The sequence below is a fragment of the Anabrus simplex genome, chromosome 1 (assembly GCF_040414725.1).
Source record: "Anabrus simplex isolate iqAnaSimp1 chromosome 1, ASM4041472v1, whole genome shotgun sequence".
Lineage (NCBI taxonomy): Eukaryota > Metazoa > Arthropoda > Insecta > Orthoptera > Tettigoniidae > Anabrus > Anabrus simplex.
The window spans coordinates 1,250,107,056-1,250,683,771 of NC_090265.1; the positions used below are offsets into that span (position 1 = coordinate 1,250,107,056).

The 576,716-nt window shown below is 39.7% G+C and overlaps 2 protein-coding genes and 1 non-coding gene across 3 annotated transcripts; 2 read left to right on the forward strand and 1 right to left on the reverse strand.

Annotated features, from left to right (window-relative positions):
* Positions 1–13,607: 13,607 nt before the first annotated feature.
* Positions 13,608–422,874, forward strand: LOC136858248 (rho guanine nucleotide exchange factor 10-like protein). Its single transcript, XM_067137648.2, has 14 exons — positions 13,608–13,727; positions 333,801–333,987; positions 339,567–339,807; positions 339,935–340,120; positions 343,058–343,354; positions 354,563–354,655; positions 355,165–355,389; positions 361,844–362,005; positions 365,086–365,307; positions 376,534–376,720; positions 384,997–385,136; positions 388,560–388,834; positions 396,553–396,850; positions 415,769–422,874. Exons 1-14 carry the CDS (start codon positions 13,679–13,681, stop codon positions 417,119–417,121), a joined length of 3,915 nt encoding a protein of 1,304 aa, XP_066993749.2. The 5' UTR covers positions 13,608–13,678; the 3' UTR covers positions 417,122–422,874.
* Positions 410,506–410,608, forward strand: LOC136859305 (U6 spliceosomal RNA). The gene has a single exon (XR_010858951.2). It is a non-coding gene; the product is annotated as a U6 spliceosomal RNA (small nuclear RNA).
* A 42,305-nt stretch (positions 422,875–465,179) lies between the features above and the next one.
* Positions 465,180–513,741, reverse strand: LOC136858610 (uncharacterized). The gene is made up of 9 exons (XM_068225725.1): positions 513,685–513,741; positions 511,380–511,482; positions 508,572–508,712; positions 499,205–499,325; positions 491,516–491,688; positions 478,835–479,074; positions 474,408–474,549; positions 468,415–468,620; positions 465,180–465,427 (listed from the first exon to the last, which is right to left on the reverse strand). The coding sequence occupies exons 1-9, from the start codon at positions 513,739–513,741 to the stop codon at positions 465,279–465,281; spliced, it is 1,332 nt and encodes a 443-aa protein (XP_068081826.1). The 3' UTR covers positions 465,180–465,278.
* Between the last annotated feature and the right edge of the window lie 62,975 nt (positions 513,742–576,716).

Here is a 576,716-nt window from a genome sequence, read left to right on the forward strand (position 1 = left end):
GTATATATGCATACATCTAAGTACAATCTTGCAAGCAACAGGCAATTGCAAAATCGAATTGAATAAAACGGATAATTACAATAATAGTAACAATATCACAGATAACATAATAATAATACTGACATAATAATAATAATAATAATAATAGAATACAGATAAAATCATACAATAATAAAAATACAGATATCATCTTGTAACGGGATTTGAACCGTTACAATTCGCCTCCCTCATAAATAAATCGAAGAACAAAGAATCGATTGATTTATGAACAACATAATATAAATATAACACTGACACAGATAAACACTTTAAATAAGTATACAACAATAATTTTCTTTTTCAGCATCCATACATTTTATAATACATCACATATGAGAATTTTTCTCGCACATTGCCATCGTAGATAACTGTTCATTGTCCCATTCTCTTTTTCTCTCATACAAATCACAAGAGTACAGCACTCAATTTAACACATACAAATAATTTTAAATGATTACACTACATTCTTCTTTTTTTTAACATATCAAAACTTTTTGTGAAATATCACTTATATGAGAACTGTTCTCGCATATTGTTATCGCAGTAACTGTCCAATGTCCTGTTCTCCGTTTTTTTGTCACACAGTACATGACAATGTAGCACTTATTCTTCCAATACACCAATACGACACTTGGTTCACACGCATATCGCAGATGTTAGTTTTATTTTGCCAGTTTCTCACAAAATTTAATCATCTTACTCTTATTTCAACAAATCTCACGTGAAATACTTCTTTACATATATAATACTACAAATACCGACAATATCCCCTTCCTGATCTTTTAAGGAATATGCACACTTCCCGATACGGTTCACAATAGTGAAATACCCCTGATACAAAATAATAACTTCAACATATTTCCCGCCTCTGCAGATGATGAAAATGGAACTCTGAGTAGCACTCTGTCACTCAAACTGTATCAATTTTGCCCTTGTAAACTTACATATCTCAATAAATCACATCCTTTTTGGCAACAATAATTAAAGAATCAATACTATGGCTACAAGATGGTTCAATTATTCCGTAATCCAGCATAATGTTTATTTGTTCTTAGACGTCACTAGCATTTTTAAGTTGACTGGGGTACTTACCTCCCACAAATGATGAATGGTCATCTATTACAAACTTATGTTCATATACGTGTTCTTCCTCACTTACCACTAAATACATCTCGATGCTTACCTAACATCGAACACAATTACTCCTCATGTAATTCACCCAAATTACCTCACGTCACTGCCTCATACCGACTATCCCTCGGATACTGGTCGTACAGGCACGTAACACACCCAACAAAACATTTCCTCTCACTAGGAACAACTTCACTTACCTCTCATATATTTCAAAGAACACACGTCACCAACACACTTACCTCAGACCATCATAAATAACACGTACTTCTTTGCTAGATTACTCCCAGAACAAACACACACTACCTAAATTAAAGTCTATTCTACTTCCATGATTTGCAACCAAGACAGCTCCTAAAATCACTGAATACACAAGATCTGGTACAACAAGGCATGGCTGAAACTTACAATTATCTTCAATTATGATCGGTACCGCTATCATCTTATTTACTCACTTTGACTTACCCAACGGCTGTTATAAAATAGTACCTTCTTCACATCACAATTTCCATCATTGGAGTTACTACCTCACTACTTACATCACATTCTCGGCATTACAAGTACTTCCATCACTTATCAGAACACTTCTTACGTCTACCTTACTACTACTATTAATTACTTCATTATCTACGACTACGTCCCTACTTAAATATCTCACTTAACATTACTTAGGTCACAATCACACTACTCTTAAATCTACTTTCACTACATAACTACTTATACTAAATACCAGTTCATCTACTACCTTCAGCCTGTTCGCTTAATTTATCCGATTCCCTGTGAATCTGAACTACTCTGGCTCCATAAAGAAACTTGGGTAACATTCATATTAAGACTATCATAGTCTCTCTGATAACTCAAACCTGTACGCCTCCCATCTTCCGATTCTCTCTGATTACTCATCTGACCTTCTCTCTCATAACTCAAATACATACGCCTCCCATCTTCCGATTCTCTCTGATTACTCTTCTGACCTTCTCTCTCATAACTCAAATACATACGCCTCCCATCTTCCGATTCTCTCTGATTACTCTTCTGATCCTCTCTCTCACAACTCAAATCCATACGCCTCCCATTTTCTGATTCTCTCTCGTTACTCTTCTGACCACTATCACCATCAACACAACTATTAATCCTCTGCGGATCATGATCACCCCCTCTCCTCTGATACACGGCTAACATTTTCCCCCTTCTCTCTACAATATTACTTTCCCTAGACATCATGCGCTCTCTCTCTCGCGCGCGCCCTTGCACACATTCCTTCCACATCCTATCAATGAACTTGTCTTTCAATTCTCCTAAATTAGACATATTATTCCAGTATACTCGAAACCATATTCTACTTTCACCGATAAAAACATTCGACAAGATTTCCACCACGTATTCCCATTCAATAACATTATTCCTCAACTTACTTGCAAATCTTTTCTCGACTACTTTTACAAATTCTGTAGTACTGAACTGTTTTCCAGAAAACTTGGTTAAATCACGATCCCTACTGAACAAACCACTCGCTATTACCACTTCTCTCGCCGTCTCACCTGTACCTTCTTGCCGTATCACTTCCTGGCAACTCAGAATTTCTTCTTCTTCTTCTGCTTCCGCTGCTCTCTCAGAATTCTCTTCCACTATTCTCACGTCTTCCTGCAATTCTTCCTCTCTCTCTCTCACCTGCTGTGATAGCATTTCCTGTTCGCTCCGTAGTTCAGTGACCTCCACAAGTTTGCTTTCAATTTGCTCATTTCTACTAATCTGTTCCCTCGTATCTTCCCCAACTGCATTGTAACTCTTGTCCAATCTTTTCTCGACTACGTCATGAATTTCTTCCCGATTACTAGAACCTTTGTCACTTAATTCTACGACATTCTCTGTACATATTTCTTTGACATGCTCAATTTGAGAATGAACATCGCTCCGACTCGACTCCATTTCACCTTCAATTTCAACACACTCTTTATTTAACTTATTTTCTAACGTAGATATTTGACTAGTTACCTCTACTATCTTAGTATCTATTTTATAATTTAGTGATTCACTTAAAGCATCTATTTTCTCATTGGTCACATTAAAATTTTCTTTATTACTGCCAATTAATTCTTCCATTTGTTTCTTATTATTTTCATTACTAATACCAATCATTTGTTCCATTTTATTACTTAGAGAGTTAATCTGTTTATTACAATTTTCATTATTGGTACTAAGAAATTCTTTCATCTCTTTCATCTCTTTCATATTATTTTCATTATTAGTACTAATTAATTCTTTCATCTGTTTATTATTTTCACTACTCGTATCAATCTTTTCCTCCATACGTTTCTGACTATTTTCACTACTACTAATTAATTCTTCCATCTGTTCCTTATTAACCATTTGTTTACTGAGCTCGGTCATTTGGGCCAACAGCAAATTAAAATGTTGTAAGGTCATTGCCCCTGAGACTTCCTTTTGAGTTTCAGTGTGCTTCTCAATTTCTGCACTTTCCTGAATTACCTCAGAAGGTTTCATCGTATTCACCTGCTCCCTACTCTGAATTTCACCTTGGATGTCCACAGAAGCAATGACCTCGTCCTCACATGACTTGTTACTGTCTTCCGTGTCCATCTTTGGTTCACTAGTGATAGTACGCGATCTTAAATTAATCTCCCTCTTCAAATCCCTTGACATATCCCCAAAATACAAATATATATCACACAGTTACACTCCTGACATTTACCGGTAATAATTTCCGTTGGCTTAAATGCGCACACTCTTCCCAAAATGAACCTATGATATGCTGTCATTCAGAACAAATTCTGAATTTATTCGAGCTCCACGTTGGGCGCCACTTTGAGACATATTTATTACTAGAAACTAACTAACAGGGTGTGGGGTAATAAGCTTACTTTTGACAACATACCATATAAGTTCTGAGGAAAGGAGATTGGCGTTCGGTTTCCCCATTAATTTTGAGGTTAAGATATTTTACTGTTAATGAAATAAAACTATGAATTCGTTTGATAGAACAATATATATTCTTTAAATAATATATCAAAAAATAGTGAGTCTTGTTGCGATAAAACAGATGAGAATATGAAATTATGACATTGCAACTGAAAGAAAGTAGGCATGAATTTGAATTCTACTTGACCGGACATTTAACAATTTATACGAAATATTTCCCTCACTGATTCACTTGACTGTACCTTCAACACTTTGAGTGTAATTACGACGTAATCCATTGCTCTGGTGTTTACTGTAGATGTGTCACGCCTAACGTGGTGATACATCCTCGCGACTGCTTCTTCTCCATATCATCTGACTTCTTTGTAAGTCAATATGGTATGACCTCTTGGCAGGTCCAGGGTTGCCCTCTCTGACTCCTTGGTAAGCCTTGCGTCCGCGTCTTCCACTAAGTGACGGACCAACCATTTGGTCTCACTCTCTCAATGACCAATAATGGCTCACTGAGTCTTCTCCATCTCTCGTTCACACTGGTTGACTGGCCAACTAAGGCCTCTTGATCTAGTAGACTACTTCACTGTACTGCATCCGTATAAGTAATGACTGACGCTACAATGTGCATCCACCTTATATAGACGTTGGTTGACACAACTACGTAATCTCCAGAAATAATAATGACATACTCCCACCTACGCGACAGATATTACATCCAGTGGTGAAATAGCCCCGCGGCGACTAACTCCGTGAGCGCATATCTAAATAAATACGATGACATAGCCATGAAGTGGCGATGACTTGGCAGAATCGCCCCTAATCTTGCACAATGTCCCAACGTCACATCCAGTCTCTGATATATACAACAATTCTCACTGTACAGGTATTGAGTGTGATTCTACACATACGTATATATGCATACATCTAAGTACAATCTTGCAAGCAACAGGCAATTGCAAAATCGAATTGAATAAAACGGATAATTACAATAATAGTAACAATATCACAGATAACATAATAATAATACTGACATAATAATAATAATAATAATAATAATAATAATAATAATAATAATAATAATAAAATACAGATAAAATCATACAATAATAAAAATACAGATATCATCTTGTAACGGGATTTGAACCGTTACAGTTCGAACCCACTATCTCCCGAATACTGGATACTGGCTGCACTTAAGCGACTGCAGCTATCGAGCTCGGTAATCTCATAATTAAACTACTCTCATAAGCATGTAAGTACAACTTTAAGGCTTCACTAATTAATTGCTACTGGAAAACTCTTTCCGATGTACAATGTTAGGGAATATAGATCAGTGAATCATTCTGTACTCATAAGTGCAGTGCATTCGTAAATTTCATTTTATTACTCATCTCGATACTTGGTATGTTTTTTGTTTGTTTTTTTGTGGTTAGTGAATATATTGCCTAATTTTCCCATGTTCCATGAAAATTCTATTATAGTTCCACATTTTACTTTTTGAGGCATTCTGTCATGTTCTAGACTAAACTAATTTCATCTACATTCAGTATTACAGATTCCGCAGCAGGACAGAATGCGCAGTCATGTATCAGCCTTGACGAGAGGTATCCTTACTGAAATGAAAATCCACAGCCTGTTTCCAGTCATTCGACCGGGTCAGGAATGGAATGAATGAAGCCCCATCTAGTGGCGAGGATAGGAATTGTGCCGGCTGCCGAAGCCTGTGGCACTCCTCTGGGGCAATGAGTAATGACTAACAGATGAAATGAAAGGATATTGGAGAGTGTTGCTGGAATGAAATATGACAGGTAAAACCGGAGTACCCGGAGAAAAACCTGTCCCGCCTCCGCTTTGTCCAAACAAATCTCACATGGAGTGACCGGGATTTGAACCACGGAACCCAGCGGTGAGAGGCCGGCGCGCTGCCGCCTGAGCCACGGAGGCTCTAGGCATCCTTACTGTTAACATGAATTCGAAAAGTAAAATGAATTACACTTACTGCTACTATTTGGATAATTAATGTATCTGTCAATTACGCCAGTCTGCGTTACTCTCCTTGGGAAATACCTTCTTGAAAAGCAAGAAATAATACGTTAGGAACAGAACGGACCCTTATAGTGCAATGGAAAAATGACAAACTTGCTGGTACTAACCTAACGGAATAAAGATGATATCAACTGTGCCTACTTAGAATGTCTGTAAATTTAAGACGATTAACAGCTGTGTACCACATCCAAGAAGACTAAAAAACAAGCCGGATGAACTAATAGACGCAAGATACATAATTAGCAAACTAAGAAAAATAGAAGCGTAGCAACCATGTGATTGCAAGTGCCCACGTATTGGTAAAACTTTGTCCTCATGAACAAAGATATTTTTAAATTTAAGACATTTAAGATTCCGAATCAAGACTGTATCAATGTTCTGAGTAAACCGAATAATATTTCATTCATTCCATTTAATGCTTACATATATTATTTTATCAGACCTATTATTTCAAACAAGGAGACGTGATAACCGAATTACGTCACTGGCTGCTCACCTAGGCGGTCGTGGTTCATATCCTGACCTCTCACCCCTGTGGTTCGGGTTCCACCTAAAACTGGAGGTCCCACGACTATAACCATAATATCATTAGTCATTGAAAACAAAGCTTGGTTCCTTTTATTCCAGACAAACCGGGTGAGTTGGCCATGCGGTTAGGGGCGCGCAGCTATGAGCTTGTATCCGGAAGATAGTGGGTTCGAACCCCACTGTTCGGCAGCCCTGAGAATGGTTTTCCGTGGTTTCCCAACTTCACACCAAGCAAATGCTGGGGCTGTATCTTAATTAAGGCCACAGCCGCTTCCTTCCCAGTCCTAGCCCTTTTCTATCTCATCGTCGCCATAAGACCTATCTGTGTCGGTGCAACGTAAAGCAAATAGCAGTATATATATTCCAGGCAAAACAATTATTTATCGAGGAGAATCATTTGTGTGCCGACTCCGTGGTCTAAGGGTAGTGAGCCTGCCTCTTACCCGGAACCCCACGGTTGGATTGCCAGCCAGGGCAGGATATTTTTCTTTTTTATCTGGATCTGAGGGCTGGTTCGATGTCCACTCAACCCACGCAAGAGCAATTGAATGGGTGAGATTAAAGAGGAAAAGATTCCACTTCTTGGTCAAATTAAACTGAGATATTCATTATGTAGCTTATACGCAGTCGCATCTAAAAGTGGAAAGAAGGAAAAGATTCAACGAATTTCTATGGTGCTATTGGAAGTTGAAGTTCAGAGTGATAGAATGTTTTCCTTCTTAAACTCAGCGTGTAAACAATTTGCTTTTGTAACGCTAGGAGAATATGATAAAATTATCAAAGAGGCAAAACAAAATAGCCCCTTTATTTTCACACAGTACTAAATGAAGAAATTAAGGACTACAGAAAAGGTGGCCAGCTCATTTTAAATAAATAAGTACAAACATCTGACTTTCAAAATAGAGGAACCAGGGTATGCTGCAGTGGGATCTTTTCCTTTTTAATCTCAGCAATTCATTTATCATTTAGATGTCTGTAGTTGACTCGTTTGTCTTGATAATGGTGGTGGTTAGTATAAGGAACGATAACAGCCTTTTTAAAACTATTAATCAGTAAAGAAAGAGATCTGATCCTTCGAAGAGAGAGAGTAGGCCTATCGTAAATTCCTAAATTAGACTATTTTTTGTAGACTCTTCGCAGTTCCAAACCCAGTGAGATAAAGAAAATATTCCATTGACTTCAAACTGAGCCAGGAGCCAGAATGTTAATACTACTTGGTAATATACACACAAAGAAATATGTAATGGTACGTTTTCAATTTGAGTAATAGTTTTGTAATAAAGCAGTTTTTTTAATTTACCGAAAACTACTGCAAGTGGAATCTTTTCCTTTTTAATCTCACTCACTCAATTGAGGAGCTATGTGGTGGTGCGGTAGCGAACCGGTCTAGAAAATCAAGAATAACGGCCGAGATGATTCGTAGTGCTGACCAAACGTCACCTCGTGATCTGTTGTCCTTCGGGCGGAGAGCAGCTGTCACCAAGGCCTTCGGGCTGAGAGCAACTGTCACTTGGTAGACCAGAGGTGCTCACGTTGGACATTCCGTCCCGCGGGCGCCCAGCACTGTAAGTGGGTGGGCTGGCAGGTGATGAGCACAGCGTTTGCTGTTGAACCACAGTGGCGTTGTGGCGGCTACGTCAGAGGCCGTGAATGCTGGGCGAAGTTCTTCCAGTCACTCTTGATCACTGCGGCGATACCCGAGTTTGAAACGGAGGCAGAAAATAATGAAAGAAAAAGGGCAGAAATCCAAGTCATTTTCAATTTACGTTGTAAGAAATTTATTTACGTTCATTGCAATTTATGTATTTTGACCGGATACAATAGTTAGGCCTGCGACCTCAAATATTTGTAATAATGTACGTAAGGTAAGGTAAGGGTTATTCTGCCCGAAGGCAGGTCCGAACCTCCGCAGAGGTGTTCCTCAGCCGTAGTTTACGTGCGGTAGGGTGGCCAGTTCCTTTCCGCTCCTCCATTCCCTTACCCCCCAGCAATAGCGCGTGGCAACCCATCCAACTCCTGACCACGCCCAATGTTGCTTAACTTCGGAGATCTCACGGGATCCGATGTTTCAACACGGCTACGGCCGTTGGCAATGTACGCAATAAATTACGATTTTCACTATTTAATTTTAAGAGGGGCTTTAGAAACATTTCTAATATAATACGGAGTTAAGGTGAATAAGCTGTGGCTTGTGGTTGTTTGGGTTTAAATTATCTGATAAACTCACCAACAATCCAATCATGCTTACCGTGAATAACATCAGTTAGGTTATTATTATTTGAAAGCATACTGTACTCTCGCCATTTAGAGGCTAGCTGCTATCATTGGGCGCCTGTTAAATTTTAAATACTATTTTCAGAAATTCAGTGAACAGAGAAAGTCACACAACAGTACAACACTGTGCAAAATCAAGCAGTAAACTTGTTGAATTATGTAATTATATTACTTTTGGCTGAATGAATAACAGGAATTTTACTTTTGTTTAAAATGTAAATAGGCCTACTGTCATGTTCATCCAAGAAATTGTAAACGTAGCTTATACGCTTGCACCCTTTACCTTTGTAGATTGTAATATATATATATATAATTTATTTACACGTTTTCTTTGAATGAATAAATATGAGAAAATAAAACTGACTGTTTATATCGAGCGCAGTATAAATCAGTCCGGGATCATCTTCCGAATGCAAGTATACGACTACACAACCCATACTGCGGTAGCCAAATGTCAGATTCATGAGCAAAATTCGCACTTCAGCCCGTCTGAAAACCAAGCAAACTTGGCTTTTACGTGACTGTTTATCACAAGTAATAATATCTCCTGTCCGCCTCTGTGGTGTAGTGGTTAGCGTGATTAGCTTCCACCCCCGGAGGCCCGGGTTCGATTCCCGGCTCTGCCACGAAATTTGAAAAGTGGTACGAGGGCTGGAACGGGGTCCACTCAGCCTCGGGAGGTCAACTGAGTAGAGGTGGGTTCGATTCCAACCTCAGCCATCCTGGAAGTGGTTTTCCGTGGTTTCCCACTTCTCCTCCAGGCGAATGCCGGGATGGTACCTAACTTAAGGCCACGGCCGCTTCCTTCCCTCTTCCTTGCCTATCCCTTCCAATCTTCCCATCCCTCCACAAGGCCACTGTTCAGCATAGCAGTGAGGCCGCCTGGGCGAGGTACTGGTCATACTCCCCAGTTGTATCCCCCGACCAAGAGTCTGAAGCTCCAGGACACTGCCCTTGAGGCGGTAGAGGTGGGGTCCCTCGCTAAGTCCGAGGCAAAAACCGAACCTGGAGGGTAAACAGATGATGATGAAAAATATCTCCTTCTGCGGATTAGTTGTTGAGTGTTGGACTCTGGATCCCAAGATAGGGGGTGCGAACTGGGCAGAAGTAGTCGACCGAGCTCGATAGCTGTAGTCGCTTAAGTGCGGCCAGTATCCAGTATTCGGGAGATAGTAGGTTCGAACCCCACTGTCGGCAGCCCTGAAAATGGTTTTCCGTGGTTTCCCATTTTCACACCAGGCAAATGCTGGGGCTGTACCTTAATTAAGGCCACGGCCGCTTCCTTCCCACTCCTAGCCCTTCCCTGTCCCATCGCCGCCATAAGACCTATCTGTGTCGGTGCGACGTAAAGCAACTAGCAAAAAAAAAAAAAAGTAGTAGTCGAATTTTGGAAGGACGAAGAAAAGTTCATTCAGCACTCCATGTCGTACGAGGTCGGCAAGTAAAAGATCTCTGGTGACATAGGCTAGTTGGTATTCACTCGACAAAAATAATTAAAACTCAGCTATAGGCCGTCCAAATCTTCTGGCTTCTCTGCCATCTGGTGGAGTAAAACGGAAGATATTGACACGCAGGCCGCCCTAAGATGGCTTCAAATCAAAATGCCTGCTCACGGTAGCTGAGATCATAAGATTATTATTATTATTATTATTATTATTATTATTATTATTATTAAATACAATTTTTTCTAGGCCAGTAGTAACGTATGCATATCTTACTTACTGGCCCTAATAAGAATTATATAAATGATTTTGACATGAAAATATGTTCTCTCTGTCTCAGTATTATTTGTGACAGCGTAAAGTGTGCTTATCTCATGCTGTTACCGATGAACAGTCCGACTTGTTGGCTGAATGGTCAGCGTACTGGCCTTCGGTTCAGAGGGTCCCGGGTTCGATTCCCGGTCGGGTCGGGGATTTTAACCGTAATTGGTTAATTCCAATGGCTCGGGGGCTGGGTGTGTGTAGCGTATTCAACATTAGAAATCATCCTAGATAGGACCCTCATCTTCATAGACATGCAGGTCGTCTAATAGGCCGTCTATTAGAAAAAGACCTGCACCTGGTCTCTCCGGAGGCCATACGCCATTAACCGGTGAACATTAATAGACTCATTACATTACCGAGTCCTTTCAGTTATTGGAATACATACTATGTAAACAGCTGATAAATGCTACATTTGGTTTGGGATTCTGTAGTGTTTTCCAAAGACATTAATTTTATTGATTTATTATTGATGATGATGCTTGTTGTATAACATCTAAGGTCATCGGCCCCGATTTATTATTATTATTATTATTATTATTATTATTATTATTATTATTAATTCATATTACGGTTTGTGCATCAAAGGATTCCTCTTTGCCGTGCACCGCTTGTAAACCGCGTGTTACTACTTCCAAAGCCCCAAATTGTCAGAATGGATGGTTATAAATGTATTTGGAGTTTAGCATCTTATTAAACTGAGCCTCCGTGGCTCAGGCGACAGCGCGTCGGTCTTTCATAGCTGATTTTCGGGGTTCAAATCCCTGTCACTCCATGTGAGATTTGTGCTGGACAAAGCGGAGGCGGGACAGGTTTTTCTCCGGGTACTCCAGTTTTCCATGTCATCTTTCATTCCAGCAACACTCCGCAAATTCATTTCATTTCACCTGTCAGTCAGTAATCATCGTCCCAGAGGAGTGCGACAGACTTCGACAGCCGGCACATTTCCTATCCTCGTCGCTAGATGGGGGCTTCATTCATTCCTTTCCTGACCCGGTCGAATGACTGGTAACAGGCTGTGGATTTTCATTTTCATCTTATTAAACGAATATTTATCAGTGGAAATCTGAAAGTATGCGGGACTCAAACCCTGTTTCTAGACGAGATGCTGAATTTGGTTTGGAAACCTAGGGAATTTAGGTTCATATCCCGAGGGCGTTTTATTACGTCCTGCTCATCCACTCATAAAGGAACTGACGTTTGTTATTCAAATAATTGTGTTTTCCCGAGTTTATTTACCAAAAATTCCCTACTCACAAATAAAGCTACACAACTGTATACATTTGGATTTTCTGAAGTCGCCACGAAGTTTGTTTTTGTGTTTAAATTTTAATGTGTATGGTTAGTGTAGCATTGACAGGATAGTTAAGACGACATAAATTTAATGGTAATAGTCATTCTGTCTTTCTTAGAAAATACGGCACTTAGCATAGATTGCATTGATACTTTATTGGGTGATCAATTAAGGTATCAGGATATCGCTGCATGCATGTGGTTCTTAATGTGCTAGCCATAGACAAAATGAGTGATTCTGAACGGGAATCCGGGGGTTTCCTCGTTTGTGCTAATAAAGGATCATAAATGTATACAAGTTTTAGTACATATCGATAACTAAGACTTCAAAGTACAGCAGGGCTGAGTGGCTCGGGACGGTTGAGTTGCTGGCCTGCTTGGCAGTTTCGATCCTGGCTCAATCCGGTGGTATTTGAAGGTGCTCAAATACGTCAGCCTTGTGTCAGTAGATTTACTGGCGCGTGAAAGAACTCCTGCGGGACTAAATTCCGGCACCTCGGCGTCTCCGAAAACCGTAAAAGTAGTTAGTGGGTCATAACGCCAATAACATTATTATCATCATCATCATCATCATCATCATCATCATCATTATTACGGTACTTCATGGTACATTTTAGCTTCCATTATGAACGACGCAGAAGTATTAAAGCCCTAATATTTTTATATATTCATATACTGTGCGTGTTGGTAAAATAGGTTCGTAGAGTGGCGTGAAATTCTGTTCATGTTTTCAAAATCTCATTTTCGGCATAAGACTATTACAATTGGCTTAACGCCGCACCGACACAGATAGGTCTTATGGCGACGATAAGATAGGAAAGGCCTAGAAGTGGGGAGGAAGCTGCCGTGGCCTTAATTAAGGTACAGCCTCAGTATTTGCCGGGTGTGTAAATGGGAAACCACGGAAAACCATCTTCAGGGCCGCCGACAGTGGGGCTCGAACCCACTATCTCCAGGATGATAGCTCACAGCCGCGCGCCCCTAACCGCATGTCCAACTCACCCGGTTTCGTTATAAGATGTTTATGCGACTCTAAAATAGATATATCGGTATATTTCTACGTCATCAGCTATTTTTCCCGAGCAACCCACGTACCGTATTATTCAGCAATATTAAAATTGTAACACTATAATTGATTTTACGGAAGATTGATAATTACTGTTAAATTTAGGACATGTTAACTGATCAGTCACCCAAGATTCATTGAAGCCTGTCTGGTACAATCGAAATGGTTCCCTTGCGAGAGGAATGGTATATCAGAGTGAAATATTGACGCTGAAAAATCAGTTGTGCAGTGTTCCTCTAGCATGCTGTCATTAATATGAATCATTGACTGGAACATTGCATAATGCAGGACAGAGTGGTCGATGACTTTCTTCCAAGGAACCTTGCGGTAAGGAAGGAAAGTGATGCAGTCACCAGAGTCGATATTTGCTTGCCGGCTAGTAGAAACTGGTAGAAGGAGAGGGCGTGTAGTCCGTCTCTCCCTAGCCCCTCCGGTTTTCTCAGGCCAGCCGCCATGGCCCAGCGTTCTGTTCAACTTGCTGGCTCAGTGACTGAACAAACGAGGAGCGGTGCGCGTGTGTTGAGTGTGACGGCCATGTTTTATTCCGAGTGCTCTCTCATCTATTTGTGCTATTGTTATTGTTGTTATTATCAGTGCCCCCAACATGATAAACAATATGGATGAGTTGCAGAGTGGAGTAGTCCTCATTAAATGTGAGTAGTTTTGAAAGATCTCATAATATGTTCCGGACACATCGAAAACAGTTAAGAGAAGCCGCGAACTAGTTTTATTTTCTTTGAATATTCCGCGCGTATAATATGTATGCAACAATTATGAAGCGGAAAGGTCATTGGACTACAAAGGGCCATATGTATCCCTGGTCTCATTGCCGGCATATTTGACTGCTTTGTTATCACCACATGGGGATCTGGAATTGACATAGCCTCTCGCTAAACTGGGAGAGCACCGATGTTTGGGCTTATTTTACGTCTTGGTGAGGCTATTTTAATCCACGATACGTATCATACGTCATGCAAAACCAGGCTTTCTATGCATGCTCGCTTCTTGGATTTATTTTTGAGATGATTGAGAACTAAAACATCGGGGGCATTGCACACCATGGAACGATTTGAATCGATTATTGTTAATAGGCCAGGGAGCGTTCTACTTAATTTGGATGACTACTTGTGGCTTATTTTTATTTGGTTATTTAGGCAACTTTATTGCATGTTGATTTACAGAAGTGGAAACGTTCAAATGTGTACGAGCTTGTTAGTATTCTTCTTGAGTTCGGATTGTAAACAGTATTTTTTCTGTTTCCCGTGTTACTTCAAAGTAGTTGTTATTCGAGTGTTAATATAATAGCTTTAATAACAACGCATTTGGGGCTTTATTTCAGTGCCTTATAAAGTTCCCAGACTGCATCATCGGCAGAATTTAAATTTAAATTGAAAGGAAATTTCACGTCCCTACAGATTGCAATCTACTTTGGTATTGATGAAAATCAGTGAAATATAATTACTGAAAACAATCTGTAAGAATTTTAGTATACAACGGACACGACGAACAGAAACAGCCCTAGCTTACAATTTGGGTGTAGGTTTGTTTAGAATTTACGAATGTACTGTACATACTGTAGTATACCGGTATATAGTGCTGACGATCATCGTATTGAGATTTTATTGTTCCTCGGCTACTTGAATCGACGTTGCTGTGGACGAGCAATAAAGCTTTTCATTGGTATGTAGGTGAAACGCGTTTCCGCTGCTGATGTGACAAGTAAAAAAACTGAACAAATATGCCAAATCATGGTCTTCCGCTTCACCCTGAACTATAAGTAGCCAAGGCCTTCATGCGGTTACTAATAGACTCGAGTAAATGATATAGGGCTTATACAACATTTCAGTCGAAAGATACACTACATTACATTCTGGATAGAAAAGGATGGATTCATTGGGGAATAAAAATTGAAAACGACGATTGGAAACATTTACGTAACCATCCCATAGCGCACTTAATTCAGTGTGACGCAGACTGCGTAATGAGTGGACCCCATTTAACATATTTAAATAAAAGTGACTTGTCACTGGTGAATGCCTTGTACTGATTCAGTGGTGCTTAAAAGCAGTGTCAACTGGCAAGATTCCTGTTGAAGTGCATCTGACTTTTGAGCCGAAAGAGGCTTCTTTATTTAGGCCTACAGATAAAGGAAATTTCTCCCTTGCTTCCTTCAGCGGACGAATTGTATAGTCTTATAATGGGCCTTGATCTGCGAAGATGACTGGAGTCCAACCAGATGGTCTACAGATATCGGATTGCCAAATAGTTACCGTAACGATTTTATAAGCCGTTTTCCTTGACTTCAACGGGCACGTGATTACTTCGGTGGCTTAGCTGCTGAGGTTCGAATCTCGGATAACCGGTCAATTCTGGGTTGACATTTTCATCTCAAAAATTACATGGCGTTAGGAAGGGCATCCGCCCTTAAACCCCCGGCCAAAACAAAAATGAACCTGGGTGGCTCCAGCGACTGGAATAAGCTGAAGAAAATGACACTTTCTCTGTCGACATCACATTGGTGGGTGGATCACTTTCCAGTACTCCCAGTCCTCAAATAAAGATTAAAATTCTTGAGTGAAACAGGGCATTGATAAGTATACCCTACCACAAATTATTCAAATAATGGTCGGGTCTGCCGGACCCGATTGTAAAGAGCGTGGGTTCATATCTTAGTAGGCCTATATCTTAGTATGTATTTGGCGTTTTTATATTATATGGATTTGTTCATCATGGGTGTTTCCAGTTAATCCTATTTGGTTAGAGATTGGGAGGTAAACCGTTTCAGGTATGGCAGCGATGGATGTTCTCGTGAGTTGAATGTTCTCGCGAAATTAGCACGTGTCTAATTAGTCAACATGCTTTTATTTCCCATGTTGACTACTAACCCACCAGTCGCTGCTCGATTCTTTAAGGAACGCTATTGCTGGATGTGTATGTTTAGTCCTCAGCCCGAAGGCTGGTTGGATCCTCAACAGCTCCGCCATCAGCTGTCATAGATGGCCTGGGCATCACTGAAGAGGCGTACTAGGGAAATGAGGAGTGAGGTAGTTTCCCGTTGCTTTCCTCACCGAGCCAGAAGTTGCTATTACATATCAGTCTGCCAAGCCCACTGAAATGCATGCACCAACCGACCCTATGAGCAACATTTTCACACCATTCATAGCAGGGACTGGCTGCAGAAGGAATGGCATTACTAGCATCACTCATACCTCAGTCACTTTCATTTTGTCAAAGCCAAGGATAAAGCTGAGACAGATCAATGAAAGTAACAAAATTGCTCTAGCCCATACCAGAAGACATAGTGCACTGTAAACACTACATCTTGCCAGCAAAGGCAGATTGCTGGATACCTGGATAAAATATTAATGAAGTATCTTGTCCAATGTGAGCCATGATCAATAACTGTTTTTTTCCGGTCATATAAAATCCACATTCCTGCGGTACAGATTTCGTAATTTTGCAAAGGGGCAACAGCAAGTTCATGAACATGAAAATGTTTCTTCATTGATATGAATCCCAAATGATAGATTGGTTCGAGGCGTTATTTTAGTTTTTGAGTTGGTCATTCATGGTGTATTTATGGATACTTGTTGGGCGATGTTGACTCCTAGTTCTCACTCCTTACTATTAGTTTTCACTGGTGGTTAATGCGGGCACCATTTGCAGCATGTATATACCAAAGTAAGTGCCCATCCCTTGAGTCATTTTTTTTTCTTTTCTGTCGAATAATGTCTTCGGTCGAATAATGTCCTCGGTCGAATTCGAAGCTCATTGCTGGCGACAGACTACAAGTGCAGAACTAACTTCCGCATATGTAGTTCATTAATCTTAATTTATAAAATTATAGAGCAACCGTTTACAGAAATAAGGCAGTTTTTAAACCTAATAGTATTCTACGTTGTACCTCTAACTATTTTTACAGTTTTCGGAGACGTCGAGTTGCCGGAATTTTGTCCCGCATGAGTTCTTTTACGTGTCGGTAAATCCATTGACACGAGACTGACGTCAGCTTATTTGAGTACCTTCAAATACCGAGCTGAGGCGCGATCCGAACCCCGCCTGAGCTACTCAGCCCGGCTTTCAAAAATGAATTACACATAAAGGTCGCCTTTAATACGAATAAATATAATATTTGGCGTTCTTAATACGGGCACATTATGCTACGTGGCCTTTAGCACTAGCCTCTTACTTATTTTAAAGAAGTCCAATCTCTTTTGTTGTGGTTGAAAATTGCTCTTTACTCTCTTCACAGTTTCTTGTTGGTGACCTAACCAACTATTGTAATGTAAGGATCATGTATTATATCTCAGTTCCGTGCGTATGTATAGATTCAATAACGTAAGGGGAGTCATGTCTGAAATTTGGAACTTCTACAATTTACCACTTATCACAACCAAATTTAAAACACAAGCATTCATAATAAGATAGAGCACCACACAAAATTTGAAGTTGATTAGTTAATTTCTTGAAAAGTTATTAACAAATCATGTTTTATATTCCATGGAAAATGTTCCTTGCGGCACAGTTTTCATTAGTGTTATAATTTGACAGACTTGTCAAAGCTACTCATACACTTAATAATAATTCAGGATTTGGCAGTCAGGTATAAACTATTGGAGGTGTTCAATTTTTCATTATTCATACAATAGTTAAAGCACTAGTTTCGTGCTGTTTTGGGAACAAACATATGAATGTAATATTCAACTAATACTACCTACTTTTAATTCCTGTACATATTGAAACTTTATCAGAAAATGTCAGGGAATCTGATAAGAACTTTGTCGCAAGGAGCGTTTTATACACGGCAATGAGCTGATAATATTTTAAGCTAGAAAACTGCTGTGGACTGTAAGGTACTCCCTCAGACTTCTGTCTCTTATGCACAGCCTAGGCCTACTACAAGGTAAACATATTGCAGCGGGATTATTAAAATGGCAGCCCGCAAGCCAATATTGCCTGACAACGTGAGAGAAAGACACGTAGCATGCTTGCTCTAAATACGCCGTGCCGCTACCCTTTAAATTCGGCATTTAGAGCTTTAAAAATGGCGTTACCGGGCGAGTTGGCCGTGCGGTTAGGGGCGCGCAGCTGTGAGCTTACATCCGGGAGACAGTGGGTTCGAATCCCACTGTCGGCAGCCCTGAAGATAGTTTTCCGTGGTTTCCCATTTTCACACCAGGTAAACGCTGGGGCTGTACCTTAAGGCTACGGCCGCTTCCTTCCCATTCCTAGGCCTTTCCTATCCCATCGTCGCCATAAGACCTATCTGTGTCGGTGCGACGTAAGCAAATAGCGCAAAAAAATTGCGTTAGGACAAAGGTGATAACGGAATTTGAAAGAGGAAGAATTGGGGATTCTTTTTTTTAATTTTTTTATGATACAACTGTAAATTCGATTTTTTGGTACAAATCGTAACATTTCAGTCATGTCTCTCCTTAAGCTTAGAATGGAGGTATTATCACAACATTAAAATGCAGAAGATAGTTTAAACAGAGCTCGTAGACATTAAAATGCAGAAGATAGTTTAAACAGAGCTCGTAGACATTAAAAAGCAGAAGATAGTTTAAACAGAGCTCGTAGATATACGAGCGACAGGCGCGTCGTGGTAGTGGTCGCTACTTTTTAAAGCAATTTTTAATCCGCTTATAATTTAATGTCTCACAAACACGTAGAGGTTTTCGGTTTTTCTGAAGTGAAAACGATAAACTGTGGAAAACTATCTTCAGGTTTGCCGACGGTGGGTTTCATACTCTCTTCGGAATGCAAGGTTGCTACACGGCTCATGCTGCGCAGTCAACTAGCTTGGTCCAGCTAATATTGGGAGTGCTGAAGTATGGAGCATCATTGCAGTGGTTGACAATCAACCCAGAAATAATGTAGTAGTATTTTTTATAACTGTACCTTATAAGTATAGTAGTTACGCCTTCACTGGATTTCCCCAGTAGCCTCAAACATTTAAAGTTCATTGTAGACGCCCATCTTTAACAGATAACCTTAAGTCGTGCTTGTTTTTAGGTTTCTGTGCAATCAAATATTTAGAATAGTTATATTCTCTTATAAATTATTTGTCCATTGTTTTGAACTTGTTTGCCTTTGTTTATTTCCCGGAAAAAAGAAAACCCTCCGCCATCTGACTTCTGGAGGTGTTTTACTTGTAACATAGCGATGAGTTAGGGTACAGGCAAGCTAGCGACGACTGTGGTCCGTTTTCAAGGTCGTATCCCGGCCGCATGTGTACGTGTGAGTTGTGAGTCACGCTATAGAATTTATTTTTTCATGGCTGTGCGAGACGGAATGGAGTAATCCGAAAGATACTTATTTCCACATTAACACCCCTTCATGCAAATACGTACATAAATACGAATCAGAAGTTATTGTGAATTCTGATTCTCCTTCTTCTTCTCTTGGCCTTTTCCCAATTACTGAACGGCGGGACTAAAATGTGGATTAAGCCCAGTTTTCGGGACACGAACGCTGTGTGGAGGGAAGTATTCCATATTGGGTGTTTCTATGGTGGTTGATAATGCGGAGTGTTCGCTAGGTTCCGAGCTAAAGACGCAGATGCGGCTAAAATCCCCGGCTCAGCCGGGAATCAAGATCGGGTCGCTCGGAACGGACACTGACCGTACAGCCAAAGAGCCGGTCAGTCAGAAGTTTGTTTAGCGACCATGGTTATGAATGGAGCCCGGATTATATGCCCAGTCAAACAGCAAAATACGTACGTATACTCGAAAAAAAAAAAACCCAGAGAAGTACAGTATAGCATATGATTTGCAAAAACAAGTGAACAAAAATCAATTCGTTTTATGGAAAATGTTACCGTAATTGTGGCAACATATAAGAAAAGTTATCTTGCGATTTTCTTGTGTGGAGCGCCATCATTTTATGCAACGAAAGTTGATTTTCTACATCGTATGATGGCACAGGTGCATGGGAAAAATCTCACTATTTTTCTTCGGTGAATTCGTCTTCTTTTTCGGTTTTTAAAATGCTAATTTGACGGATTGTTTTATATTCAGGATTTTTATTAAATATTTGACTAGGCTTATCGAATACAATGGTATCATTTCACTACTAATATGGATATTTCCATGTTACACAGACACACGCCAGTAGTTTTATTTTATATCCAGTTGATTGAAAACATGTTATTAATTACTTAACAAGCGCGTTGGCCACGCTGTCTGGTCACTTAACTCTCAGCGTGAATTCGGGATATGAGTTCTAATCCCGTTGTCTGCAGACCTGAAGATGTTTATTCGTGGTTTACCATTTTCACGTTAGACAAATGCTGGGGCTGAACCTTAATTGCGGTAATGACCACTTCCTTCCCACTTTCGTATCCTACCTTCGCCATAAGACCTGCATTTTCCTTTGTAATATGCATTATATGTACTGTAAATCACCGGTGTAATTGTGAAGGAATGTATGTATGTTTGTTTGTTTGTTTGTTTGTTTGTTTGTTTGTTTGTTTGTTTGTTTGTTGGGTATTCAGCCCGAAGGCTGGGTGGATCCTCAACATCTCCACCATTAGCTGTCATAGATGGCCTAGGTGTCACTGAAGAGGCATACTAGGGAAATGAGGAGTGATGTATTTTCCCGTTGCTTTCTTCACTGAGTCAGACGTTGCTATTGCATATTAGTCTGCCAAGCCCACTGAAATGCGTGCACCAACCGACCCTATGGGCGACATTTTCACACAGTTCATAGCAGGGACTGGCTGCATAAGGAATGGCATTACTAGCATCACTCATACCCCAGCCACTTTCATATTGCCAAAGCCAAGGATGAGACTGAGACAGGTCAATGAAAGTAACAAATTTATTCTAGCCCATACCAGAAGGCATAGTGCACTGTAAACACTACATCTTGCCAGCAAAGGCACAAGGAATGCATATAATTACATATTAAGTGTTTGAAAATGTAAACTGTAAAAAGCATTAATTTCGCATACAAATACGGTCTCTAGTTATGAAGGAATTGCTAAGTTGGTTGTCTATTGTTTCGAAACAGTTAAAGCTATAATACAAGCAGTCGAACCAACTTTTTTCCAGAGAAAGTGACTGTGCGGTTTGTGTCACGCAGCTGTGAGTTTGCATTCGGGAGATAGTGGGTTTAAACCCTTCTGTCAGCAGCCCTGAAGATGGTTTTTGTGGTTTCCTCATTTCACTTCAAGAAAGTGCTGGGGCTGTACCTGAGTTAACTCATGATCACTTCCGTCCCACTCCAAGCCCTTTCCTATCCCATCGTCGCCATAAAACCTACCTGTGTCGGTGCGACGTAAAGCAAATTGTAAGTATATAAATACAGTGTATATACAGGGTGAAGCGAAATTCGCGCACTCGGGCGTCGCAGCGCGACTCTTCACATGTCAGCAATAAAAAAAAAAAAATGTCTCACACAAAATTTCGTCCTGCGAGTATATCCGGGAGAAAAAGGACGTTGAAGAGTGGCAATCTGGCAACACTGTAACTACATATAGTGTAACTACCTCTGTCAGCACATATTAGTCGTGCTGTACAGTTGGTGCAGTGGATAGAGTTTTGGGTTAGCATGCAAGAGGTCGAGGGGTCGATCCTGGTTTGTGGCGTATGTTTTTTATTTCGTAAATGTAGTCCAGGTGGTATGGTATCTGGCATCTTAATCATCAACAGCGATTGCAGAGGGTCCTCTAGAGACCATTTGCACTTACATACTACGATCCTAGAAAGGCACGAACATTCGTTTTCATTGGTCAGCTTTGAAAGACGCCCTTTTCACGTCGTGGGCGCGAATTTATTCGCACCATTTCATCTGCTAGATGCCTCACAACGGGTTCAGCGTTACTAAATTTTGTAAATGTAGGATACATGTGACCTATTGCAAAAACTGTGCATCACAACTAGCACGTGCTGACAGAGATAGTTACCCTACATGTGGTTACAGTGTTGCCAGATACCACTCTTCAACGTTCTTTTTCTGCCGGATATACTCGCAGGACGAACTTTTGTGAGAGACTTTTTTTTATTGCTGGCATGTGAGGAGTCGCGCTGCGACGCCCGAGCGCGCGAATTTCGCTTCACTCTGTATGTAATTCATAAGTTAGAAGTCCTCCCCTACGAACCATGTGACCTTGTCGCGGTGTGGAGGCTTGTACAGAAATGGACAAAAGTATTCATACCCCAACCCATCCAAAACAAAATTCTTTACTGCTGGACCAATACGGAGTACAGGTCAAAATTAGAAACCCAAACGTATACCTTGTACAGCAGTGTATATTTAAAATAACAAAATAAACTGGAAGTAAATAACAGTACATAACAAAGCAACAAATTCTTACTCCATGACACTACTTATCTGGACATAAGTATTCCTACCGTATTCCAGAAGAGTTCACAACTCAATGAAGATACAGGTATTACCAGCTTGATCAGTAACACGTTTGTTTGCCTTTCCTATATTATTTCTTTTAACCTGCTGAGCATTGAGAACACCAGTTTCCGTGTTAGTTCATATGAAATGTTCCCCATTCTTGTTGTAGTAACTGTTTCAAGTGTGTTTTACTTGTTATGTGGTGTTTTCTTAGTCTCGACTCCAATTCACTCCATAGATGTTCGATGGGGTTGGTATCCGGCGATTGGGGAGGTGTTTTTAATGTGTGCGGCGTGTTGTAGAGTACGCATAAACCAACCCTTTCCGCCGTATGTTTGGCGTCATTGTCGTGTTGGAAGTAAAACTCATTAGCAATCCCAAGCTCTTCGGCGCTTTTGCGAACGTTTTCTTTCAGAATGTTCATATATTGTAATCTGTCCATAAATACCAACTCCCCGACACCTGAAGCGGCCATTGAGCCCCACACCATAACCCCACCCCCCGCTGTGCTTCACAGTGGTAACGAGGTTCTGCTCATCGAGCTCTGTGTTTGAACGTCTCCACACTAAAATGCGTCCATCACTTCGGAAAATATTAAATTTACTCTCATCTGTAAATATCGCTGTCGACCAAAACGCATTATCTTTCGCCACATATTCTTTTGCAAATTGTAGTCTCTTCCTTCGATTCATTTTCCTTATCTGCGGTTTCTTTCTTGGGACCCTAGATCGATACCCAACACGATGAAGAACCCTCCTTACTGTTTCGTTTGACACTGCATGATGGAAATATTCTGCCAGCTGCGATGCTATTGCCGAAGATGTAGTGTGTGGTTGTTTTTTAATTGTGGTTACTATGAACCTTTCTTCTCGCACGGTCAGTTTCTTCGGACGTCCACTTCTTTTCCTGCTTATAAGAACATCCTGTCTTTTTAACCTTTGCATGATGATTTGCACAGTTGGTTTACTTCTTCCAATGATGTTTCCGATCTCCGAATATGATTTTCCTTGGTGGTGAAGGCGTAGAATAAGTCGTCTCTCTTCAACAGACGTTTCCTAGTTTTTCCTCGTCATTGGACTAGTACCGTCTATGACCAGCTGATCAGTCCGTCTCTGTCTGCAACTACTACACAACTAATGCCGCGGAACAACACAGGTTCCTCTTTACTCATTCAAACCCCACTTTTACACATAAGGTATGAATACTTATGTCCAAACAAGTAGTGCCATGGAGTACAAATTTGTTGCTTTGTTATGTACTGTTATTTACTTCCAGTTTATTTTGTGCTTTGCAATGACCACTGCTGTACAAGGTATACGTTTGGGTTTGTAATTTTGACCTGTTCTCCGTATTGGTCCAGCAATAAAGCATTTTGTATTGGATGGCTAGGGGTATGAATACTTTTGTCCATGTCTGTACGTCGCAATGAAGCAGATGCAACTTAATCGGATGGTATCTGTCGAGAGACCAGACTAACGAATGGTTCATTAAAAGTGGGGTAGCAGCCTTTCGGAAGTTGCAAGGGTGGCAGTGTAGATGATTGACTGGTATGACGTAATAATACTTTAACATGGCGTGGCTGTGTTGATACTGCTGCATGGCGGAAAGCAACGGGAAACTACAGCCGTAACTAACTCGCGACGACATGCAACTCTCTCTGTATAAATCATGTACTGATGGCTCTTCCTCCCGGGCAAAATATTCCGGAAGTAAAATAGTCCCCGATTCGGATCTCCGGGTGGGGACTACACAAGGTGGGAAATAATCAGGAAGAATAATACTGACTGTGAGGCGGAGCGTGGAATGTTAGAGCACGAAATGGGGTGGGATGGAGAGTTGCATCAAACCAGTCTATGGACTGATGACCCAAATAACTATAATTTTTTTAAACTTTGAATTTCTTCTTACGCAGATACACATTAAAAACCGCTTTATTGCGTTAATATTGCTGTCATGTTGATTTTCTATCCATTGGCAGATCCTGTAAGTCTTTCTGAGGATGTAAAACGGCAGGTGGAGAGTGTGTGTCTGCCATTATAGTGAAAAGCTGCCCAACTCGATTGCGACTGCCAGTGGATAAGGGGACCTGTCATTACGTTGAACATTTCCCTTTTTTTTAATTGACCTTTATTGGAACAATATTTGGTCATCCTCCATGTACAAGGAACATTTACAGCACACATACAAAAATATAAATAGCCAGTGCAAAGTACATATAAGAATTAAAACCAAATCGTCCACAGTCTTCAAGTAGAGTGAACATTTCGTAACCCGGTCTTCATATGAGAAGCGACGTATGGCGACCTCATGGCAACCTCTCCGTCATGTTTCTGGGGTCACGCTAAGAGCAATGCAAAATGAAATCTTATTCACAACGTGTACTGTACTTCACCTAGAATGATGCGTACAATGTAGAATTCCTAGCGAAACAGAGGTACATCGGCTGGTGAACCTTGTGAAAAGAGAAAAGTAATCTTCCTCAAATCATTCCAATGTTTGAGAAAATTTCATGCATCCCAATTTTCTTTTTTTCCGGATGACCATGACAGTTATCGGGAATGTTTTGTTTTGCTTTTCTTCAAATTAACGACATATACCACCAACCTGAACATATTTAACAAAGCTGTCAATTTCACATTTTCCGTTTTGAATATAAAGGTTTTTTCCTTCAAAAATTATATTTGTTCGTGGCATGACCTACGCATATCTTTTTCCACTACTTTCACCATATGATAGGAACCTGCCTGTAAGTAGTGTAATTGCGGAAGTGTAGAGTGTTGAATGTGAGGAAAGGAACGTTAAGGACGACACAAAGTCCCCAGGCCAGGGATATTAACCATTATAATTTAAAACCCTGACCCGGCCGGGAATCGAACCCGGGGCCGCCGGGTGACAGGCGGACGCGTTGCCCCCTACATCGCGAGGCCGGACAATATAAAGGTTACTGGTAGAGCTTGAGCTGGGTTTGAACCCCACCGTCGGCTGTCCTGAGAATATTTTCTGTGGTTTCGCATTTTCACTTCCAAGCAAATGCTGGGACAGAGCCTGTTCATAGGCCACAGCCGATTCCTTCCATCTCCTTACCAAATTTCATTCATCAGTATTCATTTCATCTTCATTATCTCCTCAACTGTGGTTGGCGTTAGGAAGGGCATCCGGCCGTGAAATTGTCGTATAATTTCACCTCATCCCCGTATTCGTATCAGGAAACGCGACTAGGGGACTTCTTTTTTCCCATGTCCTAGTGGTGCTAGGGGTGCAAAATACGTCGCACATGTGGATTTGGCTCTTTTTACGATTGGGTGCCCTTCCTGACGCCAATCCTATGTGGAGGGATGTATTCACTGAAGTACCGTAGTTTGATTTTTGAACCATCGCATCTAATCGTTATCTTGAAGTACCTTAGTTTGATTTCTGGACTTCAGGCAAGTGACGTGTACCAAATACACACAGGCCATGTATATACAGTATGATCTCGCATAAGCTTGTCAGGCACATTTCTGACGTAAGCTTTGGTAATCACTAATACTTGATGATGTGAATGAATGATTTTTGTTATTGTGTAACATATATTATAGGCCTATTGTATGTATATGATTTCCTAGCCATGCACTATATAAATCCATCCAGTTAACCAGTAGCAAGTCGTCTTTGTATTGATAACAACAGAGCGAATTATATAATCCTTAATATCCTTGCATATGTAGAGATATTGAACATTGATCGATATTCATTTATTCTCTTATCAACAGGTGTGTAATTAATTTGTCGTCATTTATTGCCAGTTGGTATGCATCAGTGCACTGTCACTATAAATGTTATATTGGACGTGACCTTGCTTTTTATACGGTATGACTATAAATATTCTGGAGGCTCTTTTCGTATGTTGGTTCTTTAAAATTTAATCATACTGTATTACTAGTAACCTTGATCGCTTGTTTTAGATGTATAAGCCAGTATCATTTGCTGTTTAAATGTTAATTTGAAAACCTTGACCAGCGCATTTGTTTACTCTGGCTGTCGGCCATGGTTGAGCCTTGTCATTCCTTGGTATACGTTACCTCTATTGCGTGTTCTCGGGGAAATTAATTCATTCTGCGATTTTACCTGCTCTCTTCCTAATATGGATTCATTATAATGACAGTTTTGCAATGAGACTGTTAGTGTTCCTGTAATGGAGACCTTGTTTGTTTCGTTTTCTATCCGAGGCTGACGAGCTTTTAGTCTTTGTGAAGAAAAGATGACTCTTGGCAACGCTGTTGAGAAATGCCTTCCTTATATCAGACCGTGGGAGGGAAGGAAGGAAGGAAGGAAAGAAAGAAGGAAGGAAGGACCGAACGAACGGGTCGATAAAAGTGTAACCCTTGTGGGGAAAGCCAAGCCATTTAGTACTCCAATTGTCTTCCCCTAATTTGTTTAACTCTGGCTGTATAGCCTGTTGCAGCAGCAACTTGAGGCGGATATTCTCTTCAAAATGCTCTCGTTATTGTTCACGCAAGCCTTGGGAGACCTCAGCCCAGCTGAACACGACACTCCCAAGAAGCCGGACTAAATCAGTCAAATACATTTTACGTATAGTATAAGGGAATTTAAAAGAAAATATAATGTAATTAAGTTTGATATACGAGAAAAGTTTTATTAGGCATCACTGAGGCGGAAGGCATTATTGCTGACAGTGTTCCCATTGTTCAGCGGCCATTTACTGAAATAAGTAACACGCATGTTATTTTATTATTTAAGAATGTAGTCCTTTTTTTTTCCAGTTCCACAATATTGCCATTCATTATGATTGAATTGGTATGCTGTGTCTTTGGGAAACTTGTGCAGAAACAAGCGTCTTCATTTAGTTAATAAATAATTTATCTCTATTTTTATTATTATTATTATTATTATTATTATTATTATTATTACTGCAGTCAATGGGCTTGTGGTTAAAAATAATTTATCTCTATTTTTATTATTATTATTATTATTATTATTATTACTGCAGTCAATGGGCTTGTGGTTCGTGAATGTGATTACCGAAGGTTTTTCTATAGGATATTTTTCACCGACATAACTGAACGCGAGCCTGTGGAAGATGGCCGATACCGTTCCATGTAAGCGTTATCATCAGTACCTATGTGGAAACCAATGATCCAGTAAATAGTGGACAATTGGGTATGTAAATATAAGGCTCCAACTCTTACCCCCTATGTAGGAAATCGCCTTGACCGTCCTTATTCCTGAGTATTTCGGCCTGGCCGGTTTAGTAACCCAGTTGATTTGGCTCTTGATTTGTCAGTCGGCATTTATTAATGCGTATGTGTATGTTCAGTCTTCAGCCTTAAGGCTGGTTGGATCCTTAACAGCTGCACCATCAGCTGTCATACATGGCCTAGGTATCACTGAAGAAGCGTACTAGGGAAATGAGGAACGAGTTAGTTTCCCGTTGCTTTCCTCACTGAGCCAGATGTTGCTATTACATATCAGTCTGCCAAGCCTACTGAAATGCATGCCCAACCGACATTTTCACACCATTCATAGCAGGGACTGGCTGCAGAAGGAATGGCATTACTAGCAGCGCTCATACCTCAGTCACTTTCATATTGTCAAAGCCAAGGATAAGACAGAGACAGATCAATGAAAGTAACAAAATTGCTCTAGCCCACACCAGGAGACATAGTGTATTGTAAACACTAGGTCCTGCCAGTAAAGACATTATTAGTGTGTAGTGTTGGTAATTTTCAGCTTAACATGTAAAGCACATTTATTTATTTATTTATTTATTTATTTATTTATTTATTTATTTATTTATTTATTTATTTATTTATTTGCTTCTACTACGCTTTATTGGTCCACAAGTCATTTACAACGAGCATCGCTATATAAAGTACATTAAGAATATCAGATCATCCTTATGGAAGCCCTTTAGCGACATTTTCTCTCCTCGACCGAGCAAGTGGTTGTATGGTTTGCGTCACGTAGTTATCAGCTTGCATTCGGGTGATAATGGGTTCGAATTCCACTCTCGGCAGCCCTGAAGATGGTTTTCCATGGTTTCCCATTTTCACACTCGGCAAGTAGACTAATTAAGGCCGCAGTTGCTTCCTCCCCACTCTTAGCCCTTTCCTATCTCATCGTCGCCGTATGACTTATCTGTGACGATGCGGCTTAAAATAAATTGTATTCAAAATAAATAAATAAATAAATAAATAAATCTCTCCTCTGACTTAACCTCAATTCTACAATTGTACTTGGTACCTCTACATTTAATTTTCTGTCAAGACTCTCTAATGTTAAACACATAATTGGGGCATGAATCACTTCAGCAGGATTCTTTGTAATCAGTTGCTGACTTAAAAGAATGTAATTTCTCTGAACCTTCTTTTATGACACATAGCCTATTGATATGCTGCATGCCGATTTAGCTTTCTTAATCGGAATGATCAATTAAAATGTTGTTGGAATTCCTAATAATAGAAGTTTATCGGATGTGTAGAAAGGCAGCATGCTGTTGAAAATACCGAACACAGTTTGCAGGAAAACTACAGGAGCACAACCTCCACTGGACCGTGGTCTCTAATCCCGGGAAACATGTTATCATTGAGACGCCTGTTTTTAAAACGTAAGCTGTTACAGAATTTCCGTGTTCTTCATGCGCGCCGCCTTAACACATCACTATTGGCTGTTGCGCACAGAGCGTACGATTATATTTTTTAACGTGTTTACCATTCAGTATCGTAAATCAAAATGTAATGTTATCTGTTAAATTCATTTTAAAGCAAAGCAAGCTTGTAAAATACATGACTATTGAACATAACTCATAAGCCACGGAACCTAAAGTTTAGGAGAAATACGAAATGCTAGATCGTGACTTACCATCAAAAACTAACGATCGCCTTAAAGAGGAACTAACAGTGAAGTCTCTGAACTACCAAGCCCACCATGTTAACATTGTGTCAAGTACATTCTCATCGTTATCGGGCCAGAATAACGTTCAAAGCCCTACAAAAAAACTGACAATATTTTCTTTCTTTGAAATCATCTCTGTCCGATCTGGCACCTTGTGCACAAAATTCGAGGGACATCCTTGTGTTCACATAAATTATTTTCCTTATTTCGTGAGAAAGCACGCATAGTTGGTTTATGATAATGGCTTCACACAAAGGATTATCTCTCCGCGAGTTATCACTCGTGCCAACAACATTATTTGTACGACGTTTCAAAGCAGCGCCAAAAATTGGCTTTTTTTAAAACACCTGAGAGTCCGGCAACACAACAGTTTTGGCATGATGAGCCGCTGAAGTCAATAGACACATTCTACATTTGATGGGCTTATCGGACGCCCGCGTAGAGTCGATTTATCACTGAAAATGAGAAAAAATAAATTAGTCTGTCGAAATTATTCTTGACAGTTTTCCAATTTCGTGTTGTCGATACTAAGATACGATTTGGCCCAGTTTTACGGCCGAATGTTCATCCTGATGCCAAACGTATTTGGAGGGATGTATTCATTATCACGTATTTTTGTAGTGTTTGGCAATGTAGTATGTTGTGTGTTAATGAAGATAACTCTGACACACTGTCCTCCAGCCAGAGGAATGAACTATACGTAGTTAAAATCCCCGGCCCGGCCGGGAATCGAACTTAGGCCCCTCTGAACCGAAGGCCACAACGCTGACCATTCAGCGAAGGAGCCGGACTAAATCCGACTGTCGAACACATTTATTTATAACATAAGAGAAAAGTTTTATTAGATCTATAGGGGCATGTGTAGTCTTCCGAGGTCGACAAGTACATGTCTAGGCTTTTTCTTTCATTTTTTCATCGGTAGTTTCGACAATATGGTAAATGGCATTTGTCGTGTATAGTGTTCCAACAATGTTCGTGATATCCGTCTCCAATCTTCTCCCAGTGGATTTGGGATTTCGAAACTTCAACCGCTCAGTATTACAATTCTTCATAACACTCATAGGTATGTTTGTTAATATGAAAGAAATGTTTTTCAGTGTCGACTTAGTTAATACTGTATAACCTTTTCTTCTTTCCTCTTTTTTCAGACTGTCGGAACACAAGATACATCTTTGTGAAAATCCTGGTACCATATCGGAAAAAAGGAAAAACTTTATTGAAGGAAATTAGTAGACTGTTCTTTTTTATAGCTAAGTACCGTACTAGGCTTAGGGCACCATCTCATTTCACACCCATCGTGGTTCTTTTCCTGTCTTTTGCCGGTATTCTAATTTTTTCGAAGGATTAGACCTCGCACAGTTTTCCTGTAATTAGTACGAGATGATGGTTTTCCCGTTATACTTCCGGTTAAAACAAGCTCGAGCTTGATAGCTGCAGTCGCTTAAGTGCAGTCATTATCCAGTATTCGGGAGATAGTGGGTTCGAGCCCCACTGTCGGCAGCCCTGAAGATGTTTTTCCGTGGTTTCCCATTTTCACACGAGGCAAATGCTGGGGATGTACCTTAATTAAGGTCATGGCCGTTTCCTTCCCACTCCTAGCCCTTTCCTGGCCCATCGTCGCCATAAGGCCTATCGATCTATCTGTATCGATGCGACGTAAAGCAACTTGTAAAAAAGAAAACAATTGCCGTCACCACCATACTTCCAAATAACACGTTTTAGTGAAAATGCCAAATGTGCACACTAAGTTGTTTGTCCTATTATATATTTCATTTTCTTCCCTGTATTCAGTTTGGCTCTTTTTGGAATTTTGAGACAGTGGAATCATCAACTACATGTAGCAACTATATTTGAATTCTGTGTAAGGTGTGGTACTGTGATGTTTATTTGTGATTAACTGATGCTAGGATGGAGGAGAAAGTTACCAAGATTGTTAAGAAGTTAACCCGAGAACGGTCGCTGTGGGTCGTCATGACCCGCACGCTTACATTTCCGTTCACTCCCCCTCCACCAATGGCGACACAGCAACACCCCTCCCAGTATCTTCCTAAGTCTACCCCCTCTACACAGCACAACAGGCGGCACTCAGTTCGAGCGTAACAATTCTCGAGGAAAGTAGTGTGCGGGTCACCACGACCCACCGCGACCTTTTGTGTTCACTTAAATGTTCTGAGTTAAATTTTACCTTTCAGTACGTTATCCTTGTTTCGGTGAAATGGATGAGAGAGAAGCAGACCTTATTCGTTCTCTGCTAAATGAATCATTCTCGGCAGAAACAGACAATGAACTGGGTGGTGATGAAAGTGATGTAGGGACTGATGTCGATCCACAAGAAGAAATACAAGACGACCAAGTCCGGAACACAGATACGGAACAAAGTGATGACAGTGATTACGAAGTAGCCACTGACGATGGACATTCGGAAGGCAACTCTACTTCGGATGATGACATCCCACTGCTTTACAGAGGTAACTACACTGGTAAAGACGGCACTAAATGGGAACTGGCTGAACCTACACAATCAGTCCGTACAAGACGCCGGAGTATTGTGACTCATCTTCCAGGGTGCAAAGGAGCAGCGAAAGAAGCTAACACACCGGTGAAAGCATGCCAGTGTTTCTTCACAGATGACATTCTACAGAAGATCGTTGATTATACCAATATATACATCAATATAATAAAAGACAATTACGAACGTGAAAGAGACTCAAAGAACACAAATTTAGAGGAGATAAAGGCATTACTAGGACTTCTGTTTTATGCAGGAGTATTGAAATCATCGCACTTGAATACGGATGAAATGTGGAGTGACGATGGGACTGGAGTGCCTATTTTTCGGTCTGTAATGTCTCAACAGCGCTTCCGGTTTCTTCTCAGAGCTCTTCGCTTTGACGATAAAAGGGATCGTCACATTAGAATTGCTGGTGATAAACTCGCTCCACTGCGTGAGGTTTTTGAATACATCGTAGCTAAGTGTCAAGCAAACTTCAGTGTATCGGAATATACCACAGTCGATGAAATGCTGTGGGGATTTCATGGCAGGTGTCCCTTTCGTCAGTACATGCGAAATAAACTCGCTAAGTACGGCATAAAGGTGTTTTCCATTGTTGATGCTCGCACTTTCTACGTCCTGAACATGGAGGTCTACTTGGGGAAACAACCACAAGGTCAGTATCATCAAGTCACACAAACTCCTGCTGAAGTTGTAATGAGGCTTGTATCACCTATTTCAGGAAGTGGACGTAATGTCACCCACGACAACTGGTTCACAAGCGTTCCCCTAGCTCACAACATGTTGCTGCAACATAACCTAACAACTGTCGGTACCATTAAAAAAAATAAGACACAGCTTCCTCTTTGCTTTGTGAAAAGTACGGGGCGTGAGTTACATTCTTCCATGTTTGAATTTGGCAAGAATCTTACAACTCTGGTATCCTACGTACCAAAGAAAGGAAAGGTTGTCATCTTAATTTCAACGATGCACCACGGTATATCTATTGATCCTAGCACAAGTGATGCGAAGAAACCAGAGATCACTACGTTCTACAATTTAACGAAAGGTGGGGTTGACGTAGTCGATGAAATGTCGGGAAGTTACTCTGTGGGTAGAAAAACAAACAGGTGGCCCCTTACTGGATTTGTTCATCTTATGGACGTGACAGCTATCAATGCACTAGTTGTTTATTCCTGGAGCAACAAAGACAAGCATCAGGTGAGGAGACAGTTCTTGAAAGAACTCGCCAAGGAATTGGTTACGCCGTATATGAGGACCCGTTTGCTGACTGGAAATCTCAGCCGTCAGCTTAGGACGGAAATTCTACGCACTCTGAAAGAAACGGATTCACTCCCTGAGGGACCTCAAGAAGATGAAGGTACCAGAAAACGGAAAAGATGTGCACTATGCTCCAGGACTGGCAACAAAACGTATCAGACGTGTGCGATCTGTAAGAAGTTTGTATGTGGAATCCATGGCAAACTGACTTGCCTAGACTGTCTGGAAAATGCCTAAACCAGAGACTGAGAACTGTGAGAAGGTGTATTAGTAAATATTTTTTTAAATCTTAGCCAGAGATTCTGAATTTATCAGTTGGTTTCTCCATTTATTATTTTCTGTTTTTTTTATATGTTTACTCGTACCAAAAGTTTATGTGTGAAAATCATTGAAAAATTCAATATCGTGACTATTCAAAAATGATCTCTAAATCTTTCTTCATGTTCTTAGAAGGCATTCATGTAAAATTATTTGTGAAATTTAACAATATTCCAGAAAATAATACTAATCTTTGTAACACATGCAATTAAGTTGAGGTTTTGTATTAAAGTTTTAAAAATTCATTTGTAGATGTATAGTAAGAACATAAATAAAGGTTCGGTTGTTTTTATGTCCTAGATAATAGTATTAATTGATGTACAAACATAGTTTTAAAAAATAACAAGTCCTGACGAAATAAGTTAAATAATAATATGTGGGTCATGGTGACCCACCGCGACCACTTTAAGATGCACCATGCGCGCGACCACTGCCGGGTTAAAATCGGAATCCACGGAAATCCATGTTAAGATAGTCGATGGTCGGATTCGAACCCATCTATATCTTGAGTTCGTGAATAATCGTCTGTGCGACGTGCTGAGTTTCACTGGTCGGTACTGTATTTTGAAACTGGGAAAGGCTCTTAAGAAAGATAGTTATTTCCAGAGAGTTATGAGTATAGCAACGCCTAGGAAACCAGCTTCATCTATAGAATGTCAACGCGGAAGCATGAATGCTACGCCAGTTGTTAAAACGCAGACTCCTACTCCACGTGGTGTGTGCAATTTCGCCTCTTGTTTACCGAGTCCCGTTGTCGCCAGGAATGGTCTTTGGATACTAGGCCAAGGTACTTTACCTGCTGAACCCTCTTGTCCTTTGTATTGTTTCCTTCAATGGACAGTGTTCACAGGGAAAACGTATATGTAGGTCCGTACACCTGTACTTGTTTGTTCGACCAAAATAGTTTGAGAGTTCTATCCCTCGAGTGTGTTACAGTTAAATTTAAAATCTAGCTTCAGATTTAACGTGCTTCTTGTCAGGCAGGAAGATTATCTAGAAGAAGATTTTCCGTGAAAATATTTAGAACTAACACACATTGAAATTCGATGGCTAATTGTGCAGAAACTGACATTCGGAAACCTCGCAGTGCCTATAGTTCCCCCTTTCATCGTATGCTGGAAAAGATTAATAACTTACCAAATGGCACTTTTAAGATGTGACGCTATAATAATAATAATAATAATAATAATAATAATAATAATAATAATAATAATAATAATATTTCAGAGTACCGGGAGAGTTGGCCGTGCGCGTAGAGGCGCGCGGCTTTGAGCTTGCATCCGGGAGATAGTAGGTTCGAATCCCACTATCGGCAGCCCTGAAGATGGTTTTCCGTGGTTTCCCATTTTCACACCAGGCAAATGCTGGGGCTGTACCTTAGTTAAAGCCACGGTCGCTTCCTTCCAACTCCTAGGGCTTTCCTATCACATCGTCGCCATAAGACCTATCTGTGTCGGTGCGACGTAAAGCCCCTAGCAAAAAAAAAAAATTCAGAGTAGTTTTTTCTACAAGTTAATCCAATTCAGGGACTGAAGTTTCGACTTGATTCAGTCATCCTCAGCGTGGAAATACAGCAGAAAACCGTACTAAGTTCTTGTTACGAGTACATAAATAATGACGCCATGTATCTAATCTTACAAACTAAGTTGCATTGAAATGTCAAAAATATAAAATTGTTAGCCTAATATACCTTCTGCAGAGTGAAGGTTTGACAACTCGAGGTACTGACAAGGGAAAATCGGGCAGTGGAACCAAGTACAATTTATTAATGACAGAGTGGTCAGGGAAGGAAGTTTGTTCATTTATGCACGTCTTTTCTTATTTTAGAAACACTTCAGTGTTTATATATTTCTAAATAATTTAGTTTCAATACGAAGAACTTGGAGATGCTGATCCGGATTGTAGAAATTGTTTGTTATAAGGTGGCGAACTGCGAATCTGTGGGTTTTTGGAATTTCCATGATCTTATATGTCTGACCGACACTGCACTGTAATTTATATACATCACTTTTATTTTCTTTACTGATGGTATTTGCTTTCGATAATTTTGAGAAATAAGAATTAGGGTACATTTAAACGCTATAGAATAACCCTGCTTTGTAGAAGAGTTCCTAGTTTTTCAGAAATTGGATCGTATCGGTAGTATGGTAGTACGGCTGTATGAAAAAATAGGTGCGGGGATGGGGGGGGGGGGTCACTTTTGAGACTGGTTATTCAAACACAGTTGACTGGTATTTTACTTGTAGGGAATATCTGTAACCCAGATACAAGTTAATTGAACGTTTACAAGAATTCGTGTTTATATTTCCAAAACTCGAAGACATCTGGTTTGGAATGTTGAACGTTAGCATTGGTGTTTTTTTTACTAGTTGCTTTACGTCGCACCGACACAGATAGGTCTTATGGCGACGATGGGACAGGAAAGGCCTATGAGTTGGAAGGAAGCAGCTGTGGCCTTAATTAAGGTACAGCCCCAGCATTTGCCTGGTGTGAAAATGGGAAACCACGGAAAACCATCTTCAGGGCTGCCGACAGTGGGGTTCGAACCCACTATCTCCCGAATACTGGATACTGGCCGCACTTAAGCGACTGGAGCTATCGAGCTCGGTACCGCATTGTTATTATTATTATTATTATTATTATTATTATTATTATTATTGTAGTAGTAGTAGTATATTCGGTCGCAGGTGTACTTTGAAAGTGAAAAACTAACGGAGAGATTCAGTTAGTAGTGTTTATTATATATTGTTTTTGGTTTCAGTTTAAGAAAGAAGTTCAAATGTTCGAAGTGGTGGTGGTAAACTCAGTAACCCTACCTCTAGCTTATCCTTCTGCAAGCACCGTGGGGACACACGTTATCAAACTTTACACCCTCTTATTATACGGAGATGTTGATTCCGATGTCTCCTCAGTTGTTTTATTCTTTTCCGTACCTCATGAGATTTAATTTTTAACACTGAAATTTGGTCCTCGAGACCATACTGCCAGTCCATACTCTATTGTTCTTCGAATTTAGTTTGGTCCATTTTGGTGTATTTGTCAGGTAAACGTTTTAGATATTGAAAAGTATATTCTTTTCCTTTGCGTGTTCGAATCGGTTACAACATATTTTATTTTTTAATTTTCATTTTAAAATCTTGGGACATTGTGGAAACCAGTATATTTACTGTGTGTCTTAATAACCTTTGCATTCATGGTACCTATACGATTTCCAAAGGAAGGAAACAGTTGTGATTTTGAAAAACTTGAAACCTGAACTCGTCGAAAATCATTCTTTCTTTCGTCAATTTCTTCAACTTCAGAGATGACCTTTCATGATCACCACGTTGTGGTCAGAGTCCACGTCTGCTCATGGGAACGTCTTGCAATCTAACACTCGGTTTCTGAAACTCAGCCAAATCGTAGTTAGGTTTAATTGATACCTTCCTGTGTGTGCAAGTCTTGTCCACGTTTGCAGCCATTGTTTATCGGGTTTGAACCAAGTATTAGCAAGGACTAAATTATGATCAGTGTGGAATTGAACTAGCCGACTTCGTCTTTCATTCTTTCATCCCAGTCAGAATTCTCCTACGTCATTACCTTCTCTTCCTTGGGCTACCACTGCATTTCAGTCTCCCATTACAATTAGAATATTGTCTGACCTGATTGATAACCAGCGAAAATACGAGGATGCAAAGAAAATGAGGAGGGCAGAAAAGAATACAAGCGATTGAAGAATGAAGTAGGTGGAAAGTGCAGGAAAGCTAAGGAAGAATAGCTGAAAGAGAAGTGTAAGGTTGTTGAAGGTTGATTGGTTGGTTGTAGGAAAGGTAGATGCTGCATACAGGAACATCAAGGACCCTTTGGAGAAAGGGAAACTGGGTGTATGTGTGTTAAAGCTCCAATGGAAAATCACTTCTATGGAAAGAAGAACGGCAGAAAAGGCAGGAACATATTAAACAATTGTATCAACAAAAAGAAATAGATAAGATTCTGGAACAAGAGGAAGCTGTTGATGCTGATGAAATGGAAGACCCAATTTTTAGGTCAGATTTCGACAGAGCTTTGGGAGACCTAAAGAGGAACAAGGCACCTGGAATTGATGATTTTCCCTCAAAATTACTAACCGCCTTAGCAGAAACGAGCATGGGGAGGTTTAGTGTGTAAAATGTATGATGCCATCCGATTTTAGACAGAATGTTGTTATACCTATTCCCTGGAAATCAGGTGCTGGCAAGTGTGAAAACTACTGCACCATACATTTAGTATGATAGCATGCGTGCAAAAATTTAACACGTTATTTACAGAAGAATGGTAAGACAAGTTGAAGTTTAGTTGGGAGAAGATCGGTTTGCCGCCACTGTAGGCGCACCTGTCTTTCCTGTGGTGTTAAGGGAAGCCGCAACAATGGTTGTCATGCTGATAATCCGTGGTGCTTGCAGACTTCGCCACACTGTCCGAGCGGACGTCTCCTCGTCCTGCAAACGAGCCAGGTTCCTGACTCAGGGTACGTGACGTGGTTGTATGATCACGCAAGGCCGGGCGTTAACAGCGGGGGGCCGATGGTTCCTTCATGGCGTTCTCTGTGGCCCTTGTGGACCCATCGATTCCATATGCACATGGCAGTCATGAAATCCCGACAAATGCGAGCATCAATATGGTGGAACGATAAACCGCAGTACCAGTGGACCACAGATCTGTCGCGGTCAAATTCCGACACGTGCTGGCAGCCGTTCCTGCTTACACGGGCCATAACACGAACTTCACACAACCAATCAACATTCGAATGCGACTTCCGATTGAGAAACCCGTCCATTGTGTTGCAATATAGACACCTCCCCCCCCCCCCTTCCTTCACGTAGGGAGGGTGGCCATTTCCGTCTCTCCCGAAAGGAGTTCGACGCGCCGGTGCTTGAGTTCGAGTTGGTGCTAGTATCTATTACGATCGTGAGTACAAACTGTGTCAAGTGGAAGACTCAAACGCTAGTGAACTTGTATATAACTATAAATAGAAGTCAAATACATTTAGTGGATAGTAAAACACACCACACCTTTGTGTAGTAATATTGCTTTTAAGGGCCCTTATAACCCGCCACAGTATTTTGACTCTCTACCATAGTCTTTCACTTACTTTTCTCATTGTGAAGAGTACTCGGAAGACAGATTTCAGTGGTTTGATCCCGGTGCACCACGTCTTTCATTGCTTCTCTAGAAGTTGTTTACTTGATGTTTGAGTAACTTCAGACATGTACAGTTGAACAATAAAAAATTGACGCATGAATAATTTTGAAGTCCTGTCGGGTATAGTCGTCCTCGGGTGAGGCGGTACAGCTACAACAATAAGTTATGCACTCGGTTATCATAAAAGGTCACGTTCCAGACGAAATGCGACTGTCAGTACACAATGCAGCTGTCCACATATCATTATAACATAAAAAATACAATGAAATGGCCTAGAAACTGCCATAATGTTTAAATATGTGAAGTGAGGGACACGCCTGGCATGTGAAACTTGATGTGAAGCACTTCACGGCGTTTCAGTGCGAAAGTAAGGCAAAGGTCCTTGGCTATCAATCAGCAAATCCGGGTTTCGAATACTGGTATCGGCATTAATATATTTTTTATCGGTCTCCTTTACACTATTGCCTAACTGCATCATACTAACAGTCTCTGCATTTTCACTCCGAATGCTTGCAATGTACGTACCTCCTGAAAAGGACTGTTTCAGACAAGACTTAATACTTCGCCCATATTCACCGGCTTGGACAACTTGTCGGTACCAACAAGCTTCCTCGTCTTCGTCGAGGGCGATTTCCTACCATGCGCCCAGCATAACCCCTCACAGAGCATCATGCGAACGCAGGGGAGAGTGAGGCCAGTGTTTTTTATATGGTGTTTCCAACTTGTCCACACATGTTCAGTGGAGTTCAAGTCTGGAGCTCGAGGGACGCAGTTGAGCAGTTCAGTGCAGTGCTGCTCAGAAAACTAGCCCTGAATACGATCGCTTGTGTGGATTGGGGAATGTCATGCACACTCTGTTTTACCTCATTAGGATAGCGTTCCCTCACACTCGGAACCATAATAGTCTGCAGAATGTCCAAATATTGTTCTGACGTGAGATGGTCATCTATTCGAAGGAAGCACTCAGACCCATCAGAGGATATCCACCCCCAATACGACAGAGATATGCGGCTACTGCGTGAACACTCGGCTATATATATTTTGTCGTTTCGAGCTCCCCGTGGCCTGTAAATATGAACCGGCCCGACCTCCGCCGAGCTGAAAAAAATCTCTTCAGAGAGGATCACATGATCCCAATTGCGATTTAACTCCATTTCGGCAAAGGCGCTCCGATCGACCATCTGTTCATCGGAGACAGACTCTTTAGCACCAGCTTTTGTGGAGTTGAATTAGACTTCTCGTAATCGTTTACGGGCCGCGTATGGACATAGGAAATTGGTCGCCTGCACGAGCTCCGCCGTGTTCAAGAACAGGTTCTCCTGTGAGTTTCAACTAAGCTGTTGTTTTCTTCCGTAGTAGAAACACGCTTTAAACCAGAGCACGGTAGACGTCCAGTGTTCTTTACACCCGCCACTTCTCTATCCATCTCTTAGCAGTTCTAGGTGAAACGCCACACAGAATCGCTGCCTCACGTATGCTAAAATTGCCCTGTTGGAGGAGAGTCACAACACATTTTCGTGACGCGTGTGAATAATGTGACATGTCAGAATGGAGTGAAACGTTTAGCATCGAAGTTAACTCGACCAAACTTGGTATGTTCGTTACCTGACGTCATCACCTTATATTCATTCGGGAACAAAAAATGTCGCGAACAAAAAATGTCGCATACGCCGGCATTCGAATATTAGCTGTGATAGTAGACACGGATTTTGTAGCCTACGGCTGACCCACTGCGCTGCGTGGGAGCATGCTATGTGCTTAATGCAAGTTCATGTCACGAGGAGAGAGAACAGAGAGGGGAGTGGGTAGAATGAGAGGGACTGACACAGTGTGAACTACGGGACGTGTTGTAAAACTTATCAAGGTGACTGTACAAAGCTGAACATAACCGAAGTAGACTCTTTTACATTTCACGTCTCCAGAGATGCGGCAATTTTTGATTGTTTATCTGTACGTTGATGATGACTTATTTCAGCTTCACGTGCAACTTCCTCATGAGTAGCCTCAAATTAGTATAGAGCTGCAGTAACACGACTTACCACACTTTCATTAGATATGAAGTAAGTTTCCACGACACATTTTATGTATCGTGCAGTAATCATTCCATCTTCATTGTACAGGAACGAAAGCTGAATAGATTATGGGATTGGCAGTATCGTATCAGGGAGAGTTTTGGTTCAACGTTGTTTATCGATGACATTTAAGTATCCATTTTTCATTTCATCGCCTCCATCGCTGAGTGGTCAGCGCCTTGGTCTTCGGTCTTTGGGGTCCCGGATTTGATTCGCGCCTGAGACGAGGGATTTTAGTCGTAATCGGTTCATTTCCGTGGCTCGGGGACTAGGTGTTCGTGCTACCTCAAATTCCTGCAACTCTTATAGTACCGTATACCACACACAACACTATCCTCTACCACACTAATACGCAGTTTCCTATACTTGGCAGACGCAACCCACGCTTATCGTAAGGTCTGTCTTGCAAAACTAGCAATAGCCACACGAAATATTAATATTATTATTCACCACACTCATGGCCGATAATGTATATTTAGTTTTCAGTATCAAATTACGTTTTTCAGCTATTAGGTCGTGCCGAATACGTGTAGTGCATGCCAAAGGGGTATTAAATATGATGCAAAACTGACCTACTAAACACTATTGGGACCTGAAACCACATCCTTCGGCTATCAGTGCTGATTATCTGTTCCATTTCTCGACACAACTACATAACTGAAAACTTAAACAGTACAAAGTTATTAATTAACACACCGTACGATGCTGTGAATCTTGGTTAGGTTAGACAATTACAGCTTTTTTACTGAAAAGTAAAGTGATATTATGTTTTAATTGATGATATTGTGATAGAGAATATTCTTAGTTATAACTAATTGTCTGACTCATACAGTTCAATACTTGAATCTCGGGGTCCGTAATAGTGATAGTAGTTCTTTGTAAAAGCTGAGACAGTGGTTTTTGTGTTTATTAATTTTAATTAGATGCCGTATGTTAGACTTCATTGTACTGGTGCTCGACGTACCTATAGAGTTTTAATGTGTTTGCCCACTATTGGCTGCCAACCTGGGAAAAGCAGATATGCGGAACACGCACCGGCTTTGATCTTCGTTAGCTTGCCAGAACATATGAGTCAACTTCATTGAATTCACACTTCTTTCCTTTTGATAATAAGCATTAAAGAAAACCGAACTATGTGGCTGGGAGTATGAATGACGAACTCAGCAGCTCTCCTCCTTGTTTACGTAAGCGTCTGTTCATTTCCGAGTACACCCAACCCCTCCTTTTCAGCTGCTCAAGCCAACATGTAGCAACGGATTTCGAAATGAAAACATTAGGTGAACTTCAAAATCGAAAAGCAAAAAATTACGACCATGAAAAGTGCTGTCTTGCAAATGAAAGTAATCTGCAAAAATTGCACGATTGCAAAATCGCCATACCTCGTGCAAAACTAAAGGAGTGGTAATTCATTTTAAGAGGAAGTACAACTGCCCAACCATCCTCTATTAATAATAATCGGAGGGGAAGCTGAATAAGTCCAACGTTTCGAAGAATGAAGGTATCGGCAAAAGAAAGACAAGGGCCAGGGAGGGCGAAAAAGTTATACCCCCTACGCCTCGAATGCTCTAATACCGTCGGGATCGGAAAAGAGCAAGAGTTGACCAAAGGAGGTCGGATCGGGTAGATGAAAGTGAGGAGCCTGGCACAAGTAAGTGGAAGCACAGGACTCAGCTAAGGTCCCCGTGGTCGCTAGCTTAGTTCCCAAGTTAACAGCCCCCGGGGCCCCTCTTAGTCGTCTCTTACGACAGGGAGGGGATACTCGATGTAATTCTGCCCCCCCCCCCCCCACACACACTCCCATCTACACGGAGTTGCAAAACTAAGTTACACGCATGAGTTATTGCTGTTTGTCCCTGTTCCGTCGAAGCAAGATTTTTTGTCGACGTCATCGCAAGACAACGACGCTAGTGACGACGACATGGTAGTTTACGAATTTCTTTCCTGACCTTTTCCCAATCATCTGGGGTCGGTAAAGATGTAAATTAAACATAGTTTTAAGACCAGATGCCCTTTCTGACGTCGACCCTGTGTGGACGGATGTACAGTATTTACTGTTGCGTGTTTCTGTTATGGTTCCTAGTGTGATGTGTTGTACGTAGATGGAGATGTATATTAAGATGACCACGATCACCCAGTCCTCGAATCAGAGGAATTAACTGTATGCAGTGAAAATTTTTGGTCCTGCCGGGAATCAAAACAATTCAGCCTAGCAGTGGGACGTATGATATATTACGAATTTACGAATAAGTGCTTTTTTTTTTTTTTTTTTTTTTTGTGTGTGTAATAGAACAATATTTGGCTGGAGAAAATCTGTGTTTTAGGTTCCTAATTTGCTCGTTGAATATATCCAGTCTTTGAATTTTTTTTAAAAAAAGTGTAAGATACACAAAATAGAAAAAAAATCAGTTCTACATTTTCCCAATAAATGAAAATCCACAGCCTGTTTCCAGTCATTCGATCGGGTCAGGAATAGTATGAATGAAGCGCCCATTTAGCGGCGAGGATAGGAATTGTGCCGGTTGCCGAAGCCTGCCTCACTCCTCTGTTTTCCCAATAAATGTTTTATCTAAAACAAGTACACAGCATTTGCAAGTCTTTTTTGTTGAGTTCGCACGAATGAAATTATTTTTCCTCAAAATATGTTTTGTGTGTGTTTTAAATGTTGCGCTAATACATCGAAAGTTTTGACACCTCATTTATTGAATTCGCCTTTTGTATTCTGCGTTACATAAAAAGAGAACCAGTAACAGTCACAGGATATAATTTTTCGTTAATAGCATTAGTATTAACTATTAACCAAGAAACTTCTTACCGCCCACCTGCCAATGTATTCATGTTCTTATTTTCGTTGCGAGCAACTTCGGTTACCGTAGTGGTAATGATTACGATTATTATTTCGATCGGTTGTATTTGTTTTGTGATAACAATCCCTTTGTGTTAAGTAAGGCTTCCAGGCATTTAGCTGCCTTTTCTTTTCGGGGAGCTTGGAGGCTAATGAAGATGACCTGGTGAAGGTCTTCCAGCTGTTTTACATGCAGAGAATGGTATCGGGTATGGGGGCGAGGGCAATGGACCTTTAACGCTATTCGCCCGTTGTGGTTATAATCTCGTATTACGAGAACACTCGATGCTTCGGTAGCTTGCTTCTGAATCCAGGAGTTAGGAAATACCGACTAGAGAAACGAACGTTCCACTGTTTACTTGTGGAGCACTTCAGACCTAACTCCAAGGTAATGTATGTTTAGCCATCATGAAATAATGGACACTGTAAATTACTTGGCAAACTAAAGATACTTCATTTAAAGATTAGAATATATTCCTGGAGCAAGATATTTGAAATTGCCTTAAGCACTGTTCTCTTTAGAAATTTTGTTAACCTTATTCTAGAATAGGAAATGCGCCAACGTTGTTACCATTTCGACGAAATTCGCTCAAATAAACGTGATGTAAGCTTATTAGAAAGCGGAAGATTACCTGTTAAGCGTTATCCGTATATTGCCTTCTGGCATTATAGGAAAGAAGTAGGTCCGAATCCTTGGCTGAATGAATGATCAGCGTACTGGCTGAGTCGGGGATTTTAACTGCGTATAGTTTATTCCTCTTTTCGGGGACTGAGTATTTGTACTTGTTTCAATTTACATCTTCATATACATACAACACATCACACTATATAAACAACCACAGAAACACGCAGTTGTGAATACATTCCTCCAGACGAGGTTGCGACAGAAAAGGCATTCGACCTTAAAACTGGGCTGAATCTAAACGAAGTGCTGATTCCCAGGTGACTGGGAAAAGGTCAGAAAGAAGAATATAATACTAGAAGGTAGCGTGTACAACTTGCGGAGAACATCTATTCAATCATTGGTCAACGAGACCAGCTAGCTGCAGCTGTTCGGTAGGTCGAAGGCGGGCAGGCGAACGTCAGGTAGGGTGATGCATCCAGTACATTCTGTGATGATGTAAATTGGTATTTTTGTACCGTAATTGAAATGCAGCTGGCAGAATATGAAGTTCTCTGAATTGAAACGCAGGAGGCTGTCTAAAGCTAGTAGTTCTTCTTTTTCTCGGTCGAATATCTAAGAATTTTTGTAAAATGAAAATTGTATTTTGATTGTAAAATTAAGCGTTCTTGTTTTATTGAAATCTACCAATAATTTATTACAGCAAAACAGTTATCGTTTATTCTTACGTTATCGGTGGGATAAGTAACGAATTACATCACATTTGGAGACTGCACGTAACTTCTATTAGATGAGCTTTGATGGTCATGTCAGTTTGCTGTACTCTTTCGTTTTCTCTCGACAAACTTGTACATATTTTATGTCAGAAACATTTGTTTGTCTCTTGTTACTTTTTTTTTTACCCAGCAAGTGGCTTTGCGGTTTGGGTCACGTAGCTATCAGCTTGCATTCGGGAGATTGTAGGTTCGAACCCCATTGTCGGCAGCCCTTAAAATGATTTTCCATGGTTTCCCATTTAGACACGAGGCAAATGCTGGGGCTGTACCTCAGTTAAGGCCATGGTTGCTTCCTTCCCATTCCTAGCTCTTTCCTTTCTCATCGTCTCCATAAGACCTATCTGTTTTGGTGCGACCTAAAGCAGATTGTAAAAAAAAATAAAAATTAAAAAAAAAAATTTTTAAATATTTATAAGATTGTGGAGCAGAATTGCTGTTTGAAGAATGTGCTGTACAATTGTGACCAGGCAGCTGAATGTTAATTTACAGTATTATATTAATAATAATAATAATAATGATAATAATAATAATAATAATAATTTTCTATTTTGTTGCTGTAAAATCTAAGACGCTGTGGGGTGACAGGATTTCATCTCATAGAAGTTCTATAACATACTAGAATCACCGTCGTGGAGTTGTTGCATCTATACATTGAGATGTCCGAAAAATTCTGAGTGTTTTTTCTTAGGAGAAAATTAAGTTAGGGTATATAATGCAAGGAGAAAAGGAATTCATTGTTTTATCCTTCGTTCTCTCCGTGTTTTATGAATAAAAATTCAGGCTAACTTAAAATTCCATCTGCGTAGCTTGGAAGTGCAGCGAAGTCGTCCAACTTTTTGTTTACCAGTGATGAAATAAGCAAATAATTTACCATCACGGAATTCTGCAGAGACGAAACGACTTACGGCGCAATGCCTTCCCAATTTGGTGCTTGTGGAAAAATGTCTCAACCAGTCTTGTTTAACGTTTGGCAAGTGACCAAAAGACAAAAGAGGCCACGCGTCCGCGTGGTAGAACATCAACGCTCTTTTCTGTTCGTGAACTCTGATTTCTACTGTTGCATGTTGTAGCGGTTGCAATATAATTTCTTCACGTGACTGTATTACGCATTTGAATAAATTAATCGTGTGGGAGCAGTTAAGAATGCTTTTGAAATCGCGTCACACTCACATAGCATAACAGTTCTTGCACGATTTTTTTAAACCACCTCGTAACTGTTGGTTTATCTATACCACCACTCATCCCAGAGACTTCTCAAATGTATTTACACGTCTCTACAGCATTGCCCTCTTTAAAAAAAATAGAAAATGATATCCCGTACTGTAAACACAACTTTTTGGCATCCATAATCTTATATAGAACACGTGAGCGTATTTTACTGGACTTGCAGTCAGGTGCCACTTAACAAGTGGTGACGACCTAGTATGTATTTTCAAACATTGGGACTTCATATTGAACCCTGTGACATACGCCTTTCAGAAATACTAATATATTTAGGAAACTTAATCTGAGTTGAGTAAATTATACGTTAGCTGATCACACACTGTAATATTCCAGTGTGTGGGACCCACGCCAGGAATACGTGATACGAGAACTGAAAAAGATCCACCAAATTTTTAACTATCATTGGTTACTTTCGCTGGGGCGGGGGCTGGGTGTATGTATCGTCTTCATCATCATTTCATCCTCATCACGACGCGAGGGTCGCCTACGGGCGTCGGATCAGAGGACCTGCACCTGGCGGGCCGACCATGTCCTTGGGCGCTCCCGGCACTAAAACCCATACGCCATTTCATTTCCGTAGATGAATAATCTTGAAAGGAGTTTTTAAAAACAGGAAAGGTCATGCATGATAAGATGAAGTTGGAATTCAAGAGGACAGATTGGGGCAAATATTCATGTTCTTTGAAAATATTTAAGAAAAGATTAGGTAAACAATTGGTAGGGAATCTGCCACCTAGGCGACAGCCCTAAATGCAGATCATTGATTGATTGATTGATTGATTGATTGATTGATTGATTGATTGATTGAATTGTCGATGATGTAAAGGATCTGAAACATAGAGCGCTGAAAGAAAATAATATTTGTGTATATAAAGCGAGTTTGTAATATCGATGGGGCTAGCGATGATGTTATTATCTTACTTTTAATCGCCTGATGTGCATATCTTGTCAAGCTTTGTTTGATAATCTTAAAAGTATTGCAATTTTAATATTGTTAATATAAATTTTCCGTCACGATCTGTATTTCAAGTCAAAGTTTATAAATGACAATTACACTGATATTGAATTTATTTTCATTATCTGTTCGTCTCGAGAAGCTCCGTACAACGGAAGCGACGTACTGTATAATGTAGTTACGACACGCCGGTACATAACTAGATTAGAGCAGCTTCCTGATTCTGGATTGTACAATTACATTGTTTTCCTCATATTTATAGTTGGAAGAAGTAGCTACTGTTGCGTTTCCTCATTCTTTAATGTCATTGGCGATTCATACCGCTATTCTATCGATTTTTATGTACATTTCTTTAATTATCAGTACATCCGCACACTTAACTCAATCTTGTAACTGCACCATATACATCATCTTTATTTTGTGGCGCAAATAGCCGCAGTAGTGTTGTAACTATCCTTTTTTATACTCACTTCACCGTTGATATATGAATATATAGATAATAACCAAAATGTCAGGAGATTTGGTCTTGATGGAACATGTCAATTCTCTTTTCTTCCAGAACGTGTGCACAAGGCTGTGTTCTGGTACATCTGGCTCGGGCCTTACCTAAAAATAAAGTTAAAAAATACTAAAAGGACGGGAACTGCACCTAAGTTACTCTCAAATAAATTCTCCACAATGCATTTAAATAAACTATATCCTATCAAAATATCATTACGTCATAGATGTCCACATAGCGTTCCCAGCACAGCAGCGCGCCAGTCTTAACTTTTTCATCCTGTACTTTCCTTACCTGGCATTTACTCAACGCTTACGATGGGGTGAAAGGGTGTTTATTGCTAGTAGATGATAGCGTTTCGTTTCAGTTATGGGAAGTTTTGAAAATAAATTCCGAAGCGGGGAGTCTTCGATCTTCAAACAGGAATGGAAGGTGACGCTGAATGTTTTTATGTAGCCTTGTCATCTTACATTTAAAGAAACACTCCCTGGAACATCTGTATAATTGAAAACACAGGAATGTCATTCGACCTGTAAAAGATGAATTTTTTTCACATGGTTTGTTGACTTCGCAGGGCTCGAGTTCACTCCGAATCTATATGAAGACGTTCTGCATAACTTGTAGTTCGAGCTCATAGAATTACATTACAATACTAGGCTAAAGTACAGTTTTAACAACTCTCCTACTTTGCAGGAGTTTTACGGCAAATTCAGCAAATGTATACGAAATTCCGTAAGGTGGTGGCAAAAGTGCTATCTATGATTAGTTCTAGTTACATCTGTGAAAGTCTTATTTCGGATTTCAAGTTCAAATCCAGGGAGTGGGTATCTTTCACAGATGGCAACCTCTGCCACTGTGTGCTGCTGGCCCTGGCCGTTTTATTGACGCTTGATCATGATATAAATTACTGTACGGGCACCCTAATGTTTATGTTTTTTTTTTTTTTTCAATTTGCTTTACGTCGCACCGACACAGATAGGCCTTATGGCGACGATGGGACAGGGAAGGGCTAGCAATGGGAAGGAAGTGGCCGTGGCCTTAATTAAGGTACAGCCCCAGCATTTGCCTGGTGTGAAAATTTATGTAAATTCATTGTGGAGATTTTATTTCAGGATAGTAACCTAGATGCAGTTCCCGTCACGGTTACTAGACTAGACGGTAGGGGTAATGAGTTGGGTGCGCAGTAGCAGGCCACGCCTCCTGACGTCACGCGGTCCTAAAGTTCGATAAACCATGCTGAGCTCCATTAGTCTATAGTAATTGCCACGTAAGGAAATACCCCAGAAAGTAAATATTGCCGCCCGATGCTCTTCTTTTCTCTTTTTTGTAATGGCTGATCACTGCTGCCAACATGCCTGGTTACATGTTAAAATCATCAGACATAACCATAACAAACTAACCTCAATGTAAACACCGATAATGAATGTTTCCCTACCCTAGTAAATGATAAAAGATAAGATAAAATAAATAAAGATAATTATGAATATCTCCTCAATGAGGAATTAAGGAAATAAACACACTTTCTCACTTAAATTATCTGTCTTTATTTTGATATACAGTAGGCGTACTATAACCGTATTCTTGAAAAGAGGGGCGTGTTAAACGATGCAATTTATTTAATAAGTCTTTGCAGTGTGATTTTCGAAAGTTCCAGACATCCAATGACTTCTCTTTCTTTTGCGCGAATATTTCCTTCTCTCTTCAATACCGGTAACCAGTAAGGAGAGAGATTATTGGGCATATTTTCAGCCTGCAGGCTGGTTATATCTTCAAGCTTATCAGGAAACATATAGGAATACTAATGTGCCAAGCTCCGTGAACGGAATTTGGGTCAGCTTTCAAGTTCACTGCGGATTTGAAAATAATAATGTTATAAGTTATACTGCCAAAATTTCGTCCCGCAAGAGTTATTTCATGTACCGGTAGATCTAGACATGAGACTGACGTATTTGAGCACTTTCATCATTTCACAGAAACTATGTTATTAAATGCATTATCCGAACATGCCACAATCCTACTTACCTGGTATTAGCCAAATAGATTTACAATCCCACAGAAAAAGAAAATATGCTTTAAATATTCTCGCAAATGTATCACTAGTGACTTTAACGGCGATGCGGTGGCAACACGCACTTCACGCTAGAGCAGTGATTGAACGTTGCCAACGTGCCAGATTAACGGTAAATGTAAGACGTCGTATCGGCAAGTAGGGTCCCTAAACTGTATGGTTACCGACACTGAAAAAGACCCAACAGCAAGAAAAGTCACTATAAATCAATATCTTAATATTACAGGGGAGAAAGGGTAAGGTTGCACCCTTAGGGTACGTCATTACACGGAGAGGACTATAGTGATGGTGTTTACCTTCGTAACAGTGTAAGAGTTTAATTTTTCTCTGCTGTGCCATGGTGTGTTGTGCTGTCGTTGTTGCTTTAACCACGACAGACACCAGAAGGACTTATATATGAAATGTCATCGTTTTCCAAAGAACAATGGCATTAAATTAATGCCTGTAAACGGGCTGATTCGTTTACTGTTGAAAATGTTCGTGTGTGCTCTGTACACTTCGACGACTCGGACTACATAGGGACTTGAAGAGTGAGTTATTAAACCTCCCAATTAGACGTAACTTAAGGCGTGACACAGTACCACATTTATATTTGCCACTGAGTAGTAGGCGTGTCAGTCCAGTAAAGATAGTAAAATAAGGGCACAAAAGCGAAATCACCGTGAGGAGATACGGCAAATTTTACGATTGCAGGCACCAATTGAAGAAGAAAATGTCAATAATGCAATCTTCAGGAAGGAATTAGATAACAAAAGTAAACATCAATGTTTTGGTGATGAGAAAATTGTTGAAGTGACTGCTGAATTGGAGTTAGACTAGGAAACCGTGACTTAAAACAGCAAAATAAGGATCTTCAGGACCGTCTTAGTGTAGCTAATACCGAGATAATAAAATTAAAAAGTAATATTCAAGTTTTCGAGGGTACTTTTTCTAAAAGTCAACGGCAAGCTTTAGTAAACGGCAGAAGCTCAAGCTGGTCATACGAGGAGATTGCTCACGGTCTATATCATTTTTTTTTTCTATTTGCTTTACGTCGCACCTACACAGATAGGTCTTATGGCGACGATGGAACAGAAAAGGCCTAGGTATGGGAAGGAAGTGGCCGTGGCCTTAATTAAGATACAGCCCCAGCATTTTTCTGGTGTGAAAATAGGAAACCACGGAAAACCATCTTCAGGACTGCCGACAGTGGGGTTCGAATCCACTATCTCCCGGATGCAAGCTCACAGCCACGCGCCCCTAACCGCACAACCAACTCGCCCGGTAAAATGAAGAAATGATTAGAGGACCCCATGATAATGTCCAGGTCATTGTAATGAGAAGTTAAGCTCAAAAGTGGATACAACCTATCTAGTACAACTTTGATTGAGCGATGTCCAGAGAACTGTTAGAAGTAATTCAAGTCGTAGAAACCACTGCATTTAAAGTTAGAGCAGTTGTATGTGACATGGGACCTTCAAATAGGAAATGTATGACTGATCTGAGTATTTCGTTGGACAAACCCTCGCTGGAAAACCCATCAAGTAAAGAACGTAACATGTGGTTTTCTTGCGATGTGCCTCATGCACTTGAATTACTGCGGAAGGATATCAACTGAAAAGTGGGCAATCTGTTACAAAAGAAGCATTTACAAAATTAATTGAAATGCAAAGTAAGGGCGAAGACCTGCAATATGGGCATACTCTTTCAATGAAGCATATTCTTGTGACTGGAACGGAGAGGCAAAATGAATGGAAAGCCGCTGAGCTGTTATAACTGATTGTGGGTAAAGCAATATGCCACAACTTTCCAGAGCTCAGCTATGTAGGGGAGACTGTAATCACTATTAATAATGGATTTGACGTCCTCAATTCTCGTATCCACGTGTGTGGTACAAACAGCTTAAAAAGTGCCTATGGGAATTGTATAGAGAAACAAAATCATGCTCTTGACAAATTATTCGAATTAATTTTCACCATGGGAAGCCTCTTTCCCCTAAAAACGAGTGACCCCCTGACATGGTGGAAGAGGTTGACGTTTCTTCAGGCGCTTTTCACCAACATTCCACCGGCCAATACACATTTATAAATAATTACTCTTACAATAATATAATGTTAGGTTTTTACAATACTACTTAATACTAACAACCCGCCAAAACAGCGGTAACAAGCATCCCGTGCGATTGGTCATGTTTCTTTATTTTTAGTAAGTAGTTTTAGAAAGAAAACTGCGTATAAAATCGTTCTAAAATCACTGGATGGATAGAAAATACGAAAACAGAAACGTAAATACTGTATTTGCGTGGCGAAAGATAATTTAGTACTGAGAAAGCTACTAGAATTGTTCGTGTTAAGCAGTGTTATATTACTTGTGATGCTCTGAAAAATACTGAAATAAATCACAACTTAATTATCTACGCATAACAACTGGCTTATATTTGAGAAAATTGAAAAATATTAATCAAGTGGTTAAATAAAAACAAGCAAATAATTAACAGAAACGCACAATTACAATGGGTCTTGTTCATTGCAAGCTCGGCAGTGGAGGCCACATGAAGTCACCAGCCAAAGCGAGCCTGCGCGTGACCCCTACCGTCTAGTCTAGTAACAGTGGTTCCCGTCCTTTTTAGTGATTTTTAATTTTTCATATATTTTTAGGTAAGGCCCGAGTTAGATGTACCAAAACGCGGGTGTGAAGTGTGTAGTACATGTGGATTTGACCCTGTTTTACGGCCGGATGCTTTTCCTGACGACAACTCCTTGAAGAGGGTTGTATTCACAATTGCCCCTTCCCCCGAGTCACAGGAATTAACCCCCGCCCCACGATTTTAAAATGCCCGACCCGACTGGGAATCGAACCTGGGGCCCTCTGAACCGAAGAGCAGTACGCTGACAATTCATCCAAGAGGTGGATAGGCCGGGCTGAGTGACTCAGATGGTTGAGGCGCTGGCCTTCTGACCCTAATTTGGCAAGTTCAATCCTGCCTCATTCCGATGGTATGTGTAGGTGCCCAGATACGTCAGCTTCGTGTCGGTATATTTACTGGCACGTATGACTGAATTCCGGCACCTTGGCGTCTCTTAAAACTGTAAAATTAGTTTGTGGGACGTAAAGCCAATAACGTTATTATTGTAGTATATATAAGGAAATAGAATAATCCACCAAAAAAATATTATTAGAAAAATCATTTACTTCCCATTCGTAATTACGTGCACTTTACATGTAATTTAAAGATGATGCTTGTTTAGAGGAACCTAGGACATCGGCTCCGCAATTTAAAGAGCCTACATTTGGTGTAGAACTCAAGAAAAAAGCGTAGAAGAGAAAAAAATAGAATTATGAGATTTCCACAAAATGCATTCGAACGCCTTTGTGCGAAGTTTTTTTCCTCACTGTGGTGCTAGGTTAGGTGAACGCAAGTGAATTAGTCTGGAGAGTCCTGACGTTCACACATATTGTCAACGTAATCTCAAAACATATCAATCGGCCCTACTTTTTAAAAATACTAGAAAGTTACCCCCTAACTTTAAACATTTACACCAAAGCTAACCCTAATACAATAGTACATGGGAAACATGGTGTCTCTTCTTTAGCGACTCAAGAGAATGGCGATTTACTACCATTTGTAGTAATCGAAAGACAACGACGAACAAAATCAAAAGCGACATACTGTTTTTCGATGAATTTGTGTCTCAGTCTTAGAGACCGTATCATCGACACATGGTATCATGATCCAGGGACATACTGTACCTTTTTATTTATTTATTTATTTATTTATTTATTTATTTATTTATTTATTTATTTACGAGGCACAAGATACAGCTACACTGAGCAAATTTCACTTGTTCTGTAAACAGATTAATTAACGAATGTAAACTTTAACCGTAGTGTAACACACTGATTTTAAAGATACTGTTCACTTAGCAAAATACAAGTCGTCGTTTCCTCAGAACTCTAGGCCGTAAAAACAGTTGTTTATTATTTTTATTAAATACAACTTCATCCATGAGGAGGCTGTGCCACAAGGACAAAGTATGTCGACTACACAGTATTTTGTCTTCTAAGTTACTGGTGAGTTTGCTAGTGTGCCAGATAGAAACAACCACCACAAGGCTCAGGAATAAATTCGCGATGAATATGGGATACTTTTAACGAACAAGTACCGATAATAAGAATGCCGCCCAACGAGATAAGGTTCGCCTGCGTAAACGGTGGTACAAGCTCCAAGTGTAGCAGTTCAACAATACATTCAAGATATCGGATAACACTAGTCTACACTCAAAATCTATCAGAGTTAATAATAGATAATTCCTATTCATTTCGATGTGGCATAAACGAATTGGTGTAAAATGTTTACTTAGCCCAACTTAGCTCTCATTTTCTTAATAAACGGGAATTAGAGGGAAATTTTGCAATGTTGGTAATCCTTTTTTACAAATGAAGGTTGTCAACACTGGGTATGCCATGTTGTTTTGTTTCTGGACAGGCCATTTTGTTTATATAAATGTCCTTTGCTGTGCACATAGAACTATGTACTCTTAATTCTCAGTAATTTTCTGTGTTTGAAGTTTAATTTTTACAGATAAATAAGAAATCAAGAGCAAACCTTTTATTTATCTTCTTGGGTGAAAAATTCTTATTCATAATCTGCATTTTCTTAACCAACTTTATTTTATTTACATTTCAGGTTAATTCTACTTCAGGATGCCACGTAAATGTGTTAACAGTGTGAATAACTTCTGCTGTGTGTGCGGTGAAGTGACTTGCTTCTCAGAAACGTGCATTGACTCCATTAATAAAGGCAGCATTGTAACTACTCTTACTATTAATTTCCTTTACACAATATACTATACATTAGTTGAGCGCCAAGTGCTGTAATAAGCAATAAAATTCGGAGAGCATGCCTCTTAAATTAATTATTCTCAAGGAGTATAAACTCACACATCTGGCAATATACAGGAATATGGATCAGGACAGTTGCAGATTACGGTCGCATTTCCACAATATTGAGGATTATACTTGGAAATAGAATCACTTATTATTATTATTGAAAGAAAAACGGAATTCTTCACTATAGTTTACGTCACAATGAACTAGCATTGCCGTACTTTAATTTAATACGATAAAAATTACACTGTGAGATTTGTTGTTACATATACAGAAAATTTGATCTAAATGAAGAAAGCTATTGGCATGAACTTGAACTACGATATCGCCGCTGATTACATTCTTCTTCGCGTAATTTATGCATAACATGTCTGATGCTGTAATTACCTGATGTTTGCACACACCACTGTTGAACTTGAAATTCCTGGAGAAACCATTGGGTTGAAGTCGAAAGCGTCTGCTGTTATCTTACCTTCGTATGTAACCTGGAGTTGACCTACATTCCCTGTCCGAGTGTAGTAAGCTCCAGTGCGGTTACGTCAACTCAATATTTATTGTTAGAAATTGGAAAACTTTACTAGAAGAACCGGTAATATCCAGGCATACTATCTAGTTTCACACGTCCTGATAGCTAATATAGAGACTGTTGAAATAAATACAACAGTTCTATGCGATGTTAGATGTATCTACGTTAGATTCAATTTTCGAACAAAGTTCGCGAATTGCATAGTAGAATTCCATAAAAAAATCGAAGTACCATGACGACTGTTAACTGCATATATCGGTTAAATTCGATATATATATATTCTATACCTCTACAGACCACGGCACTCTCTGGTAAATCTACTGAAATAAACAGACATTGCAAAGTTCTACCCCGCAGTTAAATGCTGCTGCTTCACTATCAGCCCAGTACAAGTTTCTACTCAGATCAGACCACCACTCTTACACCTCTTCGACAATTCTTACACCTCCTCTTAGCTCTCAGAACTATCCTTATATCGACTTATATAAACTCGTGATGACCACTCATCTCCCTACTATCTGGTCATCCCTTCCACATCGACACACGGTAGCTGGCGAATACGGATACACTTTCGAAACCACGTGGCCACGCACTATACAAAAGTAGTCATGTGTCTTAATAGCTTCCCCACGCGTACAAACGATGACAACCTAAATGTGTCAGCGGAAAATTTACTTGCCTAATACAGCCTCGGTTAAACATAGCCTCGATTGCAAAATATCATGCCACCACACCTGCCCACAGTTACAAGCATGACTATTTCAAATCAACAAATCTTACTTATATATGCACAGAATAATTACAAACAAAATTCCCTTATCCAGTGATAAAATGGCATAATATGCGTGATACCTACTTATATTACAGTGTATATGTAAAATCTAATGAATCGGGTCAGTTAATAATAATAATAATAATAATAATAATAATAATAATAATAAATGCTGAATGAAATCTGTAACCCTGTTGTACGGTTACAGCATATTACCATTACTTTGACTGTAAAATAGATGAGGATAAACCTTGGGCACCAAATATTTGCTGTATTTCATGTGCAGTAAACCTCTGTTGTTGGTTAAAGAAACCAGTGAAGTCAATGCCATTCGCAGTTCCCATGCCATGGCGAGAACCTGCAAGTCATATCAGTGATTGTTATTTCTGTACGGTGCTTCCTCTTAAACATGGAATGCCAAGAAGAAAAAAAAAACGGCCCATCACATATCCAACTTCGACATCGGCTACACGACCGGTACCACATGCAGAAGGTCTGCCTGTTCCTATCCCTCCGGAACATTATGTTCTAGATCCTGATAAAGGCATGGAGGGAGATACGAACAGCATTTACAGCAAGACCCAGGTTATACACCAGAATCGATTTTGCCCAATAGACTACATAAAATTAATCAAGAAGAACTTTGTGATTTAATTCGTGATCTGGAGGTACCAGAAAGCAAGGCCGAACTTCTTGCCTCCAGGCTTCAGCAGTGGAATCTCCTGGAGGAAAAGGTGAAAGCGTGTGTATATAGACACAGCGAAAGAGACTTAACGCCATTCTTTGAAATAGAATACAACATTGTTGCCTGTAATGACGTAAATGTTCTGATGGCATCTTTGAGATTGGAGCATAATCCCGAGCACTGGAGACTTTTCATTGACTCTTCTAAGTTAAGCTTGAAAGCTGTTTTGCTACACAACGGAAATGCACTACCATCTGTTCCTACAGGTCACGCTGTACGTATGAAGGAGAGCTATGAAAATGTACAATTGGTTCTTAAGAAAATAAATTATGAAGTCTATCAATGGCAGATACGTGGCGACCTGAAGGTTATTACTATCATACTCGAAATGCAGTTAGGATATACAAAATATTGCTGCTTCCTTTGCAAGTGGGATAGTTGCGACAGGAAATTACACTACGTACAAAGAAACTGGCCTGAAAGGAAAATGATGGAACCTGGGAAATAGAATGTACAGCACACACTCTTACTTTCCCGTGATAAAACTTATTGCCGCCTTTACATATAAAGCTCGGATTTAGGAAGAATTTGGTGAAAGCGCTGAAAAGAAGGAGAAGCGTTCAAGTTCCCACATCTCAGTAATGCAAAGATCAAAGATGGAATCTTCGTTGGACCACAAATTCGAGAGCTGTTGACGGATGGAACATTTAATGGGGTCACTGAAGGGAAAGAGAAAGCAGCATGGGAAGCCTTCAAAAACGTTGTTCACTATTTCTTGGGAAGTCGAAGAACTGAAAATTACAAATTAGCTCTTAATAAACTTCTGAGGATATACCAAGAGCTAGGTTGCAATATGTCGCTCAAAATACACTTTTTGGACTCACATCTCGACTTCTTTCCAAGCAGTTGTGGCGCTCTGAGTGACGAGCACGGGGAGCGCTTCCTTCAAGACATTCCAGCAATGGAAAGAAGGTATCAGGGCAAATGGAACTCGTCTATGCTTGCAGACTATTGCTGAAATGTCATGAGAGATACCCCAGATGAAGATTACAAACGAAAGAAAAAAAAAACAGGAACGCTCTGAGTGAATATGTAGGGAGAAGTTCCATTCATACTGTATACGTATAGCCTGCGAGTATAAACTTATATATCTTTGAACCAAGATCTAACCAAAATTTTCTTGTGTCATATTCTTGTTCTTCAAACTCAAATTGGTTGGAATTGACTACTTTTTGTTCATGATAGAGACAAACTAATTTTTCTGCAGACTACTGTAATTAATACTTGAGAGATAGTACTGTATTGCACTTGAAATAGACAATAGCTAAGTCATTTTCCCGCGTTTAACACCTTCATTAAGGTACTAGCTTGCCCTGACAATTCAATCATATAGCCTGGTGAGGGCTATACAGTGCAAGGAGTTCCTCACGCTACATCTTCATGAGCAGATGATTCATCTAACTTCTTCGTGTTATGTTTACTGACCGTATATGGCACAAATCCCGATGTTGTGATTACTTTCCGTAATCACCTCGGAATTTCCAAGTACTGCATTCACATATAAATACACCGTACCTAATACGGAAAACTTTCCAGATCCATACATTGAACTTATTGAAACAAATTTATTCAAAGTAGACGTTAAAATATGCATATCTTTTACAGCGTTTTTTGAAACTCGGTGTTAAATCGGCCAAGCATGATGATGCACGAGGTCCTTAGGTCTTGCACTATCCTGGTTAAACATTAATGTCTTTTAAATTCGCCAGTTCTGGTGAAAAATGACGCATTCTTGTATAGCCTCCACTACACCCTCGAAAATAACGTTACGGACCGTATATCGCATGCGAGTGACCACAAACGGCTATATTTTATGAAATCCTGTCCCAGAACTCTAGTCATAAGAGAAAGAGGAGGAGTTCCAACTACTTGAGGAATGTTGACGACAAAAGAAAGGGAAGAACCTCGCAAGGCAGAAAAATGAAAGATTCCTTAGGCATAGCAAACCTGATATCATCGGGTTCGAGAAAGAAGCTTCGATCAAAGGAGGTCCGATAAGATTGGTTACATTTTGGAACACACAATATTGCGTGATGGATTCTGTCCATACAACCACACGACGTGAAATCTTGCGTCAAAATTAGAATAATTAACTTAGGAACTAATGTTATCTGTATATAGTTTATTGTTCGGTCAAGTGGCACATTTGAGCTGACTATATGACTCAGTTGATTAGACACTGTTGTATTCAAGGTTGCAGGCTCGAATTCCGGCACATTGGATTTGTAGGAATCCTGTATCGTTAACAATTTGATCTTTCAGAGCACCATCACCGCTACTTGTATTGTCTTACAGCCGTGTTTGTCAGATGTTACCCGACGAATCCTCCAGAAACGGTTTTGCTCATCAGTTTAAACATCGTGTTCTCTTCATCAGGTTGAGCCGGGCTGAGTGGCTCAGACGGTTGAGGCACTGGCCTCCTGACCCCAACTTGGCAGGCTCGATCCTGGCTCAGTCCGGTGGTATTTGAAGTTGCTCATATACGACAGGCTCGTGTTGGTTGATTTATTGGCACGTAAAATAACTCCTGCGAGACAAAATCCCGGCACCTCGGACTGTCTTCGAAAACCGTAAAAATTGTTAGTGGGACGTAAAGCCGATATTATTATTGCTACGGTATTATTATTATTATTATTATTATTATTATTACTATTATTATTATTATTATTATTATTATTATTATTATTATTATTATTATCAGGTTGAGGATGATTACCGGATCGCTCATTCTTATGTTCACGATTAAAGACCACCACTGTAGCGTTTCGCTGGGTGGTCGATAGCATGTGTGCCTAGATTCTTTTATGATAGAGAAAATTTTAGATTTTATCTTCCTGAAAGTTGTAAGCACAAGTTAGCTTGCTAGCTACTAATTGGTAGAACCCCATTTTAAAGGGCATGTGCTCTGCGCATTGATACAGAAGTGGATTCAGTCGGAAGTGGATTGTTGCAACATCTTCACCTAACATGCCAGATACAAGAATTTATCCATCAAGCCCCATAGCAATAAAATACATTAGTAAATCATCTTTCGAAGTTACACTCCACGGTTTGTTTTGGAAGAATATATCAGATGCTTTATGTTTGTTGTTTGATTGGTCAAATCCTCTTTACCTAAGAGGCGCACTAAAGAAATAAATAAGGTAATTTCCCGTTGCTTTTGTTACTGTACCAGAGGTTGCTATTATATGTTAGTTTACCAAGGCCATGTGAATAATAGTTGACTACAGGGTGGGCAAGATACGAGTTCTACACATTGGATTGCTGCCAAATTATCTGCCAGACGTATGAATTATTCCATCTCCGAAGTCGGGCAGGCACTGGGTTTTCGACGGGCCGCCGTGACAAGCGTGTTCCATGAGTACGTGGATTTGGGGAATACCACGACCACCACGAGAGCCAGCTGCTGTGCAGTACGAGTTAATTATGGTCACCGTCGGCTAGCTTGGACGGTAAGAGGTGATAGACGGGCCTAGAGTGCAGCAGATTACTAGGGAATTCAATGCTGGACAACAATGAACTGTGAGCAGCTATCCAGAACCATCTCCTCGCAATAGGGTACAGGAATCACCATCCAACAGGAGTACCTTACCGCACGTCCGTAGTAGTGATGGGACATTCGATTCATTTTACTCAATCGATTCATTTGATTCCGTTCACGTTACTGAATCGATACAGTGATCTGATTCACGGCTCATTGGTCACCGCTCCTACTGCATCTGTGCAGTATGTGCTGGTAAGACAGCAGCAACAACATTCAGTGCTCGCAGCTGCCATCTGGTCTTCATACTATGAACTCCTTTCTTAGGAAAAATGCTAGTTACTCTAATACATCGAAGGTTTCCGGCGACGCAGGGTTGGAAAGGTTAGGATTAGGAAGGTAGCAGCCATAGCCTGAATTAAGGTACAGTCCCAGCATTTCCTGGTGTGAAAATGGGGAAACTACGGAAAACCATCTTAACGGCTGCCGACCACGGGATTCGAACCCACCATCCCCCGAATGCAAGCGCATAGCCACGCGATATTAACCGCACGACAACTCGCTCAGTCATTTTTGAAAATATGTGTTTTTCTATCAGCTGAGGATTTTTTTAAATCGTCATATTTTGTATAGGCTACCCGAGATGTACAGTAACCCGCTAGTTTTCTGATTCAACATACTGTTATTGCGTCTGTCCACATATGATTGAAGTATTGTGCAACGATGTGACATATGAACTGAGAGAATACTGAGCCGTTCTTCCCAATATAAAACAAGTACTTTTGAGTGGTCATGAGCATGAATCATAGTCATAGGGCAGGCTAGAGTCGAGTTTAATTGTCAAATGTCAACTAAGTTATAATACTAAGATTCATTAAACTAATAAATAGTATAACCTAATAGCCTACCTACTTACTAGCTACTTCAGAATTATGTTGTGTCTACCTTTTTAACACTGCAAATAAATCCATCTATTATTTAAGCCTCCCTGTAAGAAGAGGACAGTAAATGCAAATGGGTATTATTTTCAAATGAGCTGAGCTCGAGAGTCCATTATAGCATACGATTCCTTCAGTGTAACATGGCTCACTGTATGTCTTGCTGCAGTGAGCCGATAAGGAGCCGTGTGTATCTTGTGTCTCACTGAGCCGGCTCGTTCACGACTCTTTCGGTGTGCTATGGCTCACTGTATGTCTCGCTGCAGCGGAAGCTCGGCTCTCCGCGTGTCCAGTGAGCCGATAAGGAGCCGTGTGTATCATGTGTCTCACTGAGCCGCGCTCGTTCACGATTCTTGCGATGTGCCATGATTCACTGTCTCGCTGCAGCGGAAGCTCGGCTCCCCGTCAACGTCCAGTGAGTGCACCACTCAGCACTGTCCGCTGGGAGTAAGCTGAATCGTGTGCCGTTAGCTCGCCGTTCCTGTGAATCGATTCACTCGGACACTTGAATGAATCGATACACTGCTTCGAATCATGCATTCAGTAGCCAACACTAGTCCGTAGGCACATTGACTGATATGGGCAAAGGAAGACCGCTTTTGGACTTCCGGCATATGGAAAAAGGTCGGATGAGTCGAGGTACGAGTTTGTACACTCATGCACAGAAATGGTGTCCCGATCTAAACAAGGCATGGGCCCCCCCTTCCCCAACCTCCTCACTTAATGCATTGGGAAGAAAAGAAATAAGCAATCGAATGAAGGAATACCTGCGGAACATCGAAGCCAATGGAGGAAGAAGATGAATGGGTACCCAATATGCTGAGGCTGTTATGCTTCGAAATGAAGAAGATATGCTGCCGAAGGTGTGACAACTATCATACGTATCTTCAGAATACTGGATTATTCTAAATTTACCGAAACTTGTTGGTCATGCGGTTTGTGTCACGTAATTGAGAGCTTGCATTCGGGAGATGGTGGGTTCCTATCCCATCGTCACCATAAGTGTCTGGGTTGGTGCGACGTACAACAAATAGCAAAAAGAAACCTATTTTATTTCCATACTAGCAGTGTATATGTCTTACTGTGAACGTTTCTTCATAAAAAAAAGTCAGTTGATTTTTATCAGTCAACGACTACGATTTTAAAGTGCTCCCGATGGACCGTTCTTTCTCACATAACAAACTGCTTTTGATACTGGAGCAAATTGTGTATATACTAACCTGTAAATTATTCCTGCTTGCCTTTTAAGAACATTTTTGATTTTGAGGTAATTTGGAGGAATATGAGTTTTGTTTTCTTCTTCATAAGTTCATACTTTTTGACGTAGTGAACAAAACATGACTTCGAAGTACGCAGCGGTTAAGAACCTACAAAGCATCGATTGTTAGGAAATATTTTCTCTCCAACTTGTACCTCATTGATGAAAATAGCTTTTGTTTGCTTTTGACTGGTATTTCAGAGGTCAAGGCTCACAAATCGGAAAGAAACGTGTATACGGGCAAATTCTTTGGAAGAATGCCAGCAATGGGACCATCTGGCCATTGGGTAGCCAAAGAAGAAAAACTTGAGGAAAGGGTGTGCTGATCAGCGTTCTTTCCTTATTTAAATTCGTGCTCTCGTCCCGTTGTGGTGGAGCTCTTTTTAGGCACTCCCCGAACGGAGATGAGCTGCATATACCTATTTAACCACAGTCCAGCCCTCCTGTCAATCATACTTTCTGGTAGTGCCGGGAACCTAACCTCGGCCCCCGAGGACGGCAGCTAATAGCGCTATCCGTTACACTACGAAGGCAGACTTCTCTCTTGATGCGTATGTTTATATCGTCCCTTCAATTGCTATCGATTTTAAGAGATGCCTGGGTGTCGGAAATTTGTCCTACAGAAGTCATTTAACATTCCAGGACGGAGTAGTAGCATTTAAACACTCCCGATCTCAGCCGAAATCGAACCTTTATCTTGGGGACAGAGGGTCTAACCGACTGTGCCTTTGAAGTCTGTATGATAGTGAGTTCGTCATACCCTTATCGAAACTTGGTTTGCGCACCCCTTACTAATTTGTTCTTTATGTCAGTGTCTTCAAGTAAAAGTTTCATACTCCGACCACTACCTAATATACCTTCTTCATTTTATGGTAGATGTTGTGTAGGATATCTGTAGTTAACTTGTTGAAACTCAGAGTAAATTATCTTCCATAAAATGTAACCCTGGGCTGAGTAGCCCAGACTGTAGTGCGCTGAGATCAAGTTGGCGGGTTCGATCCGTGCACAGTCCGGTGGTATTTGAAGGTGCTCAAATACCGTGGCCTCGTGTCGGTAGTTCTACTGCCTCTGCGTTATTCGAAAACCGTAAAAGTAGTTAGAGACGCTAAATCAATGATTTTATTGTTATAATAAGACATAAGGTCGTGACACCTCTCGGAACTCGTACATCCCTTTATTGTGTACCGAACCCCGTCCGATTTGTGGTAGTTTTAGAAGTCCCCTTTTTTTCCATCTCTCAATTTTCCATCAGACTTGAAATTGTTAAATTTACCTTTCCTAATAAAGACTACCCTTTTCCGAACCTCGAAGTTTCTATCTCTGTTGGTTTTTACATACTACGTACCGTACACGCACCTTTTAGCGATACATGGACACCCTGGTGCTGAATAGGTCGACCTGGGGTATCTTCGAGATTCGTATTGGCAACATTTGAAACATAAACTATGAATCGCTTATGCATCACTGTGTAACATCTGGCGTACACTTTACGTACTAGTACTGTTGTTGTTTACAGAGCAAAGCCAAACTATAGAATTCATGCTGGGAACAAGATTTGCATCGAGAAATGTTATATAATGTTATATAAAGTGTGTATCACACAGTTGTTGGCTTAAGATAATAAAGGTTTAGAAAATTCATATCGATCGATCATATTATCGATTCAATTCAGATTTCATTTTCATTCAGTTGGCAGTATTACCGGAACCGTGAGAGCTGCCTCCTTACTCCACTACCCCGTACAAAGAAATATCGCTTAAAGGTGCGCGAACTATATGTCTTCCTTCTATTCGCTTTGTTTGTACATGGCTTTCTACGGGCTGCTTGCCCATGAAAATCAGCTTCGTGGAGGACATTCGTTACTGTATTCTCTGAAACCATCTTTCCTGATTCATTAGCGACATTTTCTTCAATTTTCGGTAGGGTAGGGAGGGGTAAATATGAGACAAAATCAAAAGTTTTGATTTTTGGAATACAAACAAAAATTAAATTATTGTAAGTTATGAAAATGATGTTAAATTGCATGCTGAATTCTATTTTAAAAGCAATTTTGCTCCAGTGTATGTACTTTTTTGTAAAGAAAATAAAACGGTGTCTTTTCTTTTGCCCGACAATTGGGGTAAAAAGAAGAGTGTGGGGCAAAATAAAATACAGCATTATATCTCCATACAAAAAAGAGCTAGAGCAATAGGAGTCCAAAAATGAGACACAGCATGTTTCATTTAGTATAATGTGCTGAAAGAAATATATTTTTCTCCAATAAGTCAAGTTTTAAAGAAGTAAATAATCGGCTGTTGCGTTTTAGGCACTAATTTGTGACAACAGTTCAAGAAAATATTGAAAACAAACATTGTAGATAACCTGCAAACATTATTTTTCAAATACTGTATATCAACAGGCTGTCCGGCTAAATGGTTAGCGTGATGGCCTTTGGTCCAGAGGGTCCTGGGTTCGATTCCCGGCTGGGTCGGATAATTTAATCATAAATAGCTAATTCCGTTGGCTTGGGGACTGGGTCTTTGTGCTGTCCCCAACATCCCTGCAACTCACACACTACACATAACACTATCCTCTACCACAATAACACGCAGTTACCTACACATGGCAGGTGTCGCCCACTCTCATCGGAGGGTCTGCCTTACAAGGGCTTCACTCGGCTAGAAATAGCCATACGAAATTATTATTATTATTATTATTATTATTATTATTATTATTATTATTATTATTATTAACAGGCTGTGGAAAACAGTAGGCTACTGCTCTACAGTAGTTTCACTAGTACCAGTATAGGCCTAGGCTAATCCTGAATATCTGTACTGACTCTTAGCTGAACTGTCTTTCTTTAATCCTCTTGATTATTTACTTTTTAAATGGGAAATCTGGAAACAACACTTTTCACCATTAACTCGGTAGCACTCCAAATATAAACCAATATAGATGCCTTTCAGCATGAAAACAGAGCAGCTAACTATGCAAATACAAAATAACAAGAGAAGTTTGGCAAGCACATTTGAAAGTTTTCCTGCCAAAATTTTCATGTGCATACAAAATTAATTTGGTGCAAATTTATTAAATCTATTTTATATGATTTCAGTGTAAAATATGCTTCTATGCATATTAAAGAGTGCTGTGAATGAAATACATTTCTTTCTCCTGGTAAATGGTGCTCATAATAAGCTTGTCTTTTATTTTCCCCACTTTCTGTGTGTCTCATACTTACCCTTTTTCTCAGTCAAGATTGCTGAAAGACATTTCTTGGAGCGTTTTAATATGTTTTGTGGAAGTGTTGTTTGGTGGTGAAATAGCTGAACATTGATCGCTCGTGAAATATTAGCTGATCTGATCAGTACGTGTTGTCATTGAATGAATTCTGGCGTTTCTCCCGCTGCTTCGTCGCACGGTTGAGTTTCCTCAAGAATCGGCGTTTGAAATACCGCCATTTCCAAATCTAGCGAGAAATTGTAAATCGCTATTGTGATTGACTTGCAGATAATTTCACTTTTCTATAAGATTTACCTGGTTTAATTTGGTGCCCTCCAGTCCATTTTCCTCCCTATGGGTATGTCCTAGCTTTTACGTCCCATTCTTCCCTACGCTTTGTACTAACAGTTAACTGTCCTCCCTGTAACAAGCCTGTTTCTGCAGTCTGGCCTTCTGGTTAGTATGAGGTATTTGCGTCACTGCGCTCAGACGAATACAGTACATATTGGAGGACGGAACATTAACCGTGGGATTAAAGTTTCGTCGTTACCGGTATATTATTGTGTTATTAGTTCATACTTCCGCTGAAAACGTGTTTGGTTCACAGACGCATACCTCTTGTAGATGTTGAATTATAATATTCGATTATGAGAATAGTCTTACCCGGTTCCTCGGCTGAATGGTCAGCGTCATAGCCGTCGGTGCAGAGGGCCTCGAGTTCAGTTCCCGACCGAGTCAGAGATCTTAACTATTTATGCTTAGCTCCTCTAGCTTAGGTCCCGAGTGTCTGTTTTAATACAGATCTTCCTCTACATACAACACACCACACTACCACCTTCCACAGAAACACACAATAATGTGAATACATTCCTCACATAGTGTTGGTGTCAGGAAGGGCATTCGGCCTTCAAACTGGTCCATATCAACGCAGATGGCCGAGCCCAGTAAATTGGGAAAAGACGAAGAAGGTATGAAAATAGTTTTGTACCCTGGCGATAACAATGAAAGCACTGCTTCATTCATTGATTTGAGTTTTGAGGAGATACGTAGGCCTACTTAAAAGTTGGTAGACTGTATTGCTAAGTTGTTTTGCAGTATTTAGTGTGTATTACAAGCAAAATTTATATGGATTTTGGTAGTGATTGAAAGAGGATGCCATTGAGCAAGGTCCACAACCGTCTGTATTCTCTTGCTTTTTATCTCGGCAGCGAGGACAGAGGATCAGAAGAAAGCTGGCTACCACTCGAGTACATGTGACGAGCCAGCACATGTGCAGTCTAAGACAGGACCGGTTCTCTTGTGGAATGGTTGCAGCCGTTCACTGCGTTCTGCTTACACTTGTCCCCGACCTGTCACTCTATAACTAAGTCGGTTTTGATATTTATTTTTCCTTTTCTGTAGCCTGTCAGTTCGACCAGCATTAATTACTGAAGAGTGAGAGCTGGTTAGGTAATCGATATGATTCGATTCGACACCCCAACGTCTGTCAAGAACCAGCATTGAGGACGGACGGAAAATATTAATAATAATAATAATTATTATTATTATCAGTGCAATACGGACACACAGCTAATTGGGGCAGCAGACCAGACGAAATTCAATTACTGTAACGAGCCAGCGGGGATCACGAGTCACTTATACCATTTACTCAGAAGGTGTCGCTGAATAACGTCTGAAAGTTTATCGGTGGAGTTCGGGTTCACTCTATATACATATACGATCACAAGAACGTAGGTGACAATAATACTTTCAGTACTTTTGCGGGAGCTGGAGAGATAAGAAAATTATTGGAGCCAGCAACACTTCTGAGGAGCCAGGCATAAAAATATAATATTCACTGGCTTTCCTCTATATTAACCAATTTGATCTCTTCACCTTCAGCCGTCACTTTCTTATTCGCTTCTTATTCCTTGAAAATGCCAGTGTTCTGTCCGGCTCCATGGCTAAATGGTTAGCGTGCTGGCCTTTGGTCACAGGAGTCCCGGATTCGATTCCCGGCAGGGTCGGGAATTTTAATCATAATTGGTTAATTTCGCTGGCACAGGGGCTGGGTGTATGTGACGTCTACATAATCATTTCATCCTCATCATGACGCTCAGGTCGCCTACGGGAGTCATATCGAAAGACCTGCACCTGGCGAGCCGAACTTGTCCTCGGACACTCCCGGCACTAAAAGCCATATGCCATTTCATTTTTACCAGTGCTTTGCTGATTTTGTCTGTTAAAAATCTCGCTTTGGAGCCTTCATTATTGAACATCATTAGATGATCCACGCTGTCAGTTTGCCCCGAATACCAACTTATTTTTGAGTAGATTCTTAGTAATATACCGCCTTTCACATGAAACTGTTGACGTTTACAGAACTGTAACAATGCGGATGAGAAAAGGAGTTCGTTCATTCATTCGCGTCTGCACATTTCTTTTTGTCGTCCTGGTGACCAGGCGCCTGGGATTTGTCCAGCCCTGTTGTATAAAATAAAATAAAATTCGTAATTGAACGAAATAGAACCAGCTGATATTTTCCCCGACGAGCGGGAGGTTTTTAGACCATGCCATGCCAATATTTGCAGATTGTGTAGCTTAAATTGTGGGATAAGTTCTACACTTGCACATATTTTGTTCGAGAAATATTCAGTAGCATAATCCAAGAATTTTCAGCGGGAAGGATAAAGCGAATCTTGAATTTAATTTTATCCATTCTATGCTTCTTGTGTTCAAAGTCTATCTGTGAGAATTTTAGCGAACACTACATTCATTGAATGAATTTTCACAAATATATTCTATGTTTCTTCATATTGTTGTGGCCCTTCAGAAAACGATTCTTCTGTAGACGTCAGTTAATCCTTTAACAACAAAATGAATTATAGTTTTCTGTGGTTTCCCCATTTTTCACCAGGTAAATACTGACTGGCGCTGTTCCTTAACTAAGGCTACGACGGTTACCTTCCCAGTCCCAGTCCTTTCCCATTCCTGCATCGCTTAGAGCCTTCGATGAGTTAGTGTAACGGTAGACCACTAGGAATAAATAAGTAAATTTCTTTCTTCTTTTTACATTCAATTTTTAATTTTCCTCGTTCTTTTCTTTTGCCTGTATGTTTTATTGTTAATTGTTGTGTCTGTACAGTTATTTTGTTAGTTTTTAATTTCCTTCCGTTACTTTTGTCATTAGTTGATTTTTCTTCATTGCTCTTTCATTTTTTAGTTTTCATTGTGCTACTCCATTGTAAATATATTTTTCATTGTTGAACTCTGCTGGCGTGACTCAAAAGCTGGGTCATTTCCCCCCCCCCCGATTAGGGAATTCTCATCAAGGGAATGCCTGCATGTTTTAATCCTTACCTTGAAACCACATGCAAAAATAAATCTGTTATAACTTGTAGATTGTACGTTGTACATTGAGCACATTACACTACACGGAATAGTTCTTTATTTACTTTAAATTGTAGGTTGTCCAGCTGACGGAAGACAGATTACAAGCGCTCCGCAAGTTCTGTGCCTACTTGTTTTTCAGGCAAAGGTGAAAGAATGCCATTGGAAGCAGTCTGTTCTTGTAAATAACGTTGATTTTTTTTTAAAAAAATCACGTTTCAGATTGTGAGATCAGTCTATAACGATGCTTTTCTTTATAGGCTTATGGAACTTACGAAAACACGGCCTTTCCCAGCCGGAAATAACCTACAAAGACATAACTTAATGCGCGTCATGTCTGCTGGCGTGACTCAAAAGCTGGGTCACCTCTCCCGATTAGGGAATTCTCACCAAGGGAATGCCAGCAAGTTTTAACCCTTACCTTGAAACCACTCCGCATGTTAATGCTAGTTGTCGAACCAAGAAAATTATTGTTTGTTCACCATTTGAGGCAAACGCTCCATTAATTCCCTCAACCTGTCATTAACACTCTTGCTCTCATTTATATTAGATAAGTAAACATTTTTTTGACGTATTTTATTTACTGTAGTTCGTAATGTTTCCTTTGAAGTGTGGGGATCACCTTTGGCGTCTAGGTAAACAGACTAGAATTTTCGGAGACCCTCAGACGTTTTTGTTTTGAAACTTCGTGCATCAGTAGAAGATCACTATTTTAAACTAATAAAGAGTACCTCTCAACTATTCGTGATAAGAAAATAGCGATTCAAATAATACATGGTACTGTGCCTAGTTATGTTTTTTATAATGACCGGGCGAGTTGGCCGTGCGGTTAGGGGCGCGCGGCTGTGAGCTTTCATCCGGGAGATAGTGGGTTCGAATCCCATTGTCCCATTGAAAATGGTTTACCGTGGTTTCCCATTTTCACACAAGGCAAATGCTGCGGCTGTACCTTAATTAAAGCCACGGCCGCTTTCTTCCAACTCCTAGGCCTTTCCTATCCCATCTTCGCCATATGACCTGTCTGTGTCGGTGCGACGTAAAGCCACTAGCAAAAAAACAAAACAAAAAAGTGTAATTACGTGGAAGTTCCTTCTGTCATTTATGGATAGCCATCCCAATGTTTTGAAATATAGTGTAACATGAGCATCATGTCGCAGTTGGAAGGCATATCGTATGCTTGAGATTTGTGCTCGTTGAAGTCTCAAAACTTGTTCAGCATTTAGATTGACTAGTACCGTATCACAGTAGTCTAAAATTGGGAACAGTAGTGCTTGGATTAATTTTAAATTAAGGTTTGGAGGAAAAGCATTCTTGCGAGGTTTCAGGGGATGATGATGATGATGATGATGTTTGGAGGAGGATTGATACTGCTTATTACATGTAATAATTTAGAGTTTCCTATGATAATACTTGGTGTTTTATGAAGATTTAGGATTAAGTGGTTGTTTTTAGAATAGGCAGTAAGCCTTTCAATATTTTAATTAATGTGCTGAACTGTTTCATGTAAATGGTTTATAGTGGTGTGTTTGTATATCTGCAGATCACCATACGCCATGTCATGTCATCAGCATGCAGTCCGGCTCCATGGCTAAATGGTTAGCATGCTGGCCTATGGTCCAGGGGGTCCCGGGTTCGATTGCCGGCCGGGTCGGGGATTTTAACCTTCATTGGTTAATTCCAGTGGTTCGGGGGTTGGGTGTTTGTGCTGTCCGCAACATCCCTGCAACTCACACACCACACAACACTATCCTCCACCACAATAACACGCAGTTACCTACATATGGCAGATACCGCCCACCCTCATCGGAGGGTCTGCTTTACAAGGGCTGCACTCGGCTAGAAACAGCCCCACGAAATTAAATCAGCATAGGAGTGGTAGTTACAATGCTGAAACGTGGAGGATATGTCATTAATATGCAAGAAGAACAATGGGGACCATAGAACAGACCCTTGAGGGACACGGGTGATTTTACAGCCCATTGGGATCTTTGATTGTTTACCACTACGCACTGGCGACGATTTGTAAGGTACGACTTAAAAACATTTAGAGCTATCGGGCCGATATGCAGAGAGCGGAGCGTGGATAATAGTAGACTATGTCTATATTTACCGTGCCAAACGCACTACTAAAGTCGAGGAGTGTCAGTATCGTCACCTGCCGTTTGTTCCGAAGAAGGACAGTCGTAGTACTGTGTCCGTTTCTGAATCAGATTGCAATGGGTCAAAAAGAGAATGACTGGTTAAGAATTCTACTAACTGCTCGTGAACAACTCGTTCAATAACTTTCGAGAGAGGGGGAAGAAAATGCCTGCCCTGATTTCGTACCTTTCTCAGTAAACCTCATTGCATAGGCAAACCTAATATTTACCTTACAAATTCTATTTCTATTCACACTTGATGATAAAGTTGAATGTTCTGATTTACAAATGCTGCATAGGCCTCTTCTACTATTTACAACTTAATACAATCTTCACACGATTGACATTCTGACAGTACTTACTGTACACATAACTTGGTTCTGAACCATATCAGATATGACATTTAAATCTAATATTACACTGCCATCAGAATTATCATTTTCGTCCTTGTTTTCCTCTGAAACATAACTTATCTTTCTCTTTAAAGCTCTTGAAATACACTGACTGACAGAGCAAGTGCACCACCAAGAAGGAGTGGTCAGAACTCTATGCCAGTTGCAGGGTAGACTGACGTCACTGAGGTATGCTCATGATGTGAAATGCGCCGCTGTGTTGCGCACGTAGCGAACGATAAATGGGACACGGCGTTGGCGAATGGCCCACTTCGTACCGTGATTTCTCAGCCGACAGTCATTGTAGAACGTGTTGTCGTGTGCCACAGGACACGTGTATAGCTAAGAATGCCAGGCCGCCGTCAACGGAGACATTTCCAGCAGACAGACGACTTTACGAGGGGTATGGTGATCGGGCTGAGAAGGGCAGGTTGGTCGCTTCGTCAAATCGCAGCCGATACCCATAGGGATGTGTCCACGGTGCAGCGCCTGTGGCGAAGATGGTTGGCGCAGGGACATGTGGCACGTGCGAGGGGTCCAGGCGCAGCCCGAGTGACGTCAGCACGCGAGGATCGGCGCATCCGCCGCCAAGCGGTGGCAGCCCCGCACGCCACGTCAACCGCCATTCTTCAGCATGTGCAAGACACCCTGGCTGTTCCAATATCGACCAGAACAATCTCCCGTCGATTGGTTGAAGGAGGCCTGCACTCCCGGCGTCCGCTCAGAAGACTACCATTGACTCCACAGCATAGACGTGCACGCCTGGCATGGTGCCGGGCTAGAGCGACTTGGATGAGGGAATGGCGGAACGTCGTGTTCTCCGATGAGTCACGCTTCTGTTCTGTCAGTGATAGTCACCGCAGACGAGTGTGGCGTCGGCGTGGAGAAAGGTCAAATCCGGCAGTAACTGTGGAGCGCCCTACCGCTAGACAAAGCGGCATCATGGTTTGGGGCGCTATTGCGTTTGATTCCACGTCACCTCTAGTGCGTATTCAAGGCACGTTAAATGCCCACCGCTACGTGCAGCATGTGCTGCGGCCGGTGGCACTCCCGTACCTTCAGGGGCTGCCCATTGCTCTGTTTCAGCAGGATAATGCCCGCCCACACACTGCTCGCATCTCCCAACAGGCTCTACGAGGTGTACAGATGCTTCCGTGGCCAGCGTACTCTCCGGATCTTTCACCAATCGAACACGTGTGGGATCTCATTGGACGCCGTTTGCAAACTCTGCCCCAGCCTCGTACGGACGACCAACTGTGGCAAATGGTTGACAGAGAATGGAGAACCATCCCTCAGGACACCATCCGCACTCTTATTGACTCTGTACCTCGACGTGTTTCTGCGTGCATCGCCGCTCGCGGTGGTCCTACATCCTACTGAGTTGATGCCGTGCGCATTGTGTAACCTGCATATCGGTTTGAAATAAACATCAATTATTCGTCCGTGCCGTCTCTGTTTTTTCCCCAACTTTCATCCCTTTCGAACCACTCCTTCTTGGTGTTGCATTTGCTCTGTCAGTCAGTGTACATGAGTCTATTGTTTTTGTGAGGTTAGAAGATGAAATATTGTCTTGCACTGGACTCAAATTAACATTCACTGTATTTTTCATGTATCTGTTGCCTTTGTGGTTTTCTTTCCCATTGAAATGCATAGTTCTTGGTATATTTACACGTTTCAAATACCACAGATTCTACGAAAGATGTTCTAAGAATTACAAATTAAAATAATTCACAACTTTCGGAGTATGTTTACTTCATATAATAACAAAAACAAACACGTTTCTTTCACTGCTTCCGTGTGCAGTCTTTTGTTCACTACACGCGGGAGGTACCAACTTCTGATATGAGCCATCTCACGAAATTATGATTGACTAAGTATGTCAGTAGTGGAGTCTGAAAAGTGGGGCGTGGCAAAAACAAGACTTCACATTATTCTTAATTTCCTTGTGAAATCAAATAAAAATACATATAAATCATACATATTCTTGTTCAAAAGGTGCGCTTTTCAGATTAAGAGCAAGCAATTTTCATCGAAATATCCGTTCTATTCGTGCACTTCTGCCCTTAAACATTCATTATGGTTAAAAAAAAACAAAAACAAACAGACTGATTTCACGAATTCAAACGTAGAAATTTCTCCTGTTGCTATCAGCATCTCCCCCCTCGCCTCCCCCATAAACCGTACTTTTCCATTTCTAAAAGTAGCCGTGTCTTCCTGTACTGCTACATGAAGTGTAGACTTAAGATTGAAAATCTCTCAATACGTCACTGAAATAGAAACCTAATTATGTTTGTAGAGGCAGAAAATTCACACTACAGAGGAGAAGTCAATCTGTCTCTATCGAATTTTAATCGAAAACATTATTTTGGCACACCTATCGCATTACCGGACAAAGCCAGGATCTAGTTTACCGAGCTCGAGGACCCAATTTACCTTGCAGAAAGTATCAGAAATTTACCGAGATTCGCTAGGAGACCTTGAGATGTTCGGGTCACTGATTTTATTGATACGTCATGTATTAATTACAGATATTAGGTCATCTGGCCTCCCCCTTACCAACCTTCGGCCATCACAGGCACCAATAAAAAAACGGCTCTCATCTGAAAAGGCAATAGATCTGTACTCCACCCTCCAATGAGTTATAGATTGACACCACTGAAGTCGCAGATGGCAGTGATTCGGTGTTAATGGGATGAACACTACAGGACGTCTGGCACGGAGCTGTCCTTCAAGTAATCGATTTGTTACAGTACGCTGTGTCACCGTGGTGCTAACTGAAGCTCTGATGTCTGCTGCAGTTGCAGCATGTAGCGAATACTGCGGTCCCCCCTCTCTGTAGTCTCCCGTGTGCGGCCGAACCCTGGTCTTCTTGAGACAGTTCCATTCTCGTGACCATTTTTGTCAACACCGATTCACTGAGAATATATCCCTGCCAAGTCTTTCTGCAATATCGCGGAAATACCGTTCACCTTCTCGAAGTTCAGTTACACGGTTTCGTTCAAACTCAGTACGCTGGTGATGCTGCTTTCTTCGTCTCCTTAAAGGCTTGCCACACACCTGCCTTACAACGTCAACGATGACTAACGCTCACGCAGTGTGCAGCGCGTATTTAAGGCAAACTTGCTTTGCAAGGTCATAGTGGCGCTACAGGTCATAGTGGCGCTACTAGCGCGCACATTTTAATAGGCGTCGTCTTTCAGATATTTCTTTTATCTAGGAGAAATCTGGCCGGAGGTGATATTGTGATATTTGGGGGTGTTCTTCGTGCTGTGACTTGGGCCCACTTATTCAGGTCACCGTGAACATGAATCAGTATGTTTTTTCAACATTTACGGTGACCAGGTCTTGCCCTTCATTCAATATCTTCATGATATCGCAGAAAGATCCTAACTGACAGACACCGGAGACATGCTGTAGAAACTCCCATTTTTTTCAAGATGACAATAGCCGTGTTCGCAGGGCTTCAAGCATACGTGACTGGTTTGACGAATACACAGACAACCTGTTATACCTCACTGGCCCTCTAACTCCCCCGATCTTAATCCCATAGAAAATGTGTGCGACTATTTGGGACAGCGGGTGAAACTCAGACATCACCATCCTTGCAGTTTGGTGGCTTTACGGGATGTCATCATCAGCGAGTGGCTACAGCTGGATGTGGCATACCTGCATAAACTGATGGACTCCCTTCGTCGTCTAATCAAGATGGTTATCAAAGCAGAAGACGGTGTTATACGGTATTAGAATGATGTCTCCATGGGTTGACTTAACTGATAGTCCGGCGAGCTTACATACAAACATTAGGCGTATGTGTCTGCAGGATTGAATCCTTGATCTTCAAAAGTGTAGTTTCCTCACGATGGTTTAAAAACTGTGTTTGTATTGGAATTCATGTGCTGTAGGTTTATCTAGTAGTCTCATTAAGATCGTCTGATTAGATTATGAGTTGCATTTCTTCCTTATTTTTGTAGGGCTGAGTAGCTCAGACGGTAGAGCGTCGGCCTTCTGAGCTCAAGTTGGTTGGTTCGATTCGGGCTTAGTCCGTTAGTATTTGAGGATGCGTCAGCCTCGTATCGGTAGAATAACAGTAACAGGCACGTAAAATAACTCCTGCGGGACGACATTCCGGCATTTCTACGTCTCCGAAAACCGGAACATTTGTTAGCGGGCCATAAAATCAATACCATTCTTCCTTATTCCTGATCATTTCGCCTAAACATGCCATCATCATCATCATCATCATCCAAAAATTAGCAGGATGTCCATTATGTCGATAAAATGTGATTTCTGCTTGTCATGGAGAACGTCCGGTTGGAGCATGTGAGTGATTGGTATCTGACTACAGGTAATTAACAGCACTTAATTGAATTGAGCTCCCTCTCTGGTCCATTGGATAATATGTTTCTCATGAATGGGCCGCTGTATGTTGATATGAACCAGCCATTAAAGGATCGATAGATGAATCCTAGTTGAATCATGAATGAGTAATCCATGGTTCTCTCTTTACGATCAAGGTCCACTTTGCGGAAAGATAATATTGTGGCACTGTGTGTGTGCTTAAAAAAAACTACAAGCCATCATTCTCCTGGAGACCAAAGGGGTTGTTGCTATTTTCTTCTCGTATACAATATACCAACAGTAATGAAATTACAAACATCCTGTTTACACCATACTGAATGTCGCCAGAAACCTGCCATTGCGACTATAATAGAAGACAGAACCCACACCGCGAGGAGCCACTTGTCCTACTGCGACAGCACTTTGGAGATCGCTTAATTTCCCATACCCTTCCCACTCCCCAGATATCACGCCCCTAGATGGTTAAATATGAGGTATTCTGAAATAATCCGTTTTCCGGTCAGATGACCCACCTGGGGATGTTCCGGAATTAAAAAAGAAGATACTGTCATTTTTCTCTTTCTTTGCGGGTAATCTGTGTCGTAATCTATAGGACCGTTAGAATCCCGAACATTCCGTACCACGGACACTTCGTACAACTTGACCAGTTGATTACCTGCAAAGTGTCAGCTGATGTCTTTAAAATATTTAGGAGAGAACACTCCGTACCACTTGAAAGAGTGGAAAATATTCCGGGTCCATTACGGCCGTATTTATATCTTCAGTATGCACGTACAGTATATTAAGTAATTTATACGAGAAAATGTTCTTTACACCATAGGGGCATAGCGAGTACGGTTAGGGCCTACGATTTACTGTTGCCGAGTTTCTGCGAACGAATAGAAATACTGTAACGCTCACTCTTTAGTGTTTGTTGTAATCGTTTGGTGGCATCAATAGTGTAAAAATATGTTCTCGCGAAATCTGCTGATGACATCGATGTTAAATTTTGCGTGGTAACAGTGTTGGTGATTTAGAAGGTTCACAATAATTAAGTTTTTGAATAGTTTTGTTGAAAAACGATGATAAAATATGTGGATGTGGCGCTGAGAATAAAATAGTTCTTATGATGAGCTGAACATTGATGAAACTGGCATTTTACAGAATTGTATGTACTTAACATACCAAGTATTTTGCTCAGTTAATCTTGGTAATAAATACGGGGACAATAACATCAAATATGATAAGTTTTCTGATACCCATCACACTTTATCCAGGCTTTGGACTGGCAAAATGTTTATACATGGTTTATAAACAACCTGACGTGTTTAAATCAGCTGTGGGTAAGCTCTCATCATTTCTCATTTTCTTATTGTTTTATTATTTTTGTGAGTTTATAGTTTTTGGTGTTTTTTCCTTTATCAAACAAATAGCAAGTTCGTTATGGGATGTTTCATTCCAAGCGAATAAACCCCCTATAAAAGTTTCAGCAATTCGGATTATATGCAGAGTAAATATCTGTATATGTGATAGAACTTAACTTGAACAATTGCTGTTGTTAAATGTATCGTACAAAAGGGTATAAAATAGTCTACCTAATTTCTTAATTTCATAGTTACTTTTTTATGTAATATTTCGCTATAACAAATGTAAAATTCCAAATGTAATTAGCTGTAGAACAATACGTAATCGTAAAGGTGTATTGTGTTGTAAAATAAAACAAAACATAATTTTAGTGATCATTTCTCTAAGAAGCCACAGAATGAAAAATTACACTAACCTTTGTCGTGAAAATCGCCCAAAGCATGGTATGAATTTTTGAAATAGGTGTTCCCGTGCTCTTTTCTTCGCCAATTGCGTCCGCTTGTTTACCTAAGCTGCGCATCGTTCGGAACTCCACACACGTGAATGCTTGAAGGGCCGCCATAACTTTATCTCCTCTTGATTTCATAAACACAACACTTGTCCGATTGTTGCTTTACCGCAGTCTAAGGAACAGTATCCTTTTATCGTCTTCCTGTATGCGTATCCCTCGAAGTGCGCACTTAAACTGCTCTTAGTCATAGTACACAATTCCAAAATTTTAAAAGCCGCATAGGGTCTGCCTTACGAGGGCTGCACCAGGCTGGCAATAGCCATATTAGATTATTTTATCTTTAACTCGTCGTCGTCGTCACCAGACCACTCAGTCAGTCCTCGGATGTACGTTTGCCAACTTTTTTTTTTTTTTTTTTGCTTTACGTCGCACCGACACAGATAAGTCTTATGGCGACGATGGGAGAGGAAAGGCCTAGGAATTGGAAGGAAGCGGCCGTGGCCTTAATTAAGGTACAGCCCCAGCATTTGCCTGGTGTGAAAATGGGAAACCACGGAAAACCATCTTCGGGGCTGCCGACAGTGGGGCTCGAACCCACTATCTCCCGATTACTGGATACTGGCCGCACTTAAGCGACTTTAAAAAAAAATGATAACGGGAGATCACGGACTCGACTAAATTTCACTAGAAAACACTATTTTTTGCGTTGTGAACGGCACGTATCATTCTGCATGGACTCAGTAAAGACATACAAATCACATTTTACCAGAGTTTAAACTTATAGCTTGACAGGTGCTCATGATTTTGATATACTAAGAAAATTCTACAATTTAATTACTACAAATACTTTTTAAAATTAGATTTCAATGCTGGTTTTTGCCTCCCTAAGGCAATGTATCGGTGAAATTTGGTGAAAGTTGTGAAAAAAATCCATTTTTAGTTTTTCACGTTCTTATAATGTTTATACCTTGTACTTTCTTTTTGAGCTTTGTTTTATTTAAATATCAGCCATTCAAAGTCCTTAGCGGCCATTTAAATGACCCGGCGCAAGTGGGCGTTGCCGCCCATCGACACTATTCTCATGAATATCTTTCGTTTTGTTTTTCGAAGATTTTGAATTGTGCGTGAGGGTTGAATGTAAGAAATTTTGTTCCTGTGGGTCTTTGTGTTGGCTATTCTGACGGACTATTGATATATCGAGTGGAATTGGCGCTTATTTCAGTGATGGAGCTTGTCCATGTGTTGAATGTAAACAAAGAGTTGTGATCGCACGTTTTGAGTTTATCACTCGTGTTTTAGCCCTATACTCTGCTTTCCTGTAATTTCTTAAATGTTATATTTGTAATAAGTGCGTTATAAATGATCCATAACAATAACAGGATCTACTTAGTGCAAGCAGCTTAGTTTTTGAGGTTGGGATTTGTGAGGTTGTGTAATTATCAGTGTACATAACGGGAAGAAGAATTGAGACTTATCACCGGAAGAAACGTCCTAGTAAAGTGTTGGATAAAGTGAAAAAATGCCATATCTAACAGGAATAAGAATGTAAGTACTAGTTTACAAGATCAAGTAGGGGAAGTTAAAATTCCCACACCAAATATTGTGCCCGGGGAATGCATAGTGTAATTTGAGCTAAGTGTCTGAAGAAAGTGTTTATGTCAAATAAAGAACTGGAGATTGCTGTAACATCAGCAATTGCTGAATTCAACATGGGTTGTGAAGCAAATGAGAAACTAAAAGCCAGTGTTAGGGGTGTTAACGTTAGCAGCTCAGGACAGAATATTAGTGTAATGAGGGACAAGCGTAGAATTGACCACAGTGGAGTGTCTGGGCGACAAAGGTTCAAAACAGCCCGAAGGAAACTAAAACTCTCAAAACAGCTAGTGAGGCCAGGAAGAAGGCAGCAGAGGGTCCAACATATGGTGCTGGGGAGTTTTAAGTCAACTAGTTTCTGGTATTGGACTATTGTTCATCTCTAACATTTCAATATCTTTTTCCTCAGAATTTATTTTCCAGCACTTTTCAAGATTCAAAATGCTCCTCATGCCACAGTTTTCTATCAATCTACTTGAAACTTTTAGGATAGTTTCAGATACAACATAACAACAAACTGATGTGCAAATTTTAAAATACATGCAATAGTTCAGTGGCAATCTAGTTTTTTCTCATCATGATCATCACAAAATATATTTTGAAAGTTAAGCCTATGTGAAATAATTTGTTCCTTTCAGTGTAATTAAAATTTGTCAAAACCCACACATCACTTCTTTTATATTGGTCTTTTAAAACCAAGATTAAATTTTAAGCCAGATCTGTTGAGCCGTTTGGCATGAGGAGCATTTTATAAATATATCGAAAATTGTTTAAAAAATATTGATAAATTTATTAATATCACAAAAACTGTTACTGATAGAAACTTGAAATTTTGTGTGTTGTATCATACTGATACTGACATTAAATGATCAAAATTCTAAGGCGATAGGATGAAAACTGTAGATTTTAGGATTTTCACAAATGCATTGCCTAAAAGGCTTCCATAATTTCTAACAAATGAAAGGAATCCCTACACGAGTTATCAAAATTTGTTACAATTTTCAATTGTACTTCTGCTTCGAACATCTGTCCACTTGTTGTTCATTAGAGAAAATACTTTATCTACCTGTTGTGCTGAGAACAAAACTCATGAGTTTTTCCCTTGTTCTGTTTTAAAGTTGTGAACACAGAAACCTATTTTTGGCAAACATTACCTTCTAGAGAGATTGCACATTTTAAAGCATCTCCAAAGCAAAGCCAAGTCACCCCCGTACAGGCCGTGAAGGCCCTTCGAGGAGTGGAAGGTAAAGGCTTCCACCATTGTTAACCTCGGCACGTGATGGGGTATAGTGGTTAGCTCTACGCCCGGCCGCCTTTGCCCCCAGGAATTAACCTGGTACTCATTTTTGGTGTAGGCTGAGTGATCCTCAGGGCCATATGCATCTCCGGAAGTGGAAATCTCGTTTCTTAAATGTTACGACCTCCTGACGAGGATTCGAACCCACGTCCTTCCGGGCGAATCGAGCACGCCTTTACCGCCTCGGCCAGGCAGCCCCTTTTTAAAGCATCTCCGGAACAACAAAATTCTTTATACAATTCATCCTCATTTACACACACTATATTAAGACATTCAACGGCTTTTAGCAAATTACTAGACTTTGTCAAATGTCTCAATTGTTAACGGAGTATGGATACAAAGAATCTAAGAATTGAATGAAACTGTTTTCAGTATTACACTTAAGATCTGAACCTAGGAAAGTACCTTAAATGTGATGAGTGGAGCTACCAAAAAATCTGTCTTCCTTTCTCTGCTTAACTTTACTAATTAATTAATGACTGCACACCTTCCTGCATTTGTATGATACCGAGATCTGAATTTTCCTAGTATTCTGAGGAAACAAGGAAAATGTTACCAATATGCACAACAAAACTTAAATAAGCTTCAACAACAATTTCATTTTCTGGATATTCACCATCTTCATCATCATCACATCACTGAAATACCTTTTTAATATTCTCGGACAGTCATCCACACTTTTAAAGTAACCTTTTATGGGCTCCCAGGTTTTCAGCTGTCTTCCTACAGTAGGTGTAAGAGAGAGCCACCTAGTTGGTACATGCCGAAGGATTTCTGACCACTCGACATTCACAAATTCAAAAAAAAAAAAATGATGTTAATGCATATCTTCATTTGGCAGAACAGAAAAAGTGACTATATTTTCAGCACTAACACAACATCCACCTCTAAACTATTTGATGCTTGTTTCATGGTGTTATGTGCAACATGGCTGGAACAATTGGCTTTAAGTAATTTTTCATCGTTATCTTGCAGTCATTTCATAACTGAACAGTGCTTCTCTTAGTTGACATTAGCACCACCGCACAATATGAAGGTAATTGTTCGGTCTCTGATTGTGTGATTTAAGAGCACTCGCCAGTAAATTGTTGATATCAGTTGCAGTCTCATTCGCTTGTTCAGTGAAATCTAATAGCTTGTTTTGAATTCGTTTGAAAGGGTCAAAATATCTAATTACCACAGGAAACACTTTCCTGCTAAGATAATTCGAAGCAACTGTTGCTAACGAAAAAATCACATTACTTTACATTACTTTATAGAGGACCACTCAACACTTAAAAAAATCAATCATACTTCTAGGTGGTAAGACGTTTTTCACAATCATTTCGGCCTGTATTCGACCACAGTATTTTTTTAAAAATTGCAAATCTTTAAATATGTTCTTAGAATATTTGTTGTCGTTGTAGCTCAGGTTGTGTTGAACGGCATGGAAGACTAATGAAGGTTCACCAGTAATAGCATTTCTCTCGATGCGTTTAGTGTTTAAATTTGGATTTGGAGAGTTGAAGGAACTGGTTATCTTACACGAGCGTCTCTCTCTACTATGGCCTATAAAATAAAAAAAACGAGTTCTATTAGATAACTAAAAAAATTCGCCAGAAAGAAGGCTTAGATATCAAGTGATTAAACATCATGATAAATTCGTTCGTGGACCTCTTAAACTAGGCCTACCTGTTGTTTTCGTGTACTGCACAGAATCCGCCATGTGCGATGCTAAATTCACGTTTGCAGATTGAACAACGTGCTTTGTATGAATTAGGTTTCACTGGTTGAATCCACGTGTAAGTGTCTTCCCACTTATGATTATACACAAATACTTTCGTTTCTTTTTTGTCGTCTGAACTTCGCCGCTACTAATTTTTAATTGCATGTTCATTGTTTGGAAGTTAGAAAACATATGAACGAATAAACGGAAGGATTATCACAACAAAGTTTAGTTCTTGTTTTTGCCGCTACGAAAAGGCAACTGTGCGGCAAATTTAAATGTTTTACACAATGTAAAATAAGTGAAAGAAAGGGTCCAAATAGGTCAAAATGTAGGAGCCCTCGAACTGTTGAAAATCAGGGCCAAATACGGGAGCTCCCGGGAAATACGGGAGAGTTGGCAACCCTGTTCGGATTAAGATTATAACTGGGGAGCGGATTTTTTTGTAATTACATATTTTTTGCACACATCTTAACACAATTTACAAAGTTTATTATTCCTAATGTGTATCCCCAAGCGAAAAAAACCTAATATTATTTTACATAAGAACACATATTTTTACACATTTTTTGTAAATACATATTTTAAGAAAATCCATAAGCACATAAATCTTCTTCTTTATCTGTTTATCCTCCAGGGTCGGTTTTCCCTTCGGACTCAGCGAGGGATCCCACCTCTACCGCCTCATGGGCAGTGTGCTGGAGCTTCAGACTCTGGGGCGTGGGATGAAATTGGGGAGGAGGACCAGTACCTCGCCCAGGCGGCCTCATCTGCTGTGCTGAACAGGGGCCTTGCGGGGGATGGAAAGATTGGAGGGATAGACAAGGAAGAGGGAAGGAAGCGGCCGTGACCTTAAGTTAGGGACCATCCCGGCATTTGCCTGGAGGAGAAGTGGGACACTACGGAAAATCACTTCTAGGATGGCTGAGGTGGGAATCGAACCAACCTCTACTCAGTTGACCTCCCGAGGCTGAGTGGGCCCCGTTCCAGCCCTCGTACCACTTTTCGAGTTTCGTGGCAGAGCCGGGAATCGAACCCGGGCATCCGTGGGTGGCAGCTAATCACACTAACTACTATACCACAGAGGCGGACGGCAATATTTATTACTCAATAAAATTTAAAATGCTTGTGTGTTATAAAATTATGCTCATATTCTCGTTTTACGATTACGGTATTGTTTTTAACAGTGTATCTAACGTCATATTTCTTAATGTTGTGGCTATTTATGGACTTCCCTCCGGAAGTTCGAAGACTAGTTGGTCACTGGCTACGTCGTTAACTTTAAACAGCGATTCGAATTGCTGTACAAGTTGTTTCCCTTCATTTTAATTTGATTTCGTGTGGCTACTTCTAGCCTCCGACGAGGGTGGGTGGCATCTGCCGTGTATAGGATACTGCGTTTTACTGTAGTGGAGCATAGTGTTGTGTGTGGCATGTGAGTTGGAGGGATGTTGGGGAACAGTACACACACCTAGTCTCCGGGCTAATTGAATGAACCATTTTAAGATTTAAATATCCGACCCAGCTGGGAATCGAACCAGGGGCTCTCTGAACCGAAGAGCACTAAGCTCACCATTCAGCCAAGGAGCCAGGCTCCCTCCCTGCTTGAGTTAGGTAGCTTTCTAACTCGCTCGTATTAGTCGGCCGGCTTTTTTTTTTTTTTTTTAATTATAGAATGTCAAGCGAAAGGCTATCACGGAGAGGTGACATGGAATCTGGTAAGTTAAACTGTGCTCTGGGAACTGGGAAGATATTCCCCCAACAGAAGGTAGTGGAATTGTGTCACTCCCAAGAGTAAGGTTAGTTGTTCGGGTCCAAATATCATTCCGATGGTCGTGTGATTTTGTCTGAATTTCTAAGACAGAAGAAACATTTCCTTCAGTGTCTGCTGCTATTTTTAATTGAAACAGTGATTAACTTTAAATGCGTGTGTAACTTGCAAAACAGTGCCGAAAGTGAACTGTAGTACAAGACTGCGTTTTCAGCAATACGAATAGGATTTTTTTTAAATCTGTACCGATGGAAAAGTATTATTTTTCCAAGCATGTGGTAAAATAATAAGTGCCGATCAACGTTCTCAAGTAACCCAGCATTTGTCAGGAAAGACATTGTGGCTGCTTCGCGTGAGCGTTCGCGATAATTACTAATAGATGAACCAGATACTTGCAAATTTAGGCCCATACAAATACTCCCAGTATTATTTAGATTTATGTAGAGCATTTGTTTGCGTCGACAAAATAAATAATCCGTGGCTGAGAAATTTCGTTACAAAACATATTCATTGTGACCCTCCAGTCGATTCCACATTGAGGAAAAACTACCTCCCAAAATGTTACGAACAACTGTGCATGAGCATTTACGAAGCCACTGATTCAAGTGATAGAAAAGTAGAAATGTTTTAGTTGGTATGTTGAAGAATGCGTGTGAACAGTCTTATTGGCTGGTTTGTAAAGAAATGCTGCAGACCATGTCACTTTAGTTAGGTTGTTTGATGAACGTCATACACTTACTTTGCCAAAAGGTGTAAAATACAAGAATACTTACTGATAGTACAGCTTAATGAAAGAAAAGCAGCCGATTAAAGTGACCTTCCTGTAAGCTTTCCGAAAAAGATTTGTGTGACTTGCGCTGTTCATGCTCTACACAGGTTATGTACGGGCTAAGTATCCTAAAGTAGATAAATTAGTGTCTGATGGCAAACAAGTCTTCGTAAAAACATCCTCAAAATCGCTCTATTTAAAGACAAAACCCCAGATCTTGTGAAGGCTCTAGATAAAAACGACGCGTTGTCAGTTGAGATTGTTCAAGAGTTACTGAAAGACAGCGCTTTGAAAAATGATTTGGTGTTGTCTGAAACAGTGAAGGAATTGCGTAGTGTTGAAAATAAATTAGATTCACTCTCTGCTTCGCAGGTACAGGGACTGTTAAAGGTCAAATATCAACATTTGTTGTAGGAAAGCAGAGGGTTGAAAAAATGTACGAAGTTGCTCAAGCATTGGAGGGTGTTCATGTTGGTGAAATTGATGGCGTTATTGTTGGTGACATTCTCTCTTTAATTATGCACGTGTAACGTCCTGTGATGTGGAGCGATCATTTTCGCAGTATAAGGCGTTCTTTAGAGATACTAATAATAATAATAATAATAATTGTTTTTAAGTCCCACTAACTACTTCTACAGTTTTCGGAAACGCTCTGTAGAGATTTGTGATGGACAGTTTTGAGATGACCTTTGTTTTCAATGCAGTTCTGAGACTACTTCTAGCAATTAATATTCCAGTGTGTGACTGGCAAGTACGAACTGGTACGGTACAATGTTTTCAAAGATGATAGGTTGTTTTTGCTATACATAAACAAAATTTACCTTTTATGTAAATACCATTAACATCTACTTGGGCATATTAACAGTGAATATACCATACATTACTTTACCACACACAAACATCCATCTGCCTTAAGGAGGACGTTTGGTAGCACCATATTTTCATACAAAACTCTGTATTTATTTATCTCTTGAACGCGAGCGGTTAAGTGATATTTAAAGCGGAATATTTTAAACTTTTTATCAAATATTTTTTACGTTTTTAGCACATTAAAACATATTTTTCACTTTTTAGCACATAACAATCCGCTCTCTAGTGGGCCTAATGATATTATCGTTTTCTACTGCGTGAGGATCATTGCCACCAGTTCGTAGCCATTTGGGTTGTGATTGGCATTCATTAGAATTACCGGTACCGTAAACATCTGGATTCGTTATATGTTGTAAGCTTATATTGTTACCTGGAACAATTTCAAAGTCCAGAAGTCACGGGTTGTAACCATGTCCTTGAGCTGCTGGATGAGTCATAGCGATTAACTATTGTTGAATTTGTTGATGTTGAAAATGCTGCTGTATTTGATGGTTAGACATAGTGCCCGTTGATAAAGCACTATCTTGTTGGTGATGTATGTTTAGTCCTCAGACCGAAGGCTGGTTGGATCCTCAACATCTCCACCATTAGCCGTCATAGATGGCCTAGGCATCACTGAAGAGATGTACTAGGGAAATGAGTGATGTAGTTTCTCGCTGCTTTCCCCACATGTTGTTGATATGTTTCTGAATAACATGTGTAATGCTGCACTGATGGCTTGGCCCGTGTCAACCCCCATGTCCGGTGGGTCAGCCAGAGTAAAGCAATGGACCTGTTCTAAATCACAGTACTTATTGAATGTTAATTAGAAAACAACTAATTTAAAACAAAATTAAGTTTCCTCGTGCACGGACGAATGGGCTTGGTCACTTACAGAGTTCCACACGAGTACATCACTCCATGCTGCCTGCGAGCGAACTGCATTAGGATTTCAACAAAGTTAGAGCCTTAGTGTGAATTATTTTGGATATCGCATTCCTTCGCTGCTACGATCCCTTAATCCACTTGAAGTTTTACAAGTTGTGATAAATCTTTATATAAAAACTTACCATCCAATTTTTTAAATTGTTCACTGTTCACAGCCGTGAGCTGAAAATACTAGACTACTGGTTTCTACGGTAGATGAGGATATTTTATTCTGTAAAATCTGGTTTCTTACCTCGGAGCAATTTCTGACTTCTACTGTAGACGAGGTTATTTTATTCTGTAAAATGTGGTTTCTTTCCTCGGAGCATTTGTCTTCAATTTTTCTTGTCTAGGTCTGTGAGCTCGTGGTGTAAGGGTAGCATACCTGCCTTTTACCCGGACACCCCAGGTTTGATTCCCGGCCAGGTTAGGGATTTTTACCTGGAGGGTTGGTTCGAGGTCCACTCAGCCTACGTGATTAGAATTGAGGAGCTATCTGACGGTGAGATAGCGGCTCCGGTCTAGAAAGCCAAGGATTTGTCGTGCAGACCAAACGACACCTCGTAATTTGCAGACCTTCGGGCTGAGCAGCGGTCACTTGGTAGGCCAAGGCCCTTCAGGGCTTAGTGCCATGGGGTTATGTTAGGGATGTGAGCTAGTAATGACAATTGTTTTAGAACACTCTGAAGGAATTTACTGATTTGTCTGATCTTCATTCTAAGAAGGCAAGACTTATTAAATTATATTAAATTCAATACATTTACTTTACTGTGTACTTTCTACATACTCTCAATAGAACATGCCCGCTGAATAGAGTTTTTAAGTCAGGTTGGCACAATCGGTTTTTAATGAAGCCCAGCACTGTAGTTTAGTATTTCTTTAATTAGCATATGGCTTTTAGTGCCAGGAGTGTCCGAGGACATGTAGGACTCAAATATGATGCCCATGGTCAAACTGGGCGTTTGGCTGTGAGATGATGATGATGATGATGATGATGATGATGATGATGATGATGATGATGATGATGATGATAGGTAGGTAGGTAGGTAGGTAGGTAGGTAGGTAGGTAGGTAGGTAGAGGGTGAAACCCATTGTCGGCACATAGCCTACTCCTGTCGAATGACACCAAGGGGTCTGCTTAAGACTTAACGTCATATTATGCCTTCTCCTTATGAACACTACGAAGAGGTTAGTAATTGAATTCAGGGTTTTGGTACGCTATCTGTTGATTACAAATTGTATACCACCACCTCTCGTACTCTGCCGGCCAGCATTCTGATGAACATATTTTCCACCAACAGAACTCGAACCGGCTAACCACAGTGTCAGACCATAGAGACTTCATGCCTTAACGATCATGTCAGCCAGACGATCTAGTTTAGTTTAAAATAATAATAATAATAATAATAATAATAATAATAATAATAATAGTTGTTATGATGGATCAGCAGAGGTGAAAGAAGGTGCCGGGGTGAACGGGTCTAACTACAAAGTCAAGAATGGAATTTAAAACTTTAACCAAGGTTATATTTTCTTTTCTTTTTTAGAATTCCAAACTTAACAATCTTCCACTAAGTGAACACAATAATATATCAGGTACAATGACAAACTAGAAACAAGGCAAGAAAGATCCCAATTTTAGTGATTTTTTACACTCTTGGGCTACAAGCCCCTAGTTTTACAATTCTGAGCTCTTAGCTCAATTTTACCAAAGCACAAATTTTAATGCAAGGGCAGAAAATCCCCAATACATTGAGCACTAGCTCCAACAATGACAATTTCAGGCCTCCCAGAGGCACACTTGAAAAGAGCTGACACGCTCTCAGTTTTTCAAGCCTATTCAAGGCGATATCAGACTTTACCACTACTTGCCATCAGGGCACAACTTACACAAATGAAACCGGGGTATCTCGTACCCAACCTACTGGGCCTTAGCAGAAAAAGGACAAGTTAAGTAATTGGCCCGAAACACCAAGTTGAATGGAGGCGTGTACTTGCACTCCTAAATATGCATTCTTAAAACCTAAAAGGCACTAGGCCGATGAAACAGGGGCTATTCCCAAACTATTGAGGTGACCCGTATAAGAAAGAAATTTAAAACATTACAGAAAGGAAGAAAACCAGTTACAAAACGTAGTCACCTCAAACCAATATGAAGGGGAGCTTGAGAGGGTAAATCACTCTCTATTCCCGAATTACAGTTGCAGATTTTATGAAGTTTTTACATAAGCCGGTAGAAAATTACATTTTTAGAAAAGTAGGTTACATGGTAAAAGTTTCGGACCTTTCCCGCGGGTTAAACTGCTGAGCTAGCAAGAAATAAAGATGTTAAACGGCCATTACCTTGCTGAAGAACTGCTGCCTGATGAGACACCACCCGCCTCCTGCTTCACATACACACACTCAGTTAGATGTTGATAAAATGACCAAGAGACGTGAAAATCCGCAGTTCATAAACCCTCGGGGAAAGTTCGAGACCTTTCATAAATAATCCAGACACACCCACAGAATTTTATTGGAGGATACAAAGTTTACACTCAAAATTGAAGAAGAAAGACGTGATGGGTTGGAAATTAATTACAGAAATTCTTTATTGGTTAAATTCAAAACAGGCGGAAAGAAAGGATAAATATTGCCAATCCACAAATGAATGAACGAAATTTAGTAAGGAGAAAATTTATGAATACAACATTTCTTCAAATAAAGTTCCTTCACTGCGCACCAGGGTGCATGATATAGTTTTTGTAGTGACCTCTCTGAGAGAATGTCCAAATTTCTTGATGAACGGAAAACAAAAAAAAGTTGAAATTCACACAGTACTGGCGACTACATAATCACAAAATTACGGTAGTGACATCTTCAGAGGAAACGTTTAAATAGGTCTAGTTTCAAGTTCAGTGTTTCTCCTGTAGAGGAGTTTCAATTGGCGCAAGATTTAAATGTGCGGCGTAGAGGTGTACCTCCCGGTACAACAATAATAATAATAATAATAATAATAATAATAATAATAATAATAATAATAATAATAATAATAATAATAATAATTGCCTGTTCATCAATTTTAACCACTTGACATGCTTCACTGCTCCTCTCTGTGAGTGCTTTTTTTTCTTTTTAATATTCGTGCTATGTTGAAACAACAAGTGGGTTCTTAAAAAAATATAAAACAAATATGTTCAAAGCGCAAGCCACGTATTGTACAATTTTTATGTCATTATGTGGCATATTTTTTTAACAAATCCTCTCTTCTGCAATTTCTTTGCACTGAGAAAATGTTTATAATTAGGCCTATAGCCCCCCCCCCCCTCTCTCTCTATATCTATATATATAAAATAAGAGTTTTGTCTGTACATTGCTCAGAATTTGAAATGAATGATATTTCTGTATCTGTCATGTCGACAGTAACAAGGAAATGCATTTTTTACTTTTCCGTAATTTCTGTCTGTCTGTATGTATGTATGTATGTATGTATGTATGTATGTATGTATGTATGTATGTATGTATGTATGTATGTATGTATGTATGTATGTACACGCATCACGAGAAAACGGCTGAAGAGAATTTAATGAAAATCGGAATGTAAAGTCGGGTGATGAACCGCTACAATCTAGGCTATAAATTATTTTAATCACGCTGAGTGAAATGGTAGTTTAGGGGAAGGCCTGAAATTTAATTCTCAAATATTTATGTTATTAGTGGTCGTGCCTTAATGAAAATCGCTAGACAAAGATGGGAAATAAGTCGCTACAATATAGGCTATACACGCTGAGAAAAATGGTAGTTTAGGGGAAGGCCTAAAATTTAATTGTCAAATATTTATTTTATTAGTGGTCGTATCTTCACGAAAATCGGTATGCAAAGTCGAGGAATAGGTCGCTATAATCTAGACTATCAATAATGTTATTCGCACTGAGTGAAATGGTAGTTTAGGGGAAGGCCTGAAATGTAATCTATATATAAAATAAGTGTTTTGCCTGTGCATTGCTCAGAATTTGAAATGAATGATATTTCTGTATCTGTCATGTCGACAGTAACAAGGAAATGCATTTTTTACTTTTCCGTAATTTCTGTCTGTCTGTATGTATGTATGTATGTATGTATGTATGTACTCGCATCAATAGAAAACGGCTGAAGAGAATTTAATAAAAATCGGTATGTGATGTCGGGTGATGAACCACTGCAATGTAGGCTACAAATTATTTTCTTCACGTTGAGTGAAATGGTAATTTAGGGGAAGGCCTGAAATGTAATTCTCAAATAAGTTATTTATGTTGTTAGTGGTCGTATCGATAAATACTACATAACTAACATAACTTTAGTTATGTCGTTAGTAGTAGTTATGTAAGAAGTTATTAAATTTCCGATCACTTATGTCTTATACATTGTTACCGTACCGCATATAATCAGAGATATTCATGAATTTGGATTTTTGTTACTAAGTCCATATCAGCGCCGAGTCACGAGAAAATGGGTAAACAGAATTTAGTGAAAATCGGTATTTAAAGTCTGAGAATAAGGAACTACAGTCTACGATATCAATAATTTTGTGAGACACCCTAATATCACAGAGTCGAAAGAAAACTAATGTGAAGGCCTGCAATATAGAAAGCTCATAAACTTTATCAACAATACATTATATTGACCATTGTTTGTTGTGATGTGCTTTTTGTCTTCTGTTTTCTCTCATCCCCGATAGATAGAATTACTGCAGCGTACCGAGGTTTTCTTAATTTGCTTGACGTCGCACCGACACAGGTAGGTCTTATGGCGACAATGGGATAAGAAATGAATAGCGGTGTGAAGGAAGCGGCCTTGGCTTTAAGGTACAGCCTGGTGTGACTGGTGTGAAAATGGGAAACCACGGAATACCATCTTCAGGGTTGCCGGCAGTGCGTTCGAATCCACTATCTCCCGGATGCAAGCTCACAGCTGCGCGCCCCTAACCACACGGGCAACTCGCCTGGTCGTACCGACTGTAACAGCCTGTCTGTATATTGGCGGGAAGTAGCTGGGGAGTAAGATTACTTTCTTCTTTAGCATGCCATTCCTCTGGTTCATACATTTTCTGATATATCTGGTACGTAACACACTGGTTCATCATAGTATTCGAGCTATTCAATCCCTACTCTGAGGCACCGATTGGAAAGAGTAGTGTGCATATTTAACGGAATAATGACGGAGGAGTGTTCACGGCAGTCTGCGACCTGGTTATTCCAGCTCTGGAACTTTGGACTCTTAGATCGGCACCGTAGTACTGTTCGTTGAAAGTGAAAAAGTGTGCGGTTTTTCATTTGATTGTGTATTTTATATGATAACATGGCTTTCAATCCCTACATTCCTACTGACGTTTTTGTAATGACCTATGTTGAATTCAGGTAGGAAAACCATCAAGTCAGTCTTTCTGAGAATCCCGTAGCGAAGCACGGGTACATCAGCTAGTATATATATAATTTGAACTCGTAACACAATATTATGAGAAAACTAATACAAACGCCTATGTTAGTGAATCAGAAGAAAGGTCTCCATCTCAGGATTATTAGAAACATATTTTTTGCAATAAATCCTTTGTTTGCGTAAAATAATCATTTATTCGAATAATACAGTGCTTAGGTCGTTGCAATTAACTGTATTCGCCGTTAGATGGCTCTATGAAAATTGTCTCTGCTGAGCTTTCTATGCCAGCTCGATAGAGGGCTCTGTGAAATCAAATTAGGAATTTTTTGGAAGTTTCAGGAGGCTGCGGGAAAACATTCGTTTGTTGAAGTTTAGTATACATGATTAGAAGCAGAGGTGGGATTGCAACCGCTACTGCATTGACAATAATTGCAGCTTTGTTAGTACCAGATGATCATATCATTCACAAAACATTTGGTTTGCCTGTTCCAGTTACAGAAAGTTCAGTTTTGTGTATTAAATGAAACAGCTCAGAAGCAGACGTTTCGCGGAAATCAGCCATTATTATTGTTATTGTTGCTATTATTGTTTGCGTGGAACGGAGAGAGGTGAAAGAAGGTGCTGGCTTGAATGGGTCTATCTACGACAGTCGAAGATGAATTTAAAACTTAAAAAATAAAGGTTATATTTATTTTCAGATATTAAATTTTAACAACACTATTCGCTTGGCGAAAGAACAAGATTTCAGGTACAGAGCTAGTTTGGTACAAAGTAGGAAAAACAGAAAAACCCAGTAAGGTTAGTTACAAAAGTTGAGCTTCAAGCTCCCAATTTACAAAAGTCCCTACATCACTACTGTTGCGTTTAGTTAGATAGACAAGGAGACGAGTCTCCCAATTTCTTTTACAATATATTTATATCACACAATTTTTCACGTGCACCTTTTGCTCCAAAGGTTACAAGTTACGACCTTCCAAAGGCACCATTCAATATTTACACAAGTATCTTTTACATTGCAAGAAAGAGCCTATATGTTCTATGATTCTACCAAGGAGACTGCGCTCCCAAACTCTAGCAGCATTTAACTTTTACACTTGATTAGAGCGTTTTTGTCAATAAAATTTACACCTTCAGGCCTCTCTAGGCACAACCTACCATTTACAAGACCACAATAGTTATCTTTTAAGTTTACAAGGAAGAAATAACACAGGGGTATCGAATACCCATTCTATCGGGCCTTTGTGAAAAATAACAGGTTCAATTACTGGCTCAAAACTCAAAACATGTATGGAGGCGGAACATGCGCTCCTTAAAATCAAAGCTTAAAACCCTATTGGGCTTCTGGCCCGACGACACAGAGGCTAATCCCTAACTACTGAGGTGGCTGGATAGACAAGTTAGGTTTCAATTTACAATAGTGAAAACAGTTACAAAATCGTAGTCACCTCAAGATTAAATTGAAGGGGTATTCGAGAGGATAACGCACTCTCTATCCCCGGTTTTTATTTAAGTGCTATAGACTAGTTGAACTTTTACATGAGAAGACAGAAAAATTTACATTTTCGGAATTTTACAGTTACATTATTAAAGATTAGAAACCTTCCCCTCGAATTAGCTGGCAGAGATACCTACAGAGTTAGGAAAATTGTGACCATTACCTTAGAGCTGATGTTCTGCTTGCCGATGGATGAGGCCCCCGTCTCCTCTCTTAACACACACACACTTAGTAACACGACGATCAATAAGACAAGTTAGCTCGAAAAGGCGTCAGCTTTTATACCCGAGAGGAAGGTTCGGGAAGGCTCTGGACTATGTCCAGACATACCCTTTATTTTTTATTGAACAATCGAAAAGTTACAAGAAGCATGTGATTGGCTGAAAATTAAATACACAAAATTTCTGATTGGCCAGACTCCAAAGCTGGCGGAATGAGTTAGAAGTGTAGCAAACTTTGAAATATAAAAAACAAAGAATAATCGATTCAGTTAGAAAACCTATAAATCAAAAATTTCCTTAAACTTTTAGTAGTTCCACTTTACACTAGAATGCATGACATCAGTTTTTAATAGAGACATCTATGGAGAAAAGTCCGAATTTCTTGAATAATAGTTGTTGCAAACTTTGTGTGTTAGATAGCGTTCTTCAATACGCTTCATTTAAATGTACGGGGTTGAGGTGTACCTCCCAGTACAGTTATTATTATTATTATTATTATTATTATTATTATTATTATTATTATTATTATTATTATTATTATTATTATTATTATTATTTCTGAAGCTTCGATGATTCCTGCATTAGCAATAAATTGCATTGATCGCCTACTAAAGGACATTATGAGGTGTGAAAAGGAAATGGGTGCTAAGATTGTCATGTTTGGGGAAGATTTTTGTCTAGTTCTTGCTGTGGTATCCAAAGGTGGAAGAGTTCAAGTAATTGAGGCATGTATCCAGATTGCTCAAATGTGGCCAAAAATTGAAGTGTTGTGCTTGGAAACAAAATATGCGTGCAAAGCCTTCCGAAAAAGAATTCACGGGGTGGCAACTACAAGTGGGAAATTATCAAAGTAAAAGTGAAATAGGAAAAGATGTGATAAGGGTTCCCAATTACTTCAAAAGCAACTATTCATTGGTAAGTTACGTTTTCGGCAATTGTATATAGACTTTAATTCTTCAGCTTTCTATAATAGAACAATTTGTAAGTCCCTTCAATGATGACTGTAACAGCATAAATGAAGACGTTCTTCACCTAATCCTATGAGTATTAAGGAATACAAGAGTGTCGATAATCTGTCAGATGATGATGCTGACACAGATTTCGTAAGCAGTATACCCATAGAATACCAGCGCTCCATTATGCCATCTTTAATGCCTCCACATGTATAAAAATTGAAATTTAAGGCAGTTGTAATGCTTATAAGAAATATGCACACAACCTTTCGTTTAGAAAATAGAGTGCGTGTGATACTCAGATAAATGTATGACAAAATTATAAAATGAGAAGTAATTACAGGCACTTCCAAGAATCAGGTAATTTATCTGCCTAGGATTTATTTGGTACCGGTACCTACTGACAGTAACCTGCCTTTCAAATTTAAAAGGTGGCAGTTTCCGTTAGGTCTTGCTTTCGCAATGACCATTAACAAAGTACAGGGTTAAAGTTTTACTTTTATTTACTTTTACTATTATTATTTATCTCGGTGCGTTTTCAACCATGGTTAGTTATATGTGGCATTTGGTAGAGTTAAAGCTGCGAGGGATGTCAAAATTAAAATTATAACTGCACCATACGAGGGTCAGTTCCCTGATATTGAAGGGTATTTCATACAAAAACAAACATAATTTACAATGAAATATTAAAATCTGTCAAATGCTTTCATTTACAGTAAACTGTAGCCTACTTTATTAAAACGATTAAAACATGACTGTTACAAGCATGCAGAAGAAGATTGGAAATGAAAACCTACAACCTGTTTTCCAGTCATTGACCGGGTCAGGGATGGAATGAATGAAGCAGATATAGGCTATTAGTACGATAGGGTTGCCACTCCCAAAGTGATTTATTAATGACTGATAGATGCTATGAAATGAGAATGGAGAGTGTTGCTGGAATGAAAGATGACAGGGAAAACCGGAGTACCCGGAGAAAAACCTGTCCCGCCTCCGCTTTGTCCAGCACAAATCTCACATGGAACGACCGGGATTTGAACCACGGTATCCAGCGGCGAGAGGCCGACGCGCTGCCGTCTGAGCCACGGAGGCTCCACAGAAGAAGATTATGATAGGGCAATTGCTAAGATTAGAACATTCCAGATGTATAGTTACAACAGGAAGCGTAGGTTTAAAGGCAAATAAACGGTCTTCGGAGTTCAGTATATTTTCCGTTACTTTTCTCACGCTTCCTTTATCATCACCATTTTAAGTCTTTGTTCACAGCTATTACTGCGACAAGTCACTAGTAATTTTTGTTCGGAATATTCTATTGTTGCTAATTTACTAATAAATAATCTTTATTTACTTGCCATTGCTAATCATTTTGAAAGCTGAAAAACTTGTCTATTTGTGTTGGAATTGCTTTTGCAGTTAGGTGCTGAGCATCATTGACCGCCTTTCTTCTTACACTCATTGTCTAGCGTGAGAATTATAAATATTTATAAATGTAACATTCAGGATGTATAAAACAAGTTTTCACTTGAATGTACGTACTACAGCTGTTTACTACTTTCAAAATAAAGCTCACATGGTATAAAATAAGCATTTACTCGAAAGCTAGGTGTGATGGCAGGTTACTCTGTTTCAGGATGACCGAAACTGGTCATGCCCACTAGAATTTGGTGCAGGATTGGAGCAAAGTTTCCTTTATGTATACTTCGTGTTCTGTGGCATAGCGCTGGCCTTCCTACATGAAGTTGGCGGGTTTTATCCCGGCTCAGTCCGGTGATATTTGAAAAACTTGTCTTTATTTGTGTTGGAATTGCTTTTGCAATCAGGTGCTGAGCATCATCGACATACTACAGCTGTTTTCTATTTTCATATTAAAGGTCACAAGGTATACACGTCACGTATCGTGTCACGTAAAGGAACTCCTGTGGGGGAAACTTGCGGCACCTCGGCGTCTCCGAAAGTCGTAAAAGTAGTTATTGGGTTGTACAGCTATGATGATGATGATGATGATGATGATGATGATGTTATTATGTTCATGTTATTGGTTAACGTTCTCAGACTCCGTAGCTGACTGTTGAGCATCTTAGCCTTCAGTACTCGGGGTCACTGGTTCGATTCCTGACCAGGCCGTAGAATTTTTATCGTGAACGGTTAATGGCTGTAGGACTGGGTGTTTATGATGACCTCGGCATTTCTGAAACTCTCACACCGCACATAACACTACTCTCCACTACATGTAAGTTCCTTCTACACAGCACGAACAATCGAAGGATCTGCCTTACAAGGGCTGCACCAGGCTAATGATACCTCACTCATTTTAATCGCAGGAGCAGGTTCGATCGTGGCTCAGTCCGGTGGTATTTGAAGGTGCTCAAATTCGTCAGCCTCGTGTCGGCAGATTTACTGGCGCGTAAAAGAACTCTTGCGGGACTAAATTATGGCGCCTCGGCGTCTCCAAAACCCTAAAAATTGTTAGACGTAAAACTATTATTATTATTATTATTATTATTATTATTATTATTATTATTATTATTATTATTATTATTATTTAATCGTCGGGGTAGCCTGTAGTTTATTATCCCTTAACAATTTCAGATTGTTTCGAACAGGTTTACTCTCAAGATAGAGACCAGGAGACAAAGCTATTACATTAGAGCTGTGCGATTTGTATTGGCATCGTTAGATAGTGTAAACATGTATTACATATATTTCTTCTTTTCCCATTATCTTATTACTGCAAGTTTTAATAAGCGAATGGCTAATGTTTAGAGTCGTGTTTGTTCGTGCTTAGCTTTCGCTGGTTCGGCTGTAACATGATGTATGAGTTACTGGGGAATGCAAGGTAAGGGCCAACAGTGAGATAAATACAGCGAGCCGTTCATTCTGTGGGAACAAGATTTGTATTTAGAAGTACGTCTGTGTCTTTCTGCAGGAGACGTTCGGAGACTAAAACTACCCCAGACAATTTTATCAAGTGCCATTCTTCTTTTCCCTTTTTGTTCCAATTTGTCGATCTTTTGATTTGTAATGGTTATTTACATGGTTCTCTTTTCGATATGTAGTCAGTTCTGGAATAACTAGCTTTCTTTGTAATTATTTGCAACAAAACTTGGGCCTCTAACTTTGTTCTTTTGAATGCTTTCTGTAAATTTCTAAGACACGTGCTTCACCGTTAACAAAATTAGAACCGAACAAGTCACGTAGCAGTCTACTTGCATTTGGGAGATAGTGGGTTCGAACCCCACTGTCGGCAGTCCTAAATATGGTTTTCCATGGTTTTCCATTTTCAAATGCCAGGGCTGTATTTTAATAAGACCACGGTTACTTCCTTCCCGTTCCTAGCCCTTTCCAATACTATCGTCCGCATACGACCTAGGGATATCTGTGTCGGTGCGACGTTCGGCAAATTGTAAAAAATAAAACATAGAATAACACATGAACATGTCAAATAGGTTAAATTAAACAGGAACAGCGCACCAATATGCGTATAGGTTTGAAATGATCAATTTATCGATTTTATTGTGTTTTTTTTTTCACTCTTGCCATATGGTATCTGCCACAGTATTGATCTCACAGTTTGCACACACAGTTGATTTTAGTAAAAATGAGCTTTCTTGCATATTTTATGTCGAAAACCACGCACCGCGGGTTGTTCGATAGTGTAGACTTTGATCGGTGTTTGTCTAGGTTCAATCTATCATGGCATCAGTGTTGTAGAATTCTCGCCATTTATAATTTCTTTTCTGCTTTCTTTCTTCAAAGAAATAGGTCAACGTACTGACCTTCGTATGAGCGGGCCCCGGGTTCGATTCCCGACAGGGCCGAGGATATTAGCCGCATAAGCTATGATTAGTTCTTGTGGATCGGAGTCTGGGCGTATTGTGTTTGTCTTCATACACTTCTCTTCACATCTAAATGCAATACTCCACCCTACAGACCACAGAGCATCCGGCCGTAAATCTGGGTTAGATCGACATGCCCACCCGAGTAAACTGGGAAGAGACCAAGAAGAAGAAACTCTGAATTATGTGGTGTCTAAGACTAAATCGTTCGCTTCTTGAGTTTGATTCCGCGGTTTCGGTTATTTTAGACATATTTTCTTGCTATTTAGTGCCTTCAGGCAAATTCGTGGGTGATTGCCATGCATGTTTTTTTTTAAATATGGATTCCGGACTAATTTGACCATACATCCAGCTCATATTGTTGACTTACGTTGAAGAAACAGAACTCATATTAATTAACTTTGACAAGCAGTATTGATTCGAAGCAATATTTAACACAACTAAAGACATCATATATTCGTGCCTATATTCAAACCAGCACTAGATGCCTCGTTCAGTTTCTCAGCCTCATGCATTAGCTCGGAGTTCAACGTTTCAAAAATAGTTTCTGTAATTCCTGCCGAACTATAAGGCTTTACGGTCGTATAGGGTGGTTCTGAAATGTAAGTGATAAGACCAATAGGGCACTCACTTTTTTTTTTTTTTTTAGGGCAAGTGCATGAGAGTCCTGGGGCGAAAACAATGTCCCTTTACTCCTCTGTTTCTGAGAATGCCGATGAGTCGGAAAAGTCTTGTTTCACACTGGCGGGGGAAAAACGATATGGCTAAGAGGCGGTATTTTCCTCTCGTCAGAGATGAAACCCCCTCACTCACCTCTGTGCAAGACTGAATCCTTTAGTAGCTGTTCGGCATTTGAGTGCTTGAATATGAGATATCAGTGTGTTAAAGAATCTCTTCCAAGGTGAAATTGAGATTCTCCTACTTATTTTAAGACAATGAACAATTACAGCTATAATAATAATAATAATAATAATAATAATAATAATAATAATAATAATAATAATAATAATAATAATAATAATAATAATGTCTCAGCTAAGTTACCGAGTTGCAGACTTTCCGAATTGGTGCCATCTAGACGCCCTCCGTATCAATTTCGACATTCCGATTCTGTCTTAACAACCAAACCGGAATTCTGGACGGATACTGTGGTTGAGTTAATGTTGTTCGGGTGACTCTTCAGTACGTCACCAGCGATCTATAAAATGCCAACAACAATGACATGGGGTGCCAACAATTTTTTAGCACCCTTCAAAAAATCGACTATCTCGGCCAGGATCGAACCCACGAACTTGGTATCGTGAGTCAGACAGACTATCACTGAACCACAGAGAGAGCCACTTAGCCAATGATGAATATTCTTTACATAATTTGACTTTTTATGTGGATGTGTGAACCGACGGAATTTTTGGAAAACTTACGTTAACGATTTTATAGATACTGTACATTAAACGGAACCATCATTTCTGCTCAAAATCATTACCCTACTCGAAGGTTTTAAACTAAAGTTAGTATTCATTTGCCATGTCCTCATTTGATGAATATTCTTTGCATAGGTCCGACGTAATAATTATGTGGTTGTGATTCAACCCATTCAACATTTAATGCTATTAAACTGGTGTCTGCTGTTCTACTGCTAACGGCATTTAAGATTCGACTGTATGAAGCAGCTTTAGTATGCATTATGCCTCATAGAGTTACTGGTTACGTGAAGCTGTAAAATGCAGTGTTGTGGTTAAGTAGGTAGCGGCAGTTTGTGTTCGGGAACCTGAGCTGCTCACCGGAGTGAGACGAGTGTGTTAACGAGCGTTAACACACGGCTGCTTTTTTCTTTTTTTTTTTTTCTTTTCTTTTAACATGTATTACGCAGAGATTTGAACTACGCTGCTTAAGAATTCATTATACTTGGAGGCTTCCAACCTTACTGAATTTGCGACCCGACCATTTGTACTTTTAACAAGGTTCACTTTATGGCTGCACCAAAATAGCTGTTAACTGTTCTGGATGGTGTTGACTACAATATATACATGCACGTGTAATATATTCATCATGAATATGATTATACCTTAATCGTTGATAATGCATGTGATTTGATTAATAATGTATTTTTCAATTCCAAGTAAAGTCTGCAACTCAACTAGAACGTAGAAAAGACAACCGGTGTTATTACTGTGTATGTGTTGTATATAACGCTTTCTTGTCAAGATTGACAGTTCTGGGGGATTCTTGAACTGGACCTGATTTTTCTTTCTTTTCTTTTCTTTTCTTTTCTTTTCTTTTCTTTCCTGGTTTGCCTGCAGCCTATTTGTCCTACATTCTGTAATTCACGAGACTCTTGTTCTTTTATCTCTAGAAGCGTCATCGTTTAAAAAAATTAAGAAACAATAATAAAATGTAATTTGGTTCTTTTCAAACAGTCACCATCATTACCTGGAGAACTGAATGTGAATTGCACTAATATTCTTTCTTTTCATTCTAGGTGAGTATTCGTTATACATGACTGGTGGCTAAAGAAGAATATCACCCGGTTGTGAGTATTGCACAATTGTCTAAAGTAGCCAACACTACTTGAGAAAGTGTCATATTCGTGTTAATAGGTACTCTTAAAGAGAGAGAGAGAGAGAGAGAGAGAGAGAGAGAGAGAGAGAGAGAGAGAGAGAGAGAGAGAGAGAGAGAGAGGGGGGCTATTTTATGTTAGCCTATGTATTTTTGTTAATATTTTCGCGTTTTCTTACTCAAATCGTTATTTACCCTTCAATACAATAGACGTATCTGACAGCTCGTTATACATACGTTAGGGAACATGTCTGGTTTCACCAGTACGGTTAATATTTCACTTACATTGGATTATGTTTCTTAATTGTGTTCATTATTCCTATATCACCTAAAGTATCAGAGCTTTCTAATTGCACCTTGAAATACAAATCTGATCCTCCTAAAAACATAACTCTTTTAATGCTACTGTCGTGTTTGTAATAATGCATGCAAATATAAATAGAGCACTGAAAGGGACACACACGATTGTTCAGAATGCGTAGATCACAATCAGCGGTTCAACATAATGACTCGCCACCTGGAATCATTGCAGAAAGAGTGGTCTATTTCCTCGCCATTTGTATGCACAGGCGCTTAAGTACTGCTGTACCGGTCTTCGAAGAGTAAGGCAGCCATATCAACAGAATTGCGACTTTCATCCCAAGAAAATTGTGACATATTTTTATTATGAGTATTTAGTAATCCTCCTGAAATTACAGGAGACCACAAGGATCCAGATACTAGAAGTTTATACATTAATAGCCTCTAGCTGTTAAGAATGAAGATGAAATATAAAAATCAAAGAGAGAGATGTCTTATTTGCAGCATTAGAGTTCGTTAAGATGTCTCAAGATCCTGGCTGATCACTTTAGTGCCGTGAAGATAACTGATGCATACAGTTATTTGTTGATTATGCTTTCGGGCCATTGGTGCTTTTATTGGATGGAATAATGGAATACAAGAACACTGATTCGAATAATGGCATCAGTGACTATGATGGACGCAGTCGTCGATGTGAACTATTTCCAGCACTGAACGGTACAAACACCCGCTTAAGACTCTAGGTGTGCAGCGTAGTAGCCTAATCAAGTAATACATCCGCGATTGCGTGATGTGAAAATAGGAACCTATGTAAATGGGTGTTTACGAAATCTGATATTGACGTTGGTGGGGCTCGTTTGATAGGCCATAATGGCGGCCTTTGTCTTCGGTCAGCGAATCTTGATCCCACGGAAGATTCTGCGTTATAGGTTGATTTTTATTTTATGTAATTTCTACCTAGAGTAAGTAAACAAACGTGGATTTCAAATACTTTTACATTAGTTGGAAATAATTGTGATACCTTCGTGCTTGGAGTTCGTGTTTGATATACACCGTGTATTTTTTATCTCTTACCTTTTCACTGTTTGTTAAAGAACGTTAGAAGACATTTTTATGAACCGTACGGGAGATTCAATTGTGTGTAATGTAATAGCCGTAACATATTTAGTTCTGCATCATACAATATGTACTTCTCACTCACAAGGTGTTGTTTTTTTTCTACTCTGAATATATTATATTAGCCGCCCTCCTTTTTTAAAGCTTCGAGATAAACTACTATGGCACCCGTTGTCAGACAGTATTCTCGCAGTGGAGTGGATAGTAATAATGACCAAACATGCCCTTCGCTTTTAAATGAAGCAGCCTTGATTCTTAAGATGTATTGTTGTTATAAACCGTTCTGTACACAACAGAGTAAGTAAATAGTACACTACAGGTAGCAGCGGCGCCACCGTCTGCGAGAGAATTATTGTAGCCAGCGGAGCATGAAATCTCAGCTGTTTGGCAAAAAGCTCGATCCGCTGTACTCATCAATGTAAATAGGAGACTTTTAAAATTGCGTGGATATTTATGTGATTTAAAATTCTTACATGTAAACATGATCAGAGATTACAGTATATTTGCGTTGTTTCTCTCCAGTAGAACGAAGGCCCAAAAAGGAGAAATACAGGACAAATGCTTTTTAAGAGAGGACGGTGTTCAACTGCAGTTAAGTAAACAAAATCAATTTATTGTTCATGTTAAGTCTTCTAACAACATGCTTTTGGAATGGGAGTATGTATATTTCGCTATCTTTTGTGTAAATATAATAAATGGAAAAGACTTCGGCATAATTCTGCTCAACGACCGAAAACATTCTCTCTCGTACGAAGCGAATAAGCGAGTTTTTAGGCTTAAAAGTGTTGGCGAGATTTTGGAGCAAAGTGGGCAAATTGTTGTCATCGCAGGTTGAGACGCTGGCTTTCTGAGTCGAAGTTGGCAGATTCGATCCTAGCTTAGTCCGGTGATATTTGGTGGTCGAATATGTCAGCCTCGTGACGGAAATTTGCCGGCATGTAAAAGAACTCCCGTGGGGAAAAAATCGGCACCTCGGCATTTGCGAAAACCGTAAAAGTACTTAGTGGGACAAAACCAAGATTATTATTATTATTATTATTATTATTATTATTATTATTATTATTATTATTATTATTATTAGCATCATCATCATTGTCATCACTGTTTCCTAAATGTGGTTATAGTTGGAAATATGACACTCGGTTGTTTCCGGTATATTATGGAGTTTTTTTATTTAGCTTTTCGTGAAATGTTTGATTTGCTTTAAGATTTTAAGTTTTTAAATGGCTTCCTTTAACGGAAAATGATAAGATTGAAGAGAACTGAACAAATCTTTACAGTAATATTTTGTTTGTTTACCATTTGCTTTACGTCGCACCGACATAGATAGGTCTTATGGAGACGATGTGATAGGAAAGCCGCTAGGAGTGGGTTGGAAGCAGCCGTGACCTTAATTAAGGTACAGCCCCAGCATTTGCCTGGTGTAAAAATGTGAAACCACGGAAACCCATCTTCAGGGCTACCGACAGTGGAGCTCGAACCCACTATCTCCCAAATGCAGGTACACAGCTACGCGACCCAAAATCCACAGTTAATCGCTCGGTGTCGTGCACATCAGTGGCATTACAAGAAAGGAAAAGGAATCCATCAGGTTAATCTCTAAACACTGAGTAATCATGGCCATGAGGAGCCAATTACACCCGTCAATATAATCAGCGTTGTAAGAAATATGTTGAAATTCGGCACCTCGGCAATTGCGAAAACCGTAAAAGTATTTAGTGGGACGTAAAACCAAGATTATTATTATTATTATTATTATTATTATTATTATTATTATTATTATTATTATTATTGTTGTTGTTACGGGGTTGCCCGTGGGTCAGCAGAGGTGAAAGAAGGTGCCGGGATGAATGGGTCTAACTACAAAGTCAAAGTTAATTTAAAATTTTAACAAAAGTTATATTTTCTTGAAAACAAAATTTAAACAACTTAGTGAAATAACAATGACACAGCAAGACTAGGAAGGATCCCAGACTAATTTACAATTTTGAGCTCATAGCTCAACTTTATAAAATATTACAATTTTACACAAAGGGCAGAAATCCCCTAATACATGGAGCACTTGCTCCCAATTCTCAATATCAAGCCTCCCAGAGGCATTCTTACAATACTCGAAAAGAGCTGACGTGCTCTCAGTGTTCCCAACCTACTCAAGGCAACACAATGTAAAAATCCAATAATCACTGGCCTTACAAGGCACTATTTACAAATAGCAATCTTATTACACAGAGGTACCTATACTAGACTTAACTGAAGTTGGCGTCTGACAGATAAGGTTGGAAGGAGGAGCACTGCACGTGCCATTTAACGATGTTGCCACATTCCAGCATTCCTTTCTACATGCTCTTACTCCTCGCTTCCGGCTCACTTGTTCCCTCCTTCATTCTGACCGCTGTGATCTGTTGTAGACTACCTAGCCAGGCGGTGTCGTCCCATTTGCGATCACTTTTATACAAACAATCAGGTTCTTATCAGTGACAGTGACAGGTTTGGCAACTCCCAGCAAGACGAGCTGCCCTGAAGTTTTGTCTCCATGACAACCGCAGTCGCCCCACCCTCGTTTCCATGGCAACCACACAGCCACTCCCTTTATCCCGCCTCGGCAGGCAGTAAACGGACCTCCCTCTAAGAAATGTCAGACATCAACTCTTATTATTAGCAGTATAGTACCCAACCTACGGGGCCTTAGTGAAAAAGAACAGGTTCAATAAACGGCCCGAGCACAACTGGAGTGGAGTCGGAGATAGAGCTCCACAAAAAAAATATAAAGACCTATAGGGCACTAGGCCAACGAAACAGGGGCTGATCCCAATCTACTGAGGTAGCGCGAATGGAGATAACTTTAATACATTGCAGAAACAAATGCGGTACCTCAAACCAAGATGAAGGGGAGCCCGAGAGAGTAACTCACTCTCTATCCCCGATTTACAGTTAAAGATTTCTGAAATTTTACATGAGCCGAACGGAGATTTACATTTTAAGGACGTTGGTTACATAATAAGGTTTCGAACCTTTCCCTCGGGTTAAACTGCGGAGCAAGCAAAAGTGAAGATGTTAAGTGGCCATACCTTGCTGAAGAACTGCTGCTTGATGAAAGAGGCGCCTCCTGCCCCCTACTTCACACACACACTTAGTTAGATGTTGATCAAATGGCCAGGAGACGGGGAAATCTGCAGTTTATAAACCCTCGGGGAAAGTTCGAGACCTTTCACAAATAAGACAGCCACACCCTCACAATTTTATTGGCGAATGAAAAGGTTACACTCAAAATCGAAGAAGAAATACTGGATTGGTTGAAAATTAATTAAAATTATTTAGCAACATACCCACTCCATTTCTCCGTTCAGCATCCTCCCCAGACTGTCCAGAATAAATAAATGTATTCCCATTTTGCGTCATGATCTCTCGAAAATCGCACCACCTCACTTCACTTAAACCAAGAATTTCCAGGCCATAATTTTGCATCTCTTTCTCAACCTGCTTTATTTTACCTTCTTCTGTCAAAGTTCTAACATTCCAACAACCAATTCTCATTTTCCGTTTTGGGCCAAAGTTTGTCATCGAAGTATCCATCCGGTTTCGTTTCACTTCATTTTCTTTAATAAGTGGATTTAAGATGTGCGAGTTATTAGCCCACAGCACCCGAGCTGGGGCTGCCACCTGAGCCTCCAAGCCTGCCGTTTTCTGTAGAGATTGTCTCCCTTAGCCTTTGAAGATCACCACAAGGCAGTGATTTCCCCCATTTCTTCAACCCCGAGGGAAAAGGGTTGCCTCGTCTGCCAGATTTGCCGTTCCAAAGGTCTCCTTCTCCGCCGCATCTGCCATTGAGGACTTCACCAGAGCCCCGTTAGCCGTCACTTATCAGGGTTCCTGAAGGGCCTTCACACCTACCGTAGCGGTCCTGGGGCACACGCAGTCCCCGCTGTACATCACCCCTACAATCTCCTACTTCATGCCGTTGCCCACCTCCCACGACGTGGACGAGGGTTTGGACTTATGGGAGGCCGGGCTTCCAGGGGTGCAAATAATTACGCTAATCGATTATTTATTACCCCTAAATTTTATTTCATTGAATAATCCTTTAGGCAGAGTCATATTTGCTACGTGACTGCAACACAACACATTTTTTATCCAAGATAATCTGAACTAAAATTTAAACACTGGCAAGTAGGAACGATTACTGTTATGACAGTAAGGCCAACGTATTTACTCAAAATACTTTTCTCCCACTGAATTTTTATTTAAAATTCTTCTTTTTCGCTATTTGTTTCACGTCGCACCGACACAGGTAGGACTTATGGCGACGGTGGAACAGGAAAGGGCTAGGAGTGGGAAGGAATCGGCCGTGGCCTTAATTAAGGTACCGCCTGGTGTCAAAATGGGAAACCACGGAAAACCATCTTCAGGGCTGCCGAGCCGACAGTGGGGTTCCAACCCACTATCTCCCGGATGCTAGCTCACAGCTGCGTGCCCCTAACCGCACGGCCAACTCGCCCGGTATTTAAAATTCTAGTGCAAGGTATGAAACTATACATATATATATATATATATATATATTGAAATTAAAATTTAAACATGTTTGAGTCAGAAATTTGTTATCCATACATCCAATATTAAAAAGTAAGACTTTTATGTTTGTCCAGCCCCCTTCCTGACAGCAGCACTTGAAGAATTTTAAAACTCTAAGTGAAAAATGACTCTTAATCTCAAGATTAACATCAGGAGACAAAAGTGTTGTGGTAAGTTCTGCTATGTATCTACAATGACTTAGCAGATGTCATGGGATAGTCACCTAATAGCGCGTGAGGCCTCCTCTGGCCCTGCAAACTGCAGTGAGACGCCGTGGAAGTGACGCAGCTGACAGCAAATTGTTTGCAGAGCGGCCGCCAATGCTGGTGTGTTCGTGGGTGCAGGATCCATGGCACGGAGCCTGCGTTCCAGGACATCCCAGATATGCTCGATAGGGTTCATATCGGGGCTCCTGGGTGGCCATGGCAGTCGTTGGACCTCCGCTGCATGTTCCTGGAACCATTCCCGGGCGACGTGGGAGCGATGTGGCGGCGCGTTATCATCTTGAAACACCGCAGAACCGTCTGGGCGCTGGAAGGCCAAAAATGGGTGGAGATGGTCTCTGAGAAGCTCAACATACCGTGTACCATTTAAAGTCTCTTCCAGAACAACTAGGGGGCCCATTCCATACCAGGAAAATGCACCCCAGACCATAACAGAGATACAGGCGGGAGGCGGGATCCATCGCTTCATGTGGTCTGCGCCATACACGGTGCCTCCCATCGGCATGGTGCAGTTGAAATCGTGATTCGCCCGACCATATCACGTCACGCCATTGTTCCAGTGTCCATCCCTGGTAACTGGCGACAAATGCGCGTCGTTGTGCCCGATGACATTGGGTTAACAGTGGCACCCGTGTGTGGCGCCGACTCCCATACCCCATAGAACACATGTTCTTACGGATTGTCCACTGGGAGACGTGTCTAGCACGGCCTATGTTGAATTGAGCCGTGATTTGTTGCACGGTTGCCCGTCTGTCACTACTGACAATCCGTCTCAGATGTCGCCGGTCACGATCATCAAGAGTGACTGGGCGGCCGGTCGTTCGTCTGTTGTGGACGGTGACACCCGCATTCAACCATTCACGATACACCCTGATAGATAAAAGATAGATAAAAGCCTTTATTTTCTGTGGCGAAGTTAGGGCTCTTGGCGCTTTCTTGCACTTAACCACACACATATTCTTATTTGTTAATACAATGACACTGATTAACTTAAAATACTAAGAACTACAAATAACACTAATTTTTAAGGCAAAAATATGAATATATACTCGCAGAGATGAAAGAAAGAAAAAGCAACTGCCCACATAATACAGATTCGAACAAATACTCATTTTAATACACAACGAAAGAAGTACAAACTTAAAAATACTAGTAAGCTTAATAAAAATTTTAAATGAAATTCAACTAATTGTATACTTGCAATACTACATCTAAGTTACATTCAGTTATTACTAGCTATGTTTAGACTACTTCTACTTCGTAAATACCGTACAGATGTTTTAATTTAATTTAAATTATCATATTAATCCAATATCTTATTTTAATGTACAATAATCTCTTATCATTTTCACACACAATCACTCGTTCCACTCATACAGGTACCTTGCTGGAAGCACTTAACGAGGAACTGCTGGTAAGAGGTTTTAAATATGCGTTTTGATGCAGCATCCTTGATGTCTTTGGGAACAGCATTCCACCATCCCGAAGCGGTGATAGTAAATGATCGATGGTATGTGGTTGTTCGGTGGACAGGTATTTCTAGGAGGGACACTGAGCGAGTATCATGGAGATGTAAAGAGCCAAGGTGACGAAAATTTTTGGAGAGATAAGCAGGGATGTCTTCCGAAAGTACCTGGTACATAAGAGTATTTGAATGTAGTTTACGCCTGTCGTCTAGTCGTAACCAAGATAATTGTTTATAATAGGGAGAAACTCGAGCGTCATACCGTAAATCCATAGCATATCTAAGACAAGCATTCTGAGTGCGTTGTACTTTCAAGCTTAATTCATTTGTTATATCCGTAAAAATTACATCACAGTAGTCAAAAATAGGAAATAATAATGACTGAACAAGTTGAATTTTTAGAGATCGAGGAAATACATTTCTGAACCTTTTTAAGGGGTGCAATCCACAATAAACCTTTTTACAGATATTCTTAACTTGTGCTGACCAGTTTAGAGTTTCCGTTATAATAACTCCAAGGTTAGAAACTGATTCACAATAAGGTATAACAGTATTATTTAAAGTTATGGGAGGAATGCAGTTTTGTTGTAAAATGTGAAGATTCTTTGATGTACCGATGATAATGGCTTGCGTTTTATGGGGGTTTAATTTAAGGTTGTTTTTAATTGCATAGCCATTAATTTGCTCAAGGTCAGCATTAACATTACATATTGCTTGTTGCATATTATTAGTTCTAGTGTGGTAATAAATTTGCAGATCATCAGCATAAAGATGGAACTTGCAGTGCTTAATTGATCTGGTGATATCATTTGTATATAAAGTGAACAGGAGAGGGCCAAGGACTGACCCCTGTGGGACATCAATATTTTTTGTTCGCCACATTGATTTATTGTTATTTGCAACCACACACTGCCGGGGGTTTGTGAGGTAAGAATAGAAAAATTCCAGCACTTTCTGGCTAAAGTTTAAGGACTGTAATTTGGGAAGAAGCAACCTAGGATCGACAGCATCAAATGCGCTACTGAAATCTAAAAGTGTAAGTATTGTCACTCGTTTGTTGTCCATTGCATATCTAATGTCATCTGTCACTTTCAGCAGAGCTGTCATGGTACTATGTTTTTTTCTTAAAGCCTGATTGGTAAGAGTCGAGTAAAGCATATTTATGTAAATATGTAAGGATTTACTCATGTACCAGGCGTTCCAGCACTTTGGACAGGGGTGGTAGGATAGAAACTGGTCGGTAATCTGAAGGAATACTGGGTCCGTCCTTTTTCGGGATTGGGATGACGAGGGCATCCTTCCACGCCGTAGGGAAAATTCCTTGGGTTAAACAGTAATTAATAATGTGTGTTAAGATCGGCAGAATGGCGCCAATGATATATTTGTAGAAAGACAGAGGTATGCCACCGTGTCCAGCAGCATTTGATCTGAGAGAATACATAACTCGTTTTACGTCATTTATACCAACCTCTTTAAACACAAATGTATCTTGAATTGGCATAGAAGAAACATTATTATTATTATTATTATTATTATTATTATTATTATTATTATTATTATTATTTGCTGTTACAGTGGATTTGGCCGACGTGAAGTGTAAGTTTAAGTCATCAAGGGATACATTCGGCGCCTGCTTTAATGACTTTCGACCTATACCCATCGTTCGTAATTGTTTCCATATTACTGTCGAGTTCTTCTATTTTGATACTTGACATGTGTGTTTATATTTACTGTTTCTGATTAACTGTTTAACCCTGTTGCGGAGAACGCGATAATTTTCAAAGTCATTAGCATTACCCGTTCGTTTAAACCTTCTGTACCATGAGTCACGCTTTGCCATTTCTGATTTAATTTCACTAGTCAACCACGGAGAAGGTGGTCGAGTTACCCGGATCTCCTTCTTGGGAGCAAATGTGTCATACAGTTCTAACACCAAATCAGATAATTTATTTATTTTTAAGTCAATATCATCCATGTGTAAAATACCGTTCCACGGCAGATAATATGCTTCGTGTCGTATTCTTTCCTTGTCCAGATTTTTTATATCCCTACATGTTATATATTTAGTTTCATATTTTGGCATCTTTAATGAATAGCAGATATACAGGGTGAAGCGTAATTCGCGCACTCGGGCGTCGCAGCGCGACTCCTCACATGCCAGCAATAAAAAAATGTCTCTTACAAAATTTCGTCTTGCGAGTATATCCGGCAGAAAAACGACGTTGAAGAGTAGCAATCTGACAACACTGTAACCATATGTAGGGTAACTACCGCTGTCAGCATGTTCTCGTGGTGCCGTACAGTTGGTGCAATGGGTAGAGTTTTTGGTTGGATTGCAGGAGGTCGATGGTTCGATCCTGGGTTGAGGAGCATTTTTTATCTGCTAATTTCCATCCGACATTACCTACTGTAATACAGTAAGACACCGTTTCTGAGGTCACATGTATCCTACATTTACAACATTTTGTAACGCTGAAACAACAAATACCTGGTTAGACTAATAAGAAACAGACAGCTGAAACAAACAGGTTACACATCTAGTAGATGAAGTGGTGCGAATGAATTCACGCCCACGACGTGGAAAGGGCGCCTTTCAAAGCTGACCAATGAAAACGATTGTTCGTCCATTTCTAGGATCGTAGTATGTAAGTGCAATTGGTTTCTAGAGGACCCGCTGCAATCGCTGTTGACGATTAAGATGCCAGATACCATACCACCTGGACTACATTTACGAAATAAAAAAAAACACACGCCTCAACCCAGGATCGACCACTCGACCTCCTGCATGCTAACCCCAAAAAACTATCCACTGCACCAACTGTACAGCACGACTAACTTCTGCTGACAGAGGTTGTTACCCTACATGTGGTTACAGTGTTGCCAGATTGTTACTCTTCAACGTCGTTTTTCTGCCGGATATACTCGCAAGACGAAATTTTGTAAGAGACATTTTTTTATTGCTGGCATGTGAGGAGTCGCGCTGCGACGCCCGAGTGCGCGAATTACGCTTCACCCTGTATATTAGATCATGGGTAGAAATACCTGGCACTGCAAGCTGTCCATGATTTAAAACTTTCTGAGAATTGTTAGTTATGATCAAGTCAATTAAAGTATGAGTCGTCCGGTTTACTGTGTGTAGATGATTAGTAGCATTTAGAGGTAGGATGTTTAGGTCTAAGCTAAAGAACATATTTTGTAAACGTAATGAGTCGTTTGTCGCAGTCAGCAAGGACAAGGTTGATCGTGTGAAGCCGAATTCCCGCACCACTTCCGAAATCGCACTTCCCATTCGTCGGGCACCGACCACCATACCCCGTTCGAACGGTGTCAGCTCACGACGACGTTCCATGTTACACCTGTCACATGCACAGCCACTGCTCACAAGGTCTCCTATACAACTGCCGCTGGCACAGGGGGTGTGTGGTGTGCAGACAACACACCTGCGCATCAGTGCTCCGCTATCCCATGACTTTTGCTCAGTGTAAATGCTATCGATAATAAAAGTGATTACTGTTATTCCTCACAGTTAAGGAACGTCAGTTGGACTACTTCATCTTTCCGCAGTTTTCACGTTAGTTTGGCAAATATCAACGAAAGTAACCTTTAGGATTAATCATTTTAATAGTATTAACCTATGTATCATTCTCCATACCTCTAAATTACGATAAATCGGCAACCAAAGTTAATATATTTTCCATACAGGAGTATGTATTTCTACCGCAAAAACTTAGGTCGCCAGCGCCACGTGTCGAAATATGAAACTGCTCCGAGCGTGGACTGGATTGTCAGGGCCGGTAAGGAGCTAGTTAGAGCATCAAGTTGACCGTCTCTAGATACTCCACTCCAGCGGCAAATGAGTTAAGGTAGATACACGCACAGACACACCTACCTAAATAATAATAATAATAATAATAATAATAATAATAATAATAATAATAATAATAATAGCATTTTTATTATTTAATCAGTTTACCACGCAGAGTTGGTTTTCCCTTGGTCTCAGCGAGGGATCCCACCTCTACCGCCACAAGGGCAGTGTCCTGGAGCGTGAGACATTTGGTCGGGGATAAAACTGGGGAGGAGGACCAGTACCTCGCCCAGGCACCCTCACCTGCTATGTTGAACAGGGGCCTTGGGGAGATGGGAAGATTGGAAGGGATAGGCAAGGAAGGGGAAGGGGAGCGGCTATGGCCTTAAGTTAGGTACCTTACCGGCATTTGCCTGGAGAAGAAGTGGGAAACCACGGAAAATCACTTCGAGGATGACTAAGGCGTGAATCGAAGCCCCTATACTCAGTTGACCTCCCGAGACTGAGTGGACCCCGTTCCAGTCCTCGTACCACTTGTCAAATTTCGTAGCAGAGCCAGGAATCGAACCCGGGCCTCCGAGGATAGCAGCTAATTACACTAACCACAACATCACAGAGGCGGTCGATTTCGTAAATAAACGAATTTCCTTGTTCCTTTTGAAAACGAAATTAAGGTAGTCTATTCGCCTTCCCGCTTTATATATTTTGGGGATCTTAGTTCGAATTTATTCGTCACCTTAAAAATCCTATTATTGTCTGTCGTAGTTGGATGGAGCAATAGGGGATTTTCATTACTGTACTTACACTGAAACATATCACGCAGTATGCGTTTTGGTCATTCATGTGAACGCCTCGACAGTGTAGTGAGATCAGGCCATCAGACATCGTGGTTTACCAACGCTCACTAATAAGGATACAAGTGGAGGCCGTTTCCTGTGCACCCACAGCGTGTGATTGTAGCTGAGGCGACGCAAAATGAAGACCCGCATTCTGGCTTCTAGTTATCAATTTTTTTCGTCTTTTCCAACAAATATTGCTCAAGATATTTTGTCCTTGCTCTTGTGGGTTAGTTGTAATTTGTTTGACGTCATTAACTTTAGCGTCGCTAGGCTTGTGAAGTTTGGCAGGTTTCAAACGCACGATATCATGGGGCATGATAGGAAATCTGCATATCTAAAAAGATGAAGTTGTCGGCTATAAGATCACCCCGGCAGTAGTAGTTTCAAAATTGTTCATTGAACTTGCTTTGATTTCTCTATCATATATGGCCATGAGTTAGAAGATATTTACAGTGAGTGGAGAAAAACGGCCGGCCCCGCGGTGTAGGGTTAGCGCGCGTGCCTCTTTGTCGGAGGCCCCGAATTCGATTCCCGGCCAGGTCAGGGATTTTTACCTGCATCTGAGGACTGATTCTAGGTCCATTCAGCCTTCGTGATTACAATTGAGGAACTATTTGACTGTGAGATGGCGGCTCCGGTGTAGAAAGCCAAGAATAACGGTCGAGAGGATCCGTCGTGCTGACCACACCACACCTCGTAATCTGCGGGCCTTCGGGCTGAACAACGGTCGCTTGGTAGGCCATGGCCCTTCGGGGCTTTTGCGCCGTGGGGTTTGGTTTTGGTTTGATTTTGGAGAGAAACGACTGCATGGCTTCGCTTGCAAATCGGAAGATTCCAATAACGCAGGCACAAAGGACTGATCGCAGTAATAGGCAAAAGGAACTGTTTACGAGATCTAATCCTTAATAATTATGAAATTCAATATCTTGTGTATTTACCCCATGTGAGAGGTTTATTTGGTAATCAGTAAATGTGAACAAACCTTCAAAAATTAGAAACGCCAACTTTTAGAAATTGTTGTGGAAGAACGGGAAGGTAATTAATAGCACCTTTTCTTATCTAAAATATAGAGTTCATATTGTGATAATTGCTACAAGAAGAAAGCTCAGTTTCAGTGTGCAATATTTCTCGCAAGCCTGCAACTTCCACATCGCTTTTTCCTTTTAATTTGATTAATGCACGAATTCCCAGTTTCTTGAAAATCCTATGCCATTCCTTAACTTTCCTATCTTTGCGTGTATGACTGGCAACATAATGTTTGAACAAAATATAGCCTACTTACAGTGATATGATGATAGTGTTAATATTATTAATTCAAGCGCTCAGCTACCGGGCGAGTTGGCCGTGCTGTTAGGGGCGCGCGGCTGTGAGCTTTCATCCGGGAAATAGTGGGTTGGAATCCCACTGTCGGCAGCCCTGAAAATGGTTTTCCGTGGTTTCCCATTTTCACACCAGGCAAATGCTGTGGCTGTACCTTCAAGCCACGGCCGCTTCCTTCCAACTCCTAGGCCTTTCCTATCCCATCGTCGCCATAAGACCTATCTGTGTCGGTGCGACGTAAGGCCACTAGCAAAAAAGCACCCAGCTTGATCTGTTGTTCCGGCACCTTTTAGAAAGAAAGAGCTCATTTCAAACTTTGAATCAATGCACTATGATACTGAGCAAGACCCAAGTCTCGTATACCGTATTATTTGCTAAGCAAGCCAGACAAGTTTGTCGTTTTATTTTACTGCTGACATCATGAATATAGCTACGGGTCCTCCAGTTTCAAGCTGAATCTGAACCACAGAGACATGATTTTATATTGATATGCATTTCTCGGAATTCGAACCATAGCCCTTTGATGATAAGCCACTAACGATGTCGTTCGACTGTCAAAAGCCACCACACCCATAGTTATTTATACAGTATTTGTAATTCATACAGGCTACACAGGATAACTAGTTATTACCATTTACTGATTTAAGATTGGAGATGGTCACATTTAGTCGAAGTGGCGACTTTAATACGGTAAGGATAACTAGGATAGTCCATGATAAACACATGCTGTGTTATGCCATTTTGCGGTAGTATTCGCCATCTGGCGGAGATTATTGGCAGCGCACAGTCGTTAAAAGCGTATTACAGGGCTGGCATTATATAATTAAGACGGTGGTGGTTGGCGCAAACACTGTCCCCTTGTCAGAGAAATTAACCAGACGCGATGAAAATCCTCGACCCTGTCGGGAATTCAACCCGGGACCATTTGAACCGAAGGCCTAAACTCTGACCACTCAGCCAAAGAGCCGGACATTTAATTAATAATAATTATGATACAGTTCAGTATTGATAATGTTATTGGTTTTACATTCCTCTAATTACTTTGACCGTTTTCGGAGACGTCGGTGTAAATCTGCCGACACGAGGCTGGCGTATTTGAGCACCCTCAAATACCACCGGTATGATCTGGTATCGAACCCGTCAACTAGGCCTCAAAGCCAGCACACCCGTCTGGGCACCTCAGGGCGTGTTTGACCGGCAACGTAGTGTTTGAACGAAATCTGTTTGCAGCGGTATCAGGGACGTAGCCAGGGGGGAGGAGTTACCGGGGTTAGAACCCCCCAATGGAATATTTACAAAAATAAAATAAACATAAAGTTACAATAAACAACAAACTAAATAAACATTCAAGGAGATATAGTTGTAACATAAACAGATCTGTAGAATCTATTTTCTAAAGAAGCCTCGAAAGTTAGATTTCAGATTGTAAAGTGAACATACCATTCGCTGTAAAACTGTTGACCTTGCTCATGCTATTCTTGTTCTGTATTTTAATGTAAGCTTTTGTCCTGTACTGCAATCTGAATATCAACATAATTCACTTGTATCAGTGACTTTATAATGACAATCAAGCATGCGGACCACACATGCACCTGCACCTTCATTATGCTCTATCAAAATTTTGTAACTATAACTCTCCCATCGGCCAATACTGGCTACGCTACTGAGTGATATGATGATAGTGTTGATCTGTTGTTCGACTATCTCGTCAGGCTCGTTTTAGATGTATCCCTTAAATTGCCATACGTTATCTTCGCGGACAGGTCCTCATTTTGAGTTGTACTATTGGCTGTCACATTCCGATTTGGAAAGGGAATCACAGTCCAAGGAGAGGAAATCAAAACCTTGAGATTTGCCGATGATATTGTTATTTTATCTGAGACTGCAGAAGATCTCGAGAAGTTGCTGAATGGTATGGATGAAGTCTTGGGTAAGGGGTACAAGATGAAAATAAATAAGTCCAAAACAAAAGTAATGGAGTGCAGTCGAACGAAGGCAGGTGATGCAGGAAATATTAGATTAGGAAATGAAGTCTTAAAGGAAGTAGATGAATATTGTTACTTGGGTAGTAAAATAACTAACGATGCCAGAAGTAAGGAGGACATAAAATGCAGACTAGCACAAGCAAGGAAGAGCTTTCTTAAGAAAAGAAATTTGCTCACTTCAAACATTGATATCGGAATTAGAAAGATGTTTTTGAAGACTTTCGTGTGGAGCGTGGCATTGTATGGAAGTGAAACATGGACGATAACTGGCTCAGAAAGAAAGAGAATAGAAGCTTTTGAAATGTGGTGTTACAGAAGAATGCTGAAGGTGAGATGGATAGATCGAATCACGAATGAAGAGATACTGAATCGAATTGGTGAGAGGAGATCGATTTGGCTAAATTTGACGAGAAGAAGAGATAGAATGATAGGACACATCTTAAGACACCCAGGACTTGTTCAGTTGGTTTTTGAAGGAAGTGTAGGGGGTAAGAACGGTAGGGGTAGACCAAGATATGAATATGACAAGCAGATTAGAGCAGATGTAGGATGCAATAGTTACGTAGAAATGAAAAGGTTAGCACAGGATAGGGTGGCATGGAGAGCTGCATCAAACCAGTCTATGGACTGATGACTCAAACAACAACGCATTTTCCTCAGTCGATTGAATGTACCATGATGCAGTACTACAGTTTTGAGGTAGGTAGTGTTGCACGCTTTTCTCTGTGGTCTGAGCATCTTGTAACTTTTTTGATGATAATAATAAATAAAATCATGAATTAAAATATAATTAATAAAATTACTCAAAAACTTAATAACATTAATAAGCATAATTAACCGAAATGTCCGTAGTATGGGCGCCAGAGTTCACCAGAATGGATCCCTCGAATTTAGATAAGAGCATGATAAACTGTATATCCCAGGGCGTGTACATAATGCTGCGTACTGGTACATCTGCTGCAGGCCTTACCTAACCTCCTGAAAACGACTAATTAGGTAGGAACTGCACCTAGGTTCATCAATAACACTGATTCTAAAATAGCTAACTATATTCTTAACAAATTCCGTGCATGAGCACCTCATCAACATACAACATTATACATATAATACACACATAAAATATTGCTGGAAGACTCCATATTTACAACAACAACAATAATGATGAAAATCGTGGGAAAACGAAAGCGAGAACTAAGCTACCATTTGTAGATAGTCCGATGAACAATGTACATGTATGAAGATAAATACCCTTCACTGTCTCTATATTAATTCGACTTACTGATTCTCATAATCGGCAGTTATCACATCACACAGATACTGTACCTTGTACTACTGTGTTCACATATTTTAACACTTGTTGTAAAGATATATACACACGTCTGTCGATCCTCAACATAAATTTATGGAAAGTCTGAGATAGCTTTCACCAACATATGATGCTAGGCCGCCACAAGTGCTACCATACTTAATGCGCAAGCACTCTCCACAATCAGCCACTTTCCACGAACATAACAAGACTACGCTCCACGAACGTTTGAAGTCCAGTCCATTGCTGCCGTGTCACTCCAGTACCGTGTATCAGCACCACTTCCTTCCCATACAGTGTGTCAGTTGTAGTTGTAGTTGTAGTTATCTTCCTTCTCGTTCCTTTACAATCACCTTCACAATCACCCTTACAATGTTTCTTACAATGTCCCTGGTTGCCGCCGTATCATCAACCTTTATAGACATCAACATCCCCCTCCTCTCAGATGATACGTCTGGATTGGTGCTTGCCAGCCAATCATGAGTAAACCTCTTCTTTCTCCCAAGTCAATAACAAACTCTGGGGTATATTCCATGAATCACCAAATTTCCCTGGTACAACAACAAGCTCATCTCATCAGGCCGGGATATATACATGACTCATGAATTTCCCGACACAAGTACATCACAACAGACACTGGGGTAGCCATATGACTCATTCAAATTACCAGAGTTATTAAAGCAATGTTTTCCCACTCATGCAAAACAAATTACTCATACCTACATATGTGGATATCTTCCAGCTTACCAATATAAATGGCAAAATATACAAATGAAGTATAATAATAATGATAATAATAATAATAATAATAATAATAATAATAATAATAATAATAATAAATCGAATACTGACAATAATATCTCTAACTTCTACATATAATTCGGGGGTGTGATATATGTACTATCACATAACGCCCCCTTGGTGAATCGATGATATCACATATTATGATTCACCATAAAACAGAACTTCATACATAACCTTATAATGACATAACTGAACACTTAATTTACTGTAATAATGATATATACATTGCGTCTACTGCATTGTATTCGCACACACGAAATACAATGTGTCCAAATAATAATAATAATAATAATAATAATAATATGGCTATATACACACAACTCCGATTGTTTCATATACCATTGAACTCAATCCCTTCTTGCTACTGTACACATCTCATAATTGATAATATATACATCCAAGGTGCAGATCCTATCTCTTATATCTGCGAAGGCTATAGATATTAAATGTCCCAAGGACCTTATTTTCAGCGGTTAGGAGCCTATAAGCACACTTGCCTATTCTACTGTCCACAGTATACGGACCCTGATATAAATAAAAAACTATACATGAACTTAACATTGGCATCGATAAGCGAGGAATGCGTACCGTAATAAAAACTACGTCTAGAATACACTCTATCTCACACACAAACATTCATCCCATTCAGTCACACAAGAATTATACAAACTTTCATTCGGAGCATTCATAAAAAGGAAACCCCTCTTTCTGAAATGCGCGGGAATCTCACTATGTTTACTCTTCCACAAACTATAATTAATGCAAGTAAACAGATCACATACTTTTTCATACATTCCACATCGCTATCACTCAACACGTCATTCAAATCTTTCTCACAACTCTCAGCCTTAAATAAAACATTACGCACACTCTTGAATAGACTTTCCTTCATCTCACGCACACTTCCATTCTCACTCACGTTCACTCTATTACAGAAATTCTTACCACAATACGCTTTGAAATTGCTGTCATTACTACTTAATGATCCAACAATCAATCCATCTTCACCACCTTCCATATCAGCTCCTACTTGCACCACTTTCATACCAACAACACTGCTACTTTCGACTCTCTTATCAGAAGTTTCATTAATCTCAAAGTCACCATTTTCACACATAATGGACCTAACTTTACTCTCCTCACGTACACTTAAATCAACAAAAACATCCTCATGATGTATACTCCGTGAACACTCTTCACTTACTAAACAACCTTCATCAACTTCACAAAAAACTTCACTTTCAATTTCAGAAACTTCCACAAGATTATCGATCGCAACACCGCTATTACCATCACCACTAGCACAAAGTAAGACATCCGACACATCCTTCTTATTTTCATCACGCCCCCTATTCTCAAAATCTCCTTGAACACAAAACACATGGTCATACAGTAATTCCTCTTTCACGTCTACCTCGTAACTTACCTGTCTCATCACGTGAATAGGAATTTCGGTATCGGACTGCCTATCTGACCCAACTAAGAAGTCCGATTCCGGTTTAAATTACTTGACGTGGACTGTTCACTATTATCATGTCTCGGCACTTGATCTGGAGGTCTTTGATCCGTACGCCCCCTACTTTCTGATTCCCCTTGATTAGGTCTTCTGCCATAATATTCCTGGTGATTACCTCCTTGGTTAGAGTGTCTGTTTCCCCTTCCGGAATAACCACCCTGATTCCCTTGCCTAGAATGACTGAAATTCTGATTATTCCTATCTCCCGCTACCTGATTACCTTGTCTCCCATTATCCCCGTAATTTCTACCTTCACTTTGCCTAGTCCTCCCCTGCCCTTCCAAAGCATCAAACCTCTCTAACAGCTGCTCTAATTCCTTAATCGTAACAATATTCTGCATACATGCAGCTAATCCGACCTTCTCAGGAAAATGCCTCAACATCTGGCGGACTGTATCTCTCTCCGATGCTAGACCTTCAATATTCTGGCTGATCAGAACATGCGCCAAGAAATACTCCGTCATAGATACACCTTCCTGAGGTTTATACTTGCCAAATAGCACGCGATCTCTTTCCCTTCCCTGAATAGCTTCACTCCAAAATTTAGAACTAAATTTCTCCCTAAATTCCTCCAAACTCGAAATACCCTGTCTGTAAACTTGAAACCAAGATCTCGCTTCTCCAACAAAAGCAATATCCAACATCTCATCAACCATACTCCAATCAATCAAACCATCGTCAAGATTCTTGGAAAACCGTTTCTCCACCGTTTTCAAGAATTCCATCGGATTAAACTGCCGACCATTAAACTTGGGTAATTCAGATTCCTTCGTACAAGATACGTACCTATTACATATGCTGCTACCTACTTGGATTTGACTGATCTCCTGCCTTAACTTTACATGACATGCTTTAATTCCTTCTTCAACTACCATTCTGGCATTTCCTTCTACTGACTTGAGGTCTTTCTCCAATTTCTCAGTCTTTTCATCTATTCGCTTCGCTAAAACATTCTGGCTGATTTTAATTCTGTCTACTTCTTCGACTTTATCTTCCACCATTTTTATTCTCTTATCACATTCCTTGCTGTTTTCAACAAATTCCTTCCTCACTACATTAACTCGGCATTCAATTTTCTCAGTCAATTCCAAGCATTGAGCTTCTACCTTATTGTTGACTTCCTGAATTTCCCTGCTTTGATGGTCAAACTTCTGGTTTAATTAATCTATTCTACCATTCACAGCAGTACTTAAACTATCAATTTTACTAGACAATTCAACACTCACTGAATTTAACTCCTTACTCTGATTCTCAATCTTACTGGACAATTCCGTACTAACTGAATTTAATTCACTATTAATACTGTATATTTCATTGCTTAAAAAACTCAATTCACTCTTCAACTCTTTACTCTGACCATCAATCTTATTGGACAATTCAACACTTACTGAATTTAATTCCTTACTTTGACTATCAATCTACTGGACACTTCATCACTCTTACTGTTTAATTCAACACTCACTGAATTTAACTCCTTACTCTGACAATCAATCTTATTGTTAACAACATTTAATTCCTCCTTTAACTCTTTACTCTGACTATCAATCTTACTGGACAATTCGTTAAATAGCGATTTAAACATACTAAGAGTCAAACCTTCCCCTTGATCCCCTACATTCTGAGTTTGAGACGGGTTACTCGGTTCCTCACCTATCGCTGCTAATTGATCTTATCTACTATCAGCCATTTTGCTATTCTCAATTAAATTAGATAAACTCAATGTGGTGGAATTCTTTTGACTTCTCTTATCCTGATTCATAGTACCAACAACTTTCAAAACCTCTCTACTTCTCAATTTTATAATACTGGACTCGCTACAACATTTCTTCATACTCCAAAATACACATGAAACATATAAAACACTTCACTGACATTATTTGTAGAATTCCAACCACACCTGACAAGTGCACCTACGCTTATAAGCCTAACAGATGTACCAATCATTCAGCCCCACGTTGGGCGTCAGTTGTAACTTTTTGATGATAATAATAAATAAAATCATGAATTAAAATATAATTAATAAAATTACTCAAAAACTTAATAACATTAATAAGCATAATTAACCGAAATGTCCGTAGTATGGGCGCCAGAGTTCACCAGAATGGATCCCTCGAATTTAGATAAGAGCATGATAAACTGTATATCCCAGGGCGTGTACATAATGCTGCGTACTGGTACATCTGCTGCAGGCCTTACCTAACCTCCTGAAAACGACTAATTAGGTAGGAACTGCACCTAGGTTCATCAATAACACTGATTCTAAAATAGCTAACTATATTCTTAACAAATTCCGTGCATGAGCACCTCATCAACATACAACATTATACATATAATACACACATAAAATATTGCTGGAAGACTCCATATTTACAACAACAACAATAATGATGAAAATCGTGGGAAAACGAAAGCGAGAACTAAGCTACCATTTGTAGATAGTCCGATGAACAATGTACATGTATGAAGATAAATGCCCTTCACTGTCTCTATATTAATTCGACTTACTGATTCTCATAATCGATCACATCACACAGATACTGTACCTTGTACTACTGTGTTCACATATTTTAACACTTGTTGTAAAGATATATACACACGTCTGTCGATCCTCAACATAAATTTATGGAAAGTCTGAGATAGCTTTCACCAACATATAATGCTAGGCCGCCACAAGTGCTACCATACTTAATGCGCAAGCACTCTCCACAATCAGCCACTTTCCACGAACATAACAAGACTACGCTCCACGAACGTTTGAAGTCCAGTCCATTGCTGCCGTGTCACTCCAGTACCGTGTATCAGCACCACTTCCTTCCCATACAGTGTGTCAGTTGTAGTTGTAGTTATCTTCCTTCTCGTTCCTTTACAATCACATTCACAATCACCCTTACAATGTTTCTTACAATGTCCCTGGTTGCCGCCGTATCATCAACCTTTATAGACATCAACATCCCCCTCCTCTCAGATGATGCGTCTGGATTGGTGCTTGCCAGCCAATCATGAGTAAACCTCTTCTTTCTCCCAAGTCAATAACAAACTCTGGGGTATATTCCATGAATCACCAAATTTCCCGGGTACAACAACAAGCTCATCTCATCAGGCTGGGATATATACATGACTCATGAATTTCCCGACACAAGTACATCACAACAGACACTGGGGTAGCCATATGACTCATTCAAATTACCAGAGTTATTAAAGCAATGTTTTCCCACTCATGCAAAACAAATTACTCATACCTACATATGTGGATATCTTCCAGCTTACCAATATAAATGGCAAAATATACAAATGAAATATAATAATAATAATAATAATAATAATAAATCGAATACTGACAATAATATCTCTAACTTCTACATATAATTCGGGGGTGTGATATATGTACTATCACAATCTGAAAGGTGTATTGCACTCAAGTGTGAAAATGCATTGAAGAACACCCAGAAAACATCGTCCAATCCAAACGGGTTTTACAATACAAACTGTTCGTATGTAGAGTACATATTGATTATATGTGAAAGGGTACCACTCGCCTGCACCCGTCTGTAGCCATTAGACCAGGTGCCTTATCGCACATCTTCTGACAACACGAGTGTAATTGACTGTGAGATTCCATTTCGTATGTACCGCCCACTGTGTCTGCAATGACTGGTAGATGACGCCGAGCACCAGTTCTTGAATAATTAGGTAGACGTAGACGTATAGTGGGACTCAGAGAGGGTGGCTCGACGTTCCGCAGAATTGCCACTTACTTGGAGTGTGACGTGTTAGTGGTCCATCGATGGTAGAGAAGATGGGAGACAGTGCCAACCAGTAGTGCCACCTCGCTACACTGATGAGCACTTGGGCGGCACTCGGACTACACTGACAGAACAGCAACCGCACATACAATGAGAGCTACTTCGGCCCCTCGTGTGTCTGCACGAATAATAAACAGTCGATTGTTGGAAGTTAATTTACGACACGTTTACCCCTGACAACTGCTCATCGTTGTAAAAGTCTCCGATGGCGGCGGGAGAGAATACGTTGGAGGGGCGAGTGGTAAGCCACGAATTGTTTTCCACCTCTTGCGATCGGTAGATATTATGAAGGCAGACAATGTATCCGCCGGAGTCATAAAAATCTTTGCACTCTCAATTTCTCTGTGAGTCACGAAAAAAAAACCGCACAACAATGAATGGTAATATCGACTTATCAAGAGCGCTGATACGAACGGATTAACGCCAAGAAAGCCACTCACATATTGTCTGAAGACCGGGTCGATATTTTTCGCTAACTAGTAGTAAGGAGGTTGCTATGACAACGGCAGAAGCCTGCGTGGAAGGAAGAGCATTTCTCTGCTCTTCACTTCCCCTCGCGATAGCGAGCAAATGGGCTCTGAACAATACCCTTGCTTCCCTGGCCCGCTAGATCTCCAGACCTGGGCCCCACCGAGCATGTGTCGAGCATTATGGAACTGCGCGTGACGTTCAGTCCAATGACCATCGCCCAGCTACGCCAAGAACTACAGCGATCGTGGATATCGTACCCTAGAGAGACATTTAGCACTTGTACGACAGGTAAATGCTAGAATCGTTGCATGTATGGTCGTTCGGAGTTGATCCATTCCTTATGAATGTGCCTGCTATGTATTGCAAGTAATGTTATGGATCCCTCCTGACTTTGTTTTGTTCAGGCCCCACATACCACCACCTTCTTGTGTACCAACTTTGGGGCAGATACATATAGTCTTACGGGGTGTTCTTAAGTGCATTTCCACGAGTGAAGATCTCTGTGCTATTTCTGTTTATAAATTTCGTTATGTAGCGTGTGGCTTTTAGTGCCGGGAATGTCCGAGTGCATGTTTGGCTCGCCTGATGCAGGTCTTTCTACTTGACTCCTATGGGCGACCTGCGCGTGTGGTTGTGAGATTGAGATGAGGAGGTAGGGAGAGGGTGAAACCCGGTGTCGGCACATAGCCTACTTCTGTCGAGTAATACAGGTGGTCTACTCAGTGTTTAACGACTCTATCCGGCGGACGAATCCGTCAACAGCCCTCACTCCGTACGAACACTGCGGAGAGGTTTGGAATTGAGTTCAGGCTTCGGTACGCAATCACCTACCCCGCCGGCCAACATTCTTATGGTGACTTTTTCTTTCCCGCTCCAATGGGACTCAAATCGGCTAACCACAGTCAGATCATCGAAACTTGCTCAACAATCATGATCACCAGGCAGGTTGCTGTACCTATGAAATGGCCCCATAGAGTGATAGGATTGTCGTGGAATGTAAGGTGCCTTCTGATTGGACGAAAGCAGTAATTGCGCCTAATATAAGCAAGGGAACAGGAAAGATTGGAACTATGGGGGTATGTCATTGATCAGCATACCAAACAAGGTTTTCACAAGCATTTTCGAAAGGAGGATACAATCAATGGTAGGGAGCAAGTTGGGCGATAACCAGTGTGGTTTCAGACCACAGAGTCAGAGGGGATGTCAGGATCAAATTATCAGTATGCGTCAAGTAATTAAACATGCTACGGAGAGGAGTAGACAATAGTTATGTTCGTTTTGTAGATCTATACCAGAGTTCCAAGGGAAAAGATGTTCTCCATACTGGGTGGTTAAGGTTATCAATCATCGATCAATCATCAATGATCAGAATTTAGTGCTGTCGCCCAGGTGGCAGATTCCCTACCAGTTATTTACCTAAACTTTTTCTTAAACGTTTTCGTAGTACGTGAACATTTGTCGAACATTTCCCTTAACACATTATTCCAGTCTCTTACTCCTCGTCCTGTAAATAAATGTTTGCCCCAATTTGTTCTCTTGAATTTCAAGTTTATCTTCATATTCCGATCACGCTTATTCATCTACTAATGTCATTCCACGTCAACTCTCCACTGACAGCTCGAAACATACCACTTAGTCGAGCATCTTGTCTCCTTACTCACAAGTCTTCCCAGCCCAAAGTTTGCAATATTTTTGTAACACTAATCCTTTATCAGACAATCGTGCTGCTTTCCTGGGTGTTTTTCCAGTTCTCGTATCAAGTAGTCCTGGTGTAGGTCCCATACACTGAAGCCATACTCTAGTTGGGGTCTTACCAAAGACTTATACGCCCTCTCCTTTATATCTTTACTACAACCCCGAAATACTCTCATAAATATGTGAAGAGATCTGTAACCTTGCTTAACAACTTCGTTAATATGATTACCCCAATGATCATCATTCCACCGAACGAGTGGCTGCGTGATTTGGGGCACGTAGCTGTCAGCTTGCATTCGGGAGATAGTGGGTTCGAATCCCACTGTCGGCAACCCTGAAGATGATTTTTACCCATTTTCACACCGGGCTAATGCTGGGGCTGTACCGTAATTAAGGCCACGGGCGCTTCCTTCCCACTCCTAGCCACTTCCTATCTCATCGTCGCCGTAAGAGCTATCAGTGTCGGTGCGACGTAAACCAAATTTTAAAAAAACAAGAGATCATTCCGTATACACGTATTAACGTCTAGGTACTTAGTGTTCCCAGTGAGGACTATTACTCCATCAACACAGTAATTAAAACTGAGAGGACTTTTCCTCTTGTTAGGGATAGGTTATTACAGGCAGTCAAAGGAATTTATGTGGACAACCGGGCGTCTGGGTAAGTGTTGGTCGTCTCAGCACGTCATCTGTACAAGGTCATCTTGTGTGAGAAGAAACCTTTCTACATTTGTGTTGATGTGTTCTAAACTGTGACCACTTACCAGGAAATATTCAGTTTAAGCAAGTTAAATTGTTTGCATATGTAACTACAGAAATGTGATTTTGTGGAGTATGTTTAAGAAATACTAGCAAATATTATTATCTATAAGGAGGAAATTCTCATTATCATCATTTGATTTGCCCATGAGAAGGCACATTACTTTTAATTTTCTGTTTGAGAGGATAGTTCTTCCAAATACCTCGTTAATTAGTTCAGGAGGAGATTTTAAAAGTAAAGTAAAATTTAAGTAATGTTTAATCTATATTAATCAGTGTCATTGATCGCAGTCCAGTTCAGAACGTGAGAAATTTCAAGTTCTCTCGCCCATAGATGTGAAATGTGTTTTAAAATTATGTTAATGCTTTTCAAAGTTTATCGATAACCTGGTATTATTCACCCTGTGTATGTTATATTAACTTAAAGACAGACAGAGAGAAATGATTTATTACCATACATAATCATCATCAACTTCCCGAATGTACGTGTTGTCAACAACGGACAAAGCAAACAGATAGAGGATTTTTTTTAAATATTCAGAGCTGTTATATTGTATGTAACTAAAGAAAATGGTAATAAATTTTACAACAGATATCTATCAGGCTTGATAATATCAGATCCACATCGATGCAGGTTTCACGGGAAGTATGGGTGGGGCCCATACTATTTCCACTGATCCACGAACGACAGCTGTCACGATGTTTGAAGTGCTTTTCAGTGGTAAGTTGAATCGTTTCCAGAACTGCATTGAGAAGGGCGGTACTGTACCGCGTGCCCCTAGCATTAGCCCAGGATCCTCTATCTCCTCCAGGTAGTACTAATCCTTGTAGAAGGGCACTGTATGGTTACAAGCGTTCCCTTTCTCAACATTCAATTTTTCAAGTTGGTCTCAATGGTTTCCGAATCGGATGGTCGGGTTGTAGCATTTCTTGTTGTTGTTATTGTTGTTGTTGCTGTTGTGTTGTTGTTGAAAGCTATTATATCAATATTGTTCAATCAATGACTTTTCTGAACAGCTTAGATTTACTTTTAAAATTGCTTTAGACACTTTTAATTGACTGCAAATTAATTCCATTCAAAAATATATTAAAAAATATATTCTATAAAGAAGGGAAAAGCCCTGATATGTACAAAAGTGGGGTCCATTGTTTAACCATAAAGTACCCTACACGTGACCTCCGGGCGGTGCTAAGCGAGCGACAGCGAACAGCCGACCAGACATATTTCTCTCCTGGTCAAAGTAAAATATTAATGAACATGGCTTCGTCATCTAAAGGCCCTCTTCAGGGCCAAACTAGTACTAGAAATGTGGGACCTACTGTCCGTATTTGTCAATTTTCTGTAGAAGGCTTTAGCCTATTCAAGAGTGAAGCTGCAGTTGATCATCAGTTAAGGACTAGAGGAAAGATTGCTGGATATGCTCTTCTGGGAGCTACGTACCATCAAGCGTATGGTAATCTCACCTACATGCGCTCCACCATAGATAATGATCACCTTGTCTCTTCTAGTATAAGCGAGGATATCCACGCCCTCGGTACTCGAATAGGTGACATTGTAGTCTCAAATATCTATAAACCACCCAATGTTAAGCGGTCTAATCAAGTTTTAGATGTGCGTCCACACCCAACTGTCTTTGTAGGATACTTAAAGCAGTCATCACCAGGAATGGAATTATAGAACCAACGACAACAGCGTAGAGGCGCTAATGCGTTGGGTAGATTTCGGTGCTAAGGATCGAAGTAATTTTAGACCTGCAGCGTGTAGATTAGAATTGCCATGACTGTTTTTTGTGTCTAGAAACCAAGATGGTAAATCCTTAAGTCATCCGGGAAGTTCTCACCGACTTTCCTCATAGCTAGATTCCTCTAATCTCAGCTACCTCACGACCACCCTGGAACTTTAATAAAGCTAACTCGCCTGATTTTACACAGGACCTCGATACATGTTTACAGAGCATACCACCAACAAGTAAAGGGTACGAGAGATTCGTAGGAGTTGTGAAATTTACAGCAAAAATCAGATCCGGAGGGGCTTCCGTAGAGAGTATAACCCTGGATGGGGAGAGGAAACAGATAATCTTTATCAGCAATACATTGATAGAGGTGATCACAAAATTGCAGATCAACGTTTACGCAGCTTAGATACTGAAAGACGTCAAAAGTGGATTTCGAAAGTTGAACCTGTTGACTGTACAAAATCCAGTGGAGAAGCTTGGTCCCTTCTCAGAAAGCTGGGTGATGGTAAACCTATTGCACGAAAGAGTTCAGAAATTCGCCCAAACAAAATTGCCTCTCACATAGTCACGACTTCCAAAAGTAGCAGGGATAAAGTAATCACAAAATGCATAAAGTAGAATCTGAAAATTCTGAAAGGTAGTGTCTCAGATATATCGAAGTACTCCAAACCTTTTACTCCGAATGTGGTAACTACGGTACTGTACTGCAATTGCTGAAATCAAGCCAGGCAAAGCACCTGGTGTGGATGGTATTCACCCGGAATTAATCAATTATGGGGATAGTATGGTTGTCCAACTTCTTTGCGAGTATCGTACAGTTGGTGGGCGGGGGGGGGGGGGAGTTGGCAACGTTATCCAAACAAACAAACAAACAAACAAACAAAGATCATAATCATCTTGAAGAAAGACAAAGCTAGTGATGAACCAGAGAGCTATCGCCCTATTTCGCTGCTTAGTGTGATTAATAAATTACTAGAAAGGGCCCTTCTCAATAAAATCATCCCAGAGATACTCCAGAAAATCTCAGTGGAGCAGGCCGGATTCAGACCGCACAGAAGCACTATAGATCAAGTAATGTCTCTTACTACTTTCATAGAAGCAGCCTATCAGAGAAAGCTTAAGACATCGATGGCTTTTATTGATCTCACAGCAGCCTATGACACAGTTTGGAAGGATGGCCTACTCTTCAAGTTTCTGAAAGTGATACCGTGTAAGACGACTGTCCAGCTCTTGAATAACATGCTAAGTCAAAGACTTTTCCAAGTACATACGGGGAATACTGTGAGCACGAAAAGATCACTAAGTAATGGACTCAGGGTTTTGTTTTTGTCCCAGTTTTATTTAACTTATATGCCTCATATATCTTGCCACACTTGTAATAAAATTTGGTTATGCCGATGATTGGATGCTTGCTACTAGAGATACAACATTCGAGAAATCCGAGATGACCCTAATGGACGACCTTAAAGAGTTGATACAATACTTTAAATTGTGGAGACTGACGCCTAATGCCAACAAGGTGCACGGTGGCTAATAAATAGTTGCAGATGTACATTGGAAATCAATTATTGAGACATAGTAGATTCCCTAAATATCTAGGAGTCACCTTAGAACACACTATTTTAGACAACACCTTCGCAACATCCAATCCAAAGTAAGAACTCGCAACAGTGTAATCCAAAAATTATGTGGTATAACATGGACTTTAACGGCAAATTTACTTCGATGCTCAGCTTTGGGACTTGTGTTTTTTGGCTGCCGAGTACTGTGCTCCTGTTTGGTTGAATAGCCCTCACGCCAACGTCATAGATACGCAGCTCAACACCACGATGCGTCTCATCCAGTGGCGGTGAGTGACTTTCGTCACTGGGGGTTCAACAGAAGGAAAAATCCCCCCCTCAGTATCTCCTCTCCCCCCTGTCACCTGTGCCATGACTAAATTCAAGTAATGGGCATATTGTGCATGTCTAAAATCTTCCCTGACGAGAACTTGCACCCTGAATGGTAACCACTCATTACATTTGCTCCATCGTAACCTTGTGAAATCAACTTATCTGGATTATCCACAACTTCGTTCAAAGAAAATTTTAAACACTCTGCTATTGTCTTAGCATCATGACTAGAGGGTGAGATGAAACCCCAGAATCTTTCAACTCGCTTACCGTTGGGAAGAACGATAACAAATTGTGCTGTAGTTGATACATCGGTGGTCTCATCTGCGATTACCGAAATGAAGTGCGCTGTGGCACTGCCTTCGTAATGTCCAGGCCGTACTGTACCTCTGATGACGTCACGCTTTGGGGGGGACTTGAAGGCGATACGCATACGTTCCGCTTGAATAACACATTCGTTTAAATTACTTAAAGAACTGTTAACACCTTATAAAACCAAAACTTATCCTCAAATATTTGTTAATTCTGACATACAGTGCATATCCTTCTCCGTAACGTTCTATTTCTCGCGTATATACGTTCGTTTGCGTGAGTACAGCCTAACACTTTGAGACATATTCTTGTGATTTTATCCATTTTCCGATCAACTGGAACATTCACATCTTATGCACTGACAGAAAACATGCAACGAATTACCATTACTATTTATTACAAATATAAATTATTTCCGTACCTCACTGCTTCCACTCCATGAACAATGCAGCTTTCCTGGACCTCTTACAGGAAGTTACACCAGTATGGAGTAGGTCTGCTCTCTTTGAAGCACTTTGTTGAATACACAAGTCGGTGTGAATTTTGGAAAAGTTATTTAAAAATATATTCACCCAAATATACTGTATATACACTGTCCGGCCAGGTCTTCCAATTTCTTCCCGCAGTCACAAATGACTAGGGAATGTGCCAACTGCATTGACTCCAAAGCCAAGGATTTTGTGACACACTTAGGATTGTCTGAATTTAGAAATACCATCTTATATGTATCTGACACTAACACACAAAATACTTTGTACATCTCAATTCCAAGTTCTATTGACATGTCTGATGGATACTTTAGGCCCCTCGATTTAGGAAATTCAGATATCTTACTTCTGGAGGTAATTCATAAATAAGATCTGAATCTGTCAGAAGATAAGACTGACATACATCACACTGCTGTTTGATACTCATACTTTTTTTTTTTCTGCTATTGGTTTTTCGTCGCACCGACACAGATAGGCCTTGCGGCGACGATGGGACAGGAAAGGTCTAGGAATGGGAAGGAAGCGGCCGTGGCCTTAATTAAGGTACAGCCCCAGCATTTGCCTGGCGTGAAAATGGGAAACCACGGAAAACATCTTCAGGGCTGCCGACAGTGGGGTTCGAACCCACTGTCTCTCGAATACTGGATACTGGCCGCACTTAAGCGACTGCAGCTATCGAGCTCGGTGATACTCATAAATAAGACTTGCATTTTCAAATGCACCGAATTCAAATAAGCCGTAAGTCTGATTACATAAAAAATATAGGGCCTACCTAATGTTACCCATGTTTATGGCATAATAAAAAATTTAACTCACCATCTGGACGAGACACTCTTATTTCTCTCAGGATGTGATTTTCAGGAAAGTGCTTGATACACACGACTGTGTTGTGATTAACTATTAAATTCTCCCTGGGAATAGCCTTCTTCCATAATTTAACTCGTTCTTCATCAGAAGGAAACACAAATACCGGAGTGTACTCTCCTTGTTTATAATTGGCTTTGCAGCCAGGCACACAGCAACTCTTATAGGCATGGTGATTTCCCTCAATGATCATCTTAATTCAAGTACACAATTCGTGGTTAATAATAAAACATAGAATGCACTAACTCAATTAATTTTACACTATAAATATAACTTTACACAAGTAAACTACAAAATTAAAACACTGAAGAACGATCTTCTTAACCTATAGCTTCACATAAATACACGCTCACACTACGTTTTCTTCACTAATTAACGACTTTCCACTTAATAATGCAGTCGATGACGACTCATTCTCACATATATCTGAGTGAACATGCGGCCATCGTTAAAAATTTCAATAAAACTGCGAAAAATCTATGTTTAACTCTACTAACTCATGTGCTAAACTTCCCCCCTAACGATCAGCTGATTGCTTTCCCGCGCTCGTTACAGTACGGCCTGGACATCACGAAGGCAGTGGCTGTGGTGATTTCTTTTCTTTTTTCTTTCCTCACGACAGATTATATACATGCACGAAAGCAAATCATTCTGAAGCCCCAGCATTTGCCTGGTGTTAAAATGGGGAACTACGGAAAACCATCTTCAGGGCTGCCCACAGTGGGATTCGAAACCACTATCACCCGGGTGCGAGCTCGCAGCTGCGGGGTCCTAACTCCACGGCTAGCTCAGCCGGTACAATTAAATAGAAGTACGGCATGATCATGCAATTAAAAGTTATTTAGTATTTTAATACACACTAAGGAACTAACAGGCACTGAAGAGGCTGCCAGACTGACGAATGCGTGCGTCATACGGGTGAATTATAACACAGTGTCCACGACCTTGGCAAAAACATTATACCCCTACTACCCTTCCCCACAGCACATGCAAAGTCTCCACTACTTGCCGTAGCGCTATACAAATCGGTTAGCCGCGACGAACGGCATTTGGTGCTTATTTCCGCCAAACATTATGTTAATAAAATAAAGGAAAGAATTAGCAAATAAGACACAAAGGCTTGTACAGATAACGTTTCTTTTAAAACTAATTGGCTTTGAGCTTGCATCCGGGAGATCGTGGGTTCGAATCCCACTGTGGGCAGCCCTGAAGATGGTTTTCCGTGGTTTCCCATTTTCACACCACGCAAATGCTGGTGCTGTACCTTAATTAAGGCCACGGCCGCTTCCTTCCAACTCCTAGGCCTTTCCTATCCCATCGTCGCCATAACTCCTATCTGTGTCGGTGCGACGTAAAGCAATTAGCAAAAAAAAAAAAATCCTAGTTCCAGGTGGCTAAAGTGAATATGTAATGTTTACTCCACAAAGTGGCGAGGGGCGGGGGCGACGTTCCCTTCTCGCCCCACCTCCTAATCGCCGCAACTGTTTGGTAACACGCCAAAGATGCAGAAAAGGAAATTTAATAACGTGTTAATTTATACACGTGTAGACATTCCACGCGATAAAAGAGTTGCTTGTATGAAACAAACACGGTACTGTTCGGTGAAATACTTGTGTAGATGGCATATGTCTGTTTGGAGCTTCGGTTGCATTCCGACCTGGCAGTCCAGTTAAAGGTAATGTATGTGTATTCATCGCTGCTGAACACACTAGCCATTGTCGATAAGCAGACAGTAAATATAGTGCGGCTGTACCATCCACCAGCCTAGAAGTATGGGGTCGAAAACGATGTTTACTAATGCAAGGGGTGCATTCGACCGGGAACGCTGAGTAACATGCTGCGAGTGTGACTCTGTTTCTTATCTCTTCATATTCTGACGTAACCTGCCCGCTGGCAGTCGTTCCCCTGTTAAAAGTAGGTGGTAGACACCCCACACATCACTTATGCATGCAGGACATTTATAAGTAGAAAGTACAGCGTCCGGGAGCCACCTGGTATAAACAACATAGATATAAATATATATTTTGACTTGTTTTTCTAAATCGGTTAGCATGTATGTATTGTATCTGCAAAGCCATACGCTAAATAAATAAAATATACAACAGTCTTCAAGCACATAAACTAAAATTAAGGAAAATTGCTCATAAAATCTTCACACATGGTAACACAGTATTTTGAGTATATTAACTACCATTGAAATTTTAAACTAGTTCGGTGATCTCATAGACTCTCGAGATGGTACATAGGGTAGAGTGGAGGGAGGATGCACTAATTCGGATTTGTGTAAAACAGAACTATTTCCTTTCCTTTTGTGGTGTTGGATGAGGAAGTTTCTATAGACACGTACCCACTTGGCCCACACTTGTGTGACAAAATTATAACGTGGCGGGTCACTTTAATATTAATATAATTAAATGATATCTCATTGTTTCTCCATAAACAATATCCCGTGGGCGCCAGCTTTCAAGCTTATGGCTTGAAAACGAAAGTTGATAATTAATAATAATAATAATAATAATAATAATAATAATAATAATACGTAATGAGACTCAAAAAACTCCCAGGGGTGAGGTGACGGAACACAAATCATTAAGTACACTAACTTGGAATTTAAGGATCATTAATAATAATTTCAGAGAATACAAATTAAAACAGCTATTTATTAAGATGAAAAACGTGACGTAGCGGCGTATTAACTAAATCTGAACTTACGGAAGCAAAAGAAAAATTAAATGAAATGAACTCTAAGAACATGAATTGTAACGCGTAGACTTGCAGTAATTTAAGCCATTAGCTCACCATTTGTAGACTCTGTTATCTGGAAGCTGATGATTGATGATGGATCTCTCGTACCGGCTACGTCATGTGTTGTTGGATGCCAGTCCTACTTCTTTCTGCTTTTCCTGCCGTTAACACTTCCTACTGTACTCCTTACATAAAGTCGTAATGAGTCCTAATTTTAAATGCAAAACCACCATGGGTTATGTTCATGGAGAGAATACACTTGTATTCTTCCGTATTAAGGAACAGTAGCGTAACTAAATTCATAATAAAAGCTCTCCTCCCCTATACTAGTCAAAACCGGTCTCCCGTTGACTATACCTCTCGTCATTGAGATAACAAGTCCCAATGAGAGCAACTTTTGAGTAGTATCCTACGGTACCACTCAGATGCGAAGTGAACTAAGTTAAAATCTTCTCTGATGTGCAGACGTAGAATCGTAGTAAGAGTGTCTTCCAAGAGTGTCTCTGTGTCTAAGAGTAAGAATGCCCTCTCCAGTTCTTGTCTTCGAAGTATATAGGTTCAAAAGTCTTCCTCCATCAGCCATATCACATGGTCCAGTAAGATTCGAGGTCTCATCCCTTCTCCTATTTATTGCTGTGAATCCATCACGTTGCTTCATTACGTACATTCACATAGGTTGAACTTTCCCGCGAAATAAAAGCGTCAGATAGCGAACTTTGAAAAGTCGGTGTTCACAATGTTTCAACTGTCTCTTCAGAAGGTGGAGAGGGTAGGGTCTCTCGTAACCTTGATGACGGACATTTCCTGGGAATGGGCTGAAATTAGCCTGCTGACTCTTGTCACCTCATAACGGCTATTGGAAAATTTACTGCAAGCTATTAATATGAATGATGTTGAAATACTTTACCCAATATGTGGTTCGTTCAGAATACGTTATAGCCGCGATACAAAGAAATGAAATGATGTGAAATGGATTATTAAAACCCTATATATATATAATTTAATTAATTAATGTTATTTGCTTTACGTCCCACTAATTACTTTTTAAGGTCTTCGGAGACTCCGAGGTGCCGGAATTTAGTCCCGCAGGAGTTCTTTTACGTGCCAGTAAATCTACCGACACGGGGCTGTCGTATTTGAGCACCTTCAAATACCACCGGACTGAGCCAGGATCGAACCTGCCAAGTTGGGGTTAGAAGGCCAGCGCCTTAACCGTCTGAGCCACTCCGCCCGGCTAATATTAATTTAAAAATGACCTATCAGTGATTAAATATATACATCTTATCAATTAATTATATAGTTCAGTAATTGAATACATGCAGTGATGTCCCAAACATCACAACACATAGGCCTACATCCTTGTTCCATTCCGTTTTACCTGCCTTTCATTAGCCAGGCTCTTGTATACTCTTAGTCCTAATTGGGCACTGAAATACTCGTGTTTTGTTTCTTCAAAACATTGATGCTCGCGAAAATATCGCGATACATGCCTAAAACTCCTTGAGGACGTGGCTGTACCCTTAACGCGAGATGAATTAGATAAATATGCATTGCTACTTGGCTAGTATGAAACCCTGAGGTCTTCGTGAAAAGTGCATTCTGTAATTCGGTGTCGAAACTTATGTCTAGATTATCAAGAACATAAGGAATTATTTTGATGGTTGATTTTTCCATTAATAAGTGATTTTGATATTAGCCTATGTACCAAATATTACAGCGAGAATAAATCCGAAGGAGGAATAAACAGTGAACCCTGTAACATTCCGTCTCGCCTGTTCTTAACGAGAGCAGTGGGCATTCCGAATGATATTTAGTATCTCTTTCACCTGATGGATATCCGGCTGTTGGCTGAATGGTCTGCGTAGTGGATGGTAATGACGATGGTAATAATAACCCTTGACGCAACAACCCATTATAGTCTTTAGCTTGCCAAGACTCTGCGAAGACTACTACTGCCCAGCTATTTGACCTGCTGTTATTGGAGTGTCATGTTGTAAGCGTTATGACATCCTCGGCTTGGCAGTTGTGACCGGGTCCGCTGCCTCCCTGGTCAGAACGTTAACGAGGCCTAGCGAAGCCCGTTTCCAGCCTTCAGTCCAGTACTAAAATTCTTGGACTAGCCGGAAATCGAACCCGGGGCAGGCATGCTACACTTACACCGCGAGGCTGGCAATAATAATAATAATAATAATAATAATAATAATAATAATAATAATAATAATAATAATCTTAGGGATCTCAATATAGTAGAGGATTTGTGGGGATTGCTAGAAGAAACCACAGCCAAAATTCCAAAACATCACACCAACATTTTATTGAGTTGAAAGTGAAAATAAATTTTGAACTACTGTAGCCCGTTACCCAGCTCACAGAAGAACCAATAGACATGGAGAAAGATTAATAAGGTTCTGTTAAAACTTGACTTAAAACTAGTCGAATCATTTCTTAGTACTCCCACGCAAGAAAGTAAAGAAGAAACAACTTGGCGATCTCCGAACCTTTATTTAGGAGAATTTCGGCCCTGTAACAATTTCCAATAAAAGTCAAAAGGAAATTATGAATGCCAAGGTTAGAAGAAAGGAATAATCGAATTCGATAACTATGTATTTGTAATCAGAGTTAAATTTCAGTCAAATAGACCCAAGATCAGAACAATAAAACCAGTGGCGGCGCGTGACTTTCATCACTGGGGGTTCAAAAGAAGAAAAAATTGCCTCCCCCCCCCCAACCTCTCCTCTTCCCATCTCCGCCAGCTTCTCTTCCATCGTGGGCCGTAACCTCCTAAACTAAGATGACATAAGTTCTAGAAAGTGATCAAATACAAGAGGAGCAGAAAATACGGTAGGCCTACATGCCGAGTTTTAGCACATGCAAAATAAGAAATAACTGCTTCATTGAAGTCCGCAGAGTCTCGAACAAAGTTCCTTTCAATTGACAACATAGCAAGAGCAATAAGTCTATCCTCGGTCATTGTGCTGCGCTAGAAAGTTTTTATTCTCTTCAGGGTAGAGAAACACCTTTCTGCTTCCGATGTCATGGGAATAGTAACAACTATATTTAAAAGTTTTCATTGGTATTACCTTGCCGCTATTCTTTGCCTCAATGATTTTTGAGTTAAGTTTCTCTCCAAAAGGTAATTATTCCAAAGAAGGCAAATTAATAGGTGTTTAGTAAGTAATGATATATTTGGGACAAGATATTAATTGGAATTTGACAGTTTAATGTGACTTTTGGTAGTAACGATGCTTTTCAACACTAGCGCTAGTTACGTGTTCTATTCTCTGTTGCCTAGTCAAATTCCCGTAAGGCCAACAGATAGCAGGCACATACCCCAACCCCAACAACACGACTATAGTGTTGGGTCGCTCAGGAGCGAGTCGTTCCTGGTGAACGACTCTTTTTGTGGAGCGACTCCCCGCTCACTCCTTTCAAAAGAGCGTACCGTTCAAACATAACACTCGCTCATACTGAGAGCGTCAAGAGAGAGAGTGAAGAGAACTTACCTTGAATTTCAACCAGCTCGCTCCGCTCCTCGCCATTCCGCTCTTCCCTCTCCAACTCCCGCTCCTTCGACACGTACACGTAACCAGTCTGTGTTTACCGCCACGTTTAAAACGACGTCCTTTGGCAACACACAGCGCCTGTCCAAATTCGCTATTCAACATTTGTTTCGTGCCAGTAAATTATCACTTTAAATGGAATGACGTAGTGTTTAATATGGTAAACTCATTCGGCTGCACTCTTATAATAATATTCTCAGGCATATAAAACTAGAAGCTAAAGTTTATGTACAAACTATTTACACAAAGTACATCGCCCGAAATACACCACTCACTTAAATTAGAATTTAAAAATAAAATCTGGGACACTCGCTTTCCTGTGAGTCGGCTCCTTCTCTCAATTATAGTCTGTCCTGCTTTTGAAAAAAAAACTCTCCTAAGGCGCTGAAGTAGCGACTACACACAAACGCTTCAATGCCAGTTTGTGGAGAGAAGGGTACACATGTTGTCTTTCTGACCACCAAACAAGTGGATTTCCTTTCAGAGGCAACAATGGCTCTTGAAAGTTATCCACTTCAATTATCGCAGCTGATTTTTCGTGTGGACTCCGGACAAAACTCGAAACTTTAGCTGTGAATGGACTCCTTTCAGAGAGGGCAGTAGGAGAAACATCATCTGAGCTGACGGGAAGTTGGTGACTTTCACAGAAACGGATAAGTCTTTGTTTGCAGGAGTTATAACAACTCCTATCCGCGAAACCATGTAATTTAAAGCGCGGATCTACTGCTGTTGCCTCTGAAAATATGGCACTCTTTTTGATATTTGTAAACCTTACTGTAGGAGCTTCCAGTATCTTTTGAGCCATCTCCTGCACTTCCGTACACATTGCAAAGTTATTTACAAACTGGGCACACCATTGTCTAAGTGACTGGCTCAGCAGAATCACTTTAGAGGCTGTCACTTGTTTCTCACTGTTCATCTCTTCAGTGACCAGTTTGAAAGCTCTGAGTACTTCACAAACTGCTTGATCTTTTGGATGTCATCGCTATTTAGCTGCGGCAGATCAGGGTAGTTTAAGGCAATTGTTGAAATTAGAGCTCGTTGGACCTCAATAATCCTCTCGAGCATAACGAAGGTGGAATTCCACCTCGTTACCACATCTTGTTTAATACTCAAGACTGGTTCACCCATCTGCTCCTGCATTTTTCGCAGTTTGCCTTCAGCTTGTGAGCTGCGTTTGAAAAAGTCCACTTTTTTTTTTTTTCACTTTCGCAGTGATGTCTTTAACACAGTGGAGTTCGACTTCACAACTAAATTTAAATTATGGGCAAAACATGGGATTTGCCTCCAGGCTGTCTGATGTATTGTAGCCACAATATTTTCAGCGTTATCGCTAACAATACACACGATTTTAGTCTCCACTTTCCACTCACGAGCAACTCTTATGAGTTCTTCAGCCAAGTTTCGAGCCGTGTGCTTCTCGTAATGAAACATTCCAGTAGAACAGATACCAACTCGACTCCCTCGATGAAATGAGCCGTCACGGACAAGTAGGAATCGTTGTTCATAGAAGTCCAAGTCAGTAGGTAATGTCACATACAGTAGACTGCGGACTCCAATTGTTCTTTGACAAATTCTTTCGTCATATTATACAATTGTGGAAGAATTACTTGCGATAGAGTTTTTCTTTTAGGCAAATTATAAGCTTTATTGAGTTTATGAATCAGTGTCCTAATTTTTTTTACTTTCAACGATGCGGAATGGCAAGTAATTTTCCACAATTGACTCCAAAACTAAAATGTCAATTTCTCTACTGCTTTTGTTGGAAAGAGGTCGGTGCATCTATAGGAACTAATGGACGTCTGACCCGAATTCCGGTGGGGCGTTCCGCTTTACTCAAGTGTAACACAGGCTGATGCTGGTGTGACTCTACAATCATCTTCATTAGAAGTTGCAATCGAAGCCACTGCTAACCTACGATCATCCGAAATTTCTTCTGAAGAGGGAAGAGCGGGCGTTAGCCGTTCTGTAGACAACGACATAGTAGGATGTAAATTTCGAACGTGGCGCTCGAGATTAAACATACTGCCACTTTTATACGAAATCTGTTTTGAGCAAAAATTGCACTTTGCTTTCCCATCGCCTAAATCTTTAAAAAAGTTTAAAATGTCACTCTTTTTCTTTTGCCTTAAAGCCATGATTCCCACTGAACACTGTAGACAAAACTGACCATAGACCGATATTCGACAAACTCCAGTTCACAATGGAACATTGGTGCCAATGAATAAAAAGGAAAAAGCAGATAATGTTGCCTACTCGAAATTTTAACGCATTCGTTTTCGTATAAAATAATTAAAGAAAGACATAGGGATTTGTCGCGTTATGGAAGTGATCACATTCTGCGTAAGAGAAATGACGAATTTTCTCAATCTACACTGGAATTATGAGAATTTGTTTATTACGGGTTGAGTTGGTCATATTGTCTTTATTTGCTAGTTGCTTTACGTCGCACCGACACAGATAGGTCTTATGGCGACGATGGGACAGGAAAGGGCTAGGAATGGGAAGGAAGCGGCCGTGGCCTTAATTAAGGCCCAGCATTTGCCTGGTGTGAAAATGGGAAACCACGGAAAACCATTTTCAGGGCTGCCGACAGTGGGGTTCGAACCTACTATCTCCCGAATACTGGATAGCCTACTGGCCGCACTTAAGCCACTGCAGCTATCGAGCTCGGTAGTGTAATGTTTTTATGCAGGGGCAGGTATACTGAGACTGACACGTCTGGTTAACAGATGCTGATAGCCTGTCTCTTTCTGTGTATGTATTTCTCACAATTTGTCGGGTTTCCAAGAAAGATATTCTTCGAGAAGAACCGTATTACAATGCTATCTATTGGCTATTTGATGAATTACGTCCTAAAGACAGTTTGTAGTAAGGGGTGGAGGTGAACAAGGGTACAGCTTACCAACACAGATTGTTTGTCGTCGTTATTTTTAAAATATTTAACAGGGAAAAAATATCTTCTTCTCGGAATTATATCATTCTAATATTCCTTGCAAGGACTTACATAAAATGTATTTATTAATAATATAGATTTTCAACCATTTCCTTCCTTTCCTTCTCACAATGTGGTTGGCAGCTGTGGCAAAGACGCACACTTCTTTAAATGAGCTAAGGAAGAGCGATACAACGCTTGGAGCGTGTCGAAGGAGCGAGTGAATGTGGTGTGTGGGGTGGGGGTGTGGAAGAGGCTAGGCTCTTCGAGCCGTGCGATGCTTGGAGCAAACCGCTCCTTCGAACGACTCCCCGGAGCTGACTCCATCTGGAGAGCGGAGCGAAAGAGCGCGCTCCTTCCTTTGAACGACTCCGACCCAACTCTACACGACTAGCTAGTCTTGAGACAGTGGCCTATTGCGCGCGCATGCGTAAAGAACAGAGATCCGTTTCTGCGATATCCTGGTCTTGCCTTAGTGCTGGCTTTCGCCCCCCCGCTCCTCGCCACTCCCTTCGCCTATGTACGGACGGAGAGATCGTCTTTGCAAGAGGGTTCATTCCAGACAAGTATCCAGCCACAGACCTTGCGCAGCTCACATGAATTGAAAGCCAGTACGAGTATATTACGGATAGAGGGACTTAGCAAGAGCTTCGAGATTGACAAGGGAGTTATGAAAATTACGTAGTTGAGTACAATTTGATATAAACTGGAGGTTCATTGCTCCATTGCGCTATACCAGAAACCGCCACTGAATAAAACACTTGAGAATTGATTCAGATTTCCTTTAAGAAATCACAGATGCCTTCCTCGCAAATGTTCGAAATCGAAATCCTTCTGATTGGATGGAATTCAAAGATTATATCACAAAGGCTTCCGAAACCATCGAGTTATTTCAAATGACACGCATTCATACATAGGTCGTGGAATGAGACCCATGACAAAGCAATTAAACTTGGAATTGAAGCCTGGCAACATTTAAATTCACACAAAACCAGACAAAAATGGGATGAATTACTCAAAATTCAAAAACAGGTTTCGAAAACCATTAGATTAGAAAACGCAATTACGATAAAAGAAGATTAATGGAAATTGAACAGGATTTCAATAAAAATAATACAGGGAACTTGTACAAAACATTTAGAGAAGAATGGTCAAATCACAAGGCACCTATTCTCAAACACCCAGATGGACCCTTGAAACAAGTAATAAAGAAAATTGCAAACTTCGCAAATTATTACAAAGATCTATTAAATTGTGAGACCCTCTCGCCAGCGCCTTACGTTTGGAAAAACCCAGCCTAATTCGGACTCAGAACCATCCACATTAGAAGAAGTCACACAAATGATCAATGAACTAAAATATCTTAAAGCACCAGGAGAAGATGGTATAACAGCTGAAATGTGGAAAATAGGTAGTAATAGCCAAGCCAAGCAAATTCACAGCATTAGTGAAGATATCTGGATTACAGAAAAAGTTCCTGGCGAGTGTAAGTGTGCACTGATGCACCCCTTACATAAGAAAGGGGATAAATCTGATGTCAATAACTACAGATGGGTGTCACTGTTACAGTTGCCTGCAGAAGTTTCACTAAAGCACTACTCACGAGACTTAAAAAGCAAACAGACCACCTAATAGGTGAATATCATGCAGGTTTCAGAAAAGGGAGCTCATTTGTAAAGCAAATTTTTAATCTCAAAACCATCTTACTAATACGCAGAACCAGATGGATTGTGACAGTTCTTGTAGATTTCAAAAAAGCATACGATTCTTTAGATATACAAACACTTTTTCGATGTGTTGAAAGAATTTAAAGGAGACAAGAAAACAAGAAATATGTTCATACAGACCGTGACAGACTCCACCTCGAAAGTTAAGTTCTTAGGTGAAATTTCTGAACCTTTTGATATTAAGACACGGGTCAGAAAAGGCGATAGCTTAGCTCTATTATTATTCAATCATGTGTTCGAGAAAATAGTCCGCACCTGGGAAAAGGAAATAAAAGGGATTAATTTTGGTAAGCTAGGTAGAGATAAAGTTCCTAATTCTATCCAACAATAGGCAAAAGGCAATTCAGTCCCTGGTAAAACTTCATGTAATTGCATCTAAATTTGGACTCCCAAATCTCATATGGAAGGATCTCTTCGATACGTAAACAACATCTGGTAACTCAGTTTGGCAAAATCCCTCAGGTAAATATTTTCAAATACCTAGGAGAAATCATCCAGCCTTCCGGATTAAATCTTGAAACAAAGAGAGAATTACCCCCTGTGGGTGGGGGACGCAGACGAAAAATACACCCACGGTATTCCGTGCATATCGTAAGGGGCGACCAAGGGATGATCGAATTAGAACCATGAGACTACTTGTAATTAGTACCACCACGCGGGGAACATCATGGGTCGCATTTACTTGCGCGTAGTACCACTATGTTAGGTACAAAATAGGCTTGTGATTAGTAGTAACAGAGTGCGCTGTCGGCTTTTACAGTACGTGTGATCAGTACCACTATTTGAGCGATACCATGGTTCTGGCTTGCCTATGATTAGTACACACTAGTAGTATAATACAGGGATTCGGGCGCCACCGCCACCGCAGGCTCCCAGAGGCCACCTCCACCACCACCACAGCCAGAGGCCTCCTAGAGGCCTCCTCCACCACCACCACAGCCAGAGGCCTCCCAGAGGTCTCCTCCACCACCCGCGGGAAATTTGAATTTGTAAACAAAGCCACGTGCTTTTTGACAGCTATCATCGACAACAACGCATCGCTAACCTCAGTACTGCCATCTTGACGGGCCTAAACCTCAGTGGTTCCAACTTAACCTAACTAGCGCGAGATAAACAAATCCACGTGTTTTTGACTGCCACGTGCTTTTTGACAGACAACAACGCATCGCTAACCTCAGTACTGCCATCTTGACGGACCTAAACCTCAGTAGTACCAACTTAACCTAACTAGCGCGAGATAAACAAATCCACGTGTTTTTTTGACAGCCACGTGCTTTTTGACAGCTGACTTCCGCCGTCTTTAAACCACAGAGCACTGTGCTGCCCTCTTTATCGCAGTAGCTGCAAATTCGTCACCTGTCATCCGCAGTGCTGCTATCTTGGCGGGCCTAAACCTTAGTGCTACCAACTTAACCTCACTAGCGCGAGATAAACAAATCTACGTGCAGCTGACATCCGCCATCTTTAATCTATAGAGCACAGTGCTGCCCTCTTTAGCTACTTACCTTTGAAATGTGGTGGCGGATAATTTGAAAAATGCTTTTTGACAGCAGCCATCTTGCACCGCAAACCTCAGTGCTGCCCTCTTTAGCTAGATACCTTTGAAATGTGGTGGCAGACAATTCCACGTGACAGCAGCCATCTTTGAGCACAGTGCTGCCCTCTTTGTGGTGGCGGTAAATTCCACGTACTCTACAAGCTCACGTGCTTTTTTCTGACAGCTGTCATCCGCCATCTTGCATCACAAACCTCAGTGCTGCACTCTTTAGCTAGATACCTTTGAAATATGGTGGCGGCAATTTGAAAAATTCTACATTCTCTTGTTTGGAAACAAACCTATGCGCTGTCATCCACCATCTTTAAACCACAGAACACCGTGCTGCCCTCTTGCGTCAGCTGTCATCCGCCATCTTTAAACTACAGAGCACCGTGCCGCACTCTTGCGTCAGCTGTCATCCGCCATCATTAAACTACAGAGCACCGTACCGCACTCTTGCGGGCAATTCCGTCAGCTGTCATCCGCCATCTTTAATCAAGAGAGCGCAGTGCCGCACTCTATGTGGTGGTGACAAATTCCACATTCGCCATCATTAATCTACAGAGCGCCGCGCTGCACTCTGTGGTGACGGACAGTTTGAAAAGCTGCCAAGAGAGCATCGTGCTGGTATCTTTATTCTTTGACATGTGGTAGCGGATAATTTGAAAAATGCTTTTTGACAACAGCCATCTTCAATGAACAGAGCACCGTGCTGTGCACTCTTTGTGGTAGCGGTAGACAATTTAAAAGAACATGTCAAGGAATACCTTTGTTCTAAGAAGATATTACAAGAGAAGTGATTAAGAATATAATCGAACACGGTACTCGATACAACATATGATTAGAACATCGGTTGATGTGTTTACAACATATCTGGTGTATACCTTTGTTCTAAGAGAAAAAGTAAGACTAAAATTTTGAACAGCTTGCGTAAGATAGCAACTCGTATAACTTCCTTTACTTTGCTAAGGCATAGCTTTATCGAACATACAACGCAATCTTATGCATAAGGCAGTACACATATCGCGTACCTGCATGTTTATACTTGAAGACATACTGCTGTTCATAGTTCGATGTTGTAGAACACTGCATTGCAAGACTAGAATCAAACACTTTTGAGGAAAAAAAATTCTGTTCTCGACATACTTACCGAACTAGACGATACTATACTTACGAATCTGCTCAACACCTTCTTTCTTGCTTTTCTTCTATGAGTAATAAACAAAAACTCTATCTTGCAAATAAGGAGCGGGAGGAAGGTAATACCTAATCTAAAATAAAAGAATATGCCAATTCTATATTATTTATTTACATCTTGTATGTACAAGTTTTATCTCGAATCGTTTTACCGCAGTGATGTTTGCGTACTTCTCGATGCAATTCTTGTATGTACAAGTTTAAACTTGCCGTACTACGCTCTCAGCGTACCTCTCCCTACGATATGTACAGTGAATTGTGATGTAAGACAGCGTAACGTATATATTGTACAAAGTACACACCTCTAGCATAATGTTTACACACATCTGCTTTATGTAAAGTAGTATCGATCAATACTACTATGCCCCAGGTTAGAGTGTTGGTAGAATTTGGAATGACAAACCGTTTGCAATCATCACTATTAAGGGCTACCTTACTAATTAAATGAGTGTACAACTGGTGCTTCTTGCTTCTAATGACAGACATTTGCTTATGCAAAATAGGTGGATTACTTTTAATGCAATTGTTATAGTTTTCAAAACTTAGCTGATTCTCAACTACGTTCTTTTTAATCCCCTTCAATCTCTTTATTTGTAGTTCATTTGAGAGTTTTATGCAATATGACTTGGATTTAGTACCTACAAATGAATCGATAATATTCCCAGCACATTCATCTTTCATTTTACCTAGAACCTTTTTGTTCACTAGCGGTAGATGATATTGATTATTTGCAGGATAGTTACTTTTATCAAACCTACCCAAGTCTGGCTTTATATCATTGTAATAGTCATCAGTTTTGATTTGATAAATAAACGAATCGGTATCTGTGTAGAGCAGTTGCGCATTATGCGCGTACTTCTTCATCATATAATCGTAATGGAATTCATACATGAGTGTTTTAGCCAATTCAAGTACTGCAAAGCTGACGTAGGTAGGTTTGTCATACTTAACCTTAACACGATTCATCTGTATAATAACTAAATTCTCATGTATGATGGTGCAGCTGTGGAAATTTGGTTTACTTATTAAATAGTTAGCACCATACATTTTCTTAATATTTTCCCAGTTTGTAATCAATTTTACATCAACGCGTTTGTCAACATTTTCCATAGTCTTACCAAACACGCTGTTATTCATGAGCTTGTAGAAATCTTTTTCAAACTCGTTAACCGCATTCGTTCTTAAATTATTGTTCAGATCGATATATGGCTTTAGCCACGGTGACTGATTAAATTCTAGTACGCGATGAATTTTGGATAACTTCAAACCATGCTGCAAACACTGTTTAAAATTTCGGTAATGAATGATATACTCAGATTTATCACACAAATTAGCAATGAGCATTTTCGTCGTTGATGCGATGTACGGGGCCTTCATATTTTCAGGGCAGTACGGTAAGTCATTATGAGAAGTGTGTAACCCTTTAGGATACTGTAAGTCACCTTCGAGGAAATAGCCTTTATCAGCTTCATCGCCTAGGGCGTGCAGCTGTAAAGCATCAATTTCGCACTGCGTTAGCCAGCGGAAACCACTCACCGGTAGATGCTGACTCATCGCCCACCCATACTGATTATTAGCATCGAGATAAACGATATACTGAGATTCCTGACTAGAATCGAAACTCGCATGTACTTATTATTTGCCTTGGAATACCGCCCGCTGCACTGACTTAGATCGCCTCGAATAGATGATTTTATAAAGTGCACCATATCAATATCAGTTAGCAGTTCCAAATTCACCTGCGTGTATTTTAACATCGCATCCCAACTTAACCCAGGCGCAGTAAAATACTGACATGGGTCAAGGCTGTAGGTTTTCTTACAAACACAGCGAAAATTTTCAAAAACATCAGCTAACAAAAGTACATCCGTCTTTAAATATAAATCGGAGTATTCACCCAGCGTTTGAATGTGGAACTGCTCCCAGATATGTTGTGCATGTAAATAGTCATCATCACTAATATCTGCTGAATTCAGCGAGCTGTAAAAGTATTGTTTCGATGGTAAGGCACTTTCTTCGAGGCGTTCTAAGCAGTCAAGATATTCATAACAAAAAACACCCTTACGCGAAGTAAATTAAACTGCGCTTCTTCGGGAAAAACGCGTCGAATTTCTGTAAATTGTTCTAGCTGTCAATGACTAGAAAGTTTATCGAGGCTACTCGCCATAAAGCGAAACGAGTCAAGGAATCTCAGTTTTATAGAATGCTCCGCATCTACTTTTACAGACTTTGCAAACGCAATGCACCGCTCTTTATTCTGAGGGATTATATCTACTTTTTCATCTGAAGCTCCAAATTGTGAAATGATGAAATGAGAGTCGTAACCAGATAAGTTATGAAAAATTGCGGGGATAAATTTAGGAACTCTATACTTAAGATTACAGCTATAATGAGCGGCACATCTGTAGAAACCAGTTAAATGATCATGATCAAAAACTTTAGGGTCATTTTCGGAAAATTCCTATCACAAATGCCACACTTTGTAGTACGTTCATGATCATTTAACTGATTTCCGTGAGTGGCTTCATTGGAATATTACTATTTAGAATGCGACCGAGACGAACTGCATCACTTTCAAGTCTTTCTAAAAATACTTTAGCAGCATCATGTCCTCGATACAGCTCTAACTTGTTAAGCGTACTATCATAACTACACTTGATGTAATACGCGAAGCTATACGGGACATGCATGTGCGTAGTATTAGTGAAAGAGTTGTCAGGATTAGGTAAGCATGTGTTGCATGGCGTGAGGATGGCTTCAAAGTCTGCATAAATCACGAACGGTACCCACATCTGCTTGTGAAAATTTGTAAATTTTAAAACATTATTGCCCGTAGTAGGTATCTCTGTACGTACATGATTGCAGTCATTCTTGGAATGCTTCGTTAACTGATCGTCAGTTCTAAAATACTGCAAGCATCCATCACATAGCCACTTTTTACCATCATGTTTTGACAACTGACTACCAACAAGTCTACTCAGATTTTTAATCCAGCAAAAGTGGCTATTCTCACTGTTTTCAATATAGAGTAAGTTAACATGAGTACTCTTCTTATGACATGTATAATACAGAGGACCTACTACAGACTTTTTCTCTACACCATACACATTAATGCTAATGTTATTTAGTTCCACAAAGCGCTTAATATCCTTTATCTGCACAGGAAATTCTATACTATCGAAATTTAGCTGCGTTGAATAGTGTAGATACGATGATGTTCTCTTAGCTACGTCTGATTTAGCAGGATTTAAAGCCGACATCACCGCCCATGCAAAACATGCCTCGTCATTGTTTTGGATGTTTACAACAGCTTCTTTTCGCTGAATCCATGTCGGCAGCTCGATGTATGATGAACCTCGCATGGGCTTGTACTTATTGATGTTAACTTCTAGATACATTATTTCAACTAAAGCCCACCCTGATTCCTTTTCCTGAAATTCCTCGCTCTTAGTTGAAATAATGTTAGAGACATCCTTAAGTACATCACCAAAATTAGTCGACTCACTTATGACAAAATTCTTCGTATTAAATGATTTAATGTCCGTTATTTCGGATTCATCCGCGCTTTTAATGTACAAGGCGAAAAGTTCAAAATTAACTTTAAATAAATTATGATTGGACAAAGATTTAGCAAGAAGCTGCTGTACATCCGGTTGAACACAATTTAAAAAGTTTGAAGTGCTCTGAAACTTTTGACTGGTGCGAAGTCTGTAACTAGAAATCCTACTTTTAAATGCTGTATTAATTTCCTCGATGTTTGCGTTACTACCACTTCTACACGCATTATTTTTATGTGCATTACTCCGTAAGTGCCCCTGAAAATGTGAAGATGGTACATCAATGTTACAGTGCTCGCAGTGAATAGTTTGAAGTTCATTTTTCCTAGGTTTTTTACTACTAGTACTTTCTACAGCTACATCAGTAGCTGCACGCTTTTTCCCTACTACCTGAGGGCAAGTAGATATTTGATGTACCACTACTAAGTGAGCCTGGTATTGCTCTACATTAGCGAAATACACCCCACAAACGTCACATAAAGCGGATGTTATGCTAGGGTGTTTTACCTTTTTATGCCGCGTAAGGGTATCTACCCTCGTAAACGTCGCCTCACACTGCTCGCAGGAGAACGTATCAGACGCCTCACGATGTTTCGATTTTACATGACGCGTAAGGGCATCTCGTCTTGTAAAAGTTACATCGCACTGCGAGCAGGGAAACATCTGAAAAGAGAACAACCAATAGAGATTAGCCTAAAGTTGTGATGTTCAACCTGTTGAGGTCAGACATAGCTATGTGTGTTTGAAATTATAAAATTAACCTCGTCTATAGCATGAGGATTGAAGAGAACGACTATTTATCAATAGACTAAAGTTACGATGTTTTAGAAGAAACCAAGTTTCAGCCAATTGAGGTCAGACATAGCTATGTGTGTGTGTTTGAAATTATAAAATTAACCTCGTCAGTAGCATGAGGATTGAAGACAACGACTATTTATCAATGGATTTAAGTTACGATGTTTTAGAAGAAACCAAGTTTCAGCCTGTTGAGGTCAGACATAGCTATGTGTGTGTTTGAAATTATAAAATTAACCTCGTCTATAGCATGAGGATTGAAGAGAACGACTATTTATCAATAGACTAAAGTTACGATGTTTTAGAAGAAACCAAGTTTCAGCCCGTTGCGGTCAGACATAGCTATGTGTGTGTTTGAAATTATAAAATTAACCTCGTCTATAGCATGAGGATTGAAGAGAACGACTATTTATCAATAGACTAAAGTTACGATGTTCGGAAGAAACCAAGTTTCAGCCTGTTGAGGACAGACATAGCTATATGTGTTTGAAATTATAAAATTAACCTCGTCTATAGCATGAGGATTGAAGAGAACGACTATTTATCAATAGACTAAAGTTACGATGTTTTAAAAGAAACCAAGTTTCAGCCTGTTGAGGTCAGACATACCTTAAAATCTTCGCGCTGCAAACTGTTACTCGGATGAATAAAATGCGTGCGTTCAAGCCTGAAACTCGAATAATAATATTCTTGTCGTACCTAAAAAAGAAGAAACATATATGAATGTAGTGTAGGGTACATCAGCTAACCTAGCTATCTTTACAACTCAAAGTTCGAAAACATACCTCAAAAATGCACGTGCTGCAGACTGTTACTCGGATGAATAAAATGCGTACTTTCAAGCCTGTAACTCGAATGATAATATTCTAGTTGTACCTAAAAAGAAAAGAACAAACATATATGAATGTAGATGTCTATTACCTAGCGTAGAAGTTGCTTTGCAAACAGTAACTAACAGTTCAGGCTTACCTTAAGCTAAAGGCTGAAGAATAATATTCACAGCGGACAGTACTTAGACGGGAAATGTGCACGTAATAAACACATACAAAGAACTGTGAGCGCTTCACGCAGACTGCAGCGAGTAAATATGCTCCTTGTTACCAAGCGGATATCAAGAATTGCAGACGTTTGCGGTACAGTCGGAACGAAATGTTTATGCAACAAGAGCTCTCCTGAGTGCCTTACGCTGAGTTCTGCAGGCTGACGTATTTAAGCCGGGATCGAACCTGCTGTTGATGCCGAGGTGTTAGAATTTAAGAGTTCTGCAGTGGATCGAGCCTTGGAAAGTTAGCACGTGATTGCAATGTTTGAGGAAAAAACTAAGTTTCAACATATAGAGGTCAGACATTGCTGTAAGTTTGAAATTACAGGATTAACCTCTGTCATGTCTACACCTTCTAATCCTAGAGTAGATATGTGAAAGTAAGGATCCTGGCACAAGTTAGTAGAAGCAATGCCAGGACAAAACTAAGGACCTCGCCATCAATAGAAATAAGCTAAATGTTATGTTGTTCAGAAGAAACCCAGTTTCAACCTACTGAGGTCGGACATTGTCATGAGTTAAGCTAAATCTACATCCACAGTACCCCCTACCTGTTAGCAACAACACGAAACGCTGAGGTACCGAAATATACAAGTTCTACAAGCAGACGTATTTGTACTATGATTAAACGGGAAGGTTTGAGCTCAGATCGAGAAGCTGCTAATAAGTTTAATGTGAACTGTACGCGTGTAGCGGACTTCGTACCCTGCTGAGGCAAACGCACTCCAGGTAGGAGCTGGCTAGCCGGATGCAGCTTGCGTGCGCGCGTGTGTGCAGGCATGCTTCAAAAACACATCCCAGATATTTTTTCTCGTTCTAGAGTCTGCTTATTCTAAATCCGGTGCTAGTACATAGCTACTCGTAAGGCATAACACCTGAAATGCACTAGGAAGCAGCTAGCCGCTGCTCTCCTTCTGTTTTTACATGAGATTTTAAATTGTAAGAACCTATTTTACGGCCAGATGCCCTTCCTGACGCGAGAATCTGTTTTACAGCCGGTTGCCCTTCCTGACGCTGAAAGACGGATTTAGCTAGTTACCCTTCCTGATGTAACAAGACTAGGATTTATTTTTTTAGACTGCACTTGGCTAGAAATAGCCACACGAAATTATTATATAGAAAGAGAATTACCAGCTCCTACGGTTTGGTTTAGTGTGCTTGCCTCTCACCCGGCAGTCTCGGGTACGATTCTCTTAGGATTAAAAATATGTTTTACAGCCGAGTGCCCCCTCCTAACGCAAGAGTTTAAATCGCAAGAATCTGTGTCAAAAAAGCATGTTGATTTGTTTCCAAACAAGAGCACGTAGAATTTGCCGCCACCACATAGAGTGCAGCACTGTTCTCTCTAGATTAAATATGGCGGATGACAGCTGTCAGAAAGGCATATAGGTTTGTAAAGCACGTGGAATTTACCACCACCACATTTCAAAGGTAAGTATCTAAAGAGGGCAGCACGGTGATTAAAGATGGCGGATGACAGCTGTCAAAAAAGCACGTTGATTTGTTTCCAAACAAGAGCACGTGGAATTTGCCGCCACCACATTTCAAACTAAAGATTGCAGCACTGTTCTCTCTAGATAAAAGATGGCGGGTGACAGCTGTCAGAAAAGCATATAGGTTTGTAAAGCACGTGGAATTTACCGCCACTAAAGACGACAGCACTGCGCTCTATAGATTAAAGATGGCTGGTGACAGCTGTTAAAAAAAATTCACGTGGCTTTGTTTATCTCACGCTAGTGAGGTTAAGATGGTAGCACTAAGGTTTAGGCCCGTTAAGATGGCAGCACTGCGGATGACAGGTGACGAATTTGCAGCTACTGCCCACATGTCAAAGAATAAAGATACCAGCACGATGCTCTCTTGGCAGCTTTTCAAATTGTCCGCCACCGCAGAGTGCAGCGCGGCGCTCTGTAGATTAAAGATGGCGAATGTGGAATTTGTCACCACCACACAGAGAGCGGCACTGCGCTCACTTGATTAAAGATGGCGGATGACAGCTGACGGAATTGCCCGCAAGAGTGCGGTATGGTGCTCTGTAGTTTAATGATGGCGGATGACAGCTAACGCAAGATTGCGGCACGGTGCTCTGTAGTTTAAAGACGGCGGATGACAGCTGACGCAAGAGGGCAGCACGGTGTTCTGTGGTTTAAAGATGGTAGATGACAGCGCATAGGTTTGTTTCCAAACAAGAGAATGTAGAATTTTTCAAATTGCCGCCACCACATTTCAAAGGTATCTAGCTAAAGAGGGCAGCACTGAGGTTTGCGATGCAAGATGGCTGCTGTCAAAAAGCATTTTTCAAATTATCCGCCACCACATTTCAAAGGTAAGTAGCTAAAGAGGCAGCACTGTGCTCTATAGATTAAAGATGGCGGATGTCAATTGCACGTGGATTTGTTTATCTCGCGCTACTGAGGTTAAGTTGGTAGCACTAAGGTTTAGGCCCGCCAAGATAGGAGCACTGCGGATGACAGGTGACGAATTTGCAGCTACTGCGATAAAGAGGGCAGCACAGTGCTCTGTGGTTTAAAGATGGCGGATGACAGCTGTCAAAAAAGCACGTGGCTGTCAAAAAACACGTGGATTTGTTTATCTCGCGCTAGTTAGGTTAAGGTGGTACTACTGAGGTTTAGGTCCGTCAAGATGGCAGTACTGAGGTTAGCGATGCGTTGTTGTCTGTCAAAAAGCACATGGCTGTCAAAAATACGTGGATTTGTTTATCTCGCGCTAGTTAGGTTAAGTTGGTACCACTGAGGTTTAGGCCCGTCAAGATGGCAGTACTGAGGTTAGCGATGCGTTGTTGTCGATGATAGCTGTCAAAAAGCACGTGGCTTTGTTTACAAATTCAAATTTCCCGCGGGTGGTGGAGGAGACCTCTGGGAGGCCTCTGTCTGTGGTGGTGGTGGAGGAGGAGGAGGCCTCTAGGAGGCCTCTGGCTGTGGTGGTGGTGGAGGTGGCCTCTGGGAGCCTGCGGTGGCGATGGCGCCCGAATCCCTGTATTATACTACTCACACTGCATGAGGATCACCACGCGATAGTACGAGTCCCTGTGGTTAGTACACTTATGTAATGAACACCATAGGTTGAGTTGCCTGTAAATGGCGCCGCAAAGTGCGAAAGACCATAGGTCTGTGTTACATGTGTGAATTTAATTACCTGTGAGTTGTACCATAATGTGTGGAATACCGCGAGCCTACGCAACTTTTGATTAGTACCGCAACATGACATATACCATGGTTCTACTTTCCTAGCGAGAAGTCCCATTATGAGGGGCCGATGACTTGGATTTTGGACCCCTTTAAACTACACTGACTGACAGAGCAAATGCAACACCAAGAAGGAGTGGTCAGAACTTTATGCCAATTGCAGGGTAGACTGACGTCACTGACGTATGCTCATGATGTGAAATGCGCCGCTGTGCTGCGCACGTAGCGAACGATAAATGGGACACGGCGTTGGCGAATGGCCCACTTCGTACCGTGATTTCTCAGCCGACAGTCATTGTAGAACGTGTTGTCGTGTGCCACAGGACACGTGTATAGCTAAGAATGCCAGGCCGCCGTCAACGGAGGCATTTCCAGCAGACAGACGACTTTACGAAGGGTATGGTGATCGGGCTGAGAAGGGCAGAGGTTGGTCGCTTCGTCAAATCGCAGCCGATACCCATAGGGATGTGTCCAAGATGCAGCGCCTGTGGCGAAGATGGTTGGCGCAGGGACATGTGGCACGTGCGAGGGGTGCAGGCGCAGCCCGAGTGACGTCAGCACGCGAGGATCGGCGCATCCGCCGCCAAGCGGTGGCAGCCCCGCACGCCACGTCAACCGCCATTCTTCAGCATGTGCAAGACACCCTAGCTGTTCCAATATCGACCAGAACAATTTCCCGTCGATTGGTTGAAGGAGGCCTGCACTCCCGGCGTTCGCTCAGAAGACTAACATTGACTCCACAGCATAGACGTGCACGCCTGGCATGGTGCCGGGCTAGAGCGACTTGGATGAGGGAATGGCGGAAAGTCGTGTTCTCCGATGAGTCACGCTTCTGTTCTGTCAGTGATAGTCACCGCAGACGAGTGTGGCGTCGGCGTGGAGAAAGGTCAAATCCGGCAGTAACTGTGGAGCGCCCTACCGCTAGACAACGCGGCATCATGGTTTGGGGCGCTATTGCGTATGATTCCACGTCACCTCTAGTGCGTATTCAAGGCACGTTAAATGCCCACCGCTACGTGCAGCATGTGCTGCGGCCGGTGGCACTCCCGTACCTTCAGGGGCTGCCCAATGCTCTGTTTCAGCAGGATAATGGCCGCCCACACACTGCTCGCATCTCCCAACAGGCTCTACGATGTGTACAGATGCTCCCGTGGCCAGCGTACTCTCCGGATCTCTCACCAATCGAACATGTGTGGGATCTCGTTGGACGCTGTTTGCAAACTCTGCCCCAGCCTCGTACGGACGACCAACTGTGGCAAATGGTTGACAGAGAATTGAGAACCATCCCTCAGGACACCATCCGCACTCTTATTGACTCTGTACCTCGACGTGTTTCTGCGTGCATCGCTGCTTGCGGTGGTCCTACATCCTACTGAGTCGATGCCGTGCGCATTGTGTAACCTGCATATCGGTTTGAAATAAACATCAATTATTCGTCCGTGCCGTCTCTGTTTTTTCCCCAACTTTCATCCCTTTCGAACCACTTCTTCTTGGTGTTGCATTTGCTCTGTCAGTCAGTGTACAAGCATCATCGATTCAGTATTGTGCTATAGAAGCAGTCCCTTAGTCAGTAATATTGTTTTACGCCAGTTTTTGTGAATGTAACACTAAATACCACATACGCGCAGATAACTTACAGATATATATACACAGCAAACCCGAAAACCTACACTCAGAAACACTTCACCTGAATGAAGACTTGATGACCATAGATAGATGGGCCAAAATCACGGATTAAAATTAAACCCATCAAAATCTTAGGTAATAATTATTGGTTACCCTAAATTACTTTGCAAACTCAATCGAACAGCGTTACCACAGTTTTCCATAAGTGGTACCCCCATACAGTATAGCCAAAATGTAAGAAATCTTGGTATAGTTATTTGACGAACATCTATCCTGGACTGCCCAAACTATATATGTGTGTAGAAAAGTATACGGAACGCTACACTGCCTCAGTAAATTTCAAATTCACTTTCCCTTTAAAAACCAAAGAAAATTCTTGTTGAATCACTCGCTTTACCTCATTTTGATTATTGTGATATAGTTTACAACAATCTAGGACTAGACTGGGAAAGGGAAGTACAGTGTGCTCAGAATGCTTGTGTAAGATTTATCTGTGGACTTCGTTACGCTGACCGCGTCACACCGTCTTACACACGGCTCGGGAGGCTTCGCCTGCAAGAACGACGCACACTTCATACTCTTTGCTTTTTGCATAATATTCTTAAAACTTCTCAACCAGCCTATCTCCGTGATCGCATCAAGCTCCTCTCCACAGACCATAACAGAAATACCCTATCCTGCAGCACCTATCGTGTTTATCCCTTCCTGTACACAGAACAGCAATCTACACGTAATCATTCACCATTACCGCAGCCCGACAATGGAATCTCTTACCAGTGGACGTCAGAAGCATGTCCGGCAGCTCAGCTTTTAAATATACCTTTGTCGAAATATAGGTAAACACGCGTGAATCATCAAATTGAAAATGAAAACTTACATCTTATCTTCCAGTCATTGATCGGGTCAGAGATGTAATGAATGAATCATACATAGCCTATTAGTACGATAGGGTCGCCACTCCCAAAGTGATTTATTAATGACTGATAGGATAGATGCTATAAAATGTTAATGGAGAGTGTTGCTAGAATGGAAGATGACAGGGAAAACCGGAGTATCCGGAGAAAAACCTGTCCCGCCTCCGCTTTGTCCAGCACAAATCTCACATGGAGTGACCGGGATTTGAACCACAGTGTCTAGCGGTAAGAGGCCTACGCGCTACCGTCTGAGCCACGGAGGCTCCAATCATCAAATTATGACCTGAAAACACCTCCTCCTACCGCCTCTTCATCATTATTTCCCTCTTCCTTTCACAGATCATCTTCTTTTTCATCTTCTTCTTCTTCTTCTTCTTCTACTTCTTACTAATCCTTCTCTTTCCCTCTCAATTGAAGGCGATATTTCGGTGTACTGTAGAAATGCATATTTTCCCCTAAACATTCTCGTAAGTAGTAGTTATAGTAGTCATTATTGATATACCGTATTGTTAATGTACTCTACGTACGATTTGTGTTATATAGATGATATGATTTTTTAAAGTGTGATTACTTTGATTAATACTATTACTGTTATTATTGTTAATATTATCATATTATTGTCATCAGTAATTATTAAGTGTTCTAGGTTAAGACTGATTAAGTGTAAGAAAGGGAGTACATCCCTAACTTTGCCAGAATAAATAAAACATATTATTACTATTATCAATGTGAGACATTGCGGGTTGGATCCACTGATTGTTTCAAATTCCTATCCATCCATCCATTCATTCTTCGTCCTCTCGTTTTGTATTCTGGTCAGCGGAGGATTTTGGACTTTTAAATCGTCATTCAATTTCGTACCATTAGGGGCCGATGACCTAGATGTTAGGTCTCTTTAAACAAGCATCGTCGTAATCATCATCATCATCATCATCATCATCATCATTATCAAAGAGGTCATTTCTAAAAATTTAAAAACCTATGGAGTCCCATGGAACAGGTACAACAAAAAATCAGTATCTCGGAACGGTGAATTAAAACACGGTGATCAAGCCAAAAAAAATTTCGCTTTTGAAGACCTGATCTTTGGTGGCAGATGACTAACTAAATATTAGAAAAAAACAGAAAGGAAAATCCTTAGGAAAATCTTTCGCCCAGTATGCGTAGAAGCAGTGTGAATGGGAAGGTCTCCTGAGTTATACCAGAATTCTGAGAAAATATCACACTATTAGAATAGACGATTAAAATTTTATGGCCATATTCAATGAATGGACAATGATAGACCTACTAAAAAGATATTTAATTATGCCTCCGCACTAAAAGTCAAGAATAATATTGGATAATCGAAATTGAAGAACTTCAAGAAATCAGCGTAATAGACAAAATTATGTGGGATAGTCCTAGCCTAACAACGTTGGTGAACGAACATAAGTTTGCTGAACAACCTAAGATGAGAACCAGCACTGCATGGACGGATGAACGGAAGAAAAATCATAGAGAAAGGAAGAGAAGAAAGCTAATTCACCTGCGAAATAAGTTCAGTCGTGCTCCTTATTTGTTTACAGCGTTGTGAAAAATAAATATAGTAATAATAGTGCAATATTAACAGTGAATTTTGAATCCCACCTTCCGCGGTCTTTTCCAGCGTGAAGCCACTAGGCAGATCATGGAAGTTCCATTCTCTATCAGTTCCTGTAGGACTGTTGATTTACGTTACTTGAACTTACTAGTGTGATAGTCTGACAAGTCTGGTTGCTCTAGAGTTGCCTCCCGGTTGGGAGGCGTGAGTGAATGCACAGTTGATGTGCAAACACGCGGAATCTGCAGAAACATTTGCTGACTGTAAACATTGCCAGCTGCTCTCGCCAACTAGTTAACTCTCCCACGGCAACTACAATTACGAGCCGTGTATTGCCTTGCAGGAATCACAGCAGAATTAATGTACCACACACAAGTTTACTGCCTGCTATTTGGGTCGCGTGGTGGTATATATTCGAGCGAATAGATAATCATAGGCGTAAATCATAGGCGTACTTGAAATGAATTTTGCTGTGATGTACAAAGCTGCATACATGTCTACCGGGCAAAGTTTGGATCCAGAAACTAGGTAAAGTATCTTTACAAAGAATACATGTACGTTTGTGTCACCGTTCTAGCGATGTCCATTCGAGATTATGCAATAACATTAATGGAGAAAACTGGATTTGATAAACCCAGTCTCTCTTACTTCACCCTGAAACATCCTAAACATGATGATTCATTTCCATTATGTATGTATGTATGTATGTATGTATGTATGTATGTATGTATGCATGTATGTGTGTGTGTGTGTGTGTGTGTGTGTGTGTGTCGTTCTTGAGTATTTAGCCCGAAGGCTGGTTGGATATTTAACTGCTCCGCAGTCAGCTGCCATTCCTAGATGGCCTAGGCATCATTGAAGAGCCGTTCGAGAGAAACGAGTAGTGAGGTAGTTACCCGTTGTTTTCTCACTGAGCCAGAAGTTCCTATTGCATATCAGTCTGCCAAGGCCACTGAAATGCACACACCACTCTACCCTGTGAGCGATAATTTCACATCATTCACAACAGGGACTGGCTGCACAAGGAATGGCATTACTAGCATTGTTCATACTTCAGTCATTTTCATATTGTCACAACCAAGGATTGGACTGAGGCAGGTCAATAAAAGTAACAAATTTGTTTTTGCCCATGCCAGAAAACGTAGTGCTCTGTCTACACTAGGTCTCGCCAGTAATCTAACCTAAACTAATCCCATGGCACTACAGCCCTTGAAGGGCCTTGGCCTACCAAGCGTCCGCTGCTCACCCTGAAGGCCTGCAGATTACGAGGTGTTGTGTGGTCAGCACGACGAATCTTCTTGGCCATTATTCTCGGCTTTCTAGAACGGGGCAGCTATCTCACGGTCAGATAGCTCCTCAGTTGTAATCACATAGGTTGAGTGGACCTCGAACCAGCCTCAGATCAAGGGAAAAGTCCGTGACCTAGCCAGGAATCGAACCCGGGGTCTCCAGGTAAGAGGCAGGCACGTTACCCTTACACCATCGAGGTTTCGCCAGTAGAGGCATAATTTTATTAATCAATCAAATGATGCATCAATTGTGATAGTACACTGTATTTATTACAGCGTATTATTATTATTATTATTATTATTATTATTATTATTATTATTATTATTATTATTATTATTATTATTTTATTGATGTATTAATGTAAGAATATTTGAAGCTGGGTGGTCTACATGTTAGATATTAGTAATTTATTTTGTACAAACAAACAGCGATTTCCAGGATTGGAAAAACATCCAGAGAAACTTCGGTGAGTCGTACGGAGAGTCAAAGTCATTTATTTTTATTTCATGTGGCTGTTTCTAACCGGGTGCAGACCTTGTAAGGTAGACCCTCCAATGAGCGTGGGCGGCATCTGCCATGTGTCGGTAACTGCGTGTTATCGTGGTGGAGGATAGTGTTATGTGTTGTATGTGAGTTGCAAGGATGATGGGGACAGCACAAATACCCAGCCCCCGAGCCATTGGAATTAACCAATGAAGGTTAAATTCCCCGACCTGGTCGGGAATCGAACCCGGGACCCTCTGAACCGAAGGCCAGTACGGTGACCATTCAGCCAACAATTCGGACAGTCAAAGGCATGAGACATGGATATCCTGAAGTCATAGATTCGGGCGTGGTCGGTATGTAGCTATGTGTTACCATAGTGCGGGATATCTGTCGTTCATGAATCGACAGACATGCCTGAACGAACTTGGACATATCGAGACGGAGTGGGGATGAGGAAGTCTACATATACGTTTGAAGGAAGCGATCCAGCGAACATTAATAATAATAATAATAATAATAATAATAATAATAATAATAATAATAATAATAATAATGTTGTTTTTACGTCCCACTAACTACTTTATCGGAGACGCCGAGGTGCCGGAATTTGATCCTGTAGGAGTTCTTTTACGTGCCAGTAAATCTACCGACACGACGCTGACTTATTTGTGCATCTTCAAATACCACAGGACTGAGCCAGGATCGAACCTGCTAAGTTGGGGTCAGAAGGCCAGCGCCTCAACCGACTGAGCCACTCAACCCGGCAACATTACTTTTTTTTTGCTATTTGTTTTACGTCGCACCGACACAGATAGGTCTTACGGCGACGATAGGAAAGGCATAGGAAGTGGAAGGAAGCGGCCGTGGCCTTAATTAAGGTACAGCCCCGGTATTTGCCTGGTGTGAAAATGGGAAACCACGGAAAACCATCTTCAGGGCTGCCGACAGTGGGGTTCGAACCCAGTATCTCCCGATTACTGGATACTGGCTGCACTTAAGCGACTGCAGCTATCAAGCTCGGTGGCAATATTACTATTGCACCCTACGGGTCAGGGTGACCACAGTATTTTCCCAACTAGTCAGTTACATATCTCAGGGTATTCATGCCTCCAGAAAAATGGTTAATTTTTCTATGTTTTGGTTTAACGTGTGTTCAAAGAGAAAGTAACGGCATCATACGCGGTTCAGAATTACGTAATTCAACGCTCAGTAGTGGATTTTGCGAACATAAACATCAGTCAACCTTTCGAAAAACACATCCGCATAACGAGAACCTTACTCACTAAGTACAACTACTGACTATCATTATAAATGAAAACTCATTCCATTCTATAAAAATTAATCAAGAAACACATTTATTAAACTATCAAGATTCGCGAAAGAAATGGTTAATGTCAAATATTGCTCATAATCTTCAAATTATCAACCTAATAAACAAATATTTTAATTACTGAATCAAATATTCTAGGTCAGCGCTGCCTTACTCCTAAACTAAGTTTACATATCTTAACATTCTGGGTCGCGTATTCCTGAAATGAATTATTGCTTTGTTTCATCTTCCTATTAAAATTTACATCTGGTCACTTAAGTATATACTATATCAAAGTCTTCAAACCACGGTCAAAATTCGGTATATCAATAAATTATTCCATCACTCACGGTGTTAATTATACACCCTCATCAAAAATACAACCATAACATTGTTCAAGTTATCGCGGAAATGAACTGAATTTGAATAAAGTGTCCTGAATACAAATATCAGTGACCTAAGTTACATTGAAAATTATCTGAGTTCGTTGGTGCAGACTACAGTGAAGAAAATGAAATATTGAATGACGCACTAAGTTTCTCGGTCCGATTGCCACTTAAATTACGGCTCCTAACTAAATATTCGCTCTAATAATATTTCAGATTAATAAAACATCGATGATATCCTACGTAAATCTCAAATAATTTCCCTACTCTAGCTAGATAATTTCTTATGTAACGTATTCCAGTTCAATATACACATAGCCAATAAGCATTTTTCATATATAGATGTGCAAATGCCTACATAAAGATATTTCAACACTACATTATCATACTAGTTGCATACAAGTTTGATCTTCCACGCAATTACCATTCATTCAGAATATGATACAATCATGTATTCATTTACCCATCACCGGTTGTTATTATTGTCAAACCACTTTCCCATTTATTAAAATATGCGTAATTTTATTGTCCATACCTTGCTATAGTTCCTCCCTGGGGCATACTTATATTCCGTAGTCGCTTTACATGTGCTCCTATATCGCACATTATATATATCATATACGTTTTACTCCCTGTTAATCTGCGCAATATATCATTTAAAATACCATATATACTTCCATTATTTCATTATTAACCTTCAATTCAACCCATATTTAATTCATTTAACATCTATAATTACCGCGTTTAACCTCCAATATTAATTAAACACAACGATACGTATCACTCCAATAGCGCAGAATTCGTTCCTCAAAACGCATTTTGTCATACAATTCAACATATAACCCCAAATTCAGTATCTATTCTTTCAATATATTCACACAGCAAAGAGTATGGTAATTTAACTTAACCAATTCAAACATGCATCCCTCTGTGACGTAACTGGGTTTGACTGGTATTACATCACTCATGGATGTTTCCAACTTACCGGGATTCTTTGAAAACAGCTGTTACACTATGTCACATTTTAAATCGTATTCCTTCATCCTTGGATAAGATAATGTAGTAAACACGTTACCATTCTGTCACGAGATATCGTCTTAAATATTTCACATTGCACTTTCTTATATTCACTGCACACTTAATTATCTCACGCTTAGGCTATTCAGATCTATTGCATATACTGGTAATACTCTACATAAGAAATTATACTACTTAATACTATTACTTAGCTCGCCACTCAATATCTCGGGCCTTAGTTGCTCTTCGGTCTGGTCGCAGGCCTTGGATTGGGAACTGGGCAGGATCTCCACCACTGGTATCTCAAGTAGAGTGACCTCCTCCACACGGGTCGGGTGGTTTTAACTGCCAGGATGACATCTCCCTCCAGGTTGGTCTATGCCGATTTAGCAAGCCATCATCTGTTCAGGAACACAGTAGACAATATGCGTCGATTCTGGAAAATATGAATTCATCATGGTTCTGCGTAGTAGAAATATATTTTTTATAATGATTGCTTCTTTATTTAGGCTGTCCTTGCTATTATTTCCACTTAATATAGCTCAACCTCGAGCTCTCACGTCTCAATCCACTTCTTGTTTCCAAACGACTTTGCGTCTAAGTATTTGGACGGACTTTTCAAAACTTCTGGATTTTATTCCCTCTTTACGGTATTTCAGCGTTTATCTCTTCGTTTCGTTCAATATTTCCGTCCTCTCAGCTTAACATTTCACGTTAGATATTGCAAATCTTGCTTATTTTTGAGAGCGATGTTCGGGATATCTTGTCCTTCCCACGTCAAATTTTTAAGTCAGTTTTTATAATAATCTGTTTGATCCTTCTTATTTTTTTAAAACAATTCTATCGATTCTACACCATTGTACACCGCCTTCATAGTGGTAGGTTTAAGTTAGTCATGGCCTTCTAGCATACATCAATATCGATACCCTATTACACATTTCTTTGCCTTGGCTGGCCTCTACCTTCCGTAGGCGCCATTTTTAATACGTCTAGTAAATGCATCGGGTACACTATTACTGTGAACATTAACGAGTGTACGATTGATTGCTGACAAACAAAGCAGTGATATAGTTTACTTGCTATTAGGTATACAACTCTTGTGCTAGTATACTGATCTAGTACATGTACTTGGTCTTCTATCTCTCATGATAACTTTCATTAATCTATGGCCTTTATTCAAGGCATAGACCAACAGCGTGTGTTTGTGGAAGCGATTTTGTCTGTGAAACCAAATGTTAGTGTCACTGTTTAAAGAGGTATAGTATCAAAGATGTATACCATGTAACGATGGTGTGAGCTGGCAATTTGTGTTCATACACCCAAAAAAAAAAAAAAAGAAAACCCAGTGAAGGGTTTAACTATTGGTCATCGGGCCCACTACAAATGGTTGTGCAGTCCTCGCTGTCGTTTCCCATTTGCTTTTTGTTTTAGCATTACTGATTGCACATCGGGAGTTTTCCAGCAGTTGTAAAGTTGAGTGTGTTTTTTTGATATTTATTGTGTGTTGATGAAGTACTAATGTGTATATTGTGGTTAGGTCAGAGTGTAGATAGTTATTTTAAATTAGTGGAGAAGTTATTGGAGAACCTAGGTGCTGTTCCTACCTGTTTAATCTTTTTCGGAGGGTTAGGTAAAAGCCGGAAGTAGATGTATCATTACGCAGCTTTATGTACACGCCCTGGGAGAGAGAATTATCTTGCTCTATCAAAATTCGAGGGATCCATTCGAGTGAACTCTGGCGCCCAAATTCCGCACTTTTCAGTTAATTATTTCATTTATTTTATTCATTCGATAGTCATTATATTACGTAAATTACAAATGGCGCCCAGGGTGGTACATATTTTATTAATACTACACAGTGATATTCTGGGTTTAAGTTGACCTCCATTTCTGAACTTACATGTTTTTAGAGAGTTTATAAACTAAAAGTGCTATATTCAGATATGGATTCAGTGATTTATCGTCGTCATCCTGAACTTAGTTCCTGTCAGAGTTTGCTCAGATTTCATGACATTTCGGGCAGTTTTGAGACACTTTTTCCCATCTTCGTCCTAAATACAGAACCGTAGATTACTGAGAGCATATTAAGTGTAGTGTTTATCTGGAGGTGGAAGGGAGTGAAATTCCGAGTTGAAAGGGTTCGATTCGGCCGTCCATGTAACTTTCATTGCACGGACGGACAGATAATTTATGCCTGAAGTCCTGGGATTCGTAATATTTTCATCACAGTAGCGATATTTCATTATGTGTATGCCTGTAATCTGATTTTTATGGGTTTTATTACTTTACATCTTATTTATTCTTCTGCTTCCTTTTGTATGTATCTCTCTTGCCGGGCGAGTTTGCCGTGCGGTTAGGGGCGCGCAGCTGTGAGCTTGCATCCGGGAAACAGTGGATTCGAACCCCACTGTCCGCAGCCCTCAAGATGTTTTCCGTGGTTTTCCATTTTTCGCACCAGGCTTTACCCTAATTAAGGCCACGACCGCTTCGTTCCCAGTCCCAGGCCTTTCCTATCCCATCGTCGCCATAAGACCTATTTGTGTTGGTGCGACGTAAAGCCAGTTGTAAAGAAAAATTGTATGTATCTCTATAAATAACATTTATGCTTTTGTACGTTATGAAAATTATTATTTTGTTTGACTAAAATCATTTCCATGCGATATAAATATCGTACGAGACCAATGACCCAATTTGTTGTTTGTATGAATTATGTATTTATTTAGGCATGCATATATGAATATACAGTCAACTCAGGATATAGTTAAATCGGTTATAATGAACATTCGGCTATATTCAACCTAAACACCTCGTCCCGATTCACGTACACTATAATACTACAAGTTTCGATTATAGTGAACTACAACGTCGGTTATGGTGAACACGAAAATTAACAATTTAAAGAAAATGTTGTGCAGTACATTGCATTCTAAAATAATGTTCTTTTTCCTGCGTAAATTTAGTTTACAGAAGAAAAGCGTTCTCGTCCTCCATCTTTTGCAAAAATTAAGAACAGATAGAGCTCCAGTGGGGAGCGAGAAACCCACCCTACTAATCTTCGAACAAAGGACAACTCGTTGGGGAAAGGGAAACCCTCCTGTCCTGGAGTCATACATTTTGCCCTTGTCAGTGTATTGACCATACTGGACAATTCAGTGTCACCGGGTAGGGAAGTAGGAGAGACGTTCGATAAACACTTCTGCCTGTATTATCCTCCTCCTCCTCCTCCTCCTCCTCCTCCTCCTCCTTTGTATTCTAAGCAGATGAGGACCAATCCATGTTGGGTAAAATCGAAGGCAGTTTCTTTTTTCTAGATTACTTTTAAGATAATCAATTTTTGTGTCACTTGGTTCCTACTTAATTATGCTGGAAGATTTTCGGTTATAGTGAACTTGGGCTATAATGAACCAAATATTTGAGTCCGTAGACGTTTATTATAGCTGAAGTTGTATGTATGCAATTATATGTATGTATGTATGATTGATTGATTGAACGAGATCACGTAGGGCATATTTTTGTGAAACTCGGCATATATTTTACAGTTGTATTGCCATATATGTTACCGAGATCACATAGGGCATATTTTTGTGAAACTCAGCGTGTATTTTACAGTTGTGTTACCGTAGACGCTGGACTAATTGGCATTACGATATTTGAAGGAGGAATGGGGATTGAAATGGTTTCTACATGTTTCGAACAAAACTTACTTTACATGTTGTATTAACTCTTTATGCCATGAACTTTCTTGTAGAGCCGATAATTCAAAATGTTGTTGTCAAGTCCATCAACAGCGAACTTCGCCGATGTGGAACTAGTGAAGCCGTCAGTGACTGTCAACATGAGTAGAAATACGAGCACTCCAGGAAAGACCGGAAACTGAATCATAGGGTAGCATGGAGTGGGAGGAGGGGGACTCCCTCCCTAGGCTGCAATATTGCCGAGACGGTAGAAAACAAAATATGATAGCCTGGTATGCCCAAAGCCCGTAACACTGATTATATAACAACATAACGGCGACTGACTGTTGTTTTCCTGTCGGCACTAACAACCATAAAAACCAAACCCCATGGCACTACAGCCCCTTGAAGGGCCTTGGCCTACCAAGCGACCGCTGCTCAGCCCGAAGGCCTGCAGATTACGAGGTGTCGTGTGGTCAGCACGGCGAATCCCCTCAGCCGTTATTCCTGGCTTTCTAGACCGGGGCCGCCATCGCACCGTCAGATAGCTCCTCAATTCTAATCACGTAGGCTGAGTGGACCTCGAACCAGCCCTCAGGTCCAGGTAAAATCCCTGACCTGGCCGGGAATCGAACCCGGGGCCTTCGGGTAAGAGGCAGGCACGCTACCCCTACACTACGGGTCCAGTACTAACAACCATACAGTAAATAAATAAATAAACTTCAGGCGTGCTCACTTTTCTTCTGCTGCTCATGTCCACTATACGGTATTACTGCTGCAATTGTACAAAACTCACCCTTCAACGACGGGTACAGCAGTTAGTATGGAATATAATTACCGCTGAACTTTGAGGTTCGAACCTCTTGTGATGGTGACTTTTTTTATATGCCTGGCTGAATTACTCGGGTTGATAATGTGGTGGCCTTCAAATACCCAGGAATGCTTTGTTTGATCCGATCATATTTCAGGGTTCTCACTAGTTAGTTGACATGAAAATTACAGCTCATCTCTGTAACTATTAATAGTAAGTTAAATATACTTCATTAACATTAATTTGACGTTGAAATCGATTCAGTGGCTTAGCATTTGTGGTAGGTTCATTGATCCCACTTACGGTACTATTTTAGCTTCGAAGTAATGTGCTCCAGCGTTTGCAGATAGCTCTGTTATCTCACACCCACTGTAACTACAAGATAACGCAGATGTACCTACCATCTGCTGGATTGTATATACTATACCTTGTATACTTCTCAGTTGTTGTTTTTTTTTTTTTTTTTAATACAGTGCGCTATGTCTTCTGGTATGAGCTACATCAAATTTGTTACTTTCATTGACCTGTCTCAGTCTCTTCCTTGGCTTTGATAATATGAAAGTGACTGAGGTATGGGTGATGCTAGTAATACCTTTCCTTATGCAGTCAGTCCCTGTTATGAATGGTGTGGGGCCGATGACCTCGATGTTAGGCCCCTTTAAACAACAAGCATCACAAGCATCATATATCTGGAGTGGTTTCTAGCGCGACTATTTTGTAAACGTGTCACTAAGTCATACGGAATGAGTTCTAGGACCATTGCTGCTCTTGTAGAATACTTGAATTTAGCGTGAACGTAATAACATGTAGGCTTATTGTTAATCATGTTCACGCACGTTAAATGTTATCTGTGTAGTAAAGATACGAAAATGTCGACGAACAAAGAAAGAAATCAACCAAGAACGCATCCCTCAACGTAGCATTCATTGAGGGCCGATGACCAACATGTTAGATTCGCAGGGTCGAAACCGGATCACTGTTGCCGAAATCGAATATAGCGCCTACTTCACTAGGACTGAGTCATTGTTTTTAGGATATTGTGTACTTCGTTAGGGATATGCTACAATGCAACGTGCCAAATGTCTGCGGATGTCCGTTGTTTCTCTCTAATCACTCTTCCGGCACCTTCTCACGACCTATTCACTTCCGTATCAGCGGTATGTAGTGAATTAGACAACCGAAATTTAACTCGAACTACAATTCTTATGCGTTAGTTTCACAGCAGTATTTTCAATGCGAACATTAGAAATAGCTTTCATCGGTGAGGTACGTGAATGACATTCAAATGTATGGCTGGACAATGCGAGTTTCAGGAACGCTGATGATGATGATGATATAAGTAAGTAAACAAGTAAACTCGTGTCCTCGTCCTGAGGTTGTGCAGCTCTTTTAAGGCACACCCCCAATGGAGGTGAGCTGCATGTACAATTCTAACCATATAAAAGTTTCTTGACATTCTTAAATTTCTGACAGTACCAGCAATCGAACCCGGACCCCTGAGGACGGTAGCTACGAAGGTCGATCAAATATAAACGGGATTTTTATTCCTGAACATCAACAGTCGGTAGGACTAGCCCTGCGCTTCTGCTATGCTTAGGCGGGACCGTTAGGAGTGGGGAGAGTGTGTTGTTAGATATTTCCCGTCGTTTCGTCAGTAACGCTCACGATGTCGGAGCAACAGGTGCACCCCTCCACTGCGCAACGCATAATTATAAAATTTCTTGCTCGTGAAGGAGTTACTGCGGCGGGAATTTGCCCAGATTGACCGCACAATTCGATGATCAAATATTGTTAAGAACGCGTGTGTTTGCCTGGCATAAAAAGTTCAAGGAAGGACGAGAACGCGTGGCAAATCAGTAACACGATCGCCGTCCTCGGACCAGCATTACAGACGAAAACATTCGTGCGGTTAAAGACATTATTGACGACGATCGACGGGCATGAGCGACGCACAATCAATGCTACTTACTACTGCGAGCTGTTGAACAAGGCGAGGGTTGCATATCGCCGCAAAAGACGAGATCAAGCGATTCTGCAGGTCATCCTCCGCGACAATGCGCGGCCCCATACTGCAGCTCTGTCTCCAAGCTACAGGAAATGTACTGGACTACACTTGATCATCCTCCTTGCAGCCCGGGCTTATCGCCCTGCGATTTCAATTTGTTCAGACCGCTTAAAGACGCTCTAAGAGGGCAACAATTTGAAAATGACGCGAGAAGACTTCTTGCGCAATTGGCTGGTGATACGACCCTGTTCTTTTTACAATGAGGGCATCAAAAAGCTGCCCATACGCTGGGACAAATGCATTTCCAAAGCAGGAAACTATGTGAAAAAATAAATTATAATTGCCTTGTGTTTTTCTATAAATGAATTTAAATACAAAATAAAATCCCTTTTATATTTGATCCCCCTCGTATTAGTACTAACCGTTACGGTACGGAGGCGGATAATAATAATAATAATAATAATAATAATAATAATAATAATAATAATTAGAGGACCTGTGCTGCTCCACAGCATTCGTTATGAATAGGTGAAATATCGTGTCTTGATATGAAATTGTTCCATGCGTTGCCCGGGTACTTTCTTGATTTTTTTTAAAAGGTTTAAGTTATCTGTTAATTTTGTGTGAAGTGAATTTGTATAGATTTCTTTATTGTGACGTTGATTGATATTTTACGAACTATTTTGTCGTTTTAAAGTTATTGTTTCGTTTTTAATTAAACGTTTTAGATTGTTTTTCATCGCGTGGAAGTTTGTCCTTGTTGAAGCCCATACTGTCTGGAAAGTAAATGGTCCTTTCAAACGGTTAATAAAAATTAGTGATAATTGTATTTACGCGTCGCGCTATAGATATGATGTACTGAGCCATATCGTAAAATGCCTCAATTTATGTAAAGGAAATTCATACTCAAACGTGGCGCGCTAAGCATCCTGCAAGTGCCACATCCACCGCGACAACTGACGTATGCTGTGTATAGTTCGTGGAACCGAAGAGATCCGAAACGTTCCGAGTGGCTCCACACGCTGCACTCTCGAGACATATGTTTCAGTGATCACTTGCTATCTGAACCTGTCTTCGAACGCAATGCGATTTGGAACCAGCGGTATGCGCATCATCATAAGAGGTTCATATCGGATAAAAGGAGTGACGAGATGACGAGCGGCCAGTAAACCTCGTTCTCCGCCTGTTTTATCTTGTTTAAAAGTGAAGTATCTATTTGTTTTTCTTTTATTGTTAATTACTATTTTATTCTATTGACTGTGTGTTTCGTATCTTTGTATATTTTTAATTTGAATTAAATGTATTATACTTCTATGTCGGCCCCTTATTCAATTTTATTACATTTTACTATTTTTAATTTTAGAGGAAAGTAAGACATTGCGAATTAGATCCACTGATTATTTTAGCTTCGTAATAAATTTCCACATCATTATCATTTTTATAATCGTAGTCAGTGGGTTAATTGTAACATTTAATCCATTTCGTCTCATCTCGTACCATCAGTGGTCGATGACCTAGATGTTAGTCCGCTTTAAACTATGTGTTTCCTATCTTTGTATATTTTAAAGTATATTGCTTTAAACAACAACAATCATCATCATCATCATCATCATCATCATCATCATCATCATCATCATCAACAACTATGGAATGAAGTGGCATGAGGAACGATTATGTCAACTTTGTTCTTTTATTCTTGCTATTTAGGGGACAGTTATCATTACAAGCAGGTGATTTATATGAAGTAACTCCTTTTTCATAGAAAGTTCGACAGTTATTTTTTCAAACTGTAAATACGTTTTCTTTAGGAGACCTAACTAAAGTCAAAATGAGATACTCCATAACACCTTATTTTACATTATTCAAAAGTACCGTACACTATTAAATTACGAAATGCCGCATTTGTAACTCCATTCTTCAATCAACTCCCGCAGTAGAAATGCACTGAAAAATCCAGACGAGGCGTTCGACACATTTTATTACACATTTGTATACACTCGACAGCAGAATTGCGACTCACTCGTTAAAAAAAATCTCTGAATTTACTCCGCACTTCAAAAGCTTCAGCTGGAACTGCGTTGTTTCTCCTCGACGGGATAGCTCGCGGTTACTATACTGAAATTCAACTCAAGAGCTTAGGAAAATTATCCTTCCGCACGTGAGCACGTCCCCTGTTCCCCCTTCCCGTCTCCGTTCTCCATCTCCGCCACAACCAGCTTATTAATTAACGCCGTGCGTCTATCTGACAAGTACTTCATTCTGAAATAGTGAAGCATCAAACGAAATCACATCCTTTCACATAGTTGTACTTTGATTACGTACCATACCTATTTATTCCTTTATTGACCATGTAATAATAATAATTTCGTGTGGCTATTTCTAGCCGAATGCAGCCCTTGTAAGGCAGACCCTCCGATGAGGGTGGGCGGCATCTGCCATGTGTAGGTAACTGCGTGTTATTGTGGTGGAGGATATTGTTATGTGTGGTGTGTGAGTTGCAGGGATGTTGGGGACAGCACAAACACCCAGCTCCCGAGCCATTGGAATTAACCAATGAAGGTTAAAATCCCCGACCCGGCCGGGAATAGAAACCGGGACCCTCTGAACCTAAGGCCAGTACGCTGACCATTCAGCCAACGAGTCGGACTATTGACCATGTAAAACCTACAGATTACTGACGAATTCCAAGGCAAGAGAAGCAAGGTTTATTTTTATTAATTTCATAATGCAATTTGTGTGAGGCACATGGGGACTTACAACATAAGTATACGATTCCGCTCTCGTGCAACGACTGTCAGTGGCAGTTTCTTACAGTTCAAAAATCTGAAAAAACCACCTGTGAGTGGGATTGCAAAATACAATGTTTACAGGAATGTTGTAAAAATTGTAGTCTCGTCATTCGGAAGGTACAGACTAACTCACGATCCCCTCATGACAACATTTCTGTAGGTAGAGGGCGGTTACGAATATAAAGCAAAGTACAAATTATCATCATCATCATCATAATCATCATCGAATACGCCATGGATCCTATTCCCATACCGTGTTAAGGCCCTTCCTGTTTTATTTACGGCGAGTGCTGAGCTGACACATCGACCTTTCGCTGGAGACTTGGATTTTCCGTGGAGTTTAAATTCCATGCGAGCGGCTTAAACACTGTACACAGAAACGCCGGTCAGCTGCGCGATGTTTTTCACCACGTCTTCCACAGTCCACAGCGGATTCTCATCTCGTAGGCTACTGAAAATTTTTAAAACAATTTGGTTTAGATTTCCTACTTAATTTTTCTCCACTTTTGTTAACTTTAAAGTATTTCACAGGGGACTCAAGCGTCACAGCATCACACACGTCTTGCTCACAGCTGGCAGCCATTGTGAATACTGAAAATGCTGTTGCAGCCACTATTGCCAACAGTTTTCTTGAATCCATCTTCAACGTCGCACATATTATGCGAACGTATCAGCAATGGAATGAACTCGAACAAAGCTTACTAAGTACACAGTGCAATAAGATATCAATATCACATTAAATTATTATTATTTTGCTACATACACCACTGAGTACAATAACTATTCATAGCCATGTAGGTATGAAATATAAGAGTTGGTAACGAACCCGAATAACATACAACCTGTGATATATTTTCCATATTTATACGGGGCAGTTTTTTAAAATTCGTCAAGTCAATTCACCAGAATATCTAACCAAACTGAAGGAAGCTCCTGACTTCAGGAACAAGTAACAAACCTAGGGAACTATGTGGCGCTGCGGAAGCCTTTTCACCGACCAGAAGTCTGACTAACATCGAAGGGACCGCTAAGGTCTTCAGTTGACTCTCAGTATAGACTAGACGATAAGGGTCACGCGCAGGCTCGCTTTGGCTGGTGACGTCATCTGGCCCCCACTGCCGGGCTTGCAGTGAACACGGCCCATTGTAATAGTGCGTTTCTGATAATGAATTGCTTGTTTTTATTTAACAACTTGCTTAATATTTTTCACTTTTGTTAAATATAATTGCCAGTTGTTATGTGTAGGTAATTATGTTGTAATTTATTTCAGTATTTTTCAGAACATTACAAGTTATTACACTTTGCTTAACACGAACTATTCCTGTAGTTTTCTCAGTACTAAATAATCTTTCACCTCGCAAATAAAGTATTTATGGGTCGGTTTCCGTATTTTCTATCCATCCAATGATTTTAGAACGATTTCATACCAGTTTTATTTCAAAAACGAGTTACTAAAATTAAGGAAATATGACCAATCGCACGGGATGCTTTTTACCATTGTTTTGGAGGATTGTTGGTGTTAAGTAGTATTCTATTGTAAACACCTAATATTATATTTATGTATGAGTAATCTTCCCCACCTGCTTCCAAGTCGGATTGTAAATAATTCCGGTAGCATCTCAGGGATAAATTTATTTCATCAATATTCCACTCATTCACCGTAGGTTCCGAGATAGATCGCTTTTCAGTCTTCTAAGTATCGCACAGTAAACCAATTCTGTCGGTGGACGTCTCCATTCGACTTCCGTATGAATAATTCTTAACGCAAAGGAATATGTGACCTTAACTCTACATATCTTATCCTATTCTTCATAAATAGTAAATACAACTTATCATTATACTAAGTTATTAGCATGCTAATCTGAAGAAAATAAATTATGTTAACACGAGAAAAGAACAATGTGCTTCCATTCAAAATCAAAACATATTTTACATTTCTGTCTGGTAATGAATCATAATTGAAATGGGATCTTCCTCTTGATAATAACTCATCCATTCAATACTGAACTTCATAATATTGGATTATTTAACATCATCTTGTAATATCTAAATCCCACTTCGACTCCTTTGTCAAAAAAAATTAGTCTAACGAAATGAATAAGATGACCTGCTGAAAATATAATTCACGTAGATTAGTTTGTTTCCATCTAACTTCATTCATATTTGATATACGTAACGTCCCTATACAAGACCTTTATTATTGTTATTATTTGGGAAATTTCATAATTGGTTGCTTATGACTGTGTTTCACTTGTGAGATCCGAGGCATTTGATAAATTTCCTTAATATGACTTAAGAATGTTGCCATACCTTCAAAAATGTTGTTCGAAATGAAATATTCATCTATTTCTCCTATATTAAAACTCATCTGCAATATTATCAAACATAAACAAGCTAAATATACCTTTCATTAATCATTCACTATTATAGTAAATGAAAGGATGTGCCAAACATTCAGATATTATTCTACCATCAATCATAGTCTAACCTCATTTCATATTCCCCCGTGCTATTCATTTGAATTAGCTCAATATCTCAATCTACAGTTCGCTTGGGAAAGAAAGATCCTAAATATGTCGATTACTCTTGTCATATATCCTTATATCTTCACCATTATACATGCGGAGGCTAACAACTAATAGTATATCATTATGTGTCTCAAATCGACGTAAAATCAGCTGGTCTCTTGCTAATGCACTCTTCTCAACATGAACCTAACCCTGTAATATCTATTCAATACGATCCTCTATCGATATGTATCATACAACTTCGCAACATCTCTTTTTACACATAACCTCTCGAAATATAAACATTTAAATCTCAACACCTCTACTAATACACAATTCAAATCTATATCTTCTTAGACATCATTCTTCTCATTTCATTATTCCTCCTTATAACATCTCATTTGTTACGATAATAATTTCCCTCGACGATATTACTTCCGCAATACTCATGTAATTCAAGTAGGATCCATCTCTTCCTTTAATTCGTATAGGTGCGGTCATGTTAGTCAATATAATTGCCTCCTAGAGCTCATCTACGTCTTATAAGGCATTCTTCCCAATGTTTTCCGATTCATAACTGAATCGCCTTTCCAAGTAGATTGGTATGATATATCGATATACACTTACTAAAAGCATCAACATAACCATATCACTTCACATATCAGTATACATGTCGATTAAATTAATATTCGTGGTTAATATGACCAAGATCTACTGCTGACGGTAAGAATTTGGCACTTAGAGTAAATCTGAACTAAATATTTCATTGAAGGAAATTATTGCTATCTAATTATATAAATACTTTTGAACAAGAAACTTATCTCATATCTCGTCTCTCCTCTGGGACTGCTGTCTAATCCTCGGATGTTACACGTGCTCCATGCGGCCGGTTACCGCCTCTCCAGACGTCATCTCTGGTCCCAATACATTGCTGCTGCTCTGCTTCGTTATGGCATCCTAGGTAATCTTCTTCCTCAGCTTAAGCGTATTCCATGATGTCACAGTTGCTCATGAAAGTAGAAATTAACATTGGTTTGGCAAAATACATATTTAAAACATTCATTCTTAATATATCTACATTTATTGTCTCTACGTGGAATTGCGTCTCTATTACTATTTAGATATGGTTTCTTATTAATAAATACATTTTTCTCAGGCTAATTACGAATTCCAATTGCTAATTTAATCACTCTTCAGTGTACTATATTGCCTAAAGTACGGAATTTTGCCTTCTCGCCTTTTGTCTGCAGCGGTCTCAATATCACCTTTCGCCGGTATTTAAAGGTCTCAGAGCTTTCCCGTATCTCGATTGCTGTTCTGTGCTATATAGCTCGCAATTTTGCTTCAATCTTCTATAATTATTCTTTCGTTCCGTAACGACGACAAATTCCATCTTCCTTCTTCTCCGATGACTTACTTAATGCAATCTTTTTTTCTTCCAGTAAAGAATGAATTAGGTTTCATTTTTTTTAAACAATATCTGTTCCATCTCTACGTTCTTATAGAGATGGCCTTTATAATTCTACGCCTTCTAAACTTAGATTGATCTGAGATTTCGGTGACATTTCTCATATATTTACACTGCCTGAAGTTGCCGTGCGCCATTTTGTCTGCCCCTTTTTCTTTCGTATTTGCGTCTAGATTGTAACGTACTATACGCGAACCTTTTCTTGAGCCCTGAGCTCCCTAGTGCTGAATCGGTAGACCTCGGTTATCTTCGACATCCATATTGGTAACCTTTGAAACACAAACTATGCATCGCTGTGCGACATCTGGCGTACACTTTACGAACTAGTACTGATGTTGTTTACACAGCAAAGCCAAACTATATAATTCATGCTAGGAACAAGATTCGCATCGAGAAATGTTATATAATGTTAAATAATGTATGTGTGACAGAGTTGTTGGCGTAAGATAATAAATGTTTAGAAAATTCATATCGATCGATCATATTATCGATTCAATTCAGATTTCATTTCCATCCAGTTGGCAGTATAACCGGAACCGTCAGCGCTCCCTCCTTATCACTCACCCCGTAAGAATCGGGCTCAAGAAAAAGTTCGCGTATAGTAGGCCTAATGGTACAGTTATTAAATGTGTTTTGGCCGGTGGAATTTTGGTAAAAAGCTCCTGAAGAAACGTCAACCTCTTCCACCATATCAGAGATAACCCTTTTTGGGGGAAAGAGGCTTCCACAGGCTTAGGCCACATAGACTCGTTGTACAGAGAAAACCCCCACAGTCAGAAAACACGATCAAATGATCAATATTTTTAAACACCTAATAAATACTCCTAATTATTATGATGGTAGTAACACTGTATACATATTTACATTATATACAATACAAAATATTTACAATTAGATTTTTACTTAGCTGTTTTAAATTACTTTAAAATCAGTCTATCCAACAACTTTCTTAACTTTTTTCACACTCTTCCTTTGTTCATGAGGTGTTCATTTGCACCTCTCGTAAGAATTCATGTGTCTACGTTTTTTTTACATCCTTATGAACGTTCTGGTTATAACAAAACATAAAACAACAAAATCTTCAAGATCAGGATATCTTTTCTTAATTTTTTCCTTTAACAACCTAAAAACTCCTGGACATTTCTTAATGTAGTTTCCATGGAGGGCACTAAATTCATTTTCCATTTTAATAATAGAATTAATGCACTCACCCGTGGGTTTCATTTAAGTACCCTCTTGAAATGGTTTCTAGCCAATTCCTAGCTGAAGGAGAAATGTTCACGGTTTGGATTCCGTACTGGCTTTCGGGGGGTACTTTTTCTTCACCCTATAAGCTACAGAGCGAACAATCATTTCTAGTAGCTTGGTCTTCTTTCTAACTACTTCGACAGACACGTTTGCATTATTTTCATCTTGAAAATGTTCAAGAAGTTCATCGACAACTGAAATGAAATTATCATCGTCGTCGTCGTCGTCATCATCCTCATCCCTATCCTCATCATAAACATTACAATTTTTGGCACAAGCTTCTCCATGTTCGTTGAACATTGCTTGGCAGTGTTCGTCATTATCAAGTATGAAGTTTTGAGGCACCTTATCTTACGCAGACAAAATGTCTGCGCTCAGAGATTGGACATTTTTTCATCTGGACCACTTCACCTGAATTCCAGCTTAAAATTAATGATTTAATTCGCTGCGATATAGTGGTAAATAGAGGATGATCATAAAAGCGACCAAGTCCTCGGATCTGGGAAAAGTAGTTCTCAGTTATGTCCTGGTTACACTTAGCCGCCATTACGTAAGTATAGCCTTAAATAGACCACGAGGGTTATTTATAGACATTAGAAAACCTTCTTGGAAAGGAAGGAAATTGTTTTGGCCAATTATTCTCATGATGAAAATTAATTCGAATAATTTGTCAAGAGCACGATTTTGCTGCTCTATAAAATTCCTACAGGCACTTTTTAACCTGTTAGTACCACACACGGCGACACGGGAGTGTATGACGTCAAATCCATTATTAATCGTGATTACAGTCTCTCCTACATGCTTTCTACGACATGAATTATTTCTACTAACAGTTCTCTGGACATTGCTGTATCAAAGTTGTAGTAGATAGGTTGCATCCACTGTAGAGCTAAACTTCTTATTACAATTACTTGGACATTATCATGGGGTTCTCCAATCATTTCTTCATTTTGATCAAAGCATAAATCGTTGTTAACCTTCATTTTATCAAAGCTGAGTACATCTCTTTCAAAATTTGTAAAAAGACTTGATTGTGTTTTTTAAGATATTAATGCTCAACTCAATGAATCCAAAGAAATAAAAAACTATCTTAGCCATCGTTTGATTGTAACTTCCCTAGGAAGAGGGTAATTAATCACGTCTCTAACAAAACGCAATGCTTTATATGATATAGACCGTAAGGTGACCGCCTTAGCAAGGTTCTCAGATGACCTGCTTGAGCATCTGCCTTTTACTAAAGCTTGCTGTTGGCTTTTAGGAAAGTACCCTCGAAAACTTTAACGTTATTTTTAATTTTATTATCTCTGTATTAGCTGCACTAAGGCTGTCGTGAAGATCCTTATTTTGCTGTTTTAATTCAGTTTTCTAGTCTAACTCCAATTCTGCAGTCGCTTCAGCAATTTTCTCATCACAGAAACATTGATGTTTACTTTTGTTATCTAATTCCTTCCTCAAGATTGCATTATTAACATTTTCCACTTCAATTGGTGTCTGCGATATAAAATTTGCCGTATCTCCTTACGATGGTTTCGCTCTTGTGCCCTTATTTCACGATCTTTACAGGGCTGACTCGCTAAATCATTGCTACTAAGTGGCAAATTTAAATGTGGTACTGCGTCAGGCCTTAAATCACGTCTAATTTGAAGGTTTAATAACTCACTCTTCAAGTCCCCCATGTAGTCCGAGCCGTCAAAGTGTACAGAGCACACACGAGCATTCTCAACAGTAAACGAGTCAGCCCGTTTACAGGCATTAATCCACTTTAATTTAATGTCACTGTTCTCTGGAAAACGATGGAATTTAATGTCTAAGTCCTTCTGCTGTCCATCGTGGTTAGAGCAACTGGCGACAGCACAACACACCATGGCACAGCGCAGAAAAATAAAATTAAACTCATACTGTTGCGAAGGTAAACACCATCACTAGACTAATGGCGCTCTGCTTGGTTTAGCGAACTTTGGTACCGCTTGACATCAGGAGGCGTGGTTTGCTGCTGCGCATCCACCTGATGACCCCTACCGTCTAGTCTAGTAACCGTGGAAGTACGTCTTCATAGTCTAAGTGTTCAGCCCCTCTATATCTATAATCAAATTATGCAACATACAAACAGCCTTAACTATCAGTTCCGCTGTTTTGAATTTTCGACCACACCTGTGAGCTGCCAGCAACGTTCGCGCGGGACTGCTGCAGGGTAAAAGCTCCATGGCGAGCAGCCTGGCTATAGCCAGCAGCGCGGTGTTAGGGCGAGCATCCATGTGCCAGCAGCGAAGCGCAGCATGGGAAACGTACCCTAAAACACATCGGTCCCTCTCCCTAAACCAGGGTAATCTAACGAGATGTGTGTTTACGGGCTAGAGGACAGCAGGAAGCGCCACTATTAATTAATTATGGGTGCCTCGAATGAACCCGTAAAACGAGCACAGATACGAAGAACACGTACTGTACAACAGGAGGTACACACATAGACCAAGAGTAGGTATTGCGGAGGCTGGAAACTGCGCGCTGTATGTCAAGCCTCGTAATAGCTCACTTGGCGGGGGCGCGGTGGGAGTTGTGATAGTGGATGGTGTTCGAAGCTTCGAATCCCACACAAGTATGTTTTATTTTATTTTGCCGCCAATTGCCTGGGATGTGGTAAGGTTGCATACTTCATAGCTTCAACGGACTAATTTTATTTGGCCTTGTAATGGGCTGTATGTATCGTGGCATAGGGTATTCATCTGCGTTGGATGAGGATGAAGGTGAGGAGGTGATGGTCTGTGGCTAGGACACAGGCAACCGATTAGCTGCGTTGAACATGTTCCAAGCATCTTAGACCACAGGTAGGACAAAGTGTGCCATATTTGAACTATAACAACATGAGATAGCAGATAGGTATGTTGCGATAGGTATGTTGCTGCGTGAACTCCCCTCCTTCGAGGCAAGTCACAATACAACAAAACACAAAGCCTATTCACTGCCTCATAATGTTTTCCGGTGACGAGTATGTGGATATGTTACTCATCTGTGGAGAAACTAGACAGAATGCATGGCAGGCACACTGTCCGTATCAAGAAAGCTATCCGGATAGACAAGCGACAGGCATGACTTTTCGGAGTGCGGAAAGACATCTGCGGGCTACTGCGTCCCTGGGAAGGATACGGCCTGTTGGAGATCATCCCGTGACGTCTGCTCACAATGAAGATGTGGTGTTGAACGCTGTCGGATATATCCTGCCCTATTAGCGACCGTCTTATTTATGGGCGAAGTGTGGTTCCACAACAATGGAACCGTTAATCGACGTAACATGCATTACTGGAGTGTGGATAATCCCCATTGGGTACGACAGGCAGCATTTCAAGTACAGTGGGGCGTGAATATACTGTATAGTGTAGCGTCTTGCGTGATCACCTCATTGGTCCCCATTTCTTTGAGGGATCTCTGACGGGAGAACGCTATCTGCGGTTTCTCCAAGATGATCTACTACGGTTCTTGGAACATGTGCCACTGCTTGACCTCGGCAGGATGTGATTTGATATCACGGAGCTCTACGTCCGGAACCATCTCCATGCGACGTATCCTGATAAATGACCAGATAATACACTACTTATCTCCACTATACTCTATTATTACCAAGTCAATTCCATTGTGTTCCGACGTCCCTCCTTTCGGGTGAGGGGATAGCACGAAAATTTGTGAAACTGATATAAACACTCTATTACCAATGCAGCAATGTACAAACTAATTGTAATAAGAAGAGTCAACTGCTTGTATTAAAAAAAAAAAATGGATTTCAACAAACCTCAACCTGCTGAAAACACTCCAACTCAAACTAGCCGATGACGAGAATACTGCTGACGTCATTCGCTTAATGTGTGAGAGTGGATTAATCAAGTATCAAGTGTTGTGTTTCTCAGGGATATACGTTCCCTTTTAATATGTTTTGTCCTTTAGGCGTAATGATATATATTACTTCAGTTTCAACGAGTTCGTTGAGTAAATGATTTCATTTTCAGATTTTGTTTCCAGTTAGTTTGTTACGAGTTGTACTTCCTCATAAAACAAAAACCACCACCACCACCACATTTAGAATGAACCAAGAGCCCTTCCATAGCTCAGACAGTGAAGTATTTCACCGATGCATCGGCTTAAAATTTTGGTGACTGCATGTAGAATTAATATTTGCCTCAACGGAAATAGGACAGGTTTTCTCTGGGATCTTCATTTTTCTCAATTCCATTTATACTTCATAATCATTTGTTTTCACCCCAGAGGTGTACGGTAGATCTCGCCAGCCGACACGTTTCCATACCTCGGTGCTGCCCGGCTCCGTGGGTAAACGCCCCCTTAGCGTGCTGGCCTTTTTGGTCTAGAGGGTCCCGGCTTCGATTTCCGGCCGGGTCGGAGATTTTAACCTTAAAATGGTTAATTTTCTTGGCTCGGAGACTGGGTATTTGTGCTGTCCCCAACATCCCTGCAACTCACACAGAACACCATCCTCCACCACAATAACGCGCAGTTACCTACACATGGCAGATGCCGCCCACCCTCATCGGAGAGTCTGCCTTACAAGGGCTGCAACCGGCTAAAAATAGCCATACGAAATTATTATTATTGCGTCGGTGCTAGTTGGACCTTCGTCATATGACCCGGCAGGTTAAGTATATTTGGATTAGATTTGTGACGCACCAACAAAGAGAGCGCTATTGTAATCGAGTTGCCTTGTTATTTCTGTTAAGTCATATTGGCCTACAGTCCGCCAACCTAGATATTACTGTAAGGGATAGGCGATAAGACATTCTATTTTACTATTAAGGAATTGGTTGGAAATGTATTTGTCTGACCTTTTCCTTTTGTTTTAAAACGCTCTTGTAAGTGGTCATTGTATTGACGAAAATCACGGTCTTCACATACGCACACAGTGCTGAAATTGTTGCCTAGTAATGAGGATCATTAGCGTAGCGGTAAATTCATTGACACCAGTCTTTCGCATTAAAGCTCTTAAATTCCAACCGATTGTACTAGAATTCGATCCCGCAACCTTGAGAATAGGAGGCGAATGCTAAATCAGTTATGCTGCTGAACTGATCAAGTTCCAAATTAACTGGGTTGTACGGAGGAGTAAACATAACTTGTGAAGTATCACCAGAATTTAATAACATTTTGATATGCTACATGGGTTGTACTGTCTCCCAAGGCACCTTGTGTAAGCGGAGAACTGCATGTGTCTCATTACACGCGGTAGCCAGATTTCTGCAGCTGTTCGTGATGCACAAATTTACAATATTTCTCTTTCTCGGGTTTGAATTGTCTTAACGAGGCACTCCTTCGATTACAACAGGCTGTTACTGTAGAACGTGAATGAGTAAACTTGATGAGTCAAACTTCTACAAGAGTTGAACCTGGTTCAGATGGCTGTTTCTGTGGTGCCCTACATGGTCTGTGGGAGTTTCCTAGTGAGTAAATGCATCACGACGAACGTTGGGATAGTTCCAGAATCAGTGACAAACTTCAGCGTTTGCTTTTGGCTTAGACGTGCCAAACTCTGCTGCTTATGTTCGTGTGCCTACTATGAATCACTCGCTGAGTGTAGCTGCAGTACGAACAGATTGGCAGAGCGAGAACGGGAGAACTAGGATCGGTATTTTGTAGTTCCTGCGTTTGCTGTAGAAAGATAATTGCTTCAAATGTACGCGTATTTCCACTGACATCCGGCCAATTAATCTGAAACAAAATGAATATAACAATTTTATTAGAAATACGTGTTTCGTCTTCCATTTGTCTTGATTCTGCCAGTTTTAAGAAAAAACCCTGATTATTTGTTGTTACAGATGAGTTATTTTTCTACAAGTTTCTTGAAGTAAAATCCTTAATTGGAGGCAGCTTCGTTCAAGGCATACGTTTACAATGAAAGAACAAAAAATACAGACCATATAGCTCAATGAAATCGTCGCTCGTTGCTCACCAATGAGAAATCCCGTTCATGCGCTTCCTCTCATGGCTTATGATCGCAGTACCGACCGTCACGAAAACATGAAGCTTACTTTGAAGGAATAATTTGAATATTCGAAGGGTTCGTATAAATAATTATATTAAACATTTCCTACTTAACTGTGTGTCTGTGGAAAACGAGCTATCGCATGAACAGGAAACTTAAAATTAACATTACCAAGGGCGCGGAGAAGACAAACAATGGAACACTTTCAGTGAGTTGCTATTTCATATAACTTAATGTCTCTAGTTTTTGTGAGTGTGCTCGAAATGGTGTTCATCTGTGTCCAGGACAGTTTTTATTTATTTATTTATCGCGTAGCTTTTAGTGCCAGGAGTGTCCGAGGACATTTTCGACTCTCCTGATGCAGGTCTTTTTATTTGACACCCGTGGGTGACTTGCGCGTCTGGATGTGGGATGATGGTGATGAGGTAGGGAGAGGGTGAAACCCGCTGTCGGCACATGCCCTACGCCTGTCGAATAACACAAAGGGATCTGCTCAAGCTTCACATCTCCAACCGACGAACGAATCACTACCAACAGCGTCATATGCCCTCACACTGAAGAGAGGTTTGTACTTGAATCCAGCCTTTTGGCTCGCAATCTAGTGATTAGATATTGTATACCATCGCCTCTCTTACCCTGTCGGCCAACATTTTGATAGTGAATATTTTTCCACTAGGGACTCGAACCGACTAACTACGGTGTCAAACCATATAGACTTGACGCTTTAATGATCACGGACACTAGGCGGGCCAGGGCAGTCTTAAAGCGTTGGCCATATTGCTGCGCGAAGCATCTTCAGTTGTATGCCAGTACCTTGATGTGCTTCTCTTCAGTTCGGCACATGCGGGAACGTTCCCCGACAACCTGTCTTTCAATAATAATAATAATAATAATAATAATAATAATAATAATAATAATAATAATGCTATTTGCTTTACGTCTCACTAACTACTCTTTTACGGTTTTCGGAGACGCCGAGGTACCGGAATTTAGTCCCGCAGGAGTTCTTTTTACGTGCCAGTAAATCTACCGACACGAGGCTGGCGTATTTGAGCACCTTCAAATACCACCGGACTGAGCCAGGATCGAACCTGCCACTTTGGGGTCAGAAGGCCAGCGCCTCAACCGTTTGAGCCACTCAGCCCGGCAACCTGTCTTTCAGGTACAGTGAACTGTGCAAATCGTTTAGCCTATAATATGTGTATTATGTATTCCTACCGAGTTTGGTATTCGTACTACGAATAGATCCCTCGTTTCCTGTCCGGAGTGGGTTAACTAGGGAACATTTAATTGTAACCACCCGGTACATCGAAATAACAGATCGGAAAATTTAATAGAATATAACTGCTATGCATAAAATTAACATTTACAATACTGGCAGGGTAGTTCAGTTGCCTAATACGTCGAATTTTGGTAAAATCAGGAGACATGTGGATTCAAATCCTACCGCCGACAATACGTAAACTATTATTCCGTGGTTTCCTTATTTCAGTGGCAGTACTGACCGTGGTCACTTCCCGTTCTTAGGGCCATTTAATTCTAAATGCACACATCAAAACGGAAATCACTATAGCACAGGCATAAAATTCGTACCTGAGGAAGTACTGTACTCGGCATGATTTGTAACCTTTTCGATTGGTAGTTACAGAGTATGTGGTGGGGGAAGCAGCCAAGGTAGTTAAAGCGTGCTCGTTTCATCCGGAAGAACGTGTGTTCAGTTCCCCATTAGGAAGTCGAAACATTTAAGAAACGAAATTTTCACTTCTGGAGGTGCATATGGCCCTGAGGTTCACTTAGCCTACACCAAAAATGAGTACCAGGTTAAGTCCTGGGGACGGAGGCAGCCGGACATGGAGCTAACCATCCGATTCCGCTTAGGGCCGAGATTACGAATAGGGAAAGCCTTTACCTTCCACTCCTTCAAGAGCCTTCATGTCCTGTATGGAAATGACTTTCCTGATTTAATATTAGTGAAAGAATGCAACTACAAGAATATTGGAAGCAAGAAAGCAAGCTTGTAGTTGATGGGCCCATGACTCCTCCAGGCTTTTTAAAAAGAATCTCGACCATTGGGACGTGACGTTTCATTTCAAAAATCGCACATGCATTAGCAAGAGTATATAAGGAACAGTGAGATCTACATACTTAAAATAAACGTGGATATACATCACTCTGTGAAGCTATGCTTTGTTTTGTGAACGCCAGCTACCTTCCTTTAACTAGTGGGTATCACAGAATCATTGTGATGAATCTCACTACCGATAGTGTCCATTTTCATTATAGAAACTTTCGTATGATTTTTGTTCGATTATTAGCCTATAATGTTGGCAAGCATATCTAGGTACAATAAGTCTAAAGCATATGCAGTTCATGCAGTTCATGCAGTTCATGCAAGTACACTAACTCTTCCACCTTCTCACATGATTCCACACTTTTATCTCTCTCTCGTCCATTGATTCTTGTATCCCGCAACTGCTTTTGGTTCAGCATATTCATGAGGTTATGGCCTTCTAGGTGAGTTGTGCAATATTGGCATCAGAATCACCTTCGTGAGGAGTCCAACGCATCTGGGAAACGAATTACCAGAAATGGTATCGCTACCACATCCGTAAGTGCAAGTCTCTTCTAGGAACATTAACATTAACTACGTGGACCATGCATGGTTTCCTGGGAATCGGATTGGCTGATTAAGCTACAGCTCACAAGCTGAGTGGAATGAAAAGCACAACTGCGGCGCTGCGGTCCTAGTTACGTTGATCATGCCGTTCGTGAGCGGCAACTTCAAGAAAGAAAATTTCGATCATTAAGTAAGTGTTGTCATTCAAATTGATCTGCATTTATTGCATACTCGGATAAGATTATTGCTGGCTAACTTCTCTAATTACTACTTTGAAATGTTTGATTTGACTCGAATGTTTAATACTTCGAACTAGTCCATAGGTTTTCTCCTTCAAAACTACACTATCGCTAGTATCCGTGGTTAACGTCTTCCATCATATTAGAGACTGAGATTGTTTTACTGTGCTACATGAGTTGAGTCACCCGTCAACCACCGGAACATGCTATCATGCTGACCACGCGGAGAGTGCCGCTTGAGTTACGAATCTTGATAAAGCTTGCGGTTTACTAGCGTGACGCTAACACGCCCCCTTCTCATTGACATAAGTTGTAAATATAAATGATAATGCGCGCGTACGGATATTTAGCGCTTTCTTTCTCTTCCTCTCTCTCCATTTCGCATTACCTTTGTAGTTCCCCATCTTTTTGTGTCCTCTGTGATAACAGATTTTCTAATAAGGATATGGGGTTTTGCTGTAGCTTTCGTGCTCCTTTCGACCATGCACTTAGCTGTCATAAGGAATACAACCATGCATCGAAGGACTTTCGGATCTCCAAAGGGACCAAAGCTAACCTCCGGGCAAAAGCACTCACTTTTTCGGAAGTGATACGAGTGCTCTGGTAATAAAAGATATAACAACTCTCTTGAAATTATTACTTTCCGTTGTTCGTCCCTGGGGTAGACATGATGTGATCGACTGAATACGTTTGGACTACGTTTAAACCTGCTGGAAACTGAGTACTTTACCTGGAAACATACCCATCTTCCGACGTCGTCGAAGTAAATGAATTTGCTTTAAAGAACGGTGGCAACTTTCGATACTTAAGGCAGATAGTAGAGAGTAGAGGAAGATCTGCAAGCAAGGATAAACCGGCATTGATATTATGGAGACAGTCCTTTCTGACAACGAATGCCAACTCGTTCGAAATATAAATATACAGTGGCGGTCAAAATAATAGAGCCACCTCTATTGACGGGATTAAGAACTAGGATATCTATTAGTTCGCAAAATCTCCACGAGTGCCGTGTTATCAGTCCCTTTTAGACAACATCAGGGAAGACGTCGCTGCTATCTGTAGTCGTGCGAAAGGAAGCGTTTGAGCTAGACGTGCGAAAAGAGGCATAAAGGTAAGAATCTTATGGGTCAACATAAGAGCCGTTGTACAGAAGTCCCGTTCAAATTGATTTTTTGCAGTTGTTTTGGGGGCTAGCGATATCATTTGTCAACAAACCTCTACTCAATATTATTTTGTATGTAAATTGACGTTTGGTTTTGTTTACATTCTTCTAGATGGGCAGAGCAAAGCATACAAGTGATGATGAGCGTATAGTAATATTCCGGTTGTTCAAAAGTGGGATGTCCATGAATCAAATAGCCAAAGATTTACACGTTTCGCGAAATCTAGTCCAGAACGCCATTAGACTGCCAAAACAAAGCCACAGGCGGAGAACAGGGGGCGACCTCGTGTAACTACTCGCGTAGACTGACTCATCACGACTGAAAGCCATTTTGTTCAGCGACAAAAATTATGTTCAACCATCAACCTCAACGATTCAGAGACGACTGAGATCCGCAAAATTGAATGGGCGCATTGCGAGACAGAAGCCACATGTTTCAAAAGGTAATGTTCGGAAAAGATTGGCCTTCGCCCGGAGAAATGAACAAAAACCTAATATTTGGTGAAGGAACATCCTTTGGTCCGATGAATCCAAGTATAATAGGTTTGCCTCAGACGGAGAAGTCTATGTGCGCCGCCCACCAAACCAGGCATTTAATCCCAAGTACACTTTAAAAACTGTGAAATACGGTGGCGGAAGTGTTACGGTATGGGGATGTTTTTCATGGTACGGCATTGGTCCAATACACCGTATCAGCGGCATAATGAACGCAGAAATGTACAAAGACATCTTGGCAAATGTGATGCTGCCTTATGCTGAAGAGGAAATGCCGCTGAAATGGAAATTTCAGCAAGATAACGATCCAAAGCATACTGCAAGGATCATAAGGCAGTTTTTTCAAGATCACCATATCGAAGTATTAGAGTGGCCACCTCAATCCCCTGACGCATCACCCATTGAGAACTTATGGGAGATCGTAGACAAGAGAATTGACCGCTCAAAAGCTACATCTTTAGATAAACTTTGGGAAGAAATCCAGAGAGCCTGGTATGCGATCGGCAGCGACGAATGCAGGCGTTTAGTCGACTCTATGCGTAAGAGGTGCAGGGCAATCCTCAAAAATAAGGGTTACCTCACGAAGTACTAATGCACTCCTATGCAAAAACGACTGTTCCTGTAAATTTTATAAGACTGAGATCAAGTACAAAATATTTGTGTCAATTGGCTCTATTTTTTTGACCCTGTGGTCTGGTATTCTTTTGAATATTATTGATTAGTTTGAGTTGTGTTATCAATATAACTGACTGTAGTACAATGTGACTCTGTTGTAATGGTTCCTGTACAACGTAAAATTTTGTTTCCATCATAGTACAAACATGTCTAGTAATAAATTTGCACTTTATTCCAAACCTTTGCCAGGTGGCTCTATTATTTTGACCACCACTGTATATCAGACTCTTCTAACGAGGGAACTATCGATAAGGTCATATCGAAACCGATGATGCAATTTTGCTGAGAGGATGATGAGACCATAACATAGTTATCTACAGCATTTTAGCTGCCATTTCGAACTGAAAGGTATCGAAATCTTGATTCAAAATCCGTGTGATAATGCAGTTACTGGACAACCCTTGCATCTTGCGGGTGCGGCGCACAGGGGAGTAGACTTGCAGTTGTGCTGGAGAGAGATATAACTAACTGGCAGGTTACAGCGCGCCGAAGTCACTTTAATGTTAGGAGACGGGGGGGGGGAGTGAATCCAAAACGAGGTGTGTTAATCGCATGATGAAATCACAAATGTTTTTGGCACCCCGCGCAACATTGTTCTTCACAGTTTTCCTTGTTTGAAGGCAATATTTCTCAAGCAGGAAGCCTCTGTGGCTCAGGCGGCAGCGCATCGGCCTCTCACCGCTGGATACCGTGGTTGAAATCCCGGTCACTCCATGTGAGATTTGTGCTGGACAAAGCGGAGGCGGGACGGATTTTTCTCCGGGTACTCCGGTTTTCCCTGTCATCTTTCATTCCAGCAACACTCTCCATTAACATTTCATTTCATCTGTCAGTCATTAATCATTGCCCCAGAGGAGTGCGACAGGCTTCGGCAGCCGGCACAATTCCTATCCTCGCTGCTAGAGGGGCTTCATTCATCCCATTCCTGACCCGGTCGAATGACTGGAAACAGGCTGTGGATTTTCATTAATTCATTCTTCATCATCATGTTTTGAATTCTGGTCAGTGGATGAATTTCGGAATTTTAATTGTTATTACATTTCGCCTTATCTCGTACTATTAGGGACGGATGACGTAGATGTTAGGCCCCTTTAAACAACATCAATAATAATAATAATAATAATAATAATAATAATAATAATAATAATAATAATTTAGATGAAGACAGACCTCGATTTATGTATAAGTTACATTTTGTTTCACAATTCAGGCACCGAGCTCGATAGCTGCAGTCGCTTAAGTGCGGCCAGTAGCCAGTATTCGGCAGATAGTGGGTTCGAACCCCACTGTTGGCAGCCCTGAAGATGGTTTTCCATGGTTTCCCATTCTCACGGCAGGCAAATGCTGGGGCTGTACCTTAATTAAGGCCACGGCCGCTTCCTTCTCAGTCCTAGCCCTTTCCTGTCCCATCGTCACCATAAGACCTATCTGTGTCAGTGTGAGGTAAAGCCAATAGCAAAAAAAATCTGCTTTCAGTAGTTTTTGTAAATTGGGGATGATCTGTAAGATTATTGTATTAGTTTAAAATCTACACTCAGAATTTAGGAACAATGATACGTAGATTTTATTTTTTGTTGGTGGATGGACGTCACAATAACACTAAGATTTTAGGCGAAATAGGAGAGGAATGGGCTAAGATTGGGAAGAAAGCGGCCGTGGCCTTAAATTAAGGTACTGACGCAGTATTCGCCTGATGTGAAAATGGGAAACCATTCGAACTAGAGTTCGGACTCACCATCTCTCGAATGCAAGCTTACAGCTACACGGCCTGTACCATGCAGCCAACTTGCTCGGTACGTAGATTTTGTCAGATTTGGTGGTGGTGGTTGTTTTAATAGGAGGTACAACTGAGCAGATTCTCTATCAACACTAATCAGAGGAAGGAAATGGAAAAGGTCCGCCCCTTTGAAGAATGAGGGTTACCAGCAGAAGGAAGTGAAGGGCCACGAAGGCCACGAAGGGCGTGAAAATTAGACTCTCTAGTCCTCGCAAACCTCGCAGTCTGATGAAGGACAACACGAGTTGACTAAGGAAAATCTGATTTGAAAGATTAATTGGGGAGGCTGACACAAACAAGTGAAAGCAGTGCCAGGCGTAGTTAGGTGCGCCGTAGTCGCTAATCCACCCTCCCAAGTTGAGAGTCCTTGAGGGTTTCCCTTTCAGCCGCCTCTTGCGGCAGACTGGGGATATCGTGGCTGTATTTTACAGCTTGGTGAAGATGGGGCTTAGTAGAAAATACATCGAAAATGTCCTGTCGAGCGGTATCTTGCATGAAGATATTTTTGGAAGGTTTAAGGACCAAGTACATCTTCATGTGTGCCGACACACTATTTTTGCAGAACTGGGGGTTGAATTGTTAACCTTTCAACTAGGCCCACTACTTTTATTATAACTGTAGTCTCCTTCTGCTATTGTAAAGCATCATTGGAGTGCACTGCAATGTTGAGTAGGAGATAGCTCTTTAATTCATAATGTGCTCTCCTTGCTTTTCTGTAAATTGTCTCTTTACTCGTCCTTTAATGAGGCTGTTAGGTCCCGTCTGGCTGCAGTTCAAGTCGCGAAGGAATGCTCTCGTGACATTGAGCTACATCCTGCAGTAATTAGCGCCTCCAAGCACTTGTCTTCATATAACTCATTTGTTTGACCATTTTGTGTGTATATTCCTTGGTTCGCTACTCATGCATAGTGAACGTTTAATAGTGAAGTGAAAATCCAGAGCCTGTTTCCAGTCATTCGACCAGGTCAGGAATGGAATGAATGAAACCCCCATCTAGCGGTGAGGATAGGAATTGTGCCGCCTGCCCAAGCCTGTCACACTCCTCTGGGGCAATGGTTAATGAATGTCAGATGAAATGAAATGATATTGGAGAGTGTTGCTGGAATGGAATTTGGCAGGGAAAACCGGAGTACCCGGAGAAAAACCTGACCCGCCTCCTCTTTGTCCAGCACAAATCTCACATGGAGTGACCGGGATTTGAACCACGGAACCCAGCGGTGAGAGGCCGGCGCGGTGCCGCCTGAGCCACGGAGGCTCTAAATCAGGGCCTCTCAGGGTGCATGCGCGTGGTGCATGCACTGTGCATGGTGCAAAAGACGACTTCGCTTGGTTGACCAGAGTGCAGACCCCCCACTCCTCTCTCCCTACACCTGTCTCCCCGTTCAGCCTGTCTCCGCGTTCCTCACCTTCACTGCTGTTTCTCCCCCACTGCGAAATGTTTACGTGTGGTGAGCGGAGACGCACAGTTGTATGGGACAAGGTTACCAGTGTTATTAAAAAAATATAAAAAGTGAATTAGAAATACACATACATGTTTGAGAGGAAAGTAAACATAATTTTAAAAAAATGCAGAACCTGTAACCAAAATGAAAATGCTACAGTACTGGAACAAACCTCATTTGTGGATATAGAATGCTCTTCTTCAAGCTGTTTCAACTTCCTTAATTCTTTCCCTCTGACGTCTCCTATGATTTCACAATAATTTTCCGAATGTAGTCTGTTGTAGTGTCTTTCAATAGACGATTTTCTTACACACGTTATCGTCCCACAGATTAAGCATTTGGCGTTATCGTCACGACAAACAAACAAAAACAAAACAAAAATACGAAAGTTCCCAGTTCGATTGAAATGGACTTTCGGAAGTCTTTGCTTTCTTCGAAACAGGTTGCTCCATTATTATGTTGTAGTCGTGCGCTTATCTATTTCACTGATAAACACGTCGTCTACCATCAAACGCTTCGTCGCTCTCAGCACACTACACCATCCGAGTCAAGCCGAGTTGAGGCGAAGCGTACCGATGCACAGTGCACAGAGCCTATGCACCTCGCTCTGCACCCATGAGAGTTTGGGCGTTTGAGAGGCCCTGCTCTAAATGTTTAATAATATTATCCGTATTTCAGGGGACAAATAAAAAAGGCAATCGTTTTAATTACCTATTTAATAGTTCGCCAAAACGGAGATATGTCAGCTGGTTTACTCAGCAATATTGCACTCGTAAGGAAAATCTTTCTGAACTGTAACACTTAGTAGGCCTATATTAGACTGCTTTAGACCAAAGTGTATCAAATACCTCTTCTCTTCTGATTAGTAAAGAGTATTAGGTCGATAAATATCGTGATTATCTCAGTGATGTACAGTGGTACGTATGCATCAAACCTCACGATCGTAAATTTAATTTCGATGAAATTCTTGCATGTGTTTAGCATTCGAACTTAGAATCATGTTTTGAGGAGAGAGAACACAATGTTCTCTTCTTATAAAAATTCAAAAGTTAATTCGGGTAACTATGCAGGATACTGAAGGGCACTGACAATAATCTGTATCGTTTGAATGTTATAAACATTCAGAAAACAAAAGTCATGGTAATTAGCAAGCAGAATATCACCAATGCTGGCATCACCCTGGATGGAAATCCGCTGAAAGTGTGCTGGTTAGCACAAGAATGGGATGCAGATGTAGATATCAAAACCAAAATGCGCATTGCAGGAAGTGTCTCTCTGAAACGAAAACAGCTTTTGTGAAACCGTAACCTTCGATGCGAAACTCGGCGTGTTTTGAAGTGTTGTGTGTTATCGGTGCTGCTTTACAGTGTGGAAGGACGGGCACTAATCCCTTCATCAGTGAAGAGACTGCAGGTCTTTAAATACCATGTATCGAGGAATGTTCAAGATCCTGTGAATCCACTGACGTGGAGCTTCGTTGTACCGGGAAATTATGTGAAGTCTTAACTCTCCCAAGACACAGGAAAGTAGCATATTTTGGCCACATCTTCCGAAATGACAAATACAGCCTAATACATACGATTATAGAATACAAGATATAAAAAGAAGCGTAGATGTGCGTGGAGATGATATCCGGGGCACGAAACCTCTGACATTGGTTTGATATCTACGATATGACAATTACTACTTAATTGTGGTGGTGGTGATTACTGTTTTAAGAGGAAGTACAACTAGGCAACCATTCTCTATATAACACTAATCAGAGAGAAACTGGAAGGGATCCGACACTTCGAAAAGTGAAGGTATCGGCCAAGGGAAGACAAGGGCTATGAAGGGCGTGAAACTGGACTCCCTAGACCTCGAAAACTCAGTACCATCGGCGTCGGAAAAGAACAAGAGTTGACCAAGGGAGGTCGGATAGGATATATGAACGTGAGGAGCCTAGCACAAGTGGACGCATGCAAGACTCAGCTAAGGGCTCCGTGGTCAGTAACTCACGCTCCAAAGTTCAGAGCCCCAGGGACTCCTTTTAGTCGCATCTTACGACAGGCAGGGGGCACCGTGGGTGTTACTCTAACGCCCCTACCCACAGAATGGTCGCCAGTCTTCAGTAAGAAAGAAATGGATATTATATTATATTATATTATATACTATATATGATATATTTCTTCTCGTTGATTGGCCCAGGTTAAGAACGAAGAGCACCAGTTCATAAAGGAATTAACACAAGTCCGTAATAGTAGCATATGAAAGGCTTTCGTTAAACTTTATCATTTGTCTGAGTCCAATGAGACTTGTAATAATGCCCCAGTGTTTCAGGAAAAATGATTCCCTTCTATTGACTTTGTCATCCAAGTTGGAGAGAATTGTTACAAAATCGAACGTAAGTTCCGAAGAATGCCATTCGTTACCTAATGGTACGTTGTTCAGTTGAATTTCAAGGAAGAGAGTATCATAATCGAGTCCTGCTCCTTGTCTGAATAGTCGGCGTAATGGCATTGGGTTCAGAGGGCTCTGGGTTTGATTCTCGGCCGGGCCGGGGATTTCAGCCACCTCCGGTTTATTTCTCTGGCTCGGGGGCCGGGTGTTCGTAATCTTAATACATATCATCATTTACATACAACACATCACACTACCGAGTAGCACAGAACACTCAGTAGTGAATACAACCTTCCTACACAGTGCCGCCCCAAATTAATTGGGAAAAGGCAGGAAGAAGAAAATGTGGCGGAGGAATTCAATAGTAGATATCGACACCGTGCAGTATCTCTTTAACTACGACTTACTCCGCGCCCGGAGTATAATCCTAGGTGAGCGTGATGAGTTAATCTCGGTTAATTATAAAACAATATTCCAGGTAGTACCAGTCGTGGTTGGTACCCCTATCACCAGCGAGTCGGTACAGTACCACTTCTACTTCAGTTCTCTATCAGGATATTGACTTCCGCGTGTTACATCTCCAACAGAAAGCTGCTTCCTTGCCACTTCTAGCCCTTTCCTATCCCATCGTCGCCGTAAGACCTATCTGTGTCGGTGCGACGTAAAAAAAAAATTAAAAATCGGAAAGCTGGTATGACATATGACATAGACTCCATCGCCGCCTTTATTCCAATCCTTGCGCCAATTGATTCCAAATGCATATACACTACAGCTGCACAAATTATCATATTGACTTGACAGGTATTGAATAAGTAAAGCTGTTGACCACGATTTCCCAAGTCGTTTTCATGAATTAGTTTTGTTTCCAAGTACAATCATATAAATATTATGTCATATCATGGACATCACTCGTTCGCAAAAATAATGTCTTCCGAGTGCATCAAGGTCGCCAAGAATGGGTTCTTAGATGGCTGAAGAAATCAATTAGAGAACCACAAGCTCTGCTGCAATGGTTGGAATCCGGGTTGGCATATCAAAATTTACAAAGTTCCTTGTTGCTCTAGAACCTGGTGGTCATTTCTTCTCTGATTTTCTCGCTCTTTTATGGGATTCGTGCCTTTGTCTCTGTTGTTCAGAATATTATGAGCCCTCTTGGACAATAGATCTCCACATCGACTGATCAGATGCTACATCCTCCCGGTTGCCGTTGGCACCTTTTCATATAAAACTTTAGAACGCCTTTGTATTTCGTTTCCTGTCCTCCCTGATTACGTTGTTCATTGTTCAATTGAGAATACATCACTTGCTTCGGAAAGCGTGTGTTAGGCATGTGGACAACGTGTTCGCCCATCGAAGTTGATGTTTGACAATCATTGCCTCAGTGCTCGTGGTATTGGCCTCATCCAAGATATTTATGTTCGATTGACGGTCCTGCCGTTTTACTCTCCCAGAATTCATTATTAAACATTAAAATGGCTTCCTCTTTGCAGTTGAAACCATTGGCATAGTTCAGAAACGTGAGTAGAAAGGTGTTCGCAACGTGAGCTACAACTGTACTACTTCAGTAGAAACATATTCTCCTATTCCGAAGTAATTGACTCGTGAACACGAGAAAATTGAAGATTCCGGCAGAACATTGTGGTTCTCTATCAAACTCTTGATTCTTTTTAAATACCGACATCAGGAATCGGGATGATCTTGTTTAAATAATACAATTATTGGTTTTACGCCCTACTAACTACTTTTACGGAGACACCAAGTTGCCGGAATTTTGTTCCGTAGTACCGACACGAGACTGATGTATTTTAACACGTTTAATTACCACAGGACGGATCCTTGATCACCCCTCCCCCTCCTAACTTGTACTGGAAAGCAATATAGCGCTCTTGAGTCACTCAGTCCGGTGACCTTGCTTTGCGTGGCATACTTCTGTGTGTGACAATGTGCGACATGTATACATTGATCAACATGCATAGATAACTAGATTCTAAGTAGACACCGCCTGTCTTGAAACGGGAGCTGACATAATATATCCTCCGAATTGTCGCTATGCCATTGATATATATCTGGCTTCTTGGCTGAATGGTCGAGATCACAACCTTCAGTTCGGAGAGTCTAGGGTTCGATTCCTGACTGGATCAGAGGATGTTAATCGCGTCTGATTAATTCATCTGACTCGGAGACGGGTTGTTCGTGTTTTTCTCAATACACACTTCTTATAAACTAAACACACCACCAGTCTCTTGCAACCTCGTCAGGGAGTGGGGCAAGAAGAAAAAGTAGTTGTTTGACGTCATATTCGTTTTCTATAATAATGGAAGAAAAAGGCTAGTGATGTGGAGGATTTGATTAAGGAACAGACACAGCATTTGTGGAAATCATGGAAAACCATCAGCGATGCTGGCAGTGTAGTTCGAATCGATCGTATTTCGAAGGCCAAACGACGCGTGCCGCGTTGCCAACTCGCTCGGTACACACAATTTGTTTAAAATAATATTGTTTAAGTAGCTTCTTGACATACAAGCCAATTTTCAAAATATTGTGTGCGTGGCACTAATAATAATTATTTACATTTCCTTCCTTTCTGATGAAATCATCGTCAGATAAGTGCATGAAGTAACAGGATCTTGTTCTGATTCTGTGGTGAAGTTCAGTACGTTTAACAGGACTGTCGGGAGAAACAGCAACCGCCACTTCTGTCCCTTTTAATGTCAAACTTCGTACAGTGATTTGTCCAGTTCTGGCCATCGCCGCCGTCACGAAACAAGGGCTTGAAGGTCTGTGATGCCGTAACACTTATTAGCCGCTTCATTAGTTCGGTATGTGTCGGACTTATGCCAGTTTCTTTCTTGGCAGATATATCATGTAGGTAACCTGAATAGTAAGACGACGTCGGGTAACCTTATTAACTTGTTAAGTTTTACGTGACATTATTATTATTATTATTATTAATCCCTCCAGGGGCTCCCAACTTGAGAGGGTTGGAGTGGCAACCACAGGGCCTTTACCTGAACCCAGTATCGCTTCCACTTCCTTGTGCTAGACTCCTAATTTTCATATTTCCTATCCGACCTACTAAAGTAGTCTTTTCATTTTTATGCCCTTTATAGCTCTTGCATATCTTTTTTCGATGCCTTCATTCATCGGAAGATTAATTATTTTTCTCATCTGACTATAGTTATGAGGAAATGGTCATTTCGTTCTACTTCCCCTTATAACAATATCATCATCTTCATCATCATCAACATCATTATCGCGAACGTGTAAGATACCTTTAAAGCGACCAGTATGAGTAACTTACTAGCAATGGTAAAGATTTTAACTACAAAACTATTGTAGTTAAATTATCATTTGCCCGTGATAGACGTATGCAATTGCTCGTGCTGGTTTATATTAGAGAAATAATCGCACGATTCATATAAAGCCTCAAATATTTCATTTAGCTGGGAGCGGATTGCAGTTCACGTTAGTAAATTATTTGACCTCTGAACTACGTTGTTGCTTATTACTCGATGTAAATTAGAAGCATTTCAGTTGAGTTAGAGGCCCAGGACGTCCGCTTCTGACCATAGTCAACATCCAGCATTCTTATAGTGCGTATGATATTCCACTATAAACAGTTAATTTCACAATAGACTCGCTGCGCTGGAGTTAATTGAGCTTTATTAGTATTCGTGGAAATTTCTCACGCACATGATAAAACATGAACGGAGAAACATGAAAGTTCAAAGCATACTAACGTAACATCCGCTTGTGTCGCATACACATGCGGAAACCTCGTGCCATCCGTCCTTTGTTCTTGAGTTCTTCATAAAGCGCTATCTGTTTGCTTATGTCCGACAGCGTGTTAATTGTTAAGGCGTACTCGTACCGCTATCTCGATCACAGATAGATGTACGTTCCGTGCAAGACAGATATCCGTTTGGTATACTTTACGGACCTGATTTTTTTCTGGTAACTATTAATACATTTTATGATGATGATGATTTCGTACGGCTATTGATAGCCTGCTTCAGCCCTTGTAAGGCAGACCCTCTGACGAGGGTGGGCAGCGTCTGCTGTGTATGAGAAACTGCTCGTTAATGTAGTGGAGGATGATATTGTATAAGTTGTGTGAGTTCCAGCAATGTTGGGGATAGCATAAATACCGAGTCCCCGATGCAAAGGAATTAACCGCTTAAGATTAAAATCTCTTTTGACACGGCCGGAAATTGAATCCTAGGTCCAAAGATTAAGGCGCCGACCATTTAGCTATAGAGCCGGACGCATTTTGTAGTGAGGATACTGTAAAGCAGTAGTACCAAGACCAAGGAAAAGAAATATCTATATCGCTTATGAGGCCAATCTTGGAATATGAGAACAGCCGTAACGACAGAAAAGCAGCATGCTTGATGATTGCAATCGCAGAAGTTGTTTGACAAGAGTGGTAGTTAAACTTACGCAGGAATTGGTGAAGGCTAGAAAGAAAGAACTGGACTACATGCCGCCTTGCATTCCTTATAGTTTTCTGTGAAGGGATATAGCAACTGAATAAGCTACGCAATGTCATTTTTAATGTGACTTAAATAGTGTATCATGTAGCTCTTAATTTTTCTCACACTTGCTGTTATGGCCATCAGAGCGTTCTACGTTTCCAGTGTTTTACCGAGTGACGAATGCCCGTCTCCAATCTGGTCAATTTCTTATTCTTTTTCTTCTTCAAATCTGTCATCTTGATCGTGCATAATCTTTATGTGCAATCGCTAAAGCCAGGATCCCTGTCACCGAGCTCGATAGCTGCAGTCGCTTAAGTGCGGCCAGTATCCAGTATTCGGGAGATAGTAGGTTCGAACCGCACTGTCGGCAGCCCTGAAAATTGTTTTCCGTGGTTTCCCATTTTCACACCAGGCAAATGCTGGGGATGTCCCTTAATTAAGGCCACGGCCGCTTCCTTCCGCCTCCTAGCCCTTTCCTGTCCGATCGTCGCCATAAGACCTATCTCTGTCGGTGCGACGTAAAGCAACTAGAAAAAAAAAAGATCCCTGTCTGTCGTAACTTGGACAGTAATAAAGTGTTTGAAAACTCTTTCAACTTGGATTGAAGTTGCTGACCTAAAGCTTCATAGAAGCTAATGGTTTTGTTTAGGTTCTTCTTTCCCCTCCGTGTCCCTTCCCGCAGTACCAGATTGAAGACTCTCCATAATCCATACTCCCGCCTATCTCTTGCCCAAAGGTTCGTCTTTAAACGTATTCAAGCCAGGCATATATATGAGTAACTTCGTGGTCTCTTCGTAGTAGCGTGTAGCATGGGCTCCACAAGGCATCGGAAACGTTGGGGAAACATACTCATCCATGTCCGCAGCACAATCTCCCATAATTTTCCGGAAATTTGTCGTAATAGGGTACAGGACGCGCAAATCCATCGCGATGGCTTCGCAGATGTGGTCAGTAATATTGAGGTCGGTTGACCTCGGAGGCCTGGCAAGCATTCTCATGTCCGTGGAGAGCTCATCGAACCAATCGGCCACAGTTCGTGAGCGATTAGTGGGTGCATTATCTTGCTCTAGGTATACAGGGTCTCTCGTATAAACCCAGACCGAACGTACGGTGTTTGTACTCTGCGTTACGGCAGCTGAAGTATGGGATGGGCGCGCATAGTTGTTGACCTTGCAAGCAGCTTGCACGTGTTCGACCTGGTAAGCATCAGTCGCCAATACGAATCTCAGCTGTTAACTTGGTGAGACAGTTATCATTGCAACACCGTATTTTTGTATGTAAAAGTTCTGGTTTCATCTTCATGGTCGTGTGAACAATCATAACTCTCGCTATTGGTGTTCAGAAAATCCTACTGGTGTTTGTGAAGTCCGTCATTGTGATACGAAGATTGGTGTTTGGTGTGCTGTTAGTGCAAAACGAATAATTGAGTCTATGTTTTTCGAGACGACAGTAAATGCAGAGAGGTGCCAAGATGACATTTTGACGCCGTTCTTCCATCAGTTAACGGAAGAAGAAAAATCCCGTGGGTGGTTTCATCAAGATTCAGCCCCTGCCCATACAGCAGAAGATTCCCTTCTTACAATATAGAAAGTGTTTGCAAACAGAGTAGTCAGTGCTGGTAGGGGCGTAGCCCCCCTATCATGGAAATTTTACAAAAATAAAATAAAAATAAACTGTCCATAAACAATAGACTAAATAAACATTCAGAGGCATAATTGTAGAACCAACAGATCTGTTGAATTTATTTCCTAAGAGGCATCGAAGGTTGGATTTTAGATTGTAAACTGAACATACCATTCGCTGTAAAACTGTTGACCTTGATTGTATTGTTCTTGTTCTGTATTATAAAATAAGATTTTTGTAGTGTACTGCAGTCTGAATATCAACATAATTAACTTGTATCAGTGTCCTTGCAATGACAAGTCTTGCATGCGTGCATCACAGGCGCACATGCACCTTCATTGTGTTCTATCATCATTTTGTACCTATAACCCCCCACTCCTCTTCCCTTTGGCCGATCCTGGCTACGATACTGAGTGCTGGTTTATTTTCCCATCGTCCTCCAGATCTAACAGTGCGTGATTTTTACTTGTGGGGTAAACTGAAAGAAAAAGTGTATCGAACAAATCTTCACACGTTGGAGGAACTGAAAGAAAACATTACGAATGAAATGAGAAACATTATAGTGGCAGAACTCACTCGCGTCAGGCAGTATGTGGTTACCAGGCATAATGCCTGTATAAGCCAGGAAGGACGACATTTCCAGCATCTTCTGTAAGGTAAGATTTCATATGAGATTGTATACTCGCTTAAAAGCAGGGTAGCCGCGCGCGACAAGTTCGGCTGAGGCAGCTGCCGTAGCACAGGCTACAAACACCGTGCGTTCGGTCTATGTGAGAGACCCTGCAGATCCCCGGCATTGTGCTGGAGACGAACAAGTCGGTGGACGTGATTTGACTGCAGGTTCCTGTATAGTTTGCCGGTGAGGGACGTTGGCAGGTGTACTAGGGGTCCCATTTCATCCCATGTAGAGAACAGTCGCTATACTGGTATCTCGACTCATCTGGTTTTTTTTCTCAGCATCGAGAGGCCAATGACAGTGTTCCTCTGCCCATGCCAGTCATGTCTTGTGACGTGCGGTGAGCACAGGTACACTAGTACGGCGGCGGTTTCTGTATGCCATAGCGAGGAGATGGTTCTGGATGATATGGCTGCTCATATTTCACTGTTGTTAAACATTACATTCGCAAGTGATCTACTGCCCTGTGGCACATCTGTCCTCTTTCACCTTACAAGCTACCAGACGGCGAACCCTAACATAACACATTGTACATCACGGCTCTCGAGCCTCACGGCGGTGGGTTTGCCCGAATCCTCGAACTCATAGAACACTGTCGACACAGTGACACGTGCAAAGTTCAGTGCCTGTATGTTTTTGGAGATGGAATGGTCCATACGTTGGCACCGGCAGTTTGACCAAGATAAAAAGCGCTGAAATCTCGTGTTTAACTCATCCTGTGTTCAGCACATACTCACATGGCCAGCGAGAAGTCTGATGATATCGTAGGCACGTGCCGCGCCGTACTATTACATTCGCCGGGCCGACCACAGACCTACTTTGGCAAAATTGCAGCTATTTTTAATTCAGTTGCTCATCAATGTGTAATGTCCGCCTCCGTAGCGTAACGGTTAGTGTTATTAGCTGCCGTCCTCGGGGGCCCGGGTTCGATTCTCGGTACTGCCAGAAATTTAAGAATGACAGGAGGGCTGGTATGTGGTTGAAATGGTACATGCAGCTCACCTCCAATGGGGGTGTTCCTGAAAAGAGCTGCACCACCTCGGGATGAGGACACGAGTTTTTTAATGTGTAATACCTTATCTGTCACTACGTAATGTAGCTCCTTTATACGTCTTTTCCTTCCGGTTCTTCTTCTGATCTTCCATATTCTGTCCCCTTTGTTGCATTTACGTAAATTTTCCTTTCGTTATGTCATTATTCATTAATTATATAAAACATAGGGTTGTAGGTACATTAGGCTTGTGCATTTTATTTTGTTTGTATTTGTATCCTTTATAAATGTTTATATACAGTATTCCCCATTTTAGATCAATGTTGTAAATACTTAAATTGTACATAGATTTATTACGGATCTTTGTAATTCGGTGTTATACTGTTCCTGATTCGGAATATACAAATAAATAAATAAATAAATAAATAAATTTATAAATAAATAAATAAATGTGCTCTGTATTTTACATTTTTACATCTACGGTTAGGAAAATATTGGAATGCCTTGCTGTTTGTGACCGGATGGACATCTTGGACATAGATTTCGTGGACAGAAGAGTGCAGAAAGGAAGAAAGCTGTTTGAACATTCGCGTGGAGTGGGAACTTCTCTTGCAGAATATGACGAAACCTTATGCACGTTCGACTGGATGGTGTTGTGATGAAGTTACACATTGGATCTACTGAGCCACGTCTGTAGGGCATAGTGGGATGATGACACTCTTCCGTTGTGTCAAGAAGGCTTCTTGTTTGTAGCCACAATTTACTACAATTGGTTGGTTAATGCATGAAGTTAGTTTTTGTATCCGTCTGTCTGTGGCATTCATCTCATACCAGAGGACGAGACAGATGGCTGGGCGCACTTATTGTTTCTCCATAGAGGATGTCGCCTGGCGATGTGTGGGTTGTTGGAACATGATTGATATACGAGCATAGTAACCCTTGTTGTACCAAACTACCAATTGTGTTAAGACTAAATTGTTACAATATTAATCAACTATTCATGTAAGTTAATCCCTTCAGAGTCGGGAACCTAAATCACCTTACGCTGCTGGTCTATAAATAACAAAGCTTTGTCCACCTACTCGCACAATGGTGAGTGGACTGCATCGTCGGTGGCTTAACAGCTAATAGTGCTGAAATTGGCCATCCTTGAATGCTGTAATGTGGATCCGTAACGCTTTCGCCAGTCACATCATTTCTTATTAGGGGGCGCAGATCATTTATTGCTCATCCCTTTTATCTAAAAATATCAAAGTTTTCGAAGATTAAGCAAATTACCTTCGTGTACTTAAAATGCACTTAGCCCTGCTTTCACGATGTTCCACTAACGTTGATAGTTTGTTGACGGATGACTGGATGCATATTTGGAGTGAGCTGCTGTTCTTCTAGTGAAATGTAAAGGCATCTTGATCGACTGTCCCAGGTGCGTAGCATGAGTGAAACGTCTGATAACCTTGTGGTTGTGATATTTGTACTAATGTATGTATTTGCAATTGTTTGAGGCTAGGCTTAGTGAAGAGGAGGGGTTTGATAACAGAGTGGTATCATCACAGGTTTCTCACAGAGGCAGCCGTGGTCCAAATCCCGGCAAGTGTAGATGGCATATTTTTAATGAAATGTTATGTCTCTGCAATTCGGATACTAAGTAATGTTGGAGGTCCCGTGGTTATGGCCAAGATGTCAACAGCTCTGTAAAACTAGAGCCTTGCTTGCCTTTAATTTGGGGGGGGGGGGGTTTGAATAAGTTTTGTAGAATATGAATCTCAGATGAATATTCTCCATGGTCAACATTGTTATAGGTTTTGTTGTTGTTGTTATATTTAGAGAAGATTAGTAGTGACACAGGAATACAGACCTGCCCGCCATCAAAGGATGAGGGAACTGGGATTGGTCATGAAGACGAGACGGAAGCCCGCTTGGTGGCCATAGTAGTTCATGCAGACGAGACAGAAGCCCGCTTGGTGGTCATAATAGTTACGGCATTAAGTCTTTATAGTCTGAACCCCCTGTGGGTGGAGGTGATAGAATAACGCCCACGGTATCCCCTGCCTGTCATAATAGGCTTCTTAAAGAGCCGCTCTGAACTTGGGAGTGTGGGTTGGTGACCACGGGACCCTTAGCGGAGTCCAGGCATTGCTTCCACTTAATTATGCCAAGCTCCTCACTTTCATCTACCCTATCCGACCTCCCTTGGTCTTTTCCGACCCTGACGTTGTTAGACCATTCGAGGGGTAGGGAGTCTCCTTTTTACGCCCTTTGTGGCCCTTGTTTTTCTTTGGCCGAAATATTAGAAGTGTCGGATCCCTTCTATTGCTTTTATCTGATTAGTGTTATATAAAAAGGATGGTTGCCTAGTTGTACTTCCTCTTAAAACAATACTCACCACCACCACCTTCATGGTCTTGTTCTATTCCCGTTGGTGGAGAAAATGTTCACCGTCAGAAAAAGGTAGGAGATGTGATTGTAGTATATAATTTCTAATCCTGGCTCCAGTTCCAAACCTCTCCGCATTGTTCATATGGACTGAAATGAAATGGCGTATGGCTTTTAGTGCCGGGAGTGTCCGAGGACAAGTTCGGCTCGCTAGACGCAGGTCTTTCGATTTGACTCCCATAGGCGACCTGCGCGTCGTGATGATGAAATGATGATGAAGACGACACATGCACCCAGTCCCCGTGCCAGCAAAATTAACCAATTAAGGTTAAAATTCCCGACCCTGCCGGGAATCGAACCCGGGACCCCTGTGACCAAAGACCAGCACGCTAACCATTTAGCCATGGAGCCGGACTTCATATGGACTGAGGGCATATGACGCTGTTTATGGTAATTCATCTGTCGGATGAAGAGGTTTAGTATTGAGCCAGAGCCAGACCCCTGGTTTCATACCCTCCCTACCCCATTATTATTATTATTATTATTATTATTATTATTATTAAGGTCAATAAAAGTTCTAATTGGGGGGGGGGCATTTTCATCAGAACAAAGGAAGGCGGCATCTCAGAATAAAAAAATATTGGGCTGATAGGAAATCAAAAAATCCTTTGTATAATTGACTAGAGTAGTCCAATGTAGGCCATAAAATGTAAAATAAAGTAAATAAATATTATTACCACACACATACCCAGACGCACAGGGAGTCCACGGGCTTCAACTAGGAAGACCTCTCCTGAGGCTACACATCATCACGGCTGTAGAAAGAAATGAAGCAAAATCCTTCGTTTATGTATATGGCATAGACAAGTATATTGGCTTGAAGCTGGCACAGTTACTGACACAAAGTGAAATTACGGCACTTTTCAGGTGCGGCAGTCAGTTCGCATCCTGGATGCATGTGGGATTTTTGAACTGAAAATGAACATTTTGGTTCGGATTCTTCATTAAACAAGATGTCTCTTGGCTGTGGGGCCTGCTCGCAATATCAACAATCACGCAATACTAGAGCTTACTTTGCTTCTTTTCCGTCGTAGCACGCAAGGAACTTTTTTACTCTTCAAAGAATGACGGGAGTCCTTATCGATCTAATCATATTATGTAATATACATGCATCAGTTAAATTACTCTTACGGTACCTATCTTCTTAATGTTTCTGTATCCTTTCAGGTATCTAGACCCTCCAACCACCTAGCCCTGCTCTGACACTCGAGCATATTATTTAGTCTTACAGTAGAAAACTGATACCTTGGGCTATTTTTCTGTGACTTGACTTTGTTTTTAGCACTTTCATATTCACTTCTCACTCCTTAAGCGAGCCTCCTACCATAACTAGAAGCAGCTTTCCTGTCAGTAGTAGAGTTCTCGTGTATTTATGCAATAATAATAATAATAATAATAATAATAATCATCATCATCTTGTAACACTAGCTGTATTCTTTCTTTCAATCTTATCAAAATCATTCTTTTTATTCTATTTCATTGTCTTAAAAGTCGAAAAATCCCTTATATTACTATGACTTCAGAATAACTTTTGTTCAGAAATACTGTAAATATAGAAATTTTACTCCCAAGTTCTAAGACAAGGACGGAATTAAGTAGAATGTTTTTAATCCATGGACTGTTTTCCTGTGTATCAAAATTTTATTCGAACTGTTTTCACTCATAATATCCATCTTGCTTCTATCTATAGTTTCGAAATTGCTCGTGGTCAAATTTGTTCATGCCTCTGTTTGTTCTTCTCACTTATGGTGTAGACAAAATTGACAGGATTGCATTTCAGCTGTAAAAGTCGAGCAGGCAGTCAGGTGACCAAGGTAATTTGGCATATCTAAGGTGTCAGCGTAAAAGGCAACAAATTACATATAAGTAATATGGCACCGTCATAGGCTTTTGCGGTTTCCCTATAACCGCATAACCTTTGCTCGTCCTTTTTAAGAACCCAGCCAGCCTCCGGGATGAAAACTTAGGAGATAAGCTGGTAACCGAGGAAATCATTCAGCCATGAAAGAATTGTTCGCAGCAAGTGAGATGCCAGCTTTGCCCTATACCCCGCGTGCAGTAACGACAAATACAAATACGACAATAAATTCCCAGCGATAAAATTTGCTACGAATGTTATTTGGGAGGATCTTCTTGATATGCCTACGTATTCTTTGTTCTAAACTGTTGCATTCCCTTAATCACCTTTCGCGTGTGCAATCTTTAGAAATGAGTAAGAATATGATGTTTCACTGACTTAGACCACACCCTGTGCAGAGGCCGTAAACAGCCTGCCACTTCGGATTACGATTTTCACATTGTATCCATTGGGACTATTGAGACTGTATTGTTTAAAAGCAAATTCTAAATTAGGTTTAAGATACAGGAAGCTCACTATACTTAATTCCTTCAGATTAATTAAGTCTGCTGCAATGGCGTTCATTACAGCAAATTTGTATGTTGTATATACATGATCATAACATTGCTTTTAATTACGCTTAATGCGTAAGCCGAAAAATTGTGGAATGTAATGTGAAGGAAACAGGGTTTATTTCATTAAATTCGTATAATTTATGCGTATTCATGCTTCACGAAAAGCAAGTCTCTTAATGATGTACATTCCTCAATGGAGTAGGCTTATAGTGTCCATTACACGTGGTTTGTGCTAATGGTTTAGTTCAACATCATGACTGAGTATTAATTACATTGCTGAATATGTGTTCTGTATTCATAACATTTTACTTTTACTACAATACGTATTTAATGTTGATCCAAGTGTTAATTATGTTTCTTCTCTCTTTTAGGTAAGTAATGGTTGCTGATGGATCTCGGAATTGCTGGATAGGAATTTCGTCACTTTAGCGAATCAGGATATAGAGCTTCCTGGTTTTGGAATTGGAGGTATGCCATGTTGTATAATATTCATATAGAAACTGCCTTTTTTCCTTTCTTTGTTAAAATAATGATTGCATTTCTGATCTAGCCGACACTCTGCATAGCACAGTATCCTTTAGACACTTGTCTATTTTGCTCAGTTTTGCGAAGCAGAACCTTTCCGCATCGTTTGTGCTTGAATGCGAAGGGCATTTGTCGGTTGATTTTCTGACAATTTAGCAGTCATTTTCAGGGAAAATTTCCAGCAGTCTAATTTTCGATTTCTCTCTTTCATGGACAACACAAAATAAGATATTAAGAATCCTGCTAAAAATGAAAGTGAATTTATTAGGTATACTAAATGTAGTACCCTCGTTGACGGCGCAATCACATAGCACGTGCTGCACGATTACAATTTTGTCCACTCCTCACACTGTTCCCCAGATTCTGGGGTACACACGTGGACATGCCTCTCTCTGTCAGCGGCTTGTTGTGACGTACTCGCTTTCTTGTGTCGTTTACAATTTCATTTTTTGCTCATTATTGCTCATCTTGATTCGATCTCTTCCCTCCGGTGTAAAAGAAAACAAAGTATCGGGTTAATATTCAAAACATACTGACAGGTGTGTGAAGCCTTTAAAACGTTGCCGAAACGATCTCTCTAGCAACTCCATCTGTACAGTCTGTGGAGCCAGTTACGAGTTCTTGGACTTTCGTATGAATGCCCCTGACATTTACCTTATTTTTCACTGTATCGGAAAAAGATATAGAACAAAATTCGCCATGAGCTATTTTCGTGTAAAGCCAACCGTAAGAGAGATGCATCGAGTTTTATTCTTGAGGCCTTTTCTAAAACATCCCTTCCTGGGTGAAATTTTTGGACAACTTATAGCTAAGATCCTACACGACCTGTAATACGAAGTTTCATTAAAATCCACCCAACCATTTTGTCTTGATGACAAATATTAAACTTAACTCGACATAGGTCATTACAATGAAGGTCTTGTCAGAATATAATATTAACCGACTGGAATGTCGCGGTTAAAAGCAATGCTATGATATGAAATGCTCGATCAAATTTTTTTTAAAAAAAGCACATTTTCCTCACTTTTAACGAACAGTACTAAGCTGCCGTTCTAACAGTCCCAAGTTCCAGAGCTGGAATGAGCAGGCCGCAGACAGCCGTGAACACTCCTCTGCCGTGTGCACACTGCTCATTTCAATCAGTGCCTCAGAGTAGGGATCGAATAGCTGGAATACTGCGAGAAATGGCATGCTAAAAAGAAAATCATCTAATCCTCAGCTACTTCCCGCTAATATTCAGGTAGGCTGTTTTACTCGGAAAGCAGCAGTAACCTCATTTATCGGAGATGGGTAGCAGCAGAAGAGGCAAAGCACATCACAACGAACAACGTTCAGTGTAATGTCATTGTTGATCAGTTTTATGAGCTTTCTATATTGTAGGCCTTCACATTAAGTTTTCTTCCGACTCTGTGATATTAAGACATCTAAAGTAATGGTAGTCCTGCTTCTTTCATTCATGACTCCATCTTGTCTTATTCTTCAAGCGATCATTCCTTTACGATTTTTTTCTCATTTTTATAATCTTCACAATATTTTGCTTTGTGATGTGGACAATCTTGAAAAAAAAAAAACCCATCGCCAGATAACACTACTGAACAATATTTCCACGTTAGCAATGCTCGGCGTTGTTATGGACTAAGCAACAAAAGTCTAAAGTCACGAATATCTCTGTTATATCCGGTACAGTAAAAATGTATGCCATAAATGATCTTTACAATCCTCTATTTGAAACTAACTCTCTGGCCTCGTGTAGTTCCATACTTCTTATCTTTAAATAATTGAAAACTAAGTCTAACCATCGTCGCCTTGTTATCCCTCTGTTTCTCTTGCCCTGCTTGACTGACTCCATTACTCTTATAAATTATTGTAGCATGATAAACAAGGAGCGAAAGGGGTAAATGCATAAGAAGAAATTAAATTAAATTTCCTTCCCAAAATGTTGCAAAGAAGGGAAGTCTGATCCGGAAGTGCGAGCTCTGAGACGATATCCGCTATCAGGTTGGTTAACTCGGAGGTACACTGCGAGAGAGAGAGAGAGAGAGAGAGGGGGGGGGGGGGGGAGAGAGACGGAGAGCACTCTGTGTTATTTGGATCGGTTTGGTCACCTGTGCCATGCCCTCATGATTCATCTCTTGTGTTATTTGGTAACTGGATATTCTAATGTTTAGGAGCGAGCCTCGTGGTTGGTTAGCTTGCCAACGTCGCACAAGAGATATCATCTTTACGATCTCGTCTGGAATGTGGTTAACAGCTGTAGTTTACCACGACTGGAGAGAGCGGTGATCTGAGCTTGTAATCAGGTCTCTCTTTTCAGTTATAGAAACATTCAGTTCTCATGATGAATGAATGAGCTGTAGCAGAGAGTTTTGAACCAGTCGTGAAAAATACGAATTGATGATCGCGATGAACACCGAAAGAAATACAATCCTGCATTTTATGTGGGTCACTTTCCTTTTTACAACGTAGTGAATTAATCAGTTTTTAATCTGGTCGTTACAACACACAAGGGCCAAGGGGGATGTTTTCATTCCCCTCCCCGAAGGGGAGGGGCGGGCCACCTAGAAGGTAACGCCTTCTCTCTGGCCAGGAGATTTGGCGGGGTTCGGGGATTTGGACTGGTTTGAAGTGAGAAAGGGGGAGCGTTAGGTTTTAGTGAATTGGGGGAGTTTGACCTCTTGGCTAAGTGTGCAGTCTCTGCTCTTGTGCTTTTTATTAGGTTAAATACAATGGTGTTACAATGGTGATACTTATTTACAATAGATACAATGGTGTTTTACATTTGGATTACAATTTGGTGTTATGCTAGGGGATACAATTTTAGTATATGTGATTTGGGATTAGGTTTGACTGTGGGTATGGTGGGATGGCCATGGTTGGGAGCAGGTGTGAGGTTAGGAGATGAAGAGTGGTAGTACAGTTGTGAAGAGATAGGATGAGGAAGTGGAGGAGATCCAGTGAGGATGTGGGCGGCTGGTAGGGGCTGGAGTGAGGGAGAGGTGGGAGAGCTTGGTGATATGGTGGGATTTGCGTGGGGGGTGGCCGGGGGCGGGGATGCATAGTGGTTGAAGGTTGGCGGGTGGATGGGGGTGGTGAAAAGGAGGGTTCTACACGATATTCGCCATAAATTTGTGCTCCGTTGTTGATGAGTTGTTGTACATCTCGTTCCGATGGTAGCTGCAAGCGGACCATATAAGTAGGGCCCTGGTTGTTTCGGATCCTTATGGCCTTCTTCACTGGGATGCCTGCAGTGCGGAGCTCCTGGATGATGTCTCTTGTAGGGATGTCGGGGTTGATGCCACGCAGTACACAGCTGTGGATGGACATGGGAGATGGTGGCTGCTCGGTCGGCGTTGCTCGGTCGTTGAGGTACTCTTGTTCGGATGGTGTTGCATGGTCAGCGGTATAGTCCTGCAGGGTTATTTCGGACATTGTTTGCTGTGGACTGGGGGGTTGGTAGATGGGAGGAGGGGGGAGGGTCGATGTCATGACCGGGAAGGAGTGGCAGGGTGTGCTGGTGGTGGTTATGGTTGTGGCATGGGTGCTGGTAGTGGTTATGATGGTTGTTGTAGTGGTTGTGATAGGGAGGGAAAGTGGCATTGGTTTAGTCTTTATTGGAGGCTCGTGGAGGATGGGAATTAGTTCAGGTTTGGCTTGCAGTTGGTCTATGATGTTCTGTGGCGGAGTTATTACTACGTAGTTGTAGTTCCGAAGGTTGACTCCCTGTAGTATTAGGCGGTGCACTTCTTGGTCGGTCCTGACTTGTAGTAAGAGGTGCTCTGAAGGTCTCTTCGTTCGGCCATCTATTACTCGAAAGGATTTTACAAATTGAGCATATTGTGATTTAAGTGCTTGCTGAATTTCAGTCTCTGGGATAGAGAGATCTACCCAGGGGAGGAGTACGTAAGGCATGGTATTGGGGAGGCGACTGCCAACTAGGCGTCTGCCTATTTGTGCTTTTTTGAGCTCGGCTGGGCTGCAATTAGAGATGTGGGCCACCCGGCCGAGAAAAAAAGATTGGGATGAGTGATTTGCGCACTACGGAGATCGGAGAGAGTCGTAGCTTGCCTAAAATGTATCCACTCAGATACTTCTACGGTCACCCTTGCTATTTATAATCCTTCCACCCTGTGAAGGCTATTATTCCAAAATTTACTTGTATTCTCAGTCTTGTACCTAACTGGCTGTCGTACTTGTCCCTAATGGGTTATGTTGATGAAATAGGCACCACGTGTGCTCTTCTTTTATTGTTCCCCGCAGAAATAAACATACAGTGGCGGTCAAAATAATAGAGCCACCTCTATTGATGGGATTAAGAACTAGGATATCTATTAGTTCGCAAAATCTCCACGAGTGCCCTGTTGTCAGTCCCTTTTAGATAATATCAGGGAAGACGTCGCTGCTATCTGTAGTCGTGCGGACGGAAGCGTTTGAGCTAGACGTGCGAAAAGAGGCATAAAGGTAAGAATCTTATGGGTCAAAATAATAGAGCCGTTTTACAGAAGTCCCGTTGAAATCGATTTTTGTGCAGTTGTTTTGGTTTTGTCAACAAAACCTCCACTCAATATTATTTTGTATGTAAATTGACGTTTGGTTTTGTTTACATTCTTCTAGATGGACAGAGCAAAGCATACGAGTGATGATGAGCGTATAGTAATGTTCCGGATGTTCAAAAGTGGGATGTCCATGAATCAAATAGCCAAAGATTTACACGTTTCGCGAAAACGAGTTCAGAACGCCATTAGACTGGCAAAACAAACAAAGCCGCAGGTGGAGAACAGGGGGCGACCTCGTGTAACTACTCCTCGCGTAGACAGACTCATCACTAGGGAAGTAAAGAAAGACCCATTTTTGTCAACACCACGACTGAAAGCCATTTTGTTTAGCGACAGAAATGATGTTCAACCATCAACCTCAACGATTCAAAGACGACTGAGATCCGCAAAATTGAATGGGCCAATTGCGAGACAGAAGCCACATGTTTCAAAAGCTAATGTTCGGAAAAGGTTGGACTTCGCCCGGAGAAATGAACAAAAACCTAATATTTTGGTGGAGGAACATCCTTTGGTCCGATGAATCCAAGTATAATAGGTTTGCCTCAGACGGAAAAGTCTATGTGCGCCGCCCACCAAACCAGGAATTTAATCCCAAGTACACTTTAAAAACTGTGAAATACGGTGGCGGAAGTGTTACGGTATGGGGATGTTTTTCATGGTACGGCATTGGTCCAATACACCGTATAAACGGCATAATGAACGCAGAAATGTACAAAGACATCTTGGCAAATGTGATGCTGCCTTATGCTGAAGAGGAAATGCCGCTGAAATGGAAATTTCAGCACGATAACGATCCAAAGCATACTGCAAGGATCATAAGGCAGTTTTTTCAAGATCACCATATCGAAGTATTAGAGTGGCCACCTCAATCCCCTGACGCATCACCCATTCAGAACTTATGGGAGATCGTAGACAAGAGAATTGACCGCTCAAAAGCTACATCTTTAGATAAATTTTGGGAAGAAATCCAGAGAGCCTGGTATGCGATCAGCAGCGACGAATGCAGGTGTTTAGTCGACTCTATGGGTAAGAGGTGCAGGGCAATCCTCAAAAATAAGGGTTACTCCACGAAGTACTAATGCACTCCTATGCAGAAACGGCTCTTCCTGTAAATTTCATAAGACTGAGATCAAGTACAAAATATTTGCGTCAATTGGCTCTATTTTTTTGACCCTGTGGTCTGGTATTCTTTTGAATATTATTGATTAGATTGAGTTGTGTTATCTATATAACTGACTGTGGTACAATGTGACTCTGTTGTAATGGTCCTGTACAATGTAAAATTTTGTTTCCATCATAGTACAGACATGTCTAGTAATAAATTTGCACTTAATTCCAAACCATTGCCAGGTGGCTCTATAATTATGACTACCACTGTATGTCAGTTTTTGCCTATTTAGTACACAGTGTAGCCAAGACATTTATTGCAGAAGCACCATACCTAAGACTGAATATTTCGAGTTTTAAGGGTCGTATTCTGGCATTGACGGCGATTATCATGAGTGTAGTATATTCCTGATCTTGTCACACTTCCTCCACGATAGGACCATTATTCTAATCTTATAGGGTCTTCTAGATCCAAATCTGAATTGCAGACAGTAATATAGACTTACAGTAGCATTAGTTACCAGACGGTTCAATTACGTACAAATGTACACACAAAGATCTGCGTATCCCCGGCAACGCTTTAAAGCTGTGGCGTCAACGGAGCACCAGGCATCATTCCTACTTACTTGTACAGACTCCTCTCTTTCATATCTCCTATCTGACCTACCTTGTTAAACACTTGTCCTGTTCTGACTCCGGGAATATTACGTCATCTTAGTCTTTCATGTACCCCACTTTCTTTTTCTCATATCCCTATTTTCGAAGGGCTACACGTCTTCCGCTTTTTTTTTTTTTTACAATAGGCTTTACGTCGCATCGACACAGTTAGGTCTTATGGCGACGATGGGATAGGAAAGCGCTAGGAGTGGGAAGGAAGCGACTGTGGCCTTAATTAAGATACAGCCCCAGCATTTGCCTGGTGTCACAGTGGCAGACCACGGGAAACCATCTTCAGGGCTGCCGACAATGGGGTTCGAACTCACTATCTCCCGAATGCACGTGATCCAAACCACGCGGCCACTTGCTCGGTATACGTCTTGCTCTTTGTTGGAGAGAGATTATTTATATTGTTTTACCCTCTAAAACAACACTCATCACCATCACCACTACGAACACCACGATAGATGGTGTTGACAGTGAGGATGCCCGTAGCTCCTAAAGTGAATAAACAATATTGCAGCTGTAATATTGTAACATCATTATGAAGTACTTGCCTCACGCTTGGACGTCATTTTAAAATTATAACTACCACGTACCCGCAGCTTCGCCCGCGTTTATTAAGTCAACCGTTTATTATAAGCAGAAAAAACCATTATCTGTATTAACACACGTAGTTTTTACATAAATTTCATGAATTACATTATTTTTTAAATTATATTGTTACTTTCAATGCGTAAGGTGTCGGGTTGGTGGATGGTACAAATAATATTAAAACAATACAAAATATCATATTGTATTTAAAAAACTTTTTTCTTTATAGAGCTTCTGGATAAACTACTATCCTTCCATTTGGAGCTGAGATGTACAGTGTGTTTGCCTTTCCAGCTCTTGGAACAACCCACGTACAGTTGACCATAGGAGAAGCACCGTTTCCGATGATTGAGTCCTACAACTTCAAGTGATTGTCCTAGTGCCTTGTTGATGCATATAGCGAAACTAAAAGAAACAGGGAACTTCAGACGTCTAAATTGAAGCGATGGTTTGAATCCCAGGAATGAATACTACATTGCCCGCGGCATGTCCAGTCATGATGTTCCGGGATAATCGGTACCAAAATCTTCAGCTCCAAGATGTTTGAGGGTACTCCAGGTGACTCCAAGTTGTTCAGAAGCTCTGTCGTGTAGTTGACAGCCTCATTTGTATTACATGTCGTGTCGATAGACTTGTACATTTGTAGAACACCGGGTAATTCTTGTAAAAGTTGTTTGTTGATGACGTTCACAGCCTCATTTCTCGGAGAAAGAATTGCTCTAAATGAAATGAAATGAAATGAAATGAATATTGGGTAAATATTGAGCTTTACCCGTAAAATTAATTATTGAAACGATACAAATTAATAAAAGAATTAATGAAGACATGTCTTGACCCGCGTAATGATTCATATAAGAATACGCCTCTGTTAACAATTTCAGATCTCTGCTTGCCATAGATTTGACTGGGCATGGCACACTTACACACAGACAAACAGTTCCGTATATTATCTACCGAATGGACTCCTCGTGTCGGCGACCGAAAATGGCGTCCTGCGTCATGGACATAAAACGGGTCCTTCATTTGTATTGCCTATCTTATGTACGTTGCCTAGCGACAATGAATCTATGCATTTAATCCTGGTGACAGCACGATCGATTGTCATATCCTAGCGCACGTTTTCCGCCGGTTTTTCGTTCATGACTCACTAACGAAAGCGAAAATTACTCGAGAATATTGCTGACATCATTAGCACCAATGTTATGTCAATGACTTAAACTATAACGAATAACGATCACACAACTGCGAATAACACCTACCTCTCGTTTGGACAGATAAGTGTCGATTAGTACTACGAAGAAATTGCATACACGCCAGTCTTACGCCACTTTCCGTACCTAAGGTAGCTAAATCACGCATCGCTGTTGTTGCGCAGCCAAGCTGCGAGGAGCAGTTCCAATTCCTAGGCTGCTACATTTTTTGTTCGCTTTATGCCGTTTTTAGTGGGATATGGCTACATACCTACTTGTTCCAACGAGTGAACTTTTATTTGGTCCTGGAAAGGATCGTTTTTATCGGATGTTACGTAGCTAGGATGAAATACGAAGTGATGGGTCTCTAGGTGGAAAGAAGAGTACTCTACATATTCAGCATGAATCATACAGTATCAGTGACAAAAAACAATGTAGAGCACGAACTGGAGCCAAGACATCGAAAATAAAGAAAAATTAAAGGTCTTCAACTAAACACAACAAACAAACCCATCACGCACAAGAACAATCGGGCCGATGCCGCCTTTCGCTATTAGCCGAAATGAGCACTCACAAGCAGACATGTAAAGGAAGGGAGGTAACGGAAAAATAAGTTTGCGACAAGATAATAAAAGAAATCACACACAAAACGAGTGACGTCATTATAAAGAGGCTTACTACCTATGGCAAACCAAGAATGATGGGAACAAACATTTCAAACCAAAACGAACATTACCTCGAGAAGAAACAGTCATAGTTCCGACTCCAAACTCTTCGAGTCGTATATGATAACGTTTTAAAACGTTTGTAATACCTTCTGTAAGAGACGAAAGCCGCATCACAAAACACCGTCTCCATCTTATAGTTCATTCTCAACGTCAGACTGTCAAAGAACCCACAACATGCAGATAAGATAGAAAGAAGAGCTGTGGCGATCCTCCTAGCACGAGCTGCCATCTGACTAAATAGGGATAAATTACACATCGGGCACGGCATACATAATGTCAAGCAGCCACGACAGACTGACATAAGACATCGCATAAAATGTGGTATCTGAAGAATATGAAAACAAGGCAAGCAGGTTACGAGGTGTGGCTCATTGGTCTGTCTTGCAAGTGTCCGAGTACTAATATGGAGATTATTCCGTCTAAAATAGCCTCGTTTGGACAGATGTTACAGGAGCGTCGGTAATGGGAGGCACTCTTTGCAAGTGTTTCATTTGACCGCAATCATCGTTCAAGGTATCGGAATGTATTGTTAGTCCGTAGTCTTTTGTCGGGAGACTGCTCGTGATATAGGCGTTGCGAATCGAATGTGTTTTGATTTTTTTCCCCATAGTTAAAAACATATCAACGTACTCGTCTCTGGAATACACCGTGTTGAATTACTAATTGCTGTGATGTGACCTGATAGGTGTAGATAAACATCTTGTCCCCGTTACAGTGGGGCACGATTTTTCGTTAAAAAAATTGCGTAAGGTAGGATTTAAACCACTACACTCCCGGTACTCAGATATCACAGGTGACCGGCACATTACCAACTCGGCCACAAAGACAACATACATTATACTCGCTAGAAGTGCCAGTTTTCAATCGTAGTTTACGGTGTTCATTTAATTTGGTACCATTGCAGATCATATGGCATAACCTATCAATGTGATCGTATTACTGGCACACGTGTTATTTAAGGGATCAATAAAGCGGATGTTTGTACAGTGGTCGTAGGATTGGGTGGGGAAATGTGCGTAGCCGTCTTTCCTTTTTCCATGGCTCATTTGCATTGCTGATACACAGCTTGTCATATCGTACACTGCTTGGGCTTTCCAATCCGGAGAGAGATTTGCCCCGCTTGGTCTCCTGTGTAGTCATCCCGCGAAGCCATACCTTGCAATCAGTGGCGTATACTGAGGGCTACCATGGCTATCGGTGAAGCCCAAACCTCAAACGAGTACGTTGGAAATCTAAAGCACATTATTATGTAAGCATCTGACACATTGTTCCATTTACAAAACTTGAAAGCAATGAGAAAATACGTGGCTCGTATTTCTGAGTGCAAGGCATTGGAGACTGATATTGCAGCCCAAGCGCTGCTTTCCTCTCGCCACCTTGCACGGTTTGCTGCTGATTGGTGCGGGGACCGTGGGGATAGGTAGGCAACGCTTCGCTTCGTCGGTTCGCCACAGCTAACGAGGGAGCGAGAGTTCAAAGACTCGAAGTTCTCTGGAAGACTCCGAACTGACACGATTGACTCATGTTGCTGCATGTTCAAGACATCTTACTGATTATAGTTGAGAAAATTATTTGTGTATTTCAGTAGTATTGTACTCGGAAAATTTTAGTTTACTTGAAGTTACTGTGTATAACGAGACTGACCGTATGTGGTTACTTTTGTAAAATGGCTGAACCGTGTGCTATAAAACTGTTACCGGATAAACCATTCTCGCAACTGAAATATGCAGATAAAATGCTGATAGTTTAAAATGGTAAGCACACCCCACATCTTCCTCGGAATCATCCTCCTCGTTCTCTTAATTACCCTGGCTTGGGGACTGGGTGATTACGACATCTTCGCAGTTACTGTCATCATCATTAGCTCATTAGGTTACCACCACACCACCGCACTATTATTAGTATAAAAGTAAAATGTTACAGTATTACAAACGGTCGTACCCGTCGTCCACTGGTTTATTAGCTTCCTCGCTAGATCAGTGGTGGTGTCCGACCCATGTGCACGGGTTCGATTCCAAACAATCGTGCGTTCCTCGTCGTATATACTTCCTGACCTCATCTATATCAATAAATGCAAGTAGGTTTGGAGCGATATATATGAAAATAGACGTGAATTAACGAGGCACTTCAAGGAATCTCAGAAACTTAAAACTTGGTACCACCGGGCGAGTTGGCCGTGCGGTTATGGTTTCCCATTTTCACTCCAGGCAAATGCTGGGGCTGTAACTAATTAAGGCCACGGCCGCTTCCTTCGACTCCTAGCTCTTTCCTATCCCATTGTCGCCGTAAGACCTATCTTTGTCGGTGCGACGTAAATCAGATTATTTAAAAAAACCTTAGTACCAGAGAAGCTGATGACCTCAGGATCCATAGAAAAATAGAAAATGTTCAAAATTCCCTCAGGGGGACACGTTGGGGGGAGGAGTTAAATTTGGGGGTCAGCATAAGAACGCAGCAGGTTATATTTATCCAAAGCGATAACATACAGGTTTCGTGGGCTGAAAAGTTTCAGGTAAGTCCTAAATTTACCCTCCTCCGCCAAATCAAGTTGCGGCACAATCTGCTAGACGAGCTAGATAATTTAAATTTGGCAAACATTTTTTTTAGCCTGTAAACAACGGAAAAATTCCAAGATATTTAAAATTTTCGCCTTTTACCCCCGAAAAATATTGAAATATGGAGGCAGGTTTAATGACGGTGCAGATCTTCGTTTCAGGTATTTGGTGGCTAAACGGTAAGTCGTATCACAAAACGGATGGCACAATCTTTGTTCAATTTGGAGTGATCTACAAGTTTGGTCCTATGACATTTTGTCGTAACTCTTTCCCTTATACGTTAGATTTGACTTTATTTTTTGATTGTACGTAAATTTTGTGCTTTTTACACGTATATTTCATAGTTTGACACACTTATAGTAAAGATAGAATCATCAAATTCGGCATGAACATTGGCCCGCATAGTGGCCATATGTGAACCAAATTCTATGTTACTAGCTGTCACATGAGTATCCGGAAAGTAATACAGGTGTGAAAACTGTACCCAAATTTCGCCCTATTCAACGTTTGTAACTCAGTCTAACCCATACATAGAGGAGCTGGGAGAAAATGTCATAGGAGCAACTATTTAGACGTACCGTTTAGCAGCAGTTAATCTGTAAATGAAGGTTTACAATATTGTAAATGTGCATATACTTTCGTATGTCGATCTATATATATTCTATGAAGTCGATTTGTAGAGATCTAGAAATGGGGTGTCTGCCGTTATAATTAATACTTTACAGATCGATGGCGACTGTCATCAGGAGGGTGTCTGCTATTGTAATCAATACTCCCCACATCTATTTTGACTGGCAGTAGGAATGGGGCCCTTCTCCAACTCCTGTGTAACTGGCATTAGTAAGGAGGGCCTACCATGGTAATAATTCCCTTCTCGATTTGACTAACAGAAGTGAAGGAAGCATGCAGTTTTGTTCAAAACTCCCCTACACGATTGTGCATGGCAGTAGGCAAGGGTGCCCGCCATTATAAACAAATTTACACATCTAAAATGTGACTGGCATTAGGGAAAGTGGCCTGCTATTATAAACGAAACTCACAAACTCGAGTATGACTGGCAGTAGAGAAGGTGCCTACCATTATAATGAAACTTCCCAACTCGATTGTGAAAGGCAGTAGGCAAGTGAGCCTACCATTATTAACACAATTCCACAACTCGCACCTTACACGGGAAAGAATGTATGGAGACTTCCCAATGGCGTTCCTTCGATAGGCTAAGAGACATGCAATGTAATAAAATCTCACTCACCGTGTGATATAGTAATTTACGTAGAAATCCGTATACAATGTAGAATACCGTAGCGAAGCTAATACTTAATTATATAGATGCCAGAGGGCTGGTATTTCACTCCCGTTTATTTCTACATCCTTGTAGGAAGACACTGCAGGGCTGCTGTTATAGGAGTAATATTTCTTTTCATAGATAGATTTGCTAAAATTAAATTCAATATTTTAAGTTTAGTGTTCTTTGTTTGGAATCGAATCCGTGATCATGGGTCGGACACCACCACCGATCTACCGAGGAAGTTAATAAATCAGTGAACGGCGAGTACGATCGCTGGTAAACCTGTTATATTCTACATTTTAATTTGATGATGATGATGATGATGATAATAATAATAACAATAATAATAGTGCATAGCCTCTGGAAAGGCTTAGTGGTGACCTGATGAGGATGAAATGAATGGCGAAGACGTCATAAACACCCAGTTTCCAAGTCAGGGGAATTAAGAGTACGAGAAGATTGATTCCAAGAATTGAACCGGGGAAGCATTCTATCCATTTAGTCACAACGCCAGCTTTAATTTGCTAAACTGTAGGCTACCATTTTTACTGACCAGGTGTTGAGTATTGACAGTGGCAGAGGCCTGGGCATTGGTTTGTGAAACAGCCTTCATAACACAGCAGGCTACTCCGGTGGCTCAAAACGCTTAAGGCTCGTTCACTAAAGCAACTGTCAAAAAGGGGTTACCCAAGTCTAGTGATAGCCCACGTCTTGATCCCAGCATACTCCACTGCTTGCAATAGAACTTTTGGGTCCATACCAGCTATATTTATATCATCCTCTGGCTGAATTGTTGACGCAGATTTGACTCGTAAAGTTCCCATTGTTATCAACAGCTCTCTGTATTCCCCAATACTGTACACAATAAATTACACACAAGATCCAGTATGGGGACCTTCCACATTTTACCATATAACTATATGAACATACTAATAAATATAATGCGTTATGATAAATAGAATGCGTTGTAATGAATATAGCGCGGGTTGTGATACATGTACTATCACGATAGGTGAACTCATCGTGCAGGTTTGATTTTGGTAGCTGTTATTCGTTCCCGAGTACGTCGACGACTTCCATATCACTTTGACTAAAAATTACGACGATGTTAATAATAATAATAATAATAATAATAATAATAATAATAATAATAATAATAATAATAGTTTAACTGCCTTCTAACTGCAGATAGTTTAAGAGCCACTGAAGTGCATGTCCATTATTTTGTTTCGTCAGGTTTTTTTCTCTTAACTTGCTGAAAATTCTGCTATATCATCATATCTCTCATATCATCACACTTAAATGCTGACCAACTGTGCCGGGATTTTTTTAATCTATAAAATATGTCTCAGGTGGTGTTGTCTAACCAGTTCCGCCGCACTGTCAACCGATAGTCAACAGACAACTTTGAAATTACATGTTTTGGATAAGGTGTAGGGATGAGTCTACTTTAGAAGTTATTTTTTGGTGATTAATTTTAGAATTTAGAACTTTTTTCTTGGTGACTGATTGTAGAATTATGTTGATTCTGTAAGAAAGAAGTGAGCTCTCGGACGAAACTGTCTTTATATCGGGCTATTATCAGGCCGATTTCGTTGTACGAGAGTGGAAGCTTGGTAGACCCAGGATGTTTTATCCATAAGTCAGAAGTAACAGATGTGAAAGTAACCAGAATTGCTGCTACAAACAGGTGGTAATAATTTCAGGAGGGTACCTTCTGAGCACGTTAAGATAGATGTTAATTTAGGAATGAACTCGATGGATGAAGCTGTACGCAAAAACCGGCTTCGATGGTGGTGTCATGTGAGGCGAATGGAGAGGGATAGGTTATGTAGGATAATAATGGACTCTGTCATGGGAAGTAAGATAATTAGAGGGAGTCAAAGGTGACTGTGGTTAGACTCGGCGTTCAATAATTTAATGACTAGATATATGGAACTAAGTGAGGGCACAGAGCTAGCTGCAGATAGATAATTGTGGAGGTACTTCTTTACTTCAGAGGCTTGCAGACTGAACGCTGAAAAGTATAACAGTCTGTAATGAAAATGGGTATATTGCTGGATGTGTATTGTCTTCTTTTTTTTTTAGCAGAAACAAAGCGGTTACTTTTAAAGTTCATTCACTCACAATACATGTTGAAATTGTGGCATATATTTCGTAGCAGTTGAAGATAAGTTGGCAGATGTCAAGTATCTACTCTTACTACTTTCTTGTACTATATTAAAAGGTCCTCTCACTTGACGCAATGCATTAACTTCTTATAGTGGAGCCACATGCCGTCTGCGAATATATCGTAACTTGTTTTTCGTCTGGCTTAATCTCTTCTGCCGAATGAGATAATGTTAGCTTGGATAAACCGAGGAGGAGGCAACAAGATTTCGAAGTGGTGTGTGTGCGTATTTTTTGTTAGTATTATTTTTATTGTCAAGTAAATGAGATCGAGGATGTGCAGGATCTGGTCATATTGTTTGACATGTGTATTTCCGAAACCTGTTTGTTCAACCCGGCCAGGAATCGAACCAGACACGCTCTGAACCGAAGGCCTTGACGCTGACCATTCATACAAGGAGACAGCAATAATAATAATAATAATAATAATAATAATAATAATAATAATAATAATAATAATAATAATAATAATAATAATAATAATAATAACTTGATTGTGAAGAAGTGCGTACCTTATCATTTTTTCTCTCCTTAACTTACTAACTTACCTTATTCTCTCATGCCTGTCGTCCTGTCTCATTCCTCTCCTCTTCTTTAACGAGGGACACAATATCATATTCTGAAGAAATAGGGAAATTAATCACTCAAGGTAGTGCTAGATTTCATATTTGTGTGCCAGAAGTGTACCTGTAACTAGAAACCCCTCTCTCTTTGAGGTCTTTCGCTGTTTAATCTGTTAGGCGAAAGATTTTGGAAGTTTCATAATTCTCCCTTTTTGATCTTGAGGGGGATCGAAGTCTTGTGCGATCATGGTAAGTGCATATTATGCTTATGCAAGCCCGTATATTTGTGAATCTCCATGGTAGACGCTTGATGAAACGTGAACTTGCATAGACTTCCTGTTTGTATGTCCCCTCATCTACTGGCATTAACAAAGAAATGTAATCACTCCTCATACTATAGAACAAAATATCCTAGTCCTTGCCTGAATGGTCAGTGTAGTGGTTTTCGGTTCAGAAGACCCTGGGTTCCATTCTCCACGGCGCTGATCAATTCCTTTGGTTTGTGTTCATTTTAATACATTCATTTCAAGTTACACACAATACATGACGCTGCCAACCACCACAGAATAGGGAATACGTCCGTTCATACAGGAGAGGCATTATACATTAAAACCGGGCTAAATCCAAATGTAGTGCCGACCCCAAGTAATTGGGGAAAGGCCAGGTAGAGGAAGAACATATTATAGAACACTTTTGGCATACAAATTTGGAATCTAGCACTTACCTTGAGTGATTAATTTCTCTATTTCTTTAGAATCTGCTTTTGTTTGCCTCGTTAAAGAAGAGGAAAGGAATGAGTCGGGCCGACAGGCATGAGAGAATAATTTTAGTAGAGGAAAAAGGGGAAGAAGTTCGGATCTTATCCAGTTATTATTATTATTATCTCGTATGAATGGCCAGCGTCGAGGCCTTCGGTTCAGAGGGTGTCTGGCTCGATTCCTGCTTTGGTTTATTTTTTGTAGCACCTGACTTGTAAACTCAACTGTCGTCGCAAAGTTTGGTCTCCATTCTCTGAGGCACGGACTGTACACTTATATAATACGAGAGCCACATGCCCGCATCTGCTTCACTTGTTGGGCGTGGGCGTCACAACAGAACAGCTCCACTTCAAACTGCTTCCGAAGATGAAGTTCTCTCTCTCTCCTTTTGCTTTCCTCCTGCTATGGTTTTGCTCGAAAGCTTTTATCAAGGTTGGAACGCATACGAAAACGCAACATTTTCCAGTAAACATGGTTCCAGGCAGACCTATGCATATACGTTATTATTATTGTCCATTCAAAACTTCCTTTCAGTTTACTATTTACTTATGAACCTCGACCATGATCTCTGTGTGACGTAGTCTATGATAGCTGTCTTCGTGATGAGACGGTCCTGCGTATTGGAATAACGTAAGAGAGTACAAGCCCCAGGACAAAAGTATAAAAGTCTTCGAAGCAAGACGACTTCATATTTAGTCTATAATAATAATAATAATAATAATAATAATAATAATAATAATAATAATAATAATAATAATAATAATAATAATAGACAGAATTTTGCCCTACAAGAGATTTTAACGTGTCATATAATATGTTGGCATAGCCTTTCGCATTTATTATTCGTAAATATTAATTGTTTGAGTCAGTATTCGAGTTCATAACTTTAAACATTCGTTGATGTTAGACATCTTCCTTTATCTTCACTGTCATTAACTCCGTCACTGTTGTTACAGGAAATTAACAAATGCCTGTCCTTCCTGCTGTGGATTCTGGCCTTTCCGTAATTCCTTCTTGTAAATCTATGCTGTCCATAAGCAACCTAGCAGCATTTAACCATGGTAACGTTACAAAAATTTGGAACTATGGATTTCTGTTCCCGTCAAACACGCTGTAGTATAGCACATACTTCAGTCACTTTCATCTTGTCAAATCGAAGGATGTTATAGACAGGTCAGTGATGAAAGTAACATATTTGTTCTACCCCATACCAGAATATGCTCGTATCTCCCCATACTGTCAGGCTCTCTCTGGCTGAAGACTGATAAAACGTCGGCAGATAAATATTAAGGATGGTGTTTAGATTGTTAGCTGAAAACCAATCGCTGTGTATTTTTATTTTTTATTTTTATTGTATTTTCACGACCTAAATGCCTATACGGGCTACTTTATTTCTATTCCTGTGCAAAGTTAATAGATCAATTGTGGTGACAGGCGTCAGATTATGGAATTTCCTGCCAGCTCACGTCGGACACACCTACTTACCAAGATTTGAGATCGCCTGCTGAGACTACCTGCTGAGGATAGCTGACTGAACTGTTGTAGTATGAATGAATGTGTGCCTGAGGATTAGTTAGGTAGTTTTAAGAGTGTAAATAAATAGATCCTACGGAATAATGCTTCATTATAGCTGTATGAAAAGCATATTAGGTTATTATGCAGTTGATATTTATTTCATTCTTAGAATGTATTAGACCGAGATCGATAGCTGCAGTCGCTTAAGTGCGGCCAGTATCCAGTATTCGGGAGATAGTAGGTTCGAACCCCACTGTCGCAGCCCTGAAAATGGTTTTCCGTGGTTTCCCATTTTCACACCAGGCAAATGCTGGGGCTGTACCTTAAGGCCACGGCCGCTTCCTTCCCACTCTTGACCCTTTCCTGTCCCATCGTCGCCTTAAGACCTATCTGTTGCGACGTAAAACAAGTAGCAAAAAAAAAAAAGAATGTATTAGGATCAAGTACTGCATATTTTCATTCATTATCGTATTTAGTTACATTATTGGTTATGCTTGCTTTTAAAGAGTGTTTTCGTTTTCTTCAATTTAAGGTTTCAATATTTCTCATTACGTAATATTGATGTTAATCATGTGATTAACTTTATTTCATTTGATGTTTACCTTCAGTCTTAAATTTCACTTTAATTATACCAGTTTTAAAAATAATTTAGCTTATTATTTATTTAAATATATTTTAATTCTGTTAATTGTATTTTTAATTATTTTAATTTAGATTATAAAAACAATGTGGTTAAGTGTAAGAAAGGACTTACAGCCCTAACTTCGCCATTAAGCAAGGCACTAATAAATAAATAAAATGAATATGACACAGTGCACTGTAAATACTAAGTCTCACCAGAAATAAGTCGGGGCATTTGATCTCGAGGAGTTCGAAGTATTGTGCGACTTTAGTAATTTCATAATATTATGCAAGCGTGTATTGCTGCTTCGTCCATTTTCAAGAGAGAATTTGAAAACAGTGACTTTGTTGGAAATTTTCATAGGTAGTACTGTAATTATCAAAATATCGTTTAAAATAACTTTAATTGTAAATCAGTTGTAAAATACAACTCTCTGCAAGTGTCTGCGCCTTACTGAATGCAGATACATTACGTCATTTCACAGCGCACAGTTGTAAAGCATGGTGGACTAACTTGGAACTCATACTTCTACTCTATGTTCGTACATTATTTTCTCTCATTGTAGCTACTTCTGGGAAGCTCAGCACTGTAGGATTTTCTAAAAACTAACTTTGGCTCACGAAGTAGTGGAACGTTGCCAATATTTAAGTTGTTTTCCTGAAAAAGGGTAATACTGTAGTTCTTTTTGATCTTCTTCCGGGAAATCTTTCAAGATCTTTCTTAGGTCCAGAATAATATTTTACCTAATCCTTTGTGGAAGGGACATCTTGTTATAGAATGGACGCGAACTTACATAAATGCTATTTTTGAAAAATGCTTATGGAACGAAACTACGACACATCCCTAGGATATTTAAGGGCCTGGAAGACCGCCCTACCGCGATCTCGCCCGATCTGCTTCCTGTGCGTCATGGCTGCGCAGCCCAGCTGATAAACATCTGTACTGTTCGCGACTCAGCGATCTGCGTATTTGCTGGCCTGTGGCACTCAGGCATGCGAGAGTGGAGACTGGTGGAACATAACTGCTGGATGTATGTTCTCAATCGGCAAGATCGTTGACCTGTGGCTGTATATGAAGGAAATAAGGGGAGATTCATACTCTCTTTGTTTTAAAAGTCTTCGAATTCTTAGCAAGATATAGCAACTTTTGGTGGACTTGTACGGTACGATTATTTTTATGGAATAGGCCATGCTCAAATAATTGAGCCAATCCTAATAAGCGTTATTTCGTGCATGCCTAAGCTAGTCCCTGTTCCATGCGATTGGCTCGCGCTCTTTATGCCCTAACTAAAGCTTTCTCTATCGCAAACGTGGTTGGAGGTCAATGGAAGACAAAGGCCTCCTCATTATTCGGGTGTTCAATTGATGTAATGGCCGATTTCAACTAAACTTTCTGATTGATAAGCAGTTGAACGGGCCATAGAATAGCACGGTTAATCTAATTTTATTGTATTCTAACTTCAGCGATACATTTCCTGAAGCAGAACATATATTTTAAAGTACTGTTTGTGTTTCACGGTTGGCGTCGCGATAGATTCGTGTTTTCGCATTCTTCGAGATGGTGCAGCTTTTTTGAGCATCCTCTCCCCTACCCACAAAAGAGGTCTGCTACGTTTGCCTTTTCAACCACATTTGCCCATCTTTAATCTCTGTGAGGGCCGCTGTTTACTGCGCCCGACATTTTCAAGGGTCCTCTCTCTCCTTTCAAAATAAGTGATTAATGCAGTATTGACTTACCTGGAGTACTTATGTTACCGGGGAAGTTGGCCGTGCGGTTAGGCGCGCTTGGCTGTGAGCTTGCATCCGGGAGATAGTGGGTTCGAATCTCACTGTCAGCAACCCTGAAGATTGTTTTCCGTGGTTTCCCATTTTCACACCAGGCACACCTTAATTAAGGCAACGGCCGCTTCTTTCCATCTCTTTGCCCTTTCCTATCCCATCGTCGCCATAAGACCTATCTGTGTCGGTGCGACGTGAAACCACTAGGACCCCCTGTGGGTGGGAGATGCAAACGAAGAATACACCCACGGTCTCCCCTGCCTGTCGCAAGAGGCGACTAAAAGGGGCGACCAAAGGATGATTTTATTAGAACCATGAAACCTACTTGTGAGTAGTACCACCTCGCAGGGAACAGCATGGGTCGTTTTTACTTGAGCGTAGTACCACTATGTTAGGTACAAAATAGGTCCGTTATTAGTAGCTATAGTGTGTGGCTCAGGGTGCATTTTACAGTACCTGTGATTCGTACCTCTATATGAGCAACACCATGGGATGAGCGACACCATGGTTTTGCCTTGCCTATGCTTAGTTCCCACTGTGTTACGAACATCACGGGATCGTGTGGGTCCCTGTGGTTAGTCCACTTATGTGAGGAACGCCATAGGTTTGCGTTGCCTGTAACTAGCGCCGCAGTCTTCAAAACACCATACGTCTGTGTTACATGTGCGAATTTCATTACCTGTGAGTACATAGTACCATAATGTGTGGAATACCGCGAGTCTACGCTACTTCTGATTAGTACCGCAACATTGTTCTATTTTCCTAGCGATAAGTACCATTATGTGAGGCCGATGACCTGGATTTTGGACCAGTTTCGACTACAAGCATCATCGATTCAGTATTGTGCTTTAGAAGCAGTCCCTTGGTCAGTAATACTATTATTTATCGCTAGTTTCTGGGAATTTTGGGCATTGCGGGTCGGATCCACTGATTGTTTCAACTCCATATCCATCCATTCATTCTTCGTCCTCACGTTTTCGAATCTGGTCAGTGAAGGGTTCTGGATTTTTAAATTGTCATAACATTTCGTCTCATTTTGTACCATTAGGGGCCGATGACCTAGATGTTAGGCCCCTTTAAACAACAAGCATCATCACCACCAAAGCCGCTAGAAAAAAAATACTGATGTTAACCCCTGAGATAAGCGGAACTGGCACTAGGTTTTTTTTTTAATTTATAGATATTTTCGGCAGTATATAGAGAAACTGTGTACAGAGCATCAGTTCAAGTTTTGGTAGTCAGCACAATTAGTTGTGCGGCCCAATCCATCCATGTTATTTTCTTTTGCTTCCCTTTGCCCATGTTGCTTGCTTGGTGGCTTATTATCGGAAGTTTAATTCATTAGAACTTACTTCAAGTATTTTTATTTGCATAATACTGCGCTAACTACTTGAGATTTTTGCCGAGTTTGTAAAGCCGAGGGCTTGAGCTGCGAAGATCGCGACCATAACCTTAGTTAAGGTACAGCCTGAACATTTGCCTCGTATGAACATGAGATGACAGAGAGAGCTATCCACAGAGCTGCCGACAGTGCGGCTGTAATCCGCCATCTGTTGAATGAAATTTTACGGCTACACGAGCCGTGCTGGGTAGTCATTCCGCTCAGTGATCTTGAACCTGTCATTTCAGTTACAGGCTTTTGCGCCGTTTTAACTGATTGTGTATTATTTTTGACGTTGCGATTGCAGTGTCATCGATTAGCAGAGCGGTACTATTCTATTTGGTTTCTAACGCCGCGTTGTTAACTTTGCCGCCTGGTCGCTACATCGGCCAATCAATCAATCAATCAATCAATCAATCAATCAATCAATCAATCAATCAATCAATCAATCAATCAGTCAATCAGTACTGATCTGCATTTAGGGCAGTCGCCCAGGTGGCAGATTCCCTATCTCTTGTTTCCTAGCGTTTTCTTAAATGATTTCAAAGACATTGGAAATTTATTGAACATCTTCTTTGGTAAGTTATTCCAGTCCCTAACTCCCCTCCCCATGAACGAGTATTTGCCCCAATAAGTCCTCTTAAATTCCAACTTTATCTTTATATTGTGACTTTTAAAGACACCACTCAAACTTATTCGTATACTAATGTCATTCCGCGCCATCTTTCCACTGACATACAACATAGTCGAGGTACTCGTCTCCTTTCTCCCAAGTCTTCCCAGCCCAAACTTCGCAACATTGCTGTAACGCTACTCTTTTGTTGGAAATCACCCAGAACAAATCGAACTGCTTTTCTTTGGATTTTTCCCGTTCATGAATCAAGTAATTCTGGTGAGGATCCCATACACTGGAACTATACTATAGTTGGGGTCTTACCAGAGACGTGTATGCCCTCTCCTTTATATCCTTACTACAACCTCTAAACACCCTCATAATAACCATGTGCAGAGATCTGTACCCTTTATTTACAATCCCATTTATGTGATTACCCCAATGAAGATATTTCCTTATATTAACACGTAGATACGTACAATCATCCCCAAAAGGAACTTTCACTCCATCAACGCAGTAATTAAAACAGGGTGGACGTTTGCTATTTGTGAAACTCGCAACCTGACTTTTAACCCCGTTTATTGGCTGCTGTCCATATCACAACATTATAGAGGTCATTTTGCAGTTGCTCATAATCTTGTAACTTATTTATTACTCTATACAGAATAACATCATCCGCAAAAAGCCTTATCTCTGATTCCACTTCTTTACTCATATCATTTATATACATAAGAAAACAAAAAGGTCCAATAATACTGTCTTGAGGAATTACCCTCTTAATATTACTGGGTCAGATTAAGTCTCGCCTACTCTAATTCTCCGAGATCTATTTTCTAAAAATATAGCAACCCATTCAATCACTCTTTTGTCTAGTCCAATTGCACTCGTTTTTTGCCAGTAGTCTCCCATGATCCACCCTATCAAATGCTTATGCAGGTCAATCGCGAGAGTCCATTTAACCTCCTGAATCCAAGATATGTGCTATATCTTGCTGGAATCCTACAAGTTGAGTCTCAGTGGAATAACCTTTCCTAAACCCAAACTGCCTTCTATCGAAGCAGTTATGTCTAATATAATGAGAAAGAATGCATTCCCAAAGCTTACATGCATTGCATGTCAAACTGACTGGCCTGTAATTTTCAGCATTATGTCTATCACCCTTTTTTATACACAGGGCCTACTATAGCAATTCTCCATTCATTTGGTATAGCTCCTTCATGCAAACAATAATCAAATAATACATCAGATACGGTACTATGTCCCAACCCATTGTCTTTAGTATATTCCCAGACATTTTATCGATTCCAGCCGATTTTGTAGTTTTCAACTTTGCATCTTATTGTAAATGTTATTGTTATCACATGTAAATATTAATACTTCTTTAGCATTAGTCACCTCCTCTATCTGGACATTATCTTTGTAACCAACAATCTTTACATACTGCTGACTGAATACTTCTGCCTTTTGAAGATCCTCGCATACACACTCCCCTTGTTCATTAATGATTCCTGGAACGTCCTTCTTTGAACTTGTACATACATACCCTTCCATTTTTCACTAAAATTTGTATGACCGCCAAATATGCTTGCCATCATGTTATCTTTAGCTGAGTTCTTTGCTAGATTCAATTTCCTAGTAAGTTCCTTCAATTTCTTCTTACTTCCACAACCATTTCTAACTCTATTTCTTTCCAGTCTGCACTTCTTAGTCTCTCTATTTCTCTATTATAATAAGGTGGATATTTATCATTCCTTATCACCTTTAAAGGTACAAACCTATTTTCACATTCCTCAACAATTCCTTTAAACCCATCCCAGAGTCTTTTTACATTTTTATTTACCGTTTTCCACCGATCATAGTTACTTTTAAAAAACTCCCTCATGCCTGCTTCATCAGCCATATGGTACTGCCTAATAGTCCTTTTAAAGCCTTCCTTTCTATCACATTTATTTTTAACTATGACAAAAATAGCCTCATGGTCACTAATACCATCTATTACTTCGGTTTCTCTATAGTGCTCATCTGGTTTTATCAGCACCACGCCCAGGATATTTTTCCCTCTAGTTAGTTCCACCATTTTCTGTATCAGCTTTTCTTCCCATATTAACTTATTTGCCATTTGTTGGTCATGCTTCTTGTCGTTCGCATTACCTTCCCAATTGACATTTGGTAAATTCAGATCTCCCGCTACAATCACATTCCTTTCCATTTCTTTTCCCCACATAGCTGATAATTCTGAATCAGCGTCAGCGCTACCCTTTCCCGGTCTGTACACTCCAAAGATTTCAAGTTGCCTATTATCTTTAGAAATGAGCCTTACACCTAGAATTTCATGTTTGTCATCTTTAACTTTTCGTAGCCAGAATGAATACTCCCCCCTCCCACCATTCCTGTCCTATCTCCAGTTCCGTGAGAAAATTTCTGCATCCATTATATCATTTTTCAGCCATGATTCAACTCCTATTACAATATCTGGTAAGTATATATATCTAGTAAATTAATTGTATTCCTTTCTTTACAATACTTCTACAGTTCACCACTAGCATTTATATGCATTCCTGCTTAACTTCCAGATCCCTGTAATCTTATCACCGCTCCCTAGACCATCCCGTTCCCCTGAATGTACCTCCCTATTACCCTTCCAGACAAATTTCCTAACTTATACATACCACTGCGGTTTAAGTGAAGGCCATCAGAGCGCAGATCCCTATCTCCCACACACCCATTAGGATCTTGAAATCTCACTCCCAGTTTCCCACATATCCACTCTATAGTCTCATTTAAATCCCCAATCACCCTCCAATCAGTGTCCCTCCTACACAGTATTCCACTGATAGCAATCTTCGCTTCCTTAAACTGCATCCGTGCTGCATTTACCAGATCCCACACATCCCCAACTATGTAGGTGCTTATACCAGCTTGCCTTACGTTGTTGGTACCAACGTGAAACACTGCCATCTTCTCCTTCCCCTCCTCCTTCTACTTTCCTCAACATTTGCCTCAACCTAATTCCTGGATAGCACTCTACCCTGGTTCCCTTTCCTACACACACTTTCCCCACATGTCTGACAATGGAATTCCCCATGAGCAAAGCCTCAACCCTACCCACCTCATTTGATCCCTTCCCCTCCTGGTCAGCCCTATCTTTCCTGACAGCTGCAAAAGCTACTTCCTCTTCCCTTTTCTCACTCCTATGACCCTGTTCCACCTGTCTTTTCCTATCCTCTACTCTATATTTCCCTTTCCTCCCTTTTCCCTTCCTCCTACTTCCACACATCTCAGCAACAGTTACCTGTTCCTCATCTTCCCTCTGTTCTACATTGCAGTGACTCGTACCGATTTCTCACAGACACCTGCCCTGAATTCTGATCCTGAATATAGCTCTTAGCCTGCAATCTCCTTCCCTTTAGAACGTTAGACCATCTGTCTTCTACAGTTCCCCCTTTTTCTTCCCATCCCTCTTTTACACTTACTATATCCTGTACATTGTTTGAGGGAGGCCTATCTTCCTTCCTGTCTTCTGAGAGAATACTAATTATCTCCCTCAAACTTTCCAACTCCTCCCTCATACCCCTCAATGCCTTACCACACCCGCAGTTCCTACACTTTCACGCCTTAGCCATTCTTTACCGAAAAATGAAAATAAAATAAAAAATAAAATAACTTATGTGCAAAAAAATGAAAGGAAAGAAATATAGTCTAGGTTAGTACACAAAGATCACACGACAATAAGGTAATTAATATACTACTACACTACAATACTACTTAGTCGTACTCTATTTTAACCTGCAACACCACAACAGGATAAAAACTGTCGTTAATTACTGAATACCGAAAGGAATACACAAGAATTGCACAATTCTAAACCAGTTAAGCCTTTCCTAATTACAACTACAGAAATCTAGTAAGAGAGTTTCTACGGATACCTCTACTGTACTCAAAGGTTACCAACAAAGCTAAATGCTTAGACAGATTATTATTAGGACTATGCTCTAATAGGTACACACGAAAGATACACACACAAAGATGCACACGAATATCGCAGGCAAGATACGGTACTATCTAAATATACCGTATGTACACTACAGTTCTCAACTGAAATGTAGTAATATGATTTTTACCACTGCTGGGTTGTTATTATTTTCCCTACTACGCGGGACGGAGAATAAAAAGTGAGCTTAAATGCTGAAAAATAAAAGGTTGTCTACAATAATTTCTGTCATAACTACGCCGGGGGCTTGAACTGCAATATTATTGGGATATAGGAATTTGATTATTAACTTACACTTGATGAATAAACGAAGGTGTACAGTACAAAGTATGCCGGAAACTAAGACTACAGATTATCGGAATAAAGTAATCAGCTGATGTTTGTATTTGTTTACACAACTACCATGTGCATGTACTCTTTGATCTCGTCGGAATGCAGCAACAGTCGTCAACAATCCCAAGACTGTTGAGTACCGTAATTAATTATCCAGTGAAATACCGTGTATTCTCTTTAACTTCTTTTTAAATGGAAATTTACATGCGTGTCGTGTTATTTAATTTAATAAATTATAATCTTCGTGATAGTTTGAACGGATATCTATACGGAATACCGGTACGAGAAAAGTTGCGGAAGTTACAACTCCTTATGATAATCTGCCTTTTTAAGTATTATACCGTGCCTTTGCTGGCAGGACGTAGTGTTTACAGTGAACTATGTCTTCTGGTATGGGCTAGAGCAATTTTGTTACTTTCATTGATCTGTCTCAGCTTTATCCTTAGCTTTGACAAAATGAAAGTGACTGAGGTATGAGTAATGCTAGTAATGCCATTCCTTCTGCAGCCAGTCCCTGCTATGAATGGTGTGAAAATATTGCTCATAGGGTCAGTTGGTGCATGCATTTCAGTGGGCTTGGCAGACTGATGTGTAATAGCAACTTCTGGCTTGGTGAGGAAAGCAACGGGAAACTACCTCACTCCTCTTTTCCCTAGTACGCCTCTTCAGTGATGCCTAGGCCATCTATGACAGCTGATGGCGGAACTGTTGAGGATCCAATCAGCCTTCAGGCTGAGGACTAAACAAACATACATACATACAAGTATTATACCAGCGAACCTATAGCTATTTAGAAATATTTTTTAATTGAATATTATTACCTAAAGTATTTCCTAAACCTAAATTCGAAACAAGGTACACCTAATTAGCCTTCTTAACCTAGAAACCGTAATCTACTGAACACCAACTGAATACTTGTTATAAAATTCAAATAAATATCACTACTCCCAATTTCTACTAACAAGCACTAAACACAATACATAAATAGCACTAAATAGATCACACACGCAAAAAATTAAACAATTTCAATAGGTTTTAACTACTTTATCATTACAGTAATATAAGAGGACTCTCAACAGCCGACCATTCACAAGCGCATCCAACAATCAAGCTTGAGCCTGCGATTTTGGGGTCATGATCGGAAACTGCCATCGATTCATCGAGGCAACTCTCTGTCCTTCTTGGCCTTTCGTAAATTTATTGGAATCGGCACTTTAAGGAGACTTGGCTCATTTTTACTTAACAACCAACGGTAATCCATTCTTGGATAGTTGAGGGCTTGCCTCTTTTAAAATTAATATTGACAGTGATGAGTCATCCATACACATGGCGACCAAGGCAGAATGAGAACGACACATTCTTCAGGTCGTCCAGTGCATCGTGTTATTTATGTCCTCTAAACACTGCCTCACCTTGAACTTCACCCACTAACTCCTGTAATGCAGCACTATTCTTCACTCAAACTCGCCGCTTGCAAACGAGCTATAACATCACTGGATGGGAAATTGTGCCTCTTAAGATTTCTTCAGTTAGACTTGTTATCATTGACTGATTTTTCTTCTTCAGTTAAATGTTCATTAAGGAATTGATACCCATTTTATTCGGATCGTTATTAGAGTAAATACAGATAATATTGCTAGCTACAGTATAGCCTATTTATCGTCACACTAGCGCAGGCTAGTTTTTGGCCACACTGGCTTAGGCATGAGCTAGGACTGATAAGTTACTGGTCCTGGCTTTCATTTAGGTACAGTCCCATCATTTGCTTGGTGTAAAATGCGGAAACCACGGAAAACTATATTCGGGGCTGCTAGTGGTGGAGTTCAGACCCATGATCTCCTGGGTTCAAACCTCACTGTCGGCAGCCCTGAAGATGGTTTTCCGTGGTTTCCCTATTATCACACCATGCAAATGGCTGTACATTAAAATAGGAAATAAAAATACAAAAGTGACATACGAGTAGTGTAACAATCATTTAAAGGAATAGCATGGAATTAACACGACATTTTCGGCGGAAAGTAACTTAAAATATTCCCTTACATACGTACAGCGTAACGCTATTACAACGCAGTCGTTCAGAAATTCACCCAAGATTTTTCCAATTCAAGTAATGTAGCACAATAGTTACAGGCAATCACATAAGATAACTTGAATATTCCCACGGTAGCTAGAAGAGAGACGGTAGGTATACTCTTTAGTGTCGGTGTTTTCATTCTGAGCAGTGAAGTTCGGTGCATTGCTGTTCGTCTGCGGTCTGCACATGGTTTCTTTATTTATTTTACTTCTGAGGCTCGCGAATGTTTTGAAAAAGTCGTGAACTTGTGCATATCATTCGGAAGTGAAGTGAATTCCAGTGTATACGTCGTGTTTGTGTTGTTAAAATGCCGTGCTGTGCGGTTGCAGGCTGTACAAACCATCCCAACAACGCAAAGAATTGTAAGTTCCCACGTTTTCTGCATCAATAGACAATTCAGAGAGAAATACACGCGCCGAAAGGCGGGTTTGTAAAAAAAAAAAAAAAAAAAAAAAAAAAAGCTCTAGAATCGCCAAAAAAGGAAATCTGCAGAGAAATCAAATGAGCTGTATGACGTTTCTCAGGAAGGACAAATTAACTAACAGTTACGCTAAAATAAAGACACCGAGCTCGATAGCTGCAGTCGCTTAAGTGCGGCCAGTATCCAGTATTCGGGAGATAGTAGGTTCGAACCCCACTGTCGGCAGCCCTGAAAATGGTTTTCCGTGGTTTCCCATTTTCACACCAGGCAAATGCTGGGGCTGTACCTTAATTAAGGCCACGGCCGATTCCTTCCCACTCCTAGCCCTTCCCTATCCTATCGTCGCCATAAGACCTATCTGTGTCGGTGCGACGTAAAGCAACTAGAAAAAAAAAAAACTTGCCCTTGAAGTATGAACTAGCTTGTGTGATTATCGAAAATAATGAATTAAAAAAAGGAATCAAATTGCTTACTGAAGATCTAAAAAGATCCCAAACCAAAATGACGAAATTGGAGGAAATTTTAAAAACTATGAGGAATATTTTTCTAAATGTCGAAGATGTTTACACCGAGCTCGGTAGCTGCTAAAGTGCGGCCAGTATCCAGTAATCGGGAGATAGTGGGTTCGAGCCCCACTGTCGGCAGCCCTGAAGATGGTTTTCCGTGGTTTCTAATTTTTACGCCAGGCAAATGCCGGGGTTGTACCTTAATTAAGGCCACGGCCGCTTCCTTCCACTTCCTAGGCCTTTCCTATTCCATCGTCGCCATAAGACATATCTGAGTCGGTGCGACGTAAAGCAAAAAAAAAAAAAAAAAGTTTACTAAAGCGAAAGTGTACAAACTGGTCACCTGAAGATGTAGCCAAAGCAGTTACAATTCGGTGTATCTCCGGAAAAGTTTTGTCATATGTTAGGGAAACTAAAATATCCCCTTCCCAGTGAAAAAATAACATGGCGGTTGTCACAATTTTCATTTCCATCTGGGTTTTGGATATCAATTTTAACCTACTAAATGGACAAGCATTATTATTATTATTATTATTATTATTATTATTATTATTATTATTATTATTATTATTATTATTATTATTATTATTATCATCCTTTCATGTATTAGTCCTATAGAAGAACTGTTATGGTCTATACAATAGATTTGCATTTTCACGCCATCTGTTCCTGGGGCGTCCCAGAGATCTCTTTTCACCGGGGCAGTAGTTTGACTGCTTTGGGGATCCTGCTTCTGTCCATCCTATTTAGGTGTTCTAGCCAATTTCCCTGGTATTCAAAGATGTATTCCAATATAGGTCTGCTTTTAAGATCACTCAGCATTTCTGTATTTCTTTCGTGTTCCCACTTAGTGACACCTGCTGTTCGCCGCATGTATTTAATTTCAGCTGCAGTTATTCTTCTTTCATCGCATTTCCTCAGGGTCCACAAATCACTTCCATAGCAGTACCATGCAGCTGGTTCAGAAGCTGAAAGGTGACAGACCCGCCAATGAACTTACCTCCTCCTTGCCAGCAACTAGTTGAGGGGACATTTCCTTGCTTTCAAGTGTATCAAAGATACAATTGCAGCAATATTATGAATGATAATTTTAAAAGAGATGTAGTGATGAGCTTTGACGAGATGAAAGTTAAATGCTACGATAATGTTGAAGATGTATTTAGAGGACCCCATGTAAATATGCAGATTATAATAATAAGAAGTCTAACTGGGTAAATGGAAACAGCCTGTTTACTATCAGTTCGACCAGACCGTCCCTACTGATTTATTTTATGAAACGGTAAAACTTGTTGAGGAAACGGGATTTCACCTAAGGGCTTTTGTGAGTGATATGGGTGGTTCCGACCGAAAGTTAACCACCGACCTGGGAATAAGTCCAGAGAAGTCTTCCATAAAACATCCATGTACTGATGACTTTGTGATTTCGGCATTTTGTGAAGTTAATAAGAAACTATCTGTTAGACCAAGGATACACGCTTGCATCTGGAAAAACTGTTACAAAAGACATCTTTGTGGATATAGTACAGTTCCAGAAAATTGGGGACTGAAAATTCACACACAAAATAACAGAACAACATTTGCTAGTAACTGATAGTGAACGACAAAATGTTATGTTTAGTACACTATGGTAGAGCTGAAATTGAACCAAAGATCAACACGGCGAAAGCTAACTTCAAGATGATGGCGGCGGCTAAGAGACTGCTTACGAGTACATTCAGTAACGCCGCTCGTGGAAGATACTTGTTATAAGAGCCTTCAAATCCAATCACTCCGCCTGTTGGCAGATGCGCATAATGTTCTATTCTTAATATTATTTGTGCTTAGACTTCGTAGTGCTGTTGACATAGTGATCTCACATCGCTGGATTGTGTTGACTGTGTGGTGATGTAATAGAACGGGTGGGAGACCATTGAAGTAGGTATTGTATGGGGAGATGTAGTATAAACTTGTCGAGCTTTATTTTTCAAGGGTGTGACATCTGCTACTACTGTATTTTTTATAGTACTTAATGGATGTGAATACGTATTCTCTGTAGAAAAACGACAAAATTTCCCCGTGTTTTTTCTCCTACATTTACGTTGTAACGATTTTCGTTATCCTGAGTTGTCATCGTTAGGATGCTGCAAGGATCTCTGTTTCGATAAATTTATTTCCATTCTCGCTGCATTACGTGATTTTGGACGAAGAATGTAGTCATCCTTACAGAAAAAAACTCATTGGACTTTTTCCTCCTTCCGGTTCCTACAATAAAAGAAATCCGAGCATTGGAACATGCTTTCTTTTCAGTTCGTTCTTCTTCTTTGCCATATTCCTAATATATTGCGATTGACGACGATGATGATTTGGCCTAGATTTACAGCCAGATTCCCTTCCTGATGCCAACCCTACGTGGAGGGATCTATTCGTTATTGCATGTTTCTGTGGTGGTTAGTAATGTGGTATATTGAGTGTATAGCTTATAAATCTCATATTTTATTCCGTATTGGCTCAGCACAACTAAGCTTAATTTATAAGGTCGTTCCCACCTTCCAATACTTGTCATTTTCTATATAATAGTTTTATTAATTACATGATTAATATAATATAATATAATATAATATAATATAATATAATATAATATAATATAATATAATATAATATAATATAATATAATATAATATAATATAATATAATATAATATAATATAATATAATATAATATCTAGGACATGTTTCGTTCCGATGATTGAACATCTTCAACTAAAATATTTGACAAAATGGCAAGACAATTAAAACACACATGATAGTTATGATGATAAAATAAAATGTTCATTAATGTTGGGTTAAAATTTCAACAAGTCTGTGTCCAAGGACGAAGTAAAATCGGCGTAAGGGTGGTTATTTATGTTGGAGACGTGTATACTTGTTAATCTTGAAGATAAAATTAGAGATATACAAGATTTTCTTAAAGTATAGTTAGGTCAGTACGGGCCAAACCATGTAAAGGCAAGCTCGTGGACTGAAGCCTTAAATTCCCATATAGGAAACTCGATTTTTTTGCATTTTCACACTGTACATTCCATTTTAAGTTGTCACAAATAGTTATCCCGAGTAGTTTTAAAATTATTGCACTGCGGAATGATGTTTTCCACTAGTTTACATTTGTTTATGGTGAGATTTCTGGACCTACTCATAAATATTTTCACTTACACTTATATTCAGACTATTTACACAGTTCCATATATAATATCCGCTCGTAGAGCAAGGGCGTTATCCTTATTTCTTTTACACCTGTACTGCACAGTGTCGTCGTCGTAATGGGCCAATGATGAGAGACAACCTGGGATATTGAACACATGGACAGTGAAAATGAAATGGCGGATGGCTTTTAGTGCCGGAAGTGTCCGAGGACAAGTTCGGCTCGCCAGGTGCAGGTCTTTTGATTTGACGCCGGTGGGCGACCTACGCGTCGTGATGAGGATGAAATGATGATGGAGACGACACATAACACCCAGCCCCCGTACCAGCGAAATTAACTAATGATGGTTAAAATTCCCGACCCTGCTGGGAATCGAAATCGGGGGGCCCCTGTGACCAAAGGCCATTTAGCCATGGAGCTGGACATGGACAGTGAAGAGGAGAGATCGGATCCTAGAATCTTCTATTACTCCAGAAGTTACTGGAACAGCCGGTGATCGAGCACCTCCGTACACCATACATTGGATTCAACCTTTCAGGAATGTTCTCATCCATGCCAATAAATTGCCTCTTATGCTGAGTTGCTGTAGTTTCAACAAAAGTCGTTGATATGACACGGGATCGAAGTCAATTTACATCACATCAGGTTGATCCAAATTGAACTGCCAGTCATTAACAACCTTTGTCAATAGCATTGTGCGGGAACGCCCCGAGAGAAAACCATCCTGATTGTGATTTGAAATGTTCGGCCTTCCGTAACATTTTACTTCCTTATATAATGTCTAAATCCAGTTGTACTCCCTCGGTGACTAGCTTTTACTCTGTAGGTCTACATTTTAGTAAGCATTGATCATTGTAATAAAAATGAATGAGGTCATTCGATTTCGTCCTTTTAGGCACCGGCATTTCTTTTTTTTTCCCCACTGGAAAGCCTATTAAGGATATATATGAATTTTTTTGCATCCTGTTGTACTGGATGCGTTGTAATGGTTATTATTATTATTATTATTATTATTATTATTATTATTATTATTATTATTATTATTATTATTATTATTATTGTGAGACGTTATATGTACTTTGTAACATTTACTTCGGTGTTTCTTTTAGTATTACGTTAGAGAGTCGTATTCACAAGTGAACAGGACTTAATCTGTTTATTCTAAACTGTACTAGCTTTCTTTGCGCAACAGTTTAGAATAAACCGATTAAGTTATGTCCACTTGTGAATAGCGCAACTCCAACTGGAAGGTCTCGCACGTATGTATCGTATGTGTTTTTCTTTTCATGTCTTCTTCATGTGAAAATAATGGTATTTAGCTATATGCTCCGTGCAGTATAAAATGTCCTGTAGTTTTCGCTGAAATAATCCGAATGGGATTAATATTGACCTCGTGTAGGAACTCCCTGGGTCATTCCCGCTAGGGATGGTGACTGACTGAGATGTCCTGTTGTCTTAACTACTGTTAAGTGTAGCAGATGGCACTGGCTTCGTCGTCTCAGCTGGGTTCGCCTGTCTCGAGGTCTCGTGCATGCCAGTATCAAATTATCGCAGTGTTGTTAAAGACCCAGTGTGAAGTTAGGCGTGGCGACTACAGTATGACTTGCTTTGTGGATTACACTTCTGTGGATGCGTTTGTTGCTCGTTGGTGAATACATACTGGTGTAAGTAAAATGTTGCTTTCTATTGTACTTGTTTCGGCGAGTCTTGTATTCTTGAAAACTAGATAAAGAATCACTAGGAAATTGAGGTAAGTTTGATCACTGTACTGTGTGAAACGTAGGCACCCAAATATACTGACGAAGCCAAAAAGTAATGGGGGATATATGCACCACCATTCTTCATCGTGAGGTAGGAAGGTTAGGATGTCTATATAGTCCGTAGTCATATTAGCAAAATAACGTCGCTGCTGTGTGGGAAGTCGGGAGGGTTCAGGTTTGAACGCGGAGAGCATCCATACATTTGATCGATTCTTGTTGTGAAATTTTAGAAAAGTATATGATGAGCCGCGTTGAATATTACCATATGCTCAAATGTGTAAGATAATTATCTATATATAAAAAATAAGAGTTTTGTCTGTACATTGCTCAGAATTTAATGGTAGCCTATTTCTGTCTCTGTCGTGTCCACATTAACAAGGACATGCACTTTTTAATTTTCCTTTCTGTCTGTCTGTCTGTCTGTCTGTCTGTCTGTCTGTCTGTCTGTATGCACGCGCATCATGAGAAAACAACTGAAGAGAAGTTACTGAAAAATGGTATGTAAAGTCGGAGAATAAGTCGCTACAGTGTAGGCCATAAATAATTTTATTCACGCTGAACGAAATGGTAGTTTAGGGGAAGGCCTAAAATTTAATTCTCACATTAATATTATTAGTGGTCTTATCGATAAATACTGCATAACTAAAGTTATAGAGTATTACATTTTCGATCATTTATGTCTTGTACATTTTTACCGTACCGACTATGATAACAGATATTCATGAATTTGGATTTTTGTTGCTTAAGTCCATATCAGCGCCGAGTCACGAGAAAATGGGTAAACAGATCTTATTGAAAATCGGTATGTAAAGTCGGGGAATAAGGAGCTACAGTCTACGCTGTAAATAATTTGATAAGATGCCCTAATATCACAGAGTCGGAATAAAACTAAATGTGAAGGCGTGCAATATAGAAAGCTCATAAAATTAATCAACAATAACATTACATTGGCCATTGTCTATTGTGATGTGCATTATGTCTTCTGCTGCCACTCATATCCGATAGATGGGATTACTGCTGCGTACCGAGTATTTTTTTTAAATTTGCTTTACGTCGCACCGACACAGATAGGTCTTATGGCGACGATGGGATAGGAAAGGGCTAGAAGTGGGCAGGAAGGTACAGCCCCTGCATTTGTCTCGTCTGAAAATGGAGAAACCACGGAAATCCATCTCAGCGAGCTCTCAAAACCGCAGTAATACGGCAAGGCATCGACTCTACAAGGTATTGGAATCGTTCTGGAGGGATCTGGACCCACGCATCTTGGACTGCTACCCATATTGGTCTTATGTAGTTGGTGCGGGGTTCATGGAGCGTGCACCAGCATTGACAGCATCTCATAAATGCTCGATTGGATTGGATTAAGATCGGGGGATCTGGAGGACCAATCCACGGTCGTAACTTCACTGAAGTGCTCCTTAACCACTTGCATACCACCACAGTTTGGTGACATGGCGCATTGTCCTGCTGAAACATAGCATCCCCATCAGAGTACTCTAGGGCCATAAAGGGATGCAGATGGTCTGAAAGAATGTCCACATAACGTGCACCTGTCAGCGCTCCCTATAGTCGGACAGTGGGGCCTAATTGCGACCAACCCCCTGTGGGTGGGGAACGCAGACGAAGAATACACCCACGGTATCCCCTGTCTATCGTAAGAGGCGACTAAAAGGAGCGACCAAGGGATGTTTATATTAGAACCATGAAACTCCTTGATGAGTACCACCACGCGGGGAACACAATGGGTCGCTTTGCCTTGCGCGTAATACCACTATGTTAGGTACCAAACAGGTTTGTGATTAGTAGCAAACGAGAGCGCGACGGCTTTTACAGTACCTGTGATTAGTAGCACTATATGAGCGACACCATGGGATGACGGAACCCATGGTTCTGGCTTGCCTATGATTAGTGCCCACTATATGAATACCACGGGATAGTACGAGTCGCTGTAGTTAGTACACTTAGGTGATGAACACCATAGGTTTGCGTTGCCTGTCATTGGCGCCGCAATGTGCGAAACATAGTAGGTCTGTAATACATGTGCGAATTTCATTACTTTTGAGCAGTGCCATAATGTGTGGAATACCGCGAGTCTACGCTACTCTTGATTAGTACCGCAACATGACAAATACCATGGTTCTACTTTTCTAACGATAAGTACCATTATGAGGGGCCGATGACTTGGATTTTGGACTCTTTTCGACTACAAGTATCATCGATTCAGTAATATGCTATAGAAGCAGCCCCTTGGTCATTCATACTATTGTTTTATGCCAGCTTCTGTGCATGTGAGCCACTGTGGGTCGGTTCCACTGATCGTTTTAAATTCATATCCATCCATTCATTCTTCGTCCTCACGTTTTGAATTGTGGTCAGTGGAGGATTTTGGGTTTTTAATTTGTCATTTCATTTCGTCTCATTTCGTACCATTCGGGGCCGATGACCTAGACCTAGATGTTAGCCCCCTTTAAACAACAAGCATCATCATCATCATCATCATCATCATCATCATAATTGCGAATATGAGAACGCCGCCCAGACCAGAACTGAGCCACCTCCCGCCTGGACACAACCTTGTTAGTACGCAGGATCCATAGCTTCATGGGGCATACGCCACACTCTCACGCGCCCATCAGCTCGATGCAACTGGAACCGGGATTCATCGGACCATATCACACGCCGCTACTGTTCCATGGTCCATTGCCGATGTTCACGGGCCCGTGCACGTCGTTGAGCTGTGTGTCGAGATGTCAGCAAAGCGACACGAGTTGGTCGTCGGCTGGTGAAGCCTATGCGGTGAAGTTTCCTCCTTACAGTCCTGGTAGAAAAGGGTTCCTGACTCCTAACATTCAACTGGGCGGTGATCAGACTAAATAGCCCACCGGGAGCCCAGTATGGTTCTGCGGAGGCGACGTGATGTCCGTTCATTAAACACCTGTGGTCTTCGCGTGCGGCGGTTTACGTGGGTGGTAACATTCTCTCTGCGATATTGAAGATCCACCCTGGACACTGTTGACCCGAATTCGCGTGCAATTTCCGCAATGCTATGACCCATGCGCCGGGCGCCGATAATCATCCCACGTTCAAAGTCGGTTAACTCGCGACGCGTTGCCACTTTCACGACACTGGTGTCTGTGACAGACTGCTCAGCTACGCCGCAGCAAGCCGCAACGCTCAGGGTTCATACTTCGCACATTTTCTAATGGGACACCCCTTCTCGTGACTTTTGGCCACTCAGTGTGTAAGACTGGCACACAACAGCGTTCGGCTTGCTCTTGCCATCTACCTTACACTGCACCGCGGTACAATTTGTTTAGATTTACTGCTCATGTGACAGTTTTAACATGATCGCAATGCCCACTTCGTATTTCGCAGACGTTTCATTTATATATCAGACCATTTAGAGAGCACATTTCTGGTTTGTCACTTAATAATACTATGACATAACAGATCCCTATTTTTGTGTGGGTCGTAAATACAAAGATATGCGGGTTTGTGTGTGTGTTTATAGTGTTTACTGTGCTTACCGGAAGGACATGTTTTCAGGACGTAAAACTGCGGTTTGCATCAAACAGTATTGACAAGGGTAGCTGATTCGCCTGGTATATACCCGAATAAACTGAATATTTCCTCTTTATAACATTTTATTGTCTAGCTATTGCTTCAGCTGGTATGAGTTGCTGGAATACAAAAAAGTGTTCTTTTTCACATCTATAGGCGTACTATAAAGACCAATTATGGAAGGAAGGTACTAGTGTTAGTGAAAAGTAAGGAACAAGCGGTTGCGTATTCCTGTTTTCTTGCTCAGACTACTGCTTTGATGTTACGGTTTTTGATGCTTGGTCAATTTTAGTGATAGAATGATAGTTTGCAATAGCCCACTAATATTGAATATAATTTTCACACCTCATGACATTCTTCTTACAGTAACTGTCTTATAAATTTTTATTCTGGATATTTTGTATGAATTAGATGCTTTCTTTTCAGTCAGTTAACTTCTCAATCTCTGCATTTATTTTAGACAGCTTTGTAGAAATTGTGTGTTCTTATTTAGTTCCGGACAGAGTGAACATTACTTACATGTTCGTCGTGGGAGCGCTTCATTGACCAGAGCCTCCTTCAGAGGACTACAATTTGATGAAAGTGCATGTTTTGTCCCAGTGGTTTCTAGACTGTGGCCCGTAGGGATCCGCGTACAATTATCAGTTATCGGAGAATCCGGAGGTTGGTCATAATTCCTCAAATAAATAATATAATACCGCAATACAGCAGTTTTCCTTGACGCAACTATACTGGAGAAAGTACATCAGCAAGGAAAGATGACCAGATATCACCCCTGAATGAAGTAGCGTTCAGCGTCTGGTGAGGTACGAGGGTGGTAATTGACTGATCGTAACTGTTAGTTAATATCGACTTGATGTGTGTGAATGTTGCAGTGGTTTTTTAAAATTTTTTATCTCGAGACCAACGGTTAAGTTTTTGTATGTTCGGAGACTTAAATTTGGTTGACATTGATTTCTAGCCAACCGTGAATATCCCCCCTTAGGTTTGCAACGTGTTTTAATACATTAACATTTAAATTCCTCCATTGCGTTATACTTCTTCTGTTTTGATTACGAAGTGTGATTTTAATATACTGTACATTTCGTGTAAACATACTTATGTCAGGTGTTCCTGTTATTCTCTTTGAAGGTGAATTTATACAATTTTGCACGTAATTAGCGGTACTCAAAAATGCATGCTGTTTATAAATACTACTGTATATTATGAACTCATGGCTGTTCATGGTGAGTAATGTAGAAGACCTATTGTCCATGATACGTAATATTCACATAATATAAATATGGAGGCTTATAGTGGATTCATTTGAGGATCTGTGGTGTATTTTCAAGTCCATAGGGATCCGTGATTTTAAAAAGTTTGAAAACCTCTCTGTTTTATTCAACTCAAAATTTTTGACTCGGAAGTTTGCGGAGACTATTAAAATTTACAAACATATTTTTCATACAGTTTGGTGTATCTCTTCTTACTTTGTTTGGATTTTACTCATCTTCTCAGGGAAAAACTGCATGTGTTGGTTCTTGTCCGATAGTGCTTTTAAGTGTTAACAAATTTAACAATGTTGGTGACGACAGATGAAAATTGATCTGTGACAGAGATAAGCTGCTAAATCAAAATAAAACTGAGATAGAATATTCAAAGGAACTACATAGTTGCTTGTTTTAAGGAGTAAAAGTTTTAGCACCTCTCTTAACATTAATCGGAGGAGAAAACAATGTTCCGACCCCTCAAAGAACGAAAGTAGCCGGTAAAGAAAGGCAGAGAACTGAATGCCCTCTATGATTTGCAAGACTGCGATAACCAGCGTCATAAGCAAACAAGAGTCGACCAAGTGAGGTCGGGCAGGAAATATGTCAAGTCTCTGTAACAAGGCGAAACAACATCAGATCAGCTGGGACTCAAGTTCCCAAGTCACAATGAGGCCATGCAAAGAAAATTTTGTTTATTGGTATTTCAAAAGCACTAGCTACCATTATACACTCCCAAACAAGTATACCGTCAGCTCGGATATGTACTGCAGTGTGTTTGAAAAATTATACCGAAATATTCAACAGAAATGGTGGTTTGTTCGAGCAAGACAGTGCAAGACCTCGCATGTCAATATTCAACCGCGAGAAGTTACACATCAGTTGAGATTACTTGGCACTGTATTATCTGACTTGTTTTTGTTTCACCGAGCAAGTGGCCGTGCGGCTAGGGTCGCGAGCTGTGAGCTTGCATTCGGGAGATAGCGGGTTCGAACCCCATGTCGGCATCCCTGAAGATGGTTTTCCGTGGTTTCCCATTTTCACACCAGGCAAATGCTGGGGCTGTACCTTAATTAAGGCCACGGCCGCTTCCTTCCCATTCCTGGGCCTTTCCTATCCCATCGTCGCCATAAGACCAATCTATGTCGGTGCGACGTAAAACACATAACAAAAAAAGAATTACAAAATGCGGTGTCCATCCCGAGAGAAGTAATGACGCACGTCACGTGCTGCGAGGCGAGGTAGCCTTCCGTCGCGTGCCTGTCATCACAATGGCGATGATGTAACTTGTTGATGATGTAGCTTCCCACCTTGTCGCGCAGGTAGCAGTGACTGTTTGTGATGTGAAGTGAAGTGTTCTGACTGCTGGTAGGCTCATGAAGTACTGGATAACTTCCGTGCTCTCAGGTGAGAGAGTGGGGAAATGTATAGAATAATAAAAATGAAATATTGGAACCATTATAGAAGAAATTATACCTTATTCTTAGTGATTGTAAGCGGATTTATCGAACGTTGAGGATTTTACGATGAAAACATTGCTCTTGCGTGCTATATACAGAAATCACTATCACTATCAGCCATATTCAATCGTTTTTGCGATGTGGCCACTTTAAGTCCGAAGCAAGGTAGATTTTCATGAAGTCTCTCCATCTGGGACGGTCTTGAGCGGTGTTCTGCCAACTGATCCCAGCAATCTTCCGGATGTCTTTATACCATCTGCCCGGTGGTCTTCCCTTTGGTCTCAGATGATCTTTCGGACTCCACTCAAGCACGAGCTTTGACCACCTACCATCAGTTCTCCGAGCAACATGGCCTGCCCACTGCCTTTTTAGGGTAGCCACCCTTTCTAAAATGTCACTGACCTTTGTGACTGACCTGATATAATCTGCTCTCTTCCTGTCTTTCTTCGTGAACCCTAGCATAAACAGTTCCATAGCTCTTTGGGCTGTTCTGAGTTTTTGCTTAACAAACTCGCTCAATGTCCAGGTTTCACAACCGTAAGTCAGTACAGGGAGAACACTGTAGTCAAAGACTATCTTATTTAAGTGAGTTGGCATGTTGGATTTGAAGATTGAAGAATTTCTTCCGTAGGCTTGCCATCCTAGTTTGATACGTTGGAAGATTTCCGGTCTTAAGTCCCCTTTCATTTTTACAAGCTGGCCAAGATAGACATACTCATTGACCTGTTCTAGTGTGGAGATTTGCTGGGGCCTATTTAAAGCTTAAATATCGCCAGAAATAGCTGTAATGTCCACTTACTGCCCTTTTAGTTGCTCAGGTAGTGAAGGTTGCACGTACTGTACGGTCGGAACGAATGCCTCCTTGTGGATCTTATGGTGCTCTGTGGAGGATTACATTTTTAGAAGCCTCACGGTTGCGTGATTACAGGATTAGTTATGTCTGTAACTTGTAGTGGGGTTTCTGCTCTTTAGTCGTGCTTGTCTAAACTTCTTAACCGTACGTACACCATTCCCGAAGGATTTCTTTATTTTTTTATATTTTGTACAAGTGGATAACTGTACAATTTACCTCAGTATCCTCCTTTCTACAATCATCTACCACGTACTTCGTACGTGTTTCAAACACGTATAGAATTGTTTTCAGTTTTGCCAAGTTTCTCCCGCTCATCTATTTAAAAAACACTGCATTCCCGACTTCTTGAGGCTAGGGAGGCTTTATTTGAGGATTGTTATCCTTGTTCTTTAATAGAGCGTACGTCTTTACAGTTAAGTCCATTAACGTTAAAAATGAATTCGGTACCTTTTAAATGCTGATTTTCGTGCTTTTATTTACACAGAGAAGTACAATTCAGTGGGTGGTGTTCTAGATTTGTTGTGGTTAATATTTCTTAGATGTTGCCGCAAGCTATAATACTGTGGCTCATTCAGGGCATCCGGTGGTCTTCTATCCAGCTCTCACCAAGTGCCTACAAAGAGATACTTGCACTGTTTATAGTAGGCTAACTAAGAATAGTTTGAGGTTAAACGTAACTCGAATATGGTGGAAGTATACTCCTTGGAAAATCCTGAGCGTTGTAAAGGTGCACATCTATGGACTGGTCGCTGGGTAGCACATTTAGTTAAGCATTTTGCCTCTTGTGATCAAAGTTGTGCCCGACGCGGATGGTCGACATTTAAATGAAAAACTCGTATTTATCACACAAATGAACTTCCTTTGAGGGCGAGGCTTCGGCATCTACTAGTTTAAACGTGAATAATATTATTATTAATAATAATAATAATAATAATAATACCGGGGATACACCTCCGTCCCGTAGAACTGCGCGCCTTCTAGAAGGCCATCTGTATGGTGAATCCGGAACTAATGTAAAATAAGATACTTGGACCATTAACTTTTAGATGTCTCTACTATCGGCCTATGTGCCCCCCTTTGGCGGGATTACGGAAATTACTGTACTTTTTAAGGGAATTTTCAATGTTTGTAAACCTGAAGTCTTTGTAGAATGTTTTTTTAAAATGTGGTAAGGTTGTCAACTCTCTTACTGTTTCCTTCTTCCTTAATTATTAACAAATCAGGAATTTTGTGTATATTTCTCTAACCAATTAAAATTGGGGTTGTGTACAGGCATTTTGCCTAGCTCAAGAGAGTTCTGGAACTTTTCCCTCTGAGATGCTATAAAAGCTGGGCGCTTCAGGGCCATATTGTCATCTTCATCGCTCCGCTTAGTGTGTGTACGGCGTAATGAGGAGGCGGGGGCTGTAGGCCCGCATTCGGAAGGCCCAACACCTCAAGTAATGGCAGACATTTCGTAACATATGATAGCCCCAGGCAGATAACTTGAGGGGAAGGTTTCAAACTTCTTTGATTAACGTAAGGTTCTAAAATCACTGTTTAAATGTAAACTTTTGGCTAGTCCGAGGACTTTGTTCAAATCTCTGCTGGGAAACATGTAATTTAGGGAATAACGACTGTTCACCCTCTGTTAATTCCCATTCAACTTGGTATGGGGTGACTAAGATTTTCTAAACCTCTAAATTCTTCATACTGCATCTAGTCACCCCATTGTAGTATAGGCTTAGCCTGTGCAAATTCGGGCCATAAGCCCATTTAGGATTTTATATGTTTTTCAAAAAGGAGTGCAAGTGTTTCGCCTCCTAGCCTTTTGTTCATGGCCGATCGTCTTAAACCTTTTACTTTGTACATTAAGGACATTTAGAAAGGGCACTCATTACCCCTGTTTAAATTGTCATTATTTATAGACGAGTGTGTAACAGACTGTCGAGCAGGAATGACAGTAAACGTATTATCTGAAGTTTGTCAAGTATGATTGTATAAGAAACGTGTGCCTCCAATAGGCTGGATTACATTAAAAGCTCAAACTACTAGACGACGTGAGTGGAGCAAGTATGCTCTTGTAAAATAGTGTACATTCAGAGCTACATGGCTCATCCCTTGTAAATTGTGTCGATAATTTTCTCTATTATACCTGATTTCTAGACTTATAACCCACCTTTCGTATCCCAGATGACGAGCCCTTTAAGTGTTATTTGTTGTTGCTTATTCACATTACCTATCAAATTTTAAAACTCAGAAATGAAAGGAAAGACATTGTCAAAATTTAATGCTTTAACTTATGCTATGGTCATTTCCCTGTCCACCCATTCACCCCGGCACCTTCTTCTACCTCTCTGTTCCACAATATTACGGTTATAATAATAATAATAATAATAATAATAATAATAATAATAATAATAATAAGAATAAGAAGAAGAAGCCGGACTGAGACCATCTTGGCGTGTTAGTTTCTGGTTCAGTCCTGTGGTATTTGAAGACGCTCAAATACGTCAGCCTCATGTCGGTAGATTTACTGGCACGTTGAACAACTCTTGCAGAACCTTGGCGTCTCCGAAAACCACAAAAATGTAGCTGGTGGCACGTAAAACCAATGCCATTATTATTAATTTTGATAGAACCTCACCGCGAGCCGTACTCGAATTTCAACTGCTGGGAAATGCTGGAAATGTCTCTTTCTCATTGGCTGCAAGCGCTTCCTCTCCAACTCAGTCTAATTTACAATTCTCGACAAACGACGAAGTATTGTTAGAGAAGCCGTGTAACTTATCTACGATATGAAACAGTGAGATATAATTCCACCAACTTACAGAAAAGACTCAAAGTGAAAGGTCAGTAGAAGTAGAAATGATAGTGAAAGGAAATGTCGGAACTGACGTTATTCTTACCACTCTGATGTATTGTTCGTAACCTCTGCTTACAGCATGCACATTTTCGCTTTTAAATGCATCTTATCGGAAATTGTAGCTGATCATTTTACCTTATTTTGAAGTACCTGGAATTGAATAGTAATAAATAGAAGTAGGCTGCTCGAAACACACGATTTTCTTAAGTTGATTACTGAGAGCTAAAACAGGCCTCTACTAATGAATACCTTACTGTAGCCTCCGAATCAGGAATTCCCAACTTTTCCCTGCTGGCGACCCCTTTGACAAGTGCCTAATCTCATTGCCCCCTACTTCGTCACTGGCTTCTCACCAAGGCGTCCACATTTCGAATCCCAGCCAGTGCGTGTGGGACTTTTAAATGAAAAGGCTCAACCCAGTGATGCCACGTACAACAGTCATGTAAAACTACAAGCATGATTTTGCTTCTTTTCAGTGACGTTGATGTGGAGAAATTTAGATCTAATAAGCACAAAGTGTTCATTAAAAACGTGGGCTTACGAATACCAAGCAAATTTATGACATCTGTTGCATATATTGTATATTTAATTTTCAACAATTTGACAAATACACAATCTCGGTTCACACACACTGATCAAGTTAGTTGTGAACCAAAAAAAAAAAAAACGCCTACGCTTTAATTTTCTCCGCAACTTGCGTTTTGATATCTTCTGTATGATCATCGTTCCGTTCCTTTCTTTCTTTCTTTCTTTCTTTCTTTTCATCGCGCAGACAGATTCCAACCCACTATCTCCCGAAAGAAAGCTGACAGCTACGTGACTCAAACCGCGCAGCCACTCGCTCGGTCATCTTTCTATTCTGTGTTTCACTATGTTGCCCGATAGATATATTTTTGTTAATTCCCATCAACTTCCCGTGCGCAGTACAATTCCCGTATCTAAAAACTCATGGTTTTATGGTTGTTACGGTTTTTAAGTACGTTTCTCTTGTCTGTGAGTCTTCTCGACTTGGTGAAAAGGATGGCGACTTCAGACGATGCTTTGAAGACACCTTTTATGTCCTTGATGAAAAATGCCTAAGGAATCTGTTTTCGAGATCCCAGGGCAAGGCTGTTAACGGAATGATATGACGTGGCAATTACTTGTTAAGGTGCCTACAGGTTATAAACATATGTTTTCAATGATATTTGTGCATATTAAAGTTCATTAACTCCCAAAGTTTTCCACGTCCTCCTAGGACTTACGGAGACCCCTCGATAGGGAACGCCGGCTAAAAATGATTGCTTACATTTCGAACATTATAGATGTAGTGTTCAGCCTTAGCTGACGGTTCTTGTGCAGGATATGCACTTTTTTAAGTTTGTTGGGGGCCCTCGGAGTCCGCTCCCTCTGCGTGACGATCATCACTAATCTACATTGCCTCCGACATGCTATTAAATTATAAGGAGAAAAGAGATAGCAGGGTGGAGTGGGAAGTGATACAAGGAATATCTGCCTGTTTCCATGTCAAACATGCTACCAAGGCCAGAGTTTGTGTTAGGTATGTGGTATTGAGGCGTCGTATTAAGGGTTAGGGAAAACCACATAGGCGGAAAAAAAGAGTCTACATGTAAAACCTGACAAATTTTAATAGCACATGCAAGGATGTGGTTTCTCGATAAGTCCAGGTGTTTGTGTTAGTAGAGAAAAGGTATCATGCACTAGCCATCATCATTATTCTCGCCATTCCAGTTAACAAGGGATCAGTCCGTCTTGGCACTTCCGTGACTAGCGCGGGTCGTGCCGCTTGCGGAGCCATGTGTCGATAGCCACTAGGGCCCGCCGCACAGCGCCGCCCCTTTGGGGTCCCTCGTACCCAGTCTCCGATCCCGGAGAATGAGGCCAAGCCCGCTTGGGCGAGGACCTCCTGGATCGGGGTGGGTCATGACACCGGGCCTGCAATGAGAGGCCCGCGCAGTTGGTGCCTCTTTAAGTGCCGCGCAGACCGTGTAGTGGTGCACCTCACTAAGAGCCCACACCTCTCCTGCCGGTGGCCCCACTTCAGGCAGCGGAAACACTGCAAGAGCTGCCGAGGGAGACGTTTCGGTCTCACCTGATTGCCACTTCCCGCTGAGGTCCTCTCCTGATTGGCTCCTCGGTCGGCTGCTATCCTGGGAGCAGTCCTGAGTTGCGGCTGGGCGACCCTCTTCTGGTCCGGGGGCGGGCTTCTCTTCTCGGCAGGGGAAGAGGCCTCGTCCTGGTGGCCCTCCTCCCGGCCTGGTGACCCTGGGGTTGCTGGTGGTCCCGCTGTAGAGACGGCGTCTCCCTCCTCCTGGCTGATGGCGGTGGCGTCGGTCTCTACTGATACTCGACTGCGTTCCCTGCCCTGATACTCGACTGCGTTCCCTGTCCTGTGGGGTGCACATCGATGTCTGCACCTTGGCTGACACGCTCCCACACCTGGCCTGGATAGCAGCCTCCGAACGCCAAGGGGCGTCCTTCTCCACTGTTGTGCTGCCGTCCGCAGTCCGGGGCGCTTTACTGGATTGCGCCCGGGTGATAGGTCCTTCTTGCTAGGCCTTGGTCTGCGTCCATTTCATCGTTGGCGGGCTCGGGACCTCTGTCTAGGTCAACCTGGCAGAGCCGAACAGCTCGGCCTGGGTCGCATAGTCGCGGCTCCGCGTGGCGGCGCGCACCACCTGGGTGGTGGCGTCGTTGGTCTCCGGCTGGGTGGCTTGTACTAAGTCGGTGTTAACCGCCTTATGCCTTAGCCTCCTCGGCGTCTGGGTGATGGCCTCCCTGGTCTCCGTGTCGGCCCTCCTCCTGAGGGCGCCGGCGTTCATCCCTGGCACGCCGTCCCTCCCTGGTAGTCGGATGACCTCAAACAGAATAGAGAGTTCCTTCTCCACGTCGGTCATCCGCTCCTGGTCGTGATGCCTGATGATGAGACCTCCTGGTAGGAAGCTCTCGACAGACATGGTCGTCGAGATCTTCTTGCCTCCGTGGAGAGGGCGCCGCATTCTGTCCAGGACTAGGCCCCATTCAGATGGTACAGGGCGCCTCGGCCTGTAGTAGAAGAGTAGTGCCTCGCACTCCGGCTCCGTGCAGCCCTCGGAGAAGAAAAAGCCGTTACGGGGGTCACACCCGTCCCTGTGTGGCTCCGTCTCCACCTCGATCTCCGGCGCCTCCTGCTCCAGCTCTGTTGCTGGCGTCTGCGACTCCGTGTTGTCCTCCAGCACTGGTGGCACTCGACTGAAGAGGTTTCGGACTAAGCGCCCAAACTACATCGCACATTCTTCGGGGGTCATCGTCCCCATCTGGCTGCCCTCGCCGTTGTCTGCCGTAGTCATACTGGCCCTCCTGAAATAAATCTCCTGAAAGAGAAGGTGAGCACTGAGAAGTGCTACAACTTAGACAAAGCTCTTTCGAAAATGGTACCAACAAGTACAGCTGCCTGACTAGTACCGGTACTTGGAAAGTACAGATCGCCTGGCGAGGAGAGATGAGTCAGGGGGAAGCACGTACGTCCTCTCGCTATGCCTGCCAAGCTCGTCCTCTCCAGCATTTTATTTGAGGGGGCAATGTGTTATATAGTTGGTGGTAAGCTCCCAAATCTGACTTGGCGTTGTTGGGTAATCGGTCCGCTTGTACGGTAAAATTCGTTTTAAGTTGTCTAAATCTGGTGGTATTACTACAAAACATTTTTAAAAAATGACTGTTACCATTGATGCTTTCACAGCCCGTCATTATAGACATGATATAGGCTTTTTGGGCTTATGCCGTGTCCAGAAAATAAGGTGAATGCTTGCGTTCGGAAGATAGTGGGTTCGAACCTCACGGTCGGCAGCCCCGAAGATGATTTTCAATGGTTTCCTATTTTCACACTGGGTTGTGCCTTGATTAAAGCCATGGTCTCTTCCTTCCAAGTCCTAGGCCTGTTCCATTCCATGGTTGCCATAATACTTCGTTCGACGTAAAGCAAATAGGTATTTTGATGCCGAACACTTTCCCAGATTTTACGGCAGCAGGTTATCAATTTCTGCACAATATCAAGGTGCTGAAGACCATATTAACTCAACCACAACACACATCAACAACTAATCTGATGCCTAGTTCATGTCTGTAAACTTTAATCACACATCACGCATCAGGGTTCTGTTGCCACGTGACCCGTAACAGACGTTGTGGGGGACAGGTGGCCGCGCTAGGATGACGCGGCCGTAGCTCAGCTGACAGTATACGGAAATGGAAAGTGGTACACATACTAGTACTGTAACGTATTTTTCATCGATCATCTGGTTGCTCTAGTCTAGTGAGTTTGTTATAAACACTTCATTGTAAAAGTAGAAACTGTTAAGCTCTATCATTGTCTCAAGCTTTCTTGGTAGTGAATGATATTTTCGATAGTGGTAAACAACTTCTTTTTTCAGCTGTGCGAACTATTTCAATTTTATAGCTCGTCTATCAGATTGTGCTGCCATGTTGATTTGAGGGGGGAATACCCCACTGAGTGAAAGAAATGTTTACTCTTGCGTTCTTATGCTGAGCCCCAAATTTCAAAACCCCCAGTGTGGCTTTCTCGGGGTCGTTTGGGAATTTTCGATTTTTTAAAGGAATTGTGAGATCATCAGCTTCTCTGGTAGCGATTTTTGAGTTTCTAAGATGTTTCGAAGTGCCTCTTTAATTCACGTCTATTTTAACTTTTATACATTTATAAATCGCTCTAATCCGACTAACATTTATACATATATAGGCTATAGATAATCGATACATAATGCTTGACTGGAATACTTTTAAGCATGTTAAGTTCATAATCAATGTGTGCATGTCTTGTGATTGAAACAACGTATTTACAGAATTTTAACTCTTATAAGCATGAGAATTATTCATTCGATTGTCCTGCGGAGGAATTGAGTGAGTTCGAGAGAAAAATGTATTTAAAGATTCGAAACAAAGTATTTTTGACTAGAAGTTTTATTCCGTAAATATATTATAAAGTATTTATCACGCCTAATATTCCAGGTGAGGCCGATGACCTAGATGTTACGTCCCTTTAAACAACAATTATCATGATCATCATCATCATCATCATCACAATATTCCAGATCGAGACAATAGCAATATAGTTTAGACAGGATACATAAACATGATATTCCTCCCCTACTCTACGGTAAAGACCGTGAACGTGTTTCATTAAAATACAAGTAGACCGACAGGGTTGCGCTTGGGTACCCACCGTAATGTAATAACATCGTGGGCGGCACCCGTTCGTGCTCTCGCTGGTAACAACTTCCCTCAACTTGTTCTTTCAAGAGGTTTCGTGCATATCTTATCCACTGTCGCCTTCATTTCCTCTCAAGTTGGGCCATAAATCTGCTATAAGTAGAACAAGAAGGATCGGGATAACTGTGATCGAATAATAATAATAATAGTAATAATAATAATAATAATAATAACCAATCCCAACGGAAAAAGACTGGTGTCCATTTGCGAAAATCACAACCTGCAGGTCATGTCGACCCACTTTCGCCATCTACCCAGAAAGCAAATGACTTGGCGTTCTCCCGTCCAAGCTCTCGGAGAGTTCCAAATTGATCACGTTGCAATCTCCAGGAGAAACAGCCCTGAGATTATGAATGTCAAGGTAAAGAAAGGCATCAATGTGGCCTCAGATCATTATATGTCTCTTATCAAATTCAAACCAATTCCCGCAAACACAAGGAAGACAACCAAACAGATCACACGCTTCGACAACGATAAACTTCGGCAAAGGGTCGAGGAGTTCCAGGAGAAGGCCAGACCAAATGACTGTGACTTTAACAAGGCCAAAAGTCTCCTTGTTGAGGCCGCCAAAGACGTTGCAGAAATCAAGAGAAGCAAAAAGCATGCCTGGTGGAATCGTACCTTCGAATTAGTCCTCCAAGAAAGACTCAATGAATGGAAACAGTACTACTCTATGAAATCAGAAAATGATTGGGAAACCTACAAAACCCAACGTGCCCAAGCAGCTACGGTGTTCAGAACTGAGAAACGTAAATACGAAAAATCTCTCATTGAAAAGATAGAACAAAACTTTAGGAAGAATGAAAGCAGAGAGTACTACAGAGCCTTCAAACGCAAACTCACTGGCTATAAACCACCATCTCTATGCTTTGAGCGAAAGGACGGCACATTGGCGACGTCAAATGAAGAAACTTGCAGCATTCTGGCAGATTACTTCAAGAATTTACTTAATTGCTCTAAACCGCAAAGCGCCATTGAGACCAAGGAACCCTTACTCAGGTATCCAGATTCCAGACCACCCGACAGAGATGAAATCAAGCGCCACATTGCACGTCTCAAAAATAACAAAAGCGCCGGGGGAAGACTCAGTAGTAGCAGAACTATGGAAATATGCCCCAGAGGAATCACTTGATATCTTGCAAAAGCAAATAGAAGAAATTTGGAACAAGGAGACCCTACCCGAATATTGGAAAATAGCTTTGATCCATCCACTACACAAAAAAGGCAGCATGAAGAACATCAACAACTACAGAGGAATATATTCGCTACCCGTGACTTACACAGTTCTATCACTTGCCATCCTGGAGCGTTTGGAAGCACAAGTCGAACATCAAATAGGTGAATACCAAGGAGGGTTCAGAAAAGGTCGCTCAACAGCTGAACAGATCCAAAATCTCAAAACGATCATCAGATATTTTACACTAAGGTCCAAGCAGTATGTGTCTGTCTTTGTGGACTTTAAGAAAGCGTACGACTCCATTGACCGGGAAGTCCTGCTAAACATCCTAAATGAATTTGGAGTTGATTGGAAACTGCTGGCATTAATCAGAGCCACCCTGACCGATACAAAATCCAAGGTGAAGTTCCACGGATGTCTCTCGCATTCTTTTGACATCAAAACAGGAGTCCGACAAGGTGATGGGCTATCCCCGATACTCTTCAACTGTGTTCTTGAAAAGATCATCAGAACCTGGCGGGTGAGATACCAACTACAGTCCACTGAGAATAGGAACCAAATCCAAGGGGATCGCAACAGACTGCTTAGCATTTGCCGATGATATTGCTGTTCTCTCAAACGACATAGAAACCGCTAGAGCTCAAGTTGAAATTTTAAAGGAAATTGACGAACAAACTGGTTTGCAGATATCGTTTGAGAAAACTGAAGTAATGACTAACATCAAAGAGGCTCCACCAAAACTCCATACAAAATACGGGGACATCACCCGAGTAGACAAATTCAAATACCTGGGTGAGATCATCATGAAAAATGGACTGGACAAAGAAGCACTTCAGGAGCGAGTACGCAAACTGGAAATAGCCTACCAAACATCCCGCACAATCTACAACAAAAAATGCCTTTCCCAAAACACCAAGATACGTCACTATGAAACAGTTCTGAAGCCAGTAGTTCTATATGCAGCCGAAACCCTGTCTCTAAATGCCAACAAAGGACTCCTTGAAGAACTGGAGAAAAGAGAACGCAAAATTGTGAGAGGAATCTTGGGATCAAAGTACAGAAATGGAATCCATCAAAAGAGATCCAACAATGAAGTCTACAGCAAAATAGAGAAAATTACAGACACAATCCGAAGAAGACGGGCACGATTTTACGGTCATCTGAAAAGAATGGACGGAAGAAAGTTAACTAAAGAAATCTTTCAATTTTTTGATGCAAATCCCAAAACCACAATTCCCTGGTTTAGAAATATCAAAGAAGACCTGCAAATGCTACATATCTCAGCTGAAGACGCCTTTAACAGAGATCTCTTCCGCAAGAAAATATTGACGAACGGGCTAAACCGAGACGAGCAACCGAAGAGAAGACACGGTGCCCCTTGGACAGAGGAGCGTAAGCAGGCCCACTCACAAAGAATGAGGGAAATTTGGGCTCTAAAGAAGGCCAAGTTCAGTATCAAATGCAACGAGACTTAACGTGGTCCTTGATGGCCCCAGCGAATTATATACAGTATATATACTAGCTGATGTACCAGTGCTTCGCTACGGGATTCTCAGAAAGACTGACTTTGTGGTTTCCCTAACTGAAATTCCGTAGGTCATTACAAAAATGTAAGTATGAACGTAGCGATTAAAAGCAATGCTATCATATAAAATACTCGATCAAATGGAAAGCCGCACGTTTTATCACTTTTAACGAACAGTGCTCCGGTTAGATTGCGGTGCCAATCTAATAGTCCAAACTTCCAGAGCTGGGATGACCGGGCCGCAGATTGCCATGAACACTCATCTGCCATTATTCCGCTAAATATGCACACTGTTCATTCTAATCAGTGCCTCAGAGTAGGGATTGAATAGCCAGAATGCTATGATGATCCAGTGTATTACGTAACAGAAGTATCAGAAAATTTATAAACCAGTGGAATGGCATGCTAAAGAAGAAAGTTACCTAACTCCCCAGCTACTTCCCATCAATATTCAGGCAGGCTGCTACACTCTGTACGACTGGGCGAGTTGACCGTGTGGTTAGCGGTGCGCAGCTGTGAGTTTGCATCCGAGAGATAGTGGATTCGAACCCCATTGTCGGCAGCGCTGAAGATGGTATTCCGTGGTTTCCCACTTTCACACCAGTCAAATGCTGGGCCTGTACCTTAACCCGGCATTACTCGCTAGGTCTCTACGAGCGCCGTTACTCGCTAGTGAGCGCAGCGCTCACCTTCATTTTAAAAGGCCAAAATTTGCCCACATAAAGATGGAGGTATTTTTAATACATCAAATTGAGTCCAACCTCACTTCTCAAAACCATTTCACCTCTGTCTAATAATAATAATAATAATAATAATAATAATAATAATAATAATAAGGATCGAACCTGCCAAGTTGGGGTCGGAGCGCCAGTTCCTGAACCGTCTGAGCACAGCGCTAGGAACACGAATACTTAAATTTGAACAAACAGTTATTTATTTAGAAACCCTAATAATTAAATTAAACAAATTTGACGTAGGAGGATTATGCTAGTACAAAATAAATTATTCAAACATATAAATCAACATAACAGGAAACAAATATTTTACACACTTAGTCATCATTTCACATTTTACATTCGAACTACACTCACTCATCACTTTCGTTGATCTCAGCACCATTTTTGGAACACTGTTTGCACATTATTACAGTATGTTCTTTGCAAATGGCCGCAGCGCACTGCACACATCGAGCGGTCGTTTTTCTGTTCTTCTTGCGTGGACAATACATGCACTTTTGCCGTTCTACCCCATGAGGACCCTGCTGTTGCTGCTGTTCCACTTCAGGCAAACCAGCTTCTCTTCTTATCTGCATTTTCAAAATTGTATCCAGATTTACAACTGATGATCGTGTAACCAAGTGTGATTTTACCAGCTCTCTGCTCAAACATTTCAGATACTCGCGCCGTGACTTGTATGATCTGTGTTGCTGCGATAAATGATTTGGTTATTTATAGCAGCAATATTCAACAGTGAAAAGAAAATAGTGAGGGGCCACCTACAACTTACTCGAGCTACTGAATATAGACTCTTCATTTCATCGACAACATCAACTGCGCCTTTAGTAAGGTTGTAAAAAGTTATCACCTCAGATTTCTCCATATCTTCAGTATCTGGATCAATTTTGTCACTATCGTGCATTGTAGAAAGCATGAGAATATTTTTATTTCTTTTTGAAACATACGACACCAAGAGACACTTTTCTCCATACCCAAACATGCTGCTATAAACTGGTCTCCCTCTGACATCAAGAAACGAAGGGGGAATCTCACGTTTATTCTTCCTGAGTGTGCCGACAATCGTCGTACGGTGATTTTCCAAAAGATCGATGGCTAATGGCACAGAGGTAAACCAATTGTCTGTTGTAATATTACGCCCTGTGCTGGTAATTGGCTCAATTAGTCGTTTCACCACGCTCCTTGCGCTATTATCCATTTTATATGGGCCATCAGGTTGCTGTCCTGTATAAATTTCCAGTTTCAGGGTATAGAATACCCTGGAATCCACCAAAGCAAACATCTTAATTCCATATTTATTAAGTTTTCTAGGCATAAATTGCCGGAAGCTACATCGCCCTCGAAAGCCCTCCAACATTTCATCTACAGTGCAATATTCACCAGCTTGGTACACATCTGAACAGCGGAAGACAAAATCATCAAACAACTTCCGGATGGGAGCAAGTTTGTCAGTTCTTTTTCTTTCTTCTCTATCATAGATACTGTCGAATCGCAGAGCACGAAGCAGTGTGCAAAACCGGTTCTTGGACATCACAGTGCGAAAGAATAATGGAGCAGTTGAATCATTTACCCAGAGATCGTTCAGGTTGACATGTGACTATTTCAACACGCCAGCCATATACAGTAAGCCTAATTTCGTCAATATTTGTATCCGGAACATCCCTAGGTCTAGCATAATTTACCCTCATTTTAGCTAAATATGCATTCGTATATGTGACAATATTCTGCAGAGTTTCCGTAGGAAAAAACAATTGCCACGATTCAATAGGTGTTTTGACACATTGGGCTTTCCTTTTCACTCCAGGTAAATGTGACACCAAATTATGTCTCCGTGTTCGAATATTTGTAGGGGGTGCATGGAGGCCCCACTTGGTATTTCCATCCTTTCCGAGAACGAATGGAATGTGGCCTTCAATCAACGAAACTGCTTCATCTTCCTCAGAACATGCAGACACTTCTGTTTCAGAGTTATGATCACTTTCGTAAACATCATCTGTTTCATTACCATCACTTTCATTGTTCAAGTCCACTTCCTCCTCCGTTTCACTCAACCACGAAAGTATCTGATCAGTGGACGCCATTATAGCTTGTATAAATTCACCAACAACAGTTACAGTATAAATATTTCACACTAACACAAGCTTAAGACAAAACTCGACTTACTACAATGCGAAAAATTTGAGTAACACTGTTACTCGCTACTGAGCGCTCCGCTCACCAGACATGCACTGTCGCATCTAATAATGGGCTGAGGGTCTTTGTTTACATATATAACTGAAATAACTGGCACCTTCACTTCCTAGCAGACTGTTTGAAAGGTATAGGGAGTTTCATAAGAAAAGGTCGTGTATCATTCCAACAACAAGCAATATACTACGGAGGTGAGCGCCGCGCTCACCTAGCGAGTAACCGCGGGTTAATTAAGGCCTAAGGCACTCCTAGCCCTTTCCTATCCCATCGTCACCATAAAACCTATCTATGTCGGTGCGACGTAAATCAAATAAAAATACTCTGTACGCAGCAGTAATCCTATCTACCGCAGATGAGGGGCAACAGAAGACACAAAGCACATCACGACAAACAATGGTCAATGTAATGTTATTGTTGATCAATGTTATGAGCTTTCTGTATTGTAGGCCTTCACATTTAGTTTTCTTTCGATTCTGTGATTTGTAAAATATTTTATGCCGTAAACTGTAGTTTCTTATTCTCCGACTTTACTTACCGATTTTCATTAAATATTGTTTACCCATTTTCTCATAACTCGGCGCTGATATGGACTTAGTAACAAAAATCCAAATTCATGAATATCTTTGTGATCATAGGCAGTACGGTAACAATGTATAAGACATGAATAATAGGAAATTTATTACTATATACGGTAACCTTAGTTATGTAGCATTCATCGATTACACCTCTAATAAGAAATATTTGAGAATAACATTTTAGGCCTTCCCCTAAACTACCATTTCACTCAGAGTGAATAAAATCATTTACAGCCTACACTATAGCGACTTATTTCCGGACTTTGCATACCGATTTTCATCAAGATAGGACTACTGATAACAATAATATTTGAGAATTAAATTTTAGGCCTTCCCCTAAACTACCATTTTTCTCAGCGTGAATACAATTATTGATAGCCTAGATTATAGCAACTTATTCCTCAAATTTGCATAACCATTTTCTTGAAAATACGACCACTAATAACATAAACAGTTGAGAATTCAATTTTAGGCCTTCCCCTAAACTACCATTTCACTCAGCGTGAGTAAAATGATTTATAGCCTAGATTGTAGAGGCTCATCCCCCGACTTCACATACCGATTTTCATTAGACCACTAATAACAGAAATAGTTGAGAATTCAATTTTAGGCCTTCCCCTAAACTACCATTTCACTCAACGTGAGTAAAATGATTTACAGCCTAGATTGTAGAGGCTCATCCCCCGACTTCACATACCGATTTTCATTAAATTCTCTTTAACCGTTTTCTCGTGATGCGTGTACAGACAGACAGACAGACAGACAGACAGACAGACAGAAATTACGGAAAAGTAAAAAGTGCATTTTCTTGTTACTATGGACATGACCGATACAGAAATACCATTATTTTCAGATTCTGAGCAATGTACAGACAAAACTCTTATTTTATATATATAGTTAATAGTAATAATAACAATAATATATTATATTTATTATATTATTATTTATTATTATTATTATTATTATTATTATTATTATTATTATTATTATTATTATTATTATTATTATTTAATGTAAGAGGATGTTGATGTTTTAAAGTTTCAATAATGGAATGTTCTCTCCCCAGCTGCTGTAGGCTAGGAACATTCATTCATTTATTTCCTCGTAAGTGTCGCTACATTTTGTTAGTATTGTTTTCGTTAATATTATTCACTTTAGGGGATTGTGATGAAAATCCACAGCCTATTTCCAGTCAAGAATGGAATGAATGAAGCCCCCATCTAGCGGCAAGGACAGGAATTGTGCCGGCTGCCGAAGCCTGTCGCACTCCTGGGACAAAGATTAACGAATGACAGATGAAATGAAATGAAATGATACTGGGGAGTGTTGCTGGAATGGAATATGACAGGGAAAACTGTAGTACTCGGAGAAAAACCTGTCCCGCCTCCGCTCTGTCCAGCACAAATCTTACATGGAGCGACCGGGATTTGAACCACGGAACGCAGCGGTGAGAGGCCGCCTGAGCCACGTAGGCTCTGGGATTGAGATAGCGTTGTTTACTAGCCTGATATGTGTGTGTTGGAACTATACTGTAGCTTGTATTTTCGGAGTTTGGTGGTAAAATCTCCCAACAAGTCTGTTTTCTGCACGAGGACTGAAATCAGAATGGTGTACTGGTAGTTTCCCATGGTTTTCCTTTCAAAAAGAAATGTTATTAGATTTTGAAATTACAGAGATGTGTAAATGATTAGACTCGACACCAGTTCTGAATGCGTTTTCAGTATCACATTAGACACACACTACCCCCGAAGAGTTCACGTTGTTTACAGTACAACAAGGTTCTTTCATACTGGGTGTTCACTACGCACTTTTACTACTTCAGCTATCTTGTCTTGTTGAAAATTGAGATAGCGTTGTTTATTAGCCTGATATGTGTGTGTTGGGACTATACTGTAGCTTGTATTATTCTGAGTTTGGTGGTAAAATCTCCCAAGAAGAATATGCAGCACGTGTTCCGTGCTTTAAGAAGTACCGAGGTAGCGGTACCAAGTTGCTTTTTAAAAATGGATCTATAGAAACAATAATTTGTCACATCCATAGTTGTTCGTAGGCACCCACATTAAGGGACGTAATTATGTCCAATTACTGTTTTAATAATAATAATAATAATAATAATAATAATAATAATAATAATAATAATAAATTTCATATGTTTATAGTATCATTATAAATACGAAATTTTCTCATGGCATGTAGTTTATCATAGCATGTTTTACTTGAAACAATGTAATGGACGTAGTTATCTTTTTGATTCGACCAGCCTGTGTTTTGCAGTATAGTGATGTGCACTGCATATATTTAGTGCTGTATCGCGTTTGCTTAGCAACGTAGAATTTTTCAGTGTGTTGTTTCATTCATGCTCGAGCACAACTAATTTTTTCATCTCCATATACTATGTATATGTTTTATTTCGGAATTGCGTGGAGTGAATGTGGTAAAACTTCTAACTGCAGTAGGATAGCTGTTGAAAATCCCACGGAATTGAGCCACTTGATTTGGGCCTCCTGCCCCCACTCACAATACACGCCTTAATGCACATTGCTATAAGGTAAATAATAATAATGGCCTTTCGCCATACTGGGAATCGAACCCGAGACTTCTTGGACAAAGGCCAGCATGCTAACTGGTTAGCCACGGAACTGGACTGTTGCTGTACTGTTACATATGTAAATCAATTCTGGAAAGAATTATGTGGATACGGATAAACTATATCATGTCTGATTTTCTCTTATTTACATTTTTTTAAAATAACAAGGCAAAAGAGCTGAAAATGTGACTCCACTTGCGACTCGAACCCGAATCCCTCGCTTTCTGGACAGGTGCGTCAACGGTGGCTAACACACGAGAGACACTCAGCTATTGGGTATTGAAGTGGCCGTCTTGAGGTCACAAATTAGTCCTTTGTTCAGCTCTTTTGGTCTTAAGATAACTAAGAAATAACTGTCCTCTAAAAACACATTTTAAAATAATAATAATAATAATAATAATAATAATAATAATAGTATAATAATTATAATTTGCTTTAACGTCTCTTCAGTTGCTATAGATTTGAAAGGACGCTAGGGTGTCGGAATTTTGATTAGGCAGTGATTTTTTTAACGTGCTGAAAGCCGACGACACAGTTGTTGCATTTAAACACCCGTAAATGCAGATATCAGCCGTGGTGCAATCCTTTATCTTGGGAATAAGGCCAATGCCTGACTTTACCACTGAGCTGTCTCCGCCTATCAACACTTCACATTCTTTGTTGTGGTCAAACCGAGCATACTGTTGTGTTCTCTTTCAGCTGATTCAGGGGTTTCTATACTCGCACTATCTTGGAGACGGCTAAGTTATTGATTAGCGTTTCAGCATTAAGCCAGATGAGAATTTATCTTGCGTTGACTGTCGCTACCAGTTGCTGGTGTAACACTATTGTGTACGATATGTGCAGTCATCTGTTTCGTGGAATGCACATTCGTTGGAATTAGTTTCCAGAGTTGGTATTCCAATAATGAAAAATGCCACTTGAGGCAAGTCACCTCTCCAAGAAATCATGGCAGAACTGTGCCAGTCCTCTTGTCACCTTACGTTTCTTCCGCAGGTTTCTTATGGGCATCGTTTCTCAAACGTGGGTGGTTCGCGAAGTTTTTCAGGGGATTCATCAAAATTTTACCGTGATAGCGGATTTTGAGGGTATTGCTTTTTTATTGTTATCCTATTAGTATTACAAGTTACGCTTGAAATATCGAATATCGATGTCACGTGCCATCCAAAGTAAGAGCATCCTTTTCATTGAATTTCAAATAGAAAGATGGGTGTTTCTATAATGAAAACTTTTAGATCAAGAGAGAAGTTAAAAATATTGCAGTATCCTGCAACTTAAACCCGCAAGAAATTCAGTTCACACATAGAACATTTCAATACTGTTGGTAAAGTAATTCTCATTGTGTTTAAATTAAAGCGTGTGAGCTAATAATATGACTGTGGCATGCAGGCGAATAGCCAGCGGGGAGGGTACTGGGGGTTGGACCTCCCCATGGTATTTTTACAAAAGAAAATGAAGGGAAACTGACAATAAACGAGTGAAAGTCGAATCAATGGGGTTGGCCCTTTTGAACATTCACAGAGTAATAATTGTAAAACCTAACACATCTCTTGGATCTATTTTCTAAGAAGCCTCGAAAGTTGGATTTTAGATTGTAATCTGAACATACGATTCGCTGTAAAACTTTTGACCTCGATCATATTGTTCTTATTCTGTATTTTAATGTAAGATTTTTTTTTAAGTGTACTGCGGTCTGAATATCAACATAATTTACTTGTATGTCATTACAATAACACTTAAACATGCGCACACCACACCCGCACAAGCAACTTTTTTCATGCTCTGTCATAATTTTATAACTATAACTTCCCTCCCTATCGGTCGATCCTGGCTACGCTACTGGTGACATGGAACCATAATCCATGACCGTCGCACAGCCTCCCATAATGCACGGAGATTGGTCGGACCAGGGGTCCAGGGTGTGAAGATCCCTCTTGATAACATCCCGGAGCGCTCAAAGGATTGAGGTAGGTTGACCTTCGGGACTAGGCAAGCATTTTCGTGTGTGTGAGAAGTGTTCATTGAACCAATCGGTCACAATTCGGGAGCGATGGGCTGGTGCATTATTTATAACAGGGATAGGTTTTCTTTAGGGTGCTTGAGGCGAACAAATGAATGGACATGATCAGACAGCAGATTCCTGTTACGTTCGCCGGCGAGGGACGTGACAGATGCACCAGGAGTCCAGTTCCATCTTATGTGAACAGTCCTTATAGGAGGATATCGCCACCACTACTTGAATTATAACCCACTGGCAAGAGATACCCTTTGTCTCAGGTGCTGGGTGACGCATTCGTACCCTGCCATCGTCGTGTACCAACTTCCTTTCATTGGCCGATACCTTCATATTTCGAAGTATCGGACCCCTTCCCTTTTTTCCCCTTGAGTAATGTTAATAGAGGATGGTTGCCTAGTTGTACTTACTATTAAAACAACAACCACCACCACCACCTTGATTCATCTGACCAGGCGACTTTTTCCCCCCCATATTTCGAAAGTCCAAAGTCGGCGTTCCTTTGTTCAAGTCAGTCACTGTGTCTTCTGATAAGCAGTGAACAGAAGTACCCTGTGGGATGGTGACTCATGTACCGTATTGCTAGGCGATGGTTCTGGATGGCATACCTGCTTACAGACTGTTGTTGTCCAGAATTGAATTCATTAGAGATCTGCTGCACTCTAGACCCGTCTTTCACCTCTTACAATCCGAGGTGGTCGACGGTGACGTTCGTTATCAACACGTTTTACTCCACGGCAAATGATCCAAATAGTGGTGATTTACCCCGAATTCACGTACTCATGGAACACTCATGATACAGGGGCTCCTACACGACTTCGGAGGTAGAATGACCCTTACGTCTGGCACCGATAATCTGGTCGCAATCAAATGTTTAGAAATGCCCATCTCGTGGTCAACTGTTACTCACACAGCCAGTGCGAATCTGTCATCACAGTCAGGTGCCACGTCGCACTGTTACCTTTACAGGCCGACCATAGCGCCATTTTGCCCTAACGGCATCTATCTTTAACTCAGTTGTTCATCAGTGTAAAAATGGTGTTTGATGATTTAATGACTCATTGGTACAATAGAAAATTTAGTACCTATGGATTACTTTTAAACTTTTTAAAAATAATTGGCTTACGTCGCACTGACACAGATAGGTCTTATGGCAACGATGGGGCAGGAAAGGACTAGGAGTGGGAAGGAAGTGGCCGTGGTCTTAATTAAGGTACATTCCCAGCATTTGCCTGGTGTGAAAATGGCAAACCACGTAAAACCATCTTCTGGGCTGCCGTAAGTGGGATTTGAAACCACTATCTCCCGAATACTGGATACTGGCCGCACTTAGCGACTGCTGCTATCGGGCTCGGTCTTTTATTTTATATTCTTTTATTTCATGTGGTATACTTTTCAACTTTTATTTTATTTCATTTCATAGCTCAGTTTTCATTTTTAAGCTAAATTTCTAGAATATAAAAGTATATTTTATAAAAGTAGCATCTTAATGTGCAGATACGAACATTCAAATTGTTTATATTGTACATCCTACAAAAACTCCCTACTAATTTTGTGTTATGAACCTTGTCTGGAAAAAAATAAATGTGGGATTCCATCAGGTGAAGAGTGCCATTGTTAAATCATAAATTATAAACTTTATAAATGATTGAATAAAAGGCAAATATGCTTTTATATTGTAAACTATTAGCATAAATTAAAACAAACCCGAAGAGAGAAAAAAGTTATTTACAATATCCTTAAAAGAAACATGTTTCAAACATACTGTTTTAAACGTTTTGGTCTAGAATTAACTCCCGAGTAGTCTTATTTACTCTTACATACTATTGAGGATCAAACTAATTTCATTTACACTTTAATTGGAGCACAAATGCTAGTTTTGACACTTATCTCAGCGTTTTTTGTTTTTTTGCTGCAGTGACGGTATATTGATGGAACGGCATTATGGACTTCTTATTTTATTCGAAGTCATTGTCTCCTTTCAAACCAAGCCATAGCCGCGAGCCAAGACAGAGTTTTCCCTGGTTCTTTTTTTCCTTCCTTCTTTCTTTCTTTCTTTCTTTCTTTCTTTCTTTCTTTCTTTCTTTCTGGAGATGTCAGTACCTGCCAGACTTTCATTTTGTCCTTCACCCTCAGTTAGCACAGCTCTGTTTGTTCTTTTCTTCATTATATTTTTCAGTTTGGTTTCTTTGTTGGAGATTTGAAAGAACTTGAACCTAGTTTTGTGGTAGAGGTAATCTTGCTGCCCCCTAACATTCTAAGATATTACCTGTAAGTCCTTGACACATATTTAATAACAGAAAACTGAATGCATCTTAGTGTTCAGCTTCCTAATTGTCATTTGTAGCGTAATAATACGGTGTACGAAATAATGTACCTTCCTACTGTCATGTATCGTTAACATGAACGATCTCGTGTTCGATTCTTGGTGAGTAAGCATTATCGAAGAGATGAATGGACGTAGTGACGTCTATGCATGTGGTTTGCCGTAATATTTTCATCTTTGTGCAAGACAATGAGAATAACAATGACACGTGGCTTCCGGAGAGGCGTAGCAAAATTATTCATTTCCTATTAAGTGCCATACAAATGATTTTTCAAAATTCGTTGTGATGCTCTGAGAGTAGATAGGACCACTCGCTTATGAACGAATCGTCTGATTTGTACTCCTTACAGAATGTTACAAACTAGTATTCTTTTCCCTTGGATTCTCGGGTGTTTTTTTTTTGCTAGTGGCTTTACGTCGCACCGACACAGATAGGTCTTATGGCGACAATGGGATGGGAAAGGCCTAGGAGTTGGAAGGAAGCGGCCGTGGCCTTAACTGTCAGTTTCACTTCACTGGATAAATGAGAATACAATCATGATAAAACTGTTAAAACCATTAATTTAAAAATAAATTAAGGTATGAAATTCCTCAATTTGTTCACTCTTATGAGAACTATGAAAACATAACTTGTTCTTTGTCTGTCCTGAGTTAGTCTAATATTTTAACAAAGATACTACAGAGCAGAGCCAATTAAGGGGGAGTTGCGGCTGAAATATTCCTGGATTGAGTCAAGTTAAGATATTTGAAGGTGGATGGAGATAATCAGGCTAGACCCATTTCCAGCCACGGGAAGTTGGTGCATAGGACCTATACTACATTACAATACATGAATGTAAGCCGGACTGAGTGGCTCAGACTCTTGAGGCGCTGGTCTTCTGACGTCAACTTGGCAGGTTCGATCCTGGCTCAGTTCGGTGGTATTTGAAGGTGCTCACATACGTCAGTCTCGTGTTGGTAGACTTACTGGCACGTAAATGAACTCCTGCGAGACTAATTCTGGCATCTCAGCGTCTCCAAACACTGTAAAAGTAGTTGGTGGGACCTAAAGTCAATAACATTATTATAATAAATGAATGTAAGATAATATTGCTGAGTTCAACTCTTCGTGTTTGTTTACTTTAACTCGCAATTCTTCAGAGTCTTTTTTTTTTTTTGGTGCCTAGTTCTCAAGTTTCTTTGACAGTTCCATGGACACATTTTTATCATGCAGATCTTTGGGATAGTCGTTAACAAATATGTTTGCAAACACTTTCACACATTTTAAAAGTGATATTAGGGGATCAACCTCAAGAATTGGACTTGTTTAGAAAATCAGACACCGGGCGAGTTAGCCGTGCGGTTAGGAGCGCGCAGCTGTGAGCTTACATCCGGAAGATAGTGGGTTCGAATCCCACTGTCGGCAGCCCTAAAGATGTTTTTTCCGTGGTTTCCCATTTTCACACCAGGCAGATGCTGGAGCTGTACCTTAATTAAGGCCACGGCCGCTTCATTCTCATTTCTAGGCCTTTCGTATCCCATCGTCGCCATAAGACCTATCTGTGTCGGTGCGACGTAAAGCAAAATAGCAAAAAAAAAAAAATAATCATCAGGCAGGACTTTGTGATTGAGGGGGAAAAACAAACTTCCCCACACATGCATACATAACTGTCAGCTATGCCCTGTCCAGTGTACACTTCAAGACCTCGTTCAAACGACCTAAGAGGGAATTGCTGTCGTTGATTATTGGATGGACTCAGTATTACCGAACCAGTTATATCTGTACCTTGGTGTGCCGTGTAATTTAACGTGTGATTTATGGTTTATGTATATTTGCACTGTTGTATCAACGCCCTGACTCGCAATAATAATAATAATAATAATAATAATAATAATAATAATAATAATAATTCATTCATACATTCATTTATTTCCTTGTCCGATCAGCATTTCTAAAAAATAATTACAGCTGCGATGGCCTTGTTGTTTCCTCTAAAACATCTTGTGATGTGTGTGGGTTGTCCAGGAGGGGACAGATAAGTAGGTGGCTTGGGTCTTGTTCAGCATCACATTCACATGAGGTGTCTGCGTTTGCTGGAAGGATCCCCCATTTCTTCAGGTGGTCTTGGCACCGAGGGACGCCCACTCTTAAGCGGTTGAGGGACCTCCATACAGGGTAAGGTAGGCCGGCGCCAGGAGCTAGTTCTTCCTGTGGTGGTGACATGTCTGTTGGCAGTGAGCCACATCTGTTATAAGACGAGTTGTCTCTCGTGTTCCCTCCAGCGGCAGAGTCCTAGCAAGGAAGCTCTTGCGGGATCTGAGGCGAGACCTTGCTGTTTGGTGACCATGGAGTGGATGTCGATGGCCATTCTTCTGATTTTTTCTCTCTGCGTCTGCAGCAGTGGCCCTCCGGATGTTGGGTGGTGCTATTCCAACAATCGGGTACATTTTCTGCACTGGCGTTGGTTTTAAGCATCCCGAGGTATTTTTTGCAGTATCGTTGACTGCAGTATCAACCTGCTTGGCATGTACTGAAGCGTTCCACATAGGAGCGGCGTACCCAGCGGCTGACACACACAGCGCAAGTGCAGAAGTCCTCAGCATGTGTGGGCTGGCTCTCCATGTGCTGCCGATAAGTATGTCATTGCGAGCACTGACCTTGTGTTTCGTGTTCAGACATTGCGGCATGTACGTTAGAGTGCGGTCTAGTGTGACACCTACCCCCTGTGGGTGAGAGACGCAGACGAAGAATACACCCACAGTATCCCCTGCCTGTCGTAAGAGGCGACTAAAAGGGGAGACCAAGGGGGTGATTTTATTAGAACCATGAAACTACTCGTGATTATTACCACCGCGCGGGGAACACCATGGGTCGCTTTTACTTGCACGTAGTACCACTATGTTAGGTACCAAATAGGTTTGTGATTAGTAGCAACAGAGTGCGTTGCCGGCTTCTACAGTACCTGTGATTAGTACCACTTTAGGAGCGACACCGTGGTTCTGGCTTGCCTATGATTAGTACCCGAGGAACATTACGGGATAGTGCGGGACCCTGTGGTTAATACACATATGTGATGAACACCATAGGTTTGCGTTGCCCGTAAATGGCGCCGCAATGTGCGAAACACTATATGTCTGTATTCCATGTGCGAATTTCATTACCAGTGAGTAGTACCATACTGTGTGGAATGCCGGGAGTCTACGCTACTTTGGATTAGTACCGCAACATGACAAATGCCATGGTTCTACTTTCCTAGCGATAAGTACCATTACGAGGGCCGGATGACTTGACTTGTATTTTGGACCCCTTTATACTAAAAGCATCATCGATTCAGTTACTGGGTTTCGGCTTCAGATGTTTGATATCATACAGTACTTGGAGTATTCATCCATCGCTGAAGTCAGTTTTCCTTCTACTTCTTCAAAGGATGATTCCTGAGAAGCTACCGCTGTATCATCGGCATAGATGAAGAGCCTGGTGCTTGCTGGAATTGGCTGATCATTTGTGTAGATGTTGTACAACGCTGTAGCCTACTTATTTGCTCGCTGTCTAAGGGGCGCGGGAAGACCGTTCTTCTGGGTTCGCCATTTACTCCTCTTACCCTGTAGCGAGACTTGGAATGTTCTGTTCTGAAGGAAGGTGCTGATAAGGGATGTTAGTTGGTTTGCTTGGTAAGATCATACATTCTTCAACAGCTTTCTGTGGTTCACAGCGTCGTATGCAGGTAATAATAATAATAATAATAATAATAATAATAATAATAATAATAATAATAATAATAATACCGAGCTCGATAGCTGCAGTCGCTTAAGTGCGGCCAGTATCCAGTATTCGGGAGATAGTAGGTTCAAACCCCACTGTCGGCAGCCCTGAAAATGGTTTCCCGTGGTTTCCCATTTTCACGCCAGGCAAATGCTGGGGCTGTACCTTAATTAAGGCCACGGCCCCTTCCTTCCCACTCCTAGGCCTTTCCTGTCCCATCGTCGCCGTAAGACCTGTGTCGGTGCGACGTAAAACAAATAGCATAATAATAATAATAATAATAATAAATGGCTTAACGTCCCACTGACTCCTTTCGCGGTTTTCGATAAATCTATAGACACGAGGCCGGCGTATTTGAGTACCTTCAAATACCACTGGACTGAACCAGGATCGACACTGCCAACGTGGAGGCCTGAGCTACTCAGCCCGAAAAAGAAAACTTATTTATTTGGACAAAATATGTATCTACAAAGTTAGATTATGCGTAGTTAAATAAGAGTAAACTTGAACTTGTTTGCACTTGAAGAGGGAAGTTAATTCATGCAGAGCTATCAGTTGAGGGAATTCAAACAAGGAACGCTAATACTCCTTGCCACGTTTTAATTAAGACATTGCAGAGAAACAATAGGGAACGGAACAATAGTGCTCGATTGCCTCCGATGTACCGCTCTGTCAGTATGTAAATGGCATATTAGTGTCACTGTATGCATAGCGTTATCTGGTGTACCCTTGACCACCTGCACTGTATTCTCCTATCGGAGAAAGGTTACATTATATGAGTATCGTGCTATAGAGGCAGTCCCTTGGTCAGTAATACTATTGTTCTATGCCAGCTTCTGTGCATGTGAGACACTGTGGGTCGGTTCCACTGATCGTTTTAAATTCATATCTATCCATTAATTCTTCGTCCTCACGTTTTGTATTGTGGTCAGTGGAGGATTTGGGGTTTTTAATTTACCGTCATTTCGTCTCATTTCGTATCATTCGGGGCCGATGAACTAGATGTTAGGCCCCTTTAAACAACAAGCATCAATCATCACTACATTATATGGTCAGAAGTACAAATGGTTTTGCTGTGGGCTGAGTGCATACTCCTGAAACACATTGTGTATGACGTTTGTAATTTAACCTGGTATTTAATGTTTGGATCAGTAAAGGCCACGGCGATCCGGTTGCAGAATAGAATATCTTAATTAAAACTTCGTTAAATGTGTCCTCTTCATCTAACACAAATAATTTGTACCCCACTAATTTTCTTTATCGTGCCGGGCTGAATCCGTCAGACGGTTGAGGCGATGGCCTTCCGATCCCAACTTGGCAAGTTCGATCCTGGCTCAGTCCGGTGTTATTTGAAGGTGCTCAAATACGCCAGCCTCGTGTCGGTAGATTTACTGGCTTGTAAAAAGGACTCCTGTGGTACTAAATTCCGGCATCTCGGCGGCTCTAAAACCGTAAAAAGTAGTTGTGGGACGTAAAGCTAATGACATTATTATTATTATTATTATTATTATTATTATTATTATTATTATTATTATTAGATTCTTTATCGTGCACAGTTCTCATCCATTTATTTTCGTGTGTAGATGTACGAACTTCAATGCAAGTTGCACAACCATTCTCTTCTCATCTCTGCCTTTCGGCCTCTTTTAAACGACCAAGATAACTTGTCGCGCTTTTCCGCAGATTCAAGAGGCAGTTGGGTCCGATTTGTACGGTGTACTATCCTTGAAAATACTGTACTTCCATGGTGTTCTACAGTATTTCACTTATAAGATGGTGAGTATCTGTCAGCTGTAACCTCTTCTTTTTATCAAGCTTTCAGTTTTGAGTAGTTACGTTTTGTAAGCAGAGTCATCAGCGGGGAAACTAGGAAAGCACCGTAGTAATGAATTTATTTTGGTATGTAGAGAAACTCCTCTGTCGCCGCCGCCCGCCTCGCCCCGCCCCGCTCCGCTACTCTATTGCGCCATTTCTCCATATCTAAGTCAGTGCAGTATACTGGCTGAAGTAAGGAATGAGGCAGTTTGCTGCTAATTTCCTTTTTGAACTGCAACCCTATGACCCTGATTCAACATTCAGTATCCACAGATACAGCATGCCCTGGATGTTATCGCTCAGCACCACCCATTCCATACTATCAGTGTCATAAATGAGACTGAGGCACATGTCATGATTACATTTTACTCTTTACTCTAGCTTATGCCAATCGACATAAACTAAAATAACGGTAACCATATAGAGGCGAGAACAGACATATGCGTTTAATTCTTTCTATCCTGTGTAGGGATTATTTCAATGTTTCGTGAATTTCATTTGCATTCGTTTGGTAATCGAGATATTTTTAGTATGTTTTGCATGTAAAAAGGAATATACATGGGATATCCTACACATGTTTAAGATCCATCGTAATACACTGAAGAAGATTAAAATATATAGGCTCTGTAATCAATGATTCACTTAGCATCTTCCACCATCACCTTTACCATTGACGTCGCTCATTTGATGTCAGTGTCTGAACTGCTGGCTTTCTGAATAATGGGAACATGGAGTTCCGATCCTATACATGTCCTTTACTTGTTATAAAGTAAAATTGATCAGGGTCCAAAGGCTGATAAATATCAAAATAGTTAGGGCTTATCGCACTGTATCTAATGAAGCTGTCTGTGTGATAACAAGATTAATTCCCATTACTATTCAAACAGGGGCGACGGTGGTATACTACGAGAAGACCACTTAGGCCTGCTTGACCTGGACATGGAAATAAATCATTGGTCTCATCCAGCTGAGTTTGTTAGAATTAATGATGAAAAATATGAGCGGATATATTCCTATAGTATTTACACTGATGGAAATAAAGGTGAACAAGGAGTAGGCTCTGAAATTGCCATGTACAATGGAAACAATTCATTCAACAGCTACAGTACAAACTGAACAAACGATGTTCCAATAAAATCAAGCAAAACAGCCAACTGTAGGCATTGCAGCGTTTAGGATCCACGGGCACGGAGCAGAGAAATGCGTTAATTTTCACAGACAGCAGCCGAATTACAATTTACGTACTTAAGAAGTATAAAAACCATACATTTCTCATAGAAGAAATTAGAAGCAAAGCAATTGAAATGGAGAAACAGAACTGGATGATTGCCCTCAACGGGGTTAAGGCGCATGTTGTAAATGAGAGGAATGAATTGGCGGACCAGCTGGCTAAAGAAGCATTACAAAGTGGTTTAAGTGAGTATTACAATAGAATTCCAAAAACTACTAACCGGTACAATAAAATAAGTAAGTTTAGTTTGAGAAAGTGGCAGAATGAATGGGACAATACATCCAAGGGCGAAATTACAAAATAATGTTTCCCCAGTGTACTGGACAAACTAAAATTGAAAATGACCATAATGCCCAAATTTACGGTTTTGACGACAGGACACAGAAACATTGGATCATACTTGTACTGGTTTCGAATTAGAGATAGTCCAACATGTAACTGTAGTGACGATCACAAGACTGCGGATTACTTGCTATATGAATTAAGTTATTAGAAAAAAGAAAGAGATACATATTAATAGCACATATTTTAAGATCAGGAAACTGACCTATAAGGAATGATGAACATTATTTTCAGGTACTACCGTAGGGAACGTAATAATTATGCAAACTCATTTGTTTTGAAACATTAAAATAGATAAAGATAATTCTTTTTTATATTTAATTAATTGCGGTTTGGATCACGTAGCTTTCAGCTTGCCTTCGAGAGGTAGTGGGTTCGAACCCCACTGTTGGCAGTTCCGAAGATACTTTTCCGTGATTTCTCATTTTCACACCAGGCAAATGATGAGGCTGTACTTTAATTAAGGCCACGTAGCTTCCTTCCCACTTCTGGCCCTCTCCTTTCCCATCGTCGCAATAAGACCTATCTGTGTCGGTGCGACGTATAGCAGATTGTAAATATACCTATCTGGCATAAAATTTAGCCGATACACTTAAGAGGTATCCTCTCAGATTGAGTTAACCACGTACAGTGGCCCAAAAAAGTATTGGTCTATCGAAATAGGCTAAATGTGAGGACGAGGAATCGAAGGGAATGATGATCAAAATTGATATACTCTAGAGAATCCTTGATTATTTGTCATCTTGTGTAACATGTACATTTTAAGAAAAAAACATAATTCTTCCATATCCATAGAACTGAAAAACCATAACTTGAAACAATCATTTTCACTTGCCACCAAAAAAGTATTGGTCTGAATGAACATAACTCAGTTTCTTGATCCTTGTGAACGTTTCAGTACTTGGTAGATCCTCCATTCCTCTTTATAATCTCAGCTAACCTATTTGGCATCGATCCTACGAAGGTTTCCGTAGTTTCCTTTGGTATGGTATTCCATTCGGTGAGTGAGGCTTCTTTCAGGTCAGCTTTGTTTGATATTGCATATTTTCTCTGGTTTTGCTCCAAATAGTGCCACAAATTCTCGATGGGGTTGATGTCGGAAGATTGCGGTGGAGTTTTCATCCAATGCGGTGTATTGTATAACCACCGTAGCTTCGTGTTCAGGGCTGTGTTTGGGGTCGTTATTTTGCTTAAACGTACAGTTTGCTAAGAGTCCCATTTTTTGTTCACTTGATTGGAAGATGTGTCTTGAGGATGTTAATATATGCTTTGTGATCCATAGTCCCTTCAATAAAGGCTAATGCACCTACACCATTCGCACTCATGCAACCCCACACCATCAGGGAACCACCTCCATGTTTCACAGTGGCTGTCAGGTTCTTCTCTTCAAGTTCAAAATGCATCTTCCTCCACTGACACACGTCTGTCTGACCTGGAGAGGGTAAATTTACGACTGTCTTCCAATCCTCGTAGCTGTCATTTCTGTGATTGTTAGCGTACGTAAGTCGCTTCTTCCTATTAACGCTACTGATGGACGGCTTTCTACCGGCTATTCTGCCCGCATATCCTCTTTCGCATAGCACAATTCGGATGGTTTCAGATGACACTTGCACTCCTACATCTTGGTTTAACGCTGCTGCTATCTTCGGCGCACATAGCTGGGGATTTTGGGCCACTTTACGCCCAATTCGCCGTTTGCTAGTCGCTTTACGTCGCACCGACACAGATAGGTCGTATGGCGACGATGGGATAGGAAAGGCGTAGGAGTTGGAAGGAAGCGGCCGTGGCCTTAATTAAGGTACAGCCCCAGCGTTTGCCTGGTGTGAAAATGGGAAACCACGGAAAACCATCTTCGGGGCTTCCGACAGTGGGATTCGAACCCACTATCTCCCGGATGCAAGCTCACAGCCGCGCGCTCCTAACCGCACGGCCAACTCGCCCGGTTTTTGCCGTTTGTCTTCTACGGAAAACTTTAAGGGGCTGCCACTTCTTTGTCTATTTTCTATTGTCTTTGTTCTTGTGTACCTGTGCACAATATTTTTAATGGTTGTAACAGATCTTCCAATTAATTTATGTCCTTGAAAGATTTACCTTTTTGAAATAGTCGCGTTGCAATCCTCCTCTTTTCCACGGTTGTTTCTTTCATTTTCCTTCTCATTGCTAGCTGAACACGGGAACAGTGCTGAATATTACCTTCCAAAGTGTCAGCACAGACACAAAGAGCCCGAGTTGCGGCAGACACCACGATGTCACGATGATGTTTTTAACTAGACTAAAACTTGTTTGGCGTGTAGTGAATCCTAATGACACACGCCGTTGTATTGCTGGTCCGTTTGCAACAGCGTAAATCTCCTTGGCTCCATATTCAACTTACTGATGTACTTGACTGTCCTACGTATCTACATACAATTTCATTATATGCACCATTATTTGTACTATACTGTTCCGTTCGCACCACGGCTATGGGCAGTCTAATACTTTTTTGAGCTACTGTACTTCACTTCACGTTTCCATGGAACATTTGGTTCAGTTGTCAGATTTTCGGTTCAAATATCCCCGCAGTGTTCGATGATTAGATATGAAACTGTTAGGACTTCATCTTTCAGTCTTTGCTTAGTTCCCATTACACCTCACAGCACCGACTGTTTCTCTACAACGTAGTAGTACGACTTATGGTCATGGCACGGAAACACTTTCATATTGTGATCTTTAAGGGTAAGGTGTGACGAGGTCAGGCTGCGTACGGTCTGTTGTGAACTGCATATTTAACAAGCTCTTCTGATGTCGAGGTGACGTAACTATCGCAGCGTCACGTGTAGCGATATTCACCAATAAACTACCATTTCTGATGCACAGTATGTAATAATTATGTTCACCATGTTTCGTCCAACGTAAGAAAGAGTAATGCGATCTTCTTCATCACCCTGATGGGGTCACGGGTGCACTCAGTCACATACATGTGAACTTGATCCAGTGTTATTGCCGGATACCTTTCCCGTCGCCAACCATGTGTAGAGGGATGTATTCAACTATTACGTCTTCTTCTAGTGGTTGGGTTGGTAGTTTGATTTGTTGCTTGTAAATGAAGAGGGCTGTATTAAGACAAACGCAAACACCCAGTCCCCGAACTAGATGAATTATCCAGAAGTGGCTAAAATCCACGACCTGGCCGGAACCTGGGACCTTTTAAACCGAAGATTACACGCTGACCATTCAGCCAAGGAGCCATACTTCCAGGTTAATGCAATTATAATAGACAAATATTAAATCACATACATATTTTTAAATAAATATTGATTATTTGGGACATAGTATATTAATATAACCGATATACTATTGATAGTACCTCAGAATATAATGTCAGTTATTTTCATTTATTTTTTACAATTTGTTTTACGTTGCACCGACACAGAAAGGTCTTCCGGCGACGATGGGACAGGAAGCGGATAGGAGTGGAAAGGAGGCGGCCGTGGCCTTAATTAAGGTGCCGCCCCAGCAGTTGTCTGGTGTTAAAATGGGAAACCACGGAAAATCATCTTCAGGGCTGCCGACAGTGGGGTTCGAACCCACTATCCCCCGAGGCCGCACTTACGCGACTACAGCTATCGAGCTCAGTTATGTTCATGTTATGGATATGTTATGTTGTCTAAAATATTTCATTAGTTCTTATATTATAGTACATTGTAGGCTCAAAATTACTTAGACTCCTTTGAGAAGAAAAGGTGATCAAGATTGAATGGTTCAGTTCTATAGCCTACTACAGCATTGTTAAACAGCCTCATAGTGTACTACTTTGACAAGCGAATGGTGGGTATTTCTCAGCTTCAAGTTCTGTTACATCCATCCCAATCCCAGTCCCAAATAATTACAGTAATAATTATAGATTCTTCATAATACAGATTGGCAGGCATTTTGCTGTTGATTACAATGACCTAGGTGGGTCTCGCTCCACAGTTAAGTGACGGAAGGCTATTCGTTATTGGTGACCGTTTTGTAATTCGGCCTATTTGACTGTGAATATCAACAGTAGAAGGAAGACTTTGTTTTGTTGTAGTACATTAGACCTGCGAAGGTACTTTCATGATCAGGGCTACGACAACAGGGGAAAGAAAGACACTTCCTTCCAGAAAACATAGAGAAGTGGAAGGAGAATACAGCGAGTCAAAATGAAACTCATACACTAGAGGAAAGCTTGTTTATTTGGATTTTTTTTTAAACCACCTTATACTTTATTTTAGTCTTAGTTCTGGTTTAACAGATACACATTTCTCTACTAAGGTACAAAGTACATCAACTCCTATTTCTTATACTTACAAAGAAAATGAATACATTATTCTTAAACATGCATGAAACAGTTCAAAAGTAAAACTCATACTCCTTCAAGTAGTTCCTGAACGATCTCTAGTAACACAATGTTTTTAACAGTCAGTACTTGGTAGGATACCCTTTAGCAGTTTTCATGGCTCTTAAACTCTTAGGCATAGAGTGTACCAACTTTTCGCAATAAGATGGATCTATTTTCGTCCTTACTCCACATGAAGCCATTTTCAGATCCTCTTTGTTCGAAATCTGGTGTTTTCTTATCGCTGCCATAGATTTCTTATCACATTTAAGTCTGGTGACCGGAGGTGTCTCGAGTACTTTTGGGCAATTATACAGCAGCCACATCCGTACTTTGAGCTTTGTGCTTCGGGCCGTTATCTTAGTAATACTTAAATCGATCAAGTATTACAAGCTTTTGAGCACTAGGTCGTAAATCTTCCTTCAGTATATTTAGATACGCATGTTGATCTATGCATGGTCCCATCAATAAAATTCAATTCCCCTGGTTCACTAGCTGACATGCACCCCAGACACTTACACTACTTCCAACATGTTTGACACGTGGACGTAGATTGCTAGGTTTCAACTCCTCATTTGGTTTCCTCTAGACCTTTCCGTCTGATCCGAAGAGATTGTATTTGCTTTCATCTGCAGAAATAACGGTCTTCCAGAAGTCAATCTTTTTCTACATACTCCTTAACGAAGCTCAGCCTTTTCTTCCAATTAATCTTGCTAACAAATGGTTTCTTCCTAGCTATTCGTCCATGCCTGTTTGTGGGATATGCTCTCGTGTTGGTATGTTCCTCAGTCATCACAGCCAATTTCGGAGCACTAATCGCTGGATTTTCTTGACTTGTCTTACTATCCAACGTTCCTCCCTGAGGTTGAACATTTTTCTCCCACTCACTTTGTGTTTATTTTCAATGCTGCGTGGTACTTTTATATCTATCTATAATGCACTGTACAGTTGCATGATTCCTGATTACAAGTTTACTAATTTCTCGGAGTGATTTTCCTCTCTTATGGTGAAAAATCATCAGTTCTCTTTCTTCTTTCGAAGATTGTCCCCTTTGACGCTCCATGATAGCACCGGAAATTGTCTTTACTTAACTTTCCACAACAAACTGAGTATGGTGTCGAAACAAAAACACACAGCATTTATACCGCCCTTTTTATCTGCCCATATAGGACTGTATGAGTTTGTTTGACGTGCCCCAGCAACATATCTATATATATAAAATAACTTGTCCTGACTGACTGACTGACTGATTCATCATCGCCGAGCCAAAACTACTGGGCATAAAGTAATGAAATTTTGGGGATATATTCATATTAAGATGTAGGTGCTCGCTAAGAGAGGATTTTTGGATATTCCATCGCTAAGGGGGTGAAAACGGGGGTGAATTTTTAAAATGAGTTGCTCTATATCTCAAAACTTTAAAAGTTTAGAGGTGTAAAAATTGGTATTTAGAATCTTCTTTAAAAATAAGGAAACACATATTTTTTTGTTTTCAGAAAATCCCAATAGGAGGGGTGAAAAGGGTGAAAATGGGGGAAAATGGGTTGAATGCCTTTAATCAGGATACCGGTACTTATATCTCAGAAACTGAAGATATTACAGACCTAAAAATTGGTACTTTTGATCTTTTTTAAAAATAAAGAAACACGTATTTTTTTGTTTTTGGAAAATCCAATTAATGGGAGGGTGAAAAGGGGGTGAATTTTTAAAATGAGTGAATCTATATCTCCAAACTTTTAAAGTTTGCAGATGTAAAACTTGGTATTTAGAACCTTCATTAAAAATAAAGAAACATGTATTTTTGGTTTTCGGAAAATCGCAATAGGAGGAGTGAAATGGGGTGAAAAAGTGGTTGAATGCCTTTAATGAGGCTACTTATATCTCAGAAACTGAAGATATTACAGACCTGAAAATTGGTGTTATAATCTCCTTTAAAAATAAAGAAACATGTATTTTTTCGTTTTTGGAAAATCCAAATACTGGGGGGTGAAAGGGGGGGTGAATTTTTTAAAATGAGTGTGTCTACATCTTAAAACTTTAAAAATTACAGATGTAAAACTTGGTGGTTAGAATCTCCTCTAAAAATAAAGGAACACGTATTTTTTAGTTTCCTGTAAATCCTAATACGAGGGGTGTAAAAGGGTGAAAAATGGGTTGAATGCCTTTAATGAGGATACATATATCTCAGAAACGAAAGATATTACAGAACTGAAAATTTGTATATGGGATCTCCTTTAAAAATAAAGAAACACGTATTTTTTAGTTTTTGGAAAATCCAATTAATGGCGGTTAAACAGGAGTGACAAATTGGGGTGAATTTTTTGAAAGACTATATCTACAGAATATCTTGGAAACGTAAAATGTTACAGACGTAAAAAGTGGGTGTTTGGAATCTCCTGTAAATGTAAAGAAACATAGGTGATTTGTTTTTGGAAACTCCACTTAAGGGGAACTCAAAAGGGGTGAAATTTTAAAATGAGAATTTTTACAGTATATCTAAAAAAACTTAACATGTTACAGAAGTGAAAAATGGTAATTTTTTATCTCTATTAAACATAAAGAAACGTGTATTTTTAGTTTTCAGAAATACCACTTGGGTGGAAGGGGGGGGTAAACGTTACTGAAAATGGTGTTGAATTCTTTTAATTAGGCTACTGATATCTCAAAAATGAAGGTGTTACAGACGTGAAATTTGATATTTGCAATCTGCTTTAAAAGTAAAGAAACACGTATTCTAGGAAAATCCAATGAAGTGGGAGGGGGGGTGAAAGAATTGAAAAATTAATTGACTTAATTGTATGAGAATACATACATCTAATAAAAACTAAAGTTTTTACTGACGTGAAAATTCGTTTTTGGATCTCCTTTAAAAACAAAGAAAAACGCGTTTTGGTGGGGAAACCATCTTGGAGGGCGGGAGTGTAAAGGAGTTGAATTCCTTTCATGAGGACATAAATCTTGAACTGAAGAAGTTAGAGTCGTCATAATTGGTATTTAGAAGATCCTTTACTATTAAAGAAACAAGTATGTTTTGCGGGAAAATTCACTTAGGGGGGGAGGAGTATTGTGAAATGAAGTGAAAAAAGTAAATTATTTTTATGGGGATACATATATCTCAAAACTGAAGGTAATAGACGTGAACATTGGTGTTTGGAATCTCCCTTAAACATAAAGAAACAAGCATTCTTTTAATTTGGGGGGGGGGGGGGTTGGCAGTAAATAAACTTAACGGCGGTGGGGTGTAGAAAGAGGTGAGACCAATTGATTTTACTGTTATTAATGTACTTATAAGGATCCTCCGTTGCTCAGGCGGCACCGCGCCGGCCTCTCACAGCTGGGTTCCGTGGTTCAAATCCCGGTCACTCCATGTAACATTCGTGCTGGACAAAACGGAGGCGGGACAGGTTTTTCTCCGGATACTCCGGTTTTTCCTCTCATCAGGCATTCCAGCAACACATAATAATAATAATAATAATAATAATAATAATAATAATAATAATAATAATGTTCCGGACCGTCGTCAAATGTGCGGACCGCGCTGGAAACGGCTCCTGGACGGGTAATGACTAAGAATGCAGTCCGGCCGCGGGTTCAGTGCCGCCAAGGCACCCAATATGACACCACGCCGGATCTCCTGAAGGATTTTATCCATATTAAAAATGATTAAAGGAAAAGATGGCAAAGATTTACGGACCCAACTGACCAGGAGGAATACCTGAGCCTAGCCTGGGAAGTACGAAATCGATTGCTGGAAAGGAAGATTGAAAAATGGGAGGAAACGTGCTGTAAAATAATAGAAAACGATTCAGATCGGGAATTTTGGTGAATTCTCGCAGAAAACGAGTCAGATCGCGAATTTTGGCGGATTATATATCTAAAACAATAAGCATTCAATTATAAATTTCAGTATAATACCGTAGCGAAGCACGGGTATCTTGCTAGTAGACAAATAACGTGTTATATCTTGCTAAGTTAAGAGATACGCTAACTAGCCTGTGGTGACTTAATAATTCAAGATATACATTTATTGTTCCACACAAATAAACACAAATTATTGTCCACATTTCTATTCGTAAGCACATACTAGTTACAATGGTCAGAGCCCTGCGTGGATATACGAAATAATAACCGCATCCGCGAATTGTTATCTGCGGATATTGTAAATATCTAACTAAAGTATATAACACCCAAGGAATTGAAACTGATAGATTTGTTAACATAATACTATAGGCCTAACACCTGGCACCAGAACCCTTACAGTCACAGGTTTATGAGAGATTTTCTCTTGTGACAACTACCGACGTATTGCCCTTTGTTCCTTCCTTCCATTAATTGCGGACATGAGTCAGGTAGGCTCAGGTCAGATTTACGGCTTTATGGTCTCAAGGCTCTTTATATATCACCATTCTCCCATGCCACTGTCGAGGGTCGCCTAATCACAAGCAAAAATAAGAGGATACCTGAGTGAAAATCAATAAATGTCATTTAAAAATTATCAGCGAAATTATCCGCATATCCGCACTGCTATACAATTTGTATCCGCCAAGACACTAACTTCGCGGATATCCGTGCAGGGCTCTTAACAGTGGTGTATGAGTTTCAGTTTGATTTACTGTACGTACGATTACAGTGGAAAAGGCTCTCGCTGTAGTCACGAGGTATTCCTGAGCTATTAACTTGTATTGTTGATAAAGAAAATTACCCATTAATACACCAAAGAAACTGACTCACTACCGCCGCAATATTAAACGACGAAGGTACTTGTTTGTCATTGTAAACACTTTCTAGACTATCAGATTGAAATTAATTTTCCCCACTTTTCCAACGAGCAATATTACGTGCCATTTGGGAAACAAAAGCTTGGTTTTCTTCCTTTGTTTAGTCATGTAGTTCAAAATTGTACTACCAAACCGAAACAAATATTGCACATTTTCAGTTCAGTATTTAGAGTTATATTCTGTGCATACTTTACCCACAACACACATTTCTAGCAGAGAATAAATGGTTGTTTAACTATTTAACAATACTTACGCACATCTCTGGCATATCGCACTCGGCTACATGCGGATTAATGTAGTTGACAAGTGCGTGCGAAAGCTAATCCGGAGGCTACATTCTTACGAGCTTCAGTCGCTCTTGATGTGTGTACAACCAGCATACAGGTCACTAATTTAAAAGTACGGTTGAAAATGAGACATTATTATTATTATTATTATTATTATTATTATTATTATTATTATTATTACTTAACTGGCGGGACCTAGTGTTCACAGTGCACTATATCGTCTGGTATAGGCTAAAGCAATTTTGTTACTTTCATTGACCTCTCTCAGTCTTATCCTTGGCTTCGACAATATTAAAGCGACCGAGGTATGAGCGATGCTAGTAATGCCATTCCTTATGCAGCCAGTCCCTGCTATAAATGGTGTGAAAATGTTGCTCACAGGGTCGGTTCATGCATGCATTTCAGTGGGCTTGGCAGACTGCTATGTAATAGCAACGTCTGACTTGGTGAGGAAAGCAACGGGAAACTACCTCACTCCTCATTTCCCTAGTACGTCTCTTCAGTGATGCCTAGGCCATCTATGACAGCTGATGGTGGAGCTGTTGAGGATCCAGCCAGACTTAGGGTTGTGGACTGAATATTTATTATTATTATTATTATTATTATTATTATTATTATTATTATTATTTATGTATATAATTCGCTGGGGCAATCAAGGACCACGTTAAGTCTTCTTGCATTTGACACTGAACTTGGCCTTCTTTAGAGCCCAAATTTCCCTCATTCTTTGTGAGTGGGCCTTTTTTCGCTCCTCTGACCAAGGGGATCCAGTTGCTTGTCTCGGTTTAGCCCGTTCGTCAATATTTTCTTGAGGAAGCGATCTCTGTTAAGGTCATCTTCTGCTGAGATATGTAGCATTTGCAGGTCTTCTTTGGTATTTCTAAACCAGGGAATTGTGGTTTTGAGATTTGAATAAAAAAAAAGTGAAAGATCTCTTTAGTTAACTTTCTTCCGTCCATTCTTTTCAGATGACCGTAAAATCGTGCCCACCTTTTTCGAATTGTGTCAGTAATTTTCTCTATTTTGCTGTAGACTTCTTCGTTGGATCTCTTTTGATGGATTCCATTTCTGTACTTTGATCCGAAGATTCCTCTCACAATTTTGCGCTCTTTTTTCTCCAGTTCTTCAAGGAGACCTTTGTTGGCATTTAGAGACAGGGTTTCGGCTGCATATAAAACTACTGGCTTCAGAACTGTTTCATAGTGACGTATCTTGGTGTTTTGGGAAAGGCATTTTTTGTTGCAGATTGCGCGGGATGTTTGGTTCTCTATTTTCAGTTTGGGTACTCGCTCCTGAAGTGCTTCTTTGTCCAGTCCATTTTTCATGGTGATCTCACCCAGGTATTTTAATTTGTCTATTCGGGTGATGTCCCCGTATTTTGTATGGAGTTTTGGTGGGGCCTCTGATGTTAGTCATTACTTCTGTTTTTTCAAACGATATCTGCAGACCTTCGGCAATTTCCTTTAACATTTCAACTTGAGCTCTAGCGGTTTCTACGTCTTTTGAGAGAACGGCAATATCATCGGCAAATGCTAAGCAGTCTGTTGTGATCATCTTGGATTTGGTTCTTATTCTTAGTGGACTGGAGTTGGTTTCCTGTAATCTCGCCCGCCAGGTTCTAGTGGTCTTTTCAAGAACGCAGTTGAAGAGTATCGTGGATATCCCATCACCTTGTCGGACTCCTGTTTTGATGTCAAAGGAATGCGAGAGACATCCGTGGAACTTCACCTTGGATTTTGTATCGGTCAGGGTGGCTCTCATTAATGCCAATAGTTTCAAATCAACTCCAAATTAATTTAAGATGTTTAGCAGGACTTCCCGGTCAATGGAGTCGTACGCTTTCTTGAAGTCCACAAAGACAGACACATACTGCTTGGACCTTAGTGTACAATACCTGATGATCGTTTTGAGATTTTGTATCTGTTCAGCTGTTGAGCGACTTTTTCTGAACCCTCCTTAGTATTCACCTATTTGATGTTCGACTTGTGCTTCCAAACGCTCCAGGATGGCAAGTGATAGAATTTTATAAGTCACGGGTAGCAAAGATATTCCTCTGTAGTTGTTGTTCTTCATGCTGCCTTTCTTGTGTAACGGATGGATCAAAGCTGTTTTCCAATCTCGGGGTAGGGTCTCCTTGCTGCAAATTTCTTCTTTTTGCTTTTGCAAGATATCAAGTGATTCCTCTGGGGCATATTTCCATAGTTCTGCTACTACTGAGTCTTCCCCCGGCGCTTTGTTATTTTTGAGACGGGCAATGTGGCGCTTGATTTCATCTTTGTCGGGTGGTCTGGAATCTGGGTACCTGAGTAAGGGTTCCTTGGTCTCAATGGGGCTTTGCGGTTTAGAGCAATTGAGAAAATTCTTGAAGTAGCCTGCCAGAATACTATAATTTTCTTCATCTGACGTCGCCAGAGATGGTGGTTTATAGCCAGTGAGTTTGCGTTTGAAGGCTCTGTAGTACTCTCTGCTTTCATTCTTCCTAAAGTTTTGTTCTATCTTATCAATGAGAGATTTTTCATATTTACGTTTCTCAGTTCTGAACACCCTAGCTGCTTGGGCACGTTGGGTTTTGTAGGATTCCCAATTAGTTTTTGATTTCGTAGAGTAGTACTGTTTCCACGCATTGAGTCTTTCTTGGAGGACTGATTCGCAGGTACCATTCCACCAGGCATGCGCTTTGCTTCTCTTGATTTCTGCAACGTCTTTGGCGGCCTCAACAAGGAGACTTTTGGTGGTGTTAAAGTCACAGTCATTTGGTCTAGCCTTCTCCTGGAACTCCTCGACCCTTTGCCGAAGTTTATCGTTGTCGAAGCGTGAGATCTGTTTGGTTGTCTTCTTTGTGTTTGCAGGAATTGGTTTGAATTTGATCAGAGACGTATAGTGATCTGAGGCCACATTGATGCCTTTCTTTACTTTGACATTCATAATCTCAGGGCTGTTTCTCCTGGAGATTGCCACATGATTTATCTATTTGGAACTCTCCGAGAGTTTGGACGGGAGAACGCCAAGTCACTTGCTTTCTGGGTAGATGGCGAAAGTGGATTGACATGACCTGCAGGTTGTGATTTTCGCAAATGGACACCAGTCTTTTGCCTTTGGGATTGGTTCTTTTGTGAGCAGGGTAATTTCCTATAACTTTCTTGTACTTCTGTTCACGACCTAGTTGGGCATTGAAGTCACCCTAAGAAGCTTGACATGGTGTTTGGGAATTTTGTTTAATTTTTCATCCAGTAGGTCCCAGAAATAATCAACTTCGTCTGGATCAGACTTGTTCTTATCATTTGTCGGAGCATGTGCGTTAAACTAGGGGGTAGGTTTTGTTCGCGCATTTAATTGTTAGTATAGACAATCTGTCATTCACAGGTTCGAAATTTGCAACCGATTTAAGGATCTTGGTTCTAACAGCAAACGCGGTTCCAAGCATCACAGCTCCATTGAGGATTCCTCTTTGCGCTTTGCTCTTGAAAAGTCGGTAGCCTTCGGATTCAAAAATCTCTTCATCTGGGTACCTTGTTTCCTGTAGGGCCATTATGGATATCTGATTTTCGTGAAGAGCTTCGATGAAGGTTTTCAGCTTGCCAGTTTGTGTAAGTGAATTTGTGTTGAAAGTTGCTAGAAAGGTTTTGGATTTTGGCCTGAGTTTTTGACTCTTTGGGGTACACCGAGACGCTCCGACTCGTATCTTGGATGATGTCGAGTCTACCCCAGAATCCGAACGAGACTCGTGCGCCGTGGCGTTCACGACGAGGGATTTATCCGAAGACGTACCCCCTGGGGTATGTTTCTTGAAATCTTGTGCCATCATGCTTTTTGACTTGACTTTGTTTTGGACGGGTACCCATCCTTTTACAACTAGGGTTGTTAGCCCTAGAGGTTGCCTCAAGATGTTTTCTGGCTTCTGGTCATTTACCAGTCTTGGCCGTAACCCTGGCAAGGGACCAGTTTTTTTTTCACGGTGGTATTTTATTTCCCTACTACCCTCTGACTCTGCTGGCGGCAGAGCCAGCGAGCTTCCCCAATTCCAATGGGACGCGCCCGATGGAGGTAACCGGTAAATCCCCACACGGGTATTATTATTATTACGTTATATCAAACTGTTAAGATTTTGTAATTTTGTACCCGTTAGTATAACTTGTACGTTTTTCAGTCTGCCGAAACACGAATAGAACACTATGATATACTTGTTAAAATGACTGAAAAACTTAAGTTATATTAACTGAATCGACATTGAAAAAAACAGCGGCTTCTTTCTTAACGCAGTAGTGTAGAGGAGAGCGAAACCCACTATCAATTCCTGAGATTGTTAGTAGTATTTGTATGGCCTACAAGCTAAAAGTAGGTGCTTTGATAATTACCATTAAGCTGCAGTTGTTAAGGGAAATGAGTGTTCTATACGATTCTTCTTCCTATCCATCGAAGTGATTTCTGTTTCACGAAGCCAACTGAGAGGAATTTAATTACCTCGAAAATTCCGCAATACTTTCCGATGTACAAAATGCAACTTTGAAATTCGGACATCCTCACAGACACATCCGCACGAACGGTAATACTTTTGATATATTGTAAGTATGTGCATGAGAACACTTCACCATGAACTGTAGCATTTGTTTTGGCTCGTAGGACATACACAAGCTCCTTACAATAGTGCTATTGATATAATGGCTAGGCTGACTAATCATGGGACACTTTGTGAGCATTTTCTTGCTTTATGTGTCCACTGTACTGACTTCTGTCTCTCTGTAACAGTTCTCTCGTGACTGTTTGGCATGTCTAATACGAAGCTGAGCTTTTCTCCTTCATTTAACCGACTACCCCATAAAATCATGGTATAGTTGGAGACAAATCATGACGACCTCGCCTCACACCACTACTTTCCAGCGGCAGCTCTGTGTCTATAAGCGACTTATAGGATTTACTACCTCTACTGCAGCCAGAGTTGCCAAATCGGCTACTACACTCTACCTGAAGAAAGGGTAAATACTACAGAGAATGAGGAAGAAAGTGGTTTGGCAGCCTCTCCAAAACAAACAAGCATCACTTAGAACTCGTTAACTCAGCAGGGTGCAGGGTGTGATTGACTACTGGCTTTCAGCTCGCTTCCAGGAACTGAGGTCGTCATGTTTTGTCCCCAACTATATATGGACATAAGGTGAACTAATGGACAAATAACCAATATACTGTATATAGAGGAGGCTTATTATAATTATGGTTAGGATTTTGTCGAAATTTCATATTTTTTCTGGTAACACAGAAACATAGGTGCTTTATTATTTACACATGTTATGATATTTTAAGACATATTTCTTAGAGCATATTTTTGTGTTTTTTGTGTGTCTTCAGCATTTGTTTTTCATCTTGTGGGTATTCTAGTTGGTGTCGTCCATGCTCGTCTTTTTTGTTTTTCATTTCAATTGATACGTAATATTTGCTTTACATATTTTATTCGGTATTTTTCTACACATTTCCATTTTAACGTCCAACCCAATGTAACGGACCAGTCCAATCACCCTTTCAGTAAAGGTTCACAGTGATGTGGCCCATATCCAAGGTTCTATCTGGAGATCAATTCTCATTCGAGGCAGGAGAGACACTGATTTTTTTTTTCTGGGGGTTTTACGTCGCACCAACACAGATAGGTTATGGCGACGATGGGATAGGAAAGGCCTAGAAGTTGGAAGGAAGCGGCCGTGGCCTTAATTAAGGTACAGCCCCAGCATTTGCCTGGTGTGAAAATGGGAAACCACGGAAAACCATCTTTAGGGCTGCCGATAGTGGGATTCGAACCTACTATCTCCCGGATACAGGCTCACAGCCGCGCGCCTCTACACGCACGGCCAACTCGCCCGATGACACTGATTTAGTGACAAATAATATTGTGTATTTTACCCATGGTATGCCAGTATTGTTTCAGTTCAGGTAGAAAGGACAATTTTCTGTGTATAATATTTTGCTAGGCGACAAACGTCAGTAAAGGTTCACAATCATGTGGCCCATATCCAAGGTTCTATCTGGTGATCAATTCTCATTCGAGGCAGGCGAGACACTGATTTAGTGACAAATAATATGTATTTTACGCATGGTATGCCAGTATTATTTCAGTTCAGGTAGAAAGGACAATTTTCTGTGTATAATATTTTGCTAGGCGACAAACGTCAGAGATTCAGTTGTGAAAACTTACGTGTGAAGTATTTATTTTAAACTGTAATTCACTAAGTGAAAAAAATTGAATAATTTCTGGATATCACATTAGTTAAAATGATTCCTGGGGATATTGAGATAAAATTGATAAAAAATTAAATAAATAATGTAATATACATTATTTTACGTTGGTACTTTAATTCACTTAAGTATGACAGTTATTAATTACTAATCTGAACAACAAAAAACAAAACCTCTTTTCCTAATAAACCGAGTGAGTTGGCTGTGTGGTTAAGGCCGCGCAACTGAGAGCCTACATTCGGGAGTTAGTGGGTTCGAATCCCACAGTCGGCAGCCTTGAAAATGGTCTTTCATTATTTACCATTTTCGCACCAGACAAATCATTAAGACCACAGCATCTTACGTTTCTAATCCTAGCCCTGTCCCATACCTCCGTCGCCGAAAACCTTCGACGTTAAATCAGTGCAAAAATTAAATTTATTTCATATTAATTACATTAAGAATATAGCATTTCTTTTTACGTTATATTTTGTCATGTAGGGGATTTTTGTAAAATTATTAGGTCATAATCGCCTTATTTACAGAAAATAAAGAAAATCCTAGCCCTGATTACAATACATGGCGTTGGAGGACATAAGAATACGTTCGAGTCGTGTATTTAAAAGTAAGAAGGATCACAATATGAAGATAAAATTGGAATTCAAGAGGACAAATTGGGGTAAATATTAGTTTATAGAAAGGGGAGTTGGGGATTGGAATAACTTACCAAGGGAGATGTGCAGTAAATTTCAAGTTTTTTGCAATCATTTAAGAAAATGCTAGGAAAACAACAGATAGGGAATCTGCCACCTGGGCGACTGCCCGAAATGCAGATCAGTAATATAGTGATTGATTGATTGATTGATTGATTGATTGATTGATTGATTGATTGATTGATTGATACAGGGGTCGGTTGTTAAAATAATAAAATGGGCTATCTTTGCTTTGGAACGAATATCACAAAAATGCGAAAAACGAACTCATTTCGACCTGTGTGAGATTTTTTAAACAAGCACTGTAGTTTATTTCAATAACATTTACGTTATTTCCACAATGATCTATGTGAGTTTTTCCAGTATCTCCTATCTTAAGGAACTTTTCTCGCTCCCATTCGCAGTAGATAACCGCTGTAGTTTGATACACATCTCATTCCCAAAGAGGTCAGCCACTATATTATACTCTACATCTTACTTCATCTTCCAGAACGAATTTCGCCCACTTTGGCTCACATCTTCTGGTTGAACACTCGCCCACGATCTTGAACGTCTGGCCTTCGCAGGTAATGACATAATGACGTAAGTATACATCTCGAGAAAGTGGCAAAACAAGTCCACATGAAGAGAGGCCTTGTGTTAGTAGAACATTTCTCTTCATTCGATATTATATTTTATAATCTAATCTCACAGCGCATTCAATCCTTTTGTGAGACTAGGGCCTGCTAAGACGATTGCTGCCCTATCACATGGCCTACGTAATTGGAGTGTCACGTGGTCGGCATGACGACTTCCACAGCCGTCTTGCTTGGTTTCGTTGATCGAATCCACTGCCTTTCTTTCCAGATAGCTCATTTGACCCAACGAGGCTGATTTATTTCACTTGTACATTACATGGCTTACTATATAACACTTTTAGTGTATAAAATTTCCATCACGGTTGTTGCATACTAGGGTCAGAGATTTCATAGACATATACCATTCTGCGTTTCTGTTAACCTCTGTAGTAGCTGGTGCCATACGATTATTGTTGTTGTTCTTCTTCTTGTTATTATTACCAGGTTTCCGTGGGTGAGAGGAAAAGAAATGGTAGGTCAGACACATTTTAAATTTGGAATATATTTTCAAGGTAATCTTCCTTTTCTTTAAATCGATCATTTTCAGAACAGCAACAACAGTAAGGTTTAAACAAGCAATGCATAAAATAATTAAGCTTTAAAGCTTCGTATACAAACGGGAAGAAGCAGCTCTCATTTTTCCACAAGACTTTACCTGACCATAGGTCTGCACACCTGTGGTTACTGAAAGAAAGAAACGAGGCTTTATCCTCTACGAATATGGTTACCATTCAGAAGGTATATCGAATCTTAGACTTCTTTACAAATTAAGAAGCAAAAGCTTCCGAAACAAATTTCCCAAGAAGGGAATTGAACACTCACTTCAAAGGTTACATTTCAGAAGAATCTCGAACCCCTAACCACACTTTCAATTTTCAACGGTCTAATGGGCCAAGAGTACACATGAGATACCTCACATATAAGAACACCTCTTATGACACTTAAAAGCTAATTAGCGTTTACACTCGCTACCCTTACTCAGTAGGGGGCCACACACAACTTGTGGATCGAAAGATCCAGAAAACACAGCAGCCGAAGCTCATGCTATACGGCCAGGAAATGGAAAAACAAAGGGAAATATAAAGACCTTGAACAAAATTAAATGGATGCTGAGCACCTTAAGCAATCCTTTGTCATGACTTGTCATAAAACCTAACAGGGAAGAAGGCACGGTGAGACAGAGGGTAAGCCATACTACGTAGTGACTGAGACCAGGAAGAAGAAACAGTTAAAGTCCGAAACACAGGATATAAATTAAGAAAATTGTCACCAGAAAGCAAGGTGAATGAGGGAAACGAGGGTACACACTCGTACGTCCTTGGAATTGCATAGTCCCTTAAGGGGTTTACACCATGCCCGTAGACAGCCTACAAGACCTACATAACCCACCAGAAAATAAGAAAAACGTACCTTAAAATGAAGATAGTCGCAGCACGTCCTAACAGTTACATGCAAGAGGGGAACGGTGGTATCTTCGCGTCGCCACACGCAGAATAGGTTACATGTTAGAGTACATAATACCTACCTTATCGCCGCTGCTGCCCCATCGTTGTCGTCGTCTCCTGGGAGGAGAGCCCTCACTTAATGTAGCACCTGTGGTAGCACAGTACCAGATCAAATCAAGATAGATTCATTAGGTTCAGACTCACAGTATATACTGTAGGTATAAGGACGGGCTGGGTGTTGATTGGTAGAAAATAACATAACAGGCAGAAGAAAGGATTGGTTGATAATGGCATCATCAGACAGTAGTGGCAACTTAGAAACAAAAGGCTCTCGCCCGGTCTGTGCCCCTCACCCCCGCGAAAAAAGAAACAATTCTCAACTAAGTTAAACATAACAATAGTGACATCTAATAATGACTAAGTAATTTAAGTCGACATAGTTCAATTCAGCCTGTCTCCGTGAGATTTCACCACTTTCAGGTGTTAGAAGTTTTGCCTACAACTTGGGAGAGGCCGCACTACTGTTGCAATTATTATTATTATTATTATTATTATTATTATTATTATTATTATTATTATTATTATTATTATATTTATTTATTTATTTATTCCCAACTAAGGAGCGCGATTGAGCTTGCTTAGCTAATGTCGTTGCCCTTTTCTTCTCCCCAAATCTCTTCATCTTCTTGCTGTGGCTTTTCTTGCGATCTTCTGATCAGGTTTTATTGGTGGTAGTGCTTGGATGATGTTTAAAGTGGTGATTGTCGACTAATTTTCTGAACTTAGATTTGTCTAACACAATGCCATCTGTGACGCCTATTTCCTGAAGATCTTTTATAACTTCGGGCAGCCAGTAGTTTTTTTACTTTCATTGATAGGGCAAGGTTCAGAATCCTTTTGGTCATTCTGAGAATATGTCCATAAAATGTCAAACGTCTTTTCATAAATGTGTCTGAAATTTTCTCAGAGTATTGGTGCCGGTCATGAGATTTCCTTATCAACCATATTCCCCCTGACCGAGCTCGATAGCTGCAGTCGCTTAAGTGCGGTCAGTATCCAGTATTCGGGAGAAAGTGGGTTCGAACCCCACTGTCGGCAGCCCTGAAGATGTTTTTGCGTGGTTTCCCATTTTCACACCAGTCAAATGCTGGGGCTGTACCTTAATTAAGGCCACGGCCACGGCCACTTCCTTCCCACTCCTAGCCCCTTCATGTCCCATCGTCGCCATAAGACCTATCTGAGTCGGTGCGACATAAAGCAACTTTTAAAGATTCCCTCTGAGCAGACTGCTGCCAACATTTTCCGTAATATTTTTCTTTCTTGCTTTTCTGCATCTTTATCAGTGATCTTCCCCCAATGATCAGTGCTTCAGGCATTATTATTATTATTATTATTATTATTATTATTATTATTATTATTATTATTATTATTATTATTATTATTATTATTGCCGGCCCCGCGGTATAGGGGTAGCGTGCCTGCCTCTTACCTGGAGGCCCCGGGTTCGATTCCCGGCCAGGTCAGGGATTTTTACCTGGACCTGGGGGCTGGTTCAAGGTTCACTCAGCCCACGTGATTACAGTTGAGGAGCTATCTGACGGTGAGATGGCGGCCCCGGTCTAGAGAGCCAAGAATAACGGCCGTGAGGATTCGTCCTGCTGACTACACGACACCTCGTAATCTGCAGGCCTTCGGGCTGAGCAGCGGTCGCTTTGTAGGCCAAGGCCCTTCGGGGCTGTTGCGCCATGGGGTTTGGTTTATTATTATTATTATTATTATTATTATTATTATTATTATTATTATTATTATTATTATTATTATTATTATAGTTGAACTCAACATTTCCTTAATTCGTTGTTATTGCAGTTAGCATTGAGGCTTCATGTGCATTTACGCTTCTGACTAATTAACATTTTATCTTATCCCCTCCAAAGCTGAGTCTGTAAGATATTTTCTAGTCACAAGATATTAGACAGCAAGTTTTCGATAAGTATATCAGCATAAGCCAAACTATGTATTTAATTTCAACCCAACTGAACTCCACTCTGACATTTTATGCCGTTCGGCAAGTGGTACGTGTAAACTAGGGACAGTGTGTGTGAAAGATACCTAATCGGTATAACTGCGTTGAACCGTGAACTCTTTATATACCACAAGTTCTAACTGCAGCCTGATAGTCAGTGTAAGTGCCTTTGATTACCTGCTACAATCTTTTTGAGATACGTAATATAATTACTCGATTATATCGTCAAAACTCTTCCCTTCTGTAGATGTAAAGGAACAGTAATACATCTTCGAATTCTTTTCGTAGCACTTTTCTATTACCGTACTTGACATCAAATGTAAATGTCTTGACGTCAATTTTATTCAATAATAATAATAATAATAATAATAATAATAATAATAATAATAATAATAATAATAATAATACTGTATTATCGTATGACTCCAGCTATCTCGTGCAGACATTTTGATTTGGCGCCGTTTAGGCCAGTTTCAACGTTCCGTTTACTATCGTCGTCTGATGAGAAGTCGCGTGAATGCCTGATTAATAAATATCTGTTCCTTCCGCGGTGACTCTTGCGAATTGAGGTGCTGTCGAGAAGTTTCAAAGTGGTTGACCTACTGCGCCTTACTAAAGGCCACCACACACAGAAATCTAAGCTAAGCTACGCCGAATGAACCTTTCTTTGCCCTTCAAATATCCGACTACCTCTGCCGGGTTTGAACCCGGAGGTCGACACCCTAGCACTGATACACAGTGCGAGATTTAAAAAAAAAATGCTATCGGTGCTCTGTGATATCTAGCAGTATGTAAGTTGTAATTACTTAGACAGTTTTGGGTAGGGCCTGTGTGTTCCTAGATTCAAAATGAGGCACTATGCGAACATTTATATGGAGTGTATGGAGAAATTCGCGAAAAAATGTGTACATGATAGCCACTAAAAGTAGGATCCCTACTCAAACAAGGAGGAAGGGATGAGAACTTCATCTTTAATACCTTGGTAGTTCGCCATTTCCACTACGAAACAGCGAGAAAACTGAATATAATCATCTCTCTTGTTTTATGGTACTTTCGATATGTAAGTAGAGATATTTTTTCCCCCTAAAGCAATATATAGATATATTTAAGCACCTTCGTAATATCATGGACTGTTCTGCTGCTTTAATATACTCGTGCGGTATTGTACTCAGTATCGCTCCCAGACGGTAATTGTAGGATCAGTCCGATTGTAGCTCATCAGAGCACTGGCGTGTGGGCGAAGCACGAATTCTCTCATAAATATGGAACACAAAGGGAACTGACCGGCTGGACAGGAAGCTGTAAATCCTGGGGACATTATGTAGCAATATCGATGCTGGGGGCGATAAACCCCTTTGCCAAGCAGCTGACTGTAACGTAGCTTCCTGTCTCGCTTTAACATACTAGACAGCCAGAGACGTTAGATAGCATGGAGTCTGTTTTATACATATTAACGAATTTGCTGAAAACATACTTACGTAATTTCTCCCTTGCTGCCAGATAAGAAACTAACAGCAAAGACGTTATTGGTCTTACGTCCCACTATAGTGTATTTGACGAGAAGAGAGTCTCTTTTCTCTCGTCCTTTCAAACGATGATCACGTGACGGATGTGGGGAAGGGAACAGAAACACGAATTTTCTAAATATTATAGTAAATGTTAAGACTTCGACTTCAGCTATATCTTATCTTTGTCAGTATTGTTTTCCGTAAGGAACTAATTCGGAAAGCCCAGGACCCAGTGTAGGTAGGGCAGCATAAGTTACACTTCGTGTAGCTACAAAAGTGTCGTGGAAATCATTCATCCACAACGCAAGAACTTAAGGAACGTCGTAGGGTCACGCCGACCCTGGTGTTCAGAGCGAGGGTTAAGAACTACCAAGGGTCTTTTGATATCGTTATGACTTGATGTTCTGTCTGCTATTGACCAGAAGAAAGTCATCATTCAGAGCAAAGGGATTTCTTCCAATGTTGAGACCCGACTAAGTGATGAGATGCAGGGCTTCCGACATTCGTAGGATATCATTTTGCGGGAATGAAAAGTAGTTGCCGAAGTAGTTGGCATCTCCTCTCACTTCGTTACTAGGCATTTTAAGACTATATTTGTCGGTTTTGAATAGATATGTAATTTTTTTCACCAATTTTGGCTTTTATTGGATAGTAATTAACTCTAAATGGAAACCAAATACTGTATCTTGTTTCCAAGTACCCTTAAGATTTAGCAGATACATATGCAGAGAAATACTGCGTATGGAGAGCGTCATGTCACCGCTCTGTGGTGGAACGCAAGTGGTTGGAGGAGCACTCCAGTGAAGTTACAACCATGTATTGGCCCTCCAGATGCCCCGATCTTAATCCAGTCGAGCATTTATGGAATGCTGTCGATGCTGGTGTACGCTCTATGAACCCTGCACCAACTACACAAGACCAATTGTGGGTAGCAGTGCAAGATGCGTGGGACCAGATCCCTCCTGAAAGATTCCAACACCTTGTAGAGTCGATGCCTCGTTGTATTGCTGCAGTTTTGAGGGCTTGCGGAGGAGCAACTCGTTTTTAACATCACATTCAGTGTCTTCCCATGGCTTTAGGCCACTCGTATATACTGTCGCATGAATCGTCATGGAGCAATGTAGACGGTAAGACATTCGGTTACTTCCTTCGCTGCTGATGTATTTAAAATGTTCGTCTTTCCAGTCACTAGACTAATTTATGGGATATAATCTGGGTACTGAGATAAGAAAAACGAGACAGAGAAGTGATCAGATGAACGTGGATGCTATCATTTCACCGGTTCTGAATTAAACACCTGACCGAGCGAGTTGGCCGTGCGGTTAGGGGCGCGCAGCTGTGAGCTTGCATCTGGGCGATAGTGGGCTCGAATCCCACAGTCGGCAGCCCTGAAGATAATATCGGTGCGACGTAAAGCAAATTGAAAAAAAATCCCCTGAGCTCGATCTATCCTGAGAGAAAAATAAATTACTCGCCCTACTGCCGGCAGGAAAGCATTCTCAGTTCTGTAGATGGGTTAATAAAAATGAGAAGTTCACACTCAGTTTTCGGACTTCGATTGGCGTGTGTGTGGGGGAGGGGGAGAACAAAAATCGATAATGTAAAATAGATATGAAAAAATGACAAGCATGTTACACTACCCCATGGTGTGTACTTCCTGTTGAGGACCGTGGCCTGCCAGGACGACTGCTACCCTGCTAGGTAGCTGGCAGATACTGGAGATGGAAGTTGGTCACCCTCTCATATTGTATTGTACCTGTCTCCATGACATGAGTCACTGCCAATTATCTGTGCGGAATGAGATTTCACTATAAAATTACTACACGTAGACTAATAACGCCCTACTAAATCTAAACTGCACTATAATCGCGTTAATTTTTTACTTTACTGTGGGCAATGATAAGCCTTTGAATGGTGAAAGAGCTTTCTATTCAGTTTTATTGTCGCAGGAAATTTAAACTTAATATTGATTACAACATTTACAAAAAGTGAGTTGGATCTGACTTTTTATCAATTGATGTGTAGTACGGACTATTTAACGTAAGTGTACCGGTACCTCTTTTATTATTATTTCCAAATGTAAGAAGTCTACAATAAAAATAAATTAGGCTCAGGCCTTTTTGTTTTCATGTTTTATGTTACGTTATATGGTCCTGATAAAACCAGAAAAAGTTTTAAAATAAAGAACTACTGTGTCAATGGAAATTCGTTATTGAAAGCTAGTAATATAAAATTGTAAAGCAACTGAATTAGAAGTAGCAGTTATAGTTGAATTGCTGAAGGTTGGAGGCGTACAAAAATAACTAGCATACATGTATAAAACTGAACTGAACTTGCTGAGTTGTTCTGAATTAGACACCGAGCTCGATAGCTGCAGTCGCTTAAGTGCGGCCAGTATCCAGTATTCGGGAGATAGTAGGTTCGAACCCCACTGTCGGCAGCCCTGAAAATGGTTTTCCGTGGTTTCCCATTTTTACACCAGGAAAATGCTGGGGCTGTACCTTAATTAAGGCCACGGCCGCTTCCCTCCCACTCCTAGCCCTTTCCTGTCCCATCGTCGTCATAAGCCCTATCTGTGTCGGTGCGACGTAAAGCAACTAGCAAAACTGAATTAGACACTAAACTAAACTATACAACATTATTCGCCGATTCGTTTTCTGTGCACAATATTGCCAAATGTTTCAGACGGTTAGGGGAGATTTGTGTTTCTCTGCCGGGTTTTGAAAGTGCTGGTTAGTTTGCTGAAGGACCTCTCAGCAGTAGACACCGTTACTGAAAGGGGGCGGGGGGAAGGCTGATTCCGGTGTACAACTTTACAAAAATAGCTTCAGTTTTTTTCCCCTCATAGATGGAATTGCGTAGCTTAAGTGGGTACTTTTCTGAGTCAAACAACGTACAATGGACGCTGTCCATACGCAGTATATCTCTGCATATGCATCTGCTAAATCTTAACCCCCAAGCACACGCGCCAGATCTTAGGACGCAGACACACACATGGGGGTGCTTTCCACCCCATATGTCATTGTATTGTAAAATATGATTTACTGTATTAATTGGAGATTTTAAGATGGATTATGTAAGAATGACTCTTTCTGCGGGGATCCAGCCAGAAAGGTACAAGAGCGGGGAGAGTACAGGAAAGTTATTTGTACATTTCACTAGGGAATAAAATGACCTGGGGTGGATTCCACCCCATACGCGTGTGTTTGAGGGTTAAGGGTACTTGGAAACAAGATATTTGGTTTTCATTTAAAGTTAATCACTATTCAAGTTAATAAAAGCCAAAATTGGTGAAAAAATCGCATATCTATTCAAAACCTGCAAATATAGTCTTAAAATCTGCCATGACAAAATCCAAAACAAGAAAAAAAAAATATGGAAGACTTGTATTCATTTGTTGCTTCTAATTAAAGTTAATCTTCAAGCGTGTTTTTATCCGCATTTGGTAGCCTACTATGTCGCATCGAGAGGAGATGCCAACTGCTTCGGCAACTACTTTTGATTCCTACGAATGTCGGAAGCTCTGCATCTCATCAATTAGTCGGGTCTCAACATTGGAAGAAATCCCTTTGCTCTGAATAATGACTTTCTTCTGGTCAATAGCAGACATAACATCATGCCATAATGATATCAAAAGACTCTAGGTACTTCTTAACCCTCGCTCTGAACACCAGGGTCAGCGTGACCCTACGAGTTCCTTAAGTTCGTGCGCATGCGCAGTGTAACGGAGGGATCTATGCGGCCTCTATGCACCTTCAGTGTAGAGTGCGGAGAGATAGCAGGCACACAAGCAGTGACGTGCAGTTCATAATAACCCTACAGGGCAGTAAATTCCTGGTGGGGTCATTCTGACCCGGGCGAGCAAAATATGTATATTTCCTTTGCTGCTTTTGATTTTCCTTTCCTCCGGACTGGTTGAATTTATCACTTTGTTATCAAGAAAAAATAAGCAGTGAGGTCACACTGTACATTTTGTGGTCTAATATATTTTCATTGGTGCATGTTTTCAGTTTCAATTAACAAATGACATCCAGTGAAAACATTGCGAATGATGCGACTGCTATACTACAACAACTTGATATTTCAGATAAAGAACTGACAGACAGTGCATTATGCTAGCGGAGAACAAATATACGATACTGATTCTGAAGGAAGTGCCGAGAGCACTGTTGAACACGGTGATGATTCTCAATCCGTCACTCTAAGGGGGGAAGAATGGATACCACCAAGCCGGCCTGATAACATAGTCACTGGTTTACCCGGAGCGGAGGTAAAACGCATCAAAACAGTTCTAGAAGCGTGGAGCCTACTTATCTCTGCCGATATAAGAAACATGGTGCAATATACGAGCGAAGATATTAAGCGAAGGGCTGTTGCATCTATACTGGTTTGATTGATGATTATGAATTACGCGCTCTGTTAGGATTGTACTATGCGGCAGGTGTTCTTAAAAGCAAACATGTCACTCTTTCAGACCTCTGGTCCGCCGACTACGCAGTTAATATTTTCAGAGCAACCATGAGTTGACGACGATTCTATCTTCAAGCCTTCAGACACGACAGCACCCATCGTTGTTTCAATCGTTGTAATAAGTTTTACTGTCCCGATCATGCAGCAAAACTTTGTGAAAACTGTGAAACATAAGCAGTCGACACAGAGTTAGTTGGTTATCCGTTGTTGATGATGACTTGAGTTTCGTGGATTCGAGATACTTTCTTGCATGTTTTGACGTATGTTGAATGATATTAGTATCGTAGAAGACATTTTTGCTTTGTGGTGTGAATTGTTTAAACATTTTCAGAGAAGTTCTCTGCGAACAATAACGGAACAGTTTCGTGGTCAAATATCTATTTGTTGAAACATAACGTAGAAAATGATCCCAGAGTATAAAACGCTGAGCGCTCGTGCTGAGCGCTAAGGGAAATAATTGGAACGCATATTATGTAATGGTCACCATGACCTTGGTGTGCAAACTCATCATTATAAACGTGTGCAGAGGAAAGGTATTTCGTGCTAATGGTGTCGCAGTGTCTTCCAGGAGCAGGTTTCGAACTTTGAGAATAGAATGTTAGTGCTTTACTATTGGGCGCACAGCTCGTAGCCTTTCACTCCAACGGATGCCAGAAAGGCTACTACATTTCTTAAACTCAATAAATCTCTCACACATTTAGAATACATTTGTTTCTTTATTTAGAAAACATAACGCAGAACAAGTAGGCCTACATTCTGTTTTTGTGGCATCAACAATTAGCCTATTCGATAAGAAATTCTCTCTTCGATTCAAAATGGCTTTCAAGTGTGATGAAACGCATAGGGAAATAAATTCATTTTGAGAATACTACAGTATGATAAATAGTGTGCTTGGATCTCTCATGCTTTTATCTTTCACTTGGTTTTCTTCTACGTTAGTCAAATGTTCACGGGTTATGTAATCATATTTGCGAATCATTTCCATTATTCCCAAAAATTGTCATTGCGAACATTACCAATCTGAGTAGTTTCCCCCTGAAAACTGAAAACTAAAAACTAAACATTCCGAGCCGAGCGCCGGGCCCCTCCCTACATGGTCCTGGCCCGGGACCTGGAGGTACACTTGGACTCCTATTCCCCCTCCCACCTTGAAGTGGCCGTGCTTCTAGGTGCATTGTTGATGTTTATTTAATTTAGTTAGTTAAAATATTACTTTATTGTTTGTGGTCGTTGTCGTTTAGGCATAGATTTTGGCTGCTTAAAGAGGACAGCAGTTTTATCCAAGGTGTCAGTATTTTTCGTTTATAGAAATGTTAATTTTCTTAGAGAATGTTCTCGTGTGTTACGGAACAGCCCCACAGAATAACAAGACCTAAGTGGATTAGTTAAACCTGACGTTGGTACTTAATGAACGCCGTAAACCTCGCAAGAAACGTAGCCTGCGGAGTTTCTCCTAGGTGTTAGCGGCTTTAGAGCTTGTTTATTGTGTTAGGCTCTGTAGAGGCGTCAGACCATGGTAATGGCATTAGCTGCTTGAACATTGGCGACCAAGGTGAAAATTTCATATGTTGCTTTGGAATTGGAACGTAATGATGTGATTTGAAGCAACTCTGTCGAGGATTTAAAACATTAGAAACCTTCTCCTAGAATGAAGTACCGGTGTGTATATCGTAACAATTTATTGAACAAATACTATTTCAGTCCCTTTCCTAAATACTTTCTGCTTGGGAGATGATAATAATATCGGTTTTACTTCCCACCAACTACTTTAGTTTTCGGAGACCTCGATGTGCTGGAATTTTATGCTACAAGAGTTCTACCGACACATGTATTTGAGCACCACCGGACTGAGCCAGGATCTAACCGTCAGTGTGAACTTAAAAAGCCAGCGTTCTACTATCCAAGTTATTCATTCAGGCGGCTAGGAAGTTATTGGACTTGTCGAACATGGCTTATGTTCATTTATGGACCAAGGTAATTTGTCATGCTTTATTTATAAGTTAGACTTTCGACCTTCATCCTCTTGAACTTCTGTTTCAGAACTCTCTTTTAACCTTCGGTACTCTGGCGTCAGTTTATGAGAAAATACTCGTTCGGTGAAAAGTTGACGTAAAAACTGAGTATCAAAAAATCCGACGGGAAATGGGGACGACGGCAACACTAAGAATAAGGAGAATGCCATCAGATAAGTTTCAAATAAAACATATTAACATCCTACTGCGATTGATTGATTGATTGATTAATTAATCTCTCACCTATAATTTCCTACATAACCAGTGTTTGTTTACGTATGCTCTGACGCCCCAAGTTCCTCTGTTTCAGTGAGAGGGCTAATTTGATTCGAGGATCAGGTTGGTATGCTGTCTTTAAATTGTACTCCAGGAGCATATTGTGACCGAATAAGAAATATGTATATTTCCAGTCATATTATGAACGAAAACGTATGTTCTTAACTGATGTAATAAATTTCGAACAAAGGTAAAGGTAAAAATGAGAGCTAATTTAAGTCTTAAATCATTTATTGGCCTTTAAGAGAGAAAATGATTTAGCATATCACAGGGATCGCACAACGTGGTAAAATAAAATTATAATCCTAAAGAACCATATGTGAATACTCTATGCAGTTCATAATTCTTTGTTATTTGTGCATTTCATAATTATTTATGATTTGTGCTCTTATTTCTTATTTTCATCGCTGCGCTAAGATATACTCTGGCCCGAACGTCCTCTCAACTACTGTCGGTTTCAGACGATGCTGATAGCGGAATCATGCCTTAAAGGGCATTGCGGTATTTGAAGTAAATTGACTGACAAGGGTCTCGCTCTGAAATGTCAACCGACTGTGTCGGGACTCGATACCGCAATATTGAACGTGGGAGGCGAGTGCCTAACCAGTTCTGCAATGCAGTCGGTCAACCGTCATCTGTCCACTTCTCCGTGGTTGTTTTACTTTGTATGCTTAGCTGAAAAGGTTAATTTGATAAATCTGCACGTGGGCCTATTATCACGAGAGCTTATACAAATATTATCTTCTGATAAGGTGCGGAAAAGCCACCAGCTAAAAGAAATCTCCCCATAGTTTCATTCTCTGCAATCAAGAGTATTTTACTTGTAATACTAGCTGATGTACCCGTGCTTCGCTGCGGAATTTTCAGAAGGACTGTCTTAGTGGTTTTCCCAACGGAAGTCAACATAGGTCATTACAATGACGACAGTAGGAATGTCACGATTCAAAGCAATATTACCAGATAAAATACTCGATCAAATGAAAAACCTCACATTTTCTCACTTTTTGCGAACAGTACTATGCTGCCGATCTAATAGTTCCAAGTTCCAGTGCTGGAATGACCAGGGCGCAGAGAGCCGTGAACACTCTTCTGCCATTATTCCTTAAATGAGCACACTGCTTATTCTAATCAGTGCCTCAGAGTAGGGATTGAATAGCTGGAATGCTATGATGAACCGTTGTGTTATGTACCGGTAGTATCAGAAAATTTATGAACCAGAGGAATGGCATGTTAAAGCTACGTCCACCAATATTCATGCAGGATGTTATACTCACTCCCTACAGTGACTCTGTATGTACAGTGTTGCCAACGAGTGCTTCGTCTGATTGGCTCCGCCATGCTTTAGCCAAATGTCCCATCAGCTGATTTAAACGTATGGATTCCGCACAGGATTAAGATCACTCGTTATGCACTTTCAGCGAGGTAAACTTACAGGCTACTAGTTTTAACTTTAATACTACCGAACATGTTTTTTATTAAACATGGGGAATTATTTAAGTATTATTAATTTCGAAATGTGTGTGAATTTCCGTATTTCTGAGGTCTGAGTTTTGAAGAAAATTACGCCATGAGTAGAGTTCGTCTCATGCATTATAATGGTATCCTCGCCGCTAGATGGGGGCTTCATTCATTCCATTCCTGACCCGATCGAATGAGTGGAACCGGGCTGTGGATTTTCATTATAATGGTAGCAATAATAACAAAATGGGGTAGTAATTTTATGGAGGCCGAGGCAGTAAATGTCAGATTTCTCTGTTAATATTCGCCGTATCGAAAACCTGTACATAACGTTTCGTACGATTTTACCGTGAAAGGAAATATAAGAGATTTTCACAAACGCATTATTTTCCACAAATTTCCAAATATCCCCGATGATATCTATTTTATCTAAAACCTTAACAAAACAAAAGTTACAGGAAAGGTCACTCCCGATCATTTATGTCTCGTTCATTTTCATTGTATGAGATATGACATTTATATTCTCAAATTTAAGCTTTTATGGCTATTCATCTCTTAAGGACGTGGTTATAAGTGCCGCCTAACATCAAGTTCAGTTTTCCCATACATTATAATGATAATAATAGACCGACTCCGTGGCTGAATGGTCAGCCCATGCTCTTCGGTTCAGAGGGTCCTGGGTTCGATTCCCGGCCGGGTGGGGTATTCAACAGCTCGGGCTTGGGGACTGGGTGCTTGTGTTTGTTCCAACACCCTCCTCTTCATATTCAAACAACACACCACTCTACAAACCACCACAGAAACACGCAATAATGATTACATCCCTCCATAAAGGGTTTTTGTCAGGAAGGACATCCGGTCGTTAAACAGGACCAAATCCACATGTGTAACACAGTTCGCTCCCACAACCCTACAGTTGTGGGAAGAGCGGTAGAAAAAGAAGACGGTAATGATAACAGTAACAACAGTAATATTAGCAAATAGAATGCTTAAAATACAGCGAATATCTACCAGTACTAACCGAACCGGGGCACAGAATTAGTCACATATCACGGGGATCGAACCGCGGCTGGTCGGTAACCGAGTCCTGAATACAAGTACTCCGGGACAAGGATAACTGCTCGTTTTCACCGATCAACAAGTAGTATATTCTCAAACTATATTGTATAGTGATACTAATATTTAATTGCTCATTGCGGGGATCAAAACGTAGTCGTCGTTAACAGAGCACTACACAACTACCTCGGGACCATGGCAGTTGCTTGTTTTCACCACTAAATAGCAGCAGGTTTTCATTATTATTTATATTAGTACCACGAGTAGAATGGTACAATATATTATGTTAACTTATGTTAACATAAATATGGAGCTAGGTAATACAGTTTTGTCAACTCATCGGTTAACTAATCATATTATTTTCTATCTTCCGCGTGTGTTAAGATTATGTATGTACCGATAATTCATACATAAAATAAGTACATTTCTATGTATAGTTTGATGATACTGCGTTGTATATTCTGATATATAAAACCATGTAACTTGGAATATGGTAATGTTATTTTTTTCCATTTAAATGTAGGCTAACTTTACAGTCATCACATACATTATTCAAGACAATGACTATACTATTTTGTGCCACATGCATTATAATATAAATGTTATTATAGGCGTAGCTACCAACACAGAATTTCTAACCTGTTAAATAATTGTGACTTGTATACCATGTATAAATCTAAATTTTGAAGTCTTAAGTCAGGTAGTCAGACTTTGAATATAACAAATACTGATAGGCCTATATACACACAGCATAAGCAAAATAAATGACATCGTAAAACATTGAATTACTCTATCCTTTATTGAAACAATGATAATATCACTCTCCTTCATCTATCAGCTGATTGAGTATTTGGCTAAAACATAGCGGATGGACTGGACTTGGCCACACTGATACTCGCTACGCAGCAGTAATCCCATCTATCGGAAATGAGTGGCAGCGAAAGACACAAAGCACATCACAACAAACAGTGGTCAATCTAATGTTATTGTCGATCAATTTTATAAGCTTTCTATATTGTAGGTCTTCACATTTAGTTTTCTTCTGTGATATATTCACCACCATTCTTTCATAGTCATTACAGTAAAACTAATTAAGTCATAAACGAGTCATAAACTTTTGTTATGTAGTACTTTTCGATAGGATCAATAACGTTGACAACTGAAAATTAAATTTTAGACATCTTCCCCTAAACTACCATTTCGACCAGGGTGAATAAAATTCATAGCTTAGACTGTAGCGCCTTATCCCAGACTTCACATACCGATTTTAATGAAATTCTGTTCACCCATTTTCTCGTGACTCATCGCTGATATGGAACAAAAATCCAAATTCATGAATATCTCTGTTATCATAGCCGATACGGTAAAAATGTACAAGACATAAATGATCGGAAATTTAATACTGTATAATTTAGGTAGTATTTATCAATAGTACCACTAAAAACATATATTTGAGAATTACATTTTAGGGCTTCTCCCAAAACTACCATTTCACTTAGCGTGCATAAAATTATTTATGGCCTAGATCGTAGCGACTTATTTCCCAACTTTTCATACCGATTTTCATTATCTTCAGCCGTTTTCTCGTGATGCGCGTACCTACAGACAGACAGACAGACAGAAATTACGGAAAATTAAAAAGTGCATTTTCTTGTTACTGGGGACACGACCGGTACAGAAATACCATTTTAAATTCTGAGCAATGTACAGACAAAACTCTTATTATATGTAATATAGATTAACGTTTTATCTATTTTTTCGTACATTTCTTTTTACCTCAGCATTATGCACTGATGGTTTAAATGACTGGACCCCTTATTGACGGCACATAGAAGAGATATGATGCATGCATATTTCTTTGCTTAATGATTCAGAAGATCGCGTCACCCGTTCGGGCTCATAAATGACCTAGTGGCCGAGTTTCAACATAGCTATAGTCCATCTTCGTAGTAAGCGTCTTTCTGGACGACCGGAGGTGTGGCCTGGCTTCGTGTGCGAGGAACTATGGGAACGTTCGCGCTGGTGGTGGGGGAAGAACTTGAACCTTTCCTCCAGCTGACACAGTCGAGTTCAGGCAGCGGACGTAGCCCTGGGAACTGACTGAAATAGTGTGGAAAGCTTAGGCGCGAAACGTTCCCGGGTCGGGGTGGTCATTATGCAATGGCTCATCGGTGTACATACATCACACTAACTCAAAGGTGTAGGAATTACTTAATATGATAAACTAGTGAAAATAAAATAGTACCGTACATTATACAACTCGAGTATTACATTTCGATTGTGTGCGTTAAACCTTGTCAATTAACTACACAGGCCTTTGAGCATAACATTCTAAAATTTCCGTTTTATTCCAGTACGAAAATACTTCGTAACTTTCGTCGTAAATGTTGGCGACATCAAGAAATCAGAGGGTCATGCCTAAAAGAATTCATATCGGATGATGCTTTCGATACAACGTGAAATAAATCTCGGTGTATAGCAAAAGAGGAGGTCAATATTTTGGCACTCTGTAGCCTTTAATTTACTCTTGTGCCATTTATTATTATACATTCTTGCGAATATGAAATATGTTATATAAAATTGAAAGGTTTGAACCATTTAGTAGAAATTCAGTTGAACATAAGACAGTAACTTGCAACTGGTAATACTGCGAATAAAGGAAGTTCGTTTGACTGTACTGTGTACCAAGGAAAGGCGCATCGGTACGCGCTATCAGTTCATCAATCGCCTAACGAATAGGAGGAAGTTGTTTCCACTGACAGCCCGGAGATATAATCTACTTAACGTGATTTCTAGTGAAATACGTATAAAAGAGCTGAATTAATGCGAAATTGTCGGGAAAATGCAGAGAAGAAGCATTAGTAGAAATACTTCAGCTAATTTCATAATAACATTAACAATGTCTACTTTTCTTGTCCATCAGAAGAAATATAATAATATATAATAATCTTGAATAACCTGCTGTTGTTATGACTGAGAGAACAGGTCACCTACAGCAGCAGCAACAACAACGAAAACAGCAACAAAATGCTCCGGAACAATAGACAATATAAATCTGTCTCATAAATTCAGAGCAAAAATATTATCGGACTTCTTACGTGTTCTATGATCACGTTTGTTTAATATTCGGAGTTCAGGGATCTTATTTACAAATTATTCAGAATAATCTTTACTCTCGTCTGAATCAGTGTCACCGAGCTCGATAGCTGCAGTCGCTTAAGTGAGGCCAGTATCCAGTAATCGGGAGATAGTGGGTTCGAGCCCCACTGTCGGCAGCCCTGAAGATGGTTTTCCGTGGTTTCCCATTTTTACACCAGGCAAATGCCGGGACTGTACCTTAATTAAGGCCACGACCGCTTCCTTCCACTTCCTAGACCTTTCCTATCCCATCGTCGCCATAAGACATATCTGTGTCGGTGCGACGTTAAGCAAAATAGCAAAAAAGAATCAGTGTCATCTGAAGATTCACCGAGGTTGATGTCGGACTGGTCTAATTCTAATTCCTTATGCATGGTGTTGTCACGCTCCCAGTATTCCTGTTCAGTGTCTTTTACGTGGTCGCAACATTTTTTCCGTTTGTCTTGCGAATACTCTGCAAGCAATATCCGCAAACAGCTTCCTTTTTGTCGAGTGTGTCTGCTGTCAAGTCACGAGTGATCTATAAGACAGAGAAATATTTCGTACAGAACAATCATTTTGATTTATATTGGGAATAGGAACGCCTCATTTATGAACAGTGAAGGCATTAGAGATGCTATGGCATACATTTTTATGCTAAAAAACTAATTATGCTGTATTACTATTAATTGAGATATATTCTTATCGCGGACCTCTCCTTTGATATCTCCCCAAACCGACTCAGTGTGATTGAGATCTGGATGATATGTTTCATATGTTCACTCATTGTATAAACACTTTCACGTACCTAGCCTCGCAGTGGTCTCCCAGATTTAGAAGAGGACCTAGAAGTAATTTCAACTTAGCCCGCACGTAACAACACGCGCCGCTTGAGAGACGTTTTCACTTCAGCGCTAGCCTGGCGACTGGAGCTGCTGTAGGAGTGGGGGGACGATAGCTCCCACCACTGCATGCGCAACCATTTCTCGCGCAGGACGCTTTCAACCAAAATGGACTATAGTGTGAAGTTACATTCCTGTGCCCCCAAGTCCACTTCGTGGTTGTGCTGAAGGTGCGGTCCGAGTCATAACGGGCGCGTTTAGTATAATCCTCGACCTGTTTTATGGAACCTGGATCATATGGCCACTGTCGATTACAAAATAATTTTAATGCATCCGAAAAGTTACAGGTTTAAATATAACTTTAATACGTAATAGTTTCATCGTCTTAAAACCTATAGCATTTGAAGAGACGATTGAGAGAGAATGTCAGATAACACGTTCTCAAAATTGACCTCACCGGTAAAAGCATGATAGAAGGTGCATATATCATATAACGGTCATTATCACTAGCTTCTCACTAATGCTACCGCAGTTCAAATCCCGCTCAATTTACATGGGATTTTTGAAATGAAAACTCGCGTTCCTGTGGTTTGGGTTTCCATGAGTATGATCACGATGTCAACAGTCGCGTAGAAATACAAGCTTGCGTACTTTTGAATCTTTTCCTGAAACACGTTCACTCTTACAATGAGTGCATAAATACCCTCTACCCACAGTTTAATACATGTTTTGGACAGGTGGCATTTCTTATATAACATCTCACGTATTTTATTAAGGCTATACCTATTTAAAATGTGATAACTGTGATAAAATTTCCGTCCTTTTAACTGATCGAGAAGTTATCGGGTTGGTAGTAAATGTTGTAATATATATTATATGGCATTTCGTATGTAATATTCCTTGTATTTTATTGACGATGCGTTTATTACGTATCTACGCCTGTTGAAAATGTGAAAAATATGATATTTCCGTCCTATTAAATGATCGAGAATTTGCCGGATTAATCGTAAATAATTTGCTATATGAATGTAACTGTTCTTATGTGCAGTTTATCGCTTTAAAACAGCAGTCATTACCACCACCACCATCATCATCATCATCATCATCTCACATGCCGCCGAAGTCTAGGAGTTAACATAACTTCCGTCCAGTTGATTTAGGTTCGAATTCCGGCGCTGCAACTAATTCAAGATGAATATGAGCGACTAGAACAGGGTGTATTCGGCCTAAAGTACGAGGAACATGATTAGGACGAGAGAAATTTCCTTGGAAAGTGACAGCCTTTTAAGAGTCTTGACCTGCCAAGATAACTGCTGTCCAGCCAGATGGCTTGCATATATATTGGAGTTCACATGGTCAGTGTGAAGACATCCTCAGTCGTAATGCGTGGCTTTCATGACTTGGGATTGCAAAGGGAAGTGAAGTAAAATCACATTCTCGGTCATCTTAGAAGTGCTCTTTCATGGGAACAGATACGTCAGTGCAGATGGTGGTGATTGTTGTTTTAAGACGAAGTACAACTAGGCAACTAATCAGAGAGAAAAAATGGAATGGATCCGATACTTCGGAAGATGGTATCGACCAAAGAAAGACAAAGACCACGAAGGGCGTGAAAATCAAAGAGTCCATAGGCATCCATACGGAATACCGTCGTGATCGGAAAAGAGCAAGAGTTGGCCAAGGAAGGTCGGATATGATAGATGAAAGTTAGGGACCTGACACAAGTAAGTGGAAGCAATGCCAGGACCCAGGTAAGAGCTCCGTGGTCGCCAATCCACGCTCCCAAGTTAAGAGCCCTTGGGGCCCCTTTAAGTCGCCCCTTACGACAGGCAGGGGATACTGTGGATGTTATTGTGGTGCCCCCACCCACAGGGGGTATATCGGTACAGACAACTAATGGATGAAGATTTTCAGACAAACCTTTAGATACACTAAGTAAAGGGACTCGTTGATCACAATGTCCTAAAATAAATAAATTAAATAAATGCAATTGCTATATATTTAATAACCGAGTGAGTTGGTAGCGCCATATGGACCGCGTATCTGTAAGCTTGCTTCGGGAGATGGTCGGTTCGAACGCCACCATCGGCAGTGTGGAGTGTTATTTTCTGTGGTTTCCGATTTTCACACCAGGCAAATGCTGAGGTTCCTTTCCAGTACTAGCCCTTTACCATCCCAGTGTCACCGCAAACCTATTTGAGTTAGTACAGGATTATCATCTCCTCTCAACACTAAAAATATGAGAATGCTAAATGAAGAACAGAACCATGGAAATCGTGAAAATGCGACTTGTTAACTCGCGCAAACCTAAAATCTCTGGATAAGAAGAAAGTAATACCACCGAGCTCGATAGCTGCAGTCGCTTAAATGTGGCCAGTATCCAGTATTCGGGAGATAGTGGGGCCGAACCCCACTGTCGACAGCCCTGAAAATGGTTTTCCGTGGTTTCCGATTTTCCTCCTAGCCTTTTCCTGCCCCATCGTCGCCGTAAGACCTATCTGTGTCGGTGCGACGTAAAGCAACTTGTTGAGAGTAATACCAGGGAAGGCTGGATAGAAAAAATAGAGGAACCTTGTGCAAGTGGAAGTAAAGTCGGACTCAGTGTTGTCACTACTCCACGCTCATAAGTCGTGAGGCCCTGGGGTCTTCATTTTAATTACAACTCTACCTCAGGATTCGATCCCGCAACTTTACATTTATAATATACCATATTTCATAGACTGTTACGTATGACTTCCAGAATCCAGTAAGTCCATTAATTCGTACAGCTTTCAGTATTGTCTTAGTCTCTCCGTTACGAATACTTTCTCTTTATTGATCTCACCACGTCTTGATATGAGAAGTAATAGGAATGGGAAGGTATCGGTGGGATCTTTCATTTGGAATCTAATGAAGCTTTACGAGTGTCTGGTCAAGAGAAAGTAAATAATTAAAAGATGTAAACATTATTTGTTTATGTGAAGAATATTAGTAATAGTAATTTAAGTGTTGCTTTTCTATAAATTGACGTGTTTTTTTCCCCGCACAAGCTCACCCAGAAATATGATGTAGCATAGATTGTGAGATTGTGGTCGCCTTGCGACGCTTTGTGCAACCAATCACTGGTTACTTCTACAGTATATCTTCATGCCGGGCATGAAATCATTACAATGAAACCTGCCGATGAAGTGGTGTCAAGGTCAGATGTCAGGCGTCGAATGTGGATATCTATTTTTGGCAGCCGCCTTTCGGTAGTACGGTGTGAGTCTGTAGACATTACAAATGGATTGCGTGGCGTTGTTGGATGGTAGACTGAGCAGTCTGTGGAGCCGTTGAGGCATGTGTCACGAGATGATCATAATTATGTAGCAGGTGTTGTTCTGGATTAAGTGTGCGTCCGCAAGTATACATCTCTTGTGTCCCATAGTGAAATCAGAATGTTAAAGTTGGTAGGTCTAGTTAATTTAAAGGAATAACATATTCCTCTGCAGCTCAGTAATGTGGTCCTTTTATAAAACTCTCTCAGTTCTTGATAAAGCCTCCCACGACGTTCTCTGTGTATTCTTGGCAGTACGGTAAAGACAGTCTGCTGGATCAGTCGAGGAGCTTTCTTGTTGATGTCATGGATTAGCTATAGTGATGACCTCTGAGGACTGTGAGTTCACTTGTAGCGAAAATGGGTAATTTGACTATACTGTGTGCACTTCCTGACACAAAAACTGAGCGGATTCCTGTAGGGAAGAATCTGCGTCAAATTGTGTGTCTCTCGCCTCGTGCTATGGCCATATACACTTGTCCAATATGCACTTTGCCCATAATCTTGCGTATTTCTGTAATATTAGGAAAGTGATATGCAGCGTATAAGACAATTTGCAGGAATGTCATAATTTGAATTTTAAAACTTTAGAATTTAATTCTGTTATTGGCAAAGTGCAACTAAATCTCCGTGAATTGACTAACTAAGAAATCGGTGATAATGTGTCCCTTCCTTTCGGCCGTCTTTGTACCCGGGGACTAATTTTTGTGTTGGGAAGTGTACATACTCTCGTAAATGATAACACATTCCTTTGACTAACAGTGTACTTATCCTTGAGAGATGTGTTGAGTTCAGGAGTGAAAAGGAAATTTACAATAACTCTATTACGCTTTATATATTCATGTGTCTGGAACAATGTCACTGCAGTGACATGAACACTTCTTAAATAGGCCTAGTAATTTTTTGAAGCAGGTTAGGTTTTTATAACTGAAATTATACTCATTAAAATATCTTGTTCTTTTGATTTAGGAAACGCTAGTAAAAATGTAACTTGTAAGAGCGAGTGTGTTGTTTCGTTCATCATTTTAACGTTTTTTATCGGGGCGGATGACCTAGATGTTGTCGGCTCCATGGCTAAATGGTTAGCTTGCTGGCCTTTAGCCCAGAGGGTCCCGGGTACGATTCCCGGCCGTGTCGGAGATTTTAACCTTAAACTGTTAATTCCCTTGGCTTGGGACTGGGTGTTTGTGCTGTTCCCAACATCCCTGCAACTCACACACCACACAACACTATACTCCACCACAATAACACGCAGTTACCTACACATGGCAGATGCCGCCGACCCTCATCGGAGGGTCTGCTTTACAACGACTGCAACCGGCTAGAAATAGCCACACGAAATAATAATAATAATAATAATAATAATAATAATAATAATAATATTATACTTAGATTATACTTAGGTCCCTTTAAACAGCGAGCATCATCATCAATGTTTTTCGTTTTTGTCGTGTTTTGTCTTGAACATGTCTTGAAAATCTCACGTGATAAGTTTTCTCCACGTAACTACCGTAAGTGATTTAATTACAGCCTAAGGAGTTTGTAGTAGGTCTCCAGAGTGACCTTTATTAAGTTAATTAATATAAGATTGTTTTTATTAATGTTGGGGGTGAACTCCAAATCGTCGTATTTTTCTGTCAGCAAGGATTAATAATTCCCTTTATTTTTCTCCTTATAACAAGCATCATTCATCACCACCCTAGTTCCCTCTGTTATGAGCGGTATAGTATCGACCTACGGATCTCAGGATCACGGGTTCAAAACCGGCAGAGATATTTTGTCCCGGCAACTCTACGGACACGGTGCTAACATATTTGAGTACCTTCAAATACCATCGGACTGAAGATCGAGTCTGCCAACTTGAGCTCAGAAAGCCAGTGCCTTAACCGTCTGAGCCATTCAGCCCGGCTTTTTGAACTCTTGAAAATACAAAATAATAGAAATATAATTCGACCTCAGTAGTAACCAAAATCTCAACAATAGTTTTAAAGACTGCGGCCGAGATTCAGATCCTGGGTTGGAATGTTTACATTACTTGGCTTCAGGGAGAACATCTGGCCTTAACATCCTGGCCAAAATTTAAGATGACCTAGGGCGACTGCACGGACCCTAGAAATATCTGTGATAAGCCGAATAAATTTTTACTGGGAAAGTGGATAAAATTGAAACGTAAAGAACTTTGAAAACTATGAATGATACAGAGAGATATGTTCGGAAATATACCAGAATTTTTTATAAATAAGCATAACTTTACCCGTGCTTCGCTAGGGATTTCTACATTGTATACAGAATTCTAGATAAAGTCGTGTACACGTTGTGAATGCGATTTTTTAAATTGCGTAATAACATAGGTATTTAAAAATGAAATTTTAGGCGCCTTCCCCTAAAGTACCATTTCATACAGCACGAATAAAGTCATTTATAGCCTATACTGTAGCCTATACCTTAGTGCTCCATTCCCCGATTTCCATTACATTATGATCACCCATTTTCTCATGGCTTGACATTGATATGGACTTGGCAACAATGATCGGATCCAAAATTCGGTCTCCTTGTTTATATGCTCCTTAGCGAATGTCAGTCTAAGCCGTTTGTTTTTCTACTTACCTATGGCTTTTTTCCGATGGATTCTTCCATAGTACCCATGCCGATACAGGATCCGACGAATGGTGGAGTCGCTGATCTTCTTTCCAGTTCGTTCCTCCGTGAGTTGCCTCAATATTGGTGCACTTAATTTGGAATCTGACTTTATCAGCCGAACAACAAACCGTTCTTCCCTTTCTGTTAAACACTTTCTCCTGGGCATCATTGGCGTGTTTTTAATAGTGCCTTTGTATTTAAATTTATCAACCACATATTGCACCGTAGAATGTGTTCTGTTGACCACCTGTCCAAACTTTCGAAATGAAAATCCTTTAAGTGCGAGTTTAAGTATAGTGTTCTTAAGTTCCGTACTTAACTCTGCACTCCTACCCATGTCCACCACAAATACACTAGGGAGGAGACCAACTCGCACTTGACCGGTCGTATGTCATCACCGAGACTTTCCGTACATCCAACGAAACGGCGGGAATCATCCTGTCCATGTATACGAATACAACTGGTACACCCGTTTGTCGCTGCCGGCATTTTCATGTCAAATCTTCTTGCCTGTAGGTAAACAAGTATGGTTTTGACTAACAAATTATCATTGACAAACCATGTTTTGACCCTAATGTACGTTTTATTTCAATTTTTCAATCGTTAACGTGAATATACGAGACTTGGTAAGATATTGAAGCCTGTACGAATAACAGAGCCACATACTGTAAATATTTGAGAATTGAATGATGGGCCTTCCCCTGAACTACTATTTCACGCAGCGTGAATACAATTATTTAGTGCCTCATTCCCCGACTTTACATACCGACTTTCATTAAATTCTCTTCAGCCATTTTCTCGTGATGCCCATACACACATACAAATAGACAGAAATGACGGAAAATTAAGAAGTGCATTCGTTTGTTACTGTGAACACGACCGATACAGAAATACCGTTCTTTTTAAATTCTGAGCGATGTAGAGACAAAACTCATAGATGTTTTAGTACGAACTAGTAACATCAATCCTTAATCGGTACATTGTAGTTCACATCGAAAAAAAAAATTTAAAAAATGAGTGGTCATTACAACCGCATTCATCAATATCTTAGTTACCGTTAGAAGTGTTTGGAAGCCAGAATATTAACACGGCTAGTGCGTCTGGATGTACACATAGTGCTATTCACAGGGATTGTGGTGCTGCAATAGCACTTTCTGGTCCAGCGAGGAAAGCAGTAACAAACTCCCTCATTCTTCACCTCGTAAAATGGCACCGCCTTCGGTTTTTGCAGTTTCCTTTTAACTGGATAACCTTTGGTAGTGCTTTGAGGATCCAATCAGCGTGCGGGCTGAAGAATTAACAGCAGACGAGATAGTAGTCTATTGACTTCTGTCTTGAACACACTTCAGATTTTACTTCAGTATTTTCGATGCCCTTCTTTCGTTTTATATTGACCCTAACTGACTTGGCTCTTATGACTCTTGACTCGTACTTTTCTCTTCATTTCTGATGAATACCAGTCAAGGTAGTTTCTTAGTGTTACAAAAAGTCAACACGGAGAGATTCCTGACGTCAGTGGGCCCAGCCCGACCATGACCTAGCTCGAGCGCTTTTCTGGTTGCTAGGCAACACTCAAGCAACGTGGACGTCATTACTGTAGATAGAGTCTATGAATATCAATAGCAGTTAGCATTCAGCCCTTTTCATTGTGGTTGCAGCATCCCGTGGGCAATATAAACAGCTTTTATACGCCGTGTAAGCGATATAGGTCAAAACTTTAAATAGAGTACTTACTCCCACCAGCTTTCATTAACTGGCCTCATTTAGCGTGTCATGACAAAGAGTTGCTAATCTGATCCACGGTAACTTTTTGTGTTCCTTCACAGAACTTTTCAGCACATACCTTTACTTCTGCAAAATACTGAGATGTATTGTTCACTAATCTCGGAACATCTTCTCTAATTCTAGATGCATATAATTTCAGATTCGTCCAGAAGTAGGGACGACAGTATCCTAAGGGTTACAACAACTGGGCATATTTTTTGGTACATGTTTCTTTCTTATTTTCTATATAAATAAAATTAAAATTTTTGTCTTTCCACTTACAATTTTCGCCTCATGCTTCGTTTTTATTTCAGATTAGGTATGCAGTTAAAAGATAGATTCAGCTCAGATTTTGTCCTTCTGTTAATTATTTTAAGTAATTAGGTTGTTTGCTTGTTGCGACATCACAGGAAAACTGCTCAAAGAAATTTCTCAAAACTCGGGTATTTAATTTCCGGTATATCCAGGTTGTGTTTAGTATACAGTGGTGTGGCAGTAGTTTATTAAGGAGACAAAAAAAAAAGTTCAGTTTGCTGTTAATATTAATTGTACCGAACCACTACATTTAATATTCTGTCTCTTAAACACTTCTACCGGAACTGAGATATTGACGAATTTAGATTTTTATTGCCGAGTCCTTCAACGGAGAGCAAGACTGACAGAAATATTGTTCAGTCGCCATGGTAACGAATTAACTGGCGATGGTTGTGATTGTCCTGTTTTTGTAAAATGTAAAACCGCGTGATCATCAGCCCCGTTTGATCAGGAAAATAATGAATATGACTATCGAAATGCTGCTGCTACTACTACTACTACTACTACTACTACTACTACTACTACTACTATTCGTTTCCGCTAACTGACAGTACTGCTGTAATTATACTGAAACTTGCCCGTTAACGACGTACAACAGCTAGTTGCACAGCTATAAGAAGCGGTTCTGAACAGTTTTTTTTAAAACTCCGTCTGTCCCTGGTTACTGGTTGGTTATGTATCGCAGTTGGTTAGCGCATATGTTCGGATTCTATGTAAAGCTGGAGATCCTGTAGTCACGGTTAAGATATCAACTCCCACGAAAAGTGACAAGCTTGCTTGAAACCACCTTTGTAGATTGAAATGCTACTACTATTACTACTACTACTACTACTACTACTACTACTACTACTACCATTACTGTTACTATTACTATTGCTACTACTATTACTATTACTACTACTACTACTACTACTACTACATGCATTTTGGTTTGACCCCATCTAAGATGCCTGCGTGTCAGTTTCGACGTTCCATTTTCTGTACCAGATGGCAGAAAAAAGGATCTCTGTAGGCCGATATGTGGCTGTATTTTAATTATTTTTTTTCAGTTAACATCAGATTTGTCACGGGAGATGTTTTACATGCCGACATCGTACGACATGGAGTGCCGAATGGCCTTTATTCCGTCCTTCAAAAATCCGACTACCTCTGTTGTGTTTGTACCCGCGATCTTGGTTCCAGGAGGTCATACTCTACCATTGATCCACAGAGACAGCTATTGTTGACTAGGCCTATGTTAAGAATTGTCTAATAGGCTACAGTGTATATACATATGCTTCTGGGTTGAAGTTTGGTATACCGTAAGTACCCGAAAGGTATTATCTCTGAATGTGAATGAGTAGCTGGGCTGAGTGGCTCAGATGGTTTAGGCGGCGTTCTGACGCTAGCTTGGTAGGTTCGATCTGTCTCACTCCGTTAGTATTTGCAGGTCCTCAGATACGTCAGCGTCGTGTCGGTAGATTCACTGGTACGTAAAAGAACTCCTGCGGAGCAAACTTTCAGCACCTCAGTGTCTCCGAGAACCGTCAAACGAAGTTGGTGAGACGTAAAACACAATAACATCATTAGTGAATGATGAGTGCAACAGCACTGGAAGATTAGCACAGTTAAGGGAGTATTGTAGTGTCCCAAGTCCAATTGCAAAACCGTACGCGATAACGCATGACTTTTTCGAAAGTAGTGATAAACAAGTATTAAGCACTCACTTTATTCTCACCTCATTTAGCCAATGCAACGGGTCTGTTTAAGACCATAAAAACAGCTGTTTTCTAAATGTTCGTCGGAATTACCATTGGGCTATTTTGAATTACCATTCATACCTGGCAGTAAAATTTACTCATCTAATAAATTTCCTATTGAAGCTGTACTCCTGAAGAGAATGCAACAGTGACACGCTTCGGTGTAGACACATAACTTCAGTTGTTGCTAGAACAATTACTGCAGCATATTTTAACAGTTTATTCGTTTAGGAGGACTGCAGCTCTGGCTATAGCCGAGTTGAACATGGCTTACAGGGAAACAGGAATGTTTGTGGTTTCAGGTGTCCCAGTCAAACTGTATCGTGTTCTCAGGAGTATAACAATTTTCCTATAGAACCCTCGAACTTCAACTAGTACAGACTCTCGAAAGATAGAGCTCTATGTGCTAGTAAAGAAACTCCAGCAGTGATAAGGCAAGAAATCTATAACCTGGAAAAACTCACCCAAGTTTTAATTTCAATGGTCGATCGACGAACTAGTAAAGAAACTCCAGCAGAGGAAAAGCAAGATATCTCGTACATGGGAAATACCATCAAGTTTAATTTTAACAAGTTAAATGTTACATTCTGATACGCGGAGTTACACAGTGTAACAAGAGGAGGAAATCTTAACCAGTCGGTATTGCAAGTCACTGTTTAGCAGTAGCGTGCACTGAATCCCAGCTACCCCAGCGCTGCTGGGATAAGAGTGTTGTATTTACATTTTCTTATTATCCCTTAGAACGTTTCTTTATCAAGCTAATATATATGTATATACAAACAACTAAGTCAAGGCAAGTACAGCTGTCTCGATAACCTGTTCGCTTAACTGCAGTCTAGATCTCCCCAGCGAGCTGGGTTTCTTTACTGGCACCCCCTGCGGGTGGGGGACGCACATGTAGAATACACCCCCGGTATCCCGTACCTGTTGTAACAAGTGACTGAAAGGGGCAATATTGGCGCGGACATGGATTGCGGCTTGGTATCTTGTGTTGGACACCCTGTGGATGGGAGGGGCTGAATACATTCACAGGTAATCCCTGCCTGACGTAGAAGGCGACTAAAAGGGTCATGTGGCCATCGGTCCCCTCTTTAATTTTGTTTAGGGTTAGTTGTAGACCGATTCATAATTCTTGATGTGCGTGCTGCTTGGAGATGGGCCTCTTACGTGTGCGATTACGCTCGAAAGCCTGCCTGTGACCACCCAGGAAACTTGCGGGTAGGAGCGCCATGTACCCGTGCAGTAGTATCCGCCTGACAACACAGGTCCCGCACAGCCGAATGCCAGAAGGAGATGTTATTATTAATTGTTTTGTATTTTTTTTCTCTATATTTATTACTCTGTACATGCTATGGGGTAGATGCTATTGCGGGTGACTGGAGGAAGGGAGTCCTAGTACCCATTGCCTCAGTCATTCCGTATATAGGCATTGTCCAACATCGGACCCCGGGCAATACCTGCTACGGCCAGGTGGGTATTACCTTGGCTGCTTGGTTTGGCTACAGAGGCCCCTGATCGGAGTGGGTGGCATTTGGGGAGCATGATTTCAGGCATGGCGTCGAAGCCACTTCCGCCTGCCTCCTCGGGTAGTTCGCTACCCAAGGCTTTAACATTTGATTCCCTAAGGGGGCAACCCCTTGGGAATAAGTGCAGCGTATTAGTCTGGATTCCAGCTTCCTAGGTTCCTGGTTGCTACCAGAACCGATGGGCAAAATTTCAAGCTGGTCAAATAGATCCTTTTCAGTCGACACATCGAAGGTGTATACGGCGAACTTGAGGATATTAAGAAAATGCGCAATGGTGGTTTGCTTCTTAAGACGTGCACTGCGCTCCAAGCAGATCGGTTGCTTAAGTGCGACCATTTTGGCTAAATCCCCGTCAAAGATGAAGAGCACAAAACCTTGGATCTGGTTCGTGGAGTTATCTACCACCGTAATCTCGTTCTGAACACTGACGATGAATTAATTGATGGAAGAAATGAAGCACCGTCGCATGAGACACGTCCGGCGCATCACGCGCAAAGTCAACGGTGAAGACGTTGGCACGGATGCGATCATAGTCTCCTTCGAATTGTCAATGTTGCCAGAGGAAGTCGAGGTAACAACCTATCGTTGCGTTGTGAGGCCGTACATTCCACCTCCTGTGTGATGCTATCAATGCTAGAGATTCGGACACATGGTGTCTCGTTCGAATCCATCTATGTGTGGTTCGTGTGGAAGAGAAGCTCATGGCGCGGAAGAGTGCACAACTCCATATAGGTGCGCTAACTGCTCTGGTCTTCATTCTCTTCGAGATCGGAACTGTCGGGTATACCTGAGTGAGAAGACGATTCAGGAGATCAAGACTCTGGATGGTCTTTCCTACCAGGAAGCGCGCCGTAAGTTTACTTCTCTGAATGCACCGGCCAAGACACTAGATTTCAGCATGGTAACACAGTCTCTCCCAGGTTCGTCATTTACAACTGGAACACCTTCTCAGAAGATCACTGCGCCCAAGGCGGCAGTTGCTCCTGTGAGCAACGCCGCAAAGAGAAAACGTCGAAGACGGGTTCATCCCGGCACAGCAGGGGAAGAAGATAACGTTTCCTTCCCTCACGAGGTGGGCGAAAGCCGCGCCTAAGGGGGCGGAGACGGCATCGTCGACCAGGGCTGGGAAATTATTTCCTAGCCCGTCTAAACAAGAATCGACGGCGGGAAAGAAGAGCGCCCTTACAAGGCGTTCTTCCACCTCTCCTACAAACGAGGTCTCACGCTCTCCACCCGGAGGGTCTGAGTCTGCGCCAGCAGGTTTTCGTCCTGGGACACCTGCGCGCTCCCCTCATAGGAAGAAACCCTGCCCCCGGAATACGTCGAAGAAGTTCAAGGCATGCACCACATGGAGCATTTATCTCCATCTTTGGATGGGGATGTGAGTGTAGGTTAGGTAGCATCTCGCTGCTTCTAACCTAAATCTCAGAAGTCCACACCCACATTATGGCACTGTTACAATGGAATTGTAACGGTTATGATGGGCATCTTGCTGAGCTGCGCCAGCTCATTAGTGAGTATTCGGCGAGTACAGTCTGCATTCAGGAAACAAATCTTAGACCAGGTCATCTCACGGTCTTGAGAAATTTTCGACTATACTCGACAGAACGACATTATGCTGACCGAGCTTCCGGTGGCGTAGGAATTTTTGTCCATTCTCCTCCTCGATGGATTCTTAAACATGCTGGTTGGCCAAAGTTCACATCACTAGCTGTCTTTAACGACGTGACCAGGCGGACCGTAGACGGCGATATAACTTACATTACACTACTTATTCTTGTTGCTGCTGAGGAGTCCATTCTATCGTTTTCAGGGACTCCTTGCCGAAAACTCGTTCCTTGGTGGAACGAAGAAATTGCAGCAGCTATCAAAGAACGCCGTCGCGCTTATAAACGTTATCATAGGCAGCCTACTGTGGCCAATTTCGTAACATTTAGGAAACTTCGAGCTAAGGCACGAGTTCTTATTCGACAGAGTAAGAAAGCTTCATTGGAGAGATGTGTGACGTCACATACTCCGTCATCTCAAGTGTAGACTAAACTTTGACGTATTTCGGGTATCCAAGGATCATCTTCTGTATCGGGAATTTCCATTGTAGGCAGTACCGTCACTAATCCGCTCTCGATTGCTAACTTTCTAGCCAGTCATTTCGCGGATGTGTCTGGCTCCGGGAATTGCCATCGTGATTTCCTCGCTCTGAAGCGGGAGGCAGAACGTCGTCATCTTAGTGTACCACTCAAGCTTCAGAGGACTATAACGTGCCCTTTAAGGAGTGGAAACTCTGCAGCGCCTTGGCGTTTTGCAAGGACACGTCTCCTGGACCAGACAATGTCCATAACCAGATGTTGAAACACCTTAGTGAGGATAGTCTGTTATATCTCCTTCGTGTGTTGAACGGAATCTGGATAGAGGGTGAGTTTCCGTCTTAGTGGCGAGAGGGCATAGTCATTCCTGTCCTCAAGCCCGACCAAAATCCCAAGTATGCAGGAAGTTACATAACTATTTTTCTTATCAACTGTTTGTGTAAGCTATTTGGGAGAATGGTAAATCACCGACTTGTGTGGTGTCGGGTGAAACAAGGACTTATGTCCGAGTACCAGTGTGGTTTTCGAGCCGCCCGCTCGACCACTGACCATCTGATACGCCTGGAGAGTTCTATCCAGGATGCATTTCTCCGCAAAAAACATTTGGTGGCTGTTTTCTTTGACTTAGAAAAGGTCTATGGCACCACATGGTGATATGGTATCCTTTCAGTCCTGCATCAGTGGAAATTCCGAGGTAACTTGCCGGTATTTATTGCGAATTTTTTGTCCCTCCCTCTATTCCCTGTCCGAGTTGGGAGGACATATTCGCAATACCACGTTCAAGAAAATGGAGTCCCACTGGGATCGGTTCTTAGTGTCACTCTGTTCGCGATTGCCATAAACGGTATTGTCGCTGCTGCTGGTTCAGCAGTATACCGTCGTTATATGTGGACTCTTTTGTTCTGCATTATAGCTCGTACAATATGGCAGTCGCCGAGCGACAATTGCAGCAAGCTATTAGGAGAGTGGAACAGTGGACTTTAGAACATGGCTTTGGGTTTCCAACCGCAGAGACCTCTGTTGCACACTTTTGCCGGAAGCGCACTCTTCACTCGCATCCTGAACTATATTTAGGAAATGTCGTTCGTCCCGTAGTTGACACTTACCGATTTCTTGGGCTCCTTTTCGATAGCAAATTATCGTGGGAGCTACATGTGCGGCAGTTAAAAGTGCAATGCATGAGGAAGTTGAATATCTTAAAGTAGCAGCACTAATTGGGGGGCTGACCGCACGGTGCTCTTACGATTTTATAGGGCACATATTTTATCCAGGTTAGACTACGGCAGTGCAGCATGTGGATCAGCAAGGCAAAGCGTCCTTGCGAAACTGAATAGCATCCATCACAGCGGGGTTAGGTCGGCGACGGGAGCTTTTCGTACAAGCCCCATTGCTAGCCTGCTCGCTGAATCTGGTGTGCCGCCTTTACACGTGAGCCCCCAGCAAATGCATCTGTCCTATGCTGAAAATTTACGACAGATGCCTCTTCACCCAAGCTATCCTTGCGTATTCCACAATGGAAACCGTCGGCTGTACGCTGCTTATCCTCGAGCAACGCGGCCGGTTGGAATGCGCTTGGATAGCCGTCACAGATTATTTGATGTACCTTCGGTTCCCTGCCTTGTCCGACGATCAAGTGAGGTGCATCCGTGGATAATACGACGACCTCAAGTAATCCTGGATCTGCACACTGGCCCGTATCCAGGTTCAGTCGTCGTTTGTACGGATGGTTCGAGGGCAGAAACGACTGTGGGCTGTGCGTTCGTTGTCGACAATGATATATTTCTTTTTCCTCTGCCGGAAACCTGTAGTGTGTAAACAGCACAGCTCTGTTCTATCTGTGAAGCTCTGCGGTACGCACTGTCCGATGGGCGCCTGCACTTTCTTCTGTGTACTGACTCCTTGAGCTCGCTACAGTCTATTGATACCTGTTTCCCTCGGCACCTTCTGGTGCAGCGGATCCAGGACCTGCTGGCCGGGTGTTCGGATGCCGGCACAAGAATCACGTTTATGTGGCTCCCAAGCCACATGTGTGTAGAGGGAAACGAGTTAGCAGATAAGGCTGCCAAGGAGGCAGTTACACTGCCCCCCTTGCCTTACAAGGTTCCAACCAGTGATATTCGCTCTCAGCTGAGACATTTGGTTATGTTCCACTTCCAAATATGCCGAGAGCGATAAAAGGTACAACGAAGGTATGGAGGACTTCCTTCGGGCTTCTCGGAGGGAAGCAGTGGTATTATGTCGTCTTCGGATCGGCCACAGCACAGTAACGTACTCCTATTTACAGAAAGGAGAACCCCCTCCGGTGTGTACTTGCGGCGATCATCTTACTGTGGTATACATCCTTACGGAGTGCGTGGACCTGGTTGATCTCCCGAGTACCATCTCCCTCATCTTGCGAGATGACGAGCAGTCAGCAGACATTTTCCACTTATCGAGTGAGTTTATAAAATGGTAATGTTGGGTTTAGAGAGAGTGGTGGGGGCTGTGGTTGCTTTTCTTTGTACTTTTTTGCAGCTGGGGTAACGAATGTGTTCACCGCACGTCACTGTTGTTCAGGTTTTTATCTCTTACACTCCTCGATTTGTTCCTTCGAATGTTTATTACTCGTTTCTTACAACTTGATATTGTAAACAGTGGGAAATAAAGAGGGAAGACGAATAATTAAATAATTCAGATCTGAAGCGGCTTATTTTGTAGATCAACCGAGACCTGGTGGTGGGAGCAATATTCATATGAAGGGAGGATTGCTTGACGTTTCTTCAGAACCCCGTAAGTAACACGATATCTGAAGGAAATTCGTAAAAAATTAAGTGCTTCTCTGTGTTTAGATCATTCTCAAGAAATTTTGAAATAAGTATGGAAGAGTTTATTTAATAAATGTGTATAAGTGATACTGTCCTCGCCCCGTGGTGTGAGCCGCAAGCATCATTTTAACAGATGTACCAGCCCTCCGAGGACGGCAGGTTAGCTACGGAGGCGGACTGTGTAATTTGTATTACACATTATCCTTATTCACTGAGCTAAAGTGATCCAGTCTACTGTCCATTGGGATCTGTTAGGGAAGACTCAAGAAGCATGCAGCAAAACAACGAAATATCGGTAAAGCGGTGAAGGAAATTGTTGCCCTCTTCGCATGTGAAAGGCAACTGTACAGACTACAGATATAACTTATGCTGATGTTCGAACTTGTCTTCAGAAGATGACATTGAATCAGATTGATCTGAATTGATTAGTCCCAGTTGGTTTTTTTCTCTCATATACCATGAAGTTAGAAGGCATCTTTAGGATTTCTAGAATGCAATAATTCTCTGTAGTCAGATGTGTGTTGTATCAGGTGAAGGGTAACTTTATTTTTAGACATCTTCTTAATACAGTATTGAACTAAATAATAATTTTATCCGTGCATTCTGTGTTGTATATGTCGCTATCAGAAACATTATAACGGCCGAGTACTGCATTATTTCAAGCCTAGTTCATTATATAATCCCTACATCATTTTCTTCTAGCTAATAATTCATACATTACCGAGCTCAATAGCTGCAGTCGCTTAAGTACGGCCAGTATCCAGTATTCGGGAGATAGTAGGTTCGAACCCCACTGTCGGCAGCCCTGAAGATGGTTTTCCGTGGTTTCCCATTTTCACGCCAGGCAAATGCTGGGGCTGTACCTTAATTAAGGCCACGGCCGCTTCCTTCCCACTCCTGGCCCTTTCCTGTCCCATAGTCGCCACAAGACCTATCTGTGTCGGTGCGTCGTAAAGCCAATAGCTTTTCAATAATTCATACATTAATATTCTATTTCTTGAATTATATAATTAATTTTCAACACAGTTTCAAGAAATAGGTATATTTTCAGTCAGATTTGTAACTGGCCCACTGTGCAGCTGTGCGGTGGGGTCCTGAATACTGTCGGTTGCCTAGCGACGGCTCATCTCGTGTAGCCTCGGTGCGACTGTGTGAGCAGATTACGTCACGCCGTCTAAATTGCAGTATTCTCCTATATTTGTATTTGTTATTATATCAAGAATACGTGCTGTTGGGTGGTGATGAGAGAAACGTCCCTGGTTCCTGTATGCCAACATATTTTGTGATAATTTCCATTTATACCGTTTATGCGTGTACTAGTGCAAAGTGTTCCTGGTCTCGGTCACCTACCCATCCCAGTGACTATACAAGCAGAAGATAGAAGTGGGAGTGGTTTTATGCAATGCATGGTTTTATTCATGTAAGTTAACCTTGGGTACTAACTTCAGACAGCTTCTTGTCGCAGTCGGTGACAGCTGATATCCGAGCATGTACCATAATAACATGCTTCTTAGAAATATTCAATCATTTCTCTGCCGAAGCCGTATTATTATCTGTTTATTCATTCAAATAGAATATTGAATTATTTCCGTCAGACAGAGATGGATTTGAAATGGGAAGGAGGGAGGGAGGGAGTGAGTGAGTGAGTGAGTGAGTGTGTGTGTGTGTGTGTGTGTGTGAAGAACTAGTCATGTTTCATTCATGCTTGTAAGAAGCATAATAAATATTATTTTACTGGCATATTTAAAACTAGCTCTTTGAGAAGTAGGTATAGGTTTATATCTGGTGATTTTGACGATTTTTTTACTGTTAAAAAACATCGTGGTTGTCAGCCTTAGTTTTATTTCTATATTTGGTCGACGCCTTTGTATACTGCAGGGAACGAAGACAGGGTATTCTGTAAATTACTTATTCGGAAAATTCGACTTAATGTTCATGTCTAAGATGGTGATATTTGCTTTCATAATGTTCATGTCTAAGATGGTGATATTTGCTTTCATGGGGACTGATCGCAGTTTGTTGTAACCCTGGAACGCTATCATATGTTCGCTCTGGTGGTAGAATTTACTGAAATGTCATCCCATGAACTGTAAGCGGTTTATTTCAAGTTCGTCTTTTCGTGTTTTGTAAGTTCGTCTTTTTTATGTTTATACCGAAACACATTTAAAGTACATTTTTGAAACGTGTTTTGACGTTTTAAACTATTTAGGAACTTCTTTTCAAAATATGTTTTCTGAATTGATCTTTACTGAGAGATTTAAATTCTTCAGTCTATTTAGACTATATTATTTTTCACCTTGTTCATCGACTGGTAGTATGCACGATTTTATATATTCTTATAGTTTCTTGAAAAAATCACACTAATGGAAAGAAAGTCATATAAGAATGAGAATGGAAATAAAAGCATGATTGTATAGAAGGGTATTTTCTGGTCTTAGACATAGACGAAGCCTGGCATTTCTGTGTATATGGAATGAGCAGAAAGTATGGAATATTGAATATAACTTCTAAACTATTAGATTAAGAAAATATATTAACTGTATTATGTATTAGGTATTTACCACCTCATACAATGGGTATGGCTTGTACAAAATATTTCTCCAAATGTACATGTATTATTTCAAATGGCAACTTGTATTTATATTTTTGTGCTTTGTTTTCTGAGTATGGACATGCAATTTTTTTAAATGACATCACCATTATTATATCAGTAATACTGCCTTGTTTTTGAATTTATATACTTTTACTAATGCTTTTCTTGACATAGACAAGTTAGAGATTTTAAAAGCGATGTTGCCACAGGATTAGCCTACTACTGGGCCATGCCCCAGGTAGTCATTAAATTTATTCAGTGCATTTCACATAGCACACAGTTTGTTTGATGCTTCTTATTACTGCTTCATTGTTTAGGTCTAGTATATTTTGGTTCAAAGCAGTGTATTCTCGATTTCACAAATCACCATAAATAGAAATCTAGGTGATTGAGATCCGGTGATCTCTGCAGGCGCTCAAGTGTCCTCACCTGCATTAAGGAAGTAAAATCATCTCTTCCAAAGTGTACAGGACACAATCATGTTGCCATACATTTTCCTGATGAAGCAAGTTGTCATCAGGAAACAAGTCTTGGCTAGGTGGAATGATACTATTTTGTAACAGGTGTAGGTACATTCCAGAGATAAGATTTCCTCCAACACAAAATTTGAGAGTTGTTAATGCCAAAACTATTCCTACCATGAAAAAAACAACAACAACAACAAAAAAAATAATTCATGCAATTGAGAATAACAAGGCTAAAAAATACAATTATTAATGTTGTGATAGTAAGCTACATAATCTTGTTTTACATTGAATTTGAATCATAGAGACACATTTTCAAATTTAGACAATTTTAGACTTCAAACTTACCTTTTGTTTCTTAATAACCTAGAGTAAATGGTGTAAAGAGTTTTTATTTCCTTATTGGTCCTTGAGGCCAAGTTTGTAGATTCTTCTCAGTGCTCTCTTGCTCTCTCTCTCTCTCTCTCTCTCTCTCTCTCTCTCTCTCTCTCTGAATCTGAGTAGGTTCATTAAAACAGACAAAATACAACAAAATACTATCGGCATCATTCAAAAAAAATATTTTTCTAGACCATTTGTGTGGTGATATGTCATCCATTTAACGTGAATGGTATCTCTTATCCATGATATAATTACTGCTTGGATTAGTGGAACAGTTTTACATTGGCCACCCCTGAGATGCTGGAATATGGTTTGTGTCTGCTGCTGTCATGATAGCTTGGTGCTCTAACAAGCAGGGAGCAGGATATAGGACTGTGTGTTGATGAGTTTGCGTCACCACTAGGCATTTAAATTGCACAAGTTGGTACACTATGGGCAAAGGTACATTGGTGATGATCTAATATAATTTTCATGCTCAACCTGTCATTGGGCCTTCTTGATAATTCAGGTGTGTGTGTGAGGGGGAGGAGGAAGAAAAGATAAAGTATAACAGAATATTATTGTCAATATTTCTGTTCTGTAAAATTCTTCATTATTTTTTTCTTCTTTTCATCAATAACAATTAGCCTATATATAATTCAGATAACTTGTATGCAGATTCAGTTTCATCCACATATGATGTCATTTCTATGAATTTGTTAGTAACGTTAATGGGTCCTATGCTGGGTTCTGTGTAAATTAGATCCAGACTGTGCTAGTATAATTGTTCTTTTTTTGTCTCTTATCCCACATTTAGCTGGGTTGCCACTCAGTTTAGTGTGAACCATACCAAATAGAAGTAGTCTCTCGTGATGATGATGATGATGAATACACTGGCCTTCGGTTAATGTTCTGATCATTTTGAATGTTCTTAAACCTGAAACTACTTTGTATACAGTGCAGTAATTTGTTGCATCTTTTGTACTTCCCTTCCCATTGTTTTAAAGATGGTGAAAAATGGAACTTTGTGTCATAGATCTGGTGAGTGGTTTCAACAAGTTAATTGAAGATAATTATAGCATTGTTCATATATATATATATATATATATATATATACATGATTGTAAGAAGTGCACTAATTTCAGGCAGTGTTCAAATTGACTATCTTACTCTTAGTTGAAGATGTTATGTACCTCGTACTGCAGAATATTAATTGAGAAAAAATATTCTTCTTAGGTAACAATTTCTAGACATATTTGGTTTGAACGTTTTTTTCTTGATGGTGTATCTGATTTTACTTTTAGGGCCTGAGGTTGGTTAGGTTTTTTTCTCTGTTTGGTTGGTCCAGTTGTAAACTCTTTGTCCAAAAATGTCTGTTTCTTCTTTTGACTGATGCCTTTGTTTTTGAATCCTACTTCCTTATTGTTTAGCGAACAAATAGGATGAGAGATCCATGCAGTGATGTCACTGGTTTCCCACCACTTTGGCTGCAGGTCAAATCCAAGCATGCAGGCTTTTAGAAATGGAAAGTCAAATCTCTATGATCTGGATTTCCTGCAAAACTAGAGGTCCTGTGGCTATGAACATGTTGTCAATAGTCATATGAAATTATAAGCTGTCATACTGGCTTTTGTGAATGGTGGTACCAATATGAGTTAATCAAGAAGTAAATAAACTGTTGTTACATGTAGAAATTGAATGATCTGTGGCCAACTTAAACTAATGATTAGGGGACATCTAATGAAAATTAATATTTTTATTGTGTTTCTGCTTTTGTTAATTCACTGTAACAGTTTCTCATTCTCAACATTAGTTTTTCTAAGCAGCATTATTTTGTTTATTGCAGATGAGCCACGCCTACGCTCTGGCTCTTGGGATGACTCGAGCAGCGGAGGCCACATTCTCAACAACTCGCAGCGACGAATCGACCAGTCGCATCGCACCGTGAGCTCGGAAGATAGTTGGGGCTCTGGATCTGATCCAGAGCTGTCTTCAGGTGACGAGAGTGAGAAGAGTGTCTCATCTAGTTTAAAGTAAGTATAACATTGTCTCGGCTAGATGAGCAAGTTTATATCTGAGATTGAAACAAAAGGACTCCAGTTTAACAATGTTGAGATCTATTGTAATTGAAAGAAATAATAATAATAATAATAATAATAATAATAATAATAATAATAATAATAATAATAATAATAATAATTCTGTAAAAAATAAAACAAAAACACCATTCTAAAAACTGATGATGATGTTGATGATGCTTGTAGTTTAAAGGGGCCTAACATCTTAAGGTTATTATTATTATTATTATTATTATTATTATTATTATTATTATTATTATTATTATTATTATTATTATTATTATTATTATTATTATTATTATTATTATTATTATTTCTGTTGAAGGATGGTATCATAGTGCAGTTGTGGATAATGTTAAAAGTGAACATGATAAAATCAAAATTTGAAACAGATCTGGTTTAAATATTAGCACTATCTTTAGTAGAAAAACTGAATATGTGATTTGCGTAGATGCAGGACTATCCATATCCATTTTCTAAATTTGAGTTGGCCTAGTAGGTTGAAAGTCGATTTTGATTACAATGCTGTCGTGAAAATTCAGTTTTCTTCTCTTTGTTGAATATGCAATTTATGTGCATAGCAGTCCATGTTCTGTATTTAAAAAAAGAAACACCATTCTAAAAACTGATGATGATGCTTGTTGTTTAAAGGGGCCTAACATCTAAGGTCATCGGCCCATTCTAAAAATCAACTCCGATTCAAAACTCTATGTCCATCTGAAACTCAGGTGCATAACTTGCTTTGTCCTTTTCTTCCAATCAGTGTGGAACTTCCAGGACAGATGTTTGTTCTATATGCCTAAGACTTCTGGTGGAAATAAAACCTGCTAAGAAACTGTAAAGTAAACTCAGCTTATGGGTCAGAAGAGACTTCACAGTCGTAAAGCTAAGTGTTTCTATTCGTTCCTCCAGGAGGAATGTAATGTTATACTAAACATTGTCTTGTGACTGTCGAAAAAATCTGTCTTTGCCTCAAGTACTGGTGGTACCTGATCACAGTGTCTATAACTCCCCTACATCTGCATAATCTAAACATAGCAATGAGTTCAAGTGAAACAAAATTAACTCCTAACAGTTGCTTCATGTGAAGTACACATGACTTGAAAATGAGAGTGTGGTAAGAAAGAATTCAAAGAAATAAGTTCTGCTCTTTATCATCTGTGTCGTGCCCAACTTGGCAGGTTCGATCCTGGCTCAGTCTTGTGGTATTTGAAGTTACTCAAATAAGTCAGCCTCATGTTGGTAGATTTACTGGCATGTAAAAGAATTCCTGTGGGACAATATTTAGGCACCTTGCCATCTCTGAAAACCATAAAAATGTAGTTAGTGGGACATTAAAAAAATAACATTATTATTACTAGTTGCCAATGGTGGTCATCTGAATGCTATGCCATTGTGTGTGTAAGAATACCTTAAACGTAAACAGAATTGAAGTTACTTTTCCTATTACCGATCTTACATTCTTTCATGCCCCCAGTCAAATTTTTGGGCCTGTTGAAAACGAATTCCAAAAGCATGAAACAGTACTTAAACCCTCTGAATACTACAGTATCTTGCGGGACTGTGGGACTGTTCACAAACTAGGTAGTGACAGATAAGTGGCTGACTGGAAACAAGCTGTTCATGGTGTTACAAAACCTGCAACGGCATAACAATTTCAGATATCGAAGATGTAGGTAATCATTATCATCCGTAATTCTCAAAATAAAATATACGTTCAAGAAGAAAGTAATTACAGATCAGAGATACATTACCTAGTAGGGATATGCAAACAAGGCAAACACTATGACCAAATTAATTCTATCTATACAACAATTGTGACTGTGGCCATCAGTGAACAGAAATTGGTGAATCATGGAGAAACCTTGCGCCTCTTTTGTTGTATGTGTATACCAGCTTGCTAGATTCAAATGAGCACAAACCATCAGTTCAGGATGAATGTGTATTAGGAGAAGAAAAGAAAAAAAAAAAATAAATAAATAAAAGATCCACTCGCTATGTACTGAATGTTATATGAACAATATGTGGAACGTGGTTTATAGTAATTCATTCATTTTATAAGCAGGTATGCAATTATGTAATAATAATAACAGCATAATTTCACTACTTTATAGACAGTTTACAATAAATATTTGCCCAAATGTTCACAACATGTAAGCACTTATGCAGTGTCCACCAGTTCCTGGTCCAGAAATTCCTAAGAATATAGTGGGGTTCAAAACTGTCAGTCTCCCATTTAGTCAGATGCAAAAGTGGCCATCTGAAAAATGAAATTCAAAAAGTATCCTAGTACATTTTTATTATACTATTGTAAATGTCTGGATTGATTGTTCTAAGACAGATTTAGCACTGGTTGTCCTCTTTTTCCTTCTTCTTTTTTATATTTTGATCCATGTGGCAAAATCAAAAAATATGTATAAATTATTGTGTCTAGAATGGACTGTGATATTACCAAATGGTAGGCATTCCTTGTATGGTAGCATGGGAGGTCTTTAGATATGTAATAAAAATGAAATGAGTAGAGATTGTATTGAAACTCCCCTGGACATCTCTTCAGTATGTACAGTATGTACTGTATGTACGTAACATGATCCTAATAGGTTGAAAGTCGATTTAGATTACAATGCTGTCGTGAAAATTCAGTATTCAGAGCAGAAGTTATTTAATGCAGCTATCATCCAGGAAAATATGTACTTCCATAATTAGTCATGTCACAGCTTGATGCAGACAAGAGTGTTGCTCTGTTTAGTAAACTTTTAGTTAATGTTGTGGAGAGGACAGGTTTCCTTGAAGGCAGGCTGGCTGTGTGGCACAGTTGGTTAGGCTTTACCCCTGAATTTCAGGGTGCCATTTAAGAGGTTTTAGGTGAATATGATTATGTTTACTAAAATTGACAAAATTGAGTCTAATAATTTGAGCACAAACCATCACTTCAGGATGAATGTGTATTAGGAGAAGAAAAAATAAAAAAATAAATAAAAGATCCACTCGCTATGTACTGAATGTTATATGAACAATATGTGGAACGTGGTTTATAGTAATTCATTCATTTTATAAGCAGGTATGCAATTATGTAATAATAATAACAGCATAATTTAACTACTTATAGACAGTTTAAGACCATCGGTTGTTAGAGAGACATAGAAACAGTTAAAGCAGTATTCAAAAAATAGGTATGAGAAATTTGCTCAATCAAAGAAGTACTAGTTTGACCATATCTTTTGGTATCATCATAAGCTTTTTTTTTTTTTCTTTTCTTTTGCAATTTGCTTTACATCGCACCAACACAGATAGGTCTTATGGCGAGGATGGGATAGGAAAGGGCTAGGAGCGGGAAGGAAGTGACCATGGCCTTAATTAAGGTACAGCCCCAGCATTTGCCTGGTGTGAAAGTGGGAAACCACAGAAAACCATCTTCAGGGCTGCTGGCAGTGGGGTTTGAACCCACTATCACCTGAATGCAAGCTCACAGCTGCGCAACCCTAAAGCTGTATTAAACCCAAGCATATGTTGTTATTAAGAGAATTGTGGAATTTGATGGAGGACGAATGTTGTAGGTGTCTCAATAGACAACTTATCGATGGTAACCCCAGAAGTGGATCAGCATTACTTCTATTCGTACTATACTTCTTTGTTCCCAACTTCTTTTGATTAACTTTTGTTGTTCTCTTTCAACACTCACTCAGTAGTCTTCGCAAAAGGTTAGAAGTGTTCAGTAACTTATTGCATGGAATTTCTCTTTTCTGTGACCTTCATTTGATATGAGATTGGAACTTTTTATTCATTGTAATATTCAATAGACTACTGGTCTAAACATCTGTCAGAGAAAGAAACAAAGCTAGAGATGTAGTTATTGAGGGTTACAGGGTAAAAGTACCAATACAAACTTAGCATATCTGTGAACAAAGATACCCCAATGCTATTTAAATCACTTGGTTGTTCATGTTGGTACAGATTAATTTTACTTACAATAAAAGATGTGTAACTTCTGCAGACAATGAAGACTCTGGGGGATGAAAGACCATTGTTATTAGAAAGAATGTAACTTAAACTATTCATATATTATTATATTTTTATCAGTTTTTTTCTTAAATATGATTGTTCTACATATACCAAACCAAACTCCATGGCGCAACAACCTCAAAGGGCCATGGCTCACCAAGCAACCGCTGCTCAGCCTTCGGGCCTGCAGATTACAAGGTGTCATGTGGTTGGCACAATGAATCCTCCCAGCTGTTATTCTTGGCTTTCTTGACTGGGGCCCCTACTTCACCATCACATAGCTGCTCACTTGTAATCATGTAGGCTGAGTGGACCTCGAACCAGCCCTCAGATCCAGGTAAAAATTGCTGACTTGGCCATGAATCTAATCTGGGGCCTCTGGGTAAGAAGCAGGCACGCTACTCCTACACTGCAGGGCTGGCAGTACAGGTACTCATTCCTAAGCAGTGGAGAGAAACAAAGGAGTAAAAAATCACGTAATGTATGAAAACTCTCACTCGGTGGACAAAAAGACAGCAGCATGAAGAGGAGTACATAAACACATTGACAGGGCATTGTGTGAAGAGGGAGGACAGATAAGGAGACAGGGATAAATATTAAAACACAAAAGGACAAAGGCAATTTATGTATCTTTATACTGCTGTTTTCACATACATTCTCTCTCGTAATAAACCCCAGTTATTTTACATCTATTTCTTCTCATCCTCTGACAGGATCATTTCTTTTTTTCATGAGGGGGTGGTCGGTACACATTGCAGGACGATCTTGACATAGCAAGTTATGAATCTTGACATAGTTTTGATGCAGGAAGTGTTGAATAAGAAGAAAACTGGATAATACAGGAGAAGGAAAGAGACAGGTGGTAGAATATTGGGACATAAGACAAGCAGCACCCGTTTTCCACAATAGCTTGTTGTTGTGTTTGTATATTCCTCTTCATACATGACTTGGAATACTCTTGATAATTATATTTTGTGAATGTTGATGTAATATATACCAAAATAGGTACATTTTTAATATTTTTATTGGGTTATTGCCAGTTATCATAAATACTGTCCACACTTCGGCAAATGATGTAAAATCATTTCTAGGGCAATATGAATTGTGGGACATAAGTAATCGGGAAGAAAATTCTTGGCAAAGTACTGTAAACTGAATTAACCAGGAATACATGAATCCTTGAAAGTGAATTTCAGGTTTGCCTGTTGACAGTGAAATATACTGTGATACAGTGTTTGTGGGGTAAAGTGTAAATACGTAGGTATTTAATATCAGAGATGAAGATGGAATGGTTTGCTGTTTGTTTCTTTATTGTGCTTTGGAATTGCAAGTTATAAATCTCATTCTGTATTGACGGTTATCACTTTACATCTAAAAATATTTATAAAAGGAGGATTATAAAGGAGGATTTTGTAAATATTTTCATTTGTAAAGTGTGCTTTGGAAGCTTGTTATTTTTGGAACTTACTGTTCTGCATGAGCTTGCTGAAGAATGCTTTAATTTGAATGAAATTAATTTTTTTCCTTTTTAGGAGTAATGGCCAGCTTCGAACGACCCTGAACAAGGCTCGCACTCTGTGTGACAAGTTCCGTGGTGGTAGAAATTCTGCTGAAACCCCTTGCGCAGGGCAGGCTGGTGAGGTGGCGGGGAGCGTGGGGCCTCAGGGACGCTTGTCGCGCTGGTTTTCCATCAGGCGTGGCTCAGCTCATCAGTATGATGTTGACAATGGGGAGCGCGCAGTCAACAGTGGCAAGATGCCTTTATTACCAGAGGTGAGCTCTTTCAGTACAAATACATCTGAGGAATTCAGATTTTAAAAAGAAAAATTAACAGTGTGAACAATTCTTGAACAACATTAAATTATTGGTGGTATTACTGAAAATACAATTTTAATTCTAGGTGGAAGAAGAATCCCCAGCAAACTTCGCTAACTTTTCCTGTGTCTTCCAACGTCGGCAGTTACCTCCATCACTACCTCCACCACCTGCAGGACTTACTCCTCAGCAACTCAAAAGGAGACACATTGTTGCAGCCATTGTTCATAGCGAGAACTCGTATGTGGCCACACTCCAACGGCTTGTCAATGTGAGTCTGAAAATTGACTAAACTATTCCTGTAATTATTCTGTTATCTGCAAATACTTTATATAAGTTATTTGTATTTTGTTAAATAACTTTTTTTTTCAAAACTGATAGTGTGTGAGGATATTAAATAAACAAGTTAGTTTTTAGATTGAAACATTTATTTCTTGTTATTTTGTAAAATATTATACAGATGCAAAACATCATCATCATCATTTTACAATTCCAATTTTCTGGGTACTGTTGGCAAGCCTCTTCCACTCTGTCTTATTGAGATACTTTCTGTTGTTAATGATGTCTTCTAATGTCCTTCCCTGATCAGGGTCCATCTTTATGATGTCCATCCAGTGATGTTCCACCATCTGTTTTCCTGCTACATGCCTCTCTAAGTCCTGTTCTCTAAGTAAGCTGTCCTTTCTGGTTCCATCCTCATTACATGCCTGGACTACCTCAGTCCAGATATGCTGACAGTGATATCTCAATCCCAGGATCCTTTCTCATCATGGCGTTCCATAACTTACCCTTTTTTTTTAAATTATGGACCTTAGGAACTTCATCTCAGATGCCTGTAACATTGATGAGTCCTCCTTAGTGCATGTTTCAATATCATTGGTTAAGATTGGTATGAAGTATTGATTGAACATCACCAGTTTTGTTTTTATTGGTAGTTTGGGGTCCCAGAGGAGTATTCATACTTGGTGGTAAAAGTGAGAGCTCTTCTGCACTCTCTTCACCACCTCCATTGTGGCCAGTATGTTTCATTAAATTGCAATGCTGAGGCGTGCAAAGTTTTCTACACTTCCCGTTGGATGGTTTTCAGGCACGATGTTTTGCAGGTCATCCCTCTCTGTTTATTGCCATTACTACTGTTTTGGATTTGCTTACCTTGAGATTGAATTCCTGGAACTTAACCTTCCAATCATTGAGTCTCAACTGTACTTGTTTCTCAGTTTCTCCCCAGATCATGATGTTATCAGCAAAAGTCATTGCATTAAATTCACCAGAGTTTTTCATGATGTTCTTCATGATGGTGATGAGCAATAATGAGGATAGTGCGTTGCCTTGCTGGACTCCACTTTTGGTCTGGAACCAGGATGAATGTCAGTCACCTCGTGTAGTGCTCATACAGCATCTGAACTTTCTCACCAGTCCCTCTGGCACATTCCTCTTTCCATATCTTCTCCCTTGCCATGCTATCATATGCCTTCTCAATATCCAGGAAAACCTTGAACAGATCTTTGCATTTCTCCCAATATAGGATTCTCACTGATGTTTCACCCAGTCTTAGGATTGATATATTCCATAATAAGTAAATTTTTCAGTGACCACATCATCTCTTCTCTTCCTCCCAACACCATAAGATATTGAATCCCCGACTTAACTGAATATTTCTCAGATGTAACTTTCCTTCCTTGGATACATTTTGATTTCAGGTCCATTCCAACTCTATTTTTCACTTCTTTTATTTTATATATTTTTTGCTATTTGCTTTACATCGCACTGACACAGATAGGTCTTATGGCGACGATGGGACAGGAATGGCCTAGGAATGGGAAGGAAACGGCCGTGGCCTTAATTAAGGTACAACCCCAGCATTTTCCTGGTGTGAAAATGGGAAATCATGGAAAACCATCTTCAGGGCTGCTGACAGTGGGATTCGAACCCATATCTCCCGGATGCAAGCTCACAGCTGTGCGCCCCTAACCGCACGGCCAACTCGCCCGGTATATTTAATATTTAATAGACTATGAATTACATAATTTGATACCTTACTTAGTGGATCAATGAGTAGTGTGTTCAAGTCATGATCCCAAGTTTACTGGTTCAGTCCTGACAGAGGTAATCAATTTTTGAAAGGCAGTCATGGCACTGCATATCATTGGGGGCATGTTAACGATGGTAGCGCACTTATTGTCACCCTGACAAAATTAAATCAGCTTAGCCATAGGAGCCTTTCAGCAGAATTCTACTTACATTGCAAGATAGCAGAACAATCAGAATGTTGAAATGATACCACTAGAAATCTTCAAACTTTGCAGCTGAGGCCACAATATTATTATATTATTACCGTATATATTTTGACTGTTAAATTACATGGTATGTTAAATTATATGATTCCAGTTTCATACCTTTACTTTTAAATTTAGAAATTTATGTTACAAGGGTATGTTTCTTATAAGGGTTGCACAAATTAAACAGAGACATTTGTAGGTTTCTGTAAGGGTTTATTGTTTGGAATACGTGAACATGCAGGTAGTAAAGAGTGATGTACCAGTAGTCACCTTATTGGTTCAAGCAAGTGTCCCAACGGTCCTCATAATGGCGGATACCTTGATTGAGCAATGTCTGTTATTGGCAGTCGGACAATTTTTCAACGGTATCTCGGACTCTCCAGTGCTTGGGAATTAGCGTTCCTTAATTTTTCTTGTCTCCTCTTTCCTTTTCATTTTCTCATCAGGCTGCCCACTGTGTTTGACCTCGTTGGCATGTTCTTTCTTGACCATAATGAAATTCTTAATACCTTGTGAACACACTGTACAGTATGATGCACACTCATTCCCATACACATCCTTCCTATGACGGTAAATGTCAGCTCCACTATCATCATCTGTCACCATAAATTGAATAATTGTCACGGGATAATTCTGCATGAATTCATTGTAAAACCGTAGCTAGCCACTTTGTTTCCATGCGTACAAACAGCTTACTAACACTTCCTAATGATACCACATTTCTTCCTGACACACACAGCCATCCACCGACGCATGTGCAGTATTCTCTTTCTTCAAATAATGACTCTCGTACCAAAGTGTTAGATCCATCTTGGCAACCCTTATACATTAACAGTTCCTTTTGTACATTATAAATCATGACATCTAGCTAATGCAGATTTAAAAGAGTTATTTTGAGCTGAGATTATAAAGATTTTAATTCTTTGCAGGACTACAAGAAGCCGCTGGAAGAAAGCAACCCACCCATCCTGAGTAACAACAAAATTGCTACTCTGTTTTTGCGCCTACCTGAAATCTTGCAGTGCCATACCTTGTTCCGCATTGCTCTGGCTGAAAGTGTGCGCAATTGGGATCGTGATGAGAAGATTGGAGATGTGTTTGTTGCTTCATTTTCTAAAGCCATTGTTCTTGAAATCTACAGTGACTTTATCAATAATTTTTCTGTAGCTATGGATTTAGCTAAGATGGAAGCTAAGCGCAAGTCTGCTCTTGCTGATTTTCTTAAGGTAAACTTTTGAAAATCATTTAGCAGTGTTCTAATCTTTAACGTGTCCTTCTGAACAGTGTGGGGTACTTGTTATGTGTGTATGGTCAGAACTAAGACCAAAGATTATACTACGTTATTGTTGGGTACCGAGGCAGTTTGCTGGGTCTCACCCCACAGTTTGAAACCCACTGGTTTAAACTATAATGTTATCAAATTTACAGTTTCAGCATCCAAGCAGTGTTCCTAACTATAATCCTACTATTACTACCATTAGTAGCATAGTTTCGGTAAAATGTGATATGATTTCTTCAGAAACCATAACTGTCTTGCCTAGGTATATTTTAAATGAAAAAATGAAAATCCACAGCCTGTTTCCAGTCATTCGACTGGGTCAGGAATGGAATGAAAGAAGCTCGCATCTAGCGGCGAGGATAGGAATTGTTCCAGCTGCCGAAGCCTGTCGCACTCCACTGGGGCAATGATTAATGAATGGCGGATGAAATGAAATGATATTGGAGAGTGTTGCTGGAATGAAATATGACAGGGAAAACTGGAGTACCTGGAGAAAAACCTGTCCTGCCTCTGCTTTTTCCAGTGCAAATTTCACATGGAGTGACTGGATTTGAACCATGGAACCCAGCGGTGAGAGGCAGGTGCACTGCCGCCTGAGCCGTTGTTATACTGATATTTAAAAATATTATTTTTTTCTTTTCCTTTTTTTTTTTTTTAGTATTAACATGTTAACCTATTCATTCCTAAGAATTTTCTGTAATTTTATTGAACAGCTGTTAACTAATCATGTAGCCAATGGCATATGTAACTTCCCAAGATACTCTAATCTCCAGATGTCTGTTGTATTTTAAAGACTGAAGAAGAATCAAAACCATGGCAAACATATTTCTTTACTGAGAATTTTTAAATTATTGTGAAAATTATGCTTCCTTTCGATTAAACCTCAAACACAACTATTTTGCGTCTCAAAATAATAGTACATTCCAAATATATGAATTTACTGTATTACATTTTAAATCATACTGAGAAGGCTTACTCATAAAAACAAATTAAATGCTGCACATACACTTCTGATATATACATTTAAAAATATTATCCTTATTTTCTATTTAATTTGGTTTGTTTATGATACTGATAGTATTTAATTCTCAAAGTTAGCATAAATGTTTATTTGCTGGTAAGAATGATATGTGTAAAAATTAGTCTGCATTGCCTGTTGTAAAAAGAAGGCTAAAGTAGAAAAGACTTGGTGCATATAGTTTATCGGCATGTGGAATTGCAAGATCATTTTTATTTCTTAAGTTGTATCCAAATTCATGAAGTGCAGAGCAGTATCGTGTATTCACTACCTAGTTAATGTGATATTTTCCACTACTGGATTAAAGCCAACTTTAGATCAAATAATTACGATTTGTGTTTAAAAGGACCTTATGTTACGGTTATCATTCCATAGATTCAATGATAAAAAGAGTTCATTAGCAGCAAAGATACTTGATTTTAGATGTTAGATGTTACAACTCTTTTTATTAGGTCTAGTTGAATCCCTCTTATCTGGCATTCAAATACCCAGCAATTAAGAAACCAATGGCTCAAAAAAAGAAACTCTCACAAAATCGTAACAATGTAACAACCCCGTGCTACAATGTTCAATGGTCTTTACTGCTTCTGTTAATAGATGTGCTCAGGGCATTCAGAAGTCACCAGTTCAGCTTAAATGAAGTACATTGTTTGTATACCAACAGTAGATTCACTGTAGACTCGGTACATTCAATTTGTTTATCAATATAGCAATATAGCAATATAACAAAAGCTAGAATTGTTGGATATGAACAGAGGAATTAGTAGTGCCATGTGCTTTACGAGTGGTTTTCACTTACACTTGCATCTGCATTTTAGGACCAATGCTATACGGAAGGGCAAGGGTATTTCAAAAAATAAATAGATTCAGGTGACTGTTATTTATTTGTACTTCCTACAATGATAGGCTGCCTAAATCTGACAAAGTATTCCATAGGCTGGTTTAACCATTTCAAGCAGATGTTTCAGGTAGATAGAAAAATGCCAATGAAATCTCTGCTAGTGAATTTCTAGTTGGCTTTTATTTATTTTTCCATTACACTATATTGATTGTTATTAAGTATACTATATTTTGTCTTTTAGGCAACCTCTAAATTGAGGAAGTGTTACCATGTAATAAATATATACAGTACTATAATCTATTAGCTTCATAGTCTGTATTGATAGTTCAAGCACACAAGTATGAAGGACGAGTTCTCCACCTAATCAATACTTTATTTTACATAGTGTCAATATTATTTACATAAATAATACATACATAAATACATAAATAATACAATACAAATAATATAATAAATAATACATAAATAATAATGTAAATAATATTGATACTGTGTAAAAAAGTATTGATTAGGTGGAGAACTCATCCTTCATACTAGTGTGAATATAGACAGTATTTTAAAAAATAGTGAAGGGAGAGCAAATTTATAGTCCTGTTAGACAGGATTACATATTGTGGCTGCATGCACAGCCATCTCTGCTTGACAGTTTTTGGCTAAAAATGTCATGGTTCTGCTGCCCCATGCACCTTACTCGCCTGACCTGGCTTTGTGCTACTTTTTCTTATTTCCACGCATGAAAAGAGGTATGGAGGACACTGATTTGACAACATTGAAGAGGTCAAGAAGAAAACGAGGGAGGAGTTTCAGCTGTCAGACATTTCTGAAGATGACTACAAAAAAAAAAAATGCTTTGAACAGTGGAAACACTGGTTGGACAAATATATTAGTTGTAATGGAGAGTGTTTTGAAGGGGATAAGGTTGTTTTGTAAAAAATGAGAAATTATATAGCTTTTAAGTTTTTTAAATACCCCCTCGTATACTCCCGAACTAAGGCTTGTTTACATTTGAGTTATGTTGCTGGAATGTGACTCGGTACTAGTAGCCAGAATATACAGTAGGCATTGATTTGAATGTGCCAGTCACATTTCTCATTGCCTGATACAATTGAGTATCAACAAGTTTCATATAGCTGCTGTTGAGCCACATTGGAAAGCAATACTCAACTGTGGAGAAGACCAGGCTGAGGCCAGTTGTGTGTAGTGTGTTAGCCGAGAAGCCCCATGTACTACTACACAGCTTCTGATGTATGCTATTTCTGGATTTCAGTTTTTCTGCAGTTTTCTTCTGGTGTTTCTTGAAAGACAGAATAGTTCTGTCTAAAATTATTCCCAAATAGTTGGATTCATTGTTGTGGTTGAAACAGTTGCTACCCAAGTACACTTCTAATTCATAATTAGTTAGCTTATTGCTTTTGTGGAAACATGTCGCTGTTTTATTTGGATTTGGGTTCAGCCTCCAATTGTGGAAATACTCTTAAAGAATGCCTAGATCATTAGTTAAGGCCTGCTCTGTATTTTTTATCTGTCTGTGTTGAGTAGTAATTGCCCAGTCATCTGCATACCCAAATTTTCTTGAGATGGTTGCAGGCATGTCAAAGATGTAGAGGCTGAAGAGAAGTGGGGCTAAAACAGAGCCTTGAGGTAAACCATTATAAAGTTTCTTCTGACAACTACTTCCCAAAATTATGCATTGAATTTGGTTCATTAACATGTTCTTAACATGTTATTCTTATGCAGGGTATGATACGGGGCAGTTTGTAGATCATACTATATCTCCAGACAGTGTCGTATGCAGAAGTTAGATCAATGAATGCAATTGATGTCTTAAGACCTCTCTGGAAGCTAGCTTCTCTGTGTGGTCAGTGATAGTACTTGATCTGTACAACTGCAATGTGGTCAAAATCCAGCTTGTTCTATGGGTAAGTGCTCATGGCTGCTAGAACTTATTCTGTTGTACAGAAGTCTTTCCAGTAACTTGTAAACTGTACTCCGTAGTGCAATAGGCCTGTAGGTTTGAGCTCTATCACTTGGTTCACCTTGTTTCAATATGGTAATAACCAGGGAATGGATTTATATGTAAATACATATCTCGTTAGGAAGCTAAAATTAATTATATTTTGCATTATCTTTACGAATCATGACGTGTGGAGTTGAAAAATGGAGTATTCATTTTCCATATTTTTCCATATTTTGGAGTTTAGCACATATGTTCCATATTCATTAAAATCAATATAGTCCATATTTCGACTAAAAAGTAGTCCTCTCAATAATGGAGAAATAAATTAAAAATCTATATTTGAAAAATGAATATTTTAACTGGTGTGCAGGTCATTATCACGCCTGTCTACGTCTGGGCTGATAAAATAAGCTCATAAGCGGTGCGAAGAAAGAGAGGGGTTGAGCCCGGAAGTGGTGGAGATCAGCCGGTCAGTACCGTGACTACCTGAATCACACTTACAGCACTGATAAGCTGCATTACATAACATCGACTGTGTCTGTGACGTAATTTTGTAACTAGGGAAATCTCATTCATCGACGATGTGCTAGTGGTTTCCGGATTAGTTCGTAATTCTGGCATTCCCTGTGATTGGTTCATAACTCCATCTAGTTCACTACCAGTCATTCACAGTTTGAATTAGCAGTGAGACGGATCATAGTGTTCTTGTACGTTAAGTGTGTGCAGTTGTATAGTGATATTCATAGAAGACATTAACGTTGTTACAATATGCCTAAAGTAGCTCAGTCAACCAGTTTAAAATTGAAAAGTTACGTATCAGAATTTAAAGATGATGATTTATCAACTGACAGTAAGATATTATTTTGTAATTTGTGTCATTGTACAGTGACATCTACTCAAAGGTTCCTTGTGCAACAGCACGTTTCAACCAGTAAACACCAGGCTAACAAACAACGAGATTCCAAGCAGAGACAGTTGTTTCCGACACAACCAGCAACTACCAGTGTAACGTCCGAGTTCAACACCGATCTCTGCCGTGCTCTCATCTCTGCTGACATACCTCTCTTCAAACTGAATAATCAGTGCTTCAGGGAATTCCTCGAGAAATGTACTAAACGATCCATCCCGGAGGAGTCAACGTTCAGAAAAACATACTGTTCAGCCATATACGATGAAACTGTTCGGAAGATAAGGCAAGAGATTAAAGACGGTCCAATTTGGGTTTCCATTGATGAGACAACAGACAAAGAAGGCAGGCTAATTGGCAACGTAATCATTGGTTTGTTAAGCGAAGATAATTGTAAACGGATTCTCTTACACTGTGATGTTCTAGAAAAGTGCGATAACAAAACTATAGCAAAACTGTTCAATGAGGCTATGGGTATCCCCTGGCCACAGGGCGTTAAGTATAATAAAGTGTTACTTTTTATTAGTGATGCCGCACCTTATATGATAAAAGCCGGAGAAGCATTATGTGTTGTATATCCTAAGATGACTCATTTAACATGTGTAGCATATGCCTTTCATTGTGTGGCAGAAGTGATAAGAGGCAGTTACCCCAAAGTAGATTTATTGATTTACTCAGTGAAAAATGTTTTTCTCAAAGCTCACAGAAGAGTTCATCTTTTGAAAGAAATGTACCCAGAGATTCCATTGCCGCCTAAGCCGATTCTAACTAGGTGGGGTACGTGGTTGCAAGCGGTTGAATATTATGTTGAATATATAGACTTTATTAAGAACGTTCTGCATGCCATGGACTCTGAAGATGCAGCCTCACTTGAAGCCGCGAAAAAAGTTGTCTGCGATACAAGTGTGAGAAATGACTTATGTTACATTCAGCATAATTTTTCATGCATCACAAAAACACTGAAAAGGCTCCAAAACTCGCATCTCTCACTTTCTGAAAGTTGTGAAATTGTGAATAAAACTGTGGAACAACTAAATCGTGGTACAGGTAAAGTTGCAGATGTAGCAAACATGAAAATGGCCACTGTACTTTCAAAGAACCCTGGATATGAAGAAATGACAAAGGTTTCTGCAATGCTGTGTGGAGATTTAAGTGTAAAATTAACATTGGATTTAACCCCAGCAGATATTGTGAAAGTGAATTATGCCCCCATTACCTCTTCCAATGTTGAACGCAGTTTCACTCAATATAAATCTGTTCTTAGAGATAATAGGAGAAGATTCTTTCCAGCACTTAAAAGAACATTTTGTAATCCATTGTTTTGGTAATTGAGAATAAAGGATTGTGTGTTCTTCAAATATATTAAAATGAGAAATGCAACATTATGTTGCATGTAGATCTACTTTGTTTAGCTTCTGCGAACTTTGATATTAAATAGAAATTAATGTTATATGTGTAATTTTAAGTCCATATATAATTCCATATTTCAGTAAAAATAACTAAATATATATGTACATATTTCAAGAATTATTGGTACATATAAATCCGTTCCCTGGTAATAACCTTTGTTCTTTTAAGTGCACGAGGTATGTTCTCCGTTTGTAGGATATCAGAAAAGAAGCGTGTTGGCCATATTTGTGCATATTTTCCACAGTGGAGCTGGAATTCTGGATTGATACCATCAAAAACTGGAGCTTTAAATGGTTTAACATCTTCTTGTGCCCTTGAAATGTCCTTTTTTGTGAACGGACAAGAGAATTCACCATACTCCTGACACTTTGATTTTAAGACTTCAAGCTCTCTTTTAACCTGGATGGTGTGCATTCGATGTTTTGGTGTTTTTGATGTTGACACCATGTGTGAGCCTATAACATTTGGTCTGATGGTAATGTTATCATGCATTGTTTTGTGTCTACCTCCTATTTTTTGAAGAAGGGACCAAACTTTCCTGTTTGAGTGTTTAAACTCTAGGTTCTGAAATGTTTCTACCCATTTTTGTTTTCTTGAGGCATTAAGCCTGTGCAGCAATTCGTTAGATATTTCATGGTCATCGGTTGCAAGGAACTCTTCGTATATATTTTCACTAACTTCACTCCATCCAGGGATATGCTACTTCCTACACCCTCTAGGAATAAATTACTTAGCCATGCTGTTCACTACACCTACAAACTTCTCATAATTTTCACTAACTGGAGGAATTCAGCCCAAGATCTTGTCCAAATTTTCAGTAAAAGCTGACCAATTTGCTTTTTGGAAATTCCACTGAAGTCTTAGAAGAGAAGTGATGATGGCCACTTTCACATCAGTTTCAGTGATTACTGGTCAATGTTGGCTGTGAGGGAAGGCATGTATATACCTGCTAACTTTCCCGATTTAGGCGGGAGACTCTGATTTTCGACAGTTTTTCCCACCTCTCAATTATTTTATTATCTCTCCTGTTTTTAATTTATTTTTGGTGAACTTCAAACATTTGTTTTCAAATCCCGCCATTTCAGCTTTGTACGCCAGTGGTCGGAAGTCCTTTGCTGATTGGCTGCTTTCAAATGAAATATCAACGTTTATTAATACGAGAAATGCGCATGAATGTGCGCGAATGTTTATTGAAACTTTCCTATTGCGACACGTATATTGATTGTAAATCTCTTGTTCTCGCGTGCTATGTTAGTGTTCATTCACATCAGTCTAGTCTATTGTAGAGACAAGTCGCTAGGTTACAGATAGGTCTTATGGCGATGATGGGATAGAAAAGGCCTAGGAGTTGGAAGGAAGCGGCCTTGGCCTTAATTAAGGTACAACCCTAGCATTTGCCTGTTGCGAAAATGGGAAACCACAGAAAACCACCTTCAGAGCTGCCAACAGTGGGATTCGAATCCACTATCTCCCGGATGCAAGCTCACAGCCATCCGCCCCTAACCGCACGGCCAACTCGCCCAGTGGAGACAATTCTGGCAAATTTTAATGTGGTACTTGATAACAATAGCATTGTGCTTTGCATAATCGCGTGGGCACGTGATGCAATATAGTAATCCATGCATTTGCTAAGTAATGGTATCTAATTGCATGACTGATTCACACGTGTGGAGCATGAGTTCCTACTATTTTCGGAAGGCTTATCAGAGACTGATCATCTCACTCACGTACTTCCTGTGAGGGAATGGAGACGTGTAAAATTTAGCCTTGTAGCTCCGTATAGCAGCAATCGGGTTTTGAGACAATAAGTGTTATAATATATACCATAGTACTTCTGTATCGCGCAAGACATGTAGAATAAGCAGTTTTGACCAATTGTATCTCCTCATTTCTCCTAATTTTTCCAGTTTTTCATATCAAAATCTTCTGATTTTTGGTTTTGTGAAGTTGGCAGGTATGCATGTAGGACTTTTTGCAGTGTTGGTAGGGGCAGGCAATTATGATCTGTAGATATGAAGCATAACTCAGGGTTGAACTGACATCTCCATGCAGATGACAGGAAAGTGCTTAAGTCTTTGGCATAAAACATAGGTACATGTGGTGCACATTGGTCCAGGTGATCAGGTCCTAGTCATTGACATCATTAACACTATATTTTCATTCGGTGTGGTGACTGTTGAAATTGCCGAGGTAAACAAATGGATGTAAGGGGACACAACAAGAGGAGACTATTGAATGGCTGGTGGTTTGCAGACATTTATGATTGTTGTCCCACTTGCTTGTATGATAACGGTTTGAATGTCGTAGTTGGTGTTTGTAGAAATCAAGGAAGCATTCTCTATACTATGATGCACGTAGGTAGCTGCACCATACACCTTATGATACGTTGTTCCTTAAGATCATATCCTGGAACTTTACCTCGTGTGTTTAGTTAGTCTGTACAGTATGTTCTGTGTGCTGAGAGAGAAAAAGTTATCTGACCACTTTTACTGTTCAGTTCCTTGTAAAAGCCAACTCTGTTCCTGCTGACATCTTGTATCTTCTTCTTCTTCTTCTTCTTCTTCTTCTTCTTCTTCTTCTTCTTCTTCTTCTTCTTCTTCTTCTTCTTCTTCTTCTTCTTCTACTTCTTCTGCTTCTTCTTCTCATTCTTCTTCTTCTTCTTCTTCCTCTTCTTCTTCTTCTTCTTCTTCTTCTTCTTCTTCTTCTTCTTCTTCTTCTTCTTCTTCTTCTTCTTCTTCTGCCAGTTTTTCTCCTGGGCAGAGATATGAATGAAGGATTTCCATCATTGCCTATGTCTCCACCATTTCCTGCTTCCAGTATTTCTTCTGTTCCTTCTCTCTTCTCTGTACTCTCTTCCACTGTATGTAACATCTCCTGAAATGTTAGTTGTTTTCTAGAGCAATTTTAGCGGGTACTATTTCTTGGCTCTGCTTATGCCTTCTACATTGATCTGTAATGTCTGAATGTTAGATCCAATTCTTCTAAAGAGAGAGTCCTTAAAAGGCCTATTTATATTTGATTCCGTCATGATAGTGATAAGCAAATTGGCCAAGAGATTATGAGAATAGTCTGGCCTCCAGAAACAGCTGCTCACTTAGCATCACCCAGGGGACACGTGTAGGGCATGTCAGGGTTAAACCTATGGACGTGAACAACAATGGTCCCCTTATGATACAGTTAACTTTATTATATACAAAACATACTGCAGCTATTTCTTGAAATCTTGACTCTGAAAGAAAAGCAGTATGCCTACTTCCAACAGGGTAACACCACTGCCCATACTACAGCTTGTCAGTCATTACATGCATTAGAACAGTCGTGGACTTTGGTCTCCTTGTTTCCCTGATTTAAGTCTGTGATTTTTATTTGTGGGGAACTTGAAAACAGAAAATGTACAAGAACAATCCATGGTCTCTTGAAACCATGGAGATTGAAAATGGACAACTATCAGTCATTTTTTACTGCCTCCTTGAAAGTTATACAGTACATCTAAATTTATTAATTTAGACCTATTACATGATATGTTGTATAAACAATACATTTTGGAGCTAGTCCATAGAAAAAGTTATCTGGCACTAGTTCGGTTCTGTTATAAGTGGATAAGAGGGATTCTGCTGTACAAAGAAGACAGAAAAGGCTGACCGACTGTGTAACATTGTTGCCTAAGCCCTTTTTTCTCTTCTCCTTTTCATATCCTAGGACTGTCGGTTGTCAGTTAAGAATGCTTAAAGATGACAGACCCATGTCAGTAGATGTACAAAATGCAATACTATTAATGATATTCTCTACATCCGTAGTGCTATATCATTCTGTTCTATCTAATGCTATTTTCTGTTATTCTCATGTGCGAAATATCATATTGATTATAGAGACATGCATGTTTGAATGCTCTGTCCACTAGGCAGCTTCTAATTGAGGGAAGGTGAATTGAAAAAATGAAATAAAAATAATTAAAGAAAAGACTGTTAATTTCTGCAATGTCATCTCTTATTTCTGTAATATTTGGAATTAATTTTCTTCAGTTGGTTTTTCCTTAACATTTTCCAGGAATTCTATTGTACTATTTCATAATATATTAGAATGTTCACCTTGAAAGCAAAGTGGTTATAAAGTGATGCATGATAAGTCTTTAGGGTTTATGCAGTGTACATCACCAAATATTCAGTTACTTTTAAACAACCCATGGAATACACTTAAAATAACTGTTTTTCGCAGAGGAACCAAGGTCTACATTAATGAGCAGGAAAGAATTGATGTGGGGAAAAATTCAAATAAACTTTTCCACACTTTTAGATTTAAAATAAAGCATTGATGTATCTTGATCTGTTACATTTCTTAATATGCCAGTCCAAAAGCCATCCACTTCCGTACAGCCCAACCACCTTTGCTCTGAGGAATTACCCTGGTACTCATTCCTGTTGTCAGTGGAGTGAACCTAGGGCTATGTGCTTCCCCAGAAGTGGAAGTCTTGTTTCTAAATTTAGCAACGTCCTGGTGAAACTTCCAGATGAAACATGCATGCCTTTACTGCCTTAGAATGGCAGCCCCCACTTTTGCTGTTCATTTCCTTGTAAAAGCAAACTCTGTCCATTTCTTCTTCTTCTTCTTCTTCTTCTTCTTCTTCTTCTTCTTCTTCTTCTTCTTCTTCTTCTTCTTCTTCTTCTTCTTCTTCTTCTTCTTCTTCTTCTTCCAGGTTTTTCCTGGGCAGAGATATGAATGAAGGACCTCCATTGTTGCCCATCTCTCCACCATTTTTGGCTTCCAGTATTTCTTCTATTCCCTCTCCCTTCTCTATACTCTCTTCCACTGTATGTAACATCTCCTGAAATGTCAGTATCTTCTGACAGTTCCCTGTTTGTCATACACTAACTTCTTAAATTGAATTAAATATCTATTGAAATGATCTATCATTTAATTATAAATATTGACTGGCTTCTGTTAAATCTTCGTTAAAGTTGCAAGTTCACTTGGGCAACAATGTGTACTATTTGTTGTTACTAAAATATAATATTTTTCTTTCAGGTGAAGCAGATCAGTGCTCATGATCGACTTTCTTTCTTTGGACTGATGGTGAAACCGGTACAAAGGTTTCCTCAATTCATACTCTTCCTGCAGGTAAATACTGTTATTTCGCTTTGTTATCCTGAGTGTTCAGAACAAAACAAGGAGAAGTATAAGTTGAATCCTATCAAAAATGGCTTCAGGCAAGAAATGCTTTTGATAGGCAACATTGTAGAGAAGAAGGAAAGTACAAAAAAAGTTATTCTAGAATTTACAGGAAATGGTTTCAGACTTTAAAGATTTAGAGGATTTAATCATATTAGCTTCAGTTTAGTAGATGTAGTAACGTTCATTCATATAGTACCTTATTACATGGCCTTACATTTGTCTTACATACACCAACCCTGCCCAGGAACACAATAGATAACATTGTATAAAATAGTAAAGAGAAGCATGGATGAAAATTCTACCAAATCCAATGAAAGATTTGTTTTAGGCTTTTATTTATATTGTTATGATCAGCTCACATAACCTGTAAGGCGAGTGTTATCCTTCCCCCCTCCCCCCACCTTTTTTTCTCCTCTTTTTTTGTACATTATTTTTGTATGATATTATCTTTTAAGGACTTGCTGAAACATACACCACAAGGTCATCATGACCGCATGTCCCTTCAGTTGGCCCTCACACAACTCGAGTCTCTAGCCGAGATGCTGAATGAGCGCAAGCGAGAGGCGGAGCAGTTCCAGGCATTTAAAGAAATGCTTCGCCACATCAGTGGGAAGTTTGCTGCTCGTCCTCGCCCAGATGGACATCGATATCTACTTCGGGAAGACAATGTAACTCAGTTGGTAAGTAATCTGTTCTTTTTTGTCCATCATACTTCATCAAGTAGACTAGTACCTTCCTCCATAGAAATGTCAACCTGAGTATTGGTTAGCAAAATGATTCATTTGAGCATTGAATAGAAGTTTGGAGATATAATAAACAAGTGTGTAAATATAATTTCTCTAAGATAGATGAGAACACACACAAGGATTAACACTATGACACTAGTGTGAGCAGGACGAGCAGCAGAAATCATCATCATCATCATCATCATCATCATCATCATCATCATCATCATCATACGTTTGCTCTTCCAGCGAGCCGGGTAGGGTGTTTGAGATTCCCAATACCATCCTCTTCTCTCCACATTTTCCCTCAGTTGGTCCATCCAGCTTCTTCTTGGTCTTCCAGCTGGTCTTCTACATGTTATTCTCTTTTCCAAATAAGCACATGGTAACCTTGTGCTATTCATTTGTTTAACATGCCCAAACCATTTAAGTCTAGATGATCTAAGTCTTCCTCCATCAATTCATTTAGACCAAGGTTAGATCGGATCTCATCATTCTTCACATGATCAAGTTGTGTCTTTTGGAGGGCAGTTCTAAGAAATTTCATTTCACAGGCTTGAATCCTACTATAATTCTTGGATGTTAGTGTGCAGGTTTCTGGAGAATATGTAAGGATGGGAATGAAATATGACTTGTACAGGGTCATTTTTGTTCTTTGTGGGACCTTCTCATCCCATAGTAGGTGTCTAACGATACTGTAAAAGTTAGAGCCTTTGGTTACTCTGTTTGTTATTTCTATCTCAGCTCTATTATTACTAGCCATTACGCTTCGTAAATATCTGAATTGGTGTACTACTTGGTGGTCCTGTTTTTTTAAGTTGCATTTTGTATTATGTCTGCTGATTTTCAACGCTACTGTTTTTGATGGGTTCAATTTCATTCCATAATCATCAAACTTCTTACACTATGCATTCAGATTATTTTGCACTCCCTCCTCTGTTTCATCCCATATTGCCACATCGTCTGCAAATACCAGAACCTGAAGATCTTTATTACCTTTTCCTTGTAGTTTCTTTAAAATGGTATCCATAACTGCTATGAATAGAAGAGGTGATAAGGCACTTCCCTGTTGTACTCCTTTGGTTGTATTGAACCATTCAGAGTGACCATCTCCAATACTGACACAGCTTTTGCAATTAGTATATAGCATTTGGATCTTCCTAATAAGGTACTCCGGTACACCAAGTTTCCTAAGACTTTTCCAAATAGTTGATCTAGGAACATTATCATACACCTTTTCAAGGTCCATAAACACAATAATTAGGTCTTTTCCTCTTTCCCAGTATTTCTCTGCCAACATCCTCAAAGCAAATATCAGATTTATTGTACTTCTTCCAGCCCTAAAGCCATGTTGTTCCTCTTCTGAGACAGGTTCTAGTAAATCCCTTACTCTGGCTTCAATGATCTTCTCCATAATTTTAAGGCCATGTGATAAGAGGGTAATGCCTCTGTAATTTTCACTTTTCCTTCTACTCCCTTTCTTAAAGATAGGAACTATCACCCTTTTGTCCAATCTTCAGGTATTTTGTTATCCTTCCATATTGTTCTGAGAACTCTATACAGCCACTATATTCCTGGCGGACCAGCAGCTTTAATCATGTCAGCTGTAACTTCATCAGCTCCTGCTGACTTACCACTTCTCATCCTATGGAGAGCTTCCTTTACTTCTGTCCATGTAATTGTTTTCTGTTCTACATCCTCAACAGAGATCTCATTAGGGCCATTTAGGAGCTTGTCAAAATACTGTGCCATTGTATCCGTGATCTTTCATATTGCAAACTACAGTAGAAGTCCGTAATAGCGAGAATTCACAATGGCGGAAAATTTACTCGCTATAGCAGATGGTCGTTATATCCGATTTTTGTATAAAAGTTGGAAAACTCTCCACACACATTAAAATCAGCATGAAACAGCAATCAGTTTGTTCAAAACTTGCACTTCCGTGGATGGTAACCATACTACGACTTACTTGTTTGTTATTTTTTGAAATGCGATACTACGTGAAAGTGTGTGTTTAATTTCATTCTGAAAAAATTACAGTACCGTATTTCTATGAATCCTAGATGATCCTCAATTTTTCCTTCAAAAATTTAAATCAGGTTCAAAAAGTGCTTTGTAAAATCACATGAATGACTCTGTTGTACCGTACGCATTTTTATACTATTTAGACGCCGAACATTGGCTTTCGTTATGCTGCATTTTTTTGTGGCTACACATTTCTGCGGTTGTAATGACCATTAACTTAAAATTGGCATAATAATACCGAAGAGAACCCGTTGAAAATTTGCCGGAAAAACCTATTCCACGCGTCTCTACAATACGGCGATCCGCCAGGAAAATATTCTTGTTGTCTATAAAACTGTTACGGTACTTTTTTACTCAGCGTCAGATATAAGTTAACCGGCTACCGCTACACGCATGTCTTGCTTGCCGGGCTCGGCCAACTTCAGCAGCTAGCGATGTATAGGCCTAATCGCAGACGTTGAAGGTCAACTAACGAGTTTATTGCGCCACGGTATCGCCTTTCCGCCCTTGCGTTTTTAGTGCACATACCGGTACCTCACAATTTCATTTTCAACTTCTTTAAAGCGTCCTTGTTGCGGACCACTGAATGCATTTTTCGTATCTTTGTCTTTACGCTGACACCAAATATTGGCTTTAGTTAGGCCTATGCCATATTTTCTTGCGGCTGCACAATTAGTCTACATTTCAGAGTGTTTAATAACCATTACGGTAACTTAAAATTCGCATCATAATATCGACGAGAACACGTTGAAAATTTGCCGGCAATACCTGTTCTGCGTATCTTTATGACTATCCATCATGAAAATATTATTGCTGTCTATAAAAGTTTATTTTATTAAGAGTCGGGTACAGTAGACGCGTTATAACTCAGCCATTGAGTAGCCGTGGCCTTTCTAAGAATTCGAAGGCTCGCATGTTTTGATGTCATTCTGCAGATTTGAGAAACGTTTTTGTAGAGGCTAATAGAATGTCATTCTCTCTTCACTATTTCGCGAGATCCAGTGACGTTACACACAGGTGCTGTATATCCGGTTGTCGCAGCTAGCGATGTATAATAAAGAGGCAGTCATTTGTCAACGAATTTTGTGTATGCGTGTGCGTGTGGGGGTGAAAAGAAGCAGCGTGGTTACCGCGAGAGTTGCCAGTGGTATTCATTACTGTTAGGCCGCGAATACAAGACGACCTTTGATTTTTCGCATGAGATGATTCTGAGGGAAAAAACGTCGTCTTGGATTCGGAGAAATACGGTATCACTCCAGAGTTTTCTTTAAATGGCGTCACCTAACCTAACCGTATATGTGTCATGAAAACATAATTGAAACGCATGTAGAGAAATGAGTTATCCTCGCTAAAATTTACATGTGAATAGTCTTTCCGAAATGTAACTAGACGCGAGAAAATATGAACTATCCTCTGAAATCAGTGATGTAATCTGCCATATCTTGAGGTGTATCACATTCTTACTTAATTTCAGTACATAAAATTAAAATTAAGAGATCGTTTATTTCAGCCGTTATTTTGAACGATTTAACAACTGCTATCGGCCACGTTATTTACGCATTTATTACGAAAACTTGTTATCTTCTTTCATTTCAAATTTTCTTTAGAGAATAGCAGTCGTTGAGTATTACTAACCGACTCCAACATTGCCTCAAATGTCAACAAGAGAGCTTGCAAATGCACATAGTGAGAAAACTATACCATACTGGTACCAAAGATGATCGATCGCATTTTGTGGCAAACGTTTCAGTTTCCTTATTCAAACAGCATCACCTATCCTAATTTAACCGTACTGTAGATATGATGAAAACACACTTCAAGCACCAGTAGAGAAATGATAACCTTCTCGCTATAAATTTAGGCCTACATGATAATAACCTTTCCGTAATTTAACCGGACGCGAGAAAATAAAACTCACCTGTGAAATTAATTATGCACTCTGCCATATATGTAGGTGTATTCCATTTTGACTCAATTCCAGTATTTAGCATTAAAATTAAGCAGTCGTTTTGTCAGTTTTTTTTTAATGAGTTAAGAACTGTCATCGGACATGTTATTTACGCATTTATTACGAAAATATGTTCTCCTTCATTTCAAATTTTCTTTACGGAACAGCAGTCAACGGGTATTACTAACACACTCCAATATCGCCTTCAAATGTCGACATCGCGAGGAAACAATACCGAAGATAATCGATTGCATACAACATAATCGCTGGGTTGCATACATATCGATAACGGAAAAAATCGTGCGCACTTAATCACTTGTAATAACGGATGCGTCAGTGAATAGGCTCTCGCTATAACCAAAGGATAATACACAGTTTAATATTGGAATTTTGAAGGGACAGCAAAATATTGTCGGTATAACGGGGTTCTCATTATATGCCGTACTCGCTATAGCGGACTTCTACTGTATATTCCCATCTGCTGTCTCCAGAACTGTAATTGCTTCTTTATCTGATCTTTTACTTTTTACTATTCCATATGTTATCTTCATATTCCCTTTCCTGTCTTCTTCCAGTTTAGTTGTAAATTCTTTCCAACTTTTTCTCTTTATCTTCGCGTACAATTCTCTTGACTTCCAACTTCCTGTATCTATATTTTTTAGCCATCTCTTCTAATTTATTGTTGTCTATTCGGTCGCTGTTGATTCTTCTGCCAGACTTAGCCACATCAAGAACTTTTTTGGCTTTATTCCTTTTCATTATGGCTTCTTTCACTTTATCATTCCACCAAGATGTTCTTTTCTCTCTAACTCTTCTGCTTGTTCTTCCACATATTTTATCTGCGCTACCAACCAGACTTGCCTTAAAATCATTCCATTCTTCATTACCTTTCTTTGTGTTGGTTATTGGTATTTTAGCTCTGATTTCCTCTTGAAACTGCTGTTTGACTTCCAGATCTTTCAATTTCCAGTCTTTAATTTGTGGTTTTTTCTTCTTATTTACTTTAATAATAGGTTTGGTGACTCTTAGGTCTGCAGTGAGGAGTCTATGGTCACTATCAAGGCTCTCACTAAGTACCACTTTTTACATCATGCACCTTTTCTCCACTTGACCTATCTGTGATGATAAGGTCTATCACTGATCTGTACTGACCATCCCAGCTGTATCTCGTTATCTTGTGGCTGTACCGTTTCTGAAACCACGAGTTCTTCACCAGAAGTTGGTTTCATGTACATAGATAGAGCAGTAGTTCACCCTCCTCATTTCTATTACCAAATCCATATGAACCAATAATTCCTTCATAACCTGTCCTATCAGTTCCTACCTGGGCATTAAAATCCCCAATTATCATTTTATCATTATCAATGATGTCCTCTAGTTTCTCTAGGAAGCTTGCTTTTCGGTCATCGCTGGAGCATAAACTTGGATCACAGTTTCAGTTTCTCTAGGCATATTTTAGCTTGGATTAATCTTTCATTGATGAATGAGACATCTGTTACACTATCAATGTCTCTATGGAGTATAAAACCAACTCCATTCCTTGCCACTGCAGGATTACCTCTCCAGTATAATTTATATCCGTCCTCTAACATTCTTGTGTTGCAACCTTTCCATTTGGTTTCACTTAGCCCTAGGATGTGAATATGTCTATGGTTCATTAAATCCGTGATTTCGTTGCATTTTCCTGTTAGAGTCATAACATTTAAGGTTCCGATCCGAGCCTTGTTTCTATGATCGGTTCTTCTTGTGCTTCTTGAATGAACATCGGATATGATGTCGTCATTAGTTCCAAGAGTACTTGAAGTATTGTCGACATTCAGAATATGTTTCTTTCCGAGGCTCATTTTCATTTTGAAAGTAACTGCATTGTACTCCTGTACTGACTTGCTAGGCCTAACGTACTAGAGGATTTTCTTTCAGGGTGGTCTCCCTTAGCCTTTGGCAGTCCCCTGCCTTGCTGCAAGGCAGCAGCTGATAAATTTGTGTGTTATTTCCCACACAAAGGTCTCGTCTTATCAAACCAATAGATGCGAGCAGAGGAGTTTTCCCTTAGAAAGAAGTAAAGAGAACAAACTTGTTGTTTCTTTATGATTGTTTTCAAATAGTAGTTTTCTGAGTTTCTTCAGTACAAATAGCATACAACCATGCAGTTTATAATGTTTTTGATTGTAAAATTTATGATGAGTAGAGTTGAAAATGAGGAATTTTTGTGGCATTTTCATCTTGTGCCAAAAATAGAAAGTACCTCTCTTTTTATACACCATATGTTAGCTTTAGAGCTTGCTCTGGATAATGCTTCCCTGTCACTTTAAATAGGCTGATGAAGATATTTTTTGTTTAAGTTTTTATTATTATTATTATTATTATTATTATTATTATTATTATTATTATTATTATTATTAAAGTAATCTCTTGGAATGGTGGCTTTAATCCTAGGAGTTCAATCAGGCTGGCCTCATCACCAAATCCAAAAGCCGCCGCCTATTACTGCTGAATGATTTGGTGGTTTGTGTTTCTGTGGCACCAAAAGCATCTGATGACTTCAGTGGGAGTGAGCGGCTGAGTCTGAAATGGACTTACCCTGTCTCGGACATTGAGGTACAAATATAAATACATAATAAATGTGAAATTAAAATGCCTTGAGTATTATATCATGTTACAATAGCAACCTGTGGTATAAACATGTATTTCAATTTGTAAATTTTCCTAGTACTCACTTTAGAAGTTCAACAACAGTAGCTGTATTAGATTGCTCCCTGCATGTTCACCTTAGTAGACTGCAAAGCGATTACCTAATTAATATCATACTTACTACAGCAAAAGAACAAGTGACTTTCCCAACCTTAAGATTTAGTTATTTCTTAGGCATTAATGCAAATATTGGATTTTCAGTTACTTAAGTTGGTATTGCATTAAATACCAATTATTTTAATCATAAATAATTTTAATCATGCAGTTTGAAATTGTGTATGTTGACAGAAAGACAGTAAAAGGCAGGGAGTTAATGTGCCGGTAGTGTTTTATTATTCAAGGAGGTGAGTGTGTGATCTTTAGGAATGTGTATTACATCATAAATCAAAGTTCTAGATGGTATCTTGTGTAATAAATCGAGTTTATAGAGTCTAGTTGTAAAGTTGCCCAGAAACCTTCTAATCATGACAAAAAACTTTTTTATTTCAATTATTTTATCCTACATTGATGCAAATTTTTACTAGACTACATGTTCCTGTTCAAAAGTAGTAATTCAACCCCTAATGGGCTGCTTCAGTTTCTGAATCATAAAATAATTATTCCTTTAAATGGGATATTATATATTTTCCACCATTCACTACTTAAAAGGCTAGAATTACTTGACCTTCTTCAGCTGTTAATTAGGATATGTTGTCAAATAGACAGAAACATGTTCTAATATTTGTATGTATATCTTCTTAAGTATTGAATAGTGGAAAATATATAATATTCCATTTAAAGGAATAATTATATTATTATTTAAAGTCAGTACATCAGTTGTACCTTTTGAACCACTCGGTGTAAATGAAATAGACTTAACAGCTTATAGTCTCTGGTCTGGGACCTTGGTTAGCTGGTTTGAGTCCTGTTGGTAGGAAAAAAAAAATCACAATGATAATATTAGCTGGCAGGGTAGGAGAAGTGATATACAATCTGTAATCGCTAGATTGCATGCAGTAAACTTGAATTAAATTCCGAACCTCTCCGCAGTGTTCATATGGAGTGAGAGCATATGCTGCTGTTAATGGTGATTCATTTGTTGGATGGGGACGTTAAGACTTAGACAATACTGGGTTTCACCTTCTCCCTACCTCATCATGATCATCTCATTCCTATATCTGCAGGCCGCCCATGTCCATCAAGCTGAATATGTCCTGGAACTCACCTGACACTGAAAGCCATACGCTAAATAAATAAATAATGAAATAGACATCTTTTTTGGTTTCCTAGAAAATCCTAGACTCTATTCTACTAGAAATACAAGGAACACTCAATATCTGTTGTGGCCATGAAATATTTTTTAACCAGGCTTAGTTTTCTTAATGAGATTAATGGATGTATGTGTATTAATAAGAAAACAAGAAATTTGGAAAATGAGTTGTTGCCTTCATTGCCCCTCCTGTGTTCATGATCACTGGTTAACAAACAGGTGAATTTGGGTTCAAGATGTGAGTGAGGTTAACATTTGCAACTACGTGAATTTGTAGAATTCAAGTTGATGAGCACATGCCATATTCCTTTAAGAACTTCTTGTACTTTATTTTTGTTAGTCCATTACTGTTGATCTGTGATTGTATATTAAGTGAATTGAATGAAGTAATTGTACTTTTTCCTTTACGAATGTTCAGCTTTACTTGTTATTTAGCTGTACATAGTTGACATTTACTCTGAGCCTTTTATTATATCACATACAAGATCTAGTCTTTAGATCAGTTCTTTCCTCCAGGTCTGGCAAGGCTGCCAGTCTTCCTCTTTGAAGGTGAGCTATATTGAAGTCTTGGTGTTGTAATAAAACGTACACATTTGTGCCACTTGTTCTTCAGGAAAGGAAACTTTTTCTTTACTTCCAGTTTTGTTAAAAACATCTAAATAAAGAAATTCCAAGAGAAATCACAAGAAAAGCCCTTGTAAGCTAGATCTCAAATTACCCTTCTTGCTAAAAGATAAGGATTTCTCGTTCCCAACCAGATATGTTGTAAAGACATCGTTTGATTTGGATTTGGATGTTAAGTTATAAATATTATTGGTATTACTGTGATGTTTGTGACTTTTCAGTCATGCTGTACAACCGTTGAAAAATGCGAGAAAGTATAGGGTGGCGTGGACAAGATAATTTGAACATGTTATTGAAACCCATTTTATGAACTTGAGAAATGTGTTGCTAATCTGGAACGTCCATTGCAACTGAAATTCTCACACATTCTGGTTTGAATAGAATGGCTTAACTGTAGGAAATCACAAATTTCAATATTTTCCCATCAGTTAGCATTAGTTGCAAATGATTTTTCATACTGGTAGTTTGTAGTATAATCTTATTGTATGTATGATTATGAAATATATTTATGTGCATCTGCAAAACTGAGTATATTGTTACATTTTTAAAAACTTAAGTTGCTGAGGTAGAAATTAGTATTACAAGGTGTTATATAGACTACATTGGTATATTTTAACAGTAAATTCATTAGGTCTGTTCTTGTAACTGTTAACATCACTATGTAATGTACATCAAGATTGAAAAGAATTACTTGTGCAAATGAGCCTCATGGAATTTACTGTAAATAAGAGGAATGGGCTTCTAATAATTATTATTTTAATATTGATATCAAGTTTTAAGACAGTGTATTCTAGAAACGATCCCATATTTGACAACACTTCATCATTTTTTAAATCTGTAAGTATTTTGGGTCTTGTTTTTGTTTCTCTAATTTTGTTTTGCACGATTGTTTAATAGCAGTAATGTTACTTCCTTTCCATTACCTGCACAATATAATGCGACAATCGTTTATGGATCTGTTTGATTTCAGTAGGCCTACATATATATGAAAGCTTTTTATAAGCATCACATCATTAGAAATTCATTAATATGAGTCTCCTCGAACTAGCTGTACTTATAAACCATAACTAACATGAATTAAATGGAAATAAGCAATTAGTCTGTTTGTTGTTAGGTTGTGGACACCAGTGCATCCCCTACACTGAGCAGACTGCTGACAGCAGGATTAAATCGTGGTGGTAGTCTGAAATCAGATCGCAGTTCAAATTCAGTGGATTCTTCTAATAGTACCATTGGAGTGGATAACCTTTGTGCCGAGATGAATAACCTGATGCATGATTATGAGGTTGTCAGTAGGATTGCAGATCTTGTGTCTACACTGAAAGGCAGCTATAAGGTATGTTCAGTAGAAGAGAGAATGTCTTGCTAATTGTGCATGAGCTAACAAACTTTCAGCTACCATCTAGTATAGTGTACTCCGGATTCTTCGGGCTAATGAAGGGAAGAACCTGTACAAAAAATCGAGAAACACAGAAAATCCAGTTTCATAAAAATGTATTGGCATCAGAAAAGGATACATACAGTAAAATTCTGCTGAAGTGAGTACGAAAGATAGGGAGAACCCTATTGTAATGTCAGGTTTTTCTTTAATGCCCCTCGGAAATTGCTATATCCTTCACTTACAGCAAGAACCCTTTCACTGATTCATCTATTATTACGAGTAAATTAGGGCATGTTATTTTTCTGTTATTGATATTTATAAAATCCATCGTTTATACTGAATACAGCCTGTATTGATCTCTCGCCATGTGTATGAACAGGCCTCTTGCAGACATTCGAAGGTACTGTTGACGTTTAATAATAATGTGGCTGGACAGCATTTGTTAACTTCTCAAAAATTAAGACTGAAGTAAACAATTACAGATTATGAATCTCATTGTTCGTTTTAATTGAACATAAAAATATGTAGTATTGACTAGGGGGATTAGAATAGTTTTTGTACAATTTTGTAAGTATGAAGTAAACGATCATTGAATTTTAATATTAGGTACTGAATTAAATAAGAATGTGATACTTCTCATGATACGGCAGTGTAGATCACTGATATCAGATGTCAGGTTATATACTCTCGCGTGTGGTTAAATTTCAGAAAGCTTATTCCCATGTAAATTTACAGTGAAAAGGTTATCATTACACTACACGGGGCTTGAAATGTGTTTTCATAATACATGCACAGTAAAGTTAGGTTAGGTGACCCTGTTTGAAAAAAAATAATTGTAATGTTACCTTCCACGTCAGGTCAGGTATATCCTGCTACCATATGTGACTGTCTGGCTGAGGGTTGGGCAGCTGTTGCCAAACCTGACAAACTAAGGGAGAACCAATGGCTATGGGCAGAGGAGTTCACCCTTAGGGGGCTTATTGAAGCCATTGTATAGGAAATGACACACACATTCAACTGGAAGCTTCTGCCTTGTAGATGTGGCAGGGGACTGCTAAAGGCTAAGGGAGATAACACTGACAGAAAATCTTCTCTAACGTTAGGCCTAGCAATTCAGTTGCAGAGTTACTGCAATCGCTTTCATCACTTATACGAGCCTCGGATGCAAACAAAGAACTCGGAGTAAACAACAGCACCCGCAGAACCTCGCCAGGTATGATGGCTTACAGCCTGATGATGGGCCAAGCCTTGCGATTGTGCAACAACCTCCGAGAGGACAATGCACTCGAATAGGAACAATCAGTGTACTGAGTTTGACTGGAAAATATGAGGAATTAGTGGACATCATGGAGAGAAGGAAAATATCAATCCTAGGAATGAGTGAAACTAAATGGAAAGGTAAAGGGAAGAAAGAGTTGAGGAAAAACTATACCTTCTACTGGAATGGTAACAACAGAGAGATTACAAATGGAGTAGGATTGATATTGTCTAAGAGGTTAGATGTTACCTATTACAGAGATCCAGTACATCAATGAGAGGATTATAAAGGCAACAGTTCTGATTGGGAAAGAGAAGCTGACACTGGTGCAAGTGTGTGCCCCTCAGACGGGTTGCAGTCAAGATGAAAAGAACAAGTTTCTCGAACACCTAGACGAGACCATTACTGAAGAGAGGGCAGTCATCATCAGGGACCTCAACGCACAGCTCAGGACAGACAGGAATGGCTATGAGAAGGTGATGGGACCACATAGCTGTGGGAGAAGGAAATCAGAAGGGGAACATCTCCTAGACTTCTGCATAAGAAACTGTTTGGTAGTAAAAAACAGTTGGTTCAACAAAAGAGTCAGACACAAGATTACCCGTTACACCTGGGAGCTGGGATGGAAAGATCAAGACGGTTATTGACTATGTCAGTACAGATAAAGAAAGAAGTAAACTTGTGACTAACGTCAAGGTGATTCCAAATGAGAACCTCAATAGTGACCACTTATTAGTTACAGATCTGAAAGACATTAATGTACCAAAGATAACAACCAGGAAATTGCCTAAGGTGTGGGAACTACAACAGATTGGGAAAAGGACAAAATATCAGGACCATATAAGAGGACAACTGTCTTCAGAAGAAGTGGAGAGTGGTGATGCAGAGTGGACAAGATTTAAAAACACCTTGATAAAAGAAGCAATAGAGGTTCGCGGGAAGAAAAGTGTGAGAGTACGGGAAAAAGAGACCCCCCTGATGGAATGAAAGAGTAAGATCCTCAATAAAGGAAAGGAGGAGGAGGAGGAGGAGGAGGATGATTGAGGTTCTCATTTGGAATCACCTTGACATCAGTCACAAGTCTACTTCTTTCTTTATCTGTAATGACATAGTCAATGACTGTCTTGCTTATCCAGCTCCTGCTGGGTTGGGGTATTTATGGCACTTCTCCATCTTCCTTTTTCCTTCCACTATTCTTCTTCCATGATCTTATCCCAGTCTAAATTTCATCTTCTTACGCTTCTCTTCACTGATTCAATCCACCTTGTTCAAGGTCTTCCTCTTGCTCTCTTGCCTCGCACTTTGCCTCCAGCATCTGTCTTGGAATTCTATTCTCCTCCATCCTCTTTACATGTCCAAACCACCTTAGTTTATTCTTTTCAACTCTGTCACTTAGCTTTCCTATGCCAGAACATAGCACAAAAAGAACAAGACAGAGAAATCCAAGCTGAACAGGTGAGGGACAAGGGTAAGATTGGAGACCTCGAGCAAGTTTACCGGGACAAGAAATTGAGGGTTAAAAGAATAGTAGAAGAGGAGAAGATAAAGTGCTGGGAGAAATTTACTCAAAAACTGAAGGAAGACAGCAATTAAAAAAAAAAAAAAAAAAAAAAAAACAAAACTGGACAAGTTTAGGAATGATGTGGTTAGGAAGGAAGCTGGGATTGTTACATCATTGTTAGATCGGGTCAGCATGTCCAGACTGAGGTGGTTTGGGCATGTAATGAGGATGGAGCCAACAAGGACAGTATATGTTAATGTGGAGAGACATGTGACAGGGTAATGGGTGGTGGGAAGACCAAGAACCCACTAGATGGACATCATAAAGATTGCAGATCGGGGAAGGACACTGGAGGACGTCATTAACAACAGAACGTATCTCAATAAGACAGAATGGAAGATGCTCGACGACAGTACCCGGGAGACTGGAACTGTAAAATGATGATGATGATGATGATGATGATGATGATGATGATTGTGACGACTTACCTTCCAATAAAAGATAAGTGGTAAGTAACACTCACCCTTCCCTCTATGGGGTCGAATCTCTGATCATATTACATTCAGCTAGCACACCTCTCCTAATTTACTCCAATCATAACAGATTTCTGTAAGGGAGACTATTCTTTTCACACCAAATGTAACAATGTTCATTGGTTTTTATTTGTTTGTTTGTATTTACTTCAAGCCAGTTGTATAGAGAAGCAGTAAGGGCTGGGTACTGTCGGGTGTCAAGTTTGTTTGGTGAACGTTTGCCAAAGAAGCCTCTGGAGTGATACTATTTTGGAAAAAAAATGGAACTGAACATGCGCGTTTTCTGAGTACTGTATCAGACTTATTTAAATGTAAGAATTTCATTTACTATCTTCCAGTATCAGACTTAGAAAATGCTGTAAGTAACAAGTAAGCATCTATATAGAAAACATCTGCGAAAAGTTTTGAACAAACTGATTGCTGCTTCACACCAATTGTAATGTGTGTACGTCTCTCCCCCACCATATGACTTGTACAAAAGTTGGATATAATGACAATCTGCTATAGTGAGTAAATTTATTGCCTTATGAATTCTCATTATAACGGACTTCTAAACAACACAAGAGAGTTTATTTCAAAAATAACTCAAATTGCCAAAAGCCTACCCTAGTTCACCAACTTTTCCTTTTCTAAGATAAATAATCCACACATAAAGAATCGGGAGTACATTCTTAACAATCAGTCAGTCAATGTCTAAAGGCAATGCCTTGTCGATTCAACCACTTCTTAACAAATTAATAAATCAAGTTATGCTGCATTTTGAGTCTTTAGCACTTGATGTCATGACAGCTTTGTGCAACTAGCAAGAAAATTCGTGAAAGCTGTAATTGGGTTTTTTTTTCTCAAAATACAATTTTCTTAATAGCAACAGTCAATAATTAATATCTTCTAAAGTATTGCAACTAGAAGGATGAACTCTCTTTTTTTTTTTTTTTTACACTAGAACTGCGACAGTTTGGCTCACTCCTAGAACCTTGGCTGGGTCACTTCCTGGCACCAGAATCACTTTCACATGGCTTCTAAGCCACGTTGGGATTGCGGGAAATGAACTTGCGGTTGAAGCTGCAAAGGAAGTGGTACTTTAACCTCCAAGACCTATGAATGTACCTGCTGAAGATATTTGTTCTCAGCTACATTGAACCATCTTGGCATCCTGGGAATCGGAGTGGCTAGCTATCCGAACTCACAACAAGTTGAGAGCAATTAAGAAGACAACTACCATGTGATGGTCCTCTTTCCAGCCTTCATGGAGAGAGGCCAAAGTCTTGTGTAGACTGAGGATTAAGTCATGAACGATCTACACACTCTTATCTCCTGACAGGTGTCGATTTCACCGTGGTCCACATTCTCACAGAGTATGCCGATCTCTCTGGTCTAAGACGGAGCCTTAGCCTGCAGGAAACACTCGAACACACATTAGCCGATGACATGACTACTGCTGATCTTGTTATCCACTTTATGTGTGACAGTGGATTAATTAAGGGTATGTAAATTGAAAGTGTTCTGTTACTCAGGGAACTTGTGTTCCCTTGTGATTCATTAGTGATTTTTCGACTTAATTCAATACTTTTCTTTTTTTGTACTTCGTTCCGAAATTCCTTCATTGAATACATAATTTTGCTTTATTTTAAATTCCTTTTCCACTTAATTTGTTCAGAGAGGATGATTATCTAGTTGTATTTCCTCTTAAAATAAAAATCACCACCACCACCACCACCACCACTTTTTACGTGACTTTCGATTAAGAAATGGAGTTATTGATCACTAAACATTAAATTCTTGAGGATTATAACATATTTATTTAGTATCAAACAGTAAATGAAAACTTACCCCGAAGTATAGGACAAATTTCAAATGTGGGTTGCTGCCTTTACAGTCTGCTGTCACATGAGGGACATTTGTAGTAGTCTTTGGCTGTTCATTTGCTTCAAACAGTTTTTCTGTAGGCAGGACACTTCACAAATTACTTGTTTCCAGTGCAGTTAGTCTTGACGGTGAGTGTGTTTCTCTTGTCTGTCGGGGATTTCTTCAGGAACGTTAGCTAATGTTTACCACCCTCCTGCTGCATAAGTTTCAGCTACTTCCTCTTCCTACTGCAGAATGAGTTCTCTACACTTACGTTTAGTTTTGTGTAGTGCATTGTACATCGCCCACAAAGTTATTCCTGCCAAATCCAATAAATTGTAAAAAGTGTGAATTGGCCATTGCCTGGATGGTGTTTTTGCTGAGTACTTACAGGACATTTGATTAACCATATCAACTCCATATTCAGATCCATTATAAAAAGTTGCAGTGTCTGGTTTCTTCTTTTCATCACTCTCAATTTAAACATCTGGTGCATAGTACTTAGAACGAGAACATTTTTGTTCATTAATAGTGTAGCATCATTGGTCTTCAGCATTGCTGTGGTATACAACTTTTCCTTTGCCTCTTTTTTTTTTGACAAAGACTGGCAGGAGCTCTGTTCATAGTACCGACAAGGGTAATTGAATTGGTTAGAGACAAGGAGGTAAAGAAACTGTTGCATGTGGTATTTCTTCCTTTGTACATGTAAGATCCCATCAGTTTCTTTACCACAAAGTCACCAAGGCATTTACAATTGAGGCTAGTGCCATCCCTTCCAAGATAAGGGAAAGCATCCACGACATACTTCAACATACTTCTGTAGTTATCCATCTGGTTTTGAGGCCATGAACTGTGTAAATCTGCAGTTACGTTTAGAAGAAAAGAGTTGCTCATCAGTAATTATATATGGCACTGGTGTGTAGCTACATTGTGTGTTTGCAATGAAATTGTATCAAATCAAACTTATCTTATGTTGTCCTTTTGGATCTTGTAGATTTAACATCAAATCTCAAAAATCACATTATTTCTCCGAATCTGTCACGTGCCATCGTTGCCTTTGCAAAAGGAACATCCCACTTCACTGACCATAGCCAATCCAGTTCTAATCTCTTCACTCCTATGGCACCACGGATGTACAGTATTCTAAAAATGCTTCTATTTCTTCAATTTTCAAATCCTCTGTCTCAGTTGACGCCACAGTATCTTTCAGCATTTTGTCAGTGATCATCGGACACCAGGCACAGATACAAGTCTCATTCACGTTGTATTTTACATGTGGAGTGAGGCCATGGTGATCTTTGTAAACATTGTGGTGTGAATGTCGACCAACTATGGCATCATTCACTGCCCCAACTATCCAGGTCATTGTATCTGAGGCAGTATCTGAATTAATGTGTTTCTTCATCAGACGTAATGTTCAAAGGTTCATCCTCCAATTCATGGTCCGAAATGTTATTTAGGTTGTTAATAATATCTTGCTCTTTCATAAAAATAGTTTTGTTGCTCCTACAACTTGCTAGAAAAGTTGCACATTGATACTGTACTGACACAGGGTGCAATTGTTGAGGAAGTAGGAAGAAACAAGACACATAAAATATAAAGTTGAACAAACTGATATATTGCTATCACTGATGGGTTAAATTTGACCCAGTCACGGTTCTAGGTATATGCAGATTTTTCTCTTAATGGGTTGTCCCCCAGAAATATGAAATTACGTGTGGAGGTTTATTACAGTTATTGATGAAAAGTTATAAAAATTAAGGATCCCAAGTAAAATAAAAAGAACAATATAAACGAAAGAATTAGTGAATATTCCAGTAAAGACCCAGCCACGGTTCTAGTGTTAAAATGCTCAATCTATATATATAAAATAGCTTGTCCTGACTGACTGACTGACTGACTGACTGACTGATTCATCATCGCCGAGCCAAAACTACTGGACATAATGAAATGAAATTTTGGGGATACATTCATATTAAGATGTAGGTGCTCGCTAAGAGAGGATTTTTGGATTTTCCGTTGCTAAGGGGGTGAAAACGGGGGGTGAAGTTTTAAAATGAGTGCACCTATATCTCAAAACTTTAAAAGTTTACAAATGTAAAAATTGGTATTTAGAATCTTCTTTGAAAATAAGGAAACACGTATTTTTTTGTTTTCAGAAAATCCCAATAGGAGGGGTGAAAAAGGGTGAAAATGGGGGAAAATGTGTTGAATGCCTTTAATCAGGATACCGGTACTTATATCTCAGAAACTGAAGATATTACAGACCTGAAAATTGGCACTTTTGATCTCTTTTAAAAATAAAGAAACACGTATTTTTTTGTTTTTGGAAAATCTAATTAATGGGAGGGTGAAAAGAGGGTGAATTTTTAAAATTAGTGAATCTATATCTCCAAACTTTTAAAGTTTGCAGATGTAAAAATTGGTATTTAGAATCTTCATTAAAAATAAAGAAACACGTACTTTTTTGTTTTCGGAAAATCGCAATAGGAGGTTGAAAAGGGGTGAAAAAGGGGTTGAATGCCTTTAATGAGGCTACTTATATCTCAGAAACTGAAGATATTATAGACCTGAAAATTGGTGTTTGGGATCTCCTTTAAAAATAAAGAAACACGTATTTTTTTGTTTCTGGAAAACCCAATTAAGGGGGTAAAAAAGGGGTAATATTTTAAAATGAGTGTATTTATATCTCAATACTTTTAAAGGTTATAGGTGTAAAAATAGGTATTTAGAATCTCCATTAAATGTAAAGGAACACGTATATTTTGTTTTCAGAAAATCCTAATAGGAAGGGTGGAAAAGGTTGAAAAAAGGGTCGAATGCATTTCATGAGTCTACTTATATTTCAGAACCTGAAGATATTACAGACCTGAAAATTGGTGTTGGGGATCTCCTTTAAAAATAAATAAACACGTATTTTTTGTTTGTGGAAAATACAATTAATGGGGGGGGGGGGGTGAAAAGGGGGTGATTTTTTAAAATGAGTGTATCTATATCTCAAAACTTTTTAAGTTTATAGATGTAAAAATTGGTATTTAGAATCTCCTTTATAAATAAGGAAACACGTATTCTTTTGTTTTCGGAAAATCCCAATGGGAAGGGTGTAAAAGGGTGAATAATGGGTTGAATGCCTTTCATGAGGATACTTATATTTCTGAAAATGAAGATATTGCAGACCTGAAAATTGGTATTTTGGATCTACTTTAAAAGTAAAGAAACGGGTATTTTTTCGTTTTTGGAAAATCCAAATATTGGGAGGTGAAAACGGGGGTGAATTTTTTAAAATGAGTGTGTCTACATCTAAAAACTTTAAAATTTACAGATGTAAAAATTGGTGGTTAGAATCTCCTCTAAAAATAAAGGAACACGTATTTTTTTGTTTCCAGTAAGTCCTAATAGGAGGGGTGTAAAAGGGTGAAAAATGGGTTGAATGCCTTTAATGAGGATGCACATATCTCAGAAACGAAAGATATTACAGAACTGATAATTCGCATATGGGATCTCCTTTAAAAATAAAGAAACACATATTTTTTAGTTTTTGGAAAAGCCAATTAATGGCGGTTAAACAGGAGTGACAAATTGGGGTGAATTTTTTGAAAGACTATACCTACAGAATATCTTGGAATCGTAAAATGTTACAGACGTAAAAAGTGGGTGTAAATCTCCTGTAAATGTAAAGAAATATAGGTTATTTGTTTTTGGAAACTCTACTTAAGGGGAACCCAAAAGGGGTGAAATTTAAAAATGAGAATTTTTACGGATATCTAAAAAACTTAACATGTTACAGAAGTGAAAAATGGTATTTTTTATCTCTGTTAAACATAAAGAAAAGTGTATTTTTAGTTTTCGGAAATACCACTTGGGTGGAGGGGGGGGGGTAAAAGTGACTGAAAATGGTGATGAATTCTTTTAATTAGGCTACTGATATCTCAAAAATGAAGATGTTACAGAAGTGAAATTTGATATTTGCAATCTGCTTTAAAAGTAAAGAAACACGTATTCTCGGAAAAACCAATGAAGGGGGGGGGGGGGGGGGGAGGGTGAAAGAATTGAAACATTAGTTGACTTAATTGTATGAGAATACATACATCTAATACTAAAGTTGTTACAGACGTGAAAATTCGTATTTGGATCTCTTTTAAAAACAAAGGAAAAGGCGTTTTGGTGGGGAAACATCTTGGAGGGCGGGAGTGTAAAGGAGTTGAATTCCTTTCATGAGGACACATAAATCAAAAACTGAAGAAGTTAGAGTCGTGATAATTGGTATTTAGAAGATCCTTTACTATTAAAGAAACAAGTATTTTTTTGCGGGAAAATTCATTTAGGGGGAGGAGAGATTATTGTGAAATGAAGTGAAAAAAAGTAAATTATTTTTATGTGGATACTTATATCTCAAAACTGAAGGTAATAGACGTGAACATTGGTGTTTGGAATCTCCCTTAAACATAAAGAAACAAGCATCCTTTTAATTCTTTTTCGGGGGGGGGGGGGGGGGTGGCTGTAAATAAACTTAACGGCGGTGGGGTATAGAAGGAGGTGGTCTCACACCAATTGATTTTACTGTTATTAATGTACTTATAAGGATCCTCCGTTGCTCAGGCGGCAGCGCGCCGGCCTCTCACAGCTGGGTTCCGTGGTTCAAATCCCGGTCACTCCATGTGGCATTCGTGCTGGTCAAAACGGAGGCGGGACAGGTTTTTCTCCGGATACTCCGGTTTTCCCTGTCATCAGCCATTCCAGCAACACATAATAATAATAATAATAATAATAATAATAATAATAATAATAATAATAATAATAATATTCCGGACCGTCGTCAAATTGCGGACTGCGATGGAAACGGCTCCTGGACGGGTAATGACTAAGAATGCAGTCCGGTCGCGGGTTCAGTGCCGCCAAGGCACCCAGTATGACAGCACGCCGGATCTCCTGAAGGATTATATCCGTATTAAAAATATTATAGGAAAAGGTGGCAAAGATTTACGGACCCAACTGACCTGGAAGAATACCTGAGCCTAACCAGGGAAGTACGAAATCGATTGCTGGAAAGGAAGATTTAAAAATGGGAGGAAACGTGCCGTAAATTAATAGATCGGGAATTTTGGTGGATTCTCGCAGAGAACGAGTCAGATCGCGAATTTCGGCGGATTATATATCTAAAACAATAAGCATTCAATTATAAATTTCAGTATAATACCGTAGCGAAGCACGGGTATCTTGCTAGTATCTTATAAATATAAAATTTATAATTTCCAATAATGGACCATTTATATTGGAATTATTACAGTATCTTATGTCAATTTAAGAACGACAAAAATTCAACTTTAGGTTCTTTTCTACACAACAGGTTACACATGTAAAGGAGATATGTATTTGACTCTGTCAATTACAACTGTAGGTTATTCTATTCTGTATTAACAATTTGACCCCCCTCTCCTGCCTCTCTTTCTCAAAAGCCTTAGGTGAGTGGTTGGATCCTAGGACCATGATGACCTTCAGTATCCATACGAATCATGATTTTCAGCAGGATAGTGTGTTTTCTATCCTATCCTGGAACACATTTCCCAGCTCTATGTCCCATTAATTCATCAGTAATGATACTGACAATAAGACCTCATTCTCACATTGGACCTGTCATAATGTCTCTAGCTTCTAAATAAAACAACTGGAATCTATAACTAGTTTTAGAGGATAAATTCTGTTAAAGCAGTTATTAGGTATAAGGCAAATATGCCTACCTTCAGAAATTTGAACATTAATTCCCCATTCTCATGAAAAGTACTTTAACAAATTCATTTACTCTCAGTTGCTGAGTTCTACGGCCGAGATGTTTACCTTTCCGCTTGACTAAAGATCCCAGCAACGAACAGTATGACACCTCACACTGGAGGAAATCACAGAAGCAGGTCTCTTAGTTACAACTGGAATGTATTCTTCCAGGCGCTTGTTGTTAGGCCCCTTTTAAACAACAAGCATCATCATGTATTTTTCCGTGCAAGGTCATAGTTGAGTGACTTTAAATAACCAATTGATTTTATTTTCAGGATCTGACTGTCGAGAACATTCGTCGCATCTTAAATACAATTCAGAGTTCAATCCAGCAGAAGGATGAAGAAATGGCATGGGTTGACTCGTGCTGCCTGCAGCTTGCTGTACGTGGCAAATCCAACAAAGAAGAGACATATACATTCCAAACAGATAATCCTTCTGTTAAAAAGGAATGGATAACAGGTACTAGAATAGTTAAGGTGGAATTAATTACGATGTTTACAAGCATTTCTGTTATGAGCAGCTGTTTAAAAATATGCACCAGGAAGCTTATAGCCACTAATAATGTAGTTGGATCAAATGTAAGCTTATTTCTTCCTAGGGTATATATTCATATTTCTGCTAAGTACTTCTGAAGGAGAAAGACTATGTGAATTATATAGAGGAAAAATTAAGAATCTACCTTATCAGATATTTCTAAGGTAGAAGATATTTTAGAATCTTCCACATTTAATGGAATAAGGCTCCCTTGTAGTTGTGCTATCACTTTCCCTCTAAAATAGTGTCATAATTTAAATTCCTTTCGCTGGACCACCTTTCTATAAACTATGTATGGAATTTACACTGTTGTTGCAGATGGCATAAAATATGTCTTGTAGCATTTCCTACCTGAAGTCCTATATCACTTTTCTTTCTTTCTTTCTTTCTTTCTTTCTTTCTTTCTTTCTTGTCTTCATCTGATGGATCAGAAGTTTGTTTTTCACACTCCAGATTCCCTTTTAGCACTTTTTAAAAAAAAAAATTAAATTTTTCATCCTTGAGAAACTAATTTCTTTCTCTCTTTGCATAGCGTTTGTCCTTCCTCATGTGTTTTAAGCTTCCGATACAGAAAGAGTTTTGAATAGCCTTGATCTCTCTTTTCATCATTCTTAAGTTCTCATAGGCCTTTCCTATCCCATCGTCGCCATAAGACCTATTTGTTTTGGTGTGACATAAAGCAAGATTGAAAAAAATGGAATTACTTTGGTATTGACGAACATTTGACCAGCTTGGTTGTCAGTCATCATGTTTCAAACTTTACATCTCAACTGTACCATGCTGAGATTGATGCTTTCATGATCCAGAATAATAGATACAATATTCTTTGAATTTATGCTGTATGAAAGAGATAAACTGCAGGTGAACTGTTCATTTCACAAAGCCTTTGCTCCTCTTCCTCAGAAGTAATCTCAACAAACCAGAACTGTTCTAATACTATTGATGAAGTAGTACTCTTGTTCATCACCAGATGGCTCACAGTGGTCTGTCATATTCGTAGAATTATTTTTTCACCAAGCATGATGTTTTCTTGACCATAAGTTAGAAAAATAGAAAATAACAAGGTTATCTTTTTTTTTTTTTTTTTTTTGACAATTTGTTTTACATCGTACCGACACAGATAGGTCTTATGGTGACGAGATAGGAAAGGTCTGGGAGTGGGAAGGAAGCGGCCATGGCCTTAAGTAAGGTATAGCCCGTTGCCTACGCTATAATACAAGGCCTTGAAATGCACTCATGGAAACGGGTGGGATCCTAGTTCACCATTCAGCTGCTAGGATTGCTTCCTTGCCCCCTTGTATTCACATGGCCGTATACTGTATGTCAATAAGTAAATTATATCCTAAATAAAAAAAACTGAATATTTTTGCGAGTATTGACAGTACTTTATTTATAGAGCTGTGCTGCATTGGCTTGGATATGTCATTGAAGTTTCAAAACTTTCCTTTTGAGGGGCTTCTTATCAAGTTTCAACACTTTCTCTCTTCTACTTGAGTGACTCGAAGCAATGTTGTCTAATAGAGGTCTCAGAAATTTTCATAGTAAAAGGGAGGTGGTTTGTCGTCTTTAAACTTTCTACACTTAATTTCACTGCTGAACATGTCTTTCGAGAAAAAAAAAAAGTACACCTTTTTGTAACTCTCTTCGGGGCAAGTACTGCGTAGTGGAGGTGATAAATTCCATCGTTCACTGCAGAAGTGCCACAGACGATGATTTTAGGTATCTGAGGGCTCCTCGATCTTGAAAACGAATAAGACACAATGTTGGACTTGAGTAGCTGGAGAAGAGAGATGTTCTAAACAGCCTTTACAGTCTGTTTGTTCTTTTGCCACACGAACCATAATGTCATTGTATTCTGCTTGATGCCTTAGATAACTGAAGAAGAGCTCTATGTCATCGCTTGTTAGGTTCTTCGTCAGTGCATAATGCAAATGTATACTTACGAGGTATTTTACGCAGGTCACAGTGGATTGGGTAGTCAAGATCTATGCCTGATATATTTTCCTCATGACTGTTTTTTACTTTCTCTGAATGCATTAGAATTCTTAATATATGACAGGAAATCATTATTTAACCAACTGAGATGTTCATCTTCAGTACTAAAAGATGCTCGTTTGTTCTCATTCCTGGAATATGTCCCACGTGAGGTGTTCCAGATCTCATGTGCATCGAAGAATTTCATAAAATGCTCCATAAAACAATAATGGTTTATTTTAAACTGTATTTAATGCTCTTGGGACAAACCACCTCCATACTTTTCAAACCAGAGATTGTTTCAGGGGAAAATACAATATTTTTAGCTCTTGCTACATTCATTTTCTCCAAATTTGTTGGACAAATTATTTTTCTGGTTGGTTTCCCATACCTGCCAACCCTTCCGATTTACCCGGAAACTTTCTGGTTTTAACTCATTCTTCCGATTTTCCGATTTATTTTTACTTCCGATTTTTTACTAATATAAACTCTAGTACGACCAATACTCTTCCTCTAGAATAAAGGATAAGTTCTTATGTGCTTGTGTAATTTACGAAACCTCATTTTCAAGCGTATTTATTTGATACTTTATTTCGTGAGTCTTTCTTCCGTTGCCTTCATGTATCATGTTTCCCGTTCACCACAGCAACGTGTGTGCTTGATTCAGCTGGGGATTCGGGGCGGTGATTGTCCTGCAAGCAAGCGGGCGCTAACAACTCAGTTAATCGGAACGAAAGAATGAGTTTGTTATTGTGTTGTTCGCGCACTGTTGACATTGTTTCTGTGCATAGTTTTGTCGGAGTTTAGGCCACATGTTTTTTCTTGCATTTCTATGCTTTCTCCCTCTGTCAAAGTCGCATGTTAATAATGTATGGGACATATTTAATTGTTTTGTGTGTGGTAGTTTCGCGTATTTAAGTGCATAATTTTAATGAGTTGAATATTTTTAAGGGGGTTGTGTCGGTGACAGTTTCTGGCGTTTTCTTTTCTCGTTTTGGCCAAAATATATAACAAAAGTTACCTCCAAGTGTTCAGAGATATCTATAAATTTCCATCCATTTTACAGTCTGATAAAGGAAACTACCGCATTTTCTCGCGTAACTAACGTCCTTGCATAATTTACGCATCCCAATATTTTTGGGTCCAAAGTGGAGAAAGATGATTACGTATTTGACGTAACCACAACTTCGAACATCCATCACTTAGCTCCAGATGTGTTTCAAAATAAAGATGTCAACTACTCAAGTAGCAGGCTTCCTATTGCGAAAGCGGGCATTCCAAACACAGGGCAACGTGCTGTTATTAGTCGTCAGGAAATCCCACTGCACTAGTTTCACAAGTGTTTCGGGTACGGGACATTCTGTGATCTCAAAATTGTTTGTCAGTCCACAGTATTGGAGTAATACTGCGTCATACAAACTCGCGGTGATCAGTTACGCCGAAACATAGGGAATGGAGCAGCGGGCAGCAAGTATTCAGTGTCCAAATGAAACGTGCGCTACCGCAGTAACAGAAGTGCACTTCAAGTGGCTAAGTCTCGCAAAGCTTTTTGCGGACCAAAAAGCGGCAAGTTTCCGCATGTAGAGGATTATCTGCTTAAATATATGATTTTGTTACGTGATGTTGGATAAGCTGTTTCTCACGAAATGCTGTATTTTAAAGAATGAGAAATAGTCGCGGCACATGGAATCAGTGTCTCCGATTTTAAGGTTAGCTGAGGCTTGATTAATTTTATGAAGAGAAATGGACTTTCTCTTCGATGAAGAACAACGTTATGCACAAAAAAATGACGAATGATTTCAACCATTTTCATCGCTTTGTGATTGAGAAGGAATATTTAATCTCCCTTATAGGAACCGCAGGTCGGACGCCAATCAGTTTCCATATGCCACAAAGTCAAACAGTCGATAAGAAAGGAACATACAGTGTTATCGCACGCGCTACCGGAAGCAAAAAACAATGATGTACCGGTACAGCAATGCTTGCTGTAACAGCTGATGGCAGAAAGATTGCACCTTACATTGTTCTAAAACGAAAAACCATGCCTAAAGCAAAATTTCCATGAGTGATCCACGTTCGTATTCAAGAAAAGGGGTGAATGGACACGTCACTCGTACAAGATTGGATACGAATGGTTTGGGATAATGTAGCAGGGTCCCTCCTTCGATGCCCGGCCCTTCTCGTATTGTATTGGACAGTTTTCTTTCTTGCCGGTATATCATTCAGGTCGTATTGTCAGCTCGTAATGAGAAGAATATTTTCTAGTGTTGGTACTTCAAACCCACGTGTCTAACTTACCTGATATACCCTATTTGACTTTTCAGAAAAAGAAATATCTCACGCTGGAATTTTACGTCAAATGACGATAACCGCAAATGAGTTGAACAGTTGTATTTATATTATATTTGATGTATCTTTAAATGTAAATGAATTGTAAATAATTTGCAAGGATATGAATTCCTTGAATAATTTACGCATCCAAAGTTTTCGCCTGTATTTTTCGTCAAAAATGTGCATTAATTACGCGAGAAAATACGATATTATGCATTTTGTTGTGTGTGTCGGTGTGACATAAATATTATTATTTGTATATAAGTGTCACTGAGAATGATGGGTACATTTTCTTGTAACCATTTTTATGTTTTCTTAGATTAAGATTTTAAATTTAATGGCCAGTTCGCATTGTAACTGTAGATATGTATGCCTTTTATCCTGACCTTTTTCACGTAGATTGTGGTGGAATATATGCGATGAAATCGAAGAATTTAAAAAATCTTCCTGTTTTTGGTTTCTAAAAGTTGGCAGGTATGGTTTCCTAATTTTAGATTTCTGAGTTTGAAGAGGCCTCTCAAATGATCGCCGGTCACGGTAGCATTGTTTACAAAAAAGTCCAGTGACAAATTTTGGGATCGGCCAATTCTTATGTCGTAACTCGGATCAATACTTAGGAACAGAGGCCTAATTTCATCAGATGGAAGTTATATCTCATGCGTAATACTTCCTCTATATAATGTTTCGGACATTGAACATTCACTGGAAACTTGTGAAATGAAATTCCATTACCTTTAATTTCTCATGATTAAACCATGACTGGAACTGCGGATGCTTAACATCAGACGAATACATAATACATTCACACCAACTTGGTTAATAAACATGTTTAAAGGCGCGAACCTGGTAGTCAGGGGGCAAGAAAGTGATCCTAGCGGCCCAGCATTGAACTTCAGTGTGACCACTTCGATAGCGTTTTGCGGGCTCTATTTCCAGGCCTTGTATTATAATGTAGGCAACGGTATAGCCCCAGCATTTGCCTGGTGTGAAAATGGGAAACCACGGTAAACCATATTCAGGGCTGCCAACAGTGGGGCTCGAACCCGCTATCTCCCAGATGCACGCCCCTAACCACACGGCCAACTCACCCGGCAACAAAGTTGTCATCCTGGTTGCAAAAATGACAACACTTCCTGGAACACGGCTATCCCTTCTGAAGCAATGAGTTTTTTGTATGGCCAGGTTATTATACATGGTTAGTCTGAGGTATTCTTCTTCAGTATTCCTGCTCCTATAATTCTGTGTGTGTTTTGGGAGTAAGGTGACAAGCTGCTTGACTATGCTGGATGTTCCAAGCTGTCAGTGGAGAAATGGCGTGTAATGACATTAGTAGACGATTAAACATGTGCGGAGCTTTTACAGGTGGGAAAGATCATGATATGAAGCTAAAGTTGGAATTCAAGAGGGCAGATTGAGTCAAATATTCATTTATAGTAAGAGGAGTTAGGGAATGGAATAATTTATCAAGGGAAATGTTTTATAAATTTCTAAGTTTTGAAATCATTTAAGAAAGACTAGTTAAACAATTGATATTACACACGATAAATTTCATATTTGAGCTCATATTACAAGTGTTCTGTTGACCATATTGAAGTTCAATTATTAAATGTTAAACATCAATTTATTGAAACCACCTATTCAATACTGGTTGAGTCTTTACGACTATAACAATGTCATTACATTAAGTTTGAGTATGGTACATGTTTCGCCTGGCATTGAGGCATCATCGCCCATTAATTCTATCTCCAAGTCAGAACTCTGAGTGGATGCTATTTTAGGATTAATCATAGTCAATATAATTTATATAACAGTGCAAAGGAGTGATCAAGCCGTCCATGTTTTAAAGTTCTAATGTGACATTCGACTCATGTTCACATTTAATGGAAATATATTGACTGTTAACTTTCATAATGTCGGTAATGAGAATGGTTTGATGCAATTGGGATTAATCATCTGTACATTTTTACAACTTATTGGAGATTAACATGTGCTAGAACTATTCTTAAAAACTATTTTTACACAATTTACATAATATATTCAAACTTATGGTACATTTTGCAACTGAACTGGTCGAACTTGTCTTGAAGTTTCAATGGGATGTCTTACTCATATCCTGTTACATGGAGAAAATGCTGATACTGGGATAGCATTGTAGTCTATTGAAGTCGTAGCATTTAAATATTCTTTATATATTTGTAGGAAATTGAAACATGTTCAGCTTATATGGTTTTTTTGGGGAGGTCTAAATATTCTATAGATCAGCATCACTTCTTAGAAGATTGAGCATCAATATTTGTGCCTTATAGTGGAATGGCAAGAATGCTGTTGGAGAGTTTAATCAAGATTTGTTAGATAACAGATTAATACATGACTGTATAAACTTGTTGTATGTTGTTTTGTTGTGGAGCTTTTTTGAGGTTATTCAGTGTAAGGTTGAAGAGCAATTCACTGGATTCTGGATGTAGTGTGTGGCTGGTGGGTGTGTTGAAGTCTGTGGAATAAAACAAAAGTGTACGAGTGCTATATTAGGATGATTTATTAGTTAGTAGATTTAATGTTCTTGAAACTTACCCTTTAGACTTTAGGAGGAGGTCCCGCCAGGCGAAACATGTACCATACTCAAACTTAATGTAATGACATTGTTATAGTCATAAAGACTCAACCAGTATTGAATAGGTGGTTTCAATAAATTAATGTTTAACATTTAATAATATGAGCCCATATTGTCATTAAGTATTAATTTGTGAAATCCTTAGATTAAATGTTCCACCTTTACAGTACCAGAAGTAGTCTTTATTAATAAGACTACATGAAAATATATTAATGGTACATGTTTTTTAGACATCCTCAGTCACTAACAAAAAACCATTAAACCATTAAAAATATGGTAAGGATACAATAAAGCCATTAGATAAAAAGTATGCATCTTAACGAACATTAATATAATGTGAATGTTGTTCAGTTTTAAGACTCAAGATTTGACAAGATGCCAACACGTCACGCTATAGAATGCTTGTCCTTGATTTTAAGGGTATGGGTGATTATTTCCTCCTCCCCCCACCAAATCTCCAGAGTTTCAGGGTGTTTGCTATCATAACATTGAGAGTTACGTGTACAAAACATCATGCCCATTAGTTGTTAGGATTTTACTCCTGAGGCGTTTTGAAAATCGTTTGACCAGTTTTCTCCATTATGGCTCCAAAACTTTGTTAACTGTCCATATTTATAGTGTCTGTTGATCGTTCGTGATTACAGTATGGATCCTGGGATGTATTTCATCCCTGCTGGTACTTTCCCATTTGTAGCTTGACTAAATTGCCCATATTCTACCTTTGTTTCATGGTCAGAATTACCTACCAAGAAATCAGAAGTTTAAGTCTAGTCATGATCATTTTCACTAGTGGAATCTCAACATTGTCATCATATCCAGGAGCAGTTTTTTCTTTCTCTCTTTTCACAATAGCATTAAGGATAAAACGGGAGAATATTCAGTGCTATAAGTAGAAAGTAGTATGTATATTATCCCAGTCTAGAAAGCCACGAATAACTGCCGAGAGGATTCGTCATGCTGACCACACGGCACCTTGCAATCTGCAGGCCTTCGGGTTGAGCAGTGGTCACTTGGTAGTCCAAGGCCCTTCAGGGCTCTATTACCATGGGGTTAGGTTAGTATGTATATTTCCTAAACATTTATCACAGTTCACCACACCTGGTCAACTGGAGATGATGATGATGATGATGATGATGATGATGATGATGATGATGATGATGATGATGCTATTACAGTTCTGATGTGTTTCAAGTTGACAGACTTTTTGTGTTTCTTCATTGTCTTAAGTGAATCTTGATTCATCTTTATTGTTCTGTAACGTGCCTTCTCTAATTGTTGTTTATAGAATTACGCTTGGCCCAGTTGGCGCTAGATCCAAACAACTCTCCTGCATGGGAGGTACCAGAACAGGAGCGACGTCCATCGACCAAGATGCCTTTGTTTGTGCGAGCTCAGCCTGTATACAAATCACAGCATCAAACCGAAGTAATAATACTTTTATAATGTTATAAGATTTTAGTGTGTATTGTCATGTGTATGTACACTTATGAGCAAAATGTGTGGTCCATATAAGAAGTTGTGATGCAGGTTGGTAATGAAATATCTAATAGCCCCACCTTCTCCATTGTCAACTTCCTTTTCCATCTTATGTGCTTCTAGCAGCACAATTGACAGCTTGCCTTCAAATAAAAGATAAGTGGTAAGTAACAACTTCCCTCTACAAGGTCGAATCTCTAATCATATTACATTGGGTTAGCACACCTCTCCTTATTTACTCCAATCATAAAAGATTTCGTTAAGGAAGGCTATTCATTTCACATGAAAAGTAACAATGTTCATTGGTTCATATTTGTCTGTACAGTAGAAGTCCGTTATAATGAGAACTTTGTTGTAACGACAGATTTTTTTCTGACCCTTGAAAATTCCTATATTAAACTGTGTTTTATCCTTCGGTTACAGCGAGATCCCTATCACTGATGTATCTGTTGTTATGAGCGATTAAGCGTACGTTATTATTTCCATTATTGAAATTTGTGCACTCCAGTGTCTATAATGAATGCAACCTTAGGTATACTTTTCTCGCTATGTGCACTATTATTATTATTATTATTATTATTATTATTGACGAAGACAATGGAATATGATTGGGAGCTATCACTATTAATGGGGCTTATGGAAGAAAGAAAATAGGACTAGCTGAATCAGCAAAGAGGATGCATTTGGATGTGACAGGAACTAATGATGTTGCATTTGATCCACACAACACCTGTCTGGTAGCTCACGAAATAATTCAAATTGCACTGAATGAAACCACATGTTTATTGTACACATAGATCACTTAAAACTAACAAATACATTAAGCCGAAACACACGTGTCTACTCGAGCTCCTCCATTTTTACACTCACTCCCATCATGCCACTCTCCACTTACTCAGAGTCCTTGACCAGTGCTGCCACTGTCCACATGCCAGGTGAAATAAAAAGAGCTAAGCAATCAAACAAATGATATTCAGGTAAGGGGAGATAATGATGAGGAGATTATAAAGTGTTCCTGCTGGGTGTTAGAAAGGGAAGGGCAGAGTGTGGTGTAGGACTGTTCTTCAGGAATAATATTGCTCGCAATATAGTTTCTGTTAGGCATGTAAATGAGCAAAGGTCACTGTCAGAGGCAGAACTTCACATGCCTTGATGAAGGCCATTGCGATTTGGCAGAAAGCTCGGCTTTATTAAATAAATATATATAGTGGCTTTAATCCAGTTACACATTTATTTCTTTATGTTAATACATTCTTTCCTCGCTCACTCTGACACTTTTCCAATCCAGGTCTTTTCCATCATGCTTAGAATGCTGTTGTAAGGATTGGAGCAATCTAGCAGTTCATAAACTTAACTTATATTTCTGTCACCTACTACTTTCAATAGCTCACTCAAGGTTGCAAGGTACTATAAGCTACTATGCATGTAGCTAACCATACAATACATACCTATATCCTGACTGCAATAACTTTACCCAGTCTTTCCAGATGTCAAATCTTCAATCCATTAACTGAGGTAAATTGTATTTTCTCCCTAATTTATATCATTCATTCATTCATTATCATTATAGACTGTTATGCCTTTCAGCGTTCAGTCTGAAGCCTCTCAGAATTTACTAAACGTCGCCACAATCCTCGATTTGCAACTAGTGTTGTGGCCTCATTTAGTTCTATACCTCTTATCTTTAAATCGTTAGAAACCGAGTCTAAACATCGTGGTCTTGGTCTCCCTCTACTTCTTTTACCCTCCATATCAGAGTCCATTATTCTCCTAGGTAACCTATCCTCCTCCATTCGCCTCACATGACCCCACCACCGAAGCCGGTTTATGCGTACAGCTTCATCCATCGAGTTCATTCCTAAATTAGCCTTTATCTCCTCATTCCGAGTACCCTCCTGCCATTGTTCCCACCTGTTTGTACCGGCAATCATTCTTGCTACTTTCATGTCTGTTACTTCTAATTTATGAATAAGATATCCTGAGTCCGCCCAGCTTTCGCTCCCGTAAAGCAAAGTTGGTCTGAAAACAGACCGATGTAAAGATAGTTTCTTCTGGGAGCTGACTTCCTTCTTACAGAATACTGCTGATCGCAACTGCGAGCTCACTGCATTAGCTTTACTACACCTTGATTCAATCTCACTTACTATATTACCATCCTGGGAGAACACACAACCTAAATACTTGAAATTATCGACCTGTTCTAGCTTTGTATCACCCTGACCACGATGTCACTCAATGCTTCATAAAACTTGTCAACTTCATCCTCATCTGCACCCTCACATGGTGAATACACGGACACAGTTCTTGTCCTAATTCCTCCAACTGACAAATCTATCCCCATAATTCGCTCATTTACGTGCCTAACAGAAACTATGTTGCGTGCAATGGTATTCCTGATAAAGAGCCCTACCCCAGACTCTGCCCTTCCCTTTCTAATACCCGTCAAGTACACTTTATAATCTCCTATCTCTTCCTCGTTATCTCCCCTTACCCGAATATCACTTACTCCTAGCACATCCAGATGCATCCTCTTTGCTGACTCAGCCAGTTCTACTTTCTTTCTTCCATAAGCCCCATTAATATTGATAGCTCCCCATCGAATTCCATTTCGTTCGCCAAGTTGTTTCCAAGGAGTCCCTCGCCTGTCAAATGGGAGTGGGACTCCATTACTCCCATAGGTCCGAGGCTTGCTTAAAATGTTCTGAGCTCGGTAAATTCATGAAGCAGGATGCTACCCTACTTGTACATAGTCCAAGTGAGGATCTCTCCTCTAACGGGTTATGAACCACCGGTGAATTGTATAGTCCTAGCCGCCTGAGCACAAGGAGGGCCAGGACTCAGAATATATCCGAGATGCCCATTCCCATTCCATAGCAACTGGTATCCCGACTCTCAGGACCACTTACTAGGCCACTCAGCCGTTGCCTATGGTTCACGAACTAGGACATGACTACAGTAATCCACAAACGTGAATATATCAGGGACTTGAAATATCCCTTCAGATTTTGGTCACAGAAGCCGAGCAGTATGGCTGAGGGCATTGTCACTGACCAGTTGGTACTCCAATATCTACTGGCTGAGCAGCAGCCATCTTGACAGGCCAGGGCTGTTAATGAGCTATCTGTGCCATGATTATTGTTGTTGTTCATTGAAGTAGGCAATGTAAGGAGAAATAAAATTCATTTGAGTTTTAATTATCTCTCTCTTTTTCCTGTTCTTCCAGATGCTTACTTACTATTCCTTGGTATTTAATTTTTGGTATCATACAAGGCTGTGGATCTAAGAAAGAAAGAAAGAAAGAAAGAAAGAAAGAAAGAAAGAAAGAAAGATCGAAGAATGACTAGATTTGTTTGTTTGTTTGTTTGTTTGTAGGTGCGCTGTGGTTGTTTCTACATGGCTAGTTCTGTAAAGCCGAACAGAAGGCGCAATCGGCCAGCCAGTTACCTGTGGGTGTGCACAACAGATGGAGCTAGCAGTCATATCACCATCCTGTCTCAACCTCATCAGCAGGCAACACAGCTCAAGGATGTAGGTGCATTTGACTTGGTGGAAACCAAAGTCACAGCCATGGAGTTTGTACGGGGTGTTTCACCACAAGCTCATGGTCTCTGCGGTGACACTGTGTGGATGGGCACTGACAGTAGAAGGTAATAGATATTTAGCAATGTTCAAAGGAAATCACATTGTCACATTGGGGATTTTAGCTTCATATCATTATGGTAATGGTGATTGGTGAGTTTAAGGCACTAAAATGCATGAGAGGTGAATTGGAAGAAATGGTAGAGGGTCTGGTGTTTTAGAGATTTTTTCAGTTATGTTCTTTTTCCCTCAACTTTGATGTGAAGATAAAAACTACTACTACTACTACTACTACTACTACTACTACTACTACTACTACTACTACTACTACTACTACTACTACTACTACTACTACTTGGGGTAATAGACCAGTGACCACCACCTCTGCCCATTCTTCCACCATACTTTTCTGAAGATTCTAGGACAGTACAGCCTCTACTCTCCACTGCTTCCTCTGCTTTGGTTATGTGCCTCTTCCTTGGTTTCCTCCTCGGTCTTCTTCCATTCACCTTTCATTGCATCATTGCTCTAGGGGTTCTCATTATTTCTATCCTGCTTACATGGTCAAACCACATCAGTCTACTGGTCCCTGTTCTGTTTTATAGCTTCTCTATCCCCAGTCTTTGCTACATATCTTGTGTTCCTTACACGGCCCTTCTTTGTTTTCCTGGGAATGCTTCTGAGAAATTTCTCTTTCACTCCCTGGATCGTGCTTTCCTCTCTAGATGTTGTAGGCCATATTTTTATTCCATATGTTAGAATAGGGACAAAATAGGTTTTATAAAACACCTCTTGGCATTGTTGTGGAACCTTTTCATTCTATACTGAATTCCTTATTCTCTGGTGAAGTTTTCCTGCCATTTGCATCCTGTTACTGATTTCTTGTTCGACTCGTTGGCTGAATTGTCAGCGTACTGGCCTTCGGTTCAGAGGGTCCCGGGTTCGATCCCCAGTCGGGTCATGGATTTTAACCTTCATTGGTTAATTCCAGTGGCCCGGGGGCTGGGTGTTTGTGCTGTCCCCAACATCCCTGCAACTCGCACACCACACATAACACTGTCCTCCACCACAATAACACGCAGTTACCTACACGTGGCAGATGCCGCCCACCCTCATCGTAGGGTCTGCCTTACAAGGGCTGCACTCGGCTAGTAATAGCCACACAAAATTATTATTATTATACTGATTTCTTGTGTTATAGTCCCATCTTATGACACTACACATTGCAAGTACTGTACTTGAAGGTGTTGGTTACTTCCAGAGGCTTGTTGTTTTACTTTATTATGCACCTTCCAAACTTCTGTCTCCTTGTCACCATGTGGATTCCTGTCTTTACTTATTTTCATGCCCCAGTCTTATATTACTTCACTCCAAGCATCTGACTGAATTTGTACTGTATGTTCACTCTCACTTCATATTTTACTTCCTTCTCACTTATTACTTTCTCTTGTACTTCGTTCATTACAACCAAGAGGGGGGACAACATGCTTCCCTGTCTTCAGTTCAGACTAATCCTCTTTCCAATCCTCGTTCCACTCTGCTTTTGCATTTCCTGTACAATGCCTGGACCATGTGTACCATCTACTCTCCAACTCCGTTATTTCTTAATGCTCTCCATACTCCTTCTCTCGGCACAGTATTATATGCCTTTTGGATATCAATAAAAGTTATCACTACATCTGCATCGTCCTCCCAACTTCATCCTCCAATTGTCTTATCACAATATCAAATCCTGTCGATCTGCCTCTTTGGAAATCATGCAGCTCTTCCTCCAGTTGTTCTTGTACCTTCTGCAAACCCACTCGCATATGAGGCAACATGGGGAATTAAGGTGATTCATCGATAGCTGTTACATATCTTTTTGTCACCTTTCTTAACCCTAGAACTGGTATTGTTAAATCTTGTGGTGGCAGCCATATTTGTCAACTTTTACTTGTTTAAATAAAATACAAAATATCTGCATGGTATGAAATAAATCTATAAAGTTTTATATATCTGTGTAAAACCAATACAATGAGGATTGTAGTGCTGACATTAAATTGCATAATGTTTTGACTAGAAAAATGTACAGTCTGTTCAAATAGTGTAATTCCTAAATTCAAAATAATAATAATAATAATAATAATAATAATAATAATAATAATAATAATAATAATAATAATAATAATAATAATAATTTAAAAGCTAAAAGTTATTGACGACTGTCGAGCTCTTACTGCAGGCAGTAGCTCATAACTCATAACACAACAAGTTACCCTCACCACCGTCAAATGATTTTACTTCTGATTCAGCATTCAACACGTTAGCTACATTCTACTGTCACATTGCATTTTCCACCAGCTTGTCAACAAACCCATATTCTCAACAACGTTATAACATCATATTAAATGAGATAGTCCGTAGAGGTCCAATATAAACATCGTACATTAACTTGCAACGACAACCTCGTACTTCTGCATCAAAGTGAACCACATCACCACCATATGCTATTGACTTTTGACTTTTAGGTAAACAAATTATCACAGGTCATTTGACCATCTCTCAACTTTATTTTATTCAATATTATGTTTTAAAAATATGATTCCGATCGTCATTCTCATTATTATCTAGTTCCAACCGCTAGTCGATGAACATCATTTTACAGCAATTTTACTACTAGTCTACAACAAACTATCGTTTTATTCATTTTACTCATATTAATAGTCTTTCATTGTTACTATTGTAAATACTTTCCCCAATTATAAACTTCTCACTCATAGCTAGGGTTGGATTAAGGGGGTGGGGGGAGCTAAAGGGGCTGCAGCCCTGGGCCCCACGTACCAGGGGGCCCCAGCCCTTGGCTGAAACTAAAATTGTATAAAAAGGACATGCTGCTCCACCTCCATGCATGTATATGAATATTTACGCTCGCAAAATATCGAACACGCATTCTTCCTTCCTTCCTTCCTTCCTTCCTTCTTATCAGCTGTCCGTGTTAGTATTTCATCACTGCTAGACTCAATTACCGTCTCGAGACACGAATCCTCGCTACTTACGCACTGTAATTATTGTAAAGGTTATTGTTGACGAAAATTTAAATCTGGCAGCTTGTGAGTACGGGCAGAGGGCGAAGGGGGGAAGAGGTCTAGGAAGTGAGCAGGAGGGGAAGGGGAAGCACGGTGGAATGCGCATGCTATACTATATCTTTGCATCAGGAAGAAAACTTCCAGTTCACCTCTGATTATTGAACCATTCATAAGTTACAACTGTAATGTTCTTGTAAAATAGACAGAAAATATCTTAGTGGTGCCAAAAAAATGTAAGTTCTGTTTTGTATGCCGATTTGATAGTGATGAGACAAATGTAAAATATGTTCTGGCATTATGAAATATTAACATGAAAAAATAGAGAAAATTTGTAGTCTATTTCAACACTTCCCTATTCATCAATTTAAGTGGAAGTAGTTCTATAACGACTTCAGTATGCTAGTCTTACGTGATGTCATGAAGAAGGGGCCCCACATTTTTAAATAGCCCAGGGCCCCCAAACACCTTAATCCGGCACTGCTCATAGCATTGTCTTTAAAACCAATATTGTACAAGTCTTTTACTATATGTTAATTTTCTTTCAAGTCTCTTCAAGGCTTTTTATAAATCAGTTTTATCTTATTTATATGTAATAATGTGCATGATTTATCACTTCTTCTGTGTCTTTCTCCCCTGTTTCCTACTTGACATTCAGAAGCATTTTGAACTACTCTTTCCACCCCTTTTTTATGTCTTCTCTCTCAACCAACAGCTCATCTTTCTTATTTTTTAATGTTACAACCTCTTCTTTCTCTTTGACCAGCCTGTAAAGTTTCTATCTGCTCTCACAAGAACACTATTTTGTAGGAATCCTGATTACTATCTGTTGTATTTTTAATGTTGCTGTACTTCAACAAAGCCGGCCCTCCAGTGTAGGGTTAGCCTGCATGCTTCTCACCCGGAGGACCTGGGTTCGATTCCCAGCTTGGTCAGTGATTTTTACCTAATCCTGAGGGTTGGTTCGAGATCCTCTCGGCCTGTGTGATTAAAATTGAGGAGCTATCTGACGGTGTGTTAACGGCCCCGGTCTAGAAAACCAAGAATAATGGTTGAAAGGATTTGCTGCACTGACCCTGCGCCACCTAGTAAACTGCAGGTCTTTGAGCTGAGCAGCGGTCGCTTGGTAGGCCAAAGCCCATCAGAGCTGTAGAGCTATGGGGTTTGTATGGTTTTGTATTTCAACAAATGTTTCGTGTTTATTGCAAATTGTATCTTTTACCTTAAGATTTCATTGGGTTTTGTTCCTTATTTAATTCATTATTTTGGCTGTCAGTACTTTTCCTCTATCATTTTATCATTTTAAAGTACTGTAAATAATTTGTTTGAAAGTGATTCTTATATTTATTTATTAAATAACTAAAAACAAAATATCTTAGGACTGTGTGAAGTACGATTGGAACGTGAAGGAGAACCTGGAGGTTACAAACTGATATACAAAGTAGGAGAAGATAAGAACAAAGGTGCAGGATTTATGTTTAAGCAAAATTATGAAAAGTACACAACAAAGGTTATAGTGGTGAACAACAGGTTGATTGCAATGAAGTTACATGGAGACCTGCAAGACACATTATTAATTCAAGTGTATACGGCAACTTCAGATGCTACATAACTCGACATAGATGAAATTGATGAACATATTAAAGAGTTGTATGAAGAAAATGGCAAAGGGAAAGTAAGAACTCTGATGATTGAGAAAGGAGGCTGGTAAATGATGTAGGCAAATACAGCCTAGGAAAAAGAAATGATAGAGGGAGAAAACTGATAGATTTCTGCAGGGTGTTTCAGTGGTAAGTCCTGCTTTTTAAATAGCTGTAGGATTTGACATAATAATGTTACATAGAAGCTGACAACCTAGATGTTAGGCCCCTGTAAACAACAATCATCATCATCATCATCATCGTCAGTAACATTACAACAATGCTACCATGTGAAATTAGAGGTAAGATGTGGAAGAATGATTTACCAATATACCAAATACTGAAAGTGACCCCCATTCTGTTCGAAACACATTCTCACAAGATTCACCATGTTTTCTGATACGTGCCTCAACATGTTTGCACCAATATTGGTTATTTTAGCTGTGATATTTGCCTAGAGATGCTGAATAGTTTTTGGTCTATTCTATTCTTGTAGACTCTCTCCTTAAGATAGCCCTACAAGAAATGATGTGCTGATGAGAAGTCTGGTAATCTTGGAGGCTAAGAGGTTTTTGAAGATAACATGGTCCTTGAAGAACCTGCAGATTGCCATTGACTCATTGGAGTGTGGCACATGGTGTCGTCCTGCTGGAAGTACCCTGGCGAAAATTCAGTGTCTTCTAATTGCTCCATGAAAGCCATGAAAATATTTTGGTGAACACTGTGTTCGTAGTGCTGTACATCCCATACCATGCAGCCAACTTCTTCTTCTTCTTTTTTTGCCACTGGTTTAACGCCTCACTAACACATGGGAGGTTTTCGGCAGTGCAAGGATGGGAAAGGCTAGAATTGAGAAGGAAACGGCTATGGTCTTAATTTATTGAGGACCGAGCTCAATAGCTGCACTCGCTTAAGTGCAGCCAGTATCCAGTATTCGGGAAATAGTAGGTTCGAACCCCACTGTCGGCAGCCCTGAAGATAGTTTTCCGTGGTTTCCCATTTTCACACCAGGTGAATGCTGGGGCTGTACCTTAATTAAAGCCATGGCCGCTTCCTTCCCACTCCTAACCCTTTCCTGTCCCATTGTCACCATAAGACCTATCTGTGTCGGTGCGACGTAAAGCAACTAGTAAAAAAAAAAATATATATTGAGGCACATCCCCAGCATTTGCCTGGTGAGAAAATGAGAAACCATGAACAATCATCTACAGGGCTGCCAGCAGTAGGATTCATACCCACCATATTCCGAATGCAAGCTCATAGCTACACAATCGAATTACACAACCAACTCACTTGGTCCAATTCTTTCTCTTTGTCCCAGCCTTCTTAGAAGCTAACATGAACTCTTCTAACTTATTCACAATTGCTCATTGTCTTCTTCCTCCCGTTTCTCTTTTTGTTTCAGTCTGGAAAGGTATGGTTGAGAGTCTGAGTTTGAATCTGTTACTATTCTGTTCATAATATTCTCAGCTATTATGCCATGACACTTTGAGTTACTGATATCAGCTGGGCATACCACAGGATTTTGGAGGTATAGATGAAAATGATATTAGTACCTAATTGTTAGTTAACAAATGTTGTTTAATTATTGTTATGTCCAGTAGATAGTGACAAAAAATATATTGACATGTTACTACATAAGAACCAAGAATACCAGTTCCCATTGATGGTGATGTGATCAACCAAGAATAATCCCAAGGTTAATTGCTTTTCTTGCAAGATTCTGAAAGTTTTGACTGGACTTATAAAAGCGTGCAAGCACAGTGTACTGTATATATACAGTAAAACCTCATTAAGACTTTACTGCACGGGACAAGGAAAGAGAACGTGTTCAGCGTAAAAATGTACTGTTGAATATACAGATAAAAACTATCTAACAGGGATATGTAAACACTTGATATGTTTCTTCTAACATGCGTGCATTTCACATTGTGTATGTATGGACACAGTGGAAAATATAGGCCATCTACTGTTTCTAAAGATGAGATGAGAGCATTAAAAGGCATGGAGAGAGACAAGAGAACAAATATGATTACCTGTTTCACTAGGACTTATTAAATAATAACAGTGTATTAAAAGGTGTGTAAAAACCCAGACAACAAATTTTAAAATGTATGCACTGGGGCCCATAAAAGTATCAACGTATTATTGCAGATCACATTCTTTCTAAAACAAATGTTAGCTGAAACCTTATATTTTGGACTAGTAGGTTATTAAACATTGTTTTCTGGTTACAATTTTCAACAATGAATTATTTAGAGGTTAAACTCGGCCATGTGCGAGAGAATATGATTTTCACCGCCATCTTGAATCTGACAACACTTTGATTTGAGTTTTGATATACGCGCCACTGGTGAAAGATGCGGATGCCTGTCCACTTCCTGGATTTTAATTTTGTCTTCAGTATAATAGTAAGTGATTTCTCGAATTTTTCAGTTTCCATAACTAGGCTACCACAAGACAAATAAGCATCACGCTAGTCAACTTCACGTCATTATGTTCCCAATCCATAGGTAAGCTATCACGCGACAAATATTCATTACCCTTCACTCTATCACTCAACACAGAATTAATTTCTAACTTCTGAATGGAATGCGAAATACAAGCATAAACAGGCTTACTGGGTTATTCAGCAATATCGCTGAAAATCGGCAAGCAAAACTGAACTTCCCTCTCCAAAGGTGTGATTTATCCCAGTAAATTTCAGGAATTCAAGGCCATTTCCCATTTTCTCACAACTTTCCCTGACCTGCCTGCTGTGGTGAAAGCTCTTATCTGTGTTGGAAATCGCATTCATTTCACGAGGGATGAAGTACATTTTCAAGGCTTGGAAAAATATGATCGTACTAAGCGGTAATAGAGAAAATTTGTGTCATGATAAGAGAAGTATTTTTATATGATGTGAATCGGGACTTTGAATTTACAACGTTTACGTGAGAAAATGTCTTAATGAGGTTTCACTGTATTTGGAGTTGGCTGTGTTCACAGTATCAACAGTCAAGTAAAACTATGAATGTTTGGAGTCTTGTAATTTAGACTTTTAACAATAATACATTAACACTGTATAATTGTTGATCTGTGCAGGTTACTTCTTTACGCTGCTGCTGAACCAGAGAAGCAGGAAGAGGTTGGAAGTTGTACAGTTCCAGCTGTAATTGTGCAAATCCGCTCCCATTGCGACTGTGTGTTTGTGGCTCTGGCTAATGGCAGTCTGCTGCAATATAAGCGGCATCCTCATGACGGGGCCTGGGCGCTCAAAGAGCCACATTCCCTAACCCTGGGCTCAGATCCTGTCTCCTGCTTGTTACCTATTAATGCCTCCTTGTATGCTGCATGCGGTAAAAAGGTGTGGGTTCTTCATGGCAGTGCTGGAGAGATTCAGGTAATATATTTGTTTATCTCTGCTATTTCACTAAATACCTATCCAATTCTTATTCAGTGAACCTGTTTTAAAATTATATTTTCTACACATTACAATTGTTATGATTACGCAGATAACTGACTAATACAGTAAAACTTTGTTTATAAGTTTACCAAGTGTGAAGAACACTTGAATAAAAATCTGTAAATATGAAGCTGATTTATATTGCAAAATATATATGGCAATATGAAACAATAGAAACACAAAAGAAATACACCCAGATAGAGTTAAAAAACACCCAAAGAAAGGGGAAAGAGGTGTTTTGTGAAGTACAGTCTTTTATCCTGGCTTGTTTTATTTGTTGGCCATGGCATGAACAGTGGTACAATTCGGCCATTATTTCCTCAGAAAAGTATTAGTGCATCACAAAATGTGTGATAATCTGTAGAGCATTGACAGCATCATAAAAATCCACTGAAGTATGCTGCGACGCTTCAGTATCATAGTCTTCATTGTCATCGTTATTACAGTCCTTGCTCAGATCCCGTTGTGAGTCTTCAACTATCTTGAAGATAGTCATGACTTCTGCAGTGATGAGGTTAGCGCCAGCGTTTACATAATCGTCGAATGATGCTTCCTCATCCAACTTCCTCCATTCGCCATCCTTATCAGGAACGTCGCCATTATCATTGATAATATCACCATCATCAGCACATCTCCTTATCCAGCTTTTCAAAAACAGTTTTGAACTGTAAGTTCTGAAACACAGTGTCATTACACTGCAGTGTAATACATTGCCTACCAGAAGAAAATAAAATTAAATAGTTGTCCAAGATGCTGAATGTATTGTCATCAACATTGTCAGATTCACACTGCTAAATATGGGACTTGGAACAGTCCTGTTGAGGATGCAGGAGGCAGACTTTCTATGACTTTTGCAACTCCTCTAATTTAACAATACTAAGCAATTGTGATAAACTGACTTACAGATACACCAGCACAAGGTTATTTAGATGTAAGTGTATGCAGTCCAGCACTTCTTCCTCTGACCACTTTCTAATTTTAACGACCTTGAAATAGACTACAGAAATACAGTCAGTAAATTATAATAATTACACAACCAGGACATATAGAACAGAAATGTCAAATGGTTTCATTTCCAACAGGTTGCCAAAAGAAACCTTCTAAGGATTGAAGAAGGAATAGCTTCCTGCAATACTACCGAATTGACAACGTAGTAGAGAAACTAACTGATGCCATAAACAAACTGGCAGAAGCAAATCTACCAAAAGTTTCTAAAAAATTGTGTAAAATCTTCTTGCGAAATGAAGAACTGATAATTATGCGAAAACATGTACTGGTCTGTCATAGGCAACATAAACAAAGCCACTGCCCAGTCCTACATCAGAGATATCATGACATTTATCTAATGGTCAAAGAGGAATCTGTAATACATACATAATTATTAAAGACTGTTATGCCTTTCAGCATTCAGTCTGCAAGCCTCTGTGAATTTACTAAACATCGCCACAATCCTCGATTTGCAACTAGTGCTGTGGCCTCATTTAGTTCTATACCTCTTATCTTTAAATCGTTAGAAACTGAGTCTAACCATCGTCGTCTTGGTCTCCCTCTACTTCTCTTACCCTCCATAACAGAGTCCAGTATTCTCCTAGGTAACCTATCCTCCTCCATTCGCCTCACATGACCCCACCACCAAAGCTGATTTATGCGTACAGCTTCATCCATCGAGTTCATTCCTAAATTAGCCTTTATCTCCTCATTCAGAGTACCCTCCTGCCATCGTTCCCACCAGTTCGTACCAGCAATCATTCTCGCTACTTTCATATCTGTTACTTCTAACTTATGAATAAGTTATCCTGAGTCCACCCAGCTTTCACTCCCGTAAAACAAAGTTGGTCTGAAAACAGACCGATGTAAAGATAGTTTCGTCTGGGAGCTGACTGCCTTCTTACTGAATACTGTTGATCGCAACTGCGAGCTCACTGCATTAGCTTTGCTACACCTGGATTCAATCTCACTTACTATATTACCATCCTGAGAGAGCACACAACCTAAATACTTGAAATTGTCGACCTGTTCTAGCTTTGTATCACCAATCTGACATTCAGTTCTGTTGAATTTCTTACCTACTGACATCAATTTAGTCTCCAAAAGGCTAACTTTCATACCATACTCATTGCACCTATTTTCAAGTTCCAAGATATTAGACTTCAGGCTTTCGGCACAATCTGCCATTAAGACCAAGTCGTCAGCATAGGCCAGACTACTTACTACATTTCCACCTAACTAAATCCCTCCTTGCCATTTTATACCTTTCAGCAGATGATCCATGTAAACTACGAACAGCAAAGGTGAAAGATTACAGCCTTGTCTAACCCCTGTACGTACCCTGAACCAAGAACTCATTCTACCATCAATTCTCACTGAAGCCCAATTGTCAACATAAATGCCTTTGATTGATTTTAATAATCTACCTTTAATTCCATAGTCCCTCAGTATGGCGAACATCTTTTCCCTTGGTACCCTGTCATATGCTTTCTCTAGATCTACGAAACATAAACACAACTGCCTATTCCCCTCGTAGTATTTTTCAATTAACTATTGCATACTGAAAATCTGATCCTGACAGCCTCTCTGTGGTCTGAAACCACACTGGCTTTCATCCAACTTCCTCTCAACTACTGATCGCATCCTTCTTTCCAAGATGCCAGTGAATACTTTGCCTGGTATACCAATCAATGAAATATCTCGATAGTTGTTGCAATCCTTCCTGTTCCCTTGCTTATAGATAGGTGCAATTACTCCTTTTGTCCAATCTGAAGGTACTTTACCAACACACCATGCTAATCTTACTACTCTATGAAGCCATTTCATCCCTTCCTTTCCACTATACTTCACCATTTCAGGTCTAATTTCATCTATTCCTTCTGCTTTATGACAGTGGAGTATTTACCATCCTTTCCACTTCCTCAAGCGTAATTTCACCATCATTTTCCTCCTCCCCATGAGCTTGGCTGTTCGCAACACCACCAGGGAGATTTCCTTTTACGTTGAGATGATGTTCAAATTATTCCCTCCACCTCTCCAGTGATTCCCTGGGGTCTATTATGAGTTCACCTGAATTACTCAAAACACTGTTCATTTCCTTTTTCTCTCCCTTCCTTTGTTTATTACTGTTCAGAAAGGTTTCCTCGCTGCTTGACCTAGCCTTTCCAGGGTATTACCAAAATCTTCCCATGACTTCTTTTTGGGTTCATAAACTATTTGTTTCGCTTTGTTTCTTTCATTTACGTACAAATCCCTGTCTGCCTCAGCCCTTGTTTGGAGCCATTTGTGGTAAGCCTTCTTTTTACGTTTACAAGCTGCTCTCACTTCATCATTCCACCAAGATGTTCGCCTTCTCCCATCTTTACACAGAGTTGTTCCTAGGCATTCCCTTGCTGTTTGTACTACAGCATCCCTGTATGCCACCCATTCTGTTTCTATATCCTGAACCTGCTTACTATCTACTGTTCGAAACTTCTCACTAATCATATCCATGTACTTCTGTCTAATTTCCTTGTCCTGGAGATTTTCTACTCTTATTCGTTTGCAGACAGATTGCATTTTCTCAACCCTAGGCCTAGAGATACTTAGTTCACTACAGATCAGATGATGGTCTGTATCATTGAAAAATCCCCAGAATATTCTTACATTCCTAACAGATTTCCTGAATTTGAAGTCGGTTAAGATATAGTTTATTATGGATCTGGTAGCAGTGTAGCAGTGAATAGCCTTATGCGTGAAGAATGTATTCATAATTGCTAAACCCATCTTTAATCCTTAAAAGAAAATTGGAATACTTGGGAATTTGTTCAGAAACTTGCCAGGAAACAAAAAAATTTCAATAACCTAACCTTAATAGAGACTGATCATGGGTTTACTAAAACCTTTTCCGATATTGCATATGCTCTATGAAACACATTTTTCCCTCATAAAACAGAGGATACAGAAGCACAAAGAGCAGTGGGAATTTCATCCACAAACCCTCCCCAATATAGCCGACTTAACTTCTCATATCAAGAAGTTAATCACATCATCCTACAACAAAATTATAAGAAACTGCCTGGATGGGATGGCTTATTGGCCATTGTTATTTGTTACACCGTTCAATAAGTGCCTGTCTTTGAACCATTTTCCTGTCTTATGGAAAATTGCAGTAGGTAGTAAAAGTAATTACTGAAGAAAGTGCCTTAAAAAAATTTACAGCTAAGTCTTTCAGACCTATCTGCCTCCTGTCAATTCTAAGAAAAATTCTGGAGAAGCTAAAAATCAACAGAATTATGTACCATATGCATCATCTTGACTTGTTATACCAATTTCAGCATTACTTTACTCAACAAAAATCTACTGAAGGGGCTGTTCTCTGTGCAACTGAATGGATTCAGAACATCATCTCAAGGCAAAAAATAAGCATATTAATCTCTTTGGACATAACTAGTACATTTGATAATGCTTGGTGGCTGAAAATTTTGTATGGACTAAAGGAAACACAGTGCCCATGTAATCTGTTTGAAATCACTCAGGCATACTTTTTCAACCTGCTGACCAGGATTTTGGAATGTCTTGTATGATGTCCTCAAAGTACCTCTTTCCGGTGACTGCAAGATTGTTGCTTATGCTGATGATGCACTTTTGTTAATTGAAGCTGACAATGATGCTATCAACAAGGATGAGGAGGTACACCTATTCAATAGTGATACATAAACAATATGGATTTAAATGAAATGTATTTTATATGAATGATGCTGACTTTACGCACTCAAGCGAACACAGCGCTACATGTTCTATTCGACTAGGACTCCAAAAATAAGCTGCAGTTTAACACATTGCGGACCGGGTGCCCTTCACGCCATGCAGAGCCCTGTTCCCGGCCACTTTCTAACTACCTCCAAACTGGAGTGCATGCATTCAAATAAACTGCCAGAACTTCACTAGCCTTTGAAGGACTACTGTGTTTTATTCTGGAGGCCTTCCTGATTAGTAGTTGAAATGCAGTTTGGTAAGTATTTGCTGAAATCTATTTCGGCTCATAGTTTTCCGAAATATGGGGTTTTTTATTAGGGGATCAGTTGTCCAGTAATCTTTCAGACACGGTTTCTTCACCTGCCCTGTCAATATACACAAAGCAATTTTTTAATTTCCCTGCTAGGGACATTAGTCCACTTTAGGTTTTACGGAATACGTTATGAGAATGTGAATTCTGCTCATAGTATTTGACTGCTCAGCTACATAATGAAAAAGTCCTCAGAAACATAAGTACTGCTACTTGCCCTACGTTTCCAGGTTCATTAGGCCATACCTTTATACCAGGAGCAGTTCAAAATCCTCTAGCCTAGGTTTACTGTTGTCCATAACCCAGTTTTCAGAAAACACTACATTATTTACAATATTTAGAATATTTACACCTGTAACACAATTATGAGACTCGTTCTGCACCACGTGAGTTCCACACCTTGAAGATAAGGCTATCTCCTCGTCATCACTTGAGACATTTCCGTTAGAATATATTTCATCATCGAACTCTAAATATTCAGCGTCACTTCGACATTTGGAGCCTGTATCAGCACATAATACGCGAATAATTTCATCCCTGTCTAAACACGTGCGATCCCTGAGCGCTGCCATCTTGCATGGCTCTTCAAACTTTGTAAACATGTTGTCAGGAAATGCAAAGAAAAGCTATGATATGAAGAATAATTGAAAAAACCGAGCTCGATAGCTGCAGTCGCTTAAGTGCGGCCAGTATCCAGTATTCGGGAGATAGTAGGTTCGAACCCCACTGTCGGCAGCCCTGAAAATGGTTTTCCGTGATTTCCCATTTTCACACCAGGCAAATGCTGGGGCTGTACCTTAAGGCCACGGCCGCTTCCTTCCCACTCTTGACCCTTTCCTGTCCCATCGTCGCCGTAAGACCTATCTGTGTCGGTGCGACGTAAAACAACTAGCAAAAAAAAAAAATAATTGAAAAGAAATGCGACTATCGATTGTGTAGAACCAGACATAAGAGTTCTAGCACCCTTGACCTCCAAATAGTTCCGGTATATCTCAAAATACAGCACTAAACTTCAGTCTGCTGCTAACACGAGATAACTCGGGACCGGTCCGCAACATTCGGCCAGGCATGCACGAGTTTTCTCGGGACCGGTCTGGAATGTGTTAATCCCACTGAAAACTAAGGCCATAGTTGTCGCAAGAAGAAGAAATCTGATACAACCACAACTCACTATGAACGGACAGGAAATCTTACTAGATCAACTTTTATATCTGGGAGTCCTACTGGACAAACATTTAGGCCATATTTCAATAAACAAATCTTAAATCAGATAAATTTCTTCAGGCCATTGCGATTGCATGCAGGTCATCATGGGGAGTACCATATTTGCTTGTGTATTAGACCCCCTTTTTTCCCACTTTTACAGCCAAAAAAAGTAAAGGAGGGTCCAATGTGTGATAACCTCAAATTTTGTGCAGTGAACACATGACTTCTAGGCTATAAAGAGCTATAAATTGTACATGTTAACATTCTACACTATTCTTTAATAAATTTTGAATATATTTGAGTTATACTGGCTATTTTTGATGGAGATCAGAGCTGCAATAAGACTTGTACCCGTTTCAAAGCAGAATCATTGTTCTCATCTGACAAATTATGTTGGGGGGGTTTTGTATGCAAGATTAATTTTTTTCATTTTCTTCGTGTAGAAAAACCAGGGAACTCTAATACACAAGGTGGCCTAATACACGAGTAAATGCGGTAAACTCAGAGTTCTCCGCATTATATACTACACAGTCTTTTTTCCACTAATACTGAATCGTGCCTCATCATTTCGTTCTGCACTTGAAAAGTAGTGGGAAGGAAAAACTGTAGATTCAGAAAGGAATCGTCCTTCAAAGTTCTTGTGCCTATCATACAGTATCTACACAAGCAGCATTTGTCATCGCTGGAATAGAGCCCCTGTTCTTATCTGCTATTGGAATGACTGAACTTACTCTAATGAAGGAAAACATAACATCTCCTGCGCACATTTTCGAAACCACAGTGGAGAAGATCTGTCACTTCCAGGAATCCGGTCTCACCCTAGGATCTTCAAGATTTGAGTTCGCAACAGCTGCTTACTACATTTACACAAACGGCTCTCACACACCTCTGAATCTGACAAAGTGGTGAATCTGACAAAGTGGGATGCATATTTGTTGTCTATGAGAACAACAGTGAAGTGTTTTCAGCCCAGTATAATTGCCATACAGCTGCTGAGCTGTGAAGTAGTGTGAACACAACAGAAGTGCTTGGTTACTGACTGACTTGCAGGCTGCACTAAAACACAATCAACAACAAGAACAATGTCAACCAATACCTGCTACTATAAGATCTATAGCATAGCATTGTCTCCATGTCTGTTTTTCCTGCATTCAAGGACAAATTGGTTCTCCTGGAAATAAAAAAATGGCAGACATCTTCGCAAAACAGAAATTACCTACAACAAATCACCTCCAAGCTCCGCCAAATCCCAAATCAAAACATATCCATTAAGTCAGTGGAACAACGTTTGGACATCAAGTACAAAGAGGTCAGTCACAAGAGAATTATTTCTTCCAGATGTATATTGCCGGCTTCAGTGCAAAACATTAGTGCCCGAATTCATTCTCACTCTGTTTCTCTTCAGCCATGGAAAGTTTAAGTGGTACTTTGTAATGCTTTTAAAATTAATGTTGCAGATGAATATTTGTGCTTTTGTGGATCTTCCTAAAGAGTGGACTATTTACTCTTCGACTGTGCCATGTGTGGAAGGACAAGATTTGATCTTGAGTGTCGGGTGGAGCTCTCAGAGCCATTATACCATCTGTTTAGAAAATCCTGCTGCTACAAACAGTTCCTTACATTCATTCACCACGTCAATAATTCAGTTTCCTAATTTTGTGTCAAGGATCAATAATTAATTAACTGATCAATACTGTACTTGCTTCAGCGGTACATATACTAAATTTATTATTATTTATAAATTTCATTTTCCGTATTGACAGACTCAAAGTATAGATAAGAAATGTGTTTTTCCACCATTCAATACACAATTTATTTTAATAGATTAAGCTAGTACCGGTTTCGGCTCTTTAACGGCCATCATCAGCTAGTACATGTTTTTGTTACAGCCATTAGACAATACACAAGTTGTTATATTAGGCATCCGGATGTCTAATGGGGGATGGAATAATAGCATATAATTAAAATATCAGTGGTCAAGTTAAAAAGTTATAAATAGAACATGAGTATGTAAAACATATTAAAAACACACAGGTTACAATATATAACATTTAAAAAGTTTCAACACATTAAAATTGTATGTATAGGTAGACACTTGTTAAAATTTTCAATTTATGTTATATGGATTCCATTCTTCTGTCCTCTGTGCAGATCCTTCTAAGTAATGTTGATTTTAGTTGCGTAGGGTAATCTTCGAGGACATTTTGAAACTAGTGTACGTCTTATTGATGTGGGCCTTTGTCATGATGAAATTTCGTTATGTTATATATCCCAACTTGTGATATACTATGGCAAGTTTCAATACAGTAAACAGCAGGTCTCGAGCATGTATTTAGAAGTAGTCGGTGGTAACACTTCTCTCGTCTATGTTTGTTCTTGTAGTCTGTAAAGATAAAGTGATATAAGTATGCCGGTAGTGTGTGCATGAAGGAATGCCTAGTGTGTGTATGGAAAGAGTACTTACTATAGTTGTTGTGGAAGTCTTGTGCTGATGTGTTTGAAGGCCTGTTGTGTTCTACTGCGAGTGAGTCTGGGGCTCATATTAGCTGTGAAGGGGAATGTAGGTGGAGGGGAAGAAGGAGTGGCCGTTGGAGAAGTAGGGGCAGGGTCAGGCTTGTGATTCGTTGGTTTGTTAGAGCGTGTGTTTACTATTTTGAGATAATCATTCTTTAATATCGGAATGGCTTTGTCAAAAATAATGCTGGTTTTTTCATTAATATCATTAATGTTATGATTGGGGTTGGCGTATTGGTCTAAAGAAATGTAGAAATCTTCGGTTATGTTGAGCAGGGGGCCCTTGGAGTTTATATTTAGTATCGTCATGTCGTTATTGATGTTTGTGAAACTATGCTTGGATTCTTCTACATGTTGGCCTATTGATGAGAAATGGTTATGTTTTATAGCATTTATATGTTCATTGTAGCGGATGGTGAAGTTTCTGCCTGTACGTCCTATGTAACTTATGTCACAGTTGTTACATTTGATACGGTAGACACCTGATTGGTTGTATTTATTGTTATTATTGACAGTTTTTGTGTTATGTATAATGTTGGTACTATTGTGTGTGGTTTTGAATACTGTTTTTATGTTGTGCTTCTTGAAAATATTAGTTATAGTATATATGTGGGTGTTGTTGAAGGTAAATAGAGCATAGTCTTTTTTGGGTTTGGCTGTTTTTGCTAATTTAGTTTTAGGTTGTGATTTTATTTTGTGAATGATTTTGTTGACCATTTCTTTGCTGTATCCGTTGTGTTTAGCTATGTCGTGGATTAACTTCAATTCATTATTTTGGTCTTCTGTTGTCATCGGGATGTTAAAGGCTCTATAAATCATACTATAATAGGCTGCTCTTTTATGTGTATTGGGATGAATGGAGTCATTTTTTATGGTATTTGAGGTGTGTGTGGGTTTCCTGTAGATCTTGTAAGATAAGTGGTTGTCGTGTCTGGTTATTGTTAAGTCTAGGTAATTTAGTGCACGGTTATTTTCGGTTTCTTTGGTGAATTTAATTTGGGAATCTAGAGTGTTAAGCTTATCTAGTATAGTTTGTGCGTCAGTGGATCTATTATCTAAAACTACGAAGACATCGTCAACAAATCTGCACCAAAAATGTATATTCTCTATTTCTTTGATGGACGTGTATTCTAGGTTATCTATGTATATTTCTGCTAATATTCCGGAGGCAGGAGACCCCATAGGTAGGCCTTGTTGCTGATAAATGGTATCGTGAAATCTGAAATAGTTATTGTTTATGGCGAATTCAAGTAAGTTTTTAACTTGACCACTGATATTTTAATTATATGCTATTATTCCATCCCCCATTAGACATCCGGATGCCTAATATAACAACTTGTGTATTGTCTAATGGCTGTAACAAAAACATGTACTAGCTGATGATGGCCGTTAAAGAGCCGAAACCGGTACTAGCTTAATCTATTAAAATAAATTGTGTATTGAATGGTGGAAAAACACATTTCTTATCTATACTTTGAGTCTGTCAATACGGAAAATGAAATTTATAAATAATAATACGGAAGCCAACCAGGCAAAACGTAAGGCATTTAAATATCAGAACTTGAAAATTAAACTAATGAACACAACCAAAAGCATTGCCTTTTTGAAGGAATGCCTTTCAAACAACTTAACACCGAAATTTCTCCAGAAATACAATAATCAACACAGACGCACCGCTCAGACACGCAAAACACAAAACAGGACTAATGAAATTTGGTTAAAAGAAGAAATAAAATTCCTATATCGGAAGAAACAACACCTTAATAATGAACTTTACTCAACACACCTGAAAGCATCCCATGAACTCCCACACAGTTATTGGAATTATTTTCAACGAATTTCCAGAGAAAAAATAGAAGACTTAGCCATAAAGAAACAAAACACCCTAAACAAAAAACTGGAAACACTGAAACAACAACAAAGTAAACCAAAGCCACTAACCATAATCCAAAACAAAGATCCCTCTCTTCCTAACAAGAATTCCCAACATAAATTCCATCCGCCTATAAAAAATCTTACGCAAACCGTATTTGACGACGTAGAAACGGATATATTGAACAGGGGACCCAAACACAACTGGGGTAATGCATCATCCTACCAGAATATTATAACTACCATTACCGAAACAGAACTTGCTTTACAAAAGATCCCATATGACATACGAGATGAAGCAAGACACGAAATCAGTAGAAAGATCCCGCAATACATCAATAGCGTCCACAATAATAACCCAAACATGAATACCACCAATAGATCGAACTTAAACAAACTCAAAAATAAAATAAAACAGAACAATCTACTAGTAACGAAGGCCGACAAAGGCAACACTACGGTCATTATGGATAAAAATGAATACATAACAAAGACTAAAAAATGTTTCCAAGACAATACTTTTTCTATTAAACGCCGAGATCCAACCAATAACATACAAAGGAATTTAAAAATTTTACTTAAAAACACACATTTTCTTCTCACCGAAACTGAATCTGCTAAACTCATAACAATGAACCCCCAATTACCGACCGCAAAAGCCTACCCAAAAATACATAAAGAAGATGTACCTATGAGACCTATTATAAACTATAGAGCCAGTCCAACCTACAAATTATCGCAATTCATCCAAAAATTTTTAAAAAAGCACTATACATTTTTAGCAAACAAAACAATACTAAACTCAATAGATTTTTGCAACAGAACCAAAGAGCTAAAGATCGAACAACACCATACCCTTGCTTCATTTGACATAATAAATATGTACCCTAACATTCCTGTTAAACAAACAATCAAAATAATAGAATCTAACCTAAAAAACAATAGCAACTTGAGCACCTTAGAAATAAACGAATTCATAAACTTACTTGAATTCGCCATAAACAATAACTATTTCAGATTTCACGATACCATTTATCAGCAACAAGGCCTACCTATGGGGTCTCCTGCCTCCGGAATATTAGCAGAAATATACATAGATAACCTAGAATACACGTCAATCAAAGAAATAGAGAATATACCTTTTTGGTGCAGATTTGTTGACGATGTCTTCGTAGTTTTAGATAATAGATCCACTGACGCACAAACTATACTAGATAAGCTTAACACTCTAGATTCCCAAATTAAATTCACCAAAGAAACCGAAAATAACCGTGCACTAAATTACCTAGACTTAACAATAACCAGACACGACAACCACTTATCTTACAAGATCTACAGGAAACCCACACACACCTCAAATACCATAAAAAATGACTCCATTCATCCCAATACACATAAAAGAGCAGCCTATTATAGTATGATTTATAGAGCCTTTAACATCCCGATGACAACAGAAGACCAAAATAATGAATTGAAGTTAATCCACGACATAGCTAAACACAACGGATACAGCAAAGAAATGGTCAACAAAATCATTCACAAAATAAAATCACAACCTAAAACTAAATTAGCAAAAACAGCCAAACCCAAAAAAGACTATGCTCTATTTACCTTCAACAACACCCACATATATACTATAACTAATATTTTCAAGAAGCACAACATAAAAACAGTATTCAAAACCACACACAATAGTACCAACATTATACATAACACAAAAACTGTCAATAATAACAATAAATACAACCAATCAGGTGTCTACCGTATCAAATGTAACAACTGTGACATAAGTTACATAGGACGTACAGGCAGAAACTTCACCATCCGCTACAATGAACATATAAATGCTATAAAACATAACCATTTCTCATCAATAGGCCAACATGTAGAAGAATCCAAGCATAGTTTCACAAACATCAATAACGACATGACGATACTAAATATAAACTCCAAGGGCCCCCTGCTCAACATAACCGAAGATTTCTACATTTCTTTAGACCAATACGCCAACCCCAATCATAACATTAATGATATTAATGAAAAAACCAGCATTATTTTTGACAAAGCCATTCCGATATTAAAGAATGATTATCTCAAAATAGTAAACACACGCTCTAACAAACCAACGAATCACAAGCCTGACCCCGCCCCTACTTCTCCAACGGCCACTCCTTCTTCCCCTCCACCTACATTCCCCTCCACAGCTAATATGAGCCCCAGACTCACTCGCAGTAGAACACAACAGGCCTTCAAACACATCAGCACAAGACTTCCACAACAACTATAGTAAGTACTCTTTCCATACACACACTAGGCATTCCTTCATGCACACACTACCGGCATACTTATATCACTTTATCTTTACAGACTACAAGAACAAACATAGACGAGAGAAGTGTTACCACCGACTACTTCTAAATACATGCTCGAGACCTGCTGTTTACTGTATTGAAACTTGCCATAGTATATCACAAGTTGGGATATATAACATAACGAAATTTCATCATGACAAAGGCCCACATCAATAAGACGTACACTAGTTTCAAAATGTCCTCGAAGATTACCCTACGCAACTAAAATCAACATTACTTAGAAGGATCTGCACAGAGGACAGAAGAATGGAATCCATATAACATAAATTGAAAATTTTAACAAGTGTCTACCTATACATACAATTTTAATGTGTTGAAACTTTTTAAATGTTATATATTGTAACCTGTGTGTTTTTAATATGTTTTACATACTCATGTTCTATTTATAACTTTTTAACTTGACCACTGATATTTTAATTATATGCTATTATTCCATCCCCCATTAGACATCCGGATGCCTAATATAACAACTTGTGTATTGTCTAATGGCTGTAACAAAAACATGTACTAGCTGATGATGGCCGTTAAAGAGCCGAAACCGGTACTAGCTTAATCTATTAAAATAAATTGTGTATTGAATGGTGGAAAAACACATTTCTTATCTATACATATACTAAAATCGGAATGACACAGAGAAGATTAGCATGGCCCCTGTACAAGGATGACACGCAAAATCGTGAAGCGTTCCACATTTTTTAAAAATGGTTCATGTATGTGGGTTACTGTAGTCACGTTCTAGTTCGTGAACCATGGGCAACGGCTGAGTGGCCTAGTAAGTGGTCCTGAGAGTCGGGATACCAGTTGCTATGGAATGGGAGTGGGCATCTCGGATATATTCCGAGTCCTGGCCCTCCTTGTGCTCAGGCGGCTAGGACTATACAATCCACTGGTGGTCCATAACCCGTTAGAGGAGAGTTCCTCAGTTGGACTATGTGCAAGTAGGGTAGCATCTGCTTCATGAATTTACCGAGCTCAGAACATTTTAAGCAAGCCTCGGACCTATGGGAGTAACGGAGTCCCACTCCCATTTGACAGGCGAGGGACTCCTGGGAAACAACTTGGCGAACGAAGTGGAATTTGATGGGGAGCTATCAATATTAATGGGGCTTATGGAAGAAAGAAAGTAGAACTGGCTGCATCAGCAAAGAGGATGCATCTGGATGTGCTAGGAGTAAGTGATATTCGGGTAAGGGGAGATACCGAGGAAGAGATAGGAGATTATAAAGTGTAGTACTTGACGGGTGTTAGAAAGGGAAGGGCAGAGTCTGGGGTAGGGCTCTTTATCAGGAATACCATTGCACGCAACATAGTTTCTGTTAGGCATGTAAATGAGCGAATGATGTGGTTAGATTTGTCAGTTGGAGGAATTAGGACTAGAATTGTGTCCGTGTATTCACCATGTGAGGGTGCAGATGAGGATGAAGTTGACAAGTTTTATGAAGCATTGAGTGACATCATGGTCAGGGTCAACAGCAAGGATAGAATAGTGCTAATGGGTGATTTCAATGCGAGAGTTGGAAACAGAACTGAAGGATACAAAAGGGTGATTGGTAAATGTGGGGAAGATATGGAAGCTAATGGGAATGGGAAGCATTTGCTGGACTTCTGTGCTAGTATGGGTTTAGCTGTTATGAATACATTCTTCAAGCATAAGGCTATTCACTGCTACACATGGGAGGCTAGGGGTACCAGATCTATAATAGACTATATCTTAACAGACTTCAAATTCAGAAAATCTGTTAGTAATGTACAAGTTTTCCGGGGATTTTTCGATGATACAGACCACTATCTGATCTGTAGTGAACTAATTATCTCTAGGCCTAGGGTAGAGAAAGTGAAATCTGTCTGCAAACTAATAAAGGTAGAAAATCTCCAGGACGAGGAAATTAGACAGAAGTACATGGATATGATTAGTGAGAAGTTTCGAACAGTAGATAGTAAGCAGGTTCAGGATATAGAAAGTGAATGGGTGGCATACAGGGATGCTGTAGTAGAAACAGCAAGGGAATGCCTAGGAACAACTGTGTGTAAAGATGGGAGAAGGCGAACAGCTTGGTGGAAAGATGAAGTGAGAGCAGCTTGTAAACGTAAAAAGAAGGCTTATCAGAAATGGCTCCAAACAAGGGCCAAGGCAGACAGGGATTTGTATGTAGATGAAAGAAACAGAGCGAAACAAATAGTTGTTGAATCCAAAAAGAAGTCATGGGAAGATTTTGGCAACAACCTGGAAAGGCTAGGTCAAGCAGCAGGGAAACCTTTCTGGACAGTAATAAAGAATCTTAGGAAGGGAGGGAAAAAGGAAATGAACAGTGTTTCGAGTAATTCAGGTGAAATCATAATAGATCCCAGGGAAACACTGGAGAGGTGGAGGGAATATTTTGAACATCTTCTCAATGTAAAAGGAAATCATCCTGGTGGTGGTGTGAACAGCCAAGCTCATGGGGAGGAGGAAAATGATGTTGGTGAAATTACGCTTGAGGAAGTGGAAAGGATGGTAAATAAACTCCATTGTCATAAAGCAGCAGGAATAGATGAAATTAGACCTGAAATGGTGAAGTATAGTGGGAAGGCAGGGATGAAATGGCTTCATACAGTAGTAAAATTAGCATGGAGTGTTGGTAAAGTACCTTCAGATTGGGCAAAAGCAGTAATTGCACCTATGTATATGCAAGGGAACAGGAAGGATTGCAATAACTATCGAGGTATCTCATTGATTAGTATACCAGGCAAAGTATTCACTGGCATCTTGGAAGGGAGGGTGCATTCAGTCGTTGAAAGGAAGTTGGATGGAAACCAGTGTGGTTTCAGACCACAGAGAGGCTGTCAGGATCAGATTTTCAGTATGCGCCAGGTAATTGAAAAATGCTATGAGAGGAATAGGTAGTTGTGTTTATGTTTCGTAGATCTAGAGAAAGCATATGACAGGGTACTAAGGGAAAAAATGTTTGCTACACTGGGGGACCATGGAATTAAAGGTAGATTATTAAAATCAATCAAAGGCATTTATGTTGACAATTGGGCTTCAGTGAGAATTGATGGTAGAATGAGTTCTTGGTTCAGGGTACTTACAGGGGTTAGACAAGGCTGTAATTTTTCACCTTTGCTGTTTGTAGTTTATATTGGTCATCTGCAGAAAGGTATAAAATGGCAGGGAGGGATTCAGGTAGGTGGAAATGTAGTAAGCAGTCTGGCCTATGCTGACGACTTGGTCATAATGGCAGATTGTGCCGAAAGCCTGAAGTCTAATATCTTGGAACTTGAAAATAAGTGCAATGAGTATGTATGAAAATTAGCCTCTCGAAGACTAAATTGATGTCAGTAGGTAAGAAATTCAACAGAATTGAATGTCAGACTGGTGATACAAAGAACAGGTCGATAATTTCAAGTATTTAGGTTGTGTGTTCTTCCAGGATGGTAATATAGTAAGTGAGATTGAATCAAGGTGTAGTAAAGCTAATGCAGTGAGCTCACAGTTGCGATCAACAGTATTCTGTAAGAAGGAAGTGAGCACCCAGACGAAGCTATCTTTACATCGGTCTGTTTTCAGACCAACTTTGCTTTACAGGAGTGAAAGCTGGGTGGACTCAGGGTATCTTATTCATAAGTTAGAAGTAACAGACATGAAAGTAGCAAGAATGATTGCTGGTACGAACTGGTGGGAACAATGGCAGGAGGGTACTCGGAATGAGGAGGTAAAGGCTAATTTAGGAACGAACTCTATGGATGAAGCTGTACGCATAAACCGGCTTCGGTGGTGTGGTAATGTGCGGCGAATGGAGGAGGATAGGTTACCTAGGAGAATAATGGACTCTGCTATGGAGGGTAAGAGAAGTAGAGGTAGACCAAGGCGATGATGGTTAGACTCGGTTTCTAACGATTTAAAGATAAGAGGTATAGAACTAAATGAGGCCACAACACTAGTTGCAAATCGAGGATTGTGGCGACGTTTAGTAAATCCACAGAGGCTTGCAGACTGAACGCTGAAAAGCATAACAGTCTATAATGATAATGAATGTATGCATGAATGTACTATAACCCTAATTACTCGTGTAAAATAGGATTCAAACTATTAGGATATTCAATAAATGTATGTGTGTAATGTGGTGTATGTAATTCTAATATAGGTTTTGTAATCAAATTATGTGATTGGATATAATATAATAATACTGGATAAAATATATTCTGTCATATTTTTCCTAGGAGATTAAATTTATAACACCAACATGTGAAACCAATGAAGTGATATATTAGTACTTGAGTTTTAACACATTTCAATATGTATATGGGCGGCACTGTTGGTACAGAGTGCTTTTACATTTTTTAATAAGTAATATTTAAATCATTTTTTTACTACCGCGTGACTTGTGTTGGCATTTGGTGGTTCTAGGTAGAAATGAGCATGGACCAAGATAAAGTTAACTGATTTCCCCTCTGTAGTTCCAATAAGGACTGCAAATACACAGTTGCCATTAAAATCTGTTATTTCATCACAAAATAATTTGACCAGCTTGTCTGCATGATCTCCAATAATATTGGTCCTGGTTGTCACGGTAGATTTTGCTACATATTCTACCTCATCCCACTGCAGGATATCCCACTTTTTCTGGGAGAATATTATTCCTTAAAATAGTAATTAATTGTTTTACTATTTCCCTCCTGCATTTTCTTTGAATTAATTTTAAAGTGGCCTTTATTAACTTCAGAAACATTTTCGTTGTGTCCATTATGAACTCGGATTTTTCTACTTTCACTTTTTTCTGTGCTTGAAGACTTTCTTCAACATTGCACTGCCTTTCTGGAGCAGAACTCTTTGCGCTCGTTAGCTGAACAGAATGCAAATGCCCTTTATTTTGAATGTGCTTTTCCACATGAATTGCGCTTTTTTTTTTTTTTTCACTTGACTCTCGTATTACAATGTTTAAACATTGCAGCCAATAATAACTTGAACCACTTGCAATGAAACCATGTTCCTTGAATTCGTTAGCCTGGAGGCGACACTAACTTTCATGGTTTCTCTTCATCTTGGTTAGAAAGATGGGAATAAATTAATAGTGATATTTGCACCATCAAATAGGCCAACCTGAAGTAGTTCTGAACTTCTCAGAAATGTAGAAATACCATTAGTGATTTCTTGGAAAATATATGTAATCTCTTTCTTAGACATTTTATTTTTACCCCACCTCATCTATTGTACTAACATTGCTGGACAGGATGGTTGACCTCGAGTCATCATTCCTGCTGATTAGGGAACTGGAGAACTGCAATGGTGACAATGGTCGTGGAGGCAAAGGGGGAACCCAAGAGAATAATGGTAGTACATGTGATCATGCCTTCCATTACTCTTGCAGCTAACAACTTTAAAGGGATTGCATTTCATAGCTATACTTTCAAGTACGCTAGCCTTTTCCTGTCCTTTACTCATTAAATATCACTTCAAATTTCTCTCCTTCAGATTACTAGTAAAATATCAGGTCATACAACAGATCATTTTATCCCTTCTTTTTCATACAGCTATAGTTTAATGTTGGTCATTCACTGAAAAAATATCTTTCAGTTGACACTAGGAGATATTCTAGAAATGCAGCTTTTAAATGTGACAAAATTCAGTAAAAAAAATGAAGAAAAATATAACTGATATTGTTCCGTGTACATTTTGTGACTCTTTCCATGTCAGCATGAACCTTCTTATTTTAACTGAACATTTAGTTTGTTGAAATTTCCATTGTTCTTAAGCAATTTACTTTTTACACCATACTTTTATTAACGAATATTTTATTATGTGATAGTTTGTACATGCCCAAGATTAATAAATATTTGATTTCAGTTCATCCCTTCTTCTGTTTTCTTCTCTTACAGAAAAGCTTCAGTGTACAGCATGAACATCTGGGTAATGTGAACTTAATGGCACACTCTGGGATTGGATTGTGGATCTCTCTGAAGAACTCAAGCACCATCTGTTTGTACCATACAGAGACATTTAAACACCTTCAAGACATTAATATTGCTTCTAATGTGATTCGTGTCACCAATACCAATAGTACAAATAACTGCAGCAACAGGGATTGTATCAACAATAATAGGACAGTTGTTACTGTGACAGCACTTATGGCATGTAAAGGTTTGCTGTGGGTAGGGACTAACGTTGGTATAAGTTTGACAATTCCGTTACCTAGACTGGAAGGTGTACCTATCATTAGTGGGCGTGTGAATCTATCATATCATGCACATTTTGGTCCTATTTCTTTTCTCTTAGCTTTACAACCAAGGAGTGCAGGAGTGAGCCATCATGTACCAAAGACTTTGGAAGATAGTGAAGTGAAGGAAGTCATTAAGGTAGTGGAACCATCTCCAAGTCCTGAGACTGCAGGGGAGGAGATTGTGAAAGCAAAAGTGGAGAAAACCTTGTCTGACGGGTCTGTGTCTAATAGTGTGGCTGCTAAAATAAAACACCAGTTGACTAGCAGTCCTGTTGTTTTACGACGTCGCAAGACCAAGGATGTTGATTTCATGTCACGACGGGCTTCAAAGACATTACCAAGGGGTTTAGGTTGTGGGGGAGGTTTCCTTTCGACTTCTACCACATCTTCACAAGGTTCAGGAGATACCTGTGATGTCTATGGACTGTATGGAGAGCTGATGTATGTAAAGGATTATGAGGGTGAAGATGGTGCTCTAAGTGGAGGTGCAGATCCTATATACGAGTCGTTACGTCGAAGTGATCCCGAATTAGCTGCCATTCCCGGTAAGGTTAGCACGTTAGATCGTCGGCTAAAATTAAAAGTTAGTCGACCTAGATCGTTGGATCTATCAAACTGGTCTGTGGACTCCCGTTCTTCATCACTTTACACATCGTCTGGATCTGAAGAAACGCTCTCTCTGCGAAATGGATGCAGAAGTGTCTCGAGGCACGGAAGCAATGTCAGTTCATCAGGACCAGCAACTAATGGTGTAGCAGATGTCACAATTAACATTCAACCAGAAACACCTGTATTGTCTTCTGCGCCTCCAATTGAGAAACCAACTACTAGAGTGACACCCTCTCCTGCTGACAGTTCTCGAAGGACAGTCATCACTCTGATGGGCGGAAGGGGTTATGTTAACTGGCGCCAAGCTTGTTGTTCTTCAGATAACAAGGGGAAGAATTATGTGAGTGGCTTAGAACCAAACAGTAATGATGCTCATATTGTGATCTGGGAAATGAAATTGTGATACTGGCTAATGCACAAAGCTAATATGTACCTTAGTATTATTGTAGTCAATCTGTGAGCAGAAGTTGGAAGGAGCAGTCTGAGAATTACTTTTCTGTATTATATCCTTGTTATTGAGTTAGCAAGTTATTTTTAGTGTATATTTAATTTGCATGCTGTAGCTATGAAATATATAAATTCTTTTCTAGCCATATGTCAATCACTTTATACAGTCATATTTCATTTAGTTCCCCACATTGATTTTTATGTTGCCATGGAAATGGCGTTCCAAATATTAGTTAGAAAATGAGAATATTCCAAGTATTGTTGATTTCCTGATGTTTTCTGTGTTTTATAATTTTGTCCTGTCTAAATTCTTTAAATTAGTAAATATGATTACTAAAAGGTACCATGATTTGCACTAGGTGATAGGCCAGATGGCCTGCATACTCAGTGAAATGTTGTTCAAGTGAAATGAATTGAAAGATAGCTGCAAATTACCAAGATGAAGTACATATTTTTATGTATCTTGAACCGAGTCATTTTCAGTTAGAGAGAAAGTAAGTAGAAATTCTCAATGCCAAGTTAATATTTTCTTGAGAATGTATATATCCTTAATTATATCTGTGTTACCATGCTTGTCCATCAAACCAATTTTACTAATATTCCATTATCATTTATTGTCACTGGTTTCAGTGTACAACCAGTTTCACTGTTTGAGGAAACTCCCTTCGTATACACAGGAGCTTCTTTAGAGATACTGTAGTACTTGCAAAGCAGTACTAAACTTCAAAATTTAGGTCAAGCTCAGTGGAGCCTTGCTTTCACTTTTAACTCACTTACTCTTTACCTTGGAATATTTTGTTGTTGTGCCTGCAAAAACGGCTGTGTGAAATATTTTAGCTTAGAACTTTGGTCAGTAAGGTCCTGTCATCTAAGGTTCAATATTGTGCGAATATTGTCAGAGAATTCTCGCACTTCATAATATATGTGCTGCAGGTCAGTATTTCTAAAAAAAAAAAATTATCATATAGCGGTTTTCGCAGGAGCAACGGCAACATTTTTTCCCCCCTCCCTTTTAAGTACTGTACGGTATGAAAGAGACTGGGTTCAATTTCGCATAAATGTTATTGAGAACGATTTACTCTTGAGAATACAGGGTCTAAATTTTTGTTAGGTTTAAGACTCAGTAGATTTGCCTTCATGTTAGAAGAGAACTTGCTGTAAGTTTTGAAACTATGGCATTCAAATCGTTTTTTTTTTTTTTTTCTTTGTCTTTTGACATGAGGTATTTCCCTTTGTTGTATCTCCTCATCTTGGTAATTTTGCGGTTTCCTTCTTATGTCATCCCCCCCATGGTTTTAGAAGCATATTAAAAATATATATATATATTCACTCCTGAGAACATGGTCTGGACGGTGAAAAATTTGCTCTTAGCTTTTGATCTCTCTTCTGCTGAACTTTATGGTGCTGTTCCTAATATATGAATACCTGTACCACCCATAAACCATAGTATCTTGGTCACTTTATTTTTGAGTCCTTTGGAGTGTAGGCTACTGTTAGTCACATGCTGTTGAATAATGTTATTTTTATTGCTACCCCAATGTAATTTCTTTGTCATTGATTGAAAGTTTAAAATATAACATAATACTTCAGTTAAATCAAAAACAGACTTCTTAACTTTGGAATATAAAAAAGTTGTAGGGTGCAGAATTAAACAGCAAGGAATATAATATTGATATAAAATTTGTGAACTGTTCTTGGAGTTCAGAATGCTTTCAGCTTGAAGTTTTGCCCTATAGCAAGTTGGTCATATATATGGAAAACATATTTGAAAGAAATTCTCTAAAATTTATCACTGTTAGGGGAGAATTTTTTTGTGTTTGTCAATGACATGTTGAAAAAGTTATAATGAAATGTCTATTCTCATTTCTGAGTTAATTGGAGTTTAATGGATCTGGTAATTGTTCTTAATATGTTTACTATTTGTATAATATTTGTATGATTATTTACATTGTGTTGCTGCTAATACAAGTTACTCAGTGCGTAGGCCTGACCATTTCTCTTTTAAAGTTAACTAAGGTATGCAAGCTTAACTTGCAGAGTACTTGATTGGTTAGTCAGAATGCTTCAGCCATTGTGCAAAATAACTGGACAATGCAATGGTGTATTTAGTCTTTATTGCACTAAATACCTGAATTTGTTTGCTTGATCGACTCAAACAACAGAGAATTGAATACCTTCCCAGGATATTGTTGCATAATCCTTATGGTCAACTTTACAGGAGACAGTATAAATAACATAATTTAGTTTTTACCCTCAAAAATATTTTTAGGTGGTTTAATAAATGCCGTTTTAGTAATATGGTAAGTCAGAATGTCATTTCATAAATTAGAATATATCAATAATACACTTCAAAATGATAAGAATGTTGCATATCCAACTCCAACGTTTCACCTTTATTAGAATATTAATACTGTAGCTCTTGGAAGGGAATTACTAACTGGCGAGTGAAAATGTGAAAGAAAAAAAAAAAAAAGGAAAAAAACACATAATAGGATAAACATAATTGAACATAATGGCTGGTCATTGTGGGAATTAGAGAGGAATAGAAAGAGGAAACAAAGACAAACATGAAAAAACAAAAAGATGAAGCCAATCTCCACATCTTCATGCACCGCTGTCTTCAAATAGATAGGCTCTCTCCTGATCAAATCCAGTTCTTCTACATCCATCTCTTCTCAGCTCCAGACAAACTTGTTTCTGCTTTCCACTTTCATTAGGAGGGTAAACAGCAATACTCTCTAAGGGGCCATCTAGCCAGATCTTCAGCCTTGACTCAGGAAAGATAAGACGAATGCTAGATAGATTTATGTTCATCCTATTATGTGTTCCAATCTCTCTACATTTGACTTAACTGTACCGAATTCGTATGTCCAAAATATCAATATTCTGTATTAACTAATATAACATTTCAAACACTTTATTTTTACGTAAATTACATTAAAAATTTTCTTTTTTCATATTGCATAATCATAACGTACATGGATATGCAATGTTTATACATGTACTTCGTTTGGAGTTTCGTAATAAGTACATAAATAATGTGGCTGAAAGCAGTTGTTAATTTGTTAGAGATAAAGGCTGAAGTAAACGATCGCTTGATTTTAATACTATCACAGGTACTGAATTTCTTAGTACCGTACCATTCAGTATCTATCATAAGAAGTATGATAGGAAAGACAAGGAAAGACAGAGTGAGAAATGAAGATGTTAGAAAGGAAGTTGGGATAGGAAAGGTAAGTGAAAGAGTTGAAAAGAATAAACAAATGTGGTTTGGACATGTAAAGAAGATGGAGGAGAATAAAATTCCAAGACAGATGTTGGAGGTGAAGTGCGAGGGCAAGAGAGCTAGAGGAAGACCTAGAACAAGGTGAATTGAATTAGTGAAGAGTGGCATAAGAAGACGAAATTTAGACTGGGACAAGATCGTGGAAGAGGAATGGTGGAAGGAAAGAGGAAGATGGAGAAGTGCCTTAAATACCCCAACCCGGCAGGAGCTGGATAAGGGGAAAAGTTGATGATGATGATGATCATAGGTACTGAAATTGAATAAGAATGTAGCCTAATACTTCTCAAGATATGGCAGGGTGCATCGCTGATATCACAGGTTACTTTATATATTCTTGCGTCTGGTTACATTTCAGAAAGATCATTGCCAAGTAAATGTATACCAGGGCTTGGAATATGTTTTCATAGTACATAAACGGTTAAATAAGGGAGTAAGAAAACTGCAACTTTGCCACAGAAGCCTCTGGAGTAATGCTACAGTATTAATTACAGTTTTTAACAATGAAATTGAACATTTGCGTTCACATAGTATCGGAATTAGAAAATTAATTAAGGAGTAAGCCTCAGTATGCAAATCATTTGTGAAAACGTAAGTTTTGAACAAACTGATTGTGTTTCATACCGATTTTAATGTATTTTTTAATTCCTTGCAACTTTTACGAAAATCCACTATTGCGAGTAAATTTTTCGCCATTATGAATTCTCGCTATAATGGTCTTCTACTGTATTTAGTATTTATGTATTCTGCCACCATAGTGCTAACAAGGATGGGATATGCAATGTTTTTTTTTTTTTTTTTTGCGCCTGCAACTCAAAATTGGAAAAACAACATTATTCTGGGGAGGTATTCAATTATAACAGTGAGTATGTAAAAGCAGTTGTAGAAGTAAGAAGACTGTCTCTAATAAAACACCTTGTTCAAAACCTTCAATTGAAATTTCTGTAAAATATTTTTTTTTAAATATGCATAAATAAATAAATAAATAAATAAATAAATAAATAAATAAATAAATAAATAAATTGGTTGGGATTAATATGCAGTATGTCATGGAAAGAGAAAACAAAAATGTTTTTGTATATCTGAAGACAGGATTAATGATAAGGAAGAAACTAATGAGAAATGTTTTATTATTACCAAAGAGCTGAACTGGTTAGCTGAGGTGATAGAGCACTGGCATTCTCAGCTCAAGTTGGTGGGTTTGATCCTGACTCAGTCAGGTGGAATTTGAAAGTACTAAAATACGTCAGCCTCGTGTCGGTAGATTTACTGGCACGTTAAAAAATCCTGCAGGACGAAATTCTGGCACCTCAGAGTCTACAAAAACTGTAAAAGTAGTTAGTGGGATGTTAAACCAGTAATAATAATAATAGTAATAATAAAAATCATCATCATTATCATCTTACCAAGGAGCATTTTATTGGGGTAAATGGAAGGTAGGTCTGAAATATGCTTTAGCAGTTGAGCTTAAGCAGGTTTATTATGTAGGATGATTCAGGCTTTCCCACTGGGTGATGTGTGATAGCATTACAGTTTGGAAATAACCCCACTGTACTGTAAAATAATTTTTAATTTTTTTTATATAATCTTGAAATGAGCAATGTTTCTGTTAAGCTACTCTGCTTGAGTTTTTGATCTGGAGTAGTTAAAATTGTTGTACAATTCCTGGGTGGAATTTTTTTTGAGAGTTGTTCTTACTTCAGTGAAGTATATATATATATATTATATTTGTAGTGTAGAAAACACAGTATTGTATTATTCCCAACAGTTTCCTGGAATGGAAGAAAAACATTTCTTTTAACTGAACATTTGACATATCAATTACATCCTGTTATTATAAACTTCATAGTAAAGAATTACAATATTTAATGTAATTTTGATGAAGCATTTTAGACATTGCTTACAGAAAGCTTTCGTTTATATGGCTATGCTCTGTATTTAAATCGGATGACAAGTGAATTTTCAGTTGCTTTTCCTGAAGTTAAAAGTCTTAAATATCATTGTAGGAACAGAAAGTTAGAATAAATTATTGTGTATCTGGGTGAACTGCAACATTTTGTGCCATACATTTGCTTACCCTTGAGGTCCAGTGATTAATCTTCCTTGATATTCAAGGTTGGTTCCATTCTGTGGTGATACAAAGTAAACTTCATGGCATCACTCTTCATTTTTATATCAGGCATTTTTCCTATAAAAATAAAATAAAAATCCATTTTCAGCTATATATTTTCACATCTACTGTTCAGTCCCATTTAGGAGGAAACAATGCCTTGTTGCTTGATAATATTATTGTACAGAATTCTATGATCTGCATTACTGTGTAACTTTTCGAAGATCACAATCTCATTAAAATACAGTCTATCCTTGTTAATAATCTCTATGAGAAAGAAATGAATAAAGATATTTTCTCTGTATTTTTCCCTTAATTGTCTTCTTTTTGGTTGTATAAATAGTGCATTAAAGAAGTACAGTACACTCAGAAAGGAGAAAACATTCCCTTTGGAATTACAATGTTGTAGAAAGAAATGATGCTCTACAGTTGAACTGTACCATCCGAGGGGAGAAGAGCTGGAAGCATTATGTGATGAAGTTTTTAATATAAAGTCTATTCCTTCACTTTCAAAGTTTATTTTGAGAACAAGTTAAAAAATTCCACTTTTCCACCACTTTTAATAATCCTTTGATTATTCTTACACTAAAAGAATATTAATCTATTTGAAAACATCTTCAGCCTTGTTCATACTTCAAGATTAAAATACACACAAAGTACAGGTTTCATAGATACACACGATTAACCACACATCATTAATAACACCATTGTGGAAAAGGCTTAAAAAACTACGAGTCTTGGAGCATGTGAAATATCTTGTTCGTAAAGGCATGTTACATGTTAAATCCACTATCTTCCTTTTTAAAAATTATCTTAATAACCTTCTGAAGAATGAAGAATTACAACTATATACATTTCAGGAAAAGAACGTTCAGTGGGTCACTTGCTGTGAGTGGAAAGCAAAAATTTCTCATCATCATCATCATCATCATCATCATCATCATCATCAATGTCCCACTCCAGTTGTCTGGGTGCGATTAACAAGCCTCCTCCACTCCTTTCTGTCTTTCCACTTTTCCTGCTCCAGTACTTCCGCCACATCCAGTCCAGCTTCTCTAATGTTCTTCCAAATCTGATCCATCCACCATCTTGGTCTCCCAACTGGTCCCCCTTTCCCTTAACCTCCCTTCTTGCTACCCATTCCTTTCCAATTCTTTTTACATGTCCGAACCATCTCAGTCTTGCTTTCTTTCTGTATCTTCTGTACTAACAATTCTATGTTTACTAACGGTTCTATATTTCTTTATTTACAATTGGTTCAACTTGCTGTTTTCAGATTCTTAGATTCTTTCAGATTCTTTCTTTTCCCAGATTTTGATACAACAACTGCACGTGGAGTTGCTCTTTTAATTCATTTTGTACGAATTAAAAATTTTCCCTTTCTACTCGCAGCAAGTAACCTACTGATTGCTCTTTTCCTGAATAATTGTATATAGTTGTAATTCTTCATTCTTCAGAAGATTATTAAGATAAATTTTAAGACATAAGATCAAGTGGATTTCACATGTAACGTGCCTTTACGAACAAGATATGTTACATGCTCCAAGACTCGGTTTTTTAATCCTTTTCCACGATTTGGACAAGATGTTCTTAACAATGTGTTGTTAATTGTGTGTATCTATGAAACCTGTACTTTGTGTGTATTTTAATCTTGAAGTATTAACACAGCTGAAGATGTTTTTAAAAAGTGTTTCATTTTTAAATAGATTAATGTTCTTTTAACCCTTTACTGCATGAATTATTTTTCGTTTTCGTTTGGTGAAGAAAATTTCAAGCTTCAATGTTCAACTTACGTTCAGTGTTTTAGATTTACCAGCAATTCTTAACTGGGGCTAATAGCTTAACACTCGTAAGTGATGTGGATTGCCATAACGGGGTATATATACGATTTTTCACGATTTCACGCTAAGCTTTTAACATTCAAAGACCGAACATGGGTACGTATTGCAGGGCGCAAGTATACTTGCACGACCGTAGGTCGGTAATGTCTTTGAGGTTGAGCCAGAGGTTCTCCTGAAGCCTGTGGTAATGTGATGGGGAGGGCCCATGTAAAGTAAACGGTGGTTGGTACGCGTGGATGCTGACGGGGTGGAAGGAGTACCTTTGGTTGTAGGGCTGTTTTGTCTTATGTTATGTAAAAAAAAAAAAAAAAACAAGGCATCACTGGTATGTGTCTTTAAATGACTGTACAGTTAAAGGTGTGCCGGAAAACTACCTCTGTCCACAATCTGTATCCATTTATACAGGTGTAAAGTTGTATGTTGCCTGAGGGCAACAGTATGCAGTAAAGGGTTAATGTAAGAATAATCAAAGATTATTGAAGTGGTGGATAGATGGAATTTTTTAACTTGTTAGTTGAGTTTTTTACATACTAAACTTCCACCACGGACCGATATGAAGTTTATAACATGTAATAACTTCAAGAAATGCAAGAGTAATCTGTTCATAGTTTTTAATCTGCGCTTAATTTATTCACTATCTACAGTAAATTAGTGGCCTTGTCCTTCTCCTAATATTGTAAATTGTCAATATTTGGTACTTCTTTATATTACGAGGTCCCATTAATTATCAGAAAATATTTGAGACTTTAATATTGTGAAATATTTTGTATATACCAGTACCGGTAGTGAAAGCTAGTTCTTATTAATTTTTTCAGTAGAATCTGCTTTGAGGAGGAGGATTAATGAATAAATTAACTAATCAAAAATGTTTTAAATTCATGTTACAAGATTGACCAACAAAACAACTCAAATCCATAGAGCATATAGGCCTTTGGTCTGCCAAAATGACTGCTGCCTAGCCAGATGCCTAGCAGATATTGGAATATCACATGGTCAATATACCAACATTCTCCACTGAATTGCTTGGATTTTGCAACCAGTATTCAAGATTTACCAGCACACAATAATCATGTAATCTACAGTACTATTGATGATTATTAGGGCTCGAAAGTTCATGCATTTGCATGTTTTTCTTTAGGGATTAAAAATGTATGCTTATACATTATGTGCATGAATTATGGAATTTTCAGTCATTTGAACAAGCTTTATGGTGCATATAACTGCATATTTTCATGATTTTGATAAATGCATCATATTTTTAATATTTTAGTGCCTATATGGCATATTTTAATCAGTTTAATGGTTTTTACAGTATTTTTAATCAGCTTTTTTCATCTGGTTGATGTTGGCGGTGATGTTGCGCATGATGACGCAACTTGTCATGAGGTGAGGAGTTATGATGTCCCGCAGTGAATCCCGTTTCATCATCTACCCTCACGTTTTGTGCTTAGCTGTCGAAGGCTGTCCATTGAGTCGTGTAACGGTGTTGTGAACTGGTTGTGACCAAACTATGTTTCGCGTATAAAGTGTCCGTTATAAAGTTCTCTAAATGCCGAAAATAAGAGCAGCTTTGAGTTGAACATTAAGTAATTTACAGGAGTAGTTTTCAGGTGACTTAATATCTACAGATACTAGGGTACTGTTCTGTGGAGCGTGTGAGAAAACTATAGGGAGCGAGAAAAGATTTCAAATAGTTCAACACATTAACGCAGCAAAACATGAGGAGAATTTAACTAGCAAACTCTCAAATAAAGAGCCTGTTAAAAAAAAAAAACGATTAGTATTTAGGAAGTAGGATTAGTGAATTTTCTTACGACTTGTGCCAAGCATTTTTAGCTGCTGATATTCCCTTGTATAAAATGAATAACCCAACATTAAAACATTTTCTTGCCAAATACACTCGACAACATGTGCCTGAAGCAAGTACATTGCGTAAAACTTATGTAGGATGTTGTTACAATAACTTATTGTCAAATTTACAAATTGAATTAGCGGATCAGTTTGTGTGGTTGACTATTGATGAAACCACTGATTCTGAGGGCCGATTTATTGCTAATGTAATTGTGGGCGCCTTAAATAAGGAACAAAAGACGATACCATATCTTCTTAATGTGTGTGAATTGCCAGCCACTAACAATGTAACTGTAACACAGTGTGTGATGGACTCTTTGAAATTATTATGGCCATCTGGAATCAAATACGACCAGCTACTTTTATTTGTTACTGATGCAGGTACTTATATGATAAAATCAGGACAAACGCTGAAAGGTATTTTTCATAACTTAATTCATATCACTTGTTAGGCACAGGCTCTTAATCGTATTGCTGAGCCAATATGCGATTCTTTCCCATTGGTAGATTGATTTGTGGCCTGTTCAAAGAAAATTTTTGTTAAATCTCCTTCAAGTGTCAAGTTGTTAAGATCAACAGCACCCAATATCCCACTTCCTCCTGTGCCAGTGTTAACACGACGGGGAACATGGCTAGATGCAGCTTTGTATTATGCTCAGCACATAGAAGTATTCAAAGAGGTTGTTAATTCATTGCATTTGAATGAAGCTGCATCAATACAAACAGTGCATAACGTCACTGGAAGTTGTAAGATTTCCCTTAAAGGAAATACTGTTTTTGAATAAATGATATCCAATCTGAATTCTGTTCCTGGTAGTATAGGACAAAAAGTGAAAAAAAAAAACTAATGATGTAACTTCAAAAAAATCCTGGTTATAAACAGTTGTGCGATATTCGAAACATTCTCAAAGGAAAACTGTCTGTCACACCAAAGGACTTGCCTCTTTCTGTGGAGCAGTTACTATTTAAATATCCTCCAATAAAATCTTGTGATGTGGAAAGAAGTTTTTCACGTTACAAAATTGTTTTGCGAGACAACAGACGATGTTTTTCAGTTGAAGATTTGTGCAAAGTGATGGTTGTGAACTGCAATTCATCACTCAGCATTGACAGTGGGACCATTTCTGTTTCAACCTCCAAGGAATAAATGTAAGTTTATTATTATCAATACTAACCTGACTTGTCTACTGCCATTTTTTCATTTTAATAGTGTTGCATATTTTCAAGTTTTTAAGAGCATATTTGCATGCATATTTCTTACTTTTTAGGGCATGAACTTCCGAGCCTTAGTGATTATGATGCTGTAGGGGTTCGGAGGGATGGATTAGAGTTGTTCCTAAAAGTAAAATAAGGAAATGAATGTGGAGTCATTAATATCAATTTATATTAATGATAAATACAGGGTCTTTCACTCAAACCGGCCGGCACAGCACAGTGGGTAGATGGACGAGCTGAAGGTCAGACGAGCATATGGCCACTCACTGAGTTTGGGGCCGGGAGAGTTCCCTTATGAATCATATGTAAATAACAGGCATACATAGTAATGCATAATCAAAGTAAAATAATTTCTTACCTTGTCACAGAAGATGTTGAAAATGTCCTCCAGATGCATATACACATTTCTGCCTTCATCTGTGGAAATTTTCATTCATACGCATTAGTTCATCTACTGAGACAGACTCAATTTCTGTCATGATATTTTGTTTGAGTTCATCTAAAGTGTGAAAATGGGAGCGTTGGCAGCAGTAACTGCAGACAGGATAATAAGGCCTATATTTTTTGAAACCACAATCACTGGGCAGAGATATAGGAATGACATTGTACCATTTTTTAACAACTGACGGACAATGAATGCCAATTTGGATATTTCCAGCAAGACTCGGCAACTGTGTATATGGCTAAAGAGCCATTAAATTTGAGGAAATTTTTGACAACAGAGTAATTAGTAAACCATTGTGCCCCAGATCTTACGGTTTGCGATTTTTATTTATGGGGAAAATTGAAATATAAGGTTTATGCAACAAACCCTCACACTGTAGATGAACTCAAACAAAATATCACGAGAGAAATTGAGGCTATCTCGGTAGATGAACTAATGCGTATGATAGAAATTTCCTTAGATGAAGCCAGAAATGTGTAGATGCAGGTGGAGGACATTTTCAACATCTTCTGTGACAAGGTGAGAAATTATTTTACTTTGATTATGCGTTAATATGTGTGCTTGTTATTCACATTTGATTCATATGGGCGCTTTCCCGGCACAAAGCTCAGCGAATTGCCATGTGCTCGTCTGACCTTCAGCTCACCTATCTACCCGCAGTGCTGCGCCGGCTAACCGGCTGGCCCCACTTTGAGTGAAAGAGCCTGTATTTAGCTACTGCTGATGACTATTTGGCTCTCGAATTCATGACCAATCTGGTATATGACTATCAGGAATTTCAATCAATCACAGCTACCTATCACCACATTTGTATAATTTGTTTTATGACTCATTTTATCGCACCTTTGCTCACTTTGTATCAAAATTCATCAGAACAGTGCCGTGAAACAGCTTCATAGCTTCTTTTACCTAAACATCAGTGTGCACTGGAAATCAATAATCAATATAGTGGTCAATTCAAAGCACTTTGGCAAAACGTCAAATGCTGAAATTCACCTTATGATATTCAAAGTTCTAAATTTGAGTGTTGTAGGGTGATGTTTCAGTTGTCAGAGTGTTACTCTGTTATACTGATGAAGCCTAAACTGACATATTGGTAGGCTGTGGTCTAAAGAGTTTAAATGGAAATATAAATTGGTATGTTTCCATGCTGAAAGTTTTGTTCTCTGAATGGGTTACAGACCATGACATAACCAAATGTATTTGACTTGTTTTATATTTCTTTCTTGCCTACCCTTTAATCCCATTTCCTGATTTGGGGTCAGGGATAAGGTGAGATGAATTTGTATGGCATGTTTTACGGCTGGATACCCCTCTTGACACCAACCTCCATTAAGGAGCTGATGAAGATGAAATGAATGATGGTGAGCGAAGTTGGCTAAGGAAATTGAAGGTGGCTGTGGCGTATGAATAGGAACTATCCCGGCATTTGCCTGGAAGTGCAAATGGGAAACCACAGAAAACCATTCTCAGAATAGCCGCTAGTGGGTTCGAACCCTCTCATCTCCTAAATGTAGAGTTTGGCTCCATGGTCGTAACATGTTAAGATGCACGGCAACTCCACTCGGTCTTTTGTTTTATATTCATTCACTCTTATCGTCATTAGTTACTTAATTTTGTTATTATTCGCTAATAGTCAAAATATATTCAACTCAAGCCTCAGATTCTTTCAAGATAAAATCTGGTGCTCTTGTTATTGTAGACTTCCACCGACCTCCCTTCATTGTCACCTACCACATTATATTATGGGGCCGATGACCTTCGATGTTTAAACAACCAGCATCATCATCATCATCATCATCATCATCATCATCATCATCATCATATTTCTACACAGTCATAATAAGATCACTGAAAGTTACCACAAATGAAGAGAGATTTTGTACTTCACATTGAACCACACATACAGTGTACTGGACTTTTGTTTTAAGGATCAAAACAATTAAATTATTAGCCCATCTTCACATTAATCCTTGGGGTGTAATAAAAGAGTGCCATAGACACTGGCTTCTCATCAAGGCAGCCATGGTTTGAATCCCTGCCACTGCATGTGTTTTTTTTTAAATAAAACTTTGCACCACTATGGTTTGTATTCCCTATATAACTGGAGGTCTCATGGCTTTGATCATGATATTAACAGTCATAAAACTACAAGTTTGGTTTTTCAACATTCATTCTTTTTCCTTTTGTGCCTATCATGCACTTTTCTCCGCATGGTTCCTTCCTCTTATCTGAAGCTGTAATTCTGAAAGTCTGCTGGCCACATGACTGGTCAACACATCAAATGACGAATATAATAGTTGGTGTACCACAAGTACAAGGAGAATTATTGATCCAAAATTTTTATGAAGATCATGAATTCAAAGAGGTTTGAACCCCACTGTCGGCTGCCCTGAAGATGGTTTTCTGTGGTTTCCCATTTTCACACCAGGCAAATGCTGGGGCTGTACCTTAATTAAGGCCACAGCCGCTTCTTTCCCACTCCTAGCCCTTTCCTATCCCATCGTCGCCATAAGACCTATCTGTGTCGGTGTGACGTAAAGCAAATTGTAAAGAATTCAAAGAGGGGTATTGTATGAATGTTGAATGTGTTCTTTGGATAGTTTACGAAAGAGGAGTGTGATTGTAGATGGTTTAAACAAGATTCAACAAGACCTCTCACTATATTTAACTCTGTAGCTGTAATAAGTGATGGTCAGATCTTGCACCATAAGAATTTTACTCCCAGCCACAGCCGTTGGATCCCCAGCCAACAAACTTTTAACCTTTTGAGTTGTAGTAGGACTCTTGCTTTTGTCCTTTGGCATCTTTGAAAGCCATTAATGGCGCATGCCTGGCATTCTAGTAGCAGACTGTTGCCAAGCTAGCCCTTGATCCCTCACTTCTGCAGAAAAGTCATCTACTTACATACATACATACATACATACATACATCTTCATTATAGACTGTTATGCCTTTCAGCATTCAGTCGGCGAGCGCCTATGATTTACTAATCGCCACCACAATCCTCTATCACTTAGATCTATATCACATATCTTTAAGTCATTAGAAACTGAGTCTAACCATCATTCTCCGCTCTCTCTCTACTTCTCTTACTCTCCATAACAGTGTCCATTATTCTCCTAGATAATTTATCCTCCTTCATTCTCTCACATGACCCCAACACCAAAGCTGGTTTATGCGTACAGTTTCATCCATCGAGTTTATTCCTATCCTTTATCTCCTCATTCAGAGTACCTTCCTGGCATTTTTCCATCTGTTTGTACCAGCAATCATTCTCGCTACTTTCATGTCGGTTGCTTCTAACGTATGAATAAGGATAAGATATCCCGAGTCCACCCATCTTTCACTCCTGTATAGTAAAGTTGGTCTGAAAACAGACCGGTGTAAATATAGTTCGTCCAGGAGATGACTTCCTTCGTACAGAATACTGTTGATTGCAGCTGTGAACTGATTCACTGCATTAGGTTTGCTGCATCTTGATTCAATCTCGCGTCCTATACTACCATCCTGGGAGAACACACAACCTAAATACTCGAAATTATCTACCTGTCCCAGCTTTGTATTCCCAAGCTGACAATCAGTTCACTTAGTTTTCTTACCTACCAACATCAGTTTAGTGTCCGGCTCCATGGCTAAATGGTTAATGTGCCTGCCTTTGGTCACAGGGGTCCCGGGTTCAATTCCCGGCAGGGTTGGGAATTTTAACCATAATCTGTTAATTTCACTGGTTCAGGGGCTGGGTGTATGTGTCATCTTCATCATAATTTCATCCTCATCACGACGTGCAGGTCGCCTACGGGTGTCAAATCAAAAGACCTGCATATGGCGAGCCGAACTTGTTGTCCTCGGACACTCCCGCCACTAAAAGCCATACGCCATTTCATTTCATCAGTTTAGTTTTGGAAAGGCTAATTTTCATATCATAATCATTGCACATATTTTCAAGTTCCAAGATATTAGACTGCAGTCTTTCGGCACAGTCCACCAAAAGACCAAGTCGTTAACATAGGCTAAACAGCTTATTATATTTTCACCTAACTGAATCCCTCCCAGCTGCTTAATACCTTTCAGTAGATGATCCCTGTAAACTATAAACAACAAAGCTGAAATATATAACAGCCTTATCTGACTCCTGGAACCTTGAACCAAGAACTACCATGAATTCTCACTGCAGCCCAATTGTCAACATAAATGTCTTTGATTGCTTAACTAATCTACCCTTAATCCCATGGTCCCTCAGTATAGCAAACATCATTTTCTTCGATACTCCATCATATGCCTTCTGTACATCTACAAAACAAACATAACTCTCTCTTCCTCTCTTACAATTTTCTAATTACCTGGCGCATACTGTAAATCTGATCCTGACAGCCCCTGTGTCATCTGAAACCACACTAGTCTTCATCCAACTTACTCTCAACCACTGATTGCACCCTCCCTTCCAAGATGCCAGTGAACACCTTGCCTGGTATACTGATCAATGAAATACCTTGATAGTTATTGCAGTCCTTCCTGTTCCATTGCTTATAGAGAGGTTCATTTACTGCTTATGTCCAATCAGAAGGTACCTTACTAACATTCCATGCTAATCTTATTGCTCTATGAAGCCATTTCATCGCTGCCTTCCCACTACATTTCATCATTTCAGGTCTAATTTCATCTGTTCCTGCTGCTTTATTACAATGGAATTTATTTACCACCCTTTCCACATCCTCAAGCGTAATTTCACCAACATCATTGTCCTCCTCGCAAACAACGTCACCAGGAAGATTTCCTTCTTCATTGAGAAGATTTTCAAAATATTCCTTCCTCCTGTCCAGTGATTCCCTGGGATCTATCATGAGTTCACCACATTTATCCAAAATACTATAAATTTTCCTTATCCCTCCCTTTCTAAGATTCTTTATTACTGTCCACAAAGGTTGTCCTGCTGCTTGACCTAGCCTTTTCAGGTTATTACTGAAATCATCCCACAATTTCTTCTTGGATTCATCAACTATTTGTTTCACTCTGTTTCTTTCATCTACATATAATTCCTTGTCTGCATCAGTCCTTGTTTGGAGCCATTTTTGATACATGTTCTTTTTACATTTACAAGCTGCTCTCGCTTCATCATTCCACTAAGATGTTCTTTTTTTTTTTTCCATCTTTACACACACACAGTTGTTCCTTGGCATTCCCTTGTTGTTTCTACTACAGCATCCCTGTATGCCAACCATTCTCTTTCTATATCCTTAACCTGCTTACTGTCCATTGACTGGAATTTTTCACTAATCATATTCATGTACTTCTTTCTAATTTCCTTGTCCTAGAGATTTTCTACCCTTATTCATCTGCAGATAGTTTTCACTTTCTCTATCCTAAGCTTAGAGATACTTATTTCACTACATATCCGTATCATCGAAAAATCCTGGAAAACCCGTACATTCCTAACAAATTTTCATAATTCAGAGTCTGTTTTGGATCTGGTGTCCCTACCCTTCCATGCGTAGCAGTGATTAGCCTTATGCTTGAAGAATACATTTGCAACTGCTAACTCCATACTTGCACAAAAATCCAATAAACACTTCCTATGTCTATTAGCTTCCATATCTTTCTCACATTTACCCATCACCTCCTCATATCATTCATTACTATTCCTCACATTGAAATTGCCCATTGCTGTTGACCCTGACTACAATGTCACTCAACGCTTTATAAAACTTGTCAAATTTCTCCTTATCTGCACCCTCACATGGTGAATTCACTGAAACAATTCTTGTCCTAATTTCTGCAACTGCCATATCTACCCACATCATTCGCTCATTTTCATGCCTAACAGAAACTATATTGTGTGCAACAGTATTTCTGATGAACAGTCATACCCCATACTCTGCTTCCCTTTTTAACAGCCATCAATAATTTAATCTCCTCTATCTTCCTCGTTATCTCATCTTACCCGAATATCATTAACTCCTAACACATCCAGATGCATCCTCTTTGCTCACTCAGCCAGTTCTACTTTCTTCCATAAGCCCCATTAATATTGATAGCTCACCATTGAATTTCATTTCATTCCCTAGGTTGTTTCCGAGGAGTCTCTTGCCTGTTAAGTGGAAGTGGGACTCCATTACTCCCATAGGTCCGAGGCTTGCTTAAGGTGTTCTGAGCGTGCTCAGTGAAAATTCTTTGAAGCAGGATATTACCCTACTTACACATAGTCCCAGTGAGGATCTCTCCTCTAATGGGTTAGGGACCACGGTGGATTGTATTATCCCAGACGTCTGAGCACAAGGAGAGCCGTCACTCAGAATATGTCTAAGATGTCCACTTCCATTCCATATCATTCCGTATCATCGAAAAATCCTGGAAAACCCGTACATTCCTAACAAATTTTCATAATTCAGAGTCTGTTTTGGATCTGGTGTCCCTACCCTTCCATGCGTAGCAGTGATTAGCCTTATGCTTGAAGAATACATTTGTAACTGCTAATTCCATACTTGCACAAAAATCCAATAAACACGTCCTATGTCTATTAGCTTCCATTAGCCACTCAGCCACTGCCCATGGTTCACGAACTAGGACGTGACAACAGTAACCCACACCACGAGAGACATTTTAAAAAATCGGACTTCCACAATAAACTTTAGACATGTTAAATCCTAAGAATACTAAAGAGAACTAAAACACACATGTATTGCTTTAAATGCTAGGATACACTCACAGTTGTTGTGGAGGAGCAAAGATATTTGGCAGCGATGCTTGTTTCGAGGAAGTTCGCCTGCATCACTTAGGTGGGGCTGTGAGGTTGGAGGATGGGTAAGATCTCAAGTTTGCTTTGATGATGGCTGTGGTGACTCTAATATCCAAAAAACTGTATATACAAATCAAATCAAATCAAATCACCCCACCCCACCCCACCCCTCCCCACATTTGGTACAAGATTGAAATAATTTCTTCTGATAGTTTTAAGTGTGTTCAAACATTGTTAGTGTTTAGTGTTCGGGAGACCAAAGACCCTACTTCCAGCATCTTCTGTAAAGTAAGTTTTACCACTTGTAGTTACATTACTTTGGGAATAGTCTTTCTCCCAGTGGTCACTTGCTGTGGTGGCCAGTAGGAAGTGAAAAGTTTCTGTGGTCAGCAAATCTGAATGGTAGCCCAATACTATTTACTCTTCCCTCACACTTAAGGATCATGGAGAGATCATGGTATATCCTGAAGAGAGGATGCCATCAGTTATGACAAATGTACTGTAACTATAAAATATTGAAATACGATAGGAAGGGAGTACAGTTCATCTAAATGTAACTGTCAATATATGGGCATCAACAACTGTTTTGTACATTACCAAACCTTGCTTCTTTTTGCTAGCATTAAAAGAAATCACATTCTTCTGTTTAATTCCACCTGATGTTCTCCTTAAAGGCTTGATCAGTATAAATGTCCCTTGAAATTTATTCTCAGTATATCTGTATTTGAATCCAAGCAAGCTAGCTTGGTGTTCTAAAAATCTGTTGATGATGACGTTCAAGCTATTAGACTGACCCAATCCTGGTGAGCTACATTACATTTGTGCAAAAGTGCAGCTTATAGGAATGAAAAATTTACACAACTCAGAAAAGAAACAACAAGCAACTTCTTAAGAGAGTAAACAAGCAAGCTAGCAATCTTATAGTTTTATGTGGCTGTTGATATTGTGATGATAGCCACTGAACCTCCAGTTTTATGAGGAATCCCAACCACAGAGATGTGACTTTTCATTCCATAAATCTCATCTACATTGGCTGGGATTACAACTAGAGCTGCCTTGGCAAGAGGTCTGCAGTAATGCCACTTGTAGTTAGGGATGCGCAGCTATGAGCTTTTGGGTGATTGTGGGTTCAAACCCTACTATCGGCAGCCCAGAAGATGGTTTTCCGTGGTTTCCCATTTTCACACCAAGCAAATGCTCAGGCTGTACCTTAATTAAGGTCACAGCCGCTTCCTTCCTTTTCCTAGGCCTTTCCTATCCCATCGTCATAGGTTATAAACTTCATGGTTCCCATCGTCACCATAAGACCCGTCAGTGCGGTGTAAAAAAAAAACAAAAAAAAACAGGACATAAACTATCAATATAAATTTCAGAAAGCAGATGAGGTTAATTTAACTGAATAAATAATCTCATCATCATCTTCATTTCCAGCTTCCTGGGTCTGGTTGTGAATCAAGGACCTCCATCGCTGCCTGTCTCTTCACCACTCTTTTCCTTTTTAAAGTACATTATCTGGTTTTCCACCCCTCTTCTCTATACACTCCCACACTGAATCTGTCCACCTCTTTTGGGGTTTTCCTCATGATCTCTTTCCTGTCAACTTCTCTGAAAAAGCTTTTTTTTTTTGGTACACACTCTTCTCCCATTCTCATCATATGCCCATACCACTTTAGCTTTGTTGTTTCTGTCCTGTCCTGACTTGAAGTTAAAAAAATATATATTTTTTGTGAAATTATACAAATTATATTGTATTAACAGGAGTTTAATGGAAGGTGTTGCAGTACACATATCTAATTTATTCGAGCAATTTAAATTCTGTATTTAGGGAAACATTTTTGTGGTACTTGGTTGACTAAAATTTAAATTCTGTATTTAGGGAAACGATTTTGTGGTACTTGGCTGACTAAAATTCATACACTTTTGTGGCCTCTCTGCTTATAGAGAAAATGGTTTTCAAGTTCAGCATGTTCACTCATATTTATTGCACAGGGGTATGATTGTCATCGACCACAGTACCTGTGTTAAGGAGGATATTTTTAGACAAAATTTCTTTTGGAAGTGCATTAATGGAACAATTTGCAAATTATATCAGTCAGAATGTGCTTACCTGTAGCAATAATTATTATTATTAATGTTATTTGCTTTACATCCCACTTACTACTTTTTCGGTCTTCGGAGACGCCGAAAGCCAGAATTTAGTCCCACGGGAGTTCTTTTACGCGCCAGTAAATCTACCAATACGAGGCTGACGTATTTGAGCACCTTCAAATACCACCGGACTGAGCCAGGATCGAACCTGCCACGTTCTTACCTGTAGCATAGGACTAGATTTGCTTCTTGACAAGCCCTATATGCTTAGTATCAAATGTTTATAAAATAATTTATTAGTTGTTGTAGCTGATTCTTAACCTGTCTTTGGAAGTGACATTTAGTTCACAATGAATTTGGAATTATATATTCATGGAAATGGTGAAGGTCACAAGCTTACCTCTCCCTGTACTTGACTGTTTTAAAGTTGTTGTCTACCTGTTGAAAGGATTTATCTCAAAAGTCTTCAGAATGCTACCTGTGTCAGCATTTCCCTCATTGCAAGACCAGCGGTATGCTTCAACATTTGAACATTTTATGTTAGCATCACCATACGAACAAAATTCTGGCTATTCAATACTCTCTTTTCAGTATTAATGTATACATAAGAAACATGGACAGTAAAGGATGTCAGTTATAAGAAACTTGGTGCCATTGAATTGTGGTGCTGTCACAGGCTATTACATATGGTATCCAATGGACTGAAAAATGTAAAAATGTATTTATCATCAAGGAACTGGGAATTCAGAAGATCTTGCATTATTTTGGCCATATGATAAGAAAAGGCAACTTCAATCTTGATGATAGAAGGTAAATTTGAAGGGAAGAGACTCAGACTCGATGCTGCCAACACAGATTTGCCAAACAACTGGCAACAGTTTACAAACTGAAAACCAAGCAGCAAAAGATCGCAAGAACTGGAGAAGGATTATGTTGCAGGCAGTCACCATGCCTCTGACATGGGGTACAGAATGATTAACAGGAGGTAGTATTAACAATTTAAATGCAAGTGTACAAAGTAAGTCAAGCAAGGAAAATTCTTAAGTTAGTTCTAACGGATCTAAACACTGATATACCAGACGAGTTGGCCGTACGGTCAGGGGCGCACGGCTGTGAGCTTGCATCCGGAAGATAGTGGGTTCGAATCCCACTGTCGGCAGCCCTGAAAATGGTTTTCCATGGTTTCCCCATTTTCAGACCAGGCAAATGCTGGGACTGTACCTTAATTAAGGCCACGGCCACTTCCTTCCAACTCCTATGCCTTTCCTCTCCCATTGTCGTCATAAGACCTATCTGTGTCGGTGCGACGTAAAGCCACTGGTAAAAAAATAAATAAATAAATAAATAAACACTGATAAATTCACAATTGGTTTTAACATTTTACAATTAACATTGACAACAAACATTCATAAGTTCCAAATGTATACAAGAGGAGACTGGGGTACTGCCGACATCGAAGTTTTGAAGCCAGATCAGGTGGAACAAATTTGGAAAAATTCCATCTACTTCAACTTCGTTGAACGCTGTAATGTGACTCAGGCTCATCTCCTCAGGTTTCCTTACACTTACAGAAGGATTTCTTTTTAAGGATCCAGCGAAACAGTCGTCACCAGCTTTACATTTCTTTATTGAAGGAGGGTATTGAGGATTTCATTTTTTAAAATGCAAGATGTATTAATTCACTTGGGCTAATCCATAGAACGCTTTAGCGAATGAAACTACATGACAGGTTATACTTTGTTTTCGATTTCTAGAAAATGCAGGTTTTCTTCACATGTCTGGTGTCTCTGTGTTACCAGATTTAAGTCTGCCATAAAGAATAGTAGCAGGAATATTAAACAATCATTTCCTGTATAGGTTTGCCTTTTGCTATAATTTTCTTGGCTCTGTTGAGATCCTTCTCTGTCCAGCTTGCTTTTGCTATCTGAAAAGTTTTTAATATGAGTTAATAAATAAATAAATAAATAAAATAAATACATATAGGTATGTTATATATATAAAACAAGGCATACCATCTTAAATTGAAATATAAAGTAACCATATATGTAGATACCTACCTTTGCACTTAACAGCTGCACAATGTTAAAAACAGTCTCATAGAAAACACATTTCACCTTCTCACAACAGCATCTTGCTGCCAACTGGAGTTTGGGTTGATTTGGAAGTTAAAGGAACCTCACCGCAAGGTAGCAGCACCAATCAAGACAGTGTTGCCAACCATTACTTTTGAAATACCCTGTTCACCATTACCTTAGTGTTTGCTAATGGCCTGGTCTTCCCTATCCTTTATACTGAGGAATTTGTTTTTCTCTTTATTTTGTAGCTGGCTCTCGAGATAGAATGTCCTTGAAGTTCATACTTCTTAGCGATCAAGTGTGTAATTTTCCATATTGCTGTACACAACAGAGGCTTCCAACTTCCTGCTGGCTAACACTTATCAAATATCTGTTTAAAAGAGCTAGAAAGATGGAAGATTTAATATTTACATAATCTGTGTGCTATATCTTTGCATGTGGGGAAAGAAAAAGAATATATTTAACAGTTGTTACCAAATTCTTTCTTAATTGCCATTGAACTACTTTATGAATACAGAAATATTTTATGAAAATCTGTTGCTTTTAATGTTTCTCATTACTGTATTTGTATTTATGGTCATAGCTTTAACCCAAAGGTACTACATACAAGCTACATCAAGTCTCAGAGGTTTGTCATTTCATTTCTGTCAAATTATTTGTACCATACAGGTAAATACCATGTAAAACTTTTTCTACATTTGAATTCAGCATATTCCACCAATATTTTTGTAATTTATGTACAATCTGTTTTTACTTGAAACCTCTTTGAATTTGAAAGTATAACTATAGACGCCCATGTCTTGAAATGTTAATGTATAATGGTTATTCTAATAAAGTAATTGATTTTGTATGTAATTGCTTAGTTGATGTGATTTTTTTTTTTTTTTTTTTAGCTCATTGGTTAATGGCATTACATTACTGGCCTACCAGCCTCCAGTATATTTCTTCTTCTAATTACCAAAGCTAAGATTTATATGTAGTAAAAGAGCCAAATATTTGCATGCATGTGAACTAAATCAATACGTGGAGTAATAGGATAAACACAATGATAGAACAGTGTGGGAAGAGGGAGGAATAGAAGGAGGTATGAACCTTTGAAGATGGTAAGGAATAGTAAAGGACCACTATCTTATAACAGGTTAGAGAGAAACAGAGTTTGGGAATGGTTGTGGAAGTAAGGAGAGATTGAAGGAACTTCGTAGGAAATTGCAATTAGTCAACTAAGGATAACATGATGGCAAGCATAACTGGCAGTTGTACACATTTTAGTGGAAATGAAAGTGTATATATCAGTACTTTAAGGCAGAAGCAGGTTCTCCATGAATCATTAATGGACAGGGGGCATGGGTGCCCGCAGAATCCTTTCCAGGGGGGGGCACATCAACAATTTTCTTGAATATAAAAACCGACATGACGTCAGCAACATTAAATTGTTTACAGAAATTTTCGGTTATAACAGATGTTAGATGACTGTCAGTAAGTTCAGTTTATGAAATAATCTTGTATGATATTAAACCAATTGAACACGAACATTTTTAGAATTCCAGGGGGGGGCAAGCGCCCCCCCTTGCCCCCCCTTGCGGGCGCCCATGACAGGGGGAGTGTATATGCAAGGATTTACAGAAGGCAGAAGTATTTAGTCAGCAGTATGTAAAGATGTTTTTACATAAATATAATGTCCAGGTAAAGGAGATGACTAATACTAATGAAGTACTAAAATTTACCTATGATAATGAAGATAGGTATTTACCAAAAGTTACAAACACTGAAAGCTAGGAAGGCAACTGGAATTAATTAGATTTCTGGAAATATGCTTAAGACAATGGTGTAGGACAGGCCTTTCCAACTCGAGCACTCAGTGCTGGGGTGCACCTGCGCTGCACTCAGCAGCACCATTCCCCTCCTTCCCCACCTACTCCACGCAGTGCATTGTATTTTACATCAAGGACAATTATGTGCAAACAACTTTCGCAACTTTAAATCTGTTATGGATACTGTGTCAAAACGTGTACATTTCTGCAGAAAGTAAGGTTTAAACCATCCGCAGTTCAAATAATTTTTAAAAGAACTCGAGACAGAATGTAGCGACATTCCCTTTTATTGTATTATGCGCTGGTTAAGTTGTGCGAAAGTGCTAGCAACCTCCCTTCCGATAGTTGAAGAAATTGCTTTGTTCATGGAGATGAAAGGTTCTCCACAACCAACTTTGCGAATAAACAATGGGTAGCTGACCTCGCTTTCTTGGCGGACATAACGTCTTATTTGAATGATTTAAATATGTCATTGCAAGGGAGAAACACATTGATTAGCACTATGTGGATAGCATTAAGGCTTTAAAAATGCAGAGTTTTTTTATTGAAAAGTCAGCTTGAAGCCAGAAATTTTTATTATTTTACTTCATTAAAATCATTACATTTGTCTACTTACGAAAATCTTAGAGACTATCAGATGAAATTACAGACTTTTGACCATGAATTCAATTCCCAATTCAAAGAAATGAATGATATGGCACCTCAACTTGAAATATTTATGACACCATTTTCAGCGCGTCCTAAAAAATCACCATCATATTTCCAAACAGAGCTGATAAAACTACAGTGCAACGCAATCCTAAAGGACAGGTACTACCACTACAATGGTGATTTAATTTCCTTTTACAAAGGTGTTCATCCACAAGAATTTCCCAGACTTCATGCACTTGCCTTAAAATTTACGTCAATGTTAGGTACAACTTATGCTTGCGAACAGATGTTTTCAATTCTGAATTTAAATAAATGTAGAACTAGGATTTCTCCATCTGATGTTGTCTGAGAGGCTGTGTTTAGAATTTCTACTGCCAAATCGATTGTACCCATTATTGATAAATTAGTTGCCGCAAAACGATGTCAATAATCGACATAAATGCTGAAAGTACATTACGGCAAACGCAATGTATGTACAGAATAAATTGTGTGTTTGTGTTCACAGAATTGTCATAAATAATATTGTTTTCGTAAGCTGCGCGCTGACTTGACGACCTGTGGTTCTGCCTCTGCCACTTCTCCTCCTTCCCCCCACCACCTAGCTGGGGGCTACAGCACAGTGCCAGGGCTGCTGCCGGGGCCGGCTGGGGCCATGGGAGCACCTCAGTTGGAATCGCTTGGCTTAGGATATATAGTAAAGCCTTGGATTGTGAGCATAACTTGTTCTGTAAACGTGCCTATTATTGAAAGCACTCATATACCAAGGCAAATTTTCCCATAAGAAATAATTGAAATGCAGATAATTTCCACAACTCAAAAATATGTGTTGATATAAAAGTATCCACACTAGAAGTAATTTTTCTCCATAATTTCTAACTTGATAAATGAGCAAGGTTTAGTACTGCAGGTAGCATTGATCTGTCTGTCTGAGCGTCACCATGTCTCGCTCATATAGTCAACTTCCACGCAAGCATACTGTATACGTACTCTGCTATATACTATAGCATTGTAATCAGGTGTGTGCATAAAATTATTTGTGTCTAAGTGTAGTAACTGTTTTTTAGTAGTCTACCTTTACTACAGCAGTGTGCCCCATGAAGAATGAATAATAAAAATGTTTTTGTTTTTATGTCCCACTAACTACTTTGTTATGGTTTCTGGAGATGCTGAGGTGCCAGAATTTTGTCCCTGGGAGTTCTTTTATGTGGTAGTATATTTATGGCTCTTGGCTGACATATTTCAGCACTTTCAAATGCCACTGGACTGAGGCAGGAGAAGACAAGGGAATTTGTAACCTTCTAATCAAAGACACCACAATTACACTAAAACAAATACTTACGAGGGTTACAGTTTCAATCAGACCAAGAAAGATCAAGGGAAGTGTGCAGAAGTGGGTCTACTGAAGTTAAAATAACAGAGAGTGCATACACTTGCTTGGAAACTACTAATCCACTGATGGTACAAATAAACAGGACTTAATAGTATATAAGCAGAATGACGTTATGTAATTCGAATTAGGTAAAATTCTCTTTGAAGGTTTTAATAATGCTAACTAATAAAAAACGTTGATCAAAAATTTAAATTGAATACATTAAATAATCAATAATCAAGTCAAATTAAATTAAGATGAAATCATCTGCAATTAATCAATTAATTTTTCCAGGAAATAAATAAATAATTTAGTTTTCAAGTTCATACAAATATAGATCTGTTACGAAGTTTGCTCATGAAAGCAGAAGACATCATATTAATATTTTTTGAAAGAAAACACTTGTCAAATCATGACATGTTAATTCATTAATCTTGATTAAATTAGATAAGGGCTGGACTGAGTGGTTCAGACAGTTGAGGTGCTGGTCTTCTGACCCCAACTTACCAGATTCCATCCTGGCTCAGTTAGGTGGTATTTTAAGGTGCTCAGGTACGTCAGCCTCTTGTCGGTATATTTACTGGCACGTAAAAGAACTCCTGCGGGACGAAATTTTGACACTTCAGCGTCTCCGAAAACCGTAAAAGTAGTTAGTGGTACGTAAAGCCAATGAAATTATTATTAGATAAGGACAGATCAATTAAATTATTCCACCATCATGGCGAAACGGCTGGATAGGTCTCAACCAAACTTCATATTTAGAGTAATCTCGAGGAAGGTTTCGATATGCATATCATTTTAAAATCTTTGAATAGATGGGCGGTTTATAGAAAAACCAGAACTGTTTTCCTCCATTTTCTCTTATACTATTGATTTTCTGTAAACTCTGTGGACCGTATGTGAAACATCTCTTCATTATAAACAACTTGTGTTATGTTCATAATTTACCTTACTCTTCAAATGACGGAGAAAATTACTATTTTCTGCGGGTATCATGCTCTGCATTGAGTGACCGACAGACCAACACCGAACCTACAGGTTACCATGGCAACGTCTCTGACTGCTTGCCAGGAGGGAAGTAACGTATTGCCATTTTCCTCATCATTCCTATAAATTCGTGGTTGTTCCTTGGGTAGAAAGCAAGAGAGGCATCAATCGACCATTCTGCGGGATATTGGCGGAATATCGTTGGAGGTTATAACTGTCCTCGAATAGCTTAAGTAATAACGCCATTAGTCATCTTCTTATCTATTTACCCAAGAATCCCTGCACCTAAATTTCTCCTCTGGTACCACTTTCTTATATCCATAATTCACACCAGCATAATTTATTGAGAGGCATTTGATTTTCCAATACATTCACTTGGTATTTATATATTTGTCGTCATCTGGCTGTCCTCAGTTATAATCCATTTTCTATTAATTTCAACTTTCTTAACTGTATTATTTTCTTCCTTAATTACTCTGTATGTATGCGAGTGCTAATCCCGAAAGCTGGACACTCTTTTCTTTGAGGAAATATTCTAAGCTATGCAAATGTATAACTTTTGTCCCCGAAAAATAGTGAAATATGGATGCAATTTTAACGACGGTGCAGACCTTCATTTCGAGGTAATTGGTGGCTAATCGATGAGTCGTATCACAAATCAGAAAGCACAATTGCCTTTCATTTTGGAGAGATCTACAACTTTGGTCCTATGAATTTTTGTTGTATTTCTGACCCTTCTTCGTTAAATAGAGCTGTATTTCTCGATTTCAAGTTAATTTTGTACTTTTACATGTATATGTTATCATTTGGCACACTTATAGGAAAGATAGAATCATGACATTCGGCACGCACATTGACGTAACAGGTGGCCATGTGATAGCCAAATTTTATGATTCTAGCTGTCACATGAGTATCAAAAATATAAAGTAGTATGTGAAAACTGTACAAAATTTCACCCCATTCAATGACTCTTTAACTCAATCTAACCCATAAATATAGGAGATACGTGAAGATGTCATAGGACCAACCATGTAGAACACTGAAAGAGGCATCTGATGGTGAAGTCTGTTTGAAGATATGTCCAATCAATCAATCAATCAATCTTGATCTGCATTTAAGGCAGTTGCCCAGGGGTAGATTCCCTATCTGTTGTTTTCCTAGCCTTTTCTTAAATTATTGCAAAAAAATTGGAAATTTATTGAACATCTCCCTTGGTAAGTTATTCCAATCCCTAACTCCCCTTCTCATAAACGAATATTTGACCCAATTTGTCCTCTTGAATTCCAACTTTATCTTCATATTGTGATCTTTCCTACTTTTAAAGACATCACTCAAACTTATTCGTCTACTGATGTCCTCCCATGCCATCTCTCTACTGACAGCTCGGAACATACCACTTAAAGTCAAAGAAATATTAATGTTTACTTATTCCACCTATTCAATACATAAAAAGTGATTTTAAATTATAGGGACATGTTTTGCCCTTTATTTAAGGGCATCTTCAGCTTAAATCTCATTCTGAAAGATAAAAAATCAGGATCCTGATTGTTCTTAATTGTGGTTGATTGTTTAAAAAAACAAATTACAAATGAATGTGAGAATGATGTAGGAAATAGTTAAGATATTCTTAAAAATGTCTTAATAAAGTCTTATAAACAAATAGACGTAATTTATAATTGCTACGTTGAATCTTGTAAAGCGGCGCCCTGGGTTGGTTGAGAGCGTTAGAGAAAAGTTTGGATCCTAAACAGTTCAGACATCAGAATAATGATGAAGAATGTTGCTGATTACTCCAAGTGGAGTTTAAATACATTTTAAAGCTAGTAATGAGACATTTCTCCCACTCACTCAAATTATGCTGTAGGGGCGAGGGAAATGCTTGATACTTTAAGTGGGGTTTATAATAACATATAAAGTGGTTAGATTGTTGTAAATCTCATGTGAAGAGATAAATCTGTAGTCTTCTTAAAGCACGAGTGAAGAAGAGTGCTCAATGGTAAGCAGCTATGTTAAATATTAGCTGGAAGGAGCGACTGTAGCTTCTTGTGTAGAGTCGAAAGGGAAATTTGGTTTGAAGTCTGTAACAATTAGGAGATTTGCGTATTAAGAAATGATTTTGGAGGAAAGGAGAGTTCAAAGAAAAAAACTGATGTGTGTAAATTCACTTACCTCTTTATTAATGTTAAATTGGTTAACGTAAAGTTGAGTTGGAGAGAAAACGTTGTGTGTAATTTCATTTATTTTCGATTGTAATAGTGTGGTAGCGTTGAAATGACTGATACTTGTGCTACTGGTGTTACAACGATGTGAGATTGATGATAATGATGCTTGTTGTTTAAAGGGGCCTAACATCGAGGTCATTGGCCCCTAATGGTATGAAATATGACAACAAAAAATTCAAAATCATCCACTGACCAAAATAAAAAAAATCGTCATGAAGAAGGAATGGATGGACATGAACCAAAAGCAAAAAAAACCCAACAAGAAACGAGCAAACAAAAAAGGAGTGGATCCAACTCAAAAAAGATCATAGATTATTCATTACTGACCAAGGGCTCACTCATGAAGCACAATCCTGAATCGAGGATGCTTGATGTCTAAAGGGGTCCAAAATCCAGGTCAAAGGCCCCTCAGAATGGTACATGTCGTGAGTAAAGTAGAACCATGGTATTTCTCAAGCTGCGGTACCAATCAGAGGTAGCATGAACTCACGATGTTCCAAACATTAAGGTACTACTCACAAGTATTGTACATCGTAAAGGTAATGCAGACCTATGGCGTTTCTCACAAAATGGCGCCACTCATAGCCAACGCAAACCGATGCGGTTCCTCACCTAGGTGTACTAATCACGGGCGCCGGCATTCCCATGGTGTCCCTCACATAGTGGGTACTAATCACTGGCAACGCAGATCCACGGTGTCGCTCATACAGTGATACAACTCACAGGCAACTCCCAGACCCGTGGTGTTGCTCACATGGGTACGACTCACGGGTACTGGAAACCCACACTGAACCCCGCTTGAATGCTACGAATCACAAAACTATTCGGTACCTAACAGGGTGGTACTACTCGCAAGTAAAGGCGACCCATGGTGTTCCCCGCGTGATGGTACGAATCAAAAATAGTTTCATGGTTGTAATTCAATCATTCCTTGATCGCCCCTTTTAGTCACCTCTCACGAAAGGCAGGGGATACCGTGGGTGTATTATTCGTCTGTCTCCCCCACCCACAGGGGGGGTGTGTGTGTGTTTGGTCCGCGAGAGGTATTTTATTTCCCTCAAGTCCGCCGGCGTAGCAGGTTCGTGGCGATGTGAGATTAAAGGAGGAGAGAGTCTAAGCAGGGTGCCAAGTTTATATGCTATTGGCCGCGGCAGGCAGCGAGAAATGAGTTCAATTCTCAGAACAAAAACAAAGAGAAACACTGGGCGAGTTGGCCGTGCGCGTAGAGGCGCGAGTCTGTGAGCTTGCATCCGGGAGATAGTAGGTTCGAATCCCACTATCAGCAGCCCTGAAGATGGTTTTCCGTGGTTTCCCATTTTCACACCAGGCAAATGCTGGGGCTGTACCTTAATTAAGGCCACGGCCGCTTCCTTCCAACTCCTAGGCCTTTCCTCTCCCATCGTCGCCATAAGACCTATCTGTGTCGGTGCGACGTAAAGCCCCTAGCAAAAAACAAAACAAAGAAATGCTACCGACTGCTTCAAATGGAGTTCAAATAAATATTAGAGCCAGCCTGTAGTCAATCCTTTGTGAGGAGATAATTCTGCCGCCCTCTCAAACTACGTTGCAGGAGCAAGGGAAAAGCCTGACAGTAAGCTGCCACAATTAAAAAGTTCTATAAGAACTCAGTCAATTCCACTAAAAGGTGTCCTGTAAAGAGTTGAGGGTGTAAGAAATCAAATTATAGCTTTAATAGTCTGACGAAGAAAAGATTTTTTGATCATTCCAAGTGGGGTTAAAAATTATTATTATTATTTTAAATCTCGTAAAATGGGATAATTCTGTAATCTTCTTAAAGCACGTATAAAAGAGGAAGGGTGTTTGATGGCAAGTAGTAGTGTTTATAAGTAGCCACAACAATATAGTTCTATGGGAACACAGTCGATTCTACTAAAAGGCATTCTGCAAAGGATTGAGGGTGTAAGAAATCAAACTAGAGCTTAAACAGCTTGAACCTTAGGACAATGATGAAAGAAAGATCTTCTGATTGTTCCAAATGGGGTTTAAAATAAAATTTAAAGTTGCTAGTTTGTTGCCGATCTCGTGTGAAAAGATAAGTCTAGTCATTTCAAAGCGTGTATGAGTGAGGAAGAGTGCTCGATGGTGGGTAGCTGTGTTAATATTTTCTGAGAGGTGTGACTGTGGCTTTTTGTATAGAGAGTTGAAAAATAAAAGGTTGTTTGAAGTCTGCAATAAGAGGAGAATTATGTATTAAGTGTATGAAATTAAAGGAGAGGTAAAAAAAAAAGGCAAAACATGTCCCTATAATTTAAAATCACTACATAAAAAGTGATTTTAAATTGAATATGTGGAATAAATAAACATTAATATTTCTTTGACTTTATTGTACAATTCAATACGGACCAAAATATGAGAATTATAACATGTAACATACCACTTATTAAAGTTACAAACTTTTTATTACCACCTATTCAATACAAAAATAATGCACTCAATTATTTATAAAATATTCATGAGGTACATTGGTTAATAGGACATGTTTCATTCGTCTTTGCGAACATCATCAGCTATAAATATACAAAGCTTAAGGTCAGGGCCCTGAGTTTATTTCAATGGTTAAAAATGTCGTTATGTTAAAAGAATGGTAAAGTTGTGATAAAAGTGGTTGTATAGTATTAAAATTAGACTGTAACATATTATACAGATTAGCATCAAAGATTTTTCATAAAGTACGATGAATATTAATAATCTGAAATGTAAAAACAATCATAAAGGTTGTTAAAATAGAAAAGATGTAATAATAGACATTAAAAAGAACTTCGATGTTTGAAGCATGGATTAATTGTAGAGTTGTTGGGTATAAACTTGAAGTTTGAAATCTGAAAAGAAAGAAAAAAGGGAAGAGTGAAGTAATGTTTTACGAAAATAAAAAGGGGATGGAGATTGTAAAAAGGAAAAAGCTTACCCGTTAGACCGGTGAAAATATTTGCTAGCGATGACAGCGTGAATAGGACAAGGCAGACCACTTGTTATTGCCTCTAGTGAATTGTGTTGAATTGAGACAGATAATATTGTAGGCACTAAAATACGTCCATATGATAATGTTGAAAGCATGAACTTGAAAATTATTTTTAATCTGAAAAGAAGGCAAAAAAAGGGGAATTGAGGCCATGTTATGACAAAAATTAAAAGGGAGAAAAAGAAAAAATTGAAAAAGGAAACTTACCGCTGTAATAGAAAGGGAGTGTCCGCTAGCGTTAACTGTGTGAGGCAAACTGGCAAGCGGTTTTGTTATTGCTTCTCGTGTTGTAAGTGTGTATATGTAGAGGCGGGGAGTGAGTCATGTGAGGAGGGGAAGTAGCTAATTCCTTAGACGCGCCAGATGTACGTGGAGGGGGTGTCACATGGGAGGGTGGTGGAGTAGTAACTGTTGTTACTGAGGAAATGCTCTTAGCGGTTGGATAATTAAAAATGTTCATAAAGTCGTTGTTATTTATATTAAAAAAAGAGAGTAATTCTGGGATTTTCTCAATTAATAGGCTTTTGATTTCTGAAATTTCGTTTAAGTTTTGATTTCCATTGAAATGTTGGTCCAAGGATATGTAAATGTTTTCGAACTCTGTCATTAGTTTGCTTTTACCGACGTATTTTAGGATTTGAAGATCTTTTTCAATCGTCGTAAAACTGTGGCCGGTTTCTTCCATGTGAATACTCATGGCGGAATATTTTTTGTATTTTGAGGCGTTGTAATGTTCAAGATACCTAGTCAAAAAACTACGTCCAGTCTGTTCGATGTAAGAAAAATCACAATGAGTACATTTAAGTCTATAGGAACCAGAGTTCGAGAATTTAGTGTGATTACTGTTAACTATATTTGAATTGAGAAAAATATTACGGTTCGTGTATCGGGTTTTATGGGCGATGTTGATATCGTATTTCTTTAGGGGGTTGGTGATTTGAAATAGACCTGGGTTTGTGTAGGTGAAGGCAGCACATTTTGATTTTTTAGGTTTGTCCGGAATCAACTTAGTCGCAGTTTTTAATTTTACGTTATTGATGATTTTGTTAATCATCAAAGGGTTATAGCCGTTAATTCTGGCCAAATCTTTGATGTAATTTAATTCTTTTTTACGATTTACGGTTGTGAGCGGGATTTTTAATGCTCTATAAACAAGACTGAAAAATGCAGCCTGTTTATGGGATTGCGGGTGTAAAGAGTCGTTTCTTATAGTGACGGGGCCGCAAGAAGGCTTTCTATAAATTTGAAAATTAAACTTGTTATTCTCTCTTGAGATGTTTAAGTCCAAGAAGTTTAAGGAACCGTTTATTTTGTCTTCCTTAGTGAATTTGACATCGTTGTCAAGTTCATTAAGGAAAGTTAAAATATTGTGACTATCATTTTTTTGAGTATCAATAATAGCAAAAGTGTCATCAACATATCTTAGCCATAATTGGAGGCCGTTGATGTTATTAATTATTTTGTTGTTTTCCAAATCATCCATGAAAATATTGGCTAGAATCCCCGAGATTGGATCTCCCATTGCTAAGCCCTTTTGGTGATATATTTTATTATTAAAAGTAAAATAATTGTTATTAAGGACAAATTCTAATAGACTAATGACATTTTCTATTTCACATTTGCTCAAGTTGCTGTGTTTTAAAAGGTTTGGTTCAATAATTTTAACTGTTTTATTTACAGGAATGTTTGAGTACATATTAGTAATGTCATAGGAAACCATTATGTGGCTGTTCTCAAGGTTGAATTTCGCCAATTTATCACAGAACTCAACAGAATTTTTTATACAAGCCGTATTGTAGAACTTAAAATGTTTATTAAGGAAATTATGCAAAAATTTTGAGACTTTATAAGAGGGGCTATTCATACAGTTAATAATAGGGCATATAGGCCCTAGGTACATCTTTTTTATGGATTTTTGGCAAGGCTTTTGCAGTTGGGAGTTTCGGGATCATTGTTATAAGTTTTTGATACTCGTGTTCTTGTAATAAGAAAGGTAGGTTTTTCAATAGGTTCTTCAAACTTCGTTGGATTTTGGGGGTAGGATCTTTATTAATAATAGTGTAACTGCTATTAGCAAAGAAATCTTCGGTTTTATTAATGTAATCGTCTTTAGGTAATAAAACTATTGTAGAACCTTTATCGGCTTTAGTGACGATGATATTATTATCACTAATTTTATTTCTTACGTCATATATTTGCTTGCTAAGGGTCGGATTTGAGGTGGTTTTCAATTCCTTCGCCAAAAAAGGTAGTTTCTTCTTAATCTCGTATCTGATGTCTTGTGATTCTACTGGGAGTTTTTTGATGTTGGATTCAATTTCCGCAACTGTAGTAATCAAGTCGTCTGTTTTTTTCGGGTTAGGCCAATTAAATTTCAGTCCTTTATCAAGAAGAGATAGTTCGTTGTCTGAAAAGTTCGTGTTAGATAAATTTACGGTTGTAGGAAAATGATTTGAATTAGTGGAGGGGGGGTGGGGGGTTAGTTTTACTGTTGACATTTTTCGTGCAATTCTTGGTGTTTTGCAGTTGTATCAGTTTATTGTTTACTGTTTCTTATTCACAATGTCATGTACCGGTACTTTTTCGTTGACAAAATTAGAGTATGAATACCATTCTAATGGGAACATGCTAGAAGATACTTCAAGATGCGCCTTGTAAAGCTGTAAGTTTAGGAACGATTTCTTTTTATAATGCTCCTTGATTTCGTTTTTTAACCAAAATTCATTGACTTTCTTCTGAGTTCTCAAAGAATTAAAGTTCAAACAGTTTTTCCTTTGGAGATGTTTAAGAAATTTAGGAATTAGTCCATGCTTCATACATTCTTTTAAAAATGAATATCCCTAGATATTTTGCTGACCTTGACTTTGAGATTAAGATATCCATTACCTTTATTAGCCTGGTAGGCTGCTAAATTACATGTGATAAATCTCATAATTAGACCGTATTGAAGATAATGTATTAAAGTTACAAACTTTTTATTACCACCCATTCAATACAAAAATAATGCACTCAATTATTTATGAAATATTCATGAGGTACATTGGTTAATAGGACATGTTTCGTTCGTCTTTGCGAACATCATCAGCTATAAATATACAAAGCTTAAATAATTGAGTGCATTAATTTTGTATTGAATAGGTGGTAATAAAAAGTTTGTAACTTTAATACATTATCTTCAATATGGTCTAATTATGAGATTTATCACATGCAACATACCACTTAAGTCGAGCAGCTCATCTCCTTTCTCCCAAGTCTTCCCAGTCCAAACTTTGCAACATTTTTGTAACGCTACTCTTTTGTCGGAAACCGCCCAGAAAAAATCGAGCTGCTTTTCTTTGGATTTTTTCCAGTTCCTGAATCAAGTAATCCTGGTGAGGGTCCCATACACTGGAACCATACTCTAGTTGGGGTCTCACCAGAGACAAATATGCTCTCTCCTTTACATCCTTACTACAACCCCCAAATACCCTCATAACCATGTGCAGAGATCTGTACCCTTTACTTACAATCATATTTATGTGATTACCCCAATGAAGATCTTTCCTTATATTAATACCTAGGTATTTACAATGATCCCCAAACAGAACTTTAACCCCATCAACGCAGTAATTAAAACTGAGAGGACTTTTCCTATTTGTGAAACTCACAACCTGACTTTTATCCCCGTTTATCATCATACCATTGCCTACTGTCCATCTCACAACATTATCGAGGTCATTTTGCAGTTGCTCACAATCTTGTAACTTATTTATTACTCTGTACAGAATAACATCATCTGCAAAAAGCCTAATCTCTGAATCCACTTCTTTACACATATCATTGATATATATAAGAAAACATAAAGGTCCAATAATATTGCCTTGAGGAATTCCCCTCTTAATTATTACAGGGACAGATAAAGCTTCACCTACTCTAATTCTCTGAGTTCTGTTTTCTAGAAACAGAGCCACCTATCCAGTCACTCTTTTGTCAAGTCCAATTGCACTCATTTTTTGCCAGTAGTCTTCCATGATCTACCCTATCAAATGCCTTAGACAGGTCAATCGTGATACAGTCCAATTGACCTCCTGAATCCAAGATATCTGCTATATCTTGCTGGAATCCTACAAGTTGAGCTTCAGTGGAATAACCTTTCATAAACCCAAACTGCCTTCTATCCAACCAGTTATTAATTTTGCAAATATGTCTTATATAATCAGAAAGAATGCTTTCCCAAAGCTTACATGCAATGCATGTCAAACTGACAGGCCTGGAATTTTCAGATTTATGTCTATCACCCTTTCCTTTATATACAGGGGCTACTATAGCAACTCTCCATTCATTTGGTAAAGTTCCTTCATGCAAACAATAATCAAACAAGTACTTCAGATATGGTACTATATACCAACCCATTGTCTTTAGAATATCCCCCGAAACCTTATCAATTCCAGCTGCTTTTCTGGTTTTCAACTTTTGTATCTTACTGTAAATGTCATTGCTGTCATAGGTAAATTTTAATACTTCTTTATTATTAGTCACCTCCTCTATCTGAACATTATCCTTGTAACCAACAATCTTTACATACTGCTGACTAAATACTTCTGCCTTTTGAAGATCCTCGCTTACACACTCTCCTTGTTCATTAATGATTCCTGGAATGTCCTTCTTGGACATGTCGTACAGTTTCAAAGCAGTAACTCTCGAAATAAAGGCCTGCACTTCTAGAGTGTGTCTGTACATTGACTATTTTGGCAAAATTTCCGTACAGTTATCCATTTCAGGTGTAATAATGACCATCTGCATATTTTTAGCTTTGGTGTCTGTCTGTCTGTCTGTCTGTTTGTCTATAACTTGAAAACTACTGGATATATTGCCACCAAACATAATATTTAGAATCCACCTGACCTCGGGGTAAGGTTTAGGGCAAATATTGTTTCTGAATCCCTGAACTGACTGGGGGTTTATACGAAATCGAAACCATGATTTTGCATTCCCACAGAATATACAGAACCAAACTTAATGGAAATCTACCTGCCTTAATGGAAATTAATTTCTAAATCTTTTTTCTCATGTGCATCATTTCAATACGAGGATTAATAAGGGAGATATCAGTAACGGACCGTTTTTTGGTACAAGTCCCACCAGACTTAACTCAAGAGCGGGTGCGTGTAAAGTGTATTTCTTACACCTTGAAAACTACTGAAGATATTTGAACCAAACTTTATATTTAGAATCTACCTTACAATAACATTTCATGTTCCTGGAATGGACTGGTGGTTTATAGGGAACCGGAATGGTGATTTTACTCTTCCACAATATATACAGTACAAGACCAACCTGACGGGAAACCAACCAAACTTGATGGAAATCCATTTCTAAAACTTTTCATTTAATGTGCATTTTTTCGACAGGAGGATTAATAAGGGAGATATCATGAACGGTCAGTTTTGTAGGTTAAGTTCAGCAGACATAGCCTGAAAGGTGTTGTACGTGGAGCAGATTTCTTATCTATCTATATAAATAAAATCGTAACAACTGTGTGCCTGTACATTGACTATTTTGGCAACGTTTTCATACAGCTAACCGTTTAAAGGGTAATAATGATCATCTGCATATTTTTTTTGGTTTAGTTTCCTGAAAGTCCTAATTTTTACCCTTCTCGCTCAAAATCCAGGTTGCGGCATAATCTGCCAAGTGAACAAGAAAATTGAAATTTGGCAAAATCGTATGTTTCAGCCTGTAACAGACGGAAGACTTCCAAGATCTTTAAATTTTTCACCTTTTATCCCCGAAGAATATCGAAATATGGAGGCAATTTTAATGATGGTACAGACCTTTGTTTTGAGGTATTTTGTGAGATAAACGGGAAGTACTATCACATAACAGATGGCAATTTCTCCGTTCAGTTTGGAGTGATCTACAACCTTCATCTTATGACTTTTTGTCTTATCTGTATCCTTTTACGTTTGATATTTTCTCTATTTCTCGATGTTAAGTATATTTGTACTTTTCACATGCATAATTCATACTTTCAACCACTTATAGGAAAGATAGAATCATCAAACTCTACACGAAAATTGGCCCACTCAGTAGCCATATGTGAGCCAAATGCTATGTATGTAGCTGCCACATAATTATCCAAAAAGTAATGCAGTGTGAGATAATCTTACAAAAAATTTACCCTGTTCAACGTTTCTAACTCAATCTGATTCATGAATAGATGAGATATCATAGGACCAGCCATTTAGGCGCTAAATCCGACATCTTATGGTACAATCCTTTGTCAATGTGACGTACCGTTTAGCAGCATTTAATCTGTAAATGAAGGTCTGCAATAATGTAAATGTGCATATACTTTCCTATGTCGATCTATATATATTCACTGATGTCGATTTGTAGCGATCGAGAAAGGATGTGTCTGCTATTGTAATCAGTACTCCCCACACCGACTTTGACTGGCAGTAGGAATGGGGTCCTTCTCCAACTCTTGTGTAACTGGCATTAGTAAGGAAGCTCTACCATTGTAATGAATAATTCACTTCTCGATTTGACTTGTAGAAGGCTAGGGAGCATGCAGTTTTGTTTAAAAATTCCCTACTTGATTATAATGGTGGGCACCCTTGCCTACAGCCAAACACAAACAAATGTACCCATCTAAAATGTGACTGGCATTAGGCATAGTGGCCTGCTATTTTGATGGAAAATCACCAATTTGGTGTGACTGGCAGTAAGCTGGCTGACAGTAGGAAAAGGGGCCTGTCAACTGGTAGTAGGGAATTTGCCAGCCATTATAATAAAATCTCCTCAACTGTAATCTTTCTGGAAGTAGGAAAGGGGGCCTGCCATTGTAACGAAAACTCGCCAAATCGATTGTGACGGCGCAGTAGGCAATGGAGCCTGCAATTTTAATGTAAACTTCCCAACTTGATTGTGAATGGCAGCAGGCAAGTGTGCCTGCCGTTATCATCACAAAGCCATAACAAACACTTTACATTGGAAACAACGTATGGTGACCTCCCCATGCTGTTTCTCAGATAACGCTAAGACACATGCAATTTTAAAACAATCTTATTTACTGCATATACAGTATTTACTTCGATATTCGAATACAATGCAGAATAGCTTTGCAAAGCACAGGTACATTTGCTAGTAATAGAATAAGCATGCTAATTTCTAATAAGATACTTCAATATACTAGAAGAATTTTAAACTACGTTCAGACGTATCCTAATTGCAATATCTTACTACTAAGTACAAAGTGAAATTAAAATTGCAAGTTTGAATTTTGCAAGAACTACTCAAAGATTACCAACAAAGCTAAATGCGTAGACAGATTATTATTAGTCCTATTTTAACTTACTGTGCTCTAATAGATACACACGAATATAACAGGCAAGATGCTATCTGAATATATTGTATCTACACTACAATTATCAACTGAAATGTAGTTATATGATTTTTACAGCTGGTGGATTACTATTATTTTCCCTACTATGTGGGACGGAGAATAAAAGTGTCCTTAAATGCTGAAAAATAAGAGGTTGTCTACAATAATTCCTGTCAAAATTATGCGGGGGACTTGAACTGCAATATTATTGGGATATAGGAATTTTATTATTAACTTTTACTTGATGAATAAATAAAGGTGCAAAGTACAAACTATGCTGGGATCTTAGAACTAGAAATTATCAGAATATAGTAATCAGAAACACTGATTGATCATTGTCACAAGTTTGTGAGGGAAAATAAACTTTTTTATCTGCGTTGTTCTCATGTTTCTAAACAGTTTAAGCAAAACAAATGCTTCCAGTGTAATGGACCCCACAACTTATTGGAGCAAGCAACGCCCAATAATAATATAAATGCTACAAGTTCTGCAATATTGTTTCACCCACCGCTATGAAGGTTGTTTCAGCACTAAGCTCTAATGTTTGGCTGAGCACAGCTTGTGTAGGGGTGAAGGATAGTTCAGGAGAGATTGTATTAGTTAAAGCATAGCAAAAAGAAAGAGGAAGTGAGAGCACTTTGTCTCGCTTCCCATTACAGCAATGGAGAAACTAGTGGCTACAGTGCGGAGATTTGCCACTGCAGCGCAACGATTGCTTTGGGTGAACAGATGGCATTATTTATACTGGATGCATGCATTTTAACTTGTAACATGAGTGCTTTTTTTTAGTGTAATAACTATATTTTGGAAGATAGTGAGTGTGCAAATGCCGTCATGCTTTGTGCCGGGTTGTCGATCTACTTACAGGTCAGGTGAAGGTAAACATTTCTTCTCCCCACCTGAAAATGAGGAGCATTTCTCTCAGTGGGCTAGAGTGATCTCAAGAAAGTCTAGGATTTGTGAGTATCATTTTTTGGAAGATCTTATTATAAAGGTAGACTCATTTATTATTAATGGGGAAAAAGTTGAAATTCTGAGAATAAGATGGAGCTTAAAGCCAGGAGCTGTCCCTCACATTTTTCCTAACTTACCGTCCTATTTATGAGCAAGTCCCTGAAAGTTCGAAAACCCCCATTAAAACAAGAGTTACTCAAAGAACATGTTGGCAATGACAATATTAACAGTAGTAGCTTAGAATGTAATGAACTAAATTTTCCCTCGGCATCTAAAATACTTAATAGCGACGATAATGCAAAAATAAAAGAACCTGGTCTCAGTTTGCCCTGTAAATTAGCTGATAGTGACATTGATGCTTCTAGAACTATTCTAAATTTGAGGAGACAAGTTAAAAACCTTGGTAGGAATTTAATTAGAACCAAAAAGAAATTAGTTGCATGCAGAGCTAAATTAAAGCAGATTGCAAACAAAGTCAATGTGTCAAGTGAAGCTGAAGATAGTCTTAAGTTCCTTAACAAGAAACACAAGAATAATTGTGGACACAATGCTCAAAAAATGTAACACCAGCCTGAAAGGTATGCACTATTGTAATGAATTTATATTAGATAGTCTGCTTTTGAAAATCAAATCCGCTAAGGGTTACAGACATTGTTTGAAGCATGAGTTACTTCCTCTCCATACCAAAGTTAATTTGAGACGACTATGGAAAGGTTATCTAGTGTCAAAAATTTCATTTTTAGGCTCCGTATTGAATTGAGATTTACATTCAAAATTGTTAGGTATGGGGATCCACCTATTCAATACAAGAAATAGTGATAATTTTATAAAGTCATCACGTATTCAATTTTATTTGGGACCGGTTTCGGCAATAGGGTATGCAATCATCAGCCTAGGAAGTCCAATGCCTTTGTCTTACTTACAGCTCTTTCCAGGCACACCCCCAATAGAGGTGAGCTGCATGTGCCATTTCAACCACATACCAGCCCTCCTGCCATTCTTAAATTTCTGGCAGTACCGGGAATCAAACATAGGCCTCCGAGGACAGCAGCTAATAGGGTATGCAATCATCAGCCTAGGAAGTCGAATGCCTTTGTCTTACTTCGTAGGCTGATGATGGCATACCCTACTGCCGAAACCGGTCCCAAATAAAATTGAATATGTGATGACTTTATAGTTATCACTATTTCTTGTATTGAATAGGTGGATCCCCATACCTAACAATTTTGAATGTATGCAAAGGGTTCAAATTGTAATTTGGTATTAATGGAAATGCCGTGAATGCAATTAAAGATTTTAATTTAAATGAGCAAGACAAAAAAAAAGCAACTAGGTATAGAGATTTTCGATGAAGTGAAATTGAGAGAATACATTAGATTTAATACAACTACATTGACAGTTAACAGATTTTTGATTCAGGAGATGAAACTCCCTACAACAAATAGAACGTCCTTGCCAATCACGTGCTTGTATTTATGTTTGTCCCTTTGTTGTACAACTGGATCCAGCCTGTAGCAATGTATGCTAGCAAGAATGCAACCCCTGGAGAACTATTGTCAAAAATAATAATGTAGGTCATGCAAAAATGCAAACTCTTGTCCTCATCCCAAGGTGGTGCAGCTCTTTCCAGGCACACCCCCAATGGAGGTGAGCTGCATGTGCCATTTCAACTACATACCAGCCCTCCTGCCATTCTTAAATTTCTGGCAGTACCAGGAATCAAACGCAGGCCTCCGAGGACAGCAGCTAATAACACTAACCGTTATGCTACTGAGGCGGACATTCAGGTCATAGTTCAATTGGAAGAAGCTGGGGTGAATATAATTGGTTTTACGTGTGATGGAAGTCAGTGTAATAAAAAGGCATGGATGAATTTGGGAATTTCTGGGAAGAATGATAAAATAAAACGCTGCATTGAAAACCCAGCAGATCATCAAAGGCGAGTGTGGGCATTTTCTGATTCCATGCATATTTGAAGTGCATATGTAATTATTTCCACGATAACGTTCTTTTGCTGTATAAAGGCAAAGAGGTGAATTACAACTTTTATAGACAGTTATATCAAACTGACACTTCTCCTGAGTTTGCTGGTCTTCTAAGTTGTCTTAAGATAACATCCTCTCACATAGACCCAACCTCATTTCAGACGATGAACGCCAGGTTAGCTTTTCAGTTATTCAGTAATAGTGTAGCTGATGCAATAATTAAGCTGTTTAGAGAAATCAAGCCTAATGAATTCAGCGATAGTGAGCACACAGAAATTTTCACACGAGAAGTCAATAATGTTGCAGATGACCTTAACTCCACATTGTCTGTAAAAGGGCTTTATAAAGATTCTCTATCACACAAAATATTGCTTGAATTTTTAGAAAACATCACATCTCAGAAAAACTCATTTGCATCTTCAAGAAATTTGGAATCATTAAGAGTAACCTTGAAAAGTACTCTGGAAATGGCGGACTACCTGTGGAGCAAAGGATTTAGGTATGTCCTGATGGCAAAATTTAATCAAGATTTTTTGGAATGCCATTTTGGTATTTTGCGTTCCCTTAGTTGTGACGATCACCCTTCCAGTGTGGACTTTTTACATTTACATATGCTGCAGTCTGTGTATATACCTACCAAACTCGCCTTAAATTTGACCGCAAATTGCGAGTCAGTGATAGATTCCCTCCTTGCTTCATTTGTTAGTCATATCTGCGCAATGGCTAAAGAAAGTGAATGTAAAAATAAAGAAATTAAAGATTCAGCAGAGGTCAAAATTAAAGAAAAAATAGTACTCACAGACTGGGAAAATGAAATCATTGTTCCTTACGAGGGAAATCTCACAAAACAGAATTTAGTGTTTCACTCGGCAGGCTACATAGTAAGAAAAAGTGACAAATATGTTGACTGCTTAGATTGTGATCGCACTCTTCGTAGTGAACAGCCACCTGAGCTTCCACTGGCAACATTTGCCCTCATTAAAGATTATGGCACGAAGAAAGGCTTGCGATACTTGACATGTCCTTCACCGTGTGTGTTTATGTTGCTATTGCAAGTAGAAGAGGTCGTCTCAGAAAAATTGCGATCAGAACAAAATTTATGGGGTGATATCTTTTTTGCATGTTTGGACAGCATAGACTCTATAGTTGTCCGACCCACAGACTTTGGATGCAGCAGTGATCACAGATATGACCTTTCAGGAAAATTAGTGTTTCATTACATTAAGTGCCGATTCTTCTTCTGTATGAAGGAAATAAGAAAAGAGCTGCTATCATCCAAATCAGCAAAATTGTCCCGGAAGTTCTTCAAGGTTTCGGACAACTAACGCTTTCGAGGGTGAGTTAAAACTTTTTTGTGTATGTCTTAAATAATGTGAAGTGCATAATAGTTTCAACTATATCTCAATACTTTGCAAGTCATTTCAGAATTACTGATGTTCAAATCTTTTCAGAGGATCACATTAAGCCATTAAATTTGTGTGTTTATCAGCTTCCTTTATTCACATCTTCCTGGCACATGAAAGGGAATAATTCAAAGGTCATTCTGGCAACTGGAAGTCTTAGAGAATTTATCTCATGTACGTTTTGTACAGTGCAGCACCCGCTTATTGTATTAACGCGAGCAGCGCTGTTCACCCATAGTTACACTAGCGCAGTCTACTGCCACCGCCTATTAACATGCATGCATTTTATGATAAGAGGACAGAAAGAGCCCTTAAATTTTCTATAAGGAATAGCTTGTTAAACTTCTCCCATAAATGTTATTATCGCTGAACTATGAACTTATATATTTCAAAGAGAAGTCATTATGGAAGTAAGGAAGAAGTATGACAATTATCTTTCTCCTTTCTGAAACTCATCTTTGTTTTGAAATAAACTGTAAATTTCATTTCTTGTCAAAGGAAGTAACGGGGTGTAAAATATTTTGCAAAAGTCTTCCTGTGAATACACTCGAACTCAAACTTTGAGATGAAATTATTTTCTCTCTACAACCCAGTCTGGGTTTTAAATTTTATTTAGGTAAACATAGAATTACCCCAATAATAAGCAATTTTGAACTTAAATTACTTGGTGCACATTTCTGAATGTAAATTTGGAGTACACTCTCCCCCCACCCCCTTTTTTTTTTTTTTTTTCAAGTATTATGATGAACTTAATTATTGTAATCCACTCTAGAATAATTGAGGGTTAATTCTTTTCCTAGCCTTTTGATTGAGCATGTTAAAATGTTCTTGTTCGTTGTTTCGCTGATAGGATGTATTTAATATCTTCTTATTTCACCTATATATCTTGGTCTTTTTTTTTACTGGAAGCACATACAGTAGCCTATATCAATGTTTAGCATTTCTTCAATCAAAATATTCTTTTTCTATTTCTGGTAAAGATTTTTCATGGATTGTAGCCTGTTGAACCTAGCTCTTGCATCTAGTTAAATGAACATAATCCTTTTTAGGATTTCATGTAAAGATTCTTTCGGTGTCCTTGGACATGTTAACTTAAGGTTATTGTTGTTGCTGAAGTTGTTCAATGATATGCAATGTTATTGTACTCAGTCTTTATAATTCTAAAAGGTTAATGAATCTTGTGTTTCATCATTGTCTGTTAATATATTATATGCCTTTTTCTGTTGGGATTTTATTTTGAACCATGAGCTATAAAACAATCTCGAGGTTTGAATGAGCCTGTGAGGTCTTGCTAAATCTTGTCACACAACTCTATTCTTATTCTAATCTTGTAAGTTAGATGATATAAATTCTACTAATGTTAATGTAGAATTATATGAGTATATGTGGTGTTATTGGGGCAAATATTCGTTTATAGGAAGGGGAGTTAGGGATTGGAATAACTTACCAAGGGAAATATTCAATAATTTTCCAATTTCTTTGCGATCATTTAAGAAAAGGCTAGGAAAACAACAGATAGGGAATCTGCCACCTGGGCGACTGCCCTAAATGCAGATCAGTAGTGATTGATTGATTTTATGTTTTCTTATATATATCAATGATATGTGTAAAGAAGTGGAATCAGAGATAAGGCTTTTCGCAGATGATGTTATTCTGTACAGAGTAATAAATAAGTTACAAGATTGTGAGCAACTGCAAAATGACCTTGATAATGTTGTGAGATGGACAGTAGGCAATGGTATGATGATAAATGGGGATAAAAGTCAGGTTGTGAGTTTCACAAATAGGAAAAATACTCTCAGTTTTAATTACTGCATTGATGGGATGAAAGTTCCCTTTGGGGATCATTGTAAATACCTAGGTATTAATATAAGGAAAGATTTTCGTTGGGGTAATCACATAAATATGATTGTAAATAAAGGTACAGATCTCTGCACATGGTTATGAGAGTATTTAGGGGTTGTAGTAAGGATATAAAGGAGAGAGCATATTTGTCCCTGGTGAGACCCCAACTAGAGTATGGTTCCAGTGTATGGGACCCTTACCAGGATTACTTGATTCAGGAATTGGAAAAAATCCAAAGAAAAGCAGCTCGATTTGTTCTGGGTGATTTCTGACAAAAGAGTAGCGTTACAAAAATGTTGCAAAGTTTGGGCTGGGAAGACTTGGGAGAAAGGAGACGAGTTGCTCGACTAAGTGGTATGTTACATGTAATAAATATCATTTTTGGTCCGTATTGATGATGTAGATTGAAATAATAACATTAAGTTATTTATTAGACCACCTAATCAATACAAAATCGTCTTGGATGATTTACATAAATTTGTTAGCTAATAGTGGGACATGTTTCGCCTTCTCTGAAGGCATCATCAGCCATAGTCTTAACCTTAAATTAAAAATAAGCGTCTAAATAACATGTAGTGATGAAATGAATTTTAAAATCTTGAAGAGATTTGAAGTAAAATAACATTAAAAATAACAATGATGGTTTGAAAATACAATGTGATGAGATACAATAGTGGAAGTATTAACAAAATTAACCTTAGAAGGCTGCTAAAATAAGTACAATGGAATAAAACAACAGATTGTTATACAACAAGTAGTAAGATTGCATAAAAGTAAAGTTGATAGTAATGGCGGTTATAATTAGACGATGGCGAAAAATCTTATGTAATCAAAGTAAAGAGGAGAGAGTAAAAGTCAAAGTTAGTCGAGAGATCCGAAGTTCATTATGATCTTGAAGATAAAGGATGAAAGTCAGATGCATATGGTGAAGTTGTAGAACACGTTGAGGATATGAAGTTGGTGAATAGAAGTTGAAGAACAGTTTCAAATAGGATCACTATGGACCATCTCAAAATTTGAAGTGATGTTCAAATGTTGTAAATTGTGAGTTTGTAGATATTCTAGTTGAAAAAGCATATACAAGTGGAATCTGTAAATGGAAGCAAGAAACGTAGAGTTAATTGTGTGAAAAGATATTTGAAAAATCTTGAAGTAGAATCGTATGCACTTACCACTTGACGGTGACAAAGATAGCTTGTAATATTATGAGTAAGAAGTATTTGCAACAGTAGACTTCTTGCTACGTGTTGCTACGTGTGTTATAACTGAAGTTATAACACACGTAGCAAGAAGTCTACTGTTGCAAATACTTCTTACTCATAATATTACAAGCTATCTTTGTCACCGTCAAGTGGTAAGTGCATACGATTCTACTTCAAGATTTTTCAAATATCTTTTCACACAATTAACTCTACGTTTCTTGCTTCCATTTACAGATTCCACTTGTATATGCTTTTTCAACTAGAATATCTACAAACTCACAATTTACAACATTTGAACATCACTTCAAATTTTGAGATGGTCCATAGTGATCCTATTTGAAACTGTTCTTCAACTTCTATTCACCAACTTCATATCCTCAACGTGTTCTACAACTTCACCATATGCATCTGACTTTCATCCTTTATCTTCAAGATCATAATGAACTTCGGATCTCTCGACTAACTTTGACTTTTACTCTCTCCTCTTTACTTTGATTACATAAGATTTTTCGCCATCGTCTAATTATAACCGCCATTACTATCAACTTTACTTTTATGCAATCTTACTACTTGTTGTATAACAATCTGTTGTTTTATTCCATTGTACTTATTTTAGCAGCCTTCTAAGGTTAATTTTGTTAATACTTCCACTATTGTATCTCATCACATTGTATTTTCAAACCATCATTGTTATTTTTAATGTTATTTTACTTCAAATCTCTTCAAGATTTTAAAATTCATTTCATCACTACATGTTATTTAGACGCTTATTTTTAATTTAAGGTTAAGACTATGGCTGATGATGCCTTCAGAGAAGGCGAAACATGTCCCACTATTAGCTAACAAATTTATGTAAATCATCCAAGACGATTTTGTATTGATTAGGTGGTCTAATAAATAACTTAATGTTATTATTTCAATAAGTGGTATGTTCCGAGCTGTCAGTGGAGAGATGGCGTGGGAGGACATCAGTAGATGAATAAGTTTGGATGGTGTCTTTAAAAGTAGGAAAGATCACAATATGAAGATAAAGTTGGAATTCAATAGGACAAATTGGGGCAAATATTCATTTATAGGAAGGGGAGTTAGGGATTGGAATAACTTTCCAAGGGAGATGTTCAATAAATTTCCAATTTCTTTGCAATAATTTAAGAAAAGGCTAGGAAAACAACAGATATTGAATCTGCCACCTGGGCGACTGCCCTAAATGCAGATCAGTAGTGATTGATTGACTGATAGTATGATGCTTACCCTCTAGTATGGTACAGGTATATGAATTTATATGTGTTTCTCATAGTGAAGGGTTCATCCTCTTTCTAACATGATCACTACCCAACTGCCCCTGGAGCTGATGACCTAGATATTAGGCCCCTTTAAACAACAATCATCACCATTATCATCATCATCATCATCATCATCATCAACTGACCCTAAGTGCCACAGAATTATACTATCCTACTGACTTTGGCGGTGAATTAGGCCTACTGTTTTATCTGAAAGCTGATCCTACTGCAGAATAATGGAGTCAACAAATATAGTAGGCCTAAAGCAAATGTTATCATTCATGAGTGAATTGAAAAATAATGGACTATGAATAATAAATTAAAGTTTATTAATAAAGTTGATGACATTTACAGAATCAAGCAAGGTATCACCATCATTATACATCATGTTCTTTAAAAGTGTTACACTCTTTATTGATTAAGTAATGCAAACACATTATTATCACAGCCACTACTGAGTAGTTGATAGTCAATGCTGAATCCTCGTTCGATGCCAAGTCGTGAGATTATCTGTACATTGTCACTGTGAAAATATGCATACAAGGGACCAGGCGCATAGGCTGAAATAAGAAACAGAAAATTATTCAAGACAGATTTTCAAATTATAAGGATTAAAAATGACAACAATAGGCTACCCATTATAATGGGGAGGGGTATAAATATTTTAGAATTCATTAGTTTTTAAACTTGTAATGTCTCTTATAAATTATTAGGAAATCTGCAGTTTTCAGGAAGACTTGGGTGTACAAGAAATCCAAGTTTAGAAGTATTTTTCAGAAGTTTTCTGTGATGTCAGAATCATGCTTACTCTCATCAAGAGTTCAACAAGGCATTGAGAGTTCTTAATCTTCTCAAGATTATCATGAGACATGTCTCTTCAGTAAGGGTCAAAAAGTTCTTTGTCTCCTTGAGAAGGTCATGAGATGTGCCTCATCAACAAAGCATTTGAGAAGTTCTTGTCCTTCTCGAGAGTGTCATGAGACACATCTTGTCAGTAAGGCTCAAGAAGTTCTTTGTCTCCTTGAGAATGTCATGAGATGTGCCTCATCAACAAGGCATTGATAAGTTCTCGACCTTCTCGAGAGTGTCATGAGACACATCTTGTCAGTAAGGCTCAAGAAGTCCTTAGTCTCCTTGAGAAAGTCATGAGATGTGGCTCATCAACAAGGCATTGAGAAGTACTTGATCTTCTTGAGAGCTTAAACTGTGTTTGTCAGTAAATAAAATTAACAAATAAATTCTAAAATCTCTGTAACCCTGAAAACAATATCCGTGGCATTTCTTTCTTTTCTTTTCTGAATGTTAATAGAATGTACTTTCACTAGATAATATGGCACCCCAAGGGTATTTTGCCCAATGATAGTGCAATATGATTGAGATTAATTTTCTACTTGTGCAGCCACAACTAGTATATTTTCATTTCACCTATCAGGACTGAACTGTGGAAACAATTCCCAGTATTCTGGGAAACTTAATTTGTTATCCTTTCATCTTAAAAGGCTCTAACAATAGCCGAATGGTAAGTTAACTTGAAAACAGTTTTTATTTAGAAGTATATGCACAGATACATGGGCTTAAACTGTGTTTGTCAGTAAATAAAAACAATGAAGTTAGCAAACAAATTCTAAAATCTCTGTAACCCTGAAAACAATATCCATGGCTAGTGAAATGTGAACAACATTTCTTTTCTGAATTTTAATAGTGTGTGCCATTTGTAATGTTCTATTTATCCAATCCTCTCACTTCAGAGGACTTGGTCATGGAGGGTAAAGACAAGTTAAGGAAGATCAAGATGATGATGGTTAAACTCTGCTTTTAATGACTGCTGGGTAAGAGGCCACACAGCTAATTGCAAGTGGAGAATGTTAGAATGATAATATTATTGGGTTTATGTCACATTTTTACAGTTTTCAGAATCTAATTCCATAGGAGTTTTACGTATCAGTAAGTCTACCAACACATGCCTGGTATTTTTTAGCACCTTTAAAGACCATTGCACGGAGCCAGAATTTAACCTGCCAGTCCAAGTTCAGAGAGCCAGTGCTGTATCATCTGAGCTACTCAATCCTGTGGTGTCCCAGTACACAACTCTTACATTCATGACACGACACGACACGACACGACACGACACGACATGACACAACGCACCACACTACCAACCACTATGTGAATAAATTTCTCCATATAGGATTGCCAACACGAGGCATGTAATACTGGCCTACACCACTAGGGTATAGAAGAAGAAAAATAATAATAAGAAGAAGATCTTATTGTGTTATTTATGTAGATGGAACATTAGAATGGCAAATTAGGAAAAGAGATCTCAAACAAATAAGATAAAATATGTAGGGAAGCAGACTAGATTGTCATATACCAGGTATGCAAACAAAAAAGGGTGTAGGCTCCATTAGTCTGATTTACAGGGATATTCTTTTATCTATGCAGGAGATTGTCATTTGCTTGGTTGCCAATGCTGCGAGCTTGTCTCCCACCAAGCACTTTGTCGTAATGCGCTTCTCGGTGTGTAGGTGCCTTTGCAGTCTGTCGAGAGCTTTATCAGCGTAAGGTTCAGTTTAGTGCTGATGCTTGATGATGCTTGTTGATTTAAGGGGCCTAATATCGAAGGTCATCGGCCCCGGTTCAGTTTAGTCAAGTGTTCACGTGTTTAGTGCTCATTGTGTTATTTCAATATCATTTTCATTACCTGAGCGTGTGTACGCACATAATACCCTCACAAAGTACAGGAAATCTTGTGTGAAAACACTCTATGACTCAGTGCTGGGTAAATGCTGGCCACATTACAGCAAAGTGCTTGTAAAATTGTAAGTCTGTAGAATTATTATTTCAGCAAAATTTCTTGATAATTATTAGTTTCATACGTAATACTGATCATCTGAAGATTTTTACTTTTGTATCTGCCTGTTTGTTTTCCTAAAAGTGGAAAATCACTGGACATATGACAACCAAACTCTGTATTCATGATCTAACTATTTATGGTGTGTTACCAGGTATATACTATAACTTCAAGTTCATTGCCTGGAGTTTATGGAAAGATCAAAACGGTTATTCTTAAATATCTCCTTTAATATTAGGTCTAGTGAAAAATATTATGTAACAAGAGTTACAGGCACAGTAATTTCTGATTGTTTATGCCATATACATATTTATCATTTGATTGATAATAACAGAGATATTTACGAAATATTTATTTTTAGTCCAAGTCCCATGGGACAGCTGTATGCAACTGAAAAACAGAGCCAGTTTCGCACAAGTTTGAACAAGAAACTATCTGTACTTTACTGCTATGCATTCAGAAATCATTCTCATTCTGTCTTGATTTGGTTCTGCTTTATTGTACTTTGCATTACTGCCACATGTTTCCACAGAAAAATATAACTTTAACATGCCATAATTAATTTGTGAATTGAGCCACGGAACTTCACATAAATTCTTGGTGAGATATATTCTATTCAAAATGCTTTTTGAAGAATGAGTACAAGTGCTAGAAATAATTAAGTTGCTGGACTGTTAAAAGTGGTTTACTTACATCTTACATAATTGTTGGAGCTAATGAGAGAGTCACAAAACTTGCTCTGAAGAATACGCGCTTGAGTGACACCATTGGGTATGTAGAGGTAGTCATTACTTATAGCTGTGATGTTGGTACCAACTGTAAACTGCTGATCACAAGCTCTGTCTCCAATTGTAGTACTGGTGCTATCAAAATCCAGCTGGAAAAATGTTGGTGTATGCCTGAAAGGAAAGCAAAACATGGTTAGATCAACATGAAACAATACTGTTCATCTACATTACATGATGGTCATTTATATATACTATACTGAGTAAGCAGGTTTTCTGTGAAATGTGTGACTGAACTCTAATACAAGCGTAGCTTGACCTTGGTTGACGTGTTTAGTAAAGGGGAGCTCTACCCAGGGCTGCCCACACAAATTCTGGGCTCCCTGATGGTGGCCCCCTCTTTTTCATCTTCATCACAATGTCTGTTAGGTTATTATCAGCCTAGATGTTAGTTGAATCCTCAAATAGCACTTCCAGAGGTTAAGTGGTTATGGGAAAGCATTTTAAAAAAAAGGAAGGCAGAACTAAAAGAAGGCATATGAGGCAAGATGAAGAATAAGGTGGTTTGCCATTGCCTTACTGGGGCAGGATGACTGACCCCTTGAGTAACACCTCATAACACTTAAATGTACAAGTCGTACTCTAAATATCATTACACAGTCCACCCACACCTCAGCAACTTCCATACTGTCACAGCCATAAATGAGTGGAAGCTATTTTGTTCTGACCTGTGCCAAGAGACAGATGTAAAAATACTGCATCTATCACAAAGTGGCAAAAGGCACCATCACAAAGTACCGAATCAAATTTATGCAATAATGGATACAGATGTAGGGATATCTGTTTTCTTCTTTCAGAAATACAATTTCATTCATTATTCAGAACAAATAAAATATGAGAATTATTACTTAGTATTAATGTGAAATAATAACTGTACAAGTCTAAGTATTCTAAATATTTTCCACTGCCCCAGTGCAGATTTTAAAGAGAGGATTCACTTCTAATGGTTGAAAGTTTCACTGAGAGGAAATGTCCTCTTGGTTTTAATTACAGTACTGTGTTGACAGGCTGAATGTACCCGATGGGAATCACTGTAAGTATTTAGTTATTAATATAAGGAAAGATCTTCATTGGAGGTAATCATATAAAGAAGAGTGTAAATAAAGGTTACAAATCCCTGCACATTGTTATGCGTGTATTTAGGGGCTGTAGTAAGGATGTAAAGGAGCAAGCCTGTAAGTCACTGATAAGACCCCAATTAGAGTATGGTTTCAGTATATGGTACTCTCACAATGAATACTTGATTCAAGAAGTAGAACAGATCCCAATGAAAGCACCACCATTTATTCTGGGTGGTTATGTAACAAGAGTTACAGGCATGGTGTTACAAAAATGTTGCAATATTTGGGCTTGCCAGACTTGAGAGTAAGCAGATGAGCTACTTAACTAAGAGGTATGTTTTGAGCTGTCGCTGGAATGTGTGTTGAATGACATTAGTAAAGAAATAAGCTTGAATGAAGCTTTCAAAAGTAGGAAAGATCATCAATTGAAGATAAAGTTGAAATTCAAGAGGACAAATTGGGGTAAATGCTTGTTTATAGTAAGAGAAATTAGAGACTGAAATAATTTACCAAAGAAGATGTTCGGTAGATTTCAGCTTCTTTGAAATCAAGAAGATCAAGAAATGCCCTGTGAAATGACAGGGTAACAGATATAGTTAAAAGGAAGAGACAAGCTTGGAAAAGATGGCTGAGAAACAGAACAACAGAATGCAAAACAGAATACAGGCACTGCAAGAAGGAGTGCTCCAAGGTGGTTCAAGAAGAGAAAAAGAAATGCTGATAAAAATTCACTGCAAGAAGATACAACTGGAAGCAAAAAGATCTTACTCCAGTGGGTTAAAAAGAAGAAAAACCCAGGTGAAGGTGCTAACTTCATTAAAAATGAACAGGAGGAAGTGATGACACAGAAGCAGGATATATTGCAGAGATGGGGAACATACTTTGGACAGCTTTACAATGTGCAAAATACCTCGGTACAAGGAGAAGTCGAAGAACCAGATTTAGTGCAGATGGAAGATAAGGAAAACGAGGTGTCCATGGCAGAGATTGAGTGGGCCACTAAAGAATGAAACGAGGCAAGGCAGGTGGAATTAACAAGGTCACCATAGAAATGATTATAGCAGCAGGAGCAGTTGGTCTACAGTGGTTGTATAGCCTCTTCAGAGTGATATGGAGAGAAAGAAATGTTCCAAAAGAGTGGACGAAAGGGGTCATTATACCAATTTTCAAGAAAGGAGGCGGGAAGCAATTTGAAAATTGCAGAGGAGTGACACTGATACCTCATACAGCTAAGATCCTTGAAAGAATCTTGGATAAATGATTAAGAGACACAGTAGAGGGAAAATTGGCAGAACACCAGTATGGATTCAGAAGAGGCAGGTCCACATTTGACCCAATATTTACATTGCATCAAATGATGGAAAGGTATTGGGAATATGGAAAGGACATGGTAGTAATGTTTCTAAATATTGAAAAGGCATAAGACAGTGTCCCAAGGAGGCACAGATTTTGAATGAAACAATGCAGATGGTAATAGCATTGTATCAAAATTGCAAAAGCAAAGTGGGTTAAACTGAATGGTTTAGAGTTGAGACAGGCTTAAGGCAGGGAAGTGTATTGTCTCCCTTACTCTTTATTATCATCATGGAGTTGGCCGTGCGTGTAGAGGCGCGCGGCTGTGAGCTTGCATCCGGGAGATAGTAGGTTTGAATCCCACTATCGGCAGCCCTGAAAATGGTTTTCCGTGGTTTCCCATTTTCACACCAGGCAAATGCTGGGGCTGTACCTTAATTAAGGCCACGGCCGCTTCCTTCCAACTCCTTGTCCTTTCCTATCCCATCGTCGCCATAAGACCTATCTGTGTCGGTGCGACATAAAGCCCCTAGCAAAAAAAAAAAAATTATCATCATGGATAAAATTCTACATAATATCAAGGAGAAGATGATGGGCGAGCAAGCAAAGTCTATGCTCTTTGTTGATGACATTGTAGTTTATGGAGATATTGAAGAGGAAGTACAGACACAAGTTGGTTTATGGAATGAGGAGATAAACAATTTTGGAATGAAGATTAGTGCTGCAAAAAGCAAGACTTTGATCATGACGAGAGGTAACAGAAAATCCAGGGAAGTGATAAAAATAGGAAATAACCTCTTGAAGTAGTGACAAATTTTAAATATTTGGGCAGCGTGATGTCACAAGATGGTAATTTGGATGGAGAAATTGATTTAAGAATACAGCAGTCTGCAAGTTTCTACCAGTGTGTGAGAGGCATTGTATGGAACAAAGATGTGCCAATGAAGTGCAAGAAGGTTTTATACTCATCCTATTATAAACCTATACTGACCTATGCTTCAGCAGCCTGGACATTGACTAAGCGAAACCAAAGTAAGATACAAGCAGCTGAAATGAGGTTCTTGAGGAACATACAGGGAAAGACAAGACGAGATAGAACATGATGTGAGGAAATAAGGAGAAGTGTGAGAGTGTTTAAACTTCAAGAAGAGACTTATTTAGCAAAGCTGAGGATGCCAGGAGAGAGAATGCCCAAGAGGCATTCAGGGATACAGAGACTGGAAAGAGGCCTAGGGGACGGCCTAGAATGAGATTGAGGAGCTCTGTTGTGGACTGTGTTGCAAATAGAAGAGTCGATAGCAATAAAGTACTAGAAGAGGAATGGTGGAAAGATCAAGTAAGGTGGAGGGCTTTGGCACACTACCCTACCCAGAGAGAATCTGGAAAAGGGAATGGATGAAGAGAGAAGAGAAAGAGAGGGAATCTGCCCCATGGGTGACAGCCCTGAGAGCAGATTAGTGGTAATTGGTGAGTGTGGATGGAGGGAGTGGCAGAAAAGAGAGACAAGGGCAAACATAAAAATACAAAAGGACAATGATAAACTCTCCATCCTCACTTTACACGTGGTCTCTCTTCTCGTTAATTCCAGTTCTTGTAGATTAATTTCTTTTGAAGGTAAACAGTTATAATTATCTACATAAAATACATTTTATGAACATACATAATGTGATACAGGAAATATTAAATTCAGAAATGAAGGAAGTGCTGGTAGATGGATTTTGTTACTTGGGTAGATTGATGATGGCAGAAGTAAAGAGTATGTAAAATTCAGACTAGTACAAGCAAGGGAAGCCTTCCTTAAGAAAAGCAATTTGCTCACTTCAAACATTGATATACAAATAAGAAAGATAATTTTGAAGACTTTGATTTTGATCTCATTTCTGAAGTGAAAGAAGCATTGCATGGGATTTGGTTTGGGACATGAGAGGACGAGATTGCAAAATTCACACATGGTAAAGTAACTGGTATCTGACATTTGCATCATTGGCAATGTTTTGTGAACAATCTAAGGGACTACTTTGAAGGTTTACTGTACACTCTGAGAATAAACATTATGTACCACAAGGATTTTATGGCTGACAGTTTCATCTGGTAAACCTACTCGGCATTATTTGTACATTCCACAGCACCTTACGCTCCCAACTACTATCTACATATTTTCATTTGTCTGATAGAACCCATCTTAATGCAAAAACATCAATAAAAATTAGTTGCCATGACTTATGACCTAACACTCGTAAGTAGTACATCTCTGTACAAGCTGTTAAGATCCCAGGAGAAGTGGAAGGTAATAACTTTCACTACTGGTACTTGTAGCCTGAAAAATAGACTAGCTAATTCTATGCCTGAGTGTCTTTTCTTCTGGATTTAACTTAGTACTCATTCAACTTCCTGAAGTGGAATAAAACCCACATCATTTAGAAACAAGCAAACTTGTCTGAATGGTCAACATAGTGGCCTTCAGTTCACAGTGTCCTGGGGTTTGATTCCCGGTCAGACCAGGGATTTTAACTGCAAATGGTTAATTTCCCTAGCTCAGGGACTAGGTGTTTGTGTTTGTCAGTACAGATCTGTCTCTTCATTTACACACAACATACAGTATCACAATACTAACCACCACAAAAACAGACAGTAGTGATTACATTCCTCAGTAAAAGGCTGGGATCTAGCCGTAAAACTGTATCATATTCACACAAAATGCAGACACCAAGAAATTGGGGAACAATTGGGAAGAAGAAGAAGAAGATTCTTGGTGAAGCAAGCACGCTTTTACCACCTAGAATAGGTAGCTCTTATTAGGCTTAAAAAGAAACCGATCGCCATGGTGCTACAGCCCTGAAGGTCCCTGACCTAGCAAGCAACTGCTGCTCAACCGAGAGACCTGTAGATTATGAGGTTATAACTGGTCAGAGCGCAGAATCCTTTCCGACATTATTTCTGGCTTCCTAGAGCAGGGCCACTCTCTTGTTGTCAGATAGCTCCTCAATTGTTCTTGTTTCGTGGTTTCCCATTTTCACACCGGGCACATGTTGGGGCTGCATGTTAATCAAGGCCATAGCCGATTTCTTCCCACTCCTAGCCCTTTCCTGTCCCATCGTCGCCCTAAAACCTATCTGTGTCAGTGCAACACAAAGCAAAAAGAAAAATGTTCTCACATAGGCTAAGTCGACCTTGAATTTGCCTTCAGATCTAGGCACAATCCTTGACCTCGCCGACAACCTGGGGTCTCCGGGTAAGAGACTGGCTCTATACTACCAGAATGCAGGGCAGGCCTTGTTAGGCTTAGGTAATAAAAACGTACAATTTACATTAATTTTATAGGCTTAAAATTGGTACTTATAGAATGAAGGCCTATACTGCTGAATATAGTAAGAGAAAACCAAATCTCCCGAAGTAGTATTTGTGGATTCTTTATAAAGATGTGAACGTATAGCCTATAAACCTGGCATTTGTTTCTTCCAAAATGCAAACATTCATTTGAATCATTTTCATAGGTAAAGAAAATAACTGAAATCTGTTAATAAAAAAGAAAAAAAAGGCTACTCACTGTATACCACAGACATCGGGATATCTGCGGAAGCAGATGGCATAATCGAGATTTGCAAGGTATGGCCCTTGTCCTCCATTGTAGTTAAAGCTCTGATAGGTTCCAGTCCGCTCTGTGTAGTATTGCAAGCAGCCAGCAGGTGCTGTAACAAGAAATGTCTTGCTTCATTGCTGTGCCTCTAAGTTGAATTGGATGAGAATCTAGGGCTCTAGAGGTTACGAAAGAACACAGTCATCTCTGATTTCTTAAGCTGGAACTAGCCTTAGTCATTAACAATGGTACCTCATCTCTGAGCTTGAAAATTTGATTCTAATAATAATAATAATAATAATAATAATAATAATAATAATAATAATAATAATAATACAATTTCGAAGACATTGAGAAGAACACTAAATCATAAAAACATTGTAGATCCAAAACTCACAGGCAAACAAGACAGGCTCAGAAACAAAGAGGAAATCAAACAATACACAGATATTGAAAGTGAGATTAGAAAATGAAGATTAAAATTTTAGGGACACATCAAAGAAATGAAGCCTGATAGATTTATAAAGCAGTCGAATGCTATGAAAACAGGAATAAAGTCAAAACAGACTATGGAATGAATCGTCAAAATAAGAAACGTCCATAATTGGCAAGAATTACACAAGAACATATCCAAAATAGGGTTATATACAGATCCAAAAGTTCACAAATGGCAAGTTGACCAAGAGGGCAAAACGGGGAAAACTTGGACCAAAGAGAGAAAAGAAGCCTAAGTTATGCAAGAGAATGAAAATATAGGCATGGACACAAAGAAAAGGAAACAAACGCTTCTAAGTAAGTACTTTGCTTAGTCCTAAATGGAATTATTCATAAATAATAATAATAATAATAATAATAATAATAATAATAATAATAATAATAATAATAATTTGCTTATTACGTAAGTAGATTTGAATGAAATGTCTATTATCCTAAATACATGACTGTAGGATAATCTAGGTTGAATTATATTGATATATTAATGATATATTCATTCAGGAAAGAGCCCATAACTACTTCAGGATGGTCACTCAACAATGACCATAATAATAATACAATTTCGAAGACATTGAGAAGAACACTAAATCATAAAAACATTGTAGATCCAAAACTCACAGGCAAACAAGACAGGCTCAGAAACAAAGAGGAAATCAAACAATACACAGATATTGAAAGTGAGATTAGAAAATGAAGATTAAAATTTTAGGGACACATCAAAGAAATTTGAAATGATTTTACTAATGCATTTTCAGAAGCAGCAGACATTACACTTCCTGCCATAAAAAGTATTAACCTCATCGATCATGCATTGAATATTGACTGATCCATTTTACAGTTCGTGTCAGTTTCAACCAATCACGATACGGGAAGCGGGAACAACTTGTCATCCACCCACCCAAGGAAAACTGTCGATAACTGAGGATGAGAAGAAAAAAGGAAAGGGGTATGTCATGGTTTCAAGGCATAAATTGATTTCAAAGTACAAGTACAAAGTCACCAGCATCGTCTTCAGAAAGCTGCATTTTGGCATCCATGAGATTTGAACGCACTGATCACGTTGTGGAACACACGGAAGAAAACAAAAGGAAAAAGTTGTTGTAGCAGTTATAAATTAGTTGCAACAACCTGGTGTTCCAAAATTTTGCAAAATCACGGTTTCGGTTTTGTATAAACCCCCAGTCAGTTTAGGGATTTAGAAACAATATTGGCCTTAAAACCTACCCAAGGACAGGTGGATTCTAAATATGAAATTTGGTAGAAATATATCCAGTAGTTTTCAAGTTATAAGAACTCAGCCAAACACCAAAGCTAAAAAATATTACCACTACTCTCTGCTTATGTCATTATTAACCAATCTGCCTACAGACTGTTTATGTTATCATCAGCTTATCGACACCCAGCTCATCCCTATAAATACAGTGTGTATCTATCTTGACCTTTGAGTGTGCGACGTAAGGGAGGCTCCCCTCCAAGGAGACGACGACGAAGCTGGGGCGACAGTGGTAAAGGTAGAGAGAACTTTGAACTAACATGTGAATTTATGCAAGTGTGGTGAAGGGAAGATACCAGCGTTTCCCTCTAGAATAACTGTTAGGGCATGCTGCGATTACCTTAATTTTAATGTAGGTTTTCCTTATTTTCTGTTTTTTCACATCATGTAGGTTTCTAGGCTGTCTATGGACATGGTGTAAACCCCTTATGAGAACTATGTAAATTTAAGGACATTGCTTTGCTTTTTGCTGACTAAGTTTCTAACTCTAATTTTCTATTTTGTGTTTCGGGCTTTAACTTCTTTCTGGTCTTAGTCACCACGTAGTATGGCTTATACTCTGTGTCACCGGGCATTCTGCCCTACTAGATTTTATAACAAGTCATGTCACGGGATTGCTTTAGGTGTTCAGCATCGTTTTCATTTTTTTTCATCTTTTCCTTGGCCATCTAGTATGAGCTTCGGCTCCTGTATTTCTGAATCTTTTGAACCGCAATTAGTGTGTAGCTCCCCTATTGAGTAAGGGTAGCGAGTGTTAAAGCTGATTAGCTTTTCAGTATAAGAAGAGGTGTTCTGATATGAACTCTTAAATGTAAATTTGGGAATATGATGTCTATTCTTGGCCTATTTGGCCGCTGAAAACTGAAAATTGTGGTCCAAGGTTCGAGACACATCTGTCGTGTCATTACTTAAAAGTGAGGGTTCAATTCACCTCTTGATAACTTTGTTTTGGAAGCTCTAGCTTCTTAATCTGTTTTAAATAAACTAAGGTTTGACATTCCCTTTAAAGGGGAAGTTCATTCGTTGTCTCTCTCTTCAACAAAATATACTTGTTCCGGTGAAAACTATCAAAGTCTTGTGTTTTTAATTGGATACTTTTTCACCCTGGTCAAAGCTTTTGATATTGTAAATATCCTTCTAAATTCTACGTTTTAAAGCTTACTAGCCTACTCTTTGTAAGACTGTTGTTACTTTGAAAAAAATACCAAAGGAAAGGAAAAGATAACTTTGAAAATACATTCTAAATTTAAAATGTTCTTGGTGTGCTTTTATCCAGTGCCTGGCGATGTTAATTCTTCCCTCACTCCTGCCACCTGGTGGTAACTGTTTCATTGCAGTCTGTACTTGCTGGTGTTTGTTTTGTCGTACATTTGATATCCTAACAATACCACCGAGCCTATAAGCATTTGCGGAGTCTTTTCTTGTGAACAGTAGTTTTTATGTTGTAATGTATTTGATGTCCAAATGGAGCACCACAATAATTTCATATACCCATTTCATCTTTACCATTCTAGAAAATGAAATCATTTTATGTTATACCAATACTTAGTACGTTGTACTCAAAGTCTTGTATTTTTAATTGGGTACGGTACTTTTTACCCTTAGTCAAAACTTATGATATTGTACATATTCTTCTAAATTCTACTTCTTAAAGGTCATTAGCATACTGTTTGTAAAATTGTTCTTGCTTTGAGAACATTATTTCTATTTTATAGGTTATTATTTAACTCTGGTGTAGGTCTAGTTTACAAATGAAATGATTAGTATGTTGTTGGGGCAAATATACATTTACAGGAGGAGGAATTAGGGAATGAAATTATTCATCAAGAGAAATGCTCAGTGCATCTCCAAGTTATTTGAAGTCACTTAAGAAAAGAAGATGATGATGATGATGATGATGATGATGATGATGATGATGATGATGATGATGATGATGATGATGATGAAGAAGCTTGTTGTTTAAAGGGGCCTAACATCTTCGATTGATTGATTGATTGATTGATTGATTGATTGATTGATTGATTGATTGATTGATTGATTGATTGATTGATTGATTGATTGATTGATTGATTGATTGATTGATTGATTGATTGATTGATTGATTGATTTTGAAAGCCTAGGCATAAAATAGGCTACCCAAATATCGCTGTGCCGAATGAAAACAAATTGTGATAGTCTACAATATCCTAATCCCCTAAAAATTAAAAATAACATTGCACTGACTGGCTATTGTTTTTAGTTGAGATGTGGTCTGTCTTCTGCTAGATGGCATTACTGCTGCAATTATAAAATCTAACTCATTAACGACGACCGAGAGAGTTGGTCGTACGGTTAGGGTCGTACAGCTGTGAGCTTGCATTCGGGAGATAGTGGTTTCGACCTCTATTATTGGCAGTCCTGAAGATGGTTTTGGTGGTTTCCCATTTTCACACTAGGCAAATGCTGGAAATGTATCTTACTTAAGGCCATGACCGCTTCCTTTCCACTCCTAGGCCTTTCCTATCCCATTGTCGCTATAAGATTTATCTGTGTCGTTGCGACGTAAAGCAAATTGTAAAAACAAACAAAAACAAACGTCAATGATGGATAGCCTACACAGCAGATAACTTGCTTTACATATAAACCTTACCAAGTCTGAAAAAGTCGTTGGTAGCTAGAGAGTTCTTGCGGATGTGCTGCTGTCCCAGTGCCGTGATTGTAGATGAGAGTGTAGAGTAGTCATAGAGAGAGCTGGCGCACTCCAGTTGGGTCACCTTGATGCGCCATGTTGGTGTGGGGAGTTGTCTGTTGGAGACCAGGGTTCGATCCGCCAGGACGAAGTTCAATGTGACAGTTGTTGGTCCCAATGATGCATTCACAGGAATGTAAACTGCACACAAAAATGGAGCAATTTGTAATAATAATAATAATAATAATAATAATAATAATAATAATAATAATAATAATAATAATAATAATAATAATAATAATAATAATAATAATAATAGCAGCTAGAAATTGCTGTGTTAGTTGAGATGTGGTGTGTCTCTTTTGCAGCCATGAAATTACTGCTGCAATTAACTCGTCAACGATGGCTAAACAACAGCTAGTTTACATAATATAAATTCTCTTGTCTGGTTCTTGTCCGGCTCTTGTCTGCTGTACTCAAGACTCGTGTCAATAGTTTTGCTAGTATGGAACACGAAAAAAATAACCACCGATAGTGGTCGAGGATATATTAAGCATGCAGCAATGTAGCGTTGAAATTGTGTCCTCAATAGTCGACAAAACTATCAACTGGCCAGGCAGTGGTATCACAGCTCGAAAATCAATGATCGATCTCTGATAGAGCGAGGGTTTAAGACAGGAGTTCTTCACCTTTCTCTTTGTCAGGGGCCCCATTGAAAATCAGGTGAAACCAATGGACCCCTTCCCTATCAAAATGGATATAAGCACAGTAACACAATTTTGCAGACAATTAATAAACTTTATATTGAAAACTAATTTCTTTGTACAATATATGCATAATGTTTTTCACTCCAACTAAAAAGGTACCGGTATGTAGTTTTTAATTTCACATCAATGAGAACGTTATAAAAACAAGAGCTGAAAACCATGCTTTACAAAGTTATGTTCTGGCGTGGTGACTGTAATTCTTTACAATTATAACTAATGTACGTATTGTTAAAACAATATCCTGATGCCCTTCTGCAGTTAACGTTACAATTGTGGTGAATATGTATACATAAATAAAGTTGTAGGGGGTCCGCAGTCTGCAATTTAGTTTGTTTTGCCAAATGTTCATATATTTATATCCCTTTTAGGTCAACTAAAGACCGTATCAGTGGTTCTTATTTTTCGTCTCTCTTTGTTCCATCATCACGGCGAAACGGCTGGATGGATCTCGACCAAATTTCATATTTAGAGTTTCAGGTTTTTATATCCATATGATTTTATAATATCTGAACAGACGGGAGGTTTATAGGAAAACGAGAACAATTTTCTTCCATTTTCTCTTATACTATTGATAATCTGTAAAATCCGTGGACTCTTTGTGAAACGTCCTTTCATTATAAACAACTTTTGTTATGTACATAATTTCGCTTACTCTTCAAATGGCGGACAAATTTACTATATTCCGCGTGTCTCATGCTCTGCATTGAGTGACCGACAGACCGACAACGAACCTACAGGTTACCATGGCAACGTCTCTGACTGCATGCCAGCAGGGAAGTAACGTATTGCCATTTTCGTCATCATTCCTGTAAACTCGTGGTTGATCCTTGGGTAGAAAGCAAGAGAGACGTCAATCGGTCATTCTGCGGGATATTGGCGGAATATCGTTGGAGATTACAATCGTCCTCGAATAGCACTAAGCGACGCTGTTAATATTTGAACAGTGTATGGCGTGTAGCCTATTATTTCACACCGTAAGGTGTTTTCTGGCATTTGCTATAATTTTTACTGTATTTATATTCTACATCTATTTTCCACTTTAATTTTTTGCCTCCGCCTTGCCTCTTCAGGCTTAAGTAATAACACCCAAGTCATCTTCTTATCTGTTTACCTAAGAATCCCTGAGCCTAAATTTCTCATCTGTCACCGCCCTCTTATATCCGTAACTCATACAATCACAATTAATTGAGGGACATTTTATTTTCCAATACATCCACTTGGTATTTACATTTTTGTCCTATCCAGCTGTCCTCAGTTCTAATCCTATTTTATTAATTTCAACTTAACTATGTTACTTTCTTCCTTAATTACTCCGTATGTATGCGAGTGCTAATCCTGAAACCTGGACACACTCTTCTTTGGGGAAAAATTTCAAGCTATTCAAATGTATAACTTTTGGCCCCAGAAAATATCGTAATATGGATGCAATTTTAATGGCGATGCGGACCTTCGTTTCGTGGTGGTTGGTGGCTAAATGGCAAGTCGTATTACAAAACAGCACAATCGCCGTTCAATTTGAAGAGTTCTACAACTTTGGCCCGATGAGTTATTGTCGTGTCTCGATTGTTTTTTTTTTATTAGGGTTGTTTATAGTCGCTTTAACTCCAAGGTCTTATCGCGAATCTTACATCTGATTACAGAATAACAGTAATAATAATAATATTGTAATTATAAAAATGTAAAGAAAAAAGTATAATGTAATTAAATTTTGGAGTGCAAGCCAGTGTCTTTGAGGAAGTTGATGACTAGATGACTCAGTGCTGGAGAAGACAGTGTCAGTTCCATTTCCTTAGGTATGTTGTGGTGTTGGCGCCAATGGTCATACAGTTGACATTCTGAGATGATATGCTTGACAGAGAGAGCAGTTACATTTGCTGCAGGTGGGAGGTTGTTTCTTTTGTAGGAGATAGTTGTGGGTGATCTTCGTATGTCCTATCCTTAGTCGGGAGATTAAGACTTGTTCATGTCTGGTGAGGTTTTGTTCTCGATTGTTGATACGTTAGGTAGCACTGCATTTTTCGATTATAATCAAATCTCTCCAACTCGATTGTGACTGGCTTTAGGAAAAGGAGCCTGCATTTATCATGAAAACTCTCCATCTCTGCTTTAAATGGCAGTTGCCAAGTAAGCCTGGCGTTATGCTAGAAACTCCTGGACTCAATTGTGATTGGCAGTAGGAAATGTGGCCTGCCATTATCCTCAAAACTCCCCCAATGCCTACCTTACTTTGGAAACATCGTATGACGTCTTCCCTGTTTTGTTTCTGGGATAGTGCTAAGAGACATGCATTTTCATATAATCTTACTCACTGCCTTAGCAGTAATTTACTGAGAAATCCGTATACAATGTAGAATACCGTAGCGAAGGACGGGTACATTTGCTAGTATTAACTTATACTTTTATTTGACTTTCGAGGACCCTTGAAAATTCCCCCAAAGGACCACCAGTTGGAGAATCGACAGAGTCCGACACGCTGTAGCCGATACAAAAATCTCAGTTATAATAATTATTCCGTTACAACACAGAAAAATATACGAACAAAATTAATTAAAAAAATATTCAAGTAAAGTCTGAAAAATATCACACAGCACAACTGATAAGCTTTCGCGTAAAGAGAGCTCGTGCGAATCTGAAGTGGCTGAGTGTTACTACACCTACTTCTTATTAGTATTATCAGTCAATCAGTCACTACTGATGCATTTAGGGCAGTCACGCAGGTAGCAGATTCCCTATCTGTTGTTTCCCTTGCCTTTTCTTAAATGATTGCAAAGAAATTAGAAATTTATTGAACATCTCCCCTGGTAAATTATTCCAGTCCCTAACTCCCCTTCCTAAAAACGAATATTCGCCCCAATTTGTCCTCTTGAATTCCAGCTTTATCTTCATATTGTGATCTTTCCTACTTTTAAAGACACCACTCAAACTTATTCGTCATTCCACACCATCTCTCCACTGACAGCTGGGAACATACCACTTAGTCGAATAGCTCGTCTTCTTTCTCCCAAGTTTTCCCTATCGTCCCCATAAGACCTACCTGTGTTGCTGCGACGTAAAGCAAATTGTAAAAAAAAAAAAAAAAAAAAAAAAGCATTTCAAAATTTAGTAGTTCTTTCTTTCTTTCTTAATCTGTTCACCCTCCAGGGTTTAGCCTTCCAAGTATTCCCAGGCTTGTAGTGGAAAAAAATGTTTGATAAAAGTTTAATGTTTAGTAAAATGTGTGCAAAATACGATCTCAGATGCAATACACATCAAGAAAGTATCATTTCCTAACTAAAACATGATATTTTGTTATCACCTTTCATTGCTGTAATATTTTTTCTTTAGTTCTTTAGTGAGGAGCATGCCTCAGTGTTGGGAGAGACGGCAAGCGTTGTTTACAGCTGTCCTATAATAAGTGCTGCTGGATGAACATTCTTCTACGTACAAATTGTATAACAAACTATTTAGACTGATTCTACAAAACTGCTCGGACCATTTCCGTGCAGAGACTTAGGCTAGACAGGCTATATATTATTATTATTATTATTATTATTATTATTATTATTATTATTATTATTATTATTATTATTATTATTATTATTTTGCGAGGAGTCTTACAGGCCCGGGCCACCTGCATTGCAGGCCATAACGTTACGCCCCTGCTATGAGGTCACTGTTAATCGGATCAGTCAGGAGATAGATAGGCCTTCCATTCTCAGCGAACAGCCAAGACGTATGAGCCAGCGGGAAGAAAGGTGGTAGGGGGCCTGATTTACCCCAACGTGCTGGATATCACAAACTATCATTTCATTTGATCCTGAGCCTTCGATTTATGGTGGATGGGAAATATCTGCGCCTTCCTGTTTACAATTTATTGAATGCAATATTTTTTAGCTACCGAAACGAAATCATGAGTCTGGGAGTATTTAACAAAAGTTCCAGAAAATGTATTGATTTCGAAATACATCGGACACGACTTCGCAACTGGAAGAACAATGAGGCATTTCAAGGCAGTGAAGCATCGCCTAGTAGTCCTTATACCTTGCAGACTACTTTACTACGGTCTCTTCTTTTCTTCATCATTTTTGCGAATAATTATAATTTTACAGTTAAATACTACATTTTTATTTTAAAACTCAAGTTCCTAAACTGGGGTTTGTTCTGTTTCATTTCTTTCTTGCAGTTAAGTAATTTATTGTATTGATTTTTTTTTACAATTTGCTTTACGTCGCACCGACACAGTTAGGTCTTATGGCGACGATGGGATAGGAAAGGCCTAGGAATGGGAAGGAAGCGGCCGTGGCCTTAATTAAGGTACAGCCTGGTGTGAAAATGGGAAACCGCGGAAAACCATCCACAGGACTGCCGACAGTGGGGCTCACAGCTGCGCGCCCCTAAGCGCACGGCTAACTCACCCGGTATATTGTATTCGTATTAACAAAGAAAATCCAATATACGGTACTCTGGATGTAAGAAATTCTAGAAGTATTGTGTGCATGTGATCCTTTAAAAGAGCTGGAGTCAGGGTTTCGCGGCAGAACTGTCCACAAGATGTTGTGATTCGTAAACGTACGCACTTCGACCCGGGAGGTGTTACGTGAGTGGCTGCTGGCTTCGAGAGTCTCGAGCGAGAAATCTCATCCACCGAGCAGCTATGGCTCGAAACAGAGCTCTGCATTCGGGAGTGCGACTAAGTACAATTTGTTTCAATATGTTATGCATAGCAACAGTAACAAGTATGGAAATCAGAAAAAAGGTTCATTATGGTCACCTTCGGTCAGTTTTTACATATTGCGAATAATTACAACTTTTCAAAATTAAAAAAAAAAGTTACTTTGTATAATTACATTTTTCAAGATCCATGCAGATACTTCTTTTGCTCAGTGCAAATATTAACAGTACCCTCACTTTATCTCTTTGAAATCCGACGCGTTGGCTGAACGGTCAGCGTACTGGCCTTCGGTTCAGAGGGTCCCGGGTTCGATTCCCGGCCGGGTCGGGGATTTTAACCTTAATTGGTTAATTCCAATGGCACGGGGGATGGGTGTATGTGTTGTCTTCATTATCATTTCATTCTCATCACGACGCGCAGGTCACCTACGGGTGTCAAATAGTAAGACCTGCACCTGGTGAGCCGAACCCTTCCTAGGATATCCCGGCACTAAAAGCCATACGACATTTCATTTATCTCTTTGAACTTTTGAACCACGTTCACCAGAACACTACACACTACACACTACACGTGCATGCGAGTAAATCATAATTATATCAACAAATACTAAAATTCCCATTTTTACTACATAAAATCCGTTATTATATAGTTATATAGTAATTAATAATTAGAATAAGAAATTTGAAACATAGGGAAAAATAAACTTTCGGAGAAAGCTTATTAATCCAAAAATGAGGAGTGTCTGTTCGAAAGGGGCTATTTTCACTCTTAGAAAGTTGTGGAGAAAACGCAAGGGAACGTACCTAATAAAAGACACATAGGAGGTAACCATGATCAGGTTTGGTACAACTTTTTTTTTTTTTGCTAGTTGTTTTACGTCGCACCGACACAGATAGGTCTTATGGCGACGATGGGACAGGAAAGGGCTAGGAGTGGGAAGGAAGCGGCCGTGGCCTTATTTAAGGCACAGCCCCAGCATTTGCCTGGTGTGAAAATGGAAAACCACGGAAAACCATTTTCAGGGCTGCCGACAGTGGGATTCGAACCTACTATCTCCCGAATACTGGATACTGGCCGCACTTAAGCGACTGCAGCTATCGAGCTCGGTGGTACAACTTTTAAGGAGTTACATCTTTCTGGTCTGGATTGCTCATGCCATTCGATAATATTCAACTACTTCAGTATATTTGGACGAAATACTAAAATATGTGATTAGCTGCCACCCCCGCAGGCCCGGGTTCGATTCCCGGCTCTGCCACGGAATTTGAAAAGTGATACGAAGGCTGGAACGGGGTCCACTCATCCTCGGGAGGTCAACTGAGTATAGGGGGGTTCGATTCCCTCCTCAGCCATTCACGAAGTGGTTTTCCGTGGTTTCCCACTTCTCCTCCAGGCAAATGCCGGGGTGGTACCTCACTTAAGGCCACGGCCGCTTCCTTCCCTCTTCCTGGCCTATCCCATCCAATATTCCCATCTTTCCACATGGCCACGTTCAGTAAAGCAGGTGAGGCCGCCTGGGCGAGGTACGGGTCCTCCTCCACAGTTGTACCCCCGACCCAAAGTCCGACGCTCTAGGACACTGCCCTTGAGGCAGTAGAGGCATGGATCCCTCGCTGGGTCCGAGAGGAAAACGAACCCTGAAGGGTAAACAGATTAAGAAAGAAAGAAATACTAAAATAAGTTTTGAAATGTTTTTTTTTTTTTTTACAATTTGCTTTATATCGCTCCGACACAGATAGATCTTATGGCGACGATGGGATAGGAAAGGCCTAGGAGTGAGAAGAAAGCTGTCGTGACCTGAAAATTTTGATGTGCAAATAGCATGTTTTGAACAGACACTCCTCAAACGAGTAATGGAAGACAGCTTAAACTAATGCGTCCGACTCCATGGCTAAATGGTTAGCGTGCTGGCCTTTGGGCACAGGAGTCTCGGGTTCGATTCCGGGGGGGTCGGAAATTTTAACCATAATTGGTTAATTTCGCTGACACGGGGGCTGGGTGTATGTGTCGTCTTCATCATCATTTCATCCTCATCACGACGCGCCTACGGGCGTCAAATCAAAAGACCTGCATCTGGCGAGTCGAACTTGTCCTCAGGCACTCCCGGCACTAAAAGCCATACGCCATTTCATTTTAAACTAATGCACTCAGTGTGTCACCACACTTTATCCAAGCATATTTACAACTGTGTATTTAATTTGTTTTTAATTACACCAGTTCTTTATGTATTTCAATTTTAAGCTGACGAGTTTCCAGTTTACCACCAAGCAGACGATGTAAATGATTGTGAAAATAGAGAAATTAAGTGGTACACAAATAACAAAGAGAAGTGTTAAATCCACAACTCTATCATCCCGTACTACCGAGAAAAATATAAATTAATATGTATGCTTAATGACTGGCGGTAAAGGAATAATGAGGCTGAAGAACACACGCACGCAGTAAAATGTTCTCTAAGTATCCTTAGGAACCATTTACACAGTATAACTAATGTAGAATTCCTCTCATATTGTACAAATGTCTGGCTCCGTAGTTAACTGGCTAGCATGCTGGCCTTTGGTCCAAGGAGGGATTTTAACCTTCATTGATTAATTCTTCTGACTCGGGGCTAGTTGTGTGTGCCGTTTCCAACATTATAATTGATCCTACCGAGCGAGTTGGCTACGCAGATAGGGTGACGTAGCTGTGAGATTGCATTCGGGAGATGATAATTTCGAACCCCACTGTCGGCGGCCTTAAAGATGGTTTCCGCAGTTTCCCATTTTCACGCCATGCAAATGCTGGAGCTTTCCCTTAATTATTAAGGGCTCGGTAGCTTCCTCCCTAGTCCTTGCCTTGTCCTACCCAATTCAATTGTCGCCACAAGACCTATCTGTGTCAGCGTGACGTAAACGAATTAAAAAAACAAAACAAAAATCATCCTTCGTAGGACCCCCCCCCCCCCTTGGGCGTCAACTCGAAAGACCTGCTCCAGGCCTCTCTGGAGGCCATATGACATATTTTATTATTATTATTATTATTATTATGATTATTATTATTATTATTATTATTATTATTATTATTATTATTATTATTATTATTATTATTATTATTATTATTATTATTATATAATTCGCTGGGGCCATCAAGGACCACGTTAAGTCTTGTTGCATTTGACACTGAATTTGACCTTCTTTAGAGCCCAAATTTCCCTCATTCTTTGTGAGTGAGCCTGTTTACGCTCCTCTGTCCAAGGGCACCGTGTCTTCACATCGGTTGCTCGTCTCGGTTTAGCCCGTTCGTCAATATTTTCTGGCGGAAGCGATCTCTGTTAAGGGCGTCTTCAGCTGAGATATGTAGCATTTGCAGGTCTTCTTTGGTATTTCTAAACCAGGGAATTTTGGTTTTGGGGTTTGAATAAAAAAAGTGAACGATTTCTTTAGTTAACTTTCTTCCGTCCATTCTTTTCAGATGACCGTAAAATCGTGCCCGTCTTTTTCTGATTGTGTCGGTAATTTTCTCTATTTTGCTGTAGACTTCCTCGTTGGATCTCTTTTGATGGATTTCATTTCTGTACTTTGATCCCAAGATTCTTCTCACAATTTTGTGCTCTTTTTTCTCCAGTTCTTCAAGGAGTCCTCTGTTGGCATTTAGAGACAGGGTTTCGGCTGCATATAGAACTACTGGCTTCAGAACTGTTTCATAGTGACGTATCTTGGTGTTTTGGGAAAGGCTTTTTTTTGCTGTAGATTGTGCGGGATGTTTGATAAGCTATTTCCAGTTTGCGTACTCGCTCCTGAAGTGCTTCTTTGTCCAGTCCATTTTTCATAATGATCTCACCCAGGTATTTGAATGTGTCTACTCGGGTTATGTCCCCGTATTTTGTATGGAGTTTTGGTGGAGCATCTTTGATGTTAGTCATTACCTCTGTTCGGCAATTTCCTTTAAAATTTCAACTTGAGCACAAGCGGTTTCTATGTCGTTTGAGAGAACAGCAATATCATCGGCAAATGCTAAACAGTCTGTTGTGATCCCCTTGGATTTGGTTCCTATTCTTAATGGACTGTAGTTGGTTTCCTGTAATCTCACCCGCCAGGTTCTGATGATCTTTTCAAGAACACAGTTGAAGAGTATCGGGGATAGCCCATCACCTTGTCGGACTCCTATTTTGATGTCAAAGGAATGCGAGAGACATCCGTGGAACTTCACCTGGGATTTTGTATCGGTCAGGGTGGCTATAATTAATGCCAACAGTTTCAAAAGAACTCCAAATTCATTTAAGATGTTTAGCAGGACTCCCGGTCAATGGAGTCGTACGCTTTCTTGAAGTCCACAAAGACAGACAGATAGTGTTCAATATCTGATGATCGTTTTGAGATTTTGGATCTGTTCGGCTGTTGAACGACCTTTTCTGAACCTTCCTTGGTATTCACCTATATGATGTTCGACTTGTGCTTCCAAGCGCTCCAGGATGGCAAGTGATAGAATTTTGTAAGTCACAGGTAGTTGTTGATGTTCTTCATGTTGCCTTTTTTGTGTAATGGATGAATCAAAGCTATTTTCCAATCTTCGGGTAGGGTCTCCTTGTTCCAAATTTCTTCTATTTGCTTTTGCAAGATATCAAGTGATTTCTCTGGGGCATATTTCCATAGTTCTGCTACTACTAAGTCTTCCCCCGTTTCTTTATTACTTTTGAGACGGGCAATGTGGCGCTTGATTTCACCTCTGTCGGGTGGTCTGGAATCTGGGTACCTGAGTAAGGGTTCCTTGGTCTCAATGGGGCTTTGCGGTTTAGAGCAATTAAGTAAATTCTTGAAGTAGTCTGCCAGAATGCTGCAATTTTCTTCATTTGACGTCGCCAGTGGGCCGTCCTTTCGCTCAAAGCATAGAGATGGTAGTTTATAGCCAGTGAGTTTGCGTTTGAAGGCTCTGTAGTACTCTCTGCTTTCATTCTTCCTAAAGTTTTGTTCTATCTTTTCAATGAGAGATTTTTCGTATTTACGTTTCTCAGTTCTGAACACCCTAGCTGCTTGGAAACGTTGGGTTTTGTAGATTTCCCAATCAGTTTCTGATTTCGTAGAGTATACTGTTTCTACGCATTGGGTCTTTCTTTGAGGACTGATTCGCAGGTACCATTCCACCAGGCATGCTTTTTGCTTCTCTTTTTTTCTGCAACGTCTTTGGTGGCCTCAACAAGGAGACTTTTGGTGTTGTTAAAGTCACAGTCATTTGGTCTAGCCTTCTCCTGGAACACCTCGACCCTTTGCCGAAGTTTATCATTGTCGAAGCGAGTGATCTGTTTGGTTGTCTTCCTTGTGTTTGCAGGAATCGGTTTGAATTTGATCAGAGACATATAGTGATCTGAGGCCAAATTGATGCCTTTCTTTACCTTGACATTCATAATCTCAGGCCTGTTTCTCCTGGAGATTGCAACATGATCTATTTGGAACTCTCCGAGAGTTTGGACGGGAGAACGCCAAGTCATTTGCTTTCTGGGTAGATGGTGAAAGTGGGTCGACATGACCTGCAGGTTGTGATTTTCGCAAATGGACACCAGTCTTTTGCCGTTGGGATTAGTTCTTTTGTGAGCAGAGTAATTTCCTATAACTTTCTTGTACTTCTGTTCACGACCTAGTTGGGCATTGAAGTCACCCAAAAGAAGCTTGACATGGTGTTTGGGGATTTTGTTTAATTTTTCATCCAGTAGGTCCCAGAAATTATCAACTTCGTCTGGATCAGACTTGTTCTTATCGTTTGTAGAAGCATGTGCGTTAACTAGGGCGTAGGTTTTGTTCGCGCATTTAATTGTTAGTATAGACAATCTGTCATTCGTAGGTTCGAAATTTGCATCCGATTTAAGGATCTTGGTTCTAACAGCAAACGCGGTTCCAAGCATCACAGCTCCATTGAGGATTCCTCTTTGCGCTTTGCTCTTGAAAATTCCGTACCCTTCGGATTCAAAAGTCTCTTCACCTGGGTACCTTGTTTCTTGTAGGGCCATTATGGATATCTGATTTTAGTGAAGAGCTTTGGTGAGTGTTTTCAGCTTGTCAGTTTGTGTAAGTGAATTTATGTTGAAAGTTGCTAGAAAGGTTTTGGATTTTGGCCTGAGTTTTTGACTCTTCGGGGTACACCGAGACGCTCCGACTCGTCTCTTGCATGATGTCGAGCTCCCCCAGAATCCGAACGAGGCTCGTGCGCCGTGGCGTTCACGACGAGGGATTTATCCGAAGATTTACTCCCTGGGGTATGTTTCTTGAAACGTTGTGCCATCATGCTTCTTAACTTGACTTTGTTTTGGACGGGTACCCATCCTTTTACAACTAGGGTTGTTAGCCCTAGAGGTTTCCTCAAGATGTTTTCTGGCTTCTGGTCATTTACCAGTCTTCGCCGTAACCCTGGCAAGGGACCAGTTTTTTCACGGTGGTATTTTATTTTCCTACTACCCTCTGACTCTGCTGGCGGCAGAGCCAGCGAGCTTCCCCAATTCCAATGGGACGCGCCCGATGGAGGTAACTGGTAAATCCCCACACGGGTATTATTATTATTATTATTATTATTATTATTATTATTATTATTATTATTAGTATGATTATTATTCCTTTGCTGGTGAGACCTAGTGTTTACACTGCTATATATATTCTGGTGTGAGCTAGAGCAGTTTTGTTAATTTCGTTGATCTGTCTCAGTCTTATCCTTGGCTTTGACGATATGAAAATGACGAGGTATGAGCGATGTTACTAATGCCATTCCTTATGCAGCCAGTCCCTGCTATGAATGGTGTGAAATTGTTGCTCATAGGGTCGGTTGGTGCGGGCATTTCAGTGGGATTGGCAGACTGATATGTAATAGCAACTTCTGGCTTGGTGAGGAAAGTAACGGGAAACTACCTCACTCCTCATTTCCCTCGTACGCGTATTTAGTGATGTCCAGGCCACAATGACAGCTAATGGGGGAGCTGTTGAGGATCCAATCAGCTTTCTGGCGGAGGACTGCACATACATTATGATGATGATGATGATGATTCTTTTCATTATTATTATCGTGTACAAATGAAATAATGGAATTTATTGTAGTTTTAATATCACTTCGGTATCACTAAATTAATAATGTTTTAAGCTCATTATTTTTAGTCGTAACTGCTCTATTATGCTATTCTGTTTTTAAAATATAATTTTATGTCTTAAATTCAATTTATCGTAAATTTTTTATTGTAGTTTAATCCATAAAGAAGAAATACTCAACTGTGCTGGCCGGCATTCTCTCCACACAAGCTGGTGAAGCCTAGATTGTTGGTTCCCGAAGGGCTGGATACAGTGAAACTATCGTTCTGACACAGATAGCCTGGATTGGTGATTCCGTCAGTGGTGAAGTTCGAGGAAGTCGGCTGGGCAAGGCTGAATGTTTCAAAATCTAACCTGCAAACACATTCAAATTGATTAATCAGGTGCATAGACTTACATTTGCTTTTAGAAGTGTGTTAATAGCAGTCACGTATGTCGGTCCTTTCCATAGTCCATATCAGTGTATGGGTGTGTGTGAGAGATTTACAAGAGGCAAGGACAACAACTTACTCTTTGGACGTCCAATAGACCTTTTACCAGTGGGAATATATAGTAGAATTCGCTTCAGTATCCTCCGTCTGTCCGTTTTCCTTCCATTTTTGCCTCTAAGTGCCTATGTGAGGGTACGGGTTCGGTTCTTAAAAGTAAATTGTATTTTTTTGAACTGGTAAATCAATGTGAGCGAAAATAATTGATCAATTTTGCTACATGTTTATCTAAAATGTTCTTCAGCTTATCCCAGTTTTTGCCGGTCTGAGTGGCTCAGAAGGTTGAGGCGCTGGACTTCTGACCCCAACTTGGCAGGTTCGATCCTGGCTCAGTCCGGTGGTATTTGAAGGTGCTGAATTACGTCAGCTTCATGCCAGTATACTTACTGGAACGTAAAAACTCCTGCGGGACTACATTCCGGTACCTCGGCGTCTTAGAAAACCGTAAAAGTAGTTACTGGGACGTAAAGTCAATAACATTATTATCCCAGTTATTTTCTAGGGTCGCTGGAGCCATCCGATATTCATTTTGGTTTTAGCTGAGGAGTTAAGAGCGGGTGCCCTTCCTGACGCCACGTGATTTTTGAGATGAACCGAGGATCGACTGGGATTCGAACCCCAGCCTTTCAGGAGGAAAGACAGCAACTAAAACAATGAGCTAAACATGGCCCCTAGTTACATGTTTATTAAATAATAACTGGAACTGACCAGATGAAAAATGATGATGCTTCCCATACTTGAGATGTTATAAGGTTAAAGTTAATTACTTTTTAAAATATTTTGCCATTTAAGGCAAGTTTGTGAGTGTTATCTACATTTTTCTTCTGTTTAGAAGTTTACATTATAATTTTAAATTGAAGATTTCTTGATTCAACAGTTTTTGTTATCCTGTATATATTTTTACAGATCCCATTTATTCATGAAACGATAGAGCTCAGCTAGGCATAGATCGATAAGGAAGAATTAACCGGTGCGGAAGTTATATACATATTTTATATTCTTTTTCGTCAGTAGGTGCCAGAACGGAAGTAACAATCAACATAAAATCAGTACAGAAATTATATATACATTTTGTAGTTATTCCTTCATTTCGTATCAACTCCAATGAGCTTAGCAACGTCCGGCTCCATTGCAGGGATACCGGGATACAGTACAAACCATAATTGGTTAATTCCCTGGCACGGGGACTGGGTGCATGTGTCGTCTTCATCATCATTTCATCCTCATCACGACGCGCAGGTCACCTACGGGAGTCAAATCAAAAGACCTGTACCTGGCGAGCCGAAGTCCTTGGACACATCCCGGCACTAAAAGTCATACGCCATTTCATTTCAGTTTAGCAACGAAATATTTGATATATAAATGACAACTAACCATAAAGCAACACATAACCTCTCATTACTCACAACCGGGCGAGTTGGCCGTGCGGTTAGGGGCGTACAGCTGTGAGCTCGCATCCGGGAGATAGTGGGTTCGAATCCTACTGTCGGCTGCCCTGAAGATGGTTTTCCGTGGTTTCCCATTTTCACCCCAGGTAATTATTCACAAACGCTTGTTGACACATCTTAGTTTCGAGATCTTTAATTTCATCCTGAGTTATTCTTTTCATATGACCATCAATATGACTGATATTACTTGTGACAGTTATAAAGACCAGAAAATTCCTTGTCAATATTGTGGTAAGCAGTACAAATGACTTAAAATTCATATTAGCAAATCCCATCCAGAAGAATATCGTGAATCCCTTGTAAATACGACCTCTATGACTCCTACACCTGCAATGTCTACTTTGTTGCACTTTTAATCATTTTATCGCTATCGGATAAAAAGTTTCTGTGCGATTCTTGAAACTGCATGCCAGGAAAGGATATATCAGGACTACGAGCTTTTAGTCTTCCTTAAGCAGTGGCGACGATGTTAGAATTAGGAGCTTATTGTGAAGATGTTTCATTACAGTAGTCTCGTCAAACACTAGTGTACCCCTGAAGGTAGTTCCAAGGTAACGAATTTGTTCGCCATCTCCAATTAAGTCAGTCTTCCTCCACGGATAGCGACCCTCGGTTCAATCGGCCTCGGATTGCACAGAAGGGTAGAACGAAACCTATATATATGAATAGAGGCGTGATGCAGGGATCTCCATCACCAGTCCTCTATAACCTAGCTGAAGACGAGCTAACTGAGCGGCATTACGGGGTATCTCTGTCACCCGAACTACCACCTATAACCGTAATGGGCTCTGCTCACGATACCGTCATCGTCGGGAAGAATAAAGAAGCCACTTTAGATCTTACTCGGCCAGCCTGCAGGAGGTTGGAAGAAAATGGACGATATAAATCTTCAGAAGTGTACAGGAATATGTGTCCAGGATCGAACTTGGGATCGTGAGTTGGACACTCTACCACATATCCACTGAGATAGATGTCATCTATATTAATGGCTTAAAAATTCAATGCGTAAACATCATTCCTGCGTTTAAAATTAGACTCGTTCTATCATAAATCTTTATAAACTCTGTAAATACACGAAGATCCTAGACTTCAAAAATTAAATGGGAACAAATTAGTTAGGGCTCTTATAATCAGTAGATGGTTGAGTAACACAGTTAGTAAAGTGCTCGTCTCGATCTCGCGTGTTCACATTAGTTGCCACAACTCCCTCACCTACCCTTGTGAGGGGCAGAAGTCCAGATCAGCTGGAAACGTATCTATCTGCACCTGTTCCCGTGGATTTGGGTAGGAATGATCGGGGAAGAGAGCTGCTAACTGTAATCCCTGAGATTCCTTTAAATAGCAGGTAATAAAGAATATTGCGTATGCATAACTTGGGAAACAAAAGTTCTTTAAACTTGCATATAAAAGGAAGTAATATAATATCTTTCTATAATAACTTACCATATAATATGTCTCTCTACAGGCCGTCTTCCAATAAACTGTGTAAGCTATGACACAAGAGTAAATTAGATTCCTTCACAAACGGCATTATATCGAGCTTCTTTAATCAGAAGTTATCCCAGGGATGAGAAATCACTTAAATTCCCCGTAGAGGTCAAAATACCATCCTTCTTCAATGTATTTTCCGATCTGGTATCGGAGCTTGATCTCTAGGACAGCACGCCCAATAAGCTAGACAAGTCTCGGTCTTTTTCGATTAGATCGGGACAAAAAAAATTCTTTGCTAACAAATTATCTTACTGTTAGGTACAGCTAGGCAACCTATATACCGTCCTACGTGGCAGGCAGCTAAATACATCGCTGCAGGGGCAAATGAATCTCTACTGTAGGTACCGGTCTGTGTGGAGGTGGATGTACGTAAATCGTTCTCTCCGGACCGTGTTTCTGACAAAGATAAATCTGGTATCTTACATAGAGTGAAGAATAATGAGAGGGATCGATAGCTTTAACACTATTATCAAAATAGTGTGTTAAAACGGCGTCTTTCCACAGTGCTGTGCAGTTTAACAGATGTGTTTTCGTGCGATCAATCCTTTTTTGTTACTGAACTCCTTAGCACGTATTGTTCATAGCATATTACAATCGCAGAATCATTCAGAACAACAATAATCTCGCTGATAAAATCGCTTGGCCTTTCTTTGGTTATTTCCCGTTATGATAAACTTTTGATTAATGAACTCCTCAAACCATTAAATAATAATAATAATAATAATAATAATAATAATAATAATAATAATAATAATAATAATAATAATAATAATAATAATAATAAATGGGAGCGTGATAGCTGTGTTGCTAGTTTCTCAGAAAGGAGGCTACGGCTCGTTTATCGACAAATGCAGTATTTAAAAATATGTTTCTTTTTAGCTACGTGGTTAGGGTCATGTAGCATTCGGGAGATGACAGGTTCGAACTCTACTGTCGGCAGCCCTGAATATATTTTCCATGGTTTTCCATTTTTGCACTAGGAAAATCCTGAGGCTGTAACCACAGTCACGACCTTCTCAGTCCTAGCACTGTTCTATCTCAACGTCGCCATAAGAACTGTCTGTGTTGGTATGATGTAAAAATAGTATCACTTAAAATTTTGAGTTTGTACCCGTATTCCTTTATATGATAATTTAATAGACATCTCCATCGCACAGTATATAAAGCAAAGTTGGCAGGTCTCGATCCGTGTAGATATGCGACTCTGCAGTGATTTATTTATTTATTTATTTATTTATTTATTTATTTATTTATTTATTTATGTGGCGAAGTTAAGGCTTCACGGTCCTGTCTTATACTTAATCACAATATAAAGTACGTAGTGACATAATTTGAAAATTCATACATAAAACTGTATACAGGATCTACAAAATACCTGAAGTAATGGAACAGTGATTTTTAAAATGATTGTTATTCGATATCTACATTTTCACCTAACAATAGCTCTACAACATACTTGCTCTTACTCACTCTAACAATCATACAAGCCATTCAAGTATTTAATAGTAAATCTCTACAAGACCGCTTAAATGAGGCTATAGAGGAGCTGTTTCGTATGCTAGCATGAGCCTTTCCACCGACACCTGGAAAGAGCGGATGTATACTGAAGAGTCATTAAAGGGTATCATAAAGGTAGTAGAAGTCGATCTGGTGTTGTTACGTCCATCGATAGAGGAGAGAAAGTTAAGATTTGAGGATGGGCATTTAGGTGTGGACTCGTTCAAAAGTCAAAATATTAGTGTCGCAGTGTGTAGGTTTCTAAGTTTTTCGATTTTCAGCCAGGATAGCTACTCATAATAAGAGGAGATATGTGATACAAAGTTCAAAGAACATATTGCCTTCTAAAGTTTTGTTATTTGTTCTACAGTTGCGTCGGTTAGTGCAATATCACAGTAATTAATTATTGAAAAAATGAGTATTTGAATGTGTATTTTCATACTAAGTGAACGAATAAATTGTTTAACTTTTAGGGATGAAGAGATGTGTATAGTTTTCTGCAGACACTTGTTATGTGATCTTTCAAGTTTAACATGCCATTAAAGACGACACCTAGGTTTCTACAGACTTTTGAAAAGGTATAGCATCACCACAGAGCATCCGATTAGGTATATGTGTGATGCTTAGGGCATTTAAAAGCCTAGGTTGTCCTAGAATGATTGCTTGCGTTTTCTTCGGGGTAATTAATAGGCAGTTCTCTTTTGCATAGAAGTTAATTGAATTTAAAATCAAGTTCATTTGGTGGATTGAATTCTCAATGTCAGTGACTTTGAATTTTGAGTATATTTGAAGGTCGTTAGCATGAAGGTGATATTTTCAGTCGTTCATTTGAGAAAAAATGTCATTAATATAGATTATGAATTTACAGATCCAAGACAAAATCATTGAAGGACGCCAGAGAACTTAGTCTTCCATTATGTGGTCGTCGAGTTTGATACAACTCGCTGTCGTCTATTTTTGAGGTATGAGCCCTGGATCTGAATAGCAGGAGGAGCCATGTCTATGTATTACCAGTGTCAAGTCCGGCTCCATGGATAAATGGTTAGCGTGCTGGGGTTTGGTACAGAGGGTTCCGGGTTCAATTCCCGGCCGGGTCGGGGATTTTAATCTTAATTGGTTAATTCCAATGGCTGGGTGTGTGTGTTGTATTCAGCATTAGAAATCATCCTAGGTAGGGCCCTCATCTTCACAGACAAGCAGGTCGCCTAATAGGCCGTTTTCGAGAAAAAGACTCGCACCAGGCCTTTCTGGAGGCCATACGCCATTAAATTACCAGTGTCAAACGTATTACTGAAATCTAGAAGGGTATGTACAGTCAATTTCCGTTCGTTCATTTCCTATCTAAAGTCATCCATAATTTTGATTAAGTGAGGCCCCGTGGTGTAGGGGGCAACGCGTCCGCCTGTCACCCAGTGGCCCCGGGTTCGATTCCCGGCCGGGTCAGGGATTTTTAATTGTAAATGATTAATATGCATGGCCTGGGGACTGGGTGTGTGTGTGTCGTCCTTAACGTTCTTTTCCTCACATTCAACGCTTTACACTTCCGCAGGTTCATAACATATGGTGCAAGTAGTAGCAAAAGATCTTTAGAGGTCGACTCCACGAACAAAATACATTTTTAAAAGTCTTGATTAATGTTGTTGCAGTACGTTGTCCTTTCTTAAAACCGGGATAATTTACCTTAAGAAGTGCTGTGGGTCCGCCTCTGTGGTGTAGTGGTTAGCGTGATTAGCTGCCACCCCCGGAGGTCCGGGTTCGATTCCCGGCTCTGCCACGAAATTTGAAAAGTGGTACGAGGGCTGGAACGGGGTCCACTCAGCCTCGGGAGGTCAACTTAGTAGAGGTGGGTTCGATTCCCACCTCAGCCATCCTCGAAATGGTTTTCCGTGGTTTCCCACTTCACCTCCAGGCGAATGCCGGGATGGTACCTAACTTAAGGCCACGGCCGCTTCCTTCCCTCATCCTTGCCTATCCCTTCCAATCTTCCCATCCCCCTACAAGGCCCCTGTTCCCCATAGCAGGTGAGGCCGCCTGGGCGAGGTACTGGTCATACTCCCCAGTTGTATCCCCCGACCAAGAGTCTGAAGCTCCAGGACACTGCCCTTGAGGCGGTAGAGGTGGGATCACTCGCTGAGTCCGAGGGAAAAGCCGAACCTGGAGGGTAAACAGATGATGATGATGATGATGATGATGATGATGAAGAAGTGCTGTGAGAATGCAGACAGGTCGGTAGTCAGACGTATTCCACGCTGTAATTTTTTTGGGACTGGTGCATTTTTCATTTAACTGGGATATTGCCTAAAGTAGGGTATGTATTAATAAATGCGTAACAATAGGCAATATTATGTCGATTATGTAAGTCACGAATGAATTAGGAATTTCGTCAGCTCTTGTTGCGTGAGATTTAATTGATATAACACCCCTTCTTACTTTATGCTCTGTAACAGTATCAAATTAACATAAAGGAAGGACTGAAGATTGTTGCTTTTAATATATTGTCGATGGTATTTTGTACTGTCTGTGTCTCAGGAGTGAAACGTTCATCACCCAATGCCACACAGGACCGAGTAATGTGGCGATTCAAGATCCGAAGAACGGGTCCTGTACCTGCGGAAGAATGCGAAGAAGAGGAAGAACAACACGGAGAAGAAGATTTTTCCTATTGTATTTAACAATCGAAATGGAATCACTTGCGACAGATATCGAGAATGAAGTCATCGTCATTCAGATTTTACTGATAGTATTGAACGTTAACTATCACACATGACAACTTTCCGTTATAAAACAGGCTTACTAGTTTGACCTCAAATGGTTTAATATTGGTCTCCTCCTGAAAGTGAAAAATAATTGTAATAACAGGCACATTGCATTGAGAGAGGAGGGTTGTTTTGTTAGATGTAAAGATAGTAATATATCTAGTTATTATATGATATTCGGCTACATTACCTGACTTGGCAGACGTCTCTGTTGACTATGTCCACGCGATAATCACACTGATGTTGAAATGTTTTAGGACTGACAAAGTACGACACCTTGTAATGGGTCGAGTTTGAGCAGCTCCTCTGAACTGGAACATAAGGCAAAGAACACTCATGATATGGCACCGCTTGTTACAGCTCCTCTATAAATACAAATTACTTGTACTTTATGAAAATGATCATTGTGTTTGACTAGAAGAACTTTCCTTATCATATAAAGATCTTAGAGACCACTGGATCAATTTCTGTACGTACTCTTGTCCACCTCCTTGGCTAAATGTTCAGCGTATTGCCTTTCGGTTGAGAGAGTTCGATTCCCAGTCAGGTCGGGGATTTTAACTGTGTACAGTAATCCCTCTAGCTCGGAGGCTGGATATTTGTATTTGTCTTAATACACATCTTCAGTTACAACACATCACACTACAAAACACAATGGAAACACACAACAGTCAATACATCCCTGCCACATAAGGCTTGGCGTCAAGAATGGCACCGTGCCGTAAAACTGTGCTAAATCCATACCAAATTCCGACCCCAAGTAAATGGAAGAAGAAGAAGAAGAATATTGTGCGTTTTGATACATACAGCTCACTAAGTTGGGTGCATAAAGTAACGGGTGTTCTGAAGAAGTAGCTTTTCGGTCCAAACGCCCGATGTATCGGCAACCACTCTGCTTTACCTGTGTTGCGGGGTGATCTACTCTGACTAAACGCGAATGCTGCAGTTTCATACTAGTGTTGATGGTGGGACACGACCAATATTGAGTACCCGGATATCCGCGTACCCATTACAGTATTTACCCGAAGTAAAAATAGCCATGTACCCCCGTTACATCGGGTATAGATCCAATAACCCGGTTACCCGCACAAATGATCAGTACTTATGAGTATTCCCGGCCATGCATTTTATTGTTTCCCCTCTTGGGATCGCTTCTCTGCTCCACCACCTTCTTCTCCGTGTCCAGAGAACGTTAATTTACTTGTTTTCTTTCTTAAACAGAAATCGAGCTTTTATGAAAACCTCGAGGATAGCATTTTTCTTATTAAAAGAAAAATAGATTTGTTTGAAGTGTGTTTAGTAACTCAACTTTATGACAGATTCTTCCAGTGGTTGGAATGTATCTCTCAGGTTTAAGTGTAGGCCTAAATGAAATGTTTTTGAATAAAAGAACTTATCTTATCCTGAAGACTAAGTAATCTAAAATCTAAAATAAAATTCTGATACCACTTTTCGCACACTCTTGTGGGGCATTGATGCGATCTGTGGTGCACATGTGGACTTGACCGTGTTTTACTGTCGGATGGCCTTCCTGACGTCAACCCTATGAGGAGGGGATGGATTAACCGTTGCGTGTTTCTGTGGTGGTTGGTAGTGTTGTTTGTTGTGTTGTGTGTGTATAAAGATGAGAGTGTTGGGTCAAACAAAATACCAAATCCCCGAATCAGAGTAATTAATCAAGCGCGATTAAAATCATCAACACAGACGGAAATAGAACCCACTATCCTGCGAACCGAAGCCCTCAACAGTCGCCATACTTTGTCTAGAATACAATTATTCCAAGTAAAATAGCGGTAACAGGAGCGTTGGAGGGTACATACCTATTCGCCTTAAGGAAACCTTTCCCTTTCAATTTGGTGAATATACGGGAGAAAAATATAACCAAACTTTTACATCGGTATTCACATGTCATTTATATCACAGCTGTGAAATAATATGCAATTATTTTAGAAAACTAACTTTACTATGTAATTTTTTGAGTTAATATGAACACTTTGAAATAACTGGTCTGTATACAACCTCATTATCAAAAGATTATAAATTGCAGAGTTATAAGGAATGAGTACTCGCGTAATAATTGAATCAGCTTGTAAACGGGTACCAATTTCTTATTACTAGGGCACCTGAATGCCTGGGTATTACTCGTACGCACCGTGTAAAGCTCAGGTTACCAGGTAATAATTCATATTATAAGCAAACGAGTCTTTCTACGACTCATCAAATGTGGGTTTAGAATTGTGCATGAGAGGAGGGGTACTTGTTATGACCACTCGCAGTAGAGCATTAGAAAACGTTTCAGCTGTGTGTTGTTCTTTAGTGAATGGAGCAGGGGCGTTATAATAAAGCCGGGTTGGTGGATATACTGTTAGTGTATGGGGAAATCGAAGAAATGAATTTCTTTTTGTGGGGGCTACATTACCTGATAAGAGGGATGATCTCGTGGAAAGAATTAGGGCAGTGAGTGAAAGTGCTGTTGAGGATGTAACAAATTGTTATGAGGTGTATAGTGAATTTTGCGGGACAGGAGCCTGGATATTTTGAACATATTACACCTACACAACAAACTGACCCGCTGCACAGCTGAGTCAAAGAGGTTGCTCATACATCGAGAGTTTGGACTACAAATCTACTAAGCACCCGTTACTGTAGGTCTCCCAACTTCCTAAGCTTTATGCATCTGGAGGCACACCGCAACTGTGAGCTTGCACTTGGGTGATAGTGGGTTCGAACCCCACTGTCGGCAGCCCTGAAGATGGTTTTCCGTACTTTCCTATTTTCACGCTAGGCAAATTGTGTAGCTGTACCTTAGTTAAGGTCACGACCGTTTCCTTCCCACTCCTAGGCCTTTCCTTTCCCATCGTCGCCGTAAAATAGTAAAATGATTACCGGTAAGTGAAATAGTCGGACACCGGACTATATAGACAAAACCGGAAACCTTTCTGTGAAGCCGTATTGCATACAACAACCGAGCATGAGAGATCCGGCCGAATCGTTTTATGTTCGGCCTCCTTTGTCAGTGTCAAATGTGTCCGCTGTAATTCCCTTGTTTGCAGTAGAATCGTATCTTCACCACTAACAACAACGAGTGCATCAAGGCTGAACTTCTGCTCACTAACACAAGAAGACAGCTCGATTCTGATAGGTTTAGTGACTTTTTTGGTTGTCCATAACAATTACAGAAGTGTGGCTGCAAATTAGATGACAAATTCACAATATATTGAAGCCATAGGTTTATTATTTGTTTTTTCTGTTTTATTGCTATTTTGATTAGACAATTATACACTAGACATAAATTAATTATTAACACAACGTGAATAGTAAGAATATAAAATATCATTATTCAAATATTTTAGACCGGGGATGTGCGTTAATTAAGCCCACGGCCGTGATACCTTTTCCACCCTTCTATTGCCGAAAACCTTCGTTGTGTTAGTAATAACTAGCATGTGCCCGCCGCTTTGCCCGCGTTTAGTAATTCAACCGTTAGATGTTTCTAAACTCTTTATTTAAAAGCAAATTAAAGCATTATGTTTATTAAGTCACATCTTTTTGACGTAAATTGCATGAAATACATTATTTTATTTTTATTATATTGTTACTTTCAATGCTTAAGATACCGGGTTGATGGATGGTACAGATAATATTAAAACCATGTAAAAGAACATGTTATATAATACAAAATATATTGTTTCCTTAGAGCTTCGGAATAAAATATAATAATGTCTTTCCGTTTGGAGGTAAGATGTATACTGTGTTGTGTTTGCCTTTCGAACTCTTGAACAATCCACGTACAGTTGACAATGGCAAAAGCACCGTTTTCGAAGATGGAGTCCTACAACTTTAAGCGATTGTCCTATGTCAACATTTCAGATCTCTGTGTGCCGTAGATTTGACTGGGCTTCGCACACATACACACAAACACTTCCGAATATTAAGGGCTGATGGCTCCTCGTGTCGCGGACCGAAAATGGCTTCCTACTCAATGGACTTACAGTCCGAGGAATACTAATTCGTCCGCAGCATGCTCAGTAATTGGTGGCTTCAATAATATTCGTCATCAGTTTCAGTGCCGTGTTCATTGCAGAGGGAAGGATTCATATTCCTGAGAAGGATAATCGGTGCCACAATCGTCCACCCCAAGATGCTCGAGGGTAATCCAGGTGACTCCAAATTGTTCAAATCTCTGTCGTGTAGTTGACAGCCTCATCTGTATGACATGTCGTGTGGATAGACTTTTCAATTTATAGAAAACCGGATAATTCTTGTGAGTGTTGCTTGTTGATGACGTTGACAGCTTCATGTCTTGGAGCAAGAATTGCTTTCAGACACAGCCATTCGTCTTAGGTGAAAACCTATGCCCACCTATGACAAACATTTTAGATCTTTGTTCGCCGTGGATTTGGCTGGGCATCGCACACAGACAGACAGACAGACAGACAGACAGACAGACAGACAGACAGACAGACAGACAGACAGACAGACAGACAGACAGACAGACAGACAGACAGACAGACAGACAGACAGACAGACAGACAGACAGACAGACAGACAGACAGACAGACAGACAGACAGACAGACAGACAGACAGACAGACAGACAGACAGACAGACAGACAGACAGACAGACAGACAGACAGACAGACAGACAGACAGACAGACAGACAGACAGACAGACAGACAGACAGACAGACAGACAGACAGACAGACAGACAGACATCATGGATTCAAGGAAAATGGCTTCCTATTCCACGGACTTACAATAGCATCCTGACTGATATCTGTATTATTCCTTGTTTATTATTATCGTCTATCTTGTGTCATTTATGTTTCCTCTAAAAGTATAAGTGTCCATCCTTTGTCCCCTTTCTCTACGGGGTTTGGGTATGAAGTGAGATGAATCTTCGTAGCTAATTTTTACGACCGGATGACATCAACCTAATTAGATGAGTTAATGAAGTGAAATGAATGACATGATACATGCCAGTAAGAATGAAGAGGATGAAACCCGGCGCCAGCACATAGCCCACACCTCTCGAATAGCTCAAGACTTTACGCTCCCATCCGACGGACGAATCAGCATCAACAGCGTCATTTATGCCCTCACACCATATAAGACCAACAACGGCTTCCTACGTCCTGGACATAAAATGGCTCCTTGAATATTGTGTTCTCTACCTTTCCCCCTGTGGGTGGGGGCGGTAGAATAACACCCACGGTATCCCCTGCCTGTCGTAAGAGGCGACTAAAAGGGGCCCCAGGGGCTCTGAACTTTGGAGCCTGGGTTGGCGACCACGGGGCCCTTAGCTGAGTCCTGGCATTGCTTCCACTTACTTATGCAAGGATCCTTACTTTCATCTATCCTATCCGACCTCCCTTGTTCAACTCTTGTTCTTTTCCGACCCCGACGCTATTAGGTTTGCGGGGCTAGGGAGTCTATCATTTTCACGCCCTTCGTGGCCCTTGCCTTTCTTTGGCCGATACCTTCATTTTTCGAAGTGTCGGACCCCTTACATTTTTCTCTCTGATTAGTGTTGTATAGAGGATGGTTGCCTAGATGTACTTCCTCTGAAAACAATAATCACCACCACCTCTACCTATCTTATGTACGTTGCCTAGCGACAGTGACTCTATGCATTTAATCTTGGTGACAGCACGTTGGATTATCATATCCCAATGCACGTTTTCCGATGGTTTTTCGTTCATAACTCACCAACGAAAGCGAAAATGAAAATTCCGGCTTCGAGGTGCATTCGAACCCCTTTCCATCTACCTATGTTCAAAATTTCAGATCTCTGCGTGCTGTAGATTTTTCTGGGCATCGCGCACAGACACAAAGACACACAGACAAACACTTCCTTTTATAATGATAGATAATGCCATTTACTTTACGTCCCACTAACTACTCTTACGGTTTTCCGAGGCGTCAAGGTGCCGGAATTTAGTTCCCCAGGAGTTATTTTAGGTGCCAGTAAATCTACAGACACGAGACTGACGTATTTGAACACGTTCAAATACCACCGGACTGAGCCAGGATTGAACCTGCCAAGTTGGGGTCAGAGGGCCAGCGTCTGAACCGCCTGAGCCACTCAGCCCGGCCGATGTGTCAGTGTGACGTTAAACCAGTAGCGAATATTAGAATCAGAATATATCCCCACGGTTATAATAATAATCTTACGCAAAAGCCTATGGATACAAAATTGTCGCTGAAGAACCAGTACCACGTTAGGACAAAATATAAATTTTACACCACAAGGAGAGCAAGCATACGAAACTGTAAACATGACGCAGAAGTCTTAGGATTAGGTCTGTTATAGCTCGACTTATTTGTACGTATGAAGCCATCATTTATGTACGTATTTTTCCGTGTTGTGGGTATGTCTTCCCCTTAGACCCATTTCATGAAGTGGGGTGTTGGCATGATTTTCCGGCCGGATACCCTTCCTGACGCCAACGTCATTTCCGGAGCTAATGAAGATGAAATGAATATGGGTAAGGAGGTGGAAGGAATTAGCTTTCTCGGCATTTGCCTGGATGAGAAAATGGGAAACCAGAGAAAATCATACTCAGGACAACCGACGGTGGGGTTCGAACCCGAAGGCGGAACTTGGCTCCCTAGCCGTAGTGCCTTAACAGACATGGCCACTCCAATCGGTACGTATTTGTACATGCTGTCTTAAGCGACAGTATGCGCAGGGACGAGGCTGGTCTGATATGAAATGTTTGGCCGAGCACAATAATCGCATGTTGTTGCTGAACAGGCCACCGTCACATTATGTTAGCTGGCCAGACTAGCTAGTGACTGTTGTCAGCTGAGGTGGTACTGTCAGTGTTCGAAGCCCACGAAGGTCCACTCCTCCTTATAGCTGCCGTTCTTTTGTCCCTTGAAACAACAATCACCATTCCTTCCTCAGAACTTTGGACTAACCGATGAAATATCTGATTGTGGATACTATTACAATAGGACAGCGTTAGAACGTCAATCCTGATATTCCGGCACTATCAGAGATCGATTTTTCCCGTGCAACTCACATCAGTGGGCTGATACTTCACAAGCCTTAAACATCTTCGTGAAATTCGCAAAGAGTAGCTAACAATACGACATTGCTGAAGTTATGAATCTCGTCATTATACAAAATATTTTTTACCAAAAAGAAGAGTTCGTTCCAAGAAACAGTTAAACAACCGTACAATGTTTCAGAAGGGCTCAGAAGAAAATTCAAGCTATCCCATCAGTGGATACCAGTCCGACATGTTCCACGCCCTCGACATTATCAGTCACCTATGCTAGGCCTATAGAGAGTAATTCAGATTGAACTGTACCAAATTCTTGTTATTTAAATGTTTTATTATTTCTTTTTTCTTGGTTCTTCAAAGCCATTGTGCTGTATTATTTCTTAACAGGTTTACAAAAACGATTTATATTAAACTTTTCAAAAACTTTGAGTCTTAAATTCATTTAACTGTGCAGTATACAGCGGTATTTGTTTTAAATTCAGTTTTGTTTTTACAATGCAGCACTACATAGACCTACTTTTAATTACTGTAATACACTGTTCAAAAATTAGGGGAACATGTTCTTGAACGTATGCCATGCTCCACAAAACAATACATCACACGCAGGTATATTACCAACTAAACCTTTATTCTTTACCGTTGAAGTATACAAAAGAAAATCGTTGGATTCGCGTTTATTTTCCGAAAACAAATGGTAATGTCCGAATAGGGGCGTAAACGAAGTGATAACAGTCTTCCAGGGTGGACTTTTATCACAGTTGGAGAGCTTCAGTTTGGTTTATGTCCTCCACGAGCATTTATCACAGCTTGGCACCTACGTGGTATGCTCCGTATAAGTCGACGGAGGTCACGTTGGGGTAACAGGTCCCATTCTCCATTGAGAGCCTGTTCGAGGTTTTGGGAAGTCCGTGGTGGAACAGGACGCCTACGAACACTTCTGTCAAGCCTATACCACACATGCTTGTTGGGATTAACGTCAGGACTTACTGCTGGCCATTCCATCTACTGAATGTCCAGTTCTCGCAAGACAGCTCTGGTGATGCGCGCTACATGAGCCCTGGCATTGTCGTGCATGCGTATGAATTCAGAGCCAACGCCGTATGCACAACCAACACATGCTGTAGCAGTATCTGCTCGATGTACCCCGCAGCGCTAAGATTACCACGGACGACGACAAGATCCGTACGGCCATCAATACTGATGCCACCCAATGGCATCACAGAACCTTGTCCGAATCGGTCGCCTTCCTGGACAACATTTGGCATGTACTGCTCACCTCGTCTTCTCCATACACGTTGACGTCCATCACGCTGTGACAGGGGAAATCTGGACACGTCTGTGAACAACGCAGGTCTCCATTGGCGAAGTTGCCAGTTGACGTGGATACGGGCAAACAGCAGGCGAGCTCCGCGATATTGCTGCGTTAAACGGGGAACTGGAACAGGACGTCTGGGTCGTAAGGAAACTTCTCTTAACCTGTTCTTTACTGTCTGGTCAGACACCGTGTTTCCAGTGACCCTCCTGAGGTCTTGTTGCAGTTCTCTGACAGTTGCTGAACGACGCCGCAACGCACAGATGGTCAGATACCGGTCATCCTGTGGGGCTGTCATGCGTCCACGACCTTGTCCAACCCTCCTTGTGAAGTGGCCTGTCTCATTGTAGCGATTCCACAAGCGTTGAATAACCGACGGAGAGACATTGAGATCCACAGCAACACGACGTAAAGTCCACCCTTCCTGGATCAAAGTGACGGCCCTTGCGACTTGAACCTCGTTAATATGTCTCATGGGATGTGATAGTTTACATAAAACGTGCTCAAATGACCGCAGTAGTCTGTGTACCTCACAACGACACGCGGACGCACCGCTATTCACTTTGTTTGGAGGGGTCACCTGACAGTTTAATGCATGGCTACGCCTACAGATCGAGTATAACTTCGATTTGACATACCCTGAGTAGCTAAGGTCTCAAGATATGTTGTACGACCATTGGAACCCCATCTACCAAATTAACGTTCACATACCAGACGTTACAAAACATGTTCCCACAATTGTTTTGAACAGTGTATTTTCTATTGTGTTTAATAAAATAACAATTATTCGTTTTTGCACGTTAAAACTGTAATTTTATTTATATCCGCTTGTATAAACCAGGTTTTTAAAAATGACCTTAATAATCCGCCATGTTTTATAATCCGGCAATGGCAGATCCCCAAACATGCCGGATTATTGCCGTCCTACTGTATATTGATGAAAACATATTTTACAGTTGAAAGATGTAGAAATTTATTGGATTCGTTTGGAATCCACTATGCTGTAATTAATACGAAAATATGTTTTTCTCAATGATACGAATACAATCCGTCAATGACAGGTGGAACATCTAATTCTTGATATAAAAAGTAAAGCTTAAAGGAAAGTGAAGGTTTAAAATGTATTCACTCAGTATATGATACGTGGATGAGAAGACAAATGGAGTAAGAAAATGTATTTCTAGCAGAGCAGCTGTTGTGTGAATTGAGAATAAAACATTTCATATACTTACTGCTACAGCAAGCTCCCAGCACCGCACACTTGCCAAGATAGGTTCCTCCTGCTAAAGCACACTCTGCCTTGTCCAGACACACTCCATCCACCCCGCCCTCGGTGCAAAGGCTATTGCGGACCTTGAGAACTGCCACGAGAACTGAAACAAAGTGGTTTCAAGTTCAACTGAAGCGTATTCAATATTTTTAATTAGCTTACCTTTGAATATGAAGGATTCATTTTCATAGTGACCCAAATTCTCTTCTATATTTTGATAGAAGTGGTGTAAATGGTAATGGAAAATCTGCTACAATGAGTCAGTCGTTGGTTCCTTTGCTGTCCAGGAGTTGGTATTTCGTGAATAACAAGTGAAGAGAGTTGTTTGCCTCACAGCCACACTGAGCCACGTCCATGTTATAGTGGTCGAATATTTCAATAATTACAATCAATCAGACAGTTAACGAAAATAAGTGACGGTTTTGAATCGTCTAGTGAGGAGTATGTTCATCATTCACAATTTGAATCCTTAGATGAATTTTAACCATGATGTTGTTTTAATTTATTTATTTTTTTGTTTGTCTAACCCTTGTTACGTTTCTATACGGGGTCGGTTATGAGGTGAGATGAATCTGTCGTGGTGGATTTTTAAGACCGGATGACCTTCCTGACGTCATCCTCAACAGAGGAATGACGTGATATAAGATAGTAGGAAGGGAGAGGGTGAAATTCGCTGCCGGTGCTGTCTGCCTGTCGAATAGCACCTAGGGGTCTGCTCAAGGTTTAACGTCCCCATCCGACGAACGAATCACCATCAACAGCATCTTGGACTTTAATCCAGGCTTTTGGCACGCAGTCTAGTGATTAGGAATTGTGTAGGTTTACCACCATCCTCTACGCTGTCGGCCAACATTCTGATGGTGAGTGTTTCTCGACCAACGGGGCTCGAACCGACTAACCACGTTGTCAGACCGTTTAGACTTCAACGCTTTAACGATCATGGCCACCGGGCGGGCTCTATTTCATTAATTTCTAAATTGCAAATATTAGACATAAAAACAGATTTTAACTCTATATCTATATTTACACTTACAGTACCACTTTCGTGGAATTAATTACATATGGCCGTGTGACTTGGCTGCTTGCTCTGGGTCACGGAGCTGTGAGGTTGCGTCAGCGCACTTAGTCGATTATAATATTCGGTTCTAACGCCACCGCTGAATACGGTTATCCGTGTTTTACTATTTTCAGATCAGGCTGCATCTGGGGCTGTGCCTTAGTTTAAGGCCATACTCGTTTCCTGCCCTTTCCTGTCCCATCGTCGTCATAAGACCTATCTGTGTCAGTACAACGTAAAACAAGCAGCAAGAATAAACATGCGTTAAACACCCCTTGGCTCCATTTTCTTAAATATTGTCAGATGGTCTTGGTCTACTATAGCTCTGAGGCCCTCATATAACATCTCCATTATTTTGTGCTTCCGCAATCATTGTTCTCCGACTATATATGTATCTACAAGGAAAAGAATCTTCAGCCTCCGCGAAGATGAAATACAGTAAGACTAGCATTGGAAATATAGCGACCGTGGCCTTAATTAAGGTACAGTCCCGGCATTTATCTGGTGTGAAAATGAGAAACCACCAAAAACCATCTTCAGGGCTGCCGACAGTGGGGTTCGAACCCACTATCTTCCGAATGCAAGCTCACAGCTGTGCGCCCTAACAGCACGGCCAACTCACTCGGTCGCAATAACATAATCAATAACATTTTCAATATTGTGCCGCGAAAATCATGACCATCAGAAAATCATTGTTCGAAGTGTTGATTAATAATAATAATAATAATAATAATAATAATAATAATAATAATAATAATAATAATAATAATACCGGGCGAGTTGGCCGTGCGGTTAGGGTCGCGCAGCTGTGAGCTTGCATTCGGGAGATAATGGGTTGGAGCCCCACTGTCGGCAGCCCTGAAGATGGTTTTCTGTGCTTTCCCTTGTTCACACCCGGCAAATGCTGGGGCTGTACCTTAATTAAGGCCACGGCAGATTCCTACCCACTCCTAAAGCCTTTCCTATCCCATCGTCGCCATATCACCTATCTGTGTCGGTGCGACGGAAAGCAAGTAATAATAATAATAATAATAATAATAATAATAATAATAATAATAATAATAATAATAATAATAATAATAATAATAATAATAATAATTTCTCTTCGGGATATTCATCAACAACTTTTTGTTTCAATTATTATTATACCTATTAGCATTATTCAGTGTAACGAGCGAATTAATATACTTTAATTGTGTAGTTCACCCGAAGTAGTCGGTCTCGTGGTCTCGGGATATTGAACCTGCCTCTTACCTCGAGGGTCCAGGTTCATTTCCCGACCATATCAAGAATTTTACCTGGATCTGAGGGCTTTTTCGTGGTCCACGCAGCCAACGTCAGAACAGTATTGCAGAGGTATGACGGTGAGATAGTGACCCCGATCTAGAGAGCCAAGAATAACGACCGAGAGGATTCGTCGTGCTGACCACACGACACCTCGTAATCTGCAGTCCTTCGGGCTGAGCAGCGGTCGCTTGGTAGGTCAAGGCCCTTCAAGGGCTGTAGTTCCCTGGGGTTTGTTTTGGTTTGGTTTGGTTTGGTGACTTCTAAATAATAGGGACGTGACATATAATTTCAACAATCTCAAGTGCGTTGTCTGGAATTTGAAACGTGGCCGGTTTGATGATACCACTCAGCTATATTGTAAACCTCATAAATAATGTTACGAAGACTTTCTAATACAACCACTGAGGTTTAGTTTCATTCGCTTACATCTTTCGCGTTGCGACGTGGGTTGTTCTTCTCCTTTCTGCTGGGCACAGCTGAAGCTTAGGTAAGTCAGGCAGGCTACTACGAAGAAATTCAGAGACATCATCTGGAAAGAAGATATACGTTAGAATTAGAGAATACAAATGAAATGTTGGAATACAAGAGGACAAATTCGAGCAAATATTCATTTGTAGGAAGGGGAGTTAGGTATTTCAATAACCAAGGGAGATGTTCAATAAATTTCCAATTTCTTTTTAATCATTTAAGAAAAGGCTAGGAAAATAACAGATGGGGAATCTGCCAGTTAGGCGACTGCCCTAAATGCAGTTCAGTAGTGAGTGATTGAATGTTGTATCGTTTTGCTAAAATTAAATGATCATAAAAGCGGCTGCTGATTTTTCTTCTTCTTCTCCTTACAATTTTTCTTTACGTCGCACCGATACAGATAGTTCTTACGGTGACGATGGGTAAGAAAGGTCTAAGAGTTGGAAGAAAGCGGCTGCGGCCTTAATTAAGGGACAGCCCCAGCATTTTCCTGGTGTGAAAATGGGAAACTAAACCCCCAACCTCATGGCACTACAGCCCTTGAAGCTTCTTGGCCTACCAAGCGACCGTTGCTCAGCCCGAAAGCCTGCAGATTGCGAGGTGTCGTGTGATGAGCACGACGATTCCTCTCGGCCGTTATTCTTGGCTTTCGAGACCGGGGCCGTTATCTCACCGTCAGATAGCTTCTCAATTCTAATCACGTAGTCTGAGTGGACCTCGATCCAGTCCTCAAGTCCAGGTAAAAATCCCTGACCTGGCCGGGAATTGAACCCGGGGCCTCCGGGTAAGAGGCTGGCACGCTACCGCTACACCACGGAGCCGGAACGAAAATGGGAAAACCATATTCAAGGCTGCCGACAGTGGGGTTCGAACCCATTATCTCCCGGATGCAAGCTCACAGGTGCGCGGCCCTAACCGCACGGCCAACTCGCCCGGTGCTGCTGATTTCAGATGACCACCAGTCATAACACACAGTCTGCATTGTTGCTAAGCAACACTGTCTGGCCATCCATCCATATTTTACATCACAGCCTGCACGGTGCTAGGTTACACTTCCATCACACATTGTTTTGGCGGTAATTTCGTAACACAAATTTTCAGGGGAACCGCAGCCATAAGACATATTTATGTCAAAAACTGGAGCGGGTCTGTGTCGGGGTCATGGCGACATGTTTTGACGTAGAATGCGTACCGCATTTCCAAGGTAATCACCTAGTCAGTATGGGTTGACGTTAAGGTAGCGGCTCGAGATATTATTACGGTTTGGAAGTTTATGACCGAAAGAAGTACAAAATATGCAAGCAAATATGACTTGAACATTTTAGGGATAGGAAGCAAGTATTAGTGTATCACTAACATTAAACTTGTCAAAAATGATAAGCGATAATACAGCAGACACATTTAATCACACAAACTGACAGAGCTACTGTAGGTATACATTCATTCATTATCATAGCCCTTAGGCGTAGTTCTCATTCTCTTCTCCTAAAAAATAACGACAAATGAAGCATTAGTATGCTTTTTGTTATTTGACGGCCTACGTTCGAACATCGTCTCCTTCTCGGAGTCATGCCTTCAAAACCTGCTACCTATCTATTTCGGAAAAACAAAGAAACATACAGCTACTACAGAAATTGAAATCCTGTGTTTGAAAATCGACGAAGAAAACATATACCTTGTTAAAAACGACGTCTCAGTTTAAACCAAAATGCTCAAAATATAACCAAAAATGACTTTATATCACTAAAATGGGAAAAATATAATCAAAACAATAACATTGGCCAAAATATGCATTTACATGTAACATGCAATTACTTTAAACGGGATCAGGGAGCCGTCATTGACAATTATTTTTAGGTTTCGGGTAAAATGACCTCAGGACCGAAATATGACCCTTAACATCCGAACCTTAGTTATTATTTATCACTAGGGCCCGGATGTTTATGTAGTAATAGGTTAGAATGCAAACTTACTGAAGCGAGTAGAAAGCAGAGTCTACCCGCATGACGATAATACTATGAGGCTTGCATAAACATTAGGGGTTCGGCCCATTAGAACCCCTAGAATTTATGTTACTCCCACTACATTACGTCAGAGCGGGCTAGTCGACATGTCCTACTAAGTAATTTTGTTACTGACAAATTGCCGCATTTGAAACCATATATCTATATCGAGATTGAGATGGCGGCGATGTTCACTATTTGATTTCCCTTTTTCATGTTCACATGTAGAACTCACGCAGACAAATCAAACGACACCTCACACGATGTACTGCAACGTCGGAGTCCACAGCGATAGTAATATTGTTACCGGGCGGCATGGCGATTTAGTACCTCAAGATGGCAGCACTATCGCATCAACTCACACTTCAGGCTTTTGTTCCTAGATACAATGGTCCTTTCTCGTTAAAATCATATTGAGCGCTATCGTCGCACGTTTTTCACTAGACGTTATTTCAGTTTTAAAACGTATATGATTTTGTAAAGCTCTTCGGCGCAAGCACGGTTCCGAAACTATAGCCTGTGGGCTGAAAGCAGGACGGGAGGAGCTCCATACGAGTCTAACTCTAGGAGCGTACGCTCGTTTTCTTGTTCTTGTGTGTTAACTAAGTGTTCATTAGGTGAGTGTAATAAGTATTTATTAAGCGTAATACATGTATATCAAGTTAACTAGCAAATGCACCCGTGCTTCGCTACGGTATTCTACATTGTATTCAAATATCGAAGTAAATAGGCTACTGCAGTAAATAACATTGTTTTAAAATTGCATGTCTCTTAGCGTTATCCGAGAAAAAGCATGGAGAGGTCCCCATACGTTGTTTCCAATGTAAAGTGCTTGTTACGGATTTGTGATATAACGGCAGGCTCACTTGCCTACTACTATTCACAATCGAGTTGGGAAGTTTACATTATAATTGCAGGCCCCATTGCCTACTGCGCGGTCACAATCGATTTGGGGAGTTTCCGTTACAATGGCAGCCCCCTTTCCTACTTCCAGACAGATAACAGTTGAGGAGTTTTTATTACAATGACAGGCAACTACCCTACTATCAGTCGAAATTGAGTTGTGCAGTTATCATTATAATGTCAGCCCCTTTTCCTACTGCCAGCCAGCTTACTGCCAGTCACACCAAGGTGGTGAGTTTCCATCAACATGGCAGGTCACTATGCCTAATGCCAGTCACATTTTAGATGAGTACATTTGTTTATAATGGCGGCATCCTTGCCTACTGTCAAACACAATCGGTTAGGGGAGTTTAAAACAAAACTGCGGGCTCCCTTGCCTTCTGTATGTCAAATCTAGAAGTGAACTATTCATTACAATGGTAGGCCTTCCTTACTAATGCCAGTTACACAGGAGTTGGAGAAGGACCCCGTTCCTACAGCCAGTCAAAGTCGGTGTGGGGAGTACTGATTACAATAGCAGACACACCCTTTCTCGATCGCTACAAATCAACATCAGTGAATATATATAGATCGACATACGAAAGTATATGCGTGTTTACCATATTGCAGACCTTCATTTACAGATTAACTGCTGCTAAACGTACGTCATATCGGCACAGGATTGTACCATAAAACGCCGGATTTAGTGGCCTAAATGGCTGGTCCTATGATATCTCATCTATTCTTGGGTCAGATTGAGCCAGAAACGTTGAACAGGGTAAAGTTTTTGTAAGATTATCTCACATTACATTACTTTTCGGATAATTATGTGACAGCTACATACATAGCATTTGGCTCACATATGGCTTCTGGGTGGGAGTTTGATGATTCTATATTTCCTACAAGTGACTGAAAGTATGAATTATGCGTGTGAAAAGTCCAAATTTACTTAACATCGATTAACAGAGAAAAATCAAACGTAAAGGGGAAACAGATACGACAAAAAGTCATGAGAACAAGGTTGTATATCATTCCAAACTGAACGGAGATTGTGCAATCCGTTATGTGATAGGACTTCCCGAAGGTCTGCACCATCATTAAAATTGCCTCCATATTTCGATATTCTTCGAGGATAAAACGTGAAAAATTTAAAGATCTTGGAAGTTTTCCGTCCGTTACAGGCTAAAACATATAATTTTGTCAAATTTCCATTTTCTTTTTCGCCTGTCAGATTATGCCACAATCTGGATTTTTGGCGAGAAGGGCGAAAATTAGGACTTTCAGGAAACTAAACCAAAAATATTTGCAGATGGTCATTATTACCACTTAAACGGGTAGCTGTGCGAACATTTCGCCAAAATAGTCAATGTACAGGCACACAGTCGTTAAGATTTTATTTATGTACATAGATAAGGAATCTGCTCCACGTACAACACCTTTAGGGCTGTGTCCGCTGGACTTAATTGGCAAAACTGACCATTCATGATATCTCCCTTATTAATCCTCCTGACGAAAAAATGCACATGAAAATAAAGTTTTAGAGATTGAATTCCATCATGTTTGGTCGATTTCCAGTCAGGTTGGTCTTGTACTATATATATTGTGGAAGAGTAAAATCACCATTTCGGTTTCCTATGGACTGCCAGTCCATTCCGGGAACATGAAATGTTATTGACCTTTAAAATCTACCTTTGGACAGGTGGATGCTAAATATAAAGTTTGGTTCGAATATCTTCAGTAGTTTTCAAGTTGTAAGGAATACGCTTTACACGCACCCGCTCCTGAGTTATGTCCGATTGGACTTGTACGGAAAAGCGGTCCGTTCATGATATATCCGTTATTAATCCTCGTATCGAAATTATGTACATGAGAAAAAGGCTTAGAAATTAATTTCCATTAAGGAAGGTAGATTTCCATTAAGTTTGGTTGTGTATATTTTGTGGGAGTGCAAAATCACGGTTTCGGTTTCGTATAAATCCCCAGTCAGTTCATGGATTTAGAAACAATATTTGCCCTAAAACCTACCCAAGGACAGATGGATTCTAGGTATGAAGTTTGGTGGAAATGTATCCAGTTGATTCTAGCACTCGCGTACATACGGAGTAATCTATATAAATAAAATTGTAGGGGGTCCGCTGTCTGTAATTTGTTTTGTTTTGCCAATTTTTCAGATATTTATCCTTTTTAGGTCAACTAAGAGACCGAATCGGTGGTTTTTACGTTTCGTGTCTGTTTGTTTGTCTGTTTGTCTGTCTGTCTGTTTGTCTGTTCCAACATCACGTCGAAACGGCTGGATAGATCTCAACCAAACTTCGTATTTAGAGTATACTCAACCCGGGAAGGTTTCGATATGCATATCATTTTTAAATCTATGAATCGACGGGGGGTTTATAAGAAAACCAGAATGGTTTTTCCACCATCACGTCGAAACGGCTGGATAGATCTCGACCAAACTTCATATTTAGAATTGTAACGGTTCAAATCCCGTTACAAGATGATATCTGTATTTTTATTATTTTATCTGTATTATTATTATTATTATTATTATTATTATTATTATTATTATTATTATTATTATTATGTCCGTATTATTATGTTATCTGTGATATTGTTACTATTATTGTAATTATCCGTTTTATTCAATTCGATTTTGCAATTGCCGGTTGCTTGCAAGATTGTACTTAGATGTATGCATATATACGTATGTGTAGAATAACACTCAATACCTGTACAGTGAGAATTGTTGTATATATCAGAGATTGGGTGTGACGTTGGTGCATTGTGCAATATTGTTGGCGATTCTGCCAAGTCATCGCCACTTCATGGCTACGGCATCGTATTTATTTAGATATGCGCTCAGGGAGTCAGCCGCCCCGGGGGATTTCACAACTGTATGTAATATTTGCCGCGTTGTGGGAGTATGTCATTGTTATTTCTGGAGATTACATAGCTGTGTCAACCTACGTCTATATAAGGTGGGTGCATATTGTAGCGTCAGTCATTAGTTATACGGATGCAGTATAGTGAAGAAGTCTACTAGATCAAGAGGCCTCAGTCGGTCAGTCAACTAGTGTGAACGAGAGATGGAGAAAACTCAGTGAGCCATTAATTATTGGTCATTGAGAGAGTGAGACCAAAAGGTTGGTCACTCACTCAGTTGAAGACACGGACGCAAGGGCTTACCATGAAGTCAGAGAGGGCAACCCTGGACCTGCCAAGAGGTCATACCATATTGACTTACAAAGAAGTCAGATGATATGGAGAAGAAGCAGTCACAAGGATGTATCACCAAGTCAGGCGTGACACATCTACAGTAAACACCAGATCAAAGGAATACGTCGTAATTACACTAAAAGTGTTGAAGGTACAGTCAAGTGAATCAGTGAGGGAAATATTTCGTATAAATTGTTAAATGTCCGGTCAAGAAGAATTCAAATTCATGCCTAGTTTCTTTCAGTTGCAATGTCATAATTTCATATTCTCATCTGTTTTATCGCAACAAGACTCACTATTTTTTGATATATTATTTAAAGAATATATATTGTTCTATCAAACGAATTCATAGTTTTATTTCAATTACAGTAAAATATCTTAACCTCAAAATTAATGGGGAAACCGAACGCCAATCTCCTTTTCCCAGAACTTATATGGTATGTTGTCAAAAGTAAACTTATTACCCCACACCCTAGAGATAGTCAAGAGTCTCATTCTATTATTGCTGCACTGAGTGGCAGCTGGCGCCCTTCAAATAACGTACGTGTAAGTAAGCAGGTAACAAGTAAGTGTGAGTACAAGGTCCGACGAGTGTGTATTTTATTTAATGAATGTTAATTTTCAGATTTTCTATTTTAAATGCAGATATTCAGATTTTCAATTTAATTCAGATTAATATGTTTGTAAAGTTAGTCAGCGACTTAGGAATATCACAGAGTATACTCATCCCGGGAAAGGTTTTGATATGCATATCATTTTAAAATCTTTGAATATACGGGGGGTTTATAGGAAAACCAGAATGGTTTTTCCACCATCACGTCGAAACGGCTAGATAGATCTCAACCAAACTTCATATTTAGAGTATACTCATCCCGGGGAAGGTTTCGATATGCATATCATTTTAAAATCTTTGAATATACGGGGGGCTTATAGGAAAACCAGAATGGTTTTTCCACCATCACGTCGAAACGGCTAGATAGATCTCAACCAAACTTCATATTTAAAGTATACTCATCCCGGGGAAGTTTCGATATGCATATTATTTTAAAATCTTTGAATAGACGGGGGGTTTATAGGAAAACCAGAATGGTTTTCCTCCATTTTCTCTTATACTATTGATTTTCTGTAAACTTCGTTTACCGTACGGGAAACGTCTCTTCATTATAAACAACTTTCGTTATGTTCATAATTTACCTTACTCTTCACATGACGGAGAAATTTACAATTTTCCGCTGGTATCATGCTCTGCATTGAGTGACCGACAGACCGACAACGAACCTACAGGTTACCATGGTAAAGTCTCTGACTGCATGCCAGCAGGGAAGTAACGTATTGCCATTTTTCTCATCATGCTTTAAAATTCGTGGTTGTTCCTTGGGTAGAAGACAAGAGAGGCGTCAATCGGCCTATCTACGGGATATTGGCGGAATATCGTTGGATGTTATAACCACCCTCGAATAGATTAAGTAATAACACCATTAGTCATCTTCTTCTTATTTGTTTACCTAGGAATCACTGGCCTAAATTTCTCCTCTGTTACCGCTTTATTATATCCATAACTCACACTAGCATAATTTATTGAGGGGCATTTGATTTTCCAATACATTCACTTGGCATTTACATATTTGTCGTTATCAGGCTGTCCTCAGTTATAATCCATTTTCTATTAGTTTCAACTTTCTTAACTGTATTATTTTCTTCCTTTATTACGCCGTATGTACGCGAGTGCTACAAACTACTGGATGTATTTCCACTAAGACTCATATTTAGAATACGCCTCTCCTTGACAGGTTTTAGGGCAAATATTGTTTCTAAATCCCTCGACTGACTGAGGGTTTATACGAAACAGAAACAGTGATTTTGCACTTCCACAAAATATACACAACCAACGTTAATTTAAATCTACCTGCCTTGGTAGAAATTAATTTCTAAACCTTTTTTCTCATGTGCATCATTTCGATACGAGGATTAATAAGGGAGATATCATTAACGGAACGTTTTTCTGTAGAAGTCCCATCGGACTTAACTCACGAGCGGGTGCGTGTAAAGCGTATTCCTTACAACTTGAAAACTACTGAAGACATTCGAACCAAAATTTATATTTAGCATCCACCTGTCCAAAGGTAGGTTTTAAACGTAAATAACATTTCATGTTCCGGAATGGACTGGCGGTTTATAGGGGACAGAAATGGTGATTTTACTCTTCCACAATATATACAGAACAAGACCAACCTGACTGGAAATCGACCAAACGTGATGGAATTCCACCTCTAAACCTTTTTTTCATGTGCATTTTTTCGTCAGGAGGATTAATAAGGGAGATACCATGAATGGTCAGTTTTGCAGGTTAAGTCCAGCGGACATAGCCACAAAGGTGTTTTACATGGAGCAGATTCCTTATTTATATAAATCAAATCGTAACGACTGTGTGCCACTACACTGACTATTTTGGCGAAATTTTCGTACAGCTTTCCGTTTAAGGGGTAATAATGACCATCTGCACAATTTTTGGTTTAGTTTCCTGAAAGTCCTAATTTTTACCCGCCTCGCCCAAAATCCAGATTGCGGCATAATCTGCCAGAAGGAAATAAAGAAGATAACTGAAATTTGACAAAATTATACGTTTTAGCCTGTAACGAACGGAAAACATCCATGATCATTACATTTTTCACTTTTTATCCCCGAAGAATATCGAAATATGCAGGCAATTTTAATGATGGTGCAGACCTTCGGAAATTCCTATCACATAACAGATTGCACAATCTCCGTTCAATTTGGAATGATCTACAACCTTGGTCTTATGACTTTCTGCCGTATCTGTATCCCTTTTACGCTTGATTTTTCTCTATTAATCGATGTTAAGTCAGTTTGGAATTTTCACAAGCATAATTCATACTTTCGATTACTTATATGAAATACAGAATCATCAAAATCTTCACGAAAATTGGCCCACCCAGTAGCCATATGTGAGCCAAATGCTATGTATGTAGCTGTCATATAATTATCCGAAAAGTAATGTAATGTGAGATAATCTTACAAAAACGTTACCCTGTTCCACGTTTCTAACTCAATCTGACCCAAGAATAGATGACATATCATAGGACCAGCCATTTAGGGCACTAAATCCGGCGTGTCTTATTGTATAATCCTTTGTCGATATGACGTACGTTTAGTAGCAGTTAATCTGTAAATGAAGGTCTTCAATATTGTAAACACGCATATACTTTCGTATGTCGATCTATATATATTCACTGATGTCGATTTGTAGCGATCGAGAAAGGGTGGGTCTGCTAATGTAATCAGTACTCCCCACACCGACTTTGACTGGCTGTATGAAAGGGCCCTTCTCCAACTCCTGTGTAACTGTCATTAGTAAGGAAGGTCTACAATTGTAATGAATAGTTCCCTTCTCGATTTGACTTGCAGAAGGTAAGTGAGCATGCAGTTTTGTGTAAAACTCCCCTACCCGATTGTGTTTGGCAGTAGGCAAGGGTGCCCGCCATTATAAAGAAATGTCCTCATCTAAAATGTGACTGGCATTAGGCATAGTGGCCTGCTATTTTGATGGAAACTCACCAACTTGGTGTGACTGGCAGTAAGCTGGCAGGAAGTAGGAAAATGGGCCTGGCATTATAATGATAACTGCACAACTCAATTTCGAGTGATAGTAGGGTAATTGCCTGCCATTATAATAGAAACTCCTCAACTGTAATCTGTCTGGAAGTAGGAAAGGTGACTGCCATTTCAACGAAAACTCCCCAAATCGATTGTGACCGCGCAGTAGGCAATGGGGCCTGCAATTATAATATAAACTTCCCAACCTGATTGTGAATGCCAGTAGGCAAGTGAGCCTGCCGTTATATCACAAATTCATAACAAACACTTTACATTGGAAACAACGTACGGGGACCTCCCCATGCTCTTTCTCGGATAACGGTAAGAGACATGCAATTTTGAAACAATCTTATTTACTGCATGCACACTATTTACTTCGATATTCGAATACAATGTAGAATACCGTAGCGAAGCACGGGTACATTCGCTAGTATAAAATAAGTGTTTTGCCTGTGCATTGCTCAGAATTTGAAATGAATGATATTTCTGTATCTGTCATGTCCACAGTAACAAGGAAATGCATTTTTTACTTTTCCGTAATGTCTGTCTGTCTGTCTGTCTGTCTGTCTGTCTGTCTGTCTGTCTGTCTGTCTGTCTGTCTGTCTGTCTGTCTGTCTGTCTGTCTGTACACGCATCAATAGAAAACGGCTGAAGAGAATTTAATGAAAATCGGTATGTAATGTCGGGTGAAAAACCACTGCAATCTAGGCAACAAATTATTTTTTTCACGTTGAGAATGGTAGTTTAGGGAAAGGCCTGAAATGTAATTCTCAAATAAGTTTTTTATGTTATTAGTGGTCGTATCGATAAATCTATATATATAAAAGCAAGTCGGGCTGGAGCGATGTATATATAAATATTTAAAAATGAAAAAAGACGTGAATTAATGAGGCACTTCCAGAAATCTCAGAAATTTGAAACTTGGTACGAGGGAAACTGATGACCCCAGGATCCCTAGAAAAATCGGAAATTCTCAAAACTCCCTGAAGGGGGCACGCTGGGGGGGCTCAAATTTTGGGCTCAGCATAAGAACACAGTCGTATAGTATATCCAAAACGATAACCTATAGGTTTCGTGGGCCTAAAAATTTTCGGGAATTTCCTCATTTTTATCCCCCATCCCCCCAAATCAAGATGGCGGCACAACCTGCGAAACGAGGTAGACAATTGAAATTTGGTGAAATTATAGCTTTTGGTCCCTAACCGACGGGAAAATTCCAAGATGTTCAAATTTTTCACTTTTTACCCCCAAAGATATCGATATACGGAGGCAATTTTAATGACTGTGCAGATATTCGTTTTGAGCTATTTTTTGGCTAAACGGTAAGTCGTATCACAAAACGGATGGCACAATGTCTCTTCAATTTGGAGTGATCTACAACTTTGGTCCTGTGACATTTTGTCGTATCTCTCTCCCTTATACGTTAAATTCGGCCGTATTTCTGGATTGTTCGCAAATTTGGTGATTTTTACAAGTATATTTTATTGTTTGACACACTTATAACAATGATAGGATCATCACGTTGTGTGCGCACATTGGCACGATTAAGGGACATATGTGTACCAAATTTCATGATTCTAGCTTATACATAAGTAGGCAAAATGTAATGTAAAATGTTAAAAATGCACCCAAATTTCACCCTATTCAAAATTTGAACTCAATTTACCCCCTTAATATGGGAGATACGAGGAAATGGTTTAGAAACAAACATGTAGAGCGATAAATGAGGCGTCTGATGGCGCAAACCGTTTCTTAATATCATAAACCGTTTAGGAGATATGAATCTCGAAGTGGAAGTCTGCACTTTTCAACGTGCTCATGCTTATCCGTCATCTCTATATATAAAAGCAAGTCGGGCTGGAGCGATGTATATATAAATATTTAAAAATGAAAAAAGACGTGAATTAATGAGGCACTTCCAGAAATCTCAGAAATTTGAAACTTGGTACGAGGGAAACTGATGACCCCAGGATCCCTAGAAAAATCGGAAATTCTCAAAATTCCCTGAAGGGGGCACGCTGGGGGGGCTCAAATTTTGGGCTCAGCATAAGAACACAGTCGTATAGTATATCCAAAACGATAACCTATAGGTTTCGTGGGCTTAAAAATTTTCGGGAATTTCCTCATTTTTAACCCCCATCCCCCCAAATCAAGATGGCGGCACAACTTGCGAAACGAGGTAGACAATTGAAATTTGGTGAAATTATAGCTTTTGGTCCCTAACCGACGGGAAAATTCCAAGATGTTCAAATTTTTAACTTTTTACCCCCAAAGATATCGAAATACGGAGGCAATTTTAATGACTGTGCAGATATTCGTTTTGAGCTATTTTTTGGCTAAACGGTAAGTCGTATCACAAAACGGATGGCACAATGTCCCTTCAATTTGGAGTGATCTACAACTTTGGTCCTGTGACATTTTGTCGTATCTCTCTCCCTTATACGTTAAATTCGGCCGTATTTCTGGATTGTTCGTAAATTTGGTGATTTTTACAAGTATATTTTATTGTTTGACACACTTATAACAATGATAGGATCATCACGTTGTGTGCGCACATTGGCACGATTAAGGGACATATGTGTACCAAATTTCATGATTCTAGCTTATACATAAGTAGGCAAAATGTAATGTAAAATGTTAAAAATGCACCCAAATTTCACCCTATTCAAAATTTGAACTCAATTTACCCCCTTAATATGGGAGATACGAGGAAATGGTTTAGAAACAAACATGTAGAGCGATAAATGAGGCGTCTGATGGCGCAAACCGTTTCTTAATATCATAAACCGTTTAGGAGATATGAATCTCGAAGTGGAAGTCTGCACTATTCAACGTGCTCATGCTTATCCGTCATCTATATATATAAAAGCAAGTCGGGCTGGAGCGATGTATATATAAATATTTAAAAATGAAAAAAGACGTGAATTAATGAGGCACTTCCAGAAATCTCAGAAATTTGAAACTTGGTACGAGGGAAACTGATGACCCCAGGATCCCTAGAAAAATCGGAAATTCTCAAAATTCCCTGAAGGGGGCACGCTGGGGGGGCTCAAATTTTGGGCTCAGCATAAGAACACAGTCGTATAGTATATCCAAAACGATAACCTATAGGTTTCGTGGGCCTAAAAATTTTCGGGAATTTCCTCATTTTTATCCCCCATTCCCCCAAATCAAGAACGCGGCACAACCTGCGAAACAAGGTAGACAATTGAAATTTGGTGAAATTATAGCTTTTGGTCCCTAACCGACGGGAAAATTCCAAGATGTTCAAATTTTTCACTTTTTACCCCCAAAGATATCGAAATACGGAGGCAATTTTAATGACTGTGCAGATATTCGTTTTGAGCTATTTTTTGGCTAAACGGTAAGTCGTATCACAAAACGGATGGCACAATGTCCCTTCAATTTGGAGTGATCTACAACTTTGGTCCTGTGACATTTTGTCGTATCTCTCTCCCTTATACGTTAAATTCGGCCGTATTTCTGGATTGTTCGTAAATTTGGTGATTTTTACAAGTATATTTTATTGTTTGACACACTTATAACAATGATAGGATCATCACGTTGTGTGCGCACATTGGCACGATTAAGGGACATATGTGTACCAAATTTCATGATTCTAGCTTATACATAAGTAGGCAAAATGTAATGTAAAATGTTAAAAATGCACCCAAATTTCACCCTATTCAAAATTTGAACTCAATTTACCCCCTTAATATGGGAGATACGAGGAAATGGTTTAGAAACAAACATGTAGAGCGATAAATGAGGCGTCTGATGGCGCAAACCGTTTCTTAATATCATAAACCGTTTAGGAGATATGAATCTCGAAGTGGAAGTCTGCACTTTTCAACGTGCTCATGCTTATCCGTCTTCTATATATATAAAAGCAAGTCGGGCTGGAGCGATGTATATATAAATATTTAAAAATGAAAAAAGACGTGAATTAATGAGGCACTTCCAGAAATCTCAGAAATTTGAAACTTGGTACGAGGGAAACTGATGACCCCAGGATCCCTAGAAAAATCGGAAATTCTCAAAATTCCCTGAAGGGGGCACGCTGGGGGGGCTCAAATTTTGGGCACAGCATAAGAACACAGTCGTATAGTATATCCAAAACGATAACCTATAGGTTTCGTGGGCTTAAAAAGTTTCGGGAATTTCCTCATTTTTATCCCCCATCCCCCCAAATCAAGATGGCGGCACAACCTGCGAGATGAGGTAGACAATTGAAATTTGGTGAAATTATAGCTTTTGAACCCTAACCGACGGGAAAATTCCAAGATGTTCAAATTTTTCACTTTTTACCCCCAAGGATATCGAAATATGGAGGCAATTTTAATGACTGTGCAGACATTCCTTCTGAGCTATTTTTTGGCTAAACGGTAAGTCGTATCACAAAACGGATGGCAGAATGTCGCTTCAATTCGGAGTGATCTACAACTTTGGTCCTGTGACATTTTGTCGTATCTCTCTCCCTTATACGTTAAATTTGGCCGTATTTCTGGATTGTTCGTAAATTTGGTGATTTTTACGAGTATATTTTATTCTTTGACACACTTATAACAATGATAGGATCATCACGTTGTGTGCACACATTGGCACAATTAAGGGACATATGTGTACCAAATTTCATGATTCTAGCTTATACATAAGTAGGCAAAATGTAATGTAAAATGTTAAAAATGCACCCAAATTTCGCCCTATTCAAAATTTTAACTCAATATACCCCCTTAATATGGGAGATGCGAGGAAATGGTTTAGAAACACACATGTAGAGCGATAAATGAGGCGTCTGATGGCGCAAACCGTTTCTTAATATCATAAACCGTTTAGGAGATATGAATCTCGAAGTGGAAGTCTGCACTTTCCAACGTGCTCATGCTTATCCGTCATCTATATATATAAAAGCAAGTCGGGCTGGAGCGATGTATATATAAATATTTAAAAATGAAAAAAGACGTGAATTAATGAGGCACTTCCAGAAATCTCAGAAATTTGAAACTTGGTACGAGGGAAACTGATGACCCCAAGATCCCTAGAAAAATCGGTTATTCTCAAAATTCCCTGAAGGGGGCACGCTGGGGGGCTCAAATTTTGGGCTCAGTATAAGAACACAGTCGTATAGTATATCCAAAACGATAACCTATAGGTTTCGTGGGCTTAAAAATATTCGGGAATTTCCTCATTTTTATCGCCCATCCCCCTGAATCAAGATGGCGGCACAACCTGCGAGACGAGGTACACAATTGAAATTTGGTGAAATTATAGCTTTTGAAACCTAACCGACGGGAAAATTCCAAGATGTTCAAATTTTTCACTTTTTACCCCCAAGGATATCGAAATATGGAGGCAATTTTAATGACTGTGCAGACATTCCTTCTGAGCTATTTTTTGGCTAAACGGTAAGTCGTATCACAAAACGGATGGCAGAATGTCGCTTCAATTCGGAGTGATCTGCAACTTTGGTCCTGTGACATTTTGTCGTATCTCCCTCCCTTATACGTTAAATTTGGCCGTATTTCTGGATTGTTCGTAAATTTGGTGATCTTTACAAGTATATTTCATTGTTTGACACACTTATAAGAATGATAGGATCATAACGTTGTGTGCGCACATTGGCACGATTATGGGACATATGTGTACCAAATTTCATGATTCTAGCTTATACAGAAGTAGGCAAAAAGTATTGTAAAATGTTAAAAATGCACCCAAATTTCACCCTATTCAAAAGTTGATCTCAATTTACCCCCTTGATATGGGAGATACGAGGAAATGGTTTAGAAACAAACATGTAGAGCGATAAATTAGGCGTCTGATGGCACAAACCGTTTCTTAATATCATAAACCGTTTAGGAGATATGAATCTCGAAGTGGAAGTCTGCACTTTTCAACGTGCTCATGCTTATCCGTCATCTATATAAATTAAATCGTAACGACCGTGTGTCTGTACATTGATTATTTTGGCGAAATTTCCGTACAGTTGTCCGTTTCACCTGTAATTATGACCATCTGCATCATTTTTAGCTTTGGTGTCCGTTTGTCTGTTTGTTTGTCTGTTTGTCTGTTTGTCTGTCCTTCTATAACTTGAAAACTACTGGATATATTTCCACCAAACTTCATATTTAGAATCCAACTGTCCTTGGGTAGGTTTTAGCGCAAAAAATAGAAGCGTAACGACAGTGTGTCTGTACATTGATTTTGGCGAAATTTCCGTACAGTTATCCGTTTCAGGTGTAATAATGACCATCTGCATCATTTTTATCTTTGGTGTCTGTTTGTCTGTTTGTCTGTTTGTCTGTCCTTCTATAACTTGAAAACTACTGGATATGTTTCCACCAAACTTCATATTTAGAATCCACCTCTCCTTGGGTAGGTTTTAGCTCAAATATCGTTTCTAAATCCCTGAACTGAGTGGGGATTTTTACGAAACCGAAACCGTGATTTTGCACTCCCTCAAAGTATACACAACCGAACTTAATGGAAATCAACCTGCCTTAATGAAAATGAATTTCTAAACCTTTTTTTCTCATGTGCATCATTTCGATAACAGGATTTAGTAAGGGATATATCATTAACGGACCGTTTTTCGGTACAAATCCCAGCGGGTGCGTGTAAAGCGTACTTCTTACAACTTGAAAACTAACAAGATATTTGAACCAAATTTTATATATAGCATCCATCTGTCCAGGGGTAGGTTTCCTTGGTGTCAGTTAGTTAGTTAGTTAGTTTGTTTGTTTCTTTGTTTGTTGGTCTGTTTGTCTTTCTCTAACTTGAAAACTACTGGATATATTTCCACCAAACTTCATATTTAGAATCCACCTGTCCTTTGGGGAGGTTTTAGGGCAAATATTGTTTCTAAATCCCTGAACTAATTGGGGGTTTATACGAAACCGAAACCGTGATTTTGCACTCCCTCTAAATACACACAACCAAACTTTATGGAAATCTACCTGCCTTAATGGAAATTAATTTCTAAACCTTTTCTTCTCATGTGCATAATTTCAATCACTTACAGGAAAGATAGTATGATCAAACTCTACACGAACATTGGCCCACCCAGTACCCATATGTGAGCCAAATGCTATGTCACATAATTATCCGAAGAGTAATGGAAATGTAAGATATTCTTACACAAATTTCAACCTATTCAACGTTTTTGATTCAATCTGACCCATGAATAGATTAGATGCGAGAAAATATCATAGGACCAGCCATTTAGATCGCTAAATACTGCGCCTTACGGTACAATCCTTTGTCGATATGACGTACCGTTTAGCAGCAGTTAATCTGTAAATGAAGGTCTGCAATATTGTAAACATTCATATACTTTCGTATGTCCATCTGTATATATATTCATTGATGTCGATTTGTAGAGATCGAGAAAGGATGTGTCTGCTATTGTAATCAGTACTCCCTACACCGACTTTGACTGCTGGCAGTAGGAATGGGGTCCTTCTCCAACTCCTGTGTAACTGGCATTAGTAAGGAGGGCCTACCATTTTAATGAATAATTCACTTTTCGATTTGTCTTGCAGAAGGCAAGGGATCATGCAGTTTTGTTCGAAAGTCCCCTACTCTATTGTGTTTGGCTCTAGGCCAGGTTGCCCGCCATTATAAACAAATGTTCCAATCTAAAATTTGACTAGCATTAGGCATTGTGGCCTGCTATTTTCATGGAAACTCATTAATTCTGTGTGACTGGCAGCAAGCTGGCTAGCAGCAGTAAAAAGGGACTGTCATTATAATGATAACTGCACAACTCAATTTTGACTGGTGGTAGAGAAGTTGCCTGGTATTATAATAAAAACTCCTCAACTGTAACCTGTCTGAAAGTAGGAAATGGGTCTGCCATTGTAACTAAAACTCCCCAAATCGATTGTGACCGCGCAGTAGGCATTGGGGCCTGCAATTATAATGTAAACTTGCCAACTCGATTGTGAATGGCAGTAGGCAAGTGAGCCTGGCGTTATCATCACAACTCCGCAACCCTCACTTTACATTGGAAACAACGTATGTGGACCTCCCCATGCTATTTCTCGGATAAGGCTAAGAGACATGCAATTTTAAAACAATCTCATTTGCTGCACGCACAGTATTTACGTCGATATCCGTATACAATGTAGAATACCGTAGCGAAGCACGGGTACATTTGCTAGTCTATATATATAAAAGCAAGTCGGGCTGGAGCGATGTATATATAAATATTTAAAAATGAAAAAAGACGTGAATTAATGAGGCACTTCCAGAAATCTCAGAAATTTGAAACTTGGTACGAGGGAAACTGATGACCCCAAGATCCCTAGAAAAATCCGAAATTCTCAAAATTCCCTGAAGGGGGCACGCTGGGGGGGCTCAAATTTTGGGCTGAGCATAAGAACACAGTCGTATAGTATATCCAAAACGATAACCTATAGGTTTCGTGGGCTTAAAAATTTTCGGGAATTTCCTCATTTTTATCCCCTATCCCCCCAAATCAAGATGGCGGCACAACCTGCCAGACGAGGTAGACAATTGAAATTTGGTGAATATATAGCTTTTGGTCCCTAACCGACGGGAAAATTCCAAGATGTTCAAATTTTTCACTTTTTACCCCCAAAGATATCGAAATATGGAGGCAATTTTAATGACTGTGCAGACATTCCTTTTGAGCTATTTTTTGGCTAAACGGTAAGTCGTATCACAAAACGGATGGCACAATGTCCCTTCAATTCGGAGTGATCTACAACTTTGGTCCTGCGACATTTTGTCGTATCTCTCTCCCTTATACGTTAAATTTGGCCGTATTTCTTGATTGTTCGTAAATTTGGTGATTTTTACAAGTAAATTTCAATGTTTGACACACTTATGAGAATGATAGGATGACCGCGCTAGGTATGCACATTGGCACCATTAAGAGACATATGTGTACCAAATTTCATGATTCTAGCTTATACATAAGTAGGCAAATTGTAATGTAAAATGTTAAAAATGCACCCAAATTTCACCCTATCCAATATTTGAACTCAATTTACCCCCTTAATATGGGAGATACGAGGATATGGTTTAGAAACAAAGATTTAGAGCGATAAATGAGGCGTCTGATGGCGCAAACCGTTTCTTAATATCATAAACCGTTTAGGAGATATGAATCTCGAAGTGGAAGTCTGCACTTTTCAACGTGCTCATGCTTATCCGTCATCTATATATATAAAAGCAAGTCGGGCTGGAGCGATGTATATATAAATATTTAAAAATGAAAAAAGACGTGAATTAATGAGGCACTTCCAGAAATCTCAGAAATTTGAAACTTGGTACGAGGGAAACTGATGACCCCAAGATCCCTAGAAAAATCCGAAATTCTCAAAATTCCCTGAAGGGGGCACGCTGGGGGGGCTCAAATTTTGGGCTCAGCATAAGAACACAGTCGTATAGTATATCCAAAACGATAACCTATAGGTTTCGTGGGCTTAAAAATTTTCGGGAATTTCCTCATTTTTATCCCCCATCCCCCCAAATCAAGATGGCGGCACAACCTGCGAGATGAGGTAGACAATTGAAATTTGGTGAAATTATAGCTTTTGAACCCTAACCGACGGGAAAATTCCAAGATGTTCAAATTTTTCACTTTTTACCCCCAAGGATATCGAAATATGGAGGCAATTTTAATGACTGTGCAGACATTCCTTCTGAGCTATTTTTTGGCTAAACGGTAAGTCGTATCACAAAACGGATGGCAGAATGTCGCTTCAATTCGGAGTGATCTACAACTTTGGTCCTGTGACATTTTGTCGTATCTCTCTCCCTTATACGTTAAATTTGGCCGTATTTCTGGATTGTTCGTAAATTTGGTGATTTTTACAAGTAAATTTCAATGTTTGACACACTTATGAGAATGATAGGATGATCGCGCTAGGTATGCACATTGGCACCATTAAGAGACATATGTGTACCAAATTTCATGATTCTAGCTTATACATAAGTAGGCAAATTGTAATGTAAAATGTTAAAAATGCACCCAAATTTCACCCTATCCAATATTTGAACTCAATTTACCCCCTTAATATGGGAGATACGAGGATATGGTTTAGAAACAAAGATTTAGAGCGATAAATGAGGCGTCTGATGGCGCAAACCGTTTCTTAATATCATACACCGTTTAGGAGATATGAATCTCGAAGTGGAAGTCTGCACTTTTCAACGTGCTCATGCTTATCCGTCATCTATATAAATAAAATTGTTTCTGTTTGTCTGTTTGTCTGTCTGTTTGTCTGTTCCACCATCACGTCGAAACGGCTGGATAGATCTCAACCAAACTTCATATTTAGAGTATACTGACCCCGGGGAAGGTTTCGATATGCATATCATTTTAAAATCTTTGAAAAGACGGGGGTTTTATAGGAAAAACGGTTTTTCTCCATTTTCACTTATACTATTATAGGCAAAATATCGAATTTGTCGTATAAGGACGAGACAAAGCTCAATTTAATCCTCTTGACGCAAAGAACAAAACTCGGTAAGCCCTACGGGCCCGAAAACCATGTTTTAAGGCCCTAAAACCAACCGTTACGGAGATATTGGCACCACACTACCCCTGCTCTAGGAATCGGATAAAGAAATGAACTGCCGTAACCATGGCAACGTCAGCTCCAGGTTTCTAGAGCAGTGAGATTATGCATGTACGTTTGGGCATAGCTGTCAACCAAAATAGGTACAAATAAGACTTAATATCTGGGAAAAAATATACTGTTGTGTAAGGCACTCGTAGGACTCCTTTGGGCGGGGATGGAAAGGGGGTGAAGAACGAGTGTAAAAATCTATATAAATAAAATTGTTTCTGTTTGTCTGTCTGTTTGTCTGTTCCACCATCACGTCGAAACGGCTGGATAGATCTCAACCAAACTTCATATTTAGGGTATACTCATCCCGGAGAAGGTTTTGATATGCATATCATTTTAAAATCCTTGAATAGACAGGGGGTTTATAGGAAAACCAGAATGGTTTTTCCACCATCACGTCGAAACGGCTGGATAGATCTCAACCAAACTTCATATTTAGAGGATACTCATCGCGGGGAAGTTTTCCATATGCATACCATTTTAAAATATTTGAATATATGGAGGGTTTATAGGAAAATCAGAATGGTTTTTCCACCATCACGTCGAAGCGGCTGGATGGATCTCAACCAAACATTGTATTTAGAGTATACTAATCCCGGGGAAGGTTTAGATATGCATATCATTTTAAAATCCTTGAATAGACGGGGGGTTTATAGGAAAACCAGAGTGGTTTTCCCACCATCACGTCGAAACGGCTGGATAGATCTCAGCCAAACTTCATATTTAGAGTATACTCATCCCAGGAAAGGTTCCGATATGCATATAATTTTAAAATCTTTGAATAGACGGGGTGTTTATAGGAAAACCACAGTGGTTTTCCTCTATTTTCTCTTATACTATTGATTTTCTGTAAACTTCGTTTACCGTACGTGAAACGTCTCTTCATTATAAACAACTTTCGTTATGTTCATAATTTACCTTACTCTTCACATGACGGAGAAATTTACAATTTTCTGCTGGTATCATGCTCTGCATTTAGTGACCAACAGACCGAGAACGAACCTACAGGTTACCATGGCAACGTCTCTGACTGCATGCCAGTAGGGAAGTAACGTATTGCCATTTTCCTCATCATGCTTTTAAATTCGTGGTTGTTCCTTGGGTAGATGGCAAGAGAGGCATCAATCGGCTCATCTGCGGGATATTGGCGGAATATCGTTGGAGGTTATAACCGCCCTCGAATAGATTAAGTAATAACACCATTAGTCATCTTCATATTTGTTTACCTAAGAATCACTGAACCTAAATTTCTCCTCTGTTAGCGCTTTATTATATCCATAACTCACGGCATTTATTTATTTGTCGTTATCCGGCTGTCCTCAGTTATAATCCATTTTCTATTAGTTTCAACATTCTTAACTGTATTATTTTCTTCCTTAATTACGCCGTATGTACGTGAATGCTAGAAACTACTGGATGCATTTCCACCAAGATTCGTATTTAGAATACACCTGTCCTTGATAGGTTTCAGGGCAAATATTGTTTCTAAATCCCTGAACTAACTGGGTTTATACGAAACCGAAACAGTGATTTTGCACTTCCAAAAAATATACACAACAAAAGTTTATGGAAGTCTACCTACCTTGGTAGAAATTAATGTCTAAACCTTTTTTTCTCATGTGCATCATTTCGATACGAGGATCAATAAGGGAGATATCATTAAAGGACCGTTTTTCTGTACAAGTCCCATCGGACTTAACTCACGAGCGGGTGCGTGTAAAGCGTATTCCTTACAACTTGAAAACTACTGAAGACATTCGAAACAAAATTTATATTTAGCATCCACCTGTCCAAAGGTAGGTTTTAAACGTAAATAACATTTCATGTTCCGGAATGGACTGGCGGTTTATAAGGAACCGAAATGGTGATTTTACTCTTCCACAATATATACAGAACAAGACCAACCTGACTGGAAATCGACCAAACCTGATGGAATTCCACCTCTAAACCTTTTTTTTCATGTGCATTTTTTCGTCAGGAGGATTAATAAGGGAGATATCATGAATGGTCACTTTTGCAGGTTAAGTCCAGCGGACATAGCCCAAAAGGTGTTTTACATGGAGCAGATTCCTTATCTATATAAATCAAATCGTAACGACTGTGTACCTCTACACTGACTATTTTGGCGAAATTTTCGTACAGCTTTCCGTTTAAGGGGTAATAATAACAATCTCCATAATTTTTGATTTCCTGAAAGTCCTAATTTTTACCCGCCTCGCCCAAAATCCACATTGTGGCATAATCTGCCAGAAGAATAAGAAGATAATTGAAATTTGACAAAATTATACGTTTTAGCCTGTAACGAATGAAAAATCCTATATCATTAAATTTTTCATTTTTTATCCCCGAAGAATATCGAAATATGCAGGCAATTTTAATGATGGTGCAGACCTTCGGAAATTCCTATCACGTAACGGATTGCACAATCTCCGTTCAATTTGGAATGATCTACAACCTTGGTCTTATGACTTTATGCCGTATCTGTATCCCTTTTACGTTTGATTTTTCTCTATTAATCGATGTTAAGTCAATTTGGAATTTTCACATGCATTATTCATACTTTCAATTACTTATATGAAATACAGAATCATCAAACTCTTCACGAAAATTGGCCCACTCAGTAGCCATATGTGAGTATGTAGCTGTCACATTATTATCCGAAAAGTAATGTAATGTGAGATGATCTTACAAAACCTTTACCCTGTTCCACGTTTCTAAATCTGACCCAAGAATAGATGACATATCATTGGACCAGCCATTTAGGCCACTAAATCCGGCGTGTCTTATGGTATAATCCTTTGTCGATATGACGTACGTTTAGTAGCAGTTAATCTGTAAATGAAGGTCTTCAATATTGTAAACACGCATATACTTTCGTATGTCGATCTATATATATTCACTGATGTCGATTTAGCGATCGAGAAAGGGTCGGTCTGCTATTGTAATCAGTACTCCCCACACCGACTTTGACTGGCAGTAGGAAAGGGTTCCTTCTCCAACTCCTGTGTAACTGTCATTAGTAAGGAAGGCCTACAATTGTAATGAATAGTTCCCTTCTCGATTTGACTTGCAGAAGGTAAGTGAGCATGCAGTTTTGTTTAAAACTCCCCTACCCGATTGTGTTTGGCAGTAGGCAAGGGTGCCCGCCATTATAAAGAAATGTACTCATCTAAAATGTGACTGGCATTAGGCATAGTGGCCTGCTATTTTGATGGAAACTCACCAACTTGGTGTGACTGGCAGTACGCTGGCTGGCAGTAGGAAAAGGGGCCTGTCATTATAATGATAACTGCACAACTCAATTTCGAGTGATAGTAGGGTAATTGCCTGCCATTATAATAAAAACTGTAATCTGTCTGGAGGTAGGAAAGGGGGGCTGCCATTTTAACGAAAACTCCCCAAATCGATTCTGTCCGCATAGTAGGCAATGGGGCCTGCAATTATAATGTAAACTTCCCAACCTGATTGTGAATGCCAGTAGGCAAGTGAGCCTGCCGTTATATCACAAATCCGTAACAAACACTTTACATTGGAAACGTACGGGGACCTCCCCATGCTCTTTCTCGGATAACGCTAAGAGACATGCAATTTTAAAACTATCTTATTTACTGCATGTACACTATTTACTTCGATATTCGAATACAATGTAGAATACCGTAGCGAAGCACGGGTACATTCGCTAGTACTACATAACTAACATAACTTTAGTTATGTCGTAAGTTAATAGTAGTTATGTAAGATGTTATTATATTTCCGATCACTTATGTCTTATACATTGTTACCGTACCGCATATAATCAGAGATATTCATGAATTTGGATTTTTGTTACTCAAGTCCCAGTCTCATCCATGGCTGTGACAATATGGAAGCTGCTGGGGTATGGGTGGTGCTGATTAATGCCATTCAGAGCACAACCAGTGTGTCTGAGTGTCATGAAAGGTGTTGCTCATAGGGTTAGTTGTGCTACAATAGCACTGTCTGGCCCAGTGAGGAAAGCAATGGCAAACTACCTCACTCCCCGTCTTGCCTAGTACGTCTCATTTTGGTACTGCCATTGGTTTTTGTGGTTTCCCTATAACTGCATAGCCTTTGGTGATGCTATTTGAGGATCCAACCAGCCTCTGGGCTGATGACCTAACAGACAGACAGACAGACAGACAGACAGACAGACAGACAGACAGACAGACAGACAGACAGACAAGTTCACGTCAGCGCCGAGTCACGAGAAAACGGGTAAACAGAATTTAGTGAAAATCGGTATGTAAAGTGTGAGATTAGGGAACTACAGTCCACGATATAAATAATTTTGTAGGACACCCTAATATCACAGAGTCGAAAGAAAACTAATGTGAAGGCCTGCAATATAGAAAGCTGATAAACTTTATCAACAATAACATTACACTGACCATTGTTTGTTGTGATGTGCTTTTTGTCTTCTGTTTCGTCTCATCCCCGATAGATAGGATTACTGCAGCGTACCGAGGATTTTTTAATTTGCTTTACGTCACACCGACACAGGTAGGTCTTATGGCGAATGAATAGTGGTGTGAAGGAAGCGGCCTTGGCTTTAAGGTACATCCTGGTGTGAAAATGGGAAACCACGGAATACAATCTTCAGGGTTGCCGGCAGTGGGGTTCGAATCCACTATCTCCCGGATGCAAGCTCACAGCTGCGCGCCCCTAACCACACGGGCAACTCGCCTGGTCGTACCGACTGTAACAGCCTGCCTCTATATTGGTGGGAAGTAGCTGGGGAGTAAGATAAATTTCTTATTTAGCACGCCATTCCTCTGGTTCATACATTTTCTGATATATCTGGTACGCAACACACTGGTTCATCATAGTATTCGAGCTATTCAGTCCCTACACTGAGGCACTGATTGGAATGAGTAGTGTGCATATTTAACGGAATAATGACAGAGGAGTGTTCACGGCAGTCTGCGACCTGGTTATTCCATCTCTGGGACTTTGGACTCTTAGATCGGCACCGTGGTATTGTTCGTTGAAAGTGAGAAAGTGTGCGGTTTTTCATTTGATCGAGTATTTTATATGATAACATTGCTTTCAATCGATACATTCCTAATGACGTTTTTGTAATGATCTATGTTGAATTCAGTTAGGAAAACCACCAAGTCAGTCTTTCTGAGAATCCCGTAGCGAAGCACGGGTACATCAGCTAGTTAAGGAATAAAATAATACAGTTAAGCAGTCGGATAACGACAAATACGCAAATGCCAAGTGAATGTATTGGAAAATCAAATGTCCCTCAATAAATTATGCTGGTGTGAGTTATGGATATAAGAAAGCGGTAACAGAGGAGAAATTTAGGCGCAGTGATTCTTAGGTAAACAGATAAGAAGATGACTAATGGTGTTATTGCTTAATCTATTCGAGGACGGTTATAACCTCAAACGATATTCCGCCAATATCCCGAAGATAGGCCGATTGACGCCTCTCTTGCCTTCTACCCAAGGAACAACCACGAATTTAAAAGCATGATGAGGAAAATGGCAATACGTTACTTCCCTGCTGGCAAGCAGTCAGAGACGTTGCCATGGTGATCTGTAGGTTCGTTGTCGGTCTGTCGGTCACTTAATGCAGAGCATGATACCCGCAGAAAATAGTAAATTTCTCCGTCATATGAAGAGTAAGGTAAATTATGAACAGAACAAAAGTTGTTTATAATGAAGAGACGTTTCACATACGGTCCACAGAGTTTACAGAAAATCAATAGTATAAGAGAGAATGGAGGAAAACCGTTCTGGTTTTCCTATAAACCCCCGTCTATTCAAAGATTTTAAAATGACATGCATATCGAAACCTTCCCCGGGATGAGTATACTCTACATATGAAGTTTAGTTGAGATCTATCCAGCCGTTTCGACATGATGGTGGAACAGACAAACAGACAGACACGAAAAGTAAAAATCAGCGATTCGGTCTTGAGTTGACCTAAAACGGATAAATATCTAAAACATTGGCAAAACAAAAGGAATTACAGACAGCGGACCCCCTACAACTTTATTTATATAGATTAACTGGTAACCGCGGTGAACGGGAGTCAGAAATCTACAGGTGGGATTGTCAAGTAAGTTACTACTAATAAAAGACACTTATGCAGGGACTGCTTCCCTTCATTTTCCATACATTTCTGGCATCTACCTGTACTTATAAAATTAGCCATTACTCTCTCCAGTTCTTATTCTTTTCTCACAAGTGTGGAGTCGCGGGTCGTATAAGTAAATTTGGCCCTGTCTTTCTGCCAGATGCCCTTGCTGACGCCAACCCTCCCCCAGCTAGAATGATTAATCAGATGCGATTAAAATCCTTTTGCTGGCAAGATGTAGTGTTTACAGTGCCCTATGTCTTATGGTATGGGCTAGAATAAATTTGTTACTTTCATTGATCTGTCTCTGTCTTATCCTTGGCTTTGACAATATAAAAGTGGCTGCGGTATGAGTGATGCTAGTAATGCCATTCCTTATGCAGCCAGTCCCTGCTATGAATGGTGTGAAAATGTTGCTCATAGGGTCGGTTGGTGCACACATTTCAGTGGGCTTGGCAGACTGATATGCAATAGCAACTTCTGGCTGTGTGAGGAAAGCAACGGGAAACTACCTCACTCCTCATTTCCCTAGTATGCCTCTTCAGTGACACCTAGGCAATCTGTGACAGCTAATGGTGGACCTGTTGAGGATCCAACCAGCCTTCGGGCTGAATACCCAACATACCCAACATACATACATGACCCTCTGAACCTAAGGCCTCAATGCTGACCATTCAGTCAATGAGTCGGACCCAGTTCCCTCTGAAAAAAGGAAGGAATTACTTCAAGAATGTTATTTTTCAGTTCATCTAAATCTACTGATATTAGACCTATGTACGTCACTTTTAAATATTCTTAAATGCCAATCGAATTCATATTCAAGAGCATTTGTAACAACACATTTCACACATTCACAGAACGAAACACCAATCTTTACTACCTTTACTCAAGTTTAATATTAGCTTCAAGTAGGGCCCGGGTTTTGATGATATAATAAGGGGCATTAAGCTCAGGAGGCTAGCTCGATAGGGCTTATTACCCAGTTGGGTGAAATTTCTTGTCCAGCGACGTAACATAGACAAGGTAACTGGAGGACTCCATTCCCTAACATTACAAGGAGTTTCGAGAGAAAGGAAAAATAAATAAATAATAATAATAATAATAATAATAATAATAATAATAATAATAATAATAATAATAATAATAATAACGTTATTTCTTTTACGTCCCACTAACTACTCTTTTACGGTTTTCGGAGACGCCGAGGTGCCGGAATTTAGTCCCGCGGGAGTTCTTTTACGTGCCAGCAAATCTACCGACACGAGGCTGACGTATTTGAGCACCTCCAAATACCACCGGACTGAGCCAGGATCGAACCTGCCAAGTTGGGGTCAGAAGGCCAGCGCCTTAACCGTCTGAGCCACTCAGCCCGGCAAAAGAAAAATCAGAATAAGTAAGGTCCTCCTTAAGACATACATACATACATTACATGCATACATACATACATACATACATACATACATGCGTCATTTACAGTGATAAATGCATCTTCATTATAGACTTATGCCTTTGAGCGTTCATTCTGCAAGCCTCTGTGAATTACTTAAGCGTCCCCACAATGATCTATTTGCAACTAGCTCTGTGGCTTCGTTTAGTTCTACACCCCCACAATAATAGATAATTAAAAACGGAATCTAACCGTCATCGTCTTGGTCTCCCTCTACTACTCTTACCCTCCATTGTTGAGTCCATTAGGTTACCTATCCTCCTCCACCTCAACACCGAAGCCCGTTTATGCGTACGACATAACACATCGAATTTATTCTTGTCTTTTTATCTTCATTAAGAGTAACCTCCTGTCGTTGTTTCCTCCTGTTTATACCAGAAATCACCCTCGTCACTTTCATGTCTCTAGTTTCCGTCTTATGAATAATATATTCTGAGTGCTCCCAGCTTTCGATACCGTACAGGAAAGTCTCTCTGGAAACTGATACAAACCTTGGCACAAACACGCGTTAACAACCTCCTTGTAGGTGCACCTTTAAAATGACTTGCAGCTCCACGGGTAAAGGGACTTTTATAAAGTGGAGCGTATACATAACGGGCAATGCTTTCTCGGTATGAACTATTTTGTCAAGTTGCTTCGAACGTTTGCTCTGTGGAAAGGCCCCATTAGCTTAAGTCAATACCTGAACGTAATAAGTGCTTGGTCACAATTCTTTTAACAGCCGCTGAGTTCTTTCATCTTCTTGTTGTTTAAATCCTGTTTTACATCTTCTAAACCTTCATTGACCTTACTCTGTTACAAAGTAGGAACAATTTTCTATAAATAAATGAATCGGTCAACGAAAGTATGTTTGTAGCATATGGTCTATGAAAATCAAAACTAAATCGAAACTTAAATTGATTATTAAGGAATTAAACACAAGATAAAAACAATTTCATTTCATTTTTTTTCGTTACAGACACGTCATCTCGTTTCGAAATGATTACTTTACAAAAATAACAAATTAATAAACAAACTGAACCTTTTAAAATATTCTTATCCTACAAAGAAGGACATTTTAAACAACTTAATAGTGTAGTTTTACCTGACTGTTGTCCGCCTCCATGACTAAATGGATAGCGTGTTGGCCTTTGGTCGAGGGTGTTACGGACGCGATTCCTTGCCGGGTTGGGGATTTTAACCTTCACTAGTTAATTCCTATGGCTCGGGGGCCCGGTGTGTGTATGCCATCTTCATCATTATAATTCAACAAAGACGCGCAGGTCCCCTATAGGGCGTCAACTCGAAAGACCTGCACCAGGCCTGTTCGGAGGCAACACGTCATTAAAATGTTTAAGCTGACTGTGACGAGTTTGCTGGACTTGTGTGATAGTATGGGATCAGCAGTTGCTAACTCAAACATTCACCGCTATACGAAAGAGGGTAAGGGCGCCAGAACCATAATAGACAAACCTTTATCATAACTGACTCTGCATTCAGAAAAATGTATTATTATGTGCGGATTTCCCTGGAATTTTACAATGATACACGCCACTATCTCATCTGCCATGAACTATCATTAGGTATAGAATACGTAAAGTCAAAGAAAATCTCCAGGACGAATAAGTACGTGAGTATGATTAACGAAAAGTTGCAAATTTCAGAATACAGAAGGAGGATAAGTGGCATACAGGGATACTGTAGTAGAATGTCTATGAACACCTGGGTGTAAAGATGGGAGAAAAGCGAGCAGCTGGGTATTATGATGAAATCAGGACAGGGAATATAAGAATATTTAATCTTCTGAAGTATTGTCGAGATATTTCATGGGTAGTGGTTAGTGAAAAGTTCCACATTTCAGGATCTTTAGAGGGAATGTGTGGTATACAGGGATGATGTAGTAGAAACACAGAAGTTTGCAGACTGAACATTGAAAGTCATAACAGTTTATATGTATGTATGTATGTATGTATGTATGTATGTATGTATGTATGTATGTATGTATGTATGTATGTATGTATGTATGTATGTATGTATGTATGTATGTATGTATGTATGTATGTATGTATGTATGTATGTATGTATGTATGTATGTATGTATGTATGTATGTATGTATGTATGTATGTATGTATGTATGTATGTATGTATGTATGTATGTATGTATGTATGTATGTATGTATGTATGTATGTATGTATGTATGTATGTATGTATGTATGTATGTATGTATGTATGTATGTATGTATGTATGTATGTATGTATGTATGTATGTATGTATGTATGTATGTATGTATGTATGTATGTATGTATGTATGTATGTATGTATGTATGTATGTATGTATGTATGTATGTATGTATGTATGTATGTATGTATGTATGTATGTATGTATGTATGTATGTATGTATGTATGTATGTATGTATGTATGTATGTATGTATGTATGTATGTATGTATGTATGTATGTATGTATGTATGTATGTATGTATGTATGTATGTATGTATGTATGTATGTATGTATGTATGTATGTATGTATGTATGTATGTATGTATGTATGTATGTATGTATGTATGTATGTATGTATGTATGTATGTATGTATGTATGTATGTATGTATGTATGTATGTATGTATGTATGTATGTATGTATGTATGTATGTATGTATGTATGTATGTATGTATGTATGTATGTATGTATGTATGTATGTATGTATGTATGTATGTATGTATGTATGTATGTATGTATGTATGTATGTATGTATGTATGTATGTATGTATGTATGTATGTATGTATGTATGTATGTATGTATGTATGTATGTATGTATGTATGCATGCAAATTTTGAAAAAATCAACAAGCAACCTCAACCAAAATCTTGAGTATTACAGTAGACAATAAAATGGAAGGATCAGATTAGTGAAAAATATGAGATAATAACAGAAGCTCCTTTATTTTTAAACGAATTACTAACTAATAAACACCTTGATGGATGCAGTATTTTCGTATCCGTCTCTTGGCACAGGCCAGAACAAAGTGTAGCTTCCACCAGAGTTCCAGTCTCATCCATGGCTGTCACAACATGGAAGCTGGTGGGGTATGGGTGGTGCTGATTAATGACATTTGGGGCACAACTAGTGTCTGAGTGTTATGAAAGGTGTTGCTCATAGGATCAGTCGTGCTGCAGTAGCACCTTCTAGTCCAGTGAGGAAAGCAATGGCAAACTACCTCACTCCTCATCTTGCCTAGTACGCCTCATTTTGGTGCTGCCATTGGTTTTTGCGTTTCCCTATAACTGCATAGCCTTTGGTGGTTCTATTTGAGGATCCAACCAGCCCCTGGGCTGATGACCTAACAGACAGAAACACCAAGTATCAAACTACAATATATTATGGTTTAATATAATCTCATTTATCATATAGTATTGAAATATGGGGACGTGCAGCACATAGTAACAATGGATAAGTTATTCAAATTACAAAAAAGAGGTAGTTAGACTCATATTTGGACTGAGACAGAAAGACCCATAGGCTTGCATTTCAGCATTTTCACACCTTATGGTTCGTGCCTACTTAAAGTTATCTTACTAGTAAGAAATAATGCATATGAGGTGGTAACCGACCGTAACATGCACAATTATGAAACTAGATGTTAAGATAACCATTTATAGTAAAGGTAAATAAACAATATGCTCAACTTGATCCTCTTGGAAAAGGAGTAATAATTTACGATACATTCCCCAGCAATAAAATTGCTGTAAGGCTCCATATTTAAGAAAACATTAACAATTACTACACTTCAAAAGTATTGTACTCTTTAGGCGAATTCTGACTCACTTCAAAAATATTATTTATAAGGGTTTATATTGTATGGACCTAAAAACCTACCTTTGGACAGATGGATGCTAAAGATCCCCAGTAGTTTTCAAGTTATAAGAAATAAGCTTTACATGCAACCGCTTTTGTGTTAAGGCCGGTGGGATTTGTATTGAAGAACCGTCCGTTAATGATACGTCCCCTCTTAATCCTCCTATCGAAAAAATACACAAGAGAAAAAGATTTAGAAATGGATTTCCATCAAGGTTGGTCAATTTCCAGTCAGGCTGGTCTTGTATATATTGTGGGAGAGTAAAATCACTCTTTCGGTTTCCTATAAAACCCCAGTCCATTCCAGGAATTTGTCATGGTATGGACAAAAAATTTATCTTTAGACAGGTGGAAGCTAAATATGAAGTTTAGTTGAAATATAGCCAGTAGTTTTTATGTTATAAGAAATACGCTTTTAACGCACCCACTCTTGAGTAGTTCGGTGGGATTTGTACCGAAAAACGGTCCGTTGATGATATCTCCCTTATTAATCCTCGTATCGAAATGGTGAATGTTAGAAAAAAAGGTTTAAAAATTGATTTCCAATAAGGCAGGTAGATTGCCATCAAGTTTGATTGTGTATATTCTGTCGGAGTGCAAAATCACGGTTTCGGTTTCGTATAAACCCCCCAGTCAGTTCAGGGATTTAGAAACAATATTGGCCTTAAAACCTACCCAAGGACAGGTGGATTCTAAATATGAAGTTTGGTAGAAATATATCCACTAGTTTTCAAGTTATAGACAAACAGAGAGACAAAGAGACAAACAGACAGACACCAAAGCTAAAAAATATGTAGATGGTCATTATTACATCTGAAACGGATAACTGTAGGGAGATTTCGCCAAAATATTCAATGTACAGACACACGGTCGTTACAATTTTACATTTCAAGAAGTATAGAAATGTTAATATGATTATATCAGTTTAACATAATGATGTATATACCTAAGCACAGTTCTTTTGTCATATCCAATTCTGTATAGGTTCTGGAAATAAAGTATATTTTGAATGCATGTACGTATGTGTGTATAGGTTCTATTCCCGGCGAGGTCGCGGATTTTAATCATGTCTGATTAATTCTTCTAGGTTGTTGACTGGGTGTTTGTGTTTGCCCTCTTCATATTCAGAGAGCACACCACACTACAAACCACCACAGAAACACGCAATAGTGATTACATCCCTCCATATAGGGTTGGCGTCAGGACCGGCATCATACCGTAAAGCGTGCCAAATCCACATGTGCTACCACACAGGTGCGAAAAGAGCGACAGAAGAAGAAGAAGAAACACATAACTGCTAACAGTACAGCAATGAAAATAAATAAACAAACGATAACAATAATACAACGACAATAATTAACAACTGCAGTAACGTGGAACAACAATAAAGAGAACATGATGACAACGACAAGCAAGAACTTGGGCGAGTCAGTGACCAGTGGATGTTCAGGAGCGGTCATGAGGACAACGGCCTACTGAGAGCTATTGACATCTTAGCTCTTTCTCCAAATCCTCACTTGAGGGAGCTCTTCATAATCTCAAGTTCTCTAGATGGTGCGTGCCTGAGTTTACATGTTTGCAGAAACCGAACACAAGAACATTTTGTGTACGCAACACAAATCTGCAGAGCCTCACAGAACTAAGAATTGCAAGTTGCTTCGATTTAACCCATTACAGGAGCAATCATTGACGTTTTGTTTTAAATCAGTTAAAAGTATTTCTGGCTGTCGTTAGTGATAACAATATTCAACATTTCTTTTTAACAAGACAGAGTGGTAAAGTAAAAAATGAAATGGCGTATGGCTTTTAGTGCCGGGATGTGTCCGAGGATTTCGGCTCGCCAGGTGCAGGTCTTTTGAATTGACTCCTGTAGGCGACTTGCGCGTCGTGATGAGGATGAAATGACGATGAAGGCTACACATACACCCAGTCCCCGTGCCAGGGGAATTAACCAATTATAGTTAAAATTCTCGACCCTGCCGGGAATCGAACCCGGGACCCCTGTGGCCAAAGGTCAGCACGCTAACCATTTAGCCATGGAGCCGGACAAGTGGTAGAGTCATATCTCGTGGCCTTAGTTGAATGACAGTTCCTAAATGGCCCTTCGCAAAATAGTTGACCAGCTAGTTCTAAAATAAATAAATCAAAGCTTTCTCCGAAAAGGGCATAACTTTCCATGGAGGAGAGGAAATTAAAGACCTCTACTACCTGCAACCTCGGTGCTAAGAAGGGAATCTTTTGTGCTGAATCAGACATATTTCAAAAAAACCTGGGAGAATGATCAATAATAACATATGCTAAATTTAATGATAATACTATTTAATTCGTAAAAACAAAATTCTTATAATTCATGGTTGAAAAATAGCCGGACTGCTCGGAGCAGATGGCTGAGACGACGTAGAATTACTGTAGAAAGCATCGTAGAAATAAACCGACAATTCCAATTGAAAGTTACATAAAACACTTCCTAGCGAGAATGAGATTTTGACAATACCAACATAATTTCCTGCTCTACAAACCTACCTTTTTTTACAAGTTGTTTTACGTCGCACCGACACAGATAGGTCTTACGGCGATGACGGGACAGGGAAGGGCTAGGAGTGGGAAGGAAGCGGCCGTGGCCTTAATTAAGGTACAGCCCCAGCATTTGCTGGTGTGAAAATGGGGAAACCACGGAAAACCATATTCAGGGCTGCCGACAGTGGGGTTCGAACCCACTATCTTCCGAATACTGGACACTGGCCGCACTTAAACGACTGCAGCTATCGAGCTCGGTCAAACCTATTTTACCAACATGCACAATGAGTGAAAATATAAAACTAATTAGTATTTTAATACTTCTGTATCGTTTATAATGGAAGATGGAATATTATGTAGTATCACATCTTGGACATCTATATATAAACATGTATGCTATTAATGTAATCTTTTATCAGCATAAACAAGGAGACTCACGGATTCCTTTTCAGAATCACTCATTCACTTTGTCACGCTGTGTTCAGCCTATGTAACATGCTCCATGTTACACTTCCGTAAAATTTAAAATACGTAACCATTAATAAACTGTATATTTCTATTTACTCGCAGTTATGTAGCGAATTATAAATATATTAAATTTATTGAAGTGCCACGTGCTCAATGTTAATTTATGATGTCCTCAGCCATATCGCTTAGCTTCCGCGACCATATCTACTGTCTCTCATATCAGGCAGCTGAGTGAACCCTGTTCAACCCTCAGTCCGGAATTAAAGTCCTTGGACTGACAAAATATCGAACTGAGGGCCTGTACATAAGAGGTAGACATGCTACCTCTCTACACCTGGCTAATAATAATAATAATAATAATAATAATAATAATAATAATAATAATAATAATAATAATTGTTACCGTGGTTTGGTGGATTAGCAGAGGTGAAAGAAGGTGCCGGGGTGAATGGGACTAACTACTTTGACAAGAAAGAATTTAAACTGAAATGGAAGGTTATATTTTTGAAAGGTTAACAAATTCTCACTTAGTGAGATAACAATAACATAGCAATTAAAAGAAATACAGGATTCGGCAAAGGAAAAGGAATTCAAGATTTTAAATCTTTAACATATTTCGGTTACAAGCCCTTAGTTTTACAACTTTTAGTGGTAGCTCAAAAGCCAAAATTTGTTTCAAGAGCAGAAATACCATAATACGCGGAGCCCTTGCTCCTCATTACACTATCCGGCCTCCCAGAGGCACGTTTACAATACATTAAAGAGCTGACCCGCTCTCACTTTTCTGAGCCTATTAAAGGCCATAACAGACTTTACCATTAATTGCCCTCAAGGCACAATTTACAAGAAAACGGGGGTATCTTGTACCCAACCTACTGGGCCTTAGCAGAAAAGAACAGGTTAAGTAAATGTTTCGCAACACCAAATAGAATGGAGGCGTGTACTTGCGCTCCTACATGAAACTTTTTAAAACCTAAGAGGCACTAGGCCGATGAAACAGGGGCTATTCCCAAACTATGGAGGTAACTCGGATAAGAAAATTTTAAGACATTACAGAAAGGAAGAAATCCAGTTACAAAACGTAGTCACCTCAAACCAATATGAAGGGGAGCTCGAGAGGGTAAATCACTCTCTATCCCCGAATTACAGTTACAGATTTATGAAGTTTTACAAACACGACCGAAAATTACATGTTTGAAAGATAGGTTACATAGTAAAGGTTTCGGACCTTTCCCGCGAGTTAAACTGCTGAGCTAGCAAGAAAATAAAGATGTTAAACGGCCATTACCTTACTGAAGAGCTGCTGCCTGATGAAAGAGGCGCTTCCCGCCTCCTGCTCACGTCCATACACTAGGTTAGATGTTGATAAAGTGGCCGAGAGACAAGAAAATCAGCAGTTTTTATACCCTCGGGGAAAGTTCGAGACCTTTCATGAATAAAACAGCCACACCCACTCAATTTTATTGGTCAGAATAGAAGGTACACTCAAAATCGAAGAAGAAAGACATGATTGGTCAAAAATTAATTACAGAAATTCTGGATCAATATTCAAGATCAATATTGCCAACCCACAAATGAAAGCACGAAATTTAGTAAAGAGAAAACTTAGGAAAGCAAAATTTCTTCAAAAAAGTTCCTTAACTTCGCACCAGGGTGCATGATCATAGTTTTTTTTCTTTTTTTGGCAAATGAGAGACTGACCACACTTCTTGCCGAACGGAAAACAAACAAGTAGAAATGTACACAATTCAGGAAACTTCACCATAAAAAAATTACAGTAGTGACATCTTCTGAGTAAATTTATAAGTAGTTCCAGTTTTAAGTTCCAAGTTTCTCCTATAGAGGAGGTTCTATTGGCGCAAGATTTAAAGTTGCGGCGTAGGGGTGTACCGCCCGGTATAATAATAATAATAACAATAATAATAATAATAATAATAATAATAATAATAATAATAATAATAATAATAATAATAATAATAATAATAATAATAATAATAATAATACCGAGTGAATTGGCCATGCATTTAGGGTCGCTCAGATATGAGATTGCATTCGTGAAATGGTGGGTTTGAATCCCACCGGCGGCAGCCGCTGAAGATTTTTTTCTGTGGTTTCCCATTTTCACACCATGCAAATGCTGAGGCTGTACCTTAATTGACGCCACGGCCTCTTTCTTCCCAATCCTATTCTTATCCCATCATCGCCGTAAGACCTATCTGTATTGGTGCGTCGTAAAGCAGATCACAAAAATAGTGTTCATCCTATTTCAAACAAGATGATTTCAAAAGGGAATCATCTTCTGTGACGGCCAATTTTTATGCTGTTGAGAATATTCGTCCTTCCTCTTTACAGTGGCCTCATTATATTCTCTTTTGCATTGATGAGTGTGTGTTGGATCTCTCACTATTACATGCACAGGAATGTGTCCACAGGTGAAACGTACTAGGTGTGAATGTCGGTAAAGCTGAACAAATTACACGATATACTCCGCATCCGTCTTATCATCACGTACAGCAAGAAATTCGTTCCATACCTAGCTGGCTAATCCTTCCTGTTTCTGTATTTGGCATATTTTATTTTGCAACTTACGTCTTACAACTCTGCATGTTGTTGCACTTGAAACATTCCACTGATAATTACTAAAGGGTTGAATTTCGTATGATTTTATGATTTTATACCCATACTACTCTACCTCCCTCTCACTTATAATCTACGTGATCATGAATTTAAATGGCGTATGGCTTTTAGTGCCGGGAGTGTTCGAGGAGATTTTTGGCTCCCCAGGTGCAGGTCTTTCGATTTGACTCCCGTAGGCAACCTGCGCATCGTGATGAGGATGAAATGATGTTGAAGACGACACATGCCAGCGAAATTAACCAATCATGGTTAAAATTCCCGACCCTGCTGGGAATAGAACCCGGAACCCCTGTGGCCAAAGGTCAGCACGCTAACCATTTAGCTATGGTGTCGGACAACGTGATCATCACTGCTCTAAACTGACGCGAACATTCTTAACCGGTCAGCTATGCAGTCTGCACGATACAAGCGTTGTGCATGCTGCCTGCAGCACAAGGCGTTCCACAGTAGCTCTCAATCGGTTAGTGCAACTCTACTGATTGTGAGAATATATGTCAAGATTCCACCTATATTGAGTAAAATATAACATAAAAATATAGGGTCTGCACAAGAAACCTTAGTGACAAAATGTGTTCGTTCAATTATACCATGTCATTTTGAAGAGCGGAAGCATGAATAGTCAACCCTTGTATTTATTCTTATGTCGTCAAAGAAATAAAACCTCTTTGTCGAAAATGCATGCAGTACAATCTAGTTATATTCTCCAAAAGCTACCTAATTTCGTTTGTCTTATAAATTGCGTATCAATAATTATAGCCCTCTTGCATTATAAAAGATTGACATACTTTAGAGCTGAATGGGAGACGTATCCATTTATGATATACCAATACAATGGCTGTTATAATCGTAAAGGCACATATATTAACACCTTTTTTGTTATTGAGAAGTATGACTGTGTGATGGTACATATAAACACACCCCTGCATTATGTTTATTATTACGCCTATTCTGTACTATATTATTCATGTGGAAAAGTTGTCCATCATACGTTATGCAGTATAATATATTTGTACAATGCGTGGGGAAATAAAATCTAACTATAACCCGGAAAGTTACATGAGTCTTCGGAGAGAAAGCAATGCAATACGAATCTTGGGTGTAGCAAATCCGTAGATGTGAGCCCCGGAGCAAACCATTCGTAAGCGCAGGAAATCTCTCGATCTCCGGATTGGACAGCTCTAACCCACGCTGTATACATCATGAAAAGTTGGAGGTACATATAAGCTTGTATTTGACGTGGGCCAGTGTAATTAATCAAGGGTTAGTCAGGAATCGTCTATTAACTATATTTGTTGTCTGTTACATAGTTCTCACGGGCTGTCTATGGTCCAGTATCTATTAGTTACTGTATGTTGGCTGATAGTTGGTATGTGTTGGGGAACTGCTACAGTCTACGGCCTGGTTTAAAGGCGTAGATGAGTCTTGTGAAAGATACGAGTGTTTCTGAAAAATTAACGGTATGATTATACTTGTGTAAAAACACTGAGTGGCTAAAAAGGTACAGTACATTAAAGGTGATCTAAATCAAGATACCACGTGTCAGTGGAACAATTCCTGAAAACTGTCCATATTACACAAATTATTCAAGTGTGTTGCCGGTATCATTGTTCGATGTTTATTACACTATTACTACAATTGGTAGTAGATAGTAGTGTCTGATTTTCCAAGTATTTATTCGAGCTTTAGATTTGTGTTTATATGCTAATGTGTTAGAGGAAAACTTTCCGGTCTTTCGTTTGTTGATTTTGAAGGATTACTTATATGTTTGCTGCTAGAGTGTGATGAAGCGGCTTCACGTGGATAGTGTCATTTTATAATATATCTGTCAGCTATCAGCTCCTGGGATGAATCTGCCTACTGGTCTTCGGTTCAGAGGACCCCTGGTTCGATTCCGAGCCGGGTCTAGGATTTTAACAGCGTATGGATAATTCCTGTGGTTCGTGGACTGAGTGTTTGTGTTCGTCTCAATACACTTATCTCCATTTAAACACAACACAACCACCACAGAAATACACAATAACAAATGCATCCCGTCACATAGGGTTGGTGACAGGAAGGGAATCAAGCCGCATTACTGGGCCAAATTCGTATAAAATGTCGAATTAAATATATTGGATTGAATCCAGGAGAATGATGATTCCAAGTCATTGAGGAGGTAGATAACCTTGGTGCAGTTCCCACTCATTTAATCGTGTACAGAGTGTTAGGCAAGGACCGTCACGGTTTCATCAGTAGAAAGGTTCACGCCCTGGGAGAGAAGAGAAAACTTATCATTATCTACCTAAATTCGACAGATTCATTTTGTGAACTTTGGTGCTCAAGTTACGTACATTTCAGATTATTATCATTATTTTCTTTATTTCAAGTAAGTTCAAGTCATGTACAAGCAGTTAAGTTATAAACGGTGACCAAAGTGGTAAAGAATGGCTAAGGCGTGAAAGTGTAGGAACTGCGGGTGTGGTGAGGCATTGAGGAGTATGAGGGAGGAGTTGGAGAGTTTGAGGGAGATAATTAGTATTCTCTCAGAAGACAGGAAGGAAGGTAGGCCTCCCTCAAACAATGTACAGGATACAGTAAGTGTAAAAGAGGGATGCGAAGGAAAACGGGGAACTGTGGAAGACAGGTGGTCTAATGTTCTAAAGGGAAGGAGATTGCAGGCTAAGAACTATATTCAGGTTCAGAATTCAGTTCAGGTGTCTGTGAGAAATCGGTACGAGTCACTGCAATGTACAACAGAGGGAAAATGAGGAACAGGTAACTGTTGCTGAGATGTGTGGAAGTAGGAGGAAGGGAAAAGGGAGGAAAGGGAAATGTAGAGTAGAGGATAGGAAAAGACAGGTGGAACAGGGTCATGGGAGTGAGAAAAGGGAAGAGGAAGTAGCTTTTGCAGCTGTCAGGAAAGATAGGACTGACCAGGAGGGGAAGGGATCAAATGAGGTGGGTAGGGTTGAGGCTTTGCTCATGGGGGATTCCATTATCAGACATGTGGGGAAAGTGTGTGGAGGAAAGGGAACCAGGGTAGAGTGCTATCCAGGAATTAGGTTGAGGCAAATGTTGAGGAAAGTAGAAGAGAAGGAGGAAGGGAAGAAGATGGCAGTGTTTCACGTTGGTACCAACAACGTAAGGCAAGCTGCTATAAGCACCAACATAGTTGGGGATGTGTGGGATCTGGTAAATGCAGCACGTATGAAGTTTAAGGAAGCGGAGATTGCTATCATTGGAATACTGTGTAGGAGGAATAGGCTACTGATTGGAGGGTGATTGGGGATTTAAATGAGACTATAGATTGGATATGTGGGAAAACGGGAGTGAGATTTCAAGATCCTGTAGGAGATAGGGATCTGCGCTCTGATGGCCTTCACTTAAACCGCAGTGGTATGTATAAGTTAGGAAATTTGTCTGGGAGGGTAATAGGGAGGTACATTCAGGGGAACGGGATGGTCTAGGGAGCGGCGATAAGATTACAGGGATCTGGAAGTCAAGCAGGAATGCATATAAATGCTAGTGTTGAACTGTAGAAGTATTGTAAAGAAAGGAATAAAATTAATTTACTAGATATATACTTACAAGATGATGTCATAGGAGTTGAATCATGGCTGAGAAATGATATAATGGATGCAGAAATTTTCTCACGGCACTGGAATGTGTATCGTAGAGATAGGATAGGTATGGTGGTAGTGGAGGGGATTCATTCTCGTGAAAGAAGAATTTGTAAGCTACGAAAAAGTTCAAGATGACAAGCACGAAATTCTAGGGGTAAGGCTCATTTCTAAAGATAATACGCAACTAGATGTCTTTGGAGTGTACAGACTAGGAAAGGGTAGCGCAGATGCTGATTCAGAATTATTTGATAAGATAATCAGCTATGTGGGAAACGATAAAGAAAGGAACGTGATCGTAGCGGGTGATCTCAATTTACCAAATGTCAATTGGGAAGGTAATGCGAACGACAAGAAGCATGACCAACAAATGGCAAATAAGTTAATATGGGAAGGGCACCTGATTCAGAAAGTGATGGAACCAACTAGAAGGAAGAATATTCTGGATGTGGTGCTGGTAAAACCTGATGAGCTCTATAGAGAAACCGAAGTAATAGATGGTATTAGTGATCACGAAGCTGTTTTTGTGGTAATTAAAGTAAATGTGAAAGAAGGGAAGAGATTAAAATTAGGACTGTTAGGCAGTACCATATGGCTGATAAAAGAGGCATGAGGGAGTTTTTAATAAGCAACTATGCTCGGTGGAAAACGGTAAATAAAAATGTAAACAGACTCTGGGATGGGTTTAAAGCAATTGTTTAGGATTGTGAAAATAGGTTTGTACCTTTAAAGGTGGTAAAGTATGGTAAAGATCCACTATATTATAACAGGGAAGTAAAGAGACTAAGAAGGAGGTGCAGGTTGGAAAGAAATAGAGTTAGAAATGGCTGTGGAAGTAAGGAGAAATTGAATGAACTTAGTAGGAAATTGAATCTAGCAAAGAAGTCAGCTAAGGATAACATGATGGCAAGCATAATTGGTGGTCACACTAAATTTAGTGAAAAATGGAAGAGTATGTATAGGTACTTTAAGGCAGAAACAGGTTCCAAGAAGGACATTCCAGGAATAATTAATGAACAAGGGGAGTGTGTATGTGAGGATCTTCAAAAGGCAGAAGTATTCAGTCAGCAGTATGTAAAGATTTTTGGTTACAAGGATAATGCCCAGATAGAGGAGGTGACTAATACTAAAGAAGTATTAAAATTTACCTATGACAGCAATGGCATTTACAGTAAGATACAAAAGTTGAAAACTAGAAAAGCAGCTGGAATTGATAAGGTTTCGGGGGATCTACAAAAGACAATGGGTTGGGATATAGTACCATACCTGAAGTACTTGTTTGATTTTTGTTTGCATGAAGGAACTTTATCAAATGAATGGATAGTTGCTATAGTAGCCCCTGTATATAAAGAAAAGGGTGATAGGCATAAAGCTGAAAATTACAGGCCAGTCAGTTTGACATGCATTTTATGTAAGCTTTGGGAAAGCATTCTTTCTGATTATATAAGACATGTTTGCAAAATTAATAATTGGTTTGACAGAAGGCAGTTTGGGTTTAGGAAAGGTTATTCCACTGAAGCCCAACTTGTAGGATTCCAGCAGGATATAGCAGATATCCTGGATTCAGGAGGTCAGTTGGACTGTATTGCGATTGACTTATCTAAGGCATTTGATAGGGTAGATCATGGGAAACTACTGGCAAAAATGAGTGCAATTGGACTTGACAAAAGAGTGACTGAATGGGTGGCTCTGTTTCTAGAAAATATAACTCAGAGAATTAGAGTAGGTGAGGCTTTATCTGTCCCTGTAAAAATTAAGAGGGGAATTCCTCAAGGCAGCATTATTGTACCTTTATGTTTTCTTATATATATCAATGATATGTGTAAAGAAGTGGAATCAGGGATAAGGCTTCTCGCAGATGATGTTATTCTGTACAGAGTAATAAATGAGTTACAAGATTGTGAGCAACTGCAAAATGACCTCGATAATGTTGTGAGATGGACAGTAGGCAATGGTATGATGATAAATGGCGATAAAAGTCAGGTTGTGAGTTTCACAAATAGGAAAAGTCCTATCAGTTTTAATTACCGCGTTGATGGGGTGAAAGTTCTCTTTGGGGATCATTGTAAATACCTAGGTATAAATATAAGGAAAGATCTTCATTGGGGTAATCACATAAATATGATTGTAAATAAAGGGTACAGATCTCTGCACATGGTTATGAGAGTATTTAGGGGCTGTAGTAAGGATGTAAAGGAGGGAGCATATTTGTCTCTGGTGAGACCTCAACTTGAGTATAGTTCCAGTGTATGGGACCCTTACCAGGATTACTTGATTCAGGAACTGGAAAAATCCAAAGAAAAGCAGCTCGATTTGTTCTGGGCGATTTCCGACAAAAGAGTAGTGTCTGTTTGCTGGTGAAACAACATCTCTCTGGTAGCTCATTTTGAAACACATATACGGAGGACAATTAATAATAATTTATTAAACATATTTACATCAAACACTTCAGACATACAACAGCGCGCCGCGACCATTGCTAACTGACTCACTGAAACATAATAGCTCAAGTCCCTTCTACCCTCGACCCTTGGTTCCGAGACAAGTCCAACAGTGTCCATTTAACGCAGAGACAGCAAGAAAGGCAGTGCCTCAGCTTAGAAAGAAGACAAACAAAAACTGGAAGGTCGCATTGTGCTGTGCCTTTTCACACTCTCGCTCCCCTGCCGATAGCCGGGGTGTGGTTCCGTCCGGCTGGCCAGTAGTGTTCCAACATTCCGGCCGCCAAGAAATGTCAATTTCTTAAAATATATAACTGCAAAGGTACACATAATAAAGTTAAAATCACAAATTCAGATAAAATCACACTAGACGAGTTCACAATACAACACTCAATATCTACAACACACACAAATCACTCTTCGTCGTTTGGAAGAGGGCACAGTTTATTGATAGGCCTCTTCAATATCCCACGAGAGGTGCGGACAGTAGCCACACGCACTAATCCATCTGATCCTGGGTGAACGTCCGTGATCACTGCCAGTTTCCACATTAATGGTGGAAGATTATCCTCCTTTAACACCACCAGTTCTCCAGGTTGCACATTTGGACTGGAGTGTGTCCATTTTGATCGCTGCTGAAGGTGATGCAGGTAGTCGTTTGACCAGCGGTGCCAGAACCTCTGCATTTGCTGCTGTAGTATTTCCCATCTAGTCAGTAGGTTAAGCTTAGTATTACCTAGATCTGGCTGGGGAATGGTAGTGAGAGCTGTGCCAATCAGGTAGTGACCTGGAGTAAGGGCTTCAGGGTCATCAGGGTTGCAGGACAAGGGAATAAGGGGCCTGGAGTTCAGGCAGGCTTCTATTTGGCAAGTGAGGGTGGTCAGCTCTTCATAAGTGAGACACATAGTTCCCATGACGCGGCGAAGGTGGTACTTGAAGGACTTCACGCCAGCCTCCCATAATCCGCCAAAGTGTGGTGCTCCAGGAGGGATGAATATCCATGTTATTCCTACTTGTTCTGCGAAGTTTCTGACTTCCGTTTCCTGTTGACGGGACCTAATCACTGCACGAAGTTCTCGGTCCGCTCCAACGAAGTTTGTCCCGTTGTCGCTGTGGATGGACTGACATCGGCCACAACGTGAGACAAATCTCTTCAATGCCGCTAGGAAGGCTTGAGTAGACATATCGGTTACAACCTCGAGGTGAGTTGCCTTAGTGGCCAGGCATACAAATAAGGCAATATAACATTTCTGCCTTGACTGTGATCGCTTGGAACCAGTCTTTATGTAGAACGGCCCAGTATAGTCTATCCCACAGTTGTAAAATGGTCTAACTACTTCTAAACGAGGGCGTGGCAGCTGACCCATCAGCTGTTGAGCAGTGTTTGACTTCAGTTTCTGACAAATCAAACAACGGTGCAAAATTCTTCGGATGACATTTTTGCCATTAACAATCCAATACCGCTGTCTAATCGATGATAGTAGAAGCTGTCCGCCGGCATGCAGCATACGTCTGTGCTCTTGTTCAACAATCAACTTCGTAAGGTGATGATTTGCAGGCAGTATAGCTTGATGCATTTGTTCATACGGTATGTTGGCTTGTTCAAGTCTTCCTCCTACTCTCAGGATATTCGTACTGTCTAACATCGGATTTAGAGTTTTTAATTTGCTCTTGCTCTCAATAGGTTTCTTGGACTGCAACTGATGTATTTCCTTAGAGTACGATGTCAACTGAGCTATTCGTATGCAGTGGAGAATTGCGCTGTTGAGCTCTAGAAGGGATAGTGCACCTGTTGCTCTGCACCCACGAATTGGCCAGCAATTTTTTGCAAATCTTAGACAGTATGCTACAACATGCTGCAGTTTGGTAAGCTTGGAAAAGCGGTTGATAAGATTATCGTCAGGAATCGTTGCGATATTACATGTCACCTTGAACCTCTCTTCAGGCAGCACTAGTGGTAGTCTAGTACTTGCAGAGGAAGGCCACATATCATGGTGTTGCTGTAGCCAGCTTGGTCCTTGCCACCATAAATGAGTTTTACCCAGCTCATCAGGGCAACATCCTCTTGATATAATGTCTGCTGGGTTGTCTTGAGACGCCACATGTCTCCATTCACTGTTCTCGGTGCTGTCCTGAATCTCTGATACTCTGTTTGCTACAAACGTTTTCCATTTTGTAGATGGAGCAGCTATCCATGCCAAGACGATTGTTGAATCTGTCCACAGGACGACTTTAGAGACCGATAGTTACAGTGCAGGGATAATCTTCTTAACCAACCGTGCAAGAAGAAGGGCTCCACAGAGCTCCAGCCGAGGAAGTGACAGCCTTTTCAAAGGAGCGACGCGTGATTTAGAGCACAGTAGTCTGGCTGAGGTATTACCTTGGATGTTAGTTGATCGTATGTAGATACAGCTACCGTAAGCCTTCTCAGAGGCGTCACAAAATCCATGGAGCTGAATATCCTTGATAGGGCCATTAACCAGGACACGACGATCGATTCGAATCTTTTCAATGGAAGGTAACTGATAGTATAGTGTCTCCCAAGCATGTGATATTCCTGGATCCAAAGGTTCATCCCACAACGTCTCTTTTAGCCACAACTGTTGTAGAAATATTTTTCCCAAAATTACCACTGGACTAATGAGTCCCAAAGGATCAAATATGGATGATACTGTTGCGAGAATACTGCGTTTAGAAAATGGTGGAGCGTGGGGACTTGGTTGAACATTATTAACTATCTGAAACTTGTCAGATGCTGGATGCCATAACAAACCTAACGTCTTTACATTCTCATCATTGTCAAGCTGTAGGGGAAGTTGAGTCTCTCGATACTCTGGAGGAACATTCTCAAGAATAGCTGGATGATTACTGCACCATTTTCGCAGTGAAAACCCACTCTTTCTTAACAAATGTATCAAGTCCTGCTGCACGAGGAGAGCTTCATTTACAGTTTGTGATCCAGACATACAGTCATCAACATAAAAGTCGTCTAATAGGGTTTCAGATGCTCTAGGAAGTTCATGAGCGGCTTCCATTGCAATCTGATATAGACATCGTGTCGCAAGGAACGGGGCGCTTGCCATACCATATGTAACGGTCTTGAGCTGATATTCCTGCAAGGGCTGCGATTCGTCATTTCTCCAGAGAATACGCTGGTAAGTGCAATCTCCTTCATCTACCTGTACCTGTCTGTACATTTTCTCTATGTCAGCAGTGAACGCGATCTCGTGGGTCCGGAACCTGGTGATTATAGAACACAAATCTTGCTGGACTGTTGGCCCAACATAAAGTAAATCGTTCAAGGAAATTCCACTGCTGGAACTAGCAGAACAGTCAAATACAACACGTAGCTTTGTGGTAGAACTGGATTCTTTGATAACCGCGTGATGAGGTACATAATATGCAGGAATCGCAGAAAGGAGTGTCAGTTCCATGTGCCCTAACTCTTCATATTCCGTCATGAATTTCACGTATTCTCGTTTCATATTGGGTAGTTTGCGTAATCTTCTCTCTAGATGATAGAATCGTCTGGCTGCCATTTGAAATGAGTCACCCAATTTTTTCGGGTCTTCTCTGAACGGTAGACGAACAACAAATCTTCCTGTAGAATCCTTTTTGGTATGTTGCACGAAGTGTGCTTCACATTGCTCTTCTTCCTTCGTACGCGGAGTTTGATGCAACTCTTCGATCTCCCAAAACCTTCGAAGCTGCTGTTGGACTTCAACATCTGTCTTAGCAAAACATGACAGTACCGGCCGCCGTGAGACACCTGAAGGACCGTCATTATTTGTGTATCTTCCGGTTAAAACCCATCCCAGTTTGGTTTCTTGAAGAATGGGGTGATTAGCATCTTTGGTGAGCTTGCCTGTCTGCTGAATGTACGGAACGACCTCAGCTCCTAGAAGGATGTCGATCTTGGAGGGCTTATAAAACTCGGGATCAGCTAAAACAATGTGCTGGGGAATGTTCCATGTAGCAGAATCAATCCTGTGACCCGGTAAGTCATCTGTTATCTTAGGAAGTACAAAACAATTTGCTGAAGTTGTAAAGTCACTAGTGCATGAGCCAAGATCTATTGAAACACTGTACTTGCATTCTGAAATGGTATCACCTATTCCCTGGACAGGTGTTCTGTTGGGCTCTCTATGCAACCTTAATCGCTGGGCACAGGACTCGGACATAAAACATGATTGGGAGCCTGAATCTAGTAGAGCTCTACATGTTTGCCACTTTCCATTCCTATCCTTAATTCTGATGCATGCAGTGGATAAAAGGATGTGTTTACTTGGTTCCACCTTTTGTGAATAATAGCTATTGATACGTGACTCTGATTGTGCTGAAGTACTCGCTCTCTCGATGTTGCGTGACAGACCATGTTGTTGAGTAAAGTGCTGAGGTGTAGTGTCTACATGTACTAGAGTATGATGCCATTTACCACAAGTGCGGCAGGTACCAGATTTACAAGCCTGTACCTTGTGATCTCCCCGTAAACAGTTGAAGCACAGATTGTTGCTTCTTACAAAGTCTCTGCGCTCATTGACAGAAATACGTGCAAAGTTACGACACTTACTTAGTGTGTGAGCTTCGTTGCAGTACGTGCACTGCGGAGTGGTCATCACATATGACTTCTGGGTTTGAAGCTGCTTACGATTGGATAGGTAATTCGTTCCGGTGTTCAAAGGGGTTTGTTTTACAGACAAAGTAGAACTCACAATCTCAATGGACTTGCATTTCGTTTCCAAGAAGTCGCAGGTATCTCTAAGAGTAGGAAATGTCTTGGGACTCAAAGTAGTTTCGTACTCTCTACGAATTGACGCTTCCGTTTTTTCAAGAATTAGCTGTGAAACAATCAAATCATCTAAAGGTACATTTAGCTCTAAGGCCTTGAGAGCGTTCAAATTGCTCAAAGCTTGATTGAGTAGAGCACGGAGTTCATTCGCTGATGGCTTATTCATCGTAGGTAAGTTCAATAGATTCTTAAGATGTGCGGATGCGATTAACCTCGGATTATTATAGCGATTGCAAATCGTATCGAAAGCCACGTTGAAGTTGGAGCTAGTGACTGGGAGGTTTGCTATTAGTACGTGCGCTTCGCCCGTTAGAGAACTCAGTAAGTAATGAAATCTTTGAATGTTGTCCAGCGATTCATTGTTAACTATAAGACTCATGAACGTGTCATAAAAATGTCTAAATCCAGTTACATCACCACTGAAGGTTGGTAGGTTTATGGTAGGGAGCTTAATTGCCTTCTTAGTTTCACTTAAACAAGACTGACTGTCACTAGAACGAGAACTACTGGGGCCAGCAGCTTCGGTACTCAATGCGATTAAGCTATTCATTTTTGCTTCTGTGTCGAAATACATGGTTTCAAAGTGATCTCTGTCTTCTGCATGCTGTTGGAAATCCTCAAATATTTCTAGCTGAGATTGAGCAGTTTCAAATTTGTCACGAATAATAGGCAGTTCCTTCAAACGAACTACGATGGCCTGATTATTTGAATCCGTTTGAAATTCTTGTACGAATTTCGCGAGACGCGTGAGGCTGGCTTTCGCTACTGCGCGAGTAGTGACTAATTTCTTCCTGCTAGTCTCATCCATGCTGACAAATAAGGACCGTAGAAGAGGAATGCACAAGAACAATAATTAGGAACACTGGATCAATAAACGGGCGAGGATAACATGACTAACAATATTAGGTAAGACAGGATTGGTTGTTGCCAGTCTAGGTACTTACGTCTGCCTGTAGATATGCTTCGGCCTGTAGTCGAACTCGGGCGCGCCGCCAGGTCCAGTAGGTTACTCAGCTCTCCAGTGGAATTCTTCAACAGCAAGCCGGCTTGTATAAAACGACCGGCGAAAAGCACACAACACGGCACTGGCTACCGTACGTAAAGTAGCGTAACATACGATACGAACTGAGAGACCCGTGCGCGAAAGTTTACAATAAGTTAGTATTCGTAACATTCGGCGGAAAACTATTCACAATATCCGGCCCGGAGGACCAAAAAATGTCTGTTTGCTGGTGAAACAACATCTCTCTGGTAGCTCATTTTGAAACACATATACGGAGGACAATTAATAATAATTTATTAAACATATTTACATCAAACACTTCAGACATACAACAGCGCGCCGCGACCATTGCTAACTGACTCACTGAAACATAATAGCTCAAGTCCCTTCTACCCTCGACCCTTGGTTCCGAGACAAGTCCAACAGTGTCCATTTAAAGCAGAGACAGCAAGAAAGGCAGTGCCTCAGCTTAGAAAGAAGACAAACAAAAACTGGAAGGTCGCATTGTGCTGTGCCTTTTCACACTCTCGCTCCCCTGCCGATACCGTCCGGCTGGCCAGTAGTGTTCCAACAAGTAGCGTTACAAAAATGTTGTAAAGTTTGGGCTGTGAAGACTTGGTAGAAAGGAGACGAGCTGATCGACTAAGTGGTATGTTCCGAGCTGTCAGAGGAGAGATGGCGTGGGAGGACATCAGCAGCCGAATAAGTTTCGATGGTGTCTTTAAAAGTAGGAAAGATCACAATATGAAGATAAAGTTGGAATTCAAGAGGACAAACTGGGGCAAATATTCATTTATAGGAAGGGGAGTTAGGGATTGGAATAACTTACCAAGGGAGATGTTCAATAAATTTTCAATTTATTTGCAATCATGTAAGAAAAGGCTAGGAAAACAACAGATAGGGAATCTGCCACCTGGGCGACTGCCCTAAATGCAGATCAGTAGTGATTGATTGATTGATTGATTGATTGATTGATTGATTGATTGATTGATTGATTGATTGATTGATTGATTGATTGATTGATTGATTGATTGATTGATTTTTTCTACCCCGACGCTATACCACTTTTCACGAGAGTTTAATCCTGATGTAAACAAATAGGCGGAGCACCTTGCATTTACACGTGGACTTAGAGCTAGTTCATTGGGGAAGCAACCGTCGCACTCAATCGACTGTATGCGAGCTCGAAGAAAAGTAGCACGTCGCATTAAAAAAAATTATTACATTTAGAGAGTTTGGAAGAGTACGTAATCAAATTAAAATACGGTTGTCATATATACCGATATATATGGTTTTATTTATAATTGATTAAATAACTAGAAACGAAGGCACAAGGCGTGGTGTAATACAGGAAGTCTTCTCGTTGTGAAGAGAATGTCTCAAGCTGCACAGTGTGGAGATAAGGTGTTTTATCTTGCAGCAATAGTGAGTGTCAGTATTCATAGTGAAGGAAATGGAGCAAGACGTAGGACCATCGCGTGTAGTGAAGCACAAAAGAGGAAAATCGCTCAGAAGTGATCATAGGCAGTGCATTGTGAATGTGTTCAATAAACTAAGTGAACAGAATCCAGGTTTAGTTGTTTATTCAGAAGTTCAGATCTTCGCACTGTTGTCGTATGCAATGCGCAGCCCTGTACGTCCGAACACGAGACGTTTACGGGTTGGAGGTCGGGACTACACGCTCAGCGAATCACAACTCTTCCTTTGTCGGAGGCGTGGACATACCATGTTTACATTAGGATTAAACTCTGGTGAAAAGACATATAGTAGAGCATTCGAGGGCTAGGGAGTCTCATTTTTACATCCTTCGTAGCCCTTCTCTTCCTTTGGCCGATATTTTCATTTTTCGAAGTGTCAGATCCCTTCCATCATTTTTCTGTTATTAATGTTATATATGGGATGCTCACCTAGTTGTACTTTCTCTAAAAACAATAATCACCACCACCACCACCGGTTAGTATTTCTCCCACAATATTATCACACACCGGTTCTTCCAGGCGCAACGACAACATGCTACGTGTTTTTCAGTGCCTTAACATTTTGACGTGACAAATTCCTCATCCGAAGAAGAATGTGTGCTGAAACATTGTGCAACGAAAACAGACCTCATATAACAGTCTACGATTCTCATGTCGTCATGTAAATGCCGTCTTTGACTCGATGTGTCGGTCGTTTGAAACGCGCCCATTAATTCCCCTTCCCCCGCGTTCAGTAGCATTTGTGCCACTGCTGCTGGATGACGTATCATTTGTTTATTTTATTTCAGGCATAACTGCAAATCTGAATAGACATACACTTCACAAGAAGTTCTAACATATTACTTGTGACAACACTATACTACTAACTCCATGTGAAAGTTGAATTTGAGACTAAACGTGACCATCGAAGCCTACAGAATGTATCTGTTCCTATTTTATACAGCGACCGTAGTCTTTCTTTGATTTAATAACAATTTTCGGGCTTTGTGAACAATAGCGTAGCCAGGATCGGCCGATAGTGGGGTTATAGTTACAAAATGCTGATAGAAATTACTGAAGGTCCGTGTGTGGCGCGAGCATGAATGACTTGTCATTATAAGGACACTATTCATACAAGTGAATTATGTTGATATTCAGATTGCAGTATACTACAAAGTCTTATATACAAATACAGAATAAGAACAATCTGATCAACAATTTTACAGTGAATTTTATGTTCAGTTTACAATCTAAAATCCAATTTTCGAGGCTTCTTAGAAAATAGATTCATCAGATCTGTTGGCTTTACAATTATGTCTCCGAATGGTCGTTGAGTTTAATGTTTATTGACAGTTTCTTTTCATTTTTGGTAAAAGTTCCATGGGGTGGGGGTGGGGGGTTACTTGTCTGTGAAGCTTGATGTCTACGAGATGCCAAATATTTGCCAGCGGAGACTGGGTGGAAACCAGTCAGGCAAGGTAGGCCTACTGTTAGGGTAGCCGAGATTATTTTATGTAGGTCGTCCAGCAGCCTTGATGAGTATCAATCCAACTGAGATGAAATTTACCAGCTGTTGTATAGAAAGGAAAATAAAACATCACGAATGAGAACAGAATTCATTTTAAAGAATTATGTACTTTTATAACCAGACTTTTTAGCGTGTTTAGTGTACTTGTATTATATTTTTCTCACCTATGTCACTCGTAATATTTCATTTTTATCGGCACCATTTTGAGCGCCATAGCACCTTGCCTACTTCAACCACACATCACATCGTAAATTATATATTCATAAGGTTCTTACTGCTTAGAAACATGTTTTAGGATTTCATCAAATATTGTGTATGTTTAAATATGGCTGATGATGACCCCGTGTAGGGTTGAAACTAGTCCCATGTAATGTAAATAACATTGTAAATACAACTTAGTATTGAATAGGTGGAAAACTCTCCTGTTTATAATTTATATGTTCAGGTGTTGTAAGGAATAATAATCAGGATTTAATAATATTAACCTTTAAGACGATGAAATAGTGTGTAATTATTCATTTAGTGCGTTAGGGTTGATTGATGTGTGTTACAAGGTCAGGTAAGAAAAAATGTTTTCATTCCCTTCCCCGAAGGGGAGGTGCGGGTCACCTAGAAGGTTACGCCTTCTCTTTGGCCAGGAGATTCAATGGGTTGAGGGAGAAGTGGAGGAGTTAGGAAGGTATATAAAAGAGTGATGTAAAGGAGAAGAAGAATTAGGGGAGGTTTTTTTGGCCCCTTGGCTAAGTGCTTCATTGTTTTCTTAGGGATGTTTCTAGATAGTTGGTTATATTTGGATAGTACTGGCTCAAATGATACAATAATATTATTTGTAAATTCCCATTATCATTGTGGAGAAGGTTAGTTGATCTTCGACGTTGATCAGATAGTAGATATATTTATAGTGATTTGAGTGTTAGCACGTGTTTGGCAGATGTGCTCAACTACTTTCTTGTGGTACAGTAAGAGCGAATCGACTGTCATGTCGAATTATGTGCATTACTTTTGGCTATTGATACGATTAGGCTGATTTATCGTTCAGATATTTTGCGATACGTAGAATGTGTGGTTTTCTTTTTTACTATTTGCTTTACATCGCGCCGACACAGATAGGTCTTATGGAGACAAGAGAGTAGGAAGTGACCGTTGCCTTAATTAAGGTACAGTCCCAGCATTTGTGTGGTGTGAAAATAGGAAGCCACGGAAAACCATCTTCAGAGCTGCCGATAGTGGCGCTCGAACCCATTATCTCCCGAATGCAAGTTGGTAGCTACGTAACCCAAACCGCGCAGCTACTTGCTGGTTTTCCCCCCTCTTACCGCACTCCTAATCGCTCTGTGAAGTTGGTATTATGAGGTACTAAGCAATTCTATTTAGCCACGCGAAGTTTGGAACGTATGGCATCTTCTCATAAGAAGTTAAAAGTCACTTTGTGCGAATATCTTTATACGCTTCCTAGTGCACGTTGCCGTTAATTTTCTTAATAAGATACTGATTCAAACGATGAATGCCTTGTGATATTCGCCGAGGATGAGATTATAATAATTGGATAACGTGATAATCTTTTGAGTAGATCAGGGCCTCTCAGGGTGCATGGGCCTGGTTGTTCCGAGTCGAGCCGAGTGGGACCGATGAACTGTCCACAGGAATTCTGCGCCGCTGTTTGCACGCGTGAGATTCTGGGCGTTTGAGGGGCTATGGAGTAGACTATTATTGTCACCATATTTGTGTATTGACGCATATAATAATAATAATAATAATAATAATAATAATAATAATAATAATAATAATAATAATAATAATAATAATAATAATTGTACCGCCTGGTACACCTCTACGCCGTACATTTGAATTTTCCGCCTTAAAATACTCCTCTACAGGAGAAACTCTGAACTTTAACAACTGTATCAACTCCTAAGTTTTCTCAGAAGATGTCACTACCGTAAATTTTGTGATTACGAAGTTGTCAGTACTGTGCGGAGTTCAACTTGTTTTGTTTTCTATTGATCTAGAAATGTGGACATTCTCTGATAGATGTCTCTACAAAAACTATGACCATGCACCCTGGTGCGAAGTGGAAGAACTTTATTTGAAGAAATTTTGTATTCATAAGTTTGTTCTTTACTAAATTTCGTTCTTTCATTTGTGGGTTGGCAATATTAATCTTTTCTTTCCGCCAGTTTTGAATTGAGCCAATCCAGAATTTCTGTAATTAATTTTTGACCAATCGTGTCTTTCTTCTTCAATTTTGATGTGTAATTTTTAGCCCGCCAATAAATGACTGTGGGTGTGTCTTAATTATTCATGAAAGGTCTCGAATCTTCCCCGAGAGTATAAAAACTGCTGATTTTTCTGTCTCTCGGCCACACTCGAACAACATCTAGCCTAGTGTATGGAAGTGTAGCAGGAGGCGGGAAGCGCCTCTTTCATCCGGCAGCAGCTCTTCAACAAGGTAATGGCCACTTAACCATCTTTATATCTTGCTAGCTCAGCAGCTTAAACCGCGGGGAAGGTCCGAAACCTTTATTATGTAACCTATCTCGAAAACATGTAAATTGCCGTCGCTTTTGTAAAACTTCACATATCTTTAACTGTAAATCGGGGATAGAGAGTGCTTTACCCTCTCGAGCCCCCCTTCATTTTGCCTTGAGGTGACTGCGTTTTGGTAACCTTTTCTTCCTTAATGTATTAAATTTTCTTATTCGAGTCACCTCCATAGTTTGGGAATAGCCCCTGCTTCATCGGCCTAGTGCCTCTTAGGTTTTAAGTTCGTGTAGGAGTGCAAATTTACGCCTCCATTCAGTTTTGCATTTTGGGCCAATTATTTATTCTTTTTCAACGAAGGCCCAATAGGTTGGGTACAAGATACCCCTGTTTCATTGTAAGTTGTGTCTTGATGGCAATCATGTGTAAAAGTCTGGTATTATCCTTATAACCTTGAAAAATTGAGAGCGGGTTAGCTCTTTTATTTGTGGTAAAAGTGCCTCAGAGAGGCTTGATATTCGAAGGTGGGAGCAAGTGCTCCATGTTATTAGGGGTTTTCTGCCCTTTTGTAAATATGTGTTTGGGAGCCGAGAGCTCAGAAAATGTAAAGTGAAGGCTTGAAGCCGTTCTGTTATACCACCAAATCTTGTCGTTCCTAGACTTAAATTTTGTTACTGGTACCTTATTACTTGTTGTTATTGGTTAAAGTTGGAAATTCTATATCAAAACTGTTAAGTTTGGCTGTTTTGAAAATATAACCTTTAATTAAATTTTAATTCATTTCTCGGCTTTGTAGTTAGACCCATTCCAGCTCGCACCTTCTTTCACCTCTGCATTCCACGGGTAACCCCGTAATAACAACAATAATAATAATAATAATAATAATAATAATAATAATAATAATATTGAATAAAGGATTATATAAATAATGGAATTGTGGACACCATAGCACGTGTTTTTGACTTGGGCGTTTTTCTACCTATGTATTTCTTAGTGGTATTTAATTATTGTGTGAACATATTTTGCTCTGTGTTTGTTTCTCTGCTGCAATGCAATTTTATTGTGTGTCACTCATTTTCAGTGATCGTTGTCGGGTTCATTATATTTCTACATTTTTTACAGCGTTATTCCTTAGGTTAAAGTTGAGAATTGAAAGAATTATTACATTATTTTGTATAACGAAATTATTTAATTTGTTTTATAGGGGAATAGGTGTCAAATAAAATTTGTTTCGTCGACTTTTTTTATTGATGTGTAATCAATTGTAAGGTTAAACGAAAAACAGTATCAATTGTGACAAAAGACTCTGATAGCAATTGCGACTTCACATAGGCCTACTTCTTCAATACCAGTTGCGATAACTGTGAATGCTATGATAACTGTTTGGATCAATATTTGCTGTATTTCAATTTGAATAACTTCACGTTGATATTTAATTTAATTTTATGGTTTGTTTTTAAAGAAGGAAAGAATTTCATTTCCCCCCAAAATTTAAAATATAAAATGTTCGAGCTACAGTTAATGAAATAATTTCATTTGTTAGAAAGATTGTAGGGAAGGTTTAGATCGTCCCAATATTCAAATATTAAACTTTTGAATGTAGGTAATTTATCTTTGGTTTAAATTAGTAATCATCTTTCATTATCGGAGTTCATTCGGATGGTCAAGTGTCTAAATAAACTTGGTGCAGTGACAGTGGAATGTATCATGTGTCATCATTTAACCTCAATTTATCTCTCCGTGTGTATCCAATCATATCTTTTTCTGACTTGTGGACCGAATACCCCTGGATGGTTTCAGTGTTTTTCAACTTCAGTTAGTGGCGGGGATAATACATATCGTTGAAGTTTAACATATATAGGTCTCATGAAGCCAAACATGATGGTGAAGGGATAACCGAGATAACTTCATCCTTGAAAGATATATTTTCCCAACAATATGATCATTGTACGTCCGACGCTGATAACGTTACTCGCACCGCCATCTTGTGACATATCTCGCTTGCCCTGTGTGGCCGTGGCGATGCGGAATGAACATTGTGTTTCATTCCATTGATTCCATGACTTACGAATACATTTGATTCTTTCAACGCATGCGTTTCATTTCAATAGGCTCGGCACATAGACGTTGCCACGCCGAAAATTCGCGACCGTGTCGTATACACAGCTTACGCGATATTTTTCTGTTTGTAATATTCAGAAGTTTGGTGTGATCAGCTGAGAAATTACAGGAGATATCAAGTTTATTCTTTTAGCATATTTTCTACCCTTCCAGCCTACAAGTTGGGCGCCGGCTGCTAATTCCAGGGTCGAATACGGATGATTTCAGGTAATATTTCGAAATTAAAGAAACTAAACTTAAATTAATAGGCAGGGAAGATAAAGAGTATAAAATATTATGAATGAGAACCTTTTGCAAAACTACTTTTATTTAAAACTTTGGCAGTACGACACAAAAAAATAAAGCATTGTATAAAAAATAATTAATTAATTAAAATTCACAAGGTCAATTGGCATAAAAGTCCACTAATAATCCACTCGGATATTGAATAATTCCGTTGTATCTTCCAAGTCTTATTGTTCAATTGAGCACAAATGCATCACTTATTGAATATGTTAAGTCGGGTTGTTTTAATCTCATTTTCACTCATTAATTCTTTCACACAATACAACAACCGATCAAAATCTTGTAATCCTAGAGAAAAATATTCATCGAATCGTTTAAATTTTGTTTACATTACCTTAAAATACATTTGCATGGTCCGTTTACAACAAAAGTTACCGGCGTACAGTAAATCATGTAAAATCATTACAGTTTGTTTGCCCTCTTGTAGGGTTTCATTACTGAAATGATTAACATCATTGTTCCGAAATATAATTGACCTGTGTTATCTTTTAAAATTAAATAATCATTTTGCCGAATCATTCCTAAGATTTACTAATTCGAACCGAACACGGGCTAAATGAGTATATCTGATCTAATTCACTGACATGAGTAGATCTAACTAAAACTTCAATCACATAAACAAACACAACTAGCTGTCTAATTACTATATTACACCAACACGGAAATTTACGTTAACAAAATCACACTAATAATAAATCTGTAGTGAAGGGCCCTACGTAATATAAACAAACAAAATCCCCCAAAACTTATAACTACACTGGCTTTACTGCAATGGGAATCGAACCCCTGCCTCAAAGACATGGCAATCACATGGAACTAAGTCCGCAGTCAACAAATTACCACAACCATAAAACAAAATTTGTTTTGTCAAATACACATCAAGAAATGTAAACCACACATTTAAACAAATAAATCAATGATGGCAGCCATCAGTGAAAACCCAAGTCCAGTGACTGGTTTCTTCATCCCATGTATGCTTGCATGACCTGTTGATCAGATGTCCTCTTGTTAAATTTTTTTGCTGTAAAGCTCATTTGATGTTACCTGCCACTCTATGGCATTTTCTTTTCCTCAGTGGTTCTTGCCGAGATTGGTTAGTCATCCTACCGTTCTATGGGTTTGCTAGTTAGGTATGGGACTAGCTAGTTTTCCCTAGTCGGTATTGGAATCTTCCTGCTAATGGTTTATGGGGGCTTCATAGTTCTTCGAGCATTTTCCACGGACTTGCATCGTATTCCGCCACTTATATTTTATTTGTCTGCTCTCCTGGGAACTGAAGGAGGTTCCTGTTTTGCCGTTAAGCTAGTGTGATGGGGATGTCGCTTATTTGTTAGTACCGGGTCGTGCCGAGGTTCTGTAATGGAACTACTGGTGGTGTACGTTGTGCAAGTAATTGCTCTTTATCTTCCTTCTTGACCATCTAGACTGAGGTGTTTCCTTACCTTTTAATTTGGATTGGATGTGCCATTGTGGAAGGTGTAATTTTAGTGATCCCATGTAGTAGGTTGGATGTGTGTTCCCTCCTGAGTTTATTCCTTTCTATTTCTGTCCTGTTGGTTCCATGGTGCTTATTATGGCCTCGTGAAATGGTAGTATTGATCTTTAAGTTATTCTTAGCTTGATGTTAAATGTCTGATCTGTTGTTGATGACATACTATTCCGGAACCTGTCATCTTGAAATTTTAGAGGTCTCTAACTGATCTAGTCAATCCTCCCGTTGCTTTGAATATGTTCATCCTTTATGCCATGGATTTGTGTAATTTTTAAATCCTTCCTTATTCCTTGTTGCTATTTGTTCATTGAGTTGGTTTCTAGTCTCTTTCTTTTTCTGTTGGTTATGCATTGTAATTGTGAGATGTTGTTCCAGACCTACCTTAAACTACTAAATTATTCTGTTGTGCTATTTAAGCATTTTAATTATTAATTATTTAACTCACTGATTAGTTGTGCTGCGGCTACTGCGTCCAAGGAGAATTTCGGTTTACTTGTTTTTCCTATGTAACTCCTTCTTTTGGGGTCCTGCTTTTAGTTTATTTTCGAGCTTCGGGGATTATCCTGTTTGGTTTCAAACTTAACTGAATTGGTTGGTTACCTGATGATGTAGCAATGGACTTGATGTTTTCTGTGTTCGCTTACTTAAATGATTTTGATGTACTGATTTCTTAGGTTTATTGTTTCGAGTTTCTCCCTGGGTGCATGTGAATTGTTTTCTCTATCAAAAATAGATTTTGAATGTGAATCGTGTCTTTTTCTATAGTAGAAGCCCCAGATTTTCATTAATAATTTAATTTATTAGTATTGTTCAAAGGACAGTTGGACCTGTTTTCCTTGGTGTGGGGAATTTAGTATGAAGTGTCGTGCAATATAATCAGAAGAAACCTTGACAATTCGTGTGCTTCTTGTTTAAAATCAACTGTTTCTGTGTTAACAGATCATTATCGTATGGAGTGATGTGTTCTTGTTCTACAAATCTAATTATGGACTCTTGATGCACATTGATCTGTCGTGTAATACCTTACTTGTAAGTACGCGATAGTGTAATGTTGCCTTGAGTAGGCTGTACGAAATTGGGAGCCAGTCTCCTTTGTTGAATTCGGAGAGATTGTGAACTCTTTCTGGGTTTTGTGTAATACTGAGTGGGGCCTTTGGAAGGCCGTATTTGTAACCTTTGGAGCAAAGTGCTCTTGAATTGGGAGATTTCTCTCCTCGTCTAAGTAAACGCAACATTTGCGATGTTGTAGACTTGTAAATTCGGAGCTGGAAGCTCAGCACTTGTAATTTTCAAACTGCTATTTGTACCTGTAACCTTGTTATTTCACTAAGTGAAAAGTCTGTTAAGTTTGTGGTTTGAAAAATATATAACCTTTATTTAAAGTTTTAAGTTAATCTTTGATATAGTATATAGACCCATTCAGCCCGTACCTTCTTTCACCTCTCTGCGATCCACAAAAAACCGGTAACACATATTATTGTTCTTCTGCTTCATATTTAATACGAAAATAAGGACAATGGTATGAAAATTTACGCGAAAAAACACACATTCGAATAGATATTTCTACAATATTCTGCCACCACTATTGTTCCTATGCTAGTTGTTAGTGTGCTGTATTTTTACAAATATGAGGAGAAGTGTAATAAGATGAACACAAACACCCAGTTTCCGAGTCAAAGTGATTAACTAAACGCAGTTAAAATTCTCCACCCAGCGGGCAATTGTACCAGGGGTCCCCTGAACCGAAGGCCTCAACGGTGACCATTCAGCCAAGACGCCGAAATACACTGACTGACAGAGCAAATGCAACACCAAGAAGGAGTGGTTCGAAAGGGATGAAAGTTGGGGAAAAAACAGAGACGGCACGGAAGAATAATTGATGTTTATTTCAAACCGATATGCAGGTTACACAATGCGCACGGCATCGACTCAGTAGGATGTAGGACCACCGCGAGCGGCGATACACGCAGAAACACGTCGAGGTATAGAGTCAATAAGAGTGCGGATGGTGTCCTGAGGGATGGTTCTCCATTCTCTGTCAACCATTTGCCACAGTTGGTCGTCCGTACGAGGCTGGGGCAGAGTTTGCAAACGGCGTCCAATGAGATCCCACACGTGTTCGATTGGTGAGAGATCCGGAGAGTACGCTGGCCACGGAAGCATCTGTACACCTCGTAGAGCCTGTTGGGAGATGCGAGCAGTGTGTGGGCGGGCATTATCCTGCTGAAACAGAGCATTGGGCAGCCCCTGAAGGTACGGGAGTGCCACCGGCCGCAGCACATGCTGCACGTAGCGGTGGGCATTTAACGTGCCTTGAATACGCACTAGAGGTGACGTGGAATCATACGCAATAGCGCCCCAAACCATGATGCCGCCTTGTCTAACGGTAGGGCGCTCCACAGTTACTGCCGGATTTGACCTTTCTCCACGCCGACGCCACACTTGTCTGCGGTGACTATCACTGACAGAACAGAAGCGTGACTCATCGGAGAACACGACGTTCCGCCATTCCCTCATCCAAGTCGCTCTAGCCCGGCACCATGCCAGGCGTGCACGTCTATGCTGTGGAGTCAATGGTAGTCTTCTGAGCGGACGCCGGGAGTGCAGGCCTCCTTCAACCAATCGACGGGAAATTGTTCTGGTCGATATTGGAACAGCCAGGGTGTCTTGCACATGCTGAAGAATGGCGGTTGACGTAGCGTGCGGGGCTGCCACCGCTTGGCGGCGGATGCGCCGATCCTCGCGTGCTGACGTCACTCGGGCTGCGCCTGGACCCCTCGCACGTGCCACATGTCCCTGCGCCAACCATCTTCGCCACAGGCGCTGCACCGTGGACACATCCCTATGGGTATCGACTGCGATTTGACGAAGCGACCAACCTGCCCTTCTCAGCCCGATCACCATACCCCTCGTAAAGTCGTCTGTCTGCTGGAAATGCCTCCGTTGACGGCGGCCTGGCATTCTTAGCTATACACGTGTCCTGTGGCACACGACAACACGTTCTACAATGACTGTCGGCTGAGAAATCACGGTACGAAGTGGGCCATTCGCCAACGCCGTGTCCCATTTATCGTTCGCTACGTGCGCAGCACAGCGGCGCATTTCACATCATGAGCATACCTCAGTGACGTCAGTCTACCCTGCAATTGGCATAAAGTTCTGACCACTCCTTCTTGGTGTTGCATTTGCTCTGTCAGTCAGTGTATGATAGGTATTAAATCTCAGCAAAACAACAACAACAAAAAGGAAACATTTGGACTAGTATTTATTTGTAAAATTTAAGTTAAGGGCGATGTAAAGTATAAAACATGTAAACTTTTCCCTTTGCGGAAAGCTAAAGATCAATGTTTTTCAATGTCAAGCTAGTGACTTTCAATAAATGAAACTCAAATATTGATAACAGCCCGTGCACCTCTCAAGGTAACTGTTGCTATGTAAAATCAGTCATTTCAATGCACACAATTTATACGGACCTCGTTCTTTTCTCACAGTGCGTTCTATTTCAACACATACTATTTATACAAATCTACAGCCCGCGCACCTCTCAAGGTCACTATTGCTAGGAAAAACATTTTTAACGTGACTTCTGTTACACATTTTATCACGTTGCCATTGATGGTTTCATGGCCCATACTTACAGATATGATAAAGGCTTTTGGGCTTATGCCGTGTCAAGAAAATAAGATGAAATTATTTGCGTTTCGCAGAGAACAGTGCTCTGCGTCATCAGAAGAAGATCTCGACTGTCCTCGAGATAGCAGACGCTTGCCAAGATTAAGAATCGTTTGAGATCAGAAAGCACATCTGAAGGAATAATAGGGATTGTCGATATTCAGACCCTTCTCCTGTGTCACGGGCTGTTAAATTAGTAGCTCGCAACCTACTCGGTCGCTTTAAAGCTGGTCATTTCCATTTCCACATTTCAAAATGAAGATTGCGCGAAGAATGAAAACGACGATATCTCCGAAAGTATAGAATAAAATAACAATCTGTAGATTACATTTTATTCTACATTAGTTACGGAGAGGAATAAGCAATGCATTTTGGTAAGGATTAACTAATTAATTTTAAAAAGTTGGTTTTAAATTTGACGTTTTCACTGCAAATTGTAACATAAAAACCGTTACTATGGGTTATGTGGTAAGGATGGTTATATGCTGTTGTGGACTTTTTTGTAGAACTTATTATACTGAAAAATTCTTACACTCATAGTATAGATGTTCCTTTAACTGTTTAGCCAGCATCAGCTTTTTTTTTTTTTTTTTTTTTTTTTTTTTTTTTTTTTTTTTTGCTAGTTGCTTTACGTCGCACCGACACAGATAGGTATTACGTCTTATGGCGACGGTGGGACAGGAAAGGGCTAGGACTGGGAAGGAAGCGGCCGTGGCCTTAATTGAAGTACAACTTGGTGTGAAAATGGGAAACCACGGAAAACCATTTTCAGGGCTGCCGACAGTGGGGTTCGAACCTACTATCTCCCGAATACTGGATACTGGCCGCACTTAAGCGACTGCAGCTATCGAGCTCGGTGCTAAATATTCTATCCCAGTTAGTATCAGGGTTACATATAGTGAACACGTTTACATTTCACAGCTCCAAGGACCTTTGTAGCCAGTACGGAGATGGCTTTGCTTTGGCTTTTTGAAAGAATGGAAGATGTAGTAGGATACTGAGAAAACAACAACGTGTTGATGAGTTGAATAAAACCGTACCAATTACTGATGAGTGAACACAGTTTATACTATCCAGTAATCAATTTATCATTTAAAAACAGGATTAAGTGTTGCCTTCAAAACAGGACACTGAACTGTAGCGAGTTAATTTTCAGGTGGCAGCGGAAATACAATGTCGATGTTATCAGATAAGTCACGATAAGAAACACTTCGCCGGCTTTTTAACAGGTGAGTCAACAAATGTACAATACTTAAGAATACAAGATCATCATGAACGAAGGACGAGTTGAAGAGGTTCTGACTGGCTTGTTGAACTCAATTGATAAGGTTGCCTAGCTTATTTCTCGAGAGCTAACAGTGATTCACACGTGGCTGCCAACACCTCAGCCGGAAGGTGAGGAAATTGCGTCTTTCGCCCAAGATCCCGGCGCGGAGATTTGTACTTCACAACAGGGCACATAAATGTATTGTAGAATTCACTTTCATGTATTTCACCCAATTTTCATACTTTCGCATTCCACAATTAACACATATCTGTAACCTTGAGGGGGAGGGGCGTGATTACTGCAGTGGCTTATCGCTACCCACTGTGGGTGTGGGACGCAGATGAAGGTACACCCGCTGTATCCCCTCCCTGTTGTAAGAGGCGACTAAAAGGGGCTACCAAGTGATGATGGAATTAGAACCATGAGACTACTTGTGAACGTGGGGAACACCATGGGTCTACGTTACCTAGGAGTAGTACCATTATGTGAGGAGTAGCACAGATCTGGGCGTTGCCTGTGATTAATACTATCGCGTGCATACCACCGAGGCGAGGGAGCGGGCGTCTAGCGGGAATAGGTGCAAAGCGCTGAGCTGGAATGGGTTGGTTCTACTGTGTTCAGATTGGGCCTGCGTTACCTATGAATAGTACCATTATGTGAGGAACACAATGGGTCTATGTTGCCTGTGGGTGGTACCATAATGTGCGATACACACTGGGTCTACAGTGCCTATGATTAGTATTACTATGTGAGCAACACCATGAGTTTACGTAGCCTGTGCTTGGTATCACTATGTGAGGAATACCATCGATCTAGCCGGCGCCCGTGATTAATCCCACTATGTGCGGAACACCATGGGTCTGCGTTTCTTGTTTGTAGTACCCTTATGTGAGGAACACCATGGGTCTGTGTTACCTGTGAGTGGTGCCATTATGCGTGATATACCCTGGTCTATATTACCTGTGATTAGTACCACCATGCGAGGAACACCATAAGTCTACGTTACCTGTGATTAGTACCACCGTGCGAGGAACAGCATAAGTCTACATTACCTGTGATTAGTACCACCATGCGAGGAACAGCATAAGTCTACATTACCTGTGATTAGTACCACCATGCGAGGAGCAGCATAAGTCTAAGTGGATTTCCGGAAACAAAAACTACGTATTTCTTTATTTTTAAAGGAGATTTCAAATACCAAATTTCACGTCTGTAACATCTTCAGTTTTTGAGATATCACTATCCTAATTAAAAGAATTCAACCCCTTTTTCATTCACGCACCCAAGTGGTTTTTCCGAAAACAAAAGATACATGTTTCTTTATTTGTAATAGAGATAAAAAATACCATTTTTCACTTCTGTAACATGTTACGTTTTTGAGATATACTGTAGAAATGCTCATTTTAAAATTCAACCCCCTTTTTAGTTCCCCTTAAACGGAGTTTCGAAAAACAAATCACCTATGTTTCCTTACTTTTACAGGAGGTTCCAAATACCAATTTTTACGCCTGTGACATTTTACGTTTCAGAGATACACTGTAGTTATAATCTTTCTAAAAATTCATCCCAATTTATCACTCCCGTTTAACCCCCATTAATTGGATTTTCCAGTAACAAAAAAATACATGTTTCGTTGTTTTTAAATGAGATCCCAAATAACAATTTTCAGGTGTGTAATACCTTCAGTTTCTGAGAGATAAGGATCCTCATTAAAGGCATTCAACCGCTTCTTCACTCTTTTTCACCCCCTCCCATTGGGATTTTCCGAAAACAAAAGTACGTGTTTCTTTATTTTTAGATGAAATTCTAAATGCCAATTTTTAGATCTGTAAACTTTT

Bases quoted from the DNA above. Each gene is read 5' to 3' on its own strand.
- LOC136858248 (XM_067137648.2), top strand. From the start codon at position 13,679: ATGATAAACAATATGGATGAGTTGCAGAGTGGAGTAGTCCTCATTAAA. The intron at 354,656-355,164 runs GTAAATACTGTT...TTATCTTTTAAG, and splicing joins AATTCATACTCTTCCTGCAG to GACTTGCTGAAACATACACC. The intron at 362,006-365,085 runs GTACAAATATAA...GTTTGTTGTTAG, and splicing joins ACCCTGTCTCGGACATTGAG to GTTGTGGACACCAGTGCATC.
- LOC136858610 (XM_068225725.1), bottom strand. From the start codon at position 513,741: ATGCCGCCCGGTAACAATATTACTATCGCTGTGGACTCCGACGTTGCA. The intron at 511,483-513,684 runs GTGAGGTGTCGT...TCTTCTTTCCAG, and splicing joins CCGACGTTGCAGTACATCGT to ATGATGTCTCTGAATTTCTT. The intron at 468,621-474,407 runs GTGAGTAGCCTT...CTTTCCTTTCAG, and splicing joins CCCGATGTCTGTGGTATACA to GCATACACCAACATTTTTCC.